General features: G+C 39.3%; 1 protein-coding gene and 1 pseudogene across 1 annotated transcript; one reads left to right on the plus strand and one right to left on the minus strand.

Annotated features, from left to right (window-relative positions):
- Positions 1-87,998: 87,998 nt before the first annotated feature.
- Positions 87,999-88,653, plus strand: LOC113197975 (spliceosome-associated protein CWC15 homolog pseudogene; annotated as a pseudogene).
- A 14,770-nt stretch (positions 88,654-103,423) lies between these two features.
- On the minus strand, positions 103,424-376,132 carry Gli3 (GLI family zinc finger 3). Its single transcript, XM_026410532.2, has 15 exons — positions 376,073-376,132; positions 361,848-362,012; positions 286,039-286,281; positions 219,834-219,939; positions 191,204-191,409; positions 188,209-188,355; positions 183,575-183,776; positions 170,395-170,608; positions 169,478-169,591; positions 167,708-167,848; positions 119,429-119,578; positions 118,119-118,283; positions 111,998-112,288; positions 107,158-107,485; positions 103,424-105,782 (listed from the first exon to the last, which is right to left on the minus strand). Exons 2-15 carry the CDS (start codon positions 361,969-361,971, stop codon positions 103,465-103,467), a joined length of 4,749 nt encoding a protein of 1,582 aa, XP_026266317.2. The 5' UTR covers positions 361,972-362,012; positions 376,073-376,132; the 3' UTR covers positions 103,424-103,464.
- Positions 376,133-576,716: the final 200,584 nt, after the last annotated feature.

A 576,716-nucleotide genomic window follows, 5' to 3' on the forward strand; every position in this document is an offset into this window, starting at 1 on the left:
GTAACAACTAGACAGAGCCACCTTAACTAATGTAATCTGCTACTTGGAAAAATAGGAGAAACAATCTATTTCAATCTATTTCATTTTAGCACAGCTATTATGTCAAAATTGGACAATGTAATAGAAGAAAGAAAACAGGCCTTTGTAAAATATGAACAATAAAAAATTGTCTTACATATTCTTAAACATTCTTAAACAAAATCTAATTAATCAGACAACAAATATTTGTGTGAAAGTTGAATTTATTATAAGAATGCAAGAATGGATTAGAAGTGCAAACTCCATTATAATTTGTCACAGTAAGTTCTAGGAGGAAAATCATATTATCTTTATAGTAAATCCTGAAACAGAAACATTCATTTTTTTATGTTATGCAAAATTAAGACTCATGCTACTAAGTGGATACTTTCATGACACAGGGAAGAATATGGATAATAAATCAATAGCCAATATCATAATTTGCACAGGAAACATGAGAATTCAGAAAGAATATCAGGATGTCCACTCTTACTTATTTTATTTGTCATTGATCTAAAGTTTTAGCTTTGCAAATTAGTCAAAAAAAATGAAATTAAGGTAACTCTTAGGAAGAAAGAAGAAAAAAATTCTTCCTGCTTATTATTGTGCATTCAGAAAATGCTACGATTTATGGAAAATCTTTTAAAATAAATTTATATGGAAAAGGCACAAATAACAATTATATCTTGTCCAGTGATTTTCAGGCCTGGATGTCACTGGAATGGAATTGGAGGATGTAAGATCTTTTTACATATCCTCCTGAAAATGCAGTTGGACACGAGAATAATTACCTGAAGAGGTATCTTTCATTGATTCTCTGTTCTCTCTTCCTAGTCTGTGCATTGTATTCTCTTCCTAAGTTTTTCATGAACACAAACATGCAGCCCTTGTCATCTGCTTAATAGGAGGAGAATAAAAATCGCAATGAAAATATTCTGCAAAAGTCTCTATTTTTACCTCCAGTTCACTCTTCAAAAAATTCCATTCTAGCTCCTTTCCCATAGATATTCCTGATCCTGTGCTGGTCCAAATGAACAACTACATTCACAGATCCCGATCCAACATGTCTTTTTCTGACTTGTCATATGGCCTCCAAGTGGCATTAAAGACGGTTACTGATGCAAATCGTCACTCACATTTCCTCACGAGACTGTCTAGGTCGATGTCTCTGCTTTTCCCTTGGTTTCACACCATATTATCTCTTGGCATGCTTTCTGGACAGAAGAAAGCCCCTAACATTAAAAATTTGTTACAGTGGGTTACCGGTACAATAAAAAAAAATAGTGTAAATTAATAAATTTAAAAGGAGGTGGCATTATATATAGATAGTAGAGCTCAGAGAGTGACTTCAAATTATGGTAGGCTGGAGACTGGGCATTTCATAAAATGTACCCTGTAAGTAAAGTTTGATTTAAATTATATTGAATTAGTAAGTGTCCCTCATGGGGATGGCATATGTTCTCTGTACTAGAGAGAGAAAGGGGGCAGAGAAAATATGGTATAACAGTTATCGTGTTGCTGATCTGCACCCTCATTTTGGTGAGATATACCAGGCAGGAAAACAGAAAGTTCCCAAAACAGAAGACAGCAATTCTGGCTGCTCCATATTATCTGACCTCATGAACCCAAAGCCAAATGCTTGTTTTTGTTTTGTCATGGACTTTGAGTTCTCATCATGCCCAGGACACACAGATAAGTGGCCTTTTGTGCATGTACCACCATACACATCCCTCCCATCCCACCATGGCCACCTCTCAAATTCTCATTTTGCTATAGCCTGATCCCTTTTTCTTACCTTCTTTCTCAGCAGTATATTCTCTCAGATGAAAAAAAAAAAAATTCACCAAAAAACTATGCAGCCTGGCCACGTGGAATGACAATAGTGTTCAGAAGGCATTGGGAGCTTCAGGGATTTTTCTGTATGGCAGGTTCTATGTAAGGCATTGGAAACCAAAGCAGGGCAGATAGAATCCTAGTCCTGGAGAAGGTAACCACATAATAGTGAAGACCAGACACACATCTATAAGAAGACTACCTACCCATGCAAAGTAACACCAACAAAACTTCATGTACTGTCAGTGTCCACCTAGAAAATGAACAGGATTGTCACCTAGGACACCAAAGGAAGTTGTCTGTAAAGCTGGGGCTTCAGCTGCACTTGAAAGGTGTATAGGATTTATAAACTTGGTGAAGAAGGAGAAGAGATTCTGGTGACAAGGACAGGCCTGGATTGACTGCTGCTCTTACCAAGTTGGCCATTTAAGAAGCTTTCCATTCCCTGGAAAGAAGGCTCATGTTTGACCACACAGAAAATTCACTTTTTGAATTAGAGGTGGTACAGGTCTGAAGGTGGCCTATAGCTGGTCTCCTAACTGTGATAAAACTGGATCTCTCTTCTCAACCAATTAACTTTTTTCTCTCATAATTGTTCCTGGTGTGATTCCTACCATGCAATCTGTGTAATACTGTTCTGGTGGAAGATACATGTTTTGTATTAAAATCAATTGCTGCTTATTACTGCTTGTCATGGCTCTCAAACCCCAACTATGTTCTGGAAAGCTTGTGCATGACTTACAAATTGTAAACCAAAAGAGAAAGCTACAAAGTAATTAGCCACCAACAAAACATGGGCAATGACCCACCAGAATGGACCCCAGCTCATACTGGCTGCAGACCGACCTCTAAGGGTGAACACTACCACGCCCCAGTTCCCACTCATATTCTTCATAGACTGAGCATTCAGTACTAGTTGTTTGGGATGTCATGACTGTATGCCATGCATGCACCATTAGAGACTAATTTTCCCAGAGAACATTTGCTACCCCAACTTTCCCTCCTATAGCAAATTCCTTATCCACACCTACAGAAGGGATGGTCTAGACATCTCAACAACCAGTCTACACTTCACTCCGTGTACAATTTCCCAGGTGTAGCAAAGTTACAACTGTGAAAACTATTCTCACTTCTTTCACTTTCTTGGAACGAAAACTCTAGCCCGCCGTTGTCTACATATCATTGTACAAGAAACTCCACTTACAGTGACATACATCCCCAAAGACTTAATCTCATACAAAATCCCACTTTAGCCACCATCCAATTCTATTGACTAGCTTTAATGATGTAATGTATAAGTCTTCCTGCCAGTAACCAGGATGATTGGCTCTTAGATTCTTCATATTCATAACAGTGCAAGAATTACTATAAAGGGTTTAAACTCTAAAACCATCTTCTTAGGGCTTCCCACCCACCTAAACCTGTAACTGTTGATATATAGTAAGGCTTTGCCCTCCAGATACAAGTAATCTTTCCTAATTAGATACAAGTAAACTTTCCTAATTAGGTACAAGTAATCTTTCCTAATTAGGTATCTTCCTGAGGGATGCAACAGCCTGTTGTAGTCTGAACAATTGCATAATAGGAGTTAGAAGACACCTTTCAGCTAATGAAGGTCTTAAATTAAAATCACACAGTGTCATGTTGAAATTGATTGATAACTGGCCAAAGACTGCTTCCTGGTTCTAGGAAGGATGTTTTCAAAATCCTGTGAAAAAGTTCATAAGGCTTCTTGAACATCAAATAAGTCTTAAAACAAAAGGTTCTGGAGAATTACTATAATAGCAAATGAACCAGAAACAGATGGATTAAATTTCCTCCTAAAATACACAAAGGATTGAAGATTTAGGGGGGAAAATGTGATTGGCAAAGTACAATATGGGGCTTGCCAAAAACCAGCCACTTGGAATAATCATATCTAGTATGTGCCACACCTGAAACATAGTGGGATGCTCGGGAGACATTCAGTATTGGGTGGCAGAGACAGGTGGGCCCATGGTGGAGAGATTCTGGAATGCAGATTTAAACTCAAAGAGGGAGGATGAGCCAGGTATGGTGGTGCATGCCTATAATCCCAATGGCTTGGGAGACTGAGTAAGATGGATAGCCGGTCTCTGTCTCAAAATAAAAGATAAAAATAGCTGGGGGTGTGGCTCAGTGATAAAGTACACCTGGGTTCAATCTCCAGTACCAAAAAGAAAAAGGAGGAGGATGGGAAAGAAAGAGGTGGTGAGAATTGTGGTAGAACACAGAAATGTATTAGGGAAGGCAACAGAGGACAAAGAAATGTGGAACTAAGGCAGCTGACTTTGTTTGGAGTAGAAACCCTTTCCTCCCAAAGTCTCAGCTCCACTCCCTCCACCTGCAAGGTATTGTTACCACTGTTTACTGGTGAGTCCTTGTTTCCCAATGCTGAAGTATAACATCAGAGAAGCACACAGAAAAGATTTCCTCCATGAGGAATCAGGGGACCAGAAAGGCATAATCCTCCGAAGGGGGAGGTTTTCCTTTTTTATAGCTAAGGTCTTCTTTTAGTCCTCCCACATTCCTGTCCTTTATTTTCCTCTATCCTGCAGTGATAGAATGCAGGTGGGAAGGCCAAAAGGTGGGAGATCTAGTGATAGGGCAGGGAGGAGTAATCTGGGAAGGAAGGGCCTGGGGTGGTTTGATTAGCACCTCCAGGTTTGCTGGAGCTACTTCATTAGCAATTCTTTAGGATGGGTTCCAGGCCTTGGGGACATTAACATTTCAATTTCCCCAGGTGTTGTTCTAGTTGCCTGGACTCCATTCTCCTTAAGGTCTCCATTTTCTTTATTGTACTGGATATTAGACCCCAATCTACCTAACTACACTAACCTATCTTTAAATCTGGCTTCAGTAGGAGAGTATTGGCACCTAGAGGTGGGCCTGGGCATCCAGATCACTGCTTATATGCCCTGAGTGTTTAGGAGAAGTGTGAATAGCTAAATGGTTTCCCTGCAGTATTCTGCCCTGGAAATCAGGAAAAAGGATAGAATTTGGGCAACTAAGAATATAAAAATGAATATCATATATGCAATATGAAGTTTTTTTTTTCATTTTCAAACTTCTGTCCAACTTTTTTTTTAAACAAAATGCAATTTGTGGGAGGCAATGAGATTTATGAAGAAAATGAAAGCATCAGATTTGATGTAAGATATTAGCACCAAAGGGATTTGCTCAAGAGAAAGTAAAACAAGAGGAATCCACCCCAACTCCAGGAGGACATGGCTTCAAGACCAAATACCAGGTTATCACAAGATTTGGAAGTAGAAAAACTTTCCCTTTGTTGTAAGAGTAAAAGAAATTGAAGTTAAAGTGTAAAAGACCGGGCATTCTAAAGTTTCTAAGCTGCAAGGCCTGAGTTAAAAAGTAAAGGACCAGATATTGTTAAATTCCTCTGCTACCCCCAAAACCTGAAATTCCTGTAGCTGTTAGAACAATACCCAAACTGTCCAGTAAATATTCCTCCTGATCCTCTGGTTGTTTAATAACCTAGGACTCTGTGTAGCCAGGCACATAGGCATCCAGGGCCCAAAACCAATCAGTTTAAATGTGTACTCCGCTTAGGAGTGACCAATCACCCCCGCCCGCCCTGTTCCCACCAATGAATGTACTAATCAAGTTTAAGAATTGTTGTTTGATTTTCCTGTGCCTCATGATGATTTGTCAAAGCCTCCGCCATCCCCAAAAAGTTAAGCACTGCTCAACCCCTGCCCAGGGCTCTGGGCTGCTCTCTCTTCCTGAGAGGGCACGGAGCCCCAACATGCTGGATCAATAAATCCCCTTCTGCCAATTGCTTGAGTGGTCTCTTGGTGGTCTCTTCCTCCGATGCTTCGCCAGACCCTTACATTGTCTCTTTGTTAGTCCTTCCTTACCTTCACAGTTACATTAGCAAAAAACTACCCAGTGGAGGCCAGCCTGCCTGCTGACCTCTTAGGCTTGCCATGTGCTCTCAGTCCCTTAGAGTGCAGGATATGGAGCAGATAAGCAATGTAGATACCGGAGAACTTGATGCCAGTCAGAGTCTTTATTTGCTTAGCTTGTCTATTGACTTTTCAAAGCATTGAACACATCTCTGTCTCAAAATATCCATGTTGTGGTTGTATCCAATCCTTCCACCCAACACTTGATATAACCCATTGAAAGAGTGGACAAATCAAAAAATTAAAAAGAAGAGAACATAAGTTTTATTCAAAGAAATTATAAATAAGCTATTGCTATGCTCGAATTTGGGACCCCCAAAAGACCACCAGAGACCAAGATCGATGTAAGCAGCAAAGAGGTGTTTATTGTGAGCTAGCTGGGTCCTCCATGCTCACACAGCAACTGGTGATGCTGAGAGGTCCCAAGCCCAGGGTTTGCAGCACTTGTATACACTCTTTGGAGAAGGCAGGGACTTTACATACATCATAGCATCTCTTAGCATATCATCACACACCACGGGAAAATCATAAAACAACTCTTAACATTGATTAGCACATTCACTGGCGGGGGGGTGGGGGGGGGAGTTGGGTAGAGGTGATTGGTTAATACAAGAGGGGGATTCGTTTGAACTGATTGGTTTAGGCCACGAGGGGTGTACGTTCTGAACTATAAGGTTTCCCAACATGTTATCAACCACCATAAACTACTGGAAGGGTCATCTGGCATTCCAGGTATTTCCCTGTCTCAGGCTGATTGGTGGCTGCTAGGGAGTTGCTATGGGTCTCCACCTAGCCTGACTGAGTCAGGGACACTTGGCGCAAAAGATCCCTCCTGGTATTTGTAGATCAACAACTCAGTAGGGTGGGTTTGTGCCTAGGAGTGCCCCCTGGGTCTTTCCAAGGACAAAGGTCATGCCCCTTTCCTTGGACAGGCTTTGCTCTGAGGTAGAGGCTGGTTTTTCACTCTGAATGGCAATGGTCACTTCTTGAATGTTTTGCAGTATCTCTGTCCTTCTGTGATTCATTTTTGGTACAGATCTCAGAATTTTTAAGTCCATTGCATTTGGGTTACATTTTATAACCTTATAATTAACACACTGAACATGCCCATGTTTTTCTCCTACCCTGCATAGCAGCTTAATTTGGACAAGGGAAATCTAGATAAGAAACTATTAATTATCTTCCAGAAAAAAAAAAGATTACTTATCTCTTGGGGCAAAATATATCTGAGCACATATAAGAGTTATAACTATTTTTGCATAAAATAAATAACCTCCTTTCTGTATCCTCTAGAAGGCGTGGTGAGTTGTCATTTATCTTATACTCCCAGCCTGTGCCCTTGATCCTACTGTAACCCTTATTTCTTACAAGAGATGAAAGAAGGATCAGCATTTTGTGGAATAAGAAATTGGACTGTAGTTCGTTAGAATAACAGCAAATGTCCTTGAAAGCATTTCACTCTTTAAAAAAAAAATGTCTAGATTGTTATGATTCTCTGGTCCTTGACATTTGGTATCAAGTCCAGCTGGGTGAAATTGTATTTTGGAAGTTGTAGTCTATCTCCTATCAATAGCTCCTAAACCCAATCATCCAGCAGGGATTTAAAGGAAAATCCAACAGAACATAGTACACTTCAGGTAGATCAACTTTCAAACTGATCTTACTTATAGATCTCTGGCCTGGAGAAAAGAGGCTGAGAGACAGGCTTGCTTCTCTTACTTACTCCTCAAGGTCAAGTTGACAGAACAATGGCACTATGTTTGACTGTCCCCTATTGAAACTCATGGTGAAATTTAATCCCCATTTTGAAGTATTAGGAGACAGAACAAGGTGAGATCTTTAAGAGTTGATTGGGTCACAAGGGCTCTGCCCTCATGGATAGATTAATAATTTCATGGATTAGTGGATTAATTGGTTATTGAGGGCATGACTAGTATAAAATGGAGCTGTCTTTGGCTTGCTTGGGCTGTCTCACCATGTAAGGCCCTATGCCACCTTGGGATTCTGCAATGGAGTCTCTACCAACAAAAATACCCTCACCAGCTCCTCAATCTTGGACTTCCCAGTCTCCAGAACTGTAAGAAAAAAAAAAATGTTTCCCAGTCTGGTATCAGTTATAGCTACAGAAAATGAACCAATACAATGGGTGAACTTCTACCTTCTTTGAGGACAGGTACATGCCAGACTCTGTCCTTAAGGCCTCTTCCCTCTGCTTTCTAGATGAAGTAACACAGAAGATAACACAATCTGAAGAGCAAATTTTTCTATGTGTAATTGCAGCTGGTAAGATTCAGAGGAAGAGCTGTATTTGTCACTCTGTCTGGCCAGAGAAACTGAGTGGCTATTTATTAGCTAACTGAATATGTAGAAAATGAAATATTTGGGATGTGAAGGAAACTGTTTCCATTATTCCCCAAAAAACTAAGCACCGGATTGCTCTGCAAAGTTCTCTGAGGCCATGCCTAAAGAATGATAGATTTAACGTTTGCTTTCTTTGGCCTGGAAATTTCCCAGAGTCTCCTTATATCTTTTCTTGATACATAATGTCATTCTAAGGCAGCAGGGGAGGATTGGGACTTGGAGCCATCTTTCTTACATGTAAATCTCTGAACTGAAGGAAAAGATTGGATGACACACTCACAGAGAGAAGATGACAGGAAAGGAAATAAAGAGGGGGACGTAATCTGCACATTTTAATAGAACTCTGAGTTAATTTAGTATAACAGTCCTGTGACTAATTAAAGCCCACACTAAATAATGAAAAAGTGCTTGCTTGAAAAGGCTTTCAGTAAATGTTGTAAACAATAATTGGCCTTTGCTTTATTATCATAAATGTTGGTGCTAATAATACCATCCCACGAAATCAAAGAAAATCTACAACTGCACTTACCACACTGGTTTGGACACATGTGGTTTGGACTTTTGAGTCACAAATATAAGATGAATTCTATTTATAGATATCATTTCCTTGGGAGATACTAATTAAGAATGAAAAGAAAAATGAGACAGCCCTGATAAATGAAGAATGAAGGAGGAAAAAAAAAAAAAGGCTTTCTCCAGGGCATCCCCACAGCTCTGGTCTTGAAAGAGGGACAAAGCAGAATCCCTGGATTTGAGGATGAGAATGAGGGTGGCCAGAAATGTCCCAAATCCAGACCAGACAGTCATTGAAGCAAAAGAGCACCACAGGATATAAAGTAGGAAGGAGCCAGCCAGAGGGAGCCAGGAATGGGAGAAAAGCCACCGCCCAGGGTGCATCCGCTCTGCTGCAGAGCACTAGGGGATGGACAGGCTGCAGAATGCTTCCTGAACTCCTTTAACAGCCTGCATTCTGCATCTGCTCTATGTCAAGCCAGAACCCAGGCACCGGGTATATCTGGGAAACTTCCTACTGATCCTTGTGCTCTGGGCCTAAGCTAGCTCACAAAGACTGGCTGTATCACTTAAATTCCTTCAGGCCACCCTATGGCAGTGCTACTCCTGGCCAGTTTCCAGCTCATCAGTGTAATTTTCTCCCTTGCTATATATATATATATATATATATATATATATATATATATATATATATATTTTTTTTTTTTTTTTGTGATGATGAGGATGGAACCCAGGGCCTCATGCATGCTAGGCAAGTGCTGTATCACTGAACTACAACCCTCAGCCTTGCCTTGCTACATGATGAAGGACCAATAGTTTATCAAACAAGCAAACAAATATTTGAAATAATCTGTGATTAGAGGGAAACACATGGGCACAGGAGGTGGAGCAAATGACAAAGCTGTGCATGCCAGGTGCTGTGGGCTGGCCAGTTTCTGGTGCATAGGGAGGGAGAGGAAGGAGGAAGATAGAGGGTGCAGTAGCAGGTGCCAGTTTATAAAGAGATGAAAATCACCAAAGGATTTGTATTAGAGGTTTGTCACCTATTAAATTCCTGCTTTAGAAAGACCCGCCTGACTACAACCTGGGGGACAGACTGTTTCTGATTCAGATTTTCTAGGGCCTTTTGCTTAAAGAAGACTTAGAGAGTCCTCATTAAGGAAAAGAGATTTCAAAGCCAAGAATACTCAATTTGGTACAAAATGGAATAATTATTTAAAAGGAGGAAATAAATCACAATAAAATACAAATTTTAGGATGATAACAAATACCATCCTCATAGGTCAAAGCATGGGAATTCCAATAACACTTTTCTCTAGAATTCTCATTAAAAGAGAAAACAGGCACCATGCATTTGTGATTTTATACATAATGTGGCATACTATATTCCTGAAAGGAGAGGACTTCTGTTCTATTTGTTACTGAAAATAAAGTCCAATGCTTACAATTTAGTCATCAGACTTCAGAAGAATTTCCCACAGACAAGCTTCCTGCTTTGTGCATTTTAAACTTTGCTTGTCCTTGACTCTACATACATGGCTGGTGTCAGAGGCTGGTAGGGCGCTTTTACATCATGATCTGATGCTGGCCCTCTACTTCCTGTCATGTGGCTGGCTGTGTCTGTGCAGGGGCTGTAGGAGTGTTCCTAGAAACTGTTCTTACACCAGGAGGGTTAGCAATAACCTAAGTGCACTTGGAAACAACTACCAACCACAAAAATATCCCCTCCTTAGCCCACACTAAATGTATTCCCAACTCAACTTCCCTCTAGCTGGAGACCCAGAGTGCTCGTGACTGCACTGACACCCCCGCAGTAGGAACATGGAGGGGAAGTTGGAACTGAAAGAGAAAACAGTCTTAACCAACAATGGCTAAATATATCTTGCTTATAATACATTTTACAAGAATACACAACCGTGCGAACACATTACAAGGGCTCCTCCCAGCTCTTGGAAGAGGCCTGTGCAACTGAAAAGGGCCAAAGCTGAAGCGTTATTCATTTATTAGCTACAAGGTGGGTCCTTCTCTAAGGTTCCCACATACATGCTGGTCTGATTGCAGCTGAGGACGCCCTCCTGGAATAATAGTAAAGAGCTCTGAGAGTGAATTACTGAAGTGCAATGTGGTGCCCCTGTGGTTAAAAGGGTACATTTGTATTGTCCCTAGTAGGTAGGATCAACATCATCTGATTATGACTAGGGATGGAAGCAAACAGAAAAGCATGGCACCATCTAGTCTGGCACTTGTACTCTTGATTTATTCAGTACATTCATCCTCAATCAATTCCAGGTTGGGGCACAGAGTTTGCAATCATGCAGACAGGTGTGTATGTGTGTGTATGTGTGTGTGTGTGTGTGTGTGTGTGTGTGTGTGTGTGAGAGAGAGAGAGAGAGAGAGAGAGAGAGAGAGAGAGAGAGAGAGAGAGAGAGAGAGAGATCAGGGCTTTGAATTATATTGACTGATATGCTGTAGCATCCTATGCCAAGCTTGGCCATGGACATTTGTTACTCCAGTTATCGGTCAGTAGGGGATCTTTCTCTTTGTTCCTGTGAATGAGACCACCCAAGGATCTGTGTCTAAATACTTTTCCTCCTGGGACACACTCCTCTATTGGCTATTTTTGATCCAAGATATACTCTTTCCAAAACCTGGCCAAAGCCCAGTGGCTCACAGAGTTGGAAATACGAACGTGATTTCAATTTGCCTGGATACATTGACCCTACCTCAGTTTTTAAATTTTAAAATTGTAAGTTTCAGGCCTGATTTCTCATTCTGGACCCCCCCAAATCAGTAAAAACACAAACTGAAGGCAGACAGAAAGGAGAAAACACTTCAGCCAGATCATGGACATGACCCCGGTACCCTAGAGGAAAGCGAGTATGCACTTTTCCATCATAGGGGCTGCGCTCCTACAGCATCCATGTGCTGAGAACATGAAAGTCCATGACAGGGGAAACCCCACCGAACATTTGAGATCTGACTACATTGGGATTATTCTCCCACAGGCACTCAATCTTCGCACAAATCTTACAGCAAACATGCTCCTTTCACAGGAAGTCTTTGCTGCTTCTCAAATAATCCCGAAAGGAGACTCGCTGGATGTCCCATAATGAATAAAACTGCTGATAGGAATGGAAAAAGTTTATGAAGGATTTGTAAACCCAAAATACCATATGTGGAGTCAGAACACTTTATTTATACCTTTGCCTGATACTTCGCCCACGCACACAGGATTATGGAAGAAATATATGGCTGCCTGCTGGCCCAGAGCTCTCTCAGGCCTTCCCCACTGGCCTGCAGGGAAGGCACTGACCCTAGGTCAGATGTGGTCTGCAGCACAAAAGTCCTTTTCTAGTTGAAAGGAAAAGGAATGGAAAGGAGAATTTAAAATGGTTTTAAACATAGTCCTGTAGATTTTGTCTCTGTATCAGTCTGCAAATAAAAATGAGCCTAAATGGCCTCTTTTGGCATAAGATTATAGATTAAAAAAAATAAATCCACCAAGTATTATATAAAAATGAGATAAGAATAATTAAGAACAATATATTTCCTTTTAAAAACTTTGACAGATAACCTTTCAGATGTTTTGAGGGTTGCCTTCAGGCCACACACAGGATGGGCAATATTTTTTCCTCCTATTTTACAAAAAAAGAAAGAAAGCTAATTTTGCTTAAAATAGAAGGAGGTCTATGGGTCTTGCATTTATCAAAGAAATAAGCCTTTTTTATCACACAAAATTATCTCTGACTATTTTAAGGAAATTAGAACCAACGCCAAACACGCAGCAGCATGTATGCACATATGCTAGTGAGGTCTGTGGACAGAGAGGGAGCTCAGTGGGTCCTTGCTAGGAATCAGGTCTTGTTTTCCTGGCATCCATTGACTCTGGAACGGGTATGAAACCAACCTCGACGGGGGTAATAAAATCTACAGGAGCACAGAATTCCAATTTTATCTGGGTATGACCCCCAACTGCCACTGAAGACTCCATACACGACTTTGACCTCAGTGAATTCTCATTCCTTATACCCCTTTTCCACAGGGATGGAAACAGAATGAAAGAGCTGCACACAGTCAGCTGTTTCAAACAGAGGAAAGGGTTTTCTCCATCTGGAGCAGTCCCCAAATGAGATAGGTATAGAAGGAACAGGAAAAAGCCCAACATTGAGAAGCTCTGCTACAGTACAGCTCTCCCTTTGGGGAATCTGAATAGAATAAAATGTGAGGTCCCTGAAGGGCAGGGAATTTGACCAGCAGACTTCTCAGCCTTGAACTGTGACATAAACTCTTTCCTGAGCCTCAAGCCTGTGACCTGCTCTGTAGATTTCAGACTTGCCAACCCCACAATCATGTGTGAGCCAATTCCTTGAAATAAATCTCAATCTCAATATTTTAATAGATTATAGATAGATTTCTATATATCCTATATAGGTGTGTGTGTGTGTGTGTGTACACATAATGTGTTTGTTTATATATGTATATACTGTGTTCCCTATTGGTTCTGTTCTTCAAAGAACCCTAATGCACCCCTCTCCTCTACTCATGGACCTGGGGTTCAAGTAGGTCCTAGCCTGGTTCCAGAGTTGATGCTCTTTTCCCATAGCAAGACCTTACCAAGATTGCCAGAGATAGGCATTGAACCCGTTCAGTTAATCCACTCTCCCATTCAAGAAATATTTAGAAAGTACCTTTACCTGTTGAGTACTATAGTAGATTCTATAAATCCAGCAGAACCATATAAACATGGCCTTTGCCATCACAGAGCATAGGAATAACTGCAAAGTTAACAGACAATGATGAGGGACTGCAGGGGTAGATCATTCCAAAGGAACAGGGAGAAGAGTCCACTAGACAGAGGGGATTTTAGGAATGGCGTCCTACAGAAAGTGGATATTTAAATTGAGACCTGGAGGATGAACTTGAATTACCCAAGAAAGAGGAAGTCCGTTCAGGAAAAAGGATCTATGTGTGGGAGGATTCAGAGAGGAAAGAGCAAGAAACGGGGGTGGGAGGGTAGCTCCAGAAGCCCAAAGGGCGACATTAAGATCCTAGTTGAGAGGATGGGCTGGGTCTGACAGTCAGCAGAACTAGCTCTCATTCTATGGAAGCCTCTTCCTCCTACTAAGTTTTATTAAGGCTTTGAACTTTGCCCTGGGGTGAAAGGAAGTCTCCCAGGGCTTCTGTAGGACACAGGTAAAGATGACTCTATCTGAGGGTGAAGTAAGGGCTGGGGGGATGGCCGGGAGGTGGTGGCTGGGACACCAGCAGTTGTCAGCCATCACAGAGGGGGTGGACTTGGTCAGACCTAGTGATTGGATTATAGGCTTGGGGACAAGGTGAAGGAGTCACAGGGAAGAAGCAGTAATTAGGGGAATAAAGACAATAAAGGCAATTTGGGTTTGTTGAATTAGAGATTTCTGTGTGATACCAAGAGAAAGCTATCCAAACATCCCTCCTTTATCCCAGCTTCTCCTCTGCCATTCCTCCCTTCTTCCCTGCTTCAAGAACCACCCCACCCTGTGGCTGACATCTGGAGCACATATTACAAAGGGACACTGGCTGAATGATCTAATTTTGCCTTTGGTCTGAGAATAATCAGGGCTATGATTCCATACCAAGACCTAAATCACCTGTTAAATAGAAATGAACCCTTCCCCCAAATTTTCAGTTTTTGCTTTCAACCAGGATTTATTCAGCTGAGGACACACAGAGTACACGCATAGGATCCAGCTACCTCAATCTGACCAATGGTAGCAACCTGAGCCCACCCAGTTCCTTCCCAGTGTGTGACTGGAGATGTGGAGTAACACACCCACCATCTGCAGCAGGGAAATGGCCCCAGCACAGTCCTGCAAGTTCTGAAGCTAAGAAGGAATAATTCCACAACCCATCCCCTCCTGGGTACCTCCTGGCCATTGGCCTACCACACAACAGGAAGCTTTGGGCCCTGGTATCTGCATTATGCTCCCAGACTCTCCAGGCTCAGTCCTGACTAAGGCTTTGGGGACCTCTAAGTGAATGCAGCCTCTGAAGGTATGAGTCAGGTCATGTGAAACCTCCGCTGGCTCTGTCAGGGCTAAGTGCTCTTGACAAGGGAGGAGGAGAGGCTGCCTCTGCAAGCCAGGAGAGAGAACCAACAGCTCCCCAGGAGTGCAGTTAGCTTCCTTGAAACAGAAAAATGTGGACCTTCCTACTTTCCACCCTAGGTGGCTTCCAGGAGCTACTATTTCTACTTAAGTCACCAAAGGCTCTGTGTGTGTGTGTGTGTGTGTGTGTGTGTGTGTACAGATTGATCACCAGGGGCAAACAGGAGGACAAAAGAAAAGAATAGAAAGAAAATGAAAATAATTTTATCCTCTCTGTACTCTACCTTAAGTCTTAGCATTACATCCACAGAGCTTCCAAGATAAAATTAAAGACAGGCAGCAAAGTCATCTTTAACTGATCACAAAACACTTTAAACAGAACAGTTCATATTTTGCAGGTGCAGATCCTAAATTGCTCCTGATGTGTTTGCCTTAGCTTCTGGGTGGGGCCCTCGTTTTCTCTGGCTCCCATTCCTTGGCAAAGCTCCTCTCATGCAATGCAGCTCCACTAACAACTAACTGCCCAGGAATGGGCATTACACAGCAAGCCGCCCCTTGGCTCTGGGCCATCTGGATTAGGGCAGTTTCTACAAGCAGAACCCGGAAGGCTCACATACAGGACTGCAGACGGGGCTGGCCCCACTGTCCCTGCTGGGAATGGCCTCCCCAGAAGCACAGTGATTCTCCTGTAGCGCTGGCCAACTGTCTGTCTCTGGCTCAGAAGAAGCAGGCAGGTTGTGAAAGGTTCCAATGCTTCAGTTCAGACTCACTGACTCTGCAGGTCACTTGCAGTCTCTGTGACGCTGCCACAGCACCTGCTGGACCCCCTTTGCTCAGCAACCAGAAAATAGGTTTATTAGGGCAGTACACTAGATTGATTACTTTCTCTGCCCTTCCTATTGCTCAGAGGGTGAGCTAGAAGAAGAAGAAGGAAAAAAACAAAACAAACAAACAAACAAAAAACAAACAGAAAGAGGCTATGTTTGTGAGAAGCCAATGTCATTATCAGGGATTCTTTGGTTTTGAAGAACAGAACCCTTCTTGATCTAGTTCTTTCATCCCAACAGAATCAGCTCGGGGGTACTCTTTTCTTTTATGGATACTGTAGATCCTATAACTGATTTTGTCTCCTGTTCACATGGTATAGTGCCAAATGTCTGGCCCATCTCTAGCAAATGCCCAGGAAATTACATTATGCATTTTATGCAATGACCTCACTTCTGGATTCATCTTTCTCTCCTATTTTTATCTTCCCTTTGCCTTATTTCTTCACTTATTTTAACTTAATTTTATCTTGGTGTTATGGGTCCCTTTTGTTTCTTTAAAAATCTCTTTAGCAATAAGGCCGAAAATCAGCCATCTAGTCAGTCAGTCATCAATCCGGTCTGTAGGCTTCCAGGCTCCTTCAGGCCACCTCAAAACCTGTAAGGTCCTTGTCCCCCAGCCTCACTCCTTTATACATTTCCTTTGCTGACTCTGTGCTGAAGAAAGCAAATCACATCTCCATAGACAAATCTTAGGCCTTGAGTTCGTTGCCCCTGGGCTATGACTTTGAACTTGAAAGCTCAAATTAGGTGCTTACCAGCTACAGAACTATTGACTTGGTTGTTACTAACTGCAACTTTCAGCAAGCTGCTCACTCCTCCCCCAGGTCCGCATCTGTAACGTGGAGCTAGGAACACCAATCTCTAAGTTCGACTCATGGAGACTGCAAGTCCCTCCTGGCCATACTCAATTCTGCCCCCAGTAGCACCTCCATCATCCCCACATGTAAGACTTTTTTCCCCTTCTCTGCCTGTGATTTAAGGTCAGTCTTATACCCTACCTCCTTTATGAAGCTTTGTCTAACCAAGAGTGAATTATAGTATCCACCTGGGCCTTTACAGTTTTCATAATGGCTCATTTGCACAATGTCTGGATCTTCATTGGGTCTTCTCAGTCAATCCAGGAAGGAAGATAAACAGACCTAAGAAATTTATTTCAGGATATTCAAATAACCCATTCTTCTTCTTTCTTTTTTCTTTTTCTTTTTTTTTTTTTTTTAGAAATCTCTTTTGATGTTTGTTTTGTCACTTCTACTATATTCTAAGCTCTTTTTAAGGTAAAGATCACATCATTTATTATCTTTCCCATTCTGTTACTTTCTCCTCCACAAAGAACACACACAAACACAGTCAGTCATACTTTTCATACTCCAAATATGTGTGCTGAATCCTCAGTTATCCCCATTTCATATGCCAGGGCTTCGGAGCATAGATGGAAGGATGGGAGAATTCTAAGAAGCAAGGAAAGGTTTCCTTTGTTCACTTTCTGAAACTTAAAGTCATTATCATATAAGCCATAATTAATTAAATGTATAAGTATCATGGATCACCTGTGGTTATAGGTACCTACACCAAGAAAAACCTATAGCACAATTTTCTGGAAACACAAATAATCCTCTCTCCTGTTTCTTTACCACTATTCAAGGCTTTCTCCTGAAAAAAAAAATGTGGACCCAAGTCACAGAATATATTGTTACTTTTGTTCTACAAATGAAAATCTGAACAAGAAGTAGTAAGCTACAGCAAACATCTCACGACAAGTCAGAGGTCAAGGTATGTCCTAAGCACAAAATTTTGGACTCCAAATGCAATGCCACCCACCCATATGAAAAAAAAAAAAGTTGTATTCATAAGTTCATCCTCAGAGAAAAAAAAAAAAAAATAAGAGTATTTTCACAGCCAGAACCCAAATGTGACAGGCAAATGGCTCTCTCTGCCCCTTGCATGTGTGGACCATTGTCTACAGCACATAGATGTCAGGTCTTCCTGCAGTCCAGACACCAGGAACAACTGGGATGCTGTGGGTCTGGACCAAAAATCATGGCCTTCTCCTGGCTAAACCAGGGCCCCTGCATGTTCAGTGCACATCAGCAGACACTACAGACCTACAGAGAGAAACACTCAAGAACCAGCCAACCAGCAACACTTCCATTTTGTCCTATTATGTCTTCTTTTCCATAAGCAAGAGAACAATGCAGGATAAGTAAGCCCAATACCCCTGTGCTTCAGTGCCCCTCCTCGAGAAGACCCTATCTGCTCCAGCCAGGATCACTTTGCATAGTCACACCTCCTCTTCCATCTTCTGGTTCCCCCCGAGTCCGGCTGCCATGTACTTACTTGGCAGCAGACATTTAGTTTTAGTTAAACTAGAAAAATATGAGGCTGTCAAAGACCTCAGCAAAGAACAATGGCCTCCTGTAGGTCGTGTCCTACCCTAATGACATGAATCACCCAAAATGTCTCAGACAGAGGGAACTTCAAGACCACAAGAAAGAAGTGTGGCAGTAGATTCAAGTGTATATGATGGTGGTGGGGTTCTCAGATATCACAAGGGGTGTAGCACAGAATGGTGGAGGAAATAAGAAGTAATAATCATAACATGCTACACTTACTGAGCATTCACTGTCTATCCAGATTTCATGCTCTGTAGGGAACTGTTTAATTATTATAATAAGTTTTTGGTAAATTTCCTTAACAAAATGTAGTTATCCTCTTTTTTTTTTTTTCCTTTTTCTTCCTACTTGGAACATGAATACAATTGCTGGAGCTTCAGAAGACATTTTGGACAATGAGGTCAATTTGGGAATACTAAACCAGAGAAGGAGCCAAAGTCCCTGATGACATCCACCTTTCCGGCCCTAATTAGTCCACCTCCTATGCTTTAGATGGGAATTAATGTTCATTTTATTTTAACCACTAAAGTCTGTTCTCTCTAAGCTGATGAATCTTCCCTACCCAGTAATCTTTCTAAAAACTCATCATGTGTTCACAGTTACCTGATTATATCCACACAACCTTATTTTTAGGTAAGCAGCACCCACTTCATAGGTGAAAAAAAAATGGAGGCATAGAGAGATTGCATACTTCAACACAGTCTCCCAGGTGCAAGTGGCAGAAGTGGGCATGCCCAGGACAGTGGGGCAGGTGAACATGCACAGGCTGGGGCAAGGTGGATTTAGAAGGACCACTAGGAGTTGGCTGACCCAGGAGACTGCTGGAGACAGCTTCCCACTTGATCTTAACACACAGCTGGTACCACTGCTCTTTGATATGTTTCTTGATGATCCCAGGAAAGATTGTATGGAAAAGTGAGGAAAGCCCTGTGGATCAGATAAATTCAGATGGAAAGGAGGAGGGAAAGAGACTAACACATGAAGCTAAGTGGTTTCCAGAGAAGGGGACATTCATGAGTCTCAACTCTGGTCAGTTAGGGGAGCCAAGCTGGAGAATAGCACTAACACATACATGAAATGTGACATAAAGCACAAAGCCAAGTAGAAATGTGAGATACGGCTCTCACAGCTAATCTTAGACAATGGAGCAACCGCCTGCTGTCCGTGTTGATCTGTAATGTCATATGGTTCTACTCACAGTGATGGAGCAAGGAGACCATGGTCATGGGTGGCTCCACCCCCCTCTGCTTCTGTAGATCAATTTTTATCACAGTGACTGAAAGGGTGGGAGGGAGTAAGACGGGAATGTCTATTTCCCTGTGTCCCTTCTCTTACAAAGGCTGGTTTGGCTAAGTGATAAGCAATTAAACTGGCAAAAAATTGTCAGACTAAAATGACTGAAACCTCATGAGTTGAGACTCCAAAAAGATCTAAAGTATAGAACTTTTAAAATGCCACTATATTTATGGTTACATAAAATAATGTGTTGCCCATTAGACATTTTGGAGTAAAATGGTGATGGCAATAGATCTGGAACCCTCCATACTTAGACCTGTCCTAACCTACCAACATTCCTCTCTCTGACTTCTTCCCTTCTTTCACGTCCGACAAGATCCTAATAGGGGTGTGTGCCTGTGTGATGAGAACCTCCTCCCATTCTCTCATGTACTCAGTAAGTATGATTTGAGCTCCAACTATAAGCCAAGCAGTATTCCAGTATGGTCCTCTCTGAGATTGGGGTTGATCCTTGAAAGGTGTCCTCTGTTTCCTAAGGAAGACTCTTTCCCCTGCTTGGTCTACTTCTTCTCACCATTCAAACGTAGCATCGAAGGCAGATGTATAAGAGGCAGGTGGTCTCCCCCAGCAGGGAACAGGCCTGTTCTATTCCATCCACCCCTGACTTCCACATAGCCACGCAATTACCCAGCTAAGTCTTCTCACCACAGGATATTTATGAAATCAAGAGAGGAGGAGGAAGAAGAAGAGCGGGGAAAGAAAAGGAAAAGAAGGAAGAGGAGGAGAAAGGAAAGCCAGGGAGAACTCCAAGTCCAATGAGTCTCCACTCATCCATTTAAACATCCCCATTTTTGAAGTGTGGATTGTGTGGGAGAGGAGGGCAAGGCATGAACAGGAAATGAAGTCCGGTATTCTTCCCTGGAGGTTAGTGCTGCTACCATGGGATCCTATGGAGAAAAACGAACCATTTCTGTGTTACACTAAATACCGTGTTGCTCTGTGTACCTTCCAGTGGGCTCTGGGCCAGGAATACACCTCAACAAGAGCAGACCTGTGCCTCCAGAACTCCATAGTGGAGTGTCCTGTGAATCAGAATTCATCATGTTACCCAGACAGAAGGAGATACATCCTGCTTTGGGAGCACAGAGAAGGAAGGGAAAAAACCCATCAGTGTACAGGAAAGGGCATGAAGAGTTTTTTAAAGGAACTCGCCTTGGTCTTAAAATATGAGTAGGAATTTTCCAGGGTGGAGTGTGGGTGGAGTGGGGATTCCAGGAAGAGGAGAGCCGTGAGCACAGGCACAGTGGGAAGAAAGCTGAGGAGTCAGTCGAGGCATCACTAATAATTCAAGGTGCCCTCTGCAAGATGAGAACTGGTGGGTCCGACCAGAGTCTCTAATTTAAGAACGATGCCTTCTCAAATCCAGAGGACCATTTTTCCTGTGAAATACATCTAATCTCTAGAGAGAATTGAAATTATATTCAATTAAGAATTCTTTCAACAAATGTGAACTAGTAACCCAAAGCGGGTCTGGTTGCTGGATGTGATTGTGGAACAGATTCATATTTAGACCCAAATTTGGATGGCGCCGAGCCTCCCTGCCTGCTGACACGCACACTTCCACCACCCCCACGGCCCTGCTCTCTGTGGGAAATTTCTCTTAGTGTCCCCATTTACCACTGGGAGCCCCCAAATGACGCCTCAGACACGTCCTCTCAGCATTGTCTGCTGCTGCTTCATGCAGCAGCCCCCTTATTTCCCCTCTCAGCTCTGGCTGTCAACACCTTTGCAGCCTCCAGGCTGCCTGAAGGAGGCTTCCAGCTGGTTCCCGTGTGCGTGTGCATCAGCTCAGGGCTGGGTTCCACCAGGATGGGAGAATGACCTCCCCCAAACTCGCTAGATCCCTTCTTACCTCAACCCAAGGAGGTAATTCTTATTCTCAAAGCCTTCCCGAACACACTTTTAAAATAATTCTATCCACTTATAAACACCCGCAAAGGCACTATGTTAGTTGGCTTTCCATTGCTATGACAAAATGCCTGAGTATAACAACTTCAAAAAGAAAGAAAAGTTCAAAATGGTTGCAGTCCATGGCTGGCTAGCTACACTACTTTTAGTCCTGTGGAGAGATAGAAACATGGCACAAGCGTGTGAGGGAAGAAGCTGCTTATCTCATGGTAGCCAGGAGGCAGAATGGCAGGTGCAGGAGCCCTGGAACAAATTTACCTTGAAAACCGTGCCTCCAGTAACCCACTTCCTCCAACTAGGGCCCAACTCTTAAAGTCTCCGCTATGTCCCCACAGTGCCACCAGCTGGGTGAGGACCAAGCTTCCAACAAATGAGCCTTTTGGGGACATTAGAAATCCAAACTATAATAGAGGCCCAGCATGGCTGGGAAGCCCATTCTCCTCTGCCCACAGCCAGCAACACATTCTCTCTGCACCTTTCCAACTGCAAGAATATAGCAAATGAAAGTGGCTCTATATGGAATATGGAAACTGGTATTCAAAACTACTTAAAATAAGAGAAACAAATTATACTATGTAGCTCAAAGTAGTTCCCCCTTACTCTTGGGGAATAATATTATCCAAGACCCCAGTGGATTCCTGAAACTACAAAGAGTACCAAATTCTATATATACTATGTTGTTTCTAACACACACATATCCATGGTAAAGTTTAATTTGTACATTTATTTTTCTTTTTTAAGAGAGAGAGAACATTTTTTAATTTATTTTTTATTTTTAATTGTTTATAGTTTTCGGTGGACACAACATCTTTATTTTTTTTATGTGGTGCTGAAGATTGAACCCAGCACCCTGCACATGCCAGGTGAGCGTGTTACCACTTGAGCCACATCCCCAGCCCCTGTACATTTATTTTTCTATAAAGAATCTGTCATAGAAAACATTTGGCATTGGCTAACTTCACTTAGCATTATCTTCTCTAACTCCATCCATTTACCTGCAAATGCCACTATTTTATTCTCTTTTATTGCTGAGTAATATTCCATTGTGTATATATGCCTCATTTTTTTATCCATTCATTTACTGAAGGGCATCTATGTTGGTTCCATAGTTTAGCTATTGTGAATTATGCTGCTGTAAACACTGACGTGGCTATTTCCCTGTAGTATGCTGCTTTTAAGTTCTTTGGATATAGACTGAGGAGAGGGATAGCTGAGTCAAATGGTGGTTCCATTCTCAATTTTCCAAGAAATCTCCATACTGCTTTTCAATTGGCTGCATCAATGATTTCTTTGATATAAGAAAGCTGATTCATAGTGGGATAAGGAGAAGGATCATGGGAGGAATAGACAAACTCTAGATAGGGCAGAGGGGTGGGAGGAGAAGGGAAGGAGCTTGGGAAATTAATGATGGTTGAATGTGAAAACCATTATTATCCAAAGTATGTGTATGAAGACCCGAATTGGTTTGAGTACTCTATGAATACAACCAGAGATAAGAAAAATTGAGCTCTATATATGTAATAAGAATTGTAATGCATTCCACCATTATATATAAACAAACAAACAAACAAATACATAAAAAGAATCTGTCATAGTATTTGTCCACTTTATTGGAAGATTGTTCATTTTTTTAAACCTCTTTTATTTGTTCCTTTTAGATATATATGATAGCAGAGAGTATTTTGACATATTATACATACATGATGTATAACTTACTCTAATTAAAATCCCATTCTTGCAGTTGTACAACATATGGAGTTTTGCTGGTGTATTCATATATGAACACAAGAAAATTGTGTCTGATTTATTCTACTATCTTTCCCCATCTCATTTCCCCTCACTTCCTTTCTACTCCCTTTGTTCAATCCAATGATTTTTCTATTTTTCACCTCCTGTCCTTTATTGTGTGTCAGCATCCACATATCAGAGAGAACATTTGGCCGGTTTTGAGGGACTGGCTTATTTCATTTAACATGATAGTCTCCAGTTCCATACATTTACCAACAAATGATATAATTTCATTCTTCCTTATGGCTGAGTAATATTCCATTGTATATATGTATCATGTTTTCTTTATCCATTCATCTGACGAAGGACACCTAGGTTGGTTGGTTCCATAGCTTAGCCATTGTGAATGGAGCTGCTGTAAACATTGGTGTGATGGTGTCACCGTAGTATGCTGATTTTAAGTCCTTTGGACATACCAAGGAGAGGAATAACTGGGTCAAATGGTGGTTCTATTCCAAATTTTCTGAGGAATCTCTATATGTTTTCCATAATTGTTGCACCAATTTGCAGCCCCACCAGCAATGTATGATTGTACCTTTTTCCACTCACCCTGGCCAACATTTATTGTTAGTTGTATTCTTGATAATTGCCATTCTGACTAGAGTGAGATGGAATCTCAGTGTAGTTTTAATTTGCATTTCTCTAATTGCTAGAGATGTTAAGCATTTTTTCATATATTTGTTGACCATTGGTATGTCTTCCTCAGTGAAATGCCTATTCACTTCTTTTGCCCATTTATTGATTGGGTTATTTGTTTTGTTTTGTTGGTGTTAAGTTTTTTGAATATCCTGAATATTAATGTTCCTATCTGAGGTAAAAGCAGTAAAGATTTTTCTCCCATTCTATAGTTTCTCTCTTCACATTCTTAATTGTTTCCTTTGCTGTGAAGAAGCTTTCTAGTTTGATACCAACCCACTTATTGATTCTTGATTTGACTTCTTACATTTTAGGAGTTTTGTTGAGAAAGTTGGTTCCTAAACTCACATGATGAAGCGTTGGGCCTACATTTTCTTGTAGTAGATGCAGGGTCTCTGGTCTGTTTCCTAGGTCCTTAATCCACTTTGAGTTGAGTTTTGTGCATGATGAGAAATAGGGATTAAATTTCATTCTACTACATATGGATTTCCAGTTTTCCCAGCACCATTTGTTGAAGAAGCTATCTTTTTTCCAATGTATGTTTGTGGCACCTTTGTCTAGGATGATATAACTGTATTTATGTGGGCTTGTCTCTGTGTCTTCTATTCTGTTCCATTGGTCTTCATATCGGTATTTGTCCCAATACCATTCTGTTTTTGTTATTCTAGCCCTGTGGCATAATTTGAGGTCTGGTATTGTGATGCATCCTGCTTTACTTTTCTCACTAAGGATTAGTTTGGCTATTCTAGGCCTCTGTTTTCTCCAAATGAATTTCATGACCACTTTTTTAATTTCTATGAAGAATGTCATTGAATTTAATAGGAATTGCATTAAATCTGTATGGCCTTTTGGTAGTATGGCCATTTTGATTATATAGAGATGGATAGAAACACAGCTACTCTACCACAAGCTTTCTGGTAGAGTTTTTTGGGGTGTTCTATAAATAGAATCATGTCATTGGCAAATAGGGATAGTTTCAGCTCTTCTTTGCCTATTCATATTCTTTAATTTCTTTCTTTTGCCTAATTGCTCTGGCTAGGGTTTCAAGAACTATGTTGAATAGAAGTGGTGAAAGAGGGCATCCTGTCTTGTTCCTGATTTTAGAAGGAATGCTTTCAAATTTTTCTTTATTTAGAATGATGTTGGTCTTGGGTTTAGCATATATAGTTTTTACAATGTTGAGGTATGTTCCTACTATCCCTGTTTTTTTCTAGTATTTTGAGCCTGAATGGATGCTATATTTTGTGAAATGCCTTTCCTGCATCTATTGAGATGATCATGTGATTTTTGTCTTTAAGTCTATTGATGTGATGAGTTACATTTATTGATTTCTGTATGTTGAACTAGAGCAGTTGTTCACGTTTTATTCCCTTATAGAACTCTTTACACTTAAGGAGGGAAAGGGGTCTATACTGTGTGGTACAGGCTGGTATCTTCCTCTTTTGGCTTCACTGATGGTAAACTTTTTCCATGCAGAAGTTCTTAGATTTGACAGGGATGAAGGGTCAGTCTCATTTGTGACTTCTGAAGTTTGTATACTAACAAAGTCCTTCCAACTAGTGATACAAAATAATTCTCTCAGGGTTCCCTCTAATTATTTCAAGGTTTGTTGTTGTTTTGTGTTTTAACAAGTAAATCTCTGACTCTCCTTGAAATGTATCTTTTGTGAATGTAAGGTATGAATCCAAATTTGCTTTCATTTATAAATAGGGAGACTGTTGTTCTAAATCATCCATTTAACAATCCACATTTTCCAACCACCCTTGAGATGGCACCTTTATTCAGTGCTATTTGTTGGATGTGTTTGCGTACATTTCTGGACTACCAGCATTAACCTTTGTTTTCAGAAGTCCCTAAATATCTTGCTTTTTAATTTTTCTACATCAACTATACTCTCAACTTGTCTAGTTCAAAAAATAATAAAACTGTAAATGTATTTATTGGGATCGAGTTAGATTTGGAAATTTCTTTGGAAAATACTAACATCTTCATGAATTAAATATGTTCTATATAAGAACATGGTATGACTTTCCAATTATTCAAGTTTTCTTTCCCAGAGGAGCATTTTAAATCTTTTCACAAATATATATATGAAATATGCATATGTATATATGCATATGTGAAGTGCATGCATTATATACATATATATGAACTTTTAAAGCAAATTATTAATTATTTTATTTTAATAATTGCTATTATAAGTAAAATTTATTTTTATAAAATGTCTCATAAATTGTTTTTGTTTATAAATATCAAAGTGGTTGCCTCTTGTATGTTGACTTTAAACCTCTTTACCAGATTCTCTTATTTATTAGGATGATTTTCTAGGTGATTCTCCTGATTTCTTTGCATATTAGTTTATCATCCACAAATAATAATAATTTTGCTTTCTTCTGTCTTACCTGTCTCTTTTAACTTTCCCAATTTATTGACTAAACTTAAAGGAAAATGCTTAATAATATTGGTGTAATAGACATTCTTGTCTTGCCTTTGCCTTTGCTAAGAATACTGTTAGTGTCTCTACCTGAGTATGAGGCCGGGTATTAAGTTGAGAAAGTATGGGAGTCAGCTTTGTCTCACTGTAACAAATATCTGAGACAAATCAACTTATAGAGCTTAAAAGGCCTATTATTGTTCACAATTTCTGAGGTTTCAGTTCACAACTGATTGGTCCTATTGTTTTGGGACTATGGAGCATACCATGGTAGAAGCACATGATGAAACAAAGCCATTCTCTTCATGATCCAAAAGCAGAAGTGAGACAGACACACAGACACACAGACACACACACACACACACACACACACACACTCACACACACATATCTATATCTATATCTATCTATCTATCTATCTATATATATATATATATATAGAGAGAGAGAGAGAGAGAGAGAGAGAGAAGAGAACAGACTCCCACAAACCCCCTTAAGGGTATGCCCCCAATAACATAAAACCTCCCACTAAGCCCTACTTTTTAAAGATACCACCAGTTCTTAATGGTGTCAAGCTAAGAATAAGCCTTTAACACATGGACCTTTGGGAAACATTCCAGATCCAAACTATAGCAGAAAGCTATATTTTTATCATGCAAATGAAGTAGTCATCTATTTTGCATTGTTAAAATTTTTATCAAGAATGAATATTGTGGGCTGGGGTATAGCTCAGTGGTAAAGTGCTTACCCAGCATACACAAAGCCCTGAGTTTGATCCCCAGCACTGAAAAACAGTATTATTATATTAAAAGATGCAGGGGGCAGTGTACTAATATCTACAATTTACTTACTTTACTTTGAAATACATAAATAATAAGATGGATTAACATGAATTGAAGAATAGATGCATAACAAATCAAGTAGAATAAAATTTAATAGTAGAGATGAATATATGAGTGTTCATTGTAAAATTCTTTCAAGTTTATGTTGAATTCATATTTTAATGATAACAAATGATAAAATATTTTAATGCTCAATTATTCAGGAAGAAAAGAAAGGGTTTTGATTTTGTAATGTAACTTCATCCTCGAATTTTGCAGTCAACACCACTTGATCATAATATATTATGTCTTTAAAGTGTCATTGAATTCATTTTACTATTGCTTTATTATTTTACACTAATGGATTTATATTTATACCTTTCACATATTGCCTCTGTCTATATCTCTTACATTTTGTGTTGTGATTTAATATTCATATTTATCTTCATCTCAGTCCTATTAGTTCAAAGAATAAATAGATTTACTTGTCACTTTCAATACTTTTCCTATACATTTTCCTCTAAAGCTCATCAGACTGATATTGTCTGAACATTTGTATGCTAGAAACTGTCTCGTTTGGTTGACGATAAAGTTTTTAAGCATTACTTAACTTTTTTTTTTACCCCTTTTAGTTTTATTCTGTTTTGTTGTTGTTGTTGTTTGGTTGGTTGGTTGTTTGGTTTGGTTTGGTTTGATGCTTTTTTTTTTTTTTTTTTTTTTTTTTTTGCTTTTATAGTGTTGGAGATTGAATCCATGGCCCTGTGCTTAGTAGGTGAGCACTCTGTCACTGAACTGCACCCCCAGCCCTTGCTTGGCAATTTTTGCTTTTATTCTATTGTTTTCTAATGGGGAGAACTTATTTGTCCCATTATAAATAACCTGTGGGAAGCAAAGTGTGGAGAGCTATTTAAAATATTTTTGAACCCAGTCAGTTTACCAAGTTGTTGAGATGAGTCAATTGTCCCTGTTTCACAATATCACTTCAGTAGGTAATTTTAAGTTCTCTCATTTTATGAGTTATCTTAGATCATGACCTCAATATTAATCTTTTTCCATTAGATCCAATTTCTCCTTTAGAAGTTCCGACTAACTTTATGTATCTGAGGCATTGCTGTCTTCCACATCCTATCATCCTTCTTATAACCTTTTGTAATTATTTTCATGTCATTTTACTCAGGTTTCTCATTTCTGTTTTCACTTCTGTTATTCTGACTAAGGCGGTGTATGTTGTGTTCCTTCTGATTTTACCTTCATTTTTGTGATAGCTTTGATCTTTCTTCTACTTCTTTCATCTGCTCTAATTGCCTTGCCACCCCTTCCCCCCAACCTATTGCCTTTCAGCATTATCCATGGTGAGAAGTTTGTATGAATTTTTCATCTGATCAAACTGGTTTAATACTATTGATTGTCATCTACTATTTTCTCCTGGTCTCTTTGCTCCTCTCTTTTTCTCATAATATCTTGGACTTGATGCTCTGATTTCTTGTTTATTATTCATCACTAAGAAATGAGGTATTCCTAAACAGATGAATTCTGGAAATTCATGCCCACAAAAAGGCAGAGGTACAGGCATAGACTCACACACTGAAACATTTCTTATAATCTCTGGTTTTGCACAAGTTTCCTTTACTCTTTCCCAGCCAAGGGTCATGAGTAGCTGTTGGGTTTTCCCATTGCAAAGTCTTTCTTTTCCAAAGCCACAAAGACAAATTGCTTCCAGCAAACATGGCTTGTCTATGTGGTCTTCAAACAGCCCCTCTCGTCTTGACCCTCAGGACCAAGTGTGCAACAGAAGCAGCTGCAGCCAGTGTGTACTCATGTTCCCACTATTACCAACCTCATTTGGGAAAACTAGGTTTTCTGATAAATCTCTTTGATATTTGCAGATACAATGTCCTCTGTTTCTAGCATCTTTTCCATCTGTCCTCCATCAACGGATTGTTCCTGTTTTTGAGAGCATTATTTTAAAATTTTGGCACTTGAGCTTTAAGTTGACTCCTACTTTCACCAAAAAGCAGATTCCCATATTTATTTTTTGGGTGTCCTTGCAACTAGAAACAATTTACCTTAAAAAAAGATATAATATCAATAACTCTCCATGAAATTATTCTATTTTGATGAGTTCCATCTAGGAAGGATTTTTTTTTTAAGAATTCAAGATAATGGTAATCTCGATTTCCACAAAAATAGAAGAAAAATTAGTAAAATCTATTTGTAAGTCAACGGACAATTTTGACTACTACATCAAATGTCTTAAAATGTTTACCCCTTTGACTCAGAAGTTTCAAAACAGTAAATAGAAAGCTGTTCAATGAAGCATTGTTTGTAATAGTAAAAGCATGTCACATGGAAAAGATGTTTAATAATGGGATTAACTGATTTATGGCTGATCCTCATGAAGTTGGAGATGATGTGTAAGGACATAGAACAAAGCTAATATTATTATTCCATGTGTGCAGTATGAAAAAGGAAGAGAGAGATGGATATATAAATAGAAGGAAGGAAGGGAGGAGGGAAGGAAGGTAGTCAGTGGAAGAGTGAGGGGAAAAGAGGGAGAAGGAAGGAGAGAGGGAAAGAGAAAGGGAAGATGGATAAAGAGTCTGGGGATTCACACTATAATACTAACAAAGACACTTTCTCAGTAATGAAGATAAGGAATATTAAATCTTTGGGGGGGAGGTTGTCTCTATTTTATAAATTTTCCCCAAATGCATTAATTCAATTTTATTTATTTATTTATTTATTTATTTATTTTCATTATTATTAGTTGTTCAAAACATTACAAAGCTCTTGACATATCATATTTCATACATTTGATTCAAGTGGGTTATGAACTCCTGCCGCAGTCCAGCTGCAGCAAAATAACCTGGGGGTGATGAATAACTTGTGTACGTTGATACAGCAGGAGTAGGAGCCGTTTATTGTAGGACAACAGAGGTATTTATACATTTTGCACAGCTTATCTTAATTAGCATAAACTAGATACATCAGTCAACCAATAAGGAATCTCCACACTTAATGGCTCGCTTTTGTTACTTGTCAAACCACTCCCTCTGGCATTTTGCCAGGCACCATCCAGACTTGTTTACGAACTCTAACATTCCCCTGGCAAAATGCCAGGTGTTATTTTGACTTGTTTACAGACTCTAACACTACTCCCATTTTTACCCCTTATACAGATTGCAGAATCACATTGGTTACACATCCACGTTTTTACATAGTGCCATACTAGTGACTGTTGTATTCTGCTGCCTTTCCTAAAACCTAAAGTGGACATATCCTCACCCGATTTCTGCACAGAAATATGTCCCAGGTCATAGGTGCACTGCTTTCCTCCTTTTCTCACTCTCAACCTCAGAATCTCAGTAATACCTGTTGGTTGTTTCACCTGGCCCTAGGGATCTAAACAACTGAACTCTGCTGTATGGGGGACTTCAGCTCACAGTTCTAAGTAGGAAACAATGACAGTAACTATTCGATGAATCAATATGCAATAGTTCTTAAAGATTTCTTTTAAGCAAATTACAGAGACAATAAATTAAATGATCAGGTGTTAGGGTCGGTCTGTAATCACCCCCCGGTTAGTTTGCTGCAGCCGGACTGCGGCAATCAGGGTCTCCATTGTAGTGAGATGAGTCTTGATTTAGAAGGCTGTGTCAGATCTTTGTCTCTCTCATTCTGAGCCTGCACCCCTGCCTCATCCTCTGTTCTACATTGCACAAACATGTATAACTTGGATGGTGTCTTTTTCTTTCGTTTGGAAAGTTTCTAATACTTGAAATAAACTATAAGTTTTAAATTTCACCTGTAAAGGCAAAAGCTTCAGCAACTACTTTTGTGTATGGTTAGCTTTTCCCCTTCCATCTCAATTCTGCATAGATCCACATGAGATGGAGGTGATGTTTGTGATATCAACCCAATGTATTCATTTTTAGAGTGAAATGGTTCCAGTGTCTTGTAGCCACCACCCAGCTAATTTCCCATTGAATCAAATGCATTCATTGCTTCCTAGAGAAGAAAGAACCCAACCAAGAAGTGTACAAAAAATAGCCTGGATGAAATCATTCTGCTGTTTTGCAGTAGACAGATCTTTCTATACCGTATCCATGCCTGTCAGGTTTATATCCTAGAAACTCTCCATAATCTTAGGGAGCTTTGCCTTTATAACACCACACAAAGTGATGATTACTAGAGTATGTGATTTGAACTTCCCTCTCCTAATACTTTAAAATGTTTGGTCATTTTATTTATTTATTTATTTATTTTGTTTGTGTGTGTGTGTGTGTGTGTGTTGCCAGGGATTGAACCCAGGGCCCTGGGCGTTTGAGGCAGGAATTCTACCAACTGAGCTATATCCCTAGTCCCTGTTTAGTCATTTAATATCTGTTCTTGGGGGGATCACAGGGACAAAACACTGAAGTTATAGAAAATTATACAAAGAAGGAAAAGAATAACTGTGGAGACTGTTTAAGAAATTCAGATATATGGAAAAAAGAGATGGCCCAATCTGTCAAGTTCCCTAACACACTTCATCAACCCCATCCTCAACCCAGCCCTCCCTACTCACATCAGTGTAGCTCAGTCTTCTACGTCTCATCTCCTTTACCCTCTTTCAGATGACCTGCCAATCAATTTTAAGTCCATGTTCCCTAGATCAAGATGTGATTTGAGGTGCTATTCCCTGAAACAGTGGCAAATTAATAGGGGCAACATGGAGCCCAACCCTTTTCATCATCCTTACTAAGAAGTAGATGTGAGTGAAAATAAAGTGGTTTGGCCCCTTATACACTACCAATAAACACCTCGAGTACATAGATATGAGTGCGGCTGTGTTGTACTACTTTGTCAGCTGTTGTTATAAAATCATCCACCCCGATTTTCCATACAAGTCCAGTTTCAGACTTCACAAATGCCCCTGTGGTATGGATGATCCTTTTGTCCTAAGCAATACTGAGATGGAATAAGAGGAACCCCCAGAAAGGCATTTTCATGATTATTCTAGAAATGTGGCTGAAGGTAAAATGCCAGAATGCCTGAGATTAGGAGATCAGTGCACCAAAATATTGAGTTATGTGGTCAGATTCAGAGGTGGAGTGGGACTCAAAGCAGAGCCCAAAGGCACTCTGTTGGAGAAACAGAAAACCCCAGTACATTAGGTCAGAGCTGGTGGTGGCACAGGACCTGTGTCTTTATCACGTCATCCAACTGCTTTATTCCCTCAACACTCTGCAGGAACCCACCAGCGGTGTGACTTGGAGCCTTGCTAAGGTTTGGCTTGATATAAAAGATCATAAGTTTTTTATTATCTCTTAAATAGCTGTAAACCAAAATCTGAATATTTTCTTCCTAGAAGTATTTAGCTCTTCTCTCAAAGGACAGTCTATCGACCAAACTTCAATAGCCCCTCTTTGCAACCAAGTTCATGGTTTCTCAAACCTTCTCTGGTCAGAGGAAATTAGACATTATCTAAATGAGTGCCGTGTACAATAGAAGGTGAAGATTTCCCTTTTCTTTTTCCAAGTTAGCTTGAAATTTGCATCACAATCTTCTACTTTGAATATTTGCAGGAATTTTTGTTTCTGTTGGTGGTGCCTGAAAATCTAGCAAATAGTGAAGGTGATTTAGTGTGTTTGACACATACAGAGAGTAAACTGCTTTATTCTTTGCGTTTCTGAAAACAAAATCTACCGAGGCTACATTTGCATCACCAGTCATGTTCTTGGTGATTGCCATCATACAGGAAAACATCTTTACTTTTTCGTCCAACAAAGAACACCATGAGGGTGCTAAGCCAAGGCTTCTGGGAAAAAAATTTAAAAACATTCACCAAAAGCACTCTAGTGGGAAAATGAAATGGAGAAGAAGCAGTAAAATATATGAAATTTGAGATGTCAGCTTTGACAGGAAGCTGATGATCAAACAAACCATAATTGTTTCTCTCTTATGTACTCCCTGAGATATTTGCCTTTTAAGTACGGATTTTCTTTTTAATTTACTGGCATACACTGCCCACTGACCCAGGGTTGCTATTTAAGATGAAACAAAGAAATTATTGAGATTTTTTTTCTGTCTTCATCTCAAAGGGTCATTCATTGTCTCCTGATTATGTCATCATATTAAGATCCACCACAGGAGGAAATACTCAGAAAACCAAGGAAAAAGAAAAGGCAGAGAGCCCACCCTTCAGCTTCTTTTTGAACTTAGCCACACATATATTGGTATTCATACAGATGTTTATCAGACTCACATGAAAACAGGTCAATTAGGAATGTATTAGTTATATCGTTTCCAAAACAAATGTCAGACAGGGCATAAGTAATCTTTGAAAATTCACATCAAGATACTGCACACTCACAATCAATCTGCTTGCCTATTATTTCCAGGTGTTTGCAAGATTTTGATGCTAGAAAAGCAAAGGAAGAGAGGAAGGATGGCTTATTTTCAGGTACTCAGCAGATTGCTTGAGAAAGAAGCAAATCCTCACCTGCATGAAAGCTCAGTGGTATTCCTCATCCAAGAAAATAACCACTAATATGCCTGATTCCCAAAGTTCTCAAATGCCTCGTCAGGGGTTTATAATGACTTAGGATATAGCTGGCAATTGTTTGAGATGCAAAAAAAAGAAAAAAGATAATAGAGAATATGTCAAAGGGGCATGCCTAAATCTCAATGCATTCCTTGTAAAGACCATGACTTTATTCTTTAATTTTGTACTTTCTATGTTTTGGTGATAGAAGGTCTTTTTAATAAAGCAATGATGATAGCAGATGATGGGTTTCTGTTGATGTTGTAATATTTGTATATAGTCAGCATGCTGGTGTCTTTGAATTCTGGGAGTCACTGAAGCACATCAGACAATTGGAGTTATTCTGTGTTTTGGAGACACATTAAAAAGCCTGGGGAATTTAAACAATGGTGGATGCACACTGTCCACCCCAAATAAGGTCCATGAGCATCTCTGCAGGTGAGGTTCTGCATCAGTATTGTTTTTAAAGTTCTCCAAGTAAGTTAATGTGAAGCTGAGGTTGGAGAACTAGGAGCTGGATGGCCCCTGTGTAATGCTTTCCTGTCTTTGTGACTCTCTAGACTGCAGAGCATCCCTACTTAACTGTTTCATAGACCTGAGAACGCTTGCGTGCTCCGTGCTCTCCTTCTCTCTCTCTCTCTCTCTCTCTCTCTCTCTCTCTCTCTCTCTCTCTCTCTTCAACTAAATCCTAAGATTCTAAAATTCAGTTAATAGTGTCTTTTTCATCTTTTACTAGATCCTGTTCAACATCATAAATAATCTCTAACTGAAGATCAGGTCTTTAGAAATTAACTTCAGAAAAAATAGTAAGTTAGTTTCAAGAAGGGCCCCAAGAAACATTTGTGTTTTTTGCTTTCATAGAAGCTGTTTTAAAAGGTCATTGCACTTTTCAGCATGTAAGAAAACCTAATTGATAAATAGGAGTGTGGAAAGAAAACGAATGTTTTGGAACATAGAAACTGGGAGAGATGGAAAAAGAAATCGTCAATCATTAAAACTACAATGAGATACCACTACAAACCTACTAAAAGGGCTACAATCAGTTAATTTGATAATGCCAACTGTATTAGTCCATTTGAGCTTCTAAAACAAGCAACCATAATCTGGATGCCTTTCAAACAAAAGCAATTTATTGCTCATAGTTCTGGAGGCTGCAAAGTCCAAGATCAAAGCACTAGCAATTTTAGCGTCTGGTGAGAGTCACTTTCTGGTTCATAGATGATGCCTTGTAGTTGTGTCCTCACATGATAGTAAGGGTGACTGAGCTCTCTTGGGAGATCTATCATAATGGCACTAATCCTATTTATGAGGGTAGAGTCCTCAGCTCCCAAACGCCATTATTTAGGGGTTGGGATTTCAACATATGAGTTCTAAAGGGATTTAATACACAAACATGAATCATAACAATAACGGTTGATAAAGACACAGAACAACTGGAATATTTATGCATACATTTCCAGTTGGAAATGTATGCATTTCTAGCTATTTTAGAAACCATTTGGCAATTTTTTATAAAGTTAAATATATGTGTAGCATGATTCAGCAACCTCACTCCTAACCATTTACTTGAGAGAAATTAAAACGTGTTCACCCCAAAGTCTCTATATAATTCTTCATAGACACTTTAAAATTACCAAAAGCTGGAAAATATCCTTAAAGTTCATTACTCAGACTGTTTGTGTCCCCCCAAAATTCCTAGGTTGAAAACCAAACCCCAATGTGATGGTATTTGGAGGTGAGGCCTTTGGGATATGATTAGGTCATCTCACTTTGACTTTGTTATCTTCATCTGTAAAATGTGATGTTAATTTTCCAAAAGGATAAAATAATGACTCCCCCATATAAATACAAAGTGAATATGTCCCCCAATTTTAATTCAACCCATTCATGAAGAATTAGAGCAGTAAGATTTAAATCAATTCAAAGAGCATTTGAGGAACCATATCTATGCAATTTAATTGGTAGGCTATCTAAATATTTAAGATTGCCGGGTTCAACACAAAACTGGTATTATCTCAGGCATCCATAAATCATAACCCTTGGGATGATTGCTCACAGTTTTGGAGGCTATCACATATAAATAATTTTCATTTCTACCAAACAAAAAAAAAGTATAAACTAGCCTCTTACCCTACATGGTTGTAAAATAGGCCAGTCAAATCCCAGTGCAGGGGCTGAAGTTGTGGCTCAGGAGCAGAGCACTGGCCTAGCACATGAGAGGCATTGGGTTCAATCCTCAAAATAAAAACAATTAAAAATACAGGTATTGTGTCCAAGAGCAACAACAACAACAACAACAAAATCCTGGCACTACAGTAAAAGAATACCCAGAAATCTCTTTTGGTGTTCCCAAATTTCACACAATTGTTCTGATAATGAGTATTTATGTGGTAAGACTGTTGAGAATTTAAAGTAAGGTAATTTATATAAGCACTGAGTCATTCTGATAATATCCAGTGTGATACTAGAAGCAGGAGGAGACTGAATTTATCATGTTACACCTGATGCCTCCTGGTGAGCTCTGCTCTTCCAGTTTTTCGAACTGTTTATTCAAGTTTTACTTGTTATGGTAATTACTTGATTTTGTTTTATATTACAAAAATTAATGCAATGAGGGTGTGACAAAGAGTTCTTTGTTTCTAAGGAAGCTAAGTTGAAAGATTGGATAATGACAAATTACTAAAAATATTGTTATAAATCAGAGATAATTATTAACGACTGGAGAGAAAAATTCAAACTCTAGAGACATTCCATACTCAGTTGGCCTTACAAATATTTTTAATTTTAATTTTTATCCCACTTTAAAGAAACCAAAACTGGAACTCAGTCATTAAAGATGTGTTCTGGGTTTGTTCTTTGCAAGGTTCATACTCAAGGAGAGGTTCTTGGCCCTGCTTCAAAAGATCATATGCTTTATGTTAAGATAAAATAAACAGGAAATTTTATATGTAATTTTTATGATTACTTGCTTTAATTCACTTTTTTATTTAAATGATCAACCACCAGTTGGTAAAAGGTCTTTGCATTACATGAGAAGAATAGAGGGATAATGTATTGGTGACAGGTAAGAGCCTAAATCCTCAAGTGTGGTAATAATTAATCAATAGAAAATATCTCAAATTTATAAACCAATAAATAATATTGAAGCTTCATTATTTATAATTAATTTATATTAGGAATCAGCACCAGAGTTAAAATGCTTGCCTCCAGCATGCATGACTACTGGCTGGTAAGGCTCTGGACTGGGATCTATATTTTATGGATGTAGTTTAGCACTGCTTAATTATTTCAAACATGCACATATATTATGTCAATAAAGTAATTAAAGTGATTGGGCAAAGAAGCTTTAAGACAGTTTGTGTAGACTGAATCTTCTCTGTAGTCTATAAACAAGGATGCAACTGCTCTCTCATTTCCATTTGCTGGCTCATTCTGCTAATCAACGACTATTATCCTTTTATGTTTTTATTCTACTAAATTACTGTTATTTGCCATCTTTGTATTTGCATTATAACTACCATTGGTGTAGATTACCTCTGGTATTTCTTCAAGTATTTCCACCAATTTCTATCATTCCCTTTCCCCCTTACATGATGGGAGCTCATGTTAACTTACAGAAAGTGGCAGAAATAAAACAGTGGGACTTCTGCTGACAAACTATAAGATATTTCAGCTTTCATCTTGCTTTCTCTCTCTTTTGAAGCATTCACTCAGGGGGAACCAGCTGCCATATTTTAATAACACCCCACCTGACCAACAGATCATCTTACATGGGGAGCTGAGGCCTCCTGACAACAGTCACATAGGTGAGTCTGGAGGCAAATCCTCCAGCCTCACTGAAGTCTTCAGATGTTTGCAGTCCTAAAAGATATCTTGATTTCCACCTTGAGAAACCCTGAGCCAGAATCACCCAGCTAAGCAACACCCAAATTCTGTGAAATAATAAAAGCTTAACGTTCTAAATCATATACTTGGGGAAGAGGGAGAAATTTCTTACATAGCAGGAGATAACTAATGCACCATGATAGGAACATGAATATGGTCCATCTGACCCTTTCTCAAAAAAACCCACTAAAGTTCCACAGACACTGGATTAAGGAGAGATGATGAAGAGTTCTTCCAAGATTGGAACGAAGGTCAGTTCCGAAGCACAGATTATGCAAAGAGCATTACAAGATACTTAACACTTCCATAAGATTTATTTTAGTTTTTGCAGGCCCCAGAATCTAAAGTCATTTGCAAGTTAAAATATAACAGCTTAACAACCAGTGTTTTACATTTTTTTTCTCTTCCTTGTTCTTTGATTTACTTACCTACTTAAAAATCCAAAGTCATTGATTAAAATTCTCCTTATACCTCCCTAGGCCTCAAAGAGAAAAATTAGCGGTGTGGGGGGGGGGGACTGTAATGGGCTTCTAGGCTATGGAGGTCAGGAACGGTTCTCAAGTCATAGCAAGAGACTAGAACCAAGGCAGAACTCGCTGTGTATGTAACTTACAAATGATGCTCTTTTTGGTTTAAAATTCCAAAACATCCTCAAAAAGATCTCCAATATCTACACAGTCTACAAGAGTAAAAGATAGACTGCTAAGGAAGGATGGGGAAAAAAAAAAACAGAGAAAGGTATAAAAAGGTGACCCAGAAGGGAAACAGGGAAAAGCCAGTCATGTTCCTCCGTGTCACAAGCCACCTGGTTCTGACAGCTCTTCTCCATAGCGAGCTCTGAAAAGTGGGCTTCATCTGAATGCCGTCTGACTCACCATACCTTCCACTGTCATCTATTCCATACCTCAGAGGCCATTTTACTTGTTATTTCAGATCATCGATTCATATGTTGTGATTCATTGTCATCTACCATTCATAACAACTACTTTGCCATGACTCTTTTCCCCTCCGAGTCTCTTTCCCATAAACTCAAACATTTTTCTCCTGTTTGTCAAGAGGTGTTAGTCTGTGTTTTCCCAAATTTGATCCAGTTGTTATATTTCTCTTGCATTGCTTCCCACAGACTATTACAAACACTCCCTGTGCAAGACTTACTGGCAATGTCTTTGATAAGGCATATACTGACTGCATTAGTCAGGAAGCCCGAGTGACAGAAGTCTAATTCCAATCAAGCCTAAAAAAGAACATTATTGGCTTACATAACAAAGAAAGGCAAGGGAAGAGCTGGTTGGCAAAGGGAACAAAGTGTGTCTTGACACAGACACACTCTGTCTCTATGAGCTTTACTTCTCTGCTTGTTAACTTCTCTCTCTCCGACTACCAAAGGGCATTTGCAAGGAAGGGAATACGAAGAACACAGTTTAGCTGTTACCTTCTCCCAGGTTTGGCAGCAGGAAAAAAGATCTTTAACCTCCAACCTCTATGAAAGATTCCAACAATGAATTAGAATTGACCAAATGTGAGTCATATGACATCCTGATGGGTACGGGGATAGGAGACTTGGAAAGGCATGAAGGTTGACCAGCTGGAAACTCATAGATGGAAGAAAAAAGAAGAGTGCTATCATCTGATAAAGATGGGTGCAGGGATGGTGTTGAGACAGAAAATGAACTAACCACCCACAGAACTAGGAAAAATATTTGCCAAATATATCTGATAAGGGTCTAACATCCATAATATAAAAGAATGTTTACAGTTGAAAAATAAATATGAACTAACACGTTTTAAAAGTGAGCCAAAGACCAGAATAGACATTTTCTCCAGTGAAGATGTGGGAATGGCCAATAAGCAAAGATGTGTCATCATTCATCATTAGGAAAATGTGAGTCAAACCCACGAAGATGGTTGTAATTAAAAACCAATAAACAAACAAAAAGAGAAACTAATAAGTGTAGGAGGGATATGGAAAAATTTGGGAGTCTTCATTAACAGGCATGTGAAATGGTACAAGGGCTGCACAAAATGGTATAGTACTTCTTCAAAAAGTGAGAGACTTACCATTTAGCATAGCCATTTCATTCCTTGGTATCAACCAAATAGAAATGAAACCATATGGTCCACACAAATTTGTGTGTACAAATGTTCATAACAGCATTATTCTTTACTTACCAAAAATGAAAATAACCCAATCAACTGTTGAAGGGATAAACAACATGGTGCATCATCCCTGTGGAGTATTACTCATCCATGAAAAGGGAGGAAGTACTGTGCGCGCTCTAACATGTATGAATATTGAAAACATCACGCTCAGTAAACATAAAACGATGCCAGACTCAAAAGGCCACATGTTGTGTAATTTCATTTATTCAAAATGCTCAGAATTTCTAAATCAACCTGGAAAGAAAGTAGATTAGCATTTGTCAGGGGCTGATGAAAGGAGGGAATGAGGACACTGGTAATGGGTGTAGAGTTTCTTTGGGGGGATGATAAGGATGTTCTAGAAATAGATAATTGTGAAGGTTGCACAGCCTTGGGAACGCACGAAAAAACCACTGAAGTATATACACTTTGAAATGGTTAATTGTATGGCATATGATTTATATATCAATAGAAATAAATTAAAACATTTTTGGCCCATGATGACTATCGTTAGTCAGGGATTTTTGGCAGGATATTTTTGTAATTATCCAAGTACCAAGAGATTTTGTTAAATGCGTATATGTTAATTGGCTCTTTTCCTACAAAGAATGACGATGACCTTTTAAGAATTCTAGTTGAAATATGTATATATACATTATATATATATATACACACACATATATATATATACATATATATATATAATATATATATATGTTATATATATAACATATATATATATCTTCCTGGATTTTAATTCAATCCATTTCTGGAAGGCATTTTTGTCAACACTTTTTTTAACAAGACTCCTTAATCATCTAAGGTATTTTTTCAAGCTGTATTAATGACATTATTCCACCAAAAGGCTGCCCTTGTAATACTGTTTGTACACTTGCAAAAGAGAGAGAAAGAGAGAGCGTGCACCAGGCATGGTGGCACATGTCTGTAATCCCAGCAGCTCAGGAGGCTGAACAGGAAGATCGCAAGTTCAAAGCCAGCCTCAGCAACAGTGAAGCACTAAGCAACTCAGTGAGACCCTGTCTGTAAATAAAATGCAAAATAGGGCTGGGGATGTGGCTCCGTGGTCCAGTACCCCTGAGTTCAATCCCCTGTACCAGAAAAAGAGAAAAAAAAAAAAGAGAGAGGGAGAGAGGGAGAGAGAGATGCTCAAATGCTTTGACTCATCCAGCAATGGAGCGGGAACTAGAAATTGTCAATCTCAGGAAACAGGAAGACTCGCAGGAGCTGTTATGACATGTGCCTTTGGCTGCCTGGAATAAGAGGGTGAAAGGAAAAGAATGGACAAAGAAGGAAAAAAAAAGAGAAAGGAAATCCTTATATTTGTCTTGTTATGAATTCCTCTTGACCAGGAAATCACTCATTTGAGATTAGATACAAATTGCTTAAAAGTTTAAACTACAACTTTCTCATTTATTTAGAAGTGATTTCAAAATTAACATGTTAAGTAGTAAATTTTCCAAGGTACCACTTCTATGATTTAACCTAGCTCCCAGGGTACAAAAGCAGAGCACGGCATTATTTACATAATCCACCATATCCACAAGTGGAAGTATATGATGGAGAGAAATAGCATGGGTCTTAGACTCTGAAATTTAAGATTGAAATCAAGTTCCCTGTGGACTAACTCAATGATCTTGGAGTGACTAAAGCTCTGAGTCTCCCTTCTATTATCTATGAACTCTGTTTCCCCACAGTCCTTGCAGAGATAGCTTCTATCATTCAGGTCTCTGATAAAAAATGTTTCCTGCTTAGAAATGGCTTTCTTTCCCACCCCATCTAAAATAGCTCCCCAAATCCTCTGTCTCACAGCCACCTATTTCTCTGAATGGTACTGAAGATTCTTCAGTATTGTTTAATTACTCATCTATTTATTATTTCAGAGTCAGTAGGATACACACTCCAGAATGGCAAAGAATCTGCCTGTCCATTTGTAAGCATATTGTCAATCCCAGTCCCCAAATAGGCCCTCAGTAACACTTCAAGGAAAGAGGAGGGACGAAACATGAGAAGGCTCCTATGAGCAGCCCTGCACCTTCCAAAGCCTCTTGGGAGGACAAGATCAAATAGTTGTGAACACGGCTTTAGACTGATGGAGAACACTGCAAACAGAAGATTTTCTGGCTACCAGATAAGTCTTCCTTATGTTTTCAACCCTAAAACATGAAAAATCATTTTCATAGCTAATAAATTCTACATGCAGGAAGGGAGATAGCTCTCCAATATTCTGAGACAACTTCAGTTAGAAGGAAATTAAAGAAAACAAAGCAAAATTTACAAGTACAACTATGGCATGCTGAATTATGGCTTCTCAGCCAGAGTTTGTTCAAATATCTTCGTCTCCATAGTCAGTGGAACTTCAGGAATTGAATGTTTTCCCACAGCATTCCATAAGAGGTCACCAAGACATGGGAAGGCAAAGAACAGCATGCCTGTGTATGTGCATGTGGGTCCCACATTGTCCTGCTTGGGGTGCTCTCTGATGGTCTGCCTGTGTCACCCAGTGGCTCAAGTGATGACAAAAGCAGTCATAAGTCACAGATCTAACCTGACAATGTGACTCTGGCCTCTCTGATCTATTTCAAAGCTGACCATACAAAATCCCGTCTCTTTCTTAAGGCTTCATGATTTATAGAAGTCTTTGTAGAATAAATATCAGGCTGGAGACTTGCTCAACATGTTGTCATGGCCTTAGTATGAATTCCTCAGCCATTGAATCACTTGCTTTCCCTCACAGGGTCGATGATTTGGAACACTTTGAGATGTCAGTGTGGAATCTTTTAAATCCACAAGCTTCCTGAATATTATGAAAACATGGTGGTTAAGATCATAAGCATCGGGGTCATCTAGACCTGGGTCAGAAAACTCAATTCTCTCACCTACAAATTCTGTGGTTTAGGTCCATCTCCTTCTTTGCATCTCAGTTTCTTCAGATTTAAGGGGATGATAATTCTAATTAATTTATAGAACTATGAGGATTAACTGAGAAAATACATACAAAGCCCTTCTCACAGAGCTTGGAACATCAGGCTCATTTATTATTAATTGTTTTATCACCAGTCAACAAATGGGACTATATATATATATATATATATATATATATATATATGCTAAAAAATTATTAGGATGAAAACTGTTGTATACTATAACTTCAATATACAGATTTCCCAAATATTTTAAACTCTAACTTACTAATGAATTTCATTCCAGGGTAATGCAAACTTCTGTATTTTCCAAATACTGATTAGAGATTTTCTTATTGAGCATCTTGTAGGACTAGGATTCTAAGAATCATGCTGGAATGGTAGTTCCTACTTGACTGAAAGTTAGTTTTAAAAAATTTTTTGGGGGGCTGGGGATGTGGCTCAAGGGTAGCACGCTTGCCTGACATGTGCGGGGCACTGGGTTCTATCCTCAGCACCACATAAAAATAAAAAATAAAGATATTGTGTCCGCCGAGACTAAAAAAAAATAAATACTGAAAAATTCTCTCTCTCTCTCTCTTAAATTTTTTTTTGTTGTTGTTGGGCTGGGGTTGTAGCTCAGTGATAGAGTGCTTGCCTCGCACATGTGAAGCCCTGGGTTCGATCCTCAGTACCACATAAAAATAAATAAACAAAAATAATAATTTTAAAAATTCTTTTTTTTTGTAGAATATTTTTTCAAGTGTGTGTGTTTAATGCTTTGGTGAGCAAATAATAATAATTATATATACATATATATAATTTTATTGGTAATAATTATATATCTATATATATAATTTTATTGGTAATAATCATATATTTTTAATTTTTACAGTGATAAGGGGTATTTTATACTGTACATTGATATCAGGAGTAAGGTCTTTAGCTCTGTCTCTCTTCTTAAGTAAGTCATTTAGCTCTTGGGAGCCTCAGTTAACTCAGTTTTAGGTAGAGATGAGACTAGAAGTTTGATCCCCAAAATGAACTCTCTAGAACATTTGAACTATGGGATGGTAAGCAGTAGTCAATGGTCCAATGTTTTAAGAGTTCCAGGTAACATGTGCCTTTACCCTAAGATTGCCTAAATGCTTTGATTTCTAACTTGCTAATATGTATTTTTCCAGGGGAATGTAGTTTTCTGTATTTCCCAAACTGATGAGAGATTTCTTTTATATCATTGAGTATCTGGTGGGACTAGATGCTACCTCTTATGAAATGTAGGAATAGATAACACCCCAAATCCCTTCTTGCTATAATCCTAAGGCTTTAATGCATTTCTTCTTTGCCATGCTCTGACTGCACATTACCAGACCCAGGCCACTGGCCTTCTCTCCAACACTATTTCTTCAAGTCCCAAGCTGCCAGACATTTTTTTCAACCCACACTTTCCACTCCAGGCTTTACAGAATCTATCTTTGTATTGCTGGAATCAGTCAGTCCCATTAATCAGTGCATGACATTTGTTGTTCTTATCATCATGATGACTGCAGATGCAGAGATATAAGACCCTCATGTGCATTGCAAGAGTGAAAGGGTGATCTTTTGGTTACTCTAAAATCTTGATCATCAAGAGATATGTCTATTCATTGATGGATTCCCAGGTAACAATGTACTTCATCTCTTTCTTAGAGGACTTTGGATGCTGCTTAGAGAAATAGGAATTGAACAGTGTTGTCTAACTAGTGCTAGATATATAGCTATGGACCACTCTACTCCCATTTATATATCGCTCTACAGGACTGAAAATTAGGGGATTCCAAATGGTTTTTCCATGGTACAGAGAATTGCAAAGCAAGATGATAGTTTAGGAGAATTTCTTCCAAACTAAAATGGTTATGTAGCTTGCTTCTGTTCAGAAAACTAAAATCCTTACAATCACCATTAAGTTAAGCAAAGTATAACTGAGAGCAGTGCATGAACATTAATTCCCATGAGAAGAGCATTATGCTATTTCTATGAGTCACAGACCCTGGCCGGGGGAAACTTACTGACCAGAAAAAGTAAAGCCACACTTTTATGATACACTCAAGGGGATGGGAAATTCAGGTTAGGACAAATGATGTCCTTAACCAGAAATTGTCTGACAACACTCACTCCAGAGGATGTTTACCTTCTGGTTTATTTTGTGACCACATCTTACATTTTAGATTTCATAGAAGGTAAAGGAAGTGGATTGGGACACCATCTTCATGTGAAATCTCAGGTTTATGTTTGGGTCAGAGTTGTTGAGTGAGAATAGGGGAGATTCCATACACTCAGATGAGCATTAGGCTCCATCTCTGATACTCTTGTGTCAGCCTGGAGGGCAGTACTGTCTTTTCTAATAGGGCATGTGGCTGGGAAGAAGTACATTTACAATAGTGCCCTTAATCATCATCATAACTCAGAGAGGAAATGATCATTAACTCCATTTTCCAGATGAGGTGAACTGTAGTTCATAGAAGTTAAGAAACTTGCCAGGACATGAAGATTTAAAATAGCTCTGCTTATTCATGCTGTCTCTACAGCCTGTTAATAACAAAATGATCCCTAAAATAATCCTTGCAAAACTTACAAGGAGATTACAAATTTAGGATATACAAATGAAAATGAAGAACCAGAATTTTGCCATAAATGGATTCTGCTAAGACATTTTTCAGAATGTAATCAGTCCCTCCAGGTCTACCTTGACACAAAATATCCTGTTTTCATTAAATTCCAAAATTTTATTGGAGGAATCTAACAGCTAAAATCAGTAAGATAATATCAAAGGGAGAAATAAATATCCACTTAGATCTGATCAGGATTAATAAAATGCTGAAACAATGATAATAAAAAATTGAAGCCAGCACATCTAATAAATTCCCCCAAGAGTGGGGGAATTTACTGTCTCCTCTCTAATGGACTTTTCCTCTTTATGGAATTATGGATTCTGCTTCTAAAATATCATTTCAGTTCATCTGTAAACCTCAGTTGTTCTTTTGAATTAAATTCACTTCTGAAAGAAGTGAATAGGCTGTGAGTAGTAAATTTTATCAGTCTTATCCAAAAATATCTTTATTTCTCTGTCACATCGAATTATCGTATCTCTATGTATAGAATTCTAAAATGACAGATTTTCTCTCCCATTAGAAAGAGATGTTCCTATTAATTTGTTACATTTTTCCTGATGCACAGATTTCTGTTAATCCAAGTTTTCTTCTTTTCTAGCTTATGACTTCTCTCTCTGATGGTTAGGATTTTTCTGTTTGGTTTTCTATGTATAATTATATGTATATATTTTTTCTTTTTAATTTACCTGGGTTTACATTCTTGAAGCTGTGGTTCTTTAGACTCTGGGTTTGCAAATTCCTTCAATGCTGAGCATTTATCAGTCATAGTCTTTTCAAATTTTCTCCCCGCAAATACTGTTTCCTTTGAGAATTCTCATGAGATGGATGCTGAGTTTTCTCTTTCCCATACCTTGTAACATCCTATTTCTTCATCTCTGAGATGCTTTCTGGGCTGGTTCCCCTGCTCTGCTTTTCAATTATTAATTCAGCAATTTCTGTCATTTAGCCTGTTTATAGGCTCATTTCAATGGCTTTACTTTTCATTTCTTGTTCTATAAATATCCTTATTTCTTCATGTCCAGTTTTAAGATTATAGTTCTATTCCTTTCTTTATGACTTTAGTAGTATTAACTCAATTTGTTAATAATCTTGCATATAAATTATCTCCCTTATCTTTGATTGGCAGGAGTGGAGGTTGACTACATACAGGCTGCTCTGTGAGATGCAGCTGCTCATGATGACCTTTAAGAGTCCAGTAAAACATTTTAAGTGAGGTGCTACTAAAGATTTTTGTGAGCATTCACTCTGACCAGTTCTGCACTTGAGAGAAAATTTTCTTACACTAGTAGCTATGATGACTCTCAGTAAGCAGAGATGGGATTCCAGGAGGCTTTTGGAATATTCCAGAAAAGGTGCTCTGGTGGTGTCAGTGAGTCTAGCATAGTGGGAAAGAATGGCAAAGATGCTATATATTTCCCTCAGCTTGACCTTCCTCAGGGTAAAAGAGACATTCAGAATCCGGAATGTAATAGTTAAAATATATTTGCAGCTGGGCTTAGTGGCACACACCTGTAATCCCAGTGGCTTGGGGGGTTGAGACAGGAGGATCACAAGTTCAAAGCCAGCCTCAGCAAAAGCGAGGTGCTAAGCAACTCAGTGAGACCCTGTCTCTAAATAAAATACATAATAGGTCTGGGGATGTGGCTCAGTGGTTGAGTGCCCCTGAGTTCAATCCCCTGCATCACCACCCCCCACAAAAAAATTATATATATATATACATATATATACCTTTGAGGTATTCATTTATTTTAATATTTGTTTTTTTACTTTTAGGTGGACACAATAACCTTTATTTTATTTTTATGTGGACCCAGTGCCTCTCTGGTGCTAGGCAAGTGCTCTACCACTGAGCCACAACCCCAGCCCCATATTTGAGATATTTCTTAAGACATTGTTTGGACTTATACAAATTATACACATTTTCAACTTTGTGTGTGTGTGTGTGTGTGTGTGTGTGTGTTTTATTCCTCCTTACACCCAATTTTATATCCTTTTTTATTCTCTTTCTACGAAAACATTTTAAAGCCATTTCATTACTTGAGCAAAAAGAACTCTATCTCTCAGAATTTACATGAAATTGCCTGAATTGTTAATAAAGAGAAAGCTTTTTATTGTGGAATTTTGCCTGCTTCCTTTTTCTTTGTCTAGTTCAGCCTGGTGACAAAGTAAAAATTGAGGTCAAGTCCAGTCAGGTCCTCATTTTCCTTAAAAAAGAAAATAATCTTTTCCTGTTCTTTGGTTGAACACAGAGCATCTGACCTCAGTGAGTTTTCGGGGAGCATCTTGGTGTATAAATCCCAAGCATTTCCCAGATCCACTCTCCCCCCCAGGGAAGGCCATCCCTAGGCCCCTCTGAGTCAAGGCCAGCATCCTTGAGGGTTAAGAGGAGGTGGTAGTGCAGGAAGCAAATCAGATACATTCAGACTGCTTGGCAGGCAGTATTGGCCAAGATCAGGCCTAACATGAACTCTTGTGGCTTAAAGATTCCTATGCAAGAGCAGTCCTTTTTGAGAATTGGGATAATTTGTTTTTGGCAAAACACTGTTTCTTTTTTTGAGGGTGAGAAGAAAAAGAGTGTGGGAAAAGCTTTGGAAATCTTGCAAGACCTCTTGGACATGGACTACGTGTTACAAAACATATTTTTGACGAGTTAAGTGTTAACCAACCAAAAACAGACAGATTGTCTTTCCCATGTTGGCTTCAAAATGCGGCAGGGGAAGTGCCATTGCTGGATATGGTTGAGAACTCGCTGAACCCTGTCATTTGAAAAAAGAGTGTCAAAGAGTCCATATAACGAGAGGACAGAGCTGAGTTTGCTTGTCCCTTTTTGCAGGATATGATTGCAATCTTCTGGGACAGAAAAAAAAAAAAAAAATTGAACAATACCAAATCAAATCAGCTCCAACTGTCAGCGGAGGGTGGTCCAGAATAAAAATTTCAAAAGAGAGAAAGATTAGTTTTAGACCATAATGAATTCTCTTTGCCATTGAAAATTCATCCAAAAAAAAAAAAAAAAAAAAGCATTTCACGACAACTTTGACAGGCAATGATCCGAATGTTTGATGTATAGAGGGAGTTATTTCTTGCCCTCAAAAAGCTCTTAAGCTCTCCCTGAGGAAAGGAACGTGTAAGTGGATAATTACAATATATTGTGATTTTTAAAGAATTCAAGGGAACAAGGAAGGAAATGCTAATTCTGGTGAGAATGGGAAGGATTTTGCACACTTGTTGGGGATTTTGTGTTTTTGTTTTCAGTTTCTTTCATTGACCTATAAAAATAATACATATTGGTCTGGGGATGTCATTCGTAGTAAAGCACATGATAAGCATGCACAAGGCCCTGGGTTTGCCCCGGCACTGAAAAAAAAAAAAAAAAAAAAAAACATACACACATACATATTTATGGAGTACAGTGTGATGTTTTAATCCATGTATACATTGTACAATGTTCAAATGCTCAAACATTTATTATTTCTTTGTGCAAAAACACTCAAAATCTTTTCTTCTAGCTATTTTGAGATACATTGTACATTATTGCTACCTATAGACACCCTACTATGCAATGCAAAGCCAGAAATTATTTCTCCAATCTAACTATAACCTAGTACCAGTTAATCAACATCTCCCCGTCCCTCCCACCTTTCTACTCTCACCAGCCTCTGGTAACCACTCTTCTACTCTGCACTTCTGTGAAATCAATATTTTTAGGTTTACATATGAGTGAGATTATGCAGTACATGTATTTCTGTGCCCTGCCTACTTCATTCAGCATTGTGTCCTCCGGTCCCATCATGTTGATGCAAACGACTTCATTATTTTTATGGCTGAATAGTATTCCACTGAGTATATGCATTGAGTTTTCTTTATCCATTCATTAGTTGATGGACATTTAAGTTTTTTTTTAATTTTATGCCTATTGTGAATATTGCTGCTATAAACACGAGAACGCAGATGTCTCTTCAACACTGGTTTCATTTCCTTTGGATGTAAACCCAGGAGTGGGATTGCTGGATCACATGGTAGGTCTGTTTTTGATCTTTTGAAGAATCTCTGTACTCTTTCCCATGATGACTGTACTAATTTACATTCCCACTAATAGCCCATGTGAGTTCCCCTCCCCCACAACCTGGCTGGCACTTCTTCACTTTGTTTCTTTTTGATAATAACATTCTAACTGGGGGGAGGTGATGTCTCATTGTGGTTTTGATTTGCATTTCCCTGTTGATGAGTGATGTTGAACATTTTGCATAACCTTGTTGTCCATTTTTATTTCATCTTTTTAGAAGTATCTACTTAGGTCAATTGTTCATTTTTTAATCAGATTAATCTTTATTTTACTACTGGGTCTTTTGGGTTACTTACATATTCTGGATATTAAGCCCTTGTGAGATGTATAGTTTGGGCTGGGCATGGTGGTGCACACCTGTAATCCTAGAAACTCAGGAGGATGAGACTGAAGATCTCCAGTTCAAAGCCAGCCTCAGCAACAGTGAGGCATTAAGCAACTCAGTGAGACCCTATCTCTAAATAAAATACAAAATAGGGCTGGGGATGTGGCTCAATGGTTAAATGACCCTGAGTTTAATCCCTAATGCCACACACATGCGCTAAAGAGAGTGATGGATAGTTTGAAAATATTTTCTCCCATTCTGTAGTTTATCTCTGCCGCAGTCCGGCTGCAGCAAAATAACCGGGGGGTGACGAACAACTTGTGTACATTGATACAGCAGGAGTGGGAGCCATTTATTGTAGGACAACAGAGGTATTTATACATTTCACACAGCTTATCTAATTAACATAAACTAGATACAGCAGTCAACCAATCAGGAATCTCCACACTTAATGGCTCACTGGCATTACTTCACAAACCACTCCCTCTGGCATTTTGCCAGGCGCCATCCAGACTTGTTTACAGACTCTAACATATCTCATTGTTGTATGTTTTCTTTGCTGTATAGAAGCTTTGTAGTTTGTCATAATTCCATTTGCCTGTATTTGCTTTTGTTTTCCTGTGCATTTGGTTCTTACCAAAAACAACAGCTACCCAATGCAGGGTCCTGAAGCATCCCTCCTATATTATCTTCTAGTAAGTTCTCAGTATTTAATACGTTCTGCATTGATATTTTATTTATGGATCTAGTTTCATTTTTCTGCACGTGAATACACAATTTTTTCTAGCACCTTTTAGCAAGGAGACTCTCCTTTCTCCACTGTGTGTGCTCCTAGCACCTGGGTGATTAACCGATAGAAGATTTAGGGGCTTATTCATAGGCTCTCTATTCTTTCATTGGTCTATGTATCCATTCTCATGCCAATACCACCCTGTTTTGATTACAATAGCTTTGTAGTATACTTTGAAATCAGGTAATGTAATGTCTCCTGTGTTGTTCTCTTTGCTCAAGATTGCTTTGACTGTTTGGGGAGTTTTGTAGTTCCCAATGAATTTTAGTTCTTTTTTCTGGTTCTGTGAAGGATGCCATTAGTATTGATAGGGATTGCATTAAATCTTTAGATCACTTTGGGTAGTATGAACATTCTAGTAATTTTGATTATCCCAATCCATGATTTCAAGATGTCTTTCCTGTGTGTGTGTGTGTGTGTGTGTGTGCGCGCGCGCGCGTATGTGTCCTCAACTCATTTCACCAGTGTTTTATGGCTTTTTACCACAGAGATTTTCTCCCCTCTGGTTAAATTTAAAGCTGTTTACTTTTGTAGTATTTTCAATTGAACTGCCTTCTTAATTCCTTTTTAGACAATTCACTATTGGCTTATAATTGGCATACAATAACACTACTGATTTTTGTATGTTAACTTTTTATACCACATGTTTACTTATTAGCTTATTTATTAGTTCTAGTAGTTTCCTGGTGGAATTTTTTCTTTTTTAATAAGTAAAATAAGATCTTATATATTAAACAGTGACAATTTGACTTCCCCTCTTTCCACTTTAGATGCACTTTATTTTTATTTCCATTGATTTTTTTTTTTTTGCCTCATTGCTCAAACTAAGACTTTCAGTATTATGTTGAACAAAAGTTGTCCTTGTCTTGTTCCAGATCTTAGAAAGAAAGCTTTTTGATTTTCCTTATTCAGAATAATGTTAGTTGTAGGATTATTATCTATGGCCTTTATTATGTTGAGGTGTGTTCCTTCTAGGCCTAAATTGTTGAGAGTATTTATCATGAAAATATTTTAATGAAATGCCTTTCTATGTCTATTGGGATGACCATGTGGTTAAAACCTTTCTTCTGTTGTTGTCACATTTTGTGCATGTGCTGAACCATCATCATGTGGGCTGAATCCCAGTTGACCATGATGTCTGTCATTATAATGTGCTGCCAGACTTGTTTTGCTAGTATTTGGTTGAGGCCTTTTGCATGAATGTTCATCAAGAAATTAACCTGAAGCTTTTATTTTGTTGCTGTACTTATCATCTCATTGCAGACAATTTGGTATAAGGGTAATGCTGGCCTCATTGGATGAGTTTGGTAAAATTCCCTCCTCTTCAATTTTTCAAAATAATTTAAGAAGAGTTACTATTTATTATTCTTTAAACATTTGGTAGAGTTTAGCAATGAAGCCATTTGCTCTGGGCTTTTCTTTGATGGAAGATGTTTTAGTACTGATTTGATTTTATTGCTCATTCTCGATCTGTTTTTTATTGTTTTAAATATTTATTTATTTATTTTAATTGTAGTTGGACACAATACCCTTATTTATTTTTATGTGATGCTGAGGATCGAACCCAGGGCACACACATGCTAGGCTAGTGCTCTACTGCTGAGCCACAACCCCAGCCCCTTGATCTGTTCTTTAAATTTTTATTCTTTTTCTGTTTTTCTTCTTGGTGCTGGAGGTTGAACCCTGGGGCCTGCCACATGCTGCTCATGTGCTCTACCACTGAGCTACATCCTCAATGCCAGGTTTTTTGCTTCTTCATGATTCAGTGTTTATAAGGTGTATGTGTCCATTTCTTCTAGGTTATTAAATTTTTTGGCATGTAAATTTTTATAATAGTCTCTAATGATCCTGTATATGCCTGAGGTGTTGGTTATAATGCCTTCTTTTTCACCTGTGATTTTATTTGAGTCTTCTCTCTTTTTTCCTAGTCCTGTTATGGGTTTGTCAATGTTGCTTATCCTTTCAAAAATCTACCTCTTTGTTTCACCAATCTTTGGAATGTTTCTTTCAGTCTCCATTTTATTTGTTTCTGTTCTGATCTTTATTTCGTCTTCCCTTCTACTAATTTGGGGTTTCCTTTGTTCTTGTTTTTCTAGTTCCTTGAGGTACTGTGATAAGTTGTTTAAGATCTTCATGCTTTTTTGATGTAGACATGGATAGTAATGACTGGATTCTTACTACTGCTTTGGATGCATCCTGTAAGTTTAGAATGTTATGTTTTCATTTTTTTTTCTTTCCCTGTAAGTCTATTAACATTCCATCATATATTTAGCTGCTCCAAAATTGGGTGCCCATATATTCAAGATTTTTATTTCCTCTTGATGAATTGACCCCCTAATCATTACATATTGACTTTTCTTGTGCTTTTATGTGTTTTAATTTAAAGTCTACTTTACCTATTAAAAGTGTGGAAATTCCTACTTTCTTTTGGATTCCATATGCATAGACTTTTTTTTTTCAACACTTCACTTTGTATGTTCTTAAACATGCAGTGAGTTTCTTATAAGGAGCATATAGTTGGATCTGTTTTTCTTTTTTTAATCCATTAAGTCACTATGTCTTTCAATTGAATAACTTAATTCATTTACATTTAAGATAATTATTGGTAGGTATGGTCTTACACTATTTGGTTACTTTTTTAAAAAATTATAATTCCTTCCCCCCCCCTTAACAGTCTATTTTATAGTTAGGTGATTTTGTTTTCTAATAGTGTGTTTTGATTCCTTGCTTATTTTGGGTGTACTGGTTATAAATTTGTGTTTTGTGGCTACCATGAAACTTACAAAATACACCTTTTGATTATAACAAGCTATTATGAAATTATAGTAACTTAACATTGATCATAGAGACAATAAAACAAAAAAGGAATAGAAAAAATATTAATTAAAAAACTATATTTTATCCCTTTACTTCAACACATTTTTAATTTTGATGTCTAATTTTTCATCTTTTAATCACCTATATTTTAACTATATTGTTGTAGTCATTATTTTAATTTCTATGTTTTACTTTTCAAATTAAAGATATAAACTGTTGGGACACTGTTTACAATATAAGAGCATTCTGAATTTGTCTGAATAGTCACATTTACCAGTGAGTTTTATACCTTCTGACGTTTTCTTTATACTTATTAGTATCTCTTTCAGTTTGAAGAACTCCCTTTAGCATTTCATATAGGACAATTCTCATGGTAATAAAAAAATCTCAGTTTTTGTTTGCCTGAAAACATCTGTATCACTTTTTCATTCCCAAAGGATAGCTTTGCTGGGTATTGTATTCTTGATTAGCCAACTTTTCCTTCATCACTATATAAATCTCATCACACTCCCTCATGGCCTGAGGTTTTTGCTAAGAAACCTCTTTTCAGGTAAATTGGAAAACCCTTATGCATTTTGTTTTGTTTTCTTGTGCTGCTTTGAGAATCCTCTTTGTTATTAATCTTTGAGAGCTTGATTATAATATGTTACAGGGTAGATTGTTTGAGTGAAATTTGACTGGTGCCTTTGACCTGTCTGTACCAGAATATTTCTGTTCTCCTATAAATTCAGAAAATGTTCCATTTTTGTGTCTTTGAATATACTTTTACCCCTCTGGCATTCCTAAGACCCTTTTTAACACCAAAACCCCAAATTATTTACTTTTTTAAAGCTTTCTCAAATTTCTTATTCAGTTTTATTCATTCCTTTTTTTAATATTTATTTTTTAACTGTAGTTTGACATAATACCTTTATTTCACTTATTTATTTTTATATGGTGCTGAGGATGGAACCCAGGGTCATGCAAGTGGGAGGTGAACGCTCAACCCCTGAGCCACAATCCCAGCCCCTCTTCATTCCTTTTTTATTGATTTTTATTTTTTCTCCTTTGAATGTATATTTTCAAATAGCGTATTTTTGAGCTCACTGATTCTTTTTTCTGTTTCATCTACTTGCCTTTGATTTCCTTTATCACCTTTTAAATTTTGTGTAGTACACTTTTCAGCTCAAGGATTTCTGTTTGATACTTTTTAATAACTTCAATCTCTCTATGAAATTTCTCTGATAGAATACTGAGTTGTTTCTCTGGGTTAGAAATAAATATCAATGTGACATTAATCACAATAAATATATTCAAATGTAACAACTAAACAACTGACAACTAAAAAGCAGAAATTGTCATTTAGACAAAACAAAACTGGATCCAACAAAATACACACTTAAAACTAAAATATACAGAAAAAGATGGCAGGGAGCCACCGAGAAGCGATCGGCAAGCAGGGAGATTGCTGCAGATTCTGTGGAATCCTGCCGCCTGAGCACTCATGGAGCCCCGGGCTGAGTTCGGGATTTCAGACCGGGAAGGAAACAGGACAGTTCTATCCCCCACAACGGATAGGAAACTCCAGCACCGAAGTCCGGTAATTGAGTCTCATACACTAGCCAACTGTGCAACCGGAGATCAGGGGTGACTGATCCGCGAAGCCCGCCCCTCGGCTACAGACGGCGGGGAGACGCGGAGAAGTGATCAGCAAGCAGGGAGATTGCTGCAGATTCTGTGGAATCCTGCCGCCTGAGCACTCACGGAGCACCGGGCTGGGTTCGGGATTTCAGACAGGGAAGGAAACGGGACATTTCTATCTCCCTCAACGAAAACTCCACCAAGGAAACCAGCGGCCACCATCTTGGAGAGCTGAAGTAACCACCGCCACTCTCCAACAAATTGCAACAATAAAACAGGTGCGTGTTACTCAGCTCATCTCCCATACAGCAGGGAATTCGCATAAAATCTCTCCTAGGCTCTCCGGGGGGAGGGATTATTGGAGCAAGCCTGCATAAAGACGCAGGGAAAACTAGAGACACCTGACCTTCAACTCCCCCTCCCATCAGCAGGGAAAACGAAACCTGTATTGCCAGCGAGGGGGAGGGGCAAGCGGGAAAAAAATCAAAACAATAGAGCGCCGGGGGTTCTCAATAGCCACCATCCATGCCCAACAAACGGCAGGCCCAGAGTACAGTTTGAACTGCCGAGAGGCATCACTCAGGAGAAATCTGGTTTAGCAGGAGAAACCAGGACTAGCAGGAGAAACCTGGGGACTAGAGGCCAGGCCCTCACGATTGGGCAGCCGGAGAACCCACGCCCACCGGAGAAACTCCACCCGCCGCCCACGCGACTAGGCAGCTGGAGTCCACCCCCCGCCAGCGACTAACCGCACAACTAGGCGGCTAGAGATTGCCCGTCCACCAGCAATAGCCAGCCCGTTGCCGCTGCGACTGGGCAGCTGGAGACCACACGCTCGCAGCGACAGCTGGCCCATTGCCCCTGCGACTGAGCAGCTGGAAACCGCATGCCCGCCTGTGACCAATTGCCCGCTGGCTGCCAGCGTGACTGGGCGGCTGGAGACCGCCCGGCCGCCAGCGTCCAGCATCTAAAACCAACCAGAGACATTCCAGTCCCACCCCTCCATTCGGACACCCCAGTAAGGAGCCTGGGGCCCGCCATAGCAGAGAGGTGACATCACTGGAGCTGGGCCATCAGAATTCCTTCCCAGCAGAATCCACTTTAGCAAGCATTGTCTACCAACACAAAGGAGAGTCAACAGAGAAATAAAAAACCAAAACAAATTTATAGAAGAGAGCAGAAACACAGCAATCAAACAGAGCTGGAAAGTAGCGTGAACATCATGAAAAAACAAGGGAAAAAAGGAGTACAAACAATGCAAGACACTTTACTTCTACAGGAGAACCTAGAAGCATCAGAAACAGGGATAGGGAAAGAACTCAAGGCATACCTAACTCAGATGGAAAGGAATATTAGAGAAGACATGAGACAGTAAGTCCAAGCAATAAAAGTATATTTTGAAAATGAATTAAACAAACAAATTCAAATGGCAAAGAACGAGCTCTACCAGGAGATAGAGATCTTAAAAAAAAATCAAACAATAATCCTAGAAATGCAGGAAACTATAAACCAAATTAAAAACTCAAACGAGAATATTACAAATAGACTTGATCAAGTAGAAGTCAGAATATCAGATAATGAAGACAAGGTTTATCAACTTGAAAAGAATATAGTCAACACAGAAAAGATGCTTAAATCCCACGAACAATCTATTCAAGAGAAATGGGATGTCATAAAAAAACAAATTTGAGGGTCATCGGGATAGAAGAAGGCACAGAGATTCAAACCAAAGGAATGGACAGCATATTAAATGAAATAATTCTAAAAAACTTCCCAGAGATGAAAGATGGAATGGATTGCCAAATCCTGGAAGCCTACAGGACCCCAAACATTCAAAACCATAATAGACCAACTCCAAGACATATAATTATGAAGATAGCTAACATACAGAACAAGGAGAGAATATTAAAAGCTACAAGAGAAAGGAGGCAGATTACAATCAGGGGTAAACCAATTAGGTTAACGACTGATTTTTCATCACAGACTTTAAAAGCGAGAAGATCCTGGAACAATGTATTTCAAACGCTGAAAAATAATGGTTTCCAACCAAGAATACTGTATCCAGCAAAATTAAGCTTCAGATTTGACAATGAAATTAAAATCTTTCACGATAAACAAAAGCTAAAAGAATTCGCAGCCAGAAAACCAGCACTGCAAAGCATTTTGAGCAAAATACTACAAAAAGAGGAATTGAAAAATAGTGCCCAAAACTAACAGCAGGAGGTATCTCAGTAAAGAGGGAGGAAATAACCAAAAAGTAAAAACTAGCCAAACTAAAATAAATAAATAAATAAACATGACTGGAAGTACAAATCATATTTCAATCGTAACCTTAAATGTTAATGGCCTAAACTCACCAATCAAGAGACATAGGCTAGTAACCTGGATCAAAAAAACAAATCCAACAATATGCTGCCTTCAGGAGACTCATATGATAGGAAAAGACATACACAGGCTGAAGGTAAAAGGTTGGGAAAAATCATATCACTCACATGGCCCTCGGAAGCAAGCAGGAGTGGCCATACTCATATCGAATAAAATCAACTTCAAACCTAAGTTAATCAAAAGGGATGAAGAAGGACACTATATACTGTTAAAAGGAACCATCCACCAACAAGACATAACAATTATCAATTTATATGCACCAAATAATAGAGCTGCAATGTTCATAAAACAAACTCTCCTCAAGTTCAAGAGTCAAATAGACCACAACACAATAATTATGGGTGACTTCAACACACCGCTCTCACCATTAGACAGATCCTCTAGACAAAAGCTGAATAAAGAAACTATAGAACTCAACAGCACAATCAATAACCTAGACTTAACCGACATATATAGAATATATCAACCGTCATCAAGTGGATACACGTTCTTCTCAGCAGCACATGGATCCTACTCAAAGATAGACCATATATTATGCCATAGGGCAACTCTTAGTAAATATAAAGGCGTGGAGATAATACCATGCACCATATCTGATCATAATGGAATGAAACTGGAAATCAATGATAAACGAAGGAAGGAAAAATCCTACATCAAATGAAAAATGAACAATATGTTACTGAATGATCAATGGGTTACAGAAGACATAAAGGAGGAGATAAAAAAATTCATAGAGACAAATGACAATACAGACACAACATACCAGAATCTATGGGACACAATGAAAGCAGTTTTAAGAGGGAAATTCATTTCTTGGAGTTCTTTCCTCAAAAAAAGAAAAAACCAACAAATAAATGAACTCACACTATACCTCAAAAACCTAGAAAAGGAAGAGCAAAACAACAGCAAATATAGTAGAAGACAAGAAATAATTAAAATTAGAGCAGAAATCAACGAAATTGAAACAAAAAAAAACCATTGAAAAAATTGAAAAAACTAAAAGTTGGTTCTTTGAAAAAATAAATAAGATCCACAGGCCCTTAGCCATGCAAACGAATAGAAGAAGAGAGAGAACTCAAATTACTAACATACGGGATGAAAAAGGCAATATCACAACAGACACTACAGAAATACAGAAGATAATTAGAAAGTATTTTGAAAACCCTATATTCCAATAAAATAGAAGATAGTGAAGATATCCATAAATTTCTTAAGTCATACGATCTGCCCAGATTGAGTTAGGAAGACACACACAATTTAAACAGACCAATAACAAAGGAAGAAATTGAAGAAGCCATCAAAAGACTACCAACCAAAAAAAGCCCTGGACCAGATGGGTATACAGTGGAGTTTTATAAAACCTTCAAAGAAGAATTAATACCAATACTTTTCAAGCTATTTCAAGAAATAGAAAAAGAAGGAGCTCTTCCAAATTCATTCTATGAGGCCAACATCACCCTGATCCCGAAAACAGACAAAGACACTTCAAAGAAAGAAAACTACAGACCTATATCTCTAATAAACTTGGATGCAAAAATTCTCAATAAAATCCTGGCAAATCGAATACAAAAGCATATCAAAAAAATTATACACCATGATCAAGTAGGATTCATCCCTGAGATGCAAGTCTGGTTCAATATACGGAAATCAATAAATACTATTCACCACATCAGTAGACTTAAAGACAAGAACCATATGATCATCTCAATAGATGCAGAAAAAGCATTTGAAAAAGTACAGCATCCCTTTATGTTCAAAACACTAGAAAAACTAGGGATAACAGGAACTTACCTCAACACTGTAAAAGCTATATATGCTAAACCTTAGGCCAGCATCATCCTAAATGGAGAAAAACTGAAGGCATTCCCTCTAAAATCTGGAACAAGACAGGGATGCCCTCTATCACCACTACTATTCAATTTAGTTCTTGAAACACTAGCCAGAGCAATTAGACAGACAAAAGAAATTAAAGGCATAAAAATAGGAAAAGAAGAACTTAAATTATCACTATTTGCGGATGACATGATAATATACTTAACAGACCCAAAAGGGTCTACAAAGAAACTGCTAGAGTTAATAAATGAATTCAGCAAAGTGGCAGGATATAAAATCAGCACGCATAAATCAAAGGAATTCCTGTATATCAGCAACAAAACTTCTGAAATGGAAATGAGGAAAACCACTCCATTCACAATATCCTCAACGAAAATAAAATACTTGGGAATCAACCTAATAAAAGAGGTGAAAGATTTATACAGTGAAAACTACAGAACCCTAAAGAGAGATATAGAAGAAGATCTTAGAAGATGGAAAAATGTACCCTGTTCATGGATAGGCAGAACTAACATCATCAAAATGGTGATACTACCCTAAGTTCTCTACAAGTTTAATGCAATACCAATTAAAATCCCAACAGCATTTCTTGTAGGAATAGATAAAGCAATCATGAAATTCATATGGAAAAACAAAAGACCCAGAATAGCAAAAGCAATTCTAAGCAGGAAGTGTGAATCTGGAGGTATAGCGATACCAGAGTTCAAACTGTACTACAAAGCAATAGTAACAAAAACAGCATGGTACTGGTACCAAAACAGGCAGGTGGACCAATGGTACAGAATAGAGGACACAGAAACCAATCCACAAAATTACAACTTTCTTATATTTGATAAAGGGGCTAAAAGCATGCAATGGAGGAAGGATAGCATCTTCAACAAATGGTGCTGGGAAAATTGGAAATCCATATGCAACAAAATGAAACTGAATCCCTTTCTCTCGCCAGCCACAATAGTTAACTCAAAATGGATCAAGGATCTAGATATCAAATCAGAGACACTGCGTCTGATAGAAGAAAAAGTTGGCTACGATCTACATACTGTGGGGTCAGGCTCCAAATTCCTTAATAGGACGCCCATAGCCCAAGAGTTAATAACAAGAATAAATAAATGGGACTTACTTAAACTGAAAAGTTTTTTCTCAGCAAGAGAAACAATAAGAGAGGTGAATAGAGAGCCTACATCATGGGAACAAATTTTTACCCCTCACACTTCAGATAGAACCCTAATATCCAGAATATACAAAGAACTCAAAAAATTAAACAATAAGATAACAAATAACCCAATCAACAAATGGGCCAAGGACCTGAACAGACACTTCACAGAGGAGGACATACAATTAATCAACAAGTACATTAAAAAAATGCTCACCATCTCTAGCAGTCAGAGAAATGCAAATCAAAACCACCCTAAGATACCATCTCACTCCAGTAAGATTGGCAGCCATTAGGAAGTCAAACAACAATAAGTGTTGGCGAGGATGTGGGGAAAAGGGTACACTTGTACACTGCTGGTGGGACTGCAAATTGGTAAGGCCAATTTGGAAAGCAGTATGGAGATACCTGGGAAAGCTGGGAATGGATCCACCATTTTACCTAGCTATCGCCCTCCTCGGACTATTCCCTGAGGATCTTAAAAGAGCATACTATAGGGATATTGCCACATCAATGATCATAGTGGCACAATTCACAATAGCTAGACTGTGGAACCAACCTAGATGCCCTTCAATAGATGAATGGATAAAAAAATGTGGCATCTATACAAAATGGAGTACTACACAGCAATAAAAAATGACAAAATCATAGAATTTGCAAGGAAATGGATGGCATTAGAGCAGATTATGCTAAGCGAAGCTAAACAATCCTTAAAAAACAAATGCCAAATGTCTTCTTTGATATAAAGAGAGCAACTAAGAACAGAACAGGGAGGAAGAGCATGAGGAAAAGATTAACATTAAACAGAGACGAGTGGGGGGAGAGAAAGGGAGAGAGAAGGGAAAGCATATGGAAATGGTAGGAGACCCTCAATGTTACACAAAATTACATATAAGAGGTTGTGAGGGGAAGGGGGGGAAACAAGGGAGAGAATTGAACAACAGCAGATGAGGTAGAGAGGGAAGATGGGAGGGGAGGGGAGGGGAGGGGGGATAGTAGGGGATAGGAGAGGTAGCAGAATACAACAGTCACTAATATGCCATTGTGTAAAAATGTGAGTGTGTAACTTACGTGATTCTGCAATTTGTATTTGGGGTAAAAGTGGGAGTTCATAACCCAATTGAGTCAAATGTATGAAAGATGATATATCATGAGCTTTGTAATGTTTTGAACAACCAATAAAAAAATAAAATAAAATATACAGAAAAATTAAAATTAAAAGGAAAAACAAATATGATTTTAGATTCTGTGCATCCAGAATCTAAAACCAGGTAACATAACAGTATTAATTTAAAATGAAATTTAAGACAAAACATCTTAATAAGCATAAATAGGGTACACAACATATTCATTACAGAGCTGTCAGATTAAATTCATTGTAAACCTGTATGTGCCTAAGCAAAAATCCTTAAAACACAGAAAACTTAAGTTAACAAAATTAGAAGGAGATAATGACAAGCCAATGAAGAATTTGACATAATTGTATTACATTAATAGCTTAAGTCTACAAATTCACTAGTGGAGAAAGTATCTTTATTTTTTTATTTATTTTTTATTTTTTTTAGAATTTTTTAGAATTTATTTATTTATTTATTTTAGTTCTCGGTGGACACAACATCTTTGTATGTGGTGCTGAGGATCGAACCCGGGCCGCACACATGCCAGGCGAGCATGCTACCGCTTGAGCCATAACCCCAGCCCAAGAAAGTATCTTTAAATAATTATACAAATAGATCTGAGAATCTCTTAAATTGATCTAATATGAGCCCTCTATCCAACAAACATATAACATGGGGATTTTCCAACAAATGCTTGGAAGTCTTAAATGGCTTCTCTTTTCATGAGTGTTCCTTGGGATATTTCTTCTTTTGAACATATGTTTTCTCCTATTTTTTCACCTAAATGTATGCTTGATGACTTATGACTTCCCTATGTCTACTGAAGAGTCATCAAGCCAGTCAGAGGGTGTCTGCTATGGCTGTGATCTGAGACTGATGTGTCTCCTGGGAGCTTCCCAATGTGACCAATGTCTTCCTCTTCAGCCGTTGAACAGTCATTAGTAGAGGATTTAGTCACACTGATGTGAATTGAATTTAAACTTGTGGCCTTGAGTTCAGAGTCTGACTCTTTAGTTTTCTGAAGAGGAAAGTTTCCGTCTGGGACTCTGCCTGCCTTTGGAGTAAGGCACACACATTCAACTGTTGTTTGTGCTCCTTGGAAATCTCCCTTAGCCATAGTGCAAGGAATGTAGTAGAATAAACTCGAAGATGAAGGACATTCACCCGTGCCTTTTAACATCATCACAACCTCTGAGTCCATTAGCCTTTTATGGTTTCTCCCAAAGACACCATAATTAAGTTAACACAATGGGTCAGGGCAAATGTGTCCTTTGACCGGAGCCCATCATTTCAGTTTCCCATACTTCCTGTTTTTACTTTCCCAGTGATATAGAAATAATATGCCGCCCTTCATGAGTGACAGCATTGCTATGGTTTTAACCTAAGCCAAGCATCGGTTATGCCATGTTAAGTGGTTTCCACGGAGACATGGAAAACCCTTATACCCCCACACCCTTTAAGAATTGACCAAACCTTTATGTAAGCTGGTTTCAACTGATATTACCCCAAATCTTATGATATAGGCAAGAAAGGGATTATTAATTTTATTTGAGGAAATTGAGACTAAGAGAATTAAAAGTGATACCCAGAATCCTACATGGCTTTGTGATGAAAAAAGTTAAACCCACATTTTCGAATTTAAGTATCACTGCCCTTACGTTCTTCTTGGCCTCTGACATAAATTTCAAGTTGGATTAACAGGGTGGAGATGCACTGGGCACCATTACTTAGGAACTTCTTTTGCTAAGCTGGGTGGATTTGAGAACGAATCCAAATTATGCATCTGGCAAAGATAAAAGTGCTCTGGAACCAGACTGCAGGAGCTCAAATTCTCACTCAAGCACACAGTCAGAGCCATGTGATCTTGTGTTTTTTAACTTCTCTCCACCTGGACTTCTTCAGCTCTAAAATGCAGACACAAATTATACCTAATTTGCTATAGGATCCTATGAGGTCATAATATATTCAAAGTGCATAGAATAGTGCCTGGCACATACTGACTGCTCTAGAAGGGTTTGTTCTTGGAATATTATTATTGATTATGGTATCAGAATTGCTTGGCTCGGGAACTCAGTGTTTAACTGCTATGATCTAAACACCTCAAATGTGCCATGATATGAAATTAGTTTAAAGTAAAAGGAAACACTTCCTCCACTAATGAGGCAGGGAAGATGGCTTAGTTGTGACATGAGGCACCAGGTGGATTTGCATAGATCAGAGGGCACACACAGTCCTATGAGAGTTGCCACATTTTGAACAAAGGAAGATTGCCATTGCAGCCAAGGTGATGCTTCTCCTTCTCGAATCTCTTCCCCTCTCTGTAGCCAATTCACTAATCTCAGCCCTCTTTGCCTCCATGTGCCTTAATGTGCCCCCATTTCACATTATTGTGGAAAAGAATGAACTTGGGCACGTGATGTCCTCCTATTGACTGGAAGTCAACTATCCAGCCACTGTGGCCTGGCTGTCCTCACTCCTCCACTCTTCCATCATCTGGTTCACTTCAAAACGTCTGCTGTTTCAAGTATAATCATTAAGTGTGCACAATGTATGGAAGTGGGCCAAATAAAGCCCGCAGGAGGCCCTGGATGATTCAGACTTCCTCAGTTATCTGGGAAATATTTTAAGTACCAAACACGCCTTTCTGGTCTCCCCTTGTCTTCACTCCTCTTTGCCTAGAAGTCCCTTCCTCTGTTTCTGACCACATGGTGGCTGTCACAGAGCCTGCCTGTACCTTCCAGTCCATTTGTTTTTGTGTGATCAAGCAATCAGGATGTCAAGGAAGCAAGACCCTTGACTTCTTAGGCTGGGTGAATGATTCTTGTGGTTTCATATGGGGATGACCTGCCCTCCTGCCACCTAATCCCCTCCTCTGGGAACCCTGATTACTCCATTCTCTCTGTAGCCTGTGCTCTCAGGCTCCAGGTGGGTTTCCTCTGTCTTATTATCTCCTGCCTTCCTCACAAAGTGCATATCCCAGGTCCTGAATGTTAGTCCTCCACATCTTGTTGACTCCACTTTTGCAACTTGCACAATCCCTCTCAGAGTCCACCCCAGAGACTTCAAGTCCACCTGTCCTCACATAGGCAAAGCTTGTGCACCATCATCTAGCATGGAAGCTCACCTGTTGCTACATAAAAGGTCACCTCTACTGGGCACTGTGGTGCATGACTGACTGTAATCTCATTGGCTCTGGAGGCCAAGACAAGAAGATCAAGAGTTCAAAGCCAGCCTCAAAGGGGCACTCGATCACTGAGCTACATCCCAATCCTATTTTGTGTTTTATTTAGAGACAAGGTGTCACTGAGTTGCTTAGCACCTTGCTTTTGCTGAGGCTGGCTTTGAACTCACTATCCTCCTCCTCAGCCTCCAGAGCTGCTGGGATTACAGACATGCACAACCGGGCCAGCAAGCTAATTCTTCTTTAAAGTAAATATATCAGGGGTAAAGCGGAAGCACATGATACACACCATAATCTTATTTGGTCTGATTTGTAGCTTATGTTATATGCAGATTAGGCTTCATTCAAATCAGGAGCTAGGCTTCAGGAAGAGTCCTCTCTCTCTACTTAAATTTGCCATTGAATAAATCCTTCTCCCTCAGCCCATTGATCCCTATAGACTGCCTTATTTCCACTTAAGAAACATCTTCTTTACGTCCGCATCTGGTCATAGGGAAGACATTAAACTTTTCTCTGTATTTCCATATCAGCCTATATGTATATAGTTATGTGTGTATATATATATATTTTTTTTTTCTTCCTAGCCCTCTCTCCAAAAGTAGTTTTTCAAGGTGTATCCATTTACATCCTAATATCCCAACCCTTCAGCTCCCAGAACGCAATGTCACCCTCACAGGACCTTCAAACCAAAGCTTGGTCTACTGGCATTTTTGCATTATGAGATACACCATCCCCCACCCCATACACACATGCACACATGTACACACAGAGAGATGTATTTAGTTGTTAGTATTTCAGTATTATCATTATGTGTGATAGGTTTATTAACAATAGCTTTTAGATGCTGAGCTGAAGGTTTACATAATTGAAATACTCAACAGATTAAAAAATGGAATGGAAGATTCAAAAGAGTGTTAACCATTCTCTTCCCACTTACACAGGGATGTAATGTGCAGAGCAAAAAGAAGACAACAGGATGTGAGGAACAAATGAGGATGCTCTAAAGATCCCCTGGTTGGAGCTATCTCCTCGAACCCTTTCTGCCCAGTACCACCAGCACAGCACACAAAACTGCACAACCTTGTTGGGAGGGATGGAGATGCCCTTGAATTATTCATGTTTTAACACTAATGCAGTCAGGAGGCGGACCCTTGAGGGAGTCAAAATCTTTTATTAAATGTAAATTGTTTTATGAGATCCTGCAACTTGATAACAACTAAGAATATTTCCCCAGAAAATGTTTAATAATAGGAAGAATATCAAAGTGAGTGGAACTAAAAATGGGGGTAAGCTAGTGAGCAGAGGGGTGACTAAATGCTGAGGAGAGGCCAGGGAGGACAAAGAGTCCAGAGTACCCATTGCCTTCTTCACCACAACTCTGAACCCAGATCTCAGAATCTGTGGTTATGGCCTCTGCTAGGCAACACTGGCCTCACTGAACCTGAATGTCAGCGTCTGTACATTCATGAATCCAATTGGACATTCTTGGAAAATTCAGCCTCTCTCTCAGCACTTTCACCTCATAGAATGTGCCTCCAACACACAACTTCCCACCATGAGGACAATGCTCTTCCAGGTCCTCAAATATCCAAGAATCCTTTTTAGGCCACGGATGGTACCTTTTCCCCATTCCAGCCATGAATCAACCTGCCAGGGGCTGGAGGCAATGAGAGACAAGGAGACTGTGTACCTGGGCAAGGACATCCATTATGGTTATCAGAATGACCCTAAGCCTTTGGCAAAGGTTGGTATAGATCATGAGTGTTCTGCTACTGAGAAGTAAGATATGGATCCCAAACTATAGCACTGCCTTCTTGTTAAAGCTTCAGCTATGTGACATTGAGCAATGGGGAAAAAAATCTTTGTGCCTTACTTTTTCTTCTGCAAAATAGGAAAAATAAAATATTTGTTGAGAGCTGGGGATCTAAATGGTAGAGTACTTGCTCAATGGTAGAGTACTTGCTTAGCCTGTGAAAGGCCCCAGATTCAATTCCCAGTACTGCAAAAATTAAAAATTAAAAATAAATATTTGTTGAATCTATAATAGCAGAATATTCACAGTAACAGCATTTTTACAGGACAGAGTTTCATAGTATTTATGGAATAGAGAGTAAGTAGTGTGAATAGTTAAAGTATCCATACCTCAGATTCTCATCTGTAAAATGTTAATAATAATAGCGTTTATAGAATAGAATTGTATAGATTAAATGAGCTGATATCTGGAAAGTAATTACTTGGTAAACAAATAAGTATTTTGTAAACATTAGCCATTACTCTGAGTATTTCTACAGAATCATTCTAATATTCTGAGATTGAGAAAAAACAAAATTGGGTAGTGAGTAACAGACTCCCACTTGGAATCTGGTCTTTTGCCAGAATGAGAGACCCTGAGCTGGTGATGAAATATTCCAAATAAAGTCATAGGGATAACTAATCCTCTCCCGTACACACACTTGTCCCATGGGCAATGAAGGCAGGTAGAAACAGAAAACTATGGTCGCGATGATGAAGAACAGGAAGACACGAGAATATTTCAGGAAAACTCATCTCTGGCTTTTTTCAGATCAAGTGGAGCTGTGAGCAAATTCTTCCTGGCTCTAAGGAGTGAGCACATTCATAAGCTGGAGGCACAGACTGATGAGGTGTGCAACTTCCTGTTTCCTTGGTGAATGCCTCAGAAAACATGCATTTGGGGATTTTAAAATTTTCCACTCACTGTTGCCTTGCAAAGCTCACAGAAGGTTGGATGAGATGAGTCAGGAAGCTGGTTAGGGGATGGCAGACCTGGGGGAGGCTCACAGCCTCTTCCTTGCTTTCCCAATAACTCACAGAGACCACTGACCTTTGCATCCCATCAGCCTCTGGGGAAAGGAGTGTGACTCCTTAAAATCACAGACCCAAAGCATCTGAAAACCAGAAGGTATTTCATGCAGGTCGATGACTAAAACCCTCTGGGGAAATGAATGTCTATTTTCTTACAAAAATATCTCTTAGAACAGCATCTCTTCTGTTCATCCTCAAGATGGGGCTGTTTAATTACTTCAGAGAGTTTCATTCTGACTTTTCTGTGGCCAGGCTATCAGTTCTTTCCTCTTTCCCTCCTCATGGTTCCTGGGCCCCCATTGCTACAGCTTCTATTTCTACAAGTCCCCTTAAAATCCTGGCGCTTCAGAGTCTTTAGTCTTTTTCACTGTTTAATTTGGATCAGTGGGTCTTAGACTTCTCTGATGACAATCAACTTTTAATGAATGGTATGAATTTTCTTACCTGTAAAATTCACAATCGCATCAAAAATATTGTAGGGAAATTCAGGGGTTACAAGTCCACTGAAGTGCTCCCAAAGCACTCCAGAGGATCCATGTCTGAAAATCCAGATGCAGTCCCAGCACCCAGAAGCTTGTCTCACCCATGGAGCTAGGTCTCAGGACTACTCGTAGCTTGCTGGCCCTCACAATGAGGCCCTGTTATTTCCTCAAGGGACATGAACAACCCCACCAAAGACCAACATCAGCAACGTGAATACACCTATTTAAAGTGTTCAGTCAGGAGTTTTAATTCATTCAGAGTTGTGCAACCATCACAGAGAATTTTATAACATTTTTTTTCCATCTCAAAAAAGAAATGTAGCTGTCATCCCCAATCAGCCCTTTCCCCCAGTGCAAGCAACCACTTATCTGCTTTCTCTATTTTCCATTTCTTAACATTTCCTATGAAGGGAATCTTAGCATATATGTTTTCTCTCTGTGCATGTAACTATCTTCTTTCAGTTAGCATAGAATTTTCAGGTTCATCCATGTTGCAGCTTGTATCAATGTGTTATTCTTTTTCTTGGAAAAATAATATTGAATTGTATTGGATATATTGCATTATTTAATTCATTCATTAATTGGTGGACATTCGTGTTGCATCTATTTTTGCTAACGCCCAACTTCGAGTGAACTGAATCCCTGCTTTCTTAAATTCTTTTCAAATTCATCCAACTAAAGCCCAAACTGTTTAATAGGTCCTTATTAAAAAATATTTTTAGTTGTTAATTAACCATCATTTTCTTTATTTATATGTGGTGCTGAGAAGGGAACCCAGTGCCTCACACATGCTAGGCAAGTGCCCTACCACTGAGCCACCACCCGGGCCCCATTTTTAAACTCTTTTATAGGGATACCCACAGTTTTCCACATTACTTGTCACAGTTTATGCAATGAGGAATAAATTCAATTCCATGCTGGTCTTTGGCTGGAGGACATTGACACACATATTCTAAGTTATAGATCCTTGCTCCAAAGTCTACATGTGGTCTGACTTGTGCCATTTGTGTCCCTGGCCTTAACAATCAATGAAATGTTGTTAGTTTTTCAATGAATATGCTCAGGTCTCATTTCTCACTACCTACTAGGACACTGTGATATCCTATAGGTACCTCAAATGCAAACGACAAAAATAAATGTTGATTCTGAAATTGTATTTTTGTATGACTGCTAACTTAATTAGATATACCACAGTTTAATAACACACAATGCAAAAAATCATGGGGTCACCCCACACATCTCATCACTCAACTCCCAGGCCTGCACTCACCTCTTCGTTTCCATCATGGCTGCCACTGTCTCCCACCTAGATGACTGCAAAGGCTTCCTTTCTGCCTGGTCTTCCCCTCCAGCCTTCATTCTTCACATTCCTCCCTCTTCATTACTGGACTGGTTTGTGGTTTTGTTTTTGTTTTTTTGGGGGGAGGGTTGTTTTTATTAAATTATTTATTTATTCTAATTTGTTATACATGATGACAGAATGCAATTCGTTTCATGTTATACATATAGAGCACAATTTTTCAAGTCACTGATTGTACACAAAGTATTTTCACACCATTTTTTTTTTTATACATGAACTTAGGGTAATGATGTCTAACTCATTCCACCATCATTCCTACCCTCTTTTCCCCTCCCTTCCTCACCCTCCCCTTTGCCCTATCTAAAGTTCCTCCATTCCTCTCATGCTCCCCCCGCCCCGCATTACCATTATGAGACAGCATCCTCATATCTGGAATTGACTTACTTCACTTAGCATTATATTCTTCAAATCCATCCATTTACCTGCAAATGCCATGATTTTATTCTCTTTTAATGCTGAGTAATGTTCCATTGTGTGTGTGTGTGTGTGTATCCATTCTTCTACTGAAGGGCATCTGGGTTGGTTCCACAATTTATGAATTGTGCTGCTATAATCATTGCTGTGGCTGTGTCCCTTGTAGTATGCTGTTTTTAAGTCCTCTGGGTATAAACTGAGGAGTGGAATAGCTGGGTCAAATGGTGGTTCCATTCCAAGTTTTCCAAGGTATCTTCATACTGCTTTCCAGATTGGCTGCACCAACTACAGTTATCTTATATTAGACAAAGGTGCCAAAAATGTACATTGAAGAAAAGATAGCCTCTTCAACAAATGGAGCTGGGAAAACTGAAAATCCACTTGTAACAAAATGAAATTAAATCTCTGTCTCTCACCATGCACAACTCAACTTAAAGTGGACCAAGGACCTAGGAATTAAACCAGAGACCCTGTGCCTAATGGAAGAAAAAGTAGGCCCAAATTTCCATCATGTGGGATTAAGCCCCAATTTCCTTAATGAGACTCCCATAGTGCAAGAATTAAAACCAAGAATCAATAAATGGAATGGATTCAAACTAAAAAGCTTCTTCTCAGCAAAAGAAACAATGAGTGAGGTGAACAGAGAGCCAACAGAATGGGAGAAAATCTTTACCACATGCACATCAGATAGAGCACTAATTTCTAGGCTGTATAAAGTATTCAAAACCTTAACACCAAAAAATCAAATAACCCAATCAATAAATGGGCCAAGGAACTAAACAGACACTTCTCAGAAGAGGAGATACAATCAATCAACAAACGTATCAAAAAAAAAAAAAGTTCAACATCTCTAGAAATTAGAGAAATGCAAATCAAAACTACTCTAAGATTTCATCTCACCCCAGTCAGAATGTCTGCTATCAAGAATACAAACAACAACAAGTGTTGGCGAGAATGTAGGGGAAAAGGCACACTCATACATTGTTGTTGTTTTTTAATACAAAGGTTATTATGTCCTTTTCTTTCTCAGAATTATTTTATAGCTCTGTATTGTCTGAAGAATAAAATAAATATTCCTTATTAGGGCATTAAGAATTCCTCATGTTCTGTCCCCCCCCCCCCCCGGGCAGAATTCTAAATACACCAAACATTCATGAACCCTCTGGGTCCCATCCACAGTGAACAACTTGAAGGGCCTGGAGAACATCACCATCTTTATCACCTTCTTATATTAACATGCCATCTCAACCCCCAGACGATTTGGCAAGGTCCCTTGTCCCCAGTCTAGTCAACCCTTATTCAATTCCACTCTTAATTTGCATTCTCCAAGAAGTCTTTCACAGTGGCTCTGTGTTTCTATGGTGCTCTTTCCTGCCATTTTTTAGCACTTCACATCCACTAAGTTTCTTAAATATGGTTTACCACCCCAAAGGCACTATAATTATATTGTGATAATTATATTCTTACCCCTTACCAGTGTTTTATGCAGATTAGTCAGTAAGTAGTTGATGAATGAAAGAATAATATAGTGAGTTGATAACTCTAGTCCTAGCCAGTGTCTGACTTTGGCCACATGAGAGAGCTAGAATAAGAACTGCTCAGCTAAGCCTAGTCAACTCCTATAACTGTGGAGGAATAATAATATTAATAATAGACTGTTGTTTCACTACACTGCTTTTAGAATGGTTTGTCATGTTGTGGGCCAAACTATATCTGCCTTGACCAGACAAACTCCATTGTCTCCTGACTCTATTTCATATAAGAAATGTTTCTCCCATGTGAAAACCCCACCTCTCTAACCCAACTCCTTCTAAGCACACCCTGTTTGGTAATGCATAGCACCTGAAAAATGTTTCTTTTATTCTTATACAATGTATTATTAAGAAATGCTTTTGTAAGTTGTTCTCTTTTTAGTTCCCATTTTTCTTGGACAATGTACCCTGACTGTACCCTGAATTCGGTCATTCTGACCCACTTCCTACGTTGCTATGGTTCTAATGTACTTTACTTATGGTTTGGGCTACAAAGGGTGTGCTCTAACTTGTGGTGGGGGCTGAGGGATGCAAAGGCAACTTGTTTGCTGCCCTTTCAGACTGCCTATGAATAAAGTTCCATGCCCAGCTTCAAGACTGCCCCGTGATTTATTTCAAACACCCCACAACAGTCATGCAGTCAGGATAACTAACAACCTTGGAGGAGCTATAGGATCTAATCAACATGTGCAAATAGAATTGAGGAAAGTATGTCTGAACTTGGATCCTGAGGCTACTTGATCAAGAGGGATAAGGAAGAGCACCTCCCTCTGTATGTACACCCTGTCCTATGATATAAGACTTAACATTGTAACAAGTTCCCTGGCAGGTAAGGATTACATACTGTTAGATAACCCTTGAGAGCTCTAGCATGCTACACTGGGATTTTGGGGTCAATGGTGGAGAAATTGTACAAGATGCTCAGAGATTTGGACGTCATAGGTAGACTACATAAGGTTAGAAATCTACCAGCCAACTATGTCCCAGGGGAACAACCATTTTATTGACAAGCTGGAAAAAATACTATTCAGATCAGTGGTGACTATCCTCTGTAGACAAGGCTTACTATAAGAGATACTTACATATGGAAGCCATATTTGCCTCATTGACATGCTTATTCTGAAACACAAGACATTGCTCTTCCTATCAAGAACAGATCAGGACTCTTTATTAGACTGTCTGCAATTCAAACAGTTCTTCCACTTGGTCTTTATGGCATCAAAGACCCTGTGGTTTTGATGATATTTGTGGTGGGAAAGATATCATGCTGTAGAGTTTGAGGTGAATTCTGATGGGAAACTCACAACCTATGTGCCTAAGTTTCTGGATAAAAACCTGACTCTCTGCAGTAGAGAAGCGTGCAATAGTTGAAAAGTAGCTCCTATTTCTAGGAGTTCTTGGAAGGCTGGACCAGAAGGACATTCAATTGTGCAGCAGAACTGCTCATCTTGAGCCTGGTTCTATTAGACCCCTCAAATCAGAAGGTCAGATGTGCTCATCAATAATCCATCATAAGTTAAATATGGTATATTTAAGGTGAGCACATGTAAAGTTGGAGAACCCAAGTACATGGTCACAGGGGTCAGACCCTCATGTCATCCTCTACTACTGGGCTAGATTCTCTTCCTCAGCTCTTATAACCAATAGGCAAAGGATAAATGAAGCCAAATTTGTTTCACAAATGGGTTGGCAAGTGTGTGGGTACATGTTAAAATTGCACTCTCTTGAAACACCGCTTGATGCAGATGGTGGTTCTGAGAGTTGCTATTGAGGCTAACTCCTCCAGAGAGGATTGAGTAGTACAAGTGGTCATTCCCACTATGTGGAAAGAGAAGCAATTAGAGATAAGAATAAGCATGGACATGTGGGCTATAGGGAATGACGTGGCTGTTGATCATGGCCCTGAGAAAAGAAAGCCTGGAATATCCAGAATAAGGAGATCTGTAGAAATGGTATGTGGCAGGCACAAGTATGAAGTTTCCTCCATCACATTTTAATGCTTAGAGAAAGCAACCACCACAGGACAGCCAGTAAACAACTAGTAGATAGAATGACCTTAACCATTGACAGCAGTCAGCCTGTCATGGGCCCATCACATCTATGCAAAGAGCTCATGAACAATGTTTTCAGAATAGCAGAGAAGGAAGCTATGCGTGAGTCACACAGCTAGGTTTCCATGCCCCAAAGCTGATGAGCTACTACTGCTGCTTTGTGACTCGTCTTCCAGCAAGAGGTATCAATGCTGAGCCATTTCTCACTATGAGCAACTACCTACTTGGGACCATTTTCACCATTGACTTGATAGAGATTCATCTTGAACAAAAGCAATATTCTGGGTATAGGTTTGCCTTTCTTGCCTAAAGCAAAGGTTTGAAGATTATAGGACTTCTTGACATGAGATTCCACATAACATTGCATCAGACCAAGAAGTTGTGACCAAGGAAGTATGGTATTTATAGTCTATGAATGAAGAGATTAAAATAGAAATTATCCAGCTCATCATTGTTCTCAATGATCCACTTGGAAACTCTGTGCTTCTCAGTCATAAAACTCTAGGTCCTACATGACTAGAAGCCCTGATTCTCAGACAGAGATCAAGAGAAACATGGCAAGTGTTCCATTCAACTGTAAGGCTACCTGAAGCCTGGTTACTTCAGGCTCCTGGTAGCAAGAGTTTGGCCGTCAAGGAAGGAATCACCATAGTTGCAGATATAATTGAGCTGGTCATTAAGAAGAGATTCAGCTCCTGTTACACAGAAGGACAAGAAATAAATGTGACCCCCCAAGTGATCCAGTGAGATATCCCTGTGTTCTCTCCAGCTCAAATTAGACAAGTGTAGCAACCGTAGTCGGTGCCATGGCATGAGGGACTCAGACCTCATGGAAGGGATCAAGGATGCCACAAGCAGAAATGCTAACCAAGGATGAGGATCATCTAGAATGGGTAGCAGAGGAAAGGGCTGTATGAGGTGAGTATATGTTGCAGACTTAAGACTCCTGTGGTTGGGGAGTAGTTCCTTCCGCTAGCTTTCTTCCTCTTGCAAGTTTCTGCAAGAAACTAGATCAGTCGGAGAATCCTGTAGCAGCTGCTTCTAGAGGTGGATGGAACTCAGTAGGCAAAATAAATGAGATAGAAAAGCATCCGAGAAGGACAACAACAAACCCCTTCTTCTAATTGGGGACACCCCATCTCCCTGGTGCTGAGAGTGTTGGGGGTAGTGATGGCTTATAGGTGAGTTCCTTTCCTGAATTACCATAAGCTTAAAAAAAAAAAAAAAGAATTTCCCAAGGTTACTCCCCACCCTGGGGGCAGCCTATACTCATGTCTAGTCTTTCTAGGGACACAAAGATCTGGCTTCCTTGCCTCAGTGAGGATAATTCTCAGGTTCAGAACCCCCTATAGACTTTTATTAAAATCGTATCAAGGTTCAACTTCTCCCTCTGCCGATTATTGCTTCTGATATCATTCAAGAGCATTCTCCAATAAATACTAGTTACTAGTTTTGCATGAAGTGCTCAGGGTCTGAGTCTGTTTTCCAGGAAACTTAACATAAAATAAACAGATAAATAAACAGTCCCCCCCACCCCCCCAAAAAAAAGGAGAGAGAGAAGATCAATTCCACCTAGCTCAAGTGTCCAATTTTCATGGAAAGAAACTTAGGTTCCAAGAAACTAAAATATGTACATTAAGTCACTTGGTTAGTGATCCCCAAAGGGAATAGAATGAAACCCCTGTTTCATGTCTCTCCATTCATTACTCTTTCCTCTCCCATCTTTTGGGGTCTAATAGTGTTTTGTTTCCACTATGCACTTGCTGCTGTGTGATTTTGGAAAAGTTACTAAAACTCTGAAATTCTCTTTTCTTACATATGTGCTGGGATATAGCAGTAGCTATATTGATAAGATTGATGTACCTAGGAATCCTTCACAGAATAAATAGCTTAGTATTTAGTATCAAAAACACGCATTATCCTGAGAGTGAGGTTACTAGTTTTAAATATGAAATGTCTTGATTTCTGACAACTTTGCTTCTATAGCACTATTCTGTCTCTTGTCTGTCTTTACACACAGAGCTTTCATGGAAGGAGGTTCTGAGGGAGGGAGACAATAATCAGAGAGCAGACCAGTATCTTAGCCTGTTTTGTGCTGCTCTAACAGAATACCTGAGACTGGGTAATTCATAAAGAACACATGTATTTTTTTTTCAGAATTTTGGAATTTGGAAATGCCAGGATCAAGGTATGGCTACTGGTGTCTGGCAAGAGCCTTCATGCAGTGTACTCTGCTGGGGAAGAACCATGTCATCAACATGGCAGAAGAATAAAAAGGAATGAATCTTGAAATCCAGGTATTTTCCAATAGCATTAACCCAATCATGAGGACAGCGCCTTTCTCCATTAGACCCACCTCTGTTGCACTGTCACATAGAAGACAATTCCCAACACACACATTTTAAAGGATATAAATTAGATAAGAAGAAATTCCTCCTTTTGCCTCCTCTGGTGGGGGAGATGAGACAAGGTGAGGGAACATTGTGAGGATCTGGGATTGGGATACTCACAGTCTTGGATGGGCCACAGGCTGGTTTTCCGCTGGTGGTAAGTATCGCCTTCTCTGATCTGGTGGAAAAGTTTACTTTGTCTGCCTGCACCAAGCTGTGTGGGCCAGAGGAGAATGCTGCACGTTGGCATAAGTGATTGAGCACAGCCAAGTCTCAATTCCAGGTGAAGAAAATCGAAATAGGAAAACCTGGCAAGATAGTCATGCCCACTCCATAATTATTAACTCCCTCCTCACCCCACTACCTTTGTTTCAGCCACACTGTCTAAAAGGAGACACAGGAAAAAAAACCTTCAAAACAATGCACTGTCCACACTAGAAAAAAAAAAAAAAAGAAAAGTTTGGACCTGAAAATTCACTTGAGAATCTTATTTAAAATGCAAGTTCTTGGCTTGTAATCTTTGGGATAGGATAGGATCGAGAAATCTGGGTTTTTTGTTTGTTTGTTTAGTTTTGTTTAAGAGGAAGCCTAGATAATTCTGAAACAGGTGATCTCTGAACATTCTGGTTCAGTGTCTCCTTGAGCCAAACAGGCTGCGGCCAGTATGATGTACCTCCAGCTCAAGCAAAAGGTTGGTGAACTACATAAAAGTGTTGTCCCTCTTCCATGCCAATATGATTCTTTAAAACCCAGTAGAACATGTTATAGCAGCACCATCCAATATGGCAGCCACAGCCACAGACCATTTAGGTATCCCATTTGAAATTTGGCTAGTCCAATTGAGATGTGCTGCAAAGACCTAGTATTAGGGAAAAAAAAAAAAAGCAAAATATCTCATTAACAATTTCTTTTTCTTTTCTTTTTTTTTTTTTTTTTGTACCAGGGATTGAACCCAGGGACATTTAACCACTGAGCCACATCCCCAGCCCTTTTTATTTTTTTATTTTGAGACAAGGTCTCGCTAAGTTGCTTAGGGCCCTGCAAAGTTGCTGAGGTTGGCCTCAAACTGGTGATCGTTCTGCCTCAGCCTCCCAAGCTGCTGGGATTACAGGCATATGCCACCACACCAGGCTCATTAACTTTTTGTTGGTGTTGTTGTTCTTTTTATTTATACAGGACAGTGGGATGTATTTCAACATATCATATATACACATTGTATAACTTCCCATTTTTGTGGTTGTACGTGATGTGGAGTTATACCAGTCGTGTATTCATATAGCAACATAGGAAAGTTATATCTGATTCATTCTACTGTCTTTTCCATTCCTACTCCCTCCCTTCCCTTCATTCCCCTTTGTCTAATCCAGTGGACTTCTATTCTTCCCTACCCCCTCTTAATGTGAGTTAGCATGTGCATATTAGAGAGAACATTTGGCCTTTGGCTTGGGGGGACTGGCTTCTTTCACTTAGAATGATAGTCTTCAGTTCCATCCATTTACCAGCAAATACCATCATTTCACTCTTTATGGCTGAGTAACATTCCATTGTGTATATGTACCACATTTTCTTTACCCATTCATCTGTTGAAGGACACCTAGGTTGGTTCCATAGCTTAGCTACTGTGAATTGAGCTGCTCTAAACATTGATATGCCAAGGAATGGGATAAGTGGGTCAAATGGTGGTTCCATTCCAAGATTCTTGAGGAATCTCCATACTGCTTTTCATTAACAGTTTTTGAAGATGAGGGATGTAGCTCAGTGGTAGAGCGTTTGCCTTAATGTGTGCAAGATCCTGGATTCAGTCCCTAGCATAACACACACACACACACACACACACACACACACACACACACACTTGATATCAATTATATGTAAATAACATTTTGGATATATAAGATTAAATAAAATGTATTATAAAATTCTTAAACTTTTAAAAACTTCTTTAATGAAGCCACTAGAAATTTTAAGATCATATCTGGGGCTTGAATTTGCACTTCATGTTATGTTCCCTTTACACTCTACTGGTCTATACAATACCTCCCTCAGAACACCACTCTTCTCCTCCACCCCATTCTCAGACCTACTGCTGTCCCCAACTGAAAGGTCCCTTGGGAATTTTCACCACTGTAATTTACTGTTTCAGATAAAGAGTCCCAATACCTACCTCTCCTGACACCTAAGGTGCTATGTTGAGAATGCCCTCCTGTGGCCTGAATCCTCCACCCACTGCCAGCCACTGGAGATGGAGGTCATTTGTGTTCACCTCTGGCTTCCTAGCACAGTGGTGCTGTGGAGTGCAGCCAGGTTGACTGACAGCCCACTCAATGACACACAGCTATTATGTGATAGTGATCTGCCTATAAATCCCAGGGTTTTTTTTATTACTTTATTGAGATATGATTGACATATAATCAACTGTATGCTTTTTAACCCCTGCCAGTTTGCAGGGAGAAGAGCCCAAGCTGACTTCTCTTTTTCTGTGATTGTTTTTTCCTGATGAGTTATATGGCCAACCATTGTGCAAACGTTGGTAAACACTGAAACTGGTCCTCATCAGACTGTTGGGAAGAGCACTTGTAAGACCCCAAACACCTGGGAAGAACATTTGTAAGGTAGGACCAACCAAGCCTGGGCCCAACAGAAAACTCAGGATGCAGTCAAGGTGCAATAAATGCTTACGAACACGAGGGGGCAATATGCGACCACCGTCTCTCATTCAGAGCCTCTCAGCGCCAACAAGCAGGTTTTTGTTTTGTTTTCCAATAAAACAGGTCTCTTCACACTTTCCCATCTCCATCACTGACCGGATAGGTGGCTTTGGACACCTGCCTTAACCTCTCTTCTTTTCTGCCCTTCAGATCCCCATTTCCCCCTCCCTGGGCTTCCTCTAGTACATGTGAACCTTCCCTGGATATGTGCTCATTACCATAGCCTCCCTGCCTCTCCTTTTGGACAGAAGAGTTGATAAGCCTATGGTTGTTCACCTACATCCGTGTTTGAAATGATTGCCTGGACATGAATATTTAAATGGTTAAAGGGAATAAGGCGGGAAGGGGACCCTGCGAGGTGGTCTGGGGTGGAGTGGAATAAAGGGCAAGGACGATGCATTTGTTCCTCCCCACACTCCACCAGGGAGCGATCACCCATTGCACACAGGCGGAAACAGAGGTTCATTAACCCCTGGGTTACCACTTTCCCTTTATAACTCCTGGCACATTCCTCATGTCTCTGTCTCACAAAAGCGTTGAAGACAGGCATTCTGCACAACAGAAATAAAGAGTAACACCTTTCTCCTTTCCTTAGTTTTCAGAGAGAAACTACGTTACAGAGAACACCAGGTGTGCCAGGATTCTCTCGCAGCAGGGACGTGCGGATGGCTCCGCAGAGACGCTGAGAGCCCCCAGGCAAGACCTAACACCCAGGGCCCCGCAGGCTTGCGCAGGTGCAGTCAGTGGTGGCTCTGCTGTCACTTCGCATCCGCCTCTCCAGCCAATGCAGTCCAGGAATCCGTCTTGTTTGGATCAGGGGCGGAAAACAGTGTTTATTTCGGATGCAAGAAATTTACAAGAGCGGCAACAGAGATATCTCTCTCAAGGAGTTTTATCTTGAGTGTAAAATGAGGATCCCCAGCATATCACAACAGTTTAAGACCCTCATCTCCAAAGATACTCTTTTCGCCTATTATTAAATTCCCAGGTTACACTATATAAAAGGGAAACATTCCTCTTGTGTTATAGATCCACACAATCTTTTCCCTTCCGCCCAGAGTGGAGCGGGAAGGCTTGGGTGTCTTTGCCCTGGGTGGGTGTAGAGTCGGTGGTAATTCCCCATGTTGGCCACGAGGTGGCGGCAGCAGCATGGGATGAAGGGCCTGAGCTCTTTTTTTTTTTTTTTTTTTTTTTTTTTTCAGTTACATAGAAAAGCCACTTTTCAATGATGTTCAAATTGCTGTTTCCTGGGACCTTCCACATTTGAGGCAAGGGGAGTGCAGAGGGAGAGAGGGCAGTGGTAGTCGAGTCTTAGGAATTGTGTCTATTGGCTGAATGTTCTGCAAATATGCTTTGCTCTCCTTTTCCTCTCGTGGCCTCAGGGAACTAGAGATAACACAAGGGTCAAGATTTTTTTTTTTTTTTTTTCCTGCAGACACTACAACAGACCTGGTTTTTAACTCAAAAATTCCATAAGGGTAGGTCTGTCCTCATTATATTGGAGGCTTCCTCGCTGACAGAAGCTATATAATATAGACAAGGCATTGTTGGCTTCCCTTGGCCTCTCCCCTCCCCTTCTAAAATATTCTCCAAGAACATACATCACCAGCTCAGCTTGTCTCCTCTCCAGGATTCTTTCAGGGCAAAGTACAGCTTCCCTCCTGGTTGTTCAGGGGTCTGCAACATCTTAGCCCTGAGCTTTACTTTTATTTCTGCTCATCCCCTCTTCCAGCCAAATAGTTTTCTTTCCTGAGCACCCACACACACACCCCCCTCCAGGAGTGTGTTTTCAATCTCACACCATTTTCTTTGCCTTCTCCTCTTTTTCATCTTTTGATGAGAGGTAATAAAACCCCAGTATTTAATTCATATCCTTGGAAGCCCTCCCTGACTTCTGAAATATTCATAATAGGCATGTTAGCTACCTGGTGCCTCCCAGCCTTATACAAGACTCAACTCACCTCCCACTTGCAGTGGTTCCACCATCCTGTTTCACAGAGAGGACACTGAGGCACAGAGAAATGGACGTGCCTGAGGTCCCACAGCTATAGTAAGTCATGGGAGGAAATGACCATGAATCATCATCCCTGAGACTTGGCGGCTATGCTCCCTTACGATCAGTTATGACCGCAGACATGGAGAAGTGAAGTGAAGGTAGAAATCCCTGTTCTGGCATGTGCTGGCTGCATGATCCCAGGCTGGAATTCCATTTTCTCTTGCTTTCTCTCTTCCACATTTTTGAAATGGTGATGATAATCATAGGACTCGTGAGATATTTCACTGAGTATTCCATAGTCAAGAACATGGCATGATTCTGTAAACATGAATAAATTCAGTCAAACCCTCAAAATCAAGGTGAACTGAAGGATTAAAACCTGATAGGGCCCCTTCTTTGATGATTTACCTCCCAAGTGAGATAAATCCCATAGTGCTAACATGTGCCTTATGGGGACCAGATGGAAGAAGCTGGGGTCCAAGGAGCCTCCTCTAATTTTCTGAGAACATCATTCTCCAGAGGGACCAGCTTGCCAGCTTACAGATGATTTCATTGTGTGTGCTGGTTCACGGTGACCCTGACCTCATGCCCCCACCCCCAGCCCATACACTCACACAAGGGGAAGATGCATCTGTAGCCCTCATTTGCATGATTGAACATCTTACCTTGGCTTAGGCCAACCCCTTCCTAGCCTTTCACCCAGGAATTTTGGAATTGGGACTGAGAAAGAATGAGTCTCTTCAGGTGACAGTAACTCTGAACTAAGGGCCCTGTGGTCTGCCATCTTTCACCAGCCAGGCAGAACCTGTCTGAAATAGACAGTGAGGCAGAAACTAAGGGATGGAACATGGGCAAGGTATGGACAGGAAGGCATGTCCAGGGCACTCCTGAACAGGTCATGCCCAAGTTTAACTGAGGTTTTGGATCACCTTAAAATGTCTCCATTATAAAAAGTCCCAGTGCCAGTGTTTGTGTGACAATACTCCATACTGTGTAAGTCTCTTCTCCATCTCATTAGCACATCTGACCTTCTGCAATGGGACTTAAAGTACAATCAAAGGGTGACGCACCAGGGTGGTGTGGTGTCCAGGATCCCTCACACACTGTTCAGATGACTTACATTTCAAGAGATCCTCCAGCCAGAGCACCATCATTGCCAGGACCTCAGCTGCCTAGTCCTTTATGCACTTTGGCATCTCATTACAGCAAAACTCAGGGGCATAGAACTGGTGGAGTCAAAAAGAGACACAAACAAACAGAAAAACTCTCTCTTTAGACAGGATAAGTTTCAGTTATGAAACTGACCTAAGAAGAAATAATGGTGATAATTGCACCCTCTGCCACTACTGATCTCACCTGTGGGGAGATGATCAGTCTCTTTACTTTCCCACCACCATGATTGAGAAAGCAAGTGTGAGATAGAGCTGTCAGCCTGGGTCTGGGCCTGACGGTGATGGGTCCCCCTGCAGTTACCCAGGATGGGTGTGCAGCATGAATAAGAAACACCAAGATCTTGGGTTCTTTTGCCAACATGGCACACCCCAGCCCATGCTATTGACACTAAGTGCAATGACAACTTACACAGCCACTGACATTTTGGTTTTGTGTTTTCACAGTTCTTTTTATATGATTTGCTAAAATAAACTGAAGTTTAGAGAGATCTAGTAGCTTGCTCAGGGTTACACGGCAAATGCACAGTAATATTAGTAACATTAATCCAGCATTTGCATGCACTATAATCTGGAATTAGTGCTGTATGTGGATCATTCATCTTGTCCTCACAACAAACGAATGGTGTAAATTTCATTTATCATCTGGACACATCTCTCTCTGTCTCCTGCGGAGCTCAGGGACTGAACAGCATGCAGAGTTTGACCTGGACTCAATGCTGAAGCCAGCTCTCCTTTGACTCTACCTGCAGTGCTTATCCTTTAACACAATTCCACATTTATCATGACTTCTTATTTGATAAGGAGTCATCAGGCATTCACTTACTTCTTCTGTATCTTATGCTATCATAGAAGTTGTTACAGATATACAGACATGCAAACTCACATGATGAGAACAAACCTTTTTCTCTATTATATTATGCTTGCATTCATAATATTATATATATAATTCATAATCTGGGAGTGTGCAAATTCAAGGTAATGGAGAGACAAAGTTTGTCCACGCCTGTATAGGAGCACTCAGGAATGAGTAATTCAGTGGAAAAGGTTTATATACCAACTCAAAAGGGATGAGGAAGTGGTACTTTCAAGGGACAAAATATCTGATAAGACTTGTTAACATCATTTTGCAGGGAGTGTCTGGCTGCCAAGATCAGTTGCTTCCCTGACTAGAGACCTCCCTGGACTACTGGGAAGGAGGAGTTGTAGCAACCAACTCTCATAAAGCTCAGCTTTAATCACATGAATTCCATTCAGATGAGATCTGTATCTGCACCCACCTTTGGGTTTTGGGTTCTTTTATCTCCTCTATTTGAAACTTCCCAAGAAGTTTCACAGACAGGGAGCTTGGTTGATTACTGTGGAGAGAAAACTCATGTTAGATATTGGGAGGCAAGGCTGAGTGGTGGCACAAGCCTATAATCCCAGCTATTCAGGAGCCTGAGGTAGAAGAATCCTAAATTTGAGGCCAGCCTTAGCAAGTTAGCAAGGGTCTTATCTCAAATAAAAAGAGGTGGGGATATAGTCCAAAGGTAAAGAACCCCTGGTTAAATCCTCAGTACAGGAAAAAATAAATAAAAATAGAAAGGGAAGCAAGCAAATCTGCAGAGAAAAAAATAATTGATTATGATGAGAAATGAAAATAAAAACAATGGTCGGAGCAAACAATAAACAGTTCTGAGTTCAGGGGGTGGTCCATTAAGCCTTTTAAACATTGGGTTGGGAGGGGTTTTAGATAATGAAGGGAGGATAGAAGGAGCAATGTGATGTTTTTCCCAGTCTGTGGTTTTAATGTCGTTGTTAGTAACAGGCATCAGGGTCGTCATGATTCCTTCCTGGAGTGGAACAAGGAGAATGTGGCTATTCTGGTCAACATCCTGAGTGGTCCACGGAGCAGCAGTTGCAGGCACAGAGGTTGTCCATACGTAATCTCTTGATGAGACTTTGAAGTTGTCCAGCTTCTGCTCACAGGGCTTTTTCAGATCTTTGGGAACTTTCATGTAGACAAGGCAGTGTACAGCCCTAGGAAATCAGGCTTTAGTTTTCATGGACCCCAATTGAGTAGAGAACGAGAAAAAGAGGATTTTGGAGATATTGGAGGAAAGCAGAAGAATTTAAATTTTGGTCAGAACTGATAATATATGCAGGATGACAGTATCTAGTCCTGTTTAAAGATAGATAATATGATCTCAAATGTAAGACACAGGATTAGAATTTGATAAATCACAGGGTGTATGATAGCTTTCTGTTGAAATACAGAATTTCCTTCTGCAGTCCCTTTCTTTGACCAAAAGATAATCAAAGTAAGATTATTTATTACAGAATAAATCTGGTCTCATTAGGTACAGCCTGATTATTTATGCAAGTGTAGTAGGAGTGGTAACTGACCACACAGGTCTTTTTTAAAAGTTTGTTTTGCTGGGATTTCTTCATAAGGAACCTTAGATTGGATGTTCAAAGGCCATTCAAAGCTAGCAAAACAAGCCAAGAACTTGCCATCAGACCTCACCTGTATTACCCGTAGGTTTGAGTGAATTCCTTCCTTACTGAGATCCCTAGAACATCCTGAGGTTCTTGTATCTTCTAAGACAAGCTCCTCCTTACTCACCTGTAAAGCAGAAAATCCTCTAAGCCAGGCATGAAACCAGGTCTTCCAAGTCAGGTTTGTAAGCATTGGCTCCATAATATCACCCTTAGTCCTTTTGAATTTGTAATGGTTAATTTGAATTGTCAACTTGATTGGATTAAGAGATGCCAGGATTAAGAGGCTTCTGGGTGTGTCAATGAAGGTGTGTCTAGGAATGATTGGCAAGTGGTGTAGCCAACTGAAGTGGAGACCATTCCTAAGCATGGGTAGCATTGTCCAATAAGATGGTGGCTTGGATGGAATAAATGCTAGAAGAGCAAGGAAGCAGCAACAGATACAAGCTTGATTCTTCTGGAAAGGGCTTCTGATTGTTGCTGCGTTTACCTGAGGATATAGACTCTCCTGCCTTCACTGTTACAAAGAAGACTCTGCCCGTGATTTTCCAGGGAGTTTCCAGAAGCCTCCAATCTCAGACTGAGATAGCACTCTTTATCCCTCTTGTTCTAAGGCTTTAGCCTCTTGGAATGCTCAGCTACTGGTACTTCTAGCTCGTCATCCTGCAGAGAGCCATTGTGGACTATCCAGCTTCTGGACATATAAGCCAATAGAATAAATCCCCTTTATACAATCATTCTCCTTGTTAATTCTGTTCCTCTAGAGAACTCTGACTGATACAATATTGTATGGTCATATTGGTTCTATGTCTGTCATTCCCAAACACGACATTCTGGACAAAGCCAGGGTTAGATAACCAATGTTTCCAATTAATTGTCATTACAGGAGAAGAGATTAGTATTGAACATATATGCAAATACTTATATTGACACAGGAGAAGAATGAGGAACTTAACAAGAGTTCCTAATTCTGGAGGCATCAGTAAAGGAGAGAAAAAAGATAGATGTTTTGTTTCTATTTACAAGATATAACCTATGAAATGATTATGAGTTACAGATAAAAGAAGGAGGAGTCAGGCACCGTGGTGCACCCCTGTATCCCAGCGGCTTGAGAGGCTGAGACAGAAGGATCGAAAGTTCAAAGCCAGCCTCAGGAATTTTGAGGCACTTAGCAACTCAGTGAGACCCTGTCTCTAAATAAAATACAAAATAGGGCTGAGGATATGGTTCAGTGGTCAAGTGCCCCTGGGTTCAATCCCTGGTAACACACACACACACACACACACACACACCACGGGGTTTCTTTAAATCCCCCCAAACAAAGCCATAAAAATTATAATCATTGTTCATCAATTCATTCAGTCTCACTTGATTTGTTCTTGTCCTGCTGGATCTGGGATTAGCATTTTCATGAACTCATCAGTTTCTTTACTAGAGTTCTGGAAATTCTTGCTCAGTCCAGTGGTTTAATTTTAGTTATTTAAGCAATGCCATTAGAGGCTTGTATTCCAGAGGACTTGTTTTGTCCTCCCCATGTGTCTGACAGCCCTTTTTGTGGAAGACAAAGCATTCTACTTTGCAGGTAGTTTTAAGGGCTTTTGGGGGAATGCATCAGAGTAAAAGAACTACTTCTTGTGGATGAACAATCTTACATTGGTCACGGTTCAAGATTTGATGAGAGTTTGTTATAAAAATAACAAAATTGAAAGGAAATTTGGTTGCTTCTGGAAAACATGACTCTTTAAATATTACCTGTATTATTATGAGTATAAACATTTATTCCAGGATACATCATTGACAGTGAAGGCATGGATGAACTTTCTGTAATTTTATATAATTCTGGAAATGTGTTTCTATTAATAATTTTTAACCATACATATATAACCTAGGGAAGGTTATGCATCTCTTATTTGACAATGTTCTTATGTTATTTAACCTGTGTAATTAATTTTTAACAATTCTCTTTTCACAAGGTGAAATTACTCCTTTTAAGATTTTTTAGGATTCTCTGGAAAATCTTAAAGTCAGTATGAAATCAATATTTCATTTAGGGTGTGATTTGGGAGAAGTGAACATTAATATATTTGTATTCAGCATTTACTCTATATATTTGTATCCTATAATAGAGAGCAAAATGTCATGTATACCCAATGATTTGAAGAGTTGATGAAGTTGGATAATAGATCACTGTGAAATAATAGTTATTTATTTAACCGAAGTGACAATAAAAGATTCCACAAGTAAATATAGAAGGTAATATGATAGGAGAAGAAGGAAAAGGAGGAGAAGAGGAGGAGGAGGAGGAGGAGGTGGAGGAGGAGGAGGAGGAGGAGGAGAAGGAGGAAGAGGAGAGGAGGAGGCTAGGGAGGGGGAGGAAGAAGAAGAAGCAGAAATGAAAACCTTAGCTCTTTTAAAAAGTGAGAAAATACTTTGTTCTCTTATTTAAGCACATGATTAAGTCAACATGGAACACAGTAAATTATTAAGATGCAGAATCTTAGTTGCATGAATGATTATTAGTAAGCTCTTTGTTGCTGTGACCAAAATACCTGACAAGAACAGCTTAGTGAAGGAAAGATTTATTTTAGCTCATGATTTCAGAGATTTTAATTCATGATTGGCTGGCTCCATTGTGTTAAGCCTGTGTTGAGGCAGAATATCATGGAAGAAGAGCATGTTGGAGGAAAGCTTCTCAGCTCATGGCAGCCAGAGAGCAGAGAGAGAGAGAGAGAGAGACATATGGGATGGGGATGGGTGGGGAGGAGTAGAGATCCAGAGACAACATATAATCCTCAAAGGCATCTCTCCAAGGACCTACTCTTACAATTAGGTCCCACCTCCTTTAGCTCACAATAATGCCTGCACACTATTAATCCACGGTATAGTCCTTATAATCCAGTCTCTTCCCAAAAGTCCCACCTCTGAATATCACTGTACTGAAGACCAAATCTTCAATACATGAGCCTTTGGGGATTATTCCACATCTAAACCATAATAGATGGATTATTCAAAAGGTGAAGAAAATCTTTAAAATGTTTTATTAAGAGCAGACTACCAACCCAAGAAAACTTTTGTCACTTTTCAGCAAGGAGAAAAAAGATCTTTTGTTTTGCATTCAGGTACTATTAATATAAAAGCTTACACTGAAAACAGAACCTTAAAAAGAGACCCATCCAACCGTAGCCAGCTTAGACTACATGACATGAAATTCTTTTTGCCGCAAATCTTCTGAAGCTTTCTATATACATTCAGATTTTTCTTTCTACTCTCCCTCTTTATTATTCTGGAACTACCAGTGGTTTTATTTTAGGACAAAATTGTTCTTTATTTTTTCCTTGACAAAAATATATCTTACATTGCTTGTATGCTTTTGTATAATGCCATTTTCCTCTTACTATTATTATTTCTAGTAGTTTCATTTACATATATTGATTATAATTAATTTTTGTCATTTAGTAACTTTTACTTTACTTAGAAAACTAGAACATGGGTAATTGTAAACGGTATTATACACTAGAATTCTTCAACAGACAGCAAAGTTTATGAATATTCCATCTCATAATTTTTAAATGCTTCCTTAGAGAGTATTTTTATTCATTATGTTAAAAAAAAATCTACTAAAGTACTAGGGAGACAGCTTAGAAGAGCAGTTGCCTAGCATGTAAAGGGTTATGTTCCATCCACACTACTGAAAAAAAAGAAAGGAAAATAGTCTATTAAGGGGCCCTCTTATTTTTAGTCTCTCTGTGAAAGAAAGAAACCCAAAATATTTAAGTTTAAACTTATGTTTAATAATTAGTATTCTAAAGATATTTTACTTAGAAATGATCTAGACACTTAATAAATACCAATTACTTCATTACTTAGCATAACTTTAAGGTTGCAAGGCACTAACAGATTGTGGAAACTTTAAATTTTTTTTTTTTAGTTGTTGATAGATACCTATTTTATTTATTTTTTTATGTGGTGCAGAGAATCAAACCCAGTACTAGGCAAGCACTCGACCACCAAGTCACTGAAACATTTTAAGCAGACATATTATCAAACATAGTTATTGTTGGAAAGTTCATTCAGGGAAAAAAATTATTCTATTTATATCAACTTAATTTGCATTTTAACAGCTAGGCTTTAGAATTTTTAGGAAAATTTCATAGGCTATTAAGCAAAATTAACCACAATTTAACTCTTACTATCTGAAGCTGTTTCCTGGTTAACTATGTTTACAACACATGCATGTTAGGCAAGTATCAAAAATTTCCAAAACAGGTCACATGGTGTCTACGTGATCTTCAGAGGCTACGGCATCAGACCTTGGCCAAACTAAAAGATGACACCAGCATCCAGGACCAACTTTGAACCTGCAAGGGGTAGAAGAGGAAGAGGAGAAGGTGATTTGAGCCAACTCTTAGAGCAGTTTTCAAACAGAGACCCGCCCTCTCCTTCAAAGATAAATCCAGACAAAATACTGAGGAGACCCCTGAAGAAGTTCATAAAAAAAAAACTTCAAGAAGGAGTTGCAAGAGAAGCATGAGAGCCGCTGCAAGAGGAAAAAACAAGCACTGAGGACATACAATCTCCTCTTCAGTGTCAAAGAAGCCTGCCCACCTCCATGTTCATGGTCCTCCAACAGATGAGGAAGATGGAGATTTTGAAGAGGAGTGTGATGTTGGTGACACCACGGCTCTTCTTGCAGAACTGGAAAAAAAAAATGTAAAGAAGAAAGAGCAGAAGAGCAGGCCAGGAAGGAATTAGAACAAAAACCTGAAAAAGAATTCTCAGAGAAAACATTCTCCATGGAAACCCTCTCCTTGATCTCACGGGCCCATCCCAGCCTCAGGCCAACTTCAAAGTTAAAAGAAGGTGGTGGTGTCTTTGAGAACTGTGCAAAAGGTATAGATGATCAGAAGAAAGATGAAAGATTTGTAAATGATACACTGAGATCTGAATTTTATAAAAAGTTCCTGGAGAAACATACTAAGTAGTTCCATATTTTTGCTTAATTGAAGACTGTAAAATGAAAAAAAATAAAGCAAAACAAAACCTTGAAAACAAAAGCAAGAAACCTATAAAAGTTAAGTACATGTTTCTTGTTTTGTTCTTCTGCTGTTCTTTTTTTTAAAAAATATATTTATTTTTTAAGTATTTAAAATAAATATTTTTAAAATATTTATTTTAGCTTTAGGTGGAGACAATATCTTTATTTTATACTTATGTGGTACTGAGGATCGAACCCAGTGCCCCGTGCATGCTTAGGCGAGTGCTCTACCACTGAGCCACAACCCTAGCCCCTCTTCTGCTGTTATTGATAAACACAAAGTAATAGATATCAAGCTATCCATTTTTATTGCATCTGTCTTTTTTTTTTTTTTTTTTTTTTTTTTTTTGGTACCGAGGATTGAACTCAGGAGTGCTTAAGCACTGAGCCATATCTTTTTTTTGTATTTTATTTAGAGACAGAGTTTCACTGAGTTGCTTAGGGCCTCGCTAAGTTGCTGAAGCTGGCTTTGAACTCGTGATCCTCCTACCTCAGCCTCTCAAGCAGCCGGGATTATAGGCATTCGCCACCATGCCCTGCTGTGTCTGTCATTTCTTTAATGTATAATTTTTATAAACTTATATTTCTAGTGGTATAACGTAAACTTATTTGATTAGCAAACTCAAGTAGAAAAAAATGTATGCTTATATTATGCTTAATGTTGATAATTCAGAAAACATACCTGTTTTTATTAAATCAACAATATCAAATTTGTCTTATTGACCATATTTACCCAAATCATGTGACTATGTAAAACATAGGCCTTAGTTCTTACACCTCTGAGAGACTTAGAAAGAATTAACTTATATGTGCTTATTTCTCTCTAAGCCTATTAAAATAGAATTTATAAAGCAATTTCATATGCTAATTTGGTAAAACCCATCCAGAAGCAGCAAAATACCACACTTTAATATATACATCCATAAACATATAGATAGACACAAATGGAGAGGTTATAGCTTTCATTCTAAAATGTAAGCTCTGAGTCAGGCATTAACAGAGGAATGCAAAACTCACTAGTTTACATTGAGTTGTTTTTGTCTTTGGTCCACTTAAAAATTTCACTCAAATTTTGTTTCTGGAATATGGAGTAAATTGAGGTCAATGTGAGGGTTAACATTTCCCTCTGATATATTTTTTTTTTTATCAGTTGTAGTTGAACACAATATCTTTGTTTTATTTATTTATTTAATTTTTAATGTGGTGCTGAGGATCGAACCCAGGGCTTTGCACATACTAGGTGAGCGCTCTACCGCTGAGCCACAATCCCAGCCCCTTCTCACTGTTATTTTTAGAGGAGACTTTTAAGATTTTTCTCTGCCTGGCGTGGAATCTTATGAGAGTTCTGAGTAAAGTTCTAGGTGAGGGACTGAGGATATATCACATGGCTCTCTGAATATCTCCAGAGTCCATACAAGTGGATTAAAATATCTCACCTGCTTCAAATTAGCATTTTAACGTGCAAGTGGCTCTCTTTGAAGGTTCCAGGTGGGCAGGTAGAGGTCTAAAGTCCCAGCGATTCTAGGGAGTTGAGGGACTGGAGTGGGAAGGGAAGGGTCTTAGAAGAGCCAGTATGGGACATTTAACTCTTTTCAGAGGAGCACTGAAGTTCTATATTATCTTTAGTGAAGTCATACCAACCAGAAAGACAAACTAGTCCAAAAATGGTGCAGCATCGGCAGGGATTTGGGGGAGGGGGGGTTTCAGTTGATGAAGATCTTCCCATGAGAGAAGGAGGATAAAGTAGGGAGATCAGAGAGGTCTTGAAACAAATGTTGGGAAGAACTTTTGGCACCTTTCAACCAGAGAAGACTGGGATCCTAATTCTGCTTCAGAGATCATACTCATACTAAATGTGACTCGAATGAATACACCCTTTGATGACTTAACTATGGGCACAAGAGACAGCCCAAAGAGGGCATGGAAAAGGTACTCCCCATAAGATCATTCAAAGGTAGTAAAAAAGCAGGAATAACATGTCAAGGTGGCAGAAGCAATGAGAAAAGAAAGGATTTAGATTTGGAAAATCCCATGAGAGATGTTGATGATATAAGAATGCACAATGCACTTGGTAAGAAGATAATGCACTTGGTGTCTCACACCCTCAGCCTGATAATTGTCCCCTCGACACACAGATCCAACAGTCTGCAACTTTAGCATGTGGAAGATTAGACCAACTCTCTGATTTCCAAAGCCAAACTGCTGGGACACAAAATCAAATGGAAGCAGAACCTGGGCTTATTGGTGAGCAAAGATCTTATACCTGAATTCTGCTCTATGATGTACCTTCTAATGACAAATAATACTTTTAGATTGCACAACAGAAAACAGTACAATGGGACATACATTTGCTAACTATAACATGAGCCATAGTATCCTAACAACTAGTTGTAGTCAAACTTTTCTCCTATAAATATAAAGAAAAGAAAAGAGAGGTTCTCACCACCCTTATTGACCCAGACCCAGAACAGACATCTGGGAGTCATAGCTAGTAAGAAAATGTGCTTTTGCACCTCTGGATAGAGGGCTCAGCTGCAGTCTCCCACGTCAGACCAGGTCACCTTCATCCCCAAAACTGCTAAGAAGAAACCTGTCATCTTAGCCCTAAATGGTTTGAAACCTATGATGTAGTTGACAATGGATGAATCAATAGAAAAAATATTTTTATTCTTATGAATGCAGCAGCACTTTATAATGAGTAATTCACTGAAGCAGCCAGAGTTGAACAAAAGGTTTATAACTTAACAAGAGGGAGAGTTAGGGGCTTCAAAGAATGTTCTGATGAGGCTGTTAGTGTTTTGTTGTTGTTGTTGTTGTTGTTATTGTTGTTGTTGTTTGTTTGTTTGTTTTAAATATCTAGGTGCCCGGTCAGTCACCTTCCCAACTGGAGACTTCCTTTTATTGGTATGGGTGTGTGTGTGTTGGGGGGCGGGGTGCAGGTGATCTCTTAAGCTCTTCTTAAATTCAGATAAGGTACATTCAGATAAGATTTCTCTCTGCATCTGCTCTTGGGATCCTTCATTAGGAAAGAAAAAAGCAGAACATCGCCGGCCTACAACTATAAGATAGGAAGTCCAGTCTCCTGATTTTCTGTCACTGATCTCTCCTCTCCCTCCTACATGTTTTGGAAGAATTTTTAATGGCATGGAAAAAATACTTATCATTAAATATTATTTGTTAAAGGAAGACCCAGAAATAGATCACAAGATGCAAACAGAATTTATTTCTGGGTGGTCAAATGACAGGTGGATTTGATCTGCTTTGGATATTTTCCTTTAGTTTTCACAAAGAGTATGTATGCATCTTGCAACAAGAAGAAAATGAATGTAATTTGAAAAAATGCAGCAAAATGAAGACTGGGAGTAAACACCAAAACATTAACAGTGGCTTTCTTTGTGCAGAACTATAAGTTTTTATTCACCAGGTTGTCACTGGGTTGTGTTCTTGAGTTCTAAAGGAGGTAATTTATCTTAAATTCAAAATACTTGAATTATCCAAACAACAAACTTAGCAATAAAATAAACATTAAGAAATGATCACCCATTTTCAAGACTGCTCAAATAAAATAGTTGAAAATGAATTTGGTATTGTGATCTGTGTGGTGAAATATGGATTGTCTTGAGCTCATTTCTTACTGTGGTAAGAAATTTGATTTGTGATATGTGCAAAGATCAGGCTGCTGCAGAGTGCATCTGGATTGTGTAGATACATCTATATGCACAAGTACATATAAAAATGCAATGTCTTTTTAAGCATTGTATTCCTTTTTGTTATTTTAGGATTAAGCAATCTAAGTTCTAGAATTACTATATATAATTATATACTGGATGTTTTAGTAAAGTACCATCTATAGTATTTGCTTCTTTGAACTTTTTGGTTCCTATAAGATAGGTCTGAATGAAGATCCCTTTATAGTGTCCTTTTCCCACCTCTTAAAGTACAAATTCCAGGACTAACAAACAGGCAGACCAGATGGGAAGGAGAGACCTATGTGTCTTGCCACTGTTGGGAGCTCCAGCTCCTCTGCTTTCCTGCACACTGTGGGCCTCCTTTCCTGTACTTCAACCATGCGCAGTCACTGCCAGGGTTAAGTGAAAAGAAATAACAATAGAAATTTTCACTGAGTACCCTGTGGCTGCTGCCTCCTGGTTGTGAATTCACAATGTCAAGTCCTCTTTTCCAAATGAGAACTTTGAAGATCCAAGGAGCAAGTAAACCTCCTATCTACTGATTGGAAACAGTGTTGGCCTTCAGTCCAAATGCCAGTCAGAGTCAGGGCTTCTCCAAGGACCTGGGATCCCACAGCTCCAGGCATCTGTTGCTCTTGTCTATTCTTCTTTCTCAGTTCTGGGTCTCTTTGTTTTGTATGATAAGAAATTGGATGAATTTTGTCACTAGCTATTGGAAGGAAGATTCTAAAACTCTTGGAATTTCCCCAGTGGAAAGGCATATCTTTGTGATTTAGAGACCCTTGGATCACATCCTAGTTTATATTCATGATCTGACTTATGGTGGGTTCCTAGACAGGGACTGGTCACCAGAAGACCAACCACATGATTGGAGGATTGGGGCATTGAGCTAGCTTGGCTTCTAGAGAAAGGAAAAGGCTGGAGACTGAGTTCAATCATGTGGCCAATGATTTAATCAATTATGCCCAGACAATAAAATCCCTATAAAACCTCTGGACACAGAGACTGAGAAAAGTTCCCTGGTGGTTGAACACACTGATACCACTATAAGGTGATGCAGCCTGACTCTGCAAGGAAAGAGTGGGAAAGCTCTGGATTCTGTGTCTTCCCTGCCTCATCGTATACATCTTCACATATGGCTACCTCTCACTTATAGTCTTTATAATGAAACTGTAAACCTAAGGATGACAATTCTGGAGAATTTATCAACCTGAGGGAGTCATGAGAACTCCTGAATCTGTAGCCATTCAGAAGTATAATAGCCTAAGGAACCCATAAACTTGTTGCTGGCACCAGAACTTGGGTCAGTCTTATGGAGGACTGAGCTGTTCATTTGTGGGGCTCATACTCATCTTACTGTCTGAGTGGTTAGTACAGAATTAAACTGCAGGATACCAGTTGAAGTTGTTCTCTAAGCACCCATTTTTTTCATCCTCTTTGCATTTCTTCTTATAGGGGAAAACCCTATGACAGGATGAAGCTAGAATTTCAGTGCACATGGCTGGATTAAAATCAGCTTGTTTTGAAAAACTTTCCTTTTGGCTTCATGTTAAATGCACTTGATTTAGGATAGTCTCCAAAAGCATTTCGTACAAGTTGGAATCAGCACCACACTGGAAGCTGTAGGATGTTCAGGCAGAAGAGTGGGAAGAGATACTAAATGATTTAAAACTGCAGAGCAAGTGAAGAAAGCTGGGTCAAGGCAACCTAAGGAAAGGTTGCTCCTTGACCTTCTGTCTAGTAGGGTGCTGGAATGTTCTCCCCACTGCTTTGAAGGCACAAGAGAGAAGCTTGTTTGTTACTGACCTGTAGATCGGGCAGAGGTAGATGAGATAGGATCTTTCTTGGCTGTTACCTTGATCCAAGTGACACATTGATCTAAGCTTCAGAGGGAGGAAGCTTGGATGGGATCTTTGGTTTTTGTTCTTTGCATGAACTTCAGGGGAAATATTTATCCTGATGTTTCATGACCTCATCTTTGGAAGGATATGGGGTCAAACCAAAGGTGTCAAGGGGGTCTGGGTTCATGGCCCAGTTAATTTCTTATTGTACTGTCATGTGTAACTGATTAAAACGAACAAATAATAAAAAAAAAAAGAATAACAAGGTTAAAAATGGCTAAGCAATGAAGCAGTAACTTTTCACCCCAGAGACCCTGAGGTATCCAAGGTACAAGGGAAAGGGACCTCTTATTCAGGAAATTATAGACTATCCTTAAGCTTTGACATGCACATTGGGCTTTTTGTTTGACAGCCAATATTATTATTTTTTTTAAAGAATACTTTTTAGTTGGCAATGGATCTTTATTTTATTTATATGTGGTGCAGAGAATTGAACCCAGTGCCTCACATATGCTAGGCAAGCGCTCTACCACTGAGCCACAACCCCAGCCCCCCAATATTATTTTTCTTGCCTAACAAGTTTGCTGTTTATTACAAAATTACCTCTGGAGAAAGCATCTAGGTATATTTGGGGTAAACATTTGGGGGCATCACAATCACCTTCAAATGCAAACACAAGTATTTCTTGTCTTGACTCACCAGCCACAGACTTCTTATCTTGGTTGTAAAGTGAAGCAGCTCAGCTCTTTTCTTTCCTTCCCCCCAGAGACCTGGCTGGTCTCCAGCTCTGTGCCTCTGCCAGGGAGGAGGAGATGGGAGGTAGCTGGCTGCTTGTCTCCATCCAAACAGCAATGGAATTCCTTGGCCTGGCTGTTCAGTAATCCTCTGCCAGCTGGCTGCCTCCCCTTCCTCTGGGAACTCAGTGAATCACACCTCCGCAGCGCATTTGGCTCTTGCAAGCCCAGAAAGGCTGAGGCTAGTGTCTGCCAGCAAGGAGGAGCTGCAGCCCAACTTCTGAGCATGGATTATGTTGGCCCCTTGGAATTTCTGAGCCCAGGAGGCTTCCCAGCTGCAGGGAAGAACACTGGCCCAGAAGCATGGTAGTATTCAAAATGAACTGGCTGCTCTGCTCCCAGGGCAAGTACTTTCTCTTCCCCCGCTCTCCTTAAGGACCCTTCCAGGAGCAGAGGTTCTTGCAGGTTGCCAAGCAAGCACACAGACATATTGGTCCTCTTCCTGTCCCTCCTCTCTAATGACCTCAGATAACTTAATCTTCTGTTGTATAAGCTCTTCAGTTGTCCATAAAAGGGTTAACAGAACACCAGGAGTAATGCTCTGGGTTATAAATGCAACCAAATGCATATTCTGGGTTTTTATTTTGATGGTTCAGGTGCTGGGAGCCAGGATAGATATGACTGCTGACATACACCTTGTACCACTGGCATTAGAGCTACACATTCCAGGGCTGGACCTTTTTCAGAAGCAGGGATGTGATCAGGTTTTAGCTGCCTGTACTTTGAGGAACTTTCTTTAGATAGGCCATGAGAAAGAAGCCCTATGAGACATAGGCAGTGTGGCAAGTATAGTCAATCCATAATCTACCCGAGTTAGTAAATGCTTAATCAAACCAGTAGCAAAACTTTCTCCTCAGGGGAGGCCTCCAAGCAAGGCTGGTCTTCTGGTTAGATTTGCATACTATCCAGTCCTCCTCCACCTTAAGCCACTCAGCTACAGCTAGGAAATCTCAAGTAGGAGAGGAAAGTATGAGCTCAGCCCCACAGAACTGGGGCAGGGTGGGAAGTAGAGGTACCAATGAGGAAATTAGCCATCTACTTCATCCAAGTATTCCTGAATGTGACTTTAGTTCATAGACATTGCTAACTTGGAATTCCATCTGAAGCATCTTGCTTACTTGGGGAAGAACTGGTGATGAAAAGTCCTGTCTCTGGTCCTGACTCTATCCAACACCCCCATGATCATGGTCATGCTCTGCCCTTGTCAGAGTTTGGAACAGCTTCCTGAGGCTGGTGGGAAGAGGCTGGGGAGAGAAATGCACAGCATTCTGCACCCTCCACAGACCCTCTGTTGCCTCCTCTCCTGCTTCCTCTCTGCAGGGAGGAACTAAGAGCATAAGAGAGGCTGTGCCTACAAGCACAGGGTTTAAGGGTGCCTCTTCTACCCTGCTTCCCTCCAGCTCCTCCCCAGCAACCCCCATCACATGCCACCCACTATTAATGCCAAAAGGTATTAATTAAAAATTATTTTCCCTAAAAGAAATCAATATAACTCAGTTTTGGCCCCAGTCATTCCATCCAGATCCTATAGGAATGAGGGGGGAGTATTCACTTGTGACCCTTGCTTCATGCTCTTTTCTCCTATCTTCCAACACGTCCCCGCTATCTGTGTATTCCAAAGGTCTAGTCAAGTTCAGTGGCCTTCCTGACACATTGCCAGACTGCTCTAACGTCAGAAGAGTCACCTTGCTTTCTTGTAGTGGCTTGACCTATGCCCATTCCAGCATACCTATCCAAACCTGCCTTCATCTGCACCACCTGCCCTTATATTCCAGAAGGAAAGGTGTCTCCTCTCACAGTCCTGGTGATTCTGATGCTTGCTTTGCTCATGTTAACAGCAAACATTTTCTGTCTCCTACCTCTGTCTTATTGGTTGATCAACATAGTCTAGTCCCTTGCAGAGAGGGAGGGAGAAAGAAAAGAAGGAGGGGAAGAAGGAGAGGTAGAGGAAGAGAGAGTAGGAAAAAGAAGAAGGGAGAAAGAAAAACAACAACAACCACAAAGGGGGAAAAAAAAAACCCAAACTTTTAACCTTTCCTTTATGTATTACCTCTTCTCTTTCCTAGGAAACTGTGTGAATCAGAACCTTGAAGTATGAATTCTTCTAGTTGGAGAACTACTGAAATTCGAATATGATTTTAGAGGATAAAAAATTAGGTCGTAATTTAATTGTCAGTGATAAGAAAATGTGGCATGCTATTTGAAAAAAAAAAAAAAGCCACCAAGTAGTTTCCAAGTGTATCATGTGCCACTTAATTCTCAACTATTGTATCTGATTCCTTTTCTCAGCCATCCCATTAGAAAAGGCCTTCCCAGATCAGCTGGGGTCTTCTAACTCTCAAAACTGGTATGTTTTAATCCAAGACCTTCTTGACCCAGTTGCTGGTTTTGGCCATATTGGCTTCCCTGGGTTTTCAGAGCATGCCCTCCCTCCTCCTTTCTTATCTCCTCTTCCATCTTCTTCCTAACTCTACTTTGCCTGTCTCTTAGTTCCTGAGGCTGGTATTCCTCAGGTTTGTTCCTGTCCTCTTCACATGTGAGTCCTGTGTCCAGCAATGGCACTATTACCCTTCATCTGTCATCTACAGACCAAAGGCTTCCAAGTCTAGGTCATTCTTGGAATCCCTCTCTAGTTTCCTGCCTGTGATATGTCTCTTGATGTATTTTCATCCCAGAAACCAGGGATCTCAACCTGGAGTGATTTTACCTGAATGCAACATGTAGCAATGTGTGGAGATGTTTTTGGTTGTCTTAGGGGGATGCTACTGGCATCTAATGAGTATTGACAAAAGACACCATTAAATAATTTTGAGAACCTCAGACAGTATCCTACAACAATGAATTATCTAGCCCATGATGTCAATAGTCCCACATTCAAGAGGCTCTGCTATGACAACTTTTGATAGACAAGCTGAAGTTCCCCTTGAACATTTTCCACTAGTGCATGGCATTGTCTTTGTGTTTACATGTCTGTCTCTGTTGGGATGGAACTTATGGGCACATTGTGTTTTATTCATCTTTCATTTCCAATCCCTTTAAAGGAATGGGAATGGGATAATAGACATGTAGGAAGCACTGTTGAATGAATGGCTTATGTCATCATTGTCTGTCTCATATTTCAGATACTATACGTTTTCTGAAGGGAGGAACCATCATGAGCTACCATGAACTGGATGTTGAGGAAGAATTTCAACAATGTGTGAAGAAGTAGAAGGTTCAGTGATAGGCGATAAATTTATAGAAAACAAGCCTAACAACAAAATTAAATTCTATTATTATTTTTTAAAATCATCAGGTGGTTGAATAACTAGATATAGCAGGCATAAACAAGGTCTGTGTTGGAAAATGATATTTAAAAACTAACATTAAAGGAAAGATGAACCCAGATTGTGTTTGGAATGGCAAATATACTCTAAAATAGAATGGAAGGGGAAACTGCCAAGCAAATAAATAGAAAACCTAGGAGGAAAAAGGATGAATAAGATACTTTGGCCGTGGGTGTTTTTTTTAAATTAATATTTATTTTTTAGTTGTAGTTGGACACAATACCTTTATTTATGTATTTTTATGTGGTTCTGAGGATTGAACCCAGGGCCTCGAATATGCCAGGCAAGCGCTCTACTGCTGAGCCACAACCCCAGCCCAGGCAATGATTTTTTTTCCCATCTTATTTTAGCATTGTCCTATTATGTGCTTGTTTGAGTAACGCATGTTTTTAAATTCCCCAAAAGATTAAAAATAGAGCTTAATGAAATACCAAATATATATATATATATATATATATATATATATATATATATATATATATATATTTACCTCAAATCTGTTTCTATCACATTTCTTCCATAGGAGGCATTTTTTAAAGCAGAGCTGTGAGCCATACCCCTGCCAGCTCGTGTGGATTAAAGGCATCTATAGCACATGCCTCCCCTTGTTCCTTTTCCCATTTTCCTTTCTATTAGCACCATTTCTCTTTATTTCTTCCATTTTGACTTGATCCATGACATGCATCTTTGTGAGCTGAGAATTTATACCTGAGGAAGAGTATAAATTCATGTTTTCTCATTTTTTTCCCCTGAATTCATTTGGATGCCTTTGGTGAAAGCTCTAGTTATTAAAGCAGAGTGTTTGGGATAGGAAACTCTCCCCTGTGAATCAGGAAAGTATGAGGCATCCTTAGGGCTGGGAAACCCTGTTAGGTAACAGAAAAGGAAGTGTCTGTCACTCATAAGACATAAGGTTCCTCTGTGACACATGAAGAGGCACGTGAGTGTGTGAGTGAGCATGTGAGTGCACATTTACATGGCTACACCTGTCCTGTGTCCTTGAGATACTCACACACAGGACCACCATCCTATAACTATCCTGAGCAGGTGGCTAAAAAGATGTGCTGCTACTGGAAGAAAGGGACCATATTTTGGAATCTTATGGTGATCTAGAATTAATATTGCAAACTCACATGAAAAGACAAACAAGACAAATAACTTATATTTCTAACTGAGGTTATATCAGATTTTTTTAGGGGGGTACTGTGGATTGAACTCAGGGGCACTCGACCACTGAGTCATATCCCAGCCTTATGTTGTATTTTATTTAAAGACAGGGTCTCACTGAGTTGCTTAGCACCTTGCTTTTGCTGAGGCTGGCTTTGAACTTAGGATCTTCCTGTCTCAGCTTCCAGAGCTGCTGGGATTACAGGTGTGCACCACCACACCCAGCCAGATTTTCTTTTAATGTGTTAGGATATCTCAGTAGTGAAGAATAATATGTAAAAGAGGGATGAATTAGAATATTATATCTTAAATCCTATTATAATCCTAAATTAGACTTTGGCAAAGCAACAAAAACAAGAAACACAATAATGATGACGATTAGCATGTCCCCAGTAGATCCCTGTGTGTATGTTTGTGTGTGTGATATACTCATCTCAGGACACCACAACCAGTACATACCAGCATCTTAGTTTCTATTTGAGGGATGCAGAATCTGAGTCTTATAGCAGAAGTTCACTCAGCTTATATGGTGGGGGGTCTACATCCAAACATGGGCTCTGGATTTTTCCAAGGAAAGCACTCTTTCTATTCAATTGTGTATTAAATAAACAATCCAATAAAAAAATTCAGTACAAAGAGTTTTTTATTGACATTGTAAGAAACATTATTTTTTTTTTCTTTGTTACAAAAGGACTAAGTGGTTCTGAAAGTCAAGGTAGAGTTCATCTGTGTCTGGGCTGCGGTGCTCTGGGCTCCAGGTGGGTGCAGAGCATGGAGCGGCTGCAGGCTTTTCCACGGAAGGCCGGGGCCGGTCACATTCGAACACTTTGCCTACAATACTTAAATGTATTTACATGTGTTTCTTTTTAAAAAGGATTACACATTTTATTTTTTAAAAATCTAAAAAAGGTGAAAAAATGAACTTGTATTTTATCTTACACATTTGCAGGATACACAAGGGTAACTTGTCAGAAGAGAACATCCTCCTATCAGTTCAAAACAACACAGGAAACCAGGTTACAAGAAAGCTTAGACTCTGCTACAGTTGCTCGCTTGCCTGCGGGCTCACTGAGCAAACAGCCTTGGCGCGCTGATTGGGCCACACCAACTGGTCCCTCTCATTGACAAGATCAACATAAAATAAGGCACATACATCGCAAGAATCAAAACTTCATGGCTCAAGAGGATGAGCAATGTGTGAGGAGCACAGGGGTGGTTTAATTTGTTCTTTAGACAGTAAAAATGGCTTGAAAAATAAAAACATGTTTAATGCAGATTGTATGGGCCTGCATTTTTTTATTAAAGAGTAAATGGTGACATTAATGAGTAAGTGCTACCTTTCTAGATGCACAGGTCAGAGAAATGGAAAGAAGGTTGGAGGTTGTGGGTGGTCCTTCGATATGAGATAACAGGTCTGCAGAAATCCCTTGTCCCCATAGGATACTTCTAAGTGACTTCACAAGACCTTCCTTGCATTTGACTGTCACTACAGATCATCAAAATCCTGGGAAAGCACTTTCTTCTTCCCTCCTTTCTGATTTCCATATATACAGAGAGGACAAATATTAAGGTGAAACGTGTGTCTCCTGCAAGTTCAAAGCCACAGCAAGGAAAACAAGGACAGAAAAGAAAACTTAAAGGAGGAAAATCAGAGAGTAACATGAAACCAGAGGGAAAAGCAGATGATTAGGATGACAATAGTCCTGGTCCCCACTGCTGTCCATCCTTCCAAGAAGGATTATGGTAATGCAGGTCCCATGCAAGAACACTACCAGGAAAGAAGTCTGCTGGAGAGAGAGAGCAGTATGGCAGGATCCAGTCTCCTTGCTCAGGAGTAGGGAAAAGACGGGGCCAAACCATAGTAGCATTCAAGATAAACCTAGTTCCTGGAGACTGTAAGGTTTGCAGAAAAATCAGATTCAGGGAACAGATCATTGATTTTGTAATAAGAAGGTGACCTGTCTGAGGAATAGAGAAAAACCTTGCTTTTCAGCTGAAAAGTTATAGAAACTCTACTGTCCTGAGCTCAGATCAGTTCTCTTTTGCTTATGGGCTGTTCCAAATGGGAGATATCCTTTGATTTAAAAGGAGGGGCTACTGTGGAAGGACAGTAGGACATGAAGGAAAATTTGCCACCATTACTCTGCTAAGTCTCAGGAACATCTAGTTGAAGGCAAATCCAATAGTTTTAGCCACAAAATCTTAAATGGCAAATTTACCTCTGTGCTGAGATTCTTGGCCCAAGTAACAGAAAATAAATGTAAAAAAAAGGCAGGTCCTAACATTCTTTCTATTATGTATCACTTTGTTTTACTTGATTGTTGTCTTTCTATTAATTTAAAAGGAACAAATTAAGGGACAAAGCCACACAATTGAAGAGTGAATCACTTTGGATAAATCCAACTCCAGGGGTTAATAGGGGACAGAATACAGCAGGTTGCTTGAGGTGTTAATATTTTTAATAATTACATATTTTTAAAAGCAATATGCTGAATAATCCATGTACTCTTTTTGCACACACAGTATGACTTTTATGTGTATCAATTGCACATGGGGAGTAGCTGCACTTTTTAAATCTTTATATGTTTTAATCCAAAACAGAAGAAAAGATACTAGTCCATAATAAGGACTAATGGTATATAACATTTAACTTCTTAAATGGATGCTTCACTGGACAGAGAGAATAAGAACAACGGTATCCACACACAGTTATTAAGTATCTTCTTTTATGTTCTCAAATGCTAAAAATGGTTGAAGCAATTTATTCCCAATATCAATGTATGTGAGCTTTTCCTTTTACAACTAAATTTTACAAATCCCTTACAATAGGGCACATAGAATAGAAATCCTATAGTGGAATTAATAAATGTTAATGGTATAGCCAGTTGTGGGGTTGTTTAAATACCTATATACTTAGAACTATGAACATCAATTCTCAGTTATCTATGTCAATGGAGAAAGTGATGGAATCTAATCAACAAATATAGCAAGCCCAGCAGTATTCCCCAAACTAATTCTACCCAATTGCTTCAATCTAGAATCTACCTAACTTCTTACTAGAACAAATAAAAGTAGCAGCATGTCTGAGTGTCACCAATTGCCTGTCCTCTCTCTCTCTCCCTGTAGCATTAAACAGTGCTGGATGCTCGTGAAGATAGAGAGAGAAGGCAAATAAGATAACTGAGAACTGACCATATAGAAATACCCACCCCAAACACGCTTATGGATAGGAAGAATTTAAAACCCAAACTGTGAGCAAACTATTTTCATTTGCAAGAGCCCCAGGTCTCCACTTCTGTGTAGCTTTCAAAAAAGTATGCCCTGAATTGGATTAGGGTTTGGGAGCATGTCAAAATCTGCTATCTATGCTACAGTGCACCCACGAAAGATTCTTAAACTCACTATCCATATTCTGATTCTTGTGCCCAATGTGGGAATTAAAAAATAGAAAACACAAAAACAAAACATTGAGTATATGTAAGAAAGAAGGAAAAAAAAAAAGGAAGAAAGAAAACTGGACATGTAACCCCTTCGGTCACAAGCATACTAACTCTGTTTTCCTTGGAGTAACAGAGAAACATGTCAAATCCTTTAACTTGACTTCTCTTCTAAAAGAAAGAACATGCACATCACACATTTACATTGGTTTACTAAAAAAGGGGGCGGGCTTACAGTTAAAAAAAAAAAAGAAGAGGGTGGTTTGAGTGTAACAATACTGATTCAAAACTGAAATGGAAGACAGTTTCTCCCTAGAATACCTTAGGGTTTTTCAGAGTCCTTTTCCATAAAAGGAATATACTTGAAACACATCCCAGTTTGATGAGATGAGATTGCTAAAATACATACAGAACTAAAAAAAACAAACCAGCCAAAAACGGAGTCAATTTAATCTTTCAACTCCTAAAGTTTTACGTCTGTTTGCGGTCTTTCTTGCCTAACGCCTATTGCATAACTGCAAGGAATTTGCTTTCTTCCGCGAGGGAGGTCAGCAAAGAACTCATGTCCCCGATAGCCATGTTGGTGGTGCTCACAGATAGGGCTGGGAATGGGAGGGACGCTCTTGGTGTGGTGAGGCGGGAGGAACTATGGGAAAGATTCTGAATGATACTTGGGCTCAGGGCCCCTGACATCAGGCTGGAGTGGTCCCCGTCATCTATGATGGCATCAAAATCAATCTGCACCCCTTCTAGGTCATGGCTGTCGAGGCTGTCAACTGTGCTTGTCACCTGGTTAGCACCTGGGGAAAGTAATTCAGAGTTTTCGGCGCCGGCTCCCTGTAGCAGGCAGTTGGCATCTGAAATGGAAAATGAACCGCCTTTCGTGTCTTGCTGACTGAAGCCCATGGTTTGGTCATAGAACTGACCAGAGTAATTCTGCATATTAGAACAGAGCTGCTGGGGCTGTCCTTGCATCTCCATCTTGATGCCATTCACCCTGCAGGCTTGATTTGTGTCACTGAGCTGTCCTTGCTGCAGAGTGAGGCCGCCCCTCGGCATAGCCTGGCGCCTGCTGCCCCCATAGCTGGCACACGGCTGGTAGCCCCTGACAACTACCAAGCTTGATGGTTGGCTGCTGATGCTGTGAGTCCCAGGTAGGCAGCTCTCTGGCCCTTGATAGACATTGATGTGTGAGGTAGCACTAACCTGTCCTAGCATCTGCTGACTGGGGCGGCCTGCCCCCTGATGCTGCATGCTGTCGCCGAGTAGCTGGTGAGGGAGATACCCTTGTCCTATTGGGTCTTGGGTCTGCATGCCATTCACTGCGCTGCCAGCTGACTCATTTGGTGCCGCAGACAGGCCAAAATCCAGCGGACCCCCATTCCCTTGCATGGTGGTGCTTTTCAGCTTCGAACCTTGTATCCCAGCACTGCAGGTACTGTCTAGAGCACTAGGGGCCACTGGCTGCCTGTTGAGACAGCTCCCATACTGCTGGGCTTTATAGGACTGTTCATGGAAGGTATTTCCATTCATGCCAGTGCCCCTGCCACTGTGTATCACCAAGTGCTCTGGGCCACTGTAGGAGCTGCCATTCTCCCCCAGGGTCTGATATCCCCCTGCAGGGCTGTTCTCACCCCTCCATGGATTCTGAGGGTGGACCACCATGTTGTTATATAACCCAAAAGCTCGGGCTTGCTGCACCCTGGACTGCTGGCCACATTTTAGCTTGGAGGAGGACAGGTCTGCACTTCCAGAGCTGACTTCATTCCACTGAATAGGTAAGTCGGTTTTGCTGCCTTCCGTGCAAGGCTGCTCCAGGGAATGGTACTGCTGGCCAATGTGGCTGTCTGGTAGCCCAGGTGGGTCAAAGTCGCTGGGCCCATGGGATACCTTGCTGTCGTCTGAGATGGCGCTCTGCAAGTGCTGCCCATACCCTGCTTGGTTCTGGGAATTTAAATACTGCACCACGTCATCCGGTAAGAAGTCCTCGTCGTTCAAGTTGGCATCGGCGTCCATGGTCAGAGACTCCAGGGTAACGTTCTCGGTGATGCTGGGAGGACAGGGGGACGTATGGAAGTGACGGGGCTGGCTGCCTTCAGGCCGGGTGTAATTCTGAAGCACTAAGTTTCGCTTTTCCACAGATGGAGGCAAACCCGGAGGATTGAAGCTGTTGAGGCTGCTGAAACGCTGAACCCTGGGTAGGGTCAGGTTCTCCGACACGGTCCGCACAGGGTCGCTGGCTCTCCTCACGCCATTGCCCAGTGCATCATGAGGCAGCAGATGGCGACGGCCGTAGCTGTGGGCACCCCCGTCGCTGCATCTCCGCGGAGGGTGGACAGGAGGCAGCGTCACGCCCGTCTCCCTACTGTCCCCGAGTAGGGCCATCCTGGTCTTCAGGCTCAGCCTCTCCATGTGCGGCAGGGGCGTGGGTGGTGGCCCTCCCGTGGCAGCAGCGTACTTGGCCTTTAGGCGGTACTGCTGGGCAGGAGTGAGGCTGAGCAGGCTGGGCAGCCCGTCGCCCTGGCTGGCCTCGCTGGACCTGCGTGAGGCGTCCGTGGAGATGGGGTCGTAGGAGTCCGCCACGCTCACGTTCTGGGGCCGTCCCTCGGCCTGCGATGCCTCGCTGGACCTGCGGCTGGAGAAGCAGGGCGAGATGCCCGAGGAGCGGCGGCTGCTCAGGTAGGCAGAACTGATGGTGCTGGTGCTGCTGTCCCTCCTGTTGAGCATGTTCAGCATGGTGAGGTCCACCCCGGAGAGCTCACTTCTGTTCGGAAGAAGAGTCATGGGCCCGCCCGAACTGCAGTTGTTACTGGACTGTGTGCCTGGAGAGACAAAAGTGGAGGGAAGGAAAGGAGAGAGGATGTGAGACTCTGGATAACTTAAGCAAGGTATCAGGCAACGTTTTCTGTAAAGGGCTGGTAGTAACTTTTTTCTGCTTTTGAGGTCATTGTGGTCTCTAGCACAATTACTCTCCACTCTGCAGTTTAGCATTCAAGTGGCCACAGACAATAGTGAAGGACTAGGTGTGGCTGGGTGCCAGTAATTTTTTTTTTTTTTTTACAAAAATAAGTGGCAGGCTGTATGTAACCCCCAGGCTGTAGTTTGTAAATCTCTGGTTTAAAGCACTAACAATTACTCCCTAAATTTTTTTTAATATTTTTTTTATTGGTTGTTCAAAACATTACAAAGCTCATGATATATCATCTTTCATACATTTGACTCAATTGGGTTATGAACTCCCATTTTTACCCCAAATACAAATTGCAGAATTACATCGGTTACACACTCACATTTTTACATAATGGCATATTAGTGACTGTTGTATACTGCTACCTTTCCTATCCCCTACTATCCCCCCTTCCCTCCCCTCCCATCTTCCCTCTCGACCTCATCTGCTGTTGTTCAATTCTCTCCCTTGTTTCCCCCTAAATTTGATTAAGCTTTTCTACAGGTGCGCAAGGACAAGACTTTTGCGACATACACAATTACTCAGGATCCATGCAAGTACAGGGGCCCAAGGTATTCCAGGAATTTCACAATCACATGCCACATGCCGGGTTTCCTGTTTATTTCACATCCTATAAACACCTGATGCCATTCAGACAGTGTCATCTCAGAAGTAAAAGTTAACATCAGGGCTGACCACGGAGAATAATGTTTGTCTTGAACTTAGCCAACATAAATGAAAGTAGTGGCTAACCTCTTGGTTTTAGATTTTGGAAACCAGAATGCTAATCATTAATGCATCTTTTTTAAAAAAATTTTTTAGTTGTCAATGGACTTTTATTTATTTTTTATATGTGGTGCTGAGAATCGAACCTAGTGCTTCACACATGCTAGGCAAGCATTCTACCTCTGAGCCACAACTCCAGCCCCTCATTAACGCATCTTCTCCTGGGATTTTCTTACCCTGGTTGAATAATTATGATTTCACCATTAGAATATGAGTTATTCACAGTCTTACTTTTTGTTTTAGTACAATTCTGTTATTGTCTACTTTTAAGATATGGATCCTTCAGAAAGGCAACTCAAATGGGTTCAACATTCATAGAGCAGAGTAAATTAGCATAACCTTGAGACTGGTGGTGAAACCAGCAAATATAAAAGCGAGGACCCTGGTTCCTCTCACAGTGCTCTGGCCACATTGGAAAGAAGAGAAAACACCTGAGGGGAGGCATGCTCCGATGTGGGACTCACCATTTCCTATGAGAGGAGAGACCGCAGGGGCTTTGGGGGGTAGAATGGGGTTCAGTCGAGGAAGCATTCCATTCACTTGTTTTAGCCTTTCTAGTTTTACGTGCTCCATCCATTTGGTCCCTGCAGGGTTCCTCCTGGCTTGCAAAGCAAGGGCTGTGGTTGCAGTGGAAATGGTCGAGTCCATGACTGGGGTTTCATCGATGGCACTGAGGTCTGCTACACTACCTCCATCGGTCAGAGGAAGCTCGAGCCCACTGTTGGAATAGTTGCTGATGGGGGACTGTTGGCTGCTGCATGAAGACTGACCACCAGGGCTTGGCTGAGATGTCTGTTGAGGTCAAGAGGAAAGGAAAGAACTGTCACCAGGAAGAACAAAGGAAAGGACACCAATAATGACAGCTCATGCAGGTGAAGACCTCCAGGTTATCAGCTGGTTGAATGAGAAGAAAAACTATGTTTCAGTGGATGGAGGTGGCCTTTGGGGCCAGAATGACTGATGGATCACCAGGCTGATGTGCAGGAGGAGGCAATGAACAGCAGAGAAGATTAGATGTGGTGTGACCAGCATGATATCAGAAATGAAATCCTGTCCTGAATGCCAACTCTGCTAACACAGCTTCTTTATTTCCAATCCTACTGCCAGGACTTTATGCTTTGGGCAAATGACAAAGGCACTCTCAACCTCAGTTTCCTCATCTATAAAATGGGGACAGTTTATATTATGGATTATTGTTGGGAATCAATATGAAACCCAGAGATCACAGAAGTATAAAAACATCTGGGTAATAATAATTAGATTACAAAACTTTAGTAACTATTGTCTCAGGTGGTTCTAATTGTAGGGGTTGTTTTGTTTTTGTTTTTTGCTCAGCTAAAACATATATGCTTGATAGGACACATTACTTTCTAAGAAAAGCCCCTCCGAGCTGGTACCTAAGCTTTGTAATCCTTCCTCCCCACTTTTACTTTTTTTTTTTCTTTTTTGCTATTGTAGAACCTGAAGCTGGTTGTGCATCAAGGTAACTATAAGAGGTAAAACTTCAGTCACTTTGCTTCTGCCATATACAGGGGAAAAAAGGCAGCAACCCATAGCTGTCAGGAGTCTGGGGTTTCATCGATGGCACTGAGGCCTACTACACTACCTCCATCGGTAGGTTTGATTTTATAGTTCTCCTTGGTGTGCCATTTGGGCATTCTAGGAGAACTGGGAAATATTCCCCTCACCACACACAAGTGGACTCTAGAAAAAAACTATGCAAATAATGGGAACTTAATCGAACCCAGTGGTTCTCAATCAGGGAAAGTATCATCTTCTCCCCACCCCAGGGTTCCTGGAAATAGAGGGTGGAAAGCCTGACTATCCCAGTGTCTGGGGAGCACTGCATAAAAGGGCCTGCAATGTTCAGGGCAGTTGGCACAACATCAAACTGTTCTATCTAAAATTCCAGTGGTGTCCTGGTTGATAAACAGTCAAATCCTTTCATAAGCATAAGAAAAGTGATGTTCAGAAAAGTCAGTGACTGCCCAAAGTCACAAAGTTCATGGAGCAGCCAGACGTGGTAGTCTAAGCTGGCTACTTCCATGCTTCTGCAGCAGTTTCTCCGGGGTTATTATAAAAACCAGAGCTCCTGACAACAGCTAACAGAGCAAACTTCCAGGGAAAGAGAACTCCACTTCCTCCTGGAGACTACTCAGTTAATCTAAGATGGAAAACACAATGTTGGCATGAAGGTCTGTAGAAAGAGGCTTTCTCAGTAGAGCCCTTAACTTTTATTCCCCCCTGCTATCACAGTACATATATCCAAGCAAATGAACACTTTCTAAGTGAGTGCCATATGATACACTAACTCTGTCCTGGGCAACCAAGCAGATTGAAGAAAGATGCAAGTCTGATCGTGGGTATGTAAAGCCTTACATAATTTTTTGCCTTAGCAAAGTCTTGGGTTGCCAGACCACTTGCTCCTTCCTAATGTACTTGGAGTTTCCAGAGCTTTGGATGTCTTTCACTCTTGGGCTATCAAATCAGAATGTGTGTGTATGTGAACCTGTGTATATGAGTATTCATGCACACACATGCCAATACACACTTCCATAGAGTGTGCGAGAAGGTGCATAAGCACTTACAATCAGAAAACTGCTTACGTGAGCTCTGACATTTGAATAGAGGTTAAATTGCTAACACAAGATGTATCTAGACCTTCTTCGAAGGTCCAAGATGGAATATATACTAGTCAGTACAGTAATTTAGTAGGATCTAACATCTGCTTGGTCCACTCCAGTATGATTTCTTATGAAAACCTAGACAAACGGAACAATGAATTTAACAATCAAAACTCCACATTTTCCACATGCTGAGCCTTCAAAACACATTGCTTCTCTATTTGAAACATAGCTGAGTAATGCTCACTACCAAAGATATCACCAAGCCACAAAAACTCAAGAAAAATGAAATGAAAAAGTTGAATGTTCAAATGAAAACGAAACTAAAAGAACAGACAAGCCAAAATTCCCTCACCTTATTACCCACTGTCCTTAGGAAGTGAGAACAAGACATTTAGGAGCATTAGACAGAAGAGAGGTTGCATTAATAAGAAAAAAAGAAGAAAGAATTTAATTTATAGCATGATGATAAAATTAAAGACATGTTTTTTTTAAAGAAAGCATTAGGAATGTAAATTTCATCTCCATTAGTAAATGTTTATGAAAATATCTGCATACATTTAAATGTGTGTATACATGCATACATAAAATAGTCTACTGTAGGAATGTGATTACATTATTAACCTCAGGGAGCTTCAGTTTCTTCCCTGTAAAACATCTCATGATCTTATGTTTCTATGACTTAGTTTATAAAATATTTCACCCATTGGGGCATCTCGAATGTCACTGAACCAAATCATGACAAATATTTATTTCTACCAATTTTCTTTTTATATAATGGGTGTTTGGGGAAAAGAGGGCAAACTTTCTTTTTTCTTTTTCTTTTTTTTTAGCTTTTGACAATGTAATTTATTTCCCATATTCTTGCATAAACCTTTTTTCCAGAATGCATTTTAATATATGACTTACATTAATTGAAATTCACATGATTAATCACAAAAGATCCCTGGACACCTGCTAGCTTTGTTGAAATTCTCTAGCAAAACAAGACTTTCTTGAGCCTGGGATGCACATTGAAGAAATAAGATACTCTGGGTTCTTAGAATGGTCTAAGAACATAAATCATAGTGTTTGATGACATAATCTAGGAGACCACAAAATCATTTTCCTTAAACATTTGAGAATAAACTGCTGAATATTTTGCACAGTTATTATATAGGTAGACTTTATTTTATGAAATAGATACATGCTCACCTCCAAAAAAGTATATAAAGCACTTTTGTATGAATCAATTAAATTAAAAAATATCATGATCATTCGTATATATACACATTTTATTAAGATATTTTATAAATGCAAAATACCATGAGAAATGATGATAAAGCTGAATATCCTATTTGTGTTATTTTTGGCTAACCTTAATGTCACTTTTTAAGACTCTAGAATTTAAAGACAAACCTGGTTAATCATTAAAACGTAGTTTCCTTACCAATGCTGGGATGGTATGTGCAATTATTTCCAGCCGACGTGTACTTCTGAATAGTGAACTCACCGGTGAATTCATAGAATTCTTTCAATTGCTGGACTTCTCACATTTTAAAAAAAATTATTCCTTAAATTTAGTAAAATTTGCCCATCCAACCATTTCCTTGTCCCCAGAAAGCTAGGCATATTATTTCTATCTGGTACATTTCTTCCACAGGTCAGAGTGGCAAACTTATCCCAATATATATGTGTAATTAAATCCATTGTATGCATGACCAATATAAATGCACTGAATCTTCTTTCATATGTATTCTTTTAATTTTTCTTTTTATCCTTCTGAAATTTTAGGTGCTTTATAAAAATACATACATGACATAAAATCACCAAGTGAAGTCTGAAAGCAACTGAAAGAATAGTATTGCTCATATATTCTAATAATTACTAGACTGAAATAATGCTTGATCACAAGAATTTTTCAAAACCCTTCTTCATTCTCAATCTCATAGACTCAGGCACAAGAGAAATGGTCCCAGTGTATCCAATCTCTACTCTGATTCTAGAGTAGATGTTTGTAAACATCAACCCTTTGCATTCCCCATTGCTAGCAAAACCTACACTTCCTCTCCTGCCCACTTTGCTCCTGTGCATCCCTGTGAGGCCCAGAGACTGGTGCATTTCTGCCTGCCCTTCCTTCCTCAAGCCTCACTCTTGCCAACTGGGAGTGCTAAATTCCATGTCCTCATGGCCTCTGACCTCAGAGTGCACCTCTCTCCTGAAGGCTCCTTACAAAGACCCATGTTCAAGCTCCCATCACCCTGAGTGGTATTTGTTTTTCAATCTGTCTCTCCCACTGGACTGCATACCCCTAAAGGTTACGGACTGTAGCTTATTTACCTTTGAGTCACCAGGACAAAGAAGACATGTTTACAGAAAGGCTCAATAAATGATTTTGTACCTTCGAGGCACATTGACAAGATACACAGTCGTGTCTCTGCCTGCCATGAGTGGTATGGTATGTCTCTGGATCAATTTCAAAAATCAGTTAGGAAACTTGGAAGCTCTTTTCTGAGTAGAGTTATTCTAAGCAGATAAACTTCAAGTAAGCAGTCCAGGTTACTGGGCTCATGACCTCCTCAAATCAGAGTGACCCGATGCAGTGAGGATGGGAATGGTCTTGTCTCTCTGAATGCCCTGCTGGGCTCTTTCAAATGACCCTCGGCCAACTCTGGGAAAATCAGGAGAGTGAATGACATACCATGGGTTTCTCGGCCTTGACCGTCTTCACCTGGAGGCACTCCTCCCGCTTTGAGGTAGTGTTGCTGAGGTCCTTCTGCTCCCCAAGGGCTCCCTGAGTCGGCCGGCCAGGTGACCTGGACTGTGAATGACTGCCAGAATCTCTCGGAGGCGGGGGCCGAGGATGCATGTCCCCACGCTGCTTCTTGGTGACATGAGCCTCAGGGCCATGCACAGTCTTCACGTGTTTCCGAAGGGAGCTTGGGTCTGTGTAACGTTTAGTGCAGCCTGGGATTTTGCACACATAAGGTTTCTGCCAAATCCAACAGAAACACAATAGGTTGTTATAAAAGTGATTAAGCTCCAGCCCCACAGTCCTCTGTGGTTGCTCATTACAATTTTAATTCTTTCAAAACACTTTTACAAAGCTCAGTGGTACTCAAATACCTGTAGGAACTAGTGGTTTAATAAGGCCGTTTGGACATGGTCCAGTGTCCACAGAATCTGGCTAAATAGATTATTATTTTCAAGAGAGCGCGGGGAGAGCTAAGAATGTGTAAATTGCCTTCCTGTTCTTGGAAGCATTTATGCTGTGAGTGGGAAGAAGTACCATGGTACCATGACAGGCACTCAGGAGACATCTGGTGATGATGATGATGATGGAAGGAGGCTTAAGGGATTCTCATCATCTAATCAGGAGAATGCTGCACACTTTTCAGAAGAAGTTGTGTCAAGAAATTTCTTTATGTAAATCCTTTTTTTTGGGGGGGGTAGTTAATACCATTATGTGCTTTGGAAATGGACTATTTACGTATAGGTATAATAATAATAATAATAAAAGATTGCTTTTAGCCTCTCCAATGTTAGATGTCGCTAAAATGTGTTCCTCTGGGTAGGACGGCAACTGCGTGGGGACATTCAGGGCTCAAGAGGTCCAGAACCTCTCTGGTCTTCAAAACGGTCAAGCCTTGCCCAAGGCAGCTCAATAGTGTGCTGGGAACCAGGATTCCTGGTCTGTGCTTCTTTCCTGAGTGCTCAAGTCTATAAATTATTTCATGCTCATTTCATTTTCTATGTGAGTCAGTGGTCAAGTCTCTAGATATAGTTATAAAAATTATATGGATGCTAATAGCTAGATATTTATTCAAACTGCTGGCCTCTGCTCATGATCAACACCCAAATTGTGATTTTTGTCCAATTGGCTCCAAAATAATCTATTCATGGATGATTGTGTAAACAAAGTTGGTCCTTTATATCCAAAGGTTCTGCATTAGCAGATTCAACCAATCACAGATTGGGAATATTAAAAAAAAAAAAAAAAACTTGGTGTGCACAAACTTTCTTCTTGTCTTTATCTGCTAAATAATGTAGTATAATAACTATTTCCACAGTATCAGACATCATAAGTAACCTAAAGATGATTTGAAATATATGGGAAGATATACATAAGTTGTATGGAAATACTATGTCATTTTATATAAGAAACTTTTGCATTCTTGGATTTGGTATCTGGGAGAGACCAGGAATTAATCTGCAGATACCTAGAGACGACTGTATACATTTATATCCATGTATACCAGAGGATGAGCCATTAGGTAAGCAATCGTTATAAAAACCATGATTAATATAATTTATCTATTACATTTAAAAAGATGCCCTGTCTTGTAGAATGTATGTCTAAAAGATGCTTTTTCACTAAAAGCCCAAGAACAGACTGAGTGTGAACTAAAAATGCTGAAATGCCCTAATGCAGTGCAGCAAAGATTCCGAAAATTATCCTGAGAGACTTCACCTTCAAATATGAGATTCCTCTGGGTAGAATTGATTCCCATTAACTTGAATTACGTCTACTCAGGATCTTGTGTGAATTGCAGCACATACACATATATATAATGAAATGAGCGCATCAAATTCTATGCATTAGGGTAGAAGAATGGCTCTGTTGATTGGTGCCATTACCTTCCAGTGTTCTGACATAGGCTCTATGCTTGTTCCTGGCACTGCCATGACAAATTGTTCCATGAGCAGGCAGAATGGGTGCATGGGGCATTTGTGTGCAAAGGGAAGATGGAGTACAAGGCGGTGCTACTACATTTCTATAAATATATGCATATGAATAAAATGGATTGATTTAGAAATGTGGATATAGTTGATGTCTAATGAGAACAAGAATGTTCAGAACCTGTATTGCCAAAAATAACAGCACACACTAGTACACCTGCAACTATGTGCCTGTGCATGTGAACATACACATTATCCATCTACACAAAAACCATAACAATACAAGCTTAGGACATGAAAGTCTTACAGAGAAGCATATTAGCCCAATTATATAGTTTGGCCTCCAAATTTTGTTGTGATCAGTAATTGCAATTATATATTCATATATAGGCTAAAAATATGTTGTCAGACTGAGTAGCATCATTCATGTGCTCAGTATTCGACTTTTGACATGATAGTTACCATTTTAACTCACTGTACTCATAGGCAGTGGGTGAAATCAGCTGATACATTTTCTACCTACTTTGTAGAATTGACCCAAATAAATTTTTTTCATTAAACATTCAATGACTCCTATTCCATGCAATGTTCTGTGATCCCAATATTGTATATTGCAGAATTTAACCTTGGGGAATATAAAATCCTTAATGTAATCCTTGCACTTGATATATAAAAATCTCTTTTTCTGGTATGAAAAATAAGATACCATGTAATTATCCACAATGTAAAGTGTGAATACTAAGGATGCAGACAAAGGAGGAATCTCTTTTCAGTTGGGATGATCCTGGAAGGGGTCAGTTACTAAGTTTCTGTCTCTGGGTCTAAAGCTCAGGTTGTGAGTTTATGTTAGTTGCCAAATGAGACCATGACCCTCAAGTTCTTACCACAATGCATGACACAGGGTAAGCCCTCAACAGATGGACCTTTTATTAGGAGAAAGTAGTTTTGTTGGGTTCTGAAAGGAGAATAAAATTCCCAGAGATTAAAAGGAGGACGGGAGGATACCAAAAAGAGTGTCCTGAGCAGAGTTCCAGCAGCAGGACCACATCACACATGTTGGCATGTACTGGACAGCACAGGCTTCTGAAAGGTTCCATTCATAGTCAAAATAGTGAGAGGTCAGGACCGGAAGGGCAGGCTCGAGAGGAGTGAGAATGGGTACTGACACAAGTTTAGGGAGTCTAAACTTTTCCTGCAGGAAAGAAAGTACCATTGGAGCTTTTGGGAGAGGGACATCCAATGGAATCAGAGCGAGGAAAGTTCTTCAGAGGTAACTTTGGGAGGAATGTGAACTATGGGGTCAGAACTGCCACTGCTACAGTCCAGGGTCCCTGAAGGGCAGGACAGCCTAATAGACAGAGAAGTACCTGAATGGCTTAGAATGAGAAAAATGCTAGATAATTTAACTAGTATCTAATAGGATAATACTACAACAGGGTTCATAAATTTTGTGGCAGCCACAAAGGTCATGTGATTAACCCAAACCCTTCCTAATCTATTTCTAATTTATTAAATTCTTTGCCAGACCTAGGATAGCAAAGGGCTCAGCACAAAACTAGCTGTCAATATTTGTTGAGTGAATAAATGAAGTTATAAGTAAGAGAGCAATTAAATTAGATGAAACTGATTATCTTGATTTACCTAGTATTATCTTATTACCAAATCTGGATTTCCTGAACAAACTTATTTTGGGTATCTCTTAGATGATCTATCATTTCATGCACAAGGCCAAAGATTTGCATAGAGAATGGAGAAAAAAAATGATTTACATGTTTATGAATAAAATTTGAATTATGTATTTATAATTAAGGTTAAAAAATGTTTAACGGCTCAAACTTGATAAAAAAGGTATTTTTTTAGTATAATAAGGTATTCAATTCTTATAACACTGAACTTTTGACCTCACAGAAGATAAGCTCAATTACAACACACTTGACTAAAGCAAACAGATGTAGTCACATATTTTAAGTCAATGAAAAGATTAAAAAAAAAAACCCTTAGGAAACATATATGTGCACTGCTAATCCTAACATATCCACTGCCTGAATTTCTTCACAATGTGAGAGAAAGTTGGTCCAAAATCTATAAACTGTAGCTGGGCGCAGCCACACATGTCAGTGATCCCAGCAATATTAGACACTGAAGCAGGAGAGTGGCAAATTCAGGACCAGTCTCAGAAATTTAGTGAGGCCTGTCTCAAAATAAAAAAATAAAAAAGGCTGGGGATGCTGCTCAGTGCTAGAATGTCCTTGGGTTCAATTCCTAGTACCCAAAATTAATTAACTAATTAATTAAATTCTATAGGAATGAACATTCTCTTGTAGTCAAATATATGAAATACAGTTAAATACATTAATTAGTTGAATCCCCTAAAAACTTGAAATCAAAATACAATTTATGTAGCAAAATAATCCTTTTAAATTGCACAATTCCATGGCATTTAGTACACTCTTGGTGTTATGCAATCACCACCACTGCTTAATTCCAGAACATTTTCATCACCCCAAAATGAAACCTTGTACCCATTAGCAGTCGCCCCTACTCCCCTCCACCAGCTACTTGGCAAATACTCATCTACTACCTGTCTCTGTGCATTTGCCTATTCTTTAGACTCCCTAAAATTTTGTACCAAAAAAGAATGTGCAACAGATGATAATGCAGCTATTGCACACAGTAAAAGCATTTTTGACGCAAAGAACAGAATGTGTCATCTCCTTTAAATCAATAAGACATTCCAAATGTCTCTCATTTCCTTAGTCCAGTTTAACCTTTTCAAAAAGAGTTGGTGTGGGCTGGGGTTGTAGCTCAGTGGTAAAGCACTTGACTAGTATATGTGAGGCACGGAATTCAATCCTCAGCACCACATAAAAATAAATAAATAAAATAAGGTATTGTGTCCATCTACAGCTAAAACAATAATAATAATAATAATAATAATAATAAGAAGAAGAAGAAGAAGAAGAAGAAGAAGAGTTGGTGTACATGGACTTGCAAGTGTGAATATGGTGTGAGTGTGCTTTTTGGAATGTGTGGTTAATCCTATTAGAAACCATTTTGTTCTTGTTCTATCAGTTCAGCTGAAAGAAAACTTGGTGAAGACCTTAAGGCCAAATAGCCCCAAGTGGAATAGCTCACTATATTTTGACAAGATGTTCTCTCTCTCTCTCTCTATCTGCATCTGTTGAGGTCATGACAGTCACTACAAGATCTTATGTGTACAAAATCCTCCTTCTTTAACACATTTCAAGCAAAGTGATGACAAGTTTTATAGACTGAGATATGTGTTGTGTTTCTACATGGCTCTCCCATTTCTACCAAAAATGGGAGGAACCTTGGTATTAGTCTCTTGATTCATTCAAGAGAGGAGCTAGCATTTGACTTAGAACTCCAAGAAGTTACAGATTTGTGGGTAGATATGCCTCAAAATATAAGCAAAATAAAATTCACTGATACCAACTTGCTTCTCTGCAACCTGAGAGGATGACTATCTAAAGACAAGAGCATCACCCCAGGAACTACCTATTACCATGAAGCTTCATTCAATAAATTATCTTAAATAACTAACTGGGTTTCTGAGAATATCTTCCAAGATCCTTTGGAATTCAGAACGTCTGGAAACTGTATTTGAGCTATGGCTGGTTGCTTTGTCTTTTTTTTTTTTTTTTAAATAACATATTTTAAGATACCACTTAGAGAAAGCAAATAAAACTGGCTATTTCAGCAGTAAGCTATCACTTGTCAATGTGCTCCTTCTAAATCTATCTTTGGTGCTTACAGAGTCACCCTTTGAACTCCATAGACTTATTACTCTGAGCAGAGCCAGTGGCTGGAAATCCAAGTTAAATGCTTGTACTGTCTGACCAGTAGGTGGCAGTTCTGAACAACATGAAACTAAGTTCATGAGTATACTAAATGCCATGGAATTGTGCAATTTAATAGTTCCTGCTTCCTCTGTATCATGCCCCAATTGAGGTCCAGTTTTCTGCCCCACTTTCAAGCCCAAGCCTCCACCTGTCCTCTTGGAGCCAGCTTACGCTGGGAGCAGTCAAAAGAAAAATAGGAAAATACGCCTGCCTTTCTAAGGATACCCTCATGAGGGTTCTTTGTTTCTGCCCATGAGCTTAGGGCCCATGGATGCTTACCTCATTGGAATGTGTTCTGTTTTGGTGCTTGGCGCGATCAGAGGCATTTGAGAAGGCCTTGTTGCAGCCTTCATGCTCACAGACGTATGGTTTCTCTCCAGTGTGAGATCTCAAGTGCGTTTTCAAGTTTTCTAGTCTCGAGTAGGCCTTTGTGCAACCTTCAAACTGGGGACAACAGGTAAATCTGGATTACTCCACACAATGCACCGGCAGCTTATGCCTAACCCTCCCTCAAAGTGGATGAAAACCTGACGTTTCAAGGGTCAGCAGCTTTTCAAAACCACGGAACAAAAACTCTACTAAACTCTGTATTTATTGGGATTCAGATGTGGCTTGGGGCAGTTCAAGATAAAGCATTTTCAGTGCCAATAAAAGTCTTGAAGTTTTTTTTTTTTTTTTTTTTTTTTTTATAGACCGCTCAATGTGGACAATGGATTTCATTATCTGCTCATTGATCTCCTCAAATTCCCACTGATTTCAGATTCAGCACAAAGTTCATTAATATGGCTTTGTGTCCATACAAAGACCTGGAATTTGATCATGTTTGTAAAGGGCCTTTAAGATGTAAAGTACCAAGGCTGAGTAGGGCCCAGTGTGCCTTCCGGGTACATCACTGAGAGAATGTTCAACTTCATGGAAGCCCTGGCCCACTCCTGAAGTCCACACTGTGTCACTGGAGACTAACCAGGAGAAACTTTAAAATCAGGTGAAGGCTGAGTATCCCTTACCCAAAATACTTGGGATCAGAATGTCTTGGATTTTTTTTCAGATTTGGGAATATCCATTTATTCTTTATATATACACCTTATATACACTACCTGATGATAATTTTGTATAGTATTTTTAGTGTACCTGTGTTTTGACTACAACCAGTCACATGAGGTCAGGTGTGAGATTTTCCACTTCTAGCATGATATTGGGGCTAAATTTTTACAAATTTTGGAGCATTTTTGGATTTTTTTCCTTTCTTTTTTATTTTGGATGTTCAACCTATGCAGCGATTCTTTTTAAAAAGTCAACTTAAACTTTTTAAGTTGGAAGCTGGCGCCTCCCTTTGCTTTTTGAGCCTCTGCTGTGATGAGTTATTGGGCTGGGGCCGGTACTATGGCCAAGAGCTCATTCCCAGTACCAGCCTTCTGCCTGCTATCCTGTCTAATGAGGCAGCTCAAAAACCCAGATATTCGTCAATAGATGATGCACCTTCTCTCTTCTTACCAACCTTGCTTCCCTCAAGCTGAAGTCATGGCCACACAACCACCCATGGGAGGGGACACCCAGGTTGCCTGCCTGCTACCCACTCGTGTACTCACAGTGCATTTGTGAGGCTTCTCGCCCGTGTGTCTCCTCATATGCACTACCAACATGTACTGGGCTTTGAAGGGTTTCTGTTCCCTTGAGCAGTCAAGCCACCGGCACACAAACTCCTTTTTCTCTCCATGAATATGATCATTATTGATATGCTGGGGTTGGAGAAAAAGAAATAAAACGGAAATGCATTACTCATTTCTGAAAGCAACAGAAGAAAGTGCAAAATATGCTCAATCTGAAGTCCTAAAGGAGATATGAAGAACTTAACCAAGTTCTATGTTTTTAAGAATTCTAGTTAGTATACTTCTCAAGTAAATTTTCTCTTGCTAATTGCATATGTATGCTCCCCAGATAGCAGCCATGACACGAAACGAGAGGAAGCCTGGCATCTCAGGAAAAGTACCATACCAAGCATCTAAAGAGCAGAGTTCAAAGCTGAGTTTGGGGGATGATTACTTGTGAAATGGAGTGAGCCATTCTTGTCCTCTCTGGGCCTCTATCATTTTTCATCTCAAGGGAGGGTCAAGGCTAACTGACTGCTCACATACTCTCCAGTTATCATATGCTTTGGGAGGGGGTACACGTGTACCTGTTACACTCACACGCATGCACAATTTCATAAAGAGGTACAAGGAAAGCACTTTTCAAACTGAACATTGTGATTCTCCCTGAATCACAGAGAGAAAAAATAGGTTCTGAAGAAAAGGAGTAATTAACAGTGAACAAATGATTTGGTCTTCTGGGTCTTTTTTTTTTTCTTCACATACAATATAAAGGAATGGACTCCCTAGTTTCTCAGGTGGTTTCCAGCTTTAGAATTCAATTAATGTGGTCTTTAAGATGAAGATGGATTCCCCTAAATTCGTCATCAATTCAAAGCTTTCAAATCATTTTTTATCTGATTCCTTGGATGAACATATCAAGTACCCTCTAAACAGGAGACAGAAGAAACCTCTGGAAGCCCCAGGAGGATCAGATGTTCTTCATTTGGATCCAATTAACATTCATTTAAGTAGGCTGAGTGCACTATTTAAAAGTCCAGTTTAAGACTATTGAGGAGAGTTGTAGCCTGTTTTTATTCTCTTGTCATCCTGCATTTGCCTTAGTTTAAAGCAAATTTAAGCATTTTCCCAAACATACATAGAAATATATCACTTAAAAATTCATCGAATGATTGACAGCTCCCTTCAGGTCTGTGCACTGCATGAGAGTTTCACAACATTTAATTATGTGCTGCAAAGTCTCCAGCTCCTCAGTGATAAAGGTAAAATGCAACCATCAAAGTTGGCCTTCCCCAGTTACCCCACTAGGTGGCCTTCTGCTTCAGGAAAAAAAAAGTTTCACTTAAAAAAACAACAACAAAGTTTTTTTGTGCTGTTTCTGGAGATAAAAACTGGTTGAGGGCACAATTTTTTTTTTTTAATTTTTTTCCTTTCCTTGAAAGGCTCTGATAAACAGAAAACAGAAGCATATCAGAGCACACCAGCAGACAACCATCATCTCCTGGAAACTGAAAATGACAAAGATGCTAACCAATACTCAAATGCCATGTGGTATAGCAGCCCTGTGGCCAATGGATGTGGGTTTCCTACCAGAAGCCAGCTGTCCCAGGAATAAGTGCTTCTTAAAAGTTGTGATTGTGTACATAAGTTAATAAGGAGAACAGACCTGCTAAACAGGGGACGATGTGCAATCATTACATTCATGTTTCAAGTACATCTTTGTGGCCCATATACATTACCCAGACTTATCCAAAGCGTGTGTTGAAACCCAGCCCTTGAAACCAAGCCCACATAATAGGAGGAGCTGTATGAATTCTCCCTTCCTGAGAGAAAAATAAATGACCACACAAAACCACTTCATAAAAATTGTACTTGGTTCAGTTTTCCAAGTTATTAGGGATAAATAAGTTGGGTGCTTGGGTTAAGAAAAAGAAGGAAGGACGGGAAGAATGAAAGGAGGGAGGGAGAGAGAAAGGGAATAAAAGTTAAAATTGGGAAATGGAATTTCAAACTGTACTGAGCCAACTCCTTGAAGTCAGGAATCATGGCTTTTTAGTTTCATATTCTCAGCCACAGTGTCTTGGTAGTGTGCTGGTACCTGGCAGGTACTCAATAATTGTTGAACTGATTTGACCCATACAGCAAAGTGAATGTTCACTGGGCAAAAGAAATTATACTGTACACTTTTGTTTATCTGAATGAAACTTCATTTCACCTGGCACTTGGACACTATGAATTCAACAAGTGGTATTTCATTACTTTAAAATAATATGCTCTCAAGAATTCAGAAAGATTTAAAAGATATTCAAACATGAATCCCCTCTTGCTGGGTGGAACCAAAGGAATGCACTGATATTGCAACATTTATTTCCTCTCACGCATTCATGGGGTTGTGTTGGCTGTACTCACACCGGGCCGTGAGCTGGGGAGTAAGACACACATGAATCCTGCCTCAAGGAAATTACAGTCTCCTGAAGGAAAATAGATAATGACTTAAATTCCTATACAATTAAAGTCGTGATAAGTGTTGTGAAGGGAAATAATGGGTTTTATATAAACACATAACAGCCAGTCCTAAATCAGAGTGGAGCATTAGGCATCAGGCTTGGCTTCTCAAATGAAGCTGCATCGAAAGCAGGACCTGAAAGATGAAAGGAGACCTGCCAGGTGTGCAGATTAGGGTGGAAGTAGAAAAAAAAAAAAGGTGGCAGACACTATTGTAGACAGATGACATGGATGCACCCGCAGAAGGCAGAGCTCAGTGCCTTATTGAGGATCAGGGTGAGGCCCACCACACAAGGCAGGAGAGAATTGGCCAGGCAGACCCTGCAGGCCTTGGGTACTGCCTCTGCTGGGCATGGTGAGAAGGCACAAGCTTTCGCCACACAGATCAAATAGACTCTGCTGGGGTGGTCACGTGTGGGTTGGTTTGCCAGGGCTCAAAATGCAGTATGCTAAGTCAGACCCCAGCTGTGAGGCTGTGGGGGGTACTTCTGGACAGGATTCACATTTCTCCTATGAGAAAGTCAGCTCTTGCATGCCTGTCCCCAAGGAGGACAGCGTCAGGATAACTGATGCTTCTCAGGGCCATTAGATGACCCATCGTGGGAGGCACCAATAGCAACAAGTAAAAAAAGTCTTTGGCTTCCCCTCCTGTCCTGGCTAACATACTGGAGGAATTGCACTCTAGAAGGACAGGGAGGGGGCTTTTCTGGACTGTGGCTCCTTTAGGTGAGGTGGAAGAGGGAGAGCAAACAACCTGCCAGCTCCCTTGCAAAGTGTCCTTCACTGGTGATAGGAAGGTGAAGGTTCGGGATGGGAATAGAGGCCTAAAGTGGACAGACTGGAACATGTGGAATCTACCTAGAGTGGAGCTGAAATGTCTGCTGATAAGCAGGAAGGGAGAACTGTCAATAATGGAGGGCAATTGCCAGAAAAATCAAATTAATTTCATATTTAGATTTCACCAAACTTCATCTTTCTTTGCCTCTGGGACCATGTATGGAAATGTGATTGGAGTGATATTCTATGCTGACCAGCCAGCAGGAACCCCTCAGTGTTGTCCCCACATAAGGAGGAAAAGGGAGGAACATACATGGGACAGTTGAAGCAACTTCACTTTCAGCAAGGTTAGCCTCTTTGGAATTTTCCCTTTCTGTCTTCTTAGACTGTGGTGTCCAAATTAACCTGTTTTTGTAGTAGTCTGAAGTGACCCTTGAATTCACACATACACTGAGACCACAGGGTTTTTTTTTTTTTTTTTTTTTTTTTTTTTTCCTGGAAAGAAAAGTCTACAATCTAGGAGTGTAGAGACCAAGTTGATCTCATTTTTCTTAAAGCTCAAATGCTAAGTAGAGGTCATAATCAATTACTATAAAGAAATAAGGAGGTGTCTTTCTATTTAGGTAATTCAAATGTGTTTTAAGCTTAAAATATTTTTGAAAGATAGATTTTAAGTGAAAATTAAAATTCTAAGAAATCATAGACTTCACATATTCATGTGATATTTACTAAATATTTACTTTCCTTTAAGAAAACTGCATTGGCCTCTGCAGCAAAAGCTCAGGGAGGATTCATTTGGGCAGATACTGTATGGTTCCCACAGATGCATCTCTGACCAATTTCTGATGTGCTGTGTACTTTGGATAGGCAGATTTGCCTCCTTGGGGCTTAATTTTCTCATTTATAAAATTATATTGATGAACTAGATCAGGTGTGGGTAAAGTTTTTTCTGTATGAAGCCAGACAGAAAAGTTTTATTCACTGTAGTCCAAAGTTGAACAGCTCTAATCAATATATGAATGAATAAAATGTAGCCGTTCATTTATGAATATGGAAAGTTTGCATGTTATGAAATAGTCCCTTAAAGTTTTAAAAAATTATTTAAAACCGTAAAAACTTATTCTTAGCTCACCACTGTTTATATTAAAAACAAACAGTGGACTGAATATAGCCTGTGAGCTATTAGGTTACTTGCCCCCACACTAGATGATTTCAAAGTTTCTTTCTTACTCTAACATTTATCAGGTTTGCTCTCAAGCCTGTGAAAGTAAAATCAGGAGGATGTATGCTTTAGTGCCAGAGAGAAGAAAAGAAACTAGAAAGGAAAAAAAAAAAAAAACAGGATCCGGGGCCAAAAGGGGGAGTTCAATGAAAGGAGGGAGTTAGGCCAGACACGTTTCAGGTCTGTAGCATTTCCCTAGGATTGGGTTGAAAATACACACATATTTTTTTTCTCACCAAACTCTAAGGAAGCTAAAAGAAGAGTAATATGCAATGAATTCTTAACAATCAGCAGACAGATGAAGCCCATGTGAAGTGGGCCTGAAATTCAATGGGCAAGAGTTTATTTGTGGTTTCACTGAAAAACTTTGACTTCCTAACAGTGAAAAACGTTAATCAAATATATAAATAATTTAATTGGAGGGAAAATAATGCATGATTAAATTCCAAACTAATCCAACACAAAGACACGCAATTTGCCAGAGGCCCAAAAGCCAGAAAGAGATAGATGGTGTAAATTACAATGTTGTATGCCAATTCATGTGGCCACTCTGAACTTTCCCTGTCTGAATAAACAGGGCAGGGATACTGGGACCAGCAATTTCCCCCTCAAAGGCTGAATCCAACCACAGAGCTTCTTGATTGGGTTTCCATTTATGATCATAAATATTTGCTTCTGGAAACTGATGGCTGATGAAGCAAATCAAACACCTCAGGAGCCCACAGCAAACCAACACAGTTGATATTTCCCAATTGTGATCATGTCTGTAGCAACATGAGCCAAGACTCGGTATTGCAGTCTCTTCTACTGGACCAGGGCTCTGGGAGCCCAGAGAAAGGCAGGAGAAATCACTAGCTGGTTTGGCAGTCGAGGAGGCGGAAGGCACCTCTTTATTTCAAGGGACTCTCTTTGGGATATGCCCAGTCCTGATTGTCAACCAAGGAGGCTTCCAGAGGTGTGGGAAGAAAGACCTGAAGGAAGGGGAAAGTGGAGCTTTTCTTTCACTAGCTGTAGAATGGAAGCCCACAATGGACTTCACTGAGCTAATCAGGGTCCTTTCTTCTTGCTTCGTTATTTCACTATGAGCTCAGCGCAGGCAGTTTTCCTAACCCTTCAGATGAAACGCATGCATGTGGTCCATCGATGCTCAATGCTCACAGCACTCTAAATAAAGCAGCTATTCAAGCAGTTCACAGAGCTTGGAAGGGCACTTCTGCTTTCTTTCTGCCTCCTTCTCCCTTGGCCAGACTCTCAGATTCCCACTCAGAAAGCACAGCTCTCTAGATGTGTAAGTAGCCTCCATTCTAAGTGACTTCCTAAGAGGAGAGGATGGAGCCTGGCTTGAGGTGTTCCCAAGAGACCTGATCAATCTCCATTCAAGTTCTGCCTCTGATTCACTAGCCAATAGACAAATACCACTGCCTCCAAAACCTGTTACTCTTTTTTTTGTGTGTGTGTGTGTGAGGGATAGGTACTGGAGATTGAATCCAGAGGCTCTTAACCACTGAGCCACATCCCAACCTCCCTCCCCCATTTTGTATTCTATTTAGAGACAAAGTCTCACTGGGTTGTTTAAGGAAGTTGCAGAAGCTGGCTTTGAACTCTCGATGCTCCTGATTCAGCCTCCCAAGCCCACTGGGATTAACAGGCCTGAGCCACTCTGGCCAGCTCAAAACCTGTTGCTCTTTACATCCACCAACTTCTTCACATCAAGAAGACAAACTCCTTCCAAATTTGTCGTGAAAATAATATTGCCGTTAAGCACACCTGGAAACAGTGAAAGCAGGAAATGCAGAACTTCACCCTCACCATTTTTCCTTTGACTCCCCTGTGCATGTATATTACCCCAGAGTCTTTTCCATCAGCATCTACTGTTTCCTAAATAACACAGCACTTTTTCAACTGACTTAAGAGGTTTTTCCAGGGCTGGGGTTGTAGCTCAGTGGTACAGCACTTGCCTAACACACGTGAGGCACTGGGTTCAAGCCTCAGCACCACATAACAATAAATAAAATAAAGATATCGTGTCCATCTACAACTAAAAATATTTTTAAAAAAAGGTTTTTACAAAGTGTGTAGCCAAGTTTTTGCTGCAAAACATACATATAAATAATATTTTTTTTAAAAAAAAAGGTCCTTAGGACGGTGGTCAAATATATGTGAATTCACATATAAACACTCATGTGTCACACACACACACTCACAACACACACACACACACACACACACACGGTATTATGGCTTTAATAGAAAAGAAAGTAAGGGCCTGGAGAGTGGTGTATTTCACATATGAGTATCTGGGGGTGCAATTGGTTGGTTTGCCAACCACTGGCTGCAGGCTGGGTGCACATACTTGCCCCACCCTCAGTTTTATCTTGGACCCCTGTCTTGGCTACATTTCCATGTATACTGACTGACTAGCATGCCACCATTTGATGCCATGATTATATTTTTAAAAGGAAGGAAATAAAATGGAAACATTTCCTTCTCAGAATGTCAGGCTGAAAAGGTTTCATACTTTCTTCATCTTTTCACATTGCTGCCAGGTTAGCTCATAGGCAGGGCTTGAGGGAGTGAGTATGTTGAACAGAATGCAATCACTGGAAACTTCTGGGGATTTGGTGAAGTGGTATGCTACAAAAACCTTTGATGTTGGCATGAGATATAGAGAAATAAACAATTTTAAGAAAACTCAATTTTCAATTTGTTTCCTGAATTTAAATCCTAGAACTATCTCATTACTTTTATAAGTCCAGAGATATTTCTGAAAAGGAGTAAAAGGGAAAAGTGATTTGGAATCTATTAAAATTTAATTCACATTAAAACTGATTTGGGGGCAAGACTGAAATGCTTTACCTAAAAGAAGACTCTCCACAAGAATCCCTTAATACTTTCCATCTCAAATAAGGCTTATACCTTCTTGTTTTGTGTATTATTTGATAAACACAAAATTTTAAAAAAGTTTTACAACTGTCATGACATGGATTATATTAGGGACACATTGTGATTGGATTCCTAAAGGCTTCACTAGGCAGAAACAGGAAAAAAAGCATGAATCAGAGACTATCACCAAAATAGGTCTTATATCTCAATATGCACTTTAATTTTAGATAAATAAAATAATTTAAATTGTTTTGGTGGCACCCATCAATTTTCCTAACAGATTATTTAAGAAGCTGCAGCAGTTTGCTGCAGGGGGGCTCTTCCTGAAGACTTCACAGAGTGACTATTTCAATTCAAACTGGTTAATAAAAATACCAGAGCACCTTTCAGCTTTTTGACAGAACTGCAAAATCGTACAGAAAAACATCAAAAGGACTCAAGATTTCATGTACAAAACAGTCTTTTCTTTATAAAAATAAAACAATTTCCTATTTCTGATTTATGAACATTAAGAATTAGGATGAGTAAAAGACAGAAATAGGCTTCTTGGTTAGAAACAAATAAATAAGTAAGAGGAGTCCTCTTGACAGCAATTTGATTCCTGTTCCCAGGCACAAATACATAAAAATGATTTTCATTTATGTGTAAGAAAGGCAAAGTTCTTGAACAAGGCAAACATGTTGTCTGAATGAAGGGCTTTGCAATGCTAGAATTCCAACACAGAATTAAGTGACTTAAAATACAGCCCCCATCCCACCATCTCTCTAATCAGCACCAAGGTAAGCTGCACGTTTGTTCCACTGCAGTGGAAACCCATCATCGTTCATGTTTAAAACAAAAGTATGTAAAAACAAAGGAAGTACACATACATGAATGAACCTTGACAATTTGCTAAGTTTCCAAAGAAGCCAGTCTAAAAGGGATAAATGCTACATGATTCCATTTCTTTTAGTGCTCAGAAATGGTAGGTAAGTCTGTGAAGAAAGAAAGTAGGTCGATAGTTGGCTATGACTAGGGGTGAATGGAGAAATTAGGGAATGACAACTAAAACTGATGGGATCTCTTTTTGGGGGTGATGAAAAGTCACTGGGGTCATGGTTGCATACTTTATATTTTTGAATTGTTATATTCTTTAACGGGTGAATTATATTCCAATAAGGATATTACCCTTCCTCTAAGTGTTCTTGGTGATGAAGTCTGTGGATGTCCTGGGGGAGGAGGAAGAGTGACTGAAGGAAGAACAGGGTGGGATCTGACCATCTCCAGGACATCAAATAGATTGCAGGTGGGGCCTGGCAAGTCATTTTTCATGGAAGCACAAGGCTACATCTCAGTCACAATTTCCACCACCACACACAACACACACACACACACACACACACACACACACACACACCAGGTTGAGTTAAAGTGAAACATTTTTAGTTCCTGGTGGATTTTATACTAGACTTGCAAGTTAATAATCTGGGAATCGCTCATAAAAGATACGGTCTTCATGTTTCCCTTCCTCCCCATCTTTCAAGTTATACAGATGAGTGGAAAAAAAAAATGGATGGAACAACCCCAAATGGAGTTGTTAACAAAACCAAACCACAAATATCACGAGCTAATATCAGTTGAAGTACGCTAATTCGAAATCATCCATGGTTTGAAAAAAACCAGATACTTTCTTCTCTACGATAGATTCTTTAACTCACTGAAACCTCCTGTAAAATTTAAGCACTGTGAATTCAGAATCTCTATATTTCTATTTTCTGTTTCCTCAATTTATAAAATAACTAGGTGTGAATGTATAATTTGTGGAATCATTTATTTGATTCCCCAACCTCACCCCAACGAGTTGCTTGTTTCAGGCTCGGATTCCTGTAAAATAATAATGTACTGAGTTAATATTAAGATGACCTGCAATTTAAGGAAAATTTAGTTTTTGAAAGCTTTTAAGAAGCAGTATGTAAATAGTACTATAATTGGTTAATGTTATTTACATTAGTTACCTAATAAAGAAACTATCTTTCTTCTTGAAAGTAGAGCAAGGATATCTAATTCCTTGTAGAAACTATGAAAATGCTCTTTTCCTCACAAATTTTGTGCTTTGAATCCTTAGTTATTTTTTTAAAAGATAGATGTAACACTTCTCTTTTCAGAGGGTTATGTTATAACTTAATTAGGTAATTATTCTTAAAGAAATTTTCAGTTTCTTTCTGCAAGGGTCGGTATTTAAATTCCACTGAGATTTTCCATGGAGATGTAAAATTTAAAACTGCTTACACTTTTCTACAAATTATGGACACATTTAATTTTTTATCTTCTTATTCTTTTTAAATAGCAACTTTGTTTCAGTCAAAATAACAACAAAAAACATTTTTTAAGCAAATTGATTTGATCACCAAAATGAAAGACATAAAGAATTAAGCAAGGGCTGGGGTTGTAGTTCAGCAGTATTGCACTTGCCTAGCACATGTGAGGCACTAGGTTCACATAAAAATAAATAATTAAATGTGTCCATCTAAAACTATTTTTTTTAAAAAAAGAATTAAGCAAGTTAGGATTTAGTGGCATTCTAGAAACAAGGATAAAAAGAATACTAAATGCAAACACACAGCATAGTTTGAATTGTGTAGCCATGGAATGGAGTCATTTGGAAAACTAGTCTCCAAAAAGGGCTTTCTTTTCCTTTCCCTTCTTTGCAATGAGCAAGTCCAGCAAACATGACAGACACGAGGGTTTCTGACCTGAACTCCAGCTCCAGAGGTGATTCAGGTAAAGACTGCTCTCCTATCCCTCACCTGGCTCCTGGATTGAGATGAGTGCTGAGCCCAAAAGCACCAGGAAAGTGGTGGTAAAATGCAACATCTCTCAAGGTCCAGATGAATTCGTCATTCTTATGTATGGCTCATTCCCATGCATTCCAGTGTATCTGGAAAGCATTACCATCCATAGCAATTGCACACATTTCCAAGGAAGGATTTCAGAAGCCTGTCTGTGTCCCCAAACATTAAAATCTTCTCACCTTGTATGTGTGGACTTTTGCCAAGAACAGAAAGGAGGGTTGTGGAAAGTTTATCTGCATATGGATATCTGTACAATGTTACTCTTTTCAATCTACTGTGGAAATAATTATTACTTTGTTATAAAACTTTGAAAGATAGATTGGTTAAACGTAATAGTATTTACAACAACACATCCTGGACTTTTAATTTTAAGGTGGTTAATGCACAATTGCTTGCGTGCATGCGCACACACACATATACACACACACATACACCATACACACACAGAGACTTACAATAGGAAGAGTAGAAAGGACTCATGTTATAAGTCTCCCTGATTACCAAGGTAAATACAATTTGTTTTCTGTTTGAAACATGAGATACTAAGAGTTCCATTATCTAAAAGTACACAAAATGTTAGCCTTTAATTACTTCCTAACTTTTATGATCTCAGTTATCCACACAGAGCTTGAGCATACAGATTGCTCTTCAGAAAAGGTCTGAATATACAGAGTGATTCCAAGAAAATTAAAAATTTAAATATAAATGGAAAACGAGATCCAACTTTTAATAAGTGGTCTCTACCCTCACTGCTCCAAAAAAGCAACCACACTTTCTCCTCATCCCTGAATTCTGATTCTGAACATTACAAAAATCTGCCCTTGGATCTGCACACTGGCTTACCTATTTGATATCATAATTTTGATGACTATAAATAATATCTGTTAAAACAATAACAGATACAATAAAATGCATTTGGATTTCAAATAGATTTGGATAATCTATTTTTAATATTTGGAGAAAAGTTAAGAAAAGTCAAGTTTTTTTGTAATGAAATCCTTTGAAGAGACAAGGTAGAAGAGTTATTCTGGTACCAGCCACAGTCTAAACCACATCCCTAGCTGTGACTATTCCTGAAGGTCTTCTGCCGATCATGTTGCTAAAAGAGGATATTGCGTGAAAAGTGCTGGGAGAACTTTCCTTCAGCAGTTAATGAGATTAGGGCTGTGTGTGTGTGTGTGTGTGTGTGTGTGTGTGTGTGTGTGTAAAGAGGAGGGAAAGTAACTACTGATGATTGGAACACAGGCAAATCTCAAGAATGACTGGAGGAAGGGAAGAAGGCAGGCAAGCAGGCAAAAATTATCTATTTGGAAATCTGCCCACAGTCCCCACTGAGCTGACTCATTCATTCACTATTAACTCAAAGCTTATTTAGCATATGACAGTTACTGTGTTCAACACTGAAGAGGCAAGACGGAATAAGACACGTCCACTGGATCTTATCCAAGATCAGCTGACGAAATGCAGAAAGGAATACTGCTTAAATTAGCCTTCACATCATGGACACCTTTGCAATTAACTAGCAAGCTACTTGCAAGAATGCATGGCTTTCTTCCTTCTTGCAGGCCCTCACATCACAGAATAGTAGCAGGTCCATTGCCCAGGGCTTTTCAGATTTGTTGCAACAAATCAAGATCGGGAGGAAGCCCTGGAACATCTCTTCTGTAGCAAGCTTTTCTACACGTAGAAGTATCACTTCTACCATTTTTTAATCAATTCTTATTAATCAGCCATCTTAGTGGGCAGTGCCCCTCCAAAACATCTTAATCCATTATTGGTGGTACATCTAAATATATAAAAATAAAACTTCCTATATAATATGGATAGCCAATAACAAGTTCCATATCTAGATTTTATTTTTCTGTACCATGTTAAATAGAAGGCATTCAGGCTATAGAAAATGCACAGCTTCAGATATTAGGTTATAGGGATTAAATGATTATATATTGTGGGCAAAGCAAACACAGGCACTGTGCCTGAGAAGATGACAGTCTAAACGGGATGAGTGGGAAACAGTATTTAAAATAAAAGAGAGATGTATTAATAAGAGGGAAGGGAAGGCTGCAAAGCTTGATAACAAAGCTGAATTGTAGAAGGGAATAGAGACAGACACCCAGGGCCAAGATAAAGCACAGAATGTTGGAAAATGAGGACAAGTGTAGGGTGGGGGAGTGTGTGTGGGTGTTTGGACATGTGCTATAGGGGGGAATCTAAGGAAGGTAGGATGGGAAAACTAGAAGGGTTGCTGAATGCTCTCAGATACCAGGCAATCCAGAGAAGGTTCTCAGCAAGGCAATGATGAGATCTGTGCTTGGAAACAGTAACTCTGGTAGTGTCACAGAGAAGCTGAGCAAAGACTTAGTCAGGGAGCTGCTACAATCATCCAAGGGAGAACCATGGCATTAAACCAAGGCAGAGGCCATGAAGATGCAGAGAACTTTGAGGATAACTTTTGGATGGTGGCTTAGAGACAGGAATGCTAAATAATACAGAAGTTTGAAAGATTCTGAGATAATAATAGCATTGAAAGTCCTGCAGATTTGGGGAGGGAAATTATGTTTCTGTTTGGAGAGAAGACACAGTGGAAGTCTCTCCATTACATCTCTGCAAAGAGAGAAAGAAACAGAAGAGGAGACAAGCTTGGACAAAAAGATTCAAGAATTTGGAATGAGGTTGTAGTTCCATGGTAGAGTGTTTGGCTAGCATGTGTGAAGCCCTGGGTTTGATAGTAACACACACACACACACACACACACACACACACACACACACACAGATGATAGCTGAAGGAAGAGTGGAAACCCCATTCCTTACCCTATATTATCTTTTGTATCCCCAAAGTACCTACACAAATTTTAACGATTTCACAAATCCCAATGTGAAAAGCCCTGACCTAAGGACACTGTATACTGGATGAAGAATGGGAAACAATGGTATACAACGGAAGCAAAAATTTAAGAAGAGAATAAAGGAGACAGAAAAAAGCAGGGGACAGGGGACATCATCCTGTGTGTTATATTTGGAGGACACCTTGGCACTGTACCAACAGAAGTTAGGGAATAAAAAGGGTAAATTCTCCACCAGTGGTAGCTTCCCAGTTTCAGTAAGTTTTGGGGAATCACAGGAAAGAAGAAAATGTCCAGGAAAATGGAGCAGAGCATTTACTTAGAGGAAACTAGCATGTGTGAAGGAAACTAGCTCCTTTGGCATTTCCATGTGGGAAGAGGCTAAGGAACTGTAGACAGGAATCCAGTGTACTCAATTTTTAAGCTGTTTGCTGTTTTGAACCCTCTCTGTTTCTCCCAAGTTGCCTGCAAAATTCAGTCCTGTGTAACAGCCTTGTGTTGAGGAGGTCTGCAAGGCTGGAACACAGGTACACGTGCAATGGTGTGGCCTGCAAGAAAGGAGGTGGAATGAGAGGGAATCCGAGGACCACAGAAGATGCACTGACTTCCCATGGGATGTGGAAGAAAGAGCAGAGTCAGTCCTTCAAGGAAAATGCCCCTCTCAAGGTTGGGAAATGTAGAGGTTTGCTCCGGAGTCCTGGGTTTCTTCTAGGATGGGATCACTAAGGCACAATTACTCGAATCCCTCCATGTTCTTCTTTACATGCTTCCTCATTGACACTCATTTCCCAACTTGATGCTGCTCCTGATCACCCCATTTACAGTTCCATCGGTCTCCCCTCTGCCCTCTCTTTTTCCTAGGGCTCTCATCACTTCTAATATATAATTGACTTACAGAGATTATTTATTGTCTGTTCTTCCTGACCCTCCACTAGAACAGGAATGGCATAAAGGTGGGTTTTTTAACCAGTTTTGTTCAATGATGTATTCCAAGTGCTTGGAGCAATGCCCAGCATACAGCAGGAACTCAGTAAATATTTGTTGGAGAAATGTATTACCAGAAATGTGTTACTGAAAATAACTAGTTTGGAACCAATGTGTGGTACCAGATCTTAATATACTCCCAATTTTCTGACTGCCTTATATTTGTGTTAGGAGAGTCAGAAGCCACAGAAAAGGGAAGCCATTTCCTACGATGGCTGTAAACCCAACAATCTGATAAACTTCCCTATCACAGAAGAATTTAGGGTCCCCTCAGAACAACCTCCTTTTATATTGCAAGTGGAGGTTGAGGTTTTGAGTTAGTAATGACACAATTCAGAGTTTTCTTATTTAGTTCTATTCTTTATAAATGAAAAGAATTCTGAAATCCATTCTTCCCACCATGGCCAGGGTAATGTTAACATGGGGTAAGGACTCTGGCATTGAAGAGGCAATCCTGGCTTGAAGTGTTAGGTCCCAGTAGTTGTAGAAAGCAAATAATCTGATGTTTTGCAGTAGATTTTTCTTGAAATTATTCAATAAAGCTCCAGATGAAGGGGAGGAAAAAAAAAAAAGACCATGTTACTGTGATTGAGGTGCACTCTATACCTCAGTGGAATTTTGCCCCTTGGCTATTGTTCTTGTGGATGGTTTAAACAGAGATTTCTTTCCAATGCAATGCTGTTAAGTAAGAGAAGACTGAAGGGCATATTTCCTCTTTAATCTGCTTGTGGAAATCTCATTAATGTAATAGAAATTTTGCCCCCTACCATGACTAAAGTGTTTGAAGAGACAGAAACAAGGAAGCAAGGTTGGCCATATAGAGTTTCCACTGGAAAAACAGAGGAGGAAGAAACTTTACATAGAAACACAGGTTAAAACTTGGCAATCTGAAGCAATAAATGTGTGTGTGTTTGTGTGTGTGTGCACATGCATGTGTCCACAAAATGATCTTCCAAAAGAGAACTAGGAAGATGGCCTGCCTGTGCCAAGCACCATTCTTCACATGGTGAAGTCACTCCTGGGGGAGGGGAACTTTTAAATTTGAGCCATTTCTGATTTTTTTTTTTTTTTGCTTTGCTTTTTAGCTCTCCACCAAAGTAAGAATTTCATTCCTCCAGAAGTGCTAATTTATTCCTAAAAAAATATGTTTTTAATTTGGGGCTTGATTCCATAAACTTATTTTTATAAGCACATTTTCCTAGGATTATATACACAGTATATATTGCAAAACATTCAAAACTTTTTTAAAAGTTTCATTTAAGTCTTTCCTTTGACCCTTCAAACATATGCCTCCCAAATATATATATAGCTTTCATAAGTCTCCACATTCCATATGAACACAATATTAATATAGTGTGATTATAATGCCACAGCAACTGGTTAAAAGCTGATGAATTTCAACACCCTTGAGAAAAAAAAAAACAGTTAATGCGTTTACAAAGTAAACCAGACCAAAGCTAATTGAAACTCAACATTTGGTTCAAATTTTGTCATCTGTACATTTAAAGTGAACGTATGCTATTTGTTTGTTATTTTTATAACAAAATAACATCAGTGTATTTCATTTGTCAGTCAACACAACCCCAAGTATCAAGACAACATTTTCCTTGGTAAAGAGTTGAGATGCACACCTAGTTCTGGGCTATGTATACCTAGGCCCTTTTGACCCATGATGGATGGTGACCAACTGTACAGGGCTCTGGGAAGATGGCCACCAGGATCAGGACCATTCTTGCCTTGTCTTCTTCTCTCATCTGTTTCTGTTGACCTAATGTGTACACTACACACAGTGAGTGTTTCTCATGCCATTTATTCTGCCTGACCTGCTGGTCCGGTTTCTTTCCTGATTTCTCAGGAATCAGGAGGAATCAGAATGGTTTCCTGATTGCCAGAAAAGGTTCAGAAACTCACATTCAGAACTGTGGCATGTGTCAGAACAGAACCCAGGACTAAACTTTCTACCTATTGCAGAGATAAGGCTAAGAAAAAAATGGTTAATACAAGATTAATCTGCTCATTCAAAGGGCTCATCAGCAGAGGAAAGTTTGTGGAGTTCCTTTTAATTAAATGCTACAGAAAATTCACACACAAGAGAGGGTGATGTATACCCATAAAAAAGAAAGAAACAAGGGAGGGAGAGTATAATATTCATTAGCTATAGAGTGAATATGATTTGTTCTTCCCTTCCCCAACCAATGTAGGAGTTTAATCCTCAAAGTCATATGTTAATTGTATTAAGAGAGTGGAAACTTAATCTAGCTAGGATGTTTAGAGGTGGAGACTTGGAAAAGTGATTAGATTAGATTAGATTAGGTCACTAGGGTAGAGACTCAATGATTGAATCCTGGTGGTTTTATAAGGAAAGGGAGAGACCACAAAGATAGAGATACACATGTACCTCCACCATGATGTCATGCAGCCAGAGTAGCTCTTGCCACACAGCCTATGAAATCCTGTTTGGATATCCAGCCTCTCAAACTGAGCCACGTAAACCTCTTTTCTTTGTAAAATAGCCTGTCTCATGTATTTCATTATAGTAACAAACACCAGTATTCACGCAGACAGGCACACACACATGCACATGAGCACCACATACATGGATGGAGTGTACTGCTTAAACTTTGGATGTATTCTAAGATCCTAGACTCTGGGGTACTATAAAAACACATAACCAACATTACAAGGGTTATCCTTGGTTGGCAACAGCCTTGACCTCTGGTAACTGGTGATCTACAAGGAGATATCAAATCTAAGAGAAATTTCACTTCAGTTTAAATGAGGTATTTGCTGTTGTTGGATCTTAGTCCCTGTGGTTCAGCTCCCAGTAGGGATATGTTAACACTTCATACATTGGATGGGCAGGAAATGCTGTGTTTAGGAAATTCTTTTTTGGTGGTTAGATGCCTTTCAGTTATAAGTACATCTATTTACATAAACTGTAATTCCTCTTTATTTTTGTCTTGAACCATTATTATTAAAACAAGTTGAGTAACTTTCCTGAATTATTTTGTCACTTAGAAGTTGTTACTTAGACCATTTTTTTTTTCCTTTCTTCAAGACTAAAAGAAAGAGAAGACTTCTCTTTTCAGGAGCTCAGTCAATCCACCTCCCGGGGGTCTTTGTTGAGCATCAGCAGCTCAAACCTACCCAAACTGTACCTTTAAAATGCTCAATACAGAGAATTCCCCATGGGTTAGTCAACTGCTGGCTCATATACAAAGAAAATACTGTATTTTGCTCTGAAGAGCTTTCTGCATCAATTTAAACACAGTGAGACAGACACAATATCCCAGAGAGAGGAAAACCTACCTTATTACATTCCTGACCCAAGAGAAAGGATTTGCCCTTAGGACATAAAAGGACTCTGTGGGGGTGTAGGGGAGAGTTATCTAATCCTAAACATAAAAACACTTCATAATGCAGCATGACAATGCTTTTAATCGCTGACATAATTGTAATATGTATATATAATATGAGACAAGGAGGGTAAAGACAGGCTTGTTTCTCAGCCTTAAAGGCGCTCTTCCATATTCTACTTTAGGTCTCCATGATTTTATGCATGCTTGGGGGAATTTTCAGGGGGCGGTAACATGATATTATAAGGATTCTTTCTCAGTAAGATCACATCTTGTTCTGATTTGATTCGATGCATCTGTATGTGGCAAGTGTGGTAAGGCGAAACGGAGCTCTCTGAAGGCAGTGTTTTACAATTCTTCCCTGATTTCCTGTGCAAGTCCATGTGGCCATAAAACAATGGGCAGAAGAATTGGGATTTTTATTTCTTCATATGGGAAAACGGCTGTTAGAGCCACTCCCATAACTCTGCTGTGAGTGGTAGGGGCGTTCACCATTTTCCTTTTATGGCTATATAAAATATATATTTTAAACCAAGTTTTTTTTTCCTCTTCCCTTGATGTTTTCATACATGATATAATCTAACCCTAAGGTGCCATCTCCCAGGGAAAATGGCATCCCTGACTGATGGGTTGGAAGGTTGATGAAGAGACTAGACATTTTGAGAAGTTCAGTTACTTTTTTTTTTTTTTTTCCTGCTTTAACATTATTTATGGAAAGAATTTACAACATCCTTAAAAGTCACTACGTGATGGCTGGACTCCGCCAACTTTGCAGGCTGACGTTTTTACACTCGGTTTGCCGGTTTCCCAAAATGTCCACATTTTATTAAAGTGAATGCTATTGACAACCCCGGCAGAAGCCAAGGATCATTTCAGAGTATCAGAGCCACACTGCTCTCTGCATTCATATGACCAGCCAAGCAAAAAAAAAAAAAAATTGTATGCTGAAAAATACATTTAATAAGAATGAACAAATGAGCTGGTGTTCCAGTTGTCCTAACACTCTGAACATTAAAATTTTTTTCCAGTGACACCTCTGCTTTGCATTCTACTTGGGTTGTTTTGCATGAGCATGGCTTTGACCCTTTCTCGGTGGCTTCCTGAGCAGAGGGACTGCATTTCATTCTTTGGCCACCCATGGGCCTTCACCTTGACTTCCACACAGCAGGTGCTCAGGAACCAGTGCTCAGTGGGACAACGTGAATACAGAATGTGATCCAATAATCTGCTTCCTCATATTTCACTGGAGCTGGAGTGAGGCTATTCACTCAGCCAGATGCTCTGAAAACATTTCCTCAGCCTCGCTGTAATACTGATGTTTTCCTGCCATAATTCAGAGGAGAGAACCTTGAGGTCCAGTGCACAGGACATCTTCTAAATGCCTGTGAACTCAAGAGACTTTAAAATTTTCTTTTCTTTCATTTTAATTTAATTTAATTTATTTTCCAGGGGCAAGGATTAGGTATCTTTTTGCTCCGATGTTGTCATTAAGCTCGCGGTACCAGGTCATTCTAGGGTAATGCTTGCAAAGAGGAGGTAAATGATGGAAGTGGTCATTTGGGACTTAGAGGAGCCAAGTGCTGACTTCATTTATTTTATCAGTAAACTGAGATGGCTGAAGTAATCAATATATGGCACCTCTTCTAAGGTATTCACAGCACAGGCGCAAATTCTAAGCATGTGTCAGAGAGCCCTGTATTTTCTTTAGACATAATTTTTTTAAAAATAGCTCTTTCACTCCTTCTTATCTGAGGTATCCAGAGAATCTGCAAAATCCATTCAAAGGATGCCCAAGATTTGCTGCAACCAACTGCTTCTCTCTGTAGCAGAACTTGGGTTATGTCAAATAAATTGGTAATGAAGCATTAATGGGCTATATTCCATAGCCACCGGTTATATAATTTTTCCCTTCTTTAATGCCTCAAAAATAAATTTCATTTTGAACTTTAACACCCTCATCAGACTGTGAAGCACAAAATGCATTACTCTTAGCAGGAGAGTAAAATAATGAATTACAGCATTTCAGTAGAGTACTTAATTTTATTGGCAGAGAGTCTGGATAGTGTTAACATAATATTGGCTCAGTACAAATTAGACTTACACAGTTGACTTAATGCTCAAGCTATGGATATTTTCACCTCTATATTACTCACCAAATTATCCATCAACTTTGGACATCAATAGTCAAAGCACTTCTTTGTTAAAGTGAATGTGAACTAACATCTTCAGTTATTCTGTTTTTTTCTCCCTCTCCTGTTAAAAGTATTATGTTTTTCATCCCAAACTATTTCAATGTCCAATTTACTTTTCTGTTTTTCACCCACACGCCTTTTCAGCCCCTATGGAGTATGACCAGTACATGGATTTCAATCTTATTGGAGTGACTCTGATGTCTTCTACATTTAGTACAGCCATACCTGAAAAGTAGGACGTTCACTTGTTTGTAAAGGAGATGAGGGAATTTCCTATTGAAGAGGGGGTAGAAAATCATTTTCTTGAAGTTCCATTGGGTGGAACTGCATGAGAAGACATTACTGAATAACTGTCTGGCTTCAGATGGCAAGAACTATCAAGGAGAAAAATGGAACCATCTGGATTAACATGGGGACACATGAAAATGACCCAGAACGCCTGCCTTCATCACAGTGTGCAAAACAACACCACTGAACATTCACACAGCAGAAGGATGTGTCACTAGGTCAAGCATTAGGTAATGTGAACCTTGGGACACATCTCCTGAACCAGATCTCTGTCCACAAGCACAGAAAAAAAAGTTGTGATTGATATTACTTTGTTCCACTGGTTCTGGGTTCTTGGGCTACACTAGGCACCTTCCTCCCATAAGCCACAAGTACTTCACGGTCATCTGGAGCAGCTCTTCCTGTTCTCACTGACTCTTCTCTTATACTTTTGAGGGATGGTATCTCCAAGGAGCCTCCATCTGTGGTTCGGAATCTCTGTGGTGAAGGTCCATTCCACCTCCTCCTGTTTGCTGCCAATGGCTATGTGATCCTGCTATGACCACAGCACAGTTGGGGCCACAGAGTTTGACAATACCCCAAACTGTTCATCCAGAGGAACCACAAATGTGCACTTAGGTGTCAAACTGGTGGCCAAAATGCCACAAAAGTTTCTCCTACATGGACACAGGAGAAAATACTGTCTTTTTGGCAGTCCATGGAACACTCTGAGTCCTGCAGCTCTTAGAGAACCAAAAGTAGAGAAATGTCCACAATGCACAGGATACCTCCTGGCCTATGTCTCATTTCAGACCAGCATTAGAACAGAAAGCCAGGCAAGAAGGAATCCTCACCATGACGAAGCACACCAGCGAAAGAAGAACCAAGAATGCTCATCTAGAGGGGCACAGAGAGCCCGCCATGATGGCCAATCACAGAAGCTAGTTCTGGCTGGGCCTGACACACCACTCTGTTTATAGTGTTAAATACAGACAGCACAGAGAGAAACCTTTGATGTTAAAAAGGGGAGGGAGGAAAAGAATTTATTTCACCTTTGCTTATGTAGTCATCCAGGAATTCTATAAAGATATGGGTGTTATAAGTAGTTAATTTGCAGAGGGAGGGATGAATTAGGCAGATGTACAATGAAAAGAATAAGACTTTAACACATACCTTTGATGACTTTTATTTTTTGGACTATATGATTTTATTTTAGTTTAAAACTCTAGGAAAAAATGTAAAAGATATTCATAAAAACAAATTAACAGTAAAAAAAAAATCTTTAAAAAAATTGTGTGAATTGAGAAAGGAAATCTACTGCCAGCAAGCAGGATATATAGCACAACTTAGAAATGCGCAGTTGCCAAAAACATCCACCATCACATGAGGCTCATGAAAAAGTTTTCTGAAAGGCAAGGACTGCCAAAGCTCTGTAAATAAGAGTTTGTGAACAATGAGTTAAAAACTCAATCAGAAAAACAAACACCCCCTGCCCCCGCCACCCCCAAAAAAACAGGCTCAAGTGGGGAAGCAGATAAATAGAAGATAGAGGAGAAAAAGAATCAGGTTTAAACATTTATCAGTAGAACAAATCCTATGAAGGCAGGAGGAAGCTGAATGGAGATCATGGAAATCAAATCAGACCAAATAAAGGCAGAGCACAAGTTATACATGTCCTGACACCAACAAAGTAGAATAAAGAATGTAGAGATAAACTAAAGCCAAAGTAAATGTTTTCTGCATAAAATGAACCTGCACTTCATGTAAAAGACCTATATATATTTGGTATCATGAAATAAGGAGGAAAAAACTTGTGCTACACACAACATAGAAATAGGATTCTGTGTCTGATGACATCAGGAGGCCAACCTCACCACATCCTCCCTCTTGAGGAGCCACATGACATTAGCAGCACGTGGAAGGCACAGAGACCTGCGCAGCAAGAAACGACCAACTTTATTTATCCTAGCTTTCATCATCACCAGGTACCTAGCAATGTCCTGAAGAACTAGTAGTCAATAAAACAAGCACCTTGGGAAATGCTGATTTATAATGGATACAGGAGAAAATAAAATTTTCTGCACAAAGTTCTTGACTCGGTGAAATTGTTACTAATGGGGGAAGACAGCAATCTTAAGTTTTTGCTGTTGAAAAAATGATTGAAAATGTTTTTTTTTTTTTTTTTCAGTAAAGGAGAAGCATTGCAGAAGAGGAATAAGCATCAAAGTCAATTGCACAGACAGAATAATTTATAAATAAATAAATAAGTCTGTTCAGAAAGAAAACATGCAAAGCAATAAGCAATATGCTTATGGTAAAATTAATAATTATATAATAATGGAGTATATAAACTGACAAAGGAAGAAAAAAAAAGATGAGGGATATTTTTTTGCCCCTGCACATTTTTATTTTATTTTTGATGAATATGTATAAATTGTACGTATTAGAGGGGTGATATTTTGACACATGCACTAATCAAACCCCGCCTCCTCCACCCTTCCCAATCTCTAGAAATCACTGTTCTACATTATGTGGCAGCTAAAAGGGAAATAAGCTTTCAAAATGATAAATTATAATTCAATTTTTAAATTATTTAAAAATATTATTTTAAATGATAAATTATTATGCGTGTGTTGAGGATGGTATGTATTTTTCTAGAATTAGAAATTACACAGTAAAGTACATACTTAATAAACGCAGAGGTAAATATACTAACATTTAAAGCACCATGTTTACTTTCAAATTGATCATGATAAAAATAAAGAAAATATAGCTAAACACAGAAACAAAGAGAAGAATTGAGGTAATATAGAATATTTATATTCAAAACAAAATGACTCAAACCTACCCAGCATAAGACAAAGTCTCATCAATAGAGAGGAAAATGATAATCCTTATAAGAGAGTCAGTAAAAAGGAAATGATAAATACTTGCTAAAACTTAGACAGTAGATCTATTAGTGATAGTAATCTTGCTATTAAACAAATTAGATTTTAGGACAAAAAGATGTAAATGGAGAATCAAGAGTTTTCCTTGTTTTCTCTTGATAAATGCATTATCATTAATGAAAAGCAATATTTTTCCTCTAACAAATGAAAGAACTTCAAAATATATATGACAAAGCTTGTTAAAATTAAGAGAAACACAGCTAGAAACAAACACATGAGATTTAATACACCAGCATCAGCTTATGATATAATAAGTAGATAAAGAAGTACGGACGAAAACAATTTAAATCATTAGGAAGGTTGAAAGACGAGATCCATACAAATCTTTGTTGCCCAAGATTCTACTTTTACTTGTCCCTGGATTTTTAAAAAATGAATATACATCACACTATGAAAATAACCTCAATAACATATTCAAATCTCCATTGACAAGATAAAATTATAAAACAGTAACACAAGCTTTAACACTAATCTGCAAAATCCCATGACCAGGGGCTACAACGAATCATGGCACACTTGTTGGCATAGTTATTAAGAAGCTAGCTTGGCTCTGCCACTTACTGGCAATGTGACAAGGGACAAGCTACTTACACTCTCATGACTTGCCTTCAGCATTTGTAAAACAAGGCTGATGATAATAATATCTATCTCGTTTGGCTACTGAGAGGATTAACTGAGTGAGCAGAGCCTGGCACAGAGCTCATGCAACAAATCAAGTGTCAGTTATTGTTCAACTAGTGGCTGTATTAACACAGGAATGTAGGCCCCAGGAGGACAGGGACTTTTGACCATTTTGTTCCCTGCTATACCTCCCAAACCTAAAATAGGACCTGGCCTAGACCAGCAAGTCAAAAAATTATGTTGGCGAATAAGTGATTTATCTATTGAATAAACCATAAAAAAACTACAGACTATTTAAATATATCAAAAGGAAGACTTAGAGGAGTCACAACTGAATGAAGGTGCTTGTGAACAGCTTTAAGAGCATTTAGTATTTAAAAAAGAAAGAAATGAAAGAAGTGTTTTTCATTCTTAGAAGTTAAAGGGAAAAATAAAAAACAAAAAAATAGGCCTAAGAAAATCAAAATTTTACTAAAAGTTGCCTTTGGTTTTGCTGCTCTTGAAGGCATGACAGAATATTATTATTATTATTATTATTTAAAATAGTTATTTAACCTTTAAAGTTTCCCTGTTGCTTTAGCAATCACCACTGCTATCCCCCTATTTAATACTTCAGTGAGTGTGGTCTCTTTTTAGGGCTCTTATCCATATGTCAATATAGTAGTCAACACATTTGGGAAATTCAAAGTCTATTTTAAGAATGAATAAATTTCTGAATGGGTAGTCAAATGATTGATTAAAAATTGTTCTTCAAAAACAAGACCCAGAGCATGGGAGGAAAATTACCTCTAGATAGGGAACAGGGGTGGGCGGGAAAGGGAGGGAGAAGGGGAATAGCATGGTTGGTGGAAGGAGACAGTACAGTCATCATTATACAAAATACATGTATGAAGATGTAAATTTGGTGTCAACATACCTTATATAGAAACATAGATATGATAAATTGTGGTATAAAGTGTATTAAGAATTATATGACAAAAAAAAAAAAAAAAGAAAGAGAGAGAGACCTAACGTATAATGGCAAAAAAATAAATAAAGTAAATTTTTCTTTGCAAAAAAAAAAAAAAAAAAAAACAAGACCCAGAAGAGCCAAAGCAACTCTACACCAAAAAAAAAAAAAAGCAATGCTGGAGGCATCACAATACATGACTTCAAAAAATATACTACAGAGTTATAGTAACAAAAACTGCATGGTACTGGCATAAAAACAGACACACAGACCAATGGTACAGAACAGAAGACACAGAGACAAACCCACATAGACACAGCCATCTGAATCTTGACATAGGTGCCAAAAACAAATATTGGGGAAAAGACAACCTTTTTAACAAATGGTGTTAGGAAAACTGGTTATCCATGTGTAAAAGAATAAAATTAGAACCTTATTTCTCACCCCTGCATAAAAGTCAACTCAAAATGGATCAAAGACCTAGGAATAGGTCAGAATTATACACTCCAGGAAAGGACATTCTCAATAGGACACTCTATAGCTCAGGAAACAAGGCCAAGAGTTAATAAATGGAATTGAATCAAATTAATAAGCTTTTACACAGCAAAGGAAAAAAATTAAGAGTGTGAAGAGAGATAAGGCAGAATGGGAGAAAATCTTTGCTACCTATTCTTCTGACAGAGGATTAACATCCAGAAGATATAAATAACTCAAAAATCTTAACAACAAAACAAAACGTCAATTAATAACTGGGCAAATGAACTAAACAGATAGCTCTCGAAAGAAGAATTACAAAGGCCAACAAATACATGAAAAAATATCCAACATCTTTAGCAATTAGGGAAATGCAAAACAGCTACACAGAGGTTTTATCTCACTCCATTCTGAATGACAGTCATCAAGAATACAAGCAATAATAAATGCTGGATAGGATGCAGAGACAAAGGAACACTTTTACACTGTTAGTGTGATTGTAAATTGCTACAGTCACTATGGAAATCAGTATGGAAGTTCCTCCAAAGACTAGGAATGGAGCCACCATGTAACCCAGGCTGTTTTTAGCTTCAAAAATTAAAGTATGGTAGCGATGCATGCAGAGCCATGTTTATAGCAGCACAATTCACAATAGCCAAACTATGGAACCAGCCTCAGTATCCATCAATGGATGAATGAATAAACTTCACACAATGAAGTTTTCCTCAGCCATAAAGAAGAATGAAATCATGTAATTTGTGGGAAAATGAATGAAACTTGAGAACATTATGTTAAGCAAAACAAACCAAACTCAGAAATTCAGGAGTCATATGTTTTCTCTCATTTGTGGGAGCTAAAGAGAAAAAGGGAAAAAAAAAAGAAGGGGGTGTCATGAAAATTAAAAGAAGATCAATAGAATAGAGGAAAGAGCCTGGGGGAGGGAGGAGGGAGGAGGGAAGGGAAAGGGTAAACACAAGGGAATGATATTGGCCAAATTTTATTGCTATGTGGTGTGCAGTTTGAATATGTAACAATAAATCCCACCATTTTGTACAACTATAAAGCACCATTTAAAAAAAAATTGTTTGCCACTCTGAATTTAAACACATGCACACGTGAGCATATACAGGGGGACACACACACACACACACATGCACGCATACACACATACTTTTCTAGTCTTTGTGTTAAGGAGAAAAAATAATATTAATTAATTAATTAATTAAATGATGTGTCCAGCATGTCTACTATATGCCAGACTAGTTCAAGTTCTGGAAATATAGCAATAAAAATGTTTTAAATATCCCATTCACAATAGTCTCAAAAGAAAATTGGGAATCAATCTAACAAAAGAGGTGAAAGACCTTTACAATGAAAACTACAGAACTCTGAAGAAAGAAATTAAAAGAAGACCTTAAAAGATGGAAAGATCTCCCATGTTCTTGGACAGGCAGAATTATTATTGCCAAAATGGCCATAGTTCCAAAAGTACTATACAGGTTTAATGCAATGCTTATTAAGTTTCCAGTGACATTCTTCACAGAAATAGAAAAAGCAGTCATGAAATTTATTTGGAAAAATAAGAGGCCCCAAATAGCCAAAGCAATCTTTAGCGAGAAAAGTGAAGCAGAAGACCTTACAATACCAGACCTTAGATTATATTACAGAGCAATAGTAACAAAAATGGCATGGTATTGACACAAAAACAGACAGGTTGACAAATGGTACAGAACAGAAGACACAGAGATAATCCCACATACGTACAGTTATCTTATACTAGACAAAGGCACCATAAACATACATTAGAGAAAGGATAGCCTCTTCAACAAATGGTGCTGGGAAAACTAGAAATCCATATGTAACAAAATGAAATTAGACCCCTACTTCTCACCATGCATAAAACTCAACTCAAAGTGGATCAAGGACCTTGGAATTAGACCAGAGACTCTGTGTCTACTAGAAGAAAAGTATGCCCAACTCTCCATCATGTCAGTTTAGGAACTGAATTCCTCAACAAGATTCCTAAAATACAAGAATTAAAATGAAGAATCAATAAATGGGTGGTATCAAACTAAAAGGCTTCTTCACAGCAAAGGGAACAGTCATGAATGTGAAGAGAGTCTATAGAATGGGAGAAAATCTTTGCCACCTGCACCTCAGACAAAGCATTAATCTCTAGGATATATAAAGAACTCAAACAACTTAACATCAAAAAAAAAAAAAAACCCTGAAATAACCCAATTAATAAATGGGCTATCTGAATAGACATCTTACAGAAGAAGTATGATCCATCAACATGTTTGAAAAATGTTCATCATCACTAATAATTAAAGAAATGCAAATTAAAACTGCACTGAGATTTCATCTCACTCTAGTCAGAATGGCAATTATCAATTATACAAGTAACAATAAATGTTGGCAAAGATGTGGGGAATAGGGTATACTCATACATTGCTGGTGGGATTGTAAATTGGTGCAACCACTCTGGAAAGCAGTATAGAGATTCCTCAGAAAACTTGAAATGGAACCACCATTTGACCCAGCGATCCCATTCTTTGGTTTATATTCAAAGGACTTAAAATCAGCATACTATAGTGATGCAGCCACATCAATGTTTATAGCAGCTCAATTCACAATAGCTAAACTATGGAACCAACCTAGGTGCCCTTCAACAGATAAATGGATAAAGAAAATGTGGTACATATACACGACGGAATATTATACAGCCAAAAAGAAGAATGAAATTATAGCATTTGCTGGGAAATGCATGGAACTGGAGACTACCATGCTAAATGAAATAAGCCAATTCCAAAAAACCAAAATCCAAATGTTCTCTCTGATATGCAGATGCTGACTCACTATAGGTGGGCACTGGGGGCAGAGAGGGAGAAGGGGAGATTCACTGGATGGGACAGGGTGGAATGGGGGTAAGGGATTGGGAGTGGGATGGGAAAGACAGCAGAATGAATCAGACATCAGTTTCCCAAGTTCATATATGAAAACATGACCAGTGTAACTCCACATCATGTACAACCACAAAAATGGCAAGTTATACTCCACGTATATATGATGGGTCAAAATACATTTCATTGTCATTATAACTAAAAAGAACAAATAAATTTTTAAAAGTTTTTAATCTCATGGTGCCTATACCTTTGTATTAGAAGACAAGCAATATGATTTTTTTTAAATGCAATGTTTTAGACCATGAAAAATAAAAATAAAAAATAAAAGTTAAAAAGCCACAAAAAGGAAGTGATGAGGGGGCCCAGGTGTCTATTTTTACAGGCTGATCAGGGAGGCTTTCCAACATGAGCAGAACTTCAGCGGAGACCTGAATGAAGGTCTGAATATTCCAAGAGAAGACTGAGGGCATGGCCACTGCCAGTGTCCTGCAGAGGGCATGGCCTTGAATTTGGGACTCGTAAAGAGGCCACGGGCTGGAAAGGATACGTAAGGAAAACAGTATTCGCGTTGTGAAAATTAACAGGAAGAGCTATGGAGACACTTCATTAATTGCATATGTTTAATTACTCCCCTAAATCCTCTTAAACCGAATGCTGCGCTGCAATTAAAAATTTTGGACAGAAACTTCCAGCATGTTGGAGCCAACTGCCTCTTTGAGTTTAAATGCATCTATAGAGGCCAGCAGCTTTATAGTGTTTTATGAGGACAGACAAAGCACTTAATCCCAGGAGCCAAATTACAGGTCTGAAAAAGTCACGGGTGTGATGGAATGAGAGTTCCAGTGAAGCTGGGGAGCTTTGAAACCAAAATCAAATGCTAGGGACCTGAGTCCTCCCATCCTCTGTAATTATTCGCTGCATTAAGGAGCCCTCAGCGGGAGAAAATGTATGAATAACCAGCGCTGCACTGGTTATTTCGGTGACACACACACCAGAGCCAATGGTGCCTAATGGCCAAGAAATCAACCCCCCCCCCACCCATCGCACCCCTCCCCAGGAAAAGCACTTCAAACTTCCCTGAAAGCCCTGGGGCTGGGCCCTGAGGCACTTTCTAATGGTTCCAGAGTAGAGACCACTGTGAATCTGAGCCACTTCTGGGGCTGGCCTCCTTGAAGTCCTGGGGACCTGTGGAGTAGGACACTGTTGTCCTTTGGCACACCTGTCAGGATGCAACCAATACTCGCCCCACAAAAAGCACAGTTGCTGGCCTCTACAAACCACCTTCTATCCATTCATTGTTCAGACACCACCCAACTCACCTCTGCCTCACCAGGAACCACTGCCTAAGGGGGAAGGGTGAGAAGGGAATGAAGTCAAAGGATGTTTATTTTCTTACTACTGTAGCTTCTGGTTCAAGTCCTCTTCCCTTCTTTTACTCTCTAGTAAATCGCATCTCTAGTTCCAGAGTCCAAAGGCAGAGTCAGCTGGGCGTGCGCCAGTAAATGGCAAGAGTGGAGAAAGGGGAAATAGGGAATGAGGCAGCTTTGGGGGTGGGGGCAGGCGGTGCAAGGTTGACATCTCAAATCATTTTCTTGTCAAGGTTCAAGTTCAGCATGGTCTCCTTAAGAAATATGATGCTACAACTCTTAGAACCATGACAACCATGTGTTTCTACCCAAAGAAATCTAGTTTTTTTCCTACTTAACTCTAATTAGAATATGTCACTCCTCCAAAGATAACAACCTAGGCTTAGCAAATTATGCAGGGGACAGATTCTAAACAGAATACAGCTTCTCCTTAAGTACATGAGGGGGACCAAAATTTTAAGCACAATGCTGCCCCAAACACCTATAATACCAGTGGCTCAGGGTGGGGAGGCTGAGGCAGGAAGATTGCAAGTTCAAAGTCTGCCTCAGCAATTTAGTGAGGACTTCTGTCAAAATAAATAAATGAAGGGATGGGGATGTGATTCAGTGGTTAAACACCATGCCCCAGGGTTCAATCTCTGGTAGCAAAACAAACAAGCAAAAAAACAAGCCCCAACTGTGTCTGCCTTGCTTTGAGCTCTTGGTGCTTCCCAAACTTTAAAGACAGTTCTCAGATCTCTGTATATGCTTGTTAGAAATGCAGATTCCTAAGTGCCCCCTACTAGGTTTAGGATAAAGCTTAGAAACATGCAGTAGCACTGATGCAGGCGGTTCCTGGGCTTTACTCTGCAGATGATACCTAATTACTACTTAGAAAATGACCATCATCTGTGACCAGGGGGGTGTCCCAGGGAAGTCATAAAGAGGGTAGGAAGCAGTCAATTTACAGAATTTTACCAAGTAAAGTAGAAATTCACCTGATGACATGAAAACACAGGCTATCTCATAGACTCTTGTCTTAGAACCTTGGATCCGGTAGAAGGCACAATCCACCAAGCAGTTCTCTCATAAGACTTATCCAAGAAAAGGCTCCTGCTAGGGCCCAGTCCTTTGGGAAGCACTCTTCCCTATGTCAAACCTGACAAGATAAGGGACTGTGTCGGATGGCAAGCCAGCTCAGCATGCTGCTCAGTTCAGCTGACACATTTTTTTTTTGAAGGAAGAGTTTCTCGATGAAGGAAGCAGTGTACTGACTGATATCTGGCACAGCCTTCTTCTCTCACTGCAGCCCAGTGACAGTATGTGACCTGGAAGCCGGGGTGCAGACCACACTCGGGTAATGCTAAGTTAGAGGGTCTTGTTCTGACCTCCTCTGGCCAAGAGCCTCCCCACCAGGGATGAGCAGACAAAAAGACCTCGAGCTCAACTTTGCTTCTGCAGGACATTATGAACAATTGAGACTGGAACGACTTGGTCAAACAGAAACTGAGCCTGTTGCCAGCACATGGACAGGAGGACTCTTCTTAAGTTCCCTCCTCTGAAAACAAACCCCATCATCATGCCCATTAGGTGTGCTAGGTCAAGCTACTGAGGGGTAGCGACATGCAGGGCAGATGTAAAAGTCAGCTTCTCCACGCCTCTCCAGAGCTAGTTGTAGGAAGAGAAGCCAGTAAGCAGAAAATGCCTTTCCTCACATTCAGGCACTGAACTCTGAGAAGGCTAAGACTTCTTTTTGAAACCCGACCACCCCAGTCATGAGGCAGGACCTTGTTGATTGACAAGGTTAAAGCATAAAGCATTTTATTTAATAGTTTGTTATCCTGTTTTACAGCTTCTAAATACTTAGGTAGAGGGTGTGTGAGTCCCCATTTGTATTCTTGCAGATATTTTAAGGGGCAGGCCAAAAAGGTTCCAAGGAGAACTAAAACTCGTGATTTGTGTGGCTAGGGTCAGTTACATTTATTCCCAAGCTGGGATTGGGTTATCCCAAAGGAAACATTGATTCCTTCAAGCGAACCAGACACGTAGACCCCGGAGTTCCTCAGGGAAGACATTTCTGACCCAGAACCCCTAAAGGGGACAGGTTAAAGGAAAAATATTAAGACCATTTCACAAAGTACTCTTTAATAATTAAAGAATTTCCTTGGTTCTTTTATTCACTTCTCAACCTCTAAGTTTATTAACACTTTTCAGGAATTTCTGATAAAAGCACACTGACAGTAAAAGTAATAATAGTGTCAGGCCACTTCGCAGGATGTGGGGGTGTTGCTGGGTTCCTCAGGTCCAACATGAGGATCCACTAAATCCCTCTTCTACTATTCTAAAAGTAGTTGATTATTTACCTCTCAATGGGTTTAACATTAGCACTTTCGAAAGAATCTCAGAATAAAGTATATAGGATATAAAATACTCAGCCATCAAGACTGGTTTCTGATAAAAAAAAAAAAATTGAAGAGAAATTTCATATAAAAGATTTAGGGTAAGTCAGGAGCAGTGGTGCAGGCCCGCAATCCCAGTGGCTCAGGAGGCTGAGGCTGAGGCAGGAGATCACAAGTTCAAAGCCAGCCTCAGCAAACGTCAGGCACAAAGCAACTCAGTGAGACCCTGACGCTAACTAAAATACAAAATAGGGCTGAGGATGAGACTCAGTAGTCGAGTGCCCCTGAGCTCAATCCACCAAACCCCCCCCCCTTGCCCTTTTTAAATTTTGTGGTGCTGGGGCTCAAATTCAGTGCCTCACATATGCTAAGCAAGTGCTCTGTCACTGAGCTACATCCTCAGCCCTCAAGAATTTTTGGGACCCAAGGTAGTTCTGGGGGATACAAGGAAAAGCACAGATTTCAGAGCATTCAACTCAGCTGGTTTGTTACCTGAGGAATCCAGGCCTCAGCCTCTCTGATAGCATGTCAGTGTAATTGGTTTTACTGATTAGTAATATATTCTATAACCGAAACTTTTTAAATAGACAAGAAAGAAAGAAATCTTGAACTATATGGAGAGGAAAATAGAGGAAAGAATGTTGGACATGTTATAAAACTGAAATGATGTCATTATGTTTTTCTGAGAACAAATGCCAACCTGTCCCTCCTTAGAACACACACACGTGAAACAGCTTGCGAGAAAACTTTGACAGGATAAAAAGATTTCACCCAAGTATGAGAGGGGGTGACAGTTCATTGAGTCCAGCAACCCACTGGATGCTTTGGATTACCTGTATGGTTCCCTGAACCCAGGACTGCCCAATTTAAATACCTCACATTCTAATACTGGAACTCCCTTTTACCGGGGATAGCAGAGTGGCCAGCTCTCAGCGTTTAGTTTTCCTTACAGCAAACCTCTGTCTGTCTGCCTGTGGTTTCCATGCATGATCTATGATGTACACACTGAGAACAAGCCAGAGCCAGCTTCCATAAGAAAGCTGACTACCTTCTAATGCCGGAAGACAGCTATCATGACCTCCACTCAGCTCCATAGGTCCGCCCTCCAATCCCCCAATTTCTCTTCCCCGGTTCTACCAACCACTCTACCAAGGTTTGCTGGGCTATTTCTCTGCCTGATCCAATGACTATCACTCAGTATATCTTTAGAATGTGGAGAGGTAGGCTAAGTACTATTTTCCAGAAATTACTTGAGCATGACTCTAATAGTGTATTTCAGTTTCTGTAGCTGAGACTCCCATGGGCTAGTTTTGGTGGCAAATCCCATTGCCTAGATTTTAGTCAGCTTTTTCATGGCTGTAACCTAAACATTGGACAAGAACAATTTAGAGGAAGAAGAGTTTATTTTGGCTCACAGTTTCCAAGGTTTAGTCCACAGTTGGATAACACCACAGGTCTGGGCCCATGGGCAAAACTTCTCGACAGAAGGGTATGGCAAAGGGAAGAAGCTCAGGAAACAACAACCAGGAAGCAGAGAGAGCTCCACTCACAAGGGATAAAACATATACCCTAAAAGCACAACCCCAGTGACCTATCCAGTCACACCCTACCTGTCCAGAGTTATGACCCAACTAGTTAATCCATCAGTGGATTAATCCACTGATTAAGCTACACCTCTTAATTTAATCATGTCATTCTAAGAATTCTTGCATTGTCTCACACATGAGCTTTTGGGGGACACCTCACATCTAAACCATAACACCTAGTAATAGTGAGCATATAATTAAAGGCCCTATATCTTATTATCATAACCTTTAATCTCCTTGGTACCATTTTAGTGTTTTGATTTTCCAAGATCTTTGAGGAGCCTGATTCAGTTATTAACTGGTTATGAAAATTTATCATCAACAATTTTGATGACAATCATCCTCCACAACTATGTCCTGGAAACAAACACATAATTTGTTAGGCAATCCAGGGCTGAGGGCCAAGCCCAATAACACTGTGTGCAGCCAGAAGCAGCTCCCTTGATGATGCCAAGCCATACCTTATCATCCATCCAAGGACTACATCTCGAAGCTGCTGTTTGTACCACCATCTTTCTCTGCCTTGGTCATAGCAGCGTATAAAATGTTTTTGCCGAAGTTTCAACATATCATATTTACTGCATTTCCCTGACCAATCAGTCTAATGATACTGTCAAAGAAAACATCAGTTGGGTACAGCTTGACTATTTCTTGGTGAACCAAGAGGGTTCCACTGATTACTATTTTATCTTGTAATAGGACACCACATTTTAAACAAAACTGTAGTTTTTTTTTTCCAGAAATGACTTGAAAGCCTCTGCTTATATAATTTTCAGAATTCATTTTCTTGTCCCCTTGATAGAACAGAATGACATTTACCACCTTTCATCTTCTAGCACCTCACCCATTTTTGATCATTGATCAAAGATTTCTTTTATTGGTTCATGGTTTGATTTGTAAGGAATCTCAATCCTCTGGGATCAGAGAATCCTATCTGCTTGAGAGATGTTGCTACCCAGTTGGCCTCTGATCTCATTTGTCTGACTCCCTCATTTTAATTAGAAAGGCACTCTTTCTTGTCTTCCTGTTAACCCCTCCCCTTTTTCTAGAAGGAAAACCCACAGAGGGCCTCATGAAGATCTTGGCTGTATCCTCCAGACCCTTGTTCCAAATTAATCAAGGCATTAACAAATGAGTGTTTACTCAAATACAAAAGACAAGAAGAGACAGTAGGTAGTGAGTGGCTTGCTTTCACTGCCATGTCCATTCTAAACCATCAGTTCCAAGGCATGGGGCCTCTCCTTTCCCGGATCCCAGGGTAGCCCCTGTTTTGGTGATCAACATGCCTCTGCAGCACCAGTGATCTAGATGTGGTTGGATAAGTCCGTGTCACCACTTCTTTCTTATTTCTGTGCATTCACTTTCCATCTTTCACACATATTTTTCATACTTTGTCCTTCCTTCCTTCCTTCCTTCCTCCCTTCTTCCCTCCCTCCCTCCCTTCCTTCCTTCCTTCCTTCCTTCCTTCCTTCCTTCCTTCCTTCCTTCCTTCCTCTGGAGATTGAACCCAGGGGAGATTTACCATTGAGCCACATCACCAGCTCTTTTTATTTTTTATTTTGATATGGACCTTGCTAAGTTGCTGAGGTTGGTCTTGAACTTACCATCCTGCTTCCTCAGTCTCTTGAGTCACTGAGATTACAGTATTGCATAAACACACCAGGCTTGTCTTCTTAGATAATTTGTGATTGCTCCGAGTGCCTTTCTTGAGTGACCCTAAATCCCTTGGAGCATCTTCTCTAAGGTCTTTTAATATTCAGCTGGGCTCACTGTGAAGCTCAGCTTCCTACTCTGAATGGTGCCTGGATAGCTGATACTGTGTGAAGGATCATGGGGCTGACTTGCTAGCTATTTCCCCCTAGAAACGTCTCATTTTTGCTTCTCTGCCTTTGAAGAAATAAAGCTTCAAGTGAGACTACTAAATAAAGTGAGCTGTGGGAGTAGAGGGTAAAAGTGGAAACCTAGTGTGAAGTTCCCAGTTGCAAAATTTTAGTCTTCTCCAAGTGTTGCTCCCAGCTTTCAGTTTAGTATAATCATTATTATACTGACTCTCAACAGCAAAGAACAGGTGCCTGTTCTTGAGTTTACGATTTAGCTGGAGTCACCATGTTCAGTCCTAGATGATTGTATGATAAGGAGGACACACGAAGTAGCTACTGCAAGAGCATTATGCCCATTTTTACTGAACAGAGCAAGAAGTACAATCCCATTCATCAGAATTGCCACTGGTAGCATAATAAGATAACTATGGTTGACAACAACTAATTGAATATTTCAAAACAACTAGTAGAGAGGATTCTGGATGTTTATGATATAAAGAAATAATACATATCTAAGGGGATAGATTTTTCCAATTACCCTGACCTCATCATTACACATCATTTACATGAATTGAATTGTGAAGCTGCACCCCATAGATATATACCATTACTATGTACCAATTAAAAATTAAAATGTAGTTTTTAAAAATTAAAAAATATATAAAAAAGAAATACAATTCGGTCAACCTATCGGTCTATTTTGTCTAAGCCCATTAGATCTAATGTTTTGAATACTCTTTCTGTTTTTTCAACAGTCTTAGCCTGTTTGGGAAAAAGTAGCCACAGCAGAGGTATGAAGCTTACTGCCAAGTGATGCCTGCGTGACCCCCAACTGGCAGCAACACAAGGACCTGCACGGCCCACCTGACGACAGCCCAGGGGAGCATGCAGTGCTGAGGCAGGAATGATGGGGAGTACTTCCAGGGGACTGATGAAGTTGGAGGCAACACCACCTGAGAAGGCAGAGCCTGCACAGGACAGCTTAAAACCTGCCACAGCTTTGGCAGTTTCTCAAAAAAGTTAACGTAATGACATAGCAATCCCACTTCTGAAAATGGTATTTAAGCAAAAATGCATCCAGAAATGTTCATAACGACACAAGAGCAAAGAGGTCGAAACAGTCCTAATGCTCATCCCAACTCAAGTGCTTAAATAAGCAATATGTAGTGGGGGGGGCACTCAATGGAATAGTATTCAAGCAAAAGAAAGGAATAAAGAACTTATGCCATCGCATGAATGAACTTTGAGATCATAAGGCAAAGTGAGAAAAGGCAGACACAAAAGGTCACAGATTATGTGATTCCACTTATAAGAAATATCCAGGCGAGACATATCCACAGAGAAAGAAAGTGGATTAGTGATTTTCAGGGCCTAGGAGGGAGGGAACAAGAGGTGGCTATTTAGTGGGTACAAGTTGCTATGTGGGTAGTGAAAATGTTCTGGAATTTGAGGTGTGAAACGCCACTTTAAAATGTCCAAAATGGTCCATTTCCTGCTATGTGTACTCAGCCAGTCTGTCTTTACTCTAGCCCAGGGAATACACTGGCCAGGCCCTGCCCAGGGCTGTCCTTGTCTCCTCCCTCCCTCCCTCCCCCACCTCCTGCAGGTCACACTGCTCATGCCTCGCAGCAGAAAGGATAAACCTAATGAGCCCAAGTGTCAGCGCAATATAAATTACAGCAAGGGGAAAAAAGAAACAAGTTGATGCATGGCTGAGGATCTAAAAGAGGAATGTCCACCATTGTTTGTGATTATGGATCACATCACAATCTAATAGCAATTTTTATTTAATCAATAATTTCCATGCTGAACAGACAGCCCTGTTACAGAGAATCGACAAGCAGGTACTGATAGCAACAAGCCTCGTTATTAATCTTTCCTCTGCCAGCTTATCAGCCAAACTACTGTAAAAGGCACCACCAAGATGGATTTTAGAAGCCACCTCCCCCCACACACCTTTTTCGTTTTCTCTCTCCCATACCATTTCATGTAATGTAGACTCTACGTTTATTTGCGTAACCTGGGGCTTGAGTGGCATAAAAAGGCAGTTCACATTAAGCAATTTCACAAATCAGTAGGACCTAGACCATTGCTCAGGGTTAGCCATTATAGGCTAATAAATCATACTTTCTCTTTGAGTTGTCAATCGCCAAAAAAGCTTTGTACAAGCGCTGGCATCTGTAATTCCGCAAAGGCTTTTCATCTTGAAATAAGATGCTCTGGACTGATAACAAGAATAATCCCCTCTTGATCAAGAAAAAAAAATCTGCATTTTACCAATTAAAGCTGCTGCCAGAAGCCAAATGGCTCAGCACTGAGACTCCACTGAAGTTTATCTCTGCTAAACACAAGGAGGGATACAGTGAGGGCTGTGTTTCATTTGCAGCTTGACTACTTTATCTTGCGGTGGAAACTGCGCCAGAGGAAGAAGGTATGAGAACTTTCACGACCTTTAAGAAAAGCCACTAGGAAGACCCGCTTCTTGTGAACCAGGGCTCTCCCTCTTGTCCTGGAAAGCTCCTGGGGACACACCACGTATGCTGAAGCATAAGGTAACACCCAAAGAAATGCCAAGTCCATGAAGGTAGGCAGGAGGGACCAAACAAGACAACGAGCCATGTTAGAGGAATCCTGCAGATGTAACAGGAGACAGCTGGTCCAGTTTTGTCATCCTGATTAGAAAGACATGTTTGGAACTCAAGGTTATGTATTCATAACTAGGAAACAAGGCACACCAAGAAAACTAAACAATGAAAAAAGGAAGATGATAATAATCCCAATGAAACCATTACTCACTGGCTCTAAAAACTTGACTAGTGCTCCAGCAGGCAATTTCCAGAAATTATCAGAGATAATTCTCTCACCCAAACTTTGATAATCTAGTTTACCTGGTATTTATTATCTTATTTTGTGATATTGAACCCAGGGGTGCTCTACCATGGAGCTACATCCCCAGCCCTTTTTATTTTATTTTTTAAATTTTATGATAGGGTCTTACTTAACTCTCCCAGACTGGCCTCAAAATCGAAATCCTCCTACCTCAGACTGGAGTTCACTGGGATTATAGGTGTGTGCCACCATATTTTCTGATAAACCTACTTTAAGAGTGACAACAGAATCTTACAACCCTTAAATAATGAACCTGAGATCACACAAGTAAGAGACAGTGATTCCATGCACAAAACCAACTCAAACAAGGCTCAGCCAGCAACCCAGAAAAATTCTGACTTCTCTTTAAACTTCTTCTACAATATCCATATTAGTTGCCAAAACTGTAATTGTGAAACATCTCTAAATTGTACTTCCAAATTCTTTTTTTTAAAAAAGATTATGTAACATTAAGGTTTAAGACGAAGCTTAACCCTAAAGGTTTATTTAATTTTTATTTTTTTATTTGCTCTTTTTAGATACATATGACAATAGAGTATATTTGGACATTTTATACATATGTGGAGTATAACTTATTCTAATTAGGATCCCATTCTTGCGATTCATACTTCCATATTCTTAAAAATAACTAAAGAATTTCCACCGAAGGTCTCATGTCTGACCCTGCTCCATCACACACAAGCCCTTTTTAATATATTGTACTTATGGTTACTGGGGCTCTGCAAAAATCAGTTCAAGATATTTTTAAAGATCACTGTGGCTCAAGCCATTCCACTCGCCAAAAACATTTACTTCTCCTTACTCCATCTGGAATAGACATTAGACTACCAGTCTAGCAATCCCATCCCCAAGAACAATGTTCTTCAAATCTTACCTCCATTGTCCTCAGGCCTTCCACTTTGGCTCTGCCCTAATTGCATAACTTATCATTCTTAAAACAAACAGCATCAAATGAATCAATTTTATACTTATATTTCTAATCCAAGGAAATTTCAAAAACCCCAGCCTTTTATTATATTATCATAATCATACATAAAATTCTCCTATAGTATTAACTCCTTTCTATTGTCTTCTCAACATAGAATACCCAACACCTCCCTGCAATGGTCTTTCCTGTTTAAATCCACCTGCTTATTGAAGACCATGCTCAAATTCAATATCTATAAGACCCTTCTCTCATTCTTTCTTCTGCATCTTTTCCTTATTTGTTTCCCCACTGCACTGCTTGTACATCTACAGTATTCCTAAAGACTTTACATGTGGGTTGCTTTTACCCAAAGAGACAGACATGAAAGATGTGTGTGTGTGTGTGTGTGTGTGTGTGTGCGCGCGCGCGCGTGCGTTAGGTCTTGTTCTCCCCACTGCTTTAGGTCCTAACTTTCTAGGTCTAACATGAGGCTTTTTACTTCCAGACACTATGCCTGCAATTTGTGTAGCAGCCACTAGGTGGTGATGTGTTGTAGAAGCAGGACCAGCCACAGATAGGAAATCTGCAGTCTTGAATTAATAGCATACTTACACTATTTAGTTTAACTTTCATAAAAAGTCTGCTTAATCTCTCCACTCTTCAATTGAGTTTATTAGTACTACTTATAGATTCTATTTTTCATTGTGTTTGAATAATATTCTCAAGTTTATATAGCATTTCCATTATAAGATGTCATTCTAGCTTTACAAACAAACAAAACAAAATAAAAATCCCATAGACTTACAGATGAGAAAGTGGGACTGAAGTTGTAGAGTGACTTGCACAAAGTCAGACATGGTGTTTAGCAAACGTAGAAATAAGATATCCAACACACTATTCAGAGTTGTCTCTAAACCTCCACTAGCTGATGACTGCTAGTGAGGTTTTGGGGGACTAGGTGGGGTGGCTTAAGTTCAAGGTCTTAGCCTCTACATAGACTTTTCATTGATATCAGGTGTTCTAGGGAAAAAACAAAAAAGCAAACAAACAACAACAACAACAGAAACAATAATAACTTTACCCTGGCAGTATATGGCTAATCCCAGAAAAACCTAAATGTCCCCTCAATCTTCAAAAAATTTGTGAATGAGAAAACTGCTTTCAGATCCCAGAGCTCTGTTCTATGTCAAGTCATGAGCCTGATCTCCAGCTCTGCTTGCCATGATCTCAGAAGCTGGAGTCTGAATGACTTCCCTTGGGTTGCAGAAGAAACAACTATGGTGTTTCTCCACCAAGAAAAAGGGCTTAGCTGGTTACAGGTCTTGCTGAGAACTACTGAGTGGCTAACCTTAGCAAATATGATTTTGAATTAAACTCTGCCAATTTACACACACATGCACACACACCCTACATACATATATTTAAATAGCCTTTTGCTAGAGACTTAAATCAAGTCATCTTTCTTTTCTTTTAATCTGAACATTTAAGCTGAGAAATTGCTTCTTTAATCACAAGTGTATGAATAAAATGTTAGAGACTATAAATATATGTGATATATATTCTATTCATACGTATGATCTTACACCCACCCCAACACACACTCACACACACAGGAAGAGGAACTTTATGGCAGAACTAAAGGCCATTTTGACCCCCAGGAGACTCTTCAAAATGTCAGGAGATAGTTTTGGTTGTCACAATGGGGGAGAGATGCAACTGGTATCTAATTGGCAGAGGCCGAGGACGCAGCGCATATTAATTTTATGCACATATTAATTTTATGCTATTGTGCCAACCAAAACACTATCTGAATACCAACCTAAACCTTTTTTGACAGGTAGCATGTTTGGATACAACAGCCTCTAAATCACTATATTTTTTCTTTTTATGAGAAAAATTACTAACATTTTATTGAGTAGAATATTGTTTCACTAATTCTCTGACCAATTTATGAGTCCAGTACTATTATTATGCTTATTTTACAGACAAAGAAACTGAGGATCAGAAGGTCAGCATGATATCCATAGGGTGGAAAGCAGGCCATGAACAAAGTCTGTCAGCTTTGAAACTCACATTGGACTGCTGTGGGGTAACAGTGGTAAGCAAAAGTGTTCTTTTAGATCATGAGCTATTTCATCTTATAAAGAATAACAAGAATAACAATCAAAAGTTTATCAATATGATTCACTTTGCTCCTACCCATATTCCCTACCTATTTTCCACAAACTTTTCTGGTTTCTCTTATGAACTCATCCCTATATTAAGTCCCACATTCTCAACCATACAGTGAAGGATTCATGATGTCTTGTCTCATATTGTTTCTATGGTTTTATGTTTTTATTTTAGACCAGTGCTGGAGGGTCTATATCATGATTTTAATGTGCTCACTCCAAATGTTGGGCCTGCGAGGACCATGCAGGTGTCATCAATCCACTGGGGCACCTGCCAGGGCTCTGCAAGTCTTCCAGTGAAGAGCTGTTGAATCAACAGCTAATTTGATAAAGTTAGCTCCTACTTTTCCTAATAAACATAAAGAGACTGTATGTACATTATGCTAGCAATCTGCTGTAGGCAAGTATATTTAAATGAGCATAGCCCAAAGTGACCATGATTCCCTCTTGTATAAAGTGGGTTCATACCCAATGTCAAGGAAGACTAATTACTGGCAGAATCCAGGGTCTACCTACAGTATCAGTCAGAACTAAAAAAAAAAAAAAAAAAAAAACTCTCAGTAGGAAAATGCTCCTTTGATGGAGAAAACACTTATCCTTTTTTTTTTAAAATATATTTTTTAGTTGTTGATGGACCTTTATTTTACTTATTTGTATGTGGTGCTGAGAATCGAACCCAGTGCCTTACACATGCTAGGCAAGCACTCTACCATTGAGCCACAACCCCAGCCCAGAAAACACTTATTCAATGAACATTTTGATGAAATATTCTATAAGGGATACAATGGATGAACCAATAGAAGAAAGTAACTATACACTGCCTCTTCCCTAAGCTCCATCCAGGGGCAGTTAACTATAACAGACTGCTGTGTCTCCCCCCATCCGTTTCCACCATTCCTCCCATACTGAAAGGAAAGAGAGAGCTCAGCACAGCACTCACGCTAGCTGCCAGCCAATATGGCACTTGAGATGAAACCTGTTTACCATCCTTACCCCTAAAGACTATTCAATTCAACACCTTCATTTGCTTTGATTAAAACTGAGGTTCAAGGAGGGGTAGTGTCTTGGCCAAGGTCCATTCATCAGACACACTGGAAGAGAAGGGGGTCTCCTGGCTTCAGTGAAGTGTGTCCCAGTTTAGCAATAATATAAAATAAGCCTTAGAGCTAACACACAGAAGCTACAAAGACCGACAACACAAATCCACCCCCCTCCCCCACTCAACCCTGCAAAAAACAAACACATAAAACAACCAGAGATGGAGTGACCTCGTTTAGACCCTCTGTCTGTTTCTCATTAGGCCTCCTGCATGTGATCTCTTCTTGGCCTTGGACGTTGGGGACAGCGTTTATTTTCACGGCTGTTTCACAGTATGATAAGTGAGAAAATAACGTTCAAAAGGGTCAAATAGTTCCATGGAGGTCATCCCAAGAGTCAGGGCAGAGATGGGGCTGCCACTCAGAATTCCAGCTGGGTCTTGGGTGGGGGGGTTAGCTGGTGGACCACACAACCCTCACACCCTGGCCCCAGCCCCATCTTCTGAGTGTCTTTTCATGGGAACAATTTCTGCAGGTGCAATTTAGTCAGCAACTTTACAAAGAATGTGACCCTTAAGGCAAAATTGTCAAAGGATGGCTTTGAAGTTGGTAGTTCTTACGTCTATATTTTATATGCCATGTTTCCAAATAATTAGAGTAACTAAATTAACTGGCAACTCCATGTACAGGAAAATAAGATCAAAATCTCCACTCATTCATTTTAGGTTTTATGTGCACATAAAACTAATTTCTGCCTCATATCTGAGGCCCCTATCACATCTTAAACCCAATTTTCTCTTAGGTAAGGATGTACAATGCCACTTTAGCAAAAGGATCAAAATTAGATGGAAAACATTTAAAATGCAAATTTAGGATCATGGTATTAATATGAAAATAATGTCTTCACATTGTAACTCTTCCTCGGGTTTCTACAGATACATCAATTCTCCACAAATTAGATGTGCTTTCTTTACATCTAAATCTCTATGATATTAAAAAGAAAGCTCTTCATTTTCATGATGCTGATCATGCTGCCAGTGTATACAATTTGTTTCCAAATGGCAGCAAAGGTGATTATAACTGTATTCTTTGGATAAAAGAAACTTTAACATGCTTTTAGAGATCAAAATTTGCAGCCTTGAAAGCATTTAAAATCCAAGTAGGTGGTTAATCACTCTACAAAAAGGGGAATTTTTGACATCATGCTAAAAAGATACAAATGGAGGATTATAGTGACTTAAATGCCACCCAATTGAAGCTGGGTGCTCTCACGTTCTCTGTAGTTCTGCTGTACAATGAGAAGACAGCGTTCCCCAGTATAATTACCATGGTCCTCTGTAAGGTTACTCTGCAGGGGATCAGGGTAAGAAATAAAACCGTTGAAATAATATGACTTTTTGAAGACCAGTAAGAATAATTTTATAGGTTACTTTTAAAACAGAAATAGAGGTCTGAATTGTTGAAAGTGAGAGCAAAACATTGTGGGGAGACAGCAAACAGGTGGGTAAGAGGTGTGTATGGTGATGATGCTATTTTTACTTTTTCAGATGTCACCAATGATGTTTTCCAGTATAATGAGGCACCTAGCAGTGGGGACTCCACTCTAAGATGCATATCCTTTGCATTTATTCCTTTTTCCCTATTTAAGAAACTTTACAAAACACTGATAGAGGCCCAGAGTCATTCACGACCAAAATGTGCAAGTTTCAGAGAACCTGAGATCAATTTATGCTACTTTAACCATCAAAGAATCAAAAAATAGAACTTAGGTCTATGACAAAATTAAAACATGAAGGAAATGGATCTCAGCAAGGCCTATAGCCTCTCTCATCCATGTGAGAAGCCAGGCTGAGTTTCTTTGATAATAACACAAGCTAAACCAAGTAACACAAGGAAAACCAAAGCCCAAACCAAATATTGCTTTGCAAACTGACACTGTAAAATTTTCAGAAACAAATTTCAGATTCAAGTCTTTCGTAATGTAACTTACAAAGACACAAAGAGTCTAGTTAACTTAAAACTGAAGAAAAATGTGTACTTTCAACTTATTTTGAGATGTTAACATATGTGTCTCTCAGAAGTCGAGGGAAGAGAAAATATGGAATCTTGATGAATCGATATTAAACTTGGGTCTTAATCAAATGTGCTTGAAATTAATGTTTTTGCCATCTACTCCTATGCATTTCTTGCTGTTATTTTAACTGACATCAAGGAAGGGACAAAGTACAAGAAAAACCTGGTTAACAATAAGAAAAATATATGTGTGTGTGTATGTATACATATGTATTTGTATAATACACACACACACACACATATATATATATATACATATATATAAAATTTCTTAGCCTCTTAAAAGTAAATTTATGGCAAATTTAATACTAGCTTAAGAGCACCAAAGCCCATTTATAATTATCTTGCTGGGAAGAGAAATTAATTAAACATCTCAGTGATAAAGACACCATCAGCAAACCTAGAATAAATACACACTGGAGAAGGAGAGGGGCTTGAAATAAAGAGGAAGAGAAGGGAAGGCAATATTTAGCCCATCTGTTCGGACAGTAATGGAAGAGGTAATCTTTTCAAGAGTACATGGAGTGCATTACACTGGAAATGAAACTACCTGGCAGGCAAAGTCAGCCAAGTTCCTAATTCTCTTCTTCAACTTTGTGATTTGCTAATGTGAAACACATGTCTCCCTTTTGCACCAAGTTCAAATAACTCTGGAATTCCAACCGTGCAGCTCAGCGACTGAACCAGAACAAGGGGAGAACTTGTCAGGATTTAAGAGCTTTCAGCAAAGCCCTTCAATTGCAGCCAGCACCCTATTCCACGGAAGGATATCAATTATAGATAGTGACTTGCTTTAGCAGGCAGTCGGGACTGTCAGACACTAGATAGACAACCATGAAGAATCATGAATCTTTCTATTAACTGTAAGAGGGGGAAAAAGAATGGGTCATGGCTATAAATAAGGCAGAGCATCAGAATGGTTTAACACCTTGCCTCTTGGTTGTATGTAGCATGAAAATCAACTAATTCAGAGAACATTTTGTCTCCAAGGAAAGCCATGGGAAAAGAAAGGGTTAATGCTTCCCCGGTCCCTAAAAAAATGTGAGCTTTGTAACTGGTATTTATTCCATCTGCCACCAAAGTAATTAGGTGGACTTGAAGTAGCTGTTCCTTCAATGAACAAAATTGAAAGCACCTATTCTATCCTAGGCCACCGCTAATGCTACCAGATACCCTATGAGCAAGAAGGTACCTGAACGCCACACAATGTGAAATCAATTTAAATACACAAATTTGGAATTTTAACACTTCCAACATGAGTAAAAAGGTAGAATATGGGCTGGGGTTGTAGCTCAGTCATAGAGCACTTGCCTAGCATATGTGAGGTACTGGGTTCGATCCTCGTACCACATAAAAAAAAATAAGTAAAATAAAGTTATAAAAAAAGGTGGATTATAAGTGATATGAGCTAGTGTCTTTATTTAAATTATAATTTGTAATTCATTTAATTAAGTTTACCTACTCATATAATTTAGCTCAGACTAAAATTAATATCATAAAGATAACACATAGGACTTTTTTCTAATCCCGACATGAATTTCTTCCAACTGACTTGGAAAAAAAGGAAAATCCACTGTTTATATTTACATTCCTATTTTTTAAACCCAGTTTCCATAAAACAGAAAACATGATAATCATTCACTTTGCAGTTTAAGCAGCCATCCCTTAAAACAATTCAGATATCTCTAGGCAAACACCATAGGGACCTTATGTCACTAGCTTAAATACAAATACTTGTAATATTCAAGGTCTTTGAAATACTTTCACATCTGGGCAGTTAAAGGGTAAAGCTCCTATCACACTCTAAAAATGTTATCCTAAGCCCAACCTATCACGAGAAGCCCAGTTCATTTTAAATGTACACTTATTTGATAATTAATCACAGGAACACAGTGCTCTTTGGAAACTACAATGACTTACACTCCAAAAAAGCATGCTGAGACTTGGTCATCCCTCAAACCCTTAGGAAGATTTTTTTTTTTCCCTGGTGCTGGGGATCTGATTCAGAGCCTTGTACATGCTAAACATGTACTCTACCATTGAGCTACACCCCCAGATGCTCAGAAGGATATTTTTAAAATCAAGCAGCACTGCACCCAGCTTTTCTGTAACAGCAAATTTGACACAAATGATTTTCTTCATTTATTCATTATATTAATGGCATATGAGACTATCTCCTTATTAAAAAAAAATATTCCCTCTCCCCTTTAGCATTATAATGTCTTTGTGGTTTCCTTAAAGTGGTCTGAAAGAACAAAGAGTGATTAAGTCAGGCTTTGTTTAAAAATAATATTTGCATCAAACTAAATAGAAAAGAAATCAAATCATGTTCATGAATAAAATGAGGAAATACACCTGAATTAAAAACAGTTGACTTTTCAGTTTTCATCTGTGCTCAGAAAGCTATCATTCTTTCCATATGATTAGAAAGAGACATGATTAAAAAGAAATGAGGGGGACAAACTGCTAATGTCATGCTAAATCCTCAAAACACCCTGTATATAACATTTCTCATAACCTGGCAACCCGTATATTTAAACAACTACATAACTGCAATGGGATATATTACATAGGGTGGGCTAAGTTGCAGAAGACACACTTTCAGATTTCATGCATTATATAGATATAACACAGTGAATTCCACCTCTATGTGTATCTATAAAGCACCAATCAAAAATAAATAAATGAGTGAAAGAATACCACTAGAGGAGAGGTAGGAGAACGGAGGGAGAAAAGGAGGGAAAGAGAGGGACACCAGGCACTAAAATGGAGTAAATACAATTCTATGCATGTATTTGTCAAAATGAACCCAACTATTATGTATAACTATAATGCACTAATATAAAAAATGTAAGAAAACAAAATAAAAAACAAATACAAACAAAAAGAAGATTGGGGTTAGAGAAAAAGTGCAGTCCTAAGCTGACACAAAGAGGGGTTGCTACACACACCACCAATCATGTGAGAAAGAAGGTTAGGATGGAAGAATGTCCTTTCTTAGGTCCTTGAGCACAGAGCAAGGCCTGGAATATAAGTGGTCTGAATTGGTTATTTTACTTTTGTTGCTCTTATTGCCATTTGCTTTTTCTTGTAATTATTTTCAGAGAGGATCAAAACAAGGGAATAAAAATAATGGAAAAATGTTTAAAAAGAGCTCATGCAACCCATGAAACATGTCAGAGGGGCTTTATAATTTCAATGTTTAAGTAAAGAGAGTTATCAAGAAATATGTATCAAATTAAAAAAAAAACAAAGTTACTGTGAAAGAATGGATAGTATTAGTGTGTATACTTGTGTGCATGTGTGTGTGTGGGCACAAGTGTCAGAGAGACAATCACAACACATGCTCTGTCAGATTTTCCACCATATTAAAGCTTAAGAAGCTGCCCTGCTTGGTAAAGCCATCCTTAATGCTTTAAGAACCTTGCACTTCTGCACAAAAGTTGTGTGAGCCTGTATCTTTTTATTCTGGATGCTCTAAATGCCCTTTTGCGTCAGTTGTCCTCAGTTCTACCTGCCAGAGAGACTCTGCTGGCCTTTAAGAAAGTGTCAAGTGTCAAGAAGTACTGGAAAATGAGGTAATGGGTAAGGGGGTGCGCGCGCATGTGTGTGCGTGTGTGTGCACACACTACATTATCGAAATAATACACAGGAGAGACATCTGAACCTGGTTCTGTAGGAGATGTGGTTCTCTATCTGACCGCCATGTGGTTTTTAAAAACATTTAAAAACACATAAGACCTTTTCCATGGAACTATTAACCCCACAGGTCAAAAATTATGGAATAACTTACTGCAAATATCTACCTAACTTCAATAGAGTAGGAATTGCTACATAGAATAAAGGGATATTCCTTAGGCTGTGAGGGTTTGCAAGAGGGGCAAAAAAAAAAAAAAATAGAATCCCACCCCTACCATTTTTTTCTATTGCTACCAGGTCTTGGAAGGGGAATCAAAATTGGTTAAAAGGTTAATAATAATTCATGTCCAGCTTACTATTACTCAATAACCATCAAAGTCGCTAACTCAAAATAGTGTTTGCTGGCTTACAGGATCAGAGTCATTACACTCTCTATTGAAGACTTTATTGAATTTTCCACTAAGCTTTAGCTGAGTGAACAGGTCAAGCACTGTGGCTCAGAGTTTTCTTTATTCTCAGAAAGTCATAAAGCCCCCTCCAGTTTGCAACGCAGCTAGCTAAGAAACTTGACTCAGCGCAGGGTCAGGGAAGCCGACCTCCATGGAAAGGTCACATGGTTGGAAGGCCCAGTTCCTGAACACTGCTCACTTACGTGCACAAGTTGATCCTGGGTGTCAAACTCCCTTGTGCAGCCTTCCCAGTGGCAGTTGGTCTCATAGATGACTTCAGGCTCCTGTTTGCTCTCATCTTTGTCCCCTTCCTCCTTCACTAGCGTTGTTCCTTCTGGCTGTTCCTGAAAAAGTAGGGGGTTGGGAGAAGAGAGCAAGAGGGAGGAAAAAATCAGACACAATGGGAAGAAAGACAAGAAGGGAAAGCAGAAATTTGATTTGGATTTGTCTTCCTCCTGATGTAATTTTTCAGGGAAAATAAAACAGAGTCCTGGTCTATCAGCTGGGTTTTGTAAACTCACAAAGTCAAAGACCTGGAATCATTTGTGTGCATATTTTCAGATTTGCCAAACACACCTTTAGAGAGTTTTTTAACTGGTGCTTTAAGACAACTACCCAAATCACAGTGAGATAAAAAGTTAAAGCCAGGGCTGGGGATATAGCTCAGTTGGTAAAGTGCTTGCCTCCCATGCACAAGGCCCTGGGTTCAATCCCCAGCACCACATACACAAACAATAATAACAACAAAACAATCTAAAATTTCATCTTTAAAAAAACTCAAAATAAAACCCATAAGAGAAGTCATTAAATTAGATCATACAGCTTTTTTACTCCAAAGACTGGTACTTCTACTTTGGTTGTTTTCAATCTTTTCAGTATATTAATTTGTCTATTCTTATATTTTGCAATTCAGGGTGATTTACTTCTAAGTCTCTTTTCCCTGCTGTGAGAGGCATTTTGAGGGATTACATCTTATTGGCTAAGTCTCTGGCTTCCAAGAACATGCTGGTGATCCAAGGCCCAAGAACCATAGCACCTCATGCTCTGGGACATAGTCCCCTTTCTAGTCTTCTATGGCACCTCCCCAGCAAGGTGTTAAAAAAAAAAAAAAGTTTCCAGAATTCTGGGAAATTATTAGGTCTGTGAATTTGAGTCCAGGCCCAGATGATAAAACTATTGAGGTATTCAGGAATATTCAGCAAGGTGATTATCTAGCAAAATATATGAGGGAGAATGGATTTCAAAATCCAGATCACTGGTTCATTCCATCCTCCAAGATCTCACTAAAGAAGAAATTTGGTGCAAAGTAGTTTGAGATTTGGACTGAAGCAGCCTGATGATAGCAAGATCCAGATTCTGTGGACATACAGACTCTTGTCCAGTCTCACTTTGGGAAATTAACATTCAAGCTCCTTCCCATGTCAGGCACAAGAACACATGAGATGGTCTTTGGGGTATAACCCACACATGCTTCAAAAGAGGCTAGAGACTAAAGTACTAGAAGTAGTACAAAATCTAACTAGTCTCAGGTAGCTCATGTCTTGATCCCTCCTGGAAGTAGCAAAGTCAGAAGAAAAAAAAAAAAAAGAACATGATCAGTGCAGGGAATATCAGTAGCTCTGATCCAGCTTATGCTTGGGGCAGGAGCTCAGTAATTCAGGTCCAGGGTCAGGGATAAGAACTGAACCCTGGTCATATCTGTGGTCAGCAACAAATGAATCCAATCACTGACTTTCTGAACTATAACTGCCTAAACTCCTAAGCTGTCTCAGCTATCAAGAACATAGACCCCACATAGCTTTCTGCGTTGCTCATATTTGTTTTTGAGTCAGAGAAATGAATTCATTCACTCTATAACTGGTCTTTGATCAAGCACAGTAAGTATGGCCAAGTCCAACAATGTAGTGGATGAGAAAGTGCTGTGAAAAGACACCAGGCAGGAAGGTGGAAACTGAATGGTCCAGGTGTCCTACCTGCTGCCCCCGCGCCCCTGGGCTGGGGAGGTCTTCGTCAGGTTTAATCTTGGACCGTTTATTGTGCATCGGGTCGCCGGTGCTGCTCACTGCAGACTCACTTGTGGGCTTGTTCTGCTGGTCACATTTGTAGGACCAAAGACAAAAATTAGTTTTTGATCAATGAAAGGGACCATAATTAAAACCTGCAACTGGAGACAAGCAGGCTTATTTGGTAATAGAGCAATGATGCTGATAATGCCCCAAATCCCTGGTGACAGAGTTCAGACAATGTGCTCAAAGGCAGAGGATATGTTCATGAAGCAGCTCTTCATTTTTGATTCATGAGTATAAACTCCCCATGGCTTTTCAAAACTCTTCTAGCTTCTGATAGAGCTGGGAATCTAGGTTTTTAACAAGCACCAGTAGCTTATTTCAAAAGAAAAAAAACTGAGAAGACCATCACGAACCATTTGTGAAGTTCTTAATTAGAGAGTCCAGAGCCTTCTGCAAACAAATGTCAGAGTGGCAATAACAGTGGAGGGAATGGCACCATTGTATTCTTATTCTAGTGTATAACATGGTGCTCAGTAGCAGCCTGGTTCTCGAAGGAGTAGACATGGCTAAATGAGAGCAATACATTCATGAAATCTAATTTATAATAGATGTGGCTTATAGATGTTGCCAGGTCAGAGCATGGCCTTCATAAAAAAACGACCCTTGAAAAAAATGACTCCATGGAAGATGCTCTTGTTTACTGAGGGGCATATACAGAGCATGTTCATTAAGCTGAACAATACACTCCTGGGTTAAGAAGACAGGACGCCGGGATAAAGCTGTGAGAATGCCAACATCTTATGGTGATAATGGCTGAAATGGTGGCAAGACCTTTCTTCTGTTGACCAACATGGATAAGCTCATGAAGCTGTCTCTCTCACCTGTGAGGACTCAGAAGGGCCGGAGCTGACCTGGACTGGGTTAAGAACTGTAGGGATCCCTGGAATAGGCCTCTGTGTTGGAAAAGTTGGGGCGGGGTGAATGAGTGGAGGGCTGTGTCCAAAGGCAGAGCCTAAGCTTTGCTGTCGACTTAAGATCTGTTGATGCATATGGAGAGAGACGGGTGCAGACGGGTAGGTGAAGCTCAAGGCGGGACTGTATGGGGAAAGATAAAAAAACAGACGACCATCACTTACGCTGACCTCAGAGACTATCACAAATACACAATATCTGCAGCTTTAGACCAACAATGGTACCAACCAAAAATCATATGAGGTCTGTTTAAATGAGAAAATAGAAATGATTGCTGCCAAACATCTGGAAAACTTCCAAGAGCAAGATGACTACTGAGAGGAGACACGTATGTGCATGTGCACATACCCGCAGACCTGAAATAAGATTCTGCAAAACGGAAATAAAAGGCATCAGCTCAATAATAACTATTTATTGCAATAACAAACTTTATATAAAAAAAGAGAATGGGTGACTACATGCTTTATAGTACTTTTATGGGCTCCGCGTTCCGTATGTTCCTGTGCATGAAGCAATTCCTTTAATCTTAGCTCACACCACGCACTTTCATATGTCTCCAGATCTTATTACAAGAGGAAAGAAAATCAATTGGTTAAATGTGTTTTGAACACCATGCTTGTCATATCACTCATTTGTTTGTAAAGATGGAAAGCTTGGTTCATCCAGAATGCCACCTAAAGAATTTCCATCAGCGCCGTCTGGTTACAGAAGCTGATGGATTAACCTCTCCCCACTGAAATCGGTGATCAATGGGCTTCGATGGAGGAATATTCCAATGGGAGAGCACAGCTCCCTCCTCTAGCTAAACAGCATTAAATGTCTATTACAGCCCATTATGCATGCTAATGCCTGTCACCACTTTATTATGCCACCGTATCTCAGGCTATGGTAAGTTCTGAAGAAGCACTGCTATTACCTAAAGATTTCCCGACTAGCAGGCAGTGGCAAATTGTTCTTTGTGCCAGCCACAGTTTAGGAATCAAATCCTCTTAAAAGAAAGAAGGGCTCTTGAGGACTTTGCCAATGGCTTAAAAATGCATGAAAAACTAATCATTGCATTCATGGAAATTTCCTTTTTAAAAAAATAATCAGTGAAAAAAAATTATATATGTAGCTTCCTCTCCTGCTGTGTAATACTCAGAAAGAATCAGGGTTTCTTGTAATGTCAAAGGTAGAACTCATGCAAATTTCCAATCTGGTGGGTTAATTGCTATTGCTGTTAAGCATATTAGCTGAGAATAAAATAATTACAATAACAAAATTCAGACCATTTCAACAACTTTAAGTAATAATTCCAGAGATATACTCTGTTCATTAATGTGACTCTACATTTTTGCCTATTTGACTACAATCCATAAAAGGCAGCTTCAATGGGATTACATTACTATTATTCCTACAGAGAACCTTCCATTACAATAGCTTGCCCATTTAAGACTGAATATCATTAAGAATACCCTAGGAGAATTCCACCAGGCTTTGAGGAACTCTCTTTTCATTCTGCATTGTATTTCTTTAATAAAGGAAAGCAGAAACATGGTGAAAACAGTCATTGTTCACAGTAAGTTAGGGAGGAATCAGTAATAATATTCCGTTTCTGCAGCGTTATAGTTTCTGCCAGTGTTTCCAAAAGCAACCATGAATGATTACAGCAAGACTTAGCTAAGGTAGCTGTGTGGATGATTGATAGGGCATTAATCAAAAGATGCATATCTGCCTCAGAATTTGTTCACAAGCTTTCTTCTAATAGCTGATTTCATGTTCACTGAGCTCTATGCCAGTTTGTCCAATTTATTTTTCAGTGTACAAGCCATTCATCAAAAAATGCAATGATTTAACACCCCCCTTCCTTTGGGTGAATGGGTATTACTAAGTGTGTAACTACCTTATTCTGATCATTAAAGAAACAAAAACCAAAGGACCCCACTTCATGTATAATTACAATGTCATGCAGACTTTGTGTGAACCTTGGCACACCTTTCCATAGTTCCAGGGTTCCAGACTATCAGACAGACTCAGAAAGCAGTCCTAGAAGGTCACTGACACTTCTAATTTGGCAAGGCACAGAATTGGGGGCTTAAAGAAGTTAGTACCTGATCAGGAATCAAGACCATTTAAAAAAAAAAAAAAAACGTTTCACAAGGCAGAAAATTCCCTTGGTTTTTATATACAAGCAATTCATAAATACTGATTGCCAGACAGAGTAGGCACCTTTTTAAAAAAGATGCAGGAGAGAAGCCAACTGAGGCTCAAAATCCCCACAGTTGTTCCCTAGGTTGTCAATATTCCTTGTCCTCAGGGTGACTGGACAGGAGCTGCAGCACTTTCAGCATACTTTGGGAATGTCTCCTTTCCTCTGGTAAAACCAGGTGATGGAAATAAACATGCTCTAAAATCCTCTTCAACTAATAGACTGCAGGCACCATGAGGGCACACACGGATCTATGATTTTCAGCCTCCCCAACTTATACATAATGATGCAGCAAGTAAAACAAGCACTTCTCTGCATACAAAGAACTGGGCAGAGAGGCACCAGGATGCCTTCTCTTAGCCCAAAAGAGCTGCCACTTGGCTCCTGGGAGGTGCTGCAGATAGGGAAGCTGTTCAGCTTCAGATTACAAAGCCTGTTTAGAAATAACAGTAGAAGAGGAAAGCCTTTGGCTGGGGAGTCAAAACTCCTCTGTTCTCAGAAGCTGCCTAAGGAGTTCTCAGACTGTTTTCTAAGGAAAGAAGCAGAAGATGGACCGTGACTGGGCACACCACATGGGATGTCAAGAACAACACACAGAATGCCCTTTCTATAAATGATGCCTCCCACATGCACCCCCTACCCTCTTGACTGAGAAAAATGTGTGGGGGGAGAAAAAAGCATCTGAGCATTTCTGGTGATTGAGGGGTAAGAAAACTCAAGACATTACCTCTTAAGCTCTATATCCAAGTGAGAAGGGCCACAGAAGAGGGGAGTCCTGCACTCTAACAAACTCTTGCCTCTCGGCACAGTAGCATTTGGGATTTGCTATGTTCCCTGATTGGAACCCTTTGCTGCCATAGCAACTTCCTTTTTGTCATTTGGGCTTCAGCTCACAATCACCTACATACAGAGGTCTTCTTGAACCAAGGCCCTCAACAAAACGAGCTCCAACTGCATCTCCCTGCCACATCGATGTTATCAACTTTGGAGGATTCTTTTCTCATGGTGGCTGGCACACAGCATTCTCTAAAATTATATTCTTTCTCTCCCCTCCTAGAAAGGAAGGCCCAGATGAGCTGGGTAATGGCACTGGGCACACAGCGGGTACTCAGTGCCGAATCTGTAAGTGACTGGATATCTTCCTCAGTACCTTCATTTTCCTGTGCTGTTGCAACAAATGACCACAGAGTTAGAGACTTGAAACAGCACATGTTATCCATCATCTTATAGATATCAGAGGTCAAAAATGGGTTGGTAGGTTTGTATCTCCTGGAGGCTCTAGGCCCCTTTCCTCATCCACATCTTTGAGAGGATGCTCACATACCTTGGCTCAGAGCTTTGCCTCATTCTGATCCTCCCTTCTGACTAAGCCTGACCCTCTTGCTCCCCCCTTATGAGGACCCTGTGATCACCTTCGAGCCACCTAGATAATCCAGGCTAATCTCATCTCAAGATCTCTAGCTTCATAGCATCTGCAAAATTCCTTTTAGCATGTAAAGTAATGTATTCACAGGTTCCAGGGATTATGATGTGACATCTTCAGGACCGACCATTTTTCTGCCTAGAAATAGTTATTTTTTTACTTGAGAGAGAGAGGTTTTTTTTGGGGGGGAGGGAGAAAAGCAAGCACTTTCCCCCTGAAAACTACAACCAGACATCATGCCTATAAAGTAGTGTTACATCATCAAAGCTAGTGTCTAAATTCACTTCTTCCTATAGCATCTCAGCAGCTCAGCAAAGACTTTGCAGATTACAAAGAACAGAATTAAAAAGAAAAGGTAAATTCTACCTTTAAAGGCCCTGGGTGGGGAGGGGAGCCTTCCTAAATAGTTCATGTATTCATTTCACAATTTCCTAGAAACATAAAGTATTAATACTGTTGAAATTTTTCATAACTCACTACTCTCTCCTCTTCAGGTCTAAAACGATTTAACACTGGAGTCTAAAACCTAAGTGTTACAACCTCAAGACCTTCCCATTGGTCACCTATTCTTTTCTGAGTTACTTGATGATAGATTAATTTTATATTCTGATTCTGAATTCTTTTCATTCAATCATTAAAAGTAATGTTTAAAAAACTATTTCTGTAGTCATCTTTTCTAACTAACTACAAGAATAGTCGAGTCCTTTAAGAAAAGAGTGACATTTATAAAAATGTGACATAATTGTTAGTCTTTATTTCATCAATAAGACCTTAGGAAGAAAGTGTTAGATGGCCCAGACCATCCCTAGCACTATGCTGACCAAATCATGGGTCCTGTCAGATAATGGTCCATTAAGGAAGTGCCAAGGGCATAAAATTCAGGGATTATGGTCCTGAAGGAACGATTAATTAGGAATATATGTTCCAAAAGTCCCATCCTAGATACTGTTGACAGTAGAATTTGGAGAAGTTTCTAGAGATAAGAGTTCCTTGAGACACACTTTGAGAAACACTTATCTAAAATATTAGTTTTAAAGAGGATAAGTTAAGTATTAACTTACCCTTTATTTTACTAAAGAGTAGAAAAGAAAACAAATGTCTATTTTATATTGCTGACTATCAGAAAAGATTGATGATCAATGGATTGTTTAAAGAGGCATTTCACTGAATACCATGATGCAGATGCAGAATTCTGGACTTCCCTATTTAAGGATAACTGCTCACAGTTACATAACTGCTCCTCCTTTATGTTCAGCTCAGAGCTGAGTTCCAAGGGATCAACCATCTGAGTCTGAGTGGGAAGCATTTCTGTTTTCCACAGATTTAAAAATATAACTCTCAAAATTTCAGTCTTTTTAAGAAAGCTATGATTCATATTTATTTATTCTCTATAAAAAAATCAGAGGTATAAAGTTTTATCAGTACCCATTTACAAAGTGTGATTCTGTTTTACAAACTAGGGCTGAGGAACAACTCAGTGGCAGAGCATGTACTTTGCATATATGAGGTCGTGGGTTTGATTCCCAGCACACATACCTCAAAATTTGAAAATTGGGCTTTAGTTCTTAATTTTGCAGCAAATAGTATAGGAAACCTTCACTTATGTGAAATTCTCCTGTAGGGAACCTCAATAACTATCCCCAACTGGACTCACTTGGAGGTGTAAGTAGAAAGGAAGGATAATAAACTACTAAAATAAATATCATAAAATGTACGCACTGTATTTCCATTAATTCAACAAGTTTTACCTGAGTACTAGCCGCATATCCCATTTATTTTTCCAAAGAATAAAATAATCATTCTAACTAGAAAGTTATATATTAATTATAATCAGTACATAAAGCTTTGAAATACATAATTATGTTTGACTTTCACAACAATTATTATTTTTTTCAAATGAAGTGATGTGAATCAATATTTGTACAGAAGTCCTTGTGATAGATCTGTAAACTAAATTCATATTTAATTCCTGGAATGTATAGAAGTAGGGACACTAAAAGTTTATATTGTAGAAAATTGCTCTTCAAACGTTTATTTAAAATATAAGCATTTCAAAGGCACTAATATTCAAAGCAAGTGAATAAAAATCAATTAAAGTAGCATATGAAAAAATTCCATAATGTGTTTTTAAAATACTTCAGCAATTCTACATATGGTGAGTGGTTGAGGGTGGGGAATATGTTGGGTTCCTTTATAATCATATGTAATGCAGCACAATTTGGCTTGTTGCAGTCCTCTGTATTGGAATAGAAAATGGAGCTCATTGTTTTTACTTGAAAATGAAAAATAATTGAGAAAAAATCAGATATTAAGAGGCTATATTACCTAGTTACTGCACAGTTAAAGGTTAAAGCCATTATTTTATTTTATTTTATTTTATTTTATTTTATTTTATTTTATTTTATTTTGTTTTATTTTATTTTGGGTACTGGAGATTGAACCCAGTTGCACTTGACCACTAAACCACATCCCTAGCCTTATTTTGTACTTTATTTAGAGACAGGGTCTCACTGAGTTGCTTAGCACCTCACTTTTGCTGAGGCTGAGCTTGAACTTGCAAACCTCCTGCCTCAGCCTCCAAAGCTGCTAGAATTACAGAAGTGGGCCACAGCACCCAGTTACTTTATTATTTGAAATAATTGCAATCCACAGGTCAATTTAACCCTCCACTAAAATAACAGTTTTCCCTTAGAGTTTTCATGGAGTATCTCATATAATAGCAATGCTAAGGACACTTTTTTAAAATTTCTTTGTTTGTTTGTGCCAGGGCACAGTATACTTGGCTTGTGGGAGGAATTGAGCAGTAAGTCTTCCACATCTTTTATCTACATTTGCTTCCTCAGGAAGGCTCATCAGTTTCCAGATTCATCTTTGGAATCTCTCCATGATCTAGGATGGCCTGCACAGAAGAACTAGGCAGGCATGCAACTGATTAGAGAACTAAGCAACAGCAGACCTCTAGTGGGAGCTCAGGATTGCCCAAATTACAAAGGCACCAATCTCTTAGTCCATTAGGAAGAAAAAAAAATAGGTGGCACCTCTGTATTAAATATAAAATCAACTCTACCTACTAATCACCTATAAACATATTTTTTTAAATTGCCTTGGTTGGTAAATTTGTTCAGGTTTAGATTTTTCTTTTAAAACAACATTAGAAGAAACTTATATGCAAACTCATAGGATCATTTTAGGTTAGGACACTAGGATTAAGAAATCTGTGCCAAATGACACTCAGTTTCCTAAAGGCTCAAGAATTCGATGGTGCTATTTGCTTCTTGGTATCCAATCTCTTTTATTAATCCTTTTACTCATGAAAGTATTGGAGGTAAAGTCAGGTAGCATGAAGGTAACATGATGGCACACAACTTCAGAAATTCAAGAAAAGAGGGGTCAGGGAGAGACCATTCTAATCAAAACCAAATTCCCTAGCCACTCTGTGGCTGTTGTACTAATTCGGTCTTTCACTTTCTGGTTACAGCTGTATTAGAAGAGGATTGATTGTACAACAGCTGCCATTCAAATAACAATTCTTTCCAGTTTTGCAGAGAATGGGCCAACAGCTACCATTATTGGTGTATGGGGAGATATAGGCACTTACCCATGCACCCATGTGCTATCATTTTGGAGGAACAAAATAAAGCTTCCACTTTCATTCATAAAAATACCCAGGGCAAGTTTATTGGAAAACCCAGCCCAGCCTCAGTAGTAAAGAGCATACATATAAAGACCCACATACTCACAAAACGAATAAGTATTCCAACATTTACTTCAGGCATACACACTCTGAAAAGCTTTGGAGAAAAATGCATTGTGCTTTATATTATGAGAGTGTTATAAAAAACTAAAAGCTGCTGGACACAGTGGCGCTCCCCTATAATCCCAGTGACTTCGGAGGCTAAGATTGCAAGTTCAAGGTAGCTTGAGCATCTTAATAAGACCATTGGCAATGTAGCAAGACTCTATCTCAAAAAAATAAAAAAATAAAAATAAAAAGGGGCTGGGATGTAGCTAAGTGGTCATGTCCCTGGGTTTAAGTACTAGTACCACAAAAAGAAAAAGAAGAAGAAGAAGAAAACACTAAAAAGCTACTTGCCATTGAACAGACAAATAAATAAAGACCCTCATGAACATGAACACCAGTGATATACTCTCCAGTGAGATTTGGCTCAAAACATTCAAATCATGTAATTGATCATCCATGTAAATATAAGGATAATCAATTTCTTGTAAACATCATCGGATATTATTTTTCTGTTACAAATAGTTCTTCCCACCTTCCTCTTAGCCAGATTCTCACATTTGAGGAATTCTAAGACAGAAGGAAGTTGGCATGGAGAATAAAAAGAGGAAATTCAGGGGTAGACCTACCAGGTTGAATTTGTGCCTCAACTACATTCACCCATCTCTCGAGCATCAGTTTTCTCATCCATAAAATCAAAAAGCTTCAGAAAGAGTCTCCAAGTCTTCTCTCTATTGCTCTGGATCAAGGATATCAGGATATACTATGGCATAACCAGTCCCTGCCTATGTCACCAACCTTGTGTCCCAGAGGAACTGCCCTTTGGTTACTATTCTCTGATGGCCTGTTCTTCCTATCTCAAGGTCTATATCTGCTGACTCTTCTTAGAAAGTTGTAGAAAGCTCTACCAGAGGTGGTTCATCTTCATCTCCCAGGTCTCAATTTTCAACCCACCTAAATTAGGCCCTCTGTACTATTCTCTGTTAATATCTGGGCCATTTCCTCTATTGCACTGAACCCCTAGAAGTTCATTTGTGCACTCATTTATTTAATCATTCCTTCTCAGAGGCCTTTCTTTCCCCCTGTTCCACAAGAATCATGTCTCACTCATTTTTGTAAGTCCCATGCCCAGCACAGACAGCAACAAGTAGTTATTCAACTCAACTAAATATTGGGGAATGAATAATTGAAAAAAAAAAAACCTAAAACTCACTCACACTCTCTCTCTCTCTCTCTCTCTCTCTCTCTCTCTCTCTCTCTCTCTCTCTTTTAGATGGTACTTATTGCTTTTAGTGATACTACGAGATAAAGAAAGTCATCTCATAATATTTAGAAGATGGAACCAGAGATTTTTAAAGACACTGGTAATCTGGCACTGAATTCACCTAGTTTCCAAAGTGTTTCTTTATTCATTTTTGTGTTGTCTCTCCAACATAAACAAGGCATTTACTTTCAGCAAACAGCATGAAGGCCAGACAGGTTCCTACCTCCCATCCGGCAGCATTGATGAACCTGCCAGATACATTCTTCTTCCAGGATCCTACTGTCCTACAGAGAAGGCTGATGAGGCACTGAACAGAGACCATGATCTACTCTCTGGTCTCAAGGCTGAGCTCCTGTGTGTTAGCAACAGAAAAACTTGCACTGATTAAGTTGTAGGTCTTGCCACCCAGCTCAATGGGTGAGGTGGAATAGGAAAAGGTCATTTTCATTGAGATATCTTTCCCGACCACACCAGACCTAAAATTACTAAGGGTAGGAAACTATTTTAGCTATTCAATTGAAAGCAAGAAAGCTATATTGGAGGGTTAGAAATTTCTCCTTTCCATTTACATTAGCCAAAAAATTATAGGAAGATGAGGATCATTTGAAATACCTTGTCTTCTAATAACAGTTCAATATCTAAGAGAAGGTATTAGCATGAATAAGATATTTTAAATTTAATTTAATGTGAATAACTGGATATTTACAGCATTAGCTTTAACTTTGTGGGGTGAGGACTACAGGCTGCTTTTAATAATGTGAACCATCTAGTCTTAGATGGAATTCTCCAGTGTGATTGAGAACTTACAACTTCAGGAGACTTGAAATATTTCACAATATACTTTCCCATGTGTACAGTTATTCTTTGAGTTATATTAGCTATAAGATTAAAAAAAAAAGACTTGTGATGTACATCTGGACAACATGTTTGAAAAAGTCTGACATAACCAAGTACTATATTTTGATATGCCACTGGGCTTTTGTGAATATTTGTTTTATATGGCATTTTTAGAGCTGTCTGAATTATTAAGCAAATATATAAAAAGTACAAAACCATATACAAACTTTTAGATAGACACTTGCTCTTTTAATCCTTTATTTTGTAACTATCCCTTTGTTTCTATATCTATCTATCAATCAGGAGGTAAAATAGCCTTCATACAGACCTTAATTTTTGGAAAAAAATAGTATTATACATCTACCCTATAGAAACAACCTTTAATAAAAGTGGTAATTGACATTCTAGTTACTCATGAAAGAGCTCCTTAATTTATTTATTCAAGGGCTATTTGTTGGTGGTACCATTGTAAAAGGACACAGGGGTTGAAGGGTGGGACTAGAGCTTTTTAATGTTGTGTCCTATTGAAGGCAAGCAGCAAGCCATTCAATGAAGAAGTAAATACATTTTTATCAAATAATGATAAATGCTATTATTGATCTCTTTGACAAGAACTAAGGTACAAATATGAAGGAGATGGCTATGGCATGCTGTAGAAATCTGAATGACTATCTTTAAACATTCAAGTCATTAAAGTTAAGTCATTAAGTTTAATAGTATCCTTAAAAATTTAATGACATCTTTACCTATGCACTGCCAATACCAAAGGCAAATTAGGTATTAGAAAACATGTAAAAATAAAAGTCACATGTGCTTGGATTAAATTAACAAGCAGAGATTGGAATGCAGACATTGATGTTCACCAGGCACAAGACCCGGGCCAACTTCATCTTGCAAAGACACACTGTGCTTGTTCATAAAACAAAAAGAACATTTCTTTGTTTTTCAAAACTGCTGTGAGGTGAAAACAGGTGAGTGTGTCTTGGGTCTCCACTACCCTGTTACTTGGTACATCACAGAGATCAAATGCACCTCCATCCACGTTCTCTCTTCCACCTCTCACTCTGGAGGAAGTTGGTTGCCCTTTCAGAAGTCTTCCTTTCCTGCCATCCATTGGTCCTACCACTAACTGGCTATTGATAAAGTCAGTTTTTAGATCTCACAAAATGAAACTTAGGACAGGGAAAGGCAAAGTACTACTGTTCTTCTAGCCCAAGAACTGGAAAATGGTGGTATCGCTAGTTACAGTTATTCTAATTATCATCTTAACATGGCAAGTGGATCTCATCTTGGGTTATCTTGATCATCTCCTACTTATTAGAAATGACATATTTATCTTAACATAGTGTTCTTGTGTATTAAAGAGTCAGAGAATATACAAAGGCTCAGAGGCAAGAAGGAAAATGAGGGTGTGATGGCTTTGGGTCAGCTGACTGTCACTGGCTCTCCTGAAACCTGACTGATTTTTTAAAGTGAATCTCTTCCTCCACCTCTAATGAGAATGAAGGCATTTGCCCTGGAGGTAAGAGGGAAAAATCATTATTCTAAGTTAGGACACTGATGTTCTCTCAACTACTAGAACTAGCTTGGCAGAGATCAAGAAGGATGAGAAATTGAACAGAAGGGAGAGAAAGGTTGTTGACAGAGTGTTGACATGTGAATGAAAGCTTGTATGAACATCACAGTATGCCACATTTCCAGTCAAGCCATGTAATAACTGCATAATCTGAGCAAATTGAGATATAGCCAATGGCACTCTATGACCTAGGCATATTTGCCAGAATTGCAGGAACATCCAGGTATTGACTGGCTCACTTCCTCATGGCCAGAATGGAATGGTCACTGGTATAGCATAGCCGGACCCATAGTAGTTTCAGCCCCATCAGGGACAATCCTGGGTCGGTTCTACTGTGACTTCACCTATTTGGGGAGGCAGAAGATATTATCCCACCATTGTAGATCCACACTAGCTTTAATAAAAAGTGCCCCTTTCCTATATACTGGGTGTCATATTTGCAGCGTACAAATGTGAAGACTGAATTTCAGAGCAGAAGGGTAATTTAGGCTTACACAGCTGCTTCATGGAAAAGCTGGAATCTGACTCCAAATAGGTCTGACTCCAACACCTATAATGATTACAGTGGCTAATCTTGAAAGCACCCCAGAAAACACACTCTCAGTGTACTGACTACCATTACAGAAGTACAGTTACTTGCTTTACTTCATGTTTCTACATGTTGTTGGTCAAGTGAAAAGAACAAAGAAAAGCAGCAGAAAATGACACACAAAAACCAAGATTTATGATATTTAAACATTAACTAAACCAAGATTTATGATATTTAAACATTAACTTGCCTGAAATGAGCATCATGGATAACTGAACTAGAAGAGAGTCAAAACTGTAGTGAATATTATCTATAATTATAATGCATCAATGAAATTTAAAAAAATATATACTGCAGTGAAGAACATTATGTCATTTATTATTTCTAGTAAATATGGTTATGTTTCTACTGCTAACATTTTTTTTTTCCTGGACACTTGAGGTTTCTCAAACATGGACTCACCATGGAAAACCCATCAATTAACAATGAATGCTTTTGCCCTTTCATAGAAACAAACATTAAAACATATTTCCCTTACTTATTAAAAGCAAGACTAGCAAAAACAGCCTTTAGTCTGTACTTTTAAGGCCAAGAATCATTTGTGGTTTGCAAAAGTGAAAATTTTAGGTGAAATGAGAGCTGAAGTTCACAACCAGGATTGCTTAATTAACTAATTAGATTACCAAGTTAATTCTATCTCCATCATTTGTGAACTAGCTCAGTTCAAACAGTAAATTATGAGCAGACAAAAGCAGTATAAATACGCATAAAATTCCATTTTGGCTTATTCTCTATTTATTGATATCGGTCCGAGTGCAATCATAAGTGAAGAGAAATACTTTATATTAATTGTGTTTACATGTTTACATTCCTTACTTTTATGTAAGGAAGTGTCAAAGTGCTTTCATTCTATAGAAAAGGCATGATCAAAGCTAAGCTCTTTGAAATTAAGCTGAAAATATGTAATAGGAAAACCAGGATACGTTCTGTTACCACATTCCCTGTGATAACTGACCAGTACCAACCAAGTTTGGTTTTCCAAAGTCATCTACAATTTATTTTCTATTGTACTAAAAATCCACTCTTAACTTTTTCTTTTTCCCTCTCAGTGGATTGCATTCCTTTAACAATAGTAGGACAAGATTTTTGTCACAACTGGCCTTCTTATTTTTGTTCCTGTTCTGTACATTTGTCACACAACCAAGTACAAAATGGGTTTTACTCTGGAAAAGTATTATTAGTAAGGAAAGACCTAGATAAAAAGGCTTGCCATACTCCCTGTCTCATTTCATCATAAATGAACAACTACTCTTTCTATACATGGCCTACTACTGACTCAAGTATGTAAAAAAAAATAATCTGGGGACAGATTAATAGTCTTCGATTCACTGTCCTGATATGTGACTTGTGTCCCGGGACAGGTTTTTATTCTTCCTCTTAAAGCAATCAGTACAGAACATGCATCATGATGGGTGCACTCAAGTGATGACATTTCACTAAAAACACATATAATGGATTCAGGAAAATACATACCTGATTGCACTTGCAGATAAGTGACCATAGGAGCCACTGGCTGAAGAGCTGCTACGGGAATTATTGAGAATTGTGACCAGGGAGTTGGGAGATGTCCTTATCATGGTCTGAAGGTCAAAGCTATGATCGGACAGTGGTGATATGGACAGGGTGCGTTTTCGGCTCGGCCTGGCTGACAGCCTGGGGCTGGGGAATCTGGTGCCTGTTATATAAACAAAACAGAACCTGATTACCTGCAGTTGGACTCTATACCTGTTATTGATTGCGACTGGCCTGTGAGAGAGAAGTGAAGGATAAGAAGCCGGCAACTTGTGGTGACAAGCACCGTTCCTCCCCCTTGTGATCTACTGGCTACAATTGAGGAAATCAGGGAGAAATATTTATCTTCCAGTGGCTTACCTCAGGGGAGCTCTGTTTATTAATGTGCAGGCAAAATGATAAATCGCTAAACAAAAGGGAGAGACTTTTATGTGTTATCCCTCTCATTGCTAGTGATTTATGAATCTGACGGCTGTTTAGATATTCCCATCATTAATTCACCACAAGCGACAAAGACAGTGGTTCCCACAGTTGCAACACACCGCCCTCCCCACCCCTGCACACGCCATTTTAAGGCAATGAGCCGAAGGAAAATATGAGCTAGAGCATCCTAAAATAAAACTTCAGCTTCGCTATGCCCTTCTTTCCCCCATGATTTCTGGAGTTATCTGCTCCCTGGAATGCTTAAAGCATTACTAAAACAACTTATATTACCCTAAATCAGTGGTTCTCGATTGGGGGTTATTTCGTACCCCAGGAGAACTGTGACAACATCTGGAGACATTATAGGCCTCACAACTCAGGGAGTGCTACTGGCATCTAGTGGGGAGAGGCTAGGGGTGCTGCTGAAATGTACAGGGCAGCCCCATAATAAAGACTATCTGGCTCAACAGTAGCAAGCTTGAGGACAGCTGACCTAAATTCCCCAAACTCGAAAAACACAGATCCCAAGAAACATTAAGTCTTGGGATGTTATTTGTGTATAGGTTTTCCAAGAGGGCAGACAAAAATCTCTTGAGAGTGATAATGAGATTCCACGTGCATGTTAATTTTTCTCTGGAACTTGCTTCTCCAATCAGAACCAACAGAGGATAATGCATTTATTAGAATTTTTAGCCTTCAAGAAGATTCCACCCTGCAGTCCTGATCTGGAGATGAGCAACTCATCTTAAGATTCCAACTTAATACAATTGGGTTTACCTGAGGAATTAAAAATTAAATTCCCATTTGCATTCATATTTGGTAAATATGAAGATCTGAATCTCTTAGGGAAGAATGTGGCCCACAGGTTCCACTCCCACCTTTGAGAAGATCACATTTATGACAGAGTTATCGGACCTAAAATTTAACAAAAGAATAGAAACATAATCCCCCAGGAAAGAGGCAAATCAAACATGAATAGCTTAAAACACCAACCAGGGTTTCTACTATATTATAGCATGGGTATACCTGCTTACAGGAAGGAGGCAATTTTGAAGTACCCAGAAAACTGAAGTACTAGGTAAACCTTCTCTACAGAAAAAGGTGTAGGCGCTTGATCCCCGGATAATTCACTAGGAATACTTTCTTCACCCAGAGATGGGTCCTGACACAAGTAACGATCAAGTGAGCTTTGTGATAATTTAACGAAAAGGGTTAGATGAATATGAAAGCCTGCCTAGTTAATACTGTAATCACAAACTGGAACTTAGTTAGTACTATCCTTATATACAACTGGAAAACCAATTTGACAAATGTGGTGCCTACTCAAATTTTTCTTTTGGGCATATTAAAAATGAGTTTGTTCATTAAGAACAGTTTCATTCCCAGTCTGATTTAGGGCCATGTTGGTACAGAACTTTAATCCAAACTATGCACACCTTTTACTATTTAAATCAGCATTTTACTTTTACTATAATATTTGCCTTAAACATACCTATTTCACATTCTGATTTAATCATGGAAGGTTTTTAAAGAAGATAGGCATACCACTTCCTAACATTCCAAGGATAGAGCAGACTTACTGTTGATTTCCATGTAATCCTGGATAATAACCTTTCTCAATGGGACTCAGAGTTAAAAGCAGCAACACACGCTAGACAGCACTTGTCCCTGGAACAATTTTAGCTTGTTAACTCACTAACTCTTGCAATGATGCAAGAGATCGATAAGGGGGGTCATTGGACATAATAAAACACCAGAGGCTTCACATCCCCCACACATCATGCAAAGATTGAGCCTGGGGCCTTGCGTGACCTTTTCACCCACCATGGAACCCTTAGGGTCACACATGGCCTGCTTGGGATATCTCTGTTTTTCCTCTCCAACAGTGGTTCTCAGTTACAAGGGTCTGTGTCAATATAAACAGTGTAGATCTCAGGGGCCCTCAACTCTAGGATGTTCTTTATAGAGATTACAAGTTTTCATATCCTTTAAGGTGCCTCTAATCCCAAAAGGAATAATTAGAGCCATAGACAGACCTGTTTATTCTAACATGCTACATATAAATACTCTAACTTCACCTTGCTGAAACCCAAACATGCCTACCATTGGCACATCTACAAATCAGGTGTGTTCATCTGAAACCATTTATTGTGGTATCTGTCAACGAACTAGTCCCAAAGATCCATAACAATGGATCAGCCTGATCAGGTGGATCCCAATTTGGATTTACCACTGTAGGTGGCAATGTAGGAACTTAAGATTAATGTTTCAATTCTCCGTTGGACAAATCTCCTATGACAGAAATTCCCATGCGCTCATCACTGTAAATTCTGTCTAACCAAATGCTATTTCAGCTATTTAACAGGGAAGGAATTTAGTACTTTCCTACCGACTTTTTAATACGTCCTTCCCAAGTAACTGAGTGAAGGAAAAGAAGTGAGTGCTGTATATGGGGACAGTAGTTTGGGGGTTCCAACCGAAGGGAGTTGCTAGAACACAAGGTAAGCATTTTCAAGGCAGCTGAAAGGGAAGCAGTCCTTCACCAATCAGGCGGCTGCCTTCTGAAACAGAAGCCAGAGCATTCTTATTGTTCCAACAAGAAGAGTTCCAATCTGGCTTCCTGTTAATTGTTTTGTTTCTCTATGGTAATAAAAAATTCTGACAAAGAAAAAGGAGGTATCTTTTTTATGTGATGAATGATAGGACATCTATATTCCTACTTAATGACAATCAATTTACCATATACTCCAGCAAATTAAAATTCCTTTAATTAGTTTTTACAAAGTAAAAGGGTAGCTTCATCCTTTATTTAGATAAAAACCGCCACTGCCTGACTAAATACATTCTCATCAAATACGGAAAGTAATGTGGGCTGACCTTCCAAGGAGTCTCTCTTATTTTAATTCTTTATTTGCCGATTTTAAATAACTGATTTGCATAATAACGCTGAACTTTTTCCCCCAACAATCGCTAATTGAAATGTGGTTATGATGAATCTGAAATGCAAGCTCTCTACAGAGCCAAACAACAAAACCCCTGCAGAAGATGTAACATATTTCTTTTACTTCTTTGTGTTTGGGGAGAGAGGGGGGGGGAGCTGCTGAATGGAAACCAATACAGGGTGCTTTTAAAGGCTGCACTGAGGTACTTCTGGGTGGTACTGAAACTAAGGCTGTGGATTCATATCCCTGTGTGAACCAATCACCTTCTCTTTTCCAAACCTGATCAATGAATTGCCAAAGAGATGACAAATGCACACCTTCTCACACAGAAGAACCTAAACAGACTCTAGACGGAAATGCATAAGTTGACTGCTATTGTTAAGAAAAACAAAACTCCCAGCAAATGCCCTATTCAAAGTCCCACTGTCATATCCAATGGGAGGGACTGAGTTGAGGTATGAGGTGGTTGAGGCTTTAGGTTCACCATTCGGGATCTTGGAAAGAATACATGATAGGATAAGTGAAAGTCCTGGGATGTCCTGAAAAGCCATGATCAGGGACTCACTTGTGGTCATCATACACCTTAGGGATCCCAAAATACATGATGCACACAACTCATGAGCCCATCTTCTTCCACTGCTTTGTAATATAAGTAGATTCTTCTGATCTTTTTTTCCTAAATGTATTTTATTTTTTTCTTACATGTAACTATTTTGACCCTTTCACGTACTCAGCAGCTACAAAATATCTTAATGAAATATAAGTTTTAATGTTCAGAAGATAGGGAAAAACAATCATTTAATGTAAAGAATGCAAAAATAATTAGTTTTTTTTTTCACTTAATTTTTAAAGCATTAAACCATGAAATCAAGAACAACTGATCAAATGCCCCTTTGTTTTGTCATCAAAAGAATCAGGGCAGGATAATTTACCAATTGTTTTTATTTATATACAACTTCCAAACTACAGTTGCCTGCGTCTTCCTGTTCACTCGTGTCCCTGAGCCAAACAGGAATTCCCAGCTGATCACATCTAAGGAATCATTCTAAAAAACCAAGAGACCAGAGCTCTGAGTATCAGTGGTTCTTCTACCCTTCTCAGAATTGAAAAGTTAGACAGTAACCTAATTTTTGTACCTTCCTTTCCATTTCATAAGTTAGTATTTCTCACCCCCACCCCCACCCCCACCCCCACCCCATCAGGGCTTTAGAAAATAGCCCTGTCACTTACTATCCATGGCATGAAGATATTCCATGTGGATGGCCCCTGCACCAGCAGTGGCAGCAGAGGGGAGGATGTCAGCATAGGGGCTGCGCTGGCCGGCCAGCAGGGCCATCTGGTGATAGTACTCCGCAGGGCTGACTCCAGCATGTGGGGCTAGAGGAGGAGACAGAGAGGCACAGTGATAGTTGGAAGAACTACACACTTTTCTTGTGGCATCCCAGGTCCACCTGTCATGCACCCCTTGAATACAATTTCTTTTATGGCTCATTATTCCTTTAACTCAAACTGTGTTAAGTATCTTTTATTTGAAAGTAAAACTGAAGGAACTGAAAGAATGAAATATGTTATAAAGTTTTTGCTGTTCTGCTGAAAAAAAAATCAACAAGAATTCAAAATGATTAAAATGCATCCCTTAAGATGGGGATATATTCTGAGAAATATATCATTAGGGGATTTTGTTGTTGTGGGAACATCATAGAAGTTACCTAAGTGAAATAAGACGGTAATGCTATCACGAGGTGCTATAATCTCATGGGAACTTCACTGTACATGGATCTTTCATTGTGTATCCATCTGTTATTGACCAAAACATTATTATGTGGCACATGGCTTTGTGTACAGAACCATGATTGACCTCCAAAATAAAACAGTTTCTTATACCAAATCACAGCATGTTCACATTTCTTACAATAGTAGACGACTCAGACAACTGTGATATCTTTCCAGACATACTTAAAATACTTCCCTAAGCTCTTGACAGGAGTGTCTGAGTTAATGTTCACGAACACGAGGAGTCAGGGTTTACCAGAAGGAAAAAAAAAAGGAGAGCACAGTTTTAATGACACACAACTGAATGATAAGCTGCAATTTCATGTTCCATAATTTAAAAGCTCTCTTTTTCCTTTTTTTTTCATTACAAAATCAAAAAGAAAATATACCTATCAATCTAGAGCAATTTACTGGCAAGAGTCAGCTTTATATGAGTGGGATAATAATTGGTTTCCACCTGCCAATTTATGTGGAAAAGCAGCAAGATATTGTAGCAGTTCTGAGGGTGGCCTCCAGATTCACAGAGATCTGGATTCAAACCAGCTAGAGGAGGTTGTTGAGAGCAAAAAAGTAAAAGTATGCCTGTGAAGTGCTTAGTACATAGCATCTGATCAATAAAAGTTAGTGCTACAATGATTATCTACCAACACCAGCATTCTGGCAAGAGGTCTGTGGATTTTTTATATTTGTGTCCATATATTTTTTTACATGGGACATGGTAAAGATAGAAATATCTTTAAAAAATAAAAACAGACCACAGGAGGGAAATATTAGAGGCATTATTTGATTGAGTGTTAACTGGAGACCTGAGAAGCAGGAAAAGGAAGACATGTCAACCAATGGAAGGATGCTTTATCCATTCTCATCATTCTCATCATGGAAAGCAGATGATAAGCACGCTTTTCAGCAAAGTGACTGGAAGTACAACTTACCCCTGACCAGATTAAATTTCCACAAGCCAGGCATAATTCCAAGTCCACTTTGAGCTGCCTCCTGCCCGCCCTCTGTGTGCTCTGCTTGCTGATCATTTCCACAACTCCCAAGCTCTCCGCAGAGATGATGCTCCATTTTTCTCATTGCAAAATCATATCCAAAGCAGAAGAGCTAACTCATATTTGACTGTCTCTAGGTTTTATTTTATTTTTAAAATGGGACTCTGATTTGAATGACAAAACTCACTCCTTGAGGAGAGTACCTTACAAGTATGTTCATTGCATTGAATCAGGAGAAAACAAAACAAACGAGCTAGTAGTTACTGTTGGAAGACAGCTATTCCTGGGAACTCAGTGGACTGGATGCTTCCTAAGAAATGTTGTGTAGCTTCCCACTGTGCACAATCACCCTAGGGAGCAGTTGGCTTGGAGAACATGGAAGAGGGTGCATAGAAGGCACATTAAACATTCTTCAGGGAAATGAAGGGCATGATGTTTCCCTTTGCTTTCAAAACAATCACAAGTGACCTGTAATCTGTTGCATAGAACTCATAACCTCCTATCTGCAATTAATAAACCTCATGGGACTCTGGATCTTAATTCAGAGTTCAGCAATTATGGGCAAACAGATTTGTACATGTGTGCAAAAGACTGGAAATACTTTTCCTAAATATAAGGAATGGGTCATAACTTTATAGTCAGGGTAATACACAGCTCAAAATAAAAGTGATGCGAAGAATAATTAATTGGGAGGCTAACAGAACCAGCAGGAATATATGAAGTGTTATAGAAATAATGTCTAAATTTATTTATTTTCTCACTCTTCTGATTACAGTTTTTATTTCGTATGGTCAAGAATAAAAAGTACATGCAACAGGTTTGGGCCATCACATATTCTGAGATCTTGCTACTCAGACTGTGGTCTGTGGACCAACAGTTTTGACATCACCTGGAAGGTTTTTAGAAATGCAGAATCTCAGGTCCCACCTGATGTACAGTCAATTCTGTCAGGATCCCTAGATGATTATTACATACATTAAAATTTGTGAATTACTGCTCTAATTTGTACACCTGTACAAATGTGTCTCTGAGATACAGAAAAGAGAAGTGTTCATGAGAAGGTAGGGAAAACGCTCAGGTTACCCATACACATGTGGAAATGGCTACAGAGCCAGTCTAATCACATATGGAGAGCAGAAGAGGATAGTAGTAAGGAGCAAGGATTGGGGAGTCAGCAAAACGTGACTTTGAGTTCCACCTCTGCCACTTATTAGCCATGGATAAGCAGGTTCCAAGTTAGTATATCCCTCTGCACCCTGCTATCCTTACCTGAAAATGGAGATAACACTATCCACATAGAAGTGTTAGGAGGTTAAAATAAAATCATGCCCTTGAAGCATGTGGTACAGTGTCTGACACATGGGAAACACTCACTAAATATCACATCTACTTTATATAATGTCCCAAGTGAGGTGCAGGGGGAAGGCAATCTAGGGAATCAGAATTGGCCTAAGACTTACCATCTGTAGGGCTCAGTCCCCGGGCTGCTGAGATCATGGAGAGGGATGGGCTGCTGTGCAGGGATCGGATGTAGTCCATGTAAGGATTAATATAGGGGTGCGGAGGGCTGAAGGGAGACTCAGAAGCTGCAGCAGGGTTCCGATGTGGGGAGATCCTAATGAATGGCAGGTCTGAATACGTTGGGCTACTAGATAAGGCAGAAGGCCTGTGTATGGAGAAAATCAAACACAAGAGGTAAGCATGAGACAAGCATCAGCATAGGCAGAGGCTGTCTGTGAAATAAAATAAATAAGATTTTAAATGACCTTAAGTTGTCTTTGAGAAAAAGTGACAGGCACATATATTTCCAGTACTCTTACCTTAAAATCCGGACAGTACACTGAAGGTAGAATGCCGTCAGGCAATTATTTGGGCAAAGAAAAGTGACCATTGAAAAATTGCATCACACTCTGAATATAAGAAAATAAAGGTCAGCCTTTGGCTTCCCCCATGAGAAGAAATTCTAAAGAACAGGCAAATGAGCTTAAAGTAGTTGCTACAGTTAATTTTTAATTTGATTCAAACATTAGCAGCACCATTTAAAACTTATTTCTTACCATTAGGGGTTGCATAGAGAGAGAGAGAGAGAAAGAGTGTGAGAGAGAAACCCCAAATTCATCTGGTCTGAAGTCTAGGCACACCCATGGCAGGGCTGCCCATAAATGAGAGGGAAGACTAAAGTCTACAGGAAACGTGAAATTGGACATTCCATATATACACGCACACACTTGACTGCCAAAGTACTCATGGGGTGAGTAAAACCAATTTTATAGATTTGGGATTCACTGCTTTGAAGGCAGTTTCTTTTCTCTGTGAGAATCAGCTTTCTGCTTATGTCCATTTTCTTTTCTTTTTTTTTTTCCACATCAGGGATTGAACCCAGAGGTGCTTAAACACTGAGCCACATGCCCAGCCCTTTTGTATTTTATTTAGAGACAGGATCTCACTGAGTTGTTTAGGGCCTCACTTAAGTTGCTGAGGCTGTCTTTGAACTTGCGATCCTCCAGCCTCAGCCTCCCGATATGCTGGGATTACAGACATGTGGCACTGCACCAAGCTTAGGTCCATTTTTCACATGACCTTCTAATTGGCTGTGTTCAGCAAACAATCAGCAACTAAGTACTTCTAGGATTAGAAAGTTGGCCAAGAATGGGATTTTGATCCAGCTCCCGTCTTGGTTATAATGAGCTAAGGCAGAATGCAAGCTTTCAACAAATTCAAGTCAGTCATGAAATACCCCTTGCTGCCACCATCCTGGTCTGCTCTTTGGAGTCTCCTCTGCCTGGTCCCTGAACTCTTTCACACTCACCAACCCCATCCACCCCTGAAGTCCCTGGGACACCATGACTAGAATGGCCAGTCTGCATAGCCCTCGAACTGCCTTGTTCCTTCTCTAGTGGAAAACATTTTGTGTGGAGAATCCAGTGAATTGACTGAAAAGTTAAACACGGGTGTTCTTCATTTTCCCCCTTCACAGAGGGCATGGCCATAAGAGAGAACCAAATCAAATGAGAACAGCAAATTCCTCTTATTCCACTGGCTTGAGGAGTGAAATGAAAGAGAGGGAGAAGAACGTTTTGTCCTCGAGAAGCAAAGGCACTGCTGCCTGGATCCCACCCTCACCACTCTGTCAGAACAGAGCCTTGGTGAACCAACACGGGCCTCACTAAGTGCACACCACAGGTGCTGAAATGAGTGCGCTGAATTTCAAGTGGTGAATTTTCTCTCAGTAGAAAATAAGAGGAAGCTCAAGTATGGTTGGGGGTGATTTCTTCATTATGAACTAAGAAAAAAAAAAATAAAGCTTTTTATTTGTTACTCAGATTCTACTTCCGGTGAAGTAAAACAAAAAAATCCAGAATTTACTAGATTTATAAGTCACTACCATAAACTAGCTATTTCTTTACAAAACAATGCAAGGATTTCATATCCACTCAGAAATTAGTCGAATTGGGTATGTTTAAATTGATGAACTAGGATGATGTGTGTACATGTACTGATACACCATATAGTAACCCATAAATGTATCACCCCGTAAGTATGTACAATAACATATGTATCAATTTAAAAAATAAAAATAAAGCAGCCCACCTGAGAAAATCATAAGATAAATAGAAACTGGCATGACCAATTGGCCTATTTTAGCTAGCTTTGTTACTACAAGTTAGCTTTGTGTCACTGTGAAACCTGACCTCCATTTAGACATGTCTATCACTGGTTAAATCCTAAGCTCCATTCAGACATGTTTGTTACATTACAGGGTAAGGGAGATGCTCAAATTCATATATTCTTTCCTTCCTTCTTTCTTTTTTAGTGATTTGAACCAGGGACAGTCTACAACCAAGCTGCATTCCCAATCTTTTTTTTTTTAATTTTTGTTTTTTAAACAGGTCCCATAAAGTTGCTGAGAGTCTCATTAAATTGTTGCAGATGGCCTTGAATTTGCCATCCCCTGCCTCAATCTCCCAAGTCGATGGGCTCACAGGCATGAACCACACCCAACATTTGCTTTCAACCAGAAAGGACAATAAATTCTTCCAATATGAATCAAAAAAATAATTTTTGCAAAACACAAACTTATTTGTAAGTTTATGCTGAGACACCAGCACAGAGGACACTGAAGAGCCGTGGCTTCAAAAAGCCCCTGGGATTTCACCTCCTGACAGGCTTTTTTGAACATAACAAATTCTGTCTGTACGATATGAGCTAAAAGCCAAGGGAAGTCACCACATTTCTTACTGGGATTCTTTGATTTAGACAAAGATGAGAACCTACTATTTTTCTAAAATTCCAGAGTAGAAAAGAGTACTAAGAATACCTCCAGAAGTCCGAATTCTGTTTTGGAGAATTATGCACAGGAAGACAAATCAGCATCCAGAAAAAATATGAAAATTATGGAGATCAGACTGGAGTGTTCACCAATCCCCAAGAAAGCCAAGGATGCTCAGAGATGGCTGGCACTCTCCTCTCCTTGTGAAAGTCTGGAAATCTGACATCTGCTGTACTGTGTCACTCTCATTTGTCCTTTCCCACAGTTTAAAGGTAAATACTCTGCAAGCTTCCTGTGAGTGAGGATCTAAGACCGGGCCGTGGCTTCCTTGGCAGAAGCATTGAGCTCTGCTGGCCACACACACACAAGAAAGAAGCAACACAAGGAAAGAGTGTTCCTCCAGGATTTGGAGATGAAGTTGGGATTCTTCACTCTATTGCATTCAAATGTGTCCTTTCCAGAGAGATACAGTAGAGGAGATAGGATCCCGGTTAGGTGGATGGGACATGCATTAGACAAGAGTGCAAAATAAGCAAGCTGATATCCTTCAAGAAACAAACCATCTAGTAATTAACTCCTGTGAATGGAAAGTGATCAGGAGTTACCAGAATAGGAGAGTCTTTAATAAAGGTTACTCATTCAGAGGTCATCAGGAACTCTGGACACAGGTGTCAGACCTTCAGCACAGTGGGAAGCATTAAGGGTAGGAGCCCAGCTCTGCTCCCAGCAGCTGTGTGACCTTGGCTATGATCCCCACCCTCTCATTTTTGTACTTAAATGTCCATCAGGGAGGATAACTACTTTGAAAGGGTCTTGAGAAGTTAATATAAGTATCCCCATATACTGAGCCCAGTACATAATGAATATTCACTATATACACACGTCTTTATACATTTAAAATTACAGGTAATACATAAATATATCATCATGTAGATATATATTAGGGGTGCAAATACAGCATTCTATATCATTTCAAATACTGAAATGCTAGGACCTTCTTTCTTTTTTTTTTTAAAGATTGTTTTTTAGATTTACAGCAAAATTGAGCTACAATAAAGAGATTTCCTGCATCCCCGCTGCCCCCCACACATACACAGCTTCTTGCCATTATCAACATTCCCCACCAGAGCAGTACATTGTTTTACAACTGATGATCCTACATTGATATGTCATTATAATGTGAACATCCATAATTCACATGTCTAATAACATGTACCCAGCATTAGAGTATTACAGAGTAGTTTTACTGTCCCTAAAGTCCTCTGTGTTTCACCAATTTTTTCTTCCTTCCCCCACCTTTCAACCCCTAGAAACCACTGATCTTTTTACTCTCTTTCTAGTTTTGCCTTTTGCAGAATGCCACATAGCTGGAATCATACAATAGGTAGCTTTTTTCATACTGGCCCCTTTCACTTAGTAATAGACATCTGTTTCCACTCTATCATTTTATGGCCTAAAAGCTCATTTCTTTCTAGGGCAGAGTAATATTCCATTGTCTGGACGTAGCCCAGTTTATGTATCCATTCTCCTACTGAAGGAAAGCTTGGGGGGGTTCCTGAGCAGGTTCCTTGCAAAGCGAATTTGGATGCCTGAGCCTGCATTTTTTCCCCTTCTGAGAGCATGTTGGAAGTGTGTCCTTGGGTTTCCCAAGGTTATCTGGCAATAGTCATAAAGTCACATGACCTGGTTCAGAACATAAACTAGGTAATTAAATGCAAGAGTTTTGAAAAGGAACTGGACTTGACCTCAAGTTCTGTCACTCACTTTCACTCGGGGATCAGTTTGTTTACACACAAAACAAAACCAAGAAGATGCTAAGAGGGTTGGAGTCCATGCGTGTAAAGATGGGAACTTGGTGTCTGCTGTTTAAGGGAACTTGGTAAATGTCTTTGTAAAACCAGCCAAACTTCTTTTCTTCTGATTCTAGACTCAGCAAAAAATGTCCAAATGGCAATTTGGCTTCCTAGGAGAGCAGCAGCTGGTATTCCACTTCCCTTGCTTGTTTGATTTCTCACTGAAAGTTGGTAATATTAATTATGTTTTCACATCAGGCTCTTGTGAGTTGGGCTAGCATGATGTTTCTCTAGGGCTGACAAAAATGAGTTTCTAAGCCAACAACTCTGAGCATTCAACCTTGAACTACAATGGCTCTAGCAGCCGCCTGACATGGATGTAACTGTATATAAATTAGAGTCTTTCAATAAAGCTGCTTTTTACATTACCTAACAGATCCACTTTCAAATTCTTGGCAGCAAGATCATTTGTCAGTTATTATGTTTTTACCTGTAAAGAAAATCTGAGAGGGAAGGTTAAGCTTCTTAAATTGAACAGGTCAGATGTATGTTCACTACTGTGTACAGGAGCCATTCAAGATTATGACCAGAGGAGGGAGAATTCTATCAAAGGAAGAGGAGGGGGAGGTGGAAAGAAAGCAGCCACAAAGTCCCCATATAAATGACACATATTATTTTACAAACTATCTTACACTCGACCTGGTAAATGTTTGTTAAATTTATTAAAAACCTGCTTTTGAGAATTAAAGCATTGCTAAGAAAAAACTGGTAGGTGTCTCTCTCTTGGTTTATATTTTCAGGAGATACACATAGGGATGGAACTGAAGATAACTGTGGGCCTCCATCACTTTTTCTGTCTTTGTGGCTCTCCACAAAGTTCTGGGACTGTGTGCTCAATTGCTGAAGGTGGACCCAAATCATGGAGAGGAAAAAACCAAACAACAAACATTCTGGGAAAAACACTGGACCTTAGAACTAGTCTAAAAACCGACTTTCTGTGCTATTTATGCTGTAGCAAAATATGACAGAAACACACCTGTGAGACTCCAAACAAAATCATACAAACTGCTGTCTGGAAACCAGAGATTCCCAGGTGAGAGTTGTCTGGGCTGCCAAGGCTGGGCTGAGGAGATGAAGTGTTGCTTCATTACCCCGCAACTTGGCTCACGTATGCAAGGCCCCAGTTCCCTACACAGCAATAACATCTCCTCTATTGTTTCCACCCATGTGTCTCTCCAAGGCTATGAAAACATAATGAGTATGCTGCCATTTTGTTTCTGACTGCTCAATGGAATTGGGTATTTGTACATGAAACACAATTTTAGACAAGAAAAAAAAGGTAGGGGTTATTTTGGTGTTTTCCCCAAAGACACTAAAATATTATGAAGCTGTTTTTGTTTGTGGCCATAATTTGAATTCAGATTAATTTTTTATAAGACCATGAAAATAGATTATAATGAAAAGAGTAGAGGATTCTTATTAGAGCATTTTTAACACTATAGTATGATAAACTTAAAAACAAAAAAAACACATATTGCAGGGAATAGCTGGACTTCTTAGCTAGAATGAAATATTATTATGTAATCTAATTCGTTACTGCCTTTTCATCTATCTTATTGGGTTACTAAAACGCCGAGATTAAAATCAGAGTGTTTAATCACTTGCATTACCCATTATGAGAGCATTAACCAAGGTTTATATGCCAGATTATTATAGTTTGTTTTCACACTGCTTGGAATGCTGGAAATGTATACACTTCCCCCTTGCTTCTCACTATTGAAGACTAAAATGTTTTGGGTTTTTACATAACAAGATTTTCATTTGTTTGTTTCATTTTGTTTTATATAGTGCAAGGAGATACTGTTCCTCATATCCAAGCAGTGACCTAATAGAGATCAATGGGGACTTACCCCTTATAGTATGTTTTCAATGTATTAATCATTCAATAAAATCACAATATTATTAAACTACAATTTGTAGTAAAAAATTTGTTTTTTATTTAGTCAAAAAAAAAAAACAAATAATTTCAGTATTCACAACTCATACACTAGATACATCAGAAGTTTGCACAGTTCTATACCTTGTCTTTTGTTGAGTGCAAGGTATGCTTCCAGGTAACCTCTGCCCTGGAAGTACCAGGTGACCCTGAAATTTAGATGGCTGTGGAAGTGATTTCATTTTACCCTCCTTCACCCCACAGCCACCACAGGCCCAGGGGCTGGTCTTTAAGGGTTGTATCAGCTGCCTCACTTCCTTGGATCTCCACTAATGGGATGTGCTGGGAGAAACTGGAGGTGGTGAGAAAGAAGCAAAGGTATTTTTTTGCCCTCCTTTCCTTTCTCCTAGCTACAGTTGTGCAGTGAGAATTCTTTCCCCATAGCTACCACTCCTGATGGGCAGCCTTTTTCAGAAGCCCCAGCCCCCACTGAATCACTTTTTCTTTACAAATCTACTCTTCTGGGGGGCATTCTTATCACTTGCTCATCCCCTTAACTTTACCCCAAATCCACTCCATCAACTAGGACTGCTGGTGTATGCCTGTAATCCCAGCAGCTCAGGAGGCTGAGGCAAGAGTATTGAAAGTTCCAGGGCAGCCTCAGCAACTTAGCAAGGCCCTCGGCAACTTAGTGAGACCCTGTCTCAAAATAAAGAATAAAAATGGTTGGGGGTGTGGCTCATTGGTTAGGTACCCCTGGGTTCAATCCCTGGTACCAGAAAAAAAAAAAAAAAAAGAAAAAGAAAGAAAAAAATCCACTCCATTACACTGCCAAGGCTTTAACTGATAATGTGGTTCCTTTCATCTTGCCGCTAAATAATGTTTCCCTTGACAGTTTAACTAACTTGTGTCTTTTACAGATTTACCATTTGATATTTCAATTTTTAAAAACCACTTGTATAGAAACACAGATGAATGTTTCAATGTCTATTTTTTGTACATATATTTTATTGAAAATCCATCTACTAAGACACCAATATGATTTCAGCACTTGGAGAGATTTCAAGAGACATATCATATGTTTACACAATCCTTGGCCCCTTCTCCAAAGAGTTTACAGTCAAAGAGGTAGACAATTACACATAAGGAAGAGGAGTGAATATAGTCTGGTGAGTGGCAGAACCCAAAAGCATTAATAAGAGACCTCTAGGACATATCTTGATCATGAAAAATATAAAACGTGAACCAGCAGTAAAGGCAGATAGGATCTGAACAGAAGCAGCCAGAGAAGGCCCCATGTTGTTTAGTGTGCACACATTCACAATAAGGTAAATACTACCTTAATAGGAGAATTTAAGGTTTGTAATTGATCTCTTTATAATAGAGGGTATTATTAATTTTACTTGTGAAACATCATTTTGAGATATTCTTGAGAATGACTTTCGTAACTACTTTTCATTTATATCTAAGAATAAAAAGGATTCATATCCATGAATGTAAAAATTAAGAAATTATTTTTTTTTTACAAAAGGAGCCATTCTCTATATCCCAACTATCCACCTCTGACCAATGTCAGCATTTTTTAGTATTTATATCCAGAATTTTCCAGGCATTATGCACTTTGTACATATTTCAAATAAAAATGATACATTTAAGTTTCCTCTCTTAAGAATAGTTTTTCTATTGTCTTTTAACAAACTTTTATAAATATCATGTGTTGTGCAGTTCAAATCAAAATCACAATCAGTTATTATTAAACATCCACCAGAATGGCTAAGATTAAAAAGAGTGACAGTGCGTAATGTTGACAAGGACTTGGTGCAGTAGGAACTCTCAAACTATGTGAGTACAAGCTGGCACAACCTCTTGGAAAACAGTTGGACCCTGGATACTTGAGTAGATAAATTATGGAAGTTAGGCTTTTGTATATTAACTCTGGGCAGGGATAGGCGGAAGCCACATCTAAGCCAATCAAAGGAACTTTCTGTGAATGGAGAGGCCAAGCAACCATTCACATTACGTTAGTCATATCCTTCTGACAGCTGAAAAAATGTTATATAAATGCCATCTTGCAAGAGCAATGAAATTATTTATAGCTAAAATTGATTTTATTCCTCCCAGAGGAGGCTGCCAAAAGCAATTTGCTAAAAAAATTTCTGTAAATATTTCTATATTAATAGATTGTAATTTCAAGGTCAAAAAAGTCTATCCAACCAACTATAATGTGCAATGCATTATTATTTTAAAAATCCCCTAATGAACATATTATTGGTCCAAATAAGTACTTAGGAGCTAAGCAAACACCCTCATAGTTCCTTCTTCCTGCCCCAATTATCCCAAGTATAGAGAAAACTCAATGTGTGTCTCCAACACTTTAGAAACAAGCAGAAGAGGGAAAACTAATGGGAAAGACAGTATACCAGAATAAAATGATAGCTGATAAATCCATTTTTTCATAACATCAGTGCAGATTACATTTAAAACCATTATTTTAGCAGCTTTTGATGTTATGAAAAGGTGTCCAAATATTCCATGCAAAGGTATTCCTACTTTTGCAATGTGCAATAAATGAAAGAGAAATTTTTTCTTCTCCCATTTATTATAAAGTTTATTAAAAATTTTCAGAAATATTAATGTTATGTAATTTTTAGAACTAATTAGTAATATAATTAATATGTACAATACATATTTGGATAAATAATATGTATGATATATTATATATAAAACATAATGTAATTAGCATAAATATAATCAATTATTAGAATTAATATGTCACATTCATTTGTATAAATTCCACAGATACCACTCTGATGAGAAAACAGCTGTAGTGATTAGGAGAGATACTGGGGTGTCTAATTGTGATTCTTTCCTACTTTCTGTGCCTTGGGGATTGATGGAAACTGTCTTAGGAGTTGAATTCTGGCCCGTCCCATGGGGACCCTCTTTCCTTGAGAACTTCCCAACCATTTGCCTTAAAGCACATAGACTCTGTCCTTTTTTCTCTTCTTGCCCTGAAATAAGTTTTTTTGGCTCAAATACTACTTTTTTTTCCTTTGCATTTTTTATCTGTCTTCAGGGGTGACGACCATGTGGAAGTCAACCCAGCCAAGCCCAGGAGACCAACTCTCAGTGGAAGCCTGAAACTGCAGATAGTACCAAACACTATAGATACTGTTTCTTTTCTTTTTCTTTTTTTTTTTTCCTGGTCCTGGAATTGAACTCTGGGTTGCTTCATCACTGAACTACACATGCTCAGCCCTTTTTCTATTTCTAAATTGCTACGCTGTCCTAGAACTTTCAATCCTCCTGCCTCAGCCTCCTCAATAGCTGGGATTACAGGTGCGCACCATCACATCTGGCTATACTGCTATTTCTTCCCCCTATGCTTCCATACCTATGATAAAGTTCAATTATAAATTAGGTACAATAAGGGATTAACTACAATAACTAATGATAAAACCAAACAATTATAACAACATACCGTAATAGGTCATTTAACTTATAAATAGTGTTTCTGAAATTTTCCATTTAATATTTTAGAATGGAGGCAAGTGAAACCATGGATGGTATTGGGTTGGGGGTACTACTGTATACAGAAAGCATTTAGCCTGGCACCTGTCACAAGGTAAGTACTCAGTGGAAGCTGGCCTTATGACCAACACTCTCATTCCTGCTGCCTCTATTACTAGAGCTCTGGGCTAATTAAGGTCAAAGGTGTTTGCAGTCATTGCCTTCTTGTGTAATGGTTTCTCTCTAGGACCTCATAGGGAGTGAGCTGTCCTAGAGCTGGGACAAGTTCAGATATTGGGACACCCTGGGCATTATATAGGAGCACCCCCATCTCACTTCTTCTTCTAACAAAACAGAGGAAGTGACTTGATTTGACCTTAGTAAAATTGATGTGATTTTCCCCCACCAAAGTCAATTCAAGAGCATGGTTAAAATGTAATTTTAGTTCAGCAACTTCTTTTTTTTTTTTTTTTTTTTTTGGTGCTGGGTATTGACTTCATTTTTGATTAAAAAAGAAAACTTTTTTTTTTTCCTTTAAAGGTTGGGAAAACAACCATTTTACAGTTATCCCACTCCTCAGTTTATATCCAAAGGACTTAAAATCAGCATACTACAGTGATGCAGCCATATCAGTGTTTATAGCAGCAATTCATTCACAATTGCCAAACTATGGAATCAACCTAGATGCCCTTCAACAGACGAATGGACAAAGAAATGCTGTATATATACACAATGGAATATTACTCAGAATCAAAGAAGAATGAAATTATGGCATTTCAGGTAAATGAATAGAGCGGGAGAATATCATCTTAAGTGAAATAAGCCAATCCCAAAGAACCAGAGGCCAAATATTTTCTCTGATATGCAGATGCTAATTCACTATAAGGGGCAGGCTGGCTAGGGAAGAATAGAGGAACTTGGGATTAGACAGAGGGCAGTTAAGGGAGGGGAGGGGGTTTGCTGGGAGGAAAGATAGTACAATGAGTCGGATATTATTACCCTTTGTGCATATATGATTACATGACTAGTGTAACTCTACATAATGTACAAACAGAAGAATGAGAAGTTATACTCCATTTATGTACGATGTGTCTAAATGCATTCTACTGTCACATATAACTAATTAGAACAAATTTTTAAAATTATTTTTAAAAAGAACATCATGATGAGCGAAGGTTTAAAAATGTGTGAAAAATTTCTAATAGGTTTGATTTCTGTGATTTTTTGGCCAATTTCCCACTCATTCTGTAGATCCTTTTTTTTTTTGGGGGGGGGTGGTACTGGGAATTAACCTAGGGGCACTCAGCCACTGAGCCACATCCCTAGCACGTCTTTTTATATATTCTTTTTAAAGAATTTTTTTATTAGTTGTAGATGGACACAATACCTTTATTTTGTTTATTTATTTTTTAATATGGTGCTGGGGATCGAACCCAGTGCCTCACACATGCTAGGCAAGCACTCTACCATTGAGCCAGAACCCCAGACCCTTTTTATATTTTATTTAGAGATAGGGTCTCCTTAAGTTGCTGAGGCTGGCTTTGAAATCATGATCCTCCTGCCTCAGTCTCCCCAGCTGTTGGGATTATAGGTGTACACCATCGTGCCTGGCTCTATAGATCCTATTTTTGTGGAAGTGTTCCACAACAGTACTCAAATAAAAAAATAATAATATTTGGGGCTGGGGATGTGGCTCAAGCTGTAGCACGCTTGCTTGGCATGCATTCGGCCCGGGTTCAATCCTCAGCACCACATACAAACAAAGATGTTGTGTCCACCAAAAACTAAAACATAAATATTAAAATTCATTCATTCTCTCTCTCTCTCTCTCTTTTAAAAAAATAATATCCTTTCCAAAAGAAAATATACATTAAGTAGAAAGATGTTGAAACACAATGGCAAAGAAAGGGGTTCTTTGGGCAACTGGGTCCCAACTAAACTGAATTAACTGCACTTAGAAAGCTACTGGGAAGCATGACATTTGCCATGGTGTCACATTTTCTGCCACAGTAGAATCCTATTCATCATGACCTTCTTTTATAGAAACTTTTCAGCTTTAGTCATGATGCCCAGGAACCAAAGGAACAAATAACCCTAAAGTACCCACAAGAGATTCCAATAGAATTGTTTATTTAAAAAGCAAGCCAGCTTTGCTGGTATCATTCACCTGCCTCATTTAAATACCTTAAGGTAAACAAGTATTTTTAAAATCTCAGGAGCACAGGTCGAGATGCATTATCTAAGTAGGAACTCTCCCAGCAGGAGGTCTCAGCTAATGGGTGGAAATAATTAGAAACATGAAGGTGGATTCCAACAAATTAATGCTTGCTTCATGTTGCATCTGCTTACAGGTGTTCTAAAGGATACTTACACACACAATAGGGTGCGTTTGAAATTCTGGGCCATTGCTATATAAAGCATCATCAAGAATAAGACAGAATAAATTTTTTGTAAAGAGCAGCCTGGTTCACTGAGCTTCTAGTAGCTAGTGTGTGGACTTCTTCCTATATCATCATCATCATCATTATTACCATTATTTACCACCAACTATATTGTCCCTTATATCCCAAATTTGGATTGTCTCTGATGATCCTTGGTAAGATACACCGGACTTCAACTTTCCTTCATTCTTTGAATCATCCTTATTTTAAGTAAACAGGAATGTCTAACAAGGAACTATTATTAATGATCTCAATAATTCTCCTCTAGAATGAAATCCTCAATGTTTGTCAGGGCTTCTGGACTAATAGAGGTGAAAAAGGTGGGCCTTTTTAAAGTAGCAGGCTCTTTTTAGATTTAACTGGGAAGAGGGCTTGCTGGACTCTACTATCTGTGAACTAAGACTTTACATCCTAGACATACTTCTCAATATTCCCGAATCTCATCCTCTTTGCGGGTATAAACTTTTCAAAAAATAAATTCATTACATGCCTGAAATGTCAGCAACATGGTAGGCTGAGGCAGGAGAATCACAAATTCCAGGCCAGCCTCAGCAATTTAGTGAGATTCTGTCTCACAAAAAATAAATAAATAAATAAATAAATAAAAAGGGCTGGGGCTATATCTCAGTGGTAAAGCGCCCCTGGATTCAATCCCAGTACTATGGAAAAAATTAATAAATAAAATAACTAATTAAATATAGGAAAAGAGACTATCTTTTGTATGAGAAAACAATTCCTCTATATTATTTAGGAGAGAAGAAGCATTAATTTCCACATAAGGAATACTTTTCTTAGGGGTCTTGTTATAGTTTCACAGAACTTTGCCCAGGAATACAGAATAGCATTGTTGAAGAATAAAAATGATCCTGATGACTTGCTCTGGAGCCACAAAGTCTGCTCCTGTAACCCCTTATTTATAGGGAAAGCAAATCTTCAGGTTCCACAAGAGAGGAAAGATTAAACTAATTGGCAACACATAAATGATGTGAAATAATTATTTGCTCATATTACCCTTGAAAAATCTGTGCATGAGACTGGAGATATATTGGCAACAGTTTGGGGGCTTGACTTTATAAATCTGGAAAAATGAGAAAATTTTGTCTAAATGATCTCTATTCTATATACCAGGTTTAAAGTCCCGATTGGTCCTGAAATCTAACATCTACAATTGTCCCTGGCTCTCACTGACCAGCTTTGACAATTAATGCCATAAAGTCTGAAGCTTGAATAAATTCTTGTTAAAAGTTTACTAACACATTATTTGTATATTCTACAAATGGGCTATGAAAATTCTACAAATGAGATATCTTCTTTTCCTCTCTCAGTTCCTCTACAACTGCACTCCCATCATCCTGGCAACTGATGTCTTCTCTGGGCCACTCTGGTCTTCAGTTTTGATATCACTCTCAGGAGAAATGATAGGGTCTGGCTTTATGCTGATTGGATTTGGATGGTGATTGATTAGAAGAAAGTGGGACCACGAAGCCATGCAAAAGGTGCAATACTGAGCCACAAGCTTAAACACTAAAGGAGCTTTCACCTGTGAGTTCACAGCTGTTAGATATTTTTATATTAACAATATTTTTCCTATCCAGGTTTGTGCATTTTATCTTTATTCTTTCAAATCCTGAAATTGCTTGGATAAGAAAGGAGGGTTTATACATTACACACACACACACACACTCTCTCTCTCTCTCTCTCTCACACACACACACACACACACACATACACAGAGTCACACACATACACACACCATTTCTAAGAGCAGCCTGAACTTTTAGGGGAAATTGAAGAGGCTTTGTGTCAAGTACAGCTAAATCCAGCCTTTCCATATCAAACCTCTGCTAGAAAATTACTGTGCAGATGATAAGGCAGAAAGATATAATAAAAAGTGACTCTACTCAATTTACACTGCAATATTGGTATGACTGAATATTTTTCATTCAGGGGCCTGATAAAATCGCTAAACTGTATTGCAGATAAATAAAGGAGGCTTCTGTCAAGAATAAACACCATTAATCATGAAGTCTTACCCTCTCCGAGCCTGTGCTATGCATCTGCACAAATACACCAGCATAACCAGCACGAAACACATGCTTTTCTCTTTTATGCTGTTCCAAGCTGAAGATGTCCTCGTTTTTCATTTTCTAGGATTTGGGCCATAATAGCATTTTGAAAACATACTCTTTACATTTTAACTTTGCACTCCTGCAACTAGGTACATTATTGTAATATATTTTTTTAAAGTGTCTAAGATCTTAGGAGAAAATACTTGACAAAGAGTTGAATTTTTTTTCTGAATTCACATTTATACCCACATGTAATACATATATGATCTATACTGTATTTCATCAACTCTAAGATGACATTGATCTAAAGACTCAACGTTAGGTGCTAATGAATAAGACTACTTCCTTATGGCTTTCCACTTTTACTTTAGTTATTAAAATGGCTCTTTTAAAGTTACTCAAGACATAGATATTTTTATCTTCTACCACTCTAGTACATGCCCAAAAGGGGAAATAAAAACAGAATAATTTTATTGAGGTAACCTGAAACCTCTACCTGACTGTCACTTCACCGATAAATGATTATAAAACACCACAGATTATAAAATACGTCCCAATTTCAGAGCTGTTAAAAGATGAAAACGAGGATATACAACTTAAAATGGCTAATTTAAACATAGGAATAGATGTGTATTAGGCAATTATGCCATTCATCAAATACCTATGCAGTGACAGATACTGTTTTAAGTGCTGTTATATATGCTCCTTTTTTGAATTCTTGATATAAAATGGGATTGAATGAAGAAAGTAGACTTGGATGGATCAAGCAATCTAACAGTAAATATCTAACTGGCTTCAAATATACTCTAGCTTCAAAGTCCCTTTTTTTTTTTTTTGGTTTTGTCTAGTTTATAAGAAATGATCATTATTTAAACATTGAGCAGCTTCCATTAAGGACAAGGTTTGCTGGTGTATTCGTGCTCTGCATAGTCAGATAGAGGCTTGTAGGACATGTAGACACTAAGTGTGAAAATACGGTAACAATGCCATCCAATATGCAATTCAAAACAGAAGTGGTATTAACTAAAATATTCTCAAGAAATTAAACCACCCATTATCTCAACACGACTACTTCAGTGAGCATCAAAGTCCATTTTTAAACACAAAGGAAAACTACCCCAATTTAAAGGCAAGTATGTGCACATATGCTTAAATAAGCTTATATTAACATTTTTTGAGGCTTTCAACAGTAGAGTATGGTATGATTTTCCATTTACCTTTTCATTTCCAAGGGAACCTATTTGAGTCCACATTTCAGCTGTACAGAGAGTGCCCTAGCAGCTCTCTGATGGGAGGGACATGCAAAGTGACACTTGGAGAGGACAGGGAAGAATGAGGGCTGTATGGGAAGCATATTGGCAGGACTTTCCCACCAGATCTTCATGTGAGAAAAAAGGAAGCCAGAAACTTTATGGCTTAGGGAAAAAAAAAATGGCACATGGGCGCACGTGACCTACAGCCACAGTGTTTTACAGAACGCCCTTCTAAGTGTCACACACAAGGACAAAATGAAGCACAAATCTAGACATTCCCATAATCATTTGATATAATTACATTATATCAAACTTGAGAACAAGGCCCACTGAGGTCAGAAAAAAACATCCAATGACAGCCAGCAAGTGGCAGAGGTGAGAAGGAACCTGACTGAGGTCCACATGTATCACGAAAATCGTGGTTAACAGGTTTTGAGGATCATCAGAAGCCAAGTGCCAACAGAATTATGCTTGCATTTTCTAGGATTACACTTTGAGGTCCATGAAAACAGCATTATCAGGGACTAACGTGACCAGTACTGTAGGGGAGAGAGGGCATGTGCTCAGAGGCAATTATTTAGCAAAGCTGTAATCCAGCTCCCACCCACTATGAGGGATGCTTCTCTGTGCTATATGGGAAGTATCAGAGGAGCTATTTCCAGCTCTCTGGGGGATCTGGTTTCAGAGACCAAACCAAGCAAGAAGAACCTCTTCTAACCAAAGGAGGTTTAACTTCTGTCTCCCTAATAAATCCTCCCTATGTGTAGAACCACCATCATTGTTTAAGAAAGCACTGGAAAGACACCAAAAAGTTTGAGGATACCCAGCTATTTGAGTGGTCTCACAAAGGTCAGATGTCAAGAGCCCAGTCCAAACCAGGCCTTGCTAAGAAAAGTAGATCCCAAAGAAACCTAGGCCCTTGCACACTGCTTGGGACTTCCCATTTACGGAAAGATCTTCCTTGTGTAAGTGGGTATTTACACCGTATGATTTCAATCAATGATTGTGTTCCATCATTTCTGACAAAGTCCTTGGTCTTTTTTTTTAGGAAGTCTCAAGTTAAAACGACTCTGGGTATGCCACCAGTGAATGCAGGCTCCCAGTGAGGTACAGTGCATTTCACTTGCTTGTGAAGTCAAGATTCTAACGTGCACATGCATACATGCATGCACACACAGGTAAAAATCGATGAACATACCCCCCCCACACACACAGAACTTTGCTCTTAAGATAGCTGAATTTTGTTGAGTTATATGACAGTGTTTTACCAGTACCAGTAACAAATGTATAATGCATTGAAGAATGAAATATTTACTAGGACTTAAACAGATATGATCTTAAAATCTATCAGTTGTTCATCTCTCTCCCAGTTATAAACCATGCTTCAGAAAATAATATATATGTAGAAGAGAAAGCAACAGCCATAATTAAAATAGCTGAATAAATTTTTTTTTCATAGTTCAACACAGAGGCCCAATACATTCTGTGTGATTTAAAGATGCAAACATCTTAAATTCAGAAATGTAAATTATGAGATGCCTTAGAAATGAGAACTAACTTAAATGGCATGAAGGGGCTCCCCTCCCATCCTACCCAGGACAACTATGTTTCTAAAGTGGACAGGAATACAATAACCTCAATCCTCCTCCTTCAACTGCCTTCTTCATACTCAAAGGAAACCAAATGACTTAGTAGCCTCCTTCACTGATTTTAAAGCTAGTAAAGCTATGATTCAAGAGTAACCACGTTATTAAGCTGGCATGAAGCACTTCTCTCCTCGCTAATGAGGTTAAAAAATGTCTTTAGGTCCCCACATTAGGGGCACTTAGCAAGCACTCCGCTTGGCAAAGACCCATGGCAGATCGAAGCCATAGACTAATCACACAGGCTGGAATCAAATGGACTGGAAGAATTAGGAGACTTGTGGCTCCGAGGAATGTAATTCATGCAGAAAAGCGTTGTCAGAGCAGGGCCAGGGAACCTCGTGGGAAGAAAGCAAAATAAACAGTTCAACAAAGAAAACAAAGACGGGCCAATCGCCTTTTCTAAAGCTTGAGTACACTGAGACTTCAGTGGGTGCCTGCAACAAAGACCTCATCAAAGAACACCCTTGCAAAGCAAACAGACCAAGGAAGGAGGTTTCCCTCCATACACTTGGAGGAAGGGGGTGGACTCTGCTTTTCATTACCTCCAATTCAACTTCCACAACTCCCTCCTCCCAACAACACCGAAACAACAAACAATAACCTAAAAAAAACGAAGTCCTATGTCCCACTGGGGCTAAAAGATGAGGGGGGGTGGGGGAGGGTAACAAATTACACATGCTGCAATGCACCTTTCGATTATTCCTCAGATCACTGGAAAACCTTTGGAAACACATGAACCAGCTAAGTTAGATCCCCACATCCCGCTACCCACACTTGGGAAAATGAAGAGCCACTCTCGAAATGGTCAAGGGCTCTCTCACAAACAGTACATGGCATCAGCAATGGTGTAACTTTGCAACTGGAGAGAGTCTCTCCCCAGGATTTAGCTTCTGAAGCAATTTGTATCTGCCCAGCCCCAGGATTCCTCTATTTCCAGTGAAAACTTGACTTTGACTACTCTTTCCTGAGTCCAATGACTATGTGTATCATGGCAGACTTAAAATCTAACATCAGAGGTGCTCATATTTTGATCATTAAAACAAGATTAGAATACTTGAGGCTGACCTTTCTTTGCCCTCTTAACTGCTTCCACTAAGATGGAAGACTATGCTGTCTTTGACTGACAAGTTCCAATAACAAGACATTACCACAGGGAAAATGAACAGATGCTAGTGCGGTGTGTGTACATATACAGTAACATACTGAAACTACATAAGATAACATAAAATGCTTACTTTAAATAAATATAGCCAACATGTTAGGTCATGTAACGTAAATATGATTTAACATAAGGCTAATATCAATCTGTTATATCCCCGGGAAATAGGATATGAAAAATCAGAGTGCCGGTTAGAGGTCCAATTGCCTTTGTTACAGTTTATAATTGCAAATTTGTTGCTGAAAAATTTCTCAGGTGTGTATATCATATATTGAAAATAACACTGGCTAGGAATACAGGGATTTTGTCCTATGGAGGAGCCAGAGGTTACTTTGAATAGAATTAAGAAGCATTTGAGTAAGGCAGGAATACTTTCTTTAAAGGCTATCTTAAAAATGTAAATTATATTCAAGCAACATGGTTTAGTGATTTGTTTTGCAAATGAAGTAAATCATTTAACTGTTGGTGTTGTGCTCACCCAACCCCACCTCCACCTGATAGGGACACTGTTCACTGATGAACTTGGCAAGATTTGGATACTATTTGAATCCATTTCAGAGTATTGGTGGTTGTCATTTGGTGTCTAACTCATTCCCAGGTAGGGAGTGATGCACATTAACCTTGTCAAACCTGGGGCTGGAGGTGGGGGGTGGGAGTGGGGATCTTTTAATGTGCTGAGTTGACATACCTCACTCAAACTGAGTACTTGCTACCTAGAGTGACTGGGGCTGTGGTGAGAGCATCCGCTCCTTAGGAACAATTTACAGGTGCTGTCTAGAAGCCAGGCATCCTTCAACAGGTAAATCCTTAAAAGAATGCCTTAAAAAATAAAAAGAGAAAGCTTTCAACTGCAACTGCACACATAACTCACTTCAGTATTGGTTCAGAATTTTAGATGGGGGCTGTTTCTGTTCCCTGTAACAGTCCCAACCCAGAACTTCTTGTTAATGAATGCAGTTGCATAAAAAGTTTTAAACGTCAGTCACTTTTAAACATGTGAGATGCTGCATAACCCAGAATATTAGATGAAGGAATTTTAGGCAGCCTTTGGCTTTGGGCTATGGATCATCACTTTTTTCTCTAGTGAAAATGCACCTCATTCCCTAAGGCAATCCCTTTCCAGCAGGCTTTCTCCTCCTGTGTGTACATACTCTGGGGTAGGGGAAGGCAGGGAGGGAAAGGATGATATTCCACATCAGAATTTTAAATATTGATGTAATGTCACCCCTTCACTTTGGTCAGCACAGGAACCACTCAATATTACTTTTTACCAAACTGAAATAAGCCTACTCATTACTATACTGATATGCTTTTTACAAAGATCAGACCAAAACTAAAAATGGCTTTTTTTTCCCCCAATTTATTTCAGTGCAGCTAGTGAATACTCTATACCTTACTAAAGACTCTGTGGATAAGTTTTAAACACTACCTCTCTCCTGCTATTTCCTTTTAGTGGGCTTGGATCAGGGAAGAGGTAAAAAAAAAAAAAAAAAAAAAAAAAAAACTAGCTAATTTGTTACTTAGTATTCAAAAAGTTAGCAAGCAGTTTCTGGAAACATATCTGCTCACATTTTAGTTTTTGATGGATGAATTTCCCTGGGGGCAGGGACAGGGATGCAACAATAATAAGAATGAATGACAGGCAGTCCTGTGTCATCGGCCTTTGTTCCCTTGGGGAAAAGACTGAAATGAACTCAGCTTGCTGTGCAGCTATAGGAAATGGCATGTCTTTGTTTAGTGAAAAGTGGGCTCTGTTACCTAAGTGAAGGAAAGATGGCCACATAGGAAGAGCTACAGGCAGCTTCAGTTTGGGCAGTATTCATCATGTAAAACTCACCTCCAAGCATCTTCCTGTGGGGACAAATTCTGTTAAAGTTCAATTTTCTCAAACGCATATTTTGAAAAATAAATAAAACGGTGGCAGTAAATTTCTGTTTTCTTTGAAGCCAGGCTTAACATGAGTGGAAGCATTGTACTCAAAGAAAAAAGTCGGTTACAGTCCAGTACCTCCCAGGCCCCCGCAACAGGTTTGACAGCAGCCTCTATAGAGTCGGCGGCTTCCGGTTCAGTGAACGTGAATACTTCAGTCAATATCTGCTCCTGGACCATGCTGCTGAGCACAGCACAAAGAACACAGGAATTTTATCCAAGAAGCTGGCGCTCAGACTCTGAATACACTCTATAATTAGGGCCCACTTCCCTGCAACTGAGGAACCAAATTCAATATTTCAGTCATTAGAAACACTGTAAAACAGAACAAAGTATTATGCCCTTTGAGTACAATTTATTCGTTTCATGTTCATTTCTTCATGCAAAATACCATGTGTATTGGTTGATCTGGATTTATGTTGCCCCCCTCATCAAAATTTTAAAAGTTAAGGAAGTGAAACTCAACCACATATTCATACTTAATCTGAGGGACTAACTATGCAGGTAGATGGCCTAAGGGAGTTCTTGAAAATTTGGCAGGCTTTAATTTTTTTCTGTTGATTGTGAGACACCATGACAAATAGGGTTCACTTTCTTTTTTTGAACTAAAATGACATGCAATGAAAACATATTGGGAGTAGTAGCAGTAAAGGCTGAAAGTATAAAATATGATACATGGCACTGGTTTTTTGTTTTGTTTTGTTTTGTTTTTTTAAATAATAACACCTAAAGCAGAGAATGTGGCAAAGAGTGAAGCTAGATGAGGTATTATTTCAGAGCATGAGTTGGCAAACTATCTTTTAGCCTTCTCAGGTTATAACCTCTTTGTTACAGTTACTATACTCTGCCCTTGTACTGTTAAAGCTATTCACAGGAGATAGCAAACAATGGGCAAAACTGCATTCCAATAAAACTTTATTGACAAAATCAGTCTGTGGGCCTGAGCTGGCTCATAAGCCATAACCTATTTTAGATGGTTCTTCACAGAACCTTCTGATAAGCAGACATCCAATCAGGGAAACTATGAAGTGAGGAGGCAAACCATGGGTATCTGAAAGAAAAAGGTTCCAGTCAGAAAGACACTGGGGTCTGGCTCAATATGGATTACATTCTCTTGGATATACTGCTATAATCACTAATCATCATTTACCCATGTTTTAATTTAGTTTTCTCAGATGCAATTAAGTGTTGGTCCACATTCCATGGAGCTAATGAATCACAGTGTACAAAACCACACCTGTGTCTAGATACAGAAATTGCCCAGTTTAGCACCATAAATTCTACAGCACTAAACACTGGTATGTGTCTTATTATATTTTTGGCTACAAACAAGCTTATTAGTTCAAACACCTGAATGTAGCTATTTATGGCTCTTCTTCACACTGCCATATTTCTGCCTTAGGAATTTGCAGATGAATGCAGCCAGTGACACTGGACACTTCCTTTCAAATGTGGTTGGAATTTAGTTGCACATATTCATTAAGTAAAGTCTAGGGCTGCAAAGTGTATGGGGTCCATTTTCACTAGCAGAGCATGACAGTCATGAGAAAAGGGAGTAGGGTTTGATACCTGGGTTAAAATAATGGCACCACCTACTCCTAACCTAAATGAGTTCTCCATGTCAAGGCCTCTTAAAATGAGGCCAATCACAGTAACTCCATCATAATCAACTTGCTGTAAGTATTATTTGAAATAACTAGAGAAAGCCTTTAAAATTGTGCCTCACTGATAAGTACTCAACATTGGCTTTAATCACTGGAATTTGTTTTCTTGTCTTATTTTGTTTGCTTTTGTTTTGTTGAATTTTGTTTTGGTTCAGGGATTGAACCCAGGGTACTTTACTACTGAGCTACATCCCCAGTCTTTTTATTTTGAGGCAGAGTTTCACTAAGTGCTGAGACTGATCTCAAACTAAAGATCCTCCTGCCTCAGTCTCCCTAGTCATGGGATTATAAGCAATGCGAAACTCCATTTTTTCATATATAATTTTACATATTTTTTACGTTGAAAATATGATTAGGGCTGGGGTTGTGGCTCAGTGGCAGAACACTTGCCTTGCACATGTGAAACACTGGGTTCAATCCTCAGCACCACATACAGATAAATAAATAGAATAAAGATATTGTGTCCATCTATAACTAAAAAACATTTACAAAAATATGATTAAAAAAATTAATGTTTAATTTTACATTTATTTTCATGTTTAATTGTGTTTCTTTTTTTACTTTATCAAATTTTGGTATTCTCCTTAAATTGTCCATTTAAAATTGCTAATTTCCTTAATTTTCCTTTCATGTAAAGGGTCTGGGAAACAGCTATAAATATAAATAAAATGGTATCTAGTCATGTAAGGTAACTTCAAATATCTACAACAGTAACTGATTTAATATCAAGGAAACAACTTTGCAGTGGAGAGCATTTGCCAAAGCAATAGATACTTTTAATAGAACCTTAGCAACTGAGCTTTTAGATTTTTACTCCTGAGTGTGCTAGCATTGTTGACATGAAATTACACACTCTAATAAAAGAAAGGAAAAAAAAAAGTAATGTTAGTAACAATAGCCTAACAAACAATGGCCCATTATCACCATTAAAAATAATAATTATTTAGGAGCTATGACCAGTAAGGCATAGACTCAGCCTTGCAAATGCAGAGAAATGCACAGTCTGTGCCCTGGGAGAAGTAATTGCAAATTGAAGTCTAGTTCATTTTTTTTTCTTTTTATTTTTTTAAAGTTAGCTATAATATTTGATATGATCTATTATACTTTATGATCCATTATATTTTATCAATCTCAATAATGTTTATGGTAGTATACAAACATTGGAAAAGAAAGAAGGACTTTACTTTGTTAATTTTAAATTATGCTATTGAAATATTCCAAACTACTTATGGCCCCAAACACAATTATAAGATTTTGCTAAATCTCCATATTTTACTGGAGGCTTTCCTGAGAATGAAAGGAATGAAATCACTATGAGGCATACAGGCCCATCTTACAATTCTCAGTAAGTGGCTAGGCTGCCGGCTTCTCCTGAATAAATATTATATGAAGTCCCAACAAGGAAGGCTCTAAGTTCAGGGAAGAGGAGTGACTCAGGAATTCCTCTGGTCATCTACTTTTTTCTCCAGACTTTTACTATAATGGTATATCTTTTTCTCAGTGTCTTCTTTCTGAGAAGTAATGAATGTATTCATTCTCTAAACTTGCTGCTTCTTTCTCTACTCTCATGCCTAAAAGGCAGTCTAATCCTGGGGGCAGAGCCTTACCTATATCCAGTTCATTTTATTTCACAGCTAATATTAATTATCTTGCTTGTACTGAATCCTCTCCCCAGGCACCCCTCTTAGTGGGGGGAACAGCTCTTCTTACTTTGGTAGAGTGATTTCAATGAGTCAGGCATTCTTGCCCAGAATGAACAAGAGTGACTCAATGGAAGGAACAGAATGTGAGTCCTCACTTCCTCCAAGACAGAAAACATAAAGAGTTTTCTAAAATCAATTAGGAAAGTGGATGGAGGAATGCACCGGCCTCTATGTGCTGGCTCAGGATGCAGCTTGAGTTCAGGACTGTACACATCCACAGCACAAAGCAAGCGCAGCTCAGCTCCACTGGCAAGATGTGTGGGGCTTGGGTTATTGTAATGGGTTAGTAACTAAGGACGCTGCTTTAGAAAATGAATTGCAGATCTCAGTATGAAGCAATGGGATAGTCCTAAATCCAATTCATATTGGTCCATGAATGAGAAGATTGGAGCTCAAAAAGATTGTGTGGAAATATCCCAGGAAAATCCAGATTGGATAAAATCAAATTAGAATTTAAAGTTACTTTATAACTTGAGATTCTAGAAATATACCATTTCTACTTTTTAAAAGAAGGAATACTTAGGTGAATTCTAACACTTAAAAAAAAAAGAATACACTCAAAATGCAAGAGAAAAAAGTACTTTACTTCTATAGTGTATTATAAGGTAAAAGCATGTAAACACCAATCGACTAAATTTCCAAATGAAATTTTTAAAGCTGCTAATAATTTTAGTCTAGAGGGAATCATTAATTCTCATAAAAGATAGTAGTGCAATCCCAGATTGTACAAGGACACAGCCTTGATGTAAACAAGTCAGGCAGCAAATATAGAGAAGACCAAGTAAAAATACACATGAAATTACTGCCTCGACTGTGTGTATATAGGTTCAAGTTTCATTCACGGTCCAAATAATCTCAGTAATTAAACAAAATATAGTCTAAATTTTGCTATACGACTTATCAGAATCCATGGTCATAACAAATGATTTGATAAAGACACTTTGGTAGTCTATCAGGCATAAATTCTAGTGAATTCAGTGGAGAATAATTCAGAAGATAAGAGAAGATTCCACTTATGCACTGTTTAAGAAACTACTCAAAATACACAAATACAATGCAGGAATTGTACATTTTATAAACGGGCTTTATGTGACAACTCAGAGAAAGAGGATATCCACATTCAATGTCCTACTTATATGTTCTAAATCTAAATTCATGATTCTGAGCTAAAGGAAATACTAATAAATTTTAATATTATTTCCAGTATTGCATTTGAATCAATTTAAGTTTCTATATCTACACCACCTAACCATAAACTGTGTGAGAGCAAGCAGGGTAAGCTGAAGGCTTTCCATTTAACAAACTGGGTTCGTTCACACAAGCTGACGTATTTCCGTACATATTTATAAGGCTTAGTGGTTATTATTAGGCTGTAATTGCAGTTGTTCTAACACCTAATAAGCCATGGTTGGAAAAACAAAGGCAGGTTAATTTGTGATTTCCTCTACTCATTCAGAGGCAAATTAAGTGTCAAACAGCTAATACAGAACATATTTCATATTATGAGATTTTAATTTAATTCTGCACCATATCGTTGATGCCTTAATATAGGGCGGTTTATCTAAAAAGAGGAGCAATTTATAAACCTCTTTCAATAGAATCTTTAATGATGGGCTATGATAGCATAATTATCACAGTGCCTGCCATCCTTCTAAACAGAGATCTGTCGGCATTTCCATCAACACAAATCCTTGTTTTTCAGAGACTTATAATTTATTTTCTAAAGTTGGCACCCGAAGAACAATTGTGTACACAGAATAATGAGAATTTCCCCCTAAATTTTGTCTCCTTAGAGTTAAAATATTACTCTCCGAGCTTAATAAGCTCACTTGATCTCATTTTCTAGAACACAATGATACAGAAAGCATTTTGAAATTCAGATTCTAGATGAAATAATTTTCTTTTTTTCCGGTTGTGCTTTAGCGCACAGCAAAGACTTGCTTTGCAGATTTTGGTTATTCCGGAACATTACCCTCCACTTTCAAGATGATCACAGACACCTCCCCATCACATGTCAGCAGGTGTGAAGCAGCCCAAGCACTCATCACTGAGCTAGGCCAAGAGAGGAACTCCTGGTTCCCCACAGCCCTGGCCATCTCACCTGCTAACCCCCAGCATTTGTTCAGAGCTCCATGTTTTTCAGTGTGCTTGCATGAACGTTATTTCTTTTGAATTCTCCCTGCAATCTGAAGAACTGGTTAAAGTTTAAACAAATGATTGTTTCATTTCCATGCAATGAAACCATCACATCAAGAACAAGTAACCAGAGGTCACAGCACAATTGAGTGGCAAAATGAAAAGGGGAAATCAAGCCCTCTGATTGTCCCTCCATCCTCTCACACACTAGACCAACGTGACTGCTCACTAACACCTTCGGCAAAGGGCTTGTCCAAGTGCTGAACACTGCCCAGAAAACTAGCAAGGGGCAGTGATCGCTAATAATAAATTACCAAGCAAAAGGAAAATCACTGCAATAAAGGTATCACTACAACAGAGCCTCTGGGTCTGCAGGGGAAGGTGGCAATTGACTCAGATTCTGAGGATGAATATGAGCCAGAATTCATCCTACAGAGAGGGAGGACCATTGAGGGCAATGCAGAGAGAATGTCATGCGATGAGGGCATGCAGTTGTCATGCTCCAACTTCCTGGAGCTCACTCCATTTGCTCAGCATCCACCTAGAGACTTGCTAGGATGAGTGAAAGTGGAGCGGTCCCAGGAGGCCACAGACCCACAGACTCCTCATGATCCCTACACACCAGCAATGACATTCCATCTCAGAATCCTCCAGGTCTTCTCTGTTGAGGCTCAGGAAGACCTACCAGACGTACATTGTGAAACTTAGATAATTACACAGGTAGGCTGCTGGAGAAACATTTCATTAATTGCTGTAAAAATAAATATCTTAAATCTTGGTTGAGAAAGTAAGAAGCATTAAAATGCACAGAAATCCCAGCTCAAAGTAACACCTAAAATGTAACTGCCCTGCCCTACCCCAGCATTCTCTAGTCCTGAACTGTCTGATCCTTATCCTATGGCACTGTTATCACTAGGAGTCAGGGCAGATAGGACAAGTAGAGTCTACAGCACACTGTAGGGACCATAGGAGGGCTTATTGTCAAAGAACCAAGAATTGGGACTTTTACTGATAAATTCATATTTGAATTTAATTACAAGACAAACTATGATGAACCTAGAGGAAGTAGGTAAGACTATTACTTAAACTCATTTTTAAAAATTTCTTTAGAACATGATTTTGTAAAGAGCAAAGAACTCCAAAATTCTATAAGAAATATGATTTAAATTACTTCATCATAGAACCTCAAGTCTGGGAGGAATTAGCTATCCTTGTCTCCAGGGCCTACATGCCACAGGGTAGAGCCTCATCTGAGATCCATGTGGTCCCATCTGTACCATAAAAGCTCTGTATAATGGGGTGAATTACATGTCATGTTTCAGTCTGAATTTGGAATTTCCTTCCCTTTGTATAGGGGTCTTAAATTGGCCTCTTGGTTTTATGTGAGTGTATTTTTAGCAGGCTTCAGAATGCTGTAAATACTTACTTGTGTTGCAGAGAAAAGTTGAAGAATAAGTCACAAGTTTCTTGCATTCTCTCTCTATAAATACCCACTTTTCCTTTAATGCTTAAAGAAGTCTGCAACACAGATTTATTACTTACCTCCAGGCAAATCTACACTGAAATTACAATTCAGTAATGGGAGATGGATCCAAAAAACTGTTGGTAAAATATTATATGTGTACTTGGGCATGTAGTTAGGACTGTTAATATCAATTAATTCTGTTCACAGAGGAGGACTTGTTTTAAAACAACTTCATTTTTCTTCAGCATAATATGTAATTACACAGCTGTAACTAATAGCCAGGGAGATGCAATCTACCATCTAAATAACCAGCATTATTCTTCAAAGTATTATTTGTGCTTTTTTAACTTTACTGTCTCAGAATGAAGGGTGATTATTACATATGACTAAATGTGTATATCAAGCCATTAGCAGAGGACAGCCCCTCCCAGAGAATGGCTCCAATTATTACAGTGTAGGACAGTTTTCTAGATAGTACTCCAAATAAATACTATTTTAGTTTGCAAATCTACTATTCTTTCAAACCAAGGGAGATGGTATTTAGGTTTCTTTTTCCTTTTATAATACACATTATCACCACCATTCTTTCCTTTATCTTTGTGTAAACCATGTGCTGGATCACATTTACCATTTTGTATTGGGTGACATTGCCATCAATCAAGTGACTGTTGGTGTACATACCATGGGGGCTATGAAAATTTACCATAAAAATTTCATTATGATTCATTGGGATCCCCAGGACAGGCGTTTCTTCTGATGAAAATTTTAGCATGAAAAACTTCAAACCTAATCTTGACCAAATACATATTCTCAGAGCTAACTCTTACAGTAAGCCTCTAATTTTTAATTTTGTATTTATAGCCCACAGAACACACGTCAGCAAAATATATAGGAAATACTTGCCAGCTACCTAGTGTGACAGGCATTCCTCAAGAAACAGCAGGGATTTGCTTCAGTGAATCCAGAAACAGATAGACCTGCTGCATTTCAGAAGTAAATCTTATACTTCTATCACATCTTTAAAGCTCAGTAGATGTGCCATTAAGAAAACATCCTGAGCTCATCAAAGCTGGTATTTTGTTCCATTTCATTAATGGGTACAGTTTTAATACTTACACATGCAATGGAGGAATAGGAGACGGATCATAATGGTAACGGCCCTCATGATGTCTCGCATCAATTGGCACAGGAGGGTGGAAGGCAGGAAAAAGATGAGGAGGGTCTGAAAAAGAAAGAAAGTCCACCATACATAAGAGGAACACCTGGAAACAGCATTTCAATTCATGAGGTGACACTGCCGTGCTATCTTCACTACTGAGGCTGAATCTACTTTTAGAATTTCTGAAAGGACTCTTGAAATTTAATGACTGGACTCATTGAGGTGAGAATGTCTGGGTGAATATTACATACCCACTCAGAAAAAGTACAGTCCCACTAAATCCCAGGCAGGAAAGTAAGAAGAAGAAAGGCATAGCTTCTACTCTAGAAGAAAAGTTGCCCAGAAGCAAAGACTGAAAGGAGCCACAAAGCCAATGCAGAAAAATTATACTGTCCAGTAAATTTTAGACAAAGGCATCATAATATAAATACTAGTCTCATGTCTCCCATGCCCTTGCTGTTTTTTAAATTTATTTATTTATTAACAATCCGAAGTTTTTGCTATACTCTATGTGTGCACATACACACACTTTTTTTTTTTTTTTAATTTAAATGTATGTTCCCCTCCTTCAGGGCCTGGGTTAAACATCCATAGTCCCATCACCAAGGCATCAAATCTATACCCTGGCCAGAGAAAGACTAAGGGCCTAGATGGGAGAGATGAGCAGATTCACATAGACTTAGGGAATTTAGAGCAAGTGCAGGGGGTTCCTAACAGTGTAGCCTGAACACTGGCTTTGGACCCAGACCCGCTCCCTCCCTTTCCTCTCATATACTGGTCACTAGTTCCTGGGTCCTGTGTGCCTTCTAATAGCTCCTTTACACCACTTGGCACTTCCTCATATCCATCACCTCTTGCACATCTGAAAATAAATTTTTATTTCAAAAAGTAGTTGATGTACTCTTTAAAAAAATGAAAAGTTTTAGGAGATTTTATAATTAGAAGCAAGACCAATACTTTGTAATGATACTAAGGCTTCTCCCAAGTTTCAAGAAACAAGATAAAGGAGACTGAACCTGGAAGTTTTACTCCACAGCTTTAAGACTGATAATGACAGCAAATGTGCAGAAACTTCTTCAAATATGAGCCCATCACAGCTGGTCATCGTGGTAACCCAGGCATCTCCAGCACCTCAGAAGGTGATATGTGTACCAAACAAGCCTCAGAATGGTTCTGAGTTACCTCTAGAAGCCTCAAGATTTTTTCTTGGGCTGAGGAAAACAGGCTGTAAGGACAATCCAAATGGGGCCCTATGAACAAGTTGTGGGTGACCATTGGAAGAAGACTAGGCTGTGGGGTGTGGGAGGTGTCCAAAAGCCAGGATGAGGACCTCATCCCCTGAGGTTGGCAACACACACTCCAAGTGTTCATTTTCATAAGAGAAAGTGGATAAGTGGATGACCACTACATGCACCTCTGCTGAATCCAGGTAGTTGTAACTTTCTTCCCTGAACATCCTTCAATTTTCCAAATGTTTTTCAGCCAGCATCTTTTAGAATGTGAGCATAACAAATATTTTTAAAATAATTTTAATACAGATTGCCTCCCTTGTTTTAGCTTTACTCTTGCTACTATCCTTTGATAATATAAGTCTATGTTTATTGAGAAAAAAATAAGAGTGTAAAAACTATGGGTATCACATTGATAGAAGCTGTGTGCCAGGAAGAGCCCAAAGTTATAATTTTGTCAATGTTCCACTGTATCTAAGACTTAGAAAATAGTCCAAGAGGGATATCATACTGAAAAATGACACTCTTATTCAAATATATTCTGTGCTTGTTATAAGGTTGGGGAAGGAGGGATGCAGTGGTATGGAAAAAAGTAAGGAATCACTTTGGTACTATCAAATCATTGTCACCGTGATATGACATGCACCATATCATATTTTTTTGCTGGAAATTCAACACTAACTGTCCAATCATTTATAACATGTTAAGACATTTCATAAGGTTTATATGAAAAAAATTAATTGCATTTTAAGCTCACCATTAAGGATGTAAAGAAGGTGGGGGGTCAGTTTTTTTGTAATGCAAATATTAATAGTTGATTTATTATGTTGAAAGTTCATCCAGCAATGTTGGCAAATTCCCTGTTGCACCTAACTCCAGCAATCAATGTCACCCAAAGAGAGCTAAACCATTCTATTTTTTGGGGGGGTGGAGAGCGGGTACCAGTTACCAGGGATTGAACTCAGGCACTGGATCACTGAGCCACATCTCCAGCCCTATTTTGTATTTTAGAATCTCACTGAGTTGCTTAGAAGCTCGCTTTTGCTGAGGCTGGCTTTGAACTTGTGATCCTCCTGCCTCAGCCTCTGCAGCTGCTGGGATTACAGGCATGTGCCACCATACCTGGCTAAATCATTGTATTTTATTCAACCATTTTTCTTGAAAATTATTCATCCTCCTTAAAATAACAAAACTGAGTGACATAATCTTTGATACTAGTTTGCAAGTCTAATAAATACTCAGTGAATGTTTCCTGATTTTAAATTTTGAAACAAACCCATGCTAATAGGATTCAAATCTGGGGTAAGGTAGATGGCCATCAAATATGGGGATGGCTCTACTTTCTCTTCCACACCTAAAAGCTGTCCCTGCTGATCCAAACAGACTCCTCACTTAATACATATCACCCTGCTCTTGGAAACAGAGAAGTAAACTTATTAGAACCCTAGATAAATTAAGCACTCATAAAATATGATCCACCTCCTAAGGGCTTCTTTAGCGCACCACCATTTATAAGGTTGTTTTGAGGAACATTGTGACAACTATATCAGAGGTAGAAGATATGGAAATTTTACTTCTCTACGTTTTGGTTCTTGATACATTTTTTCATAAATAAATTCTCTCCATCAGATAAGTGGATAGTAACTGTTTCTGGATTTTTTAATTGTTAACATAACTATGAATTATGAAAAAGCACAAGCAGGCATTTCATACACATAGGGCTAATGTGTGAATCTATTCCACATTTAATATATGCCTCCCATATCTAGGAAATAACAGTCATTATCTTGTATGTGAACATTTATAACAAAGTTACAGTGATTATGTGCATAGGGATGAAGACTAACCAGTTAATCCTATAAAATGAAGAGTACCCAAGCAGCATAAAAAATCTCTTCCCCCAGGAAAACCTATGCTAACAGTGACATTGAAGAGACTTTGCCATCTTTTCATTTCCACAAAATTATTCTTTCAGGATTTAGGTTCACTTTCTCTCTCTCTCTCTCTCTCTCTCTCTCTCTCTCTCTCTCTCTCTCTCTCTTTTCAGAATTAAAGAGAAAGTGACCAAGCACTGCAAAAAAAAAAAAAATTGAGAGGAAAATATAAAACACAATGACTGGGGCATTCAGTAGCCATTTCTCAACTATTGAACCCAATAGCATTTTGTGAGTTTCAAAGTTAATTCTGATTGAAAGTATCTGGTGCATCCTGTAATGCTGTTTACACAGTGTTTATGTTCCAAGGAAATTTATTATGAATTGTGCATTCTGGTATTAGGTTTAAATAAAGAACAGAAAATTAATGGATATGATCAGATCTGACCAAAAGACATCTGGCTTTAATTTAAGTGTTTCACAGTTTCTGTTTCCCTATTGATTTCAAGTTTAAAACAAGTATTTCCTGTCCAGCTGAAGTCTCTGAACCACTGTAGCTTGTGTGGGTCATTAGTGGAAATCGCACCTCCGACTCCACTTTTTGGAAAAACTCAATGAAACACCCCTCTTCCAATTCAAGACATGCTTGACCATAGCCCCAAACAATTAATAAAGAACAGAAAGCAGTGTGAGCATTTGCCATGCACCGCATCACATAACATTAACCCTCACTTGTTTCGCAAAAGATGCTCTTGAATCCTCAAACACTGGGTTCCCGTCTCAAGTCTCCGTTCGTCTTTTCTACGTGGATCAGCAGCATGTTCGATCACAGACCCAAAAAGCTGTCCAAGAAAACCCACATGACAAGACAAGGCTCCTGTCGCCAGCAGCCACCATAATTATCCGCCTCTCGGTTTATTATTTACACATGAGCAGCGCAGCTGTGGCGCATCATAACTCAAGTGTATGTGTAATAAGTTACCGCACCGCAGCCATCTCCTGCCCTGGCCCTTGACAAAACACCACATGATGACTTCTCCAAAGTCAGGCGAAAACTGCTGAAGCAGAAGGAAGTGCCACTAAACCTGGCTACCTCCTATTTATCATACAATTTCCTGACTGATGGTTCCACAAACCAGCTGCTAAGTGCTGTGTACTCTACTGTCAGCAAACTAACTCGCTAAATGGAAGACAGGGAGAATAATGTGCAGAACTGGTGGAATCAATTTTACTGAGGGAATTAAAATTCTACCAGGTGGGGGTGGGTCTGTGGAACAGTGGTAAGCAGTCAACTGTACATGCTTATGGTTGCAAAGATGATTTATTACAGACTTGCAAGAGGCTTGCCTATTGTACCAGAGTCCTCTTATACTGAACAGAGATTTGAAGAGTGTGTACTACCCAAGCCTTGAGTGCAATAGTCTTTAAACCCTATATATTATATATGTAATTGACTTGACACATGTTTAAATTGAAATGCATAGTAAAAATATTTGTGCTGGGTAGAGTTGTCAGTATTCAATTTCACACTGGCTGTCATCGTACTAAGCATTAAGGGTCTCATTAAGAATGAGAGGCATTGATTTTTAGGTCTCTTCACAACAGCCTGGGTTGATCATAAAACCTGTAGCAAGAGAATAACCAAGAAAGACACTTGGAGATTTATCTTCAGTTGCATCCTTCTCCCAAGAAATAGTTTTAGTATCCTCAGGCTATAAGATCTCTTGGATGCCATCCTGGGAAACTGTCTTTTAAGGTTTGAAATTTACATACAAAAATTGTAGATTAAAAAAGAGAGATCAAAGTCTCCTCAGTGAGTGCCCTGAAGGAGTAATTCACCAAATGATACTTGAGCAGCCTGACAGTGCCCAGGAAACAGCACAAGAGAGATCCACTGGAGTGAAGTACCCAGTGGAGAAGTTCTCCTGGCTCATTTAAATATTGAAAGGGTCTGTATCTGGCCACAGGATTTATTCTACACAGGAGCTAGAGATTGTTTTCCTGGTGCTAGGGTTAGCCCCACCCATAAGAATGACTAGTACCCTCAGACTCATCACCTGCCATCAGCACAAGTATCCCATTAAAAACACACGTGGGTTCCCGAATATAACATCCACTAAGTTAAAATCAAAATAACCATTCATCTTCTAAAAAATTAGGTCTTCAGGGGGTTGAGGGGTAGACCGCTGCCAAGAAACCCAGTCCAATGAGATAGCAGAGACATAGCCCAGGCCTTATCACTGCCTCTTCCCAACCTGATGCAGGCATCTCCAGTCATCAGTGCCTGCAGGAACTTTCCCAGGACTCAGTCATCTAAGAGAGACATTGTCACTAGGGGCTGACTCCAGGACCCAGCTGGACTCATGAGTCAGATGTCCTACTATTCCTGTCTCTAGACAAGAGAGCAGCAGAAAGAAGCTGACATAGTTGCTCTGATACCCTGAGATATTTGACTAGAAGGATCTGGAGCAATAAGGCTTGAGCAAGGTGGCCCTTTATGGCTTGCTATGAGTTTGGACTCTGAGACGTCCTACCTCACAGGATAGCTGTGAACCTGGCTGGCATCCCCACAGCATTATCCCATGAAGCATGAAGCATATTTCTTCTGGTTTCATATGCATATCATGTGGAAATGAAAACTTCTCTAGTCATTAGAAGGCACTATCTTAATCATATGACCCTCCAGAAGAAAACTTACAGTGGTTCTAGTATATTCTAAAAATGTTATAGATGTTCTACATTAAAAAAAAAAACTACTATTTTGTCACTTTATACCATGACAGTAGCCTTAATTTGGAGAGTGTATGCTATAGGAGGATATAAAATCTATTGCACATGGTCCAATTTTTGTAAATAAAGTTTATTGAAATACCGTTGTGTTCATTTGTTTACCTATTCCTAGAGCTGTGTTTGCACAATGGCAGAGTTATGCTTAAAATATTCAATACCTGGCCCTTTATAGAGAAAGTTTGATAAATCCTCTGCTAGAATACCACTATGAAGTAATTTTCAGAAACTTACATTTCAGGAAAATAAAATCACTCATTAATTTTTTTCTGTATGGATACCTGTCTTTGATAACATGACATTTGTGTTACTTTAAATGCCACACTTTCTTATTTTCCAACAATATATGACTTTAAAAAATAACTTTAGGGTAAAAAGCATCCCATACTAATAATTATTAAAGAGAGACATATCTGATTTTAGCAAAACTTATAAAGAGTACATAAAGTCTAAGATAAAAAAAAAAAGATAATGGAGGGCTGAGGGTGTGGCTGCCTAGCATGTATGAGGCATTGGGTTCGATTCTCAGCACCACATAAAAATAAGTAAAGATCCATTGACAACTAAATATTAAAAATATATATATAATAATGGATGAAATTGACCAGAAATCTAGTAAATCATGGGAATGATTGCTTAACATTTGTAAATTTGCTTTACCAATTAAGTAAAACATATAAAATTTATATTAAAAGATAATTAATGACAAAAAAACCCTACCATATTTTACTTCTGGCAATGCCCCAACAGTCCTGACTCCATATATATATATATATATATATATATATATATATATATATATACACACACACATACATACATTCAAGGGCATTCCCCACTATTCAAGATGAAAGGTTTCTATCACTTATTCTGTGCAAGTATGTATGCATATCAAATTAATTTAATTAATATTTTAGACTTAACTGCTACCTCCCACTACACTCTGGTCATACTAAGACTGATACTTTTTATAATAGTTGAATCTACGCTATGCTTCTTAATAAATAATTACAAGTTTTTCACAAGTAATAAACAGTTCTCTGCAAGTGAATTGAAAAAGGAAATTTCTCTCTTTACCACCTCAAATGTGTTCTGGGTAGTGAGCAAATAATTTCCCTTTCTGGCAACATCTAAATCTGCATGTTTCCAGCCCCAAGAGCACATCTATTGGCTGCCCAATGGCAGAAGCAAAACCACATCTCCTTGTGGGTCAACCAATCAAATTCTTCCATCCAGAGTCTCTGGGATGTGTTCTGCCTACGATCCCATATATATGCATTCGTGACATTTTTGTTGCTTCCAGCTTTCCTACCAGGATGAGAGAGGAAAAAAATAACCAGAGGGAAAGGCAGCAAAGAGAAATAAAAGAAGGTTCGTAGCCATTATACCTAAACTGCAGAGATCTCTGAGGGAAATCACATGAAAACATATGAAGAACTACTACACTGAAAACTGACAAATCCACTCACTTTGAACTACACTAATGGTGTACTTTTGGTGACAACAAATAAGTTTGGAAATTAGAAGATGGAAATTGGTTACAAGTTACAAATTATTTTATCAATAACAATACATTTTGTACAGCAGAATTGAAAAGTCAGATTCATAGTTCTAAATATATATATGTTGGGATCCTTACTGTGTATGAAACAAAAGTAGAAGATAAAATGTTTCCCTGGAATGTGTATGCTATCTCAGATTCAACAACTAAAGCCTAAGAGTCAATGGACTCAGAGTTGCCTGGGTAATTTAGTTAGTTAACTATCAATCAGCAAAAATGAGGTATAGAAGCTACATTCTATCCAAAATAAATCAACATTAAAAAGATCTTTTAGGAATTTTTTCAAAGCTGCAAAATTAGCAGTAAGTAAGGAAATGTGAAAGAAACACAGTGCTTAATATTGCATAAAACTTACATACATTTTCTTATTTAATCTTCTTGACAACACTAAAATCAGCACCTCCAAAAGCTTTATTATTATTCCAAGTCTTATTTGTCCTTATTTTCTATTGTCAGGATAATCCTGAGAACTAAAGATAAGTTAAATGTTCAGATGAGTTAAATGACCTATTCCATGTCCTGTAAAACTATGGTTTTAAGATGTTGGTGATGTTCTTTCTATCCCAATACCAGAGGACACTGGAACCAGCACTCCAAACATGACAGCAATCCTGACACCATCATAGTGCCCCAGTACCATTCTCAACCCTGAAGCAAGAACCTGGAGCAGCTGTCAAGCAACACAAACCCAGGGTGGGATAAGACTCAGAGCATCTGCAGGTTTACTTTTGTCTCCCCAATTCCACAAGAAAATGATGCCACCAGTCAGTGAGACGTCTCATCAAAGACCACCTCCAGAAATGTTTTGAAGACAACAGAAAACCAGCTGTGAAATAAATGATACCCATATTCCTTTTGCTCAAAGTGATACAAGAAATCCTTGGAGAGTAGATTTTCGACTCTCCCCCTTAATCTACACCATCTACCCAGTTTATAGTTCTGGTCAATCAATAACTATAGGTCTTTCAAGGTTTGCCCCATTAATAGTGAAGACTAATAATAAAATCAACCACAAGCATAAGTACCATTCACACAATACTCTGAAATGTGTTAAGCACTATACAAAACCTTTCAGATTCATAATTTCATTTATTTCCTCTTAAGAGTATGACTATGAGAAGCAGGTATTATGACTATGAATAAGGAAACTGGGTAAGGACCTTGCCCGGTGTCATAAGGGAAGAGAGTGGCAGAGCTAGGGATCTTCTTGATTCCAATGTCAGCACTCTTAGACATTCTACTTCTTCTTCTTCTTTTTTCCCTCCCCCAGTTTTTGGGGATCAAACCCAGGGCATCACACATGGTAGGCAAGCACTCTAACACTGAGCCACACCTCTAACTCCAATGCTGTCAGAGTTTGGGATTTTTATCTTTTTTTTTTTATATTAACTATTTAGGATTTCCCTCTTATCTATAGTTTTAGCACCCATGGTGAGCTATGGTCTGAAAATATAGTATAGTGCAATAAAGATACTTTAAGAAAGAGCTCACATTAATATAACTTTTATTACAGTATATTGTTTTAATTATTCCATTTTATTATTAGTTATCAATGCTAATCTCTTACATTACCCTAATTATAAATTATATATATTTATAATACATATAATAAATTATACTTTTTCACAGGTATGTATGTCAAGAAAAAACAGGAACAATTCATCTGTGGGTAAGGGCGACTACTATACTCCCCAGACTTACATCCCCAAACCCAGACTTGTGCATCCCCACACCCATGTCCTGCTCTTCTCTCCAAATCTGTGGTTCTCAGGAAAGCTTGTCTGGTCCAGCCCAACCTCTCTAAGACAACCTTCTGAGTCCAACAACTTAGAGCCATCTTTGGCACTTACAGCTCATGCTCTTTGGGCAGCCATCCATGTCCCTCCGTTGAGAAAGAGTTCTTTCTTATTCCAGCTCTTCCATCTCTTTAAGGTCCAATGCTAGTGCCACCTCCTCAATCAAGCAAACTGAATGGCCCATGGGAGTGCACACTTCTTCCTCCCCTCTTCACAATTTGGATGAGCTGGGACCATAAGAGCTACCTGTAGAACTCTATGTGCACGCTACCTGTAGAACCCACTGCCTGTCCTTGCCATCCCTCCCTCTCACTAGACTCTAGGCCCTTGTTTTTGTACTGGAACATTCTCCCTCACATAAATTATACTTATTGGCTGAACAACTAATGGGAATCCCGGCTGAGGGGATGAGCACAACGTATTGCATTTACCAGGTCCCGCTATCCTTGCTGGGCAATGTGCTGATGAGTCCCACCTGACACACACAGTGAGGTCAGAATGTGTACGATCTTCCCTGGCTATCGGGGCTGTGAGAGCAGAAGACGCTCCCTTATTCCTGTATCCCCATAAATACTTAATAAATGTTTGCTATAGAAAAAAAATGAAGACAAGAAACCAGGGCCATGAAATGGTAGCAGTAGCCCAGGCAGCTGTCCCTCCTGGGCTCTGCAGGGCACTTCCATCCACCTAACAGGCCTCCAGCAACTGGCAACTTGGAACCCAGAGGGATAGGCCCACCTTCTCTTGGGAATCCTATGCAGGTTTCCATGCATTCCCTATGTTCAGAGCATGCACAGGGTCAATGTTGAGCAGATTCCTATACATCCTGAGCCAAATCCTAGAGTTCTGAAGTTCACCTTCTAGTCTGCCAGACTTTCTGCTGCCTGCTGAACAGTGTATAATGTTAGGTGGGCACCTCACCACCTCACCCCATCCCACTCCTACAACAGGGCAGACAATGGTGGGCCCTCAGCAATAACAGCCCACATTGGGACCTCTCCAAGACTCCAAAAGTCTTTTCCCACCAAGGAAATGTTGATGCTCCAGTGAATTCAGGCTACTTGAGCAGGCTGCTAATGCCCATATGGAAAAAGCTCTTTGACACAAAAGGTTGGAGGTCAAAAGTTTAAAAGCTCATGACAGAAATGACAGGGGCCCCTTTGCCCCCGCCTACCCCTTTTTTGTCAATAACATCAAAGGACCTAGCCTGTTCTTAATGCTATTATTGTTACGCCTTTGGAATCCATTGAAATTCCAGCATGTTTATTGCACACTGGGAGCATTAAAAGGCTTCACTTCTTGTCCCTTAAACTCTGAACTTTCACTGTCTATGAAGCATCATTGTTTGCAGGAACACACAAAGCTTTTAAGCAAAGAGTTTATTTTAAGTGCTTCTTCCAGCATGATTGTAAAATAATAAAGCATGCTTCCCTTGCAAGGATAAGCAAAGAAACTAGAGAGAAGAGCGAGAATCCCCTCTGCTTAGAGGGGAAAAAAATCCCCTTCATATCCGTGGCTCCTAAGAATGCAAGTAGGAAAACATTCCCTATGTTTCTCATATTTCTCCTTTCCCTGGAATTCTGTATTAGCCACTAAGAATTAGTCACACATTTTACAAAGACTTATATTAAATGTGGTCTTATATTAAATGGCATCACCTGAAGTAACCTAAAATGTCTTTCTGCTTAAGAGCACCTTCCTAAACCCTCATCAGGCCTGCAGAAGCCCTAGACATGTTAGTGAATGTGCAGATACAAAGCACACAGCTGCCTGCATGTTGATTCAGAATGACTCCAAGCTCCACTCCCTGAAGTTCATGTTGTGACTTACTTTCTCCTTAGCTACCCTTCATCACTATCACCAGCTTCGTATCCTGATTCTCAGCTTAATTCTATTCAAAATGCTGAAACAAATTTCAGATTATCTCTGATCTGCTGCCCTTGGATATCTAAGAGGCACCTCACCCTGGGTCTCCCAAGTCCACCACACCCACCAAGCACAGAGGCCACTCATTTCCCATTCATTCCCTTACTGTTTCCTAAAGTCCAGGCAAACTAAACAGCTCATTCAATCCAAGAGGAATTCAAATGTCCAATATTCTGCTTTAGGATTGCAGGAGGGATGTAGATTTGGAAATGTCAACAAATCCTTTCATCTATTCAGCTGGGTGTTATTGAAGACTCTCCTTCCTGGAGAGAGCAATAGTTCCAAAACTGCTGTTAGTGAGCAGAGGTTGTTTTGGCTATCTACCTCTTGAAGCCTCAAGCTCTCCTGCCACTTCCCCTACATGTGCCTCAACTGGTGACCTCTCTGCCACCTCTCCCAGAGACCCTTGACCAGGACCCAGAAGCTGTCTGCATCATCTACATAGGCCCAGGCTCCTGATGTCTATATGATCTCCATCTGGAGATCTCCATCTGGTCACCCACAGTGATCTCTGGTTTCCAGACTAACCACCTGAGGCTCAGTCTTTATAAACTTTGACAGGTGTCTAAACTCAATGGTGTCCATTTGTTCCCATGGCATCTGAGGACAGAGAACCTGGTCTATTTCTGGAGTCTGTATCTCCACCTGGTTCATCTGAGAACACATTCATCATAGGAACTGAAGCCTCAACGCATAGACATGCTTGTCCCCTGGAAAGAGTGGTCACTCCCTCACAAAGATGACCACATCCTATACTTCCTCAATGAGCTGCCACTTGTCAGAGTGGTATCTACGAACCTTTCTAGAAAACAAAACTGCTTCCCATACTTCTCTGCTGTTTGCAAGTGTTACTAAAAATTAAAGGTGTGATGAGGTTATTAGTGTATTTAAAAACATAGATTTAATAACTGACAGGAGGCAATAGACCTAATTGATGGGGATCTGTTGGTCACCTTGGCGCCAGTGTGTATTTATACAAAACATTCCTCTCAGAATGGATCTTCAGAAACACCATCCTTTCTATTTAGTTTCCCTTTCTCCAAAACTAGGATGAAGTCAACATTTAGTACACAGAGGGATGCATCCCATCCTGTGACCCTTAGCTGGGTGCACCCTTCTCACTACAACCCATCTGCTCTACATTGCATCTGCAGCAGCTGGAAACATTCCCCATTTTGAACTATATTTTATAGCTTTCCATATAAACAAATTACAATAACAACCAGGATCATAATACAGATCTTTTTCATCATAAAATAAAGCCAGTGAGACTCAGCCCTATTTACTCAAGTTGTTCAAGGCACTACGAGTGATGCATGTGAAAGTGGTCCATAAATCCTGAAGCAGGCACACTTAAGGACTTATTTCTCAGTCCTTTTCCTTCAATACCAACATCCAGTTAACTTGTCAGTAACAGCTTTATATGGGCATCTTCAGCTTTGCAGGTAATCTGATGGCTCAGGGCATTCAGCTCCTTGGTCCTCAAGCCCTCACTGAGCATGAGGCACAAGAAGGGTTCTGCATATCTTCATCCCTAAGTAAGTTCTGGGGCCAGGACCTACTCTGGCTCCTGAACTTCAGAGCAACCACACACTGTCTTCAGTTGAACCACGTGGAGAGAGGGGAAAAAATGCTACAGACACATATTTATTTTTTAAAAAATGATTGTCACTTGTTTAGCATTTGTTTATACTAAGGGCTATGCTAAACACTTTTCATATACTTTCTTGTTCATACCAAATGAAAGATTAAGGAAGTAGGCATCAGTATCATTATTTTCCAAATGAGAAAATGGGCCAGAGAAAATAAAAATGAAAGTCGCTCAGGTGGGAAATGTCTAAGCTTGGTTTGGAGTCCAGATCTGCCTAACTGCAGATCCCTAGCTTCATGGGTAGGACCTGTGTGCAGCCCTGGCCGACACTCAGAAGGTCCCAAATTTGGTTTAATATTCTGCTGTCAGTCGCCATCTTGAAATTCTTCCTTCATAATTTTTTAATAAGAGCCCCACAGTTTGCATTTTGCCTTGAGTCTCACAATCCATGTTGCAGTCCTGAGTCCGACTATACTTCCTATTTCCAACCATTTCTGCATCACCCTTGTGTACAACAAATGCTAAAAGCTGCTAAAAGGCATCCTTGCGAATGACCCCATTAGCATTCACATTCCACCCTCACCCAGAGGCCCTGGCCAGCAATACAGCCCTACCTCCATGGGGTCCCCACTTTAGCCTTGCATGCCCCATACTTCAGACTGCTCTCACAAGCACTAAGGACCAGCCAGGCTAACAAGACACAGGCATACACTCCAGGGTGATCCATTTGCTGCAAGCAAGGCCTTGGCCATTGCTGACAAAGTCATCCCGCCATTTGCCCGCCATCCTGAGGGCTAATTGGCCCTGTTTTAATCAAGACTGAATGAAACAGAAGTCCCGCAACACATAAATAAATCACAATTACTAACTGCAAGAATTAAGCAGCTCTCTCCTCCCCTCGTGGCTGCTACAGAGGAATTCCCAGGCCAGCCAGGGCTAGCACAAAAGCCCCAGACTGGGCTGCAGCAATATCCGCTCCCTCTGCTCAGTTTATTATTTAAACAGTTCCTTAACGACTCTTCCCGGAGGTGAGGGAGGCCAAACTATTTTCCTTCCCTTCACAAAGCAGATATGCATGGCTTATTTGAATGTCTCCAACGTTTACTTTAGTCACTGGTTAAATACCTTCCACCGCAGAGTCAAACAAACAGTTCACTTCATTAGAAAGGCAAACAATTTAGCAAGAGCATACCACCAGCACTTGAGGGGGAACCAAGCTGGGCGAGAAACCCTCTGCCTGGGAAGGAGGGCTGTGCTGGAGCCCAGACAGCAGCGGACAGCAGCGTGTGGAGCTCACTTCAAAAGCCTTTTCACAAATACTTCACACATTCACTGGTAATTAACAGATAACCCCAGAGAGATTATCTGCCCCTCAGCCAAGGGCCCTAGAGGATTATCCACACTACCCCAGAGGGAGAAGGCAGAATCCAAGAGTACACCTTTTTTTTTTCCCCTTTCCCTAGAAGTACAAGTGGATAAAGTCATCTGTGAAAAAGGGAAAGTGAAAGCTTCCCTCTTCCCCCATCCCCAGTTAAAATAACAAAGCCACACCTCCTTGAAATGATATTCATTTTAGCAACAGCTGCATGCTGTGCCTGGGAAAAACACCTGGACTAGAGCAATAGGTGGATGCATGTACAGGTACGAAATTCAAGGCAGGGACCAGGGCAGGAGGACTAAGCCTGTGATGTGTTCTCAGAATTCCACTTGGGAAGAGGGAGATGATGCTTTTCTCAACAAAGATGCAGGGTGCACAGAAAATACTGGGGGACAGTTATGAGCCACTTAGGGTCTGAGCTCCTCTTTGTCACAGAATCCAGGATGGAGCAGGAGCAGGGTTTGCAGCCCACTGAGACCTGAAGGTATCTGTTGCAAAGCAAGCAAGCCTTGGCTTTGTCCTGCAGGGTACTCAGCACATTGCTCTGTCCTTGGAACCCTTCTGAAGACAGAGACAGAGCTCAATGCCTGTCACCAGATTTCTTGAGGCCCTTGCAGCTCAAGAGCACCTGGGGATCCAGTTCCTCAAGTGACCAACAGATGCCAGATCATAACAACCCATCCAAGAAGGAAACTATTTGACATTTTTTTTAATAACAGAAGAGTTCCTCTCTCTTTTATATTTAAGAACACATTTATATCCCATCATCTCCCCCCCCACACACATCAAAATGGTAGACAGCAAATCAAATCAAATAAAAATGGGGTAGGCAGTGTGGCCATCTCTATTATATTGAATTTGGGGTTTCACCCATGTTGTGGTTGTGCTGGATGGGGTCAGATTAAGCAATTCGAATATTCCTGGCTCTTAAGGATTTGGTAAACCTCAAATGCCAACTGCAATAAATCATACAAGTCTCTATTAAAACTATAAATCACTCATGAAATTTAATACTGTCATGAAGAGTAATTAAATGCTAATGTAATAAATCTACAAAAGAAAAAAACACACACACACACACACAATAATGGAGAATCTTAACAGTAAGGAAATGGTCCTGTCTGGGAGCTATAAGAGAAATGCTAGTGTCCAGAGAATAAAGTGTATTTTCCTTTCCATAGCTAGGGGGCCTCAGGAGGTCAAAATCACAAAAGGGCCACATTCCCAAATAAACTCAGGACTGAGCACCAAAGATACAACTCAGTCTTCAATGCTGAAAAGACCAAAAATTGAATGCAATCCTGCATTATCTTGCTAAGGAACAGAGAGAAAGGTGGTGAAGTAAATGGTTAGGAGAGAAGGACCCCGGAAAGCCCAGGGTCCAACAGGTGTTCTGGGGCTTCAGGGAAGTCTGATGAAGGAATCACAGTAGGGCTCCTCATGCTGCTGGGCTGGTTAACAAGTGTTCTTAGCTCTTCTGGCATCTGAATCTTAGAATGTTGATAGGACAATTTAGAATCAGCTGCTTCTGTCCTGATACCTTAGGACTTGATAAGTCACCATGAAATACATCAATAAATAAGAATAGATTCACTGTAGGTGTAGGAACCTCTCCAGCAACTCATAGTCCCAGGCCCCATGCCAGCTTCATGATCCCAGGGAAAGGGAGCATGCAGACACTGAATCACAAGCCACCAACAGTCCCAGGAGCTCACAGGAATGTGTTCTGGAACAAGAGCACGCAGGGGAGCAGAGGGTAGGAAACAGAGGAGGGAAGAGGGTCTGAGAGATCTGCTTTCCTTTGAAACAAGCATTGTGCGGAAAGATGAGCAGGATGTGGAGAAGATACTACAGACAGAGGGCACACTCAGAGCAGAAGGAATGCTCAGTGACCCATGAGTAGGTCAGAACTTTCACATTCCCGCAAATCACCTGCAGAGCTTGTTAACATGCAAATAGCAGGCTGTTGGGGTGGGCACATTGCCAAATCCCACCCCAGAGTTTCTGTCTCAGTAAACCTGAGGTAAGGCAAGAGAATTAACGTTTCTAGGATGTTCCCAGGTGATGCTGATGCTGCTAGTGTGGGGACCATATATGGAGAACTGCCCCTTTTTAGCAAGGCTTGGAAGAAAATGAGGTCAGGCCCCATAGGCTGTGTTTGTCAGCTGGGAGGTTCACTCAGGTGACCAAGAAGCCCAGATAATGACTTTTGGAAATAGGGCTTGGGTGGTAATGGAGAGAATTATTGGTGTGAGATGATATTCAGTTGGGAAGCAAGAGACATAAGGTTCAAAAGTCCAGGCAGGGAAGTGGGAATGAAGGCAAATGGAGTCAAAGAGGGTCTCTTGATAAGGGAAAAAAAAAGGATAAAGGATATGGGTGGGAAAAGAAAGAAAGAAGGAGGGGCTGACTCCCGGGGCTGTGGCCCAAGTGAGTGTCAGAGGTGTCCTGGGAGCCAGTGGCTCAGAAGGACGGGGTAGGCAAGAGAAGGTTCAGTCTGCAAAGTATGGCAACTGGGAGGATGTTGGCATCTATCTAAGCTCCAGGTAGAGGTCTGCAGCGAGGCGGACCCAAGTGTGAAATTCCAGAGCCAAGTCTGTCCTGGAGATCAAGGTTGGAGATGGCATCACAGGGCAGGTGGTGATTCATGGGGTAAGTGACATCAGCCAGGGGCAGGGTACAGAATGATAAAAGCACACCTGGACAGAAGCCAGTAGGCACGGGATGAGTAAAGAGGGCAACTCTGTGGAAGCAGAAAATGACAGAGATACTGGAGGAGCAGCAGCCAGCAGTATCCCAGGAGCCAGAGGGAGGAAGTGGTTTTAAGCAAAAGATGAAGAAGCTGGGGCAGGGCCTGGGCAGGGCCTGAGCAGGGCCTGGGCAGGGAGCATGAGATGAGTGTGCACCTGCAGGGAGCTGGGCTGGGAGAGGGCGGGCCAGAGGGGAGACCCACACTCTGGGAAGTCAGGCTGCCCGCAGAGAGGAGAGGACAGGAGAGCTCCAGGTCAGGAGGAGGTGGGCAGTTCTCTGTTTATGGCAGGAAGACATCTGAGCAAAGGAAGTGGAAGTAGTAGCTTCAAGTCACAGCCAGGGCTTAAAGACTGAACTGAGAGAAGAGAATATGGCCCATGGGGTCAGGGTCACTGGAACCCAGAAGGGGATGCAGGTTAGTTTAGAAAGATTCACTTCCCAGGAACAAATGAGAGGGAAGAGAGAGTACTGGGAGCAGCTGGCTTGAAAGCATTTTGAAGCATCTAATCTGTTTCCTTTTCTGAATGGCGGCCAGCATGAGAAATACCAAGCCCAGTGGCACAGCTGAGTCAGACTGCTCTTTTAAAATTGAGGCCACAGACTAAAAGGAGGCGAGGAGACTAGAGGTTGCAAGTAGAACTGGGGCAAAGTCCCAGGCATGTATGCTCTGAGACCCCTCCAGATCTGACCCTCCACTGTGTCTGCCTTCAGCGCTGGCCAGGAGAGAAGGAAGAAAGAGATTCCAGAAGCCAGATCAGGGCAAAGAGAGCAAATAGGAAGAGGCTGGAGAATTCCACAATGAAAACCATCAAAGCAAAGTCCAACCAGACTCCAACCAGGAGGAAGGTCCAAGGGCCAGGTGCCATCAAAGATAGACAGTCTTAAAAGACTGTTGTCTAAAAGTTGGGTGTGACCATCGGAGTCCCCTAGGTTCAGGTTAGGCTCAGGTTTGCATCCCAGAGCAGGGAGGTGGAGGCTGGTTTAGGGATCTGGGGACTGGCTGCAGGGGCCAGACCAAGCCGGGGTTTATGAATCTGCAGCAGCTGCAGCTGCTCCGAGGCCAGCCCAAGGGACAGGGTTGTCTAATAAAAGCTTTGGTCAATTTGACCCCTTTCATATCCCTGAATTTGGTCTCTTTATTTACAACCCTGGATTCAGCATGCCATGAGGGGCCAAGGAAAAGGAGCTGGAAGGGAGACCAACAGAGACAGGAAGAGTTAATAGGCAACAGCTTTGAAAGGGTAAAGCGATTCAGAAACAGCGAATTCACTGGCACTCCCTGCTGCTTTTATTGCTTTCGCTCAACAGCTGGAGAAAATGTTTGATCAAAATATTTGTATTATTGTGTTTAAGTGAAATGGCATATGACAGCTCATTATCCCAAACTCAGAATTCCCACAGCATCTGTCACAGCCACCCTATTAGAGACAGTTGCTCCCCCTGGAAGATGGGGAGGCCCCGGGGTGGGAGATGAGACATCAAGCAGCAGGCATCAGACCCCAGACGGTGTGGGCTTCACAGGCCCTTGCCCAAACTCCAATTAAACAGGAGGGGCGCTGTCGGAGGGACAGGCAGGTGACACCCAGAGCCCACCCCCAAGGGTGGGCTCCTCCTTCCTCTCCCAACCAGGAGCACAAGACCCTACCAGGGCCCACACATCCATAGCAATGGCTGGAACCTCCCCTCTTGGACTTTACTTGGTAAGTTGCATTTATTGATCTAAAATTTTTACAACATATTTCTCGTAAGCCTCCAGGCAGATTTGAAAGAAGAAAAATTAACCTTTTAAAAAGTATCATGCATTTCCTCTATCCTAAAGTGAGTAACGACATAACTCCACAGAAATGTTCCTTATGACCTTAAGTGCTTTTCATGACAATCTGAGTAAAGAGTCTCAATCCTGTGCCTGCCGTGTTTCTTCCAGCATACCCCTAATAGACAGATAGATGTCTTAGGTTCTGTACCAGATATGCAAGGGAAAGAAAATCATCTATTGAGCACTTATCGTGCTACGTGCCCAGCACTCTTCTGAGAATTTTGTTTACCTCATTCAAATCCCACAACAATCCCAGGAGGCACATGATATAATCTCTTTACCGATAATAAGATTTGTGCTCAGAGAGGATGAGCAACAGGCCCAAAGTTGCCCAGCTGCTTGGTGAAAGAGGAAGAATCTAAACCCCAAACTTCAGGGTCCTAAAGCTTGGATGTTTTCTAGTGCATCCTCGTGCTACTATAAAGAAAAATGATCTATGAAAAAGTATATGAAGTGGCCCTCAGAAAGTTAGAATGGATGCAGATATGCCTACGTGGATCCTCCTCAAACACTTAACTGAATCTAAATTCCTAAACCAAAGAAGACTTTATTCTCCCCTTCCCCTATCTCTCAGCCTCTGCGTGATGGACCAGACAGAGATGCATACAAGTGGGAAAGGAAGCTCTAGGTTTAGCCCCAAATTAGCCAGTTACCGAATAAGACCTTTGGATGCTTCCCTGTCCAGGTTCCAGAGCCCCAGGTTCCTCCCCGACAGAACTGAAGAGCTGGTCTGCTGCTGCTCCCTGGTGCACCCCAACGGGTGGCAAAGGGCTCTGTGGGAGTCCTCGGGGAGAACCTCCTACAAATGAACCCACTTCTCTGAATGTCTATTTTCTCAGGTGACCCTGGGACTGGAATACCATAAGGATGAGCTGTGGTCATTCATCCAGAGTCACATGTGGCTCTGAGGGCACCCGGTCCCCTCCCCTGTGCAGAGGAGAAGGTGACGAAGATGTCAAGGAGCACAATCTACAGAGGCCAGGAAAGCTCTGCTCAGATGTCAGTGTCCCTGTGAATCTTCCTCCAAAACTCATGTTGAAACAGAGTTGCCACTGTCACAGTATAAAGAGGCGGGCCCTTAGGAGGTGTCTAGGTAGTTTATGAGGGCTCTACCTTCATCAGTGGGTTAACGCCATTATCTTGGGAGTGGATCAATTACTGAGAGAGTGGGATTGTTCTACGTCTGGTCTCCTCCTGTCCCCTCTGTCTCACAGGTGCTTACTGGCCCTTCTGTCATGTCTGATGCAGCAAGAAGGCTCTCCCCCACAGAAGACCCCTGAATCTTCGATTTCCCAGCTTTCAGAAAAATGAGCTAAATAAACTTCTATTGTTGACAATTTATCCAGTCTGTTGCATTTTGTTATAGCAGCAGAAATCAGACTAAGACAGCCTGTTTCCAAATAATCCACCCAAGGAATCCCTGAGACATGACATTTTCAGAGGAACCAGTTGCTGTTAACTAGTTAGGAAATACAAATATGACCAAGATCTCAGTCTCCTTTAATACTGACTTTGAGTGATTATTTCTTTTGAATTCAAAAGCCATCTCCCAAGTTATTTTCATAACAGAAAATCAACCCACTAACCAGTCAATGACTCAATCAATCAATACATGAAATAGAGCATACGAGAGTTTTTTTTTAAGTTAATAGCAAGCATATTTGTTACTTATTACCTTTGTTTTCCTCTGTAACTTCAAATTTTTGTGAATATCCATTAAAAAATTCAAAACAAAACACATTTTCTTAACAGAGTCTGACATTCTAGAAGCTTCTGTGAAAGCCTGCTCATGCCAGAGTCTTTTCTCCCCACAAGCAGGATATCCATCCAGGTTAGCACTGACCTGCTTTCTTCCTTTTTAACTGGCATTAACATGTTTTTGTAAGGAAGGATTTCTCACTCAGTGATCTGTGTAAAGTTTGTGTCACCCTCACCAAGCCTAAACACTAGCCACTTTGTAAAGCAGGTGGGGAGAAAGTATGCCATATCCACCAAAACAGGCCCTGCAAGTGTCTCCTCTAGCAGCTAACAGCAAAGCTTTGGGAACTGCCCACAGTGTGGCCCAAGCACAAATTCAGGTGCCTGAATGAGAAGGCCTAGGAGCCTGTGCTCACTTCTATGCTGCAGGCTGAGGATGCTGTAGTCACCTGGTGCCTTGGGTTAAACCATGTCCCCTGAAGAGAGGGTATGAAGCCCTAACTTCTGGCAGGTGTGACTGTGAAAATATTTGCAAATAGGGTTCCTTGCAGAAGTCATCAGATCAGACAAGTTTACTGGGATGGGCCTCAAATCAATATGCCTAGTGTCTTTATCAGAGCAGGATTTGGACACAGACACACAGGAAGAGAGAAGCGGAGGAGGATGGAGCAATGCTTCTTCAAGCAAAGGAACATCTGGGGCCTCCAGAAACTGGAACCAGGAAACGATGATCCTCCTCCAGAGGTTTCAGAGGGAGGTTGGCCCTGCCAGCACCTTGATTATGGACTTCGCAGCATCAACTGTGACATGATTGATTTCTATGGACTGAAGCACCTGGATTATGGTGCTTTGTTATGGTAGCCCAAGAAAACACACCCACCTGGGCTTCCTCACAGTCTTGTTTTTTATAGGCCAGGAGAAATGACTGCAGTTCATTCATGGTTGCAGGGAGACTCTCACTCCTGGTTCTCTGCAGACACCTACTTTCTAGATTTTCAGACAGCTCCAAGCCCCTGATGGCATCTCGGCATTGGTGTAATAGTTGGAGTCAGTTTCTGTTGCTGAGAATTTAACAGCCCTGGCTGATGCAAGAGGAAAACCTTAACAGTCCAGTCACTGACCAGCTCCACCATCACTTAACTTCCTTGATTTCAGGACCTCATCAAGGAGAACAAGGCCCAATTCTCTTCCTAGGCCTAAAATCAGAGAGTGTCAGTGGTTTTCGGTGTTTCTCCTAAAGCAGCAAATCTCCTAGTTTCTAAGGAAATGCGGACCTGAACTGCAGGTGTATAGCAATCCTGCTCTGACTTGCCCAGAAGTCAACCAGGGTCCTCTGAAATTTTCATCCTTAAAAATCACATGAATACATCTATCTGGGGATGCTGTTTCAATGACCCAGCCACACTGGCACAGAGATGCCTAACAGAGACATATTTATAACATACATCAAATTAAAAAATTATAAGGCTTCAAACCCCATTCTACATATAGATGTTGCAGTGGTCACAAATTACCTCATGTGTAGCAGCTTAAATCTACAAATATTTATTATCTCATAGTTCATCTGGGTCAGGAATCTGGGAGCAGCTTAACTGGGTCTCTCGGGGTCTCTCAGGAAGCTGCAGTCATCTTAAGACCCAGTTGGGGAAAAATGTTTTTCCAAATTCAATTCCTTACCATATAGGCCTCTCCGTAGGCTGTTTGGTCTTGATGTGCCCCAGAGTGAGTGACTCAAGAAGGAGGGCAGGAGAGCCACCCAAGACAGAAGCCACAGTCCTTTTATAACCTAGTTTCAGAAATGACATCCCATCACTTTTGCAGTTTCTATTTGTGAGAAGTCAGTCAATAAGTCCAGTCCAAACTTAAGGGGAAAAGAATTAAATCCTACCTTTTAAGGGAGGGAGTATCAAAGATTTGTAGACATGACCTCAAAACCCCCCACAGTGCCATAAATAGCTGAACTTCTTATTTAATCTCCAATTTATCCAGTGAGATGATTCGAATATCAAATGTATCCTATTAAAATGGAAGCAGAACTAGGAGCCAGAAGACAGTGGCTTTGATCCAAGTTTTGATAGCAGCTCAGTGTGGTAATGGGGAACTAAGATAATTGGTTCCACAAGATAATTGGGGGACCTCTCTGCAAGTCCATTTTCTTCAGCTATTATACTCTGGCCAAGCACTGTGCTCTACATGCATGATTTCACAGGGTCCTTTTCACATTCTAATGACAGAGATATTTGAATAACCTTCATTTTTCAGCTGTGGACACTGAGGCACAATAGGTTAAATAGCATATCCAAGATCAATTAGGGGCCAGGATGGGGCCCTAAATCTTCCTCTTAAGCTTCAGGGATAGAAGAGCATGTGAAGAGAGGCAGAAAAGAGTGAAAAAAAAAAAGCAAAAATAACAGCATTATGATTTGATAAGATAATACCACGAACCATAAATAATACCAGAGTTAACAAAAGAAGAGATAGTGGTACCTATAATAATGCCAATGCCGATGAGAGACACGTATGTGTCATCTGAGTGGTTAGATAAGTTTCTAGTACTTACTTACTCTGTGTTTCTGTGTTTGCTTTGCTTTTTTGTTACTCTAACAAATACCTGAGAAAAATCAACTTAAAAAAAAAAAAAGAAAAGTTTGTTTTGGCTTACAGTTTTAGAGGTTTCAGTTCGTGGTCAATGGCCACGGCTTTTGAGCCTGTGGAAAGGAACATGTGGTAGGGAAAGCCACTTACCTGATGGCAACAAGGAAGCAAAGAGGGTGAGGGAAAGGGCTGGGTTTCTAATATGGCCTTCAAAGGCACACGCCCAATGACCTAATTTCTGCCCCCAGAGGTCCACTTCCTGAAGGCTCCACCTCCTAATAGGTCCACAGTGTTGTAAGTAAGCCTATAAAATATGGGCCTTTGGGAGATAATTAAACAAATCATAGCAATGTCTTTTCTTTATTATTCATTATAATATCTGTGAGGACCATGTGTTCTGTGAGGTGCCTTGAACACCAAGTATATGAGGATATTCATTAACTCCACTTGAAGGGGAGTTCATAAATAAGGGGACAAAAGCATAGAAAAACAGTGCCCAATGGTTAGGTTACTGGTTAAGCATCTATGATAACTCAGTAAAATCTTGAATGTTAACTTCCTTGACAGTCATCATTACATTCAAATCAAAGACTAATGTCAGAAAAAAAAATATGATAATACATCACATAAACTTACAAAGACACATTCAGTATCCTTTAATACCCAACCAAAATGTCCCCTCCCCTCTAAGGCATGCTCTGGCATCTCCACCCTGCAAACTTATTCACATATCAGTTCCAGCATTTTACAGCACTTCTCACTGCTGGCTTCTACAGTGAATAAACAGGACAGAAAAAAGAAAAAAGTCTTTAAATCCCATTAACCCAGCAAGGAACCTACCATATACTAGGCATTTCCAAATTTTTAATAATTCAATGAACCACTTCTGAGATTACCATGAATAATGGATGTGAGATGATAAAACCATCATTTAATAAACACACTTTTCTGAGTTTCAAACACCTTGCTTCCAAGTGTTTAAAGACAGATGGGCTCAGGGAAACATTTAAAGTTATAAGATTGCTATAGATTGAATGTTTCTGTCCCCGCAAAATTCACACTGGAACCGAATCCCCAGTGTCATGGTATATGGAGGAGTCTTTGAAGGGTCATTGCAGTGTAAGAGTGGAGCCTTTATAAATGGGGTTCCTTATAACAGAGGCCTCAGAGAGGTCCTTGGTCCTTCCAACAGATGAGGACAGAGCCTAGAATCAGCAACCTACGGACCAGGAAGAGTGACCTCACCAGACACCGAATCATCCAGCACCTTGATCTTGGATTTCCCAACCTCCAGAATGGTGAGAAATAAATTCCTATTGCTGATTAGCTACCTAATCTGTGGCATTTTAGCATAAAAGTCCAAACAGACTAAAACAGTGATATTACCAGAAACCCAAATTATTCTAGTCTGAAGTTTCCTTAAGAAACAATGTGAATTCTAACTTCATTAAGAAAACCAAGATTTAGATGGGATAAATAACCCACCTGGATCTTTCAGGGCCACACTTGAAGCTTTATGGTATTAACTCATATGGTGAGACATTTCTGCCACCTGTGCGCCGTGCATTCAAAAGGGCAATATGAGGAGGGCACTGAGTTCACCTTTGTCTGGATGGATAATCAGATTCTAAATGTGTTTTGCTTTCTTCTGCTTCACATTTTACATTTAGATAAAGAACTGGAATGTTTTTTATGCCTCCAATTACTTTTTTCAGAATCTTGTTTCCACAAAGCACAAATTTAGTTTATTATTCTTAAAAAAAAAATAGGAGAGAGAGAGAGAGAGAGAGAGAGTAAATAATAGCAAAGAAAAAAAAATGAGAGGAGAAGAGATAAGAAGAAGCCACCAGGAAAGAGAAAGAAAATCAGGGAATGATTTTTTAAAAAGATATTAAGATAATACGTACTTAAGTAAATTACAGGTGATAGAAAATCTTTTGAGGAAATTTATGTCTGAATTAAAAAGCACATCTCTTAGTTCCCCTTCAGCAAGCAAACAGCAGAGCTTGCAAGGTGTGAATCTTTCCACGCAGGGCTGGGTCTTAATAAACTGTGTGCGTCCAGTCTGAGCCTTGGGAATAACTAGCTCTCGACACACATCTGTTGAATGGAAATGAATTTTCCTCATGCAAAGAGGCAGCTCTGCCTCCTTGTATGTGAGCACCTCCGAGTCTGCTGTCACAGAAGACTAATTTTAATGAGCAAGGTGTGAGGTCAGGCCCTAGGTGCATTAGCTCATCCAAGAGGCCCAGGCGCCCCACTGGGAAATCAAATTTCTCAGTATATACCTACATATTGAGCCTTCCTGAGCCTCTCATGCTTTCTCAAACATTCAGTTTTCAGCCAAGCAAGCTGAAAGGTTTGGCAGTCAAATGAGGCAGAGGTGGGAACAGCCAGGCAAGCAGGCCGAAGCTAGTGTTTTTCTGAACCCATTTTGCCAGGGGTTCCAATGTGTTCTGCAACTGAGCAAGTGTAAGTGTGCCTCAGTCCCAAAAGCACCCTCCTCCTACAGTCTGCAGTTTCCACACTGGTAACTAAAAACATTTGATATCTGCACTGATTTTGAGAGAGAGAGGAAAAAAAATAAAACAACAACCAATTTAAAAAAAAAAAAAAAAAAACAGAAGTTGAACTTGCTCACAGGTGCTCAACTCCTGAGTCACAACTGGGCCGTTCCCCAGCCAAAGACCTCAGGGTCTAATTCCCACCTCAAAGGCTCTAGCAAAAATCTATATAGGACAGTGCCACAGAATCTCTCAGTGTCTCACAGGCTGCCACCTCTGAGGCCATAGCAGCTGAAGCAGTAGGACCTCCCAATCACAACAGGTTTTATGGCCTCACATCTAGGGACAGACTCTGGACCACAGCATCTGGTAGCTTCTTGCCCAAGTATGATGAGCTTCCCTGGTAGGTTTTGCATTTGTTTTGCTGCTGAAAAAAAAGAGCTCATTCTCTGGGAGTCATGTGCAGCAGTGGCCTCCAAATATTGGTGGGAATCTATAATTATGTTAAATAAAGGAGGCAAAATGAGAAAAGGATAAGGGTAGTGATTTTTTCACATGGCTAAAGTCATTCACTTTGAAAGAATACTCATGATCTGCTTAAAAATCTGTTCTTCCTATCTTTTGGTGTGAATGCAGACTTCCTGTTTTGAAACTGATGATCATAGCAGATGACGCTTTGGGGATCCTTTTCTATTTTCCATCAGAACCCACTCCACCCCTATGTTCTTATTTGGACAAATAAGTATCTGGTATCCCTGTGTTGATCTCCCCTACAGGTGGTGTTCCCCACCCCCCGGGGGAGGGAGTAATAATTTCACTGTCAAAAAAATCTGGGAACTACTGATTTATAGTAATGAAGGACAGTGTAGGAGTCTGGAGAAAGAAATAAAATGCAAAAAGTAGACAAAAAGAAATACTAGCGATTCCTGAGTAAATCTGATCAGAAGCATTATGTCTATTAAACTCAGGGGACAGAGTGTGTCTGGCATGAGAAAGAGGTCACCTCAGGACAGTCACAGTGCTGATGCAGAAGGCAGAAGGGAAGGGAACAAGTCCCTCACTTGCCTGAGAATGGCCCTGGAGGAGGTGGACGGGCCAGGGAAAGAGGGCCAGAGCTGGTCTGTGAAAGAAGAGCAGAAGGAAGGCTTTTTGTGAATGGATGGGTGTGGAGTGTTTCCTCCAAGTTCCAGAGGAGGGAGGAACAATCTCAAGACCTGAGGGTGGAGAGAGGCTTAAGGAATCCTCTCTAGGGACACTTCACAAATGCACAGCAACCTTTGAATCTCTGGATGCCTACTGAAAGAACAGCTGCTCTGTATTAGCAACCTCAGGCGCATTTTGTTTTCGTTTTGTTTATTGTTGTTGTTATTTCAGAAAATAAGTAATCTTGCCCATGGTGCACTGGATTCTTCCATGTTCTTCCTCATCACATACACACTCAGAGATCTGATCAGACAGCCCAAAGAGGTTTGATGTGCCCAGTATCCACGTATCTTCCACTGTTCTTCCACCACATTTATTGCCTCAAAGGTTTGAAGGTGAAGAGAGGAGTCCAAAGAAACCTGGGCTCAGAAGGAGAATGCACAAGGGTAACTAATGCCCATACATTGCCAATCCTCCAGTGCTTCCAAGGACCTAAATGCTTGGTGACTCAGGGAATTCTTGGATGCTTGGAACTCTGCACTATCAGTGGCAGTGGTTACCTCAGTGTTTGTAAAGCCCACAAACAAATTTATAGGTGAGTCTAAGTTTCATTTCATCGATTCTGATGAATTAAGAATGAAAGGTTTCTGGGCATGATGGTACAAACCTGTCATCCCAGCCGCTTAGGAGGCTGAGGCAGGAAGATCACAAGTTCAAAGCCAGCCTCAGGAATAGCAAGGCACTAAGCAACTCAGTGAGACCCTATCTCTAAATAAAATACAAAATAGGGCTGGGAATGTGGTTCAGTGGTTGAGTGCCCCTGAGTTCAATCTTTGGAACTCCCTCCTCCAAAAATAAAAGAAATGTTAAGCTTCCCTCCAGGGGTCATGACCAGCAAATTCAGATGGGATCAGGAACAGTTTTTGTTTTTCTTTTTTGTTTTGTGGTGCTGGGGATTGAACCCAGGGCCTTGTGGATGCAAGGCAAGCACTCCACCAACTGAGCTATATCTCCAGCCCAGAAAGAGATCTATTCCAACAGATCACAAAAGTATGCCTCCTCTAGGGAGATCCAGCCCCTCCTCAGCACTCACCTAAGTGTGCTGATAATTTTTTGCAGATTAGGAAGATGTACCCTTCCTCTGGATAGGCACATAGCTTGGCCAACAAAGTGAGTGCTCCAGCTGAGTAGCTGGGTCCTTTATGCAGTAAATAGCCTATACAATTATACACAGGGGCCCTGCCTTCCTCTACGGCATCCAAATACAATTTGACGGGCAGTATGATTATTTCAAAGTGTTTTAGTCAGTTTTTTCATCACAGTGACCAAAAGACTTGACAAGAACAACTTAGAGGGGGGAAAAGTTTATTCTGGCTCACAGTTTCAGAGGTCCAGTCCATGGTTGGTCAACTTCATTTCTCTAGGCCCAAGATGTGGCAAAACATCACAATGGAAGGGCATGGTGGAGCAAAATTGCCCAGTTCATGACATCCAGGAAGCAGGCAAAGAGCTCCACTCACCAGGGACAAAACATGAACCCCCAAAGTTATATCCTTAGTGACCCGCTTCCTCCAGGCACACCCTACCTGCCTATAGCTACTACCCAGTTAATCCCTAGCAGTGGATTAATCCAATCCTTAGGTCACAACTCCCCAAATCTAATCACTTCACCTATAAAAATTCTTCATTGTCTCAAGTGAACTTTTGTAGACAACTCTCATTTAAACCGTAACACAAAGCAAGAGGATGAGAAATGGTTCCTGATAGGAGTTCCTCAGCTTGAGCACAAAAAGAATCCACACTCCCTCCCGGCTTCATGAAGAAAAAGGAGGAAGAGGAGAAAGAGGTGGGAGAGGAGGGGAGGTTGATCATAGAGGGAACAGAGGGAGGCGAGGGGAAGGGAAAGGAGGGGTAGGACAGGAGTTCCTCAGAGTGACTTACCCATGGAAGGTATCTTCAAAGTGATCCACTTAACTACTCCAATGCTGCCTTGAAAGAAACCCTCTCATCTCTGCCCTATCATAGTCCTACAGCCTAAACTGAAACACCACTCATCCCTCATCAGAGAACTGGCAGGCTGAAGAAGCCATTTGTTCCCTTTCGTGCTGCTATATGAACCCTGTCCCATCTACACTGGCAAGCCTCCCTCTAAATTTCTCCCATCAATCCATCTTAGTTAGCTCTGTACTCTGAAGCCACAGGTGTCAGAGAATTTCTGTGTGATGACTTTTAAGTATTTAAAGATAGCTAACCAGCCCCGCCAACCCTGCAAATCTTCTATTTTCCTAGCTAAATAAAAGCCCATTGCATTCATCTAACCACTTCTCCAAAACTAAGGTAGGTAATTGCTGACAGTGTCCATGAAAGAATCTGTGATTCATCACAGTCACTACAGAGCTACCCGGGAGGGTCACCCTTGCTTCCACTGACAGGCAATCCTGTGTTTTGGAAAACAGAATTCCTGGAAGTCTGGCACCTCAGGAAATTTAAGGAACACTCCAACCCTGTGGGCTGTAATAAGATATTGCTGAAGTTTTGGCTGATATACGCCAGAGAGCCACGAGGGGCAAGTGGCCTAGGGAACATAATGAATAACAGCTCTGACCTGTACTGGGACCCACACTGTTAGAAAGGCAGACAACTGCAGAAAACCAAGGGATGTTGGCATTTTCCTGCTGAGCATTCTGGGCTGATGATGAATGTAATGAAGGAGACACAGCAGAGTGGAAACAGGCTCTATCCAGGAAAACGTGTTTCCTGGAACCAATGCTAATGCTGTCGGAGAAGATTTAAAACAATGAAGAATCAACAAATAGGAAAAAGTGTTGCCCTCCTAATGAAGATTCAAACTCCATATCTGGAACTACAGATCTAACTGGTGGAAAGAAAAAGTCCTCCAAAATAAATGCAATTAGCAGTAATTATAAACAACGTCCTTTCAGCTTGCATAAGTAAGATTTTTAACCTTTTCCTGACACGCACCATGAAAACAAGTCATGGATCCCACTATTACAGGATGCTGGTCATTCTCATTTTAGATACTTTATTACAGGTTAGTGGAATTAAATATGAGGAATATGCATACTTTTCTTATATAAGGCCTTGTTTACTAGAATAGCAGGAATTCTAGCTAGATGAAAGCCATAGCTATTGTCAAGGAAAAATAAAGAAGTGGAAAATCTCACAAAAATTATGTGCAACCAAAAGGCAGAGGAGTTAGCCTTTGTCTTAATCTCTTCTTCAAATGTTTCTAAAGATTATATTATAGATAGTCTATCCACTGAAGTAAATTTTCAGCAATTTTTTTATAGTACTAGAAATTGGACGAAGAACTTCATGCATTTTAGGCCACTGCTCAACCACTGAGCTACCCATGTTTATTTTTATTTTGAGAGAAGGAATCACTGAGTTACCCAGGCTGGCCTTGATCCTCCTGCCTCAGTCTCCCAAGTAGCTGGGTCTGTAGTGCACCACTGTACCAAGTAATTTTTCAGTTTTATGATATGACCAATTAAAAGAAAAATTCCTTGGGCTGGGGCTGTGGCTCAGTAGTCGCGCACTTGCCTGGCATGTGTGAGGCACTGGGTTCGATTCTCAGCACCACATATAAATAAATAAAATAAAGGTCTATCAACAACTAAAAAAATATTTTTTAAAAAATTCCTTTTACAATCAATTTTTTGGCAAATCCAGCATAAAATACCAAAATAAAGACAAATGTTCACTCTTTCACTTCTTCAAACTTCAACAAATTCTGATCAAATATCTACTAATTACCAGTCCTGTGCTAGGGAATCCAGAGGCAGTGTCAGGAACACAGAGGTAGTCCTGGCTCTTATGGCATTAGCAGCAGAATGAGGGGGACAGACAATTATGCTACAAATAATAATCTGAAAAGCCCAGGGTGTAAAGATAAAGCCAGAATAAACCAGGTAATTCAGAACAATCTCAGGTCAAAAATGCTTACCATGCATTCTCTCTACAAAGCTCATGTGCCCATTCTTGGTTTTGTGAACACCATAGTGCTTCCAATTATCTTAGATGTTTTTCTAAACTATTAGCAAAATAAAATTATTTTTAATTACAGATAACTGGCCATAGACCAACTATAAATGACAGAGAGAAGGGAGGAGCTGGCATTTAAATGAATAAATAGTAGCACAGATGGGTTTTGTCGTAATAACTGTGTTTCTAAAAAGTAATGGCAATTTATCCAGTGCATGATTACTTAGAGGACAGTGATCACTCAGGACAAAACAGATCCCAATTCTGGTGGGCAGAATGACAGGACAGTGCAGAGGAGCACAGGCTGGGGAAACCAGTCAGACTTGGGTTTGATCTCATCTCTACCATGAATTATTCAAACTCATTTTCATCAACTCCCGGCCTAAATTTCCCTCTATAATTACTATCAATCATAGTAGGGAAAGGAGAATTAAAGATTATAAAGGACTTACTACAGAGTGGGCAGAAAAAAAAATTATGAATAACTGATGATTTGAGTAGTCTACAACTAGTATCCAAACAAAGCTTTGCAGGAAAGTGCCCTAGAAGGAGGAAGCCTGAACTGAGCTAAAGCAAGGGGCAGGGTATCTACAACACATAGTGTGGGAATCGATGAACATTTCAGATGTGGATATTGGCAGAACCAAAGAATGAGGCCCAATTATGAGATGGAGAGTTAAGCATCTGAAGAAGCTGAGAGTTCTGTTAGGTACCATGTTGCAAAGAAGTCTGAGATCAAAGTAAGAAGTTTGGAGGATGTTGTCAATAAGGAACCACAGTTTCTGAGAAGAAGATAATCTTAGAGACATTTCAAGAAGATGAGCAATATAGGAACCTGAAGTTCAAACCGGACAGAAAGCCTTACGCCATTACAATAGTGTAAGCATGAACAGGGCATCACGAATAGAATTGAGGTGATAACACCAAGAAATCATCATTTTCTATGGGCTGAAGGCAAGAAAGGAAGCCTAGAGAAGGTAGAAAATGTGTGCACCCGCTAATGTCAGGTGCATCAGACACAGCAACAAGAACTGTCCTAGAGCACCGGGTATCCATGAAGTTAAACACCATTTCTACTGGACCAGTTCATCCAGCTCTACTCTTTTCTTGGCTCTTACTCGTTAGGCTAGGAAAGATGATCACACAAAGCAGGTGGTGAAGGTTTCAGGTTGGCATGTGTATTGTGCAGTCCTGAGCATTGTGGGCAAGCTGGGAAAACTAGAAAGAGTTTACCTAATGATCACTGTGGTTTGTATCTGGAATGTCCTCCAGAAGGCTATTTGCTAAAGGCTTGATTCCCAGTCTATTGGGAGAAACTTTAAGAGGTGGGGCTTAGTAGGAGGTGTTAGGTTATTGAGCTGGGGGTGCCCTCACAGGGGACTATGGGATGCCAGTCTCTTCCTCTTCCTCTCTTTCCTCTCCTAGCCATCACAAGGTAAGCAACTTGCTCTACCGTGTGCACTCTGCCATGATGTGCTGCTTTGCCACAGGCCCAAAATCAGTGAGGTCAGGTGACCAAGAATTGAAACCTCTGAACCTGCTAGCTGAAATAAAGCTTCTGGGCTGGGGCTGTAGCTCAATGGCAAAACACTTGCCTAGCATGTGTGAGGCACTGGGTTTGATCCCTAGCACCACATAAAAATAAATAAAATAAAGGCATTCTGTCCATCTACAACTACACAATTTTTTTAAAAAATAGATAAATAAATTAACCTTCCTTCCTTATAAGTTCATTTTTCTCAGATATTTGTTGCAGTAAGAGAAGACTGACCAACACAATGAACTACTATAGGCAATGCACCAGGGGTGGGGATTGCAAAAAAAAGCCAGCATGTGGCCATCCTAAAGAAACTTCTATTGCCACACCCATTTCACAGGTGAGGAAACTGAGCTCATGCATCACAGCCTGATCAGGAGAGAAGAGATACCCAATAAAAAGAAAGACAAAGATGGCAGGGTGGCATCTATGTCTCTGGTGAGTAAGAAATACAGAAGTACTTTCTTAATAGCAGGTATGTGTGAAGGACTGAACTGGTTGTGAGATTGAAGAGGTTTGAGGAAAAAGAAAAGCCTCAGCCTCCTCTAAGTGACACTTCTGCATCATGCTATGGGGCCCAAGAACCCTTAAAATCTCATTCTGGATAGAAGCCCTTGCCTGGACAGGTTTGCACTAACACCTTCAGAAATCCCCATCAGTGCAGATGCATAAATGTGTGTGAGCTGGAGAGGGCCATGGATAAAACAGAACAACAGAGCACTTGCAATCATTAGGAAGCAGAGGAGTAGACAAAAATGTGGGCCCAAATTGCTTTCTTACATTTTTTGCAAACTTGAAGTCATCCTTGCAGTTTCATTTCTCCAAATGAAAGGTTACTGGATCACCTCTGCCTCCTTTTCCACCAGATACCTGGCAGTTCAGAGAGATGGCACGGTTGCATTAGCTCCATCATGCCTCCAGGCTGCTAGTAAACACCCTGGCAGCCAGCTGCTAGTAAGCTAGTGCCACATTTCTAGTCCCAGTTCCCTACAAGGGAAAGTTGATGCTTCCCAAGGAGCCAAGCTGGTGAGAGACTGGAGTTGGTTAGCAGCTTGGAAGAGAGAAACAAAATTTCTTCTCTGAGAAATGTCATTTTATGATGGCCACAGTTACACATATTCAACTTTAGGCCTCAAGAGATTTCTTATCCCACCTGAGAGTGGGAAGGAGTTGGCACAGAGATTTTTATTTTCACAGCACATTATATAATATTAGGTTGGTGGCAAGTGCTAATAACAACTGTCATACCTACCCACGACTACATTAAAAATATGACTGAAATAGAGATTGTTGTGGGATGTCTTGGGTTTTCCTTCAAAAATCTTAAGGAAGAAAGTACTGCAAAAATCAACATATATATAACATTCCATGAACTGTAAAAATTCTGCAAAACCTACCTTGGAAACCATCAGGTCCCAAATGTCACATTGATGAAGATTTCAAATTTGAATAAAATTTTATGTGTTTATGTGACCGACTTTCAGGTAGTTCTCTGGGTTTAAGTGTTCCATTAAAATTTTATGAAAGTGCTCAGTTAAAACTCCTAAATTTCAAACAGCAGCAGCACATGAACTCATGGGTATTAATCTGGTGTGATCAAATGTGAGTTTTGGCTAAAATTCACCAAAGAACAGAGGTAAGGAGCAAGGTGAACAACTTGCAAACTACAATGATGCTGAGGTTCCCTGCCTTTGAAACTGGATGAATAAACTAAAGACATTGAAAATAGTGGGGCTGGAGATATAGCTCTGTGCAAAGCCCTTCTCTAGCAAGTGTGAGACTTTTAATTTGATCCCTAGTATTGCAAAAAAAAAAAAAAAAGGGAGAAAAAAATTTAAAAAATAAAAAAAAAAAACACAAGAAGCTGAAAATCTTCATTCATACCCAGAGGGTCAGGTACAAGTTTTACATTTGCAAAGAACTAATTCAAATTGAAGTTTTCTGTCCCTTTTCTGAATATAGAATCTTTTGTCAACTCATTCATAAAATTTCCACATTTGTTTTTATCATTATCTAAACAATTTTTGGGGGGACAAGGGGGTACTAGGGATTGAACTCAGGGGTACTCGACCCCTGAGCCACATTTGCAACCCTATTTTGTATTTTATTTAAAGACAGGGTCTCACTGAGTTGTTCAGTGCCTCACCTTTGCTGACACTGACTTTGAACTTGCAATCTTCCTGCCTCAGCCTCCCAATTATGTAAACAATTTAAAAAGTGCCAGATATATCACTTCATGGGATAATGTGTGGATCTTGATTACCAGATTTGGCCAAAGTGGTCTGCAAACCAAATTAAGTTTCACATTTCAGTTATGCAGATCATCTCGCCAGATGCTTTCCAGGAACACAAAATATACCAGAACACTAACAAAATGCATAAAAAAATGAATAAAGCTCCATTATTTTCAACATCCCTTAATTTAACTGGCGTTAATTCCATGGTCTCATAACACCAAGTGTGTCATTTTGAAGTCCCTTCCATCTTAGCAACTCAGAGCAATTCTTGCCAATCTATGAAGTTCTCTAAGTTGTCACTTTTAGCAACATTCAGGCATACACAGATAACATGTATGCACGCCAAAGTGTCTTTTCTCTAGGATTATAAAGAAGACAGCATACTTTTAAACACACATACTTTTAAATTTGGGGAAAATGTTCAACGTACCACCAGAGTTCCCATTTGGTTGGAAGTCCCAGCTCCTTCATCCAATTCTAACTTTATGTGTTGGCTTTTAAAAATCACTGTGTCAAGGATGTGGGGTTGTTAAGGATGTGGTCAGAGGGCAGAAGGGAGGAGAGAGAAAAAGAGAGGCAACTTGCAGGAGGAAATAGGCATGTCCGCCACAAAAAGGAAGGGCCTGATTCCACAAGTGCCTTTTTAAGCAATGTTTTCATTCGCACCACCTAGGTACATCCTTATATGGCTGCAGTTCTTTATTTATAACTCCTGCAGCTCTCTGACAGGTAGTGTAACATGTTGCAGTCCTGAGTACCAAATGCCTTTTGGTAACAGTTTGGAGAATGACAAGTTCCTTTGACACTAATTGCCATAACTCGGTTTTAAGAAAAATGACCAGCAATGGGGCCGAGCATTCTGAATACAGCAGCGTTCCCCCTGGGGGGTGCAATCCAGACTCAATGAAATGGGTGCAGGAGACACAGGGAACTGCAGCTTTCTGAAAGAACAGAAATTATTTTGACTTGCTTTTCTCCTTCTTTTGTGGGCAAATAGAACAAATGATGCTTCAAGCTGAAGCTGCCAGGTTACATTAAAGCCCTTCTAGTAAAGGGTGTGATCTCAGAGGCCATACATGTTATTTTAAAGAGGAGTTGGGATTAAAGTGATGAATGTGGATCTGGTGTATATTTAAATGCCATTTAAAAAGAAACCTATGTTGGGGCTTTCCTGCCCTACGTGCCTCTGCAGATTCCACAGTCGGGGAGACACTGCCCCTTGACTAGCAGCTGCAGTCTCCATGGCAGGACGACACTGCAGTTAATTAAATGTCCACTCTAACAGTAAAGTTCATTATCTAACACTGGGAGTGCAGTTATCAGAATATACTTGATGGGCCAGAGCTGTCAGAAGGTCCTATCAAACATATAACAGAGGAAAGATAAGATGGATTTGCCTTTAATACAGGATTTTTTTTAAAGCAGAAGCTCAAAACGCCAACCTCAGGTTTGCAAATATTCTCGTTTCCTCTGAAAGTTAATAATGTTAATAAGACACATTCAAGGGTTTTTTCACCTTTCAACTTTTTCCTTTTTTTACTTTTTAATGCATATGTTACCTTCAAAACTAGTTTACACTGACCTCCATGTTGACTTCCTAGTCCTACCTAAGGACAAAGTGAATTTTTTAATATTTTCGATCTCATTTAACTCTTTACAGCAGGTCCAGGTTGACAATACACTTAACCCCAGGATGAATGCAAAGTTTAGAAGAAATAAATAAAGTAAGTAACTGTCTAAGGTCACAGAGTTAGAAAGTGGAAGAACCAAAGATACAGAAATGGACCTTTTAATTCCAAGTCTTAAATAAGCCTAGACCAGTCTGATCCATAACACTCCACCCACCCTCCAGCTGCATCCAGGGCTGCCAGTGGCCCTCTGAGTCCCACAATTGAGTTCCCACCAGCTGATCTTGCTTGTTTGACATTGTCATAGAGTGACAGAGGTCGCCACTGTTTAAGTTCCTAAAGTAAGTAGAATGGACATGGGCCCAACCAAAGGGATCACTATTCTGAATGAGAAAGGGCAAAACCAGCATTTCCGCAAGTGTGCTACAACTTTCAAATGAAGAATACCATTTTTGTGCCCTCTGTCATAGCCAGGCAAGGGTCCTTCAATCTACTCTCATATAAATTTGCCCCTAGCCCTGGAAGCGAGCAAGGGTGGCCTGAACTTCCCTCTTGAACAAACGACAAGCCTGAGCCAAAAGAAGGAGTGCACCGGCCAGAGCACACCAACCAGAAAAGCCAAGAATCCGGTTTGACTTTTGACTTGCATGGAGGATTCATTCCTTTAGACTTTTATTAGGGAAAAGGACCTTGTCAATCAATGAGTCCTGTGCCTACATTTCTATGGAACAAAACAAGAAAACCAAAAAGAACTCTGGAAGGGAGCAATTTTTTAAATCACAAAAAGGCCACACTCGTGTGTGTGTGTGTGTGTGTGTGTGTGTGTGTGTGTGTGTGTGTGGTATGTGTGTGTTTTTCCCCCTCAACCTGGTTTTGAAGTCAAAATTTCTGAGGGGTGAATAGAGCTATAGTTTCTTCTCACAAAAGCAGAACTCAGCCTCCCCAAACCACACTTTGTGGCATCCTTGATTGCACTGCTGTGCTAAGGATGCAAGGCTGTCAAATTCAGGCCAGAATGTGGTCACCAGGTCTACAGTAAAATTAATTTCCTTCTTAAACCAGCAGAGAGGCTTTGGGGGTTTCCAGCATGGGTATGAAGGATTAGGAGGAGTCATATGCATTTTTGCGGGGTCCCTTCCCTGCATTAAAACAAGTAAATGATATTGAAAATAATACCACTTCCAATAGCTCAGATTCCCCAACAAAAAATACAGTCATTTCTCAAAAATCTTCATAAGGGTGGTGGTTTGGCACAAGCACCTCTTACAATCATCAGAAATCTACTAAATCCCTCCTGCAAAGGCCCAACCTACACAATGTTCCATAGCGACACAGAGGCCTGACTTTGATATCTGAATAATTTGACTAGGAGCAAGAAAAGTCACAACAACATTAAGTGCAATAACTTTCTACCCCCTTTTTGGTTCCCAAAATGAAATTTGCTGAAATAAAACTTGACAGCCCAAAGCTCCCCAGGATGTATTCCAGATGAATTGAGTCATCCACACACACTCGCAGATGCAGGAACACACTCACAGACATACACACACACACACACACACACACACACACACACTGAACCCCCACATGGACAGAAGGAGTTCTTTCCATCTGTATTTGACAACTCAGGGCTGTAGGCCTCCAAGCCAAGGGCTGATGATGAATGCAACTTTAAATTTAATTTGGTGGGATGCTAATTGTGCAGCGGTGGGAAAATGCTGGCGACATTTTGACTTTTGCAGCCCCACTGCCCTGATGAAAAAAATATCAGCTTTCCATCTGCAAGACATTTCTAAGGTGGACTCCTTACAAATTGTTAAGGTGCAATTTGTGCACAGTTAGTTCTTTGTTTAATGGAGAAATCTGCCTGAACTCTGATTGGGCTGATTTCCCTAAGGCCGGGAGTGAAGGTTATTTCCTTATGTCTTTTGGGAGCAGCAATCTCTCTAATACGTTTCTGAATTATTCCAGACTCTGCTGAGGCTGAACATGAGAACAAAGCCCTGGTTCCACAGCAGAAAGACTAACCGAACTCCCAGCTGGGAAGGTTTAGGCAGAGATTTATAAGTACAAACACCGAAGAAATTTGCAAGTAATTGCATGTATTTGCTTTCTGTTGTGGGATGCAGTAAACCAGTATTTATTAAAATACATCAGCAAGGTACTGTTTATTACCCCCTCTCCTTGATGCCTTGTAGAAGGGAATAAAGTCTTTGGCTCTTCTCACTTCTTTAAATTAAGGGGCCAAAACAGTATTTGTAAAGAATTTAAGGAAGAAGCTGAAATTGGACACACTGTGAACGGCTATTGCCTCTTACTTGAAATTGAATCACGAACATGGCTTTAGATCTGTTGTTCTTATTTAATCTTGTATAGCTTAACTTTAAAAAAAAAAAAAATTCATGTTTCCATGAATCCATTATTTGCGGGATCAACAATTACAATTTTTCCCTATGCAACTTCTGTTATTGCTCTTGCATCGCAGTGTGGAAATCTGAGTTCAGAATGGGCACATATTCAAAGGATATATAATGACAGGCTCAGAATGTTATTGATTAAAAAGGGAGTAACTTAACAACAATAACAACAAAAAGAAAGCTATTACATTCAGTGGCTCCTGTGTTTGAATTCCTAGGCCAGCAGTTGCTTTGGGTTTTAATCCAGCAGTAGAGGTCAGAAGAAGCCACAGTCAGATGACACTCCTCCCCTCTCCTGACTTTGATAACAGCTCTTCATCTGCTCCAGTCTCATTTTAATGACAGACCCAATCCTTCTACAGTATAATCCAACTAGAGCTGCATCAGCCTCACCTAAAGAGCTCCTTAACACAGACTGCTGGGGCTCTGGCCTAGTGTACCTGATTAGTAGGTCTGAGGCAGGCCCCACCACTTGCGTTTCTATCAAATTTACTGGGATGCAGCTGCCACTGATCCTGGGACCATATCTTTTTTTTTTTTAATCATAAAGTATATGTATTATGCACCTTTCTAAAAATATTTTTACTGATTTTTTAAATAAATGACAGCAGAATACATCACAATTCTTATTACACATATAGAGCACAATCTTTCATATCTCTGGTTGTATATAAAGTATGTTCACACCAATTTGTGTCTTCATACATGTACTTTGGATAATGATGTCCATTACATTCCATCATCATTACTAGTCTCCTGCCCCTTCCCTTCCTTTTCCACCCCTCTGCCCTATCTAGAGTTAACCTGGGACCATACTTTGAGAACTGCTGGTCTACCAGGTAAGTAAGCAAGAGTTTGGTGCAATGAAAGCTGGAGGCACCCCTCAAAAAAAAATTACACACACACACACACACATAAAACCCACATATACACATACACACACAGATACATGTATACATATATTTTATAAGTGTGTATATATTTTTATATATGTGTATGTGTATGCGTATGTATTTTAATGGAAAATAATGATAGCCAGATTGCATTTCATCCTCTTTCCTCATACAGAAATGAAATACCAATGTCTGTTATTTTAGCCAACAAATGTCTATTGCCACCCACTTAATCATGTGATTGATGATACTACTTCCACCTCTTCCATGTTGGTCCTTGTACCTCTTTTCCTTCCATCTGACTCCACTAACAAGCTGGAAAGTGAAGCTTCTAGTTTTTATATCTACTTTTCTGAGAAATAAAAACATCCCCATTTCCTGCTTCTTCACCAACAGGACACCCATGACCTGGGGTGTATAAGACTACACACAGGGCACCAAGCACCATACCTGGGAGGCCTTAGGCTCACATTGAAAACTAGCTACGATTGTTTTAATATGATCATCATTAGGTCAAAATCAGAACACAATAACAAGCCTGAAGTTGTTTTTTTTATAAGCTGGAGGCTGAAAACTCAGCATGGAAATTCTGATTATTTTAATTTTAGCATTTACAATTACTAAGTCCCAGATCTTAAAAAAGTCCCAAGTTGTCTCATCAATTAGAAGGTTTCTACAATGAGTAATAGAGACAGACGGCAGCCCATCTCCTTTCCCCTTGGCTCAGGCTCATATTTCTCCAGCATCAGCACCTGTATCTTTAAAACAGACTTATCTCCCCATGTCTGTGACATGAAGACAAATGAATTAGTGACCATGGAGGAATATTGAAATGAAAAATGCTATTTGATAAAAACAAGCCAGGCAAGAAAATCAGATAGAGCATGCACTTGTTTTGTTTCTTTTTCTTTTTTTTTTTTTTAAGTATTCTATAGAAGAAGTCCAGGCTTTCACATAGTTTTCCCAATTATAAGATCATCATCTCCTGCTCATGTAAAATCACCGAGTTTCTATTATTTTTATTACAAGTCCTGTGCACAAGATCCCAAATTGCCTGAAAGTGATACTTCTGAAAGAGGAAACTGGACTGTTCTGTGCCTCAAGTATCTCATTTAAGTAGCTTAAGAGAGGTAAGTGCTTTATACTGATAAGGATGCTCATGACCAAGAGCCCAGCATGTGCCAACTTTTGTTGCCAGATGTTCACAGACTTATGCCACTTTTACACCAAGCTTCAGAAGCAGGCACTGGGGGTCAGTCAGGAAACTGAGTTGTTGAGTGATTTACATAAGGTAAATCAGCCAGCCAAGGGTGAAAGTAGAATCCCATACTTTCAGATTCCAAAATCACACCTGTTTTTCCTCCAAAGAACCCACTCATGGGCACCCACCTTTTCTTTATTGGAAGCATGAAGAAAAGACCATTTTAGAAGATAATCAGCTATTAAAATGGACAGAGGAAAAACAGCCTTCCTAATCCCCAATGGACCTAATGATGATGAATCAGAAAAGACACCTTGTTTGTTTGGTTTTTTTTTTTTTTTTTTTTTGATAATCATATTTTCCTAGAACCTGCAGCAGGGTGAAAAATAATTGAATGTGGAATATTTTTATTAGAACATCCAAGAGTGTCTTTTATCTGCCTATATCTGAAGTATGTGTGACTCATCTCTTAAGTTAACAGCTCTTGTTTTGATGGGGCCTTTGGACAGGCCAGGCCAAAACATTTTTTACTAGCCATGTTTATAATTTCACTTTTCTTGAATCAACCTTAGTCAACATTTTTACATCCTTTTTGTGCTAATCTCAAGAACTTCCTTTGAAACAAATGTAAAGTCTTGATCAAAAAACTAAAACAAGAAAAATAACTAATAACTTTGGTGAATATTTTAGCAAATTACAGCCTTGTCATATTTAGTGTGATCTGTTTTTAGTGGCAACACCTATCAAAATGCAACTTCATTAAGGAGCATACAAGGGGTTATATGGTTGTCCCCCCTCGTCCATGGTTTTATTTTCTATAGTTTCAATTATCCAAAGTCAACTACAATCCAAAAATATTACATGGAAAATCCCATAAATAAACAATTCGTAGTTTTTAAGTTTCACACCATTCTGAGAAGCATGATAAAGTCTCACATGGTCCCACAGATGTGAATCACCCATTTGTCCAAAGTATCCATGCTGTATAGGCTACCCACACACTCAATTATGAGAACAACTATCCTGATATCACAGTGTTTGTTTATGTTCAAGTAACTCTTATTTTACTTAATAATGGTTCCAAAGCACAAGAATAATAATGCTGGCAATTCAGAAATTCCAAAGGGATGCCAATGTGTTCCTTTTAAGTGAAGAGGTAAAAGTATAACGAAATAGTATTATAAAGAAAGAAAGCAAGTGTTCTTATTCACATTACTTTTATTAGGTTATCATTTTTCTGTCTTATTTATTATTATGGTTGAACTCTTATGCTTAATTTATATAATAAATTTTATCATAGGTATGTATGCTTATGAAAAAATCAAATATGTATGGAGTTCAGTTCTATCTAGGACTTCTGGCTTTCACTGGGGATCTCAGAACATATCCACTCCTAATAAAAGAGACTACTGTATCCAATTCCCAAATAGAAATTCAGATATACAAAAACAAAATTGTACAAATTATCCTCTTACTTGTTGATAATTCAGGTTAGGCCTAATATTTGGGATGAAATAAACAAAAATTCCACACAGCCTCAAATAATTTGGCATCCAACCTTCCATACTTTTTAGAGAAAGTAAACTGATTTTCTCATAAATAGCCAAATTTTTGTTTAAGTTACTTTTGACTAAAGTGCAATTTGGACAGGAATCTGCAAGCGACATTTAGGTGAGCAAATTTACAGGGTCTTTTTAAGACAGAAAATCTAAGTGCTGGTCAATTGGGAATTTAAAGAAATTGAGATTGACATCTGACCTTTAAAAGCAGTGGTTCTCACACTCTATTGTTTTAAACACAGAGAATCACTATTTCCCAGAAATTCTGATGCAGGAGATCTCAGGTGGATCCCAGAATATGGTTACACAGGGCCCCAAGGTTGGTTTTGATACCACAGTTAGAAAAGTCACAGAGGCCTCAGAGGCAAGGACCTCCCAAAACACCAAAAGTTGTCATTCTGTTCTGTGTAACCCCCTCCACCTCCCTAATGCCTCTCCCCCTGTCTTGCCTTCCATTAAACACACTCACTCATGGTGAAGGGGCAGTCACCCCAGGAAAACACCCTCTGAATTACTCTGAAGGGGTTAATTTTCCTTTTGATAACGATGCTAAGTTTCAATCAAAGCAAACACCTGGCAAACCAATCCCTTGCAGCAGAAGTTTAAAAGTGAAGCACATGTTTATCTCTAGGAGGTCAGGTGGCCCATATGACAAACAGTTTGTTTTCCCTATGTAAATGGACTGCAAGAGTTTAACTTGCTTCTGTTGTTATTTTATAGAGTATTTAAATTTAGAAAAACTCTAGGCTGAATTAACAATGAAGACAGTACTTACCATGGAATTGATAACCAGCTACTTTTCCCTATTTCAATTCTCAGTGTTCTTCTTCCTGAGGATCCAGACAAACACACTAGAGAGGCTGAGTAAAGGCAGTCAGCTGGATGTTAATTACCTTTTGGTCCCTGACAATGAATTTCACCCTATACCACTGAACTGAGGGACAAAAATCCTCCAGATCCCACCAGTAATTCCAAGAATTATCTCCATCCCCAAGACGAGCAAGCTGAATGTGGTATCATGGGGCCAAACTCAAATGCAGGTCTCAAAAGTCCCTACTTGACCAGCTTCCAGTGCCACTTGAGGGTATTCAGTCATTCATTTATTTGGTACTGGTGATTAACCACTGAGCCACATCCCTGGCCCTTTCCTTTTTTTTTTTTTTAATTTTTTTATTTTGAGACAGGGTCTCACTAGGTTCCTTAGGGCCTCGCTAAGTTGCTGAAGCTGGCTTGAAACTTGCCATCCTCCTTACTCAGCCTTCCATGTGGCTGGGATTACAGGTGTGCGCCAAGACACCTGGTGAGGGTTTTTAAATAATAGTGAAATGCCTTATTTACCCCCCAAATTCAAAGTGTCAGGACAAAGTTTATTTCTGAAATTCAGGAGACAGTTTTGTTTTGGTTGTTGCAGTTGCTCTTCTAGATGCTGATACTTCTGTTGCCTGTGTGTCAAGTTGCAACTCAAAATTGCAGCTTTCCTTCCCCTAATTAATTATTTTCCTTCCCCGAATTAATATTATTTAAAATAGCAAACCTGGAGCTGGGGGTTTAGCTCAGTGATAGAGCACTTACCTAAGCATCCCTAATCACCAGGGGAAAGAAAAAAAAAATGGCAGGTTGATTTCATTAAAAGAATACATCTTTTAAATTAAGTGTTCCAAATGGATGCAACTTATGCAAATATAGGTGTTTTCCTTGATGTACTTATTAAGTCTTTCTTTGCAAACAGTTTGCAAGAGCAATGGGCCAAAAGGACTCAACAACCCATTGGAGAGCCAAGCAACATCAGACTTTGTAAAAGGGGATGCAGTAGACAGGGATTAGAGTGGCAGGGAGTATTGAGAAATCCCGGGGAGCATGAGAGATGCTGACAATTTTGTGCTAATGGCACTGTTCTCTATGCAGCAACAACCTCCACAGAAACTGCTCAGGCCAAAGGAAAAACACAGCAATGCCCAGAAAGGCAAGCAAAGAGAGCTGCATGCTTCCAGTTCTCATTTTAACAGATACTTTTCAATATCAGCAACTTGTACAGGGGAGACAGAAAGAAAAGGCAGCTCTGGTGCCTTGTACAGGTGACGCCAAAGTCCCTGCCTGGGCCCCTGGACAAAACCGTCCCATGTAAACCTTAAAGAGGATTAATCCTCAAGGAGCACTGTAATGAGACCTTAAAAGGCTGAACAACAGCAGCCGACCGCAGAGGAAGGCAGTCGCCTGCTCCCCAAAGTCTTGCTAGCAGAGTTACATCAAAGCCAGCGGGCACCAGATAGCAGGCTTCTGCTGCAATCCCTTATCTCAGCTCCAGCGGACGCCTCGGCTGTGATTGTCTTGAACTGCCACCTGTCCCAGGCATCTTTGAAGGCAACGCTAAGTCTCTGATGGATCTGACCTCCATGAGCTGAGATCCTTTTATGTCTTTCTTCGTTTTCTGCCCTGCGACATTCTTCCCCTGCCATGCACAGGACATGAAACAAAGGGAGTTCTCACTTCTGACTCACTGTCCCCAGCCATTTGAGAGCAAAGAAAAACAATGTTCAGGATTATACTCTGCCTGTAATATGGAGCTGTCCTCGGGAGACAAGCCTCTTATTTTTAAGAGTGTAACTAGACGGCATTGAAGTGAAGGCGCTATACAATGAGGTTCCACGGAGCTGGAAGCCAAGATATGAAAGCTGTATATCTGAGATAACTTGAAAACATAAGGAATGATCATAGGCAACTCGATTAATAATCACATTTTTTAACAGGAGGAATACAAATACTGAAATATTAAAACAGGCTTACCAATTCACAGCACATTGGGACTTGGAAAAAGGAGGCAAAAAGCAAATGTTCCCCAACCTGATTCAACTTAAAAGTATATATATATATTTTTAGAGTGATGGGAAAGAGAAGCATTCATACACACATGTACCCTAGGTGAGAAAAGTTTAAAAACCTGGAAGAGTGAAACACTTCTCTCTGAGGCTGGAGGTATCTGGCATTTCCAAATCACACTGGGAAGATGAGAAATTTATATAATTCTCTGGAAAGGTTTGCCGTTTAAGGGGAGGGAACACTGTTGAAATCAAATTCATTCAACATAAGATTTCTCAACAACCTTATTATGCGGTCACACAAGTCTGTCTCCACATATTGCTTTAATAACACTCACTTTTGTGACCATTTCTCACACCTTGTGAAATCCTAACACTCTTCACTGACTGAATAAGCATGGTATTATTTTAATACATTGCCTCGTTTCACTAAAAATTGCAGGAAGCATACCAGAAATCATAAGGTAGAAAACGCTAACAAAATAAAAACCTGATCAGAGAACATTCTAGAGGATCAAGGCCAGGAAAAAGTCAAATAGAAAATAGGCAGGCCACACATCCAATAGACTTGGAATCACTGAACAGCCAATTAAATCCAACTGTCCTTGTAGCCAAAGAGAAAAGGGAAATAAAATCAGCTACATGCTATATCTCGCAAGAAGTCATATGAACTATGTTGTCTTGTGTCATAGTCTTGTGCTCTTTGTATTCAATATTTTAAAACTTCAAATATGTACCCTTCCTTGCTTCCCAGAAATAAATGAGCAAATCTGTTGCTGTGGTCTGAGTCCCAAAATCCCCTTATTCAGGAGCCAGTAGGACTAGGCAGCTATGGCTTCATGGTTCTGGTTCACAGGGTTGCCTCCAGCACAGAAGAGTAAAAGATCCCACAGAAACACCCAACTATAGATGAAGACTATTCTGGAGTCAGCTCTTGAAACATCTGGCCCCTTGACATACCCACTTCCAGGGTAGCCTCACCAGCTCTGGGTCTATTCCAGTTCTTTCAGTTTGGACTTAGCTTTCAGTTTTTCACCAGCTTCCAAACACTTGGTCTTGTTCTCTGATGGAGAGCCTATCTTCCCAGTTCTGACATGGCTCTGGATTGCAGGCAGCCCTTTTCATAACAAGCCTCTGCCACTCAGAGGGGCCCTGCAATAGGTAGGACCACTGCTCCCAGGCTCTGAGCAGACACACTACTTCATGCTTGTCTGCCAAAGCTGGGGCAAAGATATTTTCCCTGATACCACAGTCCATCACACATTTTCCAGGGATGCATGATTTACAAGAGGAACACACTGACAGGTACTTCAGGCAAGGTGGGCAGCATGTAGTTAAAGCTCATAAATCTACCAGCCTCCCTCTCATCAATAAGATCTGACTTGTAAAACTGTTTGCAGACCACAGAACCTTCTATACAATCACATACATCCCCATTTTTCACTGTGCTCATCTCTTAAACATGGCCAGTCTCTGCGATGGAACAGCTTATTATAATACAGACCCCACTTAAAATCTTTAAACCTTAATGATATTTAGGAGAGGCAGAAAATAATTTTTCCAATTTGAAAACAAGGTAAGTTTTGATGGTATTGTTAATTTCTCCAAGTTCATGATCTTTTTCATAGCATGGTGACCATTAAAATAAACTATGATAAAAATAAATCAATTTAATACAGGGTGTATCAGCCAATTATCTTAAAACACAATATGCAACAAAGAAATATAATCAAAAGGAACAGACACATAAATAGGAATTCATATATAGAGGTCAGGAGAAAAGCTCTCCTGCATAGCAAGTCTGTAGTAAATGGGCAGCAATGTAAGATGTAAGTAATTCAAGGATTTCACCCATGTTAATTGTTGCTGTGTTAGCCAGAGTCAAACTATTTCATTTAAATTTCTATCAAACCACTGTATATTTCTGTTGAAAACCACTATTTATTTATTGCTATTTTTTAAATCTGCTTTGGGTAAAAAAATAAATAAGGGGTCACTTTCCTTAGAAAATGAATGTCTATCCCTTCCAGGAGAAAGGAACAAGACTTTGAAAAGACTTTTTGGCTGGAAGGGAGGTCAGCTTTGAGCAGCTGTGCTGTTTCATCTTTGTAGGTTATTCTGTAAACTATGACACAATTACCATGCCTAATTTTTATCTAGGTAGGGCTTTAAGATTAATTTCCTTTACTTTCAGATGTTTCAAATTTGAAAAACTATAAAGATAATAAAATGAACTCTAAAACTAGAAGTATAAGAAATTCTCTAGGAGGGTTTAATATCATCAAAAGAGAAACTCCATGTACAGAGGAAAGAACCCTCAGTGGCAGAGCCATGAGCCATCCACTCCTGGTGTCAGAGTGTTTCCTTAGGGAAAAAACCAAGACATGAAGGAGTGAGAGAAGGTGGAAGCCAATGTATTCAGTGACTTAAACATTCTCTCATTTCATTGCTGCTATCACCCTTGGTGCTACCTACTATGGTGTGAATATGATTTGAGTGCATCCCCAAAAAGTTCATATCTGGGAAGCTTAGTCTCCAGTGGGGTGGTGCTGAGGTGGCGGAACCTTTAAGAGGTGGAGCCTTGTGCAAAATAATTAGGTCACGTGGAGCTCTGTGCCCTGAAGAGGTTAAGGTTGGTCTCCAGGAATAAGTCAGTTCTCATCAGAGTGGGTTGTTAGCAAGCAAGGTGCTGGGCATCTTCTGCACACAGTTGGTTCCCTTCCTGTTATTCCCTCATGTTGTGATGCAGCCCAGGCCCCTTGCTAGGACCTGGGCACCATACTCTTGAACCTCCAGAACTGTGAGGTAAACAAACCTCTTTTGTTCAAAGTACCCAATGTCATGTATTTTGCTACACACAAAAAAGAGAAACCAATATTTCAGAACTTGCTTAAGATTACTTTTCCAGAAGGTAGTACAGCTGGGACTGGATCCAAAGTTTAACTGGCTCTAGATCTCTTACAGTGTACCAAAAATGCAGCAAATTTATTCTATCATTCCAGTTCAAACTGGCAGGCTGGGCAAATACTATTCTCACCTGTCCCTCTGAAGACCTTTCTCAAATTTAAAAAAAAAAAAAAACATGAGAAGTAGGTGTCACAGTAATGATAAAAAGAAAAAGTAAATGTTAATAAATTTGCTAAGCACTTACTTCATAGCTTTCATTATATTAAATAACTAAATATTCAAAAATTAGCCTATGAAGTAGGTGTTTCCAGTAGTACCACTGTGGAGAAGACAGTGCCCAGAAAGATTAACTAAGTTGCTCAAGATCCCATCAGTAGAATCAGCATTTAAATAAAATGAAAAAATAAAATCAAGATGGAAATTTAGACTCGTTCCTACAAGACACAAAATGAATAAGACTAGAATTATAAATGGATAAAGCATGCAGAAAAGCAGCAGTCTAGAGTGTTCTCTAAGAAGGCAAAGAAAGATTGACAGTCGCTCTCTGCCCAAGAAGCCTTATTCTTCACAGACCTTTGCATGGGACACCTGTGCCAGTCATGTGACCTGTCTAGTGCACCATGCAAGCAGAATGAGCTAGCATTTTCCCAAGCAACATCTATATGCCTCCTCTCCAAAAAATGGAATGAACTCCTCTCCTGGGACTGTGCAGCCTCTAGTGTGGATTTTAGTGCTTTTTTCCCCCTCCCAGGTCCTTCAATATGAACACCACACCAGCTGACTTCTGGCATTGGTCCTAGCAGGTTAGTATGTTCTCCACAAATAAGTTCTTCCAGCTCCCCAGAAGCAAGCCCCTCGTTCTTGCACATGAAAGTCCCTGCTTCATTTTCCTGAAGGAAATCCCACTAACTGACAAATGAGATTCAAATGCTGCCTGTTAGGGTTTGGATGTGAGGTGTCCCCCAAAAGCTCACGTGTGATACAATGCAAGAAGGTTTGCAGGAGAAATGACTGGGTTATAGCCTTAAACCAATCAGTGAATTAATCCCCTGATAGGAGTGGTAACTGGAGGCAGGTGGGGTGTGGCTGAAGGAAGTCTTTTATTGGGGGCGTGGCTTTGGGATATATATTAGTACCTTGCAAGTGGTGACCTCTCTCTCTGCATTCTGATCACCACGTGAGCTGTTCGTCTTTGCCATGCTCTCCACCATGATGTCCTGCCTCATTTGAGCCCTGAGAAATGAAGCCGGCCTTCTATGGACTGAAACTTCTGAAACCATGAGCCCCTAAATAAACCTTTCCTCCTTTACAATTGTTCTGGTTACATCCTTCAGTCATAGCAGTGAAGAAGCTGACTAAAACACAGGCTCTCAGGAAAGTAAGCCTCCCTGTGCCTGAGCAGAAGGACACAGGACAGCTATCCTTTCCCATATTTCAACATGAATAACACTCAGAGATCTCCAGGCTTATGAGATGAAGGACATAAACGAGAACAGGATAAACAAAATGAACAGGAAAAACTGTTTCAGTCAGCTTTTATACCACTATGACCAAAATAAGCAACACGAGCAATGCAACCCAGAAGAGGAAAAGTTTATTTGGGACTCCTGGTTTCAGAAGTCTCAGTTCAAAGACAGGCAATTTCATTGCTCTGAGCCCAAGGTAAGGCAGCACATCATGGGGGAAGAGCGCAGTGCAAGATAATTGCTCAGCTCCTGCAGGTCCAGAAGCAAAGAGAGAGGAAGGAAAGGAGCCACAGGGAAAATGCACCCCCCTCCAGGGCATTCATCCTACCTCCTCCAGTCAGGTGCCCCCTGCCTTTAGTTTCCACCCAGTCTATTCAAACCAGGATGCACAAATTAGGATAGCTCCCAAAGTCTGACCATCTCACCTCCACATTTCTGCATGAATACAGGATAGGAATGGTAACTGGAGGCGGTACACCTCATATCCAAACCATAATGCTAACCCTGAAGGAAATGTTTGAAGGGTTTTGAGAAATTATTACATGTAAAAGGCAAGAGCAAGATATTAAGAAATAAAAATTTTAAAGCTTATTAAAATATAAATCCTGAAATTAAAATATTAAAAGCATTTAAAAATAAAGTTAGTTTTCTAGAACACAGACCCGAAAACAAAGAAAAGGAGGATATGAAAGAAAAGATAGGAGACCCAGAGAAGTAACCCAGGAGGTTTAACATTCAACTAGGACCATAACACTTCCAGAAAGGAGAAAACAAACCATCTGTAAAGTCATACAAATCGAACAGGCATCAGACTTCTCATCTCCGTCTTTGGATGTAACAGCAAAAAAAATGTAGCAAGATCTCAGGAAGGAAAACTTTTTCAGTTAGAACTTTAGCTAAACTATCTGGAAGAAGCAGGAGCAGAATAAAGATGTTTTCACACAGGCAAAGCCTCAGAAAACATATCTCCTCTGTTGTTGGGAAGTTACATGATGTACCCCAGTAAAGTTGAAAAATAAATAAATAAATAAACCAAGAATGGCAAAGTCATAAGACCCAAGAAACACTGGTTTCATGCCAGAAGATCATGAAGGGATGTCTGGAGTCACCTGGTACCGACTGTTCAGGAGAAGGAAGTCCCAGTAAGGACAATGTACTTCCTTAAGTGCAAAAGAGTTGGGAGGTTGGAGGAAAGTACAGAGGCAAATAAGAAAGAAACAGCTGAAGCAACTACCACAAAGTAACATAACAGGTGTGTAAGCAATTCAGAAAGAGTAATAAAGCACTTCTTCTAAGGTTAGCTGCAACACTGCTGAGTGATGCAGGGATTCAGGACACTGGGTCCTCAAAGAAAGTAAGTGTGATTTAAACATTCTGCTGGTCCAACACAGAGGACAATGTCCACAGTTACAATGCTGTAGGTGCTTTCTTGACTTTAAACGTTTTAAACCAACCTATGGACAAAACACAGCAGATGTGGTTACAATTATAAGACACCATGAACACACTAACAACCTTGATGCTACTATATAAAAGCCAAGCTCCAGAAGATGGAGGAGGAAGGTCTAATATCCTCATGTATTGAACTGGAAAACCAAATTACTGTAGAAAGTTGATGAAGAAAAGAAATAGAGGTTTAAGATATTCCTTTTGAAGCTATAAAAATAGTCAATAAACAAATAACATAAAACCACAATAGAGGTTTTATGTTATTTGTTTTATGTTATTTGAGACAGGCAGGGCAGAGTGTTAAGATAATTAAAGGTGAACTTTCATGTTAAAGAGCCAATAAATAGCACTGAGTAAAAAAAATGTCTAGATCTAATATGTTAGGAAGTAAAGGTACTGGCACATTCTGGAGCTGTCACAATGGTCTACCAAAGAGCTAAAACAGAAAACAGCACCACGTATTCTTGGGACGAGGGATAAAGAAGGAAAAAGGAGGCCGCTGTAGCTTTCCATCCTAAGGTCTTCAGTACTTTGTGAGTGGTTAAAAGAAAGCATGCCTTCCTTGTAAATATAAATTGTAATAGAAATATAATAATAATATGCTAAAAGATAAAGAAGAGAGCTTCAAGGTTTCTTTCATTTTGGATTTTTCCTACAAAAAAAAAATAGCAAACATATCACAGTAATCAAATCATCATTATACATGAAAAACAAAAGAAAGAACTCAGCTTCCACAAATTGGTTTCAAGGAGAGAACTTCCTATCTACTTGACACAGCTTTCCCATTTTGGAAAATCACTCTGGACCACACACCTGGTAAATTCTCCTGACAATCTATACGTGGATCCCGTGGCCTCATGAGTTCCATGCCATTCTGGTATCCTCAGAAAAATCGGCTCTCATTTTCTGCTAAATCTGACATCACTGGACAGAGATGAGCCAACATCAACAGGTTTGATTTTGTGAAGTATTTAGCAGAGTATCATGTCATGAAACACTGAGACCAAAAAGAGAGCCTACGAGGCATTTGAACAAAAAAGAGGCCCTAGGGGCCGGGGTTGTGGCTCAGGGGTAGAGCACTTGAAGAGCATGTGTGAAGCACTGGGTTTGATCCTGGCACCACATAAAAATTAAACATAAATAAATAAATAAATAAAGGTATTGTGTCCATCTACAAAAAAAAAAAAAAAAAAAAACACATTAAAAAAAAAAAGAGGCCCTAAAGTACACAATAACCTTCACCTACCACTTTACCAAGAATCCTTTGTTCAAACACTGCACATCACCATATCCCACGGTTACTAACACCATCATTCCCTGTGCCACAAAGCTCTCTTCCAATTTCAGAACACCAGAAGGCCACCTCCAATATTAATTTCCAAGAGAAATACTCTTTTATAAGAGAATGCTTAAAGAATGAATCTTTTGAAATACAAATAAAACTTAAACATGAAAATGTATTTCCTTCATGCTATCCACCTACTTGAGGGAAAAGAAAACAAAATTTCAAGTCCTCAGAATGTTCGGTTTCTCCCTTGGCTCTTGGCAAAACTAGCTTGGCAGCCAAAGAAAGCCAGGGACTATGAAATAAATATTCTACCTTGGTCTCCCGTTCGTTAGCTAAACAAGGTGAGGAAAGTGAGGACACAGTCGTACACTAGTGTTGCCTGAGCCTCCAAGTTCAGGCAAAACTCGATGGGACAATGCAGCTGTAGAGCTTCTCAGCCACCTGCATGTGAGTTTCCCTCCTAACCGCAGTTGAGTTCCCTCTTTATACAGGGTCAGGGACAACAGAGCCGGCTCATGCTAGGCACTACATGGTCATCCAGTAGGATCTCGGCTCTTCTTAGAAGAATGGCCAGTCACAGGTATAACATCAAGCTCTGTGCAACAGCGCATCTAATTGGAACCTTAATACTCTGGACACAAAGTGGTAGAAAAGAATTTGTGCCTTAGAGTCACGCTCACTTGGTGGCTCATTATCAGAGAAACACTTTAGAAAATCTGAAAAGAGCAAGCCTGCACTGTTACCAAAGGAGTTAAAAAAAATTTTTTTTTTTTTAAAGAATATCCTCTTGGAGGAAATTTCCAAAAAGGATCTATAGGGTGAGTCTCTAATCTCTCTTTTTCTGGGGATGGGGTAGGCAGTCCCCAGGGACGAACCCTTCTCCATTCTGACTGGGCATTTCCGCAGTCCTGCAGTCTGATGGCTGTGCTCCCAGACATAAGAACACGTGGTTGCCTGTATGAAATATTAACTTCAAAAACCAAGTATGTGGAGAAAAATCTAGTATTAATGATACAAACTGAGCATTTCATGCCCAAGAATCAGTTCCTTGTTTCTGTGAACCATCTGAGGGTGTACAGAACCCCCCTCCCCCCCAAAAAAAGTGCATTTCACCAGGCTGGATGGGTAAACAAAACATGCCGAATGAAACTTTTAACTCCCAGAGATCAGAGAGCATACCTAAAAACCACCCAGACAGCCTGTTGCATAAGAGCTTCTTGGGTTTTAGGGGCAGGTGCCATGTGGCAAAGGCGACGTGTTGAGGACCTGCAAGTTTGATTAATCAGGTATGAGGTAGGGAGACAAAGACAACTTGCACTGAGGACACACAGCACGCACCAACCCCACTGCTGAAAGGCCACGGAAGGTTCCCGAAGAGCAATAAACCAACATGCACCACTGAAAGATTAGCAAGGGTCAGGGTGAACTCATGTGAAATCTGCCCCCCACCCCAAAAGTAAAATTCAGGGGAACATTTCAGATTGCAGTTCAGAACGCCTCATAAATTAATGAAAGTCCGACATTAAAGTTAATAACAGCTGGAACGGATCAAGCAGAAAGAAAACGCAGCATCGGCATATGTGTTATGTGAATTTCTTTAGAGTCCATAAATTTGATATTTGGAAGGAAGAAGGGAAATGTTAATTAGGAGAAATTTCATACTGGATTTAAATTTGCCACGGAGTCAAAGCTCTATTGTAAAAGCCCCCTTGGAATCAGAAATCACCCTGGCCAGACCTGGGTTCTGACTTTCATCTTGCTAGTTTATACTTGTCGATATGTGACTTAATTGTTTTCATGTGTTGCTTTGTGCTTTCTCTCTGCGAAATACAGAATCAAGAGCCAGGGTCATAGCTTTTATTCTACTGTTTGTGAAGCTCAATTAATGTCGGGGGAACCAATGAAAATACCTAAGAAGTCATCCCTCTGCCTTCTCTAAAAGCCTTGTAACAATTTTCCATAATTTTTAGACTATTCTAGTTACAGGTTTCTCAGGGGATCACAGTCACTCTTCAAAGTCTCGACATTAACTTTTCTTATTTTCCCGATACAGAGGGAGCATTGTTACGACACGTAGCTTTATTACACGGATCCAGATATATCTCGGGTCAAATCAAATCCCCTGAAACATAACTTCATACAGATAGGGGCTGATATCTCACATTTGTCTTTAAAAAAAAAAAAAAAAAGCAACCCTCAGTGCTACCTGCAGTTCTCTGCATCAGAAAGGGATTCCCCTGGTCTCCTTGATCATCTGCATAGATCTTCTATGCAGGGCCCTTTGGTGTCAGTCCCGGCTCTCCTTAGTCTTATTGGTTGAGAGTTGCCGGGTCTGTCGTTAGCCTGCACTGGCCCTGTTAGCAATATGCGGTCCTTTTCATCTTTTCTCATAAATCATTCCTCTAGTCCCTTAATCATGCTTAAGATTCTTTCAGTTTATCAGAGGCGCCAAAGTCATGAAACGATGAACTGTCCATATTAGTGGGGCTGTTGGACACTAGGATGCCTTTGTAGGAAGGTTTGTGTTCTTTCCCTCTGACTCTGTCTCTTCCTCTGATGTAAACATTTCAAATATATTTACAAATAATGAGGTCAATCCCTCCCCCTGGGTGGGGCTGAGTGGTTGATACCCTTGCAGAGTCACCCAGAGGGACAAGTGACAGATCTTGCAGTGTCTTCTGTGCAGATGGTGGTGCTAGCCCCAGAAAAGCACAGGGAGGGCCAGATACCATATAACCTGTTGACACAGGAAAGCCCTAGGTCCTTCGACTGGCTGTTGTTTAGAATTCAGACTTCACATACATTATAAATGGAGACTTTTTAAAAACATTCAAACAGCCTTCAGTCTGAAAATTACTGCACCATCCAAAGAAGCCGGTGTGGAGGCAACGGGAACACAGTAGGGAAGACAAAGCTGAACAAGCCAGGCTGAAAAGCAAGGCATCCACAACCTCCCTCCCTCATCCCAAACCTGAGATCTGGAGTCTAGACTCAAATTAACACCATGCTCAGGTCACACGATCTCTCTAAATCTCAGGTCATTCAAGTGCTACACTGGTGTTAGGGTTTGGATAAGAGGTGTCCCCCAGAAGCTCATATGTGAGAAGATGCAGAAATAATCAGAGATGAAATGATTCGATCACCAGAGCTGTAACCCAATCCATGGACTAATTTATTGTTGGGCTAATGATTTGAAAGGATGACTGTTCTGGGTGGTACCTGTAAGCAGGTAGGGTATGGCTGGAGGAAGCAGGTCTCTGGGAAGTGACCTGTGGGGTTTATATTTTGTCTGGTGCTCTGCTTCCTGGCTGCCTTGAACTGGACAACTTTCCTCCACCTTAATGTTCTGCCTCACCTCAGGCCCAGAGCAATAGAGTCAGTCAACCATTTCCTGAACCAAATAAACTTTGATTCTCTAAGTTGTTCTTGCCAGGTATTTTGGTCACAGCTTTTGGAAAAGCTGACTAACAGTCTCTGTGAAAATTCATGGAGACTATGTCACAAGGCCCTCAGCCCAGTGCCTGGCATACAGGAAGTGCCCCACATGTGGGCCTGTTTATTGTGACTGCTACTGCTTCCCCACATTTATATTCCCCAATGGGGGCACAGAGAGGACCCAAAAGACTCCCAACAATTAAGATATAGGTTATTTCAAATTCTTTTAGGAAGGTATCAATGAACCAGAAAATTTTCAACAATAACAGCAACACACAAAGCAGAGATAACTGTTGCCTCTCCCCAGGGCTGGGATACCACTGAACAACAACCCAGAGCCTGGAGTGGGTGTCAGCCTGCCCTCCTTCTCCACATACCTATACTCCAAAGCCTTATCAATGGCCCACTGGCAACACCACCATCTGGGCCCTGAGACAGAGCTCTGAAGCTCTTCTCCACAGGCCTGAGCACAAACCACTGCCCACCAACCCTGGCCCTTGCATGAGGTCTGGGCTATCATTCTGGAATCTTATCAGTTATGAAGTATGAGTGAAGAGTCTTGAGCTCAAAAGCCAAAATGCCTGGTTCAGTCACTTCTAAACCTTGTAAAAATGGGCAGCTTCTTTAGCCAACTCGGGCCTCAGTTTGTTCTGTGTCAAAGAAGAAAATCAGGACAACCTCTCCTAAGATTGCTGTGAGGAGTTAAGGAGCTCGAGAGCAAAGCCCATGGCATCAAATGTAGTGCAGAGAGAGGATGCAATGTCTTCTGGCTACAATCCAGTGACAGCCAGGCCACTGTGACAGTTTGCCAAGTCCCCTGTATTCTACATTCAACCCCTCCATGAGAGTCACCTCACACAAGCCTGAGTGATAGTCCTCAAACAAAACTCAAATCACCCCACTTCCTCCCTTGGCTCCCCATAGGTCCACAGGGTCCCCCATTCCTCTCCCCTACTATTCTACTTCCTGCCCAGGTCTACACTGTCCCTTTCTCTGCTCCCATCCCTATCCCCTCAATCTTCCCATGCTGGCTTCAGGGTGGCTGAAAAGACACTTTCTGAGCAAGGTTCTTCCTGTCCCTCCCACATAATCTAAGGTCCATCCCTCCACTTGGGTCTCTCCTCAGCACATCACCTGCTGCATCCTCCTCAGGACACAAGCCGCTATCTTCTTGCTGCAGTGTCTGCCTAGGTGTTGTGTCTCCTCTAGCCAGAATGTCCATTTTGAGAACAAGGAACTGATTTGTCTTGGCAAACACTGGCCACCTCCAGACCTAGAATAGCATCTGAGTCACAGCAAGGCTTTCCGAAAATGCAGGGAGTTTTTTAAATGAGAATCAATATCAGGCGCCCTGTACCCAAGGGGATGAGACTTGCAGCAGGTCAGAGTGATGATGCACTCAGGTGCCTCCAAGTGTTCACTAACAGTCCCTCCACAATCAATTTGTGGCGATGTGATGCACACACAACATATTTAACATATTATTTGTGATAAGAAGACAGAAGCTGTATGAAAATGTATCCCCAGACACCCACATACATATATACATTAAAAATAGAAGTAAAATGCACACTGGATTCAAAAAGGGTCAACCCACTTGGGTGGTTCAGAAGGCTTCCTGATGGAGGAAGTGAGAAAGGAAGGATCTAGGTAAGAACACTGGCAAAGGCCTGAAGACCAAAGGAGGAGCTGACAACCTCTAAGGACCCCAGAGGAAATTTTGTGGGCAAAGGGGAGATTTCTGGAGGGGAGTGGGCTAAAGAGGTACAAGCTGGGATCCTGGAAGCGAAGTGGGAAGACAGCAGGTCTCCTGGCAGGGAGCCAGGCCACAAGAAACCCCCATACTGTGTTATCTTCTCTAATCCCTGGGGAGTGGTAGGAGGGGGGTTGCCATTTATTACAGAGGGCACAAACAGGGGCAAGAAGAAGTGGAATATTGAAATTCTGCCCAATTTGAGAGCAGTCTTGTTCCCTGAAGGCAAACCAAAAGAAGAGGCGATGTTTGTTTCTCAGCACCTCCTGCATGTACTTCTCTGCTCCTCTCTGTAAATTGCCTAGGAAACAGGCACCTCCTTTGATTCCACTCTCAAGTGAGAAGCACAATCAGGATGCAGATTTGGGTCCCCCCAGTGGATGAGGTAAACACCCAGCTTCCTTGAGTGGGCTCCCTCTGACCTGCACAATGTCCCCTGATTAGGCCTGCAGCCCCCCACAGAGAGAGCCAATGTCTCTCCCGCCAGGGTCCCAGCATCTCCCTCAAGACTCTTTCAGGCCAGGGGGATTGAAGGCTTCTTCCAGTAATGCAAGCCTTTGTTCTCATTTCCCCCTGGAGGTTTTATCTACTGGATTTCCCAGCTGAATGCCCCTACTATTTCTGGCCCCCATCTCCAGCTTCACCATAGGCCCCTTGCACAATTTCTCTGGTTTGACAGAGGTGAGGGGATGTGGGAGTTTTCTAATAAAATAAAACTCAAGGGTCTGAGTTTTTTCATGGTGAACATTCTATTCTGAAGTTAGCACATGTCTTGGTACAGAACACTCTTAAGACCCCTTTACTTCTCATATTTAGGATTTGTAGTTTGTGATGAAGAAGTTGTGGCTCCTGGGATTACCTAGTACAGAACAACTCGGCAATTGGAGAACCAGCACGAATGGATTTTGTTGTCTTCGTGTTAAATATGGCATGCTACACAAAGGATGCAAGAGCACACAGTTGAGGGCCAAAGAAATAGCAGGCAGCCAGGGACGTCCAGCAGGGGAGCCCTGCAATAGGAATCACACACTGGCAAATCCAGAGATGGAGATGAATTAAACTCTGCAACAGAGAGACTCTGGATGAAGGATGGAAAACTGAGTTACTTAAATGTCTCCTTAAACATTCCAAAAACCCTGGTACTATTCTTGGGAATCACCCTGTTGAAAAGGAACAAGCTGCTTGCCATGGACACCTGCTGGGGCATCTCTTTAGCCCAATCTCCTGCCACTCCCCTCCTAAAGCTTCATCAAAGGTCCTTACATGTGTCATATTTTCTTCTGGCCTACTCACAAATATTCCTGTCTACCTCAATTCCTATGTCCTCTTTGCCACAGGACTTAGTTCAAATGTCACCCCCTCCAGGAAGCCTTCTTGACTATCCGGTATGGGTCACCTATGTCTCCAACTTACTGCCAAAGGACAGCGCATTCCATCTCTTCTAACATGTTTTCTGTTGGCTTTTGAGCTTTTCTGCTTGTCTCCACATCCTACAAGGATGCAGAAGCCAGGACTTGTCCATTTTGTTCAGAATTGTTGGACACTTAGGCAACTTACAAGCACATGCTCACTTAACAGACAAATGAATGACAGAAAGAACTGCCTCCCTTGATAAAAGAAAGAAAGAAAAAGAAAAGAAAGAAAGGTGAATCAAATCAAATGGTTCTTTCACTGTATTCTAAGAAGAAGAAACTCATTGAAAATGGAGGCTAATTAGAAACCTGGAGTTCCCAAAATAAATGGGCCATATTAGGACAATATAAACAATTATTTTAGGACAGATCAAGGCAGAGACCCCAATTTACAAGTTTAAATAATTGCGGGATTTGGATACTTTTCAAAGAGCACTATGAGAATTCAAACTACATCAGAACATAGGAACAGAAGAGCAATAAAATGCCAGATTGGTTACTCTGTATTAATCCAAACTGTGAAAGGCACAAAGAGAGAAAAATCAAGCCCTTTCACTAAGAAGTATGAAGACACGGCACAAATTTATAGATACAAGATCAAGAAAGCTAAAGCAGGATGGGAGATGCAGCTTTCAAGAGACATCAAAGGTAACATTCTTTAATTATACAAGAAAAAGGAGGAGGGCCAAGGATAATGTTGCCTCTATTAGGAAACGGGGAGGGGAAGCTGTTAGCAGATGGCTATGAAATGGCAAGAGATGCTGTGTTTAGCATGCTTTACTCTAGGAAGGAGTAAAAGAAGGAAGGAGAAAAGGGAGGGAGGACAAGAAACCATGAACAGCTCTTTAAAATGTGACATTTGAATGGGTGCAAATAAGAAAAAAATAATAATTACATGGATAAGAAAAATAATAATTACACTGGATGCATGATTCTAAATTCAGTTGAAGACTGGGACTCCCATTAACATGGACTACAGACACATTGGGACACTAACAAGTTAGGGAAGATGTTACCAAAATCATGAACTGCCTAGAGGTCATTGAAGATAAGGCAAATCACTGAAATTTGGTAAAAGGTAAGCAAACATCAGGCTCACCTCAACTACAGGAAAAATACCCACCTGTCCCACTTGAGATGGGTGTTGAGTCATATATAAGAGGCCATTCTCCTGTGTTAATCCCACAGTATTGGAAAGGAGGATTGTTGTCCAATTCTATGAATAATCTGACATTTATTCCAAAGGGCCACAATACATCTCTCATGAGCATTCTAGCAACTTTAAAGGTGTCATACGTACGTAGAAGCAAATACTTTTACTGATTCAAAAATGTACATTTCAAAGTGTTCTGAACGTACCAATTATTGTTTATACCCGGCCTACTCTCAGAAAAGACTGGATGACTGGGTTTAGATCAGAGGTTACAACCAATGACTACTAAATGTCAGCAGAAGCATCTACATCTCTTCTGATTGCTGAGGAGCCACCTCCGGTGGGGAAGCTGTGGACAAAGAATGTCTGGACCTTCATCTCCACCGGGCAGATGATCGAGCCACCCAACATCTCCTAACTTCTCTGCCCTATGGGAGCATGCATGAGTCCTCCCAGGCCTGCTCTGGAAATTCTGGTAGAAATAAAAATCAAGTACACCCCTTGGACTAATCAGGTTATTGTAAAGATCTGTCATAAGGACAACACCGGGAAGTAGCAGTGATACATTTAGGTGAGAACAGCGCAACTCCTAGTGTCCAGTGTAGAAGCACATCCTGGTAAGATGGTACCTGAAGGAGATTTTCAAAGGAGCAAGATCTTTAGATAGGCAGAGCAGGTCTTCAGAATAGGTAGAACTTGCAGGCAAGAATAAAAGTAAAAAAAAAAACTGGTCCAGGAGAAGCAACCTGTGAGCAGAGCAACAGGGGCAGGCCAGCACCAGAGCAAATAAGGGAGGGACCCACCTGCAGAGAGGGCAGAGCTGTGAGGCCAAGGCCATGGAAGAGGGCTGGGCCAGCCTTCCAACAGGCTCAGTGACTCTCCCTAGAAAACAGGGTCTCCTTTGGCTTTCTTTCTTTTCCTGAGAGGTCTTCACACTTCTCCCAGTCCCTTCTAATAAACTTATCTCCAAAATTAATAGATAAAATCGATAACTAATTTTTCAAAATGCTACTATGGTTCTTTCCCTCAACCCCCAGTAATTTCATTCCCACTTTCCATCACTATCTCCTTAGACTGAAATAAAACAGAAATTACAGTCATGTCAGGTTCAAGCCAAGTCACGATTCATAAGTAAGAGTTCAAATCTGAGCTTCTAAGCATTATCCCTCCATTTCTACTGCTTTATTCAAAGTTATCTTGCAATGTGGCTCTTTAAAAGTCTGTAGAAGTAGCTTACTGTTTCTAGTCTTAAAACATGAACTCTGGGCTTTTGAAGGAAAGCCAGGTCATCATATTGAACTTCTAACAGAAAGACAAGAATAAACAGGGAACTATTCTTAAGCTCACAAATAACAGTTATGCATAGGCTCTGAGACTAGATCTCCTCTCTCTAGCAATCTCTTTCAGTTCAGGAATAGCAGCTCAGAAGCAAGTTGCTCAACAGAGCCCGCAGAGTACAACCCAGTGTCAGTCTTTCTAGTTTAACAATCTAATATTAAAAAAAAAAAAAAAAATTCCTGATTGGCTCATCAGCTGTTCTTGAAAGAGATAAAAAACAATCTAGATGAGAATGGAACTATGTGCTCAGGGAACTGTCACTTCCTTTACAGTCTGGTCAACACCCAACCATTCATTTATGCCTTGTAGGCATTTTTTGTCTCTCATAGTCTCAAGACAACTCTCAGATCATAAGAGAAATGTGAGCAGGTGCACCTATTAAATATGTAAACTACACATCCTCTTCCACTTACTCAGAAGATGTATTTCTAAGGAGTGTGGAAAGTCAACTAATAGAAAGAAAGACAGGTAGGGGGAAAAAAAATCTTACGTGCATTTTTTTTTAAGCACACAAGAATCTCAGCACGACAGCTCTCTGCCGAAAATAAATGCAAGCCAATTAAAAATTCCGTTTCTTTTCTTTAAGCTAATTCCTCAGGTTTTGCTAATTAGCAACTAATAGTTCTGTCATTTGAGCTGAGGAACATAAGGAAGAATACCAGTGGTGTGTTTTCAATCAAAGTATTTGCATGGAGGAATGAATCATATTTTCCATGAGGAATTACTGCTTGGGAGCAGTTGGGGGCAGAAGAAAAGCAATCTTCACACAACTATAAAACTGTAAACGAGACCTGAACTTTTGGAAAAGGAGGCATTTTCCTGCCCTGCCCCCTTTAGCAAAACCAGCAGAGGACCTCTAAGATGCGGTTAATGAATCCAAAGGCACTTTGCACACAGATCCCTGCGAGAACAGCTCAAAAACTAGACTTCACAGTAAGAGGGAAGACAATGAAACACATGTTTTCTGTAAAAGGAAAGAGAATAAAAGTTAAGTGTTGGTCAGGGTAGAGGAATGCTTGAACTTTTATGTCACCTGCCTATGCAAGTTTATAAAACAATAAATGCACAGCAGTAAATGAAAGCAGGGATGAGGGAAGTTTGGAATATCTGGCTACAGATGGAGCAGGGGCAGAAAACATTTCTGAGAAATCTCCGGGCAGGAGATGGGGACTTTCATCCTGACTTCATTAGAAGCAAATCGGGGACCCCCACTCAGCCTCTCTCATAGTCTCCCAACTTATGAAGCACTAGTGAGCCTAGAGCTGAGGGCCTGTCAGCACCACACCAGGTCTGAGCCATGCAACTTGCATGTCTACCTTCTTGCATTGATATATAGCCCTGCCACAGCTTCCCTTCATGAAAAAAAAAAAAAAAATCCCCATACCCCCCAGGAGGATTTTATTCCGAACATATGTTGTGAATGTTTGAAGTGCCCGAGCTTATCCCTGGGTTTTCTTTTGTTGTTGTTGTTTTTTTCTTTTCTTAAGTCAAACTCACAAAACCTAAAATGCTTTGAATTCTGCCTCAGTGCAATTTGTGAAGATGCAGCACTGCATACCCAAGTATAATACAATCTTGTGCAATAAAAATTTTTCAGATGTCCTTTTGAAGGGGAGGGGAGAAAAAGACTTTTTTCCCCCCTTTTCCGGTCTTACAGGAAACCTACCCACACTTTAGAAATACAAAGTTAGTATATATAGAAGCACAAATTAGGCATCTTGAGATGTCTACATTTTCCAACCACAGAGAAATGAAGGAATTACTGTGCGTGTTCACACAGCCAGCTGCACTGGACTGGGAGTCTTTTCTCTCCAACTGCCCCCATAAAGCTGGCAAATAACTCCAGGGGAAGGGGAATAGCCTACAAAGATGTTTCCAGGCCTTGAGCTACTGAAGATCTGCAGTGCACTTGTATGACGGACAGTACAGTACTGCAAGACAGAGACACAAGATATATTAAGATGATCAAAACTGTATGTCTTGTCTTCAAAAGAGGATAGTTTTACAGATGCAATTGGAAACTAAAGTAAAATTCTTAGAAAATTGATCACCTTAGTTCACATCAGTCATTAGCTTTGCCTGGATAATTAAATCCATGTGAAATAAATAGATTTTATTATAAAGTGCCCCCAAAATTCTCATGAAACTGGTAGAAGATTCAATAACTCAACAGGGTTCTAGGAAATTGAGTCATATACTGTCTTAGTTTAGGATGTCTTTCAATGATTTAAGATAAATAAAAAATACTGTATCTTTTTGTTTTTCTGTATGATTTTTGTGTTTGTGACATAAAATACTTTCTCCCAAGAATTTAAGATGGTAAGGCTTCTCAAACAAATAAAGCTTTATAATGTCTTCGCTTATAAAAAACTTACAGCCAATCTAGGGGGTCAGCTGGGAAGGACTACTTTTAGGGGAGTCACAACACAGAGTTCTAAGCAGGCCAGCAGTTTTTCTGAGACAATCTGTTAATTTTCTAATCAGTGTTTCTAGGTGACTGGGTCTGGCAGAAATGAAGCCATCTACGCCGAGCTTCACTGGAACACTCGCAAAAACCACTTGGTTTGGTTTAGAGAGTAAACAAATGACATGATGATGGTGATGTTGGTGGAGAGAAAGAGAAAAAAAAAAATGAAGAAGAGGAATAGGATAAGAAAAAAGAGAACATAATAATTTTGAGGAACCTACTATGTGCCAGAGATTTTACTGAATGCTTAGTAAAGAACACCATGGTGCAGGCAATCATATTATTCCCCTTATTCAAGAGCAAGAAAATGATTCTTAAGTCAATGCACTTGGTCAAGGCCTCACAGCAGCAAATGGATAGCTGGGACTTGAACCCATATTCCCTGAGTCCTGAGACAATCTGTGCAAGCTCTAGGATTCCCTGTTTGTTTTATCTAGGTAACGATGTAATTTATTTATGACCAATTTAGGGGACATATTGGGATAGTAGTCACAACTGCGTTTGCCATTTAGTTACAGAAAATGTATTTAGCTTATATGTTATTATACAATATTAATTCTGCTTTGAAAATAAAGGGGGGGGGGACTGAAGAATAACCACAGTATGGGTGCTGTGTCCTCAAAACAGAGGGACAGTGAATGATTCAAATTCCACTGCAAGCTCACCAGTGCCCAGGGTTAGCTACTATCACATTGCATGGAGAGAACCAGCCCCTCCAATGACTGGTAGAGGGTTGAATGGGGCAACCGTTGAAACAAACCAACCAAGAACAAGCTGCAAGTTGAACGGCACAGAGAAAGCTAACGGTCCTCTGCCCACTACCATCAGCCAAAAGAGAAGTACTCATCAGCTGTCCTGACTAATTAAATACCTCACTAATTAGTGGGCATCTGGAAAAGAAAACAAAACCTCGCTATGAGAAAAGTTTGTGTTCACACATAAGAACAGAAACAACTCGAGGGGCTTGTGGGCAAACATCTAGACTTGATTCAGGGAGCAAAAAAAAAACCCTTAGTAGCAGAGTAGGGTATACAAATACAGGTAGGGCATATGTAGAAAGCCTGGATGTTTTCTTTATGCATAGTATATAACAGAGATTCACAAGAGTATGTGCTCAGAGAAAAATCCTACCCACATTGTTTTTAAAATCTTCATGGCTAAAAGAAATGAGAACAAAATAAACCTTGAATTAGGGAAGGAAAGGCACTTGCCCAATACGTCTCCTCCTTATTTCTGAATTTCTAGAAGGAACCTCTGCAGCAGCAGGACTGAGAAACACTTTTTAAACACAGAAGCAGGAGCCTTTACAAAAAAAAAGCTTAAAGAATGTATAAGACTTTTCCCTCCATGCTTCTGAACAATTCTTTAAAAATGCCCTTTCCATTTAAAAAATAATGCATCTTCCATCTTTCCCAACAATATAATCTGGTGGGGGGTGGAAGGCAGTGCCTGAGACTTCAGGTTGTTTCGAAGCCCTTTGATCTGAGGAGTGAGCATTCCCCTTCGCTGCAAGCCAACTAATGAAGGGATGAAATTAGCTTTTATCCTGGGCACTTTCTTGCGCAAAAAAACATGCACTAATCAGCTGTCCTCACTAATCAGTCATCTGGCTAATGACCTTTTGCCTTAAAACACTAAAATTTCTGAATGATGTGGAAAAAGGGAAACACAAACCAGTCCCCTTCTCTGGAGCTCAATGGATCATCTGGAACTGGAGCCGAGAAGGTTAAAAGGCAAGTCTGTATCCCGGCAAGGTGATAAATCTGTAATCAAGAGCTGTGAGCTTTGGCACCTCAATATGAACTTCATTACTCCACAACCAAATTGTACTTTTTTAACTAGAAACAGGCCAGAAATAAATTCAGCCTTTCTATATTTTTCTTTATATTTTACCTTTGGAGAAAGTCATCATATACTTGTGTTCAGAATCCTACTCAATTTCTTAAACTTTCTTAGTGCTAGAAAAAGAGCTCCCAATGTCTCTGGCATGCTGGTTAGAGAGAAGGACTCATGAAAAAAATCTTCCATTAATGAATTTGGCACTGATTTGTTAAAAGTGGTTTGTTTTAACAAACCATTAAACATGGGAACAGCCAAAATCATTAAATCAAAAATCATTAAAAATGGGAACAGCTGCTATTAAAGACATCTCCGAATGCAGCCTGCTTTAATAATTGCCTACCAACAACCAATTTTTTCTCCTGCAGAGTCTCCTTACATGGAGCAAATCTGGTTCTAGTTCCCAGAAAAGGCCCATGTGGATTCATCACTAATGGACCATCTTCCTGAAGGCCACCTCAAAAGGCCTAAAATTGCTTAGACATGAAGAAAAATGCCTTTAAGAAGAGTGGACAGGAAGAAGTGGAGGGAGAAAAGTGAAAAAAAAATTAAACATTTTTATAGCTTATACAAGACCAATAATTCATACAGGGCGTGTGCATGCTTGTGCATGCATATGCACGCGCACACACACACACACACACACACACACACACACAGCCCCCCACTCCCATGGCTCCTGGAACAAGTGTCAACCAGAAGGAACTACTTACGATAGTGGGGCTCCATATAACCATTCCTGGGGTCCATGGCAAACACCGTCCCACGGTAAGGTACCGAGGGCTCCGCCAAGTGTGGTAGGGATCCATGGATCTCCTTCTTGATCAGTGAGGCCCTCTCGTCACTAGACGTTGAAGGCTCCTCACTGATTTTGCTGAGCCCCTGCACACTCTGTGGCTGCATAGCAATGGCGTTTCTTCTCTCTCGGTGATAGATCTGTCCAGGACTTTCATCCTCTAAAGAAAGAAGAAAAATGAAAAGACTCTAGAAACTACTTTAAGGAGGATAAAAAAAAAAGTCATCAATTAGGTCTCCCTGCCCCAAAGAGAAACCTTTTTCTCCTTCATGGCAACTCTGCAAGCTACACACCTGTGATGGGATATTTGCAAGACAAAATTGCCTATGAATAAGGGTCCAAATTACACATGGAAGGATGAAGCAGCAAATGAGCCTGTTAAAGGAAGATGCAGGGGGTCGGCAAAGTATCAGCAGCAGCTTATGACTGATTCTGCCAGTGAGGCTTTCCTGGCAGACATGCCTACATCCTGCAGGTCCAATGTGGGACTGAAACCTTTGCCAGCCTCAGACTCTGAGTGTTCAGCTTCCCTTTGCCTCTTTAGGAAGCAGTGCCTCTGGGGTGATGAGAAGTCCAGCTGCCCAGGAGGGTTCTAGGTGGCTGCAAGGGGTGTTAGGGCTTTGCTCTTCAGAGGATGACCTGTTAGAAAGGGATCCAAGAATTCTTGTGTGGGTTTTTGTTGTTGTTTAAGTCAGACCTGTAACCCACTGAGAGATTTAACAGAGCCAGAAATGAAACTGAACACCCGTTGGTGACAAGGAAGAAAGGTACCAATCAGGAAAACACGCAGAACCTCCTGAGAGACCTTCCTGCTTCTGCTCATAAAGCAAAGTTGGGAACCAAGAAGAAAACTGAGTGAAAAATCAAGTGTGAGGTAGCTGTGTGGGGAAGGAGGGCAAGTGTCAGTGATGGTGGCACCCATCCTTGCTCTGCAGAGGGAGGAGGGCATATGGTCCTTCAAACAAGTAAGAATCAGTTTGAGGAAATTCCACAGTTAGTATTCCAGCCCCCTGATACTTCATCTCCTTTCAATCTGTAAGAACCTCCTGCAAATATAATCGGATGACCATTCTGTAATAGTGGATCCAAGAACCAAGGCACACACTGAAACCAAATTGGCCAGCTGAACCCACAACAAGTGGACCAACCTGTCAGAATCACACACACACACACACATTCGAAACTAGTGTACTCCCAAAGCAGCTCTGGATATAATCAGCAGCCTGCACTCTGGCAGGTAGGTGCTGATGGAAGCAAAGCTGTCCAGGTACCGCTTAGGCATCTCATTCAAAACATATTTCATATTCATTTAAAAAAAAAACCACAATATTTTGGTATAACTAACAACATTATTATACATGTTGAATGGACAAATTTCAAACACATTTTATTTCAACATATAAACTTATCTTCCAAGTCAACCACAATGTAGATATGACTGGATGAGACACCCCCAAACAGAAAAACTATGCTCTAGCATTTTCATAGCTCTTTGTTCCAGTTCAGAAGAAAGCAGAGCAGTACACAAAGACAACCCATAAAAATACAAGCTAAAATAACAACTATTTTGTGTTGACTAAGGACTTGAACTACTTAAAGTCAGTAGCAAGTTCAGTCTTTGTGCCTACGTGGAGAAGTTGAAAGATGAACAATGGATTGATTGTTTTAGCCTAGCAAATGACTTGCAAAATAGAATGGACCATGAGGTCTGTTTTAGTCTTTACAGTGAATTTGCTGACGACTACAAGGTAACTTTGAAAAATTATTTTAGTATTGTTCTGTGCAGACCCTCAACCAAAACCTTACATTAAAAGGGGAGTAAATTATGGGTTTAATCTATCAAATTTTATAAAAAACACAAAAATTGCTGTAATCCCACATGTTCACATTGACCTTTCCAAAACCAATTCAAATCATGCTTTTGCTAATTTTAAAATAAACAACCAAAAAGTAATGAAAAAAAAAAAAAGAACTTTTTTATTTTCCCTTCTGACTAACTCTTTTAGGCATTGGTCTACCCCTGCACTTTATTAGCACTGAAGCTGCAGGCTATAGAAACAGGGTTTTTGCAGTTATGTAAGAGCAACTGGGTGTCAAAAACACTAAAACCTATGTCGGTTTTATAAAAATTCCTCTAGCCTACAAATGGCCCAAGTCATATTTTCCACTAATTTAGGCTCTGTATAAAACCTTTATTTTAAATTTCAACCTGAAGTGAACTTGTAGCAGTGAGGCACACATTCTGTAGAATGGGACCTTCTTTTGGAGGCCAGAAAGCCCTTCCTGACAGGGGCTCTGACACGTAATTAGCATTCTCTAAGATGAATACCCAAGCTCTACTAATCTGTTCCAGGTTTAAAACGGGATTTCCTTGACTTAATCTTCCTAAGAAGAAATTAACTTTTCTTCTCTTGAAACTGCATCCCTATAATAAACTCAAGTTTCTTTGAAATGATGTCTTTCTATGATGAGAATTGGAATCAACTTCACCAATAATTGAATAATTGGTGTGGTCTGATCAGAAAGTTCTCCCACCCCCCTCAGATCCCAATCTCCTGGGAAAAGGAAGTTAGGGGAGAAGAAAAGGGGGATGAATGGAAATGGGGGATACCTGCTAGCTAAATGATTTTTTCTTAATGAGTTACCCCAGCATGTATGAATATTAAAATAAAACAAGGAGTAACCAAAGTTCAAATATTTAATACAAGAAGAAATTAAGTAATTCCTCTAAATGCAGGCAAGAAGGTTTGTAATGTAGAAACTTTTTTCAGGAGACTTTTAACTTTTATAGTAGTTGATGCTATAACATTTTAACCCAACACCCGTTCCCCCCAAAAAAAAAAAATTCTAGCAGACAAATATTTCTTGAAGTTTACCTCCTGCACTGAGCTGCTTTTGATGCACATTCAGATGAAAACCTGACAGTACACACACTCCGGAATACAAACAGCTACAAGGCTTGAAAGCACTCAGTATACAGTGGAAGAGATACTTTCCGAGGAATATTCCTGCCTGCTCTTATAAATTCAGCAACCACTTCAGCAAGCCAAAAGACGAAAGCTGTCTAATCTTGTTCATTTGAGCTGACTGTTCAATAAAGTTTGAGAGTCAGTGCAGACAGGCTACGCCAGGCCAAATTAGTGACAGAAACATACTGTCCACCATGGCAACAAGCAGAAGTCTGCTACAAAAATGTAAGCAAACAGCCCACTGCTCCAAGAGCATCTGCCAATGGACTTTAACAGCCAAACACAAGGCAACTGTTCGAGCTTCTCTATGTTTAACAGCTGCAAGCTCGGGGGTCAAACTGAAACATGCAATTCACTCAAAACTTTCAGGGAAAAAAAATCACTTTAAATACTGTCATCATAATCCTACTTGGTACCTCCTTCTTTCTGTATATCCATGCTCAAGATGAAGTGAATGAATTCCTGCCCTCAAATGAAGAGCTGCCCAAAGCATTGTGTTTGAAAAACTGTCCAAGATTTGCCAAACTCATCCAAAAGCAACCTACTTGGGGTGCCACACTCTTGATGCCAGAAACTTGGAAATATCCAAAGCTGCTTCACCATATACAGTGCTTAGGACACTGATAATAAAAAGGTCTGGAGAAAGTCACCCTGTTGCATGAAGCAGGATTCGAATACACACTCCTATGCCACCAACTCCTATAAGGTTTCTTGTAATGGAAGAGGTAAGCATCTTTTTCGGAGAGAAAAGTTTCAGACAATTCTTTCAGTGCAAAAACAAAACTCATGTCAGGCATCACTAAGTAAGGACACCCTCCTGTCACCCAATGAAACTGGTGGATGAGGACAATGCATGTGCTTACTCTCTTTCCCTGAACACCGATTTTCAACTACCCCCCCAACCCCATTTGAATACCATTTCTCCTGTCTTGCCCCAAGAGCTAGAAGCCACCAAGGGTAAAAAAGCAGACAATACTTACAACTCAGTCCCCAAGCTCTGGCTAGCTACTTCCTGCAAACTTCTCTTGGTGAGCTCTTTCTAGCTGTGCGCACGCACCCTCTAGAAACATTCTCGGTGTCTCTCGGCCTCTCTCTGGCTCTCTCTCTCCCTCTCCCAGGCAGTGCGGCTCCCATTAGAGGAATTAAAAGTGGTTGGAGCCATGCTAAATTTAACAAGCTCATTAGTATTCTTCCCGAGTGCTTCGGAGTGAACTCTCCCTATTCAAGCCGCTCTCTCCAGCAGAAGGGTCAGGCGGCTAATCATTAAATCAAACTAATGTCACCCTATCACAATCAGCCCCAGAGAAGGAGGGTTTATTATTTCAGTTTATGCTAAATAAACGGTTTTACAAATGGTCCCCAAGCAAGGTCAACAGCAGCTTCAATTACAAGACAAACTTAACAAGAGTTGCTATAAACCAAGTACTCCGTATTGACTTAGGGACAGGCTCAGCTCCACATATTGCCACTAGCAGGATTGTACAGGAATGCATATTGTAAAATAAAGGAAGGGGTGAGCTTTTTTCTTTGCCAGAATTTGCGACTTGCACAGCGACTCTTCATTCACCTCTCTCCAACCAGCTAGCCGCTCAGCTCAATTCACCCCACACAAAGGCTGGAGCCCAGACCTCAATGGACCGAGTGAAACATGTTCAAAACTAGGCTCTCTATTGTGACTGAATTTCTTAACATCTTTTCAAAAAGCGGAGAATGCCTTGAGGCTAAAGGAAGAAACAGGCTAATGGTGAATTGGGAATTCTGAGCAAATTTCAGAGCCCTTTCCTCCTAGCTTTTGAGGTTGAAAGCAAGCTCTTTCCTTTCAAGTTTCAAAGTCCTTTTTCCTCCCGCAGTGTCACAGAAGGATTTGAAAAGAAGGTAATTGTGCTCGCAGTCTCCCTGATCAGAGCTTACGTCCTATTTCTGGTATTTCGGAATACTTCTTGCAATAATAGTGCATATAGCTCAATCCCTTAACCGGCCTGCACTCTGCAATTGCTCATTAAATGAACAATTGCGGGTATAAAATGCCTTTTATGTTCAAGGTCTGGATATAAGATAAGCATTCTAGGACTCTAAATTTGGTTTACTAAGGAAACTCTCCATCATTAAATTACAAAACTGAAGTCAGAATATCAGGCTTTCCCAGAAAAGTGGCACTCAGGTTGCAGTGAACCAAAAAGAAGGGCGGGTGGGGGGTGGGGAGGAGGCAAGAAAATGTTAAGGGGGGAGGAAGAAAAAGACTGGATACTCAAATTTCTAGCTGAATGGGATTTTTACAAGAAAACCATATTCCCGGGTTTAAGGTCTGAGTTTGTGAAAGCTCATAATTTTGATATGGAAAGATAAGGTCATCTTTGAGTAAATTAAAACACAGGGCCGAGGCTCAATAAATATGCAGGTGACTAGTTCTGACCTCTCGTCAGCAAACATCTCTCCCTTCTTGAAGACCATAAATAATCCAACATCATTCACATCATCTCATTTGATCCTCTCAGCCACCCAATGATGGTGTTAGGAGAGGGCATTAGGCTTGGTTCCCAAACTGAAATCCCAGGGAAGTGATGCACAGAGAATTCCATCCACTCCTTACTGAATCCACACAGCCATGTGAAGGAGGCATGTGTTCCTACGGAGGTCTTTGGAAAACATAAACCCAGTCTTGGAAAACACCAAGTGGGACCCTCACAACAAATCTATGGTGAGACTTTGAGCCAGCGGAGCACATGGACAGGAGCACCATTCTCTCCCTCCCAGGCCCAAGACACCAGCAGGCCTCACTCAGTGCTGTCATCCACTCCAGGACACTTGAGGCTCAGCCAGTGGCTTTTGTGTATTCCTGGACTTTTTAATGTGCTTCCAGCCCCACCCTCCTGTCCTGCTCAAGACACAGGGCATCATTTTCTGCTCCCTCCCAGGCAGCTGCCTGGCTGTGTTTGAAGAGGGCATTCTTTCATTTCTTTCCTCTTCTGCATTTGTTGCATCTTATCAGCTTTTACAGTTTGATGCTCTCTGAATAAAAACCAATGGAAACCCAGTCCTCTCCCTTCCCAGTTTCAGAATCCTCCCTATGACTTTGACCAAAGAGAGATCAGAAATGAAAAAGAGAGGAGCCTAAGTGTATTCACGAGCAGGGCAGAATTATGTCAGGCAGGGGGAATCAAGTTCCCCTAGTTTATCACAGCAGAATAGCACCCCCTTTCCACCTAGAGTGCAGTTGCGCCTGAACCAGGGGCTGTTCCCTAGAATGCCTAGAGCTTGGCTTCCAAAGAGCCTGAACAAACAATGCCTTCTCTAAGAACATCGCCAATACCCTTGGGGTCAGACAGTGCCCTTGTGTGGCTACACATACATCTCCCATTGACAATGACGGATGACAGAAGGAGGGGCCCAGATGGATCAAGAGGGAGCGCTGGGCTTTGTTTGCAACCTTTAAAACCCCACTGCCAGGCCTGCAACTTGAGAGGGCTGCAGCAGGATTTGAAGCTTCAGACAAATTCAAGTGACAACCCTCCCTCAAAGATGACGGGGCAGCTCCCTCTCCCTACTTTCATCAACCAGGAGGTCCCGGGGTCAGAAGAGAGAAAGTAAAAACTGTCCCCACCATCAGAGACACATGAGCATCTTCATTATTTGAACATTTCTAAGGCTTTTTTTTTTTTTTTTTTTTTGGCCAAAGAATAAAAACTAGTCCAAATTGACCAACAATGTACTAGCCCTTGGCTAAAGCTATGTTCTCCTAAGAGCAGCAGGTGGGTGCTCAAGCCAAGGCTAAACTTTCACCTCACCACTTAGCTTACAGAGCTCCCTATAACTTCAGAAGTGGTCCCTGGGATAGAAAGGATCAGGCAGACAACAAGATAAGGTTTTAGGTAAACTTACAATGCAAAACCTCAAGTGGCTGCTACCTTCACTGCAGCACAGCTTTGACCAGCGTGCAGGCCAACAGTCTCTTACCTCTAGGAAAACATAATGACAAGGATAAGCTGATAACACAGGCTTCTCTGTTGCCTCATCAAGTGGGCCTTGTGGCCTCCAGAGTTTCCATTCGTTTTCTTTACACTCCTGAAACCCTCCCAAATAAGAGATCTACAACCCCAATCTTTCCCTTGGGAGGATGTTCCTGAAGGTTGATGACAAGATCTCTGTGACTTGGCTGAACACTGCCCTGAGCACATATTTCAGTCCAAGTTCAAATGCAATGGTACTAACCAACTTTCAAAGTTCCCCACAGATAAAACTAGCCAAACCCCACAAACATCAGAGAAAGGAAAACACAAACAACACTGTACCCTGGAGGGGGCCCTTGGGCTCTCCTTAAAAGGGGTAAAGGGCATTCTTTCTTATTTTCTATGAGCTTCCAAAGACCCTTCCTTGAATGAAGAATCCTAAGACTCTTACTGGAATTAAGAATTCTCAAACGACATGAAGCTTATTCCATTAGCCCGCTATTAGTTGCTAGTCTCTGCTTACACATTGTGAGTTAATGAGTGACATCAAAAGCCGTAAAATAAATTCCCAGGAGGGTCAAAATTTTTCCTTCTGCTTAATAGCACGTTTATGCCTATCTGCAAGTAACAGTCTCCTAAACATTTAGGTATTAGAGATTTCTTTGAGAACTCAGTTTTAGTCTTTTTAAGCTAAGATTTGCAGAGTCTCCCCTGCACCTCCTCTCGTCTTTGCACATACAGGCCTGAGCTATTAAAATTCCATAATGAGATCCACAGTCAACAGTTTGACAGAAACAATGAAAGTCCTGCTCACAGGCCAGGGTGTCCAGGTTGCAGTCTCCTGCCTGCATCCTCTGATGGAACAATCCTATCACTCCAGAGATCAAGCTCAGCCCTGGTGGTACAGGACTTAGAGCCTGGTTTTCCTTTAAGGCAGAGGGAATAAATCAATGCACCTCGAAGTTCCTTCCTGCAGCACTTTGAAATGATGGTTCCCAGGTTTCCATCTTTCCCTCTTGACAGCAAAGTCCCACTGCTGAACATTGCTACCATTTTCTTAATGACAGAAATGAACACAAACTTAACTGGGTTCATCTGGTGTGTTTATGTTGCATGTTTTTGTCTTTAGAGGATCATGTAATGAGAAAGCCGAAGCATATGGTGGTATTATATTTTTAATACAATTTTACAGACCATGCTGACTCCGATGCAGAAATCACACCCTCCTGGAGAGTACATTCAAACATCAAGATAATACCATTATTGTACCCAAATGAACTGGAGGTCACCATGACACCCTGAGGGACAGTGAGCAGAACTCACCAATCAATGCTGAATCTGCCTCTGGACAAAGGCCAGGTGCTGCCCGTCTCAAATTTCTGTGACAAGAAAAAAAAAAAAAAACCCTCAAGCTATGATCCGCCGTGCCCTCAGTTATGAAATGTGCATTTGAGAAACCCAAATTAAAATACCACATTTTGATTCTTCCCAATTTTAACTACGCAGTCAGTCCAGTTAGCCATGAGAAGTCTGCCACTTTAGAAAACTCTCAGATAATGGCTCAGCTACAATTTAAGAAAGAAGAGCTGAGGGCCACAAAACCTAAGGTCTCCCAAAACACATCTTCATGATCACAGCCAAGACAGGATGCTCTGCCACCTCAGCAGCTGTCCTCTTCTTGGGCCAGAGGCCAGAGGAGATGAGCAAGGCAGACACTGACAGAGGCAGCAACAACCCCATCACCCCTGCAGGGAGACTGGGGAGCCAGACACAAGGGCAGGCTTTCTTCTTAGCCTTGCTCCAGTCTTCCAGGCACATTCAGGAGAACACAATATCCCGAAGCCAAGGGAAACGCATTTTTACTTAAAATGAGTTAACAACAAAAGCAATTGATAACACAAACAGAAGATCAAATGTATCTATCCTTCTAAAATACAAATAATGTTAGTCCATTCATACTTCCTACCAGTCTTTCTCAAGCTTTCCAACTAAAATCTATTAACCATGCACCAATTAATGACAGCTGCTTACCCGGAGGTAGGAAGTGCCTCACCTGTCTGGTTCCCACAGTCTTCAGTATACCCTCATGTGAAGGTACTGTCTTTATCCTCATTAACCAGAAGAGAAAATGATGGCATCAGGAAGGGAAGTGACTTACCCGAGTCACAAGTTGGTTCATGGGTGGAAACTGGAACCCTAGGCAGTCACTCTCGAAAGCCAACACTTATATATTTGGCTATCGGACCTCCCTTCCCAGTGCCAAGAAATACAAAATAAATTTGACTTGAATTTTGGTCAATACCCAAAGCATGGGGCTGCAAACCACACAAAACTCACTCATTCTGCTGGTGTTGGGTGAAAGCAACCTTAGACAATATGGAAACCAATGTGTATGGCTGTGTTCCAGTAAAATTTGATGGACACTGAAATCTGAATGCAATATATTTTTCATATGTCACACTTAAAAACATGTAAAAACCATTCTTAGCTCACAGATTGTACACAAGGGGTAGAAAATACAACGTGGCAGATATGCAGGATGCATAAATCTAGAAATCTAATGGACAACATGAGGACCCCCCCCAGGGAATAAAAATATACCATGCCTGGAAATCACAGTAAATGAGTACATTCTAGTTGCTCTTGCCACAAAAACAAAAATTAATTGATAACTATGTGAGATGATGGATCCGTTCATTTGCTTCACTGCAATAAACTTTTTACTATCTACATGAATCTTATAACATTGTGCTAGATATCTTAAATATGCATAACAACAGTTCTTTTAATAATAATAACAATAATAATAAATGGGTAGCAGGCTGGATTGAGCCCAACAGGCAGCTAGCTGCAGTTTGTCAGCCCTCCCCTCAAGAACATACACATTTCAGATAAAAAGCCTGCACTCAGAAAACAATTAGCAACATTACAACAATAACAACAACAACAACAAAAGCAATACTATTGAGTATTAAGGAGAATATAGAGGATGGTAACTTTCATACACTATCAAAAGAATAAATATTTCTGCCAGACAGGCACATATCTATAATCCAGTGGCTCAGGAAGCTGAGGCAGGAGGATCTCAAGTTCAAAGCCAACCTCAGCAACTTAGCAAGGCCCTAAGCAACTTGGCAAGACCTTGTCTCAAATTAAAAAGTAAAAAAAGATTGGGGACTTGGCTCAGTGGTTGTGTCCATGGATCCAATCCCCAATACAAAAAAAAAAGAATAAATGTTTCCCAAACTGGCCAGATGTGTCAAGGGATTGCCTTCTAGGATGTACCATAAGGAAAAAATAGGAAAGATGATGGTTCATGTTCAAAGATGTTCATCATAGTATTATTTAAAATAAGAAAAATAAATTAAAATAAATGTCCCCTATGATATGATGGAACATTATAGTGTTTTTGTGAATCTTAATAAACATAGGAAGGTAAGAAACTTTACTTAGTGTCAGGTACTACTGTGTACACCTCACAAGAGAACCCACCAGAGTCGCTATGATTATGATCCTAATTCTATAGATACAAAAGCTGAGGCATAATTGTCTAGGAATTCATAGCCAGAAAGTGGCAGACCTTGGATTAGAATCCAGAGAACACTCTTTATCCTAATTTATCTCTAATTTTTTAATGTTTCTAGAGGAAAACAAATATATAGTGGTTTCCAGTCTAAATTCCTAAATTTCAAAAAAAAGGAAATGTACCAAAGGAACATAAAAATATTTCTATGGGTTATTTCTTTCTTTATGTTTCTATAATTCTCAATCATTTTGGATTATGGAAAAGACTGGTCTGTTTGACTTGTATTTTAAATTCTATTTTAAGTGTGACCTTTGCTATAATTATTAAAGAAAACTTAAACAAAACTTCCCCCATAAGTTTATCTATTGAAGGCTTGCTTTAAACTATTTATTCTACCTCTTAAATTTATAAGATACAGTTAAGATACAAAGACTACTTTTATGCATATTAATGATATCTGTCACTGACATAAGGCTTTATGGAGATTTCAATAAATTAGTACATTTAAGATTATATGATGCCAAATGCCTTCCAAATAAATATCAAAGATTTTTTAATATCTTCCCCAGCAGCTTCTTAACTTGCTTTCACCACGTCACTCTTGAAAAGCATAAAAGAGGAAAATGTGTTAGCAATACTAATTACTACCCTGGAAGCCACTCTCATTTACTGAGCACTTACTACATGTCAGACAAGCACTAAGCGTTTCATATACATTAATCCCACTCCGTCCTCACAGGTCTGTCAGGCATGGAGTACCATCACATAGCTATTCAGGTCAAAATCCTGAGGCTTAACCAGGGTTAAACAATGTGCTTAAAGTCATGTGCTATGGTTTGACTATGTTCCTCAAAGTTCATAAGCTGGAAACTGGGTTCCCAATGCAGCAGAAGTAGTATCAGAGATAGTATCTTTGGGAAGTTATTGGGTTATGAAGACTCTGCCAGAGATGAATGGATTAATCCAGGAATTAATGGATGAACGGGTTATTGCGGTGGAAGCTTTATAATAAAAAGTGAACTCCCTCTCTGGATAGGTCACCCAGTCTTACTGTCCAGTGCCCTTCCCCATAGTGTGATGCAGGAAGAAGGCTCTTACCAAAGGCTGAGCAGGTGCAGGTGCCATGTTCTTGGACTTCCTAGCCTCCAGATCTGTAAGCCAAATAAACCTCTACTGTTCATAAATTACCCAGTCTCAGGAATCCTGTTATAGCAACAGAAAACAGACTGGCATCCTCCTTCAAGTAAGTGACCAACTAATCATGACTTTCTCAGAGATTGCAAAATAAAATTAACTCCTGTAGTCGCTGGGGAGTATCTTCAAACAAAATCTGAAAACCACACTTATTTTCTTTCCATTTTTCTGAAAGTATACATGAACATTATTGTCATTGCTAATACTAGTCTACCTCTTCTTAAAAAGGCTGTCAGGAAAGTATGCCTCAGGCTTTTTCCACATTAACTTAATTGTGAAGTTCGCACTAAAGTCACAAAATGCAGTTCAGAAACTTCTCTGAATTGCTTCCTCCACTTCTGTTGCTGTTATTGCCAGATTTGGGCAGGTTTAGCCTCTTGCAGAGCAAATGACACTTCTCATGCTCAAGTTGAATGATTTTTCCCTTGTGCTTGTGTTTCTTCCCCATCCTTCCTCCATATCCTTCCTCATCACAACCTGCTGTTTTGCCACAGTGTTCCCAGGTTCTGAACAGCTATTCTGCAAAGGAATATTTAACCCTGTCTTCTGGGAGACTGTGCTGCAGGCTTCGATGTTAAGAAGCACTCTGAGTAGTGGGTCTCTGTTTAACAATAGCTCCAGCAGTTCAAGAAAGCCTCACATAGTTTACTGAAAAGGGGGCATATGTCCAATGTTAAAGAAGCATATGGTTTTCAGAGAAAGGGGAAAGACTTGCAGTTGGAAGCAGCTTTGCCTGGATTATTTACCAACAAATGAAAGGCCCTTCATGCTGCCCAAGAGTATAATCCCCTCCCACAGGCTGGAAAAGAATGTGCAATGAGTCAATAAAGTGAGAGTCACACTCCATGGAGACATTCACCCTCCCCAACTAAAGATGATTACCAAATTAAAGCAACTTTAACCAAGTTTACCTTTCTTTCTTTTCTTTTTTTTTTAAATCAAAAACAAAACCAGACTACTTCTTAAAATGCACTATTAGGAATTGTAACTGTTCCTAAAAAGTGCCAGATCTATTTCCATCCATGCAATATTAAAACTAACAAGCCTCTTTTCAATTTCTTTTAATGATGGCATAGGCAATAAAAATACAGCAGTGCTCCATTGAGCCAAAGGAACTGGAGAAAGAAAAAAAAAAAAACAGGATCAAAATAAATAAATAATAAACTTACACGGGCCACTCACCAAAAACAAAATCATTTCATTCAACCTTTTTACAGGAGGCACATGCAACATTTTGAAAGCAAAAATTCTCATAACACAAACCCCCACTTAAAACTTACTGCCAAGCGCTGGGACCATGGCAGGATGTTATTTCTTTTTCAATTTATTTTTTAATGTTTGGGTATTAATGACATCAACGGCCATGTAGTGTAATAAGGCAGCACGGGGTAATAAAAGTTAGAAAAACCTCGCTCCTAGACTTGCCTCTAGCCCTTAATCGGGTGTGACCTGGGGTACCTTAAAATATATCAGATTGTCATTTGCCTCCCCTATAAGAGGAAGAGGATAAAACTCGCCTCTCTATCTTCATAGGGTTTTCTGAGGGTTAAATATATAATAGCAGGAGTAACTATGGACGGTGGCATTTGTGAATGCTAGGTACAGTCACTAATCCCCATTATCTGTAGGATAAGAATGCAAAACAAGGTGGTAAAATGTAGTGCTCCGGGCCAGATTAGGAGACAATTTCCAAGCTGATGCTCCTACGAAAAAAGGGTTTAGCCTTAGACAAGTCACAGAATTTATCTAAGTTGCTGCTTCACTTCATACAAAATGGGTCACCATCCCTCTACTCCTCACTCCTTCTCTCAGATGTTCCTCTAAGGGACAAGCCAGTGAACATTTTCACCAAGCACTAGAGAGAGAGTAGTCCCTGTTTCACAGCCAGAGAAAAGATTCCACTTAATACTCTGGCATTAATCCTTAATACTCACTCCTCTGACCTATCTTGAGTCAAATTCAACATTTACCACGAGAGTATGCTTAGGTCTTCAAATTTCTGTGAATATCAATCTTCTCTGCTTAGTTTTCTACAATAGCTTCAGAAATTTAAACTTTCCTAAGGAATCTATTTTATGTTTCTCCTTAAGTGACATTTGCTAAAAAAGATCAAGCAAATTATCTTAGGATGGTTATTGGTAACCTGTACCCAGGGCCTGTTTTCGTATAGCTTGTGAGTTAAATATGGATTTTACCATTTTTAATGACTGAAATATAATCAAAAAATATTTCATGACCATAAAATTATGGGAAATTCAAATTTCAGTGTTCGTAAATAAAGTTTTATTGGAACACAACCAGGCTTACTCATTTTCATGTTGCCAACAGCTGCCTTTGAGCTACAAGAGTAAAATTATTAGTGACAGAGACCAAATGGCCTATACAAATTAAAAAATATTCACTAGCTGGCTATGGTAGTCAGCTTTCTGACACTATAACAAAACACCTGAGATAATCAATTTATAAAGAAAAACAGTTTATTCTGGTTCTTAGTTTTAGAGGTGGCAGTCCACGTGGCAAGACAAGCACAGCATGGTAGGATCGCATAGTATAGCAAAACTGCTTACTCCATAGCCAAGAAATGATGGGGGGAGATGGGATGGGGAGGCCAGAGTCCCATAATCTCATTTGGGGACGCACCACCAGTGACTTAAAAACTTCTCACTAGGCCCACCACATCCTAATAATGCAACCCTGGGGACAAAGCCCTTAACATACCAGACCTGGGGGAACATTTAAGATCCAAACTATAGCACCAGTCTTTCGCAGAAAAAGTATGCTGTCCCCTGATGTACCTATCTTAGGACATGGTAAGTCCATGAGTAAGCTTACGAAATATACTCAGGAAATAATATACAAAAGAATAAAGCAACTACCATTTCCAAAGTACTTTGCATTAACGCTCCCAAATTTTAAGGTCTGTGAAATGGATAATCACATGGTCCCACTTTACAGATGAAGGAAACAGACATAAAGAAATTAACTCCTCCAAAATCACAAAGTGGGTAAGTCAGGGATTGAATCTGTTCCCTATGATTCTACACCAGACAATCATATGCCCTAGGCTGGCAGATCCTTTTGTTCACAGGGAAGGGGGAGGCACATCCAAGAGCAAAATTTTGAGACTTCCTTTTCCCAATGAATTGGGAATCTCCTAACCAGATGCAGAAGCAAGTGCTGTCAAAAAAGGATTCTATATTGTTATGGTTTGGGTGTGAGGTGTCCCCCAAAAATTCACATAAGACAATGCAAGAGGGTTCAGAGGAGAAATGATTGGATGGATTATGAAGAGTCTTCACCCAATCAGTGAATTAAACCCTGATGGAATTAACTGTTAACTGGAAGCAGGTGGGGTGTGGCTGGAGGAAGTGGCTCATGGGGGGGTGTGACTATGGGGTATGTATTTGGTATCTGGACCTGGAGTCTCTCTCTCTCTTCTTCATGACCACCATGATGTGAGCTGCTTCTCTTTGCCACACACTCTGCCATGATGTTCTGCCTCACCTTGAGCTCTAAGGAATGGAGCAGGTCTTCTCTGGACTAAGACCTCCGAAATCATGAGCCCTCAAGTAAACTTTTCCTCCACTACAGTTGTGCTGGTCTGATCCGTTAGTCACAGCACCAGAAAAGTTGACTAAGAAATGTATCCTGTCCCTGGGGTTCAGAGTAGAGCAGGCTGAGTTAACATCAACAAGATAAACTGGCCCAGATGAGTCCTTCTCCACACTCAGTTCATACAGACACATCCAGATCAAGGATGCAGTGAGTGCTAGCACAAAACCCGACCTTATAAGAAGAGTAAAAACAGAATGGCTCCGTCAGGCTCGATGGCACACCTCTGCATTCCCAGAGGCTTGGGAGGCTGAGGCAGGAAGAGTGCGAGTTCAAAGCCAGCCTCAGCAAAAGCGAGATGCTAAGCAACTCAGTGAGATCGTATGTTACGGTTTAGATGTGGTGTCCCCCGAAAATTCCGGTGTGAGACAATGCAAGAAGGTTCCGAGGAGAAATGATTGGGTTGTAAGAGTCTTAACCCAATCAGTGAATTAATCCCCTGATAGGGATTGAGTGGTAACTGAAGTGCTAGGTAGGGTGTGGCTGGAGGAGGTGGGAACCGGGGCGTGGCTTTGGGTATATATTTGTATCTGGCCTGTGGAGTCTCTCTGCTTCTTGATCACCAAGATATGAGCTGCTTTCCTCTGCTACCATGATGTTCACTCTCATCTCAAACTCTGAGAAATGGAGCTGACCTTCTATGGACTAAGACCTCTGAAACCATGAGCCTTCCAATCAACTTTTCCTCCTCTACAGTTGCTCTGATCAGATATTCTAGTCACAGCAGTGAAAAATCGGACTAAAACATCCTGTCCCTAAATAAAACACAAAATAGGGCTGGGAATGTGGCTCAGTGGTCGAGTGCCCCCAAGTTCAATTCTGAGTACCCCCCACCACAAAAGAAAAATAATAATAATTAAAATAACCAGAATAGCTGCTGTCCTCAGGAGCCTCGGGGTACCAGGTTAGGGGTTAGCACAGAGTAGGCAATGGAGTCAATGTCAGGGAAGGCTTGGGAGAGGAAAGGACTCTCTCCTCAGGTATTAGATGTTGGGGTGGAGATGAGAAGGACATTCTCAGAGGTTTGGACAAGACTTGATTGGAGAAAGTCTCAAATTCAAATTGTGAATGAGGCTGGCCAATGTCCACCTAACACCCTACCCCAGGGATACTTTCAACTGAATAGCATAGTATTAATAATTACTCTAATACTCAAAAATATTGCATCTTTGGTTTTAAGTTGAGGACATCTGGATTTTTTTTTCCACTTTTCTTTATTCTTCGGTTCACATCTTGTTGACACAAGTGGAAATTTACATTTCTTGGCAGAAAAGCTTTACGTTTAGAGGAATCATAATAGATAGATTTCACATCACGCTGCTGCCAAGTCATTCAAATAAGAATCCTTCCATCCTAATCTCCCTGTCTGGCCTAGTTCTACTAAAGTCTTCAAGAAGAGTTGGCAAAGACAGTCACTAAAACACATAATCCACACTATTTTATTGTGCCTGACAATTTTATTAATTCTATTGGGTCCCGTTAATCTACTCTGTGATTTGCAGGGCTCCCCGCTGCCAAAAATCTGGGGGGGGGTGGGAATCCTAGTCATCCTAGTAGGGCCCACCTAGCAAATGTGACAGCCCCTCCCTATAAAATGAACGCATCTCACAGTTCACCCAGCAGGACATCAGGGATTGTTCAAACCTCAATCTCTACTGGGTCAAAGAGAAGCTGCCTCCACTTGGCTCTGGAGCAACTCAGCCTCGTAAGATTCTCCTGCCTCTGAGAAGCTGTTTTTTGTTCCCCCTCCTAAGCATCACTGGCTCTGGAGTCCTGGGAAGAGTGTTCCAGAAGGATGAGAAAATCTACACCATACACCTGTGTTTTCTTGTCAAGTTACAATCACAGTCACAAATTGTGGGTCTTCCATCCACAGATTCGGTGCCATGCTGACCTTTTATTTTTTCTATAATATTCAAGCCACTGTCTTGTCAGGGGCCTCAGCAGTTACTAGGGATAAAAGTCATGACAACCATTTATTTTTGTATACCTGCCTTCCTCTCATTGTCCTCATGCAAGAGGGCTCTTCTGTGGCACTCCTCCTGTCACACTGTCAAAAAGCCTGGTCCCTCCATCAGTCAATTCACTCTGAGCTCTCTGATAGTCCCCAATTGCACTTGTCTCTATGTTGTCACTCTTGCCCACTGTTGGATCCATCATCGCCTCCGTCCGACATACCATCTCTCATCTTTAGACATCAGAATCCCTGCGCAAACACGGATGCCATGACCCCCGTGCCTCCTCTTCTGGACCTTCCTGGTTTGCACTTCAGCCATAAAGTCTCCTATGGTGTTTCCAAGGATTGTTCTTGGACCAATCCAATGGTTTCCTCTGTGTGCTGATGTTTTCCTCCACTCTCTTCAAGTCATCTTTGCTTATCTATCTTTTTCTATCACCTACATTGGAATGGCTTCGAAATTCATTTCTGGTTTTTGTTTTCTGCATTTTTCCCCTTTTTTTATTGGGTCTACCTTGGTAGACCAGAAATTGATTGTTGGGGAAAATATATCAGAGTGTGTGCAAAAATATAAGTTCTAATTTAATTAGAATAAGCACAAAATCAACCACCAAAAAATTCTGTGAATACTCTTGTCCGGTACAGATGAGTTCTGAAGGCTACTGTTGTACCTTATGTAGCTGTACACTCCTGCATTTTAATCCCTTTGAACAACCTCAAAAGAAGTTTTGCAGGGCACAGTGGTGCACTCTCCTGTAATCCCAGCAGCTTGGGAGGCTGAGGAAAGAGGATTGCAAGTTCAAAGCCAGCCTCAGCAACTTAGCACAGCTCTGAACAACTAGCAAAACCTTGTCTCTAAATAAAAAAATAGAAAGCATTGGGGATGTGGCTCAGTGGTTAAGCAACTCTGGGTTCAATCCCCAGTACCACAAAAAATAAAAAGAGTTTTTGCTTTTATGTAATGAATTTTTTAAAGAGTTCTCTTATGGTTGCTAGAGAATGCAATAATGAAATAATGATGAAGGAATGAGACTTTCAAATCCTATTCAAAATGTTGGGCTCCTTGGAAAGTATTGCAACTCTGTTGAAAACTCTTGGTTTTAAATTATCTTGCCAATAGAAACTAAAGAAAACTCCAAAAGTTTTAGTAAAATACTTGCTTAGCCGCTGTAAACTGTCTCACTATATTTCTATTTGAAAGCTAAAAGGACGCTTCTCAAAAGAAGTATGAATAGTCAACAAACAAATGAAAAAGTGTTCAACATCTCTAACAATTAAAGAAATGCAAATTAAAACTACACTGAGATTCCATCTCACTCCAATCAGAATGGCAATCATCAAGAATATAAAGCAGCAATAAATGTTGGCAAGGATATGGTGAAAAGGGTACACTCATACATTGCTGGTGGGACTGTAAATTGGTGCAACCACTCTGGAAAACAGTATGAACATTCCTCAAAAAATCCTGGAATGGAACCACCATTTGACCCAGTTATCCCACTCTTCAATATATATCTATAGGATTTTAAATACTACAGCATACTACAGTGATGAAGTCACATCAAAGTTTATAGCAGCACAATTCTCCCTAGCTAAACTATGGAGCCAACCTAAGTGCCCTTCAACAGATGAATGGATGAAGAAAACGTGGTATATATACACAATGGACTATTACTTGACCATAAAGAAAAATAACTTTATAACATTTGCTGGTAAATGGATGAACCTGGATACTATCATGCTAAGTGAAATAAGCCAATCCCCAAAAAACCAAAGATGGCGTGTTTTCTCTGATATGTGGAAGCTAACCCACAATAAATGACAGGGGCAGAGGGGAACAGAATTCAGTGGAGTAGACTAAGAGAAATGAAGGGAAGGGAGGGGGAGAGGAAAAGGAAAGAAGGAATCTGACATAGCTTTCCTATGTATATAGATAAATACACCACAGTGATTCTCAACATTGTGTACATCTACAAGAACTTAATCTTAAAAAAATAAATAAATAACTGTGGGTAGATGACAGAAAAATCAATAAGAGAGGGAAGGGAGTAGGGAGAGGGAAGGAGAAGGAGAGGTACTGGGGTCTGAATCAGAATAAGATATATTCCCTGTTTGTATAATTATGTCAAAATGGATTCTACTGTCATGTATAACTCAAAAAAAGAACCAATAAAAAATATTTTTTTAAAAAAACAGTTAAGCAAATGGGCAAATGCATCAGGATTTTCATGGGTTCTTGAGGTATTTTTATTTAATTACTTTTTAAACTTAGCATATTAACATTCTGAAAAATTCAATCGAAAATATGAAACTGAGTTGTGCTAAGAAAGTTAAAACTAGAGAAGAAAATCCAAAACACAGTGACACAGATGCATGAGAATCAAAAAAAAAAAAAAAAAACCACATATATTTGATCTGCATTTAAAGAGTGCCAAAGCAAACTCTTGGTGAAAACAGAAGCAATGGTCTTCTTCACACTCACCCACTTGAAAGTCTTCTAGAAGCACAGGCCACTCATTTCTCTGGGCACAAATCTCCTAGGAAGCCCAGGTGTCCACAGACCAATTCCAAATGGCTTCTCCTGAATCAGGGCTCTGGGTGAGAGGAACCGTGTTCAGCCTCTCCCGCCCACCGTCTCTGAGCCTGCCCAACTCCCCACCCACGGCCTGCTAGGGAATCTCTCAGCTGTTTACTTGAACATCTCCACCAGAGGAACCTAAGGTCCCTTGGGGCAGCGGCTACATCTCTTACACATTGCAAACTGCAGATACTAGAGGAGGATTCTAGGGAGGAAGGAGAACAGAATGGGTGGGGTGAGGCTTCCAGGGACTATCTGATAGCAATGGGGTGAGTTGTCTGCTGTCACTATTTCCCAGGGGTAACAGCAACAGCAGCTGAAAGCACCCTTCTGATCAAGATCAGGCCCCAGGAACCCTGGCAACGGGACCCCAAAGAAACCAGATTCTAAAAGTGAAGAATACAGCTCCAAACACCAAGGGACCGCAACAGATGGAGTCTCCTAGGAGCCACAGTTAGCCAGGCTTGGGCTCTGATTTTTTATGCCCTTGTTAACTGTTGTCAGATTATCATTTGAGAACATTCAATTGTTACTCGTTGACTTAAGACTAGTATGCTTTAATGGCAGCTAAAATGTTAAGGGACATCAAAGCAATGCAAAGGAAAATAAACAGATAAAGGCATGAAAAAATAGACGGACACAAACTTCTGTACCACAGGCTTCTTCTCTCTCAGCATCAATTTTTCATCTGTTCAGTTCTCATGGGAGTTACTGGGGAGATTAATATTTAGCCCATGTATATGAGTGAAGTACAAAGTGATTCATAGTTTGCAGAGATACCCATAAAATTGGAAAAGAACCAGCAAATACTTGGCCCTCCTCTAGTCGTCAAATTGTCATTGTAGATGCGTTTGGGGAAGTATTGATAACTTTTTAATAGATGTACGCATACTTGCAGGATTAAAGAGTGCAAATTTCAGAATTTAGCTTTTCCATTGCACATATGGGGGTGGGGGCGGAATAAAGGTAACCCTTGCAATTCCTGCAAAAGGTAGGGCATTTTTATGTAGCACATGATTTTTTTTTTTTTTTTTTAACTATCAGGCTTTCATCTTAACTCTGGTGAGGACTGCATTTGCCACAGGCTGATAAGTGAATATGGCAGAACTTCAAAACTCATGTCAGCCAAAGAATCTAGAGAGAGAGGAAAAAAAAAATCAGACATAAAGCTGGTAAAAGGCAGCTATAAATTTTTTTAATGCCTTTTATTTAATTCTACCAGAAGATCACACGGCAGTACGATCCAGATTTGGTACATCTCTCCACCTCAGCTCATGCACGCACATGGCCTCAATCCAAATTTTGAACTCCAGTGTGTGTTTTTCATTAAACTAGTAAACCTAAGAAGATTGCTTGTGGAACCAATAAGTTAATCAGGTCCTTCCTCCTAAGACAATTTTGGACCTTCAATTTACTACAGTGACTCATGAAGAACTGATAAAAAAAAAAATAATAAGATAAAAGAAGTAATTCTTCATTTAGAAATGAGAGCCCAGCCTGAGGCCAACATTCATTATCTACAATTTAAATCAGAACCAAGCACCTAGTTAAGAGAACTTCATTACTCTCATTCATAGCAGAAGTAATGCGAAGGAAAAAGAAAACAAAAATGCTATATATTGCAAGTTTGAGTTCTTCTTGACTTTGCTCGAGAGATGTAGGTGCAGAGGACAGAGAAAGATGCCTAAAAATTTGTTCATGTCAGCTCTGCTCTATTACAAGAGGTGACAAAAAAAAAAAAAACACATACTAGCATATTCATAGCAACACTCTTCATGACTGAAAATCTGAGACAACCAAATGCCCATCAGCAGCAGGATGAATATTTAAATGTGGTATAGTCACACAACCGAATATTATATAGCCAGGAAAATGAACATCTACAATGACACATAATGTGGATGGATCTTATGAAGCAAATCCAAGAAGCCAGACACACACACACACACACACACACACACACACACACACACAAATTTATAAAGAACAAAACAGCTATAGCAAATCTATGCTAGTAGAAGTCAAGGATCCAGAGAAACTAAAAGGTGCCAATGGCAGGCTATTTCTTTACCTTGGTTCTATTTCATAAGGATGTTTGTGACATCTGCACAATTTATGATAGGTGCATTTATCCACAGGCATGTTTTCTTCCATAAAAAGTGGGTTCGTGTCAAGTCTGAAAACTTCTAGGCAGTTCCTAAATGTCTGCTTCAGATTTGTCTTATTTTCAAGAATGTCGTTATCTTCCTTACTGAAGAAACTTCTAGCTGTGTAATCCAGATACTCCAATAGGAGGGTATTCAAACATCTATAGGATATGACATAAAAGAACCTGCAAAATGGGCTGAATGGGGTAGAGGGAGAGCCAGATCATTGAAGAAGAAATCTATTTCAATGTCCAATAAGAAAATAAAACCTAGTTTTATTTCATTATATTATGAAAAATAAAATAAAGTTGAAACAAGGTACTATCTTTTGTTTTGGTGTCACACACACTAGGAAGTGCTGAGGTTGATTACAAGAGCACATGGGAAAACCTGCTCCATTCTGTGTATTCACATGTCTGTTCTCCAGTCTGGTGATGTGGATAACAAGTCTGCCTGTCATGTATGTACCAACTGACCTAATCCTTCCCTTGCTGAGTATTTACCCAAAGGAGTAATTTAGGTTCTCTGCAAAGACTTAGCTAAAAGGGTGTTCACGAAAACATGATTGAAAATAGCGGGGGGTTGGGGGGGTGGCGAGGAGGGCAGGAGGGGGCGGCGGGGGGGGGGCTCCTAAATGGTAACAATAGGGATTTATAGGACCCATAAAGTAGAGAAAATAAAAAACAAAAGCAAAGCATAGAAAAAAAGGTCAGGAAGCATATATCAAAATATTGGCAACATCTCTCAGAAGTCAATTACTGATGCTTTTTAAAATTACTGTCTATTTGTTGCATTTGCTAATATTTTGCTGAAATTGAAAAACTAAACATGATCAATTTAGGAAAAATGGTTTTTGAGCCATTCAAGTTTAGCTATCATAGTTCTTACAGAGAAATTACTTTTTTGCCATATATTACAATTTTAAATATAGCCATATTGAGTTCCAATTTTTTTGGCTTACTCATCTTCAAGATGTCATTTTAATTATTGCACATAATATATTGTTGTGATAGAAAATCTGAAAACAAAACATTAAAAAAATAGAAGTCACTCAAAGTTAACCTCTGTACCTCTCTGTATATTTCCCTGCAGCCACACCAACATGTTATGCAATATTTAATAATATAATTAGCAGGGAGATATTTACTACTCTTTAAAGGAAGACAATAGCTAATACATTATGCTCAAACAATGTAACTTGAATATTTACGAGGAGTTGTGTTGATTTTAATGAAATATGAAAGAGCAAACCTAATTTTTCAAGAAATTCCTAAATAATACCTATTTATCAGCCAATGTATATGAATAGGAAATCACTGTACATTAATAGACTGAATGTATTTGAAACAGTATTTAACAGCTGCTTACTGACGTTTTTTTAAGAAAGCTCTGGATAATTTTGAAATAAAAGCTACTGGGAAGCTAAAGAGATGCCAGCCTGCCAGCCCTCGCACTGCAACTGCCACAATTGAGTATTTGCTTGAGCATTTATTTTCTATCCTAAATCCCCTGTGGGGGTGAGTTGAATAAATTACCCATTCAAGAAGAGAATGCCCCCTTTTACCCTAATTCCCCAGACAAAATATAACCTATAAGGATTCAGCAGTGGCTTCTCCCAATGGACTGAGTACAGAGTTATTTATTAATTATCCTATGCACAATTACAAAGCCTATCACAATTGTGCAGTGTCTTCCACAGTACACAAACCACTTCCCAGCTCTTCCCACGCCGTGCAGCTCTAGGAATTGCATTATCAGATCTCTCTGTCCCACTTCTTACCTTAGCTTCTAATAAGCATGAGATTCAAAAGCCTTCTTGATTGCAAAATTTTCAAGATTGTTCAGAAGTCTGGGGTGGAATGTGATTTCACTGGCTGTTCTATTCTATAAGTAAATGTGTGGCAGGTTTCACTAAATGGACATTCTGCCTTCTGGGAGAGGAAGAACCTTTGTCTTAAGTGAAAACTTCAAGGGGGAAAAAAAAAAGCTTTTCCTATGAAGAGAGCTAAGCAGGAGATAATGAATCTGAGTATGAAATGAGCAAATTGAAAAGGAGAATTGCCAACTCTTATGTCACTACATATAAGCAATGTGTGTATATACATGTGTAGAAAAAAGATTAGAAGGGAATGTACAACAATTAATTTTTTTTCATCTATAAAAAAGTAGTGGAATAAGAATGATTTTTATGTTCATTTGCAATGCTTTTCAACATATTACAAATATTACTTATTAATGGAGGGTTGCTTTTGTTTTTAGCAAACCATAATCAAATGCTACCAGACCCAGAGAATGTGGTGAGGGAAGTATACCAAAGGCCTTGGGACTTGAGACTACTCACAATTCCCAGTTTCCAAAGCTTTGTTCCAAAGGTGTGTCAAAGCTAAACTATGTCCTCTGAAAAGCCAGTCTATCACTGCAGAAAACTATTTGGTATCTATTATCCATGATGGAGGTTGAAGATACAGGGGAGAAAAGATAAAAGACCTATTACTAGAATACAGTATAGATAGATAAAATACTATCTATTTTCCTTGTGCATTTCAATGGTGGTTTGTCGGGGAGGGGTATCAACCCTAAGAAAATTGAACAGTGGGCCCTCACCCCACCTGTAAAGGTAAAACAACATTAACCTAAGCTCCAAAGACAGGAGTGGAGAGCGACTTCAGGATTCACACACGTGTTGCTCAAGTTCAAATAGCTCCTCTTTCAGCTAAATCCCAACTTTGGGTTTCAGCAGAAAAGGGGGATTTTCCTGTGTGTCCTGCCTAGTCCAAGGAGGCCCCTATGATGAAGGAGATGGATGTAAATCATGGCTGGTCACCATGGAGCTACCCCAGAGGTGGAGGGTGTGGGCCACAGGCATTTCTACCAACCAAGCAAATTGGATGGACATGAAAAAGTAGAAATATTAAATAGGTTCATGGATAAAATGGTCTTGAAATCATCCCTCCCCCAGATAAATGTATAGGTTTTCATAAACTTTCTTTGGTGTTCTTCTCCCTCCATCATAGCCCAACCAACAGGCTCCTCTTCTAAGCAGCTGATACAGCCTGAGATGGACAAGGCTGATATCCCTCAGCCTCCTGGCCCCTCCTCTGACCTGGGCCTCCAACACAGTTATCCAGGAGTAGGAATTTTCAGCAATAGAAATGAAATTTTTCCTTGAGTCAAGTTAACACAGTTTATCATTTACTATTATCCCCTGGTATTTAACAGGGCACTTCAGAAGTCAAAGAGGACTCCCAAAGAGACTTACATTACCCTTATAGCTGATGTCACTGTCACAGCCATCTTGTGAACACTGAGGACGATGCCACATTTTGCAGTTATGGAAACTGAGGCTGTGAGAGATGAAGCATCTTACTCAAAGCCCCCATCTGGAGGAGAGAAGCTAGGAGTCCAGACCACTGACATCTGACAGGGAGAGCAGCCTTCTTGCCCAGGCAGCACCTCGCCCTCTGGAGGGCAGAAGGAGTGCTGTCAGGCCTGGTGGGTCCTACTCTCTTCCCTACAAGTCAAGCTGTCATAAAAACAGTTATATCTTTCTTTTGCATCCTCCCAAGGGCAGATGCACAACAGGTGCTCATAAAGTATCTCAGGTCTGGCTGTTTGAGAGAGATGGAGCCTTCGTGAGCACCAGGAGCTGTCAAATTGACAGACACATGCACAAGAACTATTCTAAAAGAATCAACTGAAATGCCTCTCTCTCTCTCTCTCTCTCTCTCTCTCTCTCTCTCTCTCTCTCTCTCTCTCTTCTCTTCTCTTCTCTTCTCTCTTCTCTTCTCTTCTCTCTTTATCTTACCTCACACCCCAAGCAACTTTAAGGGACATACTTCTAAGGCCCAAATATGGCCCTAATTTCTGAAAAATAATTTTGAAATTTTCATTAATATCACCTTTTTGGTCTCTGAGTGTCTTTCACAGAGCTGGGTAATTACAGGGCAGTCTACTTTGGCTTTCATGAAAAAAAATGTTCATGTATTCTGATTGAGAAGCAAACAAGTAGTATAATATTCTTCAATTGCTTTTATTTTCTGTATTTTCCTTTCTTTAAGGATTTGTCAGAGGCTGACTAGAATATTCCAAGTAGTTTTCTGGACCACTTATTCTCCCAAAGCAGAAAGAAGTTCAGAGATTTCATTGGGAAGATGGTCTACTGAAACACAGGGACGGACTCAAGAAGGTCCCTGTTCCTGCCATAGGACAAGTGACCCAGGGAAGACAAGGGAGAAAAAAAAAAATTGAAGTTGTGAGAACCAGTGAACAAAAACAGAGCTTCTTCATTTGGGTCCCTATCACTGTATATTTTTAGTCATTATATGCTGGACACACACTTAACCACTACCACCGAGCTTTCACTCCTCAGAAGTTGTTGAAGGAGCCTAGAAATCTTGCCAACTGTGTTAATTCCACAAAAATATTCTAATTTAACATTTCTTCCAAAGGACCAAAAAAGATAATAAAAAGTAGATTCCTGGTGGTATTTAACTTTAAAAAAGTCTATGGTACAAAAATCTATGGTACAAAAGATTCACAAATATGTACAAGGCAATAAAGTTAAATAGAATACAAAAAAAACCATATTCTAATTGCTCAAAATTTTCAGGTGGCAATTTTATCAAATTTAAAAATCAATTAAGGGGTTGGGGCTGTGGCTCAGCGGTAGAGCCCTCGTCTAGCACGTGCAAGGCCCTGGGTTGGATCCTCAGCACCACATAAAAATAAACAAATAAAATAAAGGCATGTGTCCAACTACAACTAAAAAATAAATATTTTTTTCAAAAAATCATTGAAGGATGCCTATCACTCATATATATCTGGGCAATTAATTCTTCTTTTTCATCTGACTCACTGCACCTAAACCAGGTGAGTTTTCCTGAAATAAAATTTTCTTTTGATATTTTTTTTTATCTATCTGAAATAGGGAATGAACCTGCAAATTCTGATTTACTGACTCTCTTTTACAGGGAATTCTGGCACCAAAATGGGTCAAGAGATGTACACCCTGCATGTCCAAAACCTCTTTCAAATGAATTGATTCACCTTTCAGCCAGTCCCACAGACTTGGTGGGCTCCATCCCAAGCGCCTGTTTATTCATTTCCTCCCCTGGAGACGTTAAAAGCTCTGTGTTGTTAACCAGCTGGTAGAGCTGAGCAAATCCTCATAAATCAGCCCTTTGCCAGAAGAACTGGAGTTCATGGCGGCTCTTCCTTGACACGCAGAGAAAACAACTGAAGCACATTTCGGCTCACAAAAGAACATTCACATGTTCACAGACCTCTTCTTTCATCCGTCGGATCACAGTTCATTTTTGATGAACTGTGTTCATCAACCACCCCCCAGGGCTGCACAGAGGGTGACGGCACAGGCGAGGAGTCTGGCTGCCGAGGGTTCAAGGCCTGGCTCCCGCCACTACACACAAGCTCCGGCTGGGGCAAATCACTGAACTCCCTGAGCGCCGTTTCCTCATCTGTAAAACGTGGAGAGAGCAGTGGGCTTGCGGGGAGGATTAAGTGAGGATGCAGGAGAAGAGCCTTCTGTAGATGTCAGCTCTCCACAGAACCCTTGACCCCATGCTGATAGGAAGTGTGTCTGTGAAGTGGGGGGATTTGCTGTCCTGCCTGATTTACTGTAAATTCAGGCTCTCACTTCAGAGATGCACCCTGGGCAACATTTTAAGTCCACGAAGGTCCCAGAGAGACTCTGTGAGTCGACCTGATCAAAAACACAACTGCACATGTAATACCGGGTCAGCCTGTGTGTCTGTCACCAACAAAGCAACCAATGCTTTTAAAGCTGCCATTTGCCAACAATGCTAGCAAATACTTAAAGGAAGTATGCTGGGTCAACCCTTCAGTACGTCTGCATCCCACACTCCACCCCAGCCTGGGAGTTGAAGGTATAAACTTCACCTCTTGTAAAATGCAGGTGACAGCAGCTTCCCTCATAAAACTTTGGTAGAAAGAAAATGAGGTAAGTAAAACAAAATTATAGAGGGATGCCCAGATAATTTTTAAAACTCATAAGCTGTGATGTGGGAGAGAGCAGATTCCAATTTGCAGAGAGTGATGTATATCACTAACAAAACCTATTGAACATCAGAGTCCAAATCCCTTTACGTCTTCAGTTTCCTTAAATCCTCATCACAAGTTTACTATTCCCATTTAATCAATGAGAAAACCAAGACTCGGAGAAGGTAAGAAAGTTCTCATTGCCAAGGTCACATAGCCAAGTCACAAATTAAGCCTGGGTATATGAGATCCCACAGTCAGGAAGGCACAGGCTCTAGAACCACCCTCTTATTTGTATCAAGTCTGAATTTGTCATTTAGGCCCTAAGTCACAGACAGGATAATAGAGGAGGATGGTCACACAGGGAGGACAGTGACCAACAAGGGGACAGATGGCTGAGCCAGCCTGTCATGAAGTCCTATTTTAATTTGATTAAACATTTACTCAAACCCCATTACTTGAAGCCCACATATGCTGGTACCAACACAAAGATATCCTCAGAGATCCATCGAGATGCCAGAAGGCAGCTGGGGTTCTCAGCAGAGGTAAGGAGGATGCCCCCCTCCCCTGTTTTGTACAGCACTTGGCCCCTAGGTCCTGGCAAATCCTACTCAGGCTCATAGGTCACATAAAATTCTTCATGGAAAGAAATACATGTGTACACAGACTCTCTCATTCTTCCTTCATCTTCCCCTGCACCCAAATCCCTGGCCCAGGGCGGGGGAAAAAAGCCCTTGTTCTGGCAGAAGAAACATAAGGAGATGTGAATTCATGCAAGACCATGCCCAGAGAGGCACATACCCAGAAAGGCACAAGCCCATCCCTTGCACAAACAGTAGGGCTCCCGCCCCTAGCCTGAACTCAGCTGGGACAGACTGCTTCCTACCTTTTATGTGTCTAAGACAATCTGCTTCTTCAGCCCCAGGCTACTGAAAAAAATAAAAGGTTCAAACTTAATCCAGTGAGTGTTTCCTCAAAGGAGCTACTTCCTGAATCTTCAACTGGCTGTGATGCTCTCCTTTGGACCCCAGTTGAAGTCAGGAAGATGATTCACTAGTTTTCCAAGTCCTGCCCTGCTCCTCAACACTGCCGGGGGGTCCTGGGAATCCAGGCAAGGCAAGGACTTCAGGAAGGGCCCAGGAGCTCTCCCCCTCTCCCCTCAGGCTCTTTTAAAACCTTCCTCCTTGGGCTGGGGACTTAGCTCAGTGGTAGAGCACTTGTCTGTCACGTACAAGGCTCTGGGTTCAATCACCAGTAAGTACATAAATAAAACCTTTCCCTCAAATTTCCAGGCAGCAGCCAAGCTATTTAATAGAAAGCATACCCTAAAATAAGAAGCCAGACTCAAATAGAATGGCAAGTGAACTCCTATGGAACTGAGAAGGGACTCCATTCAATTTTCATTCATCCCTGTCTAATGGACCTGCTTCCTGAGCACCCACCTTGTTATACAAGGCACTGAAGATCACAGTGAAGGGACAGTTAGTCTTTCCCTTGGGATCTTGCAAGTCCCTGCCAGACCCTGTATTCTAGTTGGGAAAGATGGGACCCTGTATTCTAGTTGGGGCAGGTGGTGGTGTTGGAAAGAGAGAGACAGAGGTGAAGAAGGAGCATTAGAAGACCCTGTGAGTGAATAATAAGGAATATCCACTCATGCACAGTTGGGAGAAAAGACAACGGCAGAGAGAAGAGTAAGTGCAAAAGCCCTGTGGCAAAAAGTGAGATATCAAAACAAAGAATTCCATGACTTCAAGTGGAAGATTCCATCAAGATGGCCTTTTGGAAATGAGAAGAAGTGAAATTGAAAGGTCAAATAAGTAAATTTAAAAAGGAGGTAGGATTTGTGACTAGCACCAGTTTGCAAATAAGGAAACCAGTGCACTAAAGGAACACATCTAGTGATTGGCAACACCAAAATTCAAACCCAGTGGGTATGATCCAGAATACAATCCTTGGATCACTAAGCTCTTACATTCCTGGGGCTATAAAAAGATAGATACTTAAAATGCTAAATTTGATGTTAAGAAGATGGTTAATACACAATTTATCAAGGAGATAGGGGACAAACTGCAGAGATGATCAATGTTAAAAACATAAATGGATCAGCGGAAGAGTAAAAGTAAAACGCAGTTGTAACAGAGTGAAACTAACCCAGATAACTATGTGCTCCTCAGCAGGGCATCCCAGCCTTCCTGATCATGACCTGTCCAGTAAGACAGTACTTGAGTGTCACATGCTGGTGGTATACCTAATGTACATGCTTTAGGCAGTGCCACTCACAACTCCACAAACATTCAATGAACCCGGCCACCAGTGAATCAGACTGGGCCGCAGGAGGCGCACCCCGTCAGCGTTCACACAGATTTCAAGGGCTGCACACGTCAGAAACCAAGAGGCACAGTGTGATGCCCTGTCTCTGGACCCAAGTGAGGGCCCAGCTGTGTCCCAGATGACAGGACATTGACCAAAGCCAATGCCCACCAAATGTCACAACAGAAGCTGCCCACATGATGGCTTTCCAAGGAACAGGAGGTTCTCAGGAGGACGATCAGGAAAGAAATGTGCAACACCCAAGGGTTGAGAAAGTTTAAGACATGAACCGTTTCATCTCTGCAGCTTCCACCAGTACTCAGTTTACAGATGTAACTAACTACAGGCTACCAAGAAGCAGGTGCTTCATTTCACAGTCATTGTGAGAAGCCCCTTGGGCAGTGACAAGGACTGCAGAAGCCATGGTATGTGTGCCTTCAATAAGATAGCCCACCCACCACCTGCAGGAAGACCAAAGAACACTAAAGACCAGGACTTTGACCTCCAAGGGACTCACTGTCCCTTTTCAAGGAGAGATATTCCTTTGGAAGCACACAGAACTCCACCAGACTGAGTCTGGGCCCTCTCGTTCATTCAACAAATACATACTAAGCTCCTCTGTGTACTAGGGCTAATATCTGCTATATTTTTGTGGGAATTTGTTACAACAGCCTACATAAACCACTTACATAGAAAGATCCCTACCTTTTCATCTCCTGTATTGTGAAAGATTGATAAGAAAAACACACACATTGCTGGTGAAAGGGTAAGTTGATTTAGCCTTTCTGAGTTTGTATGGACATCTCAAAATGTGAGTCTTTCTTGATTCAGTAATTCTGCTTTATGGAACTGAGATAATTAGAGATATGAACAAAACAAAATAGCTTCAGGATGGAACTTCCTGATAAGCTAGATTGGGAATGAGTGTGTGTGTGTGTGTGTGTGTGCACAAAAAAAGAGAAAAAAATGGTTCCAACATTTTAACCCTCAACAACTAGAACGGCCTTGACATCAACTAGCTAGAAAAAGTTAGCAAGCTCAGAAAGAGGTTGGGGAGATCAGCTCAGTTTGACAATGTCATGTTCAAAGCCAGACATGGAGGCTAATGCCTGCAATCCCAGCTGCTGGAGAGGCTGAGGCAGGAGGATCAGTTGAGCCTAGGAGTTAAAGACTAGCCCAGGCAACTTAGTGAGCTCAAAAATAAATAAATAAATAAATAAATAAATAAATAAATAAATAAATAGAAAGATCAACAACACAAAAGATGTGTATCAGATATCAAAACAGAAATGTCTGATGCAGAGCTGAGATATGATAGACAAGTCTGACATTTGGAAGGAAGGGACCTAATCTGGAAAAATAAAATTGGGAGTCATGAGCACATCCGTGGTATTTCCATCTATAAAGCGAGTTGATGTCACCCAAGATATGAGGAAAGAGAGAGAGGAAAGAGAACCCAGGACTGAGCTCCGAGGCATTCCAGCATTAGCAGGATGGAGAACAGAAGAAATGCCCGTGGAGGAGACTGACAAGCAGTGGAGCACAAGCAGAAATCAGGCAGAGAGATGAGCAGGAGGGCCAATCAAGACGCCTATGACTCAGACTGCAGAGGAGGGAATGCAGAGCTGGGTCCAATGCACTGAAGAATAATGAGGACTGAAAACAGACCAATGGACTGAGCAACATGAGCAACACTGGAGTCCTGGAAAAGGCAGATTCCATGGAATAAGAGGCCAAGGCAAAAGCCAGAGTGGGTTTGAAGAAGAAGGTGGAGGCAACGCACATAAATGACTGACTCTTTGAAGGAGATCTGCAGCAAAGATGGGAGCGGTAACTGGTGGGAGCGAACAGGGTCAAGGAGCCTTGGTTTCTTTAAAGAGGAGGATTGTGTGCTGACAGAGACCCAGCAGAAAGACAAAATAAATGGCACAGAAAGAAGAGGGTGGTTGGAATAATGGCCTGCAGAAGACAAGAGGGATGGGACCAAGGGTGCATCAGGAGGAACTGGCTTTCGACACTAGCTGGGCAGTTTACCAGCAATGACTGGTAGGACAGCAGAGCATGTGGGCAGCAACAAAGGAGGTGAGATGTGGTTGTAGGAAACAGCGAAGTTCTCTTCTGTCCTCTTCCATTTAATTAGTTAAAGTAGATGGTAAGGCTCTCGGCTGAGAAATGAGGAAGAAAAAGGACTATTGGAGAGAGATGATTGCAGAAAATATAAAACATTCTTCCAGGAATAATGGGAAAACAGAAGAATTGGGTAGAGGGCGTGTTCCCAAGAAGCCACATTCTGTCTCTGAAGCCCAAAAGAGCACCATGTGTAACTGCATTTTCTATTGTCTACCAAATTACGCAACCTCAAAAATCTTTAGAAGCAAGGGGAGATCTCTTGCTACTCTAAAAGCCGCTAGCAAACGTGGGCCTATGCAGATGTTTCCTTACTGGAAAGAGACTCCCATCGTTTGCCCATTATCTGGACCAGGGGCTGGCAAACTTTTTTCTATCAACAGCCAGAGCATAAATATTTTCAGTTTTGCAGGCCATTCTGTTGCAGTCCTGTCATTGTAGGGCTAAAGCAGCCACAGACAATAATAAACAAAGGATATGAGTATATTCCAATAAAACTTTATTTACACAAACAGTCAGTAGGCTGGATTCAGCCTTCAAGCTATACTTTGCCAACTCCTGCAATATAAAACACAGGCATCTTCTAAGGATTAGCATAGAGTATCATAACTTCTCACCTATTCACAGAAAACACTACTGTCTAACAAAAGGAAGGTCCAGATGCAATGCACAGCCTAAGGAGCAACAGGATTTAAACTTCAAATTGATTCAAAGCTTCCAAAGGCTAATTCATATAGTTCTTTTAGTGTAACATTACAAATGTCTTTCACCAGGATGTGAAGGTTTAATAAAAACATTCCATTACCCCACAATGCATTCCTCTGACATGATCATACCCATTTTGCAGACAATAAGGCTCAAGTTAAAGTGAATTTTAAAAGGAAAAACATTCCTATACTTCTAAACAAACACAAATCTAGCACTCCCTAGCTAGAAAATCATTCATGTAACCAACATTTTAAGAATTGACATTCTATTTCTTGACTGAGGCAGAAAAATTAAAATCTCATCTTCAGATTATAGAACTTCAGAGTAATCCTTTTAGACGGGGTAACTTTCTCACATTTAGGTCCATCTAAAATTTTCTCTACAAGGACTCTTTCCTAGGTTCCTGGGGCACCGCAATTTTCAATGTGACTCTGAGTACAACTTTCTCAGATTCCAAGGCTCTGAGCAGCTGTGTCCAACAGAATCTTCTGTGGCCAGTAGCCATATGTGGCTAGTGAGCACTTCAAATGTGGCTATTGTGACTGAGGACTTGAATATTTAATATTCATTTATTTAAATGTTAATATGAGTGGCCAAATATGAGTAGTGGCTACCATGTGGGCCAGAGCAGCTTTAAGAAAAAGAAATGAAAACCAAAACATAATTAGGCATTACTTTCTTCTTCTTCTGCCTAAACTCTCCAAATGATCCCAAGGATCCTACTTTATAATCTTTGCTTTAAAATAATAATAATACTCCCTGCAAAGACATGCACCTTACAAAAAAAAAAAAAAGACTTGATCCCTAAACAGTTTCTCCAAAGGAGCTCACATTTCACTTCTCCACTAGTCAAGATTATTAACCAACTTTCCAACTTTCAGTGGAAGATAAAACCTCAAATAGACTGAAAGACATATTCTCTGTCTGTATAGGAATTAATTTTTTTGGCAAACAGAGTTCCAAACAAATCCCTATTGAACATCAGTTTTACTATCCTTGCGGGGTATAAACACCACCATATTGGCAGTGCCAATCTCTGTAATTGCCTTTCACTGTGTGCTGGCAAGAGCACCAGGACAGGCAGCAACAGGCTGAATGCTAATTAGCTTACATGTACAGGCTGTTCTTTGGGGAGGGGAGTGATGGGGAAGAGACCTGAGGCACCTCGTGGGTATCTTATCTTATCCCAACCAGACCCACAGCAAGGGTTCAAGTCAATCCAACCTTAGAAAGTGAATGATTTCTGGAGAGAAGTAGGAGGAAGCAGTTCCCAATCAGAAACCCATGTTCCTTCCGGTGAAGTTACTTTTAGTCTTCCTTCCAGGTTACTAAAGTATTTGTGACAACACGAAGCTTTCTTGATACCCCTAATGGCTCTCAAATAAAGAACACCTGATTTATTCTGTTATAACTATATTTATCTTATGTATTTGTTCAAGTCAAGAAATGATGAGTCATCTCGGAGTCCTCTCTTCCCTTTTTCTTACCTCCCACATCCAGTCTAGCCATACCTCCATGGCAAAGCCCAAGTCCATCCACTTGTACCTATTTCCAGGGCAGAACCACCACTTTCTCTTGCATATTTCTGAATAGCCTCCTGACTCTACTCTTGCCCCACATAGTAACCCAATAACAGAGATCAGATCATGGGGTGTTAGAAGCTGAGAATCAAAGGTCTGACTTCCTCAGTTTGGGTCCTCAGCTTGGCAACTTATGATCCAGGAAAATCAGTTAACCTCTGTGCCTCAGTTTCCTCATCCGTAACACAGGGATAATGACAGTACCTAGTTATAGGATTGTCAAGGTTTAGATGAATTACTCAAATGGAACACTCAGAATAGGATGAGTGTGTCCTAAGCCCTCTAGGAAAAGCTCCCCACTGCTTTCAAATCTCCTAATAATTCCCATCGTACTTAGAATAAAACCCAAACTCTTGCCTTGGCCTCATCTCATTTTGCTCCTCCCTGAATCTTTTGTTTCTGTTCTGGAACACACTACATTAGTGTTTTCTCCAGGGAGCCACCTTGCAATGATCTTAGTCTACAGATCTTCCCATGGCTGTACTTTCTGGTGTTCCCAGCCTCTCATCAGTCGTTCTGTGGTGACCACTGTTCCCATCCTACCTTGTTTCCTCCCTTCTGACTACGTTATCTCTCCTACATTGCAGGAACTCTGTCTATTGCATTCAAAGTATCTCCAGGACCTACAACAGTGCCTGGCTTTAGCAAGTGCACAAAGAACACTGCTTCCCATGAATTCATGAGTGAATAAATGAGAGAATAAATGAATAAATGGATACAGCCATTGTGATATGTATTGTGGTGAACATCATGTAGCCTGCTCCAGATCCTGCTGAATGAACAACTTTTTGCCCCAGCTGCTGAGAGCAGGCACCCTTCAGTAGTCAGCCCATGCAGGTGTTGCCCCAGCTCCAGAGAGCTGCCTTGCTCAAGGTCATGCTCCTCCAGGACAGCAGTCAAATGATAACTGATCTGTAAAGGCATACAAAGGCCTGGCCATCCCAATCGAATGTGAAACAAATCTTACAGTCCATTCTAACTACAGAGTTCCCTATGGGTTAGCAGAAGCTCTCTGTGGATTGGCAGAAGCCAGCATGGGACCTATACTGCATTTCAACATCTCATTGCACCCATTCCTGCTCCCTCCCCTTCCTCTCCCAGGTGCAGATCTCAAGGGCACACCTAATAAACATCCTGCACATTAAACTTTTTATCTCAGAGGCTACCTCCCAAGAAGTGCAACCTGTACTACATGTGATACCTGGTACGAGGAACACTGGCTCCCAGCCCACATGGGCATGTAGGAGGCAGGGTAGGTCTGCACACCTGGCACCTTCCTGCCCTATGCTACTGGGTCCCCTCTTCTGCCTGAACTTGTGGGGTTTATACCTATGGTGCCCAGAGTACACACTAAAACCCTCCTTATTGTTGGGATTTTAGAGCATGTTTCCTGAGTCCATAGGAATCCATATATATTCAAATCCAGAACTGCTACTTTCACTATAATTTAGTCAAGTGGTTTTTTTCTGACTCATGGGAAGGAGTTTAGGGACCATCTAAAAGACTGCTTCCATCTCCCATTCCAATCACCCCCTCACCTGCTCTCTATTCCCTATCATTCATGCATGCAATCCTGCATCTCTTCTGGCATCCATTCAGAGAGAATTCAAAAACATGCACAGAAAACCTTAAAGTGAGTATTTAAACCCCAAACTCTTAAGCCATATTTTCTTATAATTATGGCAGGATGCTTAGGGATATTTCTCATGCAAATCTCAGATTCTGCAGATAGGTTTGAGTCTGCTTCTTCCCATAGTTCTCAGAAAATATGAATATCCAAATGCTTTGTTTGTCACCTTGTGGAGCTGCTCAGATGTGCTACAGCTTCTCTTGTGCAATCCTATGCACCACAGATGTGCTCCTACAAGTGCACAGTCCACATACCAACCCACAACAGGGGCTGTCAGTATCAAGGATGAAGAAATACAACTTAAAAAAAAAAAGTTTGTTTTAAATACAACATTCCCTGGCAGCAGTATTTGAAACTCGCTTTCTTGGATTGGCCATCTGTACAAAGGCTTTGAGTGTAGAGGCTTACCCTGACCATGGTGTCATGGTACCCTGTGCTCGGTTTCCACTCTAGGCATCTGCAGCCTTTTCAGTGACACTGGTGTAGATCAGGCCTAATCAGAGCAGTGCCTGAGAATTTAGCCTCCCTGTCACCACGCATTAAGCAAATGATCAAACAAGTCTGAGCATATCATCAGCAATCCCAGGTATGAAATTCTGCCCTTAAATGTGGTTCAGCACATCAGAACCAAATAGCACCATATAACCATGCAGAGGGAATAGTAGTAGAATGACACCTACCTACTTGGGGGCCATACCCCTGGTCCATCCACATTAACTATCCTGGAGAGGATGGAAATAGTCTCTCAGTATCTCCTCATGTTTACCTGTTAGAAGGCCCACAACATTCATAACAAGCAAATCCAATTGACTTATTAACCCTAGATGAATATCATCTTTGAAAATAATAAATCCTAGGCCTAAACATTTGAATTTTCAGTTAATTCAAATAGACTTCACTTCTGGTTCTACATCAGATCAGCATTTGTATATTATCATATCTCATTTTGGAATTAAAGAACTAAAGTGAACACTTAAACGTGTCTCAACTATCTAGAATAAAATAGGTAGCCAGGTGTGGTGGTGCTCACCTGTAATCCCAGTGACTCACTCGGGAGGCTCAGGCAGGTGGATTGTGAGTTCAAAGTCAGCCTCAGCAGCTTATTGAGTCACTAAGCAACTCAGGGAGATCCTATCTCTGAATACAATATAAAAAAGGGGCTGAGATTCAATGCCTGGTACCAAAAAAAAAAAAAAGACTAAGGAACACTAAAAAGTACTATTAGGAATAGCAGTGGCAATGAAATGAAAAGGAAAGCTCACTTCATATTTAACTAAAATGCATTTTTGTTATATACATTTTCTTTTTTAAAATGTTAGAATGAATTTTAATGTCTACCATATAGCTATTTAACATGTGAATTAATAATAAAGGAGAAAATAAGAGTAAGCTTATCAAATTTAGACCTGAAAATGATGCCCATGTAAAGCAAAAGGTAGAAGTCCATTAACCAGCCATTCCTATGGCTGCTACTTGGTATTACTTTTCTAATCCATATATACTCAAAGTTTTAGTACATTTTTAAATTGAATGGTTAAAAAAAAAAAAGCAATTGTTCTGGACTGAATATCTCCCCCTCAAAAAAAAAAAAAGAATCATATCCACTTAGAACTTCAGAATATGACCTTAATTGGAAATAGGGTCTTCACAGCTATAATTAGTTAAGATGAGGTCACATGGGATGAAGATGGCCTAAATCTACTTAGTTGTGTCCTGATGAGGAGCTGGTATACACACAGACCCACAGTGAGGAATACACCATGTGGCACTGAAGTGACACATGGGCAAGTTGATGCATGTCAAAGATGGCCCCAACCACCAAAGGATGAAAAGCAAGGAAGGACACTCCCCTGGAGCCATTGGGAGGATCTTGGCCTGGGCAACACCTTGAGTTCAGACTTTTGGCTTCCAGAACTGTGAGTACTAAATCTCTGTTGTTTTAAGCCACCCAGTTTGTGGTAATCTGTTACAGCAGCCTGAGTAAACTACCTAAGGAGAAAGATCTCTACCTTTTCAGCTCCTGTATTATGAATGACTAATAATAAAAATACCCACATTGCTGGTGAGAGGGTAAGTTGACTCAGCCTTTCTGAATATGTATCAAAGCCTAAAAGCGTATTTCATGATCCAGAAATTCTACTTTAAGGAAGTGACATAAATAAACAGAGGTAGGAACAACAACAACAAAAGTATCTAGAAGGACAACTACCACATTGTTTACATTGGTAAAAAGAAACTATAAAACAAATTGACCTCAGATGCTTATACCAGCTTTATTCATAAATGCCAAAACAGTGAAGGATCAGATGTCCTTCACTAGGTGAATGAATAAATAAAGTGTGGTACATCTAGACAATGGAATATTACTCAGTGCTAAAAAGAAATGAGCTATGAAACCCAGAAAGAAATACCAGGCACACAAATGCATATTACTAAGTGAAAGAAGCCAAACTAAAAAGACAACATGTCGTGTGGTTCCAGCCATATGACATCCAGGAAAAGGCAGAACTGTAGAGATCAACAGTTGCCAGAGGTTGAAAAGAATGAGCAGGCAGAGGGAGGGATGAACAGGAGGAGACTTTTAGGTCAGTGAAACTACTTTGTATTGTAGTAAATACATGCCACACACATCTGTTCAAACTTATAGAAAGTATAAGACCAAGAGTGAACATTAATGTAAACGACTCACTTTCAGTAATAATGATATGTTTTGATGTAGTTCACCAGTGTTTTCACAAATACACCACTCTTGTGGTGCACGCTGATAATGGGGAAGGTTGTCATGGGTGGAAGAGGGTGTGCGTTGGAAATCTCAGGAACCTGAGACTGATGGAAGAAAATAAAATAAATTAAAAGAAAAAGAAATGGAACAACAATAAAATTAATGCCCTATATAAGCAACAATAAAGAACTGATAAAATATAAAGTTTGATCCAGCCAAACAATGGGGTGTTTGCAAGGAAAAACAATTATAGAATGATGATCCAACAAGAGACTATGCAATGTATAGAAATTCTAAACAGAATTCATACAACAGACAGTGCAGAAAGGCATTCTGTGTAAGAACAAGGTAGAAATAGACATAAAACCACTATGGTGAAGAACTAATCGATAGTTAGCATTTCAGAGCTCCTTCCGGTATTGAGCACTAATCATCAAAGCTAAGGGTCTTTCAGTCTCCATTTGTAAAAGCTAGCCAGGAAAAGCTGCAATCAGCCAAAACCAAAATAAAACGATGGGTGGAAAAAAATAAAATAAAACATGGAAGGCTCAGATAATCTAACACATATTTTCAAGCACGTGACAGATTACAAAGAACACCCACTTTGTACTCCAATGGCTTTGAAGAATAAAAAAGAGGAAATAGGCTCAAAACATAGCAAGTAAGACCTGATGACATAGACGTGAGAATATTCTTACCAAAATTTCAGAGTCCTGGAGTAAATTAGCAAGGGTAACACAAGTCCCTCTTCCTCCCTGCTGATTATTAACAACAGGATGAACCATTTCCTTTCTTGCATTATAAGAAGCAAGCCTGAATCAAGTCACTGTTCAAGTCTTTTCAAAAGCTATCACAGGGCTGGAGTTGTGGCTTGCCTAGCATGTATGAGGCACTGGGTTCGATTCTCAGGACCACATATAAATAAATGAATAAAATAAAGGTTCATCAACAACTAAAAAAATATTTTTTAAAAAAGCTATCACATATCACCTTACATCTTGACAGAGCCAAGTATATTCCCTAATGAACATTCACGTCCAAGCAACAAATGCATGCATGAATGGATATCCACATGTAACACTCTCTCTCTCTCTCTCTCTCTCTCTCTCTCTCTCACACACACACACACACACACACACACACACACACACAGTTTTGCAAACCTAAAGAGTAATTTTTTAAAAGTATTTACATTTGCAAAATAATATTAGCAATGGTCATTTTATACAGTAACAACACTGATGGCATGAAGACCATCTTAACTCTTACAAAGTGCAATATATGGACTCACACGTTACATTTCCAGAAGCTGAAAAGAAAAACAGACATGAAAATTATGATAATGGGAAAAAAACAAATTATGAGCTGGCAAAATGAAAGCCATTAGAATTGATAAATATATCCTAAAGCAGGCTGTCTGGAGAGCAGGAAGCACAATAAACTTCGGCATTACTGGCAAGTCTGCAAAAGACTTAAAAGGACAGAAAATACAAACACAGATAAGGAAGAGCTGTTTGCTGTTTTGTTTTTTTTTCCTCTAATGAAGCTACTAAAATTCTATGTAATTAAACTTTAAATTTTTCCTAAAATATAAGGGACCAAAAACTGACAATGAATGGAAAATATAAGCAAGCCAATAAGAATGGAAAAAACTGGAAAAGCTTTCAAACTTATTTCCAATAAAGGCTCCAGACTTTGATCTTTGTGGGTTTGTGTGAGTTTGTTCAAACTTCCAGGGGAAAGATAATTCCATGTGATGAAAACATTTCTAGATTAAGACATTTCGAAAAAATTCCAATTCATTTCAAAAAATGAATCCAATCACAATACCAAAATGTAATATTATAAGGACAAAAAAGGAAATTAAAAATCGAAACTACATATGGATGCACAGCAAAATACTAAGCTCCTAAATGCAATATCAGTGCATCGGGTTGAATAAAAAAAAAAATCTAAAATTAAATAGATTTCATACCAGAAAACATGATTACAAATATTATAAGAAAATAGGCAGATATAATTAGTCAAAGAAAAAAATCACATATCAAAAAAGCAAAAGATAATGAAACAGTATTTCATAAGATATAATACTCATTCTTGATTTTTTTTAAAAAAAGTACCAACTCCGAAGTAAAAACACACTTCTTTAACCTGTGTTAAAAAAATATAATAGTTACAGCTAAGATGATTATCATCACTATTAATTGCTATTATCCAAGAAATTGAAGCCAGTTCAAGGTTATTTAAAACAGAAATCATGTATACAGCAATTGGAAGGGAAAGAACAATATTATTATTGGCAGACAGTGTTATAATTTAACCTAGAAAGCACAAAAGCTGTAACACAGAAATTATTAGGACAAATAAAACATTTAGCAAGGCCATAAACTGGAAAATAAATATCTAGAAATCAATAGCTTTCTATTTACCAGCAATTACCAGTTTTAAAAGTAGACAATACTTTTGAACACTTGCAAAATGCCAGGAAGTGTTGAGCCCTTAACATATTTACACAGTGAATTTTCACACCAACCCTACAAAATAGATACCATTGTGATCTGCCTCTTAGGTAAGAAAAAAGCCAAGGCTTAGGAGAACTAAGCATCTTGCCCAAGTCTCACTGTTAGAAAATGCCAAAAACAAGAGCAGCACCAGGCAGTCTGAAGGCAAAGTCCTACTGAGAAACCACTGCACAACAGTACCACCTTCAATGAAACCAAAAGGTGACACAAGACAAAATATTAAGAATAAACTCAGCAAGAAAGCCGTGCAACCCCTACATAGACATTAAAAATAAAAATTAAAAAAAAACTAGACCAACAAGCATAAAAACACCCTATTTGAATAGAGACATACCATACTTCAATATTGTTCTTCATAAAAAGGTCAGTCAGACTCCATATAATAAATAGACCTAGTGCAATGCCTATCACCGCATATGGAGGTAGAATGACTTCTTGTGGATGCTGTGTTTTGCACAGGGGTGGGAGACGGAGTTTAATGATGTGATTCCGAAGTTTATCAAGTAGTAAAAAAAGTGAAGGGCCAGCCAGGAAATCTCAATCATGGGAATTAAAATGTTCTTGTCATCATAAAGCTAGTCATCATAGCCTCCATGCCTAGGTCTACATAGGTAGCCCCTCTTCCTTGTAGTCAGTGTCCTTAAAGAGTTCTGTGTTCACCTTTGGTGACCCCCTTGGTACTAAGGAAGATAAAGTATGAAAGAACCAACAAAACCTAAAAACAAGAGATAGGAGAAGATTCAAACAATGCTTAAATTAAACATAGCTCATATGTTAAAGTGACAGAATTAAAATACAAAGAGATGACAATTAGCATTCCTTATTACTTGTCATCTCTTCACATAAACACACCACACTGGTCAGTCCTTGCAGTCCCACTTCAGGGCCACCTCAGCCAGGAAGCTATCCCCAGAGTCCCAGCACCCCCTCTAGTTAGCACCTTTGGAAGTCCTTCTCTATCACTTAGCACCAAATTTTCTGGCATTGTGTCCCCTAATTATGTGCTAAGAGGCCTGCAGAACCTAGTAAGAAAGGACTGAGACTTCCCTGCCTCTCCCCCAACCCCTGCCCCACGCAGAGGACAAGCCCTGGAGGTACCCCAAGTCCAGAGCCCAGCACCCAGAAAGACTTGCTGATTAAGAGACTGCAGTTCGGCTTGCATGGCCCTCAGCAAGTTTAAGGTTTCAAAAAAGGGGGGAAAAGGCCACATCAAAAAGGTGATGATTTTTTGACTCAGCTCCAGCTTTTTAAAAATATTATGTTTCTAAATAAAGTAAATGGATACTCCAGAAAAACAGCTAAAGGAAGGTCACAAGGCAGTGCAACTACTTGAGACTTGATAAATCAAATAAACAATGAGGCCAGCAAAGGAAAGCAGAGAGCACATTACAGACCCCAGTGAGTTTTTGTTTTTCTATTAAGGAGCTGTTCTTATACACAATGAGCCCATTCAAAAGGGGTTTTTAAAAAATCCCTAGAGGAAGCTTCTATCTCCTAGGCCCAAAGTATAGCTCACCCTTTTCTCCTGCCTGTGAACACCCAGCTTCCAGAAACCATTCTGCCTACATTTGGAAGGTAAGAAGGCAAAACCTTTGATCAGTAGGTCCAAGAAAGGAAAAAAAAAAAAAAAAAAAGGTCTCACTCAAATTACTCAGGAATTCTACTGTAACAAGAGGTGAGAGAAAATTAAAGGCTTCACAAAGAACTAATTTGCTCCCAGGTGGGGCTTCCCTTCTAGGCAGAGCAAACAGCAGAGGTTTTTAGTTTTTCTAGCTTTTAGGTAGAACTACCTGAACATTCACATACACCAAAGGCTAGGTTTCTGAATATGGCCCCCTTCGGACTCAGTATGACCTATCTGGTTCTCAGGGATTCCTGAGCTAAGCTAAGGAGGCAATCAAGCACATATAATATCCAATCTTACTTTCATTTCTTCCTAAAAACTTGATTGTGAAATATTCCCAACATATAAACATATCCTACAGACATTATAGTTATCCGTGTTATCTACAACTCAAGATTTAAGAAACACTAGCAGATTCCCAAATTTGCTTCAGTTAATTTTAAGGAAATAAAACATACTGCTAAACTCACCTCCTCAAAATTTATTTCTTTCCCCCCTCCAGAAATACAAAAATAACAAAGAATTTGAATTAATGTTTATGTATCTTACAGATTTTTTTTTAGTTTTTTTGCCCATGACTGTAGTATTGATTTTTGCATTTTAATAATACTTAAAGAATAGCCTTTTGCCCTATTTCCACCCAATATCAGTTTAGTGTAGCAAATAACAGAAGAAACTTTCAGTTCCTTCCCTCTGTATGTGTGTGTGTGCGTGTGTGTGTGTGTGTGTGTGTGTGTGTGTGTGTGTGTGTGTGTGGGAGTAGCAGGATCGTAGCGGGATCAAACCAAGGCCTCACATACGCTAAGAAACTTAGAAAAGAATTAACTAAAGTAAAGAGACTCATCCATTTTTACCATAAGAAAGGATAGGCCCAAACTTTAAGATGATGGTCTATGAAGACCCACCAAAGTTCTCTCAGTTAACAAAGCTCTTTGGAAAGATGGCATGTCTTCTATCTGTTGTCTCAAGAGGTTCAGGCCTACACTCACCTCATCTTGCTCTACTTCCTGGACCTCATCTTTTCCCAATTACCATTAACATTTCCAACCCAGGTTGGTCTCTTTTCTAAGTTTCTGAGATTTGTAGTCGACCACTTGGATGCTATCAAACCAAGCCGGTCAGATTGATGTCATCATTATCTCCAAACTTACTCTTCTCCTATCTCAATCAATAGTATCACCATCCATATCCAGTAACCTGGATCTGGAAAATTCCCCAAAGGCCCATATGTTAAAGGCTTGCTCTCCCACTTGGCACTATTGGAAATGGTGGAAATCTTTAAGAGGCAGGGCCTAGTGGGAAGTAATAGGTCACTGGGGGCATGCCCTTGAAGGAGACTGTCCAACACAAATATCTTGCTTTTGTTTTTCTACCAATTATTTTTTTGATCACCAGAGGTGAATAGGCCTCTTCTACTGTCACATATGCCCACCATGGTGTACTGTGCGGCCAAAGGCCCAAAGCAATGGGGCCAATTGGTAATGGGACTGAAACCTCCAAAACTGTAAACCAAAATAAACCTTTCCTCTTTTTAAGTTGATTAATATCAGATACTTCATAATAGCCACAGAAAGCTGACAAACACACTACCCTAAGAGCCTTCTAAAATATCTTATTGCTAGGTGAGGTGGCACATGCCTATAATCCCAGAAGCTTGGGAGGCTGAGGCAGGAGGATCACCAAGTTCAAAGCCAACTTCAGCAACATACTGAGACCTTACGCAACTTAGCAAGGCTGTATTTCAAATAAATAAAAATTGCTGGGGATGGGGCTTAGTGGATTAGTACTGCTGGGTTCAAACCCTGATTAAAAAAAAAAAAAAAAAAAAAAAGTCTTCTTACCTTCTGTGCTGCCCCTTCCAACCTATAGTTAGGCTGATATAACCCAAATATAATTTCATCTACCTTGAAAGAATGCTTGAATACCTTCCTAGCTGCCCTTGAGATACAAGGAAATGGGACTTCTGAGACCATCATAAGCTAGACCCTGTTTAAACAGCTTCATGCTGATTCACTATTTTTCACCCCATTCTCTAGGTCTACTAAAATGATTTTAGTTGCTTGAAATACAAGGATGCCTTTCACCTCTGGGACGTCTCCCTGACTATCCCCTTGTCCAGAAACATAGCATCTCTCTGTAACTACTAGCTCTCCCCTGCTTTTACCTCACTTTCTCCAACTCTTTTATTTTACAGTTTTTGGCTTAATAACCACTTCCTCCAGGAAGCGTCCCTCAGTGCCCAGCTCCAGTCCCAGGACCACCAGTGTCCTGATGTGGGCTCTCACATCCAGAGTGCTGCTCTATCACAGCCATTATCGCCATGTATTAGGACAGTTCACGTAAAACCAACTTCACCACCAGAGTATCAAACAATGTCTGGGTCTATCCCCTCAGTACTTAGCGCAGTGTTCAGCACAGGGGTCATTTTGGGGAAAATATTTACTGAAGAAATAATGAATAATAACTGAATGGATGGATAGATGGATGAATGGATGGAGGGATTCGAAGGAACTCAATAAATCTGGGTTGCTGTCTTCCTGCCCCGAGACCGACGGGCCAAAGGGACAGACACAGTATGTCAACTTCTAAATACATCTTGGCTCTAACTGGAATGCTACAACTGAATGTATTTCCTTTTTTAATCATTTTTCATACATGACTTTATTGCCAGGCTGTCCAGGTGGAGCATCTCTAGTAAGCTAAACACTGTGACACAAAAATTAATGGGCTAGAAGAGTAAAAACAGCTTCCTTTATCCTCACTAATGCCCAACAGTTCATAAACAAGTGAGAGAGATCCCCAAGATGCTTCACAAACATAGCTGACTCCGTTCATTTAGTCATAATTAAAGATATGTTAGTGGTCATAGAAAAAGAAAGAAAGTATTTTTTAAAGGAATTTACTTATGAATATAGATGTACTATAAATCTCTTTAGCAAAAAAATTGGAAAGAAACATAGTTGGTTTATCTACGCTAGACATTTCTGTCTCGTTTTAAAATTTGACCTGCTTTTGTTCATCTGATTTTGGTTTTTGTTATCATTATTTGCTTTTTGCAATACTGGGAATTGAACCCAGAAACTAGTGCATGTTAGGCAAGTACCCTGTCACTAAACTATACTCCTGGTTCTTTATCCCAACCCTCTTTTGACACAGGATCCTGCTAAGTTGCCCAGTCTGGTCTCAAACTCGCAATCCTCCTATTTCAGCCTCTGAAGTAGCTGAGATTACACACATGCACCATATCTCCTAAGCCCTGTTACAATTTTAAATAAGAATTCTTCTCACCACTACTTAGAAAAAAAAAAAGAGGGGGGAGCTTCAGAAAATAAGCGGGTGGGGAGAGGATAGACATATAGGAGACAAAACATTGTATCTTCTCAAAAAGGAATACTGATAAACATTTCATTGCAAAAGATATATCTCCTGAGAAAGACCTTTTAAAAGTCTACATTTAAATGAAGCATTAAAAATATATTACATAAGCTAGGTACGGTGGGTCACGCCTGTAATCCCAGCGACTTGGGAGGCTGAGAGAGGAGGATTGCAAGTTCAAAGCCAGCTTCATTAGAGACAGGGTCTCTATGAGTTGCTTAGAGCCTCACTCAGTTGCTAGGCCTGCTGAAGGTCCTAAGCAGCTCACAGAGATGGTGTCTTTAATGAGGTTGGCTTTGAACTCATGATCCTCCTGCCTCAGCCTACCAAGCCTCTGGGATTACAGGTGTGCACCACCGCACCCAGTGGCCTTTTCTTAATGTGATCCTCCAAGTAACACAACCAAGGTTAAAACTACTCACTTATTGGAGAAGAGAGGTATTTGACCACTGGATAGTCTTAAAGCCATATGTTCCAATGCCTATTGAGTTATTTGTCATTATAAAACTTCAAAGCCAAAATAAATGTCCTACACTAAATCAGGGCCTTGCCTAGTACCTAGAGGAGTGGACCTTTGACCACAGCTGGAATTCACCATTTTGTAATGTTCTGGTTGGCAAGGGGAACAGTTCACTACTCACACAGCAAGCTTTGCTCTCCCAGGAGTAAGAGTAAGCAGTTGCTCATGTATTCTGGTCTGAAAGAAACTATCTGATTGGATTTGAGAGAAACTGCACAAATCCCTGAAGATGAAATCCATATTTATGGAAGACTCTTGTTCCACATAATCTTCAGGAAGACTATACTGATTTTTTTTTTTTTTCTTCAGAGACATTGACAAAAGTTTATTCAGGAAAGCAGAAACACATTCAAGGGACAATATGGGCTATCCCAAGTGTGAGAGAAGCTTTGGGGTAAAGCAAGGGATACACATCTCCAGAGGCAGAAACAGCCTAAACTGATATTTTTAAGGAAACTAATCAACTGTTAGGGTCTGTAAACAAGTCAAGATGGCGCCTGGCATTTTGCCAGAGGGAGGGGTTTGTGAAGTAACGCCAGCAAGCCATTAAGTGTAGAGATTCCTTATTGGTTGACTGCTGTATCTAGTTTATGTTAATTAAGATAAGCTGTGTGGAATGTATATATACCACTCCTGTCCTACAATAAACAGCTCCCACTCCTGCTGTATCAATCTACACAAGTTGCTCCTCACCCCCCGGTTATTTGCTGCAGCCGGACTGCGGCAATCAACTGGTTAAGACGGACTACAGCGGGCAAGCAGAGAGCAGTTTTGGCACATATGAATGTAGCCCCCCAAAATATACTGCAAAACATCTACTCTGCAAATTTAGGGGGAATATCTTCACACACAACTAATCAGTGATATTTTATTATCTAAAGGGAGTAAAATTCTAGTCCCTGCAGGAGTGGTTAAGGTCATTTTTAGAACTACTCATTCACTCAACAATTCTGTCCTGAGCCCTTGTACTGTCCCAGACTCTTCCATGCACTGAGGTGTGACAGAGACAAGAGAGGTAACCTGGTTCTTATATCCCGAGGAGAGACATTAAACATGCAAATGCATAAAAGATAAAATAACCCAGTGTGGTGGTGCATGCTTGCAATCCTAGCAACTTGGGAGACTGAGGAAGTAGGATCACAAGTTCAAGATCAGCCTCAGCAATTTAGCAAGGCCCTAAGCAACTTAGCAAGACCCTGTCTCAAAATAAAAAATAAAAAGGGATGTGGATGTTTTTCAGTGGTAAACTGCCCCTGAATTCAATCTCCAGGACCAAAAAAAGATAGAATAGCTTCCTAGAGCAATCAGTTCTTTAAATAAAAATTGAAAGGAGAAGTGCTGAGTTAGAAGCTGAGGGAAGGCTTCAGAGAGGGACTAAGTTTGGGCCACCCAGAAAAAGCCAGGAGCAAGGATTATGCCCACTGTGGTGATTTTTTCCCAGCCCCATACCTCAGCTGTGAGCCAAACCTGGGGATGCTGCATGCACTTCAGGGATGTAAGAGGATTGCATTACTGTACTCACAGGCCAGGACAAGTTTTGTTTGTTCTCCAAAGATCCTCTACTTCATCTCAAGGTGATTTGGCAAGACTGGAATTGAGGCCTTCAAGGCAAATGGCTGGGGCCTTTTTAAAGGTGTCAAGTCTACAGAACTCCTCTCAAGAGACTGATACAGTATCTAAAATCCCTAAAAATCAGCACTTCCCTGGGATGTAACTTTGATACCCCATTAGACACACATTGCACACACACACACACACCACACACACACACACACACACACACACTCACACATGCCACATGCATAGGTTAATTCTGCAGGAAAAAAATGTTAGATGGTTGCAGTTTAGAAAGAACTAAGGGTATCAAAAATGCATAACATAAAATTCTTAAATTTTTTTTTTTTTTTTGGCTAGAGACTGGGGACATTGTCACTGCCAACTAGAGTGACAAAGCATTTCTTTTCTCCCTAAATTTACTGTGATGATAGATAACAAATGGCATCTATAAAGCAGTTGGTCAATAACCAGAAACAAAAAAAGAATAGACTGCCACTACTAAGAACAGAGCTAGAAAAATGCCAGTCAGACATGCAAGAGGCAACAGCGCTTTGAAAATGCACCAAGTTTGATCCAAATGTTAGATGTGGTTTTAGCTACTCACCACAAAGCTGGGTTACTAACATTTCTAAAATTTCTGAAAATGATTTTCAGGCCTCTAGCCTACTTGGGAGCAGATGAAAAATTTCCATTGTTGATGCACAGTCATTAGTATGCAAGGTAAATAACAGGCATCAGGCAAGATATCTATTTGTAATAAGTTTACAGAAAGCACATTAAAAGCCCATTAGAACTCAGATTTACCTCCATATGCACAGACAGAGGACAGGTAGATAAGGGCTGCTGCCTGCTTTGACTCTAGTGCATTAACAATAAGTTCCAGCACTGACCACGGTAGGCAAGTCCATCTCAAATGCCTATCAGTTTACTTGTTTTGATGGTCATGACAACTTAGAGTGAGGAGTTTGTTGTATTTTGTTTTGTTTTGTTTTTTAAGTGAGTTTGTATATGTGATGTCTGTCCCATATGCAAGAGATGAATAGAAGGCTGTGTGTGTGTGCATGTGTGTGTCTTCCCTCTCCCTTAGCCTTGGATCTGGACAATGTGGTGCATTCTTTAAAGGCAGGAGCACCATCCTCTCAGTTTTATCCTGGGATGATGAGCTAAGTCTAGAAAGAAGAAATGGAATAAGAAGAAATAAAGACATATACCTAGTGCCAAAACATTACCACTTAAGTCATTTTCAGTACCAAGTAGCAGAAAGATGACTTGGCACCAGATATGGAAAAATACCTAGGGACACTGTTTTATGTCAGGAAGTGGATCTGCTATGACACATGGATTCTCCAGTCCTATTTCAATCTTCCTGCATTAATGGGAGGGTTTTGCTTAACATCCCCATGCACGCAGCTTATTGTATATTTTCAAAAGGAGCTGCATACAATGATAGGAGGTAGGCCCAGGTGAACAATGAATACACAAAGCCAACCCAGATAAGGTAAAAAGAAAGGAGGATAGAAATCCTGGGGCCTTATTCTTCAAAGATCTGAACATTACTTGGGGGATGAACAATTAGCACTAACTTGCATGGATCCCAAGGGCCAGAGAACCATTCATTCTCTCCTATGATGGTTATTTTAAAGTGCTTTTAAAGACAACAGGGAAAGAAGGGTGCAGACCATGCTGGAGTTATGGGGAGGCAGACTTCTGAGGTACACAAGAAAGAATATTTTAACCATCAGAACTGTCTGCAAGTGGAATGGAAGACGTTTCCAAGTACTTCTTCCCTTCTTATTAGGAGCTACAGAAGAACTTTTTAGGGCTCTTACCAATGGATTCATACATCCAAGAAGGGTTAGGCTTCAAGATCTATGAAGTCTTTCCATCTGCAGGAGGCTATGGTTCCATAAAGAATCTCTGCTCTGGGTGTGCCTGCCTGTATGTTGGTGCCCTTAACCACTAAGAAAAAAATATCCCTCTGGAAAAATATGAAGAGGACAGAGGAGAAAGGAGAAGAGAGAAGGAAGAAGAGGGAAGTGGAGAGGAGTAGAGAAGAAGAGATGAGAGGATTGCCATTACTGTTGCTACCATTTAATGGTAGCAACAGTAATGGCAATGAATCTAAGATATACAGATTACAAGGTATACCCATTAGAAGGGTTACTCTCCAATGATCCATTCTCACACCCAAAGCATCTTATAAATGGAGTATTTTGATGGGCACTGACTTATTACCTTACGTGACACTTGCGGGGATATATAGCGTTTCCCAATCAGGGAGACAGCACACACGGTCACAGTCTAGTCTGGTTCACACAATACCTACCATAGAAATGCACCACCCCACACCTTCCCCAGCCCCAACATGCCCAGGTTTATACCAATGATTGATTATCATTTCAGCATCCTCTGCTTCTTCAGTCAACACATCAACTCAGAATACAGGGGAATGGAGCAGTCTGGAAAACCTCCCCTAACTCCCTCTATATCCCACCCAGCTTTGCTTCCCAAAAGATTAACACTTTACCAACACAATTTTCATGTGAAAATTTGCATCTGAAAAAAAAATGCTAGCCATTTTTTTATAATATTAAGTTGTATTTTTAAAAATAATTTGTTCCAAAAATACATGTGGCATGTATTTAAAAATGATTATTTCTACATGAATATATATACATATATATATTCATATAACTCTATACATATGTATAGTGTACATAGTGTGTGTGTGTGTGTGTGTGTGTGTGTGTGTGTGTGTGTATAGGGTGTGGGGGCTACTGGGGATTGAACCCAAGGATACTTTACCACTGAGCTACAATCAAAGCCTTTTTTTTAATTTTTATTTTTATTTTCAAGACAGAGCCCCACTATGTAACTTAGGGCCTTGCTACATTGCCCAGGCTGGCCGCAAACCTGCAATCCTCCTGCCTCAGTCTCCCAAATTACTGGATTACAGGCATGCACCACTGCATCTGGTGAAATTATATAATTTTAAAATGGAAGTCAGCAAGAACTATTTTCATGTGTCTGAGAAAATGTTTCTCATACTAGACAAGCTGGTCTGGGCATTCAGGTGATAAGAGGAAGGTCAGGCTTCAACTCATATTCTAGCTCTCTGGGTACTGTGAGCATACAAGAGAGGGAAGAATCCCCTTTAGTTGAGACTTTTCAGGAAAAAAATAAAAACATTTACATCTGGATCTGTTAAAGATGAGCTTGTCTGAAAATATAAGGCCAGACCAAAACACACCAATACAGAACCATTTCCAGGAGAACAGAAAGGTCACTTGTTCAACATGTGGCTTTGAACTAGATTACATGCACTTTAGTACTTACTATTAATGAGTAAATAAGTGTCCAATAGTGTGTTGGCAATTGACAGGATTAATCCATGAGATAGAAACTGTTACTGCCACAGCTTAGAGACAATTTCATCATTCTAAGACCCAAAGCTAGTAGCTCACAACGCAAAATGATCACACACATGTACACACATACTAGTGGAAATGAAGCAGAGTGACTCTGAGAATGTATTTTAGGAAAAAAATAATATTTAAAACTTACTGTAATCAGATTTACAACAGGATACCAAAAATAGAGGCATTGGCCTACCTTTGATCAGTATTCTCCCCCAAGTCTGACCTCACCCAAAATTAACAGAATCACACACACACACACACACACACACACACACACACCCCAAAGCAGTGTAGTCAATGGTCTTGCCAGACATCCCTCCCTGTTCTAAAACCTTGTACAACAGCAATTCTTCTAAATTATGCCAGAGCAGTCGTCTGTATTGATCATATTCATTTTATGTCAATGATAAGTCAGCATCACTATGAATGAAGGCAAATGGTATGGGTCTCATCTCCACAAGGGTACATTCAAAACTGTCACCCTGCACAAAGGAATGACTGAAGTTTGTGATCCCCTTACAGAAATGTGCATCACCAGGGTGATGGGGAGAGAAAACAAACCAGTGAACAAACGTCCTGTCCTCCACAAGCGCCCTCTAGACCCCTGGGCTGCTTACCCCTAGCCCCAGGGCAGCCTCCTATTCTCTCTGCTCTGCTGGAAGCTGCAGCCAGTGGATGGGGTTTTAGATGGTGATCTTCAAATACAGTGCCTGACCTCAGCTGGCCCCTACCCCCCCCCCCATGAGTGGGCAACCCTACTCAGATGAATTCAGGGAACATTCCCATTCCAAACAAAACCAGTTCAAGTACTCACCATTCCTGAACTCACCCCCACTTACTCCCAAAACCTCTCTGGGAAAATGAGAAGCGGGAGCAGAATCTCTGCTGTATGTTTTGTTTTGTTTGTGATGCGGGGGGGCATTCAACTCAGAGGCTCATGTGTGCTAGGCTAGTACTCTATCACTGAGCGACACCCTCAGAGCAGAGTCACTTAATTTTCCAGACCTCTACCTGATTATTTATTTATTTATTTGTTTGAGGTACCAGGGATTCCCAGGGGCACTCTACTATCACTGAGCTACATCACCTCTATTTATTTTGTTTTGTTTGTAACAGGGATTAAATCCAGGGGTGCTTAACCACTGAGCAACATCCCCAGCCCTTTTTCTTATATTATTTTCTATTTTGATACAGAGTCTCCCTCAGTTCTCAGGGTCTTGCTAAATTGCTGGGAGTGGACTCAAACTTGCAATCCTCCTGCCTCAGCCTCCAAAGTGGCTGGGATTAGAGGTATGTACCACCATTCCCAGCTCACTTTTGAGTTTTATTTACAGATTTAGTTTCCCTGACTTTCGTCCTTTCTCAGATGACAGGTTCCCTTTTCTGGACAGCGAATTCTTTTCCATAAGTTTTTGATGCTCAACCCAAATGCACATTGGAATCACTTGAGGGGCTTTTAATTTATTTATTTTTTTTTAAGAGATAGGTTCTCGGGCTGGGGTTGTAGCTCAGTGCTAGAGCCATTGCCTAGCACATGTGAGGCACTGCATTCAATTTTCAGCACCATATAAAAAATAAATAAATAAAATAAAGGTATTATGTCTATCTAAAACTAAAAACATAAAAGAAAAAAAAACACTAAAAAAAGAGAGAGAGACTTCGGGCTTCAAAGCCAGACACAATAAGACACACCTATAATCCCTACAACCCTGGGGGATCACAAGTTTGAAGCCAGATTCAATTCTGTGAGACCATGTCTCAAAATAAAAAATTTAAAAAGGGAGGAGAATGTAGCTTAGTGGTAGAGTGCCCATAGGTCCAATCTCTAATACTGCCAAAAAAAAAAAAAAAGAGCAGGGGGCAGGGTCTTGTTGTGTTACCCAGGCTGGCCTCCAACTCCTGGACTGAAGTGAGCCTCCTGCCTCAGCCTCCTGAGTAGCTGGGACTACAGGTATGCACCGTCATGCCAGGTTATGCTTTTTGGGAATTTTAATGACCAGCCAGCCTTAGAAGCTTCAGGATTCCAAAGTCCCAAGGTGTGGCTGGTTGGGTAGAGAAGCAAGGTCCCCTGAGGATCTGCCAGTCTCACTGTTGATTGTCACTGTCTTTATTTTCTATTCTCTCTTCCCACTCTGCCCTCCACCTACACCCAGGCTTAATCGTCCCCAATTGAGAAGCCCTTGCCCTCACCTCAAGATACAGTTCCAGCTCCAGCTCTATGACTTTCCTTTATCTCCTCTAAAGAACCACCTAATCTCTGGATGTCTCCTGCCCAAGCACCCACAAGTCTCAAGGATGTTACACCCTCAGAGCCTCCCTTGTGATTCCATCTTTCTGCTAATACCTGTAATAGCTCCCCAAATCGCCATAGCCAAATCCTGTACTTTCTCCCCAGCTCTCAATCTTCCCGCCCTCTCTCCCACATTCAAAAACCACTGCCATCTCCCAACCCTGCCTGAGCCTGGCAAGGTTCCAGGCCCTGATCTCCATCCCTTCTCTCCAAAATGCTCCTCTTGAGTTTCATCCACCATCTTTGTCCTCCCTCCAGCCCATGTGCATGCTTCTCTCAAGGAGTCTCCTTTTGTAGTAGACTGCTCTTAGTCACAAGCCATGTCACCATCCCCTGTGCCTTTACAACCTACATCCCAAGGAGCTGAATCCTGACTCATCTCCTGTCATCACCCACCTTCTGTGCTGCGGATGTACATTCAAGTACGTGCTGAGATCACAATGCTTAAAACACAAATACTTCCTCGCACCCCTAAAGCTTCTCCTCCTCTTATCACTTTTCCCATATATAGAATGTTCTTCCAGGTCCCAATTATTTCTGCATCCACAACCCCACTTCCTGCTTCTGCCTTCCTCTGACTTGATCACCTGTGTGTGTCTGGGTTTTTGTTTTTGTTTTTGTCTATTTTGAGAAAGTTGAAGAGTTTGGAAGAACATTTATTAAAGGAACACTTGACAAAGGTATGAGTAAGGTCTGGAGAAACCTCAAAGCATGCTGCAGCAGTTCCCTGGACCCAGTAACCTGGGGGGAGGCAAAGGCAAGGGGTATTCCCACTCCAGATCTGAGAGTAAGGGGCAGTGCCAGGAAAGGCCACCTCACAGATGCCATGGACCTTGGAAGAGACTCTCCTTCTGTCCTCTGATTTTTATGGTCAAATTTATTTACTAATTTGTTTAAAACTGACAAAATTAAATGTATAATGTGATGTTTGAGGTCTAGGTACATTGTGGAACAGTTAAATCTAGCTAACTACAATGTGCCTTTTCTAACACAGTAGTTATTTTTGTGGTGAGCATATTTAACATCCACTCCCTTAGCATTTTTCAAGAACACAATATACTGTCATTAATTATCATCACTACATTGTACGAGGACCTCCTGAACTCATTCCCCCTACCTAATACCAATTTATTATCCTGTAACCAACATCTCCCCAAACTGTCCCCAACTGCCCTAGCTAGGCTCCATTCTAACTCTCTACTTCTATAAAATCAGCCTTTTTAGATGAGTGAGATTGTGAGTAATGTCTGGCTTACTTCACTTTATATGACGTCCTTCAGGGTCATCCATGTTGCCATAAATGACAGGATTACTCCTTTTAGGACTGAATAGTACTCCTCCGTGCATACAGATCACAGTCCTTGCCCATACATCCACTGATGGACACTTAGGTTGGTTCCTGGCTACTGTGAACAACACAGCAATGAAGGTGTGAGTGCAGAAATCACTTTGATATACTGATCTGACATGATCTCTTGCCCTTTGGACCTCTGCAGTCTCCAAATTACCTCCATCTTCTTGCTCCAACCCATCCTTCTTACTGGGGCCAAAAGATTTTTTTTAAGTTCTTTGGTTTGTTGGTTTTTCAAACAGATGACATCAAAACTCTCTTCTTCCCAAACTCCTTTACACTGCCTTCCCAGGGCTCTACCATCTGGCTTCCAATTCCTTTCCATTCACATTTGCAACCACAACCCTCATTTCCAACCAACCCACGCCCATCCAATCATCAACCTACATGGACTGGTATTTCCCCAAATCGCCAAGAACATTCCTACTTCCAAGTCTTCACTTCTGTGGCTCCTTCGGCCACAAATGCTTTTCTTCTTTGGCTTATTTATCTCCAGCTCCAAGTCCCCACTCTCATCTGTCCAGCCTTCACCATTGACATGTAAAGTAGTTAACCTATACAATGTCTCTTCTATGAGATTTTCCTTAACATTCTGTAGGTAACATTTATATTGCATTTAATAAGTATAATGTAACTTGGTGGCTTACTCATCCAAATATGAGCTTCTTTGAGAGCTAGTGTCATATTGTATTAACCTACACAAACAGCATCTGGTACTTTGTGCAACCTCCATAGCACAGTGGTTAAAAAGAAACTTGCATATAGAATTGAATGAAATTGGGAGTAAGGAAGTTGAGAAAACATGATAGTCTGGGGTTGGCTATATTTTCTTTCCCTGCATTCTGCCTACAATCTCTTCCTGCGCTTTGTTCCATTTGAGAATGCTAAAGAAAAAAAGAAAGGGTTCTTATTAGACAGAAATCCCCTGAGAAGGGTCTAGACATGAAAAGTTCTATTGTATGCACAATTTCCCTGAGACACTCCTTCGGGGAAAGAAGGAAGTCTGAATTTCTCTGTGGGCTGGCAAATCTTCTGTACTTATTGGCACAGCTCTGGTGAATTTGTATCTCCCCTTACAAAAGGCCAACCAAATGCTGGATGATCTGAAATTTGGAGAATAAACAAGAGTCATATCTCTCAGCTATTTCCAAAAGCTTTCAAGAGCAGGTTGTGGGCAAGCTTTCAAGTGTATGAAGTTGAAGCTGTAAGAAACTACTGGAATTACACTTATAAGGCAATGCTTCCTATCTTCAAAGGGATGCACATCCTACTACTTAGCATTCCTAGAGATGTTTGTGATTTATGTCTTTTCCTTAGAGTTCTGCGTCATAGGAATATATTACATACAGAACTGAGATCATATCCTTCACATACCTTTTTGTTGTTGTTTGTTTTTGTTTGGTTGGTTTTGGTACCAGGAATTAAACCCAGGATGCTTTACCATTGAGCTATATCCCCAGCCCTTTTAACCTACATTATCTGGTATTTCCCAAAATCTTATTTTGAGACAGAGTCTCACTAAGTTGCTTAGGGCCTCTCTAAGTTGCTGAGCCTGACTTTGAACTTGTCTCAGCCTCCTGAGCCACTGAGATTACAGGCACGCATCAACAGGCCCAGCATGTCTTTTTCTTGACTGATCTTAGCAAGTGCCATCTTGAATCTCGTATCCCTAAGTCACTAGTTCGGTAAGGTTACTCCAAAGTTAGGATAACCTATTAAAGTCCAAAAATAAAACCTCCAATATCCCTTGGTTTTATCCATTGCTATGAATATAACTCCAACAATAACAAACAAATAAATAGCCTCAACATCCTCCCAGGATAGACAGATTGACAGATTTCAGAAGAAAAGGTACCAAGTAGTATATCTACTATTCAAGAATTTAGAGGGCAACTGCTTTGACTTGATAAAAATGCAGCCTGATACAGAGAATCTGGAGAACTGTATTTTTCCTGAGAGAATACAAGAGGTGTTTACATTAAGCAAAGTACTTATCAATGTACCTGCAACTTTCAATTCAAGACAGATGAGACCAAGTAAACCCAAATTGCTTCCAGAACATGGTAAAAGTATAAAAGGTGAAAATGCAGCAAACACCTGGTAGGTCTTGCCAACTGCTATTTCCCACGTATTTTCTTATTACTGACAGATTTAAAAAAAAAAAACACTTCTGAATATGAATGCAGAATGTAGACACTTTGGCAATTGTGCATTTGTATGGCTTTGATGTTCTCCTGGGAAGAGAATAACTTGGTGAGAATGTGGCAGAAAAACAACTCAGACTGTTTTCTGCAGCCAGTATAATTATAATAAAGCCTGAGTAAGTTAGCATACTGTAATTCCTAATAAAATCCCAATGAGATACTTTTTTAATCATGACATATTTCAGAGAGCCTATGTAATATCCAGGTAACCACACCCAAGACTTAATACATGCTAATATTTTGTCAGATTTGCTTGAATCCCTTCCTCTTTAAAGAAATAAAACGGTAGAGGTACAGGTGAACCCTCTCTTTATTCCCTTTCCACCAGAGGTAACCAGAATGGCTGAACTTGATTGTATCCTCCTATGTCCTTATATTTTTATTGCATATATACAAATTCGAGAACAATTCTAAAATGATGATCCTAAAGTTCACATAGAAGAATAAGAGCTATGAACCATTTGAAAAGGGAAAATAATAAACAATAACATACATTATCAGATAAAATGTATTCTATTTATAACATCTAAAAAAGTGTGATACTGGCAAAAGACAGATTGATCCACAGAATCCAATCATTCAGAAAAAGAAGCTAAAATATATGTAAAGCATTGTCATATAAAGGTATCATTTCAAGTCACTAATAGGACAACTGGTAAAGTTGTCTCCCCTGCAAAGAACCTGAACAAAAGAAATAAAAAAGGCTTCCAAAGGCATTTTGCAAAAGAGGCTATCCAAATGGTCAATAAATACCTAAAGAGACATTTACGGGACAAATTAAAAGCACAATCAGACACCACTTCACAACCAGCAAAAGGCTTAAAAGGAAAAATATGAAAAATAATCTTACCAAGAATGAGGCAGAAAACTGCACAGGCACTCAGAAAAACCACTGGGCAGTATAACCAAGGATGCCCTAATTTCACTGCAAGGTACATGCCCAGCATAAATGTTTACTCAGGTCCACCAAAAGATGGGCACCCGGCAGCCAATGCTGCTAACAGCCAAATGCTGGCACCAATCCAGATGCCCACCAGCGGGAAAATGGATAAACACAGCAAGTGTTTCTTTCTTGATCGGGGCACTGTTTACATGATATGTTCACTTCACGAAAATTTATCAAGCTACTCACTTACGCTACATGCATTTTTTTTTTTTTGAAAAATTGTACTCCCACGAAAAATTTAAAGAATGAGGTGAGGTTTTCACCTATTGTACCTTCTTTTAAAATATTTCACAAATGGTGACCAGTATTTCTGAAAATGAGCATTCACATAAATAGTTGATGGAAATGTAAGTTGCTACAATTCTCCGAGCTAATTTGTAAAATCTATTCAAAGCATACAGATTTGTTTAAAAGGATTTTCATAGAAAAAACAAAAATGTCCAATGAGAGGAAATTGGTTGAATAAATTGCAAAGACATTAAGCCCAAGCTGGAGAAGAATGGTCCATGACATGGAAAATGCTCCCTGCCTATGGTTGTCTGACGATGGCCAATTCGAAAATTAATGTGGAACTCGAAAGAACATCAGAATGCAAAATGTTAACAACAGTCTAAGCAGTGAGATTCCAGGCCACATTTATGTTGTCCTTCATGCATTTCTGAATTTATCAGTAAGCAGGGATTCCTTCAATAAAAATAAACAGAAGTAGGTTTAAGAGACAGGAAAGCAGGGAATAATGTGGATCACTCAGGGCTCAGGCTGTGGTGAGCAGGCACTGAGATACTAGTTAAGTAAAAGGGGCTATGCATTCCTCAGACCTCTGCAAGTTCCATTTTTACTGAAAGTTTCTCTACAAAGCATTACTTTAGTAACTACTATCTAATAAACCACCTCATCTTCCTTAGATGATGTGGCCTCTTCTCCAAGTGTCCCTGTGAAGAGCAGACTCAGCCCCTTCCCTCTGTGGCCCTCTTCTGAACACTGCTGCCTAACTTTCCAGTAACAAGGCACTGAGATACTAGTTAAGTAAAAGGGGCTATGCATTCCTCAGACCTCTGCAAGTTCCATTTTTACTGAAAGTTTCTCTACAAAGCATTACTTTAGTAACTACTATCTAATAAACCACCTCATCTTCCTTAGATGATGTGGCCTCTTCTCCAAGTGTCCCTGTGAAGAGCAGACTCAGCCCCTTCCCTCTGTGGCCCTCTTCTGAACACTGCTGCCTAACTTTCCAGTAACAACGCTCCCCAGCGTCTGCCTATAAATTCCATGCTCAAAGAATAAATTACAAATATGGGTTGGTTGAGAGCTTCAGTGTTTAGGGGTCTGGTAATCAAAGTTTATTGTACTCTTGGTTTTGTTTCTTTTTTCCACTCCAAAAAGTTTAAAGCAACTAAATTAGCATCAAAGAAATTTACAAAAGCTCTCAGTGAAGCCATGATGAAATATGGCTACATAAAACCAGATGCCATAATAGAAGACTGTGCAAAGCACTCCACAAGGATGTTCAAGAGGTTTAAAAGAGGGCTACGGTCTGGCAGGCATTAGTCACACAAAAGTCCCGATGCTCCTTCTAGCAGCCACACACACAGAGACACCAGTAAGTGAGTGCAAAACACACATCTCCAATTTCAGAGGATCAACTGCACTGTGGCAACTTACCTATAATCATCAAGACTTGAGCCAAAATTGGGCAAAAATCTCCCTTGATTTGCAAATAAAACCGGCATCTACAGACTACTCAAAACACCTGGAATTTTTTCTGACTCAACAATACGATGGCACCTTTAATACTAACCTAAAATCTTTGGTAGTTTTTTGTTTTTTGTTTTTGTTTTATGCCTGAGATGGACCCCAACATGAAATTTATTTATTTAGTTATTTATTTATTTTACCAAAAACAAAACAAAGAAATTTATTTTCCATTTAGTTCACATCTGTTTGAAGTGTTTGTGGATAACATCGGAACCAACCGTACTTCAGTTTTTAATGATAGGTAGCAAGTATGCTGGATATCAATAATTTTCTTTAATAGAGAGTACCCTCTTCTTTTTTTAAATTTTTATTGTTGGTTGTTCAAAACATTACATAGTTCTTGATATATCGTATTTCACACTTTGATTCAAGTGGGTTATGAACTCCCATTTTTACCCCGTATACAGATTGCAGAATCACATCAGTTACACATCCATTGATTTACATATTGCCATACTAGTGTCTGTTGTATTCTGCTGCCTTTCCTATCCTCTACTATCCCCCCTCCCCTGCCCTCCCCTCCCCTATTCTCTCTCTACCCCCTCTACTGTAATTCATTTCTCCCCCTTGTATTTTTTTTCCCTTTCCCCTCACTTCCTCTTGTATGTAATTTTGTATACCCCTGAGGGTCTCCTTCCATTTCCACGCAATTTCCCTTCTCTCTCCCTTTCCCTCCCACCTCTCATCCCTGTTTAATGTTAATCTTCTTCTCATGCTCTTCTCATACTCTGTTCTTAGTTACTCTCCTTATATCAAAGAAGACATTTGGCATTTGTTTTTTAGGGATTGGCTAGCTTCACTTAGCATAATCTGCTCTAATGCCATCCATTTCCCTGCAAATTCTATGATTTTGTCATTTTTTAATGCAGAGTAATACTCCATTGTGTATAAATGCCACATTTTTTTTATCCAACTGTCTATTGAAGGGCATCTAGGTTGGTTCCACAGTCTTGCTATTGTGAATTGTGCTGCTATGAACATCGATGTAGCAGTGTCCCAACATGGGATTTAAACAGTTTAATTTAAAAAGAATTCTGAATTTCCTTTTCTAAACTAAGATCTTATTAACTCGTTCCTCTCAAGCTGCTCTTATTTACCTGACATCTTTGCTGTTATTTTACATTCTTCTAAATCCCTGTAGAGCTTAAAGTGAATATCATGGAGACAGAATATTTGAAGAGGGAAAGCTCTTCAATGTGCAGTCCCTACACAACCATGGTCAGCACATCACACTGCATATGAGAAAAATTCAGTTTCCCGTTCCCTAATTGCTGGGAGGCTGTGTCCTATAATCATTCCTTCTTCAAAGAGCAATTCTAATCACACAACTAATATTTTCCCAGAGAAAGTTAGCTCCAAAACTTACCTTTACACCACTGCTCCTGGTAAACACTGGGTCTTAATATTCTTTAATACCCCAGGGGGGGAAAGGGGTATAAACCCATAAAGTGTTACAATCAATAATTCCAAAGGATTTCCTCATTCTCTGAAGCCTATCCATGAAACTCAAGGGTCCCTAAGATGTTGGGGAAATCCCCACAGTGTAGAAGATGGCTCATATCTCTTAGATACCATAATAGTCTTAAGGTGGCTGCCACTGAGGGATCAGAAAACAGATATTACCTTCATGAGATAGAATTTCTTTTCTTAGTTTCTTTTTTTTTGGTATCAGGGATTGAACTCAAGGGTGCTTTACCACTGTGCCACATCCTCAACCTTATTTTTTTTTCTAAAGAGAGAGAGAGAGAGAGAGGAGAGAGAAAGAATTTTTAATATTTCTTTTTTTTTAGTTTTCGGCGGACACAACATCTTTGTTTGTATGTGGTGCTGAGGATTGAACCTGGGCCGCATGCATGCCAGTAGAGCGCGCTACCGCTTGAGCCACATCCCCAGCCCTCCTCAACCCTTTTTATTTCATTTATTTTTTTTATTTTGAAACAGGGTCTTGCTAAGTTGCTTGGAGCCTTGCTAAGTGCTGAGGCTGGCTTTGAATTCTGGATTACAGGCACGAACCACCAGGCCCAGGGTCTCTTTGTTTCTTAAGCACATATAATGTCTCATTTATATTCAAAAATGAAGGCCCCACACACATTAAAATAAGACATTTTTATTATCCTAGCATGTATGTATATATGAGATGTGTACTTTCATCATTAGAATACTCTAATATGATGAAGTTTCTACATTTAATACACACTGACTTTTCTACCTATCTCCAACTTGTTCTCCAACAGCTAGAATACCATAGATCTAGTTTAGAATATTGATGAAACTGTATTTTATAACCTGACCCCAGTTAATATATGCATTTCTTTACTATGAAAAGAAAAGGCTTTTCTTTTCTACAACTTACTCCTAACCCTGAGCTTAAACAAAAGAAACATATTCTATAGAAGCTTTCTCAAAAAAAAGTAGGAAAGTGTTAAAAGATTTGCAAAACACTTCTTATCCTTTTCTTTCCTTATGATCAATTGTTGATGGAATGAAAGGTGTAGATGCTGTACAGATATTCAAATGAAGACCTAGAACGGGTTTATATAGGACCATGTTCTTCTTCAGTCTAAAGAAACTAAATGAGACAAGAGAGCTACTTCATTCTAAAGCAACCACTAGCCACCAACAAGAACAAGCAACAGCAGACATTTTGCTGCTGTTAACGTTACACATCATAACTCCCATATCACCCAGATTTTTTAATCTTTGGATTTCCCCTATACTCAGCCAAAATTTTATGCTGATATGCATGTGTATGAGAGATCACATAGGTAGAATTGTAGGTAAGTAGACAGATCTACAAGTAGATTTTTCCCCAATTCACACAGCTTTTGGGGTCGAACTAATGGATAAAAATATTCTGATTTTGTGTAAAACTGATCAAAGAAAGTGCTTTGAATTTATGTGAAAAAGTTTCCTATTAAGATGGTAGCTATTTTTTCAAACATGATTCCTTTTAATTGCGGAAAAGAGCCCAAAGGCTTTGTCAAAGGGCACATGTTTTCTATAAATCAAAACATAAATAAATGTGAGATTATTTCACTGGGCATACATATGGTTTTTGCTAAGTAAACTCTATTTATAAAACATTGTTAGCCTACACAGGAACTGCTGTCAACATTTATAGGAAAGGAACCTTTCTACTGCTCTGAATCTCTTGCCAGGATTTGAAAACAAGCCTAGGAACATTAGTTTTTTTTAAGAGGGATCTGAGTTAAACTTAATATGAAATGGACTGCTATGTGTTTTCTAGTTTCTAAATGCTTGAAGGATTCTTCATATAACATCAGAAACTATCTACATTGCTGGGACCTCCATTATTTTTAACCATGCCATTGGTTCTGCTCTTTCTAGAAACTCTCTTTGACTACACGGAAGGGTTTCAGATTATTTTCTTTATCACTGCCAACAGACAAAAAAAAAATAATTCCTTAAAGAGTCCTCAACATCCATTAAAAGTTGGCCTTCATCATGAGACTGGGGTCTTAATTAGAATAAGATTTACTCCACGTTTGTATAAATAAGTCAAATTATACTCTACAGTCATGTAAACTAAAAAGAACAAAAATGAAAAAATTTTTAAAAACAAAGTTGGTATTCAAAATTGCCACACCATCTTCTCCCAAAGACTCATTTGTCTGATCTCTTCCCTTTATATTCTCATCATAGACTATAAACACATTTTTCAGGCTTACTCAGAGACTGAGACAAAGTTCTCTGTGAAAGGAATTAACTACAAGCCAGCATGAACCAAGAGTCCTTGACAACCTACAACAGACCATACAAGGTAACAGCAATCTTAATAAAACTTTACATTCTCTATTTTCCATTCAACTTTTCTTTCTTGGACTCCAATACCTTCCAAAACAGAATTTTTTCCTATGCTTTTGCAATCAATCCCTACTCCATGTGGATCTAAGCCAATAGCTACAGCACAGTTGTGAAGAGTTCCAGAAAGAGACCTCTCACTCTCTCACTCTCTCTTGTATTTTTACTATTTCCTGTGCAGCGGTGCCTTCCCCAGTTGTAAGACTTGTCACCTCTTGGCATGAAATGCATTTGTTTTTATTTTTTAAGAAAAGCGCACACACAGAAATGAGTCACTCTCTTGAGTGACAAAGGGAAAATGTTAGCTAGTTCCATAAAAATAACTCAAAAGAATTTTAAAATCTGCATATGAAACACTTAAATTTCCAAGTTAATCAAACCCTTAAATATATATAATGAAACCTTCACATGCAATTATCTGCATATGATTAAACTGCCTTGGAAGTAAAGGTCTTCTCTCCCAAATATTGTCCTAGAATTCCAAAATACTCAACCCAACTTACATAAAGAATATTTCTTTGCAGGATATTGAAACAGAAAGGTTGCTTATAAAATGTGATCAAATTTCCAAAGAGCTTAAAACTAGTAGTAGGGCCAGGGATATACCTCAGGGTAGAGCACTTGCCCTGCATGCAAGACCCTGGGCTCCATCCCCAGCAGTTGCCAGAAGGGGGGAAAAATGTGAGAGATCAAGTAGAAAACAGAATATTTTCCATATCATTCATTGTGGTAATTTTGCTGATTAAGAGCTAACTATCCTAATAGTAGACACTAATGAATTTGAAATTATAAGGAAAGGCTGAATTCTCCAGAACTTCTGTTCCTAATCAATCACCAGAGATCAGTGACATCATTAGCGCCTTTGATCACAGCTCCTCTTTCAAGCTCAGATGGGGCTGGATTGATCCTTGCTGGCACAGAGAATGGAGAAACACCTAGGAATACAATTCACCATGAAACATGAGAAGTCATCAGCAGCTCCCCCCCCCCTTCAAGAGGGACAGAGAGAGCACATTCCAGGGCGACCCAACACCAAACAATAGAGCCACCTCATTAAATCCAAACCTAATTCCCTACTGACTAGGATTCCCAAAGCGCTTTAAGAGAGGAAGGGATGATAAGCTACTTTGCTTTCAAAGAATGCAGGTTATGAACCCTCCAGTTTGGTCTTCTTATCCAATATACCTACACAGGACAAGCCTCAAATCCTTTCTCCATAGGGGGAGGGAAAGTATGGATCCCCCTCCCCCCCACCCTTCCGCCCATTACAAAGCACTACAATGCAGAACTTCCACTTCTGAATTTTACTTCATAAAACAAGTAATATGTTTAAAATAAAGTTTAATTTCTTTTAAATTTTACTTAATGAAACTACTAGTGACTCCATCCAGATGCAAAAGAAAGTCCTTGAATATAATGATGACCTTAATATGATTTCAAAACACTTGGAGTACCGTCACTCAGAAAGTCCCCATCTGCAACCGTCACTCTGGAAAGGAAAAGTTTTAATTGATTCTTATTACTTTAGTTCCATTGTTGTTTGCTGCTTTCCCGTCCTTATTTGTAATACCAGTCTAATTGAGCTTCGGGAACACTGGTGGAATGTAGTTTATTATCTCCCTCATCAGGTGATCAATGATTTCATTAATAAGACAGATAACAAAACTGTCATATCATCGACACTGTTATGAAAGATGATCCTAGCTTCCCGCTCCATTTTCCAAGGTCTGGGGTTCTCTGTGGCAGCTCTGAGTCCATTCAATATTTTCCACAGACAGAGAAAAGTGAAAATCCATTTTGAAACCAATTTCAATTAGGATCCAGAAGCTGTTATCACAGGTGTCGCAGAATGGGCCCGTAAGTGGAAATGTCGCCTATCCATTCTGAAATGAAACCTTATCAGGGGCTACAAAGATGGCTGGGGACAGCCTATCTGTAAATTACTTTTCGTCCTGTGTTAACTCAACCTTAGTTCTGTCATATGGAATTCTTTCCATCCACTAGTAATAATCTAATGACTAACTAGACACAGCACCCCAACGGCTTTCAGCCAGGCAAGGCTGTCCTCTTAAACATGGGTACAAATGCAAACACACTCAGGCCTGCAGTCCTGCAAAAGGATAGGCATGCTTTCAATGATAGAACTAAAAGTTTATTATGGGAAATAAAAGAAGCCCGTCTCCACCCATTGCATTCCTGGTGATTTTTCAATTGCAAACTCCAAGACCCCGTTATTTCATTAATGCAGCACCCAAGTAGTGAGGCTTTTCTCTCACATCTTTCAGTCTCCTTTTAGCAAATTATCCCATGACGGCGGATTTATTCAGTCAAAGACCTCAGACTTTGAGAGGCAACAAAAGAATCAAGAGACTTTCTGGTCCACCTGCCTGGCGAATGATGAGGCAGGGAAAAGTCTCCCCCAGAGAAACCAATCAAACCATTGTGTGGCACAGTCAGACCTTTTCAGCTGTCAAGCCAGAGAGCAGAGAGAGAGATGAAAGAACAGGGATGAAGCTACCATTTACGGAACCATGTGGGAATGGTCTCCTAAGATTTAATAATTGGGATGGAACTCAACTTTCTACAACTAAGGGGGAAAAAAAGGGGAGAAAAAAAAGATGAAGACGAAAGAAAGAAACCAAGAAGGAGAAAGAGTCGAAGAAAGGAAAGAGAATGTGTAAGACAGGGGGGAAAAAAAAGAAAGAAAGAAAAGTACCCTGGATTGCACCAGGACTTTTATGTAAAAATTTTCCCTACCTGAGATGAAGTCCTGTCTATAAAGCCAAAAAAAAAAAGGTGGGGGGGGGCTGTGGCTCTCAACAGGGGGGAGATGGGGGGACAGAGGCTTCTGAAAAAGGAGAGAGGGAGAACCCTTAGTAAAGTCTTTCTTATTTTTCCTCTAGGTTATAGCGGCATTAAATGTTCAGATCCTCATTTTCTCATGCAATTAATTCAAAGTAAAAACAACAACAAAACACCCTTATTACTATGGTTGTAATTTTAAACATCAAATGGAAATTTAAATTAGCCTAAAATGTCCATGGTCAGGACACTGAAAAGAGACTCAGACTGGAAGAAACACTAGGGTGTAGATTTCTAAGCAGTTTTCAAGGACATTTCATTTCTACTAGGAATTCAACAGGAAATGTTTAAATAAAAGAGAAACAACAACAGCAAATATTGCTCACAGGACCTAAAAATCATGAATTCTTCTTAAAACCTGAAATAAACACAGTGCCGAGCAGCTACTGCACTTCTCATGCTTTTCTGTTGTTGCTGGTGACTTAAATGATATGCATTTACTACTAAGTCAAGTCTAAGGCACAAGGATTTGTTGAAATTTGGGGTGAGGGGAGGTGCTGGAACTGTCCCATGTGTTGATTATGATGATGACTACATGACCTTATGGATTTGTCAAAACTCACAGATCTGCACACAACAAAGAGTGAATTTTACTGTATGTTAATTTTTAAAATAAACATAAACTAAAGCAGATGTACCCAGAAAGGTTTCCATGTACACACAGTATCAGGAGTTTGTTCCCATTTGCCATTACCCTGTCTGCTGCAAGCTGTCTGGGAGAGCTAGCCCTCCCTAGCTGGGGTGAGTGGCAGGAGCTAGAGGCCACCAGCCACTTCCCAGGGTGGGGAGATCTTCCTCCCACAATCACCCTTTGGCCCCTTGGGCTTCTACTACTTAGTAGTGGTTTCTGATTCTGATCAGTTTGGTTCTGAAAATTTGGAACACCCACCCCACTTGATCACAAGTAATCCAAGGCAACCCAGAAACTTTCCACAAGCAAAACACATCAAGCTGTGGATTCTTGTCACTCCAAGCCTATGGAGCTGCAGCATAATGGGGGTGATGTTTTCTCTGGATTATCTAAGCCTCCGGGAACTGTTCTTTTAGAGGAGGAATGTAACAGCTAGGGGGGTTGAGAGGCAGCCTTTGCCCTTAGGGAAGCAATTTGGCACAAAATTATTGACTTCATTTAATAATTTCAATATTGGACTATTTGTACTCAATGAGAAATAAACCCTAAATCTATCTGATTTTTTTAAATCTAAACTGATGCCAATTTCAGGACCCGTAATCTGTGCTACTATTCTCCGATCCTAGTTCCTACCATCGACTGACCTTTCAGGTTAGGACCTGATGACCACCTCAAGATTTTCTATTAGCCAATGCTTTCTAATTCTCTCAAAGTGTAACCATTTATAAATACCCCAAAAATGATATTGTCCTGAAAGTACTAGGATGAAACATATCCATGAATTAAATCCACTACTGTTATTAATAATAGCTAGTCTCTTAGAGTATAACTGTGCCAGAGTCAGAGAGTTAAGTATTTAGTCCAAAATCACACAGTAGTCTCCCAGCAGGACAAGGTTCAAACCTTGGCTTTCAGCCACATAACACTACTGAGTACTTTGTTATAAATACTCCCTCTCCCACTGCCCCATAGGTCTGGCAGGTTACTGTTGTACTTTGCAGGTTGATTCAGTACTGGCTGAGAGCCTCTCAGATCAGCACAAAACATCAAATTGGAACAGGGCATGGTGAGGAAGGTAGATAAACTAGATTTAATGAAGTTTAATGAAAATGTAAAAAAAAATAAGTATTATAAGAGGTGGCATACAGAATTTTTAGGGCAGTTTTACTTCTCTATAGGATGTCACAATGTTGACTATGTGTCATTATGCATTTGCAAAACCCACGTAGTGTACAACTGTGAATCTAATGTAAACTAGGGACTGCTGTTTACAGTAATATATCAATATTGGTTCAATAATTCTAACGAATGGATCATACTAATGCAAGATGTTAATAAAAGAGGAAACTGAGAACTGGCAGGGGGGACATGTAGGAACCTTGTACTTTCTGTTCAATTTTTTTCTATAAACCTAAAATTGCTCCAAAATTTAAAGCTTATTAACTAAAATAATAATTTTTAAATTTTTTTTGAAAAAATTCAATTGTCACTGGGTAGTTCCCAAAAGGATATAAGACTATAAGGGAAGAGAGACCAAGGACATATATTTAAGAAAGATTTCAACACAAACTGATGTTAGCAAAACACACTACAGAAAAACACAGGAACAAAGGCAAAGAACCCTTCTGTTTAACCAAAGTATACGTTATGGGATGGCACAGTAGAAGACCCATGTATTAGACTGGAAAGTCAGGCTGGGGTCAGATTTTTGAAGATGTATAAATATCAAGTGAAAGGCTTTAAGCTTTATTCTAGAGGTAGGTGGGAGTCACCAAAGATTCTAGAGCAAGTTTGTGGCCTACATAGAACTATAATACTAATTTGGCAGGATCATGTCTAATGCATGAGAAGAGAAGACACCAAAGTCAAGGTGAGTGGGCAGAAGGTCACTTTAATCATCTAGGCATGAGGTTGGGGCGATTTAAATATCGCCGCCTGTGTAGTAGGGTGGCCTGAAGGACATCTAACAGGTCTTCAAAACTGGCAGGACCTGGGAAGCTTGCGAGGGGGAGGGTAAAAGGTGATGGTGTGGTGTCAAGCCTGGGTGACCACAGGAAAGGTGATATAGTTCACCAAAATAAAAAGCACAGTGGTAGCCAGTATTCAGGGGGATGTAAGTTTAGAGCCCAGAAGAGAGCTCTTAATGAGAATCAGATTAGTCAGCATCAGTCAGCTGGTTTAAAAACTTGACAGCTCTTTTTAAAAAATAAAATCAAATTCTAATACAGCCCAAAGCACCCTACCCTACAAATGGTAATAGACCCCCTAAAGGAAAGAGTGCACCCTGGGGCTGGGGGCAAGAGGTGGGGGCAAGAAAGGGGATATGCACATGCTGATTCCAATGCAAGACAAACCGCACAAGGATGGTTTTCAAGGTTCAAGAAATCAAATAAGTTCCTTAAAGTTATCTTCCCTATTTTCTGATTTAAGGAGGCATTCAGAAGAAGGATAGAGAAAATTTGGTTTCTTTCTAATCCACCCTCCCTTAAGACGAGCAAACACAGTCCCATTTGGGATTTGTGCAACATCTTGAACTATTTTTCAGACATCTGAGTCCAGCAAATTCAATGTTACATTTGCCAAACATTTTCCCCTAAATTTGAAAACCTATGTGTCTTTTCAAGGAAAAACCCAATCCTTTTATTTTAGATTCAGAGCATTTAATTCCTCAGCATTACTTTATCCTAAGAGCAATGGCCGATCTTTCCCTAGTTCTTCCTATTACATGTTCCTGGCCCAGTTCAGGCATTGCCTCACTTAATCCTCCCAACATAGGTCCTGTGAAGTAGGGGTGATTATTTTCTTGCTAAACAGACAAGGAAACTGAGATGTGGAGAAGGTCATTGGCCACACTCAGAGCCAGGGCTCAGCATTGCCAAAATTCAGCCCACGCTTTCAGATGCAAAAACCTGTGTGTCCTCCAAATGAAATCCTGTAATAGGAAATCCATTTTATCTGAAAGTCCTTTCCATCCTCTAGCTGGGAGGTGACAGGGAAAAGAAGGGCTGAACATTTAAAGGGATAAGAAACCTAAAACTCCTAACCGCACTGTGAATCGCCTGCCTCCTTCTGAACAGAATCAGGCACATAGACTCCACATAAAAAAAGGTCAAGGAGACAAGAGCCCACAATGAAGAAGGGGAATGAATTTCAAATTTTCAACAAAACTCCCACCCCTAGTCAGAAGACCCACAGAGATCACAATGAACACCTGGGTAATTGGAAAGCACACTGCTGAGCCAGGAAGTAACCAAAGGAAAAGTGAAAACTAAAAACAAAAACATCTCCTTAGGTATTTACAGACCACAATACTTTCCCTTTATAAAACTCAAGAGTTTTTATGCAGAGAACCAAGCTCTTCTTTTGAAAGAAGCAAAGTGACTAGGGACTTTCCTCTCCATTATTAATCTAATAACTTTGATTTCACATTGCTTGCCATTAGGATAACAATTTCTGCTTTCTATCACCTGAAGGTCCCCACCACCAGACCATTAGGTCTGATAAAAGATTCTGGAGACCACAATCATATATCATGAGTTTCTACCTTTTTTTTTTTTTTTTTTTTTTTTTTTTTTTGGTGGGGAAGTACTGAGGATTGAACTCGGTGGCTCTCAACCACTGAGCCAAATCCCCAGCCCTATTCTATATTTTATTTAGAGACTGGGTCTCACTGAGTTGCTTAGTGCCTCACTTTTGCTGAGGCTGGCTTTGAGTTCATGATCCTCCTGCCTCAGCCTCCCAAGCTGCTGGGATTACAGGTGTGAGCATGGATTCTTCTCATTTTAAAGCAAAATTATAGGTGAATAAGAGCTAGCAGATTACTCCTCTAAAACAAAACAAAAAGGGGGGGGGCTGGGGTTGTGGTTCAGTAGTGAAGCACTCACCTAGCACATGTCGGGTACTGGGGTTCAATCCTCAGCACCATATAAAAATAAATAAACTAAATAGGGATATTGTGCCCATCTACAACTAAAACATATTTTTTAAAAAATTATAGGCCAAAAATGAGGCAAAACACTTCAAATTGAAGAGTCGATAAGTGATAGAAGAAAATTTTATAGGATAATAAGAATGTGTAAAACACTGGAAGGTCTAGATTTTTAAACTCTTTATTATTTGGGAAACACAACATGTAGCTTAGAAGTAGTAAAACCATACCAGAAACACAGATTATTAAAGCATTTTACTTTTTGTCTAGCACATTAGCAGACTTGGGCATTCTTAAGCTAGCAATGCCACCTAATATCTGAATGTACATGTATTATATGTGAAAGCCACCATAGTAGATGATATTGGAAATGTTAGAAACATTCAGAAAACTTTCCTTTGTCATTTCCATTTCATGAACACTAAAGCTTAAAATTGAATTATGCACACATGAAACTCTGGGCATACTATGGTTCCAATGTAAAGATCATCGAAGCCTTTAGAAGTAGATAGAGGTTCTTAAATATTACAAAAATCAAATCTAACTTGTCTTTTTTCCCATACAAAATCTAAGGCAGTTTTTCACTTTTGTTATTTTAAATTTTGATCTTCTGTATCAAATGCTGTTCAAGGTTTTTGAACCATGCATTTTGGCTGTGAGTCTGTGTGTGTTTAAACAAAACTCTATATGAATGTTATTCTAGGAGCAGAGACTCAGCTGAGAAAAGCAAGAAAACAGACCTGCAAGGACACGCAGTGGAATGTGCGTGGTTTGGCTGAAAGGCTCACAATCAAGAACAAATTACACCACATAATAGCTGGAAAAGTTAATTAAGTCAACTTAACCAATAATTTCACCAATAACAAAACTTTTCTGTTTGTTTGGATTTTAACTGTAACATGGAAGATGGGAGAGAAATCGCATACATTACTTTCATTGGGTTCTTGGCACTGAATTCATCTTTTGACTGTCCAGTTATAAACTGAAGCTCAGAGCTTTGTAAAGAAAGCATAAGAAACCCCTGGAAGCAGGAGCAATCAGTACTACATGTCATCGTATCCAAATAATTCTATTTTCCTTTCTGTGAATAACCTTGGAGAAGGGATCCAGGCATTTCTGAAATGTTTGTAGAAAGACAGACAGACAGACAGACAGATGAATGGATGAACAACAGCCATAGCAATGGCAGCCACCATCCCGCACATGCATACACACACACACACAGCACACCAATCTTTGAAAGTCTGCACACTATGAGCTCTGAACTCAAACAGGGCACAGGACCAAAGCCTACACACTGGTCTTGATGGCCAGGGCAGAGAAGGGGGGAATATGTGGCCAGAGAGGGAGCTTGCAAAACAAAGAGGCTGTGCAGTTCCAACGATCCACACCTCTTTCCATAGTCCCAAGACTGTAAAGAGACTCTAAATAGTCAGATGAAAACTATAGAGCACCCTGTAAAAACAATCATTGTAATTATTAGCATTCACCCAAACAAAGAAAAAGTTTTATTTTCCTTTATTTTATTTATTCTTTCTGTTTTTAAATATGTTTGCTCATTTTACTAGAGTCCTCCTGTCAGGCTGAAATCAGTGTTTTAAAAACACCATTTCCATTTTTCTTTTATTTGGTTGAAACTCTGTTGTCCAGTATCGAAAAGTGGAAAAGTGGTCAATCTCTTAGAAGAAACAGGAACACTGAAAAAAACAGTCAGGGCTCCCAGGATTCCTAGGACAACTATCATTCAGGTATGTGCCCTGCAAACTTGACTAATGAGTGTTTGCCCTAAATGGGACAGGATTTATAGGAGGAGATGCAGGCTTCAAGGGCACAGGCTGACAGGGCAGGAGGCCAGTGGAGTGTGGTTTAGGAAACAGGTCTGTGATTATTCCAAACTATGGGACAGGCTTTTGTAAGTCATGACTGCTCCTTCTCTGACTAGTTTTCTCTGGAACCTTCCTGCCTGCCATGGGGCTATTCTGATTAATTCTGTTGCCAATAACCCTCACTAGTGTCATGAGGGGAACCTGTGGTCAAAAAGCATTTCAAGACAAATGCAGCAGCAAAATATTTCCTGAGCATGTGTCTGGTATGCAAGCAGCAGAAGCAAAGCATCTTCCTAATAAGAGATTACTGAGAAGACTCTGCTGGCATTCATGAGCAGGACAGTGGCTCCTGCAGGCTGCACACAGTGCAACAGCATCTTCCATCATCTTCCTTATACACACGTGTGCTCACACATGCCACATACACATGCTCCCCCATTATCTCACTCACCCCGACTCTTTCTCACTCAACCACACCCATGCATGCTTACCCATACTTACACAAACTATGAAGACAACTGGAAGATGCTGTTTCATGAAGCAGAAAGCTCTTACCCTACAAAATTGCTATTAAAATTACCAGATAACCAATACTGTGTGTATTGATTCCACTTCTGAAATAATAAATTGGCCTAATTTTTAACAATTGCAGGAAAAAGAAATAGGATCGCCTATTTTTTAATGGGAAATATGCTTTTCATAACCACATTGGAAAAAACAATGCAAATATTCTAGCTCAATTAAAATAAGCTCCAGTCCTGAATTTAAACACCACAAATAAAGGGGGCAATAGAGACATCTGTTTGCATATGCATATGTAAAGTAAACTTATTATTGTAACCCAGACATAAATATATCTCCTGAAAGATCAATGCAAAACTGGACTCATTAGTTAGCAGGTTTGCCAGCCAGTTCCTCCCTTCCCTGGCACAACCAGAAGCACCCACTCAGGAAATCAGGTGAAGGAATGAGATCGGAAGCACAGACTCAGAGCAGCAACCAGGCTTCTCAGGAATACCTATCCTCAGAGGCGAAGGTTTGGGCTGCAGTTAGTTACATTCCAGAGGAGATTCTGACTCTCCAATTGTGCATTAAAAAAAAAAAAAAAAAAAACACTGTAATTCAACCTAGTAAAATCCTTCTTGGAATAAATAAATTATAAGCCCACAGGCAAGGAGGGAGCAGGTTGGCTCATGCAAATCAGTGAGCCCAGATATACAGTATCCAGGAACTTGGAGAGCAGGTCAGCTCATTCCTCCTAAGGGCACATGGAGAAGTAGAGTGAAATTTAGGGAGGTCAGGAATGGCGGTGAAATCTACAAAAAGCAAAGGCCTTAATAGTCTACAAGGGTGGAAAAGCCTGCAAAGGAAGCAAAGGTTACCACTAACCTATTCAGTCTGTTCTTACCACAGAGGACTCTGGAATTTATTTTCCGTACTCCATGCTTCAACTGAAATGCCTCTCAACACTTTGCTTAAATTTTAAAAAACACAAAACACAGCAGACAGAAACAGTGACTCTGTTATCTCTGAGAACAATTAAGTAAATTAGATTTATTTAATCCAACAAACGAAACCCATCTCAAGGTACTCATGCTACCTTGAGGTTCAACTTTTAAATTTTAAAATCCTTTAGTAGAGACTACTTAAAACTTGCTAGGGGGAGACCCTGACACGAATTTTGACAAGACAACTTTTGTGTCTTTTGTAGAAAACTAATTATTCCAACTCATATAGACTTTCTACGTGAAATGCAAAACAATTTGAACTCTTGCCAGACTAATCAAGATGATTGCCAAAATGCCCAAACAGGAACTTCCTATAATAAATAACCTATCACATTTACATCTCAAATTAGAAAATTTGGAAGAAAAACGTGTAGGTTGGGTGCCAAAATAGAGATTACTAAAGCCTGCCCATTCCACACACCCCCACCCAACCCACCCATTGGCTTTCTTTTGCCTCTCCTAGAACAAACACCGGTCCAGGTGCACATGCTCAATTCCCAAGGAATGCAGAGAACATAAAAATGACTGCAGGCTTGGCCGCTGGTAATCCCTGTGGCTGCTCACCATTGGAAGTGGTGCTGGAGGCCACGGCTTTCTCGCTGACATCTGTTCGAGTGGAGCATTTCACGATGGAATTCTCGACTTTCTTCTTCTCAGTGTTCGTGGAGCTGTGGGACTGGGCCTCCATGATGTCTTCTCATTACTTCAGCTCTCTTCTAGGAGGAACGCCTACAAAAAGGCACAGTGCCGTCAGAAATGATGGAAAAGAAAACCTCACTTAAAAGTGCCCGTCGCAGGTCGCCTGAGAAGAACCGAGAACTTTAGCAAAACTTCAACATCTGAACAGTGCTTCTCCACAGGTTTTCAGGCGATCATGCTTTCCCGTCTTAACAATCCAGTCAAATGTTGTCCACGCATGCGCAAGGAGAACAGAGGGAAATAGCCCAAATGTGGAAAATTTTCCCATGATCTAAATATCTCCAACTCCAATTATGTTTACAGTAGGAAACCCAAGTGCCACATTCCTCTTTTAAAGCCATGTCTACAAGAGTCTCTACAGGTAGTCAACTTTACAGGAAGGGGCATCCGGACAACTTCCAAAGCAGGGAAGATATTTTTAAACTATAAATTAGATGTTTCAAAGAGTGTCCCACAATTTCTCATGAGCATACTCGACTAAAAGTTCTGAATCAGATTGTGATTTAGCCAGACAGACAGTGATCTTTCCTCTGTTCATGAAGATACCTGAATTGCAATGTGCTTCTTAATTCAAAATCCTTCAGGTGAACCATATTCTTTAAGCCTCCTTAAAACGTGAGAGTGTTTCAGTTCATTTGAATCACATTTTTATAACAAAGGTGATAGAACAGCATGCTCTAAGTTCCACCAGGAAGTCAAAAGATCACCGAAAGCAAAGACTGGGATCATTTAGGAAATATGAAATCTAAACTAAAGGCAAGTTCAGTTGTCTGTCTTTCACTAGCTTCATTCATGTGGTAATTGCTCTAACTCATCATTCATCAATTTTCACTCTATTTAGTTCATGTTCTCTTTTTTTTGCAGCAATGTTCTACACCTACAAAGAATACAAGATGAAAATTCCCCTCTCTGGCATGTTTTCATGTTTTCTTGGAGCTATCTAGATTGCAACACCCATGGTAGGCATTTCATCTGTCTACTCATCTGCTTATTTTTCCACATTTAGCAGACGCCACCGTGTTCAATCAAAACAGTGATTACTGAAATAAAAGAAGCAACTGCTTAACTGGCTCAAAACGTTAAAATGCCAGATGAAATATATTTAGTCACTTTTAACTCATATATGCAAGGGAACTGCAAATTCTTTAACATACAATAAATTCCCCTTGACCTGGATTTCAAGTAACCAGAAGGCTTAAGAACGAGAGGCCACATGGTACTGTGGGCAATGGCTCCTCCACTAACTTCCATTTCTTTTTTGAGATTATCCAGTGTCATTCATTGGAAAACACACAAGTTATTTAAGAACAGATTTTGTAGAATAAAAAGAAAAAAAAGAAGCACTAAGTTAAATTTACATATCAATTGTACGATCCACTCCAAATTCAGAAACATCCTTCAAAGAGCACTGACAAAGGGTAGGACAAGTGAAGGGTCTGCAGGGCCCCGCAGCAGGGCTGCCACCAGGTCCAAGTCCAAAGGCCAAGGCCACCTAAATGGTGACTCTGGAGCTGTCCAGCACTCAACCTCCAGCAATCTGTTGCCAAGCTTCCACTGTCTCATCTTTCAAATGACAGAATCAGACAGTAGCATTGGGTCCTTTCTTTTCCCCTCCCCCTTTGGGGTAGAAGAAGCACATCCTCTTTCAGAACATGCTAAAAGTTAAGGATCTTCTTCCCAGAAATATCTTGAAATGCAAAAAGTGTGCATTTCATTTCCAAGGGATCACAGACCCTCTAAAACTTTTCCGTGAGTCCAGATAAAGAATTCTTAAATGACAACCCTATGATGTTCCTGCTAGCTCTAACAATCCCAGAATTATTCATTACCTGGTTTTTAATGCTTCCCCATAAAACTAATTTAAATATCTTCTTTAAAGTATATCATGACAGGCTGGTGTGGTGGCACATGCCTGTAATCCCAGTGACTCAGGAGGCTGAGGCAGGAGGATCACAAATTCAAAATTAAAAAGTAGGGGCAGGGCTGAAAATGTAGTTCAGAGGTAAAACATCCTGGGTTCAATCCTCAGCAAAAAAAAAATTAAAGAAAGAAAATTAAAGTATGTCACAAGTACAACTCAACCCTGTGAACATCACTGTTTGTCACAGTGGTACAGGAAACATTTGCACCAGTGTTGCTATAGTGCTTACCAGGTATTCTGACTCCCACATCCAATTCCAAGACAATGCATCTGTCTTGGAGGGTGGCACCTGGGAACATGTATTTTAACAAGCACTAATTATCAGGCTCACTAAAGCTTTTAAACAGTTGTTCAACATATTTAATTTTGCTCTCTGCTTTAGATGGGTAAAAGAGAATCCTTCAAGAACTAGACAAATTCATGAACAAAGTGCATCCAGAACACTAAATTCGCACCTTACACAAACCTATCTCAGCACACAATGATAAACTTTTCACCTAGATAAATCTTTGCAGAATGTCCATCTCCCCCTCTAGGCTGTAAGCCCCACCAGGACAAGGCTTCTGTCTTCCCAGCACCTGGTACAGGGAAGATTGTTTAATTAGTAAATAAACTATCTCATTGATGTCTCTGTGACTTCAATGAGTCTGCAGTATCTTGATTTTAGTCACTACTGAGTTAGTTATGTACATTTTATTCTATAGCTGGTGTTTCCTTTAAAATTGGCACATGTAAAAACTAAAATTTTAACAGGAATACTTCATCAAAATACTCTATTCTTAACCACTGATAAATAGGCACTTAACCATCTCTGCTTCTTCCAAACCCCAAATACGGTTTTATTAGTTGAATTTGAATATAGTCTACTGTTAAAACTGCACATGTAAACATGCAAGTGGCCCCGAAAACCCCATTAAGAGATGGAGTTTCTAGAAAAACTAAGTCTTCTTCCTTAGTAGAGGAAGCTAATTAACAGTAGTGAGATAAGTCACCAAAGTTCCTTGACAAACTTGGTTTTTGTGGAGTTGCTGGCTTTTCCCCCAAGGCAAAGGACTTCATTTTAACAAAGCAATAAAACCCTCCCAATACTCATCACTAGAGAAAGGGTCATGTGAGAAGAGGTAAAGCTCCAGGCGCTGCCTGAAATCGCACTAATTAATGGTCTAAAAGAATACTAATTCCTACCCCTGTTTGAAATGGATTTTTTAAAAAATTAGGCCCTTGGTCACTCAAGAATCTACCCCCTTCTTCTATTTTGACAACTCATTTTTGGATCTCATTAGGTAGTAACTAATTATTTAAAAGTGTGGTTGATGCTTGAAATGGGGCTATAAAAATGGCAACTTGCCAAAGCAGACATCTGCTTCCTGTATATCCCTATAAATTATATCAGATTATTTTACTGATAAAAACATAATTTTGTTTCTGTCTCTTATCAAGAGAAAGTCTTAACATTTTGGTAACTCACACCTCATCAAACTGTGGAGGAAAACCAATGAGCCAAAAAATGTGGCTGCTTCTAGCTGAGGTGGTGGCTTTTCACAGGACAGTAAGAGCTTTGGAAAACTCAGTCCTGAGTTGATTCATTAAAGCATTAGGAATAGAAGTGACCAGTAAAATGTTCTGATGGAATCCTAACCCACAATGGGTTCCATAGCACTACTCTTAAAGCCTAGTTTCTTAAATAATAAAGTTTAACTTATTTAGAACATTAGTATCAAGACAAAAAAAAAATATATTAAGCTGTGGTCCACTTCAAAGACTTTTCTCTGAAGGAAACATGCCACTGTTTTTCAGATGTGGATGAAAGGAGATATTTTCCCGCCTGATACAGTTTCCTTGCTTACAACTCCATACAGTTCCCCTTTAGTCCCTTTCACCATTGAAACATTACATGAAAGATTTGCAACATGCCCCTTGACTTTTTGTGCTTAAGGGGGGAAAAATGTAGCTGATGTTTGAGTCTCGCAACTTGAGTACACGAAAATTAAAACAAAAAATACATAAACCTGCAACCAATAAAAACTGTTCTCCTAGTATATTACTCCTAAAATTTTAAGTTTCATAGATTTAAAGAAAAAAAAAAAAAACCATGAGGGATGAGCATTCTCTCTTGGAAACAATCCAGACTTTTCCTACTTAACTATCACTGAACCTTTTGTAATTCCTGAAGCCAAAACCAAGGGCACAATTCATTCCAGACCCTATTTGAACCTGCCTGCAGGTGGGTGTTTTCTTTCTAAATGATAAATCTAAACCTACATCAGCCTCCAAGGCACATAAAGCTTCCTGCAGCCACAGCCCAGTGATGCTGTAAAGCAGGTTCCCCTTTGAAAATGAGCGGTGGGGGGGCGGGAACATTTCCTAAATTCGAGAATTCTTAAGGGGGACCTACGTTTTAAACCAAACTTTCACGCAAAACACTTCAAGAGGTCTGCTTTAGAGTCGCCATTGAGTGATGCAGGCGGGGACGGAGGGGGTACCCCCAAACCGAAACTCTCGTCTTTACAAAGACCTTTATCACGCCAATTATTCTGATCGGGCTGTGTGGTTATGTTCTATTTTGTTTGAACGGTCTCTCACTTCCTGTCCGGTCACCTCGGACGGTGGCAATGCACGTTTTTCACACCTTTCACCACTTTTCCCCCGCGCCCGGGGTCCCCCGCGCCTGCGTCTTAATTCCTCTCTGGCTGTCCCTCTCCGCTGCAGCGGCGCGGCCAATTCATTAGCGAGCGCCGAGCCCGCGCAGCGCCGTCTGAGCGCGATGTCGCCGCATCCATCATCATTACATCAGCGCGGGGAAGTCCACGCCGAGTGCTCCCGGCCCCTGGCGCGCCCCAGCCAGTGCGCCGGCAAACAGAGCATGGTGAATTTCTCAGAAATAGCTCTGGGTATCTGGGGGCAGAGGAGGTGCTCCCAGGCCCCGCTTTGATCCACATTCCTGAAGCTGCCTTTCGGGAGACAATGCATGTCCGGCAGCCAGGCCGCGGGAAAGGGAAAAACACTGGCGGGCAGGGGCGGGGGGCGGGGAGGCGGGACCAGGGGATGGGGGGGGGGGGGGCTGTGTCTAGAGCCAGCAGAGCCCGGCAGTCCCTCTGTAGCGCACAGAAGCAGCCCTTATCAATTTGGATCACATTAGTTACCCTGCTCCTTGGGAATATCCCTGGGCATCTGCAAACTCTCTACAGTTGGCTCAGCAAACAGACGTAGGGGAGGGCCCTGGTTGCATTCATATGGACGTTTTAACTAGCTAAATTTAGGAAGGTGTAATCCTATGGGTACTTTGCAGTGCAGTACTGTGTGTGTGTGTGTGTGTGTGTGTGTGTGTGGGGGGGGGGGGGGGGAGAGAGAGAGAGAGAGAGAGAGAGAGAGAGAGAGAGAGAGAGAGAGAGAGAGAGAGAGAACTATAATAAAACACTGGGAAAACTTGAAAACTCTTCAGGAAACCAATGGATGTGTACTTCACTCACAAGAATTCTAATTCACTATTAACCTGCCCGCCCCCCAAACATTTTTCTTCATTAATTGCCACAAATAGATGCAGGTGCTGAATGGTTAAGGCACAGACACATGGCCTCATTGTCTCTCAGGGAAGCCCTTCATGAGGTTCCAAATCAACCTTCACCACCACAGAGGCTTTATGTAGTTGTCAATAGAGAGCATGAAAAGTCCTAATTCTGGAAAAGTGTGCAAAAATCAGCCTTTCCCCATAGAAGGTCTGCAGTGAAGCCTCCAACCCACAGACAAGCAGGATTCTTCTATTGTTTAAACGAAACATTTTTTTTTTTAAAGAAAGCATCAGTTGGTAAAGCCATCTTTGAAAGTGATGTTTGAACTGAATGAAGCAACTTTCTAATCTAAAATGAAGTGGATGTGCAGTTATAAACTGCTAGAGCATCCTTCCCGAACAGTGTACTTCATTTATTTTCCTAATGCAGTGGAATTTATTTTTAAGTTGCCTGAACTTGGCTTTGCTTCTTTTTTCTAATGCTTTTAAAGATTCAAAACAATAAAGTTAAATGTTTGACTCACGAAAACCTGATCAGTTTCGAATAGGTCAGAACAGTTACTGGTCACAAAAGATCAGAAACAGAAGACATTCCAATAGGCAATGCAATGCTCTTAATAGCACAATGATGAAGTTTGAAGTGAGAAATGACTGTATAGGTGAGGGAACCACTGCTCCAAGGGAAATAAGGTTTTCCTTCAGAGAAATCACATTTATTTACATCTCTCTGTATGCTGGTAAGCTGAATGATCTCCTTACTTTGGTAAAATTCCAGGAGAAATCAGTATGGGTAGGGATTTCTGAGACAGCCTCCCCTGTGTCACTTCTCTCACAGAGAGTGACACTTCTCTCACACTTATTACTAATAGATCAGCTGCTACTTCAGGATGCTGCTCTTGGAGCAATGTTTAGGAAAAATTCCTATTAAATATTTATACCTTCCTATAGCTATTACACAACTCATGTCCAAAAAAAAAAAAAAGTTATCTAGAAAGATAATTTTTACAGAAGAGAGAAACACAAGCAAATTCTGACTTTAAAAACTTTTTTGTCAATTTTGGAAGTGAAAAATAAGTCTTGAGCAAATGAGCAAAACATAGGAAATTTAAAACACATCAGTGCCTCCCATGTAATCATGCACTGGAGAAAATCTCTTCTAAGTTTGTAATGTGGTTGACGGTTCCTTGTGTTCAAAATATCTTTCTGAACTTAAAATCAATTAGGTAGGCATAACCTTTGTGACACACCAACAGTTCTCAGGATTTCTAAGGCTTCCTTTCCCTTCCTGTCTGTAATGCCTTCCTTCTTCTGCAGGAAAAGAGGCCCAACTTCATAAGTTCTTAATGAAATCTTCATGAATTTTTAACTATAATATTTTTTAATGTACAATTATTTCTCCTTTATATAGGATTATTTTTCCCTGTGGTCAGGAAAGCTCAAAACCTTAACTGCAAATAAGATCTGCTATCTGTCCTAGTGGTCATTAGTAGCACACAGGGCTCCCCAAATCTGCTGCCTATTGTTTTCAATTTTTCTTTCCTACATTTCTGATGCTTCTGATCACAGACAAGCAATATTCATAACAGACAAACCAAATGGAATTACTCAAAAAGGGAAATAATTGCCTGGTTATGGATTAAGGGAATTTAGTTTTGGGAAATTAACTACATCTGTACTTTTAAGAAATCTATGTTTAACTTCACCCACTGAAAAGCCTACTCAACATGAAAGTAATCAGTGCTATTTCAGTTAAAATCACAAATGGCATTTGTGAGGCGGTTTTACTCTTCTGCCTTGTGTATTTAAAAGAAAAGATCATGAGCTACTCTTTCTCAGATGCCAGAAGTACTTTATAACAAACATTCCAGGAGAGTATAAGATCTCTATTTAATATGTTACAATTTCTGAATTCTGCAAAACTATAAAACATCAGTACTCTGTGCTTTGCTTACACACTGCAGGAAGCAACCTACATAGCAGGTACCGTTAAAGAATGAGCAAACTGACATCCCCACTTTCTGCAGGTTAGATGAATACAGTCAATCCTCAGAAACCTAGATCTGCAGTCAGTTATCAGCTATAGATCAGTTAAGCTCATGAAAAGTGTATTCCCCTTAAACCCATATATATCACAAAAACACCATGACTGATCAAATGTGTCCCTCTCTCATTTCACTGAGGTTTAAAGGAATTAAAAGTTTCCACATGTTTTGAGAAAACATTGTTTAATTATTTGTATAGAATTTATATAACTTTGAATTCCCAGAATCATAGGTCTTTACAATAAAGCTTAAGAGGATAGATAGCATGTTCTATGAATAGTAAATGACATTCAAACTATCATAAATATTAGACCAATGCCTTCTGGGTTTTAAAAATCAGCTACAGATAATCCAAGAAAACTTAAGATAGTTTTTGTGAAGGACTATTCACCACACTGTATTCTCCTAATTTTTAAACTTTTGATTCTTCAATCTTGACTATAATTTTCAAAGCCACTTTTTAAAAACTTAGGAATTTTTTTTAATGAAGACTTATTTGTAAAAACTATCCACAGTTCACTTATCCTATAAACTATGCCTATTCACACACAACATTCTCCAGCTGTCTTATTTCTGACCCTTTGTAGGCACAGAACTGCCAATCTAACCTACACCAAACTACATACCCTCCAATGAGACTCTCTGGTATGGAATTTCATTTTAACATCCACAGTTCAAATAGCAGACATTGTCCTCGAGTGGTGTGGCCTGGTCCACACATCTGGTCACTCTATTCCAGGTTTCCATAGATGTGAGTTATTAAGGCTTCATTCTTAAGCTGCTGGATGAGGTTTCTCTACACACTGATAACTTTCTTCAGAATGAATTATTCTTTTTAAAAATATCACAAAATGAAATCAATAACAGGGCTTAACTGCCTCATTCCTTCATTACTGAAATTTGAAACTTATCTTTCATCTAAATGGTGAGTTTTCAGTCTCTTTTTGTAAAAATCGATAGTTTGAAATGTAAAGCATTCTGGAGTCTTGTTAGGTATTTTATGTAATCTTCAAAAAAAAAAAAAAAGTCAAAGCAGCTAAGGTAAAAATTTCTACCTGAAAATAAGCATATATAATGTCATGCAGCATTCTGAAGTTATATCACTTTTTGAAAATTGCACTTATCTCCCATTATTGAATTAATTTAATTCTGTGGTATAAAAATTCCACAAGTACACAATCAAATGCTTGCATGTTACTTCTGTGCCACCCCCTGCCCCCAAACACACATACACTCATGGCCCCCTTTCCTCCAGAAAGAAGTAAAGAAAAGAAAAGCCCCTCTAGCTGTTTCAGGCCAGCAATCAATCCAATTTACTGCAGGTACAATTTATATGTACAGTGCATGCCACAACAAAACCACAGTGTGATGCCAACATGGCCCTTAAGAAAGTTTTCCCCTAAATCTCTGGAAAGGAGCTTTAAAAGAAAGCAAGGATTACAGTCAGCTAGAAGGTAGGGAGGGGACTTACCTCAAACCCAGCCAAGCGGAAATCAGAGCAGTAATTCTACAAGTCGACAGAGTACACTTTCAAAGCTATAATGGTGTGAAGAAGTGCTGGGCAGCATGGCCTGAAGGCAGCACTAATACACTGATGACTAATGGCTGGGCCGGGGCAGACAATGAATTTGGGGCTTGAAAACTAACAGAAACCATGCAGTACTTTGACAAATGGGCTTTCAAGATTTCATTCATTGAATAACCTTTAAGCACAAAATTGGCTCCGGTTCTCTTGGGAATGATATGACATGTTGCTGGACAATGATGTAAGTATTTTCTTTTTTAATTATGACTCTTACGCAAAACACAAGAGCACCATATACGAGGATACAGCTATAGATACCACAGACGCAGACGTGGAACTCAACACAATATTGCCTTTCAGGAGGGGGCTGAAATGTTCCAGTGCCACCTTATTAACTATGTAATGGCTTTTTCATTCAGCTTCTTTAGAAAGCCATAGATTTTCTGAGACATTTTGTCGGGTTGAAATATACACACCCAGAACAAAAAACACTTTCACATTAAACACACACACACACACACACACACACACACAGGTAATGAGTAGCTAAGAAATTTGGCACTAAAACATAGTGCATTTAGATTTACAAATGGAAAAAGTCTAATTTTCAGGGGCCAGGCAAAGGAAAAGTGTCATAAAACAACGGAGACACCAGCGTAAAGTTTGCAATCAAATGCACTTACAAACACACTTAACATCCAATGTCTTTTCCACAGCTCTCCTCCCTCTTCCCAGCTTAATTAGCCTTTCGATTTAAAAATAATAATTTTGGCAATTTTTAAAGAGAGAACGAAATATCAAAAGTGTCTCTAAATTAACAAGTACCACTTACTCCAGACAGCATTGCCTTTAGCAGGTCCTAAAAACTTAAGAAAAGGATCTTAAAACAGGAAGCTTAGTGAGCTCATAAAACTGTTGTTGGAGCCAGGAACACATAGCATATTTAATCTGCAAACTGTGAGAGTCCACAGTGATTTCAACAAGATCTGAGGCATGCCCTCAAGGTTTGCTGGGATCTGGGATTAGGGGGTTGATAAGAACCTCTACTGCCCATGGACATGTTTTTCTTCTGCAGTTAAACACAAATGCATGGAGACGTTTGACTGCTGCTTGGCGTTACTGCTCAAGTTATATAAAAGCTTTGCAGCTCCTTTTGCTGTCAATATATCAAAGTTTAAAAAAAATCATCAAAGTGTGAAATTTCATTTAAAGTCTTCGCCAGTCTACAGCTCTATTTCACAGGCCCATCAAATAAAAGTAAAGATGAAAAATGCACTGAAAGTACTTGAGAAAGTTTGCAGCAGTACCCCTGCCCTGTTGTTGTTTATTCTGTCTCCCTTTATTTGCTTTGAAACTAGAACGGATCAATTTTCATCTAGAAAAATGACATCATGAAGTGAAAGGAAGCAGCTTCTCCCAGACTTTAATGAGAAGACAACCTGAAATCATCATTACAGTGGAATCTTTTGTTTAACAAATATATATGTATTTGTTGCCTCTGTAGTCATTTCAGCATTTTAATTGCCTCTCCTGGTATAAGTTGGCAGAAAATTTCTTGAATCTTCCAAAACAAATCAGACAGACCTTAGAATATGAATGCCAGCACAACTTAAAACTCCTTCAAAGAATTCTTTAGCTGGAGATTTACAACAATTGCATAAAGAAGAAAAGTCTGACTTTTAAGATAATCTACTATAGTCTAAAAGCATTAACATTCCATTACTAAGGTTTTTTGAGTATTTCATGACTCATTGATTCATTTTTCCAAGATTGGTTATTCTGAGTACATTACTATCTCCATATAAGTGAGTGCATGCAAGGATGATCATTAAATTGTTTCCTTTCATAAGCTCCCAAACTCTATCCTCAAAAGGGGAGGGGGGAGGTGTCTCAGTAAGCAGGATACCTTACATAGAAGGAAGGACCTCTAAATGGCTAAACTCAGAGGAAGTCTGAAACCCTTACAGCATGCAGGTAATTAAGGAAACTTCACTGGCTAAGAAACAAAGGAAAAGTCCAACTTTTAGGCTTGGGCATCAGGTTGATAAATTAACGATTCTTTCATTAAATAAGTAATGAAATAACTCAACGGAGCCATTTTTCATCAGGGCTGAATTTTCTCATTTCTATCTGGGGTCCTTTGCAAATTAGATATACAATAAAAATGTGTGTATATCAGGGTTCAATCAAGGAATACAAGCATGTTAAAAGCACGGGGAATTGGTAGGCATCTGGGCCAAACCTACTGGCCTATTAGCAATAATGCAATCTATACCTTTTAAAGTGATTCTCCTTGTGTGAAATTTCACTAGACACCTCTCCCATTGAACTCATTCACGCATCTTAAACCAAAGCTTCCCTAGGCTGACTTTAAAAATTATACTCCCTGAAAGCTTCTCCCCTTAGGCAGAGAGTTTCTAATTAAATAGCTTTTAGTGTAAAATAAACTCTCTGCTCTGTATAAATATGCTACTCCAACTAATTTAAATGTTATTTCATGTTTGTGTTAGGGTTGACTATAATCTAACTGGCCAAAGTGTTTGTGTACCAGGTTGTTAAGACCAATATTTCCTAACGTAAACAAATTCTTTAGATACTTCGCACAGTTTACATTGTTAGAACCAATCGCCAGTGCTTTAATAAATTCCCTCCACTGAAATACTGTTCTGCTTTGGAAAAAATGAAAAGATTTTGAGGTTATTTCACTATTTTAAAACAGCATTTTCCTCCTTCAAAATAATCTTGACACATGTAATTAAGAAACTGTCAGACTATTATTAATTTTTAATTTAAAACCTAAATGAAATAATTACAGGAATCAATCAATAAGGCACCTATTCAAATTACAGAGCAATTACATAAATACTCAAAATTAATACTTTAGGCCAATTCTTGAAGATTTCAGTCTATAACATGCGAAGACATCAAACAACACAAAAAGTGAGACATGGGGAGGATGAATAGTTCCTGCCTTAAATAGGCTGAAATGAGGTCATTAGGCCCCCCACCAGCCATGCCCAATGCACTCAAGCAGCAACTCTTTTTTAAAAGTTAATTTATTTCCATCAGACCCATATTTCAGAGATCCAAAAAAAATGGCCTCATCCAAATGCTGTACAAAATCACATTTAGGAATGCAAGGCCTAATTACTTGAATTTTCAGTTTAGGTATATATTGTGCTCTGCAAAGACCAATTTGGGAGAAGAGGGAAGAGAGGGAAAGGAGTGCAGGAGATGTTTTTTAGAACTAATAATACCAGCCTGGCCAATGGCACTGCCCATGTCTTTGCACAGTGGCCGGTCCTCCATACCTCTGACTAAAGGGTTCTTTTACTTGGAGACGCGGACAGTCCATCATTTCAAACTGAAGTGGCAGCTGGAAAATGTGGAACAGCTGGCAAAGAGCTGGGAGAAAATGTTTTACATAAATATATGTACATATAAACTGGCAGAGGGCCATGAGCACTGTACCCAAGGCCAGAATCTTTCCGGCAGTCTACACTAGGGAGATGAGAAGTTGGGGGGCAGGAGGAACAGCGTCGGAGGAAATCTCCTTAATCATCTTTCCATACAGTGAGCAAGGGAAGCCTGAGATCCTGCACCTCTGGTGGGGCGGGGGGGGGGGGGGGAGACTGCATCCTTCTGGAAAAGGTGCACTCGGGACAGGAGCACAAATTTCAGAAAAGGATAAAAAGCCGGGTGTGGAGTGGAGCGTCCGCATCTGGCAATCGGCTTAAGAGTCGCTTCACAAACTCTCCAACTTTGGGGTCAATATTTACTCCTTCTCCACCTCCTCCCGCCCATTTTCCCGCTACAACTCAAGAAAGTAACTGTCCCCTGCAGAGTGATTCATACCCAACTCTGCTCTGTGTAAACGCGGCCTCCTAAATGATTACTGCAAGGGCCACAGCTACTTTTTTTCTTTTTTGAGCGTGCTGGCCCTGGAAAGGAAAAGAAATAAAAGAGAATCCCAAATCATACACAGATGGTACAACTTTCGCTTTTCCTCTACCGACGGAGGCGCGCCTCTCTCCATCCGCTCACACCACACCCCCACCCTTCGAAGTGGAGCTCTAGCAGAAGAAAGCCCCGGCAGCTGTGGTCCCCGCGCTACCCACCTCGCCGCCCGCCTCCTTCCGCCCATCCGGGTGGCGGTGCGCGCCAGGCGTCGGAGCCCGAGAGCGCAACAGAGCAAAGGAAGGACACGGGAGCTTTGGGGTCTAACGTAGTTCTTTTTAACCCTTTTGGGAGAGAGAGAGTGAAGAAGAGGGGCGCAGTCGCCGCAGCTGCAAACTTCGTCCCCTCTCTGGGATGTTAAATTCTGCAGTCCGTCTCCGGACCGCCAAGGGATCAGACACTGGGAAACGGACCTTCAAGAAGGAGGGAGCAAATGAAAGACTTGTTCCGACGCCTTACAGATGACTGTCTAAATCTGGGCGCCCTTTGACAGCCATTTTCATACTATTCGTTTCCCCTTGGAGGACCACCTCTGGACTCGCAGGCGGGGGCGCGGCCGCAGGAGCGGGCTGCAGGGCCCGCAAAACAAAGAACTTCGGGCGGGACGTACCTGCGGTGGCGGCGACTGTCAAGTCCCCGAACTTCCCATAGACCCGCGTCCGGGGCGCGAGCGGACGGCTCCCGGCTCCGCGCGGTCGCGGGTGGCTCGGGCTACCGCGAGCGGCTGGGCTGGGCGCGGGTGGCGCCCGCAGCGGGCATGTTGCGACGCGGGCAGCCGCGGGGCGCTCCGGGAGGGCTGGCGAGCGGCGCCGGCGAGTGGGAGCGACGAGTGTGCGCGAGTGCGAGTGTGCGAGCGCGCCGGTGGCGCTGCCCCAGCCGGCTCCCTCCCGCTCGTGCAGCTCCGGCATCAGTTTCAGGGATCGTGTAATCCGATCCCTTCTGACTCACAGGCCCTGAGTGACAGTTCTGATTTGGTTCAACCGCGGGAGGGAGGGAGGGGAAAGAGAAAGAAAGAAACCCCCCACCGTCTGCCCCTCCCGACGTCCAATCCACTTTCTGGAAAAAGGTCCCATCCTGGAACCCCTCGCAGGGTGGAGGAGCCCCCCGCCCCGACACGGAGCTGCCAGCGCTACTCACGGGGTGGAAAAGTTGTCCCTCGGTTCCGCGCTTCCCTCCCGCGCGCTCCCTCCTTTCCTCCTCTCCTCCTCTTCCTCCTCCTCCTCCCCGCATTCCTCCTCCCCCAAGTTTTAACAGATGTTGCCGGACTCTCCACTCTTCCTCGGGCTCCCTCTTCCTCCGCCCCCGCCCCCGCCCCCGCCCCCGCCCCGTCCCTTTTCTTTCTGCCACTCTTGAGCTCAGTGGGGACGCGCCGAGCAGCAGGACGCCTGCCGCCGCAGGGGGCGAAGTTGGGAAAACTTGGAGTGCTGCTCGCCTTACTTTTGCTTTCTGGCTCCTTCCAGGCCGCGCCGGGGGCCCGCGCTTCCCCCGCCCCGGCGGGTCCCCGCTCTAAGAGCGGGTCCCAGCAGCGAAGCGGGCGGCGGCAGCGAGGAGGCCGCGCGTCCCGGGCTGGGGTCGGCGGCTGGTCGGGGGGGAGCCCAGGCGCCCGGAGCCACGCGCGCGCTCCCTCCCCGCCCTTCGCCTCCTCCGCCCCTCCCCGGTCCTCACACCGACACATTCATGCCTGCTCCTCCTCTTCCCCCTCCTTGACCCCGCGCCCGCTCGTCGCGCAGAGGCCCCACCCACCCGACGAGGGGAAGGGGGCCGGGGCGTGATGTCACGGGCTCCCTCTTGGCCTGCGGCAGCTGCACCGCCCAGACGCCCCCCAACCGCTCGCCCAGGCTCTGGGGCCACGTCCTCCCTGCACCTCTCTCTTCTCACTCAGCCTCTGCTCTTCCCTTTCTTTGGCTCAGGGGTTGGACTGTCTTCTTTTAAGGACTCTCACTGCCCCCTCCCCGCCTCAAACACACCTCACCTTCCCCCTTTCCTATTTTAATATTTACCCAGGCAAACCCTAAAACTCCTCTCTCTCGCGCGGGAGGATGCATTTGGAAGTCCAGGATTTTCCTCTCTGCTGGACTCATCTGCCCTTGGGGCCAAATCTGGGAAGTAGGAACTCCCACCACACAGCCCCAAGTCCCCTAGCGCCACTTTATAAAGGACACAAAAAACAAAGACCCCGGGCTTAGAGCCTGGATTCGAACGTGTTGCTTTTCCTTGGATTACAAAGTTTCTCTGTCCTTGATTTGTTTTCAGAGGCCCATAGTGTAAAAACTTCCCCCCTTTCTTCAACCACCAGTCTACATTCATCTGCGCCCTTTCAATGTCCCCAACCTGGACCTGGACCTTTAAAAAAGGAGATCTGGTTGGGGGCAGGGCTGGGGAGAGGCGTGGATGAAAAGCAAACCCCTGTTACACTCTAGAATCTGGGGTAAGCAGAGTCTACTACTACCCACCTCCCCAGCCAGAAGTGCCTGTTAGCTCAGGAGGCTCCTAGGGAGTCTCTGGGAGTCTTAACTGAAAAAAAAAAAAAAAAAAAAAAAAAAAAGAGTGGGTGGATGAATAATTAGCTATTATGATTTGAAGAGCATTTTGAGATTCAAGTGCTTAACTGGAAATTTTTTTTTTAAGAGAATCCACCGTGGTATTCACTATTTGTTTCCTGGGCCTTGTTGCTTATCACAAAAACATGACAAAAGCCCATACTGACTTAAGCTTTTATGGTAAAAGTAGTAGAAATAAAGTAGGGCCCAAGTCACTTGTTAGCCATTTGTTTTAAGAATTTTCTCTACCTCACCACTCTTAAAAAAACAAAACAAAACAAAATAAATAAATAAAACACTCGTTGATCATAGAGAGCAGAAGTCTCAGAAAACAAGACCAGCTTCCTCTAGCTAACTGGTCTCAAGCCTGGCAGGATCCTCAGATCCTTAGGCCCTGAACTCATCTGTGGGTTAGGGTCAGAAATACCAGGCCACATACATGCTATCTATTATATCTGTGAAAGTATAAAAGGACACAGCATGTAAGAATTATTTTACTCTTCCAATTGCAGAGAGCTACGAGCTATTCTTTCCCTTATATATTCCTGCAGCATCAGTCTTTTTTAAAATTTTTTATTCAGGACTGCTTCTGCCTCAATCACATGAATGCAAATAATGTATCCTATCGCTTTCTCTGTTCATGCATGGTAAATAAACAAAGGACAGCCAATAAATCAACAAGTAGAATCAACTAGATATTTTGACTTTCACTTCAGTCTTCTAGCATATTTTGAGTAATAAGGATCTTGATTTTTCAGTTCTAAAAAAAACTAGAACAAAGACAAAGCAGCTAATCTTTGCTCTATACCCATCAAAATAAATTTTAAAAGGAAGAATAATGCTGTATCCCCTGTGTATGCCAATTTCTTCACCTTACCTTCTTGGTGGAAGCAGACCTCTCTCTGCTTTCGTGGTAAACATAATTTAAGTATGCACATTTGTCAGAAGTAGTGTAGGAAAACAGGAAAAACACACACACACACACACATTTTTGCCTTATTATGAGTTAAATGATGCCATAGTGCAATGATTTTCAATCTATGTTAACTTCAAAACTATTTTCAAGTGAATCTCTCTAAAAATCCCAAAATATTAAAAAGGGGTTACTCCATTTGAAGTTATAGAGAACTTTCAGAATCTAGCCCCTAAGCCTTTCTCTTTTCACCCATTCCCCTTCGGCAATGGCTCCTAAGCCATCTGTAAGAAACTCACCCTGAAACTCAGTATTGAAACTTCTCTTGTCATGATAAACAGGCACTTACAGACTTACTGGGCTCTGAGACTGCCCCTCCTTGATGCCTGCAATTCTACCATTAAGGATTCACTTATTGCCTCCTCTCACCAGTTCTCTTTTCAAATGCAAATGTCTTAGGAAATTGTAATACAGTAAGTCCTCAGAATAATTAAGTGTTTAAAACAGATTTTTTTTTTTTTTTTTTGCAACAATGAAGTAGGAGACTTGAAGATGCTCTCATTAGTTTCCTAGGGCTGCCCTAACAAAGTATCACAAACTGAGTGGCTTTAACAGCAGAAATTCATTGTCTTATGTTTTTGGAGACCAGAACTCCAAAATTAAAGGGTCATGAAAGGCCATCCTCCCTCTGAAACCCTTAGGGGACAAATCTTTCCTTGCCCCTGTCTGTCTTTTTGTTGTTGTTGTTCATTTTAGTTACACATGACAAAAGAATGTATTTTGGCAATTTATACACACAGAAAGTATGACTTATTCTATTTAGGATCCCACTCTTGTTGTACATGATGCTGAGATACCCTGGTCGTGTGTTCAAAGAAGCTCTGAAAGTTCTTATTTAATTAATTCTGCTCTTTCCTATTCCCGTCCTCCTTCCCTTCACTTCATTTCCCTTTGTCTCATCCAATAGATTTCTATTCTTCTCCTCCTCAACCTCCCTTATTGTGGATCAGCATCCACAAATCAGAGAGAACAAACATTCTGCCTTTGGTTTTTTGGGATTGGTTTATTTCACTTACCATGAGGGTCTCCAGTTCCATTTATCATCAAGTGCCATAATTTCATTCTTCTTTGTGGCTAAGTAATATTCCTTTGTGTATATATACACCACATTTTCTTTATCCATTCATCCCTTGAAAAACACCTAGATTGTTTCCATAGCTTAGCTTTTGTGAATTGAACCGCTGTACACATAAGAGACCATACTTTCAGGGATTATTTCTATACTTTGTTACTAACTGGCTTCTTCAAGCAGCTGCTAATCCCTGATGTCCCTTGGCTTGCAGCTGCTTCACTCCACTCTCTGCCTCTGTCATTATAAGGCCTTCTCCTTTTGTGGCTCCTCTTATAATGGCAGAAGTCATGTTGGATTAGAGGCCCACCTTACTCCAGAATGACCTCATCTAAAGTAATTATATCTGCAACACTGTTTCCAAATAAGATTATTTTCTAAAATTCTTGGGATTAGAAGTACAACATTTCTTTTAGGGGGATACAATTTAACTCATAACAACACAGTTCCCTAAAGTCTGGTGATGTTGAGGTGGGCCCTAAGTAGAAGGTGATTAGGTCATTGGGGGTACTGCCCTGGGAAGAGATTAAGGGAGTTCCGTGGGCACCCCAGTTGTGCTCAAGAAAGCTGATTATTATAAAAGAGCAAGACGGACCCCTTCCCAGTCTCTGGTTTCTTTCCTTACTGTGTGATTGCTCTCACAAGTGCTCCCACCGTGATGCCATCTTGTCATGAGGCCCTCACCACTGGACAAATTGATGAGGAATCCTGATCTTGGACTTTAAGCTAAAACTGTGAGTTAAATAAGCCTCTCTGCTTTATAAAGTGTTCAGCCTCAGGTATTTTGTGTTAGCAATGGAAAATAAACTAATAGAGACAAAGAGGTTGGAATGAAAGATCTGTAACAGAGACGACAAATGGTGAAACTGAGTATGCACTTCCCATGTTCTTCTCCATTTTTCCCCTGATATATGTGTGGTTATAAATACTCTTCTTGCCCTCAGTTACCATTGCAATTCTTCCATTTTCCTGAACAGCAGTTCTTCCCAATTGATAATTGGGAAATGGTAAGGGGGTGTTTCATGTGCACTGATAAACTTCCAGTGATAAGTCAAATTTAATTAAGTAAAATTTTTAAATGTAGGTGCTCTATTGAATTGAAAGCCCAGAAGTATGAAAAGTAGGCTGCAGGCATGGCAGGACCCAGGAACTCAAACAATGTCTGCTGGATTATATTTACCATCTTTCAGCTCTGCTTTTTTTTCCACTTCATATAAACTTGCTTTAAGCAACCAAGCAGGGGTAGCTGGAGGCAGTTGAATTCCACAAAATCAATCTTACAGATTGCATTCCCGAGAATAATCACCTTTCCCAAGAGGATGAGATATTCTTGGCAAGGAGTCCTTGGCCGTTCATAGGTAAACAATTAACACTTGTCCTCCATAGCTCTTGTCCTCTATAAAGCTGAACCCACGTTCTCTATAAAGGCCACTATTTTCCTCCACTTTGGGGCTGGTCCCCTTCTATATTGTGGATGTGCCAGTTGTGCTTGAGGTGCCCTTCATGGAACTGCTGACTGGGAGATGACATTATCAGTCTACTGCATTCCCAGGGATCCACAGTACACCTCACTCACAGTATGTGTGGAGACAAGGATTCTCTCGCTCTTGGGAGTTACACTGGATCCAAAGGCTTTCTCCCTTCTCTCTTCTCTTTCTCCTTCTCTCCTCTCCTAACCTCTCCTTCTCTCTCTGCCCTCCATCCCTCTCCCAACTCTAGCTCTCTTCCTGTAACCAGAGGAGCACAAGCCTGTGCAAGATGTATTGTCAGGAAGAGAAGAGAAGAAGGTGTCTCTCCTCCAAGTCTACCTACCAGTGATCCAGGTCACACATGGAGCAAATAGAACACCCAGGGACACGTTTTAAGGATCAAGACCCCAGGATACTGAGGGTACCAGGGCTGATTTTAATACCTTAATAAGTGCAAAGGTACCTGCACATGAAAATATCCAGAAAAATCACCCCCAAATGGGACAAGGCTTGGTCTCACCGCCTCCCTCAACTCCTGGTATCCTAAAGGGATCTCTTATAAATTCACTCCCAGGACCATGATGGCCCATTCCTAAACACCAGGTCCTCACTCCCAGCTTATCTCTCTCTCTCTCTCTCTCTCTCTCTCTCTCTCTCTCTCTCTCTCTCTTTTTTTTTTTTTTTTTGAGAGAGAGAGGGAGAGAATTTTCAATATTTATTTTTTAGTTTTCGGCAGACACAACATCTTTGTTTGTATGTGGTGCTGAGGATCGAACCCGGGCATGCCAGGCGAGCACGCTACCGCTTGAGCCACATCCCCAGCCCCCAGCTTATCTCTTTAGGTTTGCTGCTGCCCACTCTGACTCCTGCTCACTGGGGGTTCTGCCTGCATTGTGCCTGCCATCATTCATGCTGGGAAAGTGTTGTGGAACACAGGCAGATCCTTGGCACACAAACCTCTACGGAGAAAGGTCACACTCCTCCACATAGTGCAGAATGGATGAGACTGAGCCTCCCCGTGACACTGGTCAGCTGCCAGGGAGGAAAATGCTTTCAAGTGCATCACACGTGTGGCCCTTCTGAGAGTCTCTCACTCAGCACCCACGTAAGTAGTTCCTCCATCTTCCTGGAACATTGGGATTATAAATGGAACCCAGATGTCTGCTGTGTCCTTCTTCACCTTGGAGATGTAGCTATAATTGACTTGGACCTCAGCCAATCCCACAAGTTGGGAAGATGGAAAACCCTCTCTTTGGATTTCTGGGAATTTCAGAGCTTCTGTGGATGCTGCATGACATTGACCCATACCCCACACTCGGATCCTTGCCCACTCCATAGGAAACCCACTCCCTGCAGGCACAGTGTGAGCTTGGTAGATTTTACTGACGATTTGGGCAGTCCACTGATGACTTTCTCCATCGCTCTTTTTCCAAAACATAAAATAACACTCTGCGTCTCAAAGACATTTAGTGACCAGCATCTGTTTCTTGAGGCCTTAACTTCCTTTCCTGGGAGTTGATTCATGTGAAACCTGGATTCACTGGACTCTTCTTTTAGTCCCAGTGTCTGCTCCTAATCATCTCCCCATCGGCCTAGGAGCCATGCTCAGGATTGCTCTTAGTTTCCTTAACACTGGGGCAATGAGCAGTGGCCTATGGGACAGAAGTGTCTCTCATTTACAAAACTTGCATCACTCTTGGAAACCTTTGAGTTGGCTGTCTTTGCCCGAAATAACTCATTTACACAAATGATAGGTTTTGCTGAATTTCTTCAAAACCAGGCTACAAGAGAAAGGATGCCATATTGAACACATCCTAGCCATCAACTTCAACATTTCCTAACAGAATTTCTGTCTTTGATCCTTCTTCAGCCAGGCCTCCACTGACTCATTTTACGCACTCTTGCCCTTCTACTTAGTGCCCAGCCCCAGTGACTTTTTAAATCTCTTGGGCAGAGCAATTCACTTCTGACCCATCAAACTGAGTATTCTGAGAGACTCCAGTGTGCAGGAATACAGAGTACCCCCCGCCCCAGGTAGCAAGATACATCCCCCTTATGAGGTGGTTTATAATGTCTTGTACAGGTTAATCTCTTTGGAATTTTACCCTTTACTCATCTTCTCTACCACACAATCTGCAGAAAATTAAATGTTCTTTCTCCAAACCAGTATAAGGAATTCCAAGGAAAATTTTTGTTGAATAAAATTTCCTCTATGTTGTTACATAAGAAATGGACAAGACAGAGGCCACGCGTTTGGGAATAGAATGATGAGATGGAATATTTCAAGGCAAGACAAGAAAGAGTCATCTTGTACTTAGGAACCATGATACTTATGGGGCAGAGGTCTCCCTCCACCTCAAGAGCTGTGGAATTGAGAGGAAGAGTTCTGAGATCAGAGTGAGAGGTTAACATGAATAATAATAAAAACAATGGGTCTTACTCCACCCCCCACCCCACCCCTGCAAACTACAGCCAACTCAGCCAGGCCTAGAGGGACTGGTAGAGAAAGCAATGGATATGAGGGACACGGGAGAACATTAATGAATATCAAAGAAGAATAGAGGCCCCAGAGGATCCCTAACAGAGGAAGGAAATGACTAGGATCCTATGACTCCAATAGCTGAGAGCTCAAAGCCAGTGATTTTTTTTTTTTTTTTCTTAACTGTTGTTATTCTGAAATCTCATTCATGGTCCGGCATGACTTAAGAAAGAAGCACAAGTTGTGCAGAGAAGGTAACAGGTGGGAGTCCACCTATTTATCTCTCTGTTCATCCATCTATCTGTCTATCCATAACATGTGGCATATGGTTCTATTTTTTTATGATAATGACAAATAGTCTTACTTCTTTGGGGTTTTAATATTAATCTGGAGCACATAGAAAACAGAGCAGATCTGGATTTAAATTCTTCCTCCGTCTTTACCTAGTTTTGTAGCTTTGCCAAATCAGTTTGCTGTTTGCCACCTATAAATTGGAAATAATGATATCCATCTCACAGAATTATCATGGAAAGGAAATAAGATGGAATATATGAAAAGATGAGCCTAATGTCTGAATTGGTAAATGCCAAGAAAAACAAATTTCCTCTTCCCCTATTTTTTTTTTTTAGGCCAACTGAACCCCACGTTGCCATTTACAGCTTTTTTGTATTTAGTAAGGAAGACACATCCTACCTCTTCTATGAAGGGGTGACTCATTTCAAATAGTTTGTCTGCAGAAATATACACTGTCACAAAACTACATCAAGAGTCCCTTACTCAAAGAGCTCTTGGATGCAGAATTTCTCCCCCAAAGACACAACTTGCTAGTTCTGGGTAATAGGCTCCTCTTCCATGCCCAATATCATTTTAGAAGTCATTGACTGATATACCATTCAGAAAAAAAGCCAAGGTACCTGACCCTTTGCCACATTCTAGGTTTCTCTTTACACAAAACCATCAGCAAGTATGGGTTGCAGGATGACAGTGCACAGGCAAATTTCAGTGAAGAGATGGTGTCTCCTTCCCACTTATGATTGCCTACAGTCCAAGGGACTTTAGATTGATTCTCCATTCAATTATATATTCATTCAATAAATGCCATTGTGCCCAGGATAGGTGTGACAGGCTGCACAAGCTAGTGGGGAATATGACTGTGAACCACTGATCACGTTCCCTGCCCTGACAAAGCTTAGAATCCAAGGGAAGACAAACACGAATGCACTCACACCCCCACACACGCATGATGAGCACTATAAAGGAAATGCACAGAGTGATACTTGACAGATATCAGGATTGGGAACCCGTTGCAGGTGGGGGATGATCTATAATGTCCTTTCTCCAGGCCTCAGCTGCATGGAACTAGGGGTGGTTTATGTTTGCAACTACAGTCTCCTTGGACTGATGTGGCTTAATTTGGACTGATGTGGACTAATCAGTATGAATTTCCAGGTTCTCTCTTTCTTTTCTTTTCTTTGGTGAGAGGTACCTGGAATTGAACTCAGGGGCACTTGACCACTGAGCCACATCCCCAGCCCCATTTTATATTTTATGCAGAGATAGGGTCTCACTGAGTTGCTTAGAGCCTCATCATTGCTGAGGCTGGCTTTGAACTCACAATCCTCCTATTTTAACCTCCCGAGACGCTGGGATTACAGGTGTGCACCACTGCACCTGGCTCTAAATTCTCTCTTGATGAGGAACTTATGACCTTGCCCTATACAGTCATCAAGCACTACACAAACAACCTGAGATCTCAAGGGGAACAAAGAGAACAATTATAGAAAGGTAGACTACAACGTACCCCACTTCTTTTCAGCCCACCACCAGGTTTTTGCTTAATATTCTACTTCCAGATAAGTTTATGGTCTGTGGTCCTGTACTTTCTTTTATAATTGGTTGACATGAAACCCAAGGAATTACTATTATGGATCCCATTGACAATAGGAAGTGATGACTGAAGCTGAGCTCCTGGGATGAAGCACAATGGTGAGGCTGACAGAATCTGAGGATGTCAAATTCTAGAGACAGAAGGTCAATGTTGTTGCTAGGTTGGAGGCCCACACCTGCAATCCCAGTGGCTGGTTGGAGAATTGTGAGTTCAAAGCCAGCCTCAGCAACTTAGAGAGGCCCTAATGACTTAGTGAGACCCTGTCTCTAAATAAAATATAAAAAGGGCTGGGCAAGTGGCTCAGTGGTTAAGTGCCCCTGGGTTCAATCCCCAGTGCCAAAAAAAAAAAAAAAAAGTCAATATTAGCTTTGTTTATTCCACCTGATACATGAAATTAGGTGATCCTAATAAAAGGGATTCAAGATTTTGGTTTAAAAGACATGCTATTAGAGTGAAATATCAATATATACTTAGTTCTTAATTTTACTCTTGCATCAATTAAGAACTACTTATTGCATTTACTTTTTCTTTTTTGAAGTTTCACATAATATTCAAAAGCATTGATTCTACATGTTGCTTCAGTTCCCAAGATACCATCTAGAGAAACATGCTCCACTTATTTACTATTCAAAGTACCAAATAAAAATATTCATTCTGCTAACTACTTAAAGCCAACAAATATGAAATATGTTTTAAAGCCTAATTATTCAAGGTTACATGTGGTATCTATCTTCAAGCAAATTTCAAAGAAAGGCACACCAATGAGCACATATGTATGAAAATTCTAAGTAAAATCAGAGTTGAGCCTGAAATACAAATTTACTGCCATCTAGGTTGCTTGTTAAGTTGAATTAATAGTGCCTGAGCAACTACAGTCAGACTTCATCTACACATGAAAAATGAAGTGGAGAATTGAGTAAATTATCTTTATATGGGCCAGGCAATTAAGGCAAAAAGTAGTTAGTTATCCTGGATTATCTGGATTCTGGTCTTATCAGAGGGCTGCATCAGAAAGTCAGAATAAAACACCTTTCTTTTTTAAAATGTTAAATAATCACAGTGTTGATTGGAAAAATGCTGGATAGATAGACATCAAGGTTAGAGTTTCCCAAAGAAGGATCCTGGCCATGAAGAATCCATTCAAGCTTGCCCAAATAAGAGAGATTTAGGCACTAATTAAATTCCTGCATATTTTCAGGAAAGAGAAAGTGTTCTGTGCAGACAGGGCACTTTTCATAATAGGTCTTGTACTAAGGATAAGGTTTTAAGAGCCTTTTTTTTTTTTAAAGCACTGTCAGTTACACCATACTCTGCTGCAGGAATGGGGACAAAGATCCATGCTTCCCGAGGGATATAACTCACCTCCCAGAATCATAAAGTCAGCCATAGCTTGCTTTCTTTGAGCATTCACAAAAGGCTTTCCTGGTTTATGATGGACCAGGCCTTCTCGTTCTTATCCAGTTTGCAGAAGCTCTACCTAGTGATGGAAGAAAAGTATTTACCCCATTCACTTGCTGTGAAGTCCGGAGGAAACCCCTTTAACCTTAAGATTCAGCTCCATGTTGGTATCAAAGACTGGGTACAAAGAACCACCATAATTTTCGTTCTATTCCTTCTTGGTCATATATTTTGAGCAAGTGACTCAGGCCCTCTGAGTTGCCGTTTCCTGAGAGGTGACATGGAATCCTAAGATCTACTTTATAAAATAATTGAGAGGATTCAATAAGATGATACTTCTTTCATGTTGGGTGCATAGATATTCAACTTTTTTTCTCCTCCCCCCCCTTATTTAAACTTACTTAGAGTGTTCCAGGGTAGGATCTCAATAAACATTTTTAGAATGAATGAATGAATGAATGAATGAATAAGTGACAAAGGGGCTTGAAAGCATAAGAAAATGTAGCTGGATATTATTGCTCTCAAATAGGAGCTGGAGGGTTTATTTGGCATACAGGTACGTTAAAGGTCTAGAAAGAGTGCTCTCAACTCAAGTTTGGGGGGAACTGGATTGGGCAGAAGCCACACTTCCTCTAGTATTAGGCTGGCTCCTCTTAGCTTCAGCCCCTTCTTTACCAATTTCAACCTAGTGTGGGTCTAAAAAGTTGCCCATTTAAAATCAGTATACTGTGAATCTGTGTACCTGGGGTAGAGGACTCTCTCACCCTTCACCCCCTCCTCCTCCTCCTTCTCCTCCTCCTCCTTCTTCATCTTTTTTTTTTTTTTTAATACTCATTCTTCTCAATGAGGGAATGGACAGGTATGTTGCTAGGTATCAGTCCATAGGGTTCATAGGGTTCAACCAATTCTAAATCCTGGCCCCAAACACTGCTTTTCAGCTTTCCCAATTTTAATTCTCTCTATTTTTATTCTATATGTTAGAAAGGTCTCAGGGGAATAAAATCATGTGTTAAGAAGTTTTTGTCCTCATTTGTTTATTTGCAATTGTGTGCTTTCCACTGGATAAGCTGTCTCTGAGCACTGCATATGGACTCCCAAGGAGGGAAAGATGAATGAATGAGCCTTGTCATGGACCCACATAGCTTTTAAAAGAGCAAAATAGACAACTTCATTGAACCTACAACTCTTGCATCTAAGGGAATCCCAATGTTATCTTCATCTGTTTAAATATCTTTCTTTTTTGGGGGGGGATACTGGGGATTAAATTGAGAGTACTTAACTACTGAACTACATTCCCAGCTCTTTTTATATTTTATTTAGAGACAAGTTCTTGCTAAGTTCATTAGGGCCTCACTAATTTGCTAAGGCTGGCATTGAACTTGTAATCCTCCTGCCTCATCATCCTGAGTTTCTGGGATTCTAGGTGTACACCACTGGATGTTCCAAATATATTGATAAAGACCCTCAAACTCTTTGAAGCTATTATTTTCAACAATTTGTATATTTTTAATCCTTGAGAGTTAAAGGCTCATTGGATAATAGGGTCATTTTTTTTTTAGGGGCCAATATCCTTTCTGCCAAAACCATCTGACTGAATTTTTTTTTAACCCTTAAAACCTTTTGAGAATGGATTTGTATACATCCGGGTCTCTCACATGCCAGCACCCCAAGTGAGCCAGTGTGTAGTCATCAGTCTTGGAACATAATGGTTCCTGCTGTAGTCTCTTAGCTGAGGTTCATAAACCTCTCTTTATTTTCAGGTCAGAGAAACCCAGTGGTTTAAATGAAAAGGAGTAATTCGATGGATAAAATAAGAGCAAGTTCCAGGGAGCAAGAATGCAAATGACATAAAGGCATTTCTGTCAGCACCTTCTCTTCATCTCTACCTCTATATTTATCCAGAATATATTGCTGAGGACTGCTTCTCTCCAATCGTGGTAGAAAACATGACCTCAGGTAGCAAGAAAGTTCACTCTTTACAGCTTCAGACTCTGGAGAGAGAAGGAATGACTCTCTACCTCAAAGTCATTTCATAAATTCCTTGGGATGAATCTGTTACATCCAGACGTAAGAAATAGGATGTCCTGATTGCTTTGATTTGTAGGGGATAAAATGGAGAGTAATTCCCTCTTTTTTATATTGGTGAGATGTAGGTGGTACCTATCTAATATAGGGTACAGGTTGGAAGGGCAAGTGGCGTTGATGGGATTTGTGGGTGGCACGGCAGAGAAGATATGTGCCAGTTTGATATCTTGAGTGTGAAGTCTTTGTGGTAATAAGAGTTAGAAATGTTCTTAGGATACTAGATACACAAATGATGAGTCAGGGGAGGGAAGTTTTGAGCTGGAGATGAAAACTCGGGAATCCTAAGTATATGTTCATGGAAAGTAAGAGGAAGGACAGACATATAGACCTGAAGGAGAAGAGGAGGTAGCACAAAGTTGGGAAGTGACAACATCCAAGTGATAGGCTACTGATGATGATCCAGAACATAATACTGAGAAAGCAAATCTACAGCAGTGTGAAGAAAAGCAAGGAGTTGTCAGAGAACAAAGTCTGTACAAGCACCAAAAGAGGTTAAATGAGTTGTGAATTAAAACAGTGTCCACCAAATTTGTTCATTTACTTTCCTGAATAAACATTTATTGAGCATCTATATGTTCTGAGCACTGTTGCAGATGCAGGAAGAGGGTGAAAGAACTAGGATTAACATGGTAACTCTCAAATTTAAATGTGCATCCCAGCCAAGAATGCTGGTACAGGGTACCATCTTTTTCAGTAGTCTGGATTGGGAACTGAGTTTCTGCATTTCTAGCAGTCTCCCAGATGATGTGAATACAGTTGATCCACTTGGAGCATCGAGATTAGACAATGTGATGTTATCCATTATTATGTGGAGCCAACCTTGATTCTCAGTAAAATAATGGAACCTACTAGTGCCTTTGGGGTGTGTCACAGGACTGTGGGATTGAAGCCAGTAGACATGGGGTAGAGTAGTGGCAGGGAGGTCAGAGGGAGGAGGTGAACCCCTGTGAAAAAGTGGAGTTTTGGTTGGTAGCAACACAAAGTAATGAAAGCCATCACAGCAAGAAGATTTTCCTGATATCATCTTCTGGCCCTCAACCAGGCCTTTCCTTCTTCTTTTTTTGTTTTTCAAACACAGCATATGTCATTTTTGAAGCCCTTCCAGTCTGATCAGGCATATAGCTTTGAATTTGGTCTATCCCAGGCATATAATTACACAAATAAAAAAGTTTGGACTTGAAATATGAGCAAGAAAGATGCATTTTGAAATTTGGAATGTTAATTTCTTGGACCAGTGTCTTCTATGTTGATATTTTTTGTTCATTGGGGACCAAGCCTTCAACACACCAGCTTTTGGGAGCCATTCCAGATACGGGATGACACACCATATAGTCGTCTTCTCACATATGCAGAGACTTTGTGTCTTATCCAGCTGTAAACCACCTGAGATCTCCAGGGGGCAAAAATAAAACCCATTTATTTTAAAAAGAAATCCAACATATGCCATTTCTATTCAGTCCACCGCAGTGCTTCTACTTCCATGTAGAAATTTGCAGGACATGGTCCAGTACTTAATTTAATGGCTGGGTGACATGAAGCCAAAGTATTAGGAGAGAATTGGAAATCACTGATACTATCTTGGACAGAGGCTACAGAAGACTCCCACTCATTCTTACAACTCAGCTCTTTCCCCAGGGAAGGTAGGCTTAGCATCTCCTGATCCGGAGCCCCAGCTCTGGGAGGCTCCTTGGATGAGGAGTTCTTGCTACCGATATGTTATGGTCATGCCAACTCCACCTGAAGTCAGCGAGTGACACAGTGGCAATGCAGAATGAAATGAACTTGCCCTGGGTAGAAAGACAATTCTGCTTTTGAGCTTCCCTATGGGATTCAACAATCAGAAGAGACCAGGAGCTCAGGTTTTCAACATGTGCCACTAAGAAACACGGTGGTTGGATGGGTAAATCAAATGGATGGAACACTTTGGAAAAGTGATTCAAATCTTTATTGACAATTACTAGAAGTGCATTATTTAACAACAACACCACCAAAATACTCATTTAAAACTCATACCAGAGTACATTTGAGTCCTTTCCTAAAGACCCCCAAATCTCCATTTGGCGATAAACTAGAGAACTATAAAAGTTTATATAGTTTTCCCCCCAATGCATCCCTGGAAATCTTCTTGAGAAGCAAATCATCATAAAGTTGCTCATATTTTCCTACAGGGACAGTGCCATAATTGGGAGTCGAGATACTGACTAAGGATTGGAGTCAAATAAATCATAAATATGGCCACCAATCTACCATAAATGCAAAACCATAACGGCTATAAACCTTAGTGATCATTTAACATTTTAAAATTATGTTCTAAGTCACAGAGGCCTGTAATTTTATTACTGTAAGGGACCATAGGGATTATCTTGTCCAGCCCCACAATTTGGAGATAAGAAAATTTAAATCAAAGAAGATTAAGTGATTTGCTTAATTTAGTTAGAAGCAGAGCCAGAAAAGGACTCTCTTCATTCTTCCCCTCTGCTAAGTTTTTCCTTGGCAAATACCCTGCCAATTACACAGAAAAATACTGAGAAGAAAAGGGTAAAGCTATGCATAGAGGAGACAGAAGTTATTTCATCATCTAGGTGAGCAAAGATTAAGATATTTAATGTGATAAAATATTAATTTGACATGAGTTAATGGGTGGCTTTTCCTTCTGGGAATTTAACAGAATATTTTAAGAAACAAAATGATTCCTTCTTTTGCTTCTTAATAAACTTCCCTAAGCAAAATTATTGCCTTAGTAAAAACGTTGGCAAACTTCTTCTGTAAAGCCCAGGCACAGACTGAGTCTCCTTTGTTTGAAATGCTTGGGACTAGAAGTGTTTTGATATTGAGTTTTTTCAGACTGGGGAATAGTTGTATATATTTAGTGAAGTATGCTGGGGAGGGAACCCAATTATAAACATGAAATTCATTTATGTTTCATATACAATTCATACGCATAGACTGAAGGTAATTTTGTAAAGTATTTTTTATAGTTTTGTGAGTGAAACGAAGTTTCATAGTGTGGAATTTTTCACTTGGGGTGTCAATGTCAGTGCTCAAAAGGTTTGGATTATGGAGCATTTTGGACCTTTGATTTTTGAATTAGGGAAATTCAATCTGTATCAAATATTTTAGACTTTTCAGGCCATACAGTCTTTGCTCAGTTCTGCCATTGTAGTGCAAAGCAGCGAGACACAATATGCAAAATAACTGGTATGTTCCAGTACATCTCTATTTATTGAGACTGCTTCTTGAATTTCATGTAGTTTTTCTAATGTTCATGGGTCACAAAATGTTATTCTTCATCTGATTTTTCCTAACTATTTAAAAATATAAAAACTATTCCCATCTGTTAAAAAAAAAAAAAAACAGGTGGAGAGTCAAAATTGGCCTGTGGATTTGTTATTCCTTCCCAATGGAAAGAAAAGTGGTGGGAAATGGTGCTGGGAAAACTGGAAATCCATATGTGGCAAAATGAAATTAAACCCCTATCTCTCACCCTGCACAAAAATCATCTCAAAATGGATCAAGGCATTAGATCTGAGACCCTACACCTACTAGAGAAAACCTAGGCCCAAATCTCTATCATGTCATTTTAGGGACATGATTCCTCAACAAGATTCCTAAAGCACAAGAAGTAAAATAAAAAATAAATTCGATGATTTCAAACTAAAAAGCTTCTTCACAGCAAAGGAAACGATCATGAACGTGAAGAGAGAGCCTACAGAATGGGAGAAATTGCTTGCCACATGCACCTCAGATAGAGCATTAATTTTCAGGATACATAAAGAACTCAAAAAACTTAACACCAAAAACCCCGAAATAATCCAATAAATGGCTAAGGAATGGAACAGGCATTTCACAGAGGAAAGACAAATGGTCAACAAATATAGGAGAAAAATGTTCAACAACTCTAGCAATTAGAGAAATACAAATGAAAACTACACTGAACTTCCATCTCACTCCAGTCAGAATGGCAATGATCAAGAATACAAGCAACAATAAATGTTGGCAAGGATGTGAGGAAAAGGCACACTCATACATTGCTGGTAAGAATGTAAATTGGTACAACCACTGTGGAAAGCAGTATGGAGATTCTTCAGACAACTTGGAATGGAACCACCATTTGACCCAGTTATCCCACTCCTCAGTTTATACCCAAAGGACTTAAAATCAGTATACTATAGTAACACAGCCACATCAATGTTTATAGCAGTTTAATTTTTAAGAGCTAAGCTATGGAACCAATCTAAGTGCCTTCAACAGTTGAATGGATAAAGAAAATGTGGCATAAATATACAACAGAAATTACTCAGCCATGAAGAAGAATGAAATTATGGCATTTGCCAGTAAATGGATGCAACTTGAGAGTATCACGCTAAGTGAATTAAGCCAATCCCCCCCAAAACCGAGGGCTGAATGTTCTCTCTGATATATGGATGATAACACAGAATAAGGTGGGGGAGTGGTTAGGGAAGAATAGAAAGTCATTAGATTAGACAAAGGGGAATGAAGAGAAGGGAGGGGGAGATGGGAAGAGGAAAGATGGTAGAATAAATCAGACCTAACTTTCTTATGTTCATATATGAATACACAACCAGTGAAACTCCACATCATGTACAACCACAAGAATGGAAACCTATACTACACGTATGTATAATATGTCAAAATATACTCTACTGTCATGTACATCTACAAAGAACAAAAATAAAATAAAATCACAAAGAAGCCAGGAATGAAAGGAAACTAAGGAGGAAAAAAGTGAGGAGAGGGTCAAGTGGGAAAGATCTAGTTTCAAAATTTGTGCTTTGAGGTTGTGATTTAATTCTTATGTGTTGCAGTTTGTCCATTTGTAAATGTGGTGATACTATCTATTTCATGGGGTGGTTGTGGGCACTGGATTAACCCAGTGCTGACTGTTCCTTGCTCTGCTTTTCCCTCTTTTCATACCAATATGTCCAAACAGGCATCTGGCCCATGACCCTCACAGGCAAGAGAACTGGGTTTAAAAGAGCTAGCTGCAACATCAAGCTAAGAAAGTGGAGAAAATTCACGCATCACAGACATAAGCTTTTCAAATCGAGGGCAAGACGGCTCTGCTACCTTAAGGGTCAGCTCCCACACTGGAAAGGGAATGCAAGCCCTCTTTTCCTTTATTTTATACCCGGGACATCAGAGGAGGGGATAAGGTTTCAAGGTTGGAGTGTTGCTTCCTGATGTCTTGTGGTCAGCAGATTGATTGATATCTTGGCGAGTCACACCCATCTCAGGTGCTGTGTGGGATTTTAGCCTAGGGGGTACATCGTGCAATCTCTCCCTGACAGGGAGCCCACAGTGCCAGGCCTGTCCCCTCATTAGGCAACTATGCACAATAGTTCCCACACACAGCCCATGGACACTTTTTACATTAAAAAGGTTTCTTTCCTTCCTATTTTTGGTTATCATTTTTTAAGTTAATCCCTGTGGGCACTGAAGTTTTTAAAGGCTTATCCAAGACTTTTGTTGTGCTAGTTAGAAAATCAGCATTCTCTGTAACTTGTTAAAGGAAAACAATAGCAACAAACCACTTACAAGAAAGCAACACCTTCAGCTGTACAGATGTCAGAAACAACAGAAAAGTGAACTTGGGCAATTCATTAAGGCAAGAATGAGAATGCTTGACAAACGTCTATTGCTTTGAAGTAAATGGGCTTCAGTTTACTGACTGAATCAGATTCCAGAGCCTTCCGCAGCTGGCACTGGGAATTATCACTGTAATGATGTGTGTTCTCCAGCACTTGCTGCCCTTGCTCAGGCCTTGACTCAGGGACCAACCAGCTGAACTTCAATCAGCCAGAGCCATCTCATCATGACAAATGTTCCACACATTGCTAGCTAGCACTTGAGAAACTCCCACCAACAGACTAATATGTGGCTAGCACCAAAGTGCCCCAAGCCTTCCTCTGAGCCATCTGCAACAGGGAAAGGGATGTGACGAAGCAAAAGAGCAGCTGGATGGATTTGTATGGAAAAAGGGGGGCTGTCGTATTCCATGATATAAAGGTCAGGGAGGAGTCAGGACAAGAAGGTGCGAATGGGGAAATATCATGGAAACTTACCTCTGAAATCATACTTCTAAATATGTGTTAGAAAAGCTGCACACCTTCTTCCTGTTTTCCCAAGCCATTGCTGCAGAAATGGGGCTCCTTCATTCAGGCAAATGTCCATTGACTAGTTAGTGAGTTCCTAGGACCACAGCAGGAGCTGGGGATTTATGAGCTAATGGAACAATATTTGTTCTCAAGGAGTTTGCTCTAATGAGGGAAGGCTGGGCATCGGGCAAGAAAATAAAAATGGCCATGTTCCATGGTAAGTACTAATGACAGGGTGACACTAGGTTCTGTGTTCTCCTAAGAGGGTCTCTAGTCCTTGGTGGGTAGGGAAAGAAAGAGCTGGAGGAAATATCACAGAAGGTAAACAATAGGAAGAAAAGAAGCAGACAGAGAAACAACAACTGACATTTTAGGGGTACTTGCTATATGTCAGGCATCATATATATACATATATATATATATGTGTGTGTGTGTGTGTGTGTGTGTGTGTGTGTGTATAATTGCTTTAGTTCTGAGCTTGTTACTATCATGATCCCTTTTTATATGACAAAACAGAAGGGTTAGCTGCCTGCTCAGTGTCACACAGCTAGTAAGTGGCAAAACTGAAATTCTAATCAGGCATTCCAGCTCCAGAGCCTCTGCTCTTAACAACTACACAGAGAAAACAGCAAGAGAACGTGCTTTGTTCAGAAGTAACTGAAAGTTGTCTAGTGTGGTTGAATGGGGCCATTTCTCTGCAGTACATAAATGCATCAAAAAATGAGTACAGTTCAAATAGAGTATCGTGCAGAGAGGGAGTTGTCAGGCTTAGTCTCATTATAGTACACACAGAAAATGATCATTGGAGTAAGCTGGATAGGATTTGGGGCATCTATACGGTGCTTGGTAGAAAAAAAAAGGTTACATTTTCTTTATATTATATAGTTAGGAAAATAAAAATAAAATAAAAGGCATTCATATAAAATTTATGGGAGAGTTCTTCATAATATCTTTTCAACATTTTTTTTTTGGTGAAGAGTTGGAGCCTGCTTTCATGAACATAACTTTTACATAACAGGTTTTATGCTTCAAATGACTACAAAGAACTTCCAATTAAGAGATTTAAAGCTCATTTCTTTAAAGCCTTTATAGTCACCATCAATGAGAAACTTTGTTCACAGACAGGTAATAAAACATTTTAAGTGTTTTATTTTACAACTATTCAAAATTTACAAAAGTCAAAATTACATTGAAGTGTCTAAAAGTTCTTCTTTTGCTTTCATTGACAAAGGTGGAAATGAGAAGGGATTTCCAAAGCAATCAGTTTTAAATAAAGAGTTTCAAGATAATGATGAAGCTTGCATTAGCAGAATCCTTGTGCAGTGTTAGGGCAGATGCCTTGCTGCTAGCAGAGTTATACCTAGGACATGTCTGCCACAACCAGACAGCTGTACTTAATTATGTGAAGACAGAGTTTTCTGCCTGACATTCTTTACTGTCCTGCCCACCACCATTAGCATCTCAGGCTGCTCTCTGCACCTATGGAGCATCTGGGACATAACTTCTCTAGTAGCTTCAGGGACCTTCTACCTACAACACAGTAACTTGCTCTGCAGCTGCTGCCAAGATAGACACCCAAGTTCAGGAGACTTGGTACATCAGACCTAATCTTCCACCTTCTGAGAAGCCCTGGTTAAAGCTTCCCACAGCCTTAGGCCACCAGGCTGGCCACCCAAGGGCCAAACGAATCAATTTCTGGTGGCACATCTGTAATTCATTCATGGTTCACCAATTGGGAAATTCTGAATTAAATTGTGCTTAAGCATGAAGGCTCTGGAGACAGACTGCCTAGGTTTGAATCTCAGTTTCTCCTCTTCCCAGATTTTTGTCTTTTGGGCATGTTAATTAAAATTTCTATTTTCTAACTTTCTCATATGTAAGCTCATAGGCTTTTATGTGTAAGTGACTTTACACATGAGGTGCCTTCAGCCTGTCCTCATTACTTAGTAAATATGAGCCATCATTATTTTTGCCAAATCTATGAGCCACAGCATCACTTATTTAGTGACTGCCTTTAGATATGGTTTTAATTGTTGAAGTGTATAAGTTCTAAGATTTTTTCTCTTCCATTCTCAAATAATCACTTAATATTCACTTGTTTATCCACTCATTTGATAAGTATTTATTATAGCACTTGTTATATGCAAGCCCTGAACTATGCTCCTGATTTCATGGAGTTTACAGTCTAATAAGAAAGAAAGACTTTAAACAGATATGCATAAACATAGAGACTAGTTCTGATAAGTGCTATGAAGAAAAATAAAGGACATTGAAAGATAATTTAACAGTAGCATTAAATTTTGTAATTCTGTTTGAAAGGTGGCAGGGAATTGCATATTGAACAAGGAACATTTTAGTTGAGACATGCAGATTGAGTAGGAATTGTCAAGGTCCTGGGCAGGAGCTGAGAATTAATTCTGGGCTAAGAAAATCACAAAGTCTTTAGGCAGAATGAAAGTTGGCATATGTGAGAAATAGAGAAACCTGGTGGTTGCACATCACGAGCATGACAATGGACAGGACTGGTCTGGAGAAGGGCTGGAGAAATAAGAAGTGGTCAGATTTTGCAAGGTCCTGATAGGCCATCTCAGAGAATTTCATTTTTACCCTAAGATTTTGAAGGGTTTTGAGAGTAGAGTAGAAATATGGTCCAAACTCTGGTTCACGTAAAATGGATTGGAAGGCAATGGGAGCCGAGAGCCCATTAAGTGTTATTTGCAATAACCTTGGGTGAGAGATGATGGTGGTTTAAACCAAATGGTGGGAGAGGAGATGGAGAGACAGAGATGGATGATAATATATTTCAAAAGTGATATACTTTGACAAGACCTGGCTAGAAATTGGATATGAAGGAAAGGTCAGGAAGAAGGCAGAGAGAATTATGATTCTAAGTTGTCAGTCTTGAGCAAGTAGCTAGATGGCAGTGCCATTTTACTGGGATTTGAGAAAAAAAAAAGATAATTTAATTTTGAAAATGCACCGAGGTGTTTGTGAGATAGTTTTGTGAAGATGTATGGATATGCAATTGACTCTACCTGCATAATAGTGGACTAATTTTTTTTTCAAAGAAAAAAGGGGAGCCATTGACATAGTTGGTATTCAAAGCCATTGGAGGAGTGGGCCAGAATGAAAGGTGAGGGCCCAGATGGCTCAGTTCAAAACCTCTGCTCCAGCATGTAGATGCAGGAGGCACCAGTAGAGGAGGAATTGAAAAAGAGAAAAGAAAATCCCATCCTCCTAGGTCAGCCTGTGAATGACACAGGAATAGGGAAAGGAGGGTGGTAGTTCAGAGGACGGATTGGCCTACTGAGTTGAATGCTTCTGAGTCATCAAGGGAGATGAGTGTTTAAATGCATGATGCATTTGGAAACAAGTTATCAGTGACCTTGGCCACACTATTTTATGAAAAGTTCAGAAAAGAGCCAGACTGGGTACAATGGGAACCGAGAAAGCTAAGAAGTGTTCCTTGGAACTTAGTTTCTTTTCTATGCACTGCTGAATATTTCTCCTTTGTTTTATGGACCAAAAATCACTGAAATAGTAGCTTACATCTGTTATCCTCTCTTTTCTAACTACCCATGCCCTTCTCTATCCTGAGACAAAGCCCACAAAGTTCTCACTTCCAGTAAACATCATGGGCCATCTTCAGGACAAGCCCAAGGAGCTCTAACTTCATTTGACCCTTGGAAGAAAAGAATTCCTTCTATTTTTACTAGATGTTTTCAAGTTCCAGGTGCAGAGGTAACAGTTTATACTCTTGAGGCACTCAAAGTGGGAGCAATATGCAATTATAATTAAGTTTGGCAGTTGCTACAGGTGGAACACTGATTATTGCATTACATAATCTATATCAGTGGTTCTCTGCATTTTTTCTACATTAACCCCATGGCAGATGATTTTTCACATGTATGACAAATTTCACAAACCACTCCTGTCTATCCCAGCTTAGCTTGTTGGAATAGGGGCAAAAGAGCATGTGCAATTTATAGAGAGACTTCTGAACTTGCTCCTATTAATTAAAAAGGAAAATAGTCACCAACTTCAGAATTTTATTATTAGCAAAGTATTCCTTGTGATACACCACAATCCTCAGGGACAGGATGAGTTGGACCCTAGTTGAGGAACTTTGAGATGCAGGTTCAGGTAGTTGGGCACTGAAGGTAAGGAAGAAGTGGTGTAGAAGTTAATTCAGGAGGCATAGATGAGGAATCTGCTCAAGAAGAAGAGTTCATGCTAAGGAGTTTCAGGTGTATCCAATAGAGAAGGGGAAACCATAGAAGAAGGAATTCCAGAGTCCAGATTCAAGAAAAGACCAGGAGCATGGAGGAGGGTTAAAAGGATACTGTCAAATCTACCTGATAAATGTTGGGAGTCCAAACTAGGGAATAGCAATGGAGGAGAAGAGAACACATTTGAAGGAGAAACAGGTTTCACATTTGAAAACTTGATGGTTTTCAGATGCCTACATTCTCTTGCTTCACCTGGTAAAGAACTTACTTGTTCTTTTTTTTTTTTTTCACATTCTTCTTTCTCTTGCCCTCTGATTCACAGCAAGAGAGATCAGTTAGAGGGAGGAATTTAATTTGGGTCCTTTCTTTTCTCCCTTCATCCTCACTTTAAAAATTCATCAGCTCATATGGCATCAATGTATAACTTGGTGCCAGTGGTTCCCAAACAACCTATTGGGAGTCCAAATTCAACATAAACCAAGCAGAATGTAATGTCTTTTCTCCTTTGTCTTTACATTAGGGAAATTTCCTAAATTTCCCTGATGGCTGATCCTATCAGGGGACTAATTCTCCTGGTCACTTGAGTTCACAACTTCAAATTAATTTAAAATTTTTTCCTCTTCTAAAATCCTCTTTGCTGAGCAACTAGAAAGTTGCTTCAATATTTTTTTCCCTTAACAATCCCAATTAAAATCACCTGTTTTTCTCCCCTATACTCCATCACTTTCCACAGTGCTGGGTACTCAGCATCTATTGACTGAATGAAGGATTGAAGTCTAGTACCTTATAAATTTATTTTTAGACTGTTGCCAGAGCCTCCTGAAATGGCTTTCATCTGCTTGCTCCATTTGATGCAAAGCCTAACAGCTACCTACTGCCAATAAAATAGGAACCCAACCACATTATTTGGTTCATCCACCTGTCCAAATTTGTTTGAGCCACAAGGAGTAAAAGAGGGTGGAAGGAATGTCAGGTGGCTGGGGGGGAATGGTATGAGTATTCTTCTATTGACCCCTGATGTTGAAGAATTCACCTACAGTCTACCCTAGTGCTTAGATTCTATGACTGTATGTCCTTCAAATACTGCGCTCCCACATCCAAGGCCACTTCTCCACCAAGGTACTGAGATGATCACCATTTTCCCAGCTACTCATTCCAGAGAATGGGCAGTTATTCTCCACCCCTCCCTCTACCTCACCTCCTTATTCCTGTGTGGCTCCTCCAAACCTCCAAGAGTTGATAACAATTCTTAACGCAAGACACATCACTTTCCACTGGCTTTCTAACCTGGTTTCCATATTTGATCCAGACTTGTGCTCTGATCCCTTAGCCGCCTATAGCCTATTGTGTCCCAGGGGCCAAATCCTGCTCACTCTTTGTTTCTAAGTAGTTTTTCTAGCACAGGAACCAGCTCATTTGTTTGCACATCATCTGTGGCAGCTTTTGCTCCACAAAAAGCACCAAGTAGTTGCAATAAAAATCGAACAGCCTTCAGAGCCTGGAATGCTTCTCTTCAGAAATTGTTGGCTGACCCTTGATCTGCAGCAAGGAGTGCATTTCCTAATGTTGAGAGCCACAGCCAAAGGGGCCCCAGCAAACTTCCAGCTGCCGGCTGATGATTGGCTCACAGTGGCCCCAGCAACATCTAGCTGATTGGCTCCTCCACGGAGCTGCTCATTGGGCTGTTTCCCTGCCCTTTCAGACGGAGCTGCTCATTGGGGGACTTCTTTGGCTCTGCCCACACGACCCAGCCAATTGGCCTCAAGAGCAGGAGGATTGTGGGAGGTGGTGAGGTTTGCGTGGGGGAGAGGCTTGTGGAAGCCTGTGGTGGCAGTTGGGCTCTGAGGGTTTTTTTTTTTTTTTTTTTTTTTCCTGAGGAGCTGTTTTGCTTGGTGTTTGTAGTTCTAAAAATAAAGTTAGTTTCTTTTGACAAGTGGCTCCTGAATTGTGCCCAGCCAGACTGCAGCACCTAAGATCCAGGTATGGTCACGTTCCTGTTTTGCTTGAAATCTTTCAATGATTTCCTATGGTTCTTGGAATAAAATCCAAAATATTTACTGAAAGGCCCATCCTGGATCCATACTGACCGTCTGCCTCCTCTCCACTGCCTGCTCACATGCTCCACCTGTTACTCTCCCGCTCACACCCAGGATCTTTGTACCTGTGATTCTTTCTGGATGAGATGCTATTAATTTTCCCATCTTTTCTTTCCAACTTTCCTTTACCCTCCCTTTCAAGTTACTCAGCAAAACATCTTTTTTTTTTTTTTCCAGGTCAAAATATAAATGTCTTTTCCTTAAAAATCATTTCTCCAACCCTCTCAGTGGGATTCCGATCTCCTCTTTTGGTTACATTCTATTTTGGTAAAACATTCGATGGTGAAGCTCTCAGCCTTATTATGTTTCTAAACAGACTTATTAAGGCATAATTTGCATACTATAAAATTTACCCACTGTGGGTACACAACTTAATAATGTTTAGTACATTTATAGCTGTGGAGACCTCATTACCATCTTTTTTAGACCATTTCCATTAGATCAAAACAAATCTCTCATGCCTACTTGCTTTAATCTTTGCAGATATAGCCATGACTAATAAGCTTTCTATCTAAATTTGCCTTTTGGGACATTTCAAATACATGGAATCATATGATATGTACTCTTTACATATTGCTTAATTTAGTTAACTTAGGTTACTGAGGATCATCCATGTCGTAGCTAGTTCATTCTTTTTCATTGATGAATAGTATTCCATTATACGGTTGCCCAACATTTTATCTTGTCATCAATTGATGGGCATTTGGCTTGTTTCCAGTTTTAAGCTTAATGAATAATGCTGATGTAACATTCATGCACATGTCATTGTGTAGACATGTGTTTTAAAATTTTTTTGGATAAGTTCTTTTGGGAGGAATACCAGAGATTGAACTCAAGGGCACTCAACCACTGAGCCACATCTCCAGCCCTATTTTGTATGTTTTTTAGAGACAGGGTCTCACTGAGTTGCTTAGCACCTTGCTTTTGCTGAGGCTGGCTTTGAACTTGTGATCTTCCTGCCTCAGCCTCCTGAGTCAGGGGGATTATAGGTATGCACACCTGCGCCTGGCTTGGATAGATTATTCATGGTGAAATTTCAGGGTCATTTGGCGAGTCATATTACGTTTTATAAGAAACTGATGAACTGGTTTTCAAAGTGGCCATGCCATTTTACCTTATCGCCAGTGACACATGAGGGTTCCAGTTTTTTCCATGCTGTCATTGACACTTAGTATTGACTATTTATTTCTACATTGCGATGGTATTTTATTACAGTTTTTTCATTTCCCTGATGTCTCGTAGCTCAGCCGCTTTTCTTAGATGTTACTATTGAGCAAGCCACAGATTAGAGGATGAGGCTGTGCTTTGTTAAGAGGTTTGGTTCGGAAAGGTTTTCTTTGAACATAGAGTTTTGAATGAACTGAAGAGCATTGGGTTAATACTGGCATCTTCAAGTGGCAGTCTGTTTTCTAACTGGTCATTGAACAAATTTAGGATTTCTGTGGCAGACTCTTTCAGTTGTTTAGCGTGTTTAAGAGGCTGAGGTGGGAGCATCACAAGTTCAAAGCTAGCCTCAGCATCTTAGTGAGAACTTGTCTCAAATTTAAAAAAAGAAATAAATAAAAAGGGTTAGGGATGTGGCTCAGTGGTTCAGCATTCTTGGGTTCAATCCCTGGTACAAAAACAAAATAGTTATTTTATGGCACTACACATGACAGTATTTATAAATCATATCTGTACATTTAATTAATAATGTAAACAAAATCACATATGGGAAATGATCTTTATCAGCCCAAATGCCTTTGGTTTATTCATTCCCAAGAATTCTTAAGCATCTTTCCTAACATGACTATTATGTATGTGATACCTTTCATATTTTATTTGTCTTTATACCTAGGATGGATTTTTCTCTACATTTGCCATAGACTGGTAGAAAATAGAACTCAGTGTTTTTTTCAAGATGTAATAGTACCATGCAACATGTCTTAGTCCATTTTCTGTTGCTATAACAAACTATCTGAGAGAAAGTAATTTATAAAGAATAGAAGTTTATTTGGCTTATGGTTCTAGAGGCCAGGAAATTCAAGAGCGTGGTACCAGCATCTGGTGAGGTCCTTCCTGCTGCATGAAAACATGGTGAAGTGCATAACATGGTGAGATAGAACCAATGTGCTAACTTAGGTCTCTCTTCTTCTTCTTATAAAGCCACTAACACCACCAAGGGGTCCCACCTTCATGACCTCATCTAACCTTCTATCTCTCCTTATCTATCTATCTATCTATCTATCTACCTATCTATCTATCCATCCATCCATCTATCTATATCTGGGGATAAAGTTTCCAACACAAGAATCCCTGGGGGACACATTTAAGCCATCACATTCTGTCTTTGGCCCCCAGTTCAGGTTTTTCTTACATGTAGAATACAATCATTCCATTGCAACTGTCCTGAAGTCTTAACTTGTTCCAGCACCAACTCAAAAGCACAAAGTCCAGAGTGTCATCTGAACCTGGTACAGGTAAGACTCAAAGCACATTGGGTAAGTTTACCCTAGCAATGAACTTGTGCAATCAAACAAGTTATCTACTTCCAAAATGCATAGGAGCAACATCCTGATTCCAGAAGAGAGAGGGAAATAGAAAGTAAGTCCAAGTAAGTCTAATTCCCAACAGGGACCACAACATCAAATCTTAAATCTCCATGATAATCTCCATGACTTCACATTCTGTTTCCTGTGAGTGTTGTCACAGTGTTGGGCCCCCAAAGGGTCAGGATGCTGTAAGGCCACAGCTTTTCCAGACCTGTCCACGCTTCAGCTCTCTGGGTTGAGGCTCATGACTCTGGCTTTCCCAGGGTGGTGCTGCTCACTAGTGGCTCTACATTCCTGGGGTCTCAGTGGTGGTCGCCCTTGCAGCTCCACTGGGGGGTGGCCAAGGTGGGGACTGTGTATCTCGGCCTTGGCCTCTGGACGCTCAGCACCTCCTTTGCAGTCTGGTGGAGGAGAGCTACGCCTGCACAGCCCTTGTATTCTGAGCACCTGGGGAGATGGCGCCACACAGACACTCAAGGTGTATGACTTGCATCTTCCCAAGTAGAGCAGTGGGTGAGGCCACACCTGGGCCTGTTTGGAGCGGCTGAGGGGTGCTGTGCTAGAATGTGGGGAGTAGAGACTTGAGGTGGCTCAAGGCAGTGAGCCTGGGCCTGCCCTCCAGGAGTTCTGGGCTGGTGATGAGATGAGCAGCCTGAAAGATCTGTGAAATGCCTTCAGGGTCTTTCTCCCAGTATGTTGAGGATCCTTCTCAGCCAGAGGTCTCCTGGCCATACCCTGAGTTTCTCCTGGAAATGCTTTTTCATTCTGTCCATGCTGAGAGTTTTCTAAATCTTTTCTCACTGTTTCCCTTTCGCTTTATAAATTCTATGTTCAAGTCACTTTTTCCTCTCACAGCTTACCATGGGTGGTTAAAAGTAGCCGTGCAGCAGCCTGAAGGTCTTGCTGCTTAGACATTTCTTTTGACAGGTAGTCTAATTCATGGCTCTTCAGTTCTGCATTCCACAGAACTCTCTGGCATGGACACAGTCCAGCCAAGTTCTTTGCCAGTTTAGAAGCTAAAGACAAAATAAAAAGGGAGAAAAGAATTTTTTTTTTTTTGGGTAATATTCATTTCAGAAGGCAAAGGAACATTTTCCTCAACCAGTTTGGATTTGAGGACTTGTCTTCAATTAAAATCAGGGGAAGGTGAGTTGTCTCTGTTCTCTTGTTTTCTTTTTTGGAAGTCCATTTTATGGACTAGATATTTCTCCCCCTCCCCAAATTCATATATTAAAGTCTTGAGCCCCAATGTGGTGATATTTAGAAATGGGTTCTTTTGAGAGGGGCCAGTTAGAGGTAATTATGTTTAGATGAGGTCATGATGGTGGGGTCCCTCTCATGGGGTTATTGTCCCATCCCTGCCACTTGAGGGTTCAGTGAGAAGATAACCTCCAGCCAGGAAGTGGGCCTTCACTGGAAACTGATTTGTCAGCACCTTGAGACTTTGGACTTCTCAGCCTCCAGATGTGAGAAACAAACATCTCTGTGTAAGCCACAAAGGTATAATATTTTGTTATAGCAGCCCAACCTGACTAAGACTATCTAGATCCACACAGATTCCATTTTGCCAGGAAATAAGCTTTGGCTTTCTGCAGGGCATGGGTGGGTATCAGGACAATCTGCTGGCTGTGGTTGGATATGGGGCATTCTTTACCACTGGGTCTTGACAGGTACTCTGTTTTCAGCAGCCTCTCAGCCACACAGTTCCTCTCAGGGAATGTGCAGGGCAGCTGCCCCATGTTGCTTAACTTCTTTGATCCACCATGTCTTTACTTGCTCTTTTTATCGTGTGTGTTAATAGTTTTTAAAATGTTTCTTCCTCACAGGTTAGTGGGTTTTTTGAGGAACAGAAGTTAAATGTATATGATCAGTCTACTATTTGAAAACAAATTGGTTTCATTTTCTCCCCTAGCATTCTCTTTGTTAAGTGCTACTATTCTGGTTAAAATAGCATCTAAAAATGAAACTATCACTCCTTTATTATTGTTAGAACAGTCTTTGTAATAAAAGGAATGTGAAGAGCCATCTCTTTCTTGAAGGTTTGATGAAAGAGGGTTCAAACCATCCAAGACCTGATAGTTTGGGGAGAGAGAAGGGAGAGTTTGCTTCACAGATTTTCTTTCATTATTTCTATTTTGGTAACTTCTCTATTTTTTCTTGATAATTGGTTTTATTTATTTATTTATTTATTTAAATTTTTATTGTTGGTTGTTCAAAACATTACATAGTTCTTGATATATCATATTTCACACTTTGATTCAAGTGGGTTATGAATCCCATTTTTACCCCTTATACAGATTGCAGAATCACATCAGTTACACATCCATTGATTTACATATTGCCATACTAGTGTCTGTTGTATTCTGCTGCCTTTCCTATCCTCTACTATCCCCCCTCCCCTCCCCTCCCCTATTCTCTCTCTACCCCCTCTACTGTAATTCATTTCTCCCCCTTGTATTTTTTTCCCTTTCCCCTCACTTCCTCTTGTATGTAATTTTGTATACCCCTGAGGGTCTCCTTCCATTTCCACACAATTTCCCTTCTCTCTCCCTTTCCCTCCCACCTCTCATCCCTGTTTAATGTTAATCTTCTTCTCATGCTCTTGGTCCCTACTCTGTTCTTAGTTACTCTCCTTATATCAAAGAAAACATTTGGCATTTGCTTTTTAGGGATTGGCTAGCTTCACTTAGCATAATCTGCTCTAATGCCATCCATTTCCCTGCAAATTCTATGATTTTGTCATTTTTTAATGCAGAGTAATACTCCATTGTGTATAAATGCCACTTTTTTTATCCACTAGTCTATTGAAGGGCATCTAGGTTGTTTCCACAGTCTTGCTATTGTGAATTGTGCTGCTATGAACATTGATGTAGCAGTGTCCCTGTAGCATGCTCTTTTTAGGTCTTTAGGGAATAGACCGAGAAGGGGAATAGCTGGGTCAAATGGTGGTTCCATTCCCAGCTTTCCAAGAAATCTCCATACTGCTTTCCAAATTGGCCTCACCAATTTGCAGTCCCACCAGCAATATACAAGTGTACCCTTTTCCCCACATCCTCGCCAGCACTTGTTGTTGTTTGACTTCCTAATGGCTGCCAATCTTACTGGAGTGAGATGGTATCTTAGGGTGGTTTTGATTTGCATTTCTCTGATTGCTAGAGATGGTGAGCATTTTTTCATGTACTTGTTGATTGATTGTATGTCCTCCTCTGAGAAGTGTCTGTTCAGGTCCTTGGCCCATTTGTTGATTGGGTTATTTGTTATCTTATTGTCTATTTTTTTGAGTTCTTTGTATACTCTGGATATTAGGGCTCTATCTGAAGTGTGAGGAGTAAAGATTTGTTCCCAGGAAGTAGGCTCCCTATTTACCTCTCTTATTGTTTATTTTGCTGAGAAAAAACTTTTTAGTTTGAGTAAGTCCTATTTGTTGATTCTAGTTATTAACTCTTGTGCTATGGGTGTCCTATTGAGGAAATTGGAGCCCAACCCCACAGTATGTAGATCATAGCCAACTTTTTCTTCTATCAGACGCAGAGTCTCTGATTTGATATCAAGCTCCTTGATCCATTTTGAGTTAACTTTTGTGCATGGTGAGAGAAAGGGATTCAGTTTCATTTTCTTGCATATGGATTTCCAGTTTTCCCAGCACCATTTGTTGAAGATGCTATCCTTCCTCCATTGCATGCTTTTAGCCCCTTTATCAAATATAAGATAGTTGTAGTTTTGTGGATTGGTTTCTGTGTCCTCTATTCTGTACCATTGGTCCACCTGCCTGTTTTGGTACCAGTACCATGCTGTTTTTCTTACTATTGCTCTGTAGTATAGTTTGAAGTCTGGTATCGCTATTCCGCCTGATTCACACTTCCTGTTTAGCATTGTTTTTGCTATTCTGGGTCTTTTATTTTTCCATATGAATTTCATGATTCTTTTATCTATTTCTACAAGAAATGCCTTTGGGATTTTGATTGGCATTGCATTAAACCTATAGAGAACTTTTGGTAATATCACCATTTTGATGATGTTAGTTCTGCCTATCCATGAACAGGGTATATTTTTCCATCTTCTAAGATCTTCTTCTATTTCTCTCTTTAGGGTTCTGTAGTTTTCATTGTATAAGTCTTTCACCTCTTTTGTTAGGTTGATTTCCAAGTATTTTATTTTTTTTGAGGATATTGTGAATGGAGTGGTTGTCCTCATTTCCATTTCAGAGGATTTGTTGCTGATATACAGGAATGCCTTTGATTTATGCATGTTGATTTTATATCCTGCCACTTTGCTGAATTCATTTATTAGCTCTAATAGTTTCTTTGTAGACCCTTTTGGGTCTTCTAGGTATAGAATCATGTCATCTGCAAATAGTGATAATTTGAGTTCTTCTTTTCCTATTTTTATGCCTTTAATTTCTTTCATCTGTCTAATTGCTCTGGCCAGTGTTTCCAGAACTATGTTGAACAGAAGTGGTGATAGAGGGCATCCCTGTCTTGTTCCAGATTTTAGAGGGAATGCCTTCAATTTTTCTCCATTCAGAATGATGCTAGCCTGAGGCTTAGCATAGATTGCTTTTACAATATTGAGGTATTTTCCTGTTATCCCTAGTTTTTCTAGAGTTTTGAACATAAAGGGCTGCTGTACTTTGTCGAATGCTTTTTCTGCATCTATTGATGATCATATGGTTCTTATTTTTAAGTCTATTGATGTGGTGAATAACATTTATTGATTTCCATATGTTGAACCAGCCTTGCATACCAGGGATGAATCCTACTTGATCATGGTGCACAATTTTTTTGATATGTTTTTGTACCCGATTAGCCAGAATTTTATTGAGGATTTTTGCATCTAGGTTCATTAGAGATATTGGTCTGTAGTTTTCTTTCTTTGTAGTGTCTTTGTCTGGTTTAGGAATCAGGGTGATGTTGGCCTCGTAGAATGAATTTGGAAGTTCTCCCTCTTTTTCTGTTTCCTGAAATAGCTTAAAAAGTATTGGTATTAGTTCCTCTTTAAAGGTTTTGTAAAACTCTGCTGTATACCCATCCAGTCCTGGGCTTTTCTTAGTTGGTAGTCTTTTGATGGTTTCTTCTATTTCCTCAATTGATATTGGTCTGTTTAGGTTGTCTATATCCTCCTGACTAAATCTGGGCAGATCCTATGTCTTAAGAAATTTATCGATGCCTTCACTATCTTCTATTTTTTCAAGTATAAGGATTCAAAATAATTTCTGATTATATTCTGTATTTCTGAAGTGTCTGTTGTGATATTGCCTTTTTCATCCCGTATGCTAGTAATTTGAGTTCTCTCTCTTCTTCTCTTCGTTAGCATGGCTAAGGGTCTGTGGATTTTATTTATTTTTTCAAAGAACCAACTTTTAGTTTTGTCAATTTTTTCAATTGTTTCTTTTGTTTCGATTTCATTAATTTCAGCTCTGATTTTAATTATTTCTTGCTTTCTACTTCTTTTGCTGTTGTTTTGCTCTTCCTTTTCTAGGATTTTGAGATGAAGTATGAGATCATTTATTTGTTGTTTTTTTCTTTTTTTAAGGAATGAACTCCAAGCAATGAATTTTCCTATTAGAACTGCTTTCAATGTGTCCCATAGATTCCAATATGTTGTGTCTGTCTTTTCATTTATCTCTAAGAATTTTTTAATTTCCTCCTTGATGTCTTCTATAGCCCATTGATCATTCAGTAACCTATTGTTCATTCTCCAAGTGATGCATGATTTTTCCTTCCTTCTTTTATCATTGATTTTCAGTTTCATTCCATTATGATCAGATAAGATGCATGGTATTATCTCTACTCCTTTATATTGTCTAAGAGTTGCCCTATGATATAATATATGATCTATTTTTGAGAAGGATCCATGTGCTGCTGAGAAAAAAGTGTAACTGCTTGATGTTGGGTGGTATATTCTATATATGTCAATTAAGTCTAGGTTATTAATTGTGTTATTGAGTTCTATAGTTTCCTTATTCAACTTTTGTTTGGAAGATCGGTCCAGTGGTGAGAGAGGTGTGTTCAAGTCTCCCATGATTATTGTATGGTGGTCTATTAGACTCTTGAACTTGAGAAGAGTTTGTTTGATGAACATAGCTGCACCACTGTTTGGGGCATATATATTTATGATTGTTATGTCTTCTTGGTGTATGGTTCCCTTGAGCAGTCTGTAGTGTCCCTCTTTATCCCTTTTGATTAACTTTGGCTTGAAATATATTTTATTTGATATGAGTATGGACACTCCTGCTTGTTTCTGAAGTCCATATGAGTGATATGATTTTTCCCAACCTTTCACCTTCAGTCTATGTATGTCTTTTCCTATCAAATGCATCTCCTGAAGGCAGCATATTGTTGGGTCTTGTTTTGTGATCCATTCTACTAGCCTGTGTCTCTTAATTGGTGAGTTTCAGCCATTAACATTTAGGGTTATTATTGAGATATGGGTTGTTCTTCCAGCCATATTTGTTTATTTATGTTACTAAACATGGTTTGTTTTCCTCTTTGATTATTTTTCCCCCCTTTACTGTACTACCTCCCGCTGTTGGTTTTCTTTGATATTTTCCATTTCCTCTTCCTGTAATATTTTGCGGAGGATGTTTTGAAGAGATGGTTTTCTAGCTGCAAATTCTTTTAACTTTTGTTTATCGTGGAAGGTTTTAATTTCATCTTCCATCCTAAAGCTTAATTTTGCTGGATACACAATTCTTGGTTGGAACCCATTTTCTTTCAGTGTTTGAAATATGTTATTCCAGGATCTTCTAGCTTTCAGAGTCTGTGTTGAGAGATCAGCTGTTATCCTGATTGGTTTACCCCTAAATGTAATCTGCTTCCTTTCTCTTGTAGATATAAAATTCTCTCCTTATTCTGTATATTGGGCATCTTCATTATAATGTGTCTATGTGTGGATCTCTTATGATTTTGCACATTCGGCATCCTGTAGGCTTCTAGGATTTGGGATTCTGTCTCATTCTTCAAGTCTGGGAAATTTTCTCATATTTTTTCATTGAATAGATTGCTCATTCCTTTGGTTTGGACCTCTATACCTTCCTGTATCCCAATGACACTTAAGTTTGGTCTCTTTATGTTATCCCATATTTCTTGGATGTTCTTCTCATGGTTTCTTAACAGTCTTGCTGAGCTGTCTATGTTCTTTTCAAGTTGAAATACTTTGTCTTCATTGTCTGATGTTCTATCTTCTAAGTGTTCTACTCTGCTGGAAGTATTCTCAATTGAGTTTTTTTTTTTTTTAATTGAGTTTTTAAGTTGGTTTATTGCTTCCTGCATTTCTAGGATTTCTGTTTGTTTGTTTTTTATAACCTCTATCTCCCTGTATAGTTGATCTTTTGCTTCTTGGATTTGTTTATGTAATTCATTGTCGAAGTGATCTTTCATTGTCTGATTTTGCTGTCTAATGTCTTCCTTGAGACTCCAGATCATCTGAAGCATGTATATCCTGAATTCTTTATCTGACATTCCATCTGCTGCAGCTATTACCTCTTCTAAATTTGTGTTGACCTGCATTGCTTGTGGTCCTTTCTTTCCTTGTCTTTTCATACTGCTCGCGTTTCTTTCTGCTTGGTTGTGTTATTGAATTTTCCCCCTATATATTTATATTGCTCTTGTATAGCTGAAAAGTCTCCCTTGCAGGGGCGGGCGGCAGCTGTGCTCCTCCTCCAATGGGGTGATCTGTCTACCACACTGACGGGCTCCTGGGCCTGTTCTGCTGGTCGGTCACAGGTCTGCCTACCTTGCAGGCGCGGCCGGTGGCTCTGCTCTGCCCCCACTCCTATTGGATTGACGTGACTACCACGTCGTTGGGTTGATAATTGGTTTTAGATAATCATTTCATTAAACATTTCTGTAAATTGCCTTTTAGTTTATTCAGTTATATGTATTTTTTTCTATTTTGTTTTAATTTTTTTCCTTTTTAACTTTTTCAAGTTTAATCTATTATTTTTCTAATTTTCTGAGTTGAACATATAGGTAATTTATTTTTCTTTTTTTCTTTTTTTCACATACATATATGTAAAGGTAGATTTTCCCCTCAATATATTAAAGTCTCAATATTGCTTTAGAACTTGGTTAAAGATTTCTTTGTTGGGACTGGGCCTTGGGCTCAGTGGTAAAGTGCTTGTCTCACATGTGTGAGGACCTAGATTCGATCTTCAGCACCACATAAATAAAATAAAGGTATTGTGTCCACCTACAAATAAAAAAAAATGTTAAAAAACCAAAAGATTTCTTTGTAGCACTGAGATTATAAGTATTTCTAAATATTTTTAAAATTTTCACTGATTTTTTCTTTAATTTGTGACTTATTTAATTTAAATTATTATTATTATTATTATTATTTGTACTAGGGATTGAGTGCAGAGTTACTCTACCAGTGAGCTACATCCCAGTCCTTCTTTAAAATTTTTTTTTAAAAATATATTTATATATTTAGTTGTAGATGAACACACGGTATCTTTATGTATTTTTATGTGGTGCTGAGGATCAATCCAGTGTCTCACACATGTGAGGCAAGCACTTTACTACAGCACTGCCCGCACCAGTCCTTCTTTTGAAACAGAGTCTCCTTAAGTTGCTGAGGCTGTCCTAAAATTTGTGATCCTTCTGTCTCCATCTTCCAAGGTGCTGGGATTACAGGTGTGTACCACAAAACCTGGTATAATTTATGGCTTATTTTAAAATTAGTTTTTACTTTTCAAACAATATTTACCTCTCTTTTAATTGTTGACATCTAATTTAATTAAAAAACTTTACACATGATCCCTAACTCCTTAACATTCATGAAACTTTGTTGGTGACTTAAAAATTGGTCACTTTTTGTGCATTCTCAAGAGACATGAATGTTCTCTTTTTCAGGGTCAGAATTTTTAATTGCATTTTTTCAAATTAATTATAATCTTATTAATTTTTTGTCTTGATCTATCATTCTCTAAAAGAAATATCTTAAAATCTTTTATCTTAGTTGTGGAATTATTTATTCTTTTCATAAGTCTGTATATACTTCGAGTTTCTGATTTTAGGAGCATTCAGTTTTATGACTAGTGATTCTTTTTAGAAGATTGTTTTTTAAATTTTTTGACATCTGTATATATAGAGTTTCTTATTTTAATCTATTATCCAGTATGAGTTCAAATATTCCTAGTCTTTTTATGGCATATATTTCTGTCTTTTAAAAAAAATTTTTAGTTGTAGATGGACACAATATCTTTATTTTTATTTATTTATTTTTGATTGGTGCTGAGGATCAAACTCAGTTTCTCACTCATGTGAGGCAAGCGCTCTACCAATGAGCTACAACCGTAGGCCCATGGTATGTATTTCTTTGTATATCCTTTATAATTTTATTCATTTTGGATTTTATTTATTTTGTTTTTTAGTGTGTTCATGTAACAAAAACATGTATCTTGATCTTGTTTTTGTTTTTCCAGTCCAACTAAAGAGTATGTGTTTGATGGATGAGTTTAATCTGTTTATATTCATCATGATTACTGATATATTCAGATGAATTCCTGCCATCTCATTTTGTTTTGTACTTTATGTTTTCCCTTTTCTGTTTCTTTCCTACTTTTTATGATTAATGAAATTTGTTCACTTTTCTCATCTTGTCAATTGGGTCACACCTTGTCTTCTTACTTTTAGGAGTGATTTTTTTAGTTTTTACCATATACAATTAACTTTGTATTCAAGTAATATATACAGTAATTTAGTCTTATTTTTCCTCCTGAGGAAAACCAAAATATTTTAGCACTATAACTATACTTCAAATACTTTTCTCTGGTTGTTAATCTTATTATTACTCCAAGTTTTAGTTCTAACTTTTTGATTATACAAAAATTGGGTCATACTCATGATGCTATTTTGTATTTTTGGTGAATAATTCAATTTGCCCCTATAGTATCTTGTCAGAGTTGCCTATCACGGCTGCTAGAATCACAGTGTTTCCTTTGGTTCATTTTTCTTCTTTCTAAATTTCATCCTTTTGTACTTCTTTTTTTTTTTCTTAAAAAATATTTTTAGCTGTAGTTGGACACAATAACTGTATTTATTTATTTACTTATTTTTATGTGGTGCTGAGGATTGAACCAGTACCTCACGTGTGCCAGGCAAGCACTCTACCACTGAGCCCCAGCCCCAGCCCATCCTTTTTCACTTTTTTCAGTCAGGGTTCATGGGTAGTAATCTGTTGTAGTTTTTGAAAAATTCAAGTACGGAGGAATTCTAGGTCAGTAGTTTTTGTTGCTCCTTATTCTTAGCACGTTAAAAAATATTACTTTCTAGACTTTTGGCCTCAGTTGTTGCTTGTAAGAAATCCACTGTACCCATAAGTACCATTTTTTACAAAAATGCATTTTCTTTTACTCTTTGAAGCTCTGTCATTTCACCAGGATAGATTTAGTGGCAGATATTCTTGGCACACAATGCCTACTTTCTGAGAAAACTCATATCTTTCTTTAATTCTGGTCGGCGCAAAGGAAGTTTGTTTTTCACTGAATCCTGCCACACTGCCATTATCCTTGGTGTATCTTCTGGAATTCCTCTCAGGAGAGGGATGAAGTCTCTCCAGGCTGTACTGCAGCTACTTCATGCATTTATCCCTCCTCCCCATCCTCTCAATTCCTGCTTCCTTACTTCCAACAGGCTTTGCCTAGAAACAACCCCTCTGTAAAGCACTTGTATCTGAAAAGCTATGCTTTTAAGACCCACAGCTAAGGAACTTACTCAATGTCACCTGCTGGTGACTTGGTGGAGCCACCCTTTCAGTGGCCACATGTATAGCACCCACTGAAAAGGAGCTGTTCACACCAGCTATGTAGAATGGGGTCAACAACATCCCACCCATGTCCCTCCAAATGACATCTGCAGCAGGTCTCAGTGGATGACTTTTGCCTCCCTTCCACACATGCTATACTGCTGAATCATGATGGTCACTGACCTTGGCTCAGCCTGCACCTCTGGTCCCCTTCCCGGCCTGTGTTGGACTCCCCTGGTTGGGTGCTCCAGCCCCCAGTCTGGTTGAACTTCATCTGCTCTGTCTGTGTTGGGGGAGCGTGGGAGTCTGGTCTTTCTCCACCTTCTTTTCAACCTCTTGTCTGGCACGGCTGCTCGGCCCTCTTTCCTCTAAGGCCTTCTCTTTTTGGTTCTTAATAGCCTTTTCTTCTCTGAACAACCTTCCTCTTGCATTTCAAAAACTTTGGCTTTCAAAAGTATTGTTTCTGATCTGGGATCAAGAGCTTATTTTGGAAGTTAGAACTGAACATAGACTATTTCTTTCTCTCTGTATTCCCACTGTCCTCTTTCTCCTTCAGGTTCTGTGGGAGCTGTACAAGGAAGGGAAGAAAAGAAAAGTACAGACTTTTATGTTGCAAGGTGCTTTCTCACCATGGCATTGAGACTGCATTGGCACAAAGCCTGGCATATGGTATGTATGCCGTGCATGTTGCCAGTATACTTTTTGTAATTATTAAGGTATTTTGCTCAGTGGCATTTGCTGATGTAGGTCTCCTACCCACAGATTTCTTGGTCTTGGTGCACTCTCAGGCCCCAAACCTATAGCTATAGCTCTAATCTCATTCTCTGGATAGATAACCAAGATCTGAGGGGCTCTGGATCTCCCAGGGACCCTTGGGCTAATATGTACTAAAATAACACCTGGGAAACCACTATTTCTAGAATAAAATCCCTGTATCCCTGAAGATTTATCCTTCTCTCTGTGTTATTATTGAATCACATTTAAATAAGCACAAACATTCCTTTCATTTATTTGCCTATTGTCTTTACATATTTCCTTTTATTTCTCCCCAAATCTAGAATTTAAATCTTTGAATTTCTGTGTTCAAAACCAAACTATGAAAAGACCTAACCCAAAGGAAAAAAGAAATGATTCAACTGCTTGAAGACCGATACCCTGGTCTTGTATTCATGGGCATGTGAAGACCTGCAGAAGTAAAATAAAAGAGTATGGAAAGAAGTACATATATTAAGTTGCTTCAGGTAACATTGATGAGTTTCCGCTGATTTTACTGGCACTAGACTATATACCGGTGAGTACAAAGAAATGTCAATCACTTAGTTGGTTTTCTGTAGGAACCTTAGGAACACAGGGATTAGCCACATGAGGCAATCACCAAACAATACTCAATTATTCAATTTTCCTGGGCCACATCCCTACCATAACCTACCCTATCACCCACAGCCCTGTGTCCCATAGAGCTAACATGTAGTAAGTAGCATTTATTTTGTGCTAGCCCTTTGTACATGTTTACTCAATCACTTACTCTATGCACCAGGTAGACATTGCTGTTATGACTATTTCATGAATTAAAAAACTGAAGCCTAAAGGGGGATAGTAGGATTCTCACTTCTGCTTCTTAGCTCTGCTGTCTTCTTTCTTTTTTTGGTACCGGGGATTGAACTCAGGGGCCCTCAACCACTGAGCCATATCCCCAGCCCTATTTTGTATTTTATTTAGAGACTGAGTCTCACTGAGTTGCTTACGCTGAGGCTGGCTTTGAACTCGTGATCCTCCTGCCTTGACCTCCCAAACTGCTGGGATTACAGGCCTGCACCACTGCGCCCAGCCCAGCTCACTTCTTCCTCTTATAGTAAAGGCCATCGTGTCTTAAAGCATGTTGTTATGATTCAGTGCCTACTATAGTTTGGATCTTGAATGTTCCCCAAAGACTCAGGTGTTAAAGGGCTGTTCCTCAGTGTGGAGCCATTGAGAGGTGGTGCAACTATTAAGATGTGGGGCCCCACCTCGTTCTCTCTCTTTTGTTTCCCACCTCCATAAGGTGAGTAGCTTTCTCTGCCACGTGTTTCCACCATGATGTGGTGCTTCACCCTAGGCCCCAAAGGAACAGGTCATTTGACTATGGACTGAAGCCTCTGAAACTATGTGCCCAAATAAAATAAAAGTTTATTTATCTCAGGTATTTGTTTCAGTGACAGAAATCTGACAAAGGCAGGTATGTCTCACATTTTTGCAATGGCTGCTGTACTCATTTTCAGAGTTAAGTGCTTGGGAAATGATAGATGTTCACTAAACTTTGGGGGAGAGTTCTTAAGTTCTTTTGGGTTCTGCATTGATCTTACTGATTCTGACTAACACATACAATCCACACAATCCTGATTTTCAGACCTTCCACACCAACAGAGTCAGACACTGAGGGCTTGTTTGAGGCTCAGCAGCTGGTTGTCTGAGCCAGGCTCCATGTGTGAGTAGGTGGTAATGAGGAGGTATGGCTGTGGTGTTAAGGAATGGTGTGAGCAGAAGTTCTGTGGGCATGAGATGCCTGAAGCATCAAGTCCAAGGGAACACTTGGAAACCAAAAATTGGGTCCAAAGCCAATTGCCAGGAATATGAAATTTTCAGTCAGAGGGCATGGGAAATAGCCCAGCAGTACCTGCTCCTGGGCATAGACATTTTAAGGTTGCTGAGTCCTCAGCTTGGTCTGAGGCTTGGACTCATGCTCTAAGTGGAGTGGGTGGATCTGCCTAGGCTCAGCCTGTCCCCAACGGGGCCTCCTGTGCTTGCACTCAAGTCCTACCCTCCATCCTACATGGGAAGGTTTTGATGGCTGAGGAGGGGAGTCCAAGTGGGAAGGTAAGTGAGGAATGAATGGGGCCTATCCTGAGAAGTTGTCCCTAAGCCAAAATATAAATCTCTCATTCTTACAGCAACATAATCACTTAATGGAGTTTCACAATCAGGAATTGAGTACTTCAGTGGGAAGGTGTGAAATATGTATTTTGCAATCTGGATGTTCTATAGATACAGGGGTGTTACTTTTTTTAGGAAATTTGAGTTCATTTTGATAGCTATTTTCATAGTATCTCTCCTTTTACCCTGGAGATTATGGACAGTTTTAATAGAAGGTGATCTGAGAGACGGTAAAGGACTATTATGAATACTTGGATGTGGAAATCTGCAGTTTCAAGTCATGGTTTTCATGCCAAAACTCCTGTGCCTTTAATCCAGTGGCTTTCTTTCCTGGGACCTTTAGAGGAGGTTTTTTCAGCCGAGTGCATTGCATCTAGAACAATGCAATCTCATGGTGCATAGATTACTTTTAATGCATTAATTTTAGTCTTGCAAGAGATTTTAGTTTGCATTTAGGACTTTATGTTTTTATCCTTTTCCTTTGATTTTTTTAATTTTTAATAGATTCTGCTTATTTGAGTCTAAAATAGGAGGAGTAGGAAAGAGTCTAGTTAGTCATTATTTGGAAGGCAGTGCTCTATATTAAAGCAATTCTCTTAGTGAACTTCATAGTCAGCAAAGAAAATAATGCCCATTGAGTAGCATGTAGAGATTAGCACAAAAAAAATTTGATTATCTTTTTCTTCCCAGCTAATTAAATCACTCAAAATATAACTTAAATGCCCAATTGACAGTAAAGATTTCAGGAAATAGGAACTATCAGCTTGGGTATTAGCAATATTAACCTGTGAAGAATCAGTGTTGGAAAGTCAGGTGGCATCATGAGCTGACCCTGCAGACTGTGTGGTGGGACACAATTCCACTACCCATCAATGGTAAGACTTGGAGACGTGTCACTTTTCTCTAAGGCTGAATTTCCTTTTATGTAAAAAAGAAAATGATATTAACATCTAATTTAGAAGAGGTATTTCTAGGATTAAATAAGAATAACAATTATTTTAGGGAATCTAAGTTAAATAACCAGCCCAAAATAATTGAAAGATTGTAGGTGCAAATGTGTTTCTTTTAACATCATTCATAATTCAAAAAATTTAAAGCCAGTTAAATGGCCATCAATAAGAGAACCATTAAGCACATTATTGAATTGTTTTTTGGTGATATGTTTTGCAGCCGTTACGGGAACACTTACAAAGCTTATGCAGAGAAATAAAGTGAACAGAAATTCCTAAATAACATAAATTGAAAACATAAGGAAGAAAATTTATGTGTAGCATTATAAAAAGCATATAAAATATAAATACAAAGGAAGTAAGAAAGAGAGTTCACAAAATGGTAATAGGGTAGCTGAGTCATACATCTTTCTTATCATTAAATTTTTCTATTACATTATTATATTGCTTTTATAATTAAAACACAGTAGCATTATTCATTACTTTTATTTTTCCTATTTATGAAACAATGCTTACTTTAGAAAACACAGATAATGCAGAAAATTGTGGAGAATAAAATTAACCTTAATGCTGCCATTAATATTTTAACTTCCATTGCTTCGTACTTCTGTATACATTATATATGATCTATATGTAGATGTCAAAGTACATTTGCTTTTTCTGAATTAGCATTGCTTTACTTTCAATTTACCTCTCAGTCTGCTTCTCAGGCTGTTGTTTTTGCATCTCTTTATCTTTGATCTTTCCAAACAAGCCAATTCTCCCTTTCCTAGGAGCTTTAAATTCCTCTCTCTTACTGGGAACACCAAGCAGCCCTTTGAAATATTCTTGTGTTTCTTGTCAAAAATAATCTTCAGAGGCAAACTGTGACTCCAGGACTTCCAGATACTACTCTTTTATTGTGGTGCTGTTCTTCCCCCATTGATTCCATGTCGTTATTGTGGTTGTTTACTCATGAATTATCATTTGATAAAGTGAGACCACTCAGACTCTTTGGTCCCGTGCACCTACCCTTGAGTCCATGAGGACTTCACCCAAGTGGAAAGCAGTCAAGGAGGCCATGCACGAAGCTCACTTCCTCAGAGGTATTCCTCAATTTTGCTTCTTCTAGGTTGTGGGAAAATTTGTGAATTCTCTTGGAATTAGGGGAGCACTTATATTTCATATAAATAGAGGTTTACTTGCTTGGTTTACTTGCTTGGATACGTGGGTAAAGCTCTCAGCCTAGGGCGTATTTATTCTGGGCTGGGTTCTACCCTGACTCCCACCTGTAGCATTTTACTTGAAAAGAACTATACATTCTTCTGCTTCTTACTTGGGGCTAGAACTCAGCTGGATGAGTTCACTTACCGGGGAAGGATTTTATAGATGCCTGCGATTCATATACTGGTTGTAGGCAGGGTGACTCTTCAACTTGCTATTTATCAGAGCTGAATTAGAAACCAGGAAGGCAAAGGAATCTCTGTCTAGAAAATAGACCTTTTTCCATTGAGATCAAACATGTGGACAAATGCTAATAATGAGTGGAATGCTGAATGGATTTGGTGAGCATAAATCTGTGTGTCATAAATTAGTACTCAGCACTGGTGGCTATACCAATTCTCTCTCCCTCCCTCCTTTCCTCTCTTCTTTGCTCTCTCTCTTTCTTTCATCCATCAGCTTTAGACCATGAATATTCCAGTTAGGAGTAGATAGTGGGGAAAATGTAAACCTTCTTCCTACCTACTTTGTGAAAGGTGATCTTAAATTTCAAAGAGTAAAGCATGTAGAAACCTGTTCTGCTTCTTAATTCACTTCCAACTAACTATGCTTGGTAGTAATTTTTAAGAATGCATCTAAGAACTTTCTAAAAGGTTGACTGTGATCCTTGTTTTTTTAAATTTGTTCTTTTTAGTTATCCATGACAGCAGAATGTACTTTGACATGTCATACATATATGGAATATAAATTCCCATTCTTGTGGTTGTACATGATGTGAAGTTACACTGGTCGTGTATTCATATATGAACAGAGGAAAGTTACTATAATGTAGGACAGTTATTCTACTGTCTTTCCTATTCTCATCCCCCCTCCCATCCCTTCATTCCCCTGTGTCTAATCCAGTGAATTTTTATATTACCTTACCACTCCCCCCCCACAGACCTTATTGTGTGTTAGCATTTGGTTTTCAGAGCTGCTTTATTTTGTTTTTCTGGTTATTGTGAAAGAACTGTGGGATAAACTCTTAAATTTGGAGATCCCCACTTTCAAGTTAAATACTTTGTCAAATATACTCTAAAAATGGTATTTGACTTTTCCTATCTTAACACTAAACTTTCTAAAATCATTCTGAGAAATATTTCTTTTTTGAAATTTTTCTCAAAAAAATTCCTGAAAAATGTTTGAACAATTTTCATAAACTATAAGGTTTGTGGATGAATTTGAGATGAGATTTGGTAGTTTACCTACCTTTACTTTGTTAAGACATAGTATTCCTGCTCAAAAAAAAAATTGATGAAAGTAAAGAGTCAAGATATTTTATCTCTTCCCATCCTTCCCATACTGTGACCTCTGACTCAGAACCAGGATTTGAATCAACTAGGAAATATGGTGATCACCTCTTTACTATAGAGGTGTTTTTCTCTACCATACATTTCTATATCACTTTCTGAGGTTTATGAGGAATAGGTGTGGGACTTGCAGTGATGCATTTTATCTGGAGAGATACTTAATTGAATAGTGTATTAGTCTGCTTTCTGTGGCTATAACAATACACCAGGAGCTTGGACTTTCTAAAGAAAAGACATTTATTTAGCACAGAGTTTTGGAGTCTGAAAGTCCTACAATGAGTGGCCTAATCTGTTCAGCCTCTGATGAGGGTTTCATGGTGGATGGCAACACAACAGCAGGAGTATGCACAGAAGAAAGCACATGGTAAGATGGGAAGGCAGAGAGATTCAGGGGCTTGGCTTGCTCTTTTGTATAGGCTTGTTCTTTCAGGAACTAACTGGAGTTCATTGAGAACTCTATTAATCCCTTTCAAAGCAGGTGCCTCCAATGACCAAATCACCTTCCCCTAGGCCCTTTGTCTTAGAGGTTTCACCATCTCCTGATGCTGTGACATAGGAACCATGCTTCTAGCATGTGAACCTTTGGGGACACACTCAAAACATATCCAAGCCATATCAGATGAGTGTGTGTATATGCCTGTGCTTCATATTATCAGAGAATCAACCATAGGACTGGGAGGCTTTTCAGCTTAGTGTCCGAGCTTAACTAAAAGCAATGCCCCTTACAAATGAGCAGGAAGCTCTGCTCATGCAACAAACCTCCTAATAAAGTGTGAAAATGAGTGAAACTATTAAGTGAACCATCCAGGGTGATTTCTCAAGTTAGCATACCAGCTGAAGTGAAGGTTATAAATCAAACAGAAAGGAGTTTTGTTTTGTTTATATTATCAAAGATAAGAGCCAAGATGAAAGGCAAACATGAGGCAGAAGGCAGCATGCTCCAACTGAAGACAGCAAGAGAGAGCAAGAATGTCTGCAAGGATGCCCATGACTCAGCCTGCAGCAGAGGCAAGGAATTAGAGTAGGGCTTCTGAGGTTGGGAAGTTGCTCAGAGCATCCTGTGCTGAGGATGGAACAGCACATTCTGGGGAATGAAAATTCCTATACTCCTTTGTTTAACAGAGAAGCTCAGTCTGAATAAAATTGCCTAGAAGTAAATCTTCTTCTGTTAGTCAGATGACCAGCTAGGAGAGTCAAAAGATTCCATTTGCAGGGAAACAGAGCCACATGTTTGTTGACAGCTTGTTTATGAAGCTCATGAGCGAAAGTATTTTGGATGGGTCTCCATGTACAGCACTAGTTCAGTTATCTGGCACCTGCACAGAATGATTCATTCTGGAGGACAATATAGTTTGTGTCACTTAGAGGAATATCCCTATAAGACTCCCTATTATTTTTAAAGACTCTTGGCCCTTACACCCCAACCTCAACTCTCTGAGATAGGCAAAAGCCTCCTTGGTGCTAATTTTCATTGTCTATTTTTAGCAGAAAAAAACTTGGGTATTATAAAGAATTAGAGAAGGACAAAGTACACAAATAAACTTAGTAGAAGCATATATGAATTGCTTATTATTTATAATATAGAGGAAAATTATTAGCTTCTATGCAAGGTTTTATATTAAGAAATTACACTCTATAAATTTAAGAAATTGTCTAATAATTTCTTTATGTTAAATTAATAGTAAAAATAATGCAAATGCACAGGCATTGTACAAAACAGAATATGGAATGATTTTCTATACATATTTTAGTAATAGAGAATGAGTCATGTTTGAAATATAATACATGCATGTGTTAATGCCGAGTAATTGAAAGTTTTATGTCAGAAATAGTGTTGATGTAACTATGTCTCACCACACTTTAGGATTACCCGGTCAACCCACAACACAATGAATTAATAACAGGTTAAAGAATAATTTATATTTTAAAAAAGCAAAAATAGCAGCAATTAAAATTGCAACTGATTCCAACAGCAAAATTGGGGAAGTAATGAAGTTCCTCCCTGATTGAAAATTTTGCAATCTGTGCCTACATGCACAGTAGAGTCTTTGTAAAGTCAGAGCCTTGTACAGATTTAGAATCTTCCAGAAACTCAGTGAACTTGCTAATTTTAGTCTAAATACCCAATTTTAGTTATATTTAATCTCTTGATAGTAAGCTATAAATAATAGCTGTAAGTAGTAAGGATATAAAGAATTGAGAATCAGCCACCCATAGGAATTCACAAGTGGACTTTTAGACATTAGCAGGACCCTGAGGACAAAGCCTCAAGAACCACTGGGCTGGAACGTCCTCAGTTTAGGAAGGAAGACAGCGAAGGTCTTTCTCAGAGCTAGTAGACTTATTTATTGCCAATCTTTAAGGCAGAGAAAACCTGACCCTTGGGGAATGAGATACAGAATTATGTAATATTCCTCCACCACAAGTTGAGACTTGCTCTTCAAAGCCCCAAATTTTTAAGAAGCATTTTTAATGAAAATTATTCTGAAGATGTATGCTAATCATTTCTTTGCCTTTTAACCAGAGTATACTCACCAATTAAGTGGTCTTTGTCATCGCTATTAATATTAGTTGTTGCAAAACACTGTGATAAAATGATACCCACAGGGTGTTTTTTTCCTAAGAGTGGAATACTTGCATCTAAATTACATAATCATAATCTACTCCTTGAATCCAGAGTTTTAATAGTTTTTTTTTCCCCAGTCCTCTTTCTTGCTATCAGCTTATCAATTTTCACCTCACGCTTCTCTAAACTAGCCCAGCCCTCAGAATTGCTGCTTCCGATCTGAACTAGAAACTACTATGTTGTAAAGAACTGATTACCTTTTTAAAAATATTCTAATCAAATATGGACTTTTTATGAATATAAAAAAGTTCAAAAATTGTGATTCTTCTCTGACATAATATAGGAAATCATTACTTGAATTTTGAGACATTGTTTTGGTTGCACACAAAGGTTGTTTTTTTCCTTACATATTTAATAAGTTTTAGATTACTATCATTATTGATCTTAATAACACTACTGTACATTTCTAATGATATTTTTAGTTGGTAAACATTTGTACCCATATTTTCCCAAATGGCTCTTGCCAAATTCCTAATAGGTAGACAGAGCTAATAGTCACATTTCATCCACTCAGTCTATGGTTAACTAATACTCATTGATGGTCCATGTGTCAAGAACTAAGGAAAATAAGATTTCAGCAGTTTCTCACTATGCAAAAAACAAAAGCTAGTAAATGAGAAGGCTAGATCCAATCCTAGAGCTCCCTGTTCAGGGATATTTTCCATATAATATGGTATCCGGGTGGTTATATTTTCTAGGAGTGAGAGATAGCTTTATTATTTAACATTTGTATTTATTTATGAGTAAGATAATTCTATATAAGAAGTAACTCAGGCACAGGCAAGCTCAGAGTCTTGACCACTTATAACATGAGGGCCAACATGTCTAGAGTACCAGGCTATTGATGGGATGTATTGATGGGCAAGCTATGGCCACTGCATAGTACTTGCCTATTACATATACCATTTAAATTTTTTTTTTGTTATTTCGAGCTCCAAAAAGCCCCAAATATACAGAAATATTCCTTCCCAGTCACTTTTCTTAAAGTCTTTTATCTAGTAAGGTGGGTGGGTGGGTGGCTTCCTCCTAATGTGCAAATCCCAAAGCCTTCCATGACCTTTTCATAGCAATGTGGGTTGTCTCCATCTGCATCAGCCTGCTGGGATTCCCCAGGAATCGCTATTTTTAGCAGGCCTTAGATTTCTAAGTATTGTCAATTTTTCTTCTGAAGGATGATTTTTCCCTTAAAGGAATATAAGCCTGAGTCCTTACCCAAGTGTGATTAGACTAAAATTTGAATTAATAGAAGTGTCTACAATATACCCCTTCCTGAATTAATAGAAGTTAAGGGCTCTGTTAAAAGGAAAAGAAGAATTAAAAAATTGACTTTAATTTGTGCAGTAATGGAGTTGGAAGTATATTTAGGAATTGATCACTTAGAAGAACCATTCTTATCCTTGGTCTCATGGCAGGATGACCTGTGAAACTCAAAAGAGTTGTACCTCTCTGGGGTCTCATTTAATGGCTCCTTACCTACTCTGTTAAGGTGGGTAGGTCTGGATCAAGGAGAGATGAATCCTGACTGAAAACATGTTTTGGGATTCAGCTGCATTAAACATGGTGTGCAGTGTGTTTATAATAAGTTGGCAGAAAACTCAAAGTGATATTGGGCAAGGATATTTCTGAGAGTAGAGAAAGAAAGACCAAGAATAAACTTCATGTTTAGAAGAAAGAAATCAGATATTGAGTTGCTACCCTATTCTTTCATACATTGAATGCTGAAAGAAAAAGAAATATGAAAAAATGAGCTCTCTGAATTGCCAGAAAATATGGGATATGAATAATAATTTGCTTTATGTGTTGGCTGAAAATATGTGCTTCAATTGAACAAATGTCAACTGTTTCTTGATATTTTAACAAATATCATTCTATCTTTTTTTTCTATGAACTGGGTTGTGCTATATTGAGTGTTAATAATGGGTATTAACAAATGAGAATTAACTCATTTAATTCCCCAAATAACACTGTGATATACTATTTTCCTCTGCAAATATAAACAGCATTTAAGGAATTTGCTCGTGGTCTTTCTGTAAGTGACAGAGCAAAATTTAACTCAGTCTGCTGAATCCTAAACCCCAATTCTTCAGCACTGTGCTAATCTGCCTTCCAATTACATAATCTATCTTGAACACAGAATTCTTGTCACTTTGAAAATATCTTTTTTCCTCCCTAGCTTTTCAGAAGAAACCTATTTTCAAAGTTATTATTAAGAAACATTTACTTAAACTGGTCAAGGAAACCCCTTTTTTTCTGAAAATGTTGCAGGTTTTTTAATTAGCCAGCATAGGGGAGAGATGAGACAGAGGTGGGACTCCAATTCTAGCATAAGTACACTGGATGAAAGCCATCAGGTTCTGGGGCCTGGCATGAGATCTTACTTCTTCTATGTGCTCCATAGCTATAGAATGGAGAAGGTGCTTTTCCTAATTACCAAGAAAATGCCAAGAAGGCTATTCAACTTTGCAATGTCCTGACAAACACACTCCCAGATTAATCTTATGTGGCTAATAATAATGATTGAACAAAAAATTCAACATTAAAAATACCGCAATAGGCACCACATATTAGGGCAATGAAATTACCCTGTTTAATATTATAATGGGCAAATATACATTATTATACATTTGTTCAAACCCATAGACAAAGTACATCACCAAGTATGAAACCTAATGAAAACTATGACTCTGGGTAATGATGATGTATCAGTGTAGATTCATTAGTTATAATAAATATACCACTTTACTGCTGGATGTCGATAATAGGATAATAGGGGAATCTATAAATACATGAGAAGTATAGTAGTTTCCCATTACCCATGGTTTCTCTTTCTATAGTTTCAGTTACCTGTGGAAACTGCAGTCTGGAAATATTAGTTGGGAAATTGTACAAATAAATAATCCATAAGTCTTAAATTCTGAGGCATTCTGAGTAACATGATGAAATCTCCTGCAGTCCTGTTCCAACATATCTAGGAGGTGAATCATCCCTTTGTCCAACATATCCACACTGTATACACTGCCCTCCTGCTAGTTGCTTAGTAGATATCTTGGTTATCAAATTGACTGTTACACTATGGTAGCACTTGTATTCAAATAACACTTTATATAAAAATAGCTCTAACATACCCAAGTCATGTTACTGGCAATTTTAGTGTGCCAAAGATAAGCTATAATGTGCTTTCTTTAAGTGAAAAGATGAAAGTTTATCATGATGGGGCTGGGGTTGTAACTCAGTGTTAGAGGGCTTGCCTAGCATGTATGAGGTGCTGGGTTCAATTATCAGCACCATATATAAATAAATAAAAATAAAGTTCTATTAACAACTAAAAATATTTTTAAAAGATTATAATGGTTATATATATGCAGAAAAGTAGTACAGTATATGTAGAGTGCAGAACTAGGAATGATTTTAAGCACTCACTGGGGATATTGGAACATATCCCCCATGGTTAAGGATGGGGCTATGACATATGAAAAATATTGGCACCTTCTGCTCTGGTTTGCTGTGAACCTAAAATTGCGCTAAGAATAAAATCTATTATTTATTAAAAAGTTACTACAAAATATATTATGGTAAGAAAAAGAAGCCAAACACAAAAGACCAATATTGTGTGAGGGCACGTATAGGAAATATCCAGAATAGACAAATCTGCAGAGACAGAATGCAGGTTAGTGCTTACCAGGACAGGAGGGGAGGAATGAAAAGTAGCTCTTTAGTGGGTACAAGGTTTTCTGGGGGGGTGATGAAATATTCTGAAACTAGGCAGGGGTTCTAGTGATCATACAACATTGGAAATGTACCAAAACCATTGAATGGTATAACTAAAAGAGGTTAATATAGTGATTCTTATGTAATGTGAAATTTTCCTTAATTAAAAATATTTAAGACCCGGATGTGGTGGTGCACACCTGTAATCCCAGCAGCTTGGAAGGCTGAGACAGGAGGATTGTGAGTGCAAAGCCAGCCTTGGTAATGGCACTAAGTAATGGTACAAAGCAACTTAGTGAGACCCTGTCTCTAAAAAAAATACAAAATAGGTCTGGGGATATTGCTCAGTGGTCACATCCCCTGAGTTTAATCCTTGGTCCAAAAAAAAAAAAAAAAAAGAAGAAATAATTTTAAATCCTGCTACACAAGAGAAGGAAATGTCACTTTGATAATTCAGGAAGAACTTTGCCTTTGAAAATGAAGTACTATAAAAATTAGTTAAAAAAATTCTTCTCAATGACTTTGAATGTGAGAAGGTATGAGATTTGATGCAGGTGCAGAGAGATGTAATGAGTAACATTTTCTGAGTTAAGACAATACAATCATGTGAAATGGAAGTTATGTGAGATATGGAAATTTTGGAATAGTATTACAATGTCTTAGCAGAATTTAAATCCAGTTGAAGGTGGTTAAAATCTAAATTTACAACAGAAAAGTAAGCCACTAATGCAAAAGAAAAATTTATTTTTTCAGAATTTAAAAAGACAAAACGAATATAAGAAAACAATGAAAATAAAAGTAGTCAACTGGGTGAAGGAGAATGGTAGATTCAAAACAATAAACTCAATAATCATAGCTGGGAATTTTTTTCTCAGCAAAAATAGAAAAAAAAATCCCACCATATTTCATAAAATGTAATTGAAGAGTTTTTAAAAAATAAAAGTATCATTACTGTGATTTTTTCAAATAAAGAAAACAAAGCATTAGTAAAGTATCAAAATGGAACAGCAGACCGGTTGTCTGTAAAGGACTAAAAAATTAGGCTAGAAAAAGATTTCTTTGTAACTTCGACTCCCAGAAGATATTGGAAGAAATTCTATAGAATTTTAAGGAAAACCTCTCATGAAACAAGGATATTTTCCCAATTTATCATGAATGTGAAAGCAACAGAGAGATATTCTAAGATAAATAAGAGCACAGAAAATATAAATTCTTGTCTTTCTTAAAATTGTTTGAGTAAAATGGTACAGTCACTCCAGAAAACAGTGTGGCAGTTTCTTATAAAACTAAATGTGCTATTGCCATATGACCTAGCAATTACATTCTTGGCATTTATCCCAGAAAAATTAAACCCCATGTTCACACAGACCCAGTCCATGAGTGTTCATAGGAGCATTGTTAGTAAGAGCCTCAAACTAGAAACAATCAGACATCCTTCAAAAGGTGCACACTAATTGTGGTATGTCTAGCCCATGAAGTACTACTTAATAATACAAAGCAATCAACTAGAGTTAGGGGTGTAGCTCAGTGGTAGAGTGTGTTCTTAGTATGCTCAAGGTCCCCTGCTCTCCAAAAACAAAAAATAAAACAAAAGATTACTGATGTAAACAATTTTAGTAAATCTCTAGAGAATTATGCTGAATGAGATAGCCCATCCCTCCAGATAGCATACAATATGATTCCATCTACATAGCATTCTTGAAATGGAAAAAAAAATGGAGAATAGATTAGTCCTTTCACAGGCTACAGAATTGATAGAGGTGGGAATGTAGAGAAAGGATGTGTGGTCACAAAAGGGCAAACTAAGGGATCCATGTAGAGCTGGAATTGTGCTGTGTGGTGGTGGATATATGAACTGACATGAGATGAACCTCTAAAAAACATAAGCCCACGTATAAACACAAATGAATGGGTACAAATAAACTGGGGAAATCTGAGTCAAAGCCAGAAATAGTATCAATGTCAGTGTCCTAGAGGTAATATTGTACTAGAGTTTGCAAGATGTCACCATCTTTACATTAAGTAAAAGGTACACTAGATATCTTTATTATTTCCTGCAACTTCATGTGACTCTACCATTATCTCAACTAAAAATATCAATAAAATGTTACTTGAAATATGCTCTCCTTACTGAAAATTTAATAAAATTAAGATCTCAAGAATGACTTAGCTTGATGGAAAGCATAAATATCATTGTGGAATCTAGTACTAATAGGAAAAGTTATTTCTAATAAAGGATTCTGCAAAATGAAAAAAAAGAGAATAATCTGGTTTGGAAACCTCATTTTATATTAACAAGGAATAGGAAATGAAGGAAATAAAGCTGGAATAAATTTCCTTTTTAAGCAATGAGGAGTCAAAAGATACTTTTTCATTTTTCATATTGATGAGGGAATAAAGTTTTCTTTAACTTAAAGATAATATCATATGTAATTAAAACAGGATGTTTACCTTTTAAGTTTATCCTTCCTATCAAGGTCAAACACACATAAAACATGACAGAAGAAGTTTAAAAAATTCAAGTAAATATAAGCAACATAATGTATAAGGACAATCATTGACCATATTAAAACTCAATCAATAAATCCCCTATATAAGATAAAAAGTTGTCAGATTCGTTTTAGAAAATATTGAAACAGATGGAAGCCCACATGTCATAGCCCTCAATATTTTAAGGTTGAAAGTCAAGTCCACAAACTGTTAAGTATCTTCCCTCCACCTCCTCTCTGACACATACACCTTAAAACAACCTGGAAGCCCAGGGCTGAATACAGAATTCTTGGGCTTGTGAACTCTTTGGAGGCTGTGCAAGTGATAGCACAAAGCTGTGACTCCCACCCTGCAGAGGCCTATCCCTTTGTTCCCAAAGAGGACTTGGAGAATACAGCTGTGACCACATAAACCTGAACATCTCCTCCCCTCCCATATCCCAAACATCTGCCTTTGTCCGCTCAATGAGCCTAAGGATGGGCACCTAAGGATGACCTTGGAAGATGACCTTGAAAGAGGCTGCCTAGGTTGTAATATGCTCCTTTTGCATAATAGTACACCATGGAGATTTTCCCGTAGTGTTCACTTTCATTCATCACCAATGTTTCCACATGGCTCCCTAACCTTATATTGATCAGAGAGAGCTCCTGCAAAGGGTGCCAGGAAAGCTGTGGGAAGGAGCATAGGACCCCTCACTTTGAGTTCAGGGAGTGTAACTTTGCATTTAGTTACTTATCTTGTTGGACTTCTGCTTAATATTTTGTTTAAAGACTGAAAGTATAAGGATCCATAAGTTAAAAAAAAATAGGCTTGTCAATTTCAATTTGAAGAACTTAGCCAGTTTTCTATGGTTGGGTATTTAAGTTCTGATCAATTTTATTTTATTATAAATACTTTTCATATCTATCGTATCTGATTAATTAGTATTCTTCTGTTACAGATTGGTTCTTAAGGGTTTCCCAAAGGCCCATGGGTCAAAGGATATTTTGCTAGGTGCAATTGAGAGGTGGTGAGATTGTGGCCTGTTGGTTCAGGTCATTGGAGATGTGCTCTCCAAGAGGACAGTGGGACAGTAACCCTCTACTTATTCTCTTTCGTGCCCTGACCATGAGGTGAGCAGTTTTGTTCTGTCATGGGCTCTTGCAATGATGTATCGACACAGGCCCAAAGCAACAGGACCAACTCATCATGCACTGAAACCTCTAAAACTGTGAGTAAAACTTTTCTCTTTATAAGTTTATTATGTCGGGCATTTGTTATGGTAATGGAAAACTGACTAATGTAGAAATCTTTCTTTAAGAGTCTTTCAGATGTCACTGTCTACCCACATGGGAAGTCTTTTTTTCTGATTTTCTTTTTAAAAACTTGGCTCAACTCAAGTCTGTATTTTCTTCCCAGGTGGTCATACCTCTATCATGCCACCCTCTGATGCATTGAAGATCTCTCCCTGTAGGCCTGTGGTGGTACATGCCTATAATCCCAACAACTGATGAGGCAAGGAAGGATTGCCAAGTTCCAGACCAGCTTGGACAATTTAGAGACCCCATCTCAAAATAAAAAATAATAAAGGCTGGGGATGTAGCTAAGTGGTAGAGTGCTACTGGGTTCAATTCCCAGTACAAAAAAAAAAAAAAGAAAGAAAGAAAAAGAAAAGAAAAAAAGACCTCTCTTCACTTTGTCTTATAGTGAAGGACTTTTCTTTTTACCTCTGTGTTCCTGCACTGGAGGGACTCACTAGCACTCATTGGATGAGTGGATCCTTCGTGCAACTCTACTTGTTCAAATTCCATGTCCACTAAACCAAATTTCAACAGACATAAGGATCACTGGGAGAGTGGCTACAGCACAGATTCCCGGGATGTTTCTCCAGAAAACCTAACATGCTTCCCAAGCTAGTGATGTTGCCCATCTGAAGACAGGCTTCCAGGAGGCACTTGACTCACAATCTTTATCGTTTGTCTTCTGGGAGGATTTTCTTGAGAGGATACACTGTTCAGATCTCTGGTGAGAACACGTGGGTCTACTTGGATGTTCCCAAAATTCTGGTTTTACAACCTCTTTTTTATATGTCAGTTTCATTAATATGAGTTATTTTCCCTGAGTTTTATACAATGTGGAAAACTGATAAATCCACTTTCTATTCCTCATTTGCTGAGATCTCACTTTGGGAACATGTGGACCCTATTAAGGTAGTGGCATTTTAGGAGGCTCTCTGAGCAGCTGGCTGGACTGCTTTCCTACCAGAGCTTTCTATCTTCTGTCTCATCACCACTGCAACAAATTAAGTATTTTTTTTCTTCCTAATCATTTCCAAAGATGGCTTACAGATTTATGTCCATTAGAATGTGTACTTAGAAGCTGTCCTTTAACAATTGGCACTTGGAGCACTATTGAAAAATATAGAAAAGTAAATCACAGCTACTATCATAAGCAAAGAGATGCAGAGATGCAGAGGTCTGATAGATAGGGTGACAGGTAGGAGCCCTGCACTTCTTAGAGGGTAAGTCGTAGCAAAGAAAGATGTGAGGTAGGAGTGATGTAAGGAGAGGAAATAACTCTGAGGAAGAAGCTAATTACCCCCAGAGTTAGCTTGTAATGAAGGGATGATTATAGCTGGGAAATTACCTTCTTTTGATTCTCATGCATTTAATGGTGCTACAGAGAAAGAGTCTTGGGTGCCCTGGCTCCTGTCCAGGACAATAGTATTTAATAATAATGGGTGCTCAGTTCTGACCTGGTAGAGTTTGCAGAGTAGGAGCTTGGATTACTAAAGCCTCTGTACGTTCTTTTATATCTTTCACCCCCAATGGCTTCCCAGCATGTTATTTATCTTTCAAACCCACTTGGGTGTGTGTTTGTAGGGGTGGGTGGGAGTCCAGAGTAGCAAGTGTTATGCCACCACTTTACACCTGGGGTAAAAGGAGCAACATGGAACATGTTATTTGTGAAAGTCCATCCTAAGGGCTGTCAGTAGCTGCTCTCTCTGGCAGCCCACAGAGGGTTAGATCCCCAGGGCTGGCAACATTTTCAGATTCTTGTCATGGGAATGATTCATTTAAATACAATATTCATACATGGTTTACATTGCCTCACAGAATTAAAAGGAATACAGATGACAAATACAAGCTAGCTTCTATTTCTAAGAATAATTACACCCTTACCAAATGCCTTCATTCACAGTTATTCTCATAATTGTCATGTATATTTCCCTAAGTTCTTTTTAGAAAATATGGCCTACCAAAAAAAATTAAAATTAAAAATAAACTATTTCAAGTTTTCTACCTCCATGATAAGGAAATACTATAGAATGGAGATTGGAACTTAATAGGAACCATAAGTTATGAAGCTAGGACTGAAGTGTTTCGATAAATATCTGCTCCAAGCAAATCTCTGTGTCCTGTGGTCACCACACACCCCAGCTTTCCTTTTTGGTCATTTCTATAACTGGGACCTGGAATGTTTTAAAGGTTTGTTTCCTAGCTTGGTGCTATTGCGAGGGTAGTGGAAAAGTTAAGAGGTGGGGCCTACTGGGAGGAAGTTAGGTTATTGGGGGTATGTCTCTAAAGGGAACTGGGGGACCTCAGACCCTTATTCTTCCTCTGTCTTGCTCCCTGGCCATGAGGTAAACAGTTTGGCTCTTCTATTGTCTTTTTGCCATGATGTGCTGCTGCCTTACCATGAGCCAGAAACAACTTGGCCACTGACCATTGTCTGAAACCTTGAAACCATGAACTGAAATAATCTTTTCTCTTTATAATTCAGTTATCTCAAGTATTTGTTCCAGTAATGTGAAACTGTCTAAAACAACCACTTAACTTAGGAGTCATTTTTCCTCAGATGCTTCTGGGATAGTGTTAGCAAGAAAGAGCAGAACAGCTCTTCTCTCCATGAGGGGCTTCTAGGGGCTGCTGGAGGTTGAGTCAGGCAGAGGTTCCCTAGGCTTCCTCAAGAGATATCATCTGCAGCCCAGCTCTGCAGCGTTTCCCATTATATAAACTGGGGCCTTGCCAACTTCCTAAATCACCGGAGCTTGGGGAGATGAATAGATTCTCAGTAATAGTTTCTAGGAGGGTGCAAAGAGTGCCTCCTTCATTACAATTATTCTCTTAGATCAGACTCCAACAGCGCTTACAATGGCATCTGCACCTCTTAAAGATAATCACTTTGGGGTGGCACATAATGTGTCTCTCCCCTCAACTGAAAAACAGTCCCTGAAACAAACAAACAACCAACCGGCAACCAACCCTGTCTTTCAGTTTCAAATGTAACATTTCTCAAAGCTAATCCCTAAAAGTCTTGAGGGACAGCTTTGCTTGAACCCTGAATCTGAATAATATGCAGTCTTTACCACATCTCTCTCAAAATCCTTTGATTGCTTTGATCGAGGTGTTAGCAGTGTCCACTACTTCAAGGTCAGGACATGAGCCTTCAGGCAGACTGAAGTTAATATGATGTTTTTAAGAGATATTGGACATCCATTTTGGGGAAAGTCTGGGAGTGGCTGTGGGGGTTGCTGAGAAGGACCTAAGGTCTTAGGTACATGCCTTTCCTAGGAAAAAAAAAAAGGTAAATTGTCGGACACCCTGACCTTAGAAGGTAATATAAAGGCTCTTATCACTGTACCTTTTCGTTTTTCTAGGAATTTTAACCCCAACATACCTTTAAAGTGGCCCATTAAAGTTCTTCCAATCACATATAATTCTCTCCATGAGAAGAACTCCATGAGATAAGGTTTTCTTTGCTTCTTTCTATTTCCAGCCAAGGTTGAAGTTTCAGTTGTGTTTTTCTGTCCTTCACAGATGGAATGATAGCTACCTCCTGGTCTGCCCTTAGTCTTGCTCTGTCAGTGGTAATGCTAATTAAAAACCTTTGCTCGGTGCTCAGTGCTATGAATTCAGCCACACGTTTTAGATAGAGTCTTCAACTGTAAATACTGGTCCAAATATAAAACCACTTGAGCCTGAGGTTCAAATGTCAACCTATCTAGTTGGAAACAATTTCATCTTGTTAAAAATAAAAAGCAAAAAATCCAAAAAGACACCTCATTATTGTTGACCCATGTACACAAACCCATTGCTGCTATCTGTTTAGCTATCTAGCTTAAGTGGTGAGAATTATTTATCAAAACTTTAACCACTTTGGTAATAAAACCAACCAGCAGCCCTCTTAATTAATGTGTCACCAGGGTTAAGAACTTGGGGTCAAAGGAACAAACCACATTAGATTTTTGTGAGGAATGTTGGGCCTTTAATTTAATTACTGATAATTTATTAGGAAACAGCATAGGGGACATACAAAAGATAAACTTGCCACTAGAGTCTAACTCTTAAGTTGAAGGTTAAAAAAACAGAAACCAAAGAGTCATCTGAAGCTAAGTATTATACTAAGGGTGTTTTTATAGGAATCATAAAAACAGGCTATAATGATAAAGTTAGACTCACTGATTATTTGCTTTAGATAAACAATGAAATGTTTAGGAAATCCAATCATCTCCTGTTTTAGAATTCTTTTAAGTATTTCTGCAGGTTATCTGGGATCTAGCCTCATGTTATCTCTCCCACTTTTGATCTGCTTGCAGAAAGTTTGGAGAGAAGGAATTTCCTTTTGTTTTTTAGGCAAAATGTTGAGACTATGAATACAAACAATTCACTCTCCAAGCTGTAGTTAACAAAATCTACCACTGGGCACCCCATACAACAAGTAACTAAAATGGGATATAAATATAAATATAAAATGCAAAGCAAGAAAATATCCAAAAGAAAATGTAGGGCACCATCTCTATAACCTTGGGTTATGCAAGGATTTCTTAGATACGAGGCCAAGATAAAAGAAATGGTAGATGGAACTCCATCAAGATTAAACACTTCCTTTCTCTGAGAGGTTCTATTAAGAGAATGAAAACCAGACAAACACAGAGAGAAAATACAGTCATGCCTGCATCTTGATTGATGTTTTGGCCAACAGCAGATCTCCTATGAGACAGTAGTCCCTTAAAATTACGGCAGAGCTGTAGATGTCCTGTCACTTCCCGACATCAGAGCCACAGCAGAGCCTTCACACAATACATTGTTCACGTGTCCCTGGTGATGCTGGTGTAAACAAACCTGCTGTGCTGCCTGCCTATAAAATTCCAGTATGTGCAACTATGTAAGTACATAATAATGGTAATATACAACTGTTACTGGTTGATGTACGTAAAATACTCTATTGTTGTTTTGGATTGTGCTGTTCCCACTTACTAAAAAGAGGAGTTAGCTTTAAAACAGTATGCCTGCATGCCAGCGGCCACCTCGTTTACCTGGTCTTGCATCAAGAGGACCACGTAGGGAAGGTTGACCTACACCTTCTAGGTTGGTGTAGGCACACTCTATGATGTTCATATGGTGATGGAATCCCCTCACAATACAGTTCTCAGTATTCCTCTTGTTAAGTGATGCACAACTCTATTTGTAAAGGCACATCTGACACATACCTTGTATCCAGAATTATATAAAGAACTTTGAGACTTAATAATGAGGAAACAAACTTAATTTTTTTAGTATGTATTTTTAGTTGTTTATGGACACAATACCTTTATTTTATTTTTATTTGGTGCTGAGGATCGAACCCAGTGCCTCACACATGTCATGCAAGCGCTCTACCACTGAGTCACAGCCCCAGCCCTAAGTAACCCAATTTTTAAAAAAATGAAAAGAGGCTCCAATAGATGTTTCACTCAAGAAAATACACGAATGGCAAATTAGTGCAAGAAAAGCTGCTCCACATCATTAATGTTGGGGAAATGTGAATTAAAACAACAACAAGATGCCACCCTGCACTATTAGAATGGCCAACAGCAACAACACCACCAAATGAAACAAGGAACAATAAAAAGGAGCATGGTAACAATACTGAATTCTGGAGAGAATCAGGAGCAACCAGAACCCTCATTCATTGCCAATGGTAAAGCAAAATGTAGCAACCACTTTAGAAAAACTTTGATGGTTCCTTATAAAGCCAAACATACACGTTAGCATACCACCCAGCCAACTGCCTCCTTGGTATTTACCTAAGAGAAATGAAAACTTATATTTATAAGAAAACCTACACATGTATATTAATAATAGCTTTTTTTGCTGCCAAGACCGGAAGTGAACTAAATTTCTTTAGACAGGTAAATGAACAAGCAAACAATCGTATGTTCATACTATGTAATCTACTCAGCCAAGGATTGAACTATTTATACATACAACAACATGAATGGATACAAAAATACATTATTATGAATGAAAGAAGCCAGATTCAACAGCTACATACTATATAATTCCATTTATATGACAGTCTGGAAGCAGCAAAACTACAGGACAGAAAACATCCATAGTGCTGGGAATAAGGAGAGGAATTGACTCCAGTAGACTTTGAAGGGAGTTCCTTAAAGTGATGGAATTCTGTAGAATATTGATTGTGGTGGTGAATGCATTTGTTGAAATTAATAGAACTGTCCACTAGAAAGGGTGTGTTTTACGTGTGAGATTTATCTCAATTAAAATGGCACTGACATCAATGACTCAAAATGGATAGTCTTAATTAATTAAGAAAATGTCTTCTCTTGACATTTTATTCAGTGTTATGGTCAAAGACCTGTGCTTATAAACATAGCCCTGCTTTAGTGAATCATCTCAGAATTTTCCAATCAGCTCCATCACCTTCATCTCCACTTTGCTAGCTTTGTTCTGGTTTTGATCATCTCTTTGGAAGCATCACAATCATCTCCTAACTAGTTTCTGTCTTCTATTCTAACTTCTTTGATACATAATCTATGTTGGTCTTCCTTTCATGGTAATACCACCATACTTTTCTGTCTCATCCCCATATACAGTTATTTTTTCCCTAAAGTTCTAAGTCCTGAGCAATCCCACCCTGACCACAAATTCTGCCTCCTTCACTTCCTCGAATATCTCACAAATACATCAGCTTGCCTTGGGTCACATTTATTGTTTTCTCTGTCCACAATTCCTTTCTATTTCTATGTTTTATTTCCCTGGCTAATTCCTACTCATTCTTTAAGGTTCAGTGAAAGGCAGAGTACAGATACTTTCCACTCCTTCCATGGCATAGGCATGGAAAATTTAGTATGATTGTAACTTATGTATCTTAGGTTGTTCTGCTTCTAAAACTGTAATCAGTCATTTCTCCCTGATCTCACCCAAGGATCCATTCCATACATCACTCAATCATTCACTGTTTCCCTTCAGTGCAACACCGGTGGGAAAGGTGAACAGGGTGCCAGGTTACTAGGATGAAGTCCCTGCCCCTAAACAACTCATGGCCTAGTGGAGAGAAATAATAACAAATGAATGAGAATGTACCCCGAGAAGCATATAGAAAGAAGTAAATGCATGATTCAGATAGATCACAGGGCAGTTTTTAGTAGCTGAGTTTTATTGTTCAGAGCCTATTTTGTTCTTTGAAATGTCCTAGAATCATATGGAGAACAAGAGAGAGGATCCCCGTGCTCTTACATGACTGCTTTCTTACTAAAGAAAATGTGTATTCTTCCAATTGTTTTAGCAACTTTGAAAAGTAGATAGGTTTTCAGCCTGTCATTTTTACTAATTTGGAAGCTGGTGATCAGAGAGGTTGACTTATGTAAACAGATTAATTAAATGGGGAAATGTTTGGGTTGAACTGTGATTCCCAAGTCTGCAGTCCTTCCCCTATCAGGTTCCCTGTATTTACAGCCTGGTCCTTTGGTGCTTGCTCTCACTTTGCTTTTGGCTCTATCCTGGTGTCTTTTTGGCTTCTCAACTCATTTTTCATTTTATTTCTAAACCTTTGGCTTTTCTTTGGATTCTTTCCTAAGTTCAATTGATAACTTTTCCTATTCCAAGCTGGACGTGGGGTAAACAATGCCAGGACTGACATTCAAAATGCATTAAAAACCATTGCAGGGACAACAACCATTGAAAAAAGACATAGATTTATCACACTGGTGCCCACTGGCTTTGGAACTTGCCCTTTTGCACAAACTTCTGCTCAGAACTCATACTCTATAAGTGATATTTGCTCATTTGATTAGAACCCTGCCAACCTCGTCCAGGTTCCTAGTGAAGGAGACTTGGAAAAAAGTGTCTCGATTTGGTGGTGTTGTTTTTTTTTTTTCTTTTCAGAAATTGCAAGACAGTATGATACATGTTTCAGTGGAGACTTGCATAAGGCATGATGAGGATGCAGAAGAAAGGATGGCCAAGGCCAGTGAGAAAATTAGACAAGATTCACATGAGAATTGACCCTGGAGTAGCCTCAGGAATGAGCAGTTTCATTCCTGTTCTTAGGAGAGGTGAAGTGCTACTTATGCAGAAATGTGGGGTGGGAAGGAACACAGTGCAATGGAAAAGGATAACTAGTCACCACACTGTGCAGGACACCTGAGAACCTATGGTGGGCTGAGGGGCTGGATTTCTGGTTCAGAGGTGAAGCACATTTCTGTGTCATGCCATGAAGTTGGCAGGTTACCCGAATCCTAAAGGCCTAAAGACCACCAAGCAAGGGTTGTCCCATCAGAGCACTCTGACAGCTCTGAGAAAAAACAATTGCAGGGTCTCTCTGATGGCCTTGCCAGAGTGAGATCTTTTGGAGGATGGTGTGGCCTCTCCAATGAGCTCTACAATTGTGTCTTCTCATGAGGAGTGTTATTAGTGCCTCTAAGGTGAGTAGACTGGTCTTGTATCTCAGTTCTTAGGATACAGCTTTAACAAACTGAATATCAACCAACAAAAAATATGCATTGGAGCTGTAAAAAGAAAAGATTCTTTGCATCCTATAACATACTTATGGGAAAAAATCAATTATCAAAGTTAAGAGGTCTAGAAACTAGATGTTATCATGCCTTTGTACATTCTCCTAATTTAAACATTTCCACATCCAATATCTCCCTGACACTTCCCATCAATTCCCTGAGGGTAAGTAGGGCAAGCCAAAGCTGCAGATAAAGGCTGAGTTTCTATCCACTTAAATACTGAAAAAAGAGCAAAAGTTTCTGTGTTATCTTGAACTGAAAATCATCAGTGCTCAGCATATCCAATTCTAGCACACACTCTTGGTAGCAAATAATGTAGATTCCCTTAAGCCATTTATGCCCTATGGGGACTTAATTATTAGCATATGGCAATGTCTCACCAATCATAAGGACTGGATACTGCTGAGTCTCAGGAATGGGATGAACCTGGCAATATTTTAGGATTCTATTTTTCACTTTTTATTAGATTGAGATACAAACTAAATGTCATAAATCCATCCATTTGAAGTTTATAATTCAATAGTATTATTCACATTCACAGAGCTGTGCAACCATCACCAATATCTATTTGAGAATATTTTTATCATCCCCAAAAGAATCTCTATAGGCTCAATAGTGGTCATTTGTCCCCATTTACCTGCAAACTCCAACAGCTCTTGGCAATCCCTGGCCTGAGTTCTGTCTCTAAGGATTTGTCTATTCTGGAGACATATCATGCACATGGAATCATACAATCTGTGTCTGGCTTATTTCATGTGCCATAATGCTTTTGAGGCTCATCTGTGCTGTAATATCTAAAGTACTTTTTTCCTTTTTATTGTCAAATAGTGTTTCATTGCATGAATATGCTACTTGCTTATCCATTCATCAGTGGATGGATATTTGGATCTTTCCACTTTTTGGTGATTACAAATTCTGCTGCTACGAACATTTGTGGGAGTTTTGACTTGACATACAATTTAATTTCTCTTGGATGTATAAGTAGGAGTTGAGTTGCTGAATCATACGGCAACTCCACACTTATTAACATTTTGAAGAACTGCCAAACTGTTTTCCAGAGTGGCTGAATCATTTCTCATTTCCACCAAAAATGCACAAGGGTTCCAATTTCTCCATATCCTTGCCAATGCTCGTTATATTTATTTATTTATTTATTTATTTATTTATTTATTTATTTATTTATTTAGCCTTTTTGATTACAGCCATCCTAGTTAGTGTGATGCAATATCTCATTGTGGTTTCAACGACTCCTTGATAACTGACAATGTTGAGAATCTTTTCTCACCTTATTGGTCAATCATTATTAGTCTTTGGCCCTAGTTCCTGGGCTTCTTAATTTTGATAATTGATTTGTTTGCATAGGTATGTTAGAGCAGGCAAAGAATGCTTTCTATCCAGCTTCTTTAGGTATTTTTCAGTTGCTTTATCCTTTTATGGTTGAGTTATAAGAGGCCTTGATATATTCTGGATGCATTTCCCTTATCATATTCTGTGGATAGTGTTTTAACTTTCTGATGTTCTCTCAAGCACATCTTTAAGTTTGATAAAGCCCAATTTATTTATTTTTTTGTTGTTTATGCTTTGCTGTCATATCCAAGATGATATCCTTGCCTACTCTAAGGTCACAAGAATCGATATCTATGTTTTCTTCTAAGAATTTTTAATCATTTTATCATTCTCATTTAAGTCTCAGATTCGTTTTTGAGCTGATTTTTGTGTATGTTGTGAGGAAGGTATCCATTGCATTCTATTTTTTGTCATCTGCTTCCTTATTCTGTTTCTGCAAACTAATTTTTCTGTATCTTTCTTGTTTGTTTTGGTTTTGGTTTACATACATGAAAACAAATAGCTCCCAACTTTACATGCATTCCAGCTACCCAGGGAGAGGCTAAATCCTATTCATGGGCTCAATGTTAAAATCTCAGGGAACTACAATTGGTCCATCTGGGTTCAGGTGTATGGCTCAGAACATATACCTGACAATATTAAGTGAGTCCATCATGGCTACCAAGAGCTTCCTGGAGCTGAAAAGATACTCACTAGGTCTCCTATGCAGAACTGTGATTCCTTCCACATCAGGAAGAAGGGGGGCATTGATGGCAAGGGTCATTTTCACCTAGAATGGCCCTTACAAGACACAGGACATGGTGAATGTATAAATGAAGGATCATTAAATATACATTATTATTGAAATTGCATTGATGAGGCATTTATAGCAGCTCTGGGTCCCCAGTTAAAATATTTGAAGGCAAACTGTTCTAGTGTGGGGTTAAGGGCTGGGGTGACACATGAAGTCAAGAGTCTGTCCAGGTGGAAGGCCTGACAAAGGCACTTGTGGGCCATGTGATTTCAAGTCCCTGATTAGCAAAGTGTTTATCTGTTTCACAGGGCTGTTGTGAGGATAATATTACAAAACTCAGGTGAGAGCATGCCGAACACAAATGCCAGGTATTCTTATGGAAGTTTAAGGGCATGAAGCCAAGAACTTAAGAGAGGGCATTGTGTTGTGGAAGTGGTGAAATGCTAGTGCAGGAAGTTAAAGGGCCAGGGCAGAAGACGAACCATCAGAAAAATTCAATAAGAAATAAGCTGACATAAATTATTATATTCTGTTTCTTGAATTTTAAAAGGAATATAATTTAAAAAGAAAATCATTATAAAATGGTGCCTGTAATGTGTGGTTCCTTTGTAGGTAAGATGTTTCTACTATGTGTTGCTAGCATCTTTTTTTTTTAATTTAAAAGTAGTTTTATTTATAATGTTTCAGAGCAAAAAAAAAAAAAACAAGATAATAAATTATTTTATAAGAAAGTGGCTTGGTCATGTGGCTTTTTCTATTTTCTTGTATTTAAAAAAATTTAATTAATTAATTAATTTTAATTAGGTATATATGACAGCAGAATATATTCTGATTCATTGTACACAATTGCAGCACAACTTTTATTGCAAGTCCTGTTGACATTTGGACTGGATAATTCTGTTGTGGGCTGTCCTGTGCATGGTAGTTGTTCAGCAGCATCCCTGGCCTTTGCCTCCTAGATGCCTGTAGCTCCCTCCTACTTCAACGTGGTTGCCCTGTCCCACCTTGGTTGAGAAACACTGGTGTAGGGCAAGGATGAGAGAGCACTCCCTTCTTGGCAATGATGTGTAAACTATGATACTTTGGAGAACCTTATTATTGTTAGGTCTTGGTGGACAATGTGCTTGCTTCCCTGGTGGCCCTCGGGTTTCTCCTAGGCTGATTGCATTACCCACCTAGAGACCTGATTATCAGTTCCTCTCACTCATGTCCATGAGGGCTGGATGGGTATTGTGAGTTTCTCAAATGCTTTAGCTGTTTGGGCATTACTTGTTTCTTTTCTTACCTTCTCTTCCCACATATGCCTTTGCCTGAGTGACAATGGATTTCTAAGTCTTCCCTGGAAATGCTATGCCCAGATATGGTTCTGCATTTATATGCACACAGTCCTCCAATCCAGGGATGATTTTCTTCATGTCTCTGCCTAGAAAACTCCTATAAATCCCTTTTAAGACCTAACCATTTCCTCTAGGAGTCTTTTCCTGACAATTTCAGACAGATTTGGTGGCTCCTTCCCCTGTACTTATTAGGCACTCAACTAATAATTTTATGGCAGAACTTTTTGTACTGCATTTTAATGATCTGTCTTAGTTATTTATCTTTCTTCCTCATCATAGATTAGATTTCATTAGAGTAGGGACTGTGCCTCCTTCAGTTGTCAGATCCTCAGTTCCTAACACTTTGCCTGGAACATAATAGAAGCTTAATGTTGACCCATGTGTGAAGAATAAATAAAATGAACTGATGCAAAGGCTGCCCCATGGAGGCATTCATTACCACAACTGGCCAGTCAGTTTGTATATTAATTTAGAGGTTTCTGTTTTCCAGCTACTAATCTAGTTCTTTGATTAGGAATATTGAAAAACAAGAAAGGCAGTTGAGTTGAGCAGAACCAAATAATCCTATGAGCAAGGTATATACAAATCTATCTCCTAATTAATTTAAACATGCACATAGCTAATTACAATATGCAGAATGCAGGTAAGATCTTGTTTAATCACTAATCCCTACTGGTTAATCACAGTGCCTAGAGGCCACGTCTCTGTTGGAATCCTGGTGTGGGACTCAGCCCCACCCTCAGTGCCTGACTCATATAGTCTGCTCTAGAATCTCATGCTGCTCTGCATTTTGTCAGTGCAGTTCCTTGTCCCCCTCTCATAGTATGGTCCCTGCTTCTTGGGCCACTGCAAGTTTGGCATTATTTTGCCTTGCACGCAGGCAGAGGACTGGCAGCTATCTTCACAGGTCAGAATTCTTCTCCTGGATTGCTGTCAGCCTGGCTGTGCTAGTTGCTAGTTACTTTCTCACCATGTGGCTTCAGATGGACCATCCTTCATCCTGCTGCTGTCTAGTTCTCTCATGCCTGTGCTGTGCCCCTCTGGATGTGCTCAGGTCACTGCTGTACATCTGCTGTTTGCTTTTCTCAGCACTTTGGGAGGGGCTGTTTATCCAATCCTGTGGTTTCTGGTGGGAAGAAATAGCTTCAGGGCAGAGTCTTATGAAAAACATGTCTTAGAAACAACCTCTTTCTACTGGGTTTCTCCTCCTGCAATCTGCACTGAAGCCTCCCTTGCTGTATCTAGTTGGTAAAAATTATTCTGCCTATCAGTTCTCTACTTGATCAGTTGGAACTGCAGAAAGCCTCAAAAGTCTTTGAAAATTTTTGGCATGATAAAGAAGAATGTTCATGGTGAGCTACCATTTGGGGAGGAAAAAGGGAGACAAATACTTCATACACAAATTTTCATAAGGAGATGTTTACATGCTTATGCATAGATCATTGTAGAATATGTAGAACTGTTTGCTTATGAGACAGGGACATTGTTGTAGTGGAATAGGGTATGGGAGAGAAATATTACCTGTCTTATTTGGAACTTTTGACTTCTGAATCAAGAATATGCATTATCTATTCCAAATATAAATGGGCAGTGTCTGTAAATAAATAATCCACAAAGAAATAGCAACATTTACAAAGATATGTAAAGATGCACAAAGTATTAACAAAAGAAACATAAATTTAAATTAGAGGAGAAATTTTTACATATTAATTGACAAAGATCAAAATATTACTTAATAATAGAGTATTGACGAGAATGCTGAGAAATAAGTTTTCTCATACACTGTTGGAAGGAGGCAAATAAACCCATTTCTTGTGAGATCATCATTAGCTATCAATGTGCCCTATGATCTAGCAGTGTCTCTCCCAGAAACTTACTTATATAATATATTCTCATTTAACAGTGCAATTTATAAAGATTGTCATTTGTATTGGCAAATGACTGAAAGCAACCTAAATCTCTACCTTAATGAAGAAGAAATTATGTTTGAAGAAATATGGTATACTTATACAGGTATAATACTGCCCTTAAAAAGAACATGATATATTTATATGTGCTTGTATGGAAAAGCTTCTGAGACCTTTAGTCTAATAAAAAAAAAAAAGTCTGATACAGAACCATGTGAATACAATGTTTCTTTTTGTATAGCATGTTTCTCTTTAGAACTTCTCTCTTCCTCTTCTTATCTCCTTCTTTCCTGCCTTCCATCTTGCCTGAATTTCTCCTTTCCTTTCCCCCTCCCTCACTCCCTTGCTTTCTTCCTTCCACTCATTGTCTGTCCAACCATCCATCTATCCATTTATCAATCCATCTATCCATCATTCCACTATCTGCTATCCATCATATCTATCTGTTTATGTGTCTATCTATCTCTGTTTATTCATGGAAAAACTTTGGGAGGATGAACAGGAAATGTTACCTGTGGTATTCATCATGTACCCTTTTTGTACTATTTAAACTTTATTGAATCAAAAGTATATATAATTTTTATTGTAGCACTTTATTATAAAATCAATTGCTAACCTTGTCCATTGACTTTTGTTTTCCCAGTCTCACTTGCACAAAACAGAAAAGACACAGGTCAGTGATATATTCCACAGTGTGCATGGTGGATGTATCACACAACCACCACTCTGGGGAAAGAACAGAACCTGTCTGCTCTCTGGAAATGCCTCTGAGCACCTGCTCAATTGCCCTTCATTTCTCCAGAGGTAATCAGGGTCTCTTCTCCTGTGACAAACAATCTGCTTTTCTTTCTCATCAAAGCACTGCAACTTAGTTTTACATAAATTTAGAACCTTACCTAAGTAGATTAATATTGTACCTTGTATGTGGCTTCTGTTGCTCAATTTCATGTTTGTGAAATTTATCAGTGTTGCTCCCCGCATTTGTCCTTTGTTCCCTTGCAAGACTGTACAGAATGTCAGTGTAAGGATGTCACATTTTTAATATCTACCATTAAAGAGTAATTAAGTTCACAGTTTGGAACCATTATAAATAATACTGCTAGAAACATTCTTGTACATTTCTTTTTGGAGCAACATTTCTGTTGAATGTTAATCAAGATTGAAATGTTTTGGTCACAGTGTAATGTATTTTTAATTTTTAGTAATGACACAGAGTTTTAACAACTGTAATGATTTTGAAGTCGGGATGAGTGTAAGGGATAAAGAGATCTGCAACACCTGTAGAGTGTTATGAAGATACCTTTGATTGCTCTTGGTACCCATTGGGTGGGTCCTGCTGATAATACTATGGTTTGTTATCTATGTTCATAATGGAAGGGAATAATGCATTTTGGCTATAAGTTAATAAAAAGTAAACATAGTTCTTTTCCCATCAAATTTATGGACTTTCTGAGTTCTAGACGTGAACTTTTGGGGGCCTGTAGACATTAAGTTAAACTCTCTTGTTCTGGAAGCTCCATTGTTTTAGTTTAGGCATGCAGTTGCATAATCCATTTGGAGCTGGTATTAGTTATGGTGTGAAACAGGGATTAAATTTCATTTTTTTTCCACATAGATTTCCAAGTTCTCTTAGCACTACTGACTGAAAAGAACCTTTGTCTGCTTTTAGTTTTCAGGGCTTCCTTTTCAGACAAGCAAGTATACATATAGAAGTCTGTTGATAGATGCTATTTCATTCCGTTGATCTATTTGTTTTGACCAAAATTCCATACTCTATTAATTACTACAGATTTAAAACAAGACTTGATATATGATAGAGCAAGTCTAATTTGCCCTCCAACTATCTTAGCTACTTTTGGCTCTCAGCTTTTTAACCCAAATTTTAGAACCAGATTGTGAAGTACCACCAGAATCAAACCAAATTAAACAAAAACAAAATAAAACAAAACAACCCCCAACCCAATTCTGCCAGAACAATAGCAACTTGGTTGGTATTATATTTAATCTATAATTTAGTCTTAATTCATAAGTATTTACTTAGCTCACTTTTCTTTCTCCATAATTCTTTTTATTTTTCTTTCCCCTCCTCTCCCATCACTTCTCTCTACCCAATCTAATGTGACACACTTTTTATTTTCTTTTTCCTCCCATCGTCATACATGTATTCTGTATAACGATGAGGGTCTCCTTCCATCTTCCGTGCAATTCCCCTTCTCCCTCCCTTTCCCTCCCACCTTTCTTCCTATTTATTGATAATCTTCTTCTCATGCTCTTCCTCCCTACCCCATTTTGAGTCCCTTCCATCAGAGAAGACATTCGGCACTTTTTTGTAGGAATTGGCTAACTTCACTTAGCATAATCTGCTCTAATGCCATCCATTTCCCTGCAAATGCCATGATCTTGTTATTTTTTAGTGCTGAGTAATATTCTATTGTGTATATAAGCCACATTTTTAATCCATTCATCCATTGAAGGGCATCTAGTTTTGTTCCACAGTCTAGCTATTGTGAATTGTGCTACTATAAACATTGATGTGGCTGTGTCCCTGTAGTATGCTGTTTTTAGGTCTTTTGGGTAAAGTCCGAGAAGAGGAATAGCTATGTCAAATGGTGGTTCCATTCCCAGATTTCCAAGGAATCTCCATACTGCTTTCCAAATTGGCTGCACCAATTTGCAGTCCAACCAGCAATGCATGAATGTACCTTTTTCCCCGCATCCCATAATTCTTTTTAAATTAATAGATTTTATTTTTTCAATAATTTCAGATTTACAGGAAAATTGAGCAGATAGTAGAGAATTATCATGTTATTTCTCCCAATATACAGTTGTCCAATATACCCTACCATTAACATCTTGTATTAGTGTGGTGTGTTTGTTATGATTAGTGAACCATGATTGATACATTATTATTAGCTAAAGCTCAGAGTGTTGATAAGCTTCACTATTTCTTTTTTTAAAAAATTTTTGATATAGTTATAGATGGACAGAATGCCTTTATTTTATTTATTTGTCTTTTATGTGGTGCTGAGGATGGAACCCAGTGCCTCACACATGCTAGGCAAGTGCTCTGCCACTGAGCTACAGCCCTGGCCCCACTCTTTCTTTTGTTCAGTTCTATGGATTTTAAAAAAATCATAATGTCTTGCATCCACCATTCACTATTTTACAGAATAGATTCTCACCTGCTTCACCTGCTCTTCATCCTTCTCTTCTCCTATATCCAGGCAATCCTGGCATTCTTCCTTTCTCTGTAGTTTTGCCTTTTTCTGATGTTGTGCCATTGGAATCATGAATTACCCTTTCAGACTGGTTTCTTCTGCAAAGCAATATGCACTTAAGAATTTTCCAAGTCCTTTAATGGCTTGATAGTTCCTTGTTAACTCTTTTGTCTAAGTGTCATGTAGTTTGCTTTTCTTATGCATCTATTGAAATACATCTTATTTGCTTCTAGATTTTGGTGGTTATGAATAAAACTTCAGAGAACATTCATGTCTAAGTTTATGGATGGACACAAATGTTCAACTCATTCAGGAGTAGAGTTACTGAGTCATATGGTAAGACTATGGTTAACTTTGTAAGAAACTGTGTCCCAAAGTGGCTGCACCAGCAATGAATCAGTTCCTTTTATTTCCTATTCTTTTCAACATTTGGTTTGGCTTTCTGAATTTTCTGCCATTTTAATAAGTGTGTGCTGCTATCTTACTGTTGTCTTAATTTGCAATTCCACGATGACTTGTGATATGACTTTCATGTGTTTATTTGCCACTTTACATACTATCTTTTTTGGTGAGCCACATCCCTAGTCCTTTTTTGTTTTTTATTTAGAGACAGGCACTGAGTTACTTAGGCCCTTACTAAGTTGCTGAGGCTGGTTTTGACCTCGAGATCCTCCTGCCTCAGCATCCTGAGCCACTGGGATTACAGGTATGCATCACCATGCCCAGCTGTCTGTCAGACCTTTTACCTACTGTTTAATTGGGTTGTTTGTTTTCTTATTGTTGAGCTTTTCTTATTGTATTTTGGATACATGCCCTTTGTCAGTTGCTTGCGTCCCGAAGTCTCCCACCAATATGTGGTGTGTTTTTTCATTATTAGAGTTTTGATAATTTTTGATAGTTTTTTGCTTAAAATTTTGTGAATTTTTTGTTAGATATATTCTTTGTTGTTTGATCATTTTGATGTTGTTTCGTGATATTACAACAAATTATTTCAAAGTGAAGTCATTACAAGCAATGTTACTAGAAATTTGTTGTTGGTTGCTAACATACAGAATGTGTATATTTTAGACACTTATCTAAAGTATTATTTCTAATAATTAATCTGTAGACTTTTAGTTTATTTTACCTGTGCCCTATGTATATAATGACAATTATTTTATCTCCAAAAACTTCATCTTTTAGAAAGACTCTTTCTGGTCATACAAAACTGGCTAGAATCTCCAGTATAGTACTAAAGTAAAAGAATGATAGTGGGTATCCTTCTCTCATTCTTAAACTCAAAGGGAAGGCGTTTAACATTTTACCATTGATATGTTGTATCACATTAAAACATATGGTCTCTGGTTCCTGTCATTGGTTTTCCTGTCATTGCTGCTTAGTAATGTGACTTTTTTACTCTCTCCAACAAGGGGAGGGTCTATTGGCTCACACTTCAGAATCAGGGCTGGCCTTGTGACTTGCTTTGATTAATTAAGAGAATGTGGCATAAATGACCATGTGAGAAGACCACAGCCCAGGCCTCGAAAAGCCATAGGCCTTCTGCTCTTGCTCTTGGGAATGCTTCCATTGCTGTGTCAAGAAGCTCGGGTTATGCTGGGTGCATGGGTGTGTGCCTGTGATCCCTCACTGGCAGTGCTGTGGCAGGAAGATGGTGAGTTTGGGGTGAGGCCCTGTCTCAAAAAAAAAAAAAAAAGAAAGAAAAGAAAAAGAAAAGAAAGAAGAGAAACAGATCTATATCTATATAGATATATAGAAAATGAGAGAGAGAGAGAGAGAGAGAGAGAGAGAGAGAAACAAAGATATAGATATAGCTCTATCTATATAGCTCTATCTATATAGCTATATAGAAGAGAGCGAAAGAGAGAATCAGAGAGAGAGAGAGAGAGAGAGAGAGAAGAGAAGATGACAGGAGAGGAGAGGAGAGGAGAGGAGAGGAGAGGAGAGGAGAGGAGAGGAGAAAAGAAGGATGAAGAAAACAGGAAGGTCTGGGAGGTACTATTCAGAGAGAGAGGGCCACCTCTCCAGCTGACACGGTCAGCACCAACTGCCCGACCTGTCAATGAGGCTGTTTTGGACCAACTTGACCTTGTCCAGCAAAAGATAGCCATTAGCAAAAGACAGCAGATGATGACCCAATCCATGTGGTTGAACTACAGAACCTTGAGCAAATAGACCGGTTTTATTCTAAACTAGTAAGCTTTGGGGTGGTTAATTATGTAGCAAAATGGATGTGCTGTAGGTTTTGTTTATGATACTCTTAAATTTAGGCATCTTCATAATTAAATTACTTTAATTATTTGATTATTATTATTAATTACTAAATTACTTTTAATTATTAAATTAAGGAAGTCTCCTCAATTATAAGTGTTCTTAAAAAATCGAGATAGATGCTATTTCTATCCAATGTTTTTTTTTTTTTCATCTATTGAAATAAGCATAATATTTTCCTTTTCCCTTTTGTATGGGAATTATATCAATTGATGTTTTAGTATCACTGGGGTTTGGATAAGAGTCCTTTAAAGACCATGTGATAAAGGTTTGGTCACCAGCCTGTGGCACTATTAGGATATGGCAGAACCTTTAGGAGGTGGGGTTTAGAGAAAGGAAGCTAGATTGCTGGGGGCATGGCCTTCAAAGGGGTATTAAAATCTTGGCCTCTGTCTGCTGCTCTCTTTGTCTTCTGGCTGTCATGAGGTCAACAGACCTCTTCTACCATGTTCTCCCATCGTGATGGACAGGGCCACCACAGGCCTAAAGCAATAGAGTCAAGCGACCATGGACTAAATCCTCAGAAACTCTGAGGCAAATGAACCTCTCATGTTTATAAGTTTATTTATCTCAACTGATTGTTACAGTAATGAAGAGTTCACTAGCATGAATATTAAATAAACTGAGCATTTCTAGATCAAACTGAAATTGGTTATGATGTATTATCCTTTCTATGTATCACTGGATTCCATATTTGATATTTTGTTGAGAATTTTTGCATCTGCATTTATAAGTGAAGTTGATACACAGTTTTGTTTTCTGTAATGTGTCAGGTTTTGATATTGATACTATGCTAGTTTCATAAAATAAACATCAGTATTCCCTATTTTTCTATTTGCTTGATGAATTTTTTTTAAAAATTGGAATTATTTATTCTTGCAATGTTTGGGAGAGTTCACCAGTGATATCATCTTAGCCAGAAACTTTTAAAAAATATTTTATTGGTGTACTATTATCATATATAATAATGGGATTTATTTTAGTACTTTCATACATGTACAGTGTATAATCTGGTCTGCAGAAACTTCTGATGAGATTTGAAATCTCTAATTATAAACTCAATTTCTCTTCTTGTTTTAATAAAAACTAAACCAATTTATATTCTTGTGTCAATTTTGGTAGGATATATATAATATACTATATATTTATTTATATATAGTATATTATATATATTATAAAATAAACTTCAGTATTCCCTATTTTTCTATTTGCTTGATGAATTTTTTAAAAAAATTGGAATTATTTCTTTTTGCAATGTTTGGGAGAGTTCACCAGTGATATCATCTTAGCTAGAAACCTTTTAAAAATATTTTATTGGTGTACTATTAACATATATAATAATGGGATTTATTGTTTATAGTATATTATATATATCCTATTATATAGGATATATATAATATACTATATATTTATTTATATACTATTATTTATTTATTTATTTTGGTACTGGGGATTGAACCCAGGAGTGCTTAATCAGTAAGCCATTGTCATTTCTTTTTATTTTTTGAGATAGGGTCTTTCTAAGTTGCTTAGTGCCTTGCTAAGTTGCTGAGGCTGGCTTTGAACTTGTGATTTTCCTGACTTAGGTTCCTGAGCTGCTGGGACTACAGGTATGCACCACCACACCCAGCATTATTTTTTTAGGAACTTAAAAATATTTAACTAAAATTTCCAATTTATTGTAAAAAAAAAAGTTCATAATATGTTTTCATTAGCTTCACCTACTTCCCTGATTTATTGAGGTATTATTGGCAAACAAAAATTATATATATTTCAGGTATACAACATGATGCTTTGATAGTCCTATATATTTCTCTTATTATACTTTTGATGTTTACAGAATTGGTAAAGATGTGTCCCTGACCCCATTTTCTTTTATTCATGACATGGTTTTTTGCTTCTCTTTATTTTTCTTGAAAAGTCTTGTTAGACAGTAATAAATTTTATTAGTCACTTCTATGCTTTGTTTTTAATCCTCTTTATTCTGTTTTTTTTTTTGTTTCTATTATTAAGTCATGCTCTTATCTACTTTATTTTAGTTTAATTTGATATATTCTTTCTATTCTTTATTTCATTGACTCTCAGTTTTTGTTTTTCTGAGATATGCATTGTAGACTATAAATATTCTTCTAAGCTCAATTACATCCTATAAGTTTAATGTTTCCATTTTCATTGCCATACAATTCAGAGTATTTACTTACTCCATTATAATTTCTTAGGCTTTCTGTCATTTATAGGTATAGTGCTACGTTTCCAAACATGTGGTCTTTCCTTATTGATTTCTTGCTTAAGGCATTGCAATCAGAAAACGTACTCTTTATTTTTTTAGTCTTTTGAAGTTGGTTGTAACTTGCTTTATTTCCCCAACTGTCATCAGTCTTAATAATATAGCAACAGCAGCAGTTTATTCATACAAGATCTTCTTACGTCAAATCTTTCTGTATTCTTCGTATTTTAGATGTCTGGTAACCAGATATATCCCCTCCTAAATCCAACATGACAATCTATCTAAATTGCAACATTTTGTTAATTTACACTTATTGCAACTGGTGTTCGGATATTTGAGTTTAAATTGCCATCTTACTATTTTCTATTTGCCTTGCTCCTCAATATTTCATTTTTTTCTTTCCTCCTTTTTTTGATATATTGAATATTTTTATAATATTTTTTCCTTCTATTAACCTAGGACTAATATGTGTTTTACTATTTTCATGATTAATTTAGAGATTGCAGTGTGCATTCTTGACTTATCATAGTTATTATGATGTTATGGTTTGACATGTGACGTCTCCTGAAAAGTTCATGTGGCAATGTAGGAATGTTCAGAGATGAAATGATTAGATTATGAAAGCTGTGAATTTAGAAGTGGATTAAATAATTTTATAAATTAATAATTTGAATGAATTACTGGGGTACTAATAAAGCAATTGGTGGGATATATCAGGTGATCATTTGAGACCATATAAATATTCTTTTTAATAATGTGTTCACCAAATCAATTTAATAGGCACTGATGACTTAAATCAATTTTACCATTGAGATTGTCAAAGGTTCATTTTATTCTATTGTTAACTTCTGTATTTATTAGCTAACACTGTTTCTTTTGTTATATCTATAAACTCATTGATGATACTCTTCTTATTTATCATGTTATAGATCATTGCCATTATTATTATTATTATTATTATTATTATTATTATTATTATTATTATATTCTCCAAGCATTTCCTATTTGGCCAGGTGGAACTCCTTCATACTTGTGTCCATTTGACATGCCATCTTCATTCTTTCACATCTTCTTTCTTTGTCTTCTGACTTAACTTAAACTGTCCCTGTCCCAGCCTGGGAATCAGACATTTCGCCAGTTAGCTGTGACACCTATTGGTATATAATGGTAGATGGTATTAGCTTCCCATTGCTGCTGTAACAAATTATTATTCATTTAGTGGCTTAAGAAACTTTTAAAAAAAATCTTACTGTTATGGAGTTCAGGAGTCTGAAATAGATTTCACTAGAATGATGTGAAAATATTATCAGGGCTGCATTCCCTAATGAAGGCACTACAGAAGAATCTGTTTTCTCACCTTTCCCAGCATCTAGAGGCTTCCCCTACTTTTGGTTTGTGGCTGCTTCTATTTTAAAGTCCTGAGACTAGCTGGTTAGGTCTTTCCCACATTGCCTCATTTTGGTACAACCTACTCTTCTGCCTGTTTCATCTTTTAAGATTCCTTATGATAATTCTATACCCAAAAGGATAATTCAAAATAAGCAGCATTATTTCCCTCTTGACTTATAACATGTCCAACGGTTCTGGGAATTTTAATGTGAACTTTTTGAGGGAAAGTAGGTGATTGATAGTTTATTCTGCTTACCATGCAAGCCAAGATCTGGCTCTAGTTGTGCCCACTGTAACCACAACATCATTGATTTGTGGATCTAACAGAAGATAGCTAGAAAATACATTTTTATAAATCATGAATTCATACTGATTCTTCCCATTTAAATGTAAACCCACAGGTTCTTTCTTTTTTTAAAAAAAAATTTAGTTTTTAGTTATAGGTGGGCACAATACCTTTATTTTATTTTTATGTGGTGCTGAGGACCGAACCCAGTGGCTCACACATGCTAGGTGAGTATTCTACCTCTGAGCCACAACCCCAGCCCATCCCCTGCAGGTTCTCTCTCTCTCTCTCTCTCTCTCTCTCTCTCTCTCTCTCTCTCTCTCTCTCTCTCTCTCATCTCCATCACTATTTCTATTCTTATCTCATCTATTCTGTTTCTATATGCTGTTAAGTCTGATCCTGAATCTTGAACCAGATCTATAGCAATATGACAGTGTTCTGATTCCCCCCTCTGTTTGGCAAGAGTAGTCTTCAATAGTTTTCTTTCTTTTATTATTTTTCTTTTTTTGTTGTTCCAGAAGTTCCTAGTATCTCCCGAATTTTTAATTCTCCATGTAAACTTCAGAATCACCCTACCTAGCTTCAGAAAGAAAGCTGTTAACATTTTGTATTGGGGTCATTTAAACCTATGTATTATCTAGGGGAGAACTGACATTCTTACAGTTTTGATTTATACTATCCAATACAGGGGTGTCCCTCTATTTACTCATGTATATTTTTGTGTTTAACAAATATTTTCAAATTTTCCTTACAGATACTTTACAAATGTCTTATTTATTCTTCCTTCTTCCTAAGAAGTTTATCTTTTTCAGTTATTACATAACATTTAGTTTGTTACTAACTTTTAATGCTAATTTTATAACATATCCTATTGACTTTTGTTTGTTTTACTGTATTTTTTCATTTATTCTCTTGGGTTTTCAGGTAGACAATTTTATTTTGTGCAAACAAAATTTTACTCTTTTTGTTTCTAACTTTTAATGCCTTCAATTGTTTTTATCATGTCTATCCCTTTATTAAGCACTTAATTGAATGTATACTACTAATAAACATAATATACACTTCCTTATTTCCTACCTATAATATAAATGCCTCTAGTGTTTTCCTATCAAGTAATATAATGGCTTTGAATTGAATGAGTTACTCATTAATTTTATTTGTTTATTTTGTTTTGTTGATTCTTATCAGTTCTTAAACAAGTATTTTTTATATGTCATTAGTACTTACTTCAGTGAATAATTATAGAATATTGTATATCATAGACTTTCTCAAAGTACATACAGATAATATATGTTTAAATTTAAGTAAAATACATGAGCAAATTTCCTGATATTGAGTCAGTCTTATATTCTTGGAATAAATATTCCAGGATGTTCATGATACATTGATATTTTATTAGGTTGTGAGCTATTTCGTAATATTGTAGTTTGAATTTTTCATCACTGTTTCTATGATGGGTGCACAGCCTTTGTTTATGCTGTCTTTATCAGTTGTAGGTATCATTTTTGTATCAGCTTCATAAAAATATTTGAGGTTCTCATTTTTGCCCTTGTATTTTATGGAACAATATATGTAGGATTTTAATTATCTGTTCTTTAGTCATTTGATAGAATTCTTCTGGGAAGTTGTCTGACCTTGATCAATTTTTATAGGACAATTGTTTGATAACTTCTAGTATCTTTTGAAGAAATTGGTTGGTTATACTTTCTATTTCTACTGGGGTCAATTTTAAAAATCATATTCTCCTAGGAAATTATGCATTTCATCCATATTGTTTTTCAAATTTATTTGCACATTGTACAGAATAATCCCTATGACTTTGAAATTTTAATTTCTTTTAATGGTTATTTTTCCTTAGTCATTTATTATTTTGTATAATTTTCCTTTTTTCTATTTTGTTCTTAAATAAATTTCCCAGTAGTTTGTTTTTATTGGTAATTTTCATCCTTCAATGAAATAGTATTTTGGTTTATTCATTAGTCATATTATTTCCCTATTTTCCACATCCATTCTGTTTATTATTTTTTCCATCCATAATAGTTTCCATTTTTCTCCAGTTTTGTAAATCTACTTGTTGCAATTTTATTCAGTTTTAATTGTTATAAAGTTATTATTAAGTTTCATTAGTTTTTCTCTAATCATTTTTTTATAACTTATAACACCTACATACTATCTTTTTCTTTTCCCCTCCCTTGTTCTCAGACTTTAAATATATTTAGTTGTGGATATAGCTTATAGCTCAGTGATAGAACACTTGCTTAGCATGTGCAAGGCCCTGGGTTCAATCCCTACAATTGAAAAAAAAAAAGTCTACAAGTATATTTTGTTTTTACAAATAATACTTTGATAAAATTTTTATAGTTATTTTTTGATTGTATGAGGCTGACTCTCTAATAGCATGCTTAGGAATGGGTTTTGAATCCAACTTTTCTTGAGATTGTTCACATATTAAGGAGAGATTGGCTCCATATAAAATTTTTATTGATATTTCCATTCTTCCTTTTATGCAAATATTGAGCTACTGCTTCTTTGTCATGCATTTTTCTGATGCAATGTATTTGCCTAACTCATATGTCCTTTTGTAAACAACTTGGTCTTTTGCCTATAGGTGCAGAATCACTGTTCTCTTTTGACTCTGCTAATTTATTATGACATACCTTAACATTCTGGGTTAATTTTTGTCCAAGTACATGTTCAGCTCTTTCAAAATCTTTTTTTCCTGAAACTTTTAAAAATAGTTTTAAATGTTTTTCAGTTCCATTTTAAAAATTGTCTCCACCCCCAGAAGTCAAATTATATGTATGTTGGATGTTCTTTGCTTGTCCTTTATAGCTAGTTCTTTCACTCTGATTCCATTTATCCTTGACTTATTTTATTATTTTTGCTTTGTTGTTTTCATTCCTCTCCTCAGTTCCCCTTATATTTTTTGTTGAATCTATTCCCCATTTGACATAGTCCAATTTTATTTTAATGTTTCAGATAATTTTGTCTATTTTGAAAGATTCCTGCTGAGGTCTCTAAATTCTTGGTTCATGTGATTCTGTATTCATGTCCTTCCTGATTTCAGTTTTAAATTCCCTACTAGCACTTTTTAAAAAAATCTGAGGGATCCAACATGGCGGCCGGCGAGCAAGCAGCATTTCCTATACCTCCGCAGTAACAGGATCAGAGAGACACATAAATACACTTGCATGGGACCTGCTGAAGATCTTCTAACAATATTCCACGGGAAGGAGACCTGCCGATAACTAGTAAGTCTGTGTGAGGGGTCAGTTTGTCCCAGGCGACTGAATCTCGGCAACGCGGATCAGGGACAGATTCCTGCCGGTCACGGCGGTGGCTGATCTGGGCCCTGCAGGACTGAGTCTGGGATCGGCCTCAGGCGGTTCAGCGCTAGGATCCACACTCCTACCACCCCACCCCCCTCCAGCCGGTTCGGAGCGACGCAGATCAGGTTCACAATCCCGCCGGTCACGGCAGCGGCTGATCTGGGCCCTGCAGGACTGAGTCTGGGATCGGCCTCAGGTGGTTCAGCGCTAGGATCCACACTCCTACCACCCCACCCCCCTCCAGCCGGTTCGGAGCGACGCAGATCAGGGTCACAATCCCGCCGGTCACGGCAGCGGCTGATCTGGGCCCTGCAGGACTGAGTCTGGGATCGGCCCCAGGTGGTTCAGCGCTAGGACCCACATTCCTACCACCCCACCCCCCTCCAGCCGGTTCGGAGCGACTCGGATCAGGTTCACAATCCCGCTGGTCACGGCAGCGGCTGATCTGGGCCCTGCAGGACTGAGTCTGGGATCGGCCTCAGGCGGTTCAGCGCTAGGACCCACACTCCTACCACCCCACCCCCCTCCAGCCGGTTCGGAGCAACTCGGATCAGGAACACAATCCTGCCGGTCCCGGAGTTGGCTGATCTGGGCCCTGCAGGGCTGAGTCTGGGATCGGCCTCAGGCGGTTCAGCGCTAGGATCCACACTCCTACCACCCCACCCCCCTCCAGCCAGTTCGGAGCAACCCGGATCAGGAACACAATCCTGCCGGTCACGGAGGTGGCTGATCTGGGCCCTGCAGGGCTGAGTCTGGGATCGGCCTCAGGTGGTTCAGCGCTAGGATCCACACTCCTACCACCCCACCCCCTCCAGCCGGTTCGGAGCGACGCAGATCAGGGTCACAATCCCGCTGGTCACAGCAGCGGCTGATCTGGGCCCTGCAGGACTGAGTCTGGGATCGGCCTCAGGCGGTTCAGCGCTAGGACCCACACTCCTACCACCCCACCCCCCTCCAGCCGGTTCGGAGCGACGCGGATCAGGTTCACAATCCCGCTGGTCACGGCGGCAGCTGATCTGGGCCCTGCAGGGCTGAGTCTGGGATTGGCCTCAGGTGGTTCAGCGCTAGGATCCACACTCCTACCACCCCACCCCCCTCCAGCCGGTTCAGAGCAACTCGGATCAGGAACACAATCCTGCCGGTCACGGCGGCGGCTGATCTGGGCCCTGCAGGGCTGAGTCTGTGAACGGCCTCTAGCGGTTTGGCGCTAGGACTTTGGCAGCGCTTAGGGCGGAGTTTCAGCTTTGAGACAGAGGAGAGAAGTGGTCCAGTTTGGTTCCAGACACTGGTCGGACCACAGAGGAGGACAGCAGCCGCCATTTCAAAGAGATGATGTAATCATCCCCATGTTCTACTGATCACAGCTCATTCAGTTACGGAAGAGGTGATTTCAGGCTAGTAAATTTCAAAAACACAACAGTTGCACCAAGCAGAAAGAAGCGCGTGCAGTATGAAAAGACAAGGAAAGAAAGGATCACAAGCAATGCAGGTCAACTCAACTTTAGAAGAGGTAATAGCTGCAACAGATGGAATATCAGATAAAGAGTTCAGGATATATATGCTTCAGATGATCTGGAGTCTCAAGGAAGACATGAGACAGCAAAATCAGACAATGAAAGATCACATTGACAAACAAATCCAGGAAGTAAAAGATCAATTTCACAGGGAGATAGAGGTAATAAAAAACAAACAAATAGAAATACTAGAAATGCAGGAAACAATAAACCAACTTAAAAACTCAATTGAGAATACTACCAGCAGAGTGGATCACTTAGAAGATAGAACATCAGACAATGAAGACAGAGTATTTCAACTTGAAAAGAACATAGATAGCTCAGCAAGTCTACTAAGAAACCATGAGCAGAACATTCAAGAGCTATGGGATAATATCAAAAGACCAAACTTAAGAGTCATTGGGATACAGGAAGGCACAGAGCTCCAAACCAAAGGATTAAGCAATCTATTCAGTGAAATAATACAAGAAAACTTCCCAGACATGAAGAATGTGACAGAATCCCAAATCCTAGAAGCCTACAGGACGCCGATGGTGCAAAATCATAAGAGATCCACACCTAGACACATTATAATGAAGATGTCCAACATACAGAATAAGGAGAGAATTTTAAAAGCTGCAAGAGAAAGAAAGCAGATTACATTTAGGGGTAAACCAATCAGGATAACAGCTGATCTCTCGACACAGACTCTGAAAGCTAGAAGATCCTGGAATAACATATTTCAAACACTGAAAGAAAATGGGTTCCAACCAAGAATCGTGTATCCGGCGAAATTAAGCTTCAGGATAGAAGATGAATTTAAAACCTTCCATGATAAACAAAAGTTAAAAGAATTCGCAGCTAGAAAACCATCTCTTCAAAAAATCCTTGGCAAAACATTACAGGAAGAAGAAATGGAAAATAACATTGAAAACCAACAATGGGAGGTAGGACAGTAAAGGGGGGAAAGTAGTCAAAGAGGATAACAAACCAGGTTTAGTAACATCAATAAACAAATATGGCTGGAAGAACAAATCATATCTCAATAATAACCTTAAATGTTAATGGCTTAAACTCACCAATTAAGAGACACAGGCTAGCAGAATGGATCACAAAACAAGACCCAACCATATGCTGCGTACAGGAGACGCATCTGATAGGAAAAGATATTCATAGACTGAAGGTGAAAGGGTGGGAAAAATCATACCACTCATATGGACTTCGGAAACAAGCAGGAGTGTCCATACTCATATCTAATAAAATAGATTTCAAGCCAAAGTTAATCAAAAGGGATAAAGAAGGACACTTCATACTGCTCAAGGGAACCATACACCAACAAGACATAACAATCATAAATATATATGCCCCAAACAACGGTGCTGCTATGTTCATCAAACAAACTCTTCTCAAGTTCAAGAGTCTAATAGACCACCATACAATAATCATGGGAGACTTTAATACACCTCTCTCACCACTGGACAGATCTTCCAAACAAAAGTTAAATAAGGAAACTATAGAACTCAATAACATAATTAATAACCTAGACTTAATTGACATATATAGACTATACCACCCAACATCAAGTAATTACACTTTTTTCTCAGCAGCACATGGAACCTTCTCAAAAATAGACCATATATTATGTCACAGGGCAACTCTTAGACAATATAAAGGGGTGGAGATAATACCATGCATCTTATCTGATCATAATGGAATGAAACTGAAAATCAATGATAAAAGAAGGAAGGAAAAATCAAGCATCACCTGGAGAATGAACAATAGGTTGCTTAATGATCAATGGGTTCTAGAAGACATTAAGGAGGAAATTAAAAAATTCCTAGAGTCAAATGAAAACACAGACACAACTTATCGGAATCTATGGGACACATTGAAAGCAGTTCTAAGAGGAAAATTCATTGCTTGGAGTTCATTCCTCAAAAAAAGAAAAAACCAACAAATAAATGATCTCATACTTCATCTCAAAATCCTAGAAAAAGAAGAGCAAATCAACAGCAAAAGAAGTAGAAGGCAAGAAATAATTAAAATCAGAGCTGAAATTAATGAAATTGAAACAAAAGAAACAATTGAAAAAATCGACAAAACTAAAAGTTGGTTTTTTGAAAAAATAAATAAAATTGACAGACCCTTAGCCATGCTAACGAAGAGAAGAAGAGAGAGAACCCAAATTACTAGCATACGGGATGAAAAAGGCAATATCACAACAGACACTTCAGAAATACAGATGATAATCAGAAATTATTTTGAATCCTTATACTCCAATAAAATAGAAGATAGTGAAGGCATAGATAAATTCCTTAAGTCTTATGATCTGCCAAGACTGAGTCAGGAGGACGTAGACAACCTAAACAGACCAATAACAATAGAGGAAATAGAAGAAACCATCAAAAGACTACCAACTAAGAAAAGCCCAGGACCGGATGGGTATACAGCAGAGTTTTACAAAACCTTTAAAGAGGAACTAACACCAATACTTTTCAAGCTATTTCAGGAAATAGAAAAGGAGGGAGAACTTCCAAATTCGTTCTACGAGGCCAACATCACCCTGATTCCGAAACCAGACAAAGACACTTCAAAGAAAGAAAACTACAGACCAATATCTCTAATGAACCTTGATGCAAAAATCCTCAATAAAATTCTGGCGAATCGGATTCAAATACATATCAAAAAAATTATACACCATGATCAAGTAGGATTCATCCCTGGTATGCAAGGTTGGTTCAATATACGGAAATCAATAAATGTTATCCACCACATCAATAGACTTAAAAATAAGAACCATATGATCATCTCGATAGATGCAGAAAAAGCTTTCGACAAAGTACAGCATCCCTTTATGTTCAAAACTCTAGAAAAATTAGGGATAACTGGATCATACCTCAACATTGTAAAAGCAATCTATGATAAGCCACAGGCCAGCATCATTCTGAATGGAGAAAAATTGAAGGCATTCCCTCTAAGATCTGGTACAAGACAGGGATGCCCTCTCTCACCACTTCTGTTCAACATAGTCCTCGAAACACTGGCCAGAGCAATTAGACAGACGAAAGAAATTAAAGGCATAAAAATAGGAAAAGAAGAACTTAAATTATCACTATTTGCAGATGATATGATTCTATACCTAGCAGACCCAAAAGGGTCTACAAAGAAGCTATTAGAGCTAATAAATGAATTCAGCAAAGTGGCAGGATATAAGATCAACACGCATAAATCAAAGGCATTCCTGTATATCAGCGACAAATCCTCTGAAACGGAAATGAGGACAACTACTCCATTCACAATATCCCCCCAAAAAATAAAATACTTGGGAATCAACCTAACAAAAGAGGTGAAAGATTTATACAATGAAAATTACAGAACCCTAAAGAAAGACATAGAAGAAGACCTTAGAAGATGGAAAAATATACCCTGCTCATGGATAGGCAGAACCAACATCATCAAAATGGCGATATTACCAAAAGTCCTATATAAGTTCAATGCAATGCCAATCAAAATCCCAACAGCATATCTTGTAGAAATCGATAAAAGAATCATGAAATTCATATGGAATAATAAAAGACCCAGAATAGCAAAAACAATACTAAGCAGGAAGTGTGAATCAGGCGGTATAGAGATACCAGACTTCAAACTATACTACAGAGCAATAGTAACAAAAACAGCATGGTACTGGTACCAAAACAGGCGGGTGGACCAATGGTACAGAATAGAGGACACAATAACCAATCCACAAAACTACAACTATCTTATTTTTGATAAAGGGGCTAAAAGCATGCAATGGAGGAAGGATAGCATCTTCAACAAATGGTGCTGGGAAAACTGGAAATCCATTTGCACCAAAATGAATCTGAATCCCTATCTCTCGCCGTGCACAAAAGTTAACTCAAAATGGATCAAGGAGCTTGATATTAAATCAGAGACATGGCATCTGATAGAAGAAAAAGTTGGTTATGATCTACACGCTATGGGATCGGGCTCCAAATTCCTCAATAGGACACCCATAGCGCTAGAGTTAACAAATAGAATCAACAAATGGGACTTACTCAAACTAAAAAGTTTTTTCTCAGCAAAAGAAACAATAAGAGAGATAAACAGGGAGCCTACATCCTGGGAACAAATCTTTACTCCACACACTTCAGATAGAGCCCTAATAACCAGAATATACAAAGAACTCAAAAAATTAGACAATAAGATAACAAATAACCCAATCAATAAATGGGCAAAGGACCTGAACAGACACTTCTCAGAGGAGGACATACAATCAATCAATAAGTACATGAAAAAATGCTCACCATCGCTAGCAGTCAGAGAAATGCAAATCAAAACTACCCTAAGATACCATCTCACTCCAGTAAGACTGGCAGCCATTAGGAAGTCAAACAACAATAAGTGCTGGAGAGGATGCGGGGAAAAGGGCACTCTTGTTCATTGCTGGTGGGACTGCAAATTGGTGCAGCCAATTTGGAAAGCAGTATGGGGATTGCTTGGAAAGCTGGGAATGGAACCACCATTTGACCCAGCTATTCCCCTTCTCGGTCTATTCCCTAAAGACCTAATAAGAGCATGCTACAGAGACACTGCTACATTGATGTTCATAGCAGTTCAATTCATGATAGCAAGACTGTGGAATCAGCCTTGATGCCCTTCAATAGATGAATGGATAAAAAAATGTGGCATTTATACACTATGGAGTATTACTCTGCATTAAAAAATGACAAAATCATAGAATTTGGAGGGAAATGGATGGCATTAGAGCAGATTATGCTAAGTGAAGCTAGTCAATCTTTAAAAAACAAATACCAAATGACTCCTTTGATATAAGGGGAGTAAACAAGGACAGGGCAGGGACGAAGAGCTTGAGAATAAGATTTACATTAAATAGGGATGAGAGGTGGGAGGGAAAGGGAGTGAGAAGGGAAATTGCATGGAAATGGAAGGCGATCCTCAGGGTTATACAAAATGTCATATAAGAGGAAAGGAGGGGCAAGACAAGATAATACAAATGGAAGAAATGATTTACAGTAGAAGGGGTAGAGAGAGAAAAGGGGAGGGGAGGGGAGGGGAGGGGAAGGGAGGGGGGATAGTAGAGAATTGGACAGACAGCAGAATACATCAGAAACTAGAAAGGCAATATGTCAATCAATGGAAGGGAAACTGATGTGATACAGCAATTTGTATACGGGGTAAAAGCGGGAGTTCATAATCCACGTGAATCAACCGTGTAATATGATGTATTAAGAACTATGTAATGTTATGAACGTCCAATAAAAAAAAAAAAATCTGAAAATGCTTGCCTAATGATATGTATTTAGTTTGAGGTGTTGTATTTGATGATTGTCTTAGTGGTGAGAATTTTTGTCAGCTGAAATATTAATTTTCCCCCATGTTCTCTCATACTACCTTGTGGGAATATTGTCTGCACATTTCGAGTTGATCACTCTTCAGTGAACAAACAATAATAGGAAGCTATGATGAGTTTGAGTGGCTTACTGTTTCTTAAGAACTCTTTTCTTTTGATATAATAAAGTGCAACTTTAAAAAATGATGGTTCTCTATTTGGGGGGAGAGTAAGTTTATATATCTTTTGAATTTGATGGTTTTTCTGTGGGCCCTTGATTTTCACTGCTTGTGATTCCTTCTTTCTCCTGACCACCAGACCACCAAAATACTTCCACTAGTTTCAAATCATTCCCTCTGACCCCAAAACGGTACCTAAGAATCCAACCTCTGATCCTGCACTTTTTCTTTTCTTTTTATCAGCTCCATGTATGGGAAATCTGCCAGGTCTCAGACCTATTCTAACTATTTCTTCATTCAGAGGTGAATTCATGTTTGGAGGGTCGTGTGGTTTAATTCTTACCCAGCACTGTTAATGTCATTATGCACTTTCTGATTTTTCTTTTTCTTTTTTTTTTTTTTTTAACTTTTTTTGGTGCTGCTTCACCATGTGCACTGGAGCTAACTTTGCTGATTTTGAAGTATCTGTTTTTCAATTCACATGGAATTTGATGTTAGTAGATAGCTCTTTATTATTCATGCTCTGGGCATAGTTGGAGATGGTTTAATTTGCTGTCTTTATTATTCTGTTTAATTTTAAAGAATTTATTAAGAGTTTCAGATTTAGGTGACTGATCTTAGCCTATAGTTGTCCTGGAGATCATTCTCTTTGGTTTCTTCAGGGATGTATTTCTATTGTTTGGGGATCTTATCATTTCTGTTTAGAAGTTAGATGTCAATCAAAGTGTCACACTAGTCATCTCTCACTTTCCTTGATAATTTCAAAGTTTTCTGTTTTTTTTTTCTCCATTTTAATCATGTTTACTATGATGTGCCTACAATTTCCTCCTGATCATGGTCCATAGTGCTTTTAGAATTGATGGTTAGATGATTTTAATCAGTTTTGAAATATTATCAGCCATTAAATTTTTTAAAAATTATTTATTCTTTTTAGATATACATGACAGTAGAGTATATTTTGGCATATTCTCCATACATGGAATTAACTTATTTTAATTAGGATCCCATTCTTGTGGTTGTACATGAGTGGAGTCTCACTTGTGCTGTATTCAGATATGTACATAGGACAGTTATGTCTGACTCATTCCACTGTCTTTCCTGTTTCCATCTCTTCTTTTCATCCTTTTTTTCTACTCTTCTGAACTTCTATTCTCTCCCCTACCAGTGTTGTGTGTTAGCATTTCAGTCATTAAAGTTTGAAATATTAATACCAATCACCTTTATCTTTCTCATTTTGGAACTCAAAAGATGTGTATTTTAGGCCTCTTTTCTACTTCTCTTACTTTTTTCCTTTCTGTTTCCTTTCCTTTTTTCTTTATTTTGGATATTTCCTTCTTTATCTGGCTGTGTTCTTATGCCCAATCTTTATTTTGCTTTCTCTCTTCAGTATATCTAATGTGCTGTTAAGCACATTTATTGGGTTGGAAATTTGTTATTGTATTTTTCATTTGTAGAATTTACATGTTCTTGTAGATTCTAGTTCTTCACTTAAATTCTCAATTTTGTCTTTTCTAAGGTGACTGACACATTTGCTTTGCCAAGAATGAGGGGCTTCCTAGGATATACCACTTAGAATAGCCAAAGTGTTTTTTCAAGGCAGATTGGGATGGACTGATTATCCTATCTTTTAGCCCCTTGTGCATAGTAAGGGTATTATTTTAGAGACTGGTTTGCATGATCCCAATGTATAGACTATTCCTATCATCTTATTTTTCTTGCTACCTTTTTTGTAAATTTATTTATTTGTATTAGAGTTTATAGTTATACATAATAGTTGGGTTCATCCTGACCAACTCACATGCATGAAATTCTATTTTGGTTCATGATTCCCCCCATTTCCTTTGTCCTCTCTCCCCTCTCCCATTCTTCTTTCTTTACTCTACTAGACTTCCTTTCATTTTTCTATTAATTTATAATTTATTGGTTCTTTCTACCTATACATAAAGGTGAAGTACCCTATTGTATATTTTTATATGCACATAATAGGATTTTTAAAGGCTACATTCTGCGTTGTCTCCCCTTACCCATTCCACCATTCTGCCCCTTGATCTTTATGTTATCCACCTTCCCTTTACTTTACTCTAGCTTCCACATATGAGAGAAAACATTCAATCTTTCACTTTCTGAGATTGGCTTATTTCACTTAGCATGATAGTCTTCATTTCCTTCCACTTAACTGCTAATGTCAGCATTTCATTCTTCATTTTTCATCACTGAGTAGAAGTTATACACACACACACCACACACACACACACACACACACACACACACACACAACTTCTTAATCCATTCATCTATTTATGGGCATCTGGGTTGATTCCATAATTTAGCTATGGTGAGTTATGCTGCTATAAACATTGAGATGGCTATGTCACTGTAGTATGCTGATTTTAGATCTTTGGGGAAAATACCAAGGCATGAAATCGATGGGTCATATGTGGTTCCATTTCTAGTTTTTTGAGGAACCTCCATGCTGTTTTCCAGAGTGGTTGTGCTGGTCTGTAGTCCTACCAACAATGTACAACTATAACTTTTCCCCATGTCCTCACCAGCATTTATTATTGTTCATATTCCTGATCATTGTCATTCTGACTGGAGAGAGATGAAATCTTAGGGTGGTTTTGATTTGCATTTCCCTGATTACTAAAGATGTTGAACATTTTTTGTCATATATTTGTTTACCATTTGTGTTTCTTCTTTTAAGAAGTTCCGGTTTAGTTCTTTTGCCCATTCATTGATTGAGTGGTTGTTGTTGTTGTTGTTGTTGTTATTATTGGCATTAACTTTTTTGAATTTTTGTCAATCCCCTAGTGGAGAAGTAGTGGAGCAAGATTTTTCTCTCATTTGGTAGGCTCTTTCTTCATATTCTGAATTGTTTCCTTTGCTGGGAAGAAGATTTTTAGTTTAAAAGCATCCCACTTATTGATTTTATTTTTTGCACTTTGGGGGTCTTGTTAAGGAAGTTGGTGCCAGCATCTATATGATGGAGTGTTGATCCTATGTTTTCTTCTAGCAATTGTAAAATTTCTGGTCTAATTCATAACTCTTTGTTCTATTTCAATTTCAGTTTTGTTCAGGGTGAGAGATAGGAATCTAGTTCCATTTTTGTACATGTAGCTATCCAGTTCTCCTAGCACCATTTGTTTAAAAAGCTGCAATAAATAAATATGCCTTTGTCAAATACTAGATGACTATAGGTATGTGAATTTGTTTCTGTGTCTTCTGTTCCATTGGTCTTCATTTCTATTTTGATGTCAATACCATGATGTTTTTCTTGTCTTATTCTTTCTTTTAGAGGAAATGTCTTTTTTTTTTTTTCTCCTTTCAATATGATGTTGGCTTTGGGTTTGTCATAAATTACCTTTGTAGTGTTAAGTTATTTCAATTTCTAGCTTCTCCAGTGTTTTTACCATGACTAGATGCTGTATTTTATCAAAGGCCTTTTATGCATCTATTGAGATGATCATGTGATTCTTTTCCTTAACGCCATTTAAGTGGTGTATTACATTTACTGATTCATGTATGTTAAACCAAACTTGTATCCTGGAATGAAAACCACTTGATCATGGTGTATTATCTTTTTGATGTGTTCCCTCCATTTCAATTTTATGGAATACTTTGGGAGAGACTGGTGTTAGTTCTTCTCTAAAGTTCTAATAGAACGCAGCTGAGAACCCATTTGGCCTTGAGCTTTTCTGTTTTGGAAGGCTTTTAATTGCTGTTTCGATTTCATTACTTGATATTGGCCTGTTTAGGTTTTCTATATCTTCCTGATTCAATTTGGGCAGGTCATATATGTTTAGAAATTTGTCAGTGTCTCCAGATTTTATAGTTTATTGGAATATAAATTTTCAAAATAGGTTCTAAGAATCCTCTGGATTTCAGAAAGGTCTGCGGTAATAATCTCTTTTTTCATCTCTGATCTTGTTATTTGGGTCTTCTCACTCTTTTTGTTAGTTTGCCTAAGGATTTGTCAATTTTACTTATCTTTTCAAAGAATCAATTGTGTTGATCCTGTGTATTTTATTTTTCTCAATTTCAATATCAGAATAGCTTCTTCTGCTTATTTTCATGGTTTGTATGTTTGGAATATTTTTTCCATCCTTTTACCTTCAGTCTGTGAATGCCTTTGCCTATAAGATGAATCTTTTGTAAACAGCATATATTTGGTTCTTGTTTTTTGACCAATTCTTCTAATCTGTGTCTTTTAATTGGTAGTTGAGACCATTAACATTCAGCATTAGTAAGCATATATGTTTGTGGTTTCCTGACATTTTGTTTTTTCATGGTACTGTATCCTATTTTGATTCTCACTTAGCAGATTATTCTTCTATTGAAATATCTGGGAGCTTAGGAATTGTTTTTTTAGCTCCTCTGTGTGCAATTTTATTTTGAGTATTCTTTCTGGATAGGTGCTCACAAAGTCTTTTAGTTTATTCTTATCATGGAAAGTTTTTATTTCTTCCTCAAATATGAACTGAGCTTTGATAGGTATAGTAAACTTGGCTGGCAATTTTTTTAATGGCTTGGAATATCTCAATACAGGCCCTCCTTGGTTTTAGGGTCTGAACTTAGAAGTCTGAGCCAGTCTAATTAGTTCACACTAGAGATGTCTAGATGTGACCTGATATTTCTCTCTTGCACATTTTAATATTCTTTCTTTATTTTCTATGCTAGGCATTTTGATTTTATGTCTTGGTGAGCTTCCCATTGGAGCTGGTGTATTTGGGGATATGTAAATCTCCTGTATGTGAATGTCTGTCTCATTTCTGATATGGAATATATGTTTTCTGTAACTATCTAATTGAAACCGTTCTTTTTGCCTTTAGTTTATTTTTATTTTATTTATTTATTTATTTATTTATTTATTTATTTATTTATTTATTTTTTTGCCTTTAGTTTATATCTCCATGTTCTTGTCTATACCACTGTTTCACAGGTTTGGTCTTTTAATGTTGTTCCAGGTTTTGTATATTTTGGTCATGGTCTATAATTTTTTACCCTTCATTGCATTCAGAATCCTCTGTCCTGTCTTTAAGGCCTGAAATTCTGTCTTCAAGGGATGAAATTCTATTTTCTATGTATTCTAATCTGTTATTAATGTTGTCAAGTGAATTTTTACTTTTATTGATTGTATATTTCATTTCTAGGAGTTCTACTTGGTTCTTTTCACTATTTCTATTTCTTTATTAAAGTGGTCTCTTATCTCCTGTAATTGCTCTCTTAATTCTTTCCCTAGATCTTTTTTTTTTTTACCTCACTGAACATTTTAGTAATTTTTAAAAATAATATTACTCTGGGATTTTGTCCACTTTACTATCAGTGGGATTCTTTGTTGGAGGATTGTGGATTCTGGGTAGAGGGTTTTTTTGTTTCTTTTTCCTGTTTCCTCATTTTTCAGAGGTCTTGAACTTGTACATCAACTGAGGTGAATTTCCCCTACTTCTTTTTAATGTGTGTCATTTATTGTGTAATTGTCTTATTTGTTCTGGGACTTCTCTCTGTTTTTGATATATGAATAGATGCCAAGGAGTGGGACCTGGGGTTCCTCTTTGATTGTTCCTCCTTTAGTCCTTGTTGTTGATTTAGGGACTTTTGTCTCCTTACTTCTTTGAGTTGGAGTCATGTCAGGTGGAGTAGATTGTGTGTGAAGTCGATTCACTACTGCTTGGTTGAAGTGTGGGTATTTTTCAGCCACAGGATCTCTACTCTGTGATCCTAAAGTGTCTAATCTCTCCCTGGTTCTTCTTGGAGGGAGGGGAAGCCAGGAGTGGCAGTAATGCCAGCAACAGAAGCACAGCTTTATGATAAGTATCCTGTGTTCACTTTGACCTCTGTAATAGTATTTGCCACCTATTTAGGAATGGTGGGTCAGCATTTAATAACAGTATCAACAATAAAAGTACCATGAGCTAGGTCAGAAATTCAACATAAGTTGTCTACTATATTGTCTAGCATATTAATGATTACCCTAACTTGAAAGGGTGAATGGGGGAGGGATGTAATGGTTAGTGTTGGTTTTTGTCTCTTCTATGCTTTGTATAAAGTGTAGCTGAAGATTGAGTGTCGTTAATTCATGTGTGGATCAAGTGTGTTATCTTTTGGTTCAGTTTAATTCAGCAGCAGAGTCTCTAACCTGTGAACTTTCAGTGTCCCTTTAGGTTCCCATCTCTCACAGAATAGAGACACACAATAGTAATAACTGTTGCAAACAGTACACTCCATTAAAGTAAATACCCAGTTCCTACTATGACATCTTCAATATTAATTATCATCAAAAAACAGGAATGGTGGGTTCAGCAATTGTGAACAGTAAAAACAATAACCCTAGATCTGGCTTTAAAGCAAATAGCAGATGTCAACTATATCATCCACAGCAGCAATGACTGCATCAGTATTAATAGTTGGGGCAGGAGTTATATATGCCAATTAATTCTGAAAGATGGTACAAATGCAGTTAATTAGGGAAAAAGTAAATGTGTCAGGAAGTTTGAAAAGAGTTTACAATTTCAAAAAGCAAACAGAGAATGCAGAAAAGATGTAGCAAGTGATATTTTATGGAGGAGGGGAAAAATAGAAGATGCAAAGTATTGAGAGAGAGGGAGAGAGAAAATAAAATTTGTTCATTAGCAGGAGAAGAGAGAAAGAAAAACAAGAGAAATAAACAAACGAAAATAATACAAAACCAAACCAAAATCTGCTATCCAAAACCCCAAATCTTCAAAAGAAAAGGCAAGAAAAAAATAACTATATTAAAAATACTAAAAAGAGAGAAAAAGAAACATAAGTGTATGTATATATATGTCCCTGAACCAATCAACACAAAAGAATTCACACATACACACAGAAAAAAAAAAAGATCCTAATGAAGAATGAAGGAGCCATCTCCACTGAGGTGGTCAAAATAGTTGACCAGATTGGGTGGTCTCTATATCTAACAGTCTTTCCACTTATTCTTGAGTTATATACAAATAGAGAGCAAGGGGTATTAACCCCTTTTTATTTTCATGTTACTCTCTGAGCTGCCAGTTGAAGATTGAAGTTGTTTGATATATTTTCGCCCCTCAAGCAATTAATTTTATTTTCATATCAGAGCAATATTGAGTGTTCTGAGTACTCATTTCCACATGTTGATAACTTAGGAATACGTCTTGACAGTGTTACGTATCACAAAACTGATAACACATTAGTTTCACTTAATTCATTATGAAGCATGTTGCCAGTATCTTATAGAAATTTTTACTGGTTTTCTTGTTATAAAACCCCAGGGAGTAGAGGCTGCCTTTCTTGTTTCTAGTATGTCCCTTGAATTGTTTATAAAAGACACATGTTTAAAAGTACAGACATGGAAGCCTAATCCCTATTTAATATATTTTGTTTTCTTGTATATTTGGTTATTTTTAATTGTGTTGGACAATCTATTTTCAGTGTACTTTACAAAAATAATTGGAAGTCTAATATAAACTTATTCTTCCCAACAGAGAATTTACGTTCTTCTTTGCCAGATATGTGAGCTACCATCATATATGGGGTTACCCTAATTCAGTGATGATTCCAACCTGACCTGAACCCCCTGAAAGGAGCTGACTCTATCCGTTCATTCTTACTTCTAGGATCAAACCTTTGAGTTCCCAAGGAATGCATTGGTAGTTTGCTGGGGCCGTCTCATTTTGTAAAGCCCTAGATTCCAGTCTTTTTCCTGTAATTCTGTGAGGCTCTTAAAAATGGTACTTAACTTCTAATGCTTCTAAATGCTGAACTTATCTTTCTTGATCTTCATCCTTCCATAGATCCTGGTGTGGTAGTTTACTATTTTAGTTTTGTGAAGCTTTCAAATATATTTGAACTAATTATTTTCAGTAAGAAATTTTGGTCACATAACTCAATCCTTTATTATTTGTGTATTACTTAAAATATATATAAAACATGTTAGTTAATTAAAAAAAAAATCATACCAGGCGTGATAGTGCATGACTGCAGAAGACTGAGACAGGAGGATCTCAAGTTCAAGGCCAGCCTCAGCAACTTATCAAGGCCCTAAGCAACTTAGTGAGACCCTGATTCAAAATTAAAAAAAAAAAAAAATGAAGGGGCTGGGGACACAGCTTAGTGGTAAAACGTCCTTGGTTAAATCCCCAATTAAAAATATTCCTTAGCTCCCCTTCACTTTTTTTACTGTTACATAAGTAAAACAGAAAGATGGATGAAGAGTGAGAAGGGAACCAAGTCTACATTTCTACAAATAAATCACTCATAATTTCCTCTGTTCTTTAAACCCTGATTTTCTGTTGTCAGAAAAACCTGTGCCTCTCAGAGGCACTACGTTTTGCCCTAGCCAATTATCAAAATTGGAAAGAGAAGAAATCTACCATTGCATTTTCCTGGGCCAATACTTGTTTTTCCTTTAACCTCTTGTTGCTAGAGGGATTGAGGAAATCGTGAACATCTTAGCCCAATCCTTGGAAAATCTTCACCTCTCAGCTTCAGATTGGTCACCTTTCTTGTTTATCCCCTACTATCTGATTTCTGAAAGTTATATATATATTTTTAAGGTAAAAGGGGGAGATTGTGGTAGTAGCTTTTTAGGATTCGTACTAGCATCCTTGGTTAAAGAAACCCATAAGTGAACAAAGATGGAGTGAGCAAAGATTAATCCAATAATTAGAACATGTTGGAGAAGATTTGCCTTTTGGCCAGAACTTTAGAAGGAGCTGAGACTTTGGCAAGATTAGGATAATAGACATCCCTTGAGGCAGCCACGAATTTCTAAAGAATGTAAGAAAATCTCTCCCCCCATCAGAGTGTTCGTCCAGTGATCTTCCTATGCCCTCTTTGCAGAAGGGAGCAGAGGTGCATTTCATGTGGCAGAAGACACTTCAAAGGAGTTTGTTTAGACTCAGAAGAATGTGGGTTTGTTTTTGTAACCTCCTGGGTTCTAGTTATGTGTTAGTCAGGAAGCATGCATTGTTTTTAGGCTTTCTGTAAGAAACCACCACAACTCCTAAGCAGCATCCCACGTGGGTATGCGATCATCTTTTCCATTTATATACTCATTGGGTGCCACCTTCATAATCTGATTAGTTAAATTGGAAGAAAAAACTGTTGTTTTTTTGCATCAACATTCTTCCCAGATTTCCCTTGTTGGACGTTGCCTTAATTAAAATAAAAACTTGGTTTGAAGTTTTTTTTTTTTTTTCTTAGTGATCTTTGGTTTTTGTTTTATGTTGGGTTTAGTTTCATTTCCCCCCTCTCCTTCTGCTGTTTAAAAATTAAGTTTATTTAAATGCAAAGAATGTACTGTTTATTCAACTAAATGATATCTTTATGTGGAAAGGGGGGAAAATATCCAGACTGCTTTCATTGCTACTCCACTGTCTCAACTTAACAGTTCTGTGGTTTGTTTTTTTCTCTTTTGTGAGCATTTTTACTCCCAGCTGTGCTGCACACATAAAACTGCTCTGTGGTGAGACAGTTTGGTAAACTATGCTACTTCAATGTTCATTGGACAAACAATTGCTCATCATCTCCCAACCTTAATAAAATAATATTGCAATGACTTCTTGGAGAAAATAAAAACTTCAACAATTGATTTTCCATCCACATGAAATTTTTCTCAGATGTATGTTTGTGGGAGTTTTGTTCTAGTTGGGGGTAAAGAGCGTAAGCAATGTGGAGAAAACATTTCCTTTGTACTGTACGCATTGAGGTAGTTTCCATTTTGCTGCAAAATCTGCACGTAAATGCTCTTAGAGTTCTTAGGCTTTTGCTAATATTTTCTGCCATTCTTTGGCTAGTCTTTTTATTTTTTGATAGTCATTTGCAGAGAATAAATTTTTGATTTTCATAAAGTCCAGTTCATCAATTCTTTCTTTCATGGGTCATCCTTCATTTTTTAAAAAAAAACCCTTTATTTTATTAATTTTTTAAAAATGTGGTGCTGAGGATCGAACCCAAGGCCCAACATGTGCCAGGCAAGCACTCTCCTGCTGAGCCACAACCCCAGCCCCCATGGGTCATCTTTCTAATACTGTATCTAAAAGTCAATGCCAAACCCAAGGCCATGAGGTTTCTCTCCTATATTATCTTCTAGCAGTTTTACAGTGTTGTGTTTTACTTTATGTCTATGATTCATTTTGAATTCATTCACAAGAAAGCTGTAAAGATTGCATCTAGATTAACTTTATTTAAAATGACAAATATATGTATTCAGGGTACACAACTTGATATTCTGATATATGTATACATTGTGGAATGGTTAATTTGAGCTAATTAACATTTGTATTATCTCACATAATTTTCTTTGGGGCAAGAGTGCTTGTAATCTAGTCTCTTAGCAATCTCCAAGTTTGTAATACATTGTCATTAACTATAGTCACCACAGTGATTTATTTAGAAGTAAATTATTCATAAATTTCTCTGTTCTTTGACCCTGGTTTTCTGTTGCCAGAAAAATCTATACCTCTGAGGGGCATCACTTTTTGCTCTAGCCCAATTATCAAAGTTGCAAAGAGAAAAAAGTCTGATCATTGCTTTCCCTTTGGCATCTCATTGCTAGAAGGACTGGGGCAATCATGAGAATCTTAGCCCACTCTTTGGAAGCCTTCCATCTCCCAGAGTGAAGTTGGTCTTTTGAACTTATTTCTTCTATCTAACTGAAATGTTCCCTTTTGCCAACACATTCCTAGTAAACCTCTGAATTAAAGCCCCTGATAACCATCCTTCTATTATCTGCTTCTATGAGTTTGTTGTTTTTAAATTCTACATATGAATGAGATCATAGGATATTTGTCTTTCTATGCTTGACTTAGTTCACCATGTTGTCACAAATTGCAAGATTTTCTTCTTATTTAAGGTTGAATAGTATTCCATTGTCTTTTTTTTTTTTTTATAGTGAGTATTGAACTCTGTGGCACTTGGAAAGTCCTTGCTGCACCATGATGGCTTGCACACGTGGCAGCCGCCGCGTTGATTCATGCAGCCTCCGGTAATAGCCTTTTGTTGCAACTTTTTTTTTTTTTTTTTTTTTTTTATAATCCTTCCTCCTCTGAACTTTCTTCTTTTTGACTAGAGTTCCTGGGCTTCCATCAACACATGTCCTAACTATTCTTGGTTCCATTGGGGTGCCTCTTTCTCTTATCAATTTACTTCTCACCCCTTCCATATTTTCATCACAAAGACAATACAATACACTTAGACAAAACAAGACACAAACATACTGTATCAATCTTCTCCATTTTCTCAAAATGGCCATTTTCCTCTCACCCTATCTAGGGACGAGCAGATTTGCTCCCATCCTATCTATGGACGGGCAGCTTTTTTTTTTTTTCCCTCACTTACCCCCGAGTGTTCCGGGGCTCCCCGTAACGGGCCACCATCTGCCGCAGCCCGGCTGGCTGGGCAAAATAACCGGGGGGTGATGAACAACTTGTGTAGATTGATACAGCAGGAGTGGGAGCCGTTTATTGTAGGACCAGAGGGGTATATATACATTCCACACAGCTTATCTAATTAACATAAACTAGATACAGCAGTCAACCAATAAGGAGTCTCCACACTTAATGGCTTGCTGGTGTTACTTCACAAACCACTCCCTCTGGCAATATGCCAGGCGCCATCCAGACTTGTTTACAGACTCTAATAGAAGAGCTGCATTATATGGTAACTTATGTTCATATTTTGGAGGAACTGTGTTCCCATTTTACATTCCTACCAGTAACGCATGAGCATCTGTATTTCTGTAGATCCTCACCAATACTTGTTATTGTCTTTTCTATTATAACCATACTACTGGAGGTGAAGTGGTATCTCATTTTGACTTGTATTAGCATTTCCCTAACAGCGAATGGTATTGAACACATTTTCATATACTTACTGTCAATTTGTGTGTCTTTGCGGAAATATTTAAAACATTTGTTCATTTTAAATAAAATTTGCTTGTTTTTCTTCCTTTACTTTTTCTAAATTTTCCTTTTTGGAAGTCTTATTGAGATTTTTGTGTGTGTGATCTAGAGAATGTTCTTTTTTATAACCTTCATATGTGTGTGGTGTGTGTGTGTGTGTGTGTGTGTGTGTGTGTATTTTGTATTGGGGATTGAACTTAGGGGTACTTTACCATTGACTATGGCTCCAGCCCGTTTTTTAAAATTTTTGAGAGAGGGTCTCACAACTTGTTTAGGGCCTCGCTAAGTTGCTGAGGCTAGCCTTGAACCTGCAAAGCTTTTAGTCTCTCTCTATATAATAGCCCCTTGGTCATTTGAATTGCTTTTTCCTGGAACTTCTCTGATTTTATGAAGTTTTTCTTGAGAAGCCTAGACAAGAATTGAAGATGGCATTTTATTGTTGTGTTCAAAGGAAGGAAATATTCCTTTTCCCTGAGGAAAAATTCATATTTGAACAATTTTGGGTTTCAGATCTTTAAAGAACAATTGAGATGCTTCTTACATCTTCTCAGTCCTAACTGAAAACTCCACAGTGACATGTTAGAGTTGTGTATTCCTTATGCAGGTGGAAGGGAGGAGAGAAAGCTCGTAATTTTTAATAATAAAAAACAAGCCTGTTTGGGAAGGCTGATTCTGCTACTTACAGGTTAGTGACCTGGGGCAAGTTATTTAATCTCTTCATAAGTAAAATTGGGATCATCATAAGCACCTTATAATACTATTGTGAGGATTAAACTGATAATGACTGAAAAACAGCACACAAGATGACTAAAAATAAACCCTAAGTATTTAATAAATATTCAGTATTTGCTGTGTTGCCTACATGGAAATTCTTACTGGCTTTTGCTCCTGCTTGCTTCGGTGCGCTGTCACGCCAGTTCATGTTCTGAGCACTTTAAATCCGTCTTCAGACCTGCAGGTTTACACTCTTACAGGACATCCTAAAATTTTCAGATTAATCTAATCCTAGCACTGATGCTTGAGAACTGTTTTGTCCATTCTCTTGCTTTTCTGAGATGCACATGCACAGATTCTTTCTTTCCTGAAGACAAGGCAGTCCTTCTCTGTGAATGTTTACTTGTTAAGATAAACTTTTGTCACATCACTTTGATCTCTCAGCTTCTTAATCTCTTCCCTCTTGAAGTGACTATCAGGCCCCTTAAGTCTTCTATTCCAGTTTCGACCAATTAAACAGCCAGTACCCTGAGATTTCTTTCCATTTCTCTTCTAGCATGATTTCATGCTGTCCTGGATCCCAGGACTTTTCTTTGTTAGATTCTAGTCTCATTTTTATACCAAAAAAATAAAAAAATAAAAAGTGCAATGGAGAGAAAAGAACTGACTGTGGTGGTGCTGGCCATAGAATCTTAAGTTTGAAATTCATATCCCTTAGTGATTTCTTTTCTTTTTTTAGGTACCAGGGATTGAACTCGGGGCCACTGGGCCACTGAGCCACATCCCCAGCCCTATTTTGCATTTTATTTAGAGACAGGGTCTTGCTGAGTTGCTTAGAGCCTTGGTGTTGCTAAGGCTGGCTTTGAACTGCAGTCCTCCTGCCTAAGCCTCCCTGGCTGCTGGGATTATAGGCATGTGCCACCATGCCAGGCTTGGTTTGTTTTTATCTAACATTCTTCTAAGGATTTTGCTATTTTAATTCCTCTTCATTGGTAAATAAACATTGACACTCCTCCCACTTCTGAGGCTTTTAGGATAGCTTTTCTTTGTTCTTGTTCTAAATCTAAGATGTATCAAAAAGTGGGACTTATTTCATTTTAAAGACTAGCATCTTTCTACTTTTAAATTATTTTTTAACTTTCTGGAGGTTTAATTGTTGTGTACATTTAAGCTGTATCATGTGGTGTTTTAATAGACCTATGCAGTATGAAATGATTACCATAATTAAGCATACCCACATCTATCATCTCACACAATACCATTTTTTAAAGGAACCCTTAAGATCCACGTTCTTAGTAAATTCAGATATCCAATCCAAAATTATTGGCCCTTGTCACCATGCTGTACTAAATCATCAGAATGTCTTCATCTAGTATAAATGAAACTTTGTACACTTTAACCAACTCCTCATTTTCCTCACAGCCTCCCCAGCTCTTGGCAACCACCTTCTTATTCTCTCCTTCTATGAGTTTGATTCTTTTACATTCTATTTTAGAAGTGAGATCATGCTTTGTCTTTCTGTGTCTGACTTATTTAACATAGCAGAATGTTCTCTTGATTTTGCAAATGTTGAGATTTCCTCTCTTTAAAGGCTGAATACTATTCCATTGTGTGTATAAACCAAGTTTTTTTTTTTTAATCATTCATCCACTGATGGACATGTAGGTTGTTTCCATGTCTTGCTTATTGTGAATAATGCTGCATTGAACATAGGAGTATGGGTACCTGAGTTCTGATTTTTTTTTTCTTTTGAATAAATACCCATGTGTGGGAATACTAGGTCATATGGCAGTTCTATTTTTAATATTTTCAGAGTCCTCCCTACTATTTTCTGTGCTGTCTGAAACCACAGATTGTAACAACAATAACTATCTCCATTCCCAACAAAAAAAATAAAGGTTTCTTTTCTACACATCCTTGCTAACATTTACCTTTTATTCTAACAGGTACGAGTTGTTATTTAATTCTGGTTTTAATTTGTATTTTCCAGATGGTTAGTGATGTTGAGTACCTTGTCAGACATCTATTAAACATGCATGTGCATCTCAGAAAATATATCTTCTTTTGAGAAATGACAATCAAGGAGCTTTCCCCAATTTTCATAGGGTTATTTGTGGGACTTTGTTATTGTTTTTTATTTATTTTTTTGTCTTCCTATTGAGCTGTAGTAGTTCTTTATGTATTTTGGATACTAGTCAGTTATATAGTTTATAAACATTTTTTCCCTTTGGTTGTACTTAAACTTTTAAGTGTAATGCAGTCTTATTTGTGTCTTTTTGGTTTTATTGCTTGTGTTTTCGTGCTCATAGAAAAAAACAGTTGACTTGTGTATACATGTGTTCCTTGCTGGGATCTGTTCAGTTCCATTGGTTTACATGTCTGTTTTTTTTGTTGATATGATAGCTTGGTAACATAATTTTGAATCAGGAGGTATAAGGCTGTACATTTGTACTTTTTTTCTTCAAGATTGCTTTGGCTATTTGAAGTCTTTGTAGTTCTATACAAATTTAGGGTTATCTTTTCTATAGCTGTGAAAAATGGCAGAATTTTGATAGAGATTGCAAAGAATCTGTAGATTTCTTAGTGTTCAGCCTATTTTTAAATTTTTTTTTGCATCATGAATATAGATGTTTAATTCTCTTTTCAGATTTAGAAAGTTTCCTATCATTATTTATTTAAATAAACTTTCTGTCCCTTTTTCTTTCTCTGTTTCTTTCAGAACTCCCCAAATACATGCATTTGTTCACTTGATGGTCCCATACAATTTATTTCAGTCTTTTCAATTCATTTTTTTTTGTTCCTATTATCAGATAATTTCAAATGACTTTTTTTTTTTTTTTAGTTCAATCATTCTTTCTTCTACATGACTGAGACTGATGATCAAGCTTTTTATTGAAGTTTTTAGGTCAGACTTTGTATTCTCAGCTCTAGGTTTTTGTTTGTTCTTTTTTATGTTTTATAAAAGTATTATTTCTTTATCAGAAGTCTTATTTTGCTCCTATTCTTTTTCTCTTGTCACTGAGCTGCCTATTCATGTTCTTTTGAGATCATAGAGCTTCTTTAAGACAATTATTTAAATTTTTTTTTTTTGTCAAGCAGTTTATGGATATCTATTCCTTGAGGGTCAGTTGTTAGAGTGTCATTAGTTTCCTTTGCCTGGATCTTTGTGATTCCTGTAGAGTGGGACAGTGGTCAAGTCATAGGACTGCTTTAGGGACCACAGTCAATTCCCAGGTCAGTATGTCTGTTACCAGGGGTTTTGAGAGGCTCAGGTACTGGGTCCCTTGGCCAGATTCCTGTGACATACCTTGATAGAGTAGGGCTAGATCCAGCTCATGGGACTGTTTCATATTTCCTTGGTTGGTAGGATTTGGTACCACAGATGGACATACGTTTCTCCATGTCCCATGCCAGAAGGATCTGGTGGCAGGACCTTGGACAAGCAGGACTGGAGAGAATGGGATCAGTAGTTCCTTTATTCTTTAATTACCTGTTCCCTGTATTTCTGTCCTATAGCTCACTTTTTCTTTCTGTCCTTACTGAGTTTGAACTTGGAACTTCTTTAGAAACATTCCCGGCTTCTCTCTGTACCCCTCAGTTCTATCTTGATGTCAATTTTCTAAAAGAAAATGTGCTGATTTTTTTTTCTTTCACTTTCAGATCTTCCTGTTTATAAGAAGCATGCCTTCTGGCTAGTTTTCTGGCTACATAATAACGGACCTGACTTCTATGGCCTGAATTATATGATCATGCCTGTAACTGAATAGGAAAGTTTGTCTAATTTGAAAGAAAATATTAGCCAGCTTACTGAGCCATAGAAAAAAAGACATGGTCTTTAATCAGCGCTGTCATAAACATAGTGCAATATGACTGACTTCTATTTCAGTCTCTCAATTGACTTTGAACTTTAAAGAAGAGAAGACTCTTCTTAGTTTGCTAGGGCTGCCATAATAAAGTGATACAGACTGGGTAGTTTCAACACCTGATTTTTTTTTGTTGTTGTTGTTCTCAGAAGTTTAGAGGCTGAAAGTGGGAGATCAAGGTGTCAGCAGGGTTGGTTAATAGGTGGCTGTTATCTCCCTGTGTCTTCACCATGTCTGTCTGTTTCTTAATCATCTTTTCTTATAAGAACACAAATTGGATTGGTTTAGTAGTTACCTTAATAACCTCATTTTAATTTAATGACCTCTTTAAAGCCCATATCTCCAAATATAGTCATATGCTGACGTATAGGGGATTAGAAGGTTGACGTAAGAATTTGGGGGAGACAATTTATCTCATATCAGGTACTGTTGTTGGAAACCCTCAGCACTCCAGGTGCATGGATGCATTTGTAGATGCACCAAGATATTGTGCTCCTTTGCTTCCTTATCATCTGGTACAGAATCATACGCTACAGCATAGCATGGATTCTTAGTAGACCTGTTAGTTTTGAAATCTTTTCATAAATTTTAACCATTTACTTTTACTTACCAAAATGGGTCTCCTACATAAAGTTAGTTATATAAACAAGTATGGTAGAGGAAGTAGACCATTAGATCATGAAATAAAATGGGACTGCAAACATTTCAACCATGATTATACATTGTCAAAATGGTGTCAGTCACAAGTGAGTACTTTGTCAGTTACTCCTAATAACCTATTCACTTTTACTCACAGTGACAAAGAGCCTTGAGTTCTCAAGTCATAGAATGCTAGCCTAAGTCCTTGAAAAGGGTCAATAGAAGAGTGGAGAGGATTGAATCTGTATTTGAATCCTGTATTAAGGAAGTGTGTGAATTGAATCAAAGTGTTCAGAGTGTGCTTACGTGAGTGGCACAGAGAATGTCCTGTGTCCTCAGAGGTTGAGGGTTTGAAACAAACGAACGGGACCTATTTGCTAAGACTTCTGGATGAAGATGTTATTGGATTAGGCTCTGAGGAGCTTGTGGGATAAGGCCAGAACAAAGACACAATGTAGGAGGGACAAGGCATTTTCATAGCTTGGGAAGCAGAGGGTTCACGGAGAGAAACATGAGCAGACATACACACGAGTCAACTGAAACACTTCACGTCCTAAATTTGTGTGTAAAAGCTGTGGTTTAAAACTGCTGTGATTGGCTTGGAGAACCATAGGAGGAGATGGAAAAAGTTTATGCCTGGGTGGTCTAAATTGAAGCCAAAGATGTGGGCAGGGGCAGCTTTGACAGTCCTTGTCTCTGACCCTCTGTTGGTTTCTTCCCCATCTATTCTGTATTCACTATCCTGACTTATGTTTTTACTTATTGAAAATCACTACTTCTCCAAAACCAGTTGTTTTAAATTAAATTCTAACATCATCCTTTGGATTGATCTTTATAGGTAAATCAAGTGACTGTGCTTTTTAAACCACCATTTATGCTCTGGAGATTAGGGGAAGGGGCTGTTGGCTGGTAAGTGGTAATTACCGAAACGTTTGTAAAACTGCTCTTCATTGACTTTGACCCACTCATTAACAAGTCTGAGAAGGTGCTGCTAACACAGCAGAGCACTGGTTTTAGATACACTTTAATTAAATCGTCAAGGAGTGTTATTTGTTTTCTTCCTCAACATTTAACGAATGGCCCATCAATGAAGAACCCTATAAAATATTGTGCCTTTTTATTTACCTTTATTTCTTCAGTGCCAGGAAAATAAAATTCCTTTGATCCAAGAGTTGTGAGGAGAACTTTTGAAGTTCTCTTCCCACCTTTCCTGAAATCTTTCATCTTTTGACATCATGAAAGTAGAAAGATTATTGTGAAATCATCAGTTGAATTTAGGACTAATAAGAGAGTGGGTTTTTGGGAGGCTCTGGAGGTGGAAGGAAAGCCTGGACTTTGCCTGACATGTTCTCTGTCTTTACCTTGTAGGGTTTTCCATACTGGTATCCTGGCTTATTGCTCTGGGCACATACTCTTATCTTGCTTGTCCTTATCTCCTTTCCCTACCAAAGCAAGGATCTGATTCTTTCAGAGTCTGGTTCTCTAACAGGCAAAGGGGGGAAAAAAAGAAAGGAAGAAATAAAAAAAGAGAGAGGAAATAAGAATCAGCTATGTGGCTCTATGCTTATGTGTCAACTGGGGAGGCAGACACTATAGCAGACAATCTATGTTAATACCAGTTTCTCCTACTTTCATTATTTCTTTATGAAATAGTTATTGATCATCATTTATGTGCCTGGCATTTTCTAAAAGTATGATTTTATCAAATTATTTAACTTCTCTATACTTCTGGTTCCTTGCAATATCATTGAAAAGATAAAATGAGATAACACATGTCAATTGCTGACTAATATGTGGCATGATGGAACTTCAACCAGTGTAGATACTTCTTTCTCTTCTTCATTGCTTTTTGCTGACATGTGTGATGTCCTAGAAGACTATGAAGTAAAGAGATGTTCCTGGTTCTTTTCTTGTACCTACCATTTATTAAACTTGTGCAATTTTACTTCTTTCAACAACAGTGTCCCGATTTAAAAATGGGAGCATTCATTCCAATCCAGACTGTAAGGAATTAGAGAGTCAATGTGCATATAGGTCTGGCACAAGGCCTGGCCTGCAGGAAACAGGAGATGCTGTTTCTCTTTTCTTCCCAGGGTGGTTTACCCCTCCATCAATCACCAGGCCTTAACTATGGCGACTCTAAACTTCCACATGAATGGAAAGTCAAGCCCTGAAGATTAGAATAAGAGAGCCTTTTAGATAAGAAGGTCTTAAGCTACGGGCCTCACCTACATCTTTTTAAGGAAGTTATAATGCTCCTTTGCAAGATGTTTTTTGTAGCTGACTTAGTACTATAACATAAAATTATTATTTTACAAGTAAATCTTACTCATTAGTGTTCAGCATAGGTAAAAGTGTGAAATATGTTTTTATAAAATGAAAATTTAAGCATCTTAGAGAAGTTCGTGTGGGTAAGAAAGATGCCAAATCAATAACATAAACCAGTATTAGTGTTATAAAGTAAGGAACTTGATTAAAATCCAGGATCAAATTTTAAAGTACATATCTTTACACAGCAGATTTGATATAATTAAGAAAAGAAAGACAACCACGGAAGTCCACTGGAAACTGAATGTTAGATGTGGCAAATAAAACAGTCTGAATTTAATCTAATTTACAAAGGGCATAAACACCTCAGTTATCAGACCTTACTCATTTTTAAAAAGTTGGTATTTAAATCCTAATAATTAATCAATTTTGAGAGTAGATTTCAAGATATATGAGAGATGACTATTATTTTATATTTGCCTTTGTTCATTTATTACCATTGATCCTACAAAATATTTGAGGAGTTGTAATAAATAAAATTCACTTTAGGAATACAGAGTTTTGCTCTTAAAATGCAAAGCAGACCTGGAATATAGAGTCCATTTAAAGTCCTTTTTTAGTTATTAGACAGACATGATCGTGTGATTATATAGTCAAAGCTAAATATTTCACAAATTTTAAAAAATATTCCATTATTAACACAGATATGTACAAAAGATTTCATGATTTAAAATGACCTGGAGGATATTATCAAAAATGGTGAAGACTTCTGAAAATTTTCTTTTCCATAAAAATATTGCAAATATTTCAAAAAAAAATTTTTAAATCCACTTTTTCAGAACAGTGGAAATTGAGCAGCCTAGAAGATACTGCAGGGGTCAGAAAAGTGTTAAGACATCTTTGAAGATGCCCCTCTCAGAGCATTGTCATTACTTGACTATATACAGGATAGTGCTGTGGTTTAGATGAATGTCCTCCATTGGCCTGTATGTTGAAGAGATGGTGTCCAGAGTAGTGGTAGTGGGATAGGTACTGTGGACATGGTAGAACAGAGGTTCTTAGGTTACAGAAGGCAAATCCTTGAAGGAGACTGTGAGGCCCTGCCTCTCAGTTTCTCTCTGCATCCTGGTTCATGATGTTAGCAATTGCTCCAACACACACTCCTGCCATGATTTGCCACCTTCACTAGAGACTCAAACAAATGGGATTGCCTGAACTTTGACTTAAACCTCCAAAACCAGGAGCCCAAATAAATCTCTCTTTATTTCCTAAGTAGTCTGTGTTGAGTATTTTGCTGTAGTAACATGAAACTGACTGACAGATAATTCCCAGAAACCCCCACATGCAAATATTGTCTTTATTAGATCTAACCAAGGGATCACCTAATACAACAACCTTCTCCATGGAGACATTTGTCAAAAATGATGAGCAGTAATTATTTAACATCACAGTTGCCACAGGTGAAGACACTTGGGGGCAAACAGAAAGCTCACTAGAAAAGTTTAAATGGGAAACATGGATAGTGAGTTCTAAAAAGAATATCTTGAAATGCTCTGACATATTCTCGGGGAAATAGGAAGCCACGTGCATATGTAGAGTTGTATGCATGCTCAGAAATACTTGAGAAGGTCCTAAACTCTCCATTCTGGCTAACACTGAGGACTTACCCAAGTAGAAAGTAAAGGCACAATTTTAAATTGCCGGACTAAATATTGAAGGTACCCCCCTCAATATCTATACAGAGGCCCTTAGCAAAGTCTGGAAGACTTACTAGTTCCAGGCATTTAAGGAAATGTCTTTCCAGCTTACCAATAAACTAAGTAGGCAGAGATTTCGGTGTCATACATGACAAAGAATGCTGGATTTACAGATAATTCAGAGAAGTTACCACAAAACAGCAGAGCAAGACCAACAACAACATACAACAAGAATAACAAACTCTTTCCAGAGTTTCCATATGAGACATATGTATTTTTAAATGTCCACCTTTCCAATAACAACAATAAAAATGTGATATGGAATGAAAGAAGAATGGTTCATACTTAGGGAAAAAAACAGCTAATAGAAACTGTCCCTGAGGAACAGCAGATATTGAATTTATTAGACAAAGATGTAAGTCATTGTTTCAAATATGTTTAAATAACTAAAGTAAACCATGTCGAAACAACTAAAGGAAAGTATGAGAATGATATCTAATCAAATATAGATTATCAATGAAAAGACAGAAATGATATAAAAGAAAATCTGAAGTTGAAAAGTAAAATAAATTAAAAATTCACAAGAGGGGCCCAACAGCAATATTTGAATAGGCAGAGAAAAGAGTCAATACATTTGAAGTGAAGCTATATGTAGAACAAAAAGAAAAAGAATGTAGAATATCATGAAGAGTATAATACACATATAAGGTGAGTCTCAAAAGGAGAGGAAAGAAGGAAAGGGGGAAAAGACTGAAGAAATAATGGCCAAAAATTTACCAAACTTCATAAAATATTTCTGTATCCAAGAAACACAGTGAAATCCAGGAAGAAAAAATTCAAAGATTTTCAGAGCTAAATATATCATAATCAAATTGTCAAAGGCCAGAAACAGAATTTTGAAAGAGAAGAGAAATAAGACTGAGAGTTCATTTCTCATCAAAAATCATGGAGGTCCAAAGGCAGTGGGTTTATGTAGTTAAAAGGTTTAAAGAAAGGCTGTCAAGAATTCTAAATCCAGAAAGATTCTTCATCAAAGTAAAGAAGAATGAAATGACAAAAACGTCTGCTTTCATCATTCTTATTCAATATTTTACTGGAGCTTCTAACCAGAGCATGCAAACAAGCAGAAAAAGACATTCAGATTGGAAAAAAAAAATAGTAAAAACTCTCTCTATTTTCCAATGGTGTCATCTGTTACACAGAAAATACTAAGGAATCCAGAAAAAAAAAAAAAAGAACACTTTAGGACCAATAAACAAGATCAGCAATATGGTGGTATGCAATCTCTAAATATTAAATTAAATTATGTTTCTATGCACTATTAATTAGACAATCTAAAATAAAGTTTTTAAAATATCCACTTTAAGTAACATCAAAAATAATTAGATATTTAGGAATAATTTTTTTAAAAAAGATATGCAAGTTTTATACACTATAAACTATAAAATATCGATGAAGCAAATGAAACAAGGCCTAATGGAAAATCATTCCATGTCCATTGATTGGAAGACTTAATATTATTAATATGGTGATGCTCTTTGAATTTATCTATAAACTCACCAAAATTCTTACAAAAATTCCAGCTGCCATATTATTTTTATTTTTGCAGAAGACAATAAACTGATTCTAAAATTCAGAGGGAGATGTGAGGAGCTAGAATATCTAAAATAATCCTGAAAATGCACAGTTGGAGAACTGACACTTTCTGATTTGAAAATTTTCTATGAAACAGTGGAGTCAGAAAGTGTGGTACTAACATACAGTGCCGCAGTATGGCTAGGCACAAAATCACAAGCCACTCAAGCAGGAACAAGCTTTATTTTTTGAAACTGCCACCAATGCCCCATACGCCCCGGGAAGAATCCACGAGGCGTTCTCCTGGAACCCCAGAGGAAGTTCCTCACCCAGAATTCCCTCCTCTACTTCCCCAACCAATGGGAACTCTCCAGGAGTCCCTAGCAGGCCTAGGTGAACAGCAGGAGTCCAATATCCATATGAATGCAAATCTTAACATAATCATGTCATCTCAATGACTAGCTGGCGGTCACCTTTCAACCAAAAATGCCATGCATCATATTACTTGGCTGTGGCTCTTAGCAATACAGATCAATGGAATAGACATACAGATCAATGGATTAGAATTCTGAAATACACAATTTCTCATATCTCCATTCTTCATTTTTCCTTATAGCTCTTTTATGTTGATTTACTTTAATTTCCATTCCTTTTCTGGACACCTATACTGTATTCATTTTCTTCAGAATCACCTCAAAGGTTGTCCATGACAGTTTACAAAAATTCCATCATTTGAGAAGCACTTTTTCATTTGTTAATATTAATGGTCCTTTTGGAAGCATCACTGTTTACCATTTCACTGATCCTGAAAACACTTTTGATTTGCCCACGTGGAGTACACGGAGATGAGCACATAAATGCCAATCCTTACATAAAGTCTTACTCTATTCTTCTACCCATATGACATCTTTTCAAATGTCTGGCTTCCACTTCTGCAATTACTCTACACCTCCAAGTACCACTCTCTCCAGCAGCGTGCTGGAAAGTGTTTAGTAACAATGCCTCCTGGGGTGGTGGGAAGCCCCGATTTAAAGTGCTTGACTATTTCATTGTTTACACCCTGGCCAATCTCAAACTACCAATGTTGTCACTGGACATGGAGTGATGAAGAGAATGTGGTGGTGGAGCATTCTATGGCATTTCCATCGTACATGCACAATAGATATAAATAATCTCAAGAGCATGAGTGATAGTAATTATAGGAAGTGATGAGTTTTGAGGACTTACTTGCTTTTACTATATCTGATTTAAACTGTAACTTTATATAATTAAACTCTTAGTAATCACTGCACTTAACTATCTCACAAGGTTCCTGAAAATGAAAACACTTGGCTCTTGTGAGCTGCCAGTAACTGGAAGTAATAAAGATGCAAGAGCTATTTTCCTGCATGTCAAGGAACAGAGTGAAGCAGAGATGGCAAATTGTTTTAACATGGGTGCCAACACTTATCAGTTGTTTGTAACTCAGATGGTTGTATTGAAAATAATTGGGAAGCTTTGTTTTGCAGAGGGTCCTATAGACTATAAGCAATTTGACTACAGGTAAAGAAGAAGGGAATATTAGATTTCACTCCAATATTTTTGTCCCTTTTATAAACATATTTTTCCAACTAAGCAGTAGAGGAGTCTGCTGGAATAGGGAGTCTACTAGACTCTCTTTCACAGCTATGCATCATCTTCCCATGCTACAAATATAGTTCTGTGGTCCAGGTACCAGAGATACCTCCCTACCTCTGCCTTTCAGTATTCGCTGCCTTTTGGACTCCACCTCCATATCTTTTCTTATTCCTCTGTCCAAGTGGTCAGGATGGTAGATTCAAGAGGACCCTGAGTGACCCTCCCAATAGCACTGTAGACTGAGGACCAAGCCCTTAACACATGGGACATATAAGATCTAAACTGTAGAACAGTATCTGTACAGAGTTTGTGATCAACTGTTAGCTCCGTTATCTTCTGTTTAACCTAGAGAGTCTATATAGGGGGGTTAAAACCAGTGGGCAGAAAAATCAATCAATTATACTTTATGTAATTCCTCCAACCCTGAGAAAATATAGTTTTTTATTGCTAGAAAACAATGACCAAGAATATTAGAAGCCCAGTTGACCTACTGATGGCTTTTCAAGGTTAAATATATTTGAGGAAAAACTTGCTGTGATTTTTATAACAAGTAGAAGCTCAGTGGTTCCCCTGTATTTTGCTAACCCTTGGCTTTAAAAAGCAACTGGAAGTTGTCTTGTATTCACTTGTATGGCAAACTGTCCTTCACCCTGAACTGAGCTCAAATGTGGTTAACATGTTTCTAAAGGGAGGGTGCTTAGACTCTCAGGATGATGGAAAACAAACACAGGGACTAAAAGAAAAGGCAGATGCTAGAACCACTGCCTCTGGATGAAGGAAAAGAGTTGCACATTTTTTTTGTTTTCTATTTTTAAAACATCATTGAATTGATCAGATTTTCAGTTTACGAACACTAATCCTTAGGTCCTAGGCCCATCACAGTTAGTGTTCAGGTCGAACTGGCATTTTGATTGCAGAGGTAAGAATAGGTGAAGAGACAGCAGAAGTCATAAAAAGTGATACTTTAAAAACAACCTACAAATACAGTGAGGAAGGGAGTCTTTCAAATGCAAATTTCGTGAGCACCAAACACTGAAATGTTCTGGAGGAAGTCTGTGGAAAGCAGGGATGGTGAGTTGAGCAGTTATAGTAGCAAGCTTACTTTTAAATAAGATCTAAGTTCTTGGCCTTTGGATGCTGGGGGTGGGGAGGTGGGGGAACAGGAGATATAAAGTTTCTTAAAGAAAATGAGAACAAAGGTGAAGAAGATGGAATGTGACTGCTTTACAAACACGGCATGCCGGAAATGCCCGGAACCAGACAGAATGGAAGGAACTTCTGCTTCTTATATGCTATTTACTTGAAGCGTGTTTTATCTTAAACATATCCTTCTGTGTGCTGTTTTCATTATCCTCATTAGGAGATTATGAGAACACTTACTTAGTTTTAAATTCTTGCCTTTCATTCCCCCAAGACTCATCAAATGTTGGATTCATGTAGAAGGGTAAATAATATTGCAAAAAGTTTTTTTTTCTTTACTGAATCCACAGGGAACATTACTTTAAAAAAATGTTCTTAGGAGAGAAAAGGTCTTTTCACAGGGGTAACGCTTCATATTTTAGAAGAAAATGTGCATTTAATTAAAATTCCATATGACAATCATAGTATATTATTTAAATACCAAATGATTATTAAAATCACATTTAATTGTGGGCTAAAAAATATAACAGATATGTACCCATGAAACAGCTGTTAAACATCACCAGAATTTCCTTGATCAGCTTTTTCTTTTTCTTCTCTCAAGCATTTCCCAATTAAAATTATCCTGGTTTAAAGACATATTTCTTACACACACACACACACACACACACACACACACAAATCTAATAAATGTTATGACAAGACTTTTGTAGAAACCAAATGACAATTTTGTGAGGTTTATCAATGATTGGAAAATAATAGCAAAATATTCCCTGAATTTTCCATGTCTGTGTGGGTATCTTTGCTATGATGTGCCAGATTGAACCAAAGACCATCTAGTGAAGATCAAATATTTGCTACATCAAAGATGGGAAGAGATTTGTAGACTATCAACGGGCATTATATACAATTGCTGTAACTCTGTAGTTTAGTATATTCTGAGAGGTTTTGGGATGCCAGCTCTATCCCTGAAAAATTTTGGTGGAATTCTGTCAAATCTATTCATTACTTCAAAGCCACTGACATAATATTCACGTTTAAAGTAGCCAGTTGAATTAAACATTCTATGTGGAAATGGATTTTGTGTAGCCAAAGGTCCCAAATGCAATTCAGCAGGGTGAACCTTTTATTCATAGATTGCGGATGAGCCTGTTGCTGCCACAGGGTTTGTGGATAAAATTGCAGAGAGGACAAATTAGACTTTTCCATTCTTCCTTCCAATTTTTGATACACTTCCCTCACTTCATACTTTGTTTGGATGCCAGTGATCTTGACTCTTGATTCTAGAAGTGCTATAATGGCAAACCAGCCTCATCCAAGGGCCTGGAGTATTACAGGTTATCTGTTCTTCCACCAGAAGTCTGCCACCCATGGTTATTTCCCTTTCTGCTCCTAATCTCCTAATCCCCTCTTCCAACTACAAGAAAAAAAAAATTCCTGTCCATTAACATCTTAGGCAAATGGCAAACTGCTTAAAATAATTCACATTAATAAGTAAACTTGCAGAGAGTTATCTAAATTATGAAGGGAGGTTACACAAATGGATATACCCCTCTGTCCCTGGCTCTCCTCCTCCTCCCTCCTCCTTTCCGCCTTGCCTTTTTGTGCCTTTGATTTTCTTTTGTTTTAGAAAAACAACCCAGGACTTCTGGGTAAGAATGTGATGTCAGCACAAGTGTCTAATTCCTCTCCTTCCAGATTCCCATTAAAATGACCGATAGACATAAAAATAAGAGGAAAAAAAAAAAAAAGCTGCACCAGTGCTGACGCTTGGGAAGGCAGAAATGTATACACCAGATCTCCAAGAATTTCTGTTAGATGAGAATGAATTGAGAGAAAAGGCGAACTCATGACTCACCCTAAGCGGAAGAAGAGCAGTGTGCAGACAGAGTAAGTGGCAGAGTTACAGGCAGAAACCTGCTAATAGCCCTTAGGTTAAAGGAGCAAGGAGTGGACATGAGGTTAGACTTTAAGGAGGTCAGGAGAACATCTGGATTCCGTCAGTGTGTTTGAAAAGAGTGAGCTGCTCTCTGGAGGGGTGGGGGGGAGCTAGAGCAAAGGGGCTCACTGCAGCCATTCCAGGGAGACAGGGACAGGGACAGGACTGGAGGAAGGGGGATGGGTGGGGGGTTGGGGTGGGAGGCGATGGACATTTTCTGTGCTGTGAGCTTCAAATGCATCTCAGCTTATTTCCTAAGGATACATTTTTAGAAGAATAACCAGGCCCGAGGATATGAACATTTTTATGTCCCTGATTAAAAAATTGCTTCATAAAAAAAGTTTGTTTAACATTTATTCCTTCACTAACCAGCCAAGTGCTGTACCCTTTTTACCAACCCTCATTAATGTTGGATGTTAACAAAAGATGAAAAATTACAACTTGTAGTTGTTTCGTTTGTATTTGAGTGTTAATAAAGTTAAATTCTTTTCTCTTTTAATGGGTTTTGGACATCTGCATGCATTTCTCTTTTGAATGCCGTTGTCCTCTCCTATCTTTTTTTTTTCTTCCATTTGGGGTTCGTATATTTCATCTTGATTTGTGAGATTTCTCCCTACTACAGACGGAACAGCTTTGAGAAATATGTGATTCCAGATCTTTACTTCCATTTTTAAGGCAGAGAAAACCTGACTTCTAGGGACTCAACAATAGAAATGCACCCAAGTCAGCAAACCCACTGATGCAAATTTACCATTATTATTTGCTGCCTTCCTTCTTATCCTTTCTCTGGGTCTAATTGTTTTAGAAGATCTCCAATTTTATAAAGTTTTGTGTTTGGCTCTTTTTGTTGTTGCTTTTAATTTTTTTTTTTTTTTTTGTTATGGGGATCTGGATGCACATATAGTGATCCAATTTTACGAATCTCAAACCAGATGACCTTGTCTGTTAAATGGGGACATTTATACCACAAGGTCATCTGGACATTATTCTTTTAGGGAATATCTCAGAAAGAGTAATATGACCTTGGTGGTAATGTACAGTTCTTATTTTTCTAAGAATGTTAACAAAGGCTGTTATGTGCTTCATCTTTGTTGCAAGATAGGTGTTTGGTACATAAGAGATTGATGGGCAAATTTTAAGAGACTGAGGAGCATGACCTTAAGCAAGGAGGACAAATGAGCAGGGAGCATAGGTCCCCCCAAAAGGAGAGTATTCTGGCAGTGAGAAAACAAAGGTAAACATTGCCCATTTTATAGCGTCTCTCCAGGAGACTTAAATTCCAGGGCAGGCAGAGCTAATTCCACACTTAAGCAAATATATCCTATAGGGTTCTCAAAGAGCATTCACAGACATCTACAGCAGTCTCCTATCAATAGCCACACTCCACAGGGCATGTAGCTCACTACTGCAACCTGTGATTTTTTAAGATGCCCAATGCTGGTTGAGCAAACGCTCTGGAATCCACCTCCAGTGGGATTCTTATGGCTCTTAAAGTTTGAATGGCTTTTAAAATGTGTGCTGATTTTTTATCCCCTGTGATTTCATTTGGAGAAATGAAATGAAAAACAAATCACTTGTGCAGGCTACCTGCATGTTGTTCTTTACTTACTATTGCTGCAAATGCTTTACAGGTCTTCCACCAGAGGCTGCAGAGAGGGGGCAAAATGCACGCCCCAGAGGCATTTCTCTCATCCCATTTGAAGACCCTAATGAAACAAGCTAGTTTCAGAGCTGTAGCAGCTTGCAGTTCTCTGCGATTGAATTCCACTTTCTAATGAGTTCCCCTAAATCTGCCATCAGATGACTTTATTGACTTTCAGATCATAATTAACCAACACTCACATTTAGCAGATATTTTCCTTCTCCCCCTCCCCCCCTCTATCTGTGTTTGATTGTCTGGACTCAACCTAAGTCCTAGATTCTGACAAGAATTTAATGACCAGACACCAATCCAGCAATTCTGTTTCTTCTTGTAAATTTTGAAAAGAAATATTATGGGAATAGAGAAATGGGGAAGGAGTATTTTCTAAAACCACCTGATGTCTTAAAAGGTAAATAAGAGCAAAGCAGCCCTTCAATGGCTAATTGACGCTGTTTGTGACGTTTTTATTACTTTTCAATTAGGGGAGGTGATAGAACATTCAGTTAGCAGAAAGTCTTGGCTTCATTAGAAGCACATGCTGGTTAAACTTGCAGATCAACAGGGCTCACCCAGTTGCCACCTTTTGCTTTTCACTTGTTGGCAGACTGAGATAAAAATCTGTGATAAATGAGCAATTAGACAAAGACCTCATTGTTTTTCCCAAAGAGATGTGTTCTCTTCAGCTTCCCCCATCATCATTTAAATTTGCTTTGCAGACAGTCCCACGCTCTGCCTGAGTTGGTGAACTGCTCATTAAAGAGAGATTGCGTTTTAACCCATGTGAGCTCCAGCATGCACTCCACACTGCCTGCCTTGCCTTTTGTAAAGCGTTCTTTGTAACATGGAGCAGATAGATGTAAGTGCTTTACCTTGCACCTAGGGGATATAGATGAGTCAATTAATTAGCAAGGCGGTCTTTATTGGGCAGAGTCCTGAGTCCCATTTTCCTGAGTGGAGATTTGTGGCCCAGAGGAAATTAAGATCCGTTCAACATGAGGGCTAATTGCCCAGATGTCACTTGCAGGCAATTAACATCTTTTCCTTTAAACACAGGTTTCTGCTCTCCAGTCCTTATTTCCTAATAATCAGAACATGTTCTAGTAATCCCTGTCCCACCTTGCATTGCTGCAATTTATTTTCTCCAAGGCTCAGTTTTGGAATCTGTATAGTGACCAGTGATGGTACAGGTTGAGTATCCATTATTGGAAATGCTTGGGACAAGAAATATTTTGAGTTTTGGATTTAAAAAGTTTTAATTTTTGGCATATCTGCATATATGTAGTGAGATATCTGGGGGGTATGATCCAAGTCTAACATCAAGATTCATTTACATTTCATAGACACTTTATATATAATTTGAATATAATTATTTTTTCCTCTTGGTACTGGGGATTGAACTCAGGGTTGCTTTCCTTTTGAGCCACATCCCCAGCCTTTGTTTATTTTGTATCTAGAGACAGGATCTCACTAAGTTGTTCTGGGTCTTGCTAAATTGCTGATTGCCTTTGAACTCGCTATCCTCCTATCTCAGCCTCCTGAGCTGCTGGGATTACAGGCATGTGCCACTGTGCCCAGCTGAATGTAATTCTGTAGAATATTTTTAGTGAACCCTGTGTTTTGACTGTGACCTGTCACATGAGATCAGGTGTGGTATTTTCCCCATTCGGCATCATGTTGGTCCTTCAAATTGGGGGGCATTTCAGAGTTCAGATTTTTGGACCACTGATGCTTAACTGATACCTTCCTTGCAAGGTTTTTTGAGAACCATTAAATGTGGTATTAATGGTAAAGTGTTTAGTATGATGCTTGGTGGTTCTGAGTATTTTTTAGTACTAAATATTAAGTAACAATATAAGAAAGATAACTAGAATGTCATGCTTGCAGAAGAGAAACTCACAAATTTTGGTGTCCCCAGAAACATGTTGGTTCCAATAAGGAACTGGGGGGAGTGCCCACTTGGTTCTTACACTGTACACTAACAGAGTTACAGGGCAAACCTCAGCATAGAAAGAACTGCCTCAGATTCAGGCCCCTGTCCATGCATAATGTCTGTGTCAGCCAGACAGGGCTTGGGGTCTGGCCGACACACACATGCAACCCTGGCCACTGCCACTCTGGTTTGGATTATCTCAGACAGCTTCTCTCGGCGACTTCCACTCTAAATTGTAAGCACACCTTGAGGGAACTCATGTCAAAGTTCAAAGGAGTCTGGTAACTGATTAAAAATGTCTTTCCCAGTTTGTGGCTCTCTCTGTTCTCTCTCTAATCAAGAAACTGGCCAGAAGTGGAGGGTTTCTGGGAGGGAATTGGGCTGGGCATTGAAGAAATGGAGGAGGAGTGGAGTGGGCAGGATGTATATTTCAGCTCAACTTGAGACTCAGAGCGTTGTAGACTGTGTGGCCCCATAGGCTCTCAGCTCCGTGGTGTGGCCATACCTGACCTGGGATATTGCCTTCAGTGGGAAGTAGGGGTCTAAAGATGTTTCTAGTATTGAATGGAGAAACAGCATGCAGCTGTCATTCAAATGATTATTATTTAAATTATTCCATGATCACAATGTGAGTGCCTGCAGTTAGATCTGTGGTCCTTCTCCTGGAATCATCTTGCAGTTACCGGAAGCCCCTGCAGGCTGGAAGGGTGTGCAGAAATCTGCCCAGGCTTGCTGAAGAGGGAGGACTGGGGCCCTACTGAAATCAGGCTTTTTAGAATTTGGAAAAGGATAAAGCTGTGTAGGCACGTTACAGAGAGAAACTGTGATTTATCAAAACAGAGTCCTGTGTGCCATTCTTAACAAGATGGTGAATGCTAATTCTTTGTTCAATTATTTGCCAAAACTTTTCTGAAAAGTGGATAGGCAGCCACATCACACAGACACTTATTCCCTTGGAGAAGAATGGAGGAGAGAGGTTAACAGACAGGCTTTGCAGTTTTGCCACCCTGGTCAAATTCTGAGCTTCCATGAGTGTATGGGATCCCAAGGAAAGTTACTCCACCTTTTCAAGCCTTAACTTCCCTTGTACCAAATGGGAAAACAGTGCTTATTTCAGAATTTTGTTAGGTGGATGGAAACCGGAACTGTAAATATCCTTGGCTAGGGACAAATCCCTAGGGTAAGGGTTCAGAATAAGGCAATTTAGTGATGATGTTGATATTAGCAATTTATTAATGATGATAAAATTGAGATAAAGATAATAGGTATTATAGGGCATCAGGGCCAGCAGTGTGTGTGTGTGTCTTATCTCATCTGATCCTCATTCCATCTTACCAGTTGTTTAATCATTAGACATTTTGTTCAGGGAGAAAGGAGGCCCAAATAATTTGGGTGTGTTACGTATTTAACTAGCTGGGAAGCAGAATTCAGACCTGGGACTGTCTGTTGAGTTGAATTGTGGCCCTTCTTCTGAAATCCTCTCCATGGACAGAGCAGTGTGCAACCCTTTCTCAATAGCATAAGCCTCTTAGCCAAAGTTTGGCTTGTTCCACTGGGACCCTTGGGGATCTGCAAAACCTCCTTTCTAGTTTAAGTCCCTGCCTTTGTTATGTTATTTTTCCAAGAAAGTGTCCTCTCCCTGAATTCCTTCTTTACTTAATTAATATGTTCTCATCCTTTTCTAGTGGTGATATTTCCAACCTGGAGGGCTGGGCTAATTGATCAAATTGAATTCCCAAATCACTGGCTGAATCTTCTTCTTGTACCTAGCTCTCTGGTTTGGGATAATCTATTTGTAGACTTGCATCCTACTACACTATAAATTCTTGAGGGTCACATTCATTCTTTTACTCTAACATGGGCTTGACCCTATTAGAAACTCAATAACTATTTGTTAAATTAAGCTAAATTTCAGTCAGCAAATGTTATTTTCAAAAGTAATGTTCCTCCATTCCTTTATCTATAGAGTTGAAATGAAAAATTAAAAATAAAAACAGGGAGAATGATTTTTCTTTGTTCATGAGCCAGTGCTCCCATGAACATATCTACTTAATAAGAACGTTGTTCTTAAATGTACATAAAGAAACAGGACACATTGACCAAATGTGGTCCCTAAACATATTTAATTTAAAATTAGATTTCCAGCCAACACTTCAAATTTTCCATGATGTTTGTCTTAAAAAAGTACATCACACTCTGGATTAGTCAGCTTATTGTCACTGTGACCAAAATACCTAACAAGAACAAGTAGGAGGAGGAAAGGTTTATTTCAGCTCATGGTTTTAGAGGTTCAGTCCATGGTCAGCAGACTACAAGGCAGAAACATTGTAATGGAAGGGTATGGCAAGGGAAACCTACTCTGTTCACAGCAACCAGGAAGCAAAAAGTGAGAAAGGACCAGGGAGAAGATTAACCCTTACAGGGCATTCCCCCAGTGATACTTAAATAGGTTCCATCTCAGTAGGCCATACAGTTATCAATGGATTAATTCACTGATGAGATTTAAGCCTTCATAATACAAATACAATCATTGCATAAAAACCCCACCTCTGGACTTTGCTATACTGGGAACCATGCTTTCAACACATGAGCTTTTTGGAAGATATTCCAGATTCAAATCATAGCACATTCGGGAGGGAAAAAAGGGAGGAGGGTGAAGAATACGAACTAAAAAAGCATATAAATGAAAAAAAGAAAAAAAAAAAAGAAAAAGAAAAAACTCTTTCTACCATCCTCCAATCTCAATTTCTAGAGATAGCTGCTGCAGTTAATTTGATGTGTGTATTTTTAGACCATTTTTGTCCACTAGAACCTTCTGCAATGATGGAAATGTTCTCAGACTGTGCTGTTTAATATAGGACACCTCCTAGCTGTTCATAACTACTAAACATTTAAAACATGAAGGATGTGATTGAAGAATTAAAGTGTTCTTATAATTTAATTTTAATGATTTCAGATTTATATGTGAATAACTTGGGCAAAACAGTTCTATAACTTTTTTCTAAATGTGTCCAGTATAAACAAAAAGAGTTTTAAAAAACACATTTTATTTATCCTGGTCATAAAGGAATGCCTGGAAACTATTAGTACCAGGAACTTGCTGGTTTCACTCCCCAGGGTTTGTTTGTGGTACTGAGTAGTGGTTTTGTCATTTTGTTCTAGGACCACAGGGAATATGCTGTGAAAGATGTGCATGAACAGGTGTGTCCTTGAAAGTGGAATTCATGGTAGTTGGGTTGTGACCTTTTGTTTCCTTTTTTCTTTTACAAATCTTAGCACAAAGAAATAGTCAGGTGGCCGAAGAATTTCCTTACTGCAAATGCTTTTAACTATAAGTGACATTCTTTAGGAAGGTTATGGAATTCTTTTCTCTAATGCTTATTAAAAATAGCATAAGAAGTCTTAATAATCTGGTTTAAGTATTAGTCATGCCTATAGTAGGGGGATGAGCTACTTGGTGGATTCTATTAGCTTGATTCTGGTAAATCCTATATTCTATCCATAAATAACAGCAAGCTTTTTTGGAAAAAAAAACATTTTCCCACTTTATGACAACAATGAAAAAGTATTCAATTTTGACTGCTAAAAAATTGTCATGGTAAGAGGATAAGACATTCTGAATTGTTGCAGCAGGAGAAGGGAAATGTTTATCTAGGAGACATGGTTGCACCCTTGAGGAAATGGACTAAGCAATTATATGTCACCATGATTTTAGCCCTAGGATTTGAGGCCTATTCTTATCCAAGTAGGCAATCCCCTTTAGCCACATTCATTGGTTGGTTGTTCCTATGCTTTCCCATGGCTGTTCTGATGGGTTCCAGGCCCAGGCTCAATCCTCATATAGGTGTGTAAGCATAGCCAGCAGTCCTAGCCTGAGCTCAAAAATATAGACCATTCATCTCAAGGAAATCTGAGGGCAGAATATGGTAGAGGTACAGAGCTGAACATGTACCAATTCCCGCCAAAATCCAACTATTCATTCCTCTGTCAAAAGGGTAGCTGTGACAATGTTGTTGAAGCCAAACTTGCCCCCCCCCCACTCCCCGCCATCTCACAAGCCAATAAATTGAAGGAGCATGAATTAAACATTTCCTAAGAAACAGGCATGATTTTTTATTCCACATTTGAAATCATCCTAGCATCACCTTCTCTTAATCACAATTGCAAAACACTCTGAATCTACATAACGGGTTCTCTAGAGTTCTCATCAGATAAAAAGGGAAAGAGAGGAGGTAAATTTATTTTGCATCTCAAGGGATAAGAGGTCCATGTCCCCTGGATGACCTGATGAGGATCAAGTTCTTCTTTGGCCTTCAAGTCCCTGTGGCCTCTGGGGCACTGACCTTCCAGAGCTGATTTATCTGTGGAACTCAGTTCTGAGGACTGGGGCAGCACAGGGCCTTGCAATCCCCCCCAAAAAATAAATTTAAAAAAATGGTCTTTGTAATGGCAACATCAGCACTATCTGGGGTCCTTTTAGAAATGCAAGATCCACCACTAAGTCAGAATATGTGTTTTAACAAGATGGCAGGTGGTTTGTATGCATGTTAAAATCTGAGGAACTCTATCTCAGAGAGTCTGAGTTTTATTTCCTGAGGGGATCCTGAAGCACAAATCCTGTTTCGTCTCTAAGGTCCTTGATTACAGAATGTATCTTTCAATCTTTCCAATCTCAATCTATTTTTCTATGTACCTACAATGACTGGCACTTACAAAGCATTCCCTTTCTCTGCCTTTCTCAAACTTTTCTGCCCAGAGATTGGCTGAAATGCTGTGGGTTTTGCTCTGGGAGGCCAGGTGGCTGTGTCTGAGACAAAGATTTGCTGTAAGTTGATTACCATCTATGACTCTGGAAAAATTAAGTGGAAACATCTGTTCTAAGGTCAAGATGAATTTAGTTGACACTCACGATAGATCCCTGAAATCCGCACAACATGGGGCCAGAGCCTTCTTGTTTAGAGCTGCCTTTACGGAGTGCCTCTGCCAATCTGGCAAGGGATATTTATCACATCCCTGATGCTAGATTTTTCAAACACTATGGGGAAAAGCTCAAAGAGCATGTAATGGTGTGGAGAGCTGCACAGTCTCACATATAGAACATGGTAGAGTGGGAGAGATGAGGTCTCTGGATTTATTGTGTTTCATGGAGAAAAACGCATTTTGTTGAACTTCCAAATTATTTTTATTTCTAAGTGTCTGTCACCTGCAAATTGATGGGTTGCATTTGTGTTTTTGGTTCATAAGAATTACCTTACAATGCCAATATATTACATGGGAAGTGTCCTCAATGCATTATTCTGCTTAAGTATAATTTCAGACATTTATTGATCACTTACGGTAGGCATAGCCCTGTGCTCTTGTGGTATACATGATATAGTGTCCTTGTGAATGCTGAGATGCTAATTCTACAAGACTCTTCATTTGTATTGTACATGTGGGTGCAGAGGACTATTCAGGAGTGAACTTCAGAAATATAAGGAGTGATTTAGGATGGGACTTTTAGGCACCACCCAGTGCTTGGCTGAGTTAACTGAGCTGACTTATGTACCACAGTCTTGCTGCCTGCTTATCCACTCTAATTTTGCAGTTCAATTCTGATGTCTAGTTTGGATTCACTGTTAGTGCATGAGGTAGCCCATGTGTGCATGCCTCTGTGTGTGTGTGTGTGTGTGTGTGTGTGAGAGAGAGAGAGACAGAGAGACAGAGAGATTGGAGGGAGGCTCTAATCCATTATCTTCCACGATTATTACCTTTCTTTTTCTTTTCAACATTGGGGACTGAACCCAGGGGTGCTTAACCACTGAGCCATATTCCCCAGCCCTTTTTAATATTTTATTTAGAGATAGGGTCTCACTAAGTTGCTTAGGGCCTCACTAATTTGTTGAGGCTGGCTTTGAACTTTTGATCCTCCTGCCTCAGCCTCTCGAACCTCCAGGATTATAGGTATGCACCACTGCGCCTGGTGATTATTACATTTTTAATATGGGAAACTATTATTTTATGAGCCTTATGTAAAGTTCTAGGTGAAGACAGTTTCAAACCTGTCCTTCCAACCAGAATGCCTTTCCCAAATACACTCTATCTAGACATTTTGGACTGTTGCTGGTTTAGGCCTATTCCTTAGGTGACTTTCTCTGTGGACTTCCTATCTCTTATCCCAGTCTGTGGTTTGCAATGGCTAGTCTTCCTTCTGTAGTGTAAAACCAGAGCCTGAGTCCCTTGTTGGCAGCCACAGTCCTTGCTGAACAATATCCGAGGCGACTCTTGTCCGGTTGGAGTCCATGCGTCTGCCTTTCCCATGTTCCTGGTTGAACTGTTCTACCCCATGAAGACACTTCTTGTTAGACCCTCTGAAATCAACTATTGGCTTGTCTCCTTGCATCTCTCTTGGATGCTAAACTCTGCCTGCTGGGCTGGATTTATTCCAAGCATCAGCAGCTGGGTCAAGCTGCCTACCACCTGTCCCACCCCAGGAGGGAAGAACTGGTTTTAAGGTTCTGGCCCCTCCTCAGTCCCACTCTGAAAGATCCTCAGTCCCCTCAATTAATTGAGTCATGCCTGGCTGTGTTCCAAGATGCAACCCAGAGACAGGGAGAAGTTGCATTGAGTTTCCAGGAGGATAGCTCTTGCATTACAAGGACCCTTACAACCATGTAACCACAATTCCAAGAAGCTTATCTGACACCTCAAAAGAACACCTCATAAACTAATTCACACACGTTACTGCCATTACACCCTTTTCTGATCTTGATGATGTAACAATCACAGATACTCCCATCTTGTAGGTAGGGGAATTATCTAAAATTTTTCTACTTCTAATCACTGCTTGCAATTTATTTTACTGCCCTTCAGTTCTCAGATTAATCTTGTCTGTGCAAAGAAGTAGTCATTTTTACTAGGTGGGAGACACCCAAATGGAGCTCTTTTTTTTTTTTCCCAACTCTGGGCATACATTGTGTAATTAATAACAAACTCTTTGGGTATGCACAGTTCTTTTCATTCCAAAGATTCCCCAGGCACTTTTACAAGCTTAACTTGGGCTAAATATCCCCATTACCTCATCCCACTCTGAAATGTAGCAACCTCTGGGGGAAACTGTGGCAGCTGCTTAACAATACACAGACATACTGTACCCCAGCGTGAACACGGGAGGTTGCTGGGCTCAGAGCTCTTTTATTGTGCATGGCAAGAGAGGCAGATCAGAAGACCAGAATCAGGACATTGCCTGGGAGCATACTGCTCTCATATGAATGTGGACTTCATAGGGTCTTAGAGGAATAAAGATTTTACCCAAGGCGTACATCCCAGCCAAGCAGCCCTTTGGGATCCCATAGGCCAGGCCAGGGAAAGGATTGGATAAAAAGATGTTTCTGGGAAATGGCCTAGAAAGGTCGCACTTTGTAAAATTTTCTGGCTATTGAGAATTTTAACTCATACAGTTGGTTTGTGTGTTCTGGGAGCTGGACCCTTCCCCTCTTCTCCTCTGGAACTATCCTCTGCCTTGCCACTCTGTTTGTCTTGAGAGGCTGGCTTTGATGGAGTGCCTTGCTGGGGTTCCCCTGAAGCCTGTCTCCTGGGCTCAGCCCATGATTGGACAGCCGTGATATGGGGAAGTTTGTGTCCCTTCTGGCAGTGATCCCCCCTTCAAAGCCTGCAGTTCTCACAAGGGGGCAATCTCCTACTGCCACAGCTACATTCCTTACTTCTCAGACCTAACAGTGACAAGGGTTCTGTAATGTCACTAGCCCCAAGGGCACCATCTTCCCTTGTCAGTTTCCCTTAATCCCCTTCCCACTCCAAGTCACCTTTTGTGAACTTTCTTACTCTCTTCAAATACTCTGAGTGTGCCATCTCCTGGGATCCGATGATTCATGACTGTAGCATGTCTGTGAAAGCAAAATGAATCAATATTTATATTAACAGTTAAGTTTGATTAACATCTACTTTGGGCCGGATAAGTTTACATGTTCAATGTCATTTAGAATATTCTTCATTAAGCATATACTTGGATGATAACTCTATCTTGGGCATAATTCTCTCGGCTTTGAAAAGCTAGTGCTGAAAGCAGAAGACAACTTTGAACTCTCAGAGCTTACGTTTCAGATGCCCCTCGACTTATAGTAAAAGATGCTCCTCAACTTATAGTAAGAGTCCCTAATAAACTCACAGTAAATTGAAAATTTCATGAGTCAAAAGTGTATTCACTTGGGTGCAGTGGGACATGTCTGTAATTCCAGTGACTCAGGAGGATTAAAAGTTCAAGGCCAGCTTCAGCAACTTGGTGAGATCCTATCTCAAAATAAAAAATAAAAAGGACTGAGGATATGGCTCAGTGGTAAAGTACCCCTGAGTTCAATCCCCAATACCAAAAAAAAAAAAATGTCTTTAATATACCTAACCTACTGAACATCATAACTTAGCAATACTGCACTGTAGAGTATTGGTTGTCAACCCTTGTGACTGAGCCGCTGTAGAGGACCCTCAGCTGGCTGCTGCTCAGCACTAAAAAAGAGTATTGAGTCACATAATGCTATCCAGGGAAGATTTCAAAGTTCAAAATTCTAAGTTTAGTTACTACTAAACGTATTGCTTTTCCATCATTGTGAAGCTGAAAATTTGTAAGTCAAGCCATTATAATGTAAATTGGGGGCTGTCTGCATATGGGAAGGTTTAGAAGTAGACTATGAATTCATAGTATGGCCAAGAGTTTGGGGTAGGATCCAGAGTTAGGAGGTGGGGGCAGGGCCATAACTCCAAGGGGTGGTAAATGAAAGCTTCTGCAAGTTGGCGCCATGAGAATAGAACTTAAAGAAGTGAGGAAGTGAGCCCTGTGGGTATCTGGGAATATGAAAGTGTGATTATTGTTTCTGTTTGATGGATTAAAAAAAGAGGCTTTGAAGAGTTAAATGACTTGCTGAAGGTCATGTAAGTAAAAACTAGTAGAGCCAAGATTATCTTATTAGAAAGCCAACCACAGATCTCCCTAGTCACCTAATTTAGGAGAATAGTAGACCTCCATAAATCCTTGTTGAAGGAATGAATGAATGAACCTTGAAGCCTGTGTCAAAGCTAATCATAACCAATAATAACTGATTATATGCTCATAACTAATCTGAATGCTGTCCTCCTAGGAACCAAGGGTAGATTAAGCAAAAGCTGTCAATCTCTGATATAAAAGTTTGTTTCAATATTAGAAAACCAAGCATTATGATTCACTGTATTAGGAGATCTAAAAAATAAAAACCATATGACCATCTCAATAAATGCACAAAAGACAGAATTTAAGATCCATTCATGATAAAAGCTCTCTGTAAATTTAGAAAAAAATAAGAATTTTCATAACCTGACAAGACATGTGGGACAAACTTATAGCTAGGCAAATATTTCTACTACTTATGTCCTAATGAAAGATGGAGTGCTTTTATCCCAAGATTGTGAACAAAGTAAAGCTTTCTGCTCTCATCACTCCTTTTCAGCTTTTTACATGGGATTGCTATGCAAGACAACCAGAGAAGAAAAAGGGGGAGAAAAAGAATACAGACTGGAAAGGAAGAAAGAAATCTGTCTTTATTTACAGATAATCTGTGTTGAGGATCCTCAAGCGTCTACAAAAAAGCTCCTGGAAGTGATAGCTAAATTAAGTAAGGTCATATGATACAAAACTTAACAAAAATAAAAATTTTGAAAATAAAAAAATTTATAAGTATCATAATAACGAAGCATGAAATAATTAATATCTAATACTTAATGCCAAAATGTGAGATGTATATCCTAAAAACTAAAAAAAAAGCCCCCAAAATTGACAAGCGAAATCAAAGTCAAGGTGAGTAAAAGGGGGACTCTATCATGTTCATGGATCACAAATGTTTATTGTTTATATTATTACTATGTCTGTTCATCCAGAATTGATCTGTGGATTCTGTTTGCCTAACCAATTACCCTCCCCACATTTTTTTTAAAATTTACTCTTTGCTTTTTGAAATTTTCTATCTTTTTTTTTTAACTTTTTTTTTTTTGTTGTTGTCAATGGACCTTTATTTTTATTTATATGCCATGCTGAGAATTGAACCCAGTACCTCACACATGCTAGGCAAGTGCTCTCCCACTGAGCCACAACCCCAGATCCTCACCCCCACCACTTTTGGAGGAAGAAATTGATAAGCTGTATCTACATGGAAAATCAAAGGACTTAATAAAGACAAAACAATATTGAAAAAGAAGAACAACACTGAAGAGTTCACACTAGTTGATTTCAAGATTTATATAAAATTACAATAATGAAGATAGTATGATAATAATGAATTAATAAACAAGTAGTTGGATGGAATAGAATGTAAATCCCAGAAATAGACTCACACAGATATAGGCAATTGATTTTTGATAAAGGGCCTGAAAGAATTAAATGGAGGGATCCAACATGGCGGCCGGCGAGGAAGCAGCGATTCCAAAGTCTCCACTTTAACGGGATAAAAAGACCCACCTGAACAGCTGCAGCCTACCTACGGAGGAACTTCTAGCATAATTCCCTTAAGAGGAGAGCAGCCGTGAACTGGTAGGTTTATTGGAAGTGACAGTTTGTCCCAGAGAAGTGGATCTTGGACGGCCACTCGGGCACAGAGGTCTAGTCCCGCAGCCATCAGCCGCTCGGCAAGCAGCTCCCCCAGGAGGCCTAGCTCTCGCTCTGCGAGCAGCCACCTCACTGCCCGGTTCCTAACCACGCGGCCACAGCTACCCGGCTCCACAGGTGGACCCGTGGCGGGTGCAGAAGTCAAGACCTGAAACCAGCAGCCGCTTTTGCAAGCGGCTGACACCCGAGCGGCTTGGCCCGCCCCGCCCAAACCGGCAGTTGGCCTCCGCCATCAGGGCTCCCCTGGGAGGCATAGAGCTCGCTCTGGGAGCAGCCGCCTCACCCGCCCGGTTCCTAACCACGAGGCCGCAGCTACCCGGCTCCACAGGTGGCCCCGCGGCGGGTGCAGAAGTCAAGTCCTGAGGAGGGAAGATGGCGGCGAAGGGAGTGCATCACCCCAGTGCGCCACGTCAATGAGCGGGAGAAAGACGATGTGAATCGCCTGAAGGCTATCTTATTGGGAATTTCCAGTGAAATTGAGGTGCTCCAGAATCTAGTGGACAGATTTCCATCGTGCGTAGTTCGACTGCGGGAGCTCCATTTCTCTGCACAGAGGGTCACATAGCCTGACAGACAATCGCCCTGCGGCTGGCGTCTGTGGCGCGCGCTGGGGAGCGGCAAGGTGCCGGAGCGGGGGAGCAGCGATACGGATTCGGGGGGCTCCCGCCAGTGGTACATTGGCAGCACAGAGTGCTGAGTTCTGGCTTTGAGTCAGAGGAGAGAAGCGGGCCAGTTTGGTTCCAGACACCAGTCTGACCACAGAGGAGGACAGCAGCTGCCATTTCAGAGAGAGGATGTAATCATCCCCTTGTTCTACTGATCTCAGCTCATTCAGCTACGGAACAGGTGATTTCAGGCTGGTATTTGCCTGCGTCTCGCAGACAGATTTCTTGCTCAGGCTCAGGACTGGGGATCATGTGGAGAATACTCCTAGAGGCTCGTGCCTGGCAAGGCGTGCACTGGGCACTGAGCAGCTGGATTCTGGTTCCCGGGGCTAACCTGGCCCAGGTCTGAGGAAACTGCGGAGACTGCCAGTGGAGGCCAGCTCCAAGTGGAGTGTGCGCTGAGCTTGGGGCGACTGGGTTCTGACTCCCGGAACAGTTTTGGCCTGGGGGCTGGGGAACCCGTGGGGGTCGCTTGCTGGAGCCAGCTCCTAGCGGAGAGTGTATCGGGATCCGAGAGGCGGGGTTCTGGCTACCGAAGCTGCTTCGGCCCAAGGCTAGGGAACCAGCGGTGACTGCTTCTCAGTCAGGCTCCTGCTGGGTGCTGTGGGGCAGAGTGTAGCTTCCTCCTGTGCCCAGAGCAGGCCAAGTGACCCGCTGGCGTGGTATCATGACACACCAAACGCAGCTGGGGCTGAAGAGAGTAGCTGCTCACGCCTAGAATAGGACCAGCGACCCCGCGGCGCGGTAGCCAAGTAACCTCATTTGGAGTAGGGGCTGTGCAGAGCTGCCACCTGAGCAAGCAGGGCAGGCAGTCCTGCGGCCCACTGGAAAGACAGGCCAGGTAGCTTGCCAGCGTGGTGGACACGTAACACCGAGGCAGTCGCGTCACACTGGTTGGAGTGGGGGTGGAGCAGGGTCACCGCCCGGGTCCTGAGGGGGCTCAGCAACCCGTTGGAGAGGTAGTCAGGTACCCCCATTGGGAGTGGGGGCTGTGCAGAACTGCGACCCACCGACCTAGAGGCCTGCCAGCGCGGTAGACACGTCACACCAATGGGAGTGGGGACCCAGCAGAGCCGCCACCCACATCCAGATCAGGACCAATGACCCCAGGGCGTGGTAGTTACGTTACCACAATTGGAGTGGGGGCAGAGCAGAGCCGCCACCCGTGCCCACAGGGGGGGCAGACCTGCGACCGATCAGCGGGGTAGACAGACCACTCTAATTAGAGGAGGAGCACAGCCACTACCCGCCCTGCAAGGGAGACTTCCCAACTATACAAGAGCAATATAAATAAATAGGGGGTAAATTCAATAACACAACAGTTGCACCAAGCAGAAAGAAACGCGAGCAGTATGAAAAGACAAGGAAAGAAAGGACCACAAGCAATGCAGGTCAACTCAACTTTAGAAGAGGTAATAGCTACAACAGATGGAATGTCAGATAAAGAGTTCAGGATATATATGCTTCAGATGATCTGGAGTCTCAAGGAAGACATGAGACAGCAAAATCAGACAATGAAAGATCACATTGACAAACAAATCCAGGAAGTAAAAGATCAATTTCACAGGGAGATAGAGGTAATAAAAAACAAACAAATAGAAATCCTAGAAATGCAGGAAACAATAAACCAACTTAAAAACTCAATTGAGAATACTACCAGCAGAGTAGATCACTTAGAAGAGAGAACATCAGACAATGAAGACAAAGTATTTCAACTGGAAAAGAACATAGACAGCTCAGCAAGACTGCTAAGAAACAATGAGCAGAACATCCAAGAATTATGGGACAATATCAAAAGACCAAATTTAAGAGTCATTGGGATACAGGAAGGCACAGAGCTCCATACTAAAGGAATAAACAGTCTATTCAGTGAAATAATACGAGAAAACTTCCCAGACTTGAAGAATGAGACAGAATCCCAAATCCTAGAAGCCTACAGGACGCCGAACGTGCAAAATCATAAGAGATCCACACCTAGACAAATTATAATGAAAATGTACAACATACAGAATAAGGAGAGAATTTTAAAAGCTGCAAGAGAAAGAAAGCAGATTACATTTAGGGGTAAACCAATCAGGATAACAGCTGATCTCTCAACACAGACTCTGAAAGCTAGAAGATCCTGGAATAGCATATTTCAAACTCTGAAAGAAAATGGGTTCCAACCAAGAATCGTGTATCCAGCGAAATTAAGCTTCAGGATAGAAGATGAAATTAAAACTTTCCACGATAAACAAAAGTTAAAAGAATTCTCAGCTAGAAAACCATCTCTTCAAAAAATCCTTGGCAAAACATTACAGGAAGAGGAAATGGAAAATAACATTGAAAACCAACAATGGGAGGAAGGACAGTAAAGGGGGGAAAGTAGTCAAAGAGGATAACAAATCAGGTTTAGTAACATCAAGAAACAAATATGGCTAGAAGAACAAACCATATCTCAATAATAACCCTAAATGTTAATGGCTTAAACTCACCAATCAAGAGACACAGGCTAGTTGAATGGATCACAAAACAAGACCCAACCATATGCTGCCTACAGGAGACGCATCTGATAGGAAAAGATATTCATAGACTGAAGGTGAAAGGTTGGGAAAAATCATACCACTCATATGGACTGCGGAAACAAGCAGGAGTGTCCATACTCATATCTAATAAAATAGATTTCAAGACAAAGTTAATCAAAAGGGATAAAGAAGGACACTTCATACTGCTCAAGGGAAGCATACACCAACAAGACATAACAATCATAAATATATATGCCCCAAATAATGGTGCAGCTTTGTTCATCAAGCAAACTCTTCTCAAGTTCAAGAGTCTAATAGACCACCATACAATAATCATGGGAGACTTCAACACACCTCTCTCACCACTGGACAGATCTTCCAAACAAAAGTTAAATAAGAAAACTATAGAACTGAATAACACAATTAACAACCTAGACCTAATTGACATATATAGACTATACCACCCAACATCAAGTAGTTACACTTTTTTCTCAGCAGCACATGGAACCTTCTCAAAAATAGACCATATATTATGCCACAGTGCAACTCTTAGACAATATAAAGGGGTAGAGATAATACCATGCATCTTATCTGAACACAAAGGAATGAAACTGAAAATCAATGATAAAAGAAGGAAGGAAAAATCAAGCATCACTTGGAGAATGAACAATAGGTTGCTGAATGATCAATGGGCTATAGAAGACATCAAGGAGGAAATTAAAAACTTCCTAGAGTTAAATGAAAACACAGACACAACATATCGGAATCTATGGGACACATTGAAAGCAGTTCTAAGAGGAAAATTCATTGCTTGGACTTCACTCCTCAAAAAAAGAGAAAACCAACAAATAAATGATCTCATACTTCATCTCAAAATCCTAGAAAAAGAAGAGCAAAACAACAGCAAAAGAAGTAGAAGGCAAGAAATAATTAAAATCAGAGCTGAAATTAATGAAATTGTAACAAAAGAAACAATTGAAAAAATTGTCAAAACTAAAAGTTGGTTCTTTGAAAAAATAAATAAAATTGACAGACCCTTAGCCATGCTAGCGAAGAGGAGAGAGAACCCAAATTACTAGCATACGGGATGAAAAAGGCAATATCACAACAGACTCTTCAGAAATACAGAAGATAATCAGAAATTATTTTGAATCCCTATACTCCAATAAAATAGAAGATAGTGAAGGCATAGATAAATTCCTTAAGTCTTATGATATGCCCAGATTGAGTCAGGAGGATATAGACAACCTAAAGAGACCAATAACAATAGAGGAAATAGAAGAAACCATCAAAAGATTACCAACTAAGAAAAGCCCAGGACCGGAGGGGTATACAGCAGAGTTTTACAAAACCTTTAAAGAGGAACTAACACCAATACTTTTCAAGCTATTTCAGGAAATAGAAAAAGAGGGAGAACTTCCAAATTCATTCTACGAGGCCAACATCACCCTGATTCCGAAACCAGACAAAGACACTTCAAAGAAAGAAAACTACAGACCAATATCTCTAATGAACCTTGATGCAAAAATCCTCAATAAAATTCTGGCGAATCGGATTCAAATACATATCAAAAAAATTATACACCATGATCAAGTAGGATTCATCCCTGGGATGCAAGGCTGGTTCAATATATGGAAATCAATAAATGTTATCCACCACATCAATAGACTTAAAAATAAGAACCATATGATCATCTCGATAGATGCAGAAAAAGCATTCGACAAAGTACAGCATCCCTTTATGTTCAAAACTCTAGAAAAATTAGGGATAACTGGATCATACCTCAACATTGTAAAAGCAATCTATGATAAGCCACAGGCCAGCATCATTCTGAATGGAGAAAAATTGAAGGCATTCCCTCTAAGATCTGGTACAAGACAGGGATGCCCTCTCTCACCACTTCTGTTCAACATAGTCCTCGAAACACTGGCCAGAGCAATTAGGCAGACGAAAGAAATTAAAGGCATAAAAATAGGAAAAGAAGAACTTAAATTATCACTATTTGCAGATGATATGATCCTATACCTAGCAGACCCAAAAGGGTCTACAAAGAAGCTATTAGAGCTAATAAATGAATTCAGCAAAGTGGCAGGATATAAGATCAACATGCATAAATCAAAGGCATTCCTGTATATCAGCAACAAATCCTCTGAAACGGAAATGAGGACAACTACTCCATTCACAATATACCCCCCAAACATAAAATACTTGGGAATCAACCTAACAAAAGAGGTGAAAGATTTATACAATGAAAATTACAGAACCCTAAAGAAAGATATAGAAGAAGACCTTAGAAGATGGAAAAATATACCCTGCTCATGGATAGGCAGAACTAACATCATCAAAATAGCGATATTACCAAAAGTTCTCTATAAGTTCAATGCAATGGCAATCAAAATCCCAACAGCATATCTTGTAGAAATAGATAAAAGAATCATGAAATTCATATGGAATAATAAAAGACCCAGAATAGCAAAAACAATGCTAAGCAGGAAGTGTGAATCAGGCGGTATAGGGATACCAGACTTCAAACTATACTACAGAGCAATAGTAACAAAAACAGCATGGTACTGGTACCAAAACAGGCGGGTGGACCAATGGTACAGAATAGAGGACACAGTAACCAATCCACAAAACTACAACTATCTTATATTTGATAAAGGGGCTAAATGCATACAATGGAGGAAGGATAGCATCTTCAACAAATGGTGCTGGGAAAACTGGAAATCCATTTGCATCAAAATGAATCTGAATCTCTATCTCTCGCCGTGCACAAAAGTTAACTCAAAATGGATCAAGGAGCTTGATATTAAATCAGAGACACGGCATCTGATAGAAGAAAAAGTTGGTTATGATCTACACGCTGTGGGATTGGGCTCCAAATTCCTCAATAGGACACCCATAGCGCAAGAGTTAACAACTAGAATCAACAAATGGGACTTACTCAAACTAAAAAGTTTTTTTCTCAGCAAAAGAAACAATAAGAGAGATAAACAGGGAGCCTACATCCTGGGAACAAATCTTTACTCCACACACTTCAGATAGAGACCTAATAACCAGAATATACAAAGAACTCAAAAAATTAGACAATAAGATAACAAATAACCCAATCAATAAATGGGCCAAGGACCTGAACAGACACTTCTCAGAGGAGGACATACAATCAATCAATCAATACATGAAAAAATGCTCACCATCGCTAGCAGTCAGAGAAATGCAAATCAAAACTACCCTAAGATACCATCTCACTCCAGTAAGATTGGCAGCCATTAGGAAGTCAAACAACAATAAGTGCTGGAGAGGATGCGGGGAAAAGGGCACTCTTGTTCATTGCTGGTGGGACTGCAAATTGGTGCAGCCAATTTGGAAAGCAGTATGGGGATTGCTTGGAAAGCTGGGAATGGAACCACCATTTGACCCAGCTATTCCCCTTCTCGGTCTATTCCCTAAAGACCTAATAAGAGCATGCTACAGAGACACTGCTACATTGATGTTCATAGCAGTTCAATTCATGATAGCAAGACTGTGGAATCAGCCTTGATGCCCTTCAATAGATGAATGGATAAAAAAATGTGGCATTTATACACTATGGAGTATTACTCTGCATTAAAAAATGACAAAATCATAGAATTTGGAGGGAAATGGATGGCATTAGAGCAGATTATGCTAAGTGAAGCTAGTCAATCTTTAAAAAACAAATACCAAATGACTCCTTTGATATAAGGGGAGTCAACAAGGACAGGGTAGGGATGAAGAGCTTGAGAAGAAGATTTACATTAAACAGGGATGAGAGGTGGGAGGGAAAGGGAGTGAGAAGGGAAATCGCATGGAAATGGAAGGCGATCCTCAGGGTTATACAAAATGACATATAAGAGGAAAGGAGGGGTAAGACAAGATAATACAAATGGAAGAAATGATTTACAGTAGAAGGGGTAGAGAGAGAAAAGGGGAGGGGAGGGGAGGGGAGGGGGGATAGTAGAGAATAGGACAGACAGCAGAATACATCAGACACTAGAAAGGCAATATGTCAATCAACGGAAGGGTAACTGATGTGATTCAGCAATCTGTATTTGGGGTAAAAGTGGGAGTTCATAACCCACTTGAATCAAACTGTGTAATATGATGTATTAAGAACTATGTAATGTTTTGAACGACCAATAAAAAAAGAATTAAATGGAGAATAATCCTTTTAATAAATGATCATAGTACATTGAATAGCCATATGATACCTTATATTAACATTTGACATCATAAAAACAGATGGAAGTCAACATGATGTATAGAGGATTAAAGTGACAATGGATTGTCTTATAAGAAACAAACTCTAAAGAATGGAGGTATACCAGGCATAAACAGCAGCCACTACCCCCAAGACTGAAATAGAGTATAAAAAATAGGTCCCGGTCTCTGGGGTAAGTCATGAAACCCTGTTAGAGCATGCCGGTGCTCCCTTGGTTGGTAGTCAGTGATGGTGGAATATGCTTGAAATCTATCTCAAGAACTTGTTCATGGGCCACTCTACTACACAACGGCTCAGGGGAGTGCCAGGGGGTGCTGATGGCTGCTGAGTGCTTCGACTGATGTGCTGAAGAAGTCTCTGTGTGTGTGTTGTGAGGGCCAATGGAAAAGGTCCTCTACTACCAGGAAGCGAACGCCGTTTCCTCTTGTGAAGTCTCTCTAGTATAATCTACCGACAAGGCCTCAGTGCCGACAGGCAAAGGAAAAATGTCAAGGGGCCTAGATCCATTTTCAGAGAGCAAGCAAAGAGGATGAAGTCAAGAGGTAATAAATTGATAATGGACCCAGACTTCTAGAAGAAGATATAAGGGCCTGTTTATGAGATATATAAGATTTTTTACGTATTATTTTTTTTATAAATCAATCTAATAAATAAATATCTGAAAAGTCACTTCACCAAAAAAGGCTGACAGATGGCAAATGAACAAGGACATGCTGTTAAATATCATTATTTTTAGGTAAAGTCAAATCAAAATCAAAATAGTACTACATATCACTTGGAATAGCTAGATTTTAAAAATAATGAAACAACATAAAAATAATAAAACAACAATAACAAAACAAGACAATACCAAGTGGTAGGCAGGGAGGCCTAGCCCCTGGAACTCTCACTCATCACTGTGGCAATGCAAAATGGTATAGCCACCTAGGAAAATGGTTTGGCAGTTTCTTAGAAAATTAAACATTCTCTTAACTTATGACCCATCAGTCTTACTCCTAGTTATTTATCCAAAAGAAATAATAACATATGTCCACACAAACATTGGTATGTAAATTTTTAATTATAATTATCTAACCTGGAAACAAATCCAATATCCATCAACTGCTGACTGATATACAAAGTATGCCAAAGCCATACCATGGACTACTATACAACCACAAAAGGAATACATTTTAAATTTGATCTATGCAAGATGAATGAGTCTGAAAACATCATACCAAATAAACAAAGTTGGACACAAAAATCTACATAAAGTCATATGCATAGCAGGGATATTGAAATTATCCTAGCAGGAATATGAAATAATTATGATTAGTAGGCTAAAGACTAATGACACATGTAGGTAGCACACAAGAACAGAGGAGTAATGTAAGCAAAAGAAACACTAGAGGTTCAGAACACTGTAATGTAAATAAAATTTTTTTTTTCATTTCTTATTTTCATTTTATTTCCTTTTTCCTTTATTTGTTCTCACTTTATCTTCTTTTTTTTAGCTTGTTATTATTGTTGATTAGCCTCATTAGCAGTAAATCCAGCATGCTATAGGGGGTCTTCTCTGCTGATGAGGATACCACATCAGCAACTACTGGTTTCTCAAGACCATTGCACAGGGAGCCTTCTCCATGGGTGCCTCCGCCAAGGTGAAGTTAGCCCAGCACATAGGATGTGTCCCAGTTTTAGGATTGGGACAGATGTGGCAGTGAATATCATTAACAAGGCTCAGTACAACTCCAGCCTCCTGTAGACTCTCCTGCAAAGTCCATATCATGAAGGCCTGACTCACCCCACCATTATAAACTTGATTGAGTTGACTGAGATTAAGGAAGCACTTTATATGGACATGGATTATGCTAGGGGGAGAGAGGTGTTTGAGCATCTAGTGGTTCATGGCAGCATGAAAGAGAAAAGTGACTGAAGCAGAGTCCACCAGATAGTGTCTGCTATGCTGTCTAGCATTAGAACATACGGGACTTCATGGCTGCTTTTGGATGCTGACTTGAACATCGAGTTGAACCATTGAGCATCAACAATAATAGTTCACCTTTGGGAAAAAGTTGTATACCTTCTGTGGCTATCCCAGAATTCTTCCAGGTCCAAAAGTATGATGGCTGGTCCCATGTTGGATGGGTGGAGCCTGGGAATCATCCATATGCTGGTCAGTCAGTTCCTACCTTTTGAATTTATTAATCTATCTGTCTATTTCTCTGTTTATTTATTTTTATTTATGTAGTGCTGGGGATTAAACTCAGGGTCTCACATATGTTAGTAAAGTGCTCCACCACTGAACTACCCACCCTGTCCCAGGCCCTGACTTTCAATGGACAGAACTTGAAGGAGTAATTGGAGCAGGTGTGGAGTGGAATATTATATCACTTCCTTTTACATATCCACAGAGAGTGAAAAACTGCTTAAAAGTCCTCATCCTCAACAACACCAAGAGAGGCTTTTTAGAGGAAATCTTGAAGGGTCTATGGATGAACTTGACCATGAGGATGAACTAAAGCTTGATAACAAACCACTCCCTGACTACAAAGACTTTGAGCAGACTGAGTGGATGGTGCCCATGGGTTGGATGTGGAAAGGGATACAGGACTCACTGCAGGGACAGAAGTACAATGACGGGTTAACTACCTGACTGCTCCTGGGTTACCAAAGATCTCAGCTGGAAGGCACCACATCACCCTGAAGCCCCACCAGCAGACGATCCCACCACCAGCAGTATTCCTTCCTTATCCTGCAAGGTACAGCATAGGGTCTCTACCTAGCAGCAGAGTTTCAGTGAGATGGCCATTCCCATCTTCAGTTCCTACTTGATAATACTCTAAAAAGCAGTGCAGAAACTAGGGGCTTTGGGAGGACCAGGACTCAAGATGGAAGGCCAGCAGACCAGCCAAAGTGCCTGCCAATTCCCTCCCAGCCTGCACATGGAGAGCACCCCCAGTGTGAGGCCCTATGACCTCCCCCTCCACCTGCATACTGGTGGCAGTGGTGGAGCCCAGATGGAATCATCTTCTCCCCATGGGTATCCTGCAAAAGAAACTCCCTATATGTTGGGTAGCTTGGATAGGTGCAGGAGCAGCAGAACTTGCCCCCTGGTATGACCCCCAGGCTCTCCCCTATGGCTAGTGGGGCAACTGGGAAGTTCTTCATTTTTCTCTGCAAATACCCATATTTCAGGTCAGCCAGAAAGAGCTGGAATGAAGATGAAAGCAGAGTGGAGATGTGAAACCTCAGGTGATGGGTAGTGAGGCCATGACAAACATAAGAAAGTGTGTGGGGAGGCTGAGCTGCACTCTCTGCACTTTACACAGAGAAAAAAAAAGTCCTTACCTCTGTGAAGCTCCAGAGGTGCAGCAATGGACCTGTGCTGAATGGGGACAGCTGTGGGTGGGAATGAGCAGGAAGCACACAGTCTAGGCACACACAGCCTAACTGAGATGTACAGACTGCCAGCAAGTGCATACCCTCTACCTCCATGGCCTTCAAAAAGCATTGTCTGCAAGATAAGCTCTGGACTAAAAATCCTGTCAGGAGCCACCTGGGATGTAAGAGGAGTATGAGATGTCCCTACCTGCAGGTCTGCCTCTCTGCTCCCACATGGGGGAGATGGACTATTTCCTCAGAGACTGGACTCTTTCCAGGGGTCTATCCTCCTTTCCTCTGTAACTCTGTGTCTTGTCTTCTATGTTTACTGGGGAGGAGGAGAGGAGAGAGATCTATAGAAATAAATAAACACAATGAACATATATATGTAAGAATGTACATGCTGATCCATTATGATGGAATATAATAGTTCACTATCATTTCAATTGTCAAAAGATAGTATCCATAATTTCATACCAGGGAGGCCCTGAATCCTTCAAAATTCTTTGTTGACCCACTGAAAACAAAACCCTAAAATACATCCATCATGGAAAACCAGAGCCTGGTACGACTCCTAAGAAGGTAAGAAAATGTCCATGAATGTAAACGGGTCCACATCAGAGCCATGGATAATTTTTCTTACTGGAAAACAAGCCCAAGGACCACAGCTTTATTGCAAATATGGCTGTAAGAAGAACAATCTGCTGTATGTAAGTCTCAAACAATCCCATGTGCTCTCTCTTGTGTCCTATGATTGACTGGGCTCAGGCAAGGGCACCTCTGCCCCTGTGGTTCTGTGCTGGACTCACTACTGTGGTACATCCAGTGGGTGCTGGGCTGGGCTGCAAGGTTCTAGAGGCTTTCCTCTCACTCTGTGGCCTTGGAGCTGACCGAGGGCTAGGCTGCCATAGTTCTCCTTGAAACCTCTCTTACAACAGATGAGCTGGACCTTTCCTGCAGCACTGCATCTGGGTTCCAGATGGTACTGTTCTAGGAAAACTAGACCCAAAGTGCTTTTCAAACCTCTGCTTGCCTCACTCTTGCAAATGATCAAGCCCAGTGTCAATGTGGGAAGGTAGTACACAGGGAGGAGAATCCTGGGAGGCCTGGCTCCCTAGGGCCACCAGTGTAACAGTCTGCACATACTGCTCAGAAATACAGCAATAGACTTATTCAGAGAAGTGAATAAATATGCTCCTGGTGGTGGGATTCATGGATGAGTGTCTGGACACAGGAGTAGAACAAAAAGCAGAATTCCATGATACATGTGGAGGCTGAAGCTACAGCCATTGCCAAAGTCAACGTTGTCTCTCAGAGGTTGTTCTCTGCCATTTTAGACTACGTTCCCAGTGACAAAGGTTCTTATTTAGAATTTTTAAGAGACTACCAGAGCCCGGAATTTCATCAGTTTGGAAACACAGGGAACCTACTTTAGTAGAGAGGAACAAATCTCTGTTGAGGTTGTGAGAAACAGAAAGACCAAGGGTCCATTTTTCAGAAGACAGTATTTATCTTAAATGTAAAATTGTGATGTAAGAAAGGCAGCTGGAGAGAAGAATGGAGAGTGACAGGCAGTTAACATTGGAGTGGAAAACTTTATAGCCACTCTACAAACAGGAGGTGAGAGGGAAGGGACCTACCTGACCAACAGAGAGAAACTGAGTAAGTGCCAAAATGTACCCACAACCAAAGAAGGCCCCATCCACAAAAGAACAAAGGGACATGGGGGCAACTAAAGGTACATTTCTTTAAATAATCTAATGGGAGAGAGTAAAACCTAGGTGACATTTGGGAAAAGTGTGCACCCCATAGTTCTCAACCAAAGAGTATCCATGGGAGACACCTTGTGCACTTGGGAATAAAATGTTGGTTGTAACTGCTCTGGGTGTGACTGCTCACCCAGAAATCAGATCTTGCAAGACCATCATTAAAGTCTCACTTCCTCTGTACCTTTTTGTCTCTCAGTCCATTCTTTGGGTTTAGACAGGTGAACATGTTTCTCACAAGGTCACACCAGTAGGAGACATTACTTTATCACACTGACAGCATCCAACTTGGCCAATGCACAAATATTGGTGTCAAGTTGCTTTCTGTTGCCTGCATGTACTTCAAGGATAGGGAAATGGGGGTTGCCTTACACAGACCCACAGTTAGGGGGTTAGGGCATCATTTCCTATGCACCTTTCAAATCTCATCTTAACCCTCATTTCCAATGTGCTTGTACCATCTAACACTCCCACCAGCAATGAATTCGAATTTCAGTTGCCCCGCATCCTTACTAACACTTGGTATGGTCAGTCATTTTAAACTTACCATCTTACTGTGGTCTTTATTATTTATTTTTTAAAAAATGCATATTGACTTGGCTGCCTCTTAGCCTCATTTTTTTTCATAATGGGGGTCATATGCTTAGGTTTGTAGGAAACAATACTAGATTATGTTTGTCATCCCAATGAAGTTATTAACAGTGCCCTTTCTTATCCTCTAAGATTTGAATATTAAAGTATGTGATCTCTCTATTTCTGGATCAATTGCCTATGACCCCCCCAGGCTACCCTTCCACAATCATTATGACCTGTCAGCAAACATATTTCTTTACTCTTCAATGAGTTTTTCTGCTTTTCTTTAATATCTATCTATCTATCTATCTATCATCTCATATCAAGATTGCAGGTAAAAAGGACTGGCATAATGTAGCTTAGTGCTACCTTGGGGTCTATTCTTGTCATCAAGTTGGAAAAGCTGGCCTGAAAAGGAAACCAACTAACAAAGAGGAAAGTAGAACCCAGAGATGGAGGGAATCAGACCTTATCCCTACAGCATCATTTGATCTCCCATATCTCTGTACTTTCCACTATTTTTCTGTGAAATTAAAACTGCTCTAAAGAATAAAATCTGCTCAAACAATCAAGCAAACATTTGCACAAATGCAGTGGGTTGGTTCATCTATCCTATGTGACCTTGCCTATTTTGGGATATATGTTAAAAATGGCATCAATGGAAATAGTCACCACTGATCCAGGCAAGTGTGAAAGTCTTAATTCTGATTGAGTGTGTGACATGAAACAGCTAAAAGAAGTCATGATAATTGACCTTCTATTGAGTTTGCTCCTTTTTCATGTCTGGTTACTTACTACTAGCAACAATCCACAGATGGATCTAGAGTTGGCTGCAGAAAAACTCTCCAATCTTCCAATATTTAAAATTTGGGGTTTTACTTTTGCTTGAATGCTCAAAAAATGTATGTCTGCCTACAGTTAATGTTAATATATTAATATAACGGTTCCTGTTTCACTTTTAGTGACTTAAACATTTATACTTCATCAGAAATGAACTAATAAAGCTACCAGGGCATGTCATTCTTTCTGAGTATGGCTTCAGCAAGTTTTGATGAGTAGCATTCTTGAACTGCATTTAAAAATTTTTATACATGTAGTTTTTATTTCCTCTTTGACCCAGGAGTTATTTAGAAGACCATTGTAAAATTTCTAATTGCAGGCATTTTTTTTACTTAAATTTTTACTGTTGCTTCTAATTTTATTTTATGGAAGGTAGAGAATGTGTTTTTCCAAATAAATTGAAATTTAATTCATGGCTTAAAATAAGAAAAATAAGATCATTTTCTAAGAACTATTTATGGATGCTGCCAACAAAATGATGCTTTCTTCTCATAAGGTTAAAAGTCAAAGTGATTATTACAATATTATAATTATTATTCATTACATTAATAAGTTTCTTATAATTTTTTTTGGTTCTGTGTATAGAACCCAGAGACTCCCACATGCTAGGAACAAGGGCTCTATCGTAGAGACACATTTCCAGCTCTCTTATAATCTTTAAAGATATTTGTCTATTTCCTTGACAAAAGCTGTGATCTATTTATTTCTTCCACTGTTATGTTTTTGTCATATTTCCTATTATTTTCTTCTAATTTAATTTAATTATCTTGACAGATTGTCATATTAATCTTTATGATTAATACATCTTTATTTTCAATTGAACTTTTAACAGCATAAAATGCCCCTTATGTCTCATTACTACCTGTACCATGAATTATACATTGTCTGGAAATAGTATTTTGGCCTCATATTTTTATGTTACCATTTGTGTATGTGCATAACTCATTTCTTTTTTTTTTTAACTTTTTTTATTTACTCATTTTAGAATATCCTGCAAATAGCCTAGAGTTGGGTTTTATTTTGCTTTGCTATAAATTCATCTAAAAGTGCTTAGCTTTCAATGAGGAATCCAACTACTTATTTTTAGGAAGTATAGTCAGCTTCTATTACTTTTTTTCTCTTTGTATTTGTTCCCCTTTTCTATAATGAAACTGTACTTATGTTATTCAGTGATTCGGAGCTTGTATATATGGTAGGTAATTTTTGGAATACCTTCTTAGGTCATGTTCCTTTGTCTAACACAGACCTCACATCCACATTGTGGGTGAACCCTTGGGAGCCATATTTGTAGGTCATGGACCTACAATACTGGCCCTGGTCAAGGGACCTTGGGTAGACATCTGACTAACTGAGCTAGTCAGTTTGGGTTATCTCAAGAAGTAATAAACCAAATCAATCAAACAAACAAAACCCCAAAACAACAACAAAAAAAATTGGAGCTGTGCTCCCGTTTCTGCAGACTTCATGGTAGAAATTGAGGAAAATGAAAAGAATTGAGCACAGCTGCAAATATATCCAAAAATAGAATACAGAGGAGAGTGGCTAAAGGAGAGAGAAAAGGATAAAAAGGGAGTCCCACCTGACCTTCTAGGTTAGGCTTGGTTCTCTCCTTTCTAAATCCAATCATTCTGGGGGTCTTTTGCACTTCCTGTTCTTAGATGCCATGAAATATCCAGCTGTAACTCCATGGCACCCCCAAAGTGGTGGTCAGATGCCTGGTTGACTCACACATGCCCGGCCCTTATCTGGCCCTTGGGAAGCATGTACCTTTCACTCAGATACTTGGGAGTTTACTTAGGCTAAACCATAGCCCTCTACTCTCCTGGGCTGCTGGAGGAACACGTGAGCTCTCTCTGAGTTTTCACCTAGCTTCTTTCCCTAAGCTTATGGGAGGGACAGAAATCACTGCACCTTTGACTACTTTCTGCATAGTAATACAGTAATCCTCTCTGAAGTTTCTAACCACAAATCTTTAAAAACATCTGGAGAAGTTTCAGCTATGGGTCACAAAATTAGTTATTGGCTACGTGCTTTCCGAGTTATGCTTAGATGCCTTTTTTATTTTATAATGTAGGAGTAGAAGGCAAATATTGTCCTTTGGCTACAGATAAAACATATTTCCATTCCCACAAATATAATATACATATATGCATAATAATTTCTCAATCGCATGTTCTCATTCAGAATAAAGAACTAATATTTATAAAAAATGCACTTACTAATATGTTCAGTTGGAAACCCCCCAATACTCATAATAATCTGAATGGTTAAAAGATTGATTCATTCTTTGATATTTTTCCCCTTCCACTTGACCTAATATTTCTTTCATGATTAAAATAATACTTAATACCAGCATCTTCTGTTTGCTTATTGTTTAGAATTTACGACATGGTTTCAGATGAATCATTTCATTTTTTATCTTTACAGCAAACCTTTAGTATTACCCTCCTATTAAAAAGGATCACTGGCATAAAGAGATGTTAATCCAGATCTATTGGCTCCAAATTCAGTGTTCCTTATTTGACATTGCTGCTATAGCTTAAATAAATATATAATTAAAATGGCATCAATAAAAAAAGAGTTCCCTGATTAAAAAAAAAAAGACTTTAATTACTGGTCCTTTTTGTTCTGAAGTGGGTTATTAGGGTTCAATCTCAGCCATAAATGTTGTGAAGGATGGCAGGGAGGCCCGAAGCTGAATGGATTAAATGACCCTCTTTATGTCAACGGATCAGGTTTTCTAATGCAGTGGAAGTGGGGGTAGGGAGCATGTAAGAATTTTCTTTCCAGAGACCTTAAAGCAAAAACATCTATATTTATAAAGATGTCTGATTTCTAGTGCTCTGTAGGTCTGTGATGTTGTGCTCAGCTCAAAGTCATGTAAATCAGATATAAAACGTGAGCACCTAGACTTCTCTGAGCAGTAGATTCCCACCCAGGCCCAGCTTTGATCTCACAGTAATGGAAGTGCTTAAGAAAAGCAGTCAGCTTCTCCTTTGGCCCCATCACTTATGGCTGGAGTTTCCCACCCTGTTTTGAATTAAGATTAACAAATATATTTGAAATTGAAATCATCTTTTCCCCTTGGCCTTCCCCCTTGCTATAAATTTTCACTCCAGTCTCAAGGCATGATAAATGCATATATAATTCATGTCCTGAGTGAATTTATCTTCTCCTTTTGTTGTAGTTTTTCTGATTGCAACTTCTTAGTGTTTTTACTGTTGACATAGAATTTCCTGCTTTCTGCCACTCCCTTCTGAGTCTTTCAGTATGTTTTGTAAGTTCTTCCAAGTAAGATGATAAATCTAACTTATTCTTTTTATTGATTGTGTAAGTTTGTATTTTGCTGATATTGCAAAATTTATTCAACTGTTCCCTGAAACAGCTTGTGCTGTTTCTGAGATTTTTGTCTTTATAGACACATCTGTAATCAGTATTTTTGTCTTATATTCAGATTCATCTTTATGTTTCTGTGGAATAAATCTGCAAGAGTCAAATGCTGTGTCAAAAGGTATGTATATTTTCAGTTTAATGGTATTGTCAAATTGCTTCCCAAAATGAACTAAATCAATTTATATTTACAACTGCAATTAATGAAAATTCTCTTTTTTTTCCTCACATTGTTCCCAGTAGGTACTGGCAGTCACTAATTTTTTTTAACCAATCTAATGGTTATAAGTGATGTCTAGCTTATAACTTCATGTGTTATTTCCTTGACTGTGAAGTTGGTGGAAAATATTTTCATTTGTTTATTGGATATATTATTTTGATTATTTACTTTATGAAATTTCTATTCATCTCTCTCTCTCTCTCCCTTACTCTCTCTCTCTCTCTCCTGGGAATCAAACCCAGCACTTTATTCATGCTAGGTAAGGGCTCTATCATTAAGCTACAGCTACATCCCTGTCCATTTTGAAGTTTTGCCGATTCGATTCATTATCAGTATTCAAAACCTCTTTTGAAATATGGAGATTAACCTTTAATCTGTCATCCACATCACAAATATCAATATTTAACATTAATTTGCATACTTAGCACATTGTTTCTATTAAAAATTTATTTTTCATTAAAACCTGTTTTTTTTTGTTTGAAGTGTGTGTGTGTGTGTGTGTGTGTGTGTTATTATTTATAGAAGATATGATAATCAGGGATCATCAACATCTTTATCCAGTGAAAATGAAGCTTATCTATTTACACAAGTCTGTATTTAGTCCTCAGTTATTTTTATTCAGTTTTTGTTTTTGTATAAGAGCTACTTTTATGTATTTTATAATAATTGTTTCCTTGATGAACTCAAATTCCTCACTCTTTAATGTATGCTACAATATACTTTAAATTTCAGAGAAAGTCTGAAGAAAAAGATTTCAGTGATTCCTATATTGAGGGGCTGAGGAAAGACATATAATTCAGTAAGATCTGGAAAAAATTTAAAAATGAGCATCCTTTGAAATCATAATAAATGATTCTAATGAAACCTTGTTTTGAATAGGGCAACTGGCTAGCAGTCTCTAGTGTATTCTCCCTTGATTCTCCCTAAAATATCTATGAAGACTCAGAAAAGGTTGAAAACATAAAATGAAACTGCAAATTAAGATAGGCAGCTGACCTAATGTTAGATTCTGAGAGGAACTGACATTAATTACATGTCAGATGATACAGAACTGAGAAAAAAAGCAATCAGGGCTTATCATATGGAGTATCTTGGCTTTTCCTAATGAAGCAGAAACCACTTGAGGAAAGAAAAGAAGGTGCTTTGCATCTCCCTGCCTCTGGATACTGGGAAGCAAGGATTTAGGACTGGAATCAAAAACCAAAAACCAAAAAACATTAGATCATTCTAAGTTGCAGATTGTGGATGCCCAGCATGCTGTTTGCTCTTCTGAAAAGTTTTATCTGTTTCTCTTACCTTCATTTATCTATTTATCCAAAGACCTAGAGAAAGTCTGAATCAAATCATAAGGCCGCACAAATTCTTGCTAATTTCACTTTGTGAAACAGGTAAAATGCTGATTTAGCATCCCTAAAACTTACTGCCGGCATGTTCTCTCTTAGGGCTATCTTTCTATATTCCGGCAGAGATTGTTCTGTGTGAGGTTTAGGGTAACAGGGAATGAAGGTTGTGTTCATGGCATGTTCACATGGTTGTCCAAACAAACCCCCTCTCTTGCTTTGCTCATTTACTTATTTATCCATTGCTTTCCATTCCTCAGTCCCAATCCTACCCCTAGGAAATACTCTTGTTTTGAATGGAAATCTTGAAATTTAGATAATAAAATACATCAGATGTTTTTCTACTGTTTATGCTTTTGGCATTGTATCTTAGATGGCCCTCCAGACACCTGTCTTGGGTGGACCTGCTGTCAACAATTACGTAAACATTAAAAAATAAAGCAACTGTTCGCAGGTGTTGGACAACAACCAACACAGTGTTATAATCCTTGAAAAATGGAAAGCACATGCATGAGCTTTATATTTTATCAGATTTTCTCCCTGAGGACACTCTCCAAATCATGGTACAGGAAAATGGAACCCAAGCATACAGTATCAATCTCACAGAATGGAAGACTCAGAAATGGGTGTTTGGGATTGCTCAGGTGGCTGGGACTTGAATAGCAGGATTCCAGAGACAATGAAGCTGCAGAAAGGAAGTTCAAAAAATCTGTTTGAAAGTGTTGCCTGTTTCCTTGGCCAGCTTCAAAGCCGTGCTTGGCTAAGATGAGACTGTAGAAGGCTGGACTCGGCACTGAGGAAAGCCAATTGAACAGAGATGGAACAGATCTCAGGGTGGGGTAAATTACAGTTCTGACTCTGTCAAAATGGAGGAACCTTGGTAAATACACCACATAGCCCAGAAATGCCATTTTCTAGGAGAAATGACTGTACTCTAGGAACAAAATAAGCTTCTGAGATGAGGACAAGGTGAGCAAGATGCTCTGGGTGCAAATTTCATGATCCTTAGAGTAGAGACTCCTTTGAGGTTGTGTTCTGGGTACCTCATTTACTGCACCCAGTGATGATTCTGCAAATGAGGACTTCCAGTAACTAAGTAATATGCTAAGGAAAACACAAGAAAAGAGAAAGAAATTGGGTGAAAAGAAGCATATTTCAAAAAAGAATCAAAATCCCAAATTAAAATAGACATTTGTGAGTTGAATTGAAATATCTGAAATTTTTAAAAATGGAAGAAGTTACAAGATAGAGGGATAGAGCAAAAGTCAGAATTAGTGTATTAGACAGATTGATAGAAAATAGCCAAAGGGAAGCAAAGAAGGAAAAAATGAAAAAACAATAACAAAAACCTAGAAAAGAGGCCAAAGACATCATGGGGCAAGAGGCCTAACATAAGAGTAAGTGCCCCCCCTCAGGGGGGAGGGGCAGGAGATAAAGAAAAAGGAATCAAATTAGAACTCAAAAATAAGAAAATGAGTAGAAAATCTTTGAGAATTTTTTAAGAGTACACTTATAATTGATCCATGATCCATAGGCCAAGGTATAATTATAATAGAATTTTATTATTATTATGAGCAGAAAGATCATGAAAATATATTTCAGAAATTGTAGGATGCAGTTGTTCAGAAGGAGCTTATAAATTCAAATGCATGTATTAAAAATTACTATTAATGACTTAAATATTCAATTCAGAAACTAAAAAAAAATCAAAATCCCAAATTAAAATAGACAAGAAGAGAAAATTAAAACTGAGAGAAAAAAAAATTTAAGGGTAGAAATAAATGAAACAGAAAGCAGGCATATAATAGAGAAAATCAATGGTGGCTCAGGCCTGTTATCCCAGAGGCTCAAGAAGCTGAGGCAGGAGGATTGCAAATTCAAAACCAGCCTCACCCAAAGTGAGGTGATAAGCAACTCATTGAGACCCTGTCTCTAAATAAAATACAAAATAGGACTGGGAATGTAGCTTGGTGGTCGAGTGCCCCTGAGTTCAATCCCTGGTACCCCCCACTCCGTCAAATAAAAAAGCCTGAAACTATGGTAGGAGGCGGAGCTCCAATATTAATTGGAGAAAGGATAAACACTGTTATGATTTAGGTGTCCCCTAAAAGCTCGTGTGTGAGACAATGCAAGAAAGTTTAGAGTTGGAATGATTGGGTTATAAGAGGTTTAACCTAATTGTGTATTAATCCCTTGATAGGGATTAACTTGGTGGTAACTGTAGGCAGGTGGGGTGTGGCTAGAGGAAGTGGGTCCAAGGAGGCATGACTTTGGGGTTTATATTTTGTTGTTGCTGAGCAGAGCTCTCTCTCTCTCTCTCTGCTTCCTGGTGCTATGTTCTGAGCTACTTCCCTCTGCCACACTTTTCCTCCATTATGTTCTGCCTCATCTCAAACCCCAAGGAATAAAGCTGGCTCTCTATGGACCAAGACCTCTGAAATCCTGAGCTCCAAATAAGTTTTCCTTCCTCTAAAATTGTTCTTGTCAGTTCTTCTGGTCATGGTGGCGAAAAAACCTGACTAAAACAAACACTCTGTGTTATATTTATGTCCTGGAATACCAACAACAATACAAGAACAAACTCTTGACTTATACAACCACCCAGATGAATATCGAAAACATTTTCTTAAGCCTAACAAATCAGATTCAACAGAGAATATATTACCAATTTACTCTGTAGGATGTTCAGTAGTCAAAATTAACTCATGATTTTTGATTTCAGAATAGTAATGGCTGGAATTGCTGATTCTTTTTCCTAGGAAAGAGCACAAAGGAACTTTCTGGGTTTAGGCAAATATCTAAATTTTTATTTTCATGGTGGTTACACAATTGTATACATGTGTAAAATTTCATTAAATTGTACACTTATGATTTTTATATTTTATGTCAATTATATCCCAATTAAAAATAGAAAAACAATTAATTAAAAATTGTACCTAGAGTTCTCTAATTTCTTACTCTAAAGCAACTAATTGACAGTGTTAGAAATAAGTGTTATTTATTTAAGCAAGCACATAGAACTCCACTCAGCAGAAATATATACAAAGGAAAAAAGTATCCAGCAATTTTTCCTAAGATGCTCTGAATTAAGTACTAATTTGTAGTATTAGAAAAACAAACAATTTTTCCATCTTTAGGTCATGGAAATATTTTTTTACAACTTCTATCAACATTTCAGTTCCATTTTTCACCATCAGTTCTTTTATCTAGCTAGAAGATACGTTTTTATATGATTTTAGGTTAGGATTCAATTTTGTGGGTTTTTTTTTTTGTGTGTGTATGTGTGTGTGTAGAGATCACCTTCATCTTTGTTTCTGAATTAATTTTCTTCTCTTTAAACCACTGATTTCCACTTACACATGGATCTTTCTGAAGTTCCAAGTTTTATTTTATTTGTTTTTATGACTGTCTTATACTATTGTTTTTTTGTGACTCTGTGATATGTGTTAATATCAGGGAGAACAAGTTCTGCCTCTCAAAGTGGTCTTCTAGTTCTAAGTTAACTTAGCTATTCATCGATTTTTCATTCTTCAATGGACTTTTAGAGTAAGTCTATCAATTTCTTTATAAAATGTCTAGCTAGGATTTTGATTGGGATTGCATTGCCTTTCGTATATTATCTCAACACTTTTATTTTCACATTTTATATTTCATTTGGTTCTTTTTATGACTTCTTCCTGCTTCATATTAACAATATGTCCTCTTATGCCTTAGATATATTATTATCCTTATTTTAAACTCTCTGCTCAATGATTTAATAATTCTCCCTTTGCAATATGTTTTCTGCATTTGTTGTTTTTTTAAGTGGTTTTATTTTTTATTTTTTAATTTTTTGTCTGTTTTCTTCTATGACTTTCAGTTTCCCTGGGATTATCAGTTACCTTATCCTGTGATGTGCACAGGGGAAAGACCAAAACACACATTCTAGTTCCCATAATACTGTATGGTTAGGTGGAGAGCAAAGGGTGAATTCACAGAGCTCCATTGATCAGATCACCAACTGTTTGCTGTGGTCCACCAGCCAACCCCCAGGCCAGGAAGTCATCTATAAACTCGTCCAAAGGAACAGCATCTCATCAGCTCTGGGATTGGGGAGGTGTGGAGAATGGGGGATGCTAAAGCCATGGTTGGTTATCACACCTGGATTTCTTGGCTCTGTAGGACTTTCATAAAGTTACTCTGTTTTCCTGTGAATATAGGATGTCCTAATGCAACAGAACATGTGGCAACCTTCCAGTGGAATCCAAAAGAACAGCAGAATTTAAACCCCTCTTCTTGATGTTTTGTATCTTAATTGGTATGGGGTATACAAGGGATATACATTTATATTTATTTGATGATAAACTCATCAAACTGTACACTTGAGATCTCTGTTTCACTACATGAAGATTATACCTGAGAATGACAGGAATATTCTACTATTGCCTTTATTTTACTGTTATTGAACATTGATCTGGAAATGCCAACTATTAGGATAAGTTATAATCTTAAATTATAATGATAAAATTAGATTATAAATACTAAATTATAAAATTAGAAAGAATATTATTATATTTATTATATCATATTACATATTATTATGTTTGTTAGCTCTGATAACTTTTCCTCTGTATTCCCTGAAAATTCATTGAAATAAATAGAAGTACTGAGAGTTTAGTAAGGTTGCCAGTTAATCAATAAATCCACACTGATCTATAACTGGGGTCACAGAGTTCAAATGCTTACAGCATTTTCACATAATGACAATGGATGAAAGAAAATAAACCATTAGAAAGGTTACAGAAAATTTTCATTTTATTAATTTTTGACTCTTTCTAGTGATAGTAAAGATTAATGTTAAATTTGAAGTAGAAAATACAAATTGATAAATCTGAACAGTTTTATTTTATAATTTTTTTTTCACTTAGGGATGATGATTTAAGCCTCAAAGAAATGACACATTTTATATTAAGATATCAATATCAAGTTTTGTATTTCCATTGTAATGTGCAGAACAGAATTCAACCTTGAATTCTTTAACTGGGAGCAATATTTGGTTTTGTATAGTTTCATATTTCATAATTGAAAACAGCTGCTCACAAATTTTGGAAATTCCTAACAAAATCTTTGCACAAAGATTTTTTTCTATTCACTGCAATATAACCTGTATATTTGTAGAACTATGGAGTTCTTTTTTTCTTTTTTCTTTATATATGACAGCAGAATGCATTACAATTCTTATTACATATATAGAGCACAGTTTTTCATATCTCAATTCTGACAAAATTATATAATACATGTATCATAGTATTGAACTGAGTTCAGAAACTTTCATTTGTAGGTTGTGGTTCATGTTCTTTTTTTTTCCCCTGAAAAGACCAAGTAAGCAATTTTGGTTGTTTTTCTTAAAATATGAAAATAGGATTATTATATGATATAGAGGTTAAAAACAATGCCTCTGTAGCCAGACTGCTGGGTTTTATCCCAGCTCCAAAGCTTTGGAGTTGTGACCGTGGGCCAATTTCTCAACCTCTCTGGGCCTCACTTCCTCAACTACAAAGTGATGACAGTAGTCCCTCCATCAGAAGGAGGATCGAATTACCTCATCAGTGCAAAGTTCTTAGAATGATGCCCAGTGCAGAGTAAGCACATTGTGTTAATTATTAGGAAGAACCTGTTTTTGAATTCAGTCTGAAATTCTGCTATCTAGGGAATACAGTTCATGCTGGCATATTATCATCTTTGGAAGCAGATTGCAATGTAGAGAAGGGTGAGCCAGACCCAATTTCACCATGTCTGAGGGTGCCAAATCGTAACTGGCTATTTGTCTATAGGCTTTCTTCCAGACAATTTTCAAAGTATGTATGACTGTTTGTCAACGCAAAAGCCAAGTCTTTGATTGAGACTTTGTGGGCGAAGGTGGGGCATTTTCCTTGGATGACCTAACAAGTCAATTCATTTCCAATCCACTCCATTTAGAAGAGCAGATTACTATTAAGTGCACTGAAGCCATCAGGGGCAGCACTGAACCTCTGACCAAAAGGGTTAGGAGACCTGAATGCATCTGTGTTGTGGCATTAATCACTCCATATCTATGCTATATTCCACTTCTGCTTCCTTAGCTCCAATTAGATGAAGCAACACCTGGAATTAAAAGTTGCTAGCTTAGATCTAGATTTTCTGACAAGGAGAGTGCTAACATCCAGAATGGAAGGAGTATCATTGGCAGGTAGCTCACTAATTTTGACCAGTTGTAATTAAAATTCCTGATATGTTTCAACACAGAAATATCTCATTTCCTGATTTTGTGTAATGGAAACAGTGTCCATAATTTCTTATGATGCATAAAACTTTTCATTGAGTTCATAAATTAAAATTGTTGATGAGGTAGTATTAGCATTTGTGTGTGTGTGTGTGTGTGTGTGTGTATTTTCTGCTATGATGAAAAACACCAGAAGTAATTAAAAACTTTTATGCCGCTTTCCCTATAAGTTTTGAGCCATGTTTTCAACTCACTGAGAATACTCAAGTAAAATTTAAGCTTCTGTAACAGACAAGAAAAACAGGTGTAAAAGACTTTTGTTTTACCCTCGTGTGTGTAATATGTAATAAATTCAAGGAGTGCAGGTCATGTTGACTGGATTGCTTGGTTTCATGCACTCAATTTGGAAACTCAAGTTCTATTTTGTTTTACCTTCTCTTGGAGGGTGGTGTTGACTTGTTCACATATTTAAAGCAATGTTCTGGAAATCTGTTGAACTACAAGGTAGATACTACTTACAAAGCAATGCAGAATTGGTATCTACCCCTTTTGTTCATATTTCATAATTCACACATTGCCTACATGTCAACCTGATTGCCACGAAGAGGGATGGGGAACTAGTCTTTAGTATGGTTTCCATGTAGGTTTTGGCAGAAAACTATTAACCTCTGTTAGAGTGGTGGTGTTTTGTAGTAGGCTTCCATTTGCAAATGCTTATTTGATCAAGATATACAGTTTTGTTGCATTGAATAAGCAGTTTTATATATATTTCTTGTCTAGAAAATGATCTGATGTCCATGCATTATTTTTCTGTTTAACATATGACTTCATTTTACTGCAACACAACTATTTCATTCAAATTTTAAAACTCTGATCTGTTAAATTCAATTTAAGACTTACATCACTTATTTTTCCAACTATAAGTATATATATTCAAAGTCTTGTTGATTATAAAATGACACCTTAATTAAACTTGCATATTACACTTGAACTGACATTCTTCTCTTCCAAAAATAGCTGTTCTTTCCTTTAAAAATTTTATTTTCCCAGATTTTGATAGAGACATAAATCTGAGAAATAGTTAACTTTCACATAACTTTTTAATAAGAACAATGCTATTAAAAATAAAATGATAAGTGGCAACTGACATTCAACTAACTTCAGTGTCCAGGAAACTGTTTCACAGGAATAGCAGGCCTAGGCTTGTTGGGAGAGCATAGCTCTAACTACAACAGATAGCTGCTGTCTTGCCATGTTGCAATATTGCCACATGTATGGGCCTCTAATTTTCTTCCTCTGATTTATAATTTTCTTATACATCAGCAATAACCCGCAAGCACATTTAAGAAAATAAAAACAAGTTGTTTATCTCAGGCATGTTGTCACAGCAATGGAAAGCTAAATTTTTTAAATTTACATATTCCCATTATGGGAATATGTAAATTTAAAAAAATGGTAAATGTGGTATTAATTAAATTTACATTAAAATTACAAATGTTGCAAATAACCTGACTTCACCAACACATGACTAAAAATTAAGGGTACACTTTCTTTTTATGCCCAAATAACAGTGTAGCAATTGTTCAAATCCCTACGAATACTTCAATTACAGAAATTTCATTTCTTTCTGGGAGTCCCCCTGCTTGTGTTTCTGGGGACTCCTGGAGGTTGGCCTCAGCTAGTGATCTGTGTCCCTACACAATTCCTATGGCTCCTGGGGGCACAGATTGCTGTCTTATAGGTTGCCTCTATACCCTCAAGACCATCTGCCTCATGTTGACTGCTTTGTTCACTAGTAGGTCTTTGTTATGGGTATAGATGCTGATGGATTGCCTAGATCAATAGAAAGACTCAGACTATAATTTTTTTATGAGACATCAGTTAAATTTTATGATTAAATATAACAAAGATCAACAGAGAGCAACTACTACATATGGATGTGCAAAGAGCCCACCTACCAAGACTTAGTTTGAGGAACGCTTAAAGAGCATCATCCCCCTGGTCCAAACTCCACATGGTGGGTACCACATTTGCACTGAGCACTGGGAGAGCTTTGAGACTTCCTTTGTCTCGGATACTAGGCCTAAACCCCGGGAATCTCCTAGGGAAAGATGCCTCCCTCACTCTTTCCCATTATATATTCATGTTGAAGGATTTTTCAAAATTTATATGGTTCCTATTGAGAAATAATTCATGTACCAAAAAATTCCCCACATTCGGTTGTATATTTCAGTATTTTTTGCACATATTCAAAATTGGGCATCCATCACCACTATCTAATCCCAGAACATTTTTCTCCATAATTCACTTTTTGTTTCTTACCCTGAAATATTTTGGTCTGAGAGGGCCTGGTACTTATGCTTCTGTTTGTTACCTAAATTCTGAACGATTGGAGAAATGAGACAGGTGTCAACTAATGAAATCAAAATATCAATTCATTTTTACTGATAGTGAATTTTAAAGAATGTGGCTTATATCTGCAGTCAAGTGAGCTTCCAATATTGAGTCCAGACTGGAATTACCTCAATGATGCTAGCCCTGGCCCACATTGAGCTGAGAGGTAGGGCGGTGGGCAGGGCCCAGCAAGCCACACTAATTGTTTCTTTTCCTCGGGAAGAAATAGCGACATTGGGTGCAAGCATACCTGGTGCTAGCACAATCTCCACATTGGGGTTCTCCTTCCTCCCATAAGGGGGGAACATCTTTTCCTTTTGGGGGGCACACAACCTGTTAGATAGATAATCAAGCTCTATTATTGTGGCTCTTTAGTTATGAGTAACATGAGTGTAGGCAAGGACACTAGTCTAGGTCAGTTCTTTGCCTGGTCACCCTGCCATGAAAAAAGACATTCCATTTGCCCCAGGGTTTCAGTTCTGGAACTTCACAAACAAATGTTTAATATCCAAGTCTAGGTCCTAAATATGCAACAACAACAACAACAACAACAACAAAAAAAAAACAGCTCCTGAAGGATATTTTAATATGCAGAAATATATTTTAGTTCATGTCACAGAATAGCTTCTATTACTAACCCTATTCCTGAAGAGAATCTTGACCTCATAGGAGCACAATTCAAGATTCCATTCAAATTACACACACACACACACACTCATGCACTCAGAGAGAGTGCTAAATTGGCAGCTAAACTAATTGCAGTTATTTATGCTGTCTCACACCCTAGAACCCTAGGCTCCTTGCAGGGCAGAACTACCTTTTATGTAGGTCTCTTTTCCCAGAATTCAATTGCTCAGAGATACCATTAGGCTACTGGTGAGTCATTTTTTGCAAATGATACTCTGATATCTACAGATGGCCACCCATTTGGAGTGACCCTGCCTGCTTTGCATTTGCCCTTTCTCCTCTGCCCCCAGGGGACGTTAAGCATGGATGAGTATCACATGGTGCATGTTCCACACACTGCAATGGGTTTTGGAAATCCTGCAGATATGATACTGTGTGAATCATCCAGCCTTTTACATCTTCCTGAGGGAATGGGATTTTGAAGAGTAAGGAGGGAGGAGTGAGTTATGAGTTTGTAGTATATAGAGGGAATCAGCTCTTAGTCTTGGGAAAGGAGACTGAGGGCCTTGGCCTTGACCTCTTGGTGAGAAACCAATTCTACTAATAGAACTGAGCTAGTACTCTGAAGCTAGTACTCAGGAGAGTGTGGCTACATAGCACTGCACAGCTCCTGGCCACCAGCCTCACTGTCTGCTTGGCGACATCACTAATTGCTGTTGCCGCACCACACAACCTTACAGAGTGAGTTACTGTCTCATCACACTAGGGCTTAATCTGGTTCAATCCTTGCTCAGGCCTAAGAGGGAGAAGCCCAGAGGCAGCCAAACAACCAGAACTCACCTCTCTGCTGGCCACAGTCCCTCCCTCCAGGATGTGGTCTCCTTCTTGAAGATTCCTTTCCCTAGATAGTTGGCAGCCTGGGGGGAAATCCACTGGTCCAGAGGAAATCTCCATTCTTTGCCCATAGAATGGCCTCACTAGAGAATAGTATAGTCCAGTAGGTACAACTTCCACTCAAGAAATGTCCTAGGACAATCTGGATGTGGGAGGAGGTCAGAACGAGTATAGAAGAGCACTTATGTGGGGTGAGAAGGCACCAAATTGGAGGGAACAGGAACTGAAAGGTGATGAGTTACAAAGTCACCTATACCCTGTCAGTCCTGGGGAGGAAATGCAGTTGTATTGATGACAAATTTTCACTAGAACAGGTGAAAAACTCAGGTCAGTCTGGCCTCGTTGTTCTCAAACTTGTCTGCACATTGGAGTACCTGTGATCCTAACATTTTCCAGAACCAGGGCCACACGCTTGGCAGATGAAATCACAGTCCCTGGGGCTGGGATGCAGGCATCATGAGAATTTGGAAGCGACCCAGGTGACTCCAGTGTGTAGACAAGTTTGAGAACCTCAAGTCTAGACTGGTGGTTCTCGAAGTTCAGCATCACCAGAGTTCCCCGGAGGCTTCAGGCACCGGCTCCCAGAGTTTCTGATTCAGGAAGTCTGGGGTGGGACCAAAGAATTTGCACTTCTAACAAGTTCTCAGGTGATGCCTATGTTGCTGAGCCAAGAATGCATGTTGAGAACTCCTAGTCTTCATATTTATAAACTTAGATTTAGTTACTAAGTTAAATATACCCTTGGGAGTGAATACACCCACCAGGAGAAACACTATTTAGGCTTTCAGATCCTTCTCTGGAATGAATGGGTTGAGGAGAGCCCGCCCTTCTCAGGTCCTTGAAGGCTGTCTGGACCCATCCTTGATTATTTTGCTGGCATCTGAGGCTGATGTCCAGAGGGGTTGAACTTGGGATTTGCTCTTCTGGGCTCACTCAGAGACTGGCAGTCCCTACTTGAGAACTTGGTTTCCCTTCACCTCTCACTGTTCCTACACACCCTGTTGGACTCTGGGACTGCCTCTGTGGAGGCATCACTTGATTTCTACCAGTGGGAATCCATAGCTGGACTGAAAGCTCTCAAATTGCCATGCAGAGGTTGAGAGGCTTCAAGTCTGACCCTCTTTCTTCCTGATCAGGATAAACTGCCCTTGTGGCTCTGCCTTGGCTCCTCCCCAGAAGACTCCTCCAGAAGCACAAATAGGGAGGAGGGGAAGGGCCTCTTTGCCCCCAGGTTCTGCTGGACTTTGATCCCTGGGACAGAGGAATGACAGCGCCCCATCTGTAAGAACCTAGAACTGGATTGCCTTCAGAAGTCTCAGGGCTCTCAAAAGGAGGGGTCATCTGAAGCAGGGGCTGTGTGGGTGCTCTCTCCAACATGACACTGGCTTGTAGGTTCTATGATAAATACCTGTTTCCTAGTCCCTGCAGTGCCTCTTGCAATCAAAATCTTCCTGACCATCCGGCAGGTAGGGGCAGTGTGTATCCGCAACACCTGGAGTGCTTATTCAGCATCAGGCTATCAAGCCAAACCCCAGGACTGCTCAGTCAGAAACTCTGGGATGAGACACATGAATCTGCACTTTAAAAGACACCTCAGATAATTCTTACATACACTGAATTTGAGGACATCTGTACTCGACTATCAAGTTCTGAGGACAATGGTGTGTTGTTGACAAGAGTATCTTTGCCATCTGCCATGCAACACTCAGGATCACCATCTGGGAAGGAGATGCCAGAGCAAGGAGGCAATCGCTGGTATGGGAACGTGGTGCTTACAATTTCCTAGGAAGACTCACTGTGTTGTGTGTGTACACACTGTGTTGTGTGTGTGTGTGTGTGTGTGTGAGAGAGAGAGAGAGAGAGAGAGAGAGAGAGAGAGAGAGAGCATGCACATGTACCTGTCTCCTTTCAACACAGCCTGAATTTTCTTCAGCTTTGGAACAAACAGACCCTTGTTTTTTGCTTAGACAGTCACCACCAGAGGCTTGTGCTTCAAACACTAGAGTCACTGCCTGTTGCTCTTGAGGAGATACCCACAGGGAGTGAGAACCACTTCAGGGAAGAGCAGGTGTCTTTTCCTTTGTGATTTTCCAGTTTTCTCTGGGGCAATTACCTGTGAAGAGAACAGTGGGGGCTGTGTTTTTTCAATGGTTCTCTCTCTCACGTCTTATAGTTGCATTCTCATAAGTTAAAAGAGCACCATTATGTACCTGCACTGTAGATGCATGAATTTGCTGAATGAAGGAAGGAATAGCCTAGGCAGTTGTTCTGTAATAAATAATACTTGCTACCATGTATATAGTATTTTTCATGTGTCCACCTTCTTCTAAAAACTTTATTTGTGTTATTAATTTAAATCTCTGATTTAAAACATTCCAATTGTCCATAAGCCTAGGCACAGAGATGAAGTGTCTCACCTCAGGTCAAAGAGCCAGGGGGCTGAAGCAGGGTCTGGGCTGCTCCAGGATCCTAGTGTTCAGTCACCTTCTCCCCCTTTCTCTGAACATGAATTTCTAAACTCAAGAATCCAATCTGAAAGTCATCCTTAGCTCTGGCATTGCATGTGTTGCTGTTCCCTTGAATCCAGCCAAAGAGAAAGACCAGGTGCAAACATTTCTGGAGAGAGAAGCCACCTTGGAGGTTGGGCAGGTTTTTTCAAGCATGCTTTGTGCCTGTGAGGCATTGATAGCTGGATAGATTGAGATAATATTCTTTTTTTTTTTTGAAACCCACACAAAAACACAACTTTTGTTTAGTTTTCTTCTTTCTACACGTTATATTATGTGAAAGTCAGGAGGAGTTTTGATATTATAAGTCATTGTAAATTTTATAGCTAAATAAACACTCAAATTGTATTCTTTATTCTGTAGTGAAAGTTGGATATAAACATAGAAAGAAAGACTTACTGAAATTATTACAGTGCCTTACTGTTTGTATCTCAAGATTGTAAAAATTCTACTTCAATAAAGTAGCATAACCAATACAACATTAAATTATGTCATATAATAGTCATTTTGCAACTAGCACAAAATTGGGGGCATTCCACTGATCATGATGGATAGTTTCTACAATTTGCACCTTTTCAAACAAAACTAGAGAGTCTGTTTTGCTTGTTAAAATGCATAGTGATTTACAATAGTCAAAACTACATTTGGCAGCAAGTTATGTTGAAGACAAGATAGGTAGGAAATATTTTCTTGATTAGATAATGGTTGGTTGAAATTCCTTCCAGCTTTTGTGAAACAAAAGTTTGCAATTGAAAGCATATCAGATGATGCATCAATTTTCCATAAACAGGAGACTGGGCAACCTACTTTATTGAAAAACGTTTATGCGGAGCTAGATTTAATCTCTCAATTTGAGAAGCAGTGCCATGAAATAAGATGTTTGCATGCAAAATCTCCAGATTTCCAATGGAAATGTAAAACAAAGAAGCACTGCATTCCCTTGGGGACGGCACCTATCTTGGATTCCTTTTTTCTCTGATGTTCTTGCATGGTTTTATCAGTGGCTTCGGGGAAGTGAAACAGCAGTTTTCTGCCTCAGAACAAAGGCTTGCAGAATTAAAAAAAAAAAAGATAATAAATTAAAAGTACTTTGCCTACTGTTCTTTTCATTTGTTAGAGATTTCCTGAGGAGTAATCATTGTTTTTAATAATTTCTTTTAAATGATTTTAATATTTCATCAGGCAACTGAATATGACAGGAGTTTATGCTTTGTTTTCTGTTTTTTTCCCCTACATCATACATAAAAATGTTTCTTGAAGTGGGCAAGTTTTAATTATAAAACTGAAAAAAGCATAGACTTAAAATATAGAAAGAGCAAATATACATTTCCCATAAGCAGAGCTAGTTACTTTGCAACAAATATTTTTTTTTGGAACTTTATCAGTGTCATTCAATTTAGTTGGCAATAAAGTAAGTATTCAGTACATGGTATGTGTTTGATAGATTAATTAATAACAAATAAGACAGTCTTGTGATCAAGGTTCTGAGATGTCATTCTGTATGACTGATGAGTGTGGCAGACATGGTACTGAGGATAAAAACGCATTCTATCCAGCATGTGCACCGTAGGGCTGATGTGGCAACTACATTAGCTTCTTTTTGTTTCTGTAACAAGACAGTCATTTCATATTCTGTAAAACAGCTATTTACTGATTTCTATATTCTATTACCAAGTGTGCAAAAGTCTTACCTGCTTATGTAAAACAATTTCTCACACATACACACACACACACACACACACACAGGGGCACAAAATCAAGATTCACAGTCTATTTGCATAAAACTATTTCTCTCTACATGTTTATGTATTATTTATGTGTGCTTCAATATGCAATCTTAGGTAAAGTTAGTATAATTTCCCAAGGCAGTATGTCTAAAGAACAAGTTAACTTTCTAAAAACACAAAATTATGATCTGCCTAGATTTTTTTTTTTTCACTCAATACTGTTTATCACGTGCAATCACCAGGCACTTGGAGAGCTCACCTATTCCACATCTGATTCCAGTGTCTAGAAATTTACATCTACGAATGTACAACATAATCCTGGATCATCTTGAGATGATGTCAAAAGGACACAGGGGATTTGAAAGAGATTTACCTAGCTAAAAGTGGGACAATTTCGGCATCAAAAATAATGACTGTAATAGCTTGAAACATCTTAAGTATGCAAAAATATGTGATTTTAAATGATATTAACAAAATTGGTTACCTTTGGAAGTTTCTAGGGCACTAAGTCATTATTCTTAATAAGTGGTAATTAAGGGTATATAGAATCAAGCATTAATTCTTTGGGGAAGGGTACACATTATGCTTCAGAGTGACATTTGTAGAAGACTTTCAGGTAATAAGTGCAGAAGGAATGACAGAATTAGATAATCGTTTTGTAGTCCCCTTGAGAAACTGGATTTAGGCAACCATCAAAATTGCCTGCTAAAACCATTAAGTGCAGGTCGATGAGGAGGACCTTTATAATGGCTCAGCCAGGCTGACCACATTGCAATCTTTGGATTCAATTCTAGCATCTAGCATCACACAGAATGGGACACCTAGTATGTATTCTTAGCACAAAATTAAACCAGCATCTAATCAAATTTTTTCATCTATCAGTTTAGTGGAAATAGAGGGATTTAAGGAACATACTAAATGACACCACAAGGAAGAAATCAAACCCAATCAACTATAAAATGTAGGAAATGCAACAGGGCAAATGATTTGACCATTGTAACAAGTGGCACAGAGGAAGATGAGGGGAAGGAGACTTAGAAATCAAAAGGAATCTTAGAGACATATCAACCAAATGCCATATATGTGACTTATTTGGATTGTGATTTAAATATATTAACCATATTTAGTTTAGGCAATCCTCCGGTCTCAGTCTCCCAAGTATATGGGACTACAGACCTGCATCATCACAATCAACTTAAATCACTGTTTTTTAAAGATATAAAATAATTCTCGCAAGATCCAATTCAGTTGTAAGGTTGATCAGATGTGGTTTTCAAAAAACTAATTATTATTTTAATTGTACACATTCACGGAATACATTCCATACATCATGAAAATGAAAATCCAAACCTAGTATCAGATGATATTAAGAAATTGTTCATTTTATTAAATGAGATTGTTGCACTGTGATTATATTAACAACAACACTTATTCTATTGAATAAGAATGATACAAAATGTTTATGGGTGAAATTATATAGAATATAGGATAACTTTAAACTACTCTAGTCATCCTTCTGATATAATATAGAGTGAAAGATAGAAAAAGATTTTCAAAATGTTGGTAATTGTTTAACCTAGTTGACTACAGCTTAAAAGCCTATTCTCTCTACTTTTGAATATATTTCCAAAGTCACCAGAATAAAATGCTTGTAAAATGTATAAGCATTACCTAATCAAAGTTGAACATTTGTTGCATTTAATTCATTTGCTTAATTTCCCTTCTGGTGAGGGAAATATTTTAAATCCCCTTTCTCTTTCCAAGGACTGTTTTGGATCCCTGGGCTTCTTACTCCTGGATACCTTGATTTATCACCCAAAGTATATATAAGACACCTTAGTTTAAAACCACACTCCCCACACCCAACCTGACCCAGACCACAGTCCTATCCTTATAATTGGCTCAAGGGTAAAGGTAGCATGAAAATTAGGGATGGATTCCAACAATTATGAAAGCATTTCTCTGTTCACTGCTATGGCTTCAAAGATTGTGAATTTTTCCATTTCTGGAAATCACATCAGTAAGAGCTATAAAGCCAAATGACTGAAAGCAGGAGCTCTGGATCCAGAGAGACTAAGTTTCTAGCTCTGGCTCTGCCACTGACAAACAAGTTTCTCTGTAAGAGTTGGAGAATCGTTGTGCCTAATGCAGAGGGTCATTTCAAAAATTACAAAAAAAAAAAAATGCCCATTAAGCTTAGAGACTGACATGAAGTAACACAGAAAGGTATAGGACACATGCTAATGAAATACAACCAGTGTTTTAATAATTTATAGTGCTTCTTAATTCTTTTCTACACTTTCCCCAAACTTATTTATTCCTTATGTTACATGTATCACTAGGTTTTGAAAATAAAATTTGTAAGTGAAGTCAATTTCTTTATTTAAAAAAAAAAACTACCAGCTTAGACTGATTTTTCATCCAGTACTTTTGACTCACGAAAACATGATGGAAGTACACCGCATGAACTAATTTAAAATTAAACATTTATTTTGGATAATTTTAGATTTATAGAAAAGTTGCAAAGATAGTACAAAGAGTTCTTATGTAACTCTCAGCAACTTGTACTTTTAAAATGCAAGTGTGAAATCTTTGAGGAACAATAGTTCCTGATGTAGGCAGTAATTGGACTATTTTAAGAGAAACAAAACTGTATCTCAGATAGAAACCAATAAAATTATTCTGTTGCATGGATTCATTTATTCTCCCCTACTCACCAGAAGGTTGCTGGAGCCCTGTGTGGCTGGCCCATGGAAAGCAAGCAAGATATTTGCTTGTGCTCCAATGAGCTCTTGTGATCATTTATAGTGCTTTGTAATTCTCCATTGTGGCATATTTCTTTGGTGATAGAAAAGGTTTCTGACTTCTGGATCAGGAAAAATGGCAGACATAGAAAAGCTGAAATCTAAAAGGAAATGAATAAAATATAACTATATTATTTTAGGCAGTGATTCTTAAAAGTGTGGTCTAGGGACCCAGAAGTACCCTATGTAGCATTGTGTTGAGATATTTTCATAATAATATTTTAAGATTGCTGGGAATATTAACGAATTTTTTGATACTGTAGGATAAAATGTATAAACATTTAGAGGAGGTGCAAAACTTGGAGTACGTTTTACTATTTTGAGCCAGAGTCTTACTGTGACCCAGGATGATCATGAACCCCTGGTCTCAAGCAATATTCCTGCCTCAGTCCCCCAAATATCTGAGACTACAGGTCTGCACCATCATAATCAACTTAAATTGCTGTTTTTATAAATGTATAGAATAATTCATACGAGATTTAATCCAATTGTAAGGTAGACCAGATGTATTCTTTTTTAAAAAAAATTGTTATTTTAATTGTATAAATGTGTGAGGTATAGTGTGAAAATTCCATACATGCATACTGTGAGTAATGATCAAATCAGGGCAGTTAGCATTTTCATCTCCTAATCATTACTTTGTGTTTGAAACTTTCAAACTCCTCTATCCAGCTATTCATAAAATATAGAATAGATTATTGTGAACTATAGTCACCCTGCTGTGCTGGGAACACTAGATCTTATTACTTCTATGTAACCGTGTTTGGACATCTGTTACCCAACCTCCCTTTCTCTCTTCTCCCCATGACCTGTCCCAGCCTCTAGTAATCACTACTATGCAAATCTGTTTTAATGTACCAGGGGATGAGAGCCTCATTTGATGATTTCAGACTCCACATTGCAACTAGTCTCTAAGAAACAACCTCTTGTTCAGTTTTGGTGTGGTATCAAAAGAGAATATCAACAGTTATTTGGAAATGCTACTAAATGACTCCTTTCCTTTTCAACTATCTACCTGTATGAGGAAGGATTTCCTTTATATACTTACCAAAACCATTGTATCACAGCAGATTGAATGCAGAAGCAGACAAGAGACTCCAGTTACTTCTCATTAAACCAGATGTTAAAGAGATTCACAAAAATGTAAAGCCGTACTGCTGTGTTCACAAATGTTCACCTTCTGGGAAACATGTTTTAAGTAAAATAAATTCTTTAGGTTAATTCTTAATGGACTTATTTTGTTGTGTCTTAAAATGAATTCTCAAATTAATACTTGCATTTTTGTTTTCATTTCTAATACAGAAACTATTAATAAATGTACTTCACTGGAATAAAAGTTATTTGAAGTCATCAGTAAGTTTCACAAGTACAAAGGACTTCTGAAAGTAAAACGTTTGGGAGTCAGTGATTCCAGTTGTGCCCGAAGCAGGGAAATTCTGGCCACCAGGGCAGTGAAGCCATGAGCTATGCAGCGTAGTCCCAAGGGATGAGTGGCCAGGTGGGGCTCTGGGTTTGAATTTGAATGTCCTCACAGGGTTCTTATTCCTCATTCCTGCAAAAATGGGAGTTGGGCGTGAGGACTTTGCCCAAAGCCAAGACTTTTAAAGACCTACAACCCTGGATCAATAATAATAATTGAATAATAATAATAAACTCCCTCCACAGGCTTGGGGGTAATGCTAAAGAAGCCCGTTGATGCCATGACTTTGACATGAAACATAAATTTTTATGAGAAAATGTACCCTGAGCCTGCACCTAATCCTAGAAGGGTGAAAAATCACAAACCAAGGAGTTATTTAAGAATTGATTCCAAGTGTTTGTTCTATACCTCTGGGACAGCTAGTAAAAGCAGATACAAAACCTCTCCAGAGAAGCTCTTCAGTAACCCTGTCTTCATGAGATTCAAAATGGCCTTGGGCAAACTGGGATTCAGTAAATTGAAATGTTGACTGAAGATTTTTCCTTTTTTGATTTGAACAACTAGGATGAGAAACTTTCCTAACCCGATAAAGGATTTAAAGAAACACAAACATCTACAATAAATACACATCAATATGAACCCTTAGAAGTAATTCCTTCAAAACTGAGAAAGGACAAGGATATTAAGTATTAGCGCTTCTTTATCTCACTTAGATTGGGGGTCATAGGCAGTGTGAAAGGAAGAATTTTTAAACAGAAACAATGTGCCTTTTCTCATAGAAAACTTATTTGAAATTACAAAGTGGTTCAGTAAAGTTTCTAGATATAGTAACCACATGCAAAAATCAAAGGTACCCTATAGGTCACAGCAGGCACAATCAGGAAGAGGCAATTCACTATGGAGACAAATGTTTTAAGGCAGCAAAGAACAAAAGAAAAATATGAAACGAATAAGAGGAAATCTAAATAAAATGAAGATTATGCTATGTTTTATTTTCATAGAAGGAAATACTCAATGGCTAGCCTTCTAAAATAAAAAATGTGAATTTAATGCAATTACAAATAATGTTCCAGCATTACTTTTCACTTTATGAATTGATGCTAAAATTTATACAAAGAATACATGGTCAAGTATATCCAGGGCAGTTTTGGACAAGATGAAAAATAAATAGAAAATTATAGTACTAGATTGGAAGATTTAGAAAAAAGAGTAATTAAAGCAAAATAGTATTAGTTCTAGGTTAGACCAATGAACCAAGAGAATAAAATGAAGAATCCAGTAAAAACCTGCAAATGCATCCTTGAGAAGTATATGAGGGATGTGGTATTGTGAATCAGAGAGGAACAAATAAATTAACCAATAAAATATTAGGTTGTTCACTTGGAGTAAAGATAAAATCAGATTTTTTCCTCATTTCATAAACAAAACTAAGAAAAGATTAACCAAAGCAATAAAACTCAAGATTAAAAAAAAAAAAAACTTTTTATCTTGAATGCTCCCCAAAGGCCAATGTACCGAAGTCTTGGTCTCCAGGGTGGCAATTTTGGGAGGGTGTGAAACCTTTAGGAGGTGAGGCTTTGTGAGAGGAAATAATTTATCAAGTAGGTATGAAGAACAAAAACACTAGGAAGAGACTGAAACATGTTGCCCATATATTTTTTAATCTCCCAACTCATAGCTTAAATAATTAAGTAATAATAGTGAACAAGTACCTCTATATCAGCAGGAGCCACAGATCCAATAAAGTGGTTGGCGACTCAGATATTCTGGTTTGGGTCTGTGAAATTTGCAAGAACTGAAGTCACCTTTGAAAACTATTCCTACACATTAATGACTAATTATTATGCTTGAAAATGATTGTGACTAATTATTATGCTTTGAAAATGATTGTGAATATTTTCAAATAAGTATAAGATTCTGCTTTGTCTGTTCTTGGTTTAACTTGATTGAAACACAGAACTCGATACCAAAAGCTATACAAAACTTTATAGGGACTGAGACTTTCATGTAATTTTTGTTCTAATCTAAGAGCAAGTGATTTTAAATTTCCAGACTTCACTTTTGCATTTGTAAATGGAGAAGTCTGGGTCAGTTTATTTCTAACATTCCTTTTAGGTTGCTGACCTCTCTAAATTCTTATTGACACCTTTTATCCAAGGAAGCACAGTGTTAAAGATTAAGTTCAGAATCCCAAGCATGTAGATTCTCTGTCTCCTTGAAACTGGCAGTATGATTTCTTTAATAATTTGAATTCATTTTCTCTTTTCAGGCATCTCTGAAAATGGCTTTTGATTAGCTTAACTTTTCCTTCAGCCAAGCAATGATATCATTCTTTTGAAGGTTGCAATTAGTTGATTGAAGAAACCACCAAATGAAACCATTGACTAATTATTGAGTGGAAAACTTGGTTTATGTCGTTTTGGTCTGCTGATGAGTTCACAATAGATGTAATAAGGCTTCCCAGTCAAGAATCCTCTTGGCTAATGTAGGCTTCCTATAAGTACCACACAAAAGCCCAAACAGAGTGTTTTTAGAGGTTGTCATTTTTTTCCCCTTTTCAAGGTGAAGGGTTAATGAGGAGATAGAAGTGAAAGCTAATGGAAATAATTCTCTTTCTGAGCCAGAGAAGCAAACCATTCGAGGTAACCAAAATGTAGGCATCAGCAGAGGTAGCAGAAGTTCTTGGTGGGACCCAGAACAAAATAAGTGCGGAGGTCATCTTTGTACTCTTCCTCTTCATTTTAGCTTTCTGGCTTATGAAGTTAACATTTTTGCTCTGCTCTGTGCTCCTACCACGATGTCAGAATCCCAAAGCAATGGGGCCAGTTGATCTAGAACTGGAACCTCCAAAATTATAAGCTAAAACCAGCCTTTTCTCTTTATAATTACTCCCTCAGGCATTTCATTATAATAACGCAAAGCTTACTGTTACAGTGTACACTGTATCTTTGGAAAAATCCATCTCTGTGGAAATCCACTTTTAATGTCAAAGATTGTTAGGTGAAGGAGATGAGACCTGTATTAACAGAATTTGATACTTACTTCTTTTATTCTGTTCCTCAATTAAATTCATATCTACATATAAAGTGTCCTCATATAATTTCTCCTTTACTAGGAGGTGCACGTAGATTCATTTGTGAAGGACGTATTCCCATTATTTTCACTTGTTTTATAAAAAGTACTAAGGAAAGATTATGCACATCTCAATATAAAATATACTACTATGTATACTTGCCAAGCATTGCATTGTGCATTAGTGAAGCCTTTATTAGGCATAAAATTGCCCAGCAATTGCAGGACAACAGCAGCAGCCTTCACTCCAGGGGGTGAATCAAGTCCATATGGTGCTGGAGAAGCTTATTCCAGGGTAAAGCCAAAGGGTGAGCTTTTGCACATGTCCTCTGCTTGCTTTAGTGGGCTGGTGTCAGCATCCTGTTAGATCCCCAGGCCAGATTAGAATGACCTGAAGTAGGTGTCAAGTAGGAAAGAAGAGGGTCCTCTGGAGAGGTCCCAGGAACTGTTGGCAAATGCCCACCCTAAGATAGATCTTGAAAGATCACACTTCTTGTTTTCAGTGTGGGTTTAGTAGAATCAAAAGGGCTGTGCTGTTTTTGAATTATGGGAGAGAGAGAAAGAGAATGAGTGAAAGAGAAGGTGCAGCGGGCAACAGGGAGCAGGGGGGAATGAGAGAGAGTGATGCTATAATTTTTCCAAAAAAGTTAAACATGGATGTAATTTCTTTTACAAAGCTGCATATATGTGAGTAGCTGGGGGAAGAAAGGACTCACTCTCTCTTTTTCAATGGGTTGTTAAAAAAGAATGATCATTGATTTGTTTTCTGCCACTTTCTACAACAGCCAGAGGAAGATCACAGAGTTTCCTCTTCCTATTTGGTAGGTCTGCTTTATATCTAACCTCTTTCAAACCTATCTGAATTCCTAGAACAGTTGAGTCTATAGATCTCTTAGAAAGCTGTGGCAACATGGTTGAGCTCCATTTCTGTCCTCCTCTCTTCTACTGCCCCATTTCTATTAATAGCCCATTGAAAGCTTTTTTTTTTCTTCCCTAATCTTCTTTAATGTAGGTTATTATAAGAATGGAAATGTATACCTGGAAGTCATATATGTGCAAACCCATGTGCTTAGATCTTGATTTAGTAGATATTCGTGTATATAGTCTGTAATAGAGACTGACTCCCTAACTTTAGGTACCAGCTTTTCTGCAATGGTCAATTTCAAAAGTAAAACATAGAGTGCAGATTATAAGAAAGTTAAATCTGAAAAGGATTATTCTACCCTTGTATACCCAAGTACCTCATTTAAAGTTTAAAATTAGTCATGAAATAAAAACCTTTGAAAGATAGCTATCAGCTTTGCAAATTTGAGTTTGCTTTTCACTCTTGCAAAGCACAGCAAACGCAGTCATCAGAAGCAATAGAGAGGACTTTTCAAAAAGGGATCACAAAAGCAAAAACAGACTTCTCAGAGGGAGGTGTTCTTTGATTTTTTTTGTTTGATTTCTAGTATGTATTACTCGCTAAGACAAAAGAAAACGAAACCAACCCAATTTAAATCAAACCAAATAATGTGAAAAACATGTCAGAGAGTTTAGAATGAGATCTTCCCTATTGTCAGGAACTTCAATTAAAACCCCAAATTATGGACAAGTGGTACTCAGTTCCTGAAATTCTAAGTTCAGAGTGCTGCCAGCAATCTGGCCAGCCATCTTACCAGAAGGCTTCCAGACAGGTTCAGGAGAGAGAGCCTTGTCACCTATACCCTGGCCATCACAGTAAAGACTTGAGGAATCCTGAATATGGGAAGTTTTTTCTTCTCAACTCTTATACTGGGAACTGAATTTGGGTTGTTACGAATTCTTTTTCTTGTAAGCACAGGAGGAGTAAGGGTAAGAATTGCTCTGGAAGAGAGCTCCTATAAGACAGGGAGACAGGATGTTCACCTGACCTTCCGGATCTGCCTCTGTACCACTAAGGTTTTGAGAAGCTTAAAGAAATTGAGCAGAAATTGAGCAGAGATGCCATTTTGGTAGATTTCCAGGGGTAGAAAAGGCCAGGACTTGCTGAGTTCCGGAGAGTTCTAGAAGTTGATCCCATTGAAATGAGTGGTAGGTGGTAGAAGTTTGGGGCTCAGGGGCTGAGTCCCAGGTATGTGTGTGATGCCTTCAGCTGGAGATGCAGTCCAGTCTCCAGGGTGACTAGTGCCAGAAATAAGCTCTTCATCACTGTGGCCTGTTGGGACACTGCTGGTCTCCTCAAACCACCCTTATCTGCTTCCCAAAGTCAGAGGAGGAGTCTGGTCCTGTTCTACCCTGGTCACAGCTGCAGCATTCATTAAGGAAAGGAGAAGAGCAGAATACTGAATTCTAGGATTAAGTATTGTTGCTATGGCTAGAGTTGTTGAAAGGATTAAGAAATGGGGATTTGGTAGTGGGAAATAGGTAAGCGTTTAAAAGAAAACTATTGCAGGTTTGATTCCTTAATTCTCCTGTTATAGGAGCTAGACTTTACATTTAGACTATCCTCTCAGAATCTGTAAAAAGCATCATCATCCCTGGTACTCTGTGAGTGAGCCATGTTAATGAGATTGAACTTGAAGGGAACCATAAATACTCAGAAGCCCTCCTGCTTACTGGAGTTGAGACTTGAAAAGATGATGGTCCTAAAGAACTTATTTTATTTTTATTCATTTATTTTTACTTTTTAGAGAATTGAGGACTATTCTCTGGAAATGATGGGATTTGCTTGTAATCAAATGCAATATACTGTGGAATCAGTCATAATGGAACTAGTCCTTGGTATCATGGTTCTTCTTCCCTCCTGGACTAAGGCATGCATTGCTGCAATGGCTGAAAGTATTGTAGATGACAGCTCTCATCCAGGTCCCGCTCTAGGATTTGTCCAGTTCAGATGAAATCTGTCTCTTCAAGTTCATTCCTATTTCCTATGGACATCTAGCATCCAAGTTTCCATTTCAGGGGCAACCTACCCTTGTTTCAGGGAACTCTGTAAGGCTGTTTCAGTTCAGGGATCCTCATGGGAGAGACAGAGGCCCAGTTACTATGGCATCTTGCTTCAACTTTCTTCTCCTCTAAACCAGTGATCAATAATCACTCATTGGCAAATTCTGGTTTGAACTATGAGCTAAGAGTGAGTTTTCTACTTTTAAACGATTAAAAAAAAGGAGTTTGTAACAAATAAAAATTCCACTCAATTTCAGTATCCATAAATGATATTTTTTGGAACATGGCCAAGCTCATTCATTTGTGTACGTTGTATGGTTGCTTTTGTGCTGCAACAGCAGTATTGAATAGTTGCTACAAAGACCATATGACACAGGATAGGAATATATCCTGAGCTAGGCCAGTAACAGCCCAGCCCAGAACTTTGTTCTTGGAGCTTCTGGAATAGGAGACTCACTACTCTGGGGTTTAAGCTTGAAAACTCTGTGGGCCAAAAACATTTGTTGAAAGAATTTATAGACAAACTTCATCAAATCTTGTTTTGAACCAGTTCATGTCTGTTATGTTTGAATATAAGGGATCTCTTCAAAGCTCCTCTGTTAATGAAGGAATATTTCAGAGTTGAAATGATTAAATTATGAGAGCTGTAACCACCCAGTTAGTCTATCCTACATTGAATGGACCAACTGGATGGTAACTGCAGGAAGTTGGGGTGTGGCCAGAGGAGGTGGGTCACTGGGGGCGTGTCCTGGAAGCTCATCTTCCCTGGGGTCCCTTCTTCATCATTCACTCACTCTTTGGCTCCTGACCACAGGAGGACCACTATGACCTCCCACCATGAGGTTCTGCCTCACTTTGAGCCCACAGCTTTGGAGTCCACTGACCAAGAACTGAACCTCAGAGACCATGAACCCAAATAAGCTTTTCCTCCTCTAAGTTTTCCTTGTCAGCTATTTTGGCCACAGTGACAAAAAAACTAGCACAGCTAGCTTAACAACAAGTATCATACTTGGTTATAAAAATTCTCCAAGAGAGAATATTATATTATATATTATTGGATATCTCATCACAAAGAGTATTGGATAGTGATTTTCTTACTTCTGTTAGCTACATGGAGCCTGTTTAATAATACTAAAGCAATACCTAGTGTGTAATTACTAATATATGATTGAAGTGTATCTTAGGGCCTGATCAATCCATCATTCATTTTCCCTTAGGTAATTCATGCTGATTTTTTTTCTAGGGCCTCCCCACTTCTGATTCATGTAAACCCACCCCCCAGCACATTGGGTGGGCACAGACCTTGGCTGGCCTACGTAAGCACCCCATCCCTCCACAGGCTCAGAACACAGGATAAGAGCATAACCCGAGCTAGGCTAGTAACAGCCCAGCCCAGAATTTTGTTCTTGGAGCTTCTGGAATAGGAGAGTCACTACTCTGGTGAAGTCGAACCTTGAAAACGCTGTGGGCCACCATGACAAGGGACTGCCACAAGCTGAAGAAACAAGAGTCATACCCTAATGGGGTTTTTCAACTCCCTTCTCAGCTGTGATTTGTCAACCAAATCCTTGCTTTCCCTCAGTCAGTTTCGATGGGCTTTGGCACACAGCTGACAGCCCTCTCCAACAAGGAGATTTACTTCTGCCCCAGGGTTTTCACCCCTAAGGCTCCCTGATCCCCTCAACACTTCCCATCTGAGGACACTGAGGCTCAGGGGGAAGTAACCTGCTAGGAATGATGAATCATTGTGAGCCCCCCTCATCTCACTCTAAATCCATCCCTGTTCTTTCTGATACGCAACGTAGGTGACTGCTCATTTTTCAGTGGCATGTTACAAAACAACAGAGAAAATGCTCCCTACAAGGAGTTTTAATCCAAAAGGAAAAAAGAGATCTCTCTGACAATGTGTTAGGATGAGACCCATTAACCCAGTAATTTCAGTGCAAATGCAAACATTATTTCAAGAAGAGGGTTCAAAAGATTTCAAAGATAACGAGAAAACAAAGAAAAGGACAATTTGAAGATTCCATACAAAACGTGCTAGAAATATGTAGGTCTAACTTTCTTTGAAATTCCCCAAGTCTGGAAGTCAGGCAGAGGGTCCCTGGCTTGTGTATGTTCCATTTTGATTTCCTCTTGTGTCAGAAGTGGAACTGTTCCAGCAGCCACCAGTGGCCTGGGGTTCCTTTCTCCTAGTGAAAACAAATCCAACCACCCTAGCGACTTTGTTATTTTTCAAAACTAAAATAGAGGTATTGATTTTCCTGATCTAAATAATGCATGTTGATGGCAAAACAAGAGAAGGAACAGAAGTTCAAAGAAGGAACTAAACACTGCTTAACATCTTTTTCTGGCCAAGGGCAACCACTCTTTGGTGTGGGGATGACTCTTTTCAGACATCAGAAACCCCTGGTTCCTTGTTTCTGCTGAGGGAAGAGCATCCATCTTGCTGACCTAGGCTGTAGTCTTTCTCACCTGTGAACTCCAGCCCACTCAAAACCCTCTGTGGGCCTTTTCTGTCCTTTCCCTGTGTGCCTTTGAGATAAAACATGGGCCCCACCCCTTCATGTGTGTGTAAGAATGTGCTTCTGGGATATTTTCTTCTACTTCCCTGCTTTCTGGTGATGGGAGTCCTTGAGGTACAGGGTTTTTGTCCTCTGTGCTTATCCATACAATCCTTGGTGACCTCTGTACTTCCCCTGTCTTTGGATACAAGGATCCTCTTTAAACATCCAAACGTCCTATTGATCCTCATACGGTTAAATGTCCTTGTCAGTAAACACTGATTGAGAAAGTACTATGAATCTGCTAATGAGTTTTAAAATTATTCTAAGAATTAATCAAAATTATATCTACATGTATTAGAACTGGTAGGACAATGTGGAAGGCTATAATTTATTCAGTCTATGAAATATATGATAGCTCGCTAATACTAATGCACCTATTCAATAAAATAGATGGTGTTTTACATGTAAAACTCATTATTCAGGCTGCATATTTTATTGGATTTAAATAAGAACCAAAATGATGATGCTTGTGTGACATGGATTTGAATACTCTAGTCACTATTTCTCAGATTTCTGAATAAGTCCATCGTCCCGAGTTTGGGAATTACTATGCTGAAGGAATATTTGGGGAAAAAACCTCAATTCCTCCCTTCCACTTGTGATAATTAGATGAGATTGGGGGAAAGAGGCTATAGAAGTACTATTTAAAAGCTAAGTCATCAACATAAGTTTAGAAGGCTACAATGTTATAAAGTTCTTTAGGTATTGCCAACTTTTCTTTCTACACACAGAAGAGGAAATTATTCATTTTCCTTTTTTGATTACATATGTGACATGTTTCTCCCCAACACAACAATGCTACTTGGATAAGTCCATATAAATTTTGAATATCATTTTTTAATAAAAAGTAAAAAGTAGTAGATTAGATTCTAAACCAGATATGCTACTGTTTTTGTGAAAAGTCATCCTTTGACAGAGTGTGTTATCCAGCCCAGTCACTGCCATCTTTGAGGTCAAGGCCATGTTGTCCTGGTTTAGGGCTTCAACTTCCTAAATTCTTGCCCCTGAATCAACTCATTGTGTGAATCTTATAAAGTAGTTTATATTCAAGTTGTAATAATTTTATTGAATAGCTTAAAACTTAACACACTACAAATATTATTAAACGGCTCATTGTATTCTAACCCAGGCCTTCAACCACAAGCTATGGAAACCTTCTTAACCACTCTCTCGGTGTATGCCTCAAGCAATTCGCATGGAGCCCAGATCAATATAAAGATGGATATAAAATGTTATAGATCAGGGTAAAAAATTTAGTTTGGAGGCTCTACATTTTAGAGATATATTCTCAACTATTCACAGACAAAATGAAATTATGCCTTGGATTTATTTAAAATCAATGGTAAGGGAGTAATTATGGAGGAGGCCCTTGGGTAAATGTATAAATGAAGTTAAGATTGGCATGAGCTGATAATGGTTGAAGCTGGATAGTGTGAGCTCATTATTACAAATGCTTTACTTCTGAATAGGTTTGATAATTTCTGTGATAAAAAGTTTAAAAACTTTTGTGATTATTACTTGTATTAGTTAGCTTTGCATCACTATAACAGAAGTTATAGTGACATAGGTTACTTATGAAGTAAAGAGAGTTTTATTTTAGCTAACAGTTCTAGGGGCTAAAGTCCAAGATGAGGCATCTCAATCAGTTTGGGCCTCTGGGAAGAGTGGCACAGTATGGTGTGAGCATATTCCAGAGATCACAACATAAGCCAGGAAGGAGAGAGAGAGAGAGAGAGAGAGAGAGAGAGAGAGAGAGAGAGAGAGAGAGAGAGAGAGGAGAGGATGGAACTAAAGTCTTATAATACCCTTTGAGGGTGTACTCCATGTGACCTAGCCATCTCCCATAAGGCCCCATCTCTTAACTTATTTAACTTAAAAGTAAAAAAAAAAAAAAAAAAAACCTATTGGCTGTTCCACAGCATCTCCCAATACAACCATCCTAGAGAAGAAGATTTTACATGTGGATCTTTAGGAGACACTCATTTAAATGACACTATTACCCCCAAGTATCTATGCACACTAAACTAAAATAATGCACTAGAAATAAGACAAAAATAAATAAAACATTATTAGTAAATAAAACAGTAGAAATAAAACAAAACCATTGGTGAGGCAAAAAGTACTTCAAAATCTCATTTGACTTAACAGGCCTGCCCCATCCCTGGCCACCAGTTTCAGTGAGTCCTTGGGACAGAGAACTGATCTGCTCTGTCCCTTCTCCCTTCTGCATTCCTATATCTGCTAATGGGACAGGGAAAAGAATAGGGGAAAGGGTGACATCCTGTCTCAGGTGCTTCAGCATCAGAGTCTGCCTCTCTGCCTGACCCTGCAGTGCTGCCCTTGGAGTGGCAGTTACCTGACTGCTGCTCTTCATGGGCACAGGCATCCACTGCTGGGGACCTTGCTGCAGGGACATGCTTTCCACACATTTCCTTTGCACTGTGCTGGGTGGTTAATCCAATGCATCTACAGGCACCCGAGGGTCCTTGTCAGGCCATCTGTGGGTGCAGGTGTCCGTCACCAACCCTCTTTCTTCTGTCTCCCTCTTTTATTTCCCTGCTTCGAACAGGAGCCCTGGACAGAACAGCAAGTCCACAGCACCACGGAGAACCAGCCTGCTCAGAACAAAAGTCCCGTGCACTTTCCCTCTTGGTAGCACTGTTCTTGGCCCATTAGCATTGCTGTTAGTGCTCAGGGGTGTCCATCCCTGAACTACCTTATGAAAAAGGGAAAGAAAAGCCACCCACCCTCCACCAGGCTGACTGAGTTAACCCTGGGAGCACTGCCCCTTTTTTTGTTTTTTTTTTTTAATTGTTTGGTACCTGGGATTGAACACAGGGTCCCTTAACCACTGAGCCATATCCCAGCCACACCCCACCCCCCTTTTCAATATAATTTTATTTAGAGACAGGATCTCACTTAGGACCTTGCTAAGTTGCTGAGGCTGGCTTTGAACTTGTGATCCTCCTGCCTCAGCCTCCTGAGCTGCTGGATCACAGGCATGCACCCCTGTGTCTGGCTTCCCCTTTCCTATAAATTCTCTATGGTGCCCAGAACCCCTTGTGTGTGGTGGTAGTGGCAGGGGGGCTGTGATGACTGCAGTAACAGAGCTTACCCTGCCTCTGGAAGGCTTTGGAACTCTAAGTCTTGGAGCCTCTTTCTTATTGCTTTTGTTGCTAGTCCTGTACCCACATGAAATTTTCTCTCAGATTCCCCTTCTACTGGTCCCAGAGTGTTCTTGGTAAAAATGTTGGAATAGGAGGTAAGTTCCTGGCCAGGGTTCTCTGTCTTTGAGCTGCTCTCGCCTCCTCCTGTGGTTTTGTTTTTGTGTCTCCCTTTCACAGCTCCAGTTTGTTACAAGTCTTGGGACTCTGGCTCTGCCCTGAGCCTAAAACGACCCCATGTCCCTGGAGTTCACTTGCATCAGTAACAATGAGTCTATGTGTTGTATTCAACTATATCTTGGGCAGGGGATGAAGTCTTTGTCTCAACATGCATGCCTCCAAATTGTCCAATGCCCTCACTTCTTCAGAATGTTGTCCAAGGATGAAATGTTGGTCAGGTGTTTGCATTGGGAATAGCTGGACCAAGTCCCTTTGCTGTGTTTCTTGATGTCTCTGATATTGATGTGTACATTTTCTCTCACTTTAAAAACCCTCCCTTCTCCATCTTCTGATCTCTTATCAGCAGCTCCTCCTTCTTGCTGGAAGACTAGTTTTTATAGTCAGTGGAAGCAAATATGCATCTCAGAATGCATGCATCTGGAGATCCCACCCTCAGGAGCTGCTTCTTCACATTTGTGTTCTATTTCCCAACAGAATGGCAAACACGAGAGTGGAAGGGAAATACATAGTAAAATAGAGGCAAAACTTTGGCATTTACTTTCCTTGGTAGAACTGTGAGCTAATTCATGCTCAAGTGATAATGTTTGGGATTTAATACATCTTTTTCTTTGGAGGGGGGAGGTACTGGGGATTGAACTCAAAGGCACTTGGCCACTCCGCCACATCCCCAGCCCTATTTTGTATTTTATTTAGAGACAGGGTCTCACTGGGTTGCTTAGCACCTCAACACTGCTGAGACTGGCTTTGAATTCCTGATCCTCCTGTTTCAGCCTCCGGAGCCGCTCGGATTACAGATGTGTACCACCATGCCCAGCAATACAGTATTCTGAATATTGGTCCAGGAGGGTTGTCAACTTGGGGTATGGGAGGAAACCCTGAAGCTGGTTATGAGAAATGGGTCAGTCGACATGAGTATGACAGAAACAGAAAGATGCCGACCAACATGGCATAAAGACACAGCCATGGATTTGGGAGTTTGGATGCTGTTTGTGTCATGCAGTAGTGTTTACCAAGTACCGAATACATCTTCGAACCTGTTTTCTTTTCTGTGAAAGGAACTGGTACCTTTCTCCCAAGGTTGCCATGGGGATTAATTGAGATAATATATGTCAAAGGGCCTTCGAGACTGTAATGTTCCTCTGTGAATGGGAATTATAAAAACACCCTTGGGGCCCCTGAGAACATAAGGTATTATTATCACGAAGCTGGTTTTGCTTAGCTTAACAAAGAGAAGTTTTGAAAGTTACCAAGATGTGTAATTTATAGGTTGCCTTCCGTGGCTTTGGTCCAACCGTTTCATACTTTTCCGAGCTTAGACTGCACTTCTGTGGACTTCAAAGAGGCATCTATGCACAGAAGAGGCATGTGGCTTGGGGAGAAGAGTCAGTAAGCTTTTGACCTATTATCTCCTCCATGTGCCAGCCTTCTCTTCCCTCACAGAGATGTGATGGGCTGGCTCTTCTCCTATGACCATCCTAAGGCAGGCCAGGACTCTTCCTGGGAGAATGTCAGGAAGCTGGATTCCACTTGGTGCATGCTTTTAACAAACCATGCTTCTCTTACCTGGGTCAGGCATCTGGACCCTTTGTCTCCCTATTTATAATCACCTGGCAGCAGTACTTTAGATGATAGGTTATATAGACCCCCCTCATCTTATTAGACTGGAATCCCAGAATTGTATGCAAGGTTATTCTTGATCTACGATTTGCACGTGAGTGGAAGGACAAACACACATAGTACCTCTCTTCTTCATATTTTTTTATATGAAGCAATAGCACAACTACATCAGAGGTAGGCAATAGTGGACTTTAGAAAAATATCTACTACTTGGACTGAATCTTAAAGTAATATTGCTCTGGCCACTCACCAAGCTGTCAAAGGAATAATATTCTCTCCGTGATGTGCAATGACTACGCATTTCACAGTGGATATTTATTCAATTCACAAATACCTTGAAAACTTCCACCATGTGGCCACCTTGGGATAAGTGCTGGGAATTTAATTGTGACTAAGATCAAGAGAGATTAGCCACAAACTACCAGGAGAAGATAGATCATAAATAATTATGCAAATGCTTATTAATTACAATGGGCTAGGGATAGAGTTGCCAGGGGAGATAGAGGGCACCCAGTTTAATATGAATTTCAGATAAATATTTGCAACTCATTTATACTAAAAAGTTACTTATTATTTGTCTGAAATTCAAATAGAAGCAGATAGCCTATATTTTAAGTGGCTAAGTGTGGCAATTAGAGCTACAAAGCGGGTGTAGACAGCTGTAAGAACTTGTTTACAGTAATTCTTAACCCTGTCTGATGGTCGAGGTGAAGTGGATGACTCAGGGGTGAGGAATAAAAGAAGTGGAAGACCCATTATAAGGTAAGTATATTTCAAAGACAGCAGTCACCCTCACGCACAGCTAAAGAAAGAACAAGTTTCATCCAGTAAGCAGTCCTAGGTGGGAAGGGGACTTTTAAAATTTAATATTGCTCCACAGGGTGATTTATAGATTGCACCATGGAAAGCCTTTACTGGAAGTTTCCATGCGTAGATGCAGAGCTTAAAGCAGGTGTAGGACTAGGTTCCAAGAAAGTCAGGAAGCACCCTCCCCGACCAATTACCGCAAATCCTCCACTCACAAAGGAGTCCTTGAGTACTTGAGAAAAAAAGAAATGTAGGTGGAATCATACCATTTTCTCTGGGCAAGACCAATAATAATTAAAAAAAAAAAGTCCTGGCAGCTTTAGCTTCTGCATAAATAAGAACGTCTGTTTCATGGTGCATTTATTCTTCAGTCTGGAGTCTAGGAGAGGGTGCCCCCTGAGGGCAAAGGCCTTGGGAGATAGAGCTGAGGGACAATCTGAAACACAGAGGAGGCTCTTGGCAGAGGTTTGCTTGGGGTCTTCTGTGTGATTCCTAGCTCCAGCCCATTCTGCCCCCAAAGGCCTGGAACATACCTTCCACCTTTCCCTCCACTTTTGTCTTTCTCCACAAAATCCTTTCTAACTCATGGTCTGCTTTTGTATCTTTCTCTTGCTTCTTTGACCTCCATCAAATCCAAAGAAAACCCAAGCAGTCTCTGCTTATTAAATAAAGAAAGCAAGATGACTTGTTGTTCTAAGCCTTAATAAAAAGAATTGAACGTTCAAACAGCCAAATCTAAAAATGAAATTATCCGGTAAATATTTAAGTGTGGGCTTTCGTTATTAGTTATTCTGCAATCCTTCCCTTTTTGAGTTGTCCTCAATAGGGAAAAAATGTTTCTTTTTTTCCTATTATAGATAGTCCATAGAGGAAGGTCTTTCAGAACGTATTACAAAAGTTTTACCTGAACCTGCCTACCTTCCTTTCTTTCCCCTTTCTCTTCCTTTCAATAATTTTAAGAATGTGAAGGGGTCTTGAAACTAAAATGTTTGAGATTTGCTGCGGTGACAAATAGCTCTAGCTGCTAATAGGGATGAGGGGTGCAAGGATGGGGAGTAGATAAAATCACTCCACCTTGGGGACCCCTGAAACTGGTGATTCTTCTTGAGTCATCTCTCAATGTGACTCCAAGGGCAGGAAGTACTTCTGGTGACAAGTGCTTGCCTGCCCAGTGGGTCCTGATGGTAGAACATGTTCATATTCTTTCCAGGGGAAGGATGGGTAGGTATTGTTTATTTTTTTTCTTGCTTTGGGGCAGTTCCAGATTATGTTTCAAGAGACTTGACTCTTTCCAGTTTGTTCTTAGGTAAAAGAAGATGTAGCTTGGCACATTTTTGGAGGTGTTGTCAACAGATGTCAACACAGCCAAAACATATTTCCGGCTAAGCTTATTTTGCTGTGATAACTCATGGCTTTATTTAACTGGCAGCATAAAATAATTGTCCTTGAGGGCTCACCTCCAACTCATGGGTTTTCAATAACCTGTGGGAAACTTGGTTGACAGAAACAGTATTTGGAGAGGACTGCCTTAGTAGTTAGTTTCTCTAGATTTATAGTTTTCAACCTTGGCTGTATATTGGAATCACTTGGGATTTTAATGCCTGGGCTTTTAGCTGAGTTTTTCATTAGGATTTTCATGGGAATTCTGTCTGAATCAGCAGATCAAGAGGGCGACCTAGATATCTGTATTGTTAAGTATATCCATGGATGTTTTGATGGCAGAACCAGTGTGGAGATTACAAAAAAAGAGAGTCTGTCAATGGATCACATACTAAAATGCCTAAGGGGACCAATAGTGAGGACTGTGGAAAATCCATTGTTCATCTACTGCCCAAAATGGACAGCTGTTACTCAGTGCCAACTAACCATGGCCACATGAGTCCAATTTGCCAGATTTTATAAGTATTTAAGGAATGCTAAAAAAAAGAAATCAGGAATTTTACATACAGTTGTCCAATTTTTATGTGTGTTTAATTTAAACTTTCATGATTGTGGCCAAACCAAAAAAAAAAAAGAGAGAGAGAATTTTTTTTTAGGCCACATTTTAGCCCCAGAGCAGCCGGTCTGCAGTCTCTGGAAAGTCTTCTTTTGGGTTGGAGCCAGCTTCCTGGAAAGCTATGCGTGGAACTGGCTCCCCATTTAATACATTTTATAGAATCATGGTATAATCTGTATGAGGAGGAATTATAAGAAAAGCCCCACCAAAACGAGTCACTGTTCATTGTAAGGCTGTGGTGGGGACATCTCTTGTTACACTGCCCCCTGGTCTTTTTGTGAACTCTGGGGGGGGGGGAGTTTTAAGTTCCTCAATCAAATATCTTAATTTCTCTTTGGGAGGATGGAGAACAAGTAGAAAGACAATGAATATTGGTGAAAAGTTTTGTCATACCAGAATGAAAATATTATTTGAGCTTTCCAGAGGAAAAGAGACATGAAACAATACCTCAGTATCCAGAAGAGTTTAAATCAGTCTATAGGATGTTCAAGATGAAACATAAGAATCTGTGATATATATGTATTTTCTCACTATCTATATTCATTAGCATCGGAGATAGTAATATGGATTTAACATGACATGGAGACTTAAAAGCCTATCTATCATAAAAAACTTAAAAACCACTACATTTTTTTAATGCATCATATGATGAAAACTTAAATTATTTTTAAATAGATTTTTTTTAAAGGAGAGAGAGAGTGAGAGAATCTTTTTTTGTAGATGGACACAACCCAATGTCTTTTTATTTTATTTTTTTATGTGGTGTTGAGAATCGAACCCGGATCCCGCCCGTGCTAGGTGAGTGCTCTACCACTGAGCCACAATCCCAGCCAAAACTTAAAATTTTTAATGATATTGCAAAATCATGCCCCCCAATTTTTGTCTTCAACTCTCAGTTCCAAACAGAGCATGAAGACACAGTGTCTCCAACACTGAATGGTATCAACCTTTCAAATACAATGTTTCACAGTACGATTGCTGATAAACTGCTTTGTTAACTTGAATATCCTTTTATAAGTTTGTTGGCTATTTCTATTTCATCTTAGATATTTCTTTTTCAGATACTTTCCAATGGGTTATTTTTGTATATTTTGTTCTTACTGAGTTAGATGTAGCTCTTTTATACTATGAAAGCAATATGTTATTGATATATGCTGTAAACACATCTATGTTGGGGGCATTTTTATTTTAATTTGATATAACAAAATATACAATAAACTTTTATTTCCATGTTTTCAAATCCAGCAACTTTGCTTAAATTCTGAATATTTTGCTCAGGAAAGTCATCCTCAAGAAAATAGTAGTAAAAATAGTGTGTTAGTTTTGTTTTTTTGTTTTTGTCTCTATGACAAAATACCTGAGAAAATCTACTTGAAGTGGGAAAGATTTATTTTGGTTCAAAGTTTCAAAAATTTTCATTCATGGTCAGCTGGCTCCTAGCTCCTGGGTCTAATGATTCTGGGCTTGTGGTGAGGCAGAACATCATGGCTGGGAGCATGTGGTGGAACAAAGCTGCTCAACTCATGGTGGACATTAAGAAAGAGTGGAGTGGGGAGAGGGTGAGGGCTTCAAAACAGAATAAACCCCTCAAACATATGCTTCCCTCTATTTTCTCCAAGTAGGCCTCAGTTCCTAATATTTTTCGCACCTCTCAACAACTCCATCAGCTGGGGAAAAAGCATTTGGCCATAGGGTTTTTAGGGAACATTGAAGATACAAATCATAATAGATATATATCCTGCATTTAAAATAAATAAAAATCCGATTTATCTGAAAACCTTATTTATAAATACAAAATTACATGTTTATATTTAGTTTTTTTTTTGCCATTACTTTACTTTTTATTAGTGCTTTCTCTATATATTAAAGTTGAAATTCCTTGTGGTATATTTATATATGCATATAAATAATTTTGTTAAATTAATTTCGCATTTCCTCCATTTTCCTATCCCTTCTCCTTCCCCTTTGATCTCCTTCTTCTACTCCACTGATTTTCCCTATATCTTTATGACATTTGATCCGGTCACCCCGCCATCCACACTTTCTTTCCCTCATTTTATTCTAGCTTCCATATTCTTCTTTATGGCTGAGTAAAACTCCATTATGTATATATGCCACATTTTATTAATCCATTAATCTATTGATAGGTATCTGGGCTGATTCCATAATTTGGCTGTTGTGAATTGTACTGCTATACATGAGCATATATTGTATATATTATACTGCTGTATGTGGCTATGGCACTATGATAAGCTGATTTTATCTTTTAAAAAATTTTTTAATATTTATTTTTTAGTTGTACACAATACCTTTATTTTTTATATTTTGTAAGATGTTTAATATTCTCTCCTAACTTTATGATAAAATTAAAAACTTGATCAAATTCATACAACTGGTTAGTATGTAAATCAAGACTCAAAACTTGAACACTTATCCTCTGAATTTGTTATTTTTCCACAGTGGATTTTGTCTCAGTATGATCTCTGCATCTCATTCTCAAACACATGTGTTAAGGGCTACTACTTGAAAAACTATCATGCCTTGCTTTGGCCTAATGACCACTTGCTGCTTTATAGATGCAATCAGAATGCCCCTTGAAGGAGGCTGCTCATCCTCTAGCCTTTCTCTGCTTGTCTGGTCTCCTCTCTTCCTTCTTATTGGTATTTTTTTAAACAATATAATTATTTATTTCAGTGACTATAGTTTCCAATCTCTGATATTATTGAATGAAGGCCCAAGATTCCTACAAAGTAGATTTGCTTTCTTTCTTGTGCTTAGTTTGAAGTTTCAGCATTATTTCAAATATATTAAGCAGAAGAAAATGAGGACCTGATATTGTGATTCCTATGAAATAAATCTGAAATGTGAGAGTCAGATGTTTTGACTATCCCAAAATGTCATGATTAAAAATATAAAAAAAAACTTGAGTAATGCTTAACCTCTGTTTCTTTATAATATTCTCCTCTTCCTCTTCCTATTTCTTCTCCTCTTCCTTCTCCTTCATCATTATCATCAGCATCATTTAGAAGTGACTTTTTCATCCATGTTTTTAATTTTATGCCCCTGTAGACTTTCTTCTGCCAAAGGGTTTTAGTGCTAAGGCTTTTCTGTATTATTCTTTTTTTAAAAAATTTTTATTGTTGGTTGTTCAAAACATTACATAGTTCTTGATATATCATATTTCACACTTTGATTCAAGTGGGTTATAAACTCCCATTTTTACCCCATATACAGATTGCAGAATCACATCAGTTACACATCCATTGATTTACATATTGCCATACTAGTGTCTGTTGTATTCTGCTGCCTTTCCTATCCTCTACTATCCCCCTCCCCTCCCCTCCCCTCCCCTCTTCTCTCTCTACCCCCTCTACTATAATTCATTTCTCCCACTTGTATTTTTTTCCCTTTACCCTCACTTACTCTTGTATGTAATTTTGTATACCCCTGAGGGTCTCCTTCCATTTCCATGCAATTTCCCTTCTCTCTCCCTTTCCCTCCCACCTCTCATCCCTGTTTAATGTTAATCTTATTCTCATGCTCTTTGTCCCTACTCTGTTCTTAGTTACTCTCCTTATATCAAAGAAGACATTTGGCATTTGTTTCTTAGGGATTGTCTAGCTTCACTTAGCATAATCTGCTCTAATGCCATCCATTTCCCTGCAAATTCCATGATTTTGTCATTTTTTAATGCAGAGTAATACTCCATTGTGTATAAATGCCACATTTTTTTATCCATTTGTCTATTGAAGGGCATCTAGGTTGATTCCACAGTCTTGCCATTGTGAATTGTGCTGCTATGAACATTGATGCAGCAGTGTCCCTGTAGTATGCTGTTTTTAGGTCTTTAGGGAATAGACCAAGAAGGGGAATAGCTGGGTCAAATGGTGGTTCCATTCCCAGCTTTCCAAGAAATCTACATACTGCTTTCCAAATTGGCCACACCAATTTGCAGTCCCACCAGCAATGTACAAGTGTACCCTTTTCCCCACATCCTCGCCAGCACTTATTGTTGTTTGACTTCCTAATGGCTGCCAATCTTACTGGAGTGAGATGATATCTTAGGGTGGTTTTGATTTGCATTTCTCTGACTGCTAGAGATGGTGAGCATTTTTTCATGTACTTGTTGATTGATTGTATGTCCTCCTCTGAGAAGTGTCTGTTCAGGTCCTTGGCCTATTTGTTGATTGGGTTATTTGTTATCTTATTGTCTAATTTTTTGAGTTCTTTGTATACTCTGGATATTAGGGCTCTATCTGAAGTGTGAGGAGTAAAGACTTGTTCCCATGATGTAGGCTCCCTATTTACCTCTCTTATTGTTTCTCTTGCTGAGAAAAAACTTTTTAGTTTGAGTAAGTCCCATTTGTTGATTCTAGTTATTAACTCTTGTGCTATGGGTGTCCTATTGAGGAATTTGGAGCCCGACCCCACAGTATGTAGATCATAGCCAACTTTTTCTTCTATCAGACGCCGTGTCTCTGATTTGATATCAAGCTCCTTGATCCATTTTGAGTTAACTTTTGTGCATGGCAAGAGAAAGGGATTCAGTTTCATTTTGTTGCATATGGATTTCCAGTTTTCCCAACACCATTTGTTGAAGATGCTATCTTTCCTCCATTGCATGCTTTTAGCCCCTTTATCAAAAATAAGATAGTTGTAGTTTTGTGGATTGGTTTCTGTGTCCTCGATTCTGTACCATTGGTCCACCATGGTACCAGTACCATGCTGTTTTTGTTACTATTGCTCTGTAGTATAGTTTGAAGTCTGGTATCACAATACCGCCTGATTCACACTTCCTGCTTAGCATTGTTTTTGCTATTCTGGGTCTTTAATTTTCCATATGAATTTCATGATTGCTTTCTCTATTTCTACAAGAAATGCCATTGGGATTTTTATTGACATTGCATTAAACCTATAGAGAACTTTTGGTAATATCGCCATTTTGATGATGTTAGTTCTGCCTATCCATGGACAGGGTATATTTTTCCACCTTCTAAGATCTTTTTCTATTTCTCTCTTTAGGGTTCTGTAGTTTTCATTGTATAAGTCTTTCACCTCTTTTGTTAGGTTGATTCCCAAGTATTTTATTTTTTTTTTTTTGAGGATATTGTGAATGGAGTGGTTGTCCTCATTTCCATTTCAGAGGATTTGTTGCTGATATACAGGAATGCCTTTGATTTATGCATGTTGATTTTATATCCTGCCACTTTGCTGAATTCATTTATTAGCTCTAAGAGTTTCTTTGTAGACCCTTTTGGGTCTGCTAGGTATAGAATCATGTCAATTGCAAATAGTGATAATTTGAGTTCTTCTTTTCCTATTTTTATGCCTTTAATTTCTTTCGTCTGTCTAATTGCTCTGGCCAGTGTTTCGAGAACTATGTTGAACAGAAGTGGTGATAGAGGGCATCCCTGTCTTGTTCCAGATTTTAGAGGGAATGCCTTCAATTTTTCTCCATTCAGAATGATGCTAGCCTGAGGCTTAGCATAGATTGCTTTTACAATGTTGAGGTATGCTCCTGTTATCCCTAGTTTTTCTAGAGTTTTGAACATAAAGGTATGCTGTACTTTGTCGAATGCTTTTTCCGCATCTATCGAGATGATCATATGGTTCTTATTTTTAAGTCTATTGATGTGGTGAATAACATTTATTGATTTCCATATATTGAACCAGCCTTGCATCCCAGGGGTGAATCCTACTTGATCATGGTGCACAATTTTTTGGATAAGTTTTTGTATCTGATTCGCCAGAATTTTATTGAGGATTTTTGCATCTAGGTTCCTTAGAGATATTGGTCTGTAGTTTTCTTTCTTTGAAGTGTCTTTGTCTGGTTTAGGAATCAGGGTGATGTTGGCCTCGTAGAATGAATTTGGAAGTTCTCCCTCTTTTTCTGTTTCCTGAAATAGCATGAAAAGTATTGGTATTAGTTCCTCTTTAAAGGTTTTGTACTCTGCTGTATACCCATCCGGTCCTGGGGTTTTCTTAGTTGGTAGTCTTTTGATGGTTTCTTCTATTTCCTCAATTGATCTTGGTCTGTTTAGGTTGTCTGTTTCTTCCTGACTCAATCTGGGCAGATCCTATGTCTTAAAAAATTTATTGATGCCTTCACTATCTTCTATAAGGATTCAAAATAATTTCTGATTATCTTCTGTATTTCTGAAGCATCTGTTGTGATATTGCCTTTTTCATCCTGTATGCTAGTAATTTCAGTTCTCTCTTCTTCTCTTCGTTAGCATGGCTAAGGGTTTGTGGATTTATTTATTTTTTCAAAGAACCAACTTTTAGTTTTGTCAATTTTTTCCATTGTTTCTATTGTTTCGATTTCATTAATTTCAGCTCTGATTTTAATTATTTCTTGCCTTCTACTTCTTTTGCTGTTGTTTTGCTCTTCTTTTTCTAGGATTTTGAGATGAAGTATGAGATCATTTATTTGTTGGTTTTTTCTGTTTTTAAGGAATGAACTCCAAGCAATGAATTTTCCTCTTAGAACTGCTTTCAATGTGTCCCATAGATTCCGATATGTTGTGTCTGTCTTTTCATTTATCTCTAAGAATTTTTTAATTTCCTCCTTGATGTCTTCTATAGCCCATTGATCATTCAGTAACCTATTGTTCATTCTCCAAGTGATGCATGATTTTTCCTTCCTTCTTTTATCGTTGATTTTCAGTTTCATTCCATTATGATCAGATAAGATGCATGGTATTATCTCTACTCCTTTATATTGTCTAAGAGTTGCCCTGTGACATAATATATGATCTATTTTTGAGAAGGATCCATGTGCTGCTGAGAAAAAAGTGTAACTGCTTGATGTTGGGTGGTATATTCTATATATGTCAATTAAGTCTAGGTTATTAATTGTGTTATTGAGTTCTATAGTTTCCTTATTCAACTTTTGTTTGGAAGATCTGTCCAGTGGTGAGAGAGGTGTGTTCAAGTCTCCCATGATTATTGTATGGTGGTCTATTAGACTCTTGAGCTTGAGAAGAGTTTGTTTGATGAACATAGCTGCACCATTGCTTGGGACATAAATATTTATGATTGTTATGTCTTGTTGGTGTATGGTTCCCTTGAGCAGTGTGTAGTGTCCCTCTTTATCCCTTTTGATTAACTTTGGCTTGAAATCTATTTTAGTTGATATTAGTATGGGCACTCCTGCTTGTTTCTGAAGTCCATATGAGTGATATGATTTTTCCCAACCTTTCACCTTCAGTCTATGTATGTCTTTTCCTATCAAATGTGTCTCCTGTAGGCAGCATATTGTTGGGTCTTGTTTTGTGATCCATTCAACTAGCCTGTGTCTCTTAATTGGTGAGTTTAAGCCATTAACATTTAGGGTTATTATTGAGATATGGGTTGTTCTTCCAGCCATATTTGTTTATTTATGTTACTAAACATGGTTTGTTTTCCTCTTTGATTATTTTTCCCCCCTTTACTGTACTACCTCCCGCTATTGGTTTTCATTGATATTTTCCATTTCCTCTTCCTGTAATATTTTGCCGAGGATGTTTTGAAGAGATGGTTTTCTAGCTGCAAATTCATTTAACTTTTGTTTATCGTGGAAGGTTTTAATTTCATCTTCCATCCTGAAGCTTAATTTCGCTGGATACACAATTCTTGGTTGGAACCCATTTTCTTTCAGTGTTTGACATATGTTATTCCAGGATCTTCTAGCTTTCAGAGTCTGTGTTGAAAGATCAGCTGTTATCCTGATTGGTTTACCCCTAAATGTAATCTGCTTCCTTTCTCTTGTAGATATAAAATTCTCCCCTTATTCTGTATATTGGGCATCTTCATTATAATGTGTCTAGGTGTGGATCTCTTACGATTTTGCACATTTGGCGTCCTGTAGGCTTCTAGGATTTGGGATTCTCTCTCATTCTTCAAGTCTGGGAAGTTTTCTCGTATTATTTCATTGAATAGTTTGCTCATTCCTTTGGTTTGGACCTCTATACCTTCCTGTATCCCAATGACTCTTAAGTTTGGTCTCTTTATGTTATCCCATATTTCTTGGATATTCTGCTCATGGTTTCTTAACAGTCTTGCTGAGCTGTCTATGTTCTTTTCAAGTTGAAATACTTTGTCTTCATTGTCTGATGTTCTATCTTCTAAGTGTTCTACTCTGCTGGTAGTATTCTCAATTGAGTTTTTAAATTGGTTTATGCTTCCTGCATTTCTAGAATTTCTGTTTGTTTTTTATAACCTCTATCTCCCTGTATAGTTGATCTTTTGCTTCTTGGATTTGTTTATGTAATTCATTGTCAAAGTGAACTTTCATTGTCTGATTTTGCTGTCTAATGTCTTCCTTGAGACTCCAGACTATCTGAAGCATATATATCCTGAATTCTTTATCTGACATTCCATCTGCTGCAGCTATTACCTCTTCTGAAGTTGAGTTGAACTGCATTGCTTGTGGTCCTTTCTTTCCTTGTCTTTTCATACTGCTTGCATTTCTTTCTGCTTCGTGAAACTGTTGTGTTATTGAATTTTCCCCCTATATATTTATATTGCTTTTGTATAGTTGAAAAGTCTCCCTTGCAGGGGCAGGCGGCGGCTGTGCTCCTCCTCCAATTGGGGTGATCTGTCTGCCATGCTGACGGGCCTCTGGGCCTGTTCTGCAGGTCAGTCGCAGGTCTGCCTACCTTGCAGGCGCGGGCTGCGGCTCTGCTCTGCCCTTACTCCAATTGGGGTGATGTGTCTACAACGCCAGCGGGTCGCTGGGCCTGTTCCGGGTACGGGAAGCGGCTCTGCTCTTCCCCTACTCCAATTGGGGTGACGTGACTACCATGCTGGCGGGTTGCTGGGCCTTTCCCGGGCGTGGGCCTATATTTAGTTTTTAAGTCCATTTAGAATTTATTGTTGTGTGTGCTTATGAGTAAATGATTTTTTTGCAATTTGATAATAAAAATCTAATACATTACTTATTGATCAAATAGCTCTTTATTTTCCTCTTATTTGAATGAGTCCATCTCCATAATATATATATTTCTTTAAGTTGTTAATTTCTTTTTTTTGTGGGGGGTGCATACCAAGGATTGAACTCAGGGACATTCAACCACTAAGCCATATCCCCAGCCCTATTTTGTATTTTATTTAGAGACAGAATCTCACTGATTTACTTAATGCCTTGCTTTTGCTGAGGCTGGCTTTGAACTTGCAATCCTCCTGTCTCAGCCTCCCAAGCTGCTGGAATTTTAGGCATATATTACCATGCCCTGTTATAATTTTTTACTATTATAAAAATACTGAACAGCCTTGTGCCTATCTTTTTTAAATTATGTGGAAAATTCTCGTACAGATCTACAGCTAGAAATATGCAATATTGAGTATTAAGTTGTATGTATTCTACCTTAAATGAACTCACCAGATTATTCTTCTAAGTGAATAAGGGTGTAGTTGTTACACCCAAGTAATAAAATAAACACTCATTATTCCAAACTATTCCTAATACTTGATGTGTTCACATATTTTCTTTTTGCCAGACCTAAGTGTGTGAAATAGTGTGTCACTGTTGTAATGTATTTGTTTTTAATTTCATGTGAAATTGACAGTTGGTTTTTTTCCCACTAATAAATAACTCTTCTAATTCTTTCAATATTTTCAACTTTACTGAGGTATGAACTACACATATTTTATGATGCAATTTAATAGGTTTTGGCATATATACATACACCCATGAAATCAATCTAAGAAGCATACACCCATAACTCTTGTACACATGTACAAATTCATCACCACATATATACTGTATGTCTCAATTTGTATAAAATTCTAGAAGATGAAAACAAATCATTATGACAAAAAACAGATCAGTAGTTGCTTGGGAAGGGCAGGGTTTGTGGGAGTGCTGAGAGGAGGGGGAGAGACCACAAAGGGGCACAGGGGATTATCTTTGTTCAGAATTTCTTGCTCATTTTGACTCTTTTCTCTTTTATATAAATTTTAGAACATTATTCAAATGTCAAAAAGCTATATTTTAGGAATTGTGATTGAAATTGCATTGTGTTTGTATGCCGTGAACATCTGAACGACATCAATCCACTCCATCCACTCATGTTCTTTACTGTCTTTTGTCAATGTTTTATAATATTCTTCATTAAGGTCTTGAAAACAATTTTTAAAATATTTTCTGGGTATTTAAACATTTTTGTTTCCATTATGAACAAGATTTTTTTCTCCTTTACATTTTAATTGATCATTTAAAAAATTACTGATGCATTATAATTATACATAATAGTGGGATTTATTATGACATATTCATATATGCATGGATCATAAATTGATTTCTTTTATTCCCCCAGATCTCCTTTTTCCTCCCTTCCTACTTTCCCTCATCCCCTTCTGTATTCTACAGGTCTCTCTTCTAATTTCCAGAGGTCCCTTTTCTTTCCTTTTTTCTCTCTACCTTTCACATATGAGAAAAAACATAAGACCCCTGACTTTCTGTGTCTGCCTTTTCTCACTTAGCACGATGTTCTCTAGTTCCACCAATTTTCCTGTGAATGACACAATTTTGATCTTCTTCATGGCTGAATAAAACTCCATTGTGTGCAGAAAAAACATTTCCTTCATCCATCTATCTGTTGATGGATACCTAGGTTGGTTCCATGATTTGGTTATTGTGCGTTGTGCTGCTATTAACATAGGTGTGCATGTGAAGCGACAGTATGCTGACTTTAATTCTTTTGGATAAATACGGAGGAGTGGCCTAGCTGGGTCATATGGTGGTTCTGTGCCTGCTCTATGAGCCTCTATACTGATTTCCATGCTGGTTGTACTAATCTACAATCCCATCAAAAGTATATAGTTGTTTCTCCTCACTCCTGCTTATACCCATGACAGCATATATTAATTTTTGTATTCTTAGTGGTTGTCATAACTAGAGTGACATCAAACCTCAGTGTAGTTTTGATTTGCATTTCTCTGATTGATAAAGATGTTAAAGTTTTTTTTCATGTATTTGTTGTCCATTTGTATTTCTTCTTTTGAGAAATGTATGTTTAGTAGATTAGTCCATTCATTGATTGGATTATCTATCTATCTGTCTATCAATCATCTATTGGTTTCTAAGCTTTTTATACATTCTGGATATTAACCTTGTGTCAGAAGAGTAGCTGGCAGAGTCTATCCCATTCTGTAGGATCTTTTTTTTCTCTTTCTTTGCTGTGTAGAAGCTTTTAATTTGATGCCACTCCACGAGGTCTTGGCAAATTGCTTAGGTTCTTGCTAAATTGCTGAAGCTGGCCTTGAACTTGTGATTCTCTTGCTTCAGCCTCCCAAATTGCTGGAATTATAGACATGTGTCACTGTATGCAGCTTCAGATTTCATACAATTAATGTCTGCTTCTCATCATATTGACTAATACTTCTACTACTTCATTGATAGTAAGCTTTTCTCAGTTTGGGAGGAATGTTATCAATAGTCACTAAAATTGTACGTAACTAGTACTAGATCAGACTCAGTTCAAGTTTGCCTTCACATTAATTGCCAATCAAATCATAAAATAAGCACTCTAAGGAGAAAAGTAACCCCACTGGTTGGACATAGATTCCCAATAACTCATTATCAGAAATCTATGCATAAATTCATGGTTAATTCAGCCATAAGGAGTACAAAAAATTCACATGTCAAAGGCACTCTGTCATGAATTCAGTGTTTTTAATATGGTTAATAATCTTTTCAGATAGTTGTGGATATTCTTCTTTGATATAATACCAAAACTCAACAAGAGATAATTTCGTAAATGTTAGTTGTAATGTGGGATCTGTTCCTTTTATCCACAAAATTCTTTGTTCTCTGTTACATTAAAATCCATTCTGGGGCTGGGGATGTGGCTCAAGCGGTAGTGCGCTCTCCTGGCATGCGCGGGGTGCTGGGTTCGATCCTCAACATAGAAATGAATGAAGATATTTTTTCCACCTAAAACAAAAAAAAATAAATATTAAAAAATCCATTCTGTTTATCTTACAATTTGGATGAATCTTTTGACCATGTATGATTTTATAGATTACATATTGGTCATTTGGACAATATTGGTTCACTGAGCTTTACAGATCTCAACAGATTTTGTCCACTTCATTGTACTACATTAAAAAAAAATTAAAAACACGTTTGTTAAAAGTTCCCTGCTTGCATCAGACAAGTCTTGAATTTTGTACAGTCTCCAAACTCACCGTGGAGGGTATAAGTTTTCCCAAATTTTATTTTGTGTTTGAAAATCTCAATGTAATCATCAGGGAGAAATACTGACTGTTATTTTTCTTGAAATGAAAAGCTTGCCTCATTTAATTTCAAGAAAATGTCTGACAAATGCCCAAGTCTGGATAATTAATTAATTTTTGAGTTGTTCTTTCAAGTAAAAATAATGTTTTATGGAAAATGTGGTCAGTTGAGTTCCCAGCTGTGACCATCTCACAAGTGTTTTTCCTTGAGACAATCTTTTACTTCCACGGCACCAGAAGTTCTTCAAACGTACTTCACAAATAAATACTAAAAAGATGGATTTTCCGGGGTTGAGGCCGATGAAATGAAACTTGTCTGCCACCTCATCAAGGTAGTTCCTACATGAACCTGGCGTTTATTTCATTGTGAGCCTCTGGAGGTCAAGTGACTGCAGGTCTGTGCTGTTGCCTTGATGGTACTGTCATTGCCTGTACATGACCAGAGCAAAATATCAATCAGCAAAAGGAGCGATTGGGGGGGTCTCAGTGGAAAAGCACTTGCCTAATAAGTGTGAGAACCTGGGTTAGATCTCCAGCACCACAAGACACACACACACACAAAAAGAACAAATTACTTCTTAATATGAAAATAATCTTGACCTCTTCACACCCTGAAAAGTTCTTGGGGGATCCCTAGGGACCTGTGGGCTATATTTTGAGAACCATTGATATAAAATACTGTCAGCTTCCCCCATCCTTTCTCATGCTGTCTGAAAACCCAGCGATAAAAACAAAACAAAACTATGAAAAAGCCCAATTTGAGATGCAGGATCGAATGATATTGTCCTCCAAAGTTTCTAACATCAGGTCTGATGTTAGAAACAGAAGTCTCTGCTCTATTCCTCACTGTGGCCAGAGGTCTGCATCTCTCAGAAACACAAATCTGATATCAGTTTCCTGCCTAAACTCTTCCTGAATTTTCTATGCACTCATGGCAAAATTAAGACGCTTTGTACGGCTTGTAAGGTGTTTCACGGGGCTCCTGAGCATCCTCCAAATGCTCTTGCTTCCTTCCCTAGAAGTCTCTTCCCTTGAAGTTTGTGCTCCATAACTGATTTCCTTTGGCTGGAATAATTCTTATTTTGATGGTTTCTCAGGAACCCTAAGCCTCCAGTGGCTTCAGGGCTATGACTGTGGCACATTTTGCAATGATTAGTGCTTTCGATTTTCATCATCCATTTCCTTCACTACTTGTATACGTTTGTGAAGGCAGTGATCATGCGTCTTGCTGGTTGCTATGTTCCCACTGTCTGTCAAGATGCCTGGCCTGGAGAGAAACCTGGTTTCTCCCACTTCTTCCTGGATGAGGAAGTTAGCAGTGGGGCTAAGTTGGGAGCAGGAATACATTCTACATCATTCAGATTCTATAGTTTTATAGATATTTATCATAATTGCACCATTGTGATTTTCTTTTTTTATTAAGAATTTATTTTTTCTTTTTAGATCTACATGGCAGTAGAGTATACTTGACACATTTATACAAACATACAGTATATCTTATTCTAATTAGGATCCCAGTCTTGTGGATGTACACAATGGTGAGATTCACTGTGGTAATGTTCATATATGTACATAGGAAATTTGCATCAGATTCATTTCATTGTCTCTCCTATTCCTGTTCTTGAAACCCTTCCCTTCATTTTCCTTTATCTAAACTGAACTTCTGTTTTCCACCCATCTTGTTGTGTGTTAGCATTCACATGTCAGAGAGACCATTTGACCTTTGGTTTTTGAGGATTGGCTTATTTCACTTAGCATGATAGTCTTCAGATTCATCAATTGGCAAATCCTATAGTAATGCAGCTACATCAATGTACAGCAGCCCAATTCATAATAGCTGAACTATGTGGGCACCCAGGTGCCCTTCTACAGATGAATGGATAAAGAAATTGCAGAATTTATACACAATGGAATATTACTCAGCCATAAAAATGAATAACTTTATGATCATTAAGACTCATGTCATGCCTAAAAGGACTCTCAGTGACCAAGAGCTTAAAACATTCTCCTTTGTTTTCTTCATAGACAAGACCATTAAGGGCATACAGTTCCCTAGTGGTAGAGCCAAGAAACTCATCTTTACTTGTCCTTCTGGATGCTTCCTAGAATGACCAGACCAAACCACAAGTCTCCAATTTTGTCAAAAACATGCTCTATGACTTTTAAAAATCAAGCTCATCCATCTGTCAGGATTATTCATGATTATTTTTAGATTAGAATTCAGCAAAAATATTTTTGTTGGAAATCTGGGAGGAAAAAGTCATACATATAGGAAGGCTTTCCACCCTCATGCTGGGGATCAAATAAAGGGCTTTTAATAACTTGATAATTTCATCTTTTAGAGATTGTGCAAATGAGCATGAGTCAAGATAAACTTTGAATTTTTAGCTTTGTTTTTAAATAGCTTCTTCTTGAGATAGTTAAAGGAAAAAAAGCTGCATCAATTTTTAAAAAAATTCTACTTTCCTCCTGTGAGTTCTGAAATTCTTTGCATTCTCAATAGCTGGAAACAGTAATTTTCACCATCGTCATCATAATTAAACATAATATGATAATGGCTAAGATTATGAATCACCATCTTAATGAATGGTTATTATATTGCTCATTATTATGGCAGTTGTTATGAATATTATTTGGGATTATAGACCATCCAGAAATGGTAAGCTCTTTCCTAAGATGATTATTATAAATGATGACAAGGATGCCAATAACAATATAACAACAATCTTCTTCTTTTGGGGGCCCCCATAACTACTTTACAGGTGAGGCTTTAAAAACTCACCTAGTATTTCTTGTACAGAGGCAAGATAATAAATGATGAATAAGAGTGTAATGAATCTCTTACTTAAGAACTTTGTATAACAAAGAAAACAGCCAGAAAATTTTAAGACAAAAATGTTAATCTATCAAATATATCTATTTATGAACTACTCTGTGCAGGTCAGAAATGTTGAATTTCTGATTTCTTATAGTCATAGGGTGAAAAGCACAAAACCAAACCAAATCCCAACAATCTGCAAAAGAGGCTGGAACATGATTGGTGATGTGGGATGCCCTTTGTAGCCTCCACTGAGAAAACAGCAATTACATGTAGAAAATCAGGCTCACCCAGGCTCGGTGGCACACCCTTGTAATCCCAGTGGCTTGGAAGCCTGAAGCAGGAGGATCACAAGTTCAATGCCGACCTCAGCAACTTATCGAGGCACTAAGCAATTCAGGGAGACCCTGTCTCTAAATAAAAGATAAATATAAAAAAGGTCTTGGAGCATGGTTCAGTGGATAAGCCCCTCTGTATCCAATCGCTGGTACAAAATAAAATAAAATCAGACTAGTTAGTCCAGTGCTTCACCCTTCCTTATGCTCCTGGGAAATTGTGCATTTTCCCCATGATTTTATATTTTAACTTATTCCCTTGGAAATTCTGCAAATGGTTTGAAAATGTCAATATTTTAAAAGTTTAAAAGACAGTTATAATAATAACAATAAATAATAGTAGACCCATATAAAAAGAGACTGAGAAAATACATGTGTCTTCTTAAAAAGTCTGCTCAGCTCTCCTATTTCAATCTTAAACTACTGGGACATCTAATATATATATATATATATATATATATATATATATATATATATATATATATATATATATATATATATGGTATCAATTATTTATTTATTTATTTGGGTACCAGGGATTGAACTCAAGGGCAATCAACCACTGAGCCACTTCCCCAGCCCTATTTTTTGGAATTTTATTTAGAGACAGGGTCTCACTGAGTTGCTTAGTGCCTCACTTTTGCTGAGGCTGGCTTTTAAACTCGTGATCCTCCTGCCTTTGCCTCCCAAGCTGCTGGGATTACAGGTGTTCACCACCACACCTGGCTCCAAATATTATTTAGATTTGCACAGAAATGAAGAAAGAAAAAAAAAGATTGAAAAAGATAAATAGTGCTCTTGTATCCTGCAGGAATTATAAAACCATCAAGCAAAGTAGAATGAGCACTTAGAAGAATGGGTATCAGAACACTTTGAATTTGGAAATGCAAGCCAAGTGAAATAAAGAAGTCTTCCATGGAAAAATCATTAGTTTATACCAGCATTGTGCTTTGTAGTTATGATCTCTCAGTTATGTGTGGCAGGTCCTACATTCTCCCCAACTATGTGGATGAGGAAATTGAGACCTGGTCTAAGTGTAGGATCAAATATTTCATTCTAACTCATCAACACAGCCAAGTAGACAGTCACCCTGTGCACAAAGGTCACAGACACAGAGACAGCACGTCCTACGCACCTGTGAATGCTCTAATTCCTTATTTACATTAACTCTTCCAAGTATCACGACAACTACAACAGGTGGGTCTTATTACCTTGTTTTGCATGTGAGAAAATTCCAGCCTACAGAGTTTGAGATGCACAGTATCTATCTTGAATAATTGGTAGAGCCAAGAGTTAAAGTTAAGACTTTAGCCCCAGAGATGTATTACTGCCAT

This window comes from Urocitellus parryii, chromosome 3 (genome assembly GCF_045843805.1).
Source record: "Urocitellus parryii isolate mUroPar1 chromosome 3, mUroPar1.hap1, whole genome shotgun sequence".
In the NCBI taxonomy this organism is placed as follows: domain Eukaryota; kingdom Metazoa; phylum Chordata; class Mammalia; order Rodentia; family Sciuridae; genus Urocitellus; species Urocitellus parryii.

What these genes read in the sequence shown, in the direction of transcription:
- Gli3 (XM_026410532.2), bottom strand. Translation starts at nt 361,971, where the DNA reads ATGGAGGCCCAGTCCCACAGCTCCACGAACACTGAGAAGAAGAAAGTC. An exon ending in CTCCAGCACCACTTCCAATG is followed by an intron (nt 286,282 to 361,847) that starts GTGAGCAGCCAC and finishes TTCTTTCTTTAG; the next exon opens with AGGATGAAAGTCCTGGACAG. An exon ending in CCTATTCCTCCATTGCATGT is followed by an intron (nt 191,410 to 219,833) that starts GTAAGTATTAAA and finishes CTCCATACACAG; the next exon opens with GCCTTCTGCCTTATCTAGTA.